Here is a 428961-nt window from a genome sequence, read left to right on the forward strand (position 1 = left end):
GCACAACCAACACCAATACAACACCGCAATCACGACAGCAAATTCACAGCACCACACAACAACAGAGGCTCAGTGGAGGATGGGGTGAGTCCCACCTGATTGGATAGATGTGTACCGTATAAGTCTATGCAGTGCCAGTTAACCACTACCATGCATGAGCAACCTTAACATGTGATGAAGAGAACTTTTGAACTTCCCTCTTTTGCTACATAGGTAAAAGTAATGTATGCTTTTCTAGGAATATTTATTTTGTTTGTTTCGTAGTTGTAAAGTATGTATTGTATATATTGTCCTCTATTTTACTGCTCAGTTGAACATCTATCTCATGTTTTCATGCTCTTGCGAGAACTGCAGTCAGACCCAAACCACAGCAGAACCAGCACACCGTGTCCACAGCGGCCGTGCGGTACTGTATGTGTGGTCCCATTTCCCCGGCGAAGGCACACATTGGTCCGGATGAGGCTCATTCTCTATTTAATTGCACAGATTTTCCTCCCAAACAAGCTCCTCTCGCATGCAATCAGCAAACTGCCCGGCCGGAAGACACGATGGCGGCGGCTCTCATGGTGCTCCGAGAGCCGGCCTCGTGTGGGACCGACACATGTGTGACACTCTCCACAAAACACAGCAGCGGCGAATGCCTGTCATCTGCCAGTACACACACACACACACACACACACACACACACACACTTGCAGAGGCCTGTGCTCGATCATGACTAAGCCCACTCAGCTTGAAGTACTTCTGTGTGTATGTATGTAAGTGTGTGTGTGCGTGTGTGTGTGTGTGTCTGTGTGTGTGTGTGTGTGTGTGTGTGTGTGTGTGTGTGTGCGTGTGTGTGTGTGTGTGTGTGTGTCTGTGTGCTGACTAATTGAGGCCTTTCTCAGAAGTGGCCCCCTCCAATTTGGCGTTCAACTAAGCATGGAGGAAGTTTACCGCATCGGGAGGTTTTTCAGGGGATAAACAAGACATTTATATAATGAATGCCCCATGTGACACTGCATGCCAAAATCAGAGGGTGTCCGTTTGTACCGAGGGCCTCCCATCGCCCAAATAGAAACGGTAACAACAGCAGCATCACGATCATGCGAACAGACAGAGAAACAGACCACCGAGCAGGAAAACAGGCAGAAAATTGTTACTCACTTTGTCTTGTTTCCAGTGTCAGCCTCCTGTCTTGGCTCTGAAGGGAGAAATACAAAATGCAATTTGGTTTATATATTTTTTTTTAAACGACAAAAAAAAAGATGAAAAGAAACATTATTCTCCTCCACCGTTCCATTAAAACGTCCTTTTTCCCCCTTCTTTGCACTGAAATGTTGCAACAGGCTGCATGCCCAGGAGTTGCTACTATTAAAACAGACTGACATGTCAGAGCCAGAATCCCTCACCTATCCAATGCTAACACTGCAGCATATTGCCAAAAACAGACACAACCCAGGCCACTGAAACATTCCCACTCTGTTACCACCACCACCATTTGCTGTAAGGTACTCTAACATCACTCTAAGTGAGTAATAGAATGGTGAGGCGTCACGTGCACATAGTCCCTTATAGCCCTACCATCACATAGCTCTGATTCAGCTCACAAAGCTCCTCAGAGGTGTCAAAATACTATAGGAAAGTGTACAAGATCGTGGTTGCACCCACTTACTACAGCCGTGTGAAAATGAACCACTCTTTCATTATTTGTTAACTGGGTTGAGGTGCCCTTTCCCTTGGCCTTTGTCACTTTATTTCCTTCCAGACAGAACTAACAGAATGTTTTTCCAAGCACCATCCCTAAAGGTTCCTAAATTCTCATGCAGGTTCCTAGAGGTCTGGCCTTGACCTCTATCTCTGTATGCCACTACACCATCGGCTGGGGTGGGCAGCCCTGGCATAGAACGGGCTCTGGACAGCTGGGCTCTCACCGTTCTCTGTGCCGGTGATCTGGGCGAGGATGCGGAAGGAGCGGGACTGGGAGGTGCCTGAGCGGGGACGCCAGTCCTCTGTGTCCTCGATGATGCGCTTCCTGCTGGCGTCGCTGTGAGTGGGGACGTGGAAGAATCCGATGTCCGTGTCTATGATCGGTCTCCTGGGGACTCTAAGCGTGCAGGCAACAAAGGCAATCGTCAGATCAGAGACCGTCATAAATTACGAGAAACAGGGTCATTTGTTATCAGCAATAACGTGAAGGAAATGATGCATGAGGATAAAATGGGAGGATTGTGTATGTTCCAGTTTGTATGAAGTTTAATGACAAACACAAAAATGTAATGGTGACTTCTTATGTGGGACAAACTAGTGGTATATATAGTATTAACATGCAATGAAGAACAATAGTTTGTGTGGAATGAAAATAGTATCAGTTAGATTATCTGTCATTTGCCACAAGCAAATTGACCTCTAAACAAAAGCAATAATTATACATCAGCAATCTATTTAGCAGTACAAGTCCTTTGCTGTTCAGTTTGTAACTCATTTTTAGGGAAAAAGCACCAGTGAAATAAAGGCACACTCAGCATGGAGTGAATTTAAATGAGTTAGACTCATGGGTGTAATTAATGCAATGGCACTTCTCAAAATTAATACAAAAAACATATTTATGTTTTCTCTGTTTACCTTATGGAGTAAAATTACAGCAAATTGGACAAATGACTAAGGACACAAAACTACGTGACTATACTGAAAACAAATATTAGGTTATAATTGGTTTTCATAAATTTGCCACGGTACTTTACTTACTTTACTTACTTAATGGATTGTTTTATGAAAAAAGACACACACACACAAAAATAATGTTTTTCGCCTTCAGGGAAATATAACACTGAATCATACACAGTATAAAACTCAAAAAGCACAAAACACTGTTAGTGGCACAAACACGATTAGCGATTAAATTATTGTTTTATGCACAAACGTAACTGCTATTTAAGCTTGTTTCTAACCAAGGTCTTATATGAAGCTCATGCGGGAGCTTTTTTCTGTGATACGCACAACAAACAACTTAGTATAAAAATATGGCCATTGTATAATAATAGTAATAGTAATAATAGTAATAGTAAATATGGCCATTGTATAATAATAGTAATAATAGTAATAGTAAATATGGCCATTCACCAGACGGCATCTGAAATAGTACTTTTTCCAAAATAAACTAGTTCAGTATTTCCCTCTCCATCCACACAAGGGCGCTATTGGCTGTCAAAAGTAAACCCTATTGAGCTTCTACAGGGAGCAGCTGCTCTGCTCTTTCTCCCTGTTGTCGTGTGTCTCTATGTGCTGCACCTATTGTATATCAGTTCAAGCATCAGGGTACAACTGAATCTTGTTGAATCAGCTTCTCAACTGTATCTCTCACATTACATTGGTAAAGGTTGCTAGGTTATGCATAGTGTCTATTCTTGTTAAAGACAACATACGTGATTGCTAAGAGTACCAACACTCGTGCACACAGTTTAAAAGCCAGGACCACAATATATCTCAAGCAAAAGCACCAAAGGAATTGAACGGATCGACTTCCAATACACTATCTTATACCTATCTTATATGTATCTAATCAATATCTTTTTTTATAGTGAATCAAATAGATATAAAATACTGAAACTTCCTGCAGAGCTTATGAATAGGCTATGAAGCAACTACCTTATTATTCTCATTTGATTTTCTTCAGACAGAATCTAGACCACAGTGGAGTGTACTTTCATCTCTGATCATAGAGCCATAGGAAACATGGACACAGGAAGGAAGAAGTTGGCATTCTGCGCATTCCAAAGGAACCCCCTACTTACCACACATGTGTTCAGTGCTACACACTCTCTGTCAGGTGGTGACAGGAGATATGCTGATCAGCTGTCAATAAATCAATCAAGTTGGTTTGGCGCTGTGTGCATGAGGGTGTGTCCTTGTATGTGCGTATATACTCTCACTGAGCACTTTATTAAAAACACTTCACTGACACTGGGAAGGACCTCCATTTGCTCTCAAAGCAGCCTCAATCCTTTGTGCCGTGGATGAAACCAGTTTCAGACGACCTTTGCTTTGTGACACGGTGCACTGGAAGTAGCCATTAGAGCAGTGGTTCCCAAACTTTTTACAGTCCCGTACCCCTTCAGACATTTAATCCCCCCCCCCCCCTCTTGAAAAAAAAAAAAGTTTTCCTTTTCACCTTTTACTTTAATTCCGTTTTAATCCGTCTGTGTTGAATAGGGGGGCGTGGCCGGAGCGGAGTTCAGCACAGACGTGACATTTTCTCAGTGGTTTTGTTTTCTAATTAATGCTTGTTCATCGTTGCGATCGTTGTGTTTATAAGAAAGAAATACAGCCTTGCAGGACAAAATACAGGGGAATTTGGGCGATTTTGATGCACAAAATGATGTTTCCGTCTGAAAGTTGCAATTCTGTTTCAAACGGTACATTCTGCGAATTCCGTCTGTTTTCTGTTATCGCGGAAATGTTCTACCGGCGTACCCCCTGAACCACTTCGCGTACCCCTGGGGGTACGCGTACCCCAGTTTGGGAACTGATGCATTAGAGGATGGGCAAATAGTGGCCATGAAGGGGGGACATCAGCAAACTATACTCAAATATAGGCTGTGGCTTTCAAGCGATTATCGACTGGAATTAACAGGCTTAAAGTGTGCCAAGAAAACATTCCCCACACCAGCCTGGAGATTGGCAGGTTGGGCAGGTTTGTATGCATACTGTCGGCACCAAATTCTGACCCCATCATCTGTGTGCCTCAGCCAAAATCGAGATTTATCAGAACAGGCTATATTTTTTTCAGTCTTCAAGTGTCCAGTTTCGGTGAGCCTGTGCCCACTGCAGCCTCAGCTTTCTGTTCTTGGCTGACAGAAGTGAAACCTGACGTGCCTCTGCTGCTGTCGTAGCCCATCCGAGATGTTTTTCTGCTCCACACAATTGTACAGAGTGGTTATCTGAGTTACCGTGGCCTTTATGTCAGCTTAAACCAGTCTGGTCATTCCCAGCTGACCTCTCTCGTCAACAAGGCATTTACGTCCGCAGGACTGTTGCTCACCGGATGTTTTTTGGTTTTCGCACCATTCTGAGCGAACGCTAGAGATTGTTGTGCATGAAAATCCCAGAAGATCAACAGTTACAGAAATACTCAAACCAGCCCATCTAGCAGCAACAATCATGCTACAGCTGAAATCACTGAGATCAAATTTGCCCCTATTCTGATGGTTGATGTGAACATTACCTGAAGCTCCTACATTTTTTTGCATTGCTGCCACACGATTGGCTGATTAGATAATTGCACGAATAAGTAGGTGCACAGGTATTGCTATTAAAGTGCTCAATGACTGTATGCACGGATGTGTGTTCTTACACATCTGTGAGTGTGTGTGTGTGTGTGTGTGTGTGTGTGTGTGTGTGTGTGTGTGTGTGTGTGTATGTGTGTGTGTGTTTGGCACATTGTAAGGGGGGTAAATGTGGCTCAGAGAGGGTCTGCAGCCACCTGAGATCTCTCCTCCGACCTTCATCTATACTGACAATACGCATCTCACTTTGACATGCATGCAGGTTATTGGTCTGCAAGGTACTAGGCCTGTACTTTACATTAGAACACAGCACCACAATGTAACACTGACGTGACAGAAAAGGCACTCGCATGCTCACAATACTAACTTTGTCACTGCAGCCTCCTACAGGATCGAAAGCAGAGGGAAACAAACAGATGAGTTCAGAGACAGACGCTGTAAAGTGACAGTGGGAAAGATTACAGTATTTTACAACAGCGGGCTGTCATCTCAGAGTCACCACCAAGCCCCTTGGAGACTGAAACAAACACTCACACATGCACATGCACATGCACATGCAGAAAGAATCACCGTACCAGATTTTCCAGCTATGAGTTTGCACATCTGCTATGCACCATTAACATGAGCATGGGTGGAGGGGGATACAAGTGTGTGTGTGTGTGTGTGTGTGTGTGTGTGTGTGTGTGTGTGTGTGTGTGTGTGTGTGTGTGTGTGTGTGTGTGTTGTTAACTGAAATGGGGAATCTCAATTGGTCTGTATCATTATCAAAGTAGCTTTCCTAACTTTCTTACCCAACAGGCTGAGAGTTGATTGAGTGTGTGGTAGTTGACACTAGCACAGGGGTCACTCACAGGTTCCCTTTAGGTGGCCTTCTGGTAAGCACAGCGGGGGGTCACCAATGAAATGTGTGTAGTGTTCCACATGTGCTTCATGCCACTGTGATGGAGTGGGCCCTGGGGGTTACAAATATGGGACGCTGGGAGGAAACGCACCAAACGAGACTGCTTCCCCAGAGCCCGACCGATGACACATCCAATGAATTTGGGGAAAAGGCAGGAGTGGAGAGCATCTCATTATGGTCAAAAGGCCAACGTGAGAACGCAGGACAAAGGTCATCTGCCAGATTCCTTTTTCTGGAATCATGAGAATCCATTCCCAAAGGAAGGGGGGGAAACGAGCTTTAGATAAGAGTGCAAGAGGTACAAAGTGGGTGAGAATCATTTGTTTCCAATTAGGCTCCTCTGCCTTTCAAGCCAGGATGCACCTCTTCCCAGCCCCAAAATAATGGGAGGAGGAGAACCACTGTGCTGCTGTGGAAACAGACTGATGCCTCTGCCAGTAATGGTGTCATCCCCGGTAGCAAGTGTAAGGTGTAAATCAAGTGTTTTATCAGTATTGTCAGATCAAACTCACCTCAGGGCCTATGAGTTTCCCCCTGTCCCGTTTGGTTTGACAGAGTGCACGACCACAGCACTTTAAACCACTAGCCTGACAGTGAGGCACGTCCCAACAGAGCCATTCTCAAGTCCCCGTGAAGAGTATATATTACATTTTTACAGTCTACCACTCAAGTTCAACAACTGCACGACATTAAGGCCCACTAACAGTAAAACGCCATAAAGATTCCTCCTCACACACAGAAAAGGGAGGGGGAGGATAACATGGCGTTTGGGGCTATTACTACCAGATGACTCCAACCTGAAGGGTACTCTCCCTCAAGAGAACGCAGCATCCACAACCGAAGCTGTGGTTTCAGACTAACGGAGCTCACTGTGAGCGCGGCACACCCAGAAATTGATTTCCATCCCGACTTATTTAGAAAGCTCTTAAATACAGTCAGCAGTGGCCCACAAATTTGCACAAATTCACCCATCCTTAATCTAAGCCAGAGCTGCTCTAGACAAACATGGGGCATGTCTGCACACCAGGGGGGTGGGGGGCAGAGACAGAGACAGAGACAACAACACCCTTAGAGCTCAAGCTTAGCCAGGACATTTCAAGGGCTCAGCAACTGGATCCGGGATGTCTTTGTCCAACTCCCCTACGGTTTGCCAAGAAAGGCAAAGGTGTGAAATGCCAGTGGCTGGATATCACCAGGTGGTGGTGACTGTGAGAGAGGGGAGCCCAACCACGTGATTTTAAAAAAAAAGGAGGAAAATAAGAACAGGAAAACAGGGAAAAAGGAGTGTGAACAGAGCTCACAGGGCATAACCCAAAGAGGCATCCGCTGAGATAGCAGCCCCTGTGGTAATATTAGGAGAGGCCTCCCAGCAGAGGAGTCGAGAGGAGGTGGGGGGGGGGGGGGCAGAAAAAAAGCCTGCAACATGCCAGCAAGGCCCAGAGCACTCTAAATATAAACACGCACGTCAAACACTCCTCCTCACATGCTGGGCTTCACTACAGCCACCCCTCCAACTGATAAACACACACACGCACACATACACACATAGAGAGAGACACATGAGCACACACACACACACACACACAGAGAGAGAGAGAGAGAGAGAGAGAGACGTACACTTACACACAGAAACATGAGATATGGAGGGGTAAAGAAAAAGTGTGTGTGTGTGTGTGTGTCAACTGTGCATATGAGAGAGAAAGAAATCTAACATTAAGGTTATCAGAAACCTCAGCAGTGTGGGAAAGATAGGTCTCTGCACCTCATCATCCGAGTGCTGATGGTATGTGCACTATGCGGCACTGTGCCATAAATCATTTTCCTTTGCGCAAGACAATAGTGACACGTGTCATTAGCGCGCAAAGGCACTTCGCCGAAAACAAACACTAGTGCGTGAGCATGACCAAAGCGGCCCTTCAATTTTAAACGTGTGGGAGTAAACTGACGTAACACAACACGTAAAACATAACTCTCCTTCTCTCCCTCTCTGAGGCTTAAGGTTTTTTCGCAGAAAAGCTAATTTCCATCATCGTGACACATACAGCACACGGCTGCTCCCTGATGTTTTTGTGTTTAAATAAGCTGTGCGAGCTGGCCAAAAGTACTCACACCACATTACAACAAACTAATGATTCATGTCTCGACTGATATTCGGACTTATGTAAACAGTTTTTTTTGGGGGGGGCGGGGGGGGGGTGAACCGGCCCACAAGAGACGCAGGTAATAAGATAACATACTCACTCTCAAACTGAGCAAACTGTTTTCATTTTCCTGATAGTGAGAGCTCTAGGGTGTACATCATAAGAACGAGTAGACTACTTTTTTTGTGGCATACCTCTGGAAGCACACTTGCTTAGCAGCAACAGGCAGCTGGGGAACTTTGTACATTACACCCCCATACCGACATCTTTACCCCACAGAAACAGTAACAGTTCAGTTGGGATACCACAAACTCTCAGGGGGTGCAAAATGGAGTCATTGATTGAGTCGGCCTGTGAGCTCCCATGTTTCCAGAGCAGTAAATATACAACAAAAAATCTCTTTGTGATAAGCCAAGCAGCAGTGTGTGTGTGTGTGTGTGTGTGTGTGTGTGTGTGTGTGTGTGTGTGTGTTTGTGTGCATGTATGTGTGTGTGGGTGTGTGTGTGTGTGTGTGTGTGTGTGTGTGTGTGTGTGTGTGTGTGTACGCACTATGCTACCCCCTCCCTCTTGTTGTCAAACTGGATCCCGACACAGTGACCACATGTTTCTTCAAGCATTCGAAACTCCCATGCAACCTCACCCACGAGGAGAGGCCACACCAGCACGCCAACCAGCTAGGCCTCTCTGGGAGAGAGAGGCACGCTGGGAAAGGAACTGTGGAATTATGGGTTATGGTGAAGAAGTGAGTGTGAGCGTGGATGGGACGGGTGAGTTAATGTGAAGGGGGGGGGGGGGGGACTTACCCGTTGAGTGGTAGGGTCTCCCCTTGGTCCTCTAGTAGTGCCCGCCTCTGCCCCATGGCTACCTCACAGGCGTTGTTGTCGGAGTAGAGGTTGATTGGCGTGTTGTAGACTGACGGCTGTGGCACGACAGGGAGGGAGGGGGACGGAGGGCACGCGGTCACTTTGGCCTGATAGGAAGGGGGAGGGGGCACGGGGGCACGGGCCAGGCTGGGCCTGATGGTGGTGGGGAGGGAGTTGTGTGGCGGGGACGGGGCTGGGTGGGTGCAGGTGGCAGGGGTGAAGGCAGATAAGGCAGATGGAATGGAAGCTACAGGCGGTGCCCAGGTTGGAGGTTTGACCGCCTCCCCACCACCGAGGCCTCCACTAAAGGGCCGGGGGCTTTTGTTGTAGGCCGGGGCAGCTGCGCCCGAGTTGGGGAGATTGTTGGGGTGGGGCTGGTGGGCTATGGGAACAGGCTTGAGGATCTCGGATGGCTCCTCCTAGAGGTGGGAGGAGAACATGCAGGAGAATGGCGAAATACCACAGCACACACATGCCACACTCATGCTTCCAACGTCTCTATACAGTGGAACTCCCATATTCGCTGATTCGGTAACCACGATTTTAAGTTTTAAATTCCGTGATTAGCCTCTCCACCCCGTCAGACTTAATACATGACTCATGTCCTTCAGCACATCTCATTTCAAAATGTTTGTGTACAAGATACTTTTTGTCACGCCATCGTCCGTAGAGGGTTAAGCAAAAACATCAGAATCCCGTTCATTTGAGAGAGACCGCATTCGCATAACTTTTATTACAGTATATTGTTATAATTGCTTTATTTTATTATCAGTTATTGTTATCGATGTCTTTTTGCGTGTTATTTATAAATGAAACTTCATCATAAGTATGTATGTACAAAACAAAACAAGTTATATATGGTGTTACTATCCACGGTTTACGCTATCCACAGTAGGTCTTGGAACGCCGATACGAGGGCTGACATTATACAGAACAAACACAGTACATAAGCGCAGCTATCGATTACTTCCAGCTGTACGTTACTTCTTGAATCACATAAAACTGGACTGTGAGGCTCTGAATCACTGACGAATAAGGAATTAAATAATTGTAATTAGTTGGAAGCATCAGTGCTCTGGTCTCGCACAACAGTCTGATATGAAGCATTCAGGTGATCAAATGATGTATAATGACAAAATGGTTGAAAAATGGTTGACAATCTACTGTCCCAGCATGCATTTTCCCAGGCATTTCACACTTTCCATAAATATGTCTCCAAGGGGGTTCATGGCCATGCAGATATACATTTCGTACTCATAACAATAAACACACATCAATACGTTTCACTCCTATATGGGATCTGTCAGTTCCTGCACGTTGGCACTGAATGCATGCCATACACATAGGGTACATTGTATAATATTTCAAAAAAGGCCTCTGATCATTTGCAGGTGGGAATGTAACAGTATATTTCATACCTTTGGCCCGCCAGCTGGTTTTGGGAGACTGGATGCTCTGTGGAGAGAAAAAATAAGCTGTCTGTCAGCGCCATTTCATGTTCCTTTGACTGTTCTGATGGGATAATATGATTGTTATAGGCTATGACAGTGTGTGAACGCAAATAGTCACATAAATAAGCACGCATTAGCACACATACAAACACATATAGACAAACAGATGAACTGATACATAGACAGGTGAGTTAATAAGCAATTTTACCAGTTTTGGATCCATTTGGACTCATTAGTGTACACTGACACTGACACTGACAATTACCATTACGTTGGCAATCAAAAACTACAGGATTCGTTTTAAGAATGAGGGTATACAGGACTATTTCCTTGCTATGTCCTACTAGCAACATCTTAGCAACAGTAGTGACTGAACCAGCTTTTATTATTATTATTATTATTATTATTATTGTAATAGCATTGCAAAAACATAATAGCTACAATGCCATATAAGTTGACAAAGTAGTTCTTCTGTCTGACAGGATTTATTTGTATTTTTATGTGTTGATAGCTGACAATAGGAGACAAGCTAATGAACACACACAAGTTGTTTACAGAATGTGTTTGACCATAGTTCATATATTTTGCTTAGATACATGCATTTGAACCTTACCTAGCTAACCAAAATCAATGTAGCAAATAAGTGTCCTCCTACAAAGTCATACTTCGAGGTAAGAAGAACATCCAACTTAATGTTCTGCCGACAACTCAATGTTCTAGAAACTGTGTTTCTTTGAAATGACAAGTAGAAAATGCAAAGTGAAAACATGCAGCTTATGTTTTGGACACAGGCAGCAAGCCCTTCTTTCATGTAAGCCAAACAGATCGTTCAGAGTTGCTGCTTCAGGAAACTCGAGCTTTGGACTTAAGGCCACACACTGTATTAATTACCAGTTCTTTAAGGCCTATTAAAGCTTTACTATCTGATACCCTTGATTGTGTTGCCCTAAGGAGATCCTCAGTGCCATGTGAGACCTCTGAATGTCAACGCTGAGATTCCTCTCAGATTAAACATTCTGGAACATCGATAGCCATCCAGTCGGCTTTCCAGAACGATCACCCCATCTCCAACTTTGCCAACTACCAGCGCCTTCCAAAAGGAATCCACTGAGTTACTCGGCAAAAATATTTACTTGTGCAAAGATAATGCAGAGATGGAGTGGTCTACAGAATGGATTGGGCCTTAAACTGACACTCATCTAGCAGGTCCAACCAAGAGTCATCTACCTACTATCGGGGTCTACATTTCTATTGTTACTGGGAGAGTAAGTGTGATGATTCAATTTCAAAACAAAGTAGGCTACTGTAGGATTAGCTTGGTTAGTTTTAGCTTTGTGGCTAAAAACATCTGAGCTAGTTTTTTCTAAAACTGTTGATTAAGCCATAATGTTATTTTCAATGTATGCATTTCACATTTTCAATTTAATTCATGAATATTAGGCTGCAACAGGTAGGCTAAATAATTAGTTGTGCCACAATGAATGAACGAATGCGTGAACTCAATTAGCCGCAGGTGAATCCACTGATTCCTTCTTTGCGGAAGATAAAATGACTAGCACTAGCCATTGTCTGTCAGATGTTTATTTTAGCAATTGTCTACCATCTTGACAATACAGTCTTTATTACTAGTTAGCCGTTTGAACTCCAGCTGACAGCCCGACACCTGAACTTCTTCCTGCCAATATGGCCCCGATATGGTTTGTGACGTCAACCGCTGCATCTCTATACATGATGTTCTAACCGTTGAGCTACTGGCACAAAGGCCTGTGTGACAGTTCGTCACAACAGTGTGCCTTACACACACAACGCACAGACAACACCTGCGGAGCTCATCTGAAGAGGCCGTAACCCACTCGCTTCTGTATTACACAGCACATAATTAAGCAGAAGCCAATACCCTCTGCAACGCACCGCATCTCACTGGCAGACGTCAGGGATCCAACCCCACCCCCCAACCCCGGCATAAATCTCCTACCTGACTGTGTGATCTGTGAATTTATTAGGCATATCATGAGACAGCCAGTGGGGCCCCAGGTTGTGGTAGGGAGGGAGGATTTGTGGTGGGAGACGTGTGTCGGGAAGCTGAGTAATGACTCTGGAGCCGCATCGTGACACGCTCTCAGCTTCCACGGATCATAACACGCTGAATCAATAATCGGCCCCTCGGACGGGACGGGATGGGGTGGCTGGATCCGCTTTCCCAATGCGGATGACCTCATCGTCCGCGACGGCGGGGGGGAGCGATGGGGAAACAGCGCGGGGGTGAGGCCCAGACGCATGAGCGACAGACCTGGGCGTTTCTGAGGTTTGCCCCGCTTTGCCAGAGAATGCACAGCATTGTACATACATACACATGTGTGGGGGGAGAAATTCTGCAGGCTCGAGCGCATCTGTGAGCAGCTTTGGATAGAGAAACAACACGGAGCACAGAATGGTCTTTCATAGCACTGCCCATAAAAATATTTAGCTTTTTTTCTGCTTTTTACACCTTCCCCATACAAGGCTGTAAAGACATAATTCCCACATTGAAAAACAGACCCAGACGGGCACAACTCACACAAACATCCAGGCTCACCAGCATAATACGAGCCTTTGATATTTCCTTTTGGGCCCGACAGACCACTATACACTGTGCAATTAAAGGCTGCACCCAACAGATCTTGTTTACTGAAAGTATATGAGGCTTAATAACATGTGGCTGTTTGTGGCTGTCCATGACTTGAGGACAGTCGCATGACACACACACACACACACACACACACACACACATTCATAGAACAGGAAGCAGAAATACATTCCACCATGAAAATACAATGCACAACGATACTGGGTTAAAGACGTTAAACACCTGACACACAGCACACACACACTTTTTTTTCCTCTTACATAACCAATGTAGCGTCCAACAACCACTCCACTCACTCACCCGCGGGCTCAGCTGGTGGTTGGAACATTCCACCTTGATTGATGCTAACAGCAGCTATGACAATCACAACTGCCCTGAGGCCCATTCATCATGTCAGAAATAGCACAAGTCAAATGAATAAACCCATCCACATCATTGCACTGGCAACCATTGGAAAGTGATAGAGAAATCTCTCTCAGAGGTAAATCTCTTTTACGCACACACACATAGGAAAGCATTAGCTAAAATACAGTGCCCTGTGTAGCCAAGATACAGTAGATAAAGACCACGTTCCACTGGGAAGGGACCATATATGAACAAAAACTGCAAACAAGTCCAGTCAGTCACTGCATCCCCTCAGGACTGAGATTAGATGAATGCCAAATATGCACCATACTGCTCCAAAAACAGTAGTGGTGCCTTCCATTCTGAGGGAAATCATTGCTTAGTCACAGAGCGACAAGCTAATCTATACACATACGCATTGGTTCCCTCCAGCTACTGACTAACTGCTTTTTCCATTATTGATAGGCTAGCTGCCCTCCAACTTCCCAACCATGTGAACTGTTTTCTTTCAAGTTGAAGTCTCTCATCTGTTGCATAGACCTCATCATTCCAACTCTAATAGTGGGCTACCAGTGTTCTAGAACATGGGGCACATTCTCCAGTCCGTCCCTCTGCCTTATTAGGAAGAGTAGCAGGACTCTGACACTTCAAAGCACAATTTCCCTGAGCTGAGCAAAGCTGACTGACTTTCTTTTCATGTTAAAGGCAACAAAAAGAAGGAGAGAGAAAAGAGAGAGAGAGCCAGAGAAAATGGACAGAGGAAGGGTACGAGAAATAGTGAGAGTGAGCAGGACACCTATCAAGAAGACAGACAAAAAGCACAGGCTAACAGACAGAGAGGGAGTGGGGAAAAGAGACAGATAGACAGACAGACAGACAGACTGTCCCAGGGAGGATTGTTCTCACACATTCATTTATTCATTAGGCTCTTCCCCCTCAACCCTCCGACTGTATCAAAAATGACAACTCTATTCATGGGCTATTTTGATGGCCAACACACAGTTTATCTCGGCACACTTAAAATAGCTGTGCAGCGCGAAGGCTGAGCCGCCTGCTTTTCCTGGCCTTCAACTCCGGACCTCAAGGTCCGGTGAGGGGAAGGTCAGACACAAAGAGCCACGGCGGTCACTCTCTCAGCAGACCTTGACAGCTGGCTTGAAATGACCGCTGCGTCTGAGCCCAGACAAAATACCAAGCTTGTTAAAGCCCATCTTCTTCCCCTGCGCCGCAGACGGTTTAAAGAGTTTGATCACTTTACCATTTACTCCGAGAAGGTATGTGGGATGAGTCCCCTCAGATCAGGTCTGGACGAGGGAGAGACCACCTGGCACTTCGGCTGGATTCTTTTAAAAGCGTTTTAAAGGAGCAGTGGTCGAATAACAGCATCTGGGGCTGCTCAAGCGGCGACTGAGTTAAACGCTTGACATTAAACAAGCTCGTTTGTAATTATGTACACAGATTAACTCCCTTAGTGGTATTTGGAGGAACGATCAGAGTTGGTCTGTGTATGCTCTGCAGGACACTACCCCCCACATACAAAACGGAACATTAATAGACACACACACAAGTATACATACATGCACAAACACACACACACAAATACATACTTATATACATACAGCAGACATCATATCTTCATAATGGTTGGACAAATTGAAAGTAAAATGAATGGTTTAAATGGCACTTGGCTAGACAGAAGAATGATAACAAAATTCCAGCACAGGTGTTTGAATGGATCCCCTAAACAAAACAAAAGATCATTGTTGTATATTATTATACTGTGACATTTGCAGTTTCATAACCAAATCAAATTTTCTGAGACAAACACAGAGGCTACATGTGTAAGCATATGTTTCCCAGGAGGCTTGCTCATATTCTATTCTGATATGATATTTGTAAGCATGCATTTCCCAGGAGGCTTGCTCATATTCTTACTGTGATATGGATGGACCTTTGCTGCTGACAACAAACAGGTGGGCAAGCTTGGACAGTATTATCATTAGCTTAGCATTAGCACTCATTGCCCACTAAAATGTGATGTTTAGCTCAGTCCTCCTGAGCAACTGGCTGTAACTGGGGAGGTGGGGCCACTCAGAGTAGCAGAGGGATATGTACACAACGAGGCTCTGCCAAGACCAACAGTCTGGCACATACCACCAGCCAGTGTAATGCTAGAGCTCGCAACCCAGCGGTTTTCTGCAGTGAAGAGGTAATTGCAACCACTTAGTCCTCCCAGTCAATTTGCATTATTCAAGTCCACTATTCAATTTCAGGCGCACCAAGGAGGCTGCAACATGCACCTGGGGTATTTAGGGGCTTTTAAACACACTGACAAGTTTCTGATTTCAGGAATTAGATATGAGGGTTGTTTTACTGGTGCGAAGGAAAGGGGAGGTGGAAGGGTTAGGTTCATAACCAACACTTCCATACAAAAAAAAAAGGTCCTGCCAGCATGGCCTGGTCATTAGAGGTAGTACAGAAGGCATGTTGTCATCGCTGTGTGGTAAAAGCACTTACAAGGCCCACATAGTTCCTCTGGGAAACACGCTCACTGCCTCGGAGTGAAGCAATTATCCAACTACAATACCAGCAATGCCAGACTGTGTGTCAGACTGGTACTCACTCTCCAAGTCTCTCTCTCTCTCTCTCTCTCTCCCTCCCCCCTCCCCCTCTCTCTCTCTCCCCCTCTCTCTCTCTCACTCTTTGCCCTCTCTGTTTCCTTGATCAAATCTTTCAGGCCTTTTGACAGATTTGGAGAATTCTTACTCAACTCCATTTGTCTTTCCTTGTTCGTGCGAAAGAGGTAGACAGGGGGAGAGAGTTAATTGTTCTGGCTATTTTGTTGTGTGTGTTGTGTGTATGTGTGTGTGTGTGTGTGTGTGTGTGTGTGTGTGTGTGTGTGTGTGTGTGTGTGTGTGTGTGTGTGTGTGTGTGTGTGTGTGTGTGTGTGTGTGTGTGTGTGTGTGTGTGCAGTCAATGTGTGGAATCAGACAAAAATCATGCAGCGTTCAATAACACTGAGCAAGATTTCTAATCTCAATGCTTTGGTGTTTTCTGAGTAGAATTACATGGAAATACCACTGATGTCCTTTAATCATCTGCCCACCAGCACTGAATCACTCCATGCTCTCCATTTCCAGCAAAGAGTTAGCCAGTGGGGCCACCTAGCTGGCTACAGACCAGCATTGATAAGGCTTGATCAGGACTTGGAAACCCACAGTAAGGTTGAAATGACTCTGATATCGCAATCAGAGGCAGCCTTGCTTCGAACTTTTGAGCTCAAGCCTGGCCTCACAGCACTGAGCAGCTAAGCCAGCAAAGGCACGAAGGGTTTTATGCCTGGGTTCATGGAGAGAGCCTGTGCAATTTTGGAAGGTACATTTAAAATTTGAACATTACCTGGGTTTAGCTCCCTCTCCTCTGCACACCGTTTAAGGTTTCAGGGCACAGGAAGGGGGGAAAGCAGCTGAAGAAGAGCTCCAGTGATGATTGGAGCGTTTTAAACACAGGACTGGTGCCCTGATGACAAAACCACAGCGGCGAGCGAGCATCTCAACCACAGCTTCGTGCTTATGAAAGATGGGACTGTGGCGAGCCAAAGGATAGAGGTCAGCACCCACGAGAGGGTGAAACTCAATGCGCAGGAAAATCTCTCTAGAGCAGAGAGACTCGAGTCAACTTGCGCATGAGAAAAACTGGCAGTTTTGGAAAGGCTACGGGGGCCTTTTGAGAGTGGAGGAGCATCACACTGTTTATTCTGCTGACAGCGAAGTCAAAACCAAGAGAATAAACAACTTCTACAGGGTCTGACTGGGCCAAATGGGTGAATTCACTTAAGCTAAAAGAAATGTGTCATGAAAGGTTACGGGAAACCTTGGCCAAAAGGATTGCATTCGATTCTCTTAAATGACTGCTGTGATAATGAACAGACAAATCTCCGGGCCGCTCTGATTAAGTCAAAATCAAGAGATTTACGATGTTGACAATGAAAAACGACTGGAAGGCTATTGCTAATGTATCTCTCACGGTTGGCAATCAGACTAGACACACACACACAGAAACACTCAGTGTAAAAGTCTAATGAGAAGCTCAGGTCCTGCAGCTGCAGCTACCCACATCTGTACCAAACCCCTTGATCTTTCTAATCTCAGACAAACCCACAACACCCTGAGGAGAGACCGCAGGTGTAGCATGAACACTGTGCTTCCACAGACACGTGATCCAGCAGGGGCAGGTTCCCTTTTTCTTTCTTCATGTCCAAAGATAAAATGAGGGGGGGGGGGGGGGTTCTCTAAAAGCATTCTTATGTGGCCTGGGCTCACCTCGCCCACACCAGCCCCTGGCACGAGGTTGGCTTGGTGCCTACGGGCGACAGAGAGCAGCTCGATGGCAAAAGATCAAATGGCACCGCAAAGGAATCTCTAAAGCACACTCTGGCTGCCACAGCAATAGACACCCACCAGGCCCTGGTACCATCCTTCCCCTCAGCGCGCTAAGAGGAAATCTTTAAATAGCCCCTCGGTCGTCGGAGGATGCCTCTTGGTCGGTTGGCGTATCCAGTGGCTAGGGGACTTAAGAGGACCACCGTTCTTCCATGAGCCCGTCAGCCCAGCTAAAATAAAACACTCACCCACTTGTTTCCGAGAAGATGAGTCACTAGCTGCGACAAAAGGGTCCTATCCTAGATGGAGTTCCATTTGAGAAGGCAGGCTATTTTGTGTAGCCTCTTTAACATACGAAACCCATTAATGTATCAGGTAAAAACAACACGGGATAACACATTTTCATAAGAGTAAAGTCACGAGTGTCAGGTAGCCTATTCTCACCTGACTGTATTTAACGGGATGCTACAGAGCCTTCGAGTGATGTGTAAAACATGCAAGGTCTCATGCCAGTTAACAGTTGTCAATAGCTAGGGTGTGCTAATATGAACTAATTAGTTAAACTCATGTATTTAATTGAGGAGACTTTTATGTCAATAAAATAATTTCATGCAAAAGAGACTCATTTAAACCATTTAAGGTTCATTTTAAAAGGCAACCATAGCTGCCAGGAAACACCATTTGCTGCATAGCCTGAAGCTGATAGTGATTTCTCACAATCACCAATAAAAGGCAGTCTTGGGTTCAAAATCATCACAACCATTTGCGGATGATGGCTGTGATGGCTTAACAATGGATATCGAACAATCCTGAGAGCAATAATGGCAAATCAATGGATAACTAAGTAGCTAGTGAATGAAAGGTGAGAAGTCCCCCTCGCCTTTGACCTTCTCAAACACGTTAATGTCATTGGTTCAAATTATATTTATATCATTATATCAAATTATATTTATGACTAGGTCTAAAACTAAGATTAATGATAATGTTATTAGGTCACCAGGGGATAGATTAACGGTTTAATACTGTTTTGCTCCAATTCCCCCAATCAGGTATGTTATTGTAGGAAACATGGGCCCAAACGGGACAAATCAGTTTTTCCAGGCCCAGGACACCAGGGTAAATTAAAACTATGACAAAAACGAATGGTTTTGATATATTTTCATGAACTGAAATAAAACAATTTACCCCCAAAAAAATGTAAAACTAAAACTTAACTAACAGTTGTTGCTAAAAAAACTAATAAAAATAAAATAAGAAAAGAAAAATATCGTTAATATTTCAAGACGGCAGACACGGGCGTCACACTCTCAAAATTTTGCATACGTTTGTAGCCGTAGCTGACAACCTGAAGATGGTGATATAGCGTGGCAGGATACACTTGCTGACTAATGGAAGTATGCATTTTATCAAGTGAAAAAGTCAGATATGTCAGAGCGGAAACATGTGAATCTATTATGACTGTTACGACTATTTTGAATTTAAAGGTGACAGTGATACAAGGGAACGCATGGTATATTCAGGTAACAGCATCTGCGGCTGTGTGGGGGAAAGAACCCCAAATCTTAAAGTTCACCTTCAAAGTTACTGGGAATACGCATTATCCATGGATAAGGATGTAGTGAGACAGAAAGTGAGTTACAAACGTACTGTTTTTAACAACCTGAGAACCACATGTGAGTCCTTTAGGGATTTTCAGTTAACTACACCGGACTGCGTTTCCCAAAAATGTAATTGACCAACCACCATGGTAACCATGGAGAGAGAGTGTTCAAAATGATTATTTATCGATCATTTAACTATGGTAGGGACTCAATGACACAGTGGAAATGCACTCCTGGTAGGGTTGATCATGAAAACCCATGTCATATTGTTTAAATGTAAATCATTGAAATATTTAATCGTGTTCATGCCTTTTATGTGTATTAAACTTGAACTTGAACTTGAACCCACAAAACCATCCAAAGGCGACCAGCATGTCACTTATTGGATGGGCCTTAGCTATGTAAGTTATGTAAAGCACCGTCCACTTCTTATGTAATGGAACTGGAGCAAGCCTGGCTAACAGCAGAGGAGCTACAGCTCCTGTCTTTTACTCACTGAAGTCAAATGGCTGCTGAGCAAATGGCTGCTTCTCTGATTTCTGCGAAAAAGTAGTTGTCAAGCTCTCGTAAAATAATAGTTCAATAACGCTTTCAGCCTCTGCAACCACAGTGAAAGACAACAACACACACAGAATATACCACAGCAACTAGTTTGTCTGATTTGTCAATTATGCCGACGTTAATATTTATAATGTCAATAATTGCAGAGGCCAGCGAGCATGGTTGGAAGATATTAGCCTCGAAATAGCTGTAAACCTCCAATCCACACCACAGAAGACGTGTGCCAGACCAGAGTAATCACACTGATTAAGCTGTGAATTACACTGATATGAGTCTTGATACTTCAACCGAAAAAAGTTGTGGAAGTAATTTACAGCTTAGACAAGTTTTTTCTTTTGAAATTTTGAGGCGAGGAAGGGGGGTGGTGTGAACATGTGAAATACGACCATTTACCATCCACCATTTACCATACCAGCACGGGCCAACCAGGGCAGCTCACGCACGGGGAAGACAGCCGCCAATCTCAAGACAAGCAAACAAGGCAATCAGGAGAATGTGCTTGTAAATGAGCCCTCCTGATGCGAAATAAGATAGGCTTCCAAAAAGCTGACGAATACAGCACGAGAGGGAAAATCAGCAACTCAAACGCACACCAATCTACGTAAGAGCTAAATTAGTTCAACTAACTTTTAGATGAGTACTAAATTGTCAAATTATCAGGAACTCCCACACAATGACCACCCAGCGACGTTACCTTTCATTTACCTCGTCCTACATTTTACTACCCAACAGAATGTACCCTCTCCTTGTAAAGAGCATTTCTGTGCATGTCTGTGACTGTTTTGTCTCATCTCCTCCCGTTGAGACTGCAGTAATTCAGAGGTATGCCTAGTCTAAACAGCTGCCCATATGATAGCTGTCGGACAATAGTGACGGGGCCGCAGCAGCGGGCCATATGTTTCTGTGATCACGTTTCCAAACCAGCTGACCCAAGAGACCGTTTCTTCATTTTCTGTTTTTCTTTTCTTTCTTTTTCCAGAACCTTTTCCCTTATCAAGCTTGAATCAGTTTAATCTGGGCTTTATGAAGAAGTGCGTGGTTCACTCAAAAGCAGACTAATACAATTCTTCACAGAGTGGAAGGCATTCCAGAATCCCCACATAGCGTCGATAGCCATTTACCAAGGTGAGTACCACCACCACATGGCGAACATTTCAGAAATATGAATTACCTTGGCAACTTATACCGACTTTAATAGATGGCATCGTCTTAGGGTGTCAGAAGTACTAAGTGTCATAGGTTAAGAGGTTACCTATAGGTTAATCGAAGGAGGAGTAAGTCTTCTTGTTTTGATATTGTAAGGCTTGGCATCTAACTTTCTCATGGACTCTCACAAGTGTACACACACACGCACACAAAAACGCAGACATACAAATAAACACATGTCAGCAACTGCTCCCTGGGTCCTGGCTACCTCAGAGGTAAAGCAGAAGTTTAACAAGTGGGCTGAGTGGGCTGCCACAGGTTTAGGAGCCCCACCGGTGCCATTAGCCCAGGCCATCAACACTTTATCACGGCAGACATCTGTGCAGAGACCGACCCGGCTGAAAACACCACAACAGACACGGCAGCCTCTGTCTCATCACATCACACCACCCAAGGGGCAGGAAGCAACTCACGGTGGCACCGGGAACATTCCGGCATTCATCACAATGGTGAATGTCTTCCCCATGTTTTGGGAGAGAAAGAGGTTCAGCAGTAAACAAAATTAATATTGAGGTTTAAAAGGTAGAAATGTTTGTGCTTTCAGGAACAGCTTCCTTTTCCCTTATCTTATCCTTATCTCAGGCAGTCAACTTGCCCTAAGTCCTTCCATTTCAGGAAGTTTGACACCCAATCTGCCATTGTAGGTCGCTGACTTTGTAAACCCCATGGAAATTTCATGACTGATTGTCATTAAACAAAGTTTAAGAGTGCAAAAAATCTCAGACTCAAACTCAAAAATATATTTTAATATGACACTTGTGAAAAGGCTTAACAATCCCACTTTCCGTTCCTGTCAAACACACCTTCTATACTCACACACATCTGTAACGCATCTTTTCCTCTCACCCCTGTCACTACATCAAAGTGTTTGGTAGGAAAAGAGGAATTACAAACTTTATTTTATGTCTCCTTTCAAGCACAAGGGGGGAAAATGAGAATAATTTGTTTATTTCTTCCTGCTGCATTCACAGCTGCTTAACCAATATCATCTGACTTATCGCAGAAGTAAAAACGACACAGAAAGTGCCTCCTTTTTTCTGCCCGAGAGGCAATAAAAATGAACTGTAACTGAAAAGAAGATATAATTCTTTCCATTACACATGTTCTCTCATTAAACTCCAGATGTATCCATCTGTGGCTGGCCAGGGAAAGCCATGGTGAGGGAAGCGGCTCCGATAAGGCAATTTGGAGCAAATGCGATTTGGGGAACGACAAGGAATTACTCCAAATCTCCCAGTAAGTGGAGCAATAACAGCAGGATCTGGACCATGTTTTCCAAAAGGGGGTGATTGGGTGGTTTTTTTTGGGGGGGGGGGGCTCTTACAGATTGCCACAGAGACGCTAAACGAAATAAAAAAAAAATGCTTTTTAATGAAAACATGGGAAGCATGTGTTTCCAATAGGGTTGGATCCACCACTAAGGAACTGTAATCCCTACACATGTATACAAACAGTCAGCAAAGATCTACAAACTCTCTTTGGCACATCGACAGCACACTCAAAGCAGAATGCAACAGGCACTTGGCTACAGCTGGTGCTCTCTAATAAAAGGCAAACTTCCTCCATTTGTCTTAACAGCCCTTCTTGCTTCACTCTACAATATCAGTATTGTAGTGCACATGGAAAGATAAATGACTTGTAGTGCAAAATATGTGGCACAAGGTTTCATGGGGTTAATCACAGAATTATAACCCCCCGACAACACTTAAAAAGGCTTTCACAATTCCCAGTCTGCAGTTTTGCTTCAAATTAATCCAATTCAAGCTGAAGTTAATCACTTCAATCAAATTGAGAACAATGAGGACTATCAGTAATTTTAATTTTGGCTGACAAACATTTCCAAGATGTTATAATAAGCTAAGCCACTGGGCCTGAGCTCAGAACAACAACTGACCCTGTCTATCGTTGGTTCCAAATGCAGATGGATTATTTCTCTGTGTTTAAAGTAAATTTCCAGTCATATTCGACTGAAGTATCTACCTATGAATGCTGAGAGTCTATTCCAGTGATGACCACCAGGAACATCTGCATTACTCTCAAGACTTATCTCCTCCAGCAGGAACATCTGAATTACTCTAAAGACTTATCTCCTCCAGCTGCAGCAATTGCAAGTACCACTAAAGATCAATGCACCCCCTCCATGTCCATTCAACACTGTCAGTCTGCAGCGCCATTAAAGTTAGAAAAACATGAAGGTTTATTCAAGTGTTATTTTAGGCATGATCGACGATCCATGCTATATAGGAAAAGTGTTTGGTCATATCTTTTTATATGCATATATCCATCACTGAATTACAAACTGTGTCACTAGCAGTTCTCGAGACTTGATATTTTTTCCATTGGACCACCGAAAAAGTCTCTTTAATCTTTCACCGCCGGCAGACCAAATGAGAGAGTGGTTCTACAAAGCCCACTGCCACACTGTCAACACAGCTCTCGCTTCTGCACTGTAAAGGCTTTCCAATTGTCTTTGCTATAGCTACAGAGCAACACAAACACGCAAAAGCATGAGAGAGACTTCAGCCTCCTTCTCCATGTCAGAGATGCGTACATGACACAAAGATCATTAAGATGCTAAAGACTGGGTTTGGGAGCCTGGGGCAATGACTGTTATCATGGCAACAGATGGAAGTTGTCTTAATCCTCTTCATTCACCCTCTTCTTTCAGAGGGGGAATCATTTAATCAAAGCCTTGCAGGAAAACCCCTCACAGCAGGGCTGTGGTGAGGGATGAGCTTACTCCACTCCCCTGCCTAACTCTCCTCTTTGTTTCATTTAGTCTTCAGTCATGTACCAGACGCACAGATCATTGCCACAGCTCCACATCAAGATTTTCTTTCCATATGGCTCTCTAATTAATCCCCCCCTCCCCCACAGTTTTTAAAAATGTCACTCAATGGAGCATGAGTGCTAGCGTAGTGTGGCCTGAAATATCAGCTCTTGTGGAGTGCAGGGATCAAACATGAGTTTCTGGAGAAGTCATGTTGGTTAAAGCCACTTTATTCCACCAACTCAGGCGAAACACTGAAATTGAAGAATGCTTTGCTACGCAACTGTGGCTTTCTTTTCTTTTCTTCGCCGCATGCGTGTTTACAAAGCCTGAAAAAATAATGTTCCTGAAAGGTATTGCAGATGGTGGGCAGGTCACAGATGAAGATTGCATTATGAAGGAATCATAATAATGACTAATGAGCACATATGGTTCAAGCATTCTGCATTTAAAGAAATAATCCAAGGCAGCACACACTTCCTTAAGGTCTTTAGAGAGAGCTGCTGTAAATTGGCCTTTGCCGTCCACAGCTTGTCATACTTGACAGCTTCAGCGGCAGAAAGCCTCACAAATGAAAGCATGGGGCTTTGTGACGTGACCTCTCCCACCCCTGTATTTGCACAGTATCCCACTTCCCTGACCCGCGTACATGCAAACTAACACTACAGCATTTACACCACCGCAGCAAAGGGGTAGACCACAATAATTATCTGTGTGTTTGTGTGTGTGTGTGTGTGTGTGTGTGTGTGTGTGTGTGTGTGTGTGTGTGTGTGTGTGTGTGTGTGTGTGTGTGTGTGTGTGTGTGTGTGTGGTGTCCAACAAGCCCAGTGAGTAAACCTAGATAGGGCAGATTTGATGACTTTTGCAGACACTTCAACAAAAGTTAGAAATAAAAGTTCCACAGAGCCCCATAACCCCCCCCCCCACACACACACACACACACACTCACACACACACACACACACACACACACACACCTCTCTTTCTATCCCTATTTCTCTAACTCTCTATCCCGCTTCCTCTCCCTATTTCTCTCTCTCTCTATCCCTCTTCCTCTCTTCCTCTCCCTATTACTCCCCCTCTCTATCCCTCTTCCTCTCTTATTCTGTTGATTAGGTTACAGACCACACCCTAGCTCTGCATGGACAATTACTCTTGTTAAAACCCTTGGCTGCACGAATACGTGAGCCTTTGTACAGTCCAACCTGCCAAATCAGTGACTAATACCACAGATAAGATAAGACAGATAAGGGGGGTCTTTACAGATAAGTCACAGTAAAGGTTATAACTTTAGGTCAGATCATATCCTTAGGTGAAAGGGAGAAAAGGAGCTCATAATTGAAATGATAAAGGACAGATTTCAACTGCAAAATGCTTACTTTTGTTACTGGTTACAGAACAATGCTGGTAATTAAAATGACAGCTGTACAGGTGAAATAAAATGTAGTCTTTACATAAAAACACGACAGTATCAGATTTTATACAATACCTTAAAAATCAAGTTCAAATTCAACAATTTCCCAAAGCAAACAAACAGTAACTGTTAGCTGTGATGTTCACAGAGGGCTGTATAATGACGTAACGTGATCCCACAGGGGACCGGCAGCACTGCTGTAGGCCAGCACAGCTCAGCAACACGTTAACATCACTGTTTCATATCAGCACCACAATGCCCCCGAGATAATGAACCACCATGGAGATTTCAGGTTCAGTTTATACGTTACGCTAATGATGCGTTATTGAGCCCAGCCGCGGTGTCCGCCACAGGCTTTATGAGGGAATGTTCATTTGTCTTCGCTTAAGTGATAGGAGACATGTGTGAGGCATTTTTACATACTGTGTTGCCAGAATACACTCCTCCGCGTTGGAGGCGAGATTGCATTATCTGCGGTGATCTCAGCGTGAGCTCATTTGTTTACACTAGGCTAGAACAACGGCGAGGATACATCTCCACCTTTAGCCCCCCCCCCTCCAAGTCAGTTAATATGTAACTACAGGAAAAAGAAAAGTAAAGAAAAAGAAAAAGATAGGAAGAGACAACCATAAACACACACAATATGATGTGAAGCTAGCAGCGTTTTCTTAGCAATTTTTCACCACGCCATCATGATGAAACTCAGTAAGGAAGACACCACTGGGAGACACTCGCTCCCAAACTCCACCCCCCCCCCCCCCCCCTGAATATGCCACACAGAGTAAAGAACTTTTAAATAATAGCCCACATCTGCCCCCTGACATGTGCAGTATGGGGTTTGTCAGTGCAGAGTGGAGCACACTGTTTATGGGACTTGATAGGTCGACCCCAGAGAGCTCCATGTGTTGTTCCTCAGCAGCGCTGCAGCGGCGGAACCCAGGCTCAGACGGTGGCGCCGATGTCATCAACAGAGTCGGGGAACATGAGTAGAGCCTCTCTTTTTTTATGAGAGATGCTAACGCTGCATCATGGGCTTAAAAGGGCAGCACTTCACAGTGATAAACCGGGATGTTTATATATGGAGAAAGGACACTTTAAGAGGCCCGCTGGTTTGCTGGCCTTGGCTACAGGTAGGCACTTACAGAGGCTCCAAAAGGAACAAGGATAACACACAATAGGACTGCCTGGCAGGGAGTTGATTCAGTAGTTTACTTAACGTGGCACATGTGATCTTACTTCTGCAGTGTGAGGTAGAGGTTCCCAGCGCACGCTTTGATCTTGTTCTGGGCCTCCAGGTGGTTCATCCCATCAGTGGTGATGCCGTCGATGGACAGCACCACATCGCCCACGGAGATGTGTGCCTTCGCCGCCTTCCCTCCATCTGTTAGCTGAAATGCACAGACAACACAAAACATGTCAAACTAAGCACCAACCCACCACACAAGCCACATCAGCCGTCCTATAAAACACATACAAACACACACAAACAGCTTTCCCCCAAGGGACAGACTGCTGTATTTTCATAACTGTACGAAAGTGCAATTGGGCATTTCATATTGTTGCCACATGTGGCATTTTAAAAGCTATCTGACATGAAGCTAAACAAAGAGGCAAATCAGCAAACAAATCCCTCAATGCCATAGGACCCTATAAAAAGCCAAGGCCTCTGCTAATACAAGTCATTAAACAGGGAAAAGCTTCCTGTAGGGAAACTGTCAGCAAATGACAGTATAAATACCCTCATCTCTACAGTATAGATCTTACCCATTTCCTCAAGGACTTCCCATTATAACAACACAAGAGAGACTATGACCTTCATGCACAAAAGGTCTCTCTGACTGACAGGCCTTTGGTTGGCGTAATCCGCCAAAAAAGGGGGCTCATTATCACAGAATTCCCTCAGTTGGAAACTTAATTTCCAGGCATTTTTTTCTCCCCTTTCCTTGGAGTTTTTCAGTGGATGCAAGAACTGTGAGCCTGCAAATGAGGTGCTAACCAAACATCCTGGAGATAATGAAGTATTTTGTTTCCTCACATGTGCACCACCAACCCTCTCCCCTCAGTGTGGCAAACATATGTCGCAGGAAGAAAAAAAAGGCAGCAACACGTCTGTTTAGTTTTTTTGAATGTTTCTCTATGGTCTTGTGTCACAAGTGTCACAAGCAAGCATCAAAGTGGCGTTTACTTGTACTATTTAGACACAAGCCACAGTCATTTCAAACAGCAATTACCAATTCGAGACAACATTTGGGAGATCCCGAAAACCAAAATGGCCCTATAAAACATGGAGAGTTTAAAGTTCACACCCTCTAGCACAATAGCTTGACTATAATATTACTGTGTTGTTTTGTGGTCCTTTGATTCGTGCCATAGCTGTGGTTTTCCACTCAAAATTAAAAAAAGAAAGAAAGGAAAAGAAAAACCTAAAAAATGCCCATGTGTAAGTAATTAAGGCAATCACTGATGTTTGCAGAAGAACAAAATAAATAAATAACACAAAAAATAGCAAAGCAACATTTTAAACCAGTGCGACTTAAAACGGATCCATGAGAGATGCATTATGTTCATGTGGGACAATTTTTCTGTGGAATTTTGGTTCATTTTGTAAGCTATATACTGATAAATACAAACCATTGCACTTCTTGTTTGTTTGCACATATTTTTACAACGGGTCATATAGTCAAAAACATTTGAACCCCTCCAGTGTCATTAAACTAAACTGAACCACACAAAGCCTTGTATAGACCTCTCCTGTCCTGGTCACTTTCTTTATCAGATTTGTCCCAACCCTTTGCCAGACCTAATGAAAGAACCCAAGTATGACAAAGACAGAGAGAGAGAGAGTGAGGGAGGGAGACAGATAGAGAGAAGGCCTGTGAGAGAACAGATATAAGGAACTCCTCCACACGTTCCACTGTGCTCAGGAAGTGCAAAGAAAAAGTTGATTTGAAAGGCAGGAAAGGAGAGGCGAATCAAAGGCCCCACTCCCTGTCTGAATGTTGTAAGAACTGGGAGGAGAAAGAAGGTTAGGGCCATTTCCTATCACTTCAGGCTTCCCACTGATTCCACTACCTCACACGATGGCTGCCTCATCCTCTATGGAAAAGACTCACTTCCCAGGGCTGGCAATACTCACAGCCTTCATCCAGTCAAACTAAGGCAGTCTGGTCCAATAGCATCTTAAGAGAGTTTGACTGGAATGTGTAGTTGACATTTTTGTTACATAGTTTCCCCCCTCAGAAAAGGCTATAAAAAAACAAGAATGATTAAATATTTCATGAATCTTCTCAATTATATTCTGGAGAAAAAAACAAATTAAGACCAGAGTAAAGCAAATGGTGAACATCCTCTGCTAGACTAACTTACAAAAAATCATTACAGAGTGACGTCAAACTCCAGCATAATTAGGAGCAGTGTGCTGGCCAGTGCTTCCACGACTGATTTAAACAGTATAGCCCTTTGTGGTGAAAAGAGAGAAAAAAAACTGTTATTCTAGACCTATTTAAACAAACTTTCCGAGTCTTATTTTTTTTCTTACATACATTCACTCACTCACTCACTCACCACCTGGGCAGCAAAATGAGTCTGACTGACACACAACAAACTCTCTTTGTATCTTGGGGGAGTTACACAAGTAGTCCACCGCTCACTGATTATACTCATCCAACAGATGAAAATGAAGTTACACCGAAGTGCCTCTGAGTACTAAACTTCATCCATTAAGGCTCCCATCTCCATAGCTGTGCTTAAAGGCTACACAAGCAGCTCGGAGCAGTGTTTTCACTCTGTTTATGAAGAGCAGTAAATGTTAATGAATAGCTGCCCAAGCCGGATCGTACCAGAGCTCTGTGGCTTTTGCCTTTTATAGACAACATTGAGGGATCACACGCTACATCACTCAGCGTTTATCAGTGGTTAAATGCCACACAATAACCACCTTTGCCAGAGAGAGGACCAGTGGGGAAGCTCAGATGCTTGACCCAGTCAACCCAAAGAGTTTTTAAATTGTTTGTTTGTTAGATAAAGTCATACATTAGTCACCAATAAATGTTGAATGCTGATGTGAGGATGCGCTCCCAAGGACGTTGGCCTTGGTGGTGCTAACATCATGGATCATGCATCATGCCTAAGGCAACTTGTTAGTTTTGAGGTAGATCAAAATGGAAACTTCAGGGCAGCACTATGAGGAAAAGTCTTCCCTGGCATACATCGTAATATAAATCACTCAGCACCAAATGAAACTAATGCTCTTCTGAACCTCCCCCAAGATGACTTGATCCCATTTAATAGTGTATTTTATATTGGTAAATCCTGATCATAGATGTACTTGGACATACGGTTTCTGTGTGAGTCAGAGTATATTTTGAGGATGTTCAGTTGTGCTTTAACAAAACTAACTACACCACATCCTGGCAGCAGTTGGAAATTGGTACTATTGCTGGATGTACCATTTCACCGCTGGCTTTCACCATGGCAATGGTAATTATAAGGGCATCTAAATGGGATGTTGGAGGCTGAAGTACGGCACCCAATTACCTCCCATCTGAGCTTATATGGATGACATGACGACTGCTCAATGTACAAGTTGGCTGATAGCAAAGGTGAATGACATGGAATGGGCAAGGATGAAAGTGAAACTTTCGAGTACTATCGATAAGACCTTCTTGCCAGGTAAACTGAAATTGTGGCACTTACAGTTTGGGCTTTTGCCACGCATAAGGTGGCCTTTGACTCTGTATGTAGTTGCTATTTCTAAGATGGAGAAATTTGAGAGAGTCATGAATAAAGCAGTTAGGAAATGGCTTGGGATGCCACGTTGTCTAAGTAGTGCAGCTTTGAATGGAAAAGGATTTTTTAAATTGGTGGAGGAGTTCAAATGTGCTAAGACCAGCCTGGAGACAACTTTGTCACAATCTAAGGATCCAGTAGTCAAGACCACTGCTCCAATGGTGAAAGTATCGGGGGAGAAGTGGAATCCAGGAGAAGCAGTTCAACATGCACAAGGCACATTACAGCATAGGGATATCATTGGGCAGGTACAGAATGGAAGAGCAGGGTTTGGGCCAGGTGACGGTTGGAAAGCATGGGGTAAGGCTACATTGCCGGAGAGGACATTTACATTCACATTTAAATTGAGTCATTTAGCAGACGCTTTTATCCAAAGCGACGTACAAAGGAGAGAACAATCAAGCTATCAGGAGGAGACAGATGGTAACTAGCTTTGTTTGTGCGCAAGAGGAAACTAGACGGTTAGTACCATATAGTAATATGTATTCACACGTGAAGTAGGCTTATTAATGATTGCTACTAGATTCACTACAACAAAGCCAGTTGGTATAAAGTAGGATCACTGCTCCCACTAGCACCCATGTGTCTGAGTCATACACCTGCTTGGTGATGCGGTTCAAGAATGTTCCTGGTTACTGAATGAAGTCAGGGGCCATACATGAGAAATGAGTCATTACAACGTTACACTAAAATACTGCAACACAATACAACAATTAAGGACGCTAGACTGTACAGGAAGCACTACAATAATGCAGCTCCAAAGGAAATCCAAGGCAAGGCAGTGGCTTGAGAAAGGAAACAGTGCAAACCGTCAGGACGTGTTCCCCATCAGGCTTTATGTAACACAGGAGCCTGGGCTAATATGACCCCTTGCTCTTGTTTGTTGTTTGGTAGTTGAAGGCTGTTGTTGTAGGATCTCAGCTGAGAAAGACTCCAACACGTAAGCATTTCACAATACTCAATTCAATTTGTGTGTGCAGACTGCAGAGCTACTATCTTGAAAACAGGTGCTAAATGGGACTATTTGTGCTAAAGAGACAGCATTTTGTTTGTGCCAGTATTAATGGTTTTGTAACAGTGCCACTTTGAGAACACTACATAACATCACAACCAAGGACTGAAAACCTGATCATGTACAGTCATAACTCAGAACCTTTCAAATTATTTGAGTTCAAAGCAGTGCATCTAAAAATGATTCTATTCTTCTGATCGCAAAGGTTCTGTTATTATAACAAGCCAAAGAACCATTTTTCATAGGCACTGCCATGAAGCCTAATTGAAGCAATATGCCTTCTTCCTTTGGTTCTTGAATCATCACAGAGACTCAGATTTAAACAGTAATCTTTCTATGAGGAGATGACATGCATAATCCTCCCATCTGATCGCCCAAAGCCCATGGAGAGTACCGCTCTTCAGTAAGTAGTTATTGTAAACCAACAAACCATTTGACTCCAGATGTGGAATCTAAATGAACCGTCATAGACTACCAGAGTGATGCTCTCTGAGCAACCACACACTCACCACAGCAACATCATTAAGTCAGAATCTTCCCTCCATTTTTCTTCTCCTGTTTCACATCTATGCCATTCTGCTCTTTGGTGTCTTCATTGGAAAAATAAACTGTTTGGAGCGAACTGATGTGAGACTCGATCTGCTGTCACTTCAACAAATTGCATTGAAGGCCTCCACTAGTGGTACCCCTCTACTGAGACGTCTCTGCTGTTACGTCTCTACAAGAGCGACCTCACATCCTGTCCCAGTGCAAACGCCAGACTCTTCTCGGAGAGCTTCCTCTACCACTTCTCGGGTGTTTGTCCCGAGGCCTCCGGGAACTCAAACTCAAACATGTCTGATTCATCTGAACTTGATGTCAGATTGCTTCACTGACCCGTTCAGATATGCATGAAATGATTTGCTTCACAGAGATAACAGCCATGTGGTCTCAATCTCTCCAGCTGAACACAATGTTAAAAGTCCTTCATGCATTTTGGCAGGACCTGATGTGATTATCTTTTTGCTTTATGGAAGTCCATTAAAATGCCATCCATTTTCTGGAGCACATATTCTTTCTTATCCTATATGCTGTATGGTGATAACAGCGCAGCTGGAGTTTCGCACAAGTCAAGGTTCCTGCACCACAGGTGGGCCGTGTATTTTTCTTAGGAACCCTTATGTATTTTTGTTCCTGTAGTAGTGAAAAAAAGTAAACATCCAGATACATGCACTGGTCATGAAGAGAACTTGAATGAGTGAGAGGAGCAGAGAAAGAGGAGAACTGAATGATGCCAGACAGAGGAAGACAGAAAAGACGAACACCAGAGGGCTATTGTGCTCCTTCACAACAGGTTCATTAATTCTGTGATAAAAGATGTAGAATGTGGAGGAGAAACAACAACCTTATGCAACGACCTGTTGAAGTAGTTTGCAAAAGATTAAACTGCTACTAGAGGAGTAATTTTTATGACAACAGCATTTGTGTGATGCAAACTTAATTCTGGAAGTGAAACACAATGGCATGTGAGAAATGTTTCTGTCTCATTTTCTCTCACCGACAGACTCTTCCTGACTCCTCGTAAATATCATCAGCCTCTGCTGTTCCGTCTCAGACGGTTAAAGTGAACCGCAGGCCCCGCTATGCAATCTCACTATTATTAACCGGCCCATTCAGACTTTCCGTTCTCATAATAGCGGTTAGCATTCATCAATAGCACCTCATAAAACGACAGAATAAAAGGCATCTTAATTGTGTGTGTGTGTGTGAGAGAGAGAGAGAGAGAGAGAGAAAGAGAGTTTGGCAGAGCACAACGTTACCCGAGCAGCAAAACTGTGGTCTGGTAAACCCAAACAAAACAAAAACACCACTCCTCTCTCAACTGGCTGGCTTTATTACTATAAACCCATTTCTCCCATATGAGTGAGTGAGTGAGTGAGCGAGTGAGTGATTGAGCAAAGGTTTGGGGGTGCCTTCTTGCGTTTGCTGAACAGACACCAGTGGATAAATGAGCGAGATGAAAGAAGCGAATGGGGGCGGCCATAAATCACTCCGTTGCCGTTCCATTGCGGGCATTAAAAACACCTGCTGAAAAACTCCCAGTTAGGAGGAGTCCCGCAGCGAGACAGTAAACCTATAAAAAAGGTGCATGTGTTAAATCCGCCTCTCTCACACACACACACACACACACACGCACACACACACACACACACAAGCCAAACCCGTTTAACAGCACTGTAAAGAACACACAGTTCCTAAGCTTGTTCATAAGCATCCTGTCCTCATAGCCTGCCTTAGATTCCTCCCAATCACACTTCCTTATGTAAAGCTTCTGACAAGGAAATCACTTGGATGGATGGATCACAAAACACATGTAAATTATAAGACAAGGAGCAGAAATGGAAATAGACCAGGCCCATATTGCACATATTGCATTCTAGCATTTTAATGCCACTCCTAGGAAGGGGTTTACATCAACAACAGCCCTCAGCGTATGAGGCAGGTTCTGCACCTGTATTATATTAAAGAAATGCTTCACCAAGAAAAATGAGGAGACCTGGAATATGGTTGGAGCCAAAAGCAACAGAGGTCTATCTGGGCTACGTACTGTATCTCCTAGCACTCAGGCAGGAGGGTTGGAGATTGAGAGCAATGGAAGCTGCTGCTATCGGGTTTCCCCTAAATGTTCAATATTTCATTAGAAGTGGCCATTTGTGTGTGTGTGTGTGTGTGTGTGTGTGTGTGTGTGTGTGTGTGTGTGTGTGTGTGTGTGTGTGTGTGTGTGTGTGTGTGTGTGTGTGTGTGTGTGTGTGTGTGTGTCTGCCTATGGGTGTCAGCACATTTCCTGGTTCAATGACAAGTAAGTACCGTGATAAACGGCAATGATGATTTAATGCCTTTTGAGGGGCGACACAAATGGAGGCATAAATAAATGGGTGCATTCCTGTGGAATACTTTGAGGATAAATCTGCGGTTCAGATTAACCATGGCCTTCCCCTACAGGAGTCCAGGGCAGGTCAGGACTAGTGTAGCCTTCTACCCCAAGCTATAGTAGAACAATACCAGCAATCAAGCCATCCTTGGGGAAACACTAAACCAATCGCTCCTTAACCTCAGAGGATTGGCAAACATTTGAAAAAGCTCACCTTTTGTGCAGTTCCTTTGAACTGGCAGCGGTGCTACACATTTCCTGCACAGTCATACAGGGATAAGTATCATCCATATAATATTTGACACTGTATCACATTTCACTCAGTTCAATAGAGTAACACCTTATTATATTTCCTAAAAAGCTCCTGGGGGATTTTTAAGAAGGGCCTGATAGCTGGTGTTTATCCAACGTTAGCTGATCTATGCCCAGAACCCTGAGGAAGCACAGCTCTCTCAGCACACTCTCACTGTGTGCTAACTGGATCTCTACGGCCCATAGGACACAGTAGTCCAACTCCCTGATTTAGCTTAATCTCCATCATTTTTCTTCACGACAATGTGTTTATTTAGATTAAAACCTGCAATTTAACACTGGCTGCCATTTCAACATATCAGAGTTATTATAGTTTAGAATTTTTCATTAGTTTAATTTTTTTTCATTTAGTCTTTCAGTTAGGTTTAGTTTTAGTTTGTTTTACAAGTGCATAAGTCATCTTATTTTTATTTGCATTCTGAGGAATTGACTAGTTTTAGTTTAGTTCCTTTTTCTTAGGCCATTGCCTCTCAAGAAGTCAAACAGAACAGTACAAAGTGGTGTAGCAACTACAGTTCAAATCAAGGGGGGAAATGAAAACGAAGCTGATTCTACCAGAAATTCTATTTAATTTTAGTTTGTGTGGCATTGTTCATTGTACTGTTTATTTTAGGGGTTAAATTTTTTTATTTTAGTAAACAAAAATTATTTTTCACTGCTAGTGTTAGTTTTAGTCTAAGTTTTCATTAAGTATAATAACCCTGCAACATATAGCCATACGTCAAGCATACGTGCAGCATACACAATCTAATTAAATAAACTGTGGGTTTGGTAGTGTGTGTGTGCGTATATCTATAAACGGTAGGCTTCCAACCAAAGGGAACGTTTATTATGCCTTCAGAGTTTTAAAAGGGTTGCAGAGTGCCAGAATCAGCCAGAGCGTTTTAACATTACACTCTCAGCAACTGCTATGAGTGCAATGCATTGAAAGATAAACTGGGACTGGGACTTTCTGGAATGTGCTCTCTGAAAAATATTGCTCTTGTGTGCTCTTGTTTTACCATCATTGTATGTTCATCATTAATTTTATAAATAGATGATGAATTTTTTTCAAATACAGAAAGTGATTGAATGTCAGTACAGTGCTTCAAGGTGTGTAGAGTGAACCTTCATATTTCTAAGTCCAAGTCCAAAGATTCCTGGATGCTTTGCTCTCTTCCATTGACCTGATCTCAGGTTAAAAGTGTCAAAAAGTTTATATTTTCTCTCCCACAGGTCTCTAAAACACTGCACTGCATCAATTAACAATTCACATCTTTTTTTTATTCCAGTGAGCTGTCGAGACTCAAAACATTTGAAACAATTATGTTTATTTTAGTGCTCGGACAGATGGACAGACGGACAGACTGACTGTGTGGTGTGAGAAAGTGCAGGGCTGGCCGTGTCCTTGTGCAAATGTGAGCCTGCCGGGCATAGCTCCACTGACCACAGACCAGTGGCCTCCACACTGAAGCCTTGTTCTGTCCCTGTGACTTTTTACTGATCCTCGACATACAACACCACCAACCTAAGCTTCTTTCTCAGCAGCTCTCTCTCTAACACCAGCACCACCGCGTGTGTGCCAAGGGCTTTCCGCCCACGCCGCAAGTGCAAATGGTGCCCGTGCCCACATTCGGAGTGACAGTGGGCTTTTAAATCTCACACGGTTATGTCCAAACACGCTCTCCAGCCAGCTCTCATCAAAGACCCAGTGAGGCTTTTTTTTCACATGGGATGAATCTCAACATCGTGTGGATTCATTCACCCTCGTAAGAGCTTTGCGTGTGTCAGTTCTCATATGAAGTGATGGATTGTTTATTGTCAGACGTCTTCCAAGACAAGTTGCAAATCACATCAGGGCTGCATCGCTGGGTTACATCGTAAACCAAGAGAGAGAGTGTGTGTTCAAAGTGTCTCTCTAACATATAAACAAGGTCGTAGAACATGACAGATTTTGGGGAAACAGTTCTGGACTGTTTCATGGAGTATGGCTGGTGAATGCGTGGCTGTCAAACTGAAATCACAGTTCAGCTGACACACAGCACTTCTAACAGATTTATTTTGTTCTTTATCGGGAACATTATGTTCAGATTCGTCATCATTATCATCATCTCTAAGTCTTCTTCATCCTCTCAGACCCATCCTCTTCTCCTCACCCACTTCCTCAGTGGAATGCATGGCTATTTTCCCCTAACAGATCTAAGGCTAACCTCGCTAACCTCACTAACCTCTGTCGTGTGTATAAAACCGGGGTGGCTGGTTTTAGTGCGCTTCACACTGAAACAATAGCTTTTATGAAGCATGAGTAATGTCTTTGCTCGAGTCTGAAAACAGGAGTCCTGGCCACATTATAGGATGACATCACAGACCCGCGCAAACGTTCACTCTCCGCTCTCTTCTCTTTGCTGCTATCTTTTGTTCCTCCAAATCTCGACACATTTCTATACATCTCACCTCTTTTCCTGGATGTGTATTTTCCCTCTGCTGACACTAGCATTACTAACCCGCCTTGCCAAAGACACAGCAGAGTGACACTTATTTTCAAGGACTATAATTGTTCTCCGTACTCATACTACAGAGCTGTGTCCAAAAAAGCAATCAAACTTTCATCTCTGCTTCTATGGAGAGAAAGTCCACCTGGCATTTGAGTACGAGGCAGAAATGGACTCCTCGTACTCACTGCCAGCAGTGGATTGCACATGTTATTGCCCCCAAGCCGCCTATTGGCTATAAAAAGAGTGGGAGAAGAGCAGACGGACCCCAGCAGCTCTAGAATATTCCTAGCTCTGTGCTCTCTGAGCTCTCTTTACTGTGTGTCGATGGGGATAATGTGGGCTGTTTGACCATCCCACTCCCAGACAGAAAGAAAAAGGCCATTCTCGTTTCCCATTGAATCGAGTCCAGCTCTCTCGGGTACCCAAAATCCATCAGAGTAGCCAGAGAAAAGGGGAGAGAGAGAGAGAGGGGACATAAAGAGAGAAACCAAGTGAGAGTAAGTGCCAGAGAGACCGAAAGGAGTGGGAGAGAGAGAAAGAGTGAGTGAGCGAGAGTAAGAGAGGGAGGGAGGGAGGGAGGGAGGAGAGAGGAAGACGAAAGTGACTGGGTTACAGACAGGAGGAAATTCCAGTCCCCACTCAAGTAGATTGCTAAAGGTTAGCGAAAGAATATCGCATGCAAAATATAAACACAGACATGGCAACCGCGAAAGGGGCACAATGACCATTCATCAGTCTGTGGCACCCTCTCCGCACGGCCATCAGCCAGAGTTATGACGAGACCCAGAGCAAACCAGAGCGAGAAAACTGACCCACCCGCACACAAGCCCTGATTGCACAGACACAAGAATAATACTGATGTTGGACCCCTTGAAAGTTATGTGTCTTTCATAATTATAATTGTGCCATGGTGGTATTTTACTGTATGTCTTTTTTTAAATGTACATACATTGACCACACTTCTGGATCCTGGATCCTAGATTATTCTGTGAATAAAGCTAAGCTTTGAAGGTGTGTGTTTCTCTGACTCACATACAATGGAAAATGGGGAGGCTAAATAAAAGCCAAAAAGACAGATATCCCCACTCTCTGTCTCTCCCTCTTTCCCTCTCTATCCCTCTTCATCGCTCTCTTTTATTCTCTCCCTCTTTCCCTCTGTCTCTCTCTCTCTTTCCGAAGAGCCGGCATATGTTTCAGTGCTGCTGCAGAGAGACAGAGTGAGTGAACGAGTGGAGTGGGGTGGGAGCTTGGGGGTGGGAGGGGTGGGAGGGGTGTGAGGGGTGGGAGGGGTGTGAGGGGTGGGAGGGGGCAGTGGCGGGGGGAAGGAAAATCAATCACTGTGCCTTTTTTCATCACTCAGCTGCCAGATGGCGTTGTGGGGATGTCTGTTATTCCTGGGTTCCTGGTGTCTGTGTTACGACGTGAGTGTGTGGAGTCGGGGTTAGAGGGGCAGGGGGATCAGTGAGAGGGGGCAGAAGGGTAACACTGATAATCACAACGCTATTGGTCCTCTAACCTAATACTCTTAGGGATACCCCACTATATAAGACAGGCGAGGGAATAATGGGGACGGGGGGGGCGGGGGGAGTGGAGATAAAGGGAGAGAGAGTAAGAGAGAAAGAGAGAGCAATAAAGGGATACTGCACAGACAAAAGGAAGAGCCCGGCTGAACTGGGGCAGTAGAGACTCACCCTGGAGATGGTGAGGGGCATGTTGAAGTCTTTGCCCCCCTGCAGTCTGAAGCCCCAGGGTGAGGGACCCAGCAGGGATATGCTGTAGTTGCTGCTCATGGTTTCCTTCTGGTGTCTGGCTCTTCTGGACGGACGCAGGTGCCTTCGTTTAATTCCTCTCCAATTCCTGATCACACTCTGAGAGGCAGGAGAGGGAGAAATGCTTAATCAGTCTATTGTTATGGAAATGATGGGTGATCAGCATATTTAATGTAGTGAATAAAACTGCTCATAAAGTGACATGAAAGACAAGAAAAAAATCAGTCCATAGAAGGGAAACATGACATGAAAACAGTCCTGTTCGTTCACTTAACAACTGTTACAAACAGATTAAATGCTTGACAAATGAAGTATTCAATACCTTATACAAATGAGATCTATCTTATATAAATAATACCTGGTTTTACGTACAATACAAGTATCATCCAGACAGTAAAAAACGATTCTGTAGGTAAACTTTTGACAGACGGTAAAGGAAATGTCCAAAAAGGCCACTACCTCTGTATAAGAAGGATTCGTGGTGGTAATATCCCTCTCCTACAGGTACTGCTGGGTGAACTCAGTGGCTTCACCAGGCTTCCCCTTAACCACATTGATTCGGATGGCAGGGGACCCAGCCCTTTATACTGCACACTGACAGGGGGGGGGGGGGGGGGGGGGGGCTGAGCTTACAACCAGATATTTTAGGAACAAGGACTCAGCAAGGCTGCTTCATTTAAGGTGGAACCAACATAAACCCGCCGCGGCCCAAACAAAAACTTTCCCAAGGCCTAGATTAAAGGCTCACGAGAAGAATGTTCCACAACAGCAGACGCAGTGAGGGCACAATATCGGCGGTCGATATGAGCCGCCACCCACACTCCCCTTCTTGGCTTGATCTGAGAGCCGGTATTGAGTTGATTTTCATCAGAGACCAATATAGTGGCAGTCATGCACGAGGCCAAGTTCATAACTTGCAGGTGTGCTCATCCACCCAGCAATGTTGCTCTCTGATTAGGCTTTGCTCAAAGCTTACCGTTCGTTTTATGGAAACACAATACCACGTAAAATGCACATCGCAGCATGACCAGACAAGCCCTTTTTTTGTTCTATGAGGTATGTGAAACTAGTCCATGTCCTTTCTCATTATTTGATTATTTGCCATTGAAGGATACCTCCTTTCAGAGGACAAGTCATTTGATCAAGTCATCTCGCACCATTTCCCCACTATTGTGCTTGTCTGGATAAGAGAACTGTGCGTGACGTCCCATGGGCGCTCCAGTGAACCCCGTGGCCGATTGATCACATGACACCACGGAGGTGGAGGGAAGCGTGGGTGGGGAGGAAGGGGAAATGAACGTGGCGATTTTGGGACGCAGACAAAGAGCAGGTGAGATTCCCATCAAGAGGGGAGGTCACCCGGTGCACAAGCCAAAGACTGCACAGCCTGACGGGGGACCGAGTGCTGTCCACAAGGCTCAAGTGAGCCACTCACAGAACCACAATAAGCTATTACCATTAAATACATCCAATAAATGGTCAGGCTAATTTCCCTGAAAACAAAAATGATGTCTGTGCTAGGAATAAAAGAGGGCTTGCCATAACACTTTCAATTGTGTGGATAACACTGCAAAAGAGTACTATTCTATGGCTCCTGAAGACATTGATCTCAGTGTGTTCAACACTAAGGCCACTGGCACTGGATATGAGACAAAGTAAAATGGGTCTCTCTAACATCAACAGAAGATCAAACACCGCATCCTGTAATTATACCGCCCGAAAAATCTCATTTAATTAGCCAATTTATCTCCACTCCCAACAACAACCTGGCTTTGTGTGTCATCTGAAGAGGCACGAGAGCCAGCACTTAAATGACATTTAATAAATGATCCACGCCAACAAAAGAGGCTTTAGGGAACACATGCTGTTCAGCACGGCTCGGCTCGGCTCACTCGCCGCAATAAGTAGATTCAAACCTTCTGTGCACATCCCATTTATTCAGCCCCCAAAGGTAACAGCTGGGGCGCAAGAGAACAATTCAAGGGGCTTTTCAGTGGGCGCAGATAGATGAAGTCTAGGTGCGGGATTATAGAGGGCAGCTACGTGTGTCAGAAGGGGACATAAATAACTAATACCACAAAAATAATACAAAAAACACTGAATCCCATCGTTTCTGTTCATGGGAGAGGAGAGAAAAAAATACCAAAAGGAAAATTATGTGAATGGAGTTTTTTTTTTTTTCTTCCCTGCACAACGGGGTCCATGCGCTTGTTTGTTTAAGCTCTACCCAGAAGGAAAATTGGCCAGTGTCCAGCAACAACAGCGTGAGATGAGATGAGGTGACCGGAGCCCAGCACACAGCCGTTCTGCGGGGCTCACAAGAGGAGGACCCAGGGTCCTAACGATGCATTTGTCAGTCTGGCCATCTGATCGCACCATGCCGTCCCCCCCTCCCCAGACCTAAGCTACGTTAATCCCCCTACCATCCTGACTGCATTAATATGGATGTAAAGAGAACAACCCCTCCCCACCCCGACACACACTCACACACACACACATGTGTGTCCTCCTCCCCCATCACACACACCCCCACAAGGCTCTGATCCTTCCTTAACATGAAAATGAACAACAACCCCCGCTCCCCCCACACACACACACCAACACTCCAGCCTCACGTTTATCACACAAGGTGAGGAGGGGAGGGGAGGGCAAGTCTAGTGTGTTCCCCTGCTTTTGGGGACCTCCATCACTATTATTTATATTGGGTTTCAATTTATGGCAGAACCGCTGATGCACACAGAAAACACTGCAGATCTGTATTTATTTAACATCTTTCCACTAATGGCAATGGATTGGCATTGGCATTACTTTCGGGCAGTTATGGAGAACGGACTCAAAACCAGTGAATTTAGTTGTTGTTTTGTTTTGCTGAGAGGAAAAAGAGTCCAAAAGTCTATCTGTTCCATCTGTAGTCTGAAAATGGGGGAGCACTGCCTGTGCATAGCCATGACTAGTTGGTTATGGTTCTGCCTTATGCATCACTGGCCTGGCCTACAACGAGCCAAAGGCTGGAACATAAAATCAAACAAAATCAAAAGTCATTGGCTGGCGCTTGAGGGAAACCTTGGGAGATGAATATGTCTGAATTCTCTTTAGTGCTTTCCATTAATCATTTCACCCAGTTCATCTCTCTATATAGATTTTTTCATCTAAATCTACCACTCACACTCTCTCTTTCTCTCTCTTTCTTTTTCTCTCTCTATCTCTCTCACCCACTTCCCTCTCAGCTTACATGCAATGGAAAAAATGTACTTCATCCAGGAGCATCTGTTCTCAAAGCATCTGTCAATATGCAGATACAACCAAATCCCTTCTATCAAAATTCTAGATGGAATCAATTACAATCCCCAACATTTAGTTTCTATAAATAGTCCTTATGGTCAGAGTGGGCCAAGTCCACAAAACAATGTGATTTAACCACATTTCACATCCAACCACAGAAACCTAAATTCATCGATTTAACCTGGCTGCAGCCTGTCTTGTCTGCCAATCTCAATATTCGTCTTCACATTTCCCCGGTGGGGATTACAGCTGCTTTGTGTTTGCTGTTGTGCAGGAGGCCTCTCGCTCCAAATACATCTCTGTCCGCTTCTGCTCCGCCTAACAAGGCATCGATTTCAACTCCACTTCAACTTGTTTTTTATCGCGTATGAGTGGAGGGGGCGAATCCCTCGGGTTCAGACTGAGAGTAGCTCACCACATAGTCTGGCCTCCCTGTGGAGCAAACCACACCACTCATCAGTTCAACTCCACGAGGACTTCAGGTGATCGGCCGACGCGGTTCCTCCATTTGCATTTTCTATCTCAGGGCATCTGATACTCTCCTGCTGTGTGGATGTCATATACCTAAACGTCCAAGTCAAAGTATCAGCTTTCCTCAACCGTGGAGAGAGTTTTAGTGTAACTGTCTGCCTCTTCTGTTCACAATCAAATCCCCATTGTTTACTCGGCAGGGCCAGACCCCAGAGAGAAATCAGCTGCAGGAGGGATCATGAGGCTGGAGCTATTCCTAGAGCAAGGTACTAAAGGACTGATGGCTCTCATCCACTACCAGCAGGCGGATGAGATACACCAGGGGACTGCCGAGCCCAGATGAGGTCTCCTGTGTGTGTGTGTGTGTGTGTGTGTGTGTGTGTGTGTGTGTGTGTGTGTGTGTGTGTGTGTGTGTGTGTGTGTGTGTGTGTGTGTGTGTGTGTGTGTGTGTGTGTGTGTGTGTGTGGGGGCACGCGCGTGTAGTACGCTAGTGGTGACGGCTCATGGCGAACAGAGCAGCTTTCAACACAAGATAACTGAGAGTGTGTTTTCAGCAGAGCGGTCCTGTGCCGAGCTCCAGACATCTTCAGGCTGTCAAAGTAGATTGCCTGTAGCGCTGTTTCAGTTTTCTGGTTCTATCAACTCCACCTGCTCTTTCTTTCTCTCTCTCTCTCTCTCCCTCTCTCTCTCTCTCTCTCACTCTCTCACACTTAGTCTCTCTCTCTCTGTCTCACTTACTCTCGCTCTCTCCCTTACTCTCTCTCTCTCTCTCACACACACTTGCTCTCTCTCTCTCTCTTTCACACATGCATACTGTATATATAAACACACACACACTTCACTCAAAATAGGAGAATAGATGAAATACCCAGTGATCAACTAGACTCTTGTGTAAATATATCCAGGTAACATCTGACAAGATGTGTGACACCATACACCTTCAGCAAACATATAATTGGTCAAACATGGTTATAAGTGCGAGACCACGTTGCAATTACTGCAAGAAGCCTATAAGAAGCTTGTAAGATGCGTGAGAATTATTTGAGGTGCCCTGTCCTTGCTGTGTCTGTTTTTTGCAACTATATGCCGCCCTCTTCAACAAAACAATTTCTTCAAATGAACATGAAAGAGAGTTATTGTTGCCACATGTTGTATATCTTTTGAGTGTGGGTTCTGAGTAAAATAGTTTAAAAAAAATCACTGATTTCATACGCTAAATACGGTATTAAAAAAATAATAATAATAATGATCATAGCCCATGCTTTTTTTCCTTTGCACAGAGAACTAACACCTATCTTTGTAAAAATGTTACATAATCATTACAAATGTGACAAAATAATACTCGTAATGATAACGCACAAGGTAACAAAAGACATCGGCTACTGTGAATCTGTCAAACAATAGCGTCCCCGTCACCTATCCAACACCGGACATCCTGAGTGAATGGCAAGTACGAGCAAACAAAGATTTAACATTCGTGTTTCATGAGGGAGCCTTATACGAAATCAATTAAAAGTCACTTTTTTGCAATCAAACATCTTAACTGCCATGAAGTATGACATATACCGTTGAAAACACGAGTCATTCGCTTATACAGATCTTGATGAGACAAGTTTTTTCTACGGGGGCAATTCAATGCACTTGTTTCTCAAATCGGCAATCCCGTTATCATTGCTGTCTCTGATAGAGTCCTCACTCGTTTATTTCTCGCATGCTGTAGCGTCGCCTTTATCACAGTCACTCACCTTTAGAATCCGGATGGTTAGGGTTACTTCAAGATGAGTTCTCTCTATAGCGGTCGCCTATGAATGGGAACAGCTAAGCACTGTACGTCGGACCAATCTAGCCTCCACTTCAAACTCCATCCAGCAGCCGCGGGGTGGTGAATATACTCCATACATTACGTCACGTAGGGGGCCGTGCCCTGTAGACAATATCGCCAGTCAATTAACGCAATTTACGAGTTATCTAAAAGAGCGTGCCTCTAAAGCTAAAGCAGTTCAGTAAAGATTAAAATTCAAATTCAAAGGTTATGGGTAATATTCCAGACTATATTTTACCTCAAGAAGTAGATTACAAAGTAGAAAATATGCCCTTCTCTTAAATTACCCCAGTTGTAATAATAGTTTTATAGTTATTTCCGAGATCTTTCCATGAGATACAGGCTACCAGTTTTATTCTTTGCTAAACAACAAGTAGTTTATGAAAGTGAGGTCCCCACATAAACTCTATTCCAGGAAAAATGTGGTGGAAATGTGTGTGTGTGTGTGTGTGTGTGTGTGTGTGTGTGTGTGTGTGTGTGTGTGTGTGTGTGTGTGTGTGTGTGTGTGTGTGTGTGCGTGTGTGTGTTTGGGAGGAATTTGCATGTGAAGGGAGGCGGGTATTGGTAGAGGAACTCCACAGAGATAAACGGTAGTGTCCCAAGCCTTGGTCTTGCTGACCTCACCTCCCAGGTATTCCTGCACTGTGATCACATAACCCCTGTCAGCAGAAGCCTCCGAGAGTGATGTCATCCATTCCTATCTCATCACACCTTTGGAACCCTGTCATGAAACGAAATACCAGGAGCCAACAAAATGCTAACTGTCTGTCGCCACACAAATGTGTCTTAGCGTGTCATTTTTTTCTTTGAAAAGCGTATATAAAAAGACACCTCCAGAAATACAATAAAGCTGTACAAATTCATTGTAAATTCTATCATTAATGCCATTATATATCTCTGGTACTATCAATATAGAATTCAAGCAACTCAGTTATACTACTAATTACTTTATATTTCAAAGGAGCTCTGAAACTTCAACGTTAGCATGTCATTTATCATATGTGTGAGAAGAAATGTGCGATTTATAGGATGATTTTCTGGTTGTAGAGAGTACAGAGTCTTTGTAGAGGCTCAAGGCCAAGGTATGTTCGCGGACACATATGCTTTTTTTAGATGTTTCTGTTGCCCTCTGGTGGCCAATTACATATCCTGAATATTGTCATGCAAATCATGCCATGCGGAAGGCTGGATAATTCAAAACATGTTTGTTTGAATAAAAGAATAATCTAAAACCCTGAATAAACGGATTTTATCAAAAGTGATTAATATATCTTGTTATGGCGTGAGAAGCCGAGCAAATATCATAGCATCCTGAAGCAACCCATCAACATTCTCTCATTCCATTAATTTACTGCATGACATCACGGTGGCACCACCTACTGTAGCTCTGGAATCTTCCATGTATGGGCTGTTCCCATCAAGTGTACAAATGTTCTTCCCTGCCTATTTTAGTAAAAACAGAGAGTGCCAGTGCTTCAAAAAGAGTGAAGGGCTGCGGCCCAGCACTGTTAACCTGAGAGGTGTTGCTGTCAGGCCACTTGTGTTATTGTTCTCTGAAGCTCAGGGAAGCACGCAGAGGCTGAGGCTTTTACCCTGAGGGATTAATGCCGCTAGTGTTTCAGGTCAGTGACCAATCATAACGCGGCGTGCATAATGATTCAGCATTTCGGTAATGACGGCAAAGTGTTGGGTGAATGGAGAGGAGTGATGGCTAAGCACGACGTGCTTTGTGATAAAAGCGTTTGATAAAAAATGTTAACAAATTTGACAGTCTTTTGCATATCATATTACATGTTCATTCAGATCGAAGTCATATCCATGACAAAATCACAATAATAGCCTACTTGAATTTTTTTTTACATGATATTTGATTCAAAATATGGGCCTATTTCAGTCGGCTTGATTCGTATGAAGAAAATATATCTGCATATATTTCAGATAATGAGAGGTGTATACAATCACCGTACATATCCCTTTATTTACAACAGAAAATGAAATATAACTGTAAATAAAATACAATTTTCAACAATATTCATTTGAACTACTTAATTCAGTGAAATGGATGGTTCAATGTGAAATAGATTTCCTGTCTTGCTGTAATGTAGTAATATATTATAGGATTCGTTGTTGCACTGCTTTCTTTGTTCGTTTATGAGGAAAGAAAGTGACCAGGGAGCTAAAATGTGACAATGTGAATGTGCATTTTAGCAAACTGCCCTTAAAATATCCATATCCATTACAAAATAGAAGTATTCAATCCATTTCTTGCAAATTCTTAATGAATGCAAACGAAATATATATATAAAATCCTTTTTTTCCTTGGGTGTTGTGCATACAAAAATACAAGACGACTAGTATGAAGTACCAAAAATAAAGAGGATTCAGGATAGGAAACTCTCCACAGACTCAAGCAGTTCAGAGGAACACTTAAACTGTCGCAGATCTAACACCAGGTCACCCAAGTCCATTGCCTGCGACCCGGGCCTACTATCGTCCAAATACAAGGCCTCCTCAGTCAGGCTGCTCTCTGACGTGGGGCTGATGATGATGCGTGGGATGCCGTGACACAGCCGGGGGAAATGAGCCGGGTCCAGGGTGCTTCTCTGGTAGGGCTCCTGGTGTTGATTGCCGTCCGTGTCCGTAGTTGAGTTCACAGCCTGCGGGTCCTTAGACCCGACCAGCAGCGGGATGGTGGCCATGTTCAACACGCCGTTCACCAGATGGTGATCACAGAGACTCAGAGATCCTGTGATGCTTGGGTGTTGCTGTGGATACAAATAAGGAAGGCTCAAGCATTTACATCAAGAAGTTCAAAAGCAGTGCCCTATACAGCATGACTCTTGACGATCACTCACACAGTGACTTCTATCAGGGTAAATAAGATACAGTGGGCCTTTTAACACTGAAGGTATTGCATTAGGGTTCTATCATTGGCTCCTGTTTTACCACACATGAACATTGCTTTGAATAGTAGTGCCTGACACTCAAACAAAAGGTAAAGTAAATGTTAATCATTTTGAACCATGGAGAGTTAGCTGACAAACATCACAAACACATACATACATATACACAAATACACACAACTACACAGATGCACTTGTGTATGCATACAAACACACACACACACACAAACTCACAAAGACATACTTACTTTTCGTTCAGTGGCATGTGAGTGGTGTTTGGTCTTGGTCTTGTGCCGTTTGACTGATTTGTTGTGGTCTTTGAGCAGGGGAAAAGAAGATGAGCTTCTGAAGGAGTCTGCTTTGCGGGACATCATATCGAGTTCTACATCCCCCATCTTGTGTGATTGCAGTACATGAACCTAAAGTAATAAAACATGAACATCTTTAGACCTTTTGTTACATAGGGACAGCATCTGGATGTGATAATACATTGTCATAATGCTTTTTTATAAGATGCCATGCTCAAGGCAGGGAATTTAATATATTAACAAACAAAAAGTTTATAACTTCCACGCGGTGCCTGATAAAATGCAGAAATGGTGTTTTTGTTCATCAAAGACATGTTCAAAGGAGAACTAAGGCAGAGCAGAGGCCAGCCAATCAACTCCTAGTATCCTGCCTTCACAGGGCTTGGGGATAATAAAAAAGGACACAAGTCCACCAAAATATGTAAGCTTGTTTACACTTGGAGCAACAACATCCCAAAAACTCCTCCCTCATCTCTGAACTCTAATCGCATTGTGTCCTCACCTGAACCAGACTAGCAACCTCACTCTCTACAGTAACTCATCTAGGGAGAATTTTTTTTTCTTTACTAAACATACAAAGCAACAAATGCTTTAAAAATGTTCTTTACTTCTGAAAATTTTTCTTTGTATTCAGACCAACCCATCATATTTCATTACAAATAATTTGCCCTATTTGTAATGAAATGATTAATTGTTGTATTCAAACTTCAAGACATGTGTTGTATTTGGACCTGAACACTAACTTATCACTTGACAAACATACAGTCGTACAGTACCACATCACTACTGTACGTGGCCGAAGTCGAGGTAACGGCGTGGAGTTTCGCCTTGAAGACAGACGACTGCCTGCTGAACCCAGTGTCGTGGGCGGACGTCTCACTGTTGGTCATGGACTGGCATTCCTTCTGTTTCTTCTGAGACAGGCACGACAGACAGGACACCTTCTCAGCTAAGGTGTTCCTGTACAGGAAAAGTGTTGAAATAGACACTTAATGACCCTGTCATATTCTGAAATGGTTTCAATCCAGAGTATCTTTCATTATTATTATTAATATTATTATTATTATGAATCCAAAGTATTTCTATTATTTTTATTTCATTTGTTCAAGATCGTTAGCAAAATTGTCTGTTCACCTGTATTTTGTGTGTATGATAGCATAGATGAACGGGTTATAGATTGTGGAAGCTTTTGCTATGACTGCAGGAACTGTTTTGGAATATGGAGTAAGCTTGTGGGCATACCTAGGGCAAGAAAACAAAGAGTGAGTCAAAATGCACCACCAGAAGTCAAAGCATGTCAGTATGGTTGAGATAAGGATTCAAATCAGTGCAACAGCTCTGTGCAAGCCAGCTGTCAGTTGCTATCCAGTTCCACATTATCCATGATAAGTTGTGTATCAGATGTGTCACAAAGCTAGATGTACTGAAATGGTCCATTAGTAGACACAGCGGGAAAGATTAAATGTTGTGCAATCACTTTTGAACGCATTGTAACAGAGAAAACACATTGCTAAAGTTGCTAAAGAAATAATATAAATGCTTTTGGGCTCCAAATACACAGACTAGCTCGACTTGGATAGTTATTTGTCATTGGAATCAGGGGTTCTTGCTTGATTTATACAATCCAATATTTATACAATCAAATATGTAAATGGTCAGTTTTTGGAGTCACAAAACACATACAAACTAATCTGGATGAACAGAGAGGTTTGCCTCCTGCTCAAAGCAAGCGATGCAGCCTTCAGGTCTGGCCAGGGCTAAGCACTGTTACAAACAAAGGATTGAAGAGCACTTCAAGTCTTATGACCCTCGGCACAAGTGACAAGTGACACGGACAGTAACGAACATCAAACCACCCAGCTTTGCCTCCCTTTCCTTTCCCAGGGTTTTAGCTCAACTACTTCTACGCTCGCTTTGACCTTGGAAATGGGGAGGTCATCCTCAAAGCAGATCTACCGCCTGATGAGCAGCCTCTCACGCTCTCCACCTCAGATGTTTGCTCCACCCTTGGCCGCATACTAAGAGCCTGTGCAGAGGAGCTGGCCGGGGGCTTTACGGACATTTTCTGTCTGTCCCTGGCCAAGGCAGTTGTCCCCACAAGTTTGAGGACCACCATCGTGCCAGTGCCAAAGCACTCTACTGTTTCGACCCCTTAATGACTTCCATCCTGTCACACTCACCCCCATCATCATCACCAAGTGCCTTGAGAAACTGGTTCTTTCACACTTGAAATTTTGTCTACCTGCTCCATTGGACCCACACCAGTTTGCCTAACACAGCAACAGGGCGCAATCATCAACGCCCCCAACTCTGCCCTGACCCACCCGGACAGTCACAACTCATACTTCAGAATGCTGTTCATCATTTAATTCAGCATTTAACAGTATTATCTGCTTCAAGCTGATCTCCAAGCTTAGCCAATTTGGTATCAGTACATCTCTCTGCAACTGGACTCTGGACGTTCTGACCAACAGACCCCAGTCTGTTAAGTTACTTAACCTCTCCTCCTCCACCCTGAACACCAGTGTGTCACAAGGCCCTCTTCTGTACCTCCTGTTCATCCATGACCTGGTCCCTGTTTATAATCTACATACTTAACCAAATCAGAATCAGAATCAGAATCAGAATCACATTTATTGGCCAAGTAAGTTTGCACTCTCAGGGCCTCATTTACTAACAGGATTGCGCCCATTTCAGGCGTAAAATAGCGGTTAAAGACATAAAACCGCATTTACAAAGGCGGCGCACTTGAGGAAAAGCGTGCCTGTGTGTGATTAACTCATGTTAATATGTGTGAATATGAACTTGTGAACACAAACTCGTTAATATGAAGCTGCACAGGCACCCTGAGGGGTAACCATAGCAACACAGAAACTCAATGTTCGCTGAAAAGTTTAATTTCCCCAAATCAGCTCACCAATAAAAGACTTTTAGTGTGGACGGAAGGGCTAAACAGAGAAATATTTATGAGTTTCTATATTTACCCGGGTTAGTTTGCTGTAACCTCGTGAACCAAAAGCTCTAATTACAGTGCATGAAATGCCCTGTATTGTTATTCCTTCGTTTCTTATTCTTCTACTTCTTATTATTCTTTGTACCGACTTCTGCACTTAATTCAGCTCGAACCGCTTAACTTAGAAACTCCGTTCAAACTTTGGCGCGTATGTCTTGTAAAGGACACTTATGCTATGTATTTTTAATTTTTCTAAACTTTATACTTTTTAAGATATTAAATAAAAACGAATACAAATTTTCCCATTGACTTACATTGGGCCATTATGACATCATAATAGGGTCATTAAACTGGCTTGCACCTGTGCTTCACTGACACCTGCGCCAAGGCTCCTCTTCTCTCTGTCCCTCTCCATTCAACTGTATAACTAGGAATATTAAGAGACACCTTCCATACTCTAATTTGTTTTCTCTTTCCTTTCTTCTTTCCTTCTTCCACTCTTCTTTCCTTTCTTCTTTCCTTCTTCCACTCTTCTTTCCTTCTTCCACTCTTCTTTCCTTCTTCCAATCTTTTTTCCTTCTTTCACTCTTCTTCCTTTCTTCTTTCCTTCTTTCACTCTTCTTTCTTTTCTTCTTTCCTTCTTCTACTCTTCTTTCCTTTCTTCACTCTTCTTTCTTTTCTTCTTTCCTTCCTCCACTCTTCTTTCCTTCTTTCACTCTTCCTTCTTTTCTTCTTTCCTTCTTCTACTCTTCTTTCCTTTCTTCACTCTTCTTTCTTTCCTTCTTCCACTCTTCTTTCCTTTCTTCTTTCCTTCTTTCACTCTTCTTTCTTTTCTTCTTTCCTTCTTCTACTCTTCTTTCCTTTCTTCACTCTTCTTTCTTTCCTTCTTCCACTCTTCTTTCCTTTCTTCTTTCCTTCTTTCACTCTTCTTTCTTTTCTTCTTTCCTTCTTCTACTCTTCTTTCCTTTCTTCACTCTTCTTTCTTTTCTTCTTCCACTCTTCTTTCCTTCTTTTACTCTTCTTTCCTTTCTTCTTTGCTTCTTCACTCTTCTTTCTTTTCTTCTTCCTTTCTTAACTTTTGCATTTCATGCACTGGTATTTCCTTCAGGAAATGCATTTTCTAGTTCTAATTTGAACTCATCATCCATGGTGGCAGGAACACGCAGGCTCTTTCTTCCATAGACATATATACATGCTTTCTTACCTATTTTAGCGGCGCGCTATTAACACTAATGGGCGTGGTTAAGCGCTGACGACGCAACGAGGTTCTTGTTTGATAAATACGATGCAAAATACGGAGCGCTATATGCGGTTTGGCAAAGGCGCTGATTGCGCTGCGGTCGCAATGTTAGTAAATGAGGCCCTCAGTGTACTTACACAAAATATAGAACACAACACAACAGCACAACGATCTAAGAAATCTTAGAAATATAAACAGGGATGAATGGCTATATACAGGAGCTGTGAACTGTAAACACAACAAATAGTGCAAAGAAGTGGAGAGTGCAAGAAGTACAGAGATAAATATTAAATGGTAAGAGAATGACGTAAGAAGTACAGTATATATAGCTTGAATAGTTATACACTAAAGGGTGGAATGTATTGCACACTTTGTATTTGAGAATCAAATAAATAAATATGATTTGTAGGTGTAATTGTACAGTGGTTATTATAGTGATCCAGGGTTATTGCACAGTGCCACAGTGAGTTAGCTGTTCATTAGTGAGACGGCGAGGGGGAAGAAACTGTTTCTGTGTCTGTTGGTTTTGGCGAACAGTGTTCTGTAGCGCCTACCAGAGGGGAGAAGTTGGAATAGGTTATGTCCAGGGTGTGAGGGGTCTGCAGTGATTTTCCCTGCCCGTTTCCTGACTCTGGAGGTATACAGGTCTTGGATGGTGGGCAGGTAGGCACTGATAATCTTTTCTGCAGTCCTGACTGTCAGTTGGAGTCTATTCCTATCCAGTTTGGCGGCCAATCCAAACCAGACAGTTATGGAAGGGCAGAGAAAAGACTTGATGACTGCAGTGTAGAACTGGATCAGCAGCTCCTGATGCAGGTTGTACTTCCTGAGCTGACGCAGGAAGTACATCCTCTGCTGGGCGTTTTTGATGATTGTGTTGATGTTGGGTTCCCACTTCAGGTTCCGGGAGATTGTGAATCCCAGAAACCTGAAGGATTCCACAGCCAACTCAGTGTGGTTGAATATGGTGAGGGGGGGCAGTGCTGGGGGGCTCCTCCTGAAGTCCACTGTCATCTCCACAGTTTTGAGCGTGTTCAGCTCTAGGTTGTTGCGACCGCACCACAGGGCCAGCTGTTCAACTTCCCGCCAATATGCAGACTCGTCTTCATCAGGGATGAGGCCGATGACTGTTGTGTCGTCTGCAAATTTCAGGATTTTAATAGATGGGTCTCCTGAGGTGCAGTCGTCAGTGTAGAGGGAGAAGAGCAGTGGGGAGAGCACAGATCCCTGAGGTGCACCAGTGCTGACTGTCCGGGTGCTGGATGTCATTTCATCCAGCCTCACCTGCTGCTTCATGTCTATCAGGAAGTTTGTGATCCACTGACAGGTGGAGGCGGACACAGTGAGCAGGGTGAGTTTGGTGAAGAGGACTTCTGGGATGATGGTGTTAAATGCCGAGCTGAAGTCTGTGAAGTCTGTACATATGCTGCTCATACTGTACATACATCCTTACATTTGGATTCTCTATTCTCGAACTCTGTCCACTTCTCTGTCCAATATATGTATTTAAAATATTTACATATATAATATTTGTATATTGTAACTATCCACTGGCCATCCCTCTACATACTATACTGTAAAATATAGCATCACTTATGCTGCAATACTGACTTTTCCAGCACTTATCTATAATAATACAGTGTTTTTGCACTTCTAGTTAGGTGCTAACTGCATTTCATTGACTTTTTACCCGTAGTCAAAATAAAGCTGAATCTAATCTAATCTAAAAAAAATTATAAATATAAATCACAAGCTGATTACCAAACCTAATTACCAAAACAACAGTGTATTTTATTTTTGTGGCTGTGGTCATGTAGTTATGGTGTTCTAATCTGCCATAACCTAAAATAGTGATTTTAAAAGTGTCATTGTCAGTGAGCATACAATCATTAAACTGCTGAGAAAACACATCACAGCAGTGCAGTTGAACTCGATAAGAATGTTCGATAAGTGTCCCAGGAATGATTGGGATTTTGTAACTGAGGAAGTTTCGTCAGTCCTCCACAAGAATAGAGGGCGGTGCGGCTAGAGGAAAACTAGGTTTAGGTTATGTGGAATTCACTACTTAGATGAAGTGGGAAGAGAATTAGTCTCTTGACCCAAACACTAATCCAGCACTCGAGGCAACCCACTGCAGTGTAGAGTATTTAGCTTTGACCAGAGATATGGGCTGAGATACAGGATGATAGTGTATTAAATCGAGTGTTGCTCAAAGCAACCAGCTTTTCCAGACTGAAATAAGGTCATCCTGCGTGCCCTGCATCCTGCATTAGTCCAATACAGTCTTAAAAGCGTCCTAAGCCAGTGTTTAGTCCAATAATAGCGTCAGCAACATGGTTAAAAAACAACAAATGCTAGCACAAATCGATCAGTGACACAACATTGAAGCTCATGAGCTTGTATTACTGTTGAACGTATTTTACTAGATGACCTAGAGCCTGTCCTACCTAACACGCAACATCAATAGCTTCCGAGCGGGCTGTCGGGCAGCGGCAGAGCCCCTCCTACCCCCACTCAAAGACTGGGTTTAGTCACGTAATACTGCAGGACAGATTTCTGAGTGTCCCGTATCAGGGTGCCAGTGAGAGTCAATTACTCACAGCCACACAGCCATGTTTAATCGGTCCCCTCATGGATTGATGGCTGACTCAAGTAACCTCTGTATATATCCACTGTACATTTCCTTATTACATACTGAACTCACAATCTATCAAACCTGTATCAGATAGAATAGAGGCTTTGCAAGATAAGTAGATATCAGTAGTAGATACAACTGTTTCTTCTACAGCATCTAACCAGTCAAATTAAATTTCTCCACAGAATTGTAACATTATAGTCTACTTAATGTGAAGGTGCTTATGTGCCTTCAGTTACACAGTGTAAACAACTGTAGTAAAAGGGAGCCCGAAGGAGCCCGAAGATCAAACTTAGGTGCCCACCCACCAAAATCAGAAAGGTGCCGAGAGGTGTTTTGTCTGAGCGCCAATATAACTTGTCCCAAATGCAGAGGGACAGGTGAGAGAGTCAGCACGGGGAGACTCACCCAGCCCAAGCGATGAGCGTGACACAGGCGTAGGGGGACCAGGACAGCACATACACGATGATGACCACAAACGCGATCTTGGCCAGCCGCCACTCATTACGCATAGACTGCTGCTGAATACTGGACGTTCCCATCATCTCCAAGTCCCTACATCAGAGGAGACATGCAAACACCGATCAAGACAACGGCACAGAATATAAATTCTTGGGGTGTTTGTAGAATCTATCTATCTCTCTAGCAATTTACTTACCTATTTGTTTGCTTACTTATGCATTACTTTTCTAGTCTGAGATGCATTGTAATGCATGATGAGACATGAGTGGGAAATGACTTGAGCTTACCTGCCGGCTTTGCGGATGGCGAAGAACATGAAGAGGTAGCAGTAAAGGATGACTCCCAGAGGAATGAAGAACACAAAGCAGCAGAGCATCATGGTGTAGCTCCTGTTTGCCACAGAGTAGGTGGTGTAGTCCCAGGTGCAGCTGGTCATGAGCCCTTCTGGAATGTAAGAGCCTGCCGAGAACAAGAGCAACATCAGGTCTTACTCTAGTTGCATGGCCCGCTACTCCATTGTTCAGGCTGTTTTCAACTTTAATGGAATAGTTACATTTTGTGCTTTAAAATGTGGAGTAACAGGGGTTCAGCTTCATGTTAAGTCTCCGTATTGTACTTAAGATAGATAGAGATGTATACATATATGAAATGACTTAAACCAACTGTAACTACATTGTAATGATCATACTAATATGCCTTACTCCAGCCAACAAGTGGGGCCAGACTCCATCCGAGAGAGTAGAGCCAGACCAGTATGATGGCCACGGTGGTTCTACGTTTGGAGTTCCACTGCATGGCCTGCAGGGGCTTGGTGATGACGAGGTAGCGGTCGATGGAGATGGCCAACAGGTTTATCATAGAGGTGATGCCAAAGAGGGCCCCACAAAAGGCATACACCTTACAGGCTGGGACAAATATTCACCAGAAACTCAAGTGAGTTTGTACGTATTTGCACTGAGTAGCAATGTATCATGCGTCAAAATATCCTGCACAGTAAACAACAGTATATACCAAGAATTAGCTGATAAAAGATATCATTTTTATATTTTTTAGCCTAATCCGCCATTGTTCCCAAAAGTCTTCAAACATTAGACTTAACAACAAAGCTTTGTCAAGTACTTAACAGAGGGGTTTACCATGTTTACCATTTAGTCAAAACGGTGAAGTGTGAGGGCAGAAAAAATACAAAATGGTGGTTACCCGTTTCCCCAAACACCCACTCATTGTAGAGGGAGTTGATGAAGAAGATGGGTGCCTGGGTGAAGGCCATGAGGAAGTCACTCACGGCCAGATTCACTATGAAGTAGTTAGGCACACTCCTCAGCTTCTTATTGCTGACAAACACAAAGAAATGTCACCAAAGCCTCTGTAATGTCTCTGATTTCACACAGATTAATAAAGAATTAACAAAGTTATCTATCTATCCATCTATCTTTCTATCTGTATCTATCTACAGTATCCATCCATCTATCTATCTATATATCTATCTGTCTATGTACTGTATCTTATCTATCAACAGTATCTATCTATCTATTTATCTGCTGTATCTATCTACGGTGTCCCTCCATCTATCTACAGTAGATCTATCTATCTATCTATCTATGCATCTATCTATCTATCTATGTATCTATCTGTCTATATTGTGGACTCATTTTACTGTAAACTCTGCCAGCTAGCCGTGGCCATACAACAAGCCTATAAACATGTTAGATCGGTAGATTGTATTCTATAAAATGTGATTACATTTCTGTGGATGAGATAACATACATGACCTATGCACCTATGACCTATGTCTGAGCTGTGGCTAAGGTGCTTCAGTATGCCGCAGGTGTTTAGACTGATCCATGAAGCAAACGCCATTCCCCTACCATTTCTACCGTACACGGACACAGCAGAAATGGGTCAATGATCCCATAAGACGTGCATGTCATTTTTTACACTCTAGACATTTCCCACTAATTCCTCAGAATTTCTCAGAGCAACCATCATCTGTATTACAGGATTATGGCTGTGCCCCTTACATGGATTTAATGACATTTCCATCCACTCCTTATGCAGTCACCATAACCTACTTCTCTGTTTATTTACACACATAGAACAAAAACTTCAAGGGTAGGGAAGATTCCCAAATAAAAATCTTTCAAATCCGTCTGTCTCTACCGGCTAAATGCTTACAGTAGTAATACTGTTTAAAACACTGTACCATGTTTGTGGTAGAATTTGGAGAAAAAAATGAAACAAAATATGTCACATTAAAGGACAATCCATCTACTCTCCAAAACATCCTCCCACTGTGAACATGACCTATTTTTAGATAGAATTAAATTCAATATCGTTAAAGAGAATACAAAAGATAATCTACAGGCAAAATCAAAAAGCTTTTATGAATTTGTCAACATATTCTAGAGAAGTGTCAGATCATTACGTACTATTATGTCATGCCATACCTCGTATGATTTTTAACCTAAATATTTGTTAGCTATTTTATGCTGCCTTTTTGCATCACATCACTATCAGAATAAATATGTCATTGTCAGGCTAGTATTAGCAATAAGTAAGTAGTATGTAGTAGTATGGAAGTATGAGTTTGACTGCCTAAAATCACTGCACCTCTGCATCTCATAGTTGCCTACTCTCACTATGGGACGTCCTTTTTCTCTGTTTTAGTCTTTTTTCCCACCAATATGCTCAACACACAGAGCCTTCCTCCACGTCTTTGCATTTAAGCGTTCACACATTTGAAGAGCGTAACAAACAGCAACAGGCTATGCAAACAATGAAAGGAATGGAACAACTCCGGTTGCCAGTATAGTGAGAAGTGGAGAGAGAGAGCTCACTAAGACTGCCCGAAGTGAGATCTCAACAGCCCGGATCAAGCAAACACGATGCCACATGAAAAGTTATAAGTGGTCATAAGTGTTCAAAATCTGATGAATAACACAACAATACTACAGTAGGTGGTGCCAAATTCAAAGAAAGGAATTAGACTTTGAGTGAAATGTGTTTAAGCAAGATAATAGCAGCGGAGCAACGCTAAAGCCCTGTCATGGATTACAGTATATTTATACTTAAAGCATTACGTCATGTTATTCAACTTTTAAGCAGTCTATCTCAAGAGATGCAGATGTATCCAGCAGACATGCTAGACTGGCCCACTGTATCAGATAAGATGATGTGTTTTAATCTTTACATTAATGTGTACATCTGGCTGAAACCATATATAGAAATTGGTGAAGGCAATACAGAAAATGCACAATACAATGCATCAAGAAATGCTCCTCCTATTGTTCACTTTTATGAACCTTAAAACATCAAACCTGACAGGCTAAAATAATGACAGTGTACTAAATACTTTAGTCTTCTACAACAGCTATATATAAATATAATTATAAAATAAATTAAATAAAACTCAATATAATTAAAATCATACATGTTTATTTTGTATTGTCATTATTATTACTACTATTATTAATAATAATACATAACAACAATAATACCAATAATAAGAATAATAGCAGTAGTAGTATTACTGTACTATACTGCCACTACAACTGTTATCATTAAAGCAAGTAGTGAAATCATATGTGAAATGCAGCTCTCTTCCAACTCTCTTAGTAGCCTACCTGTAGAAAGCAAACATCACCAGAGCATTGCCCGTCATCCCCAGAGCTCCAACGACCACAATGAAGAAGGCCACAATGTAGTGCACATGGACAGGGACGTCCACCTTCTTAAAGAACTTCTCTGTCTCCTCCATGTCCTCCACCTGTTCGCGGGACATGAGACACAACCTCAGTCCTCCATGGTCAATGGTGCCTCCCTCTTCTTCTCAGAGCAGCAATCTGATCTGTGTCCCTCTCTCCTTCCCTCCCTCCCACTCTCTCTCTCTCTCCCTCCCTCCCTCTCTCTCTCTCTCTTCCTCCCTCTTTCTCTTTCTCTCTCTGTCTCTCCCTCCCTCCCTCTCTCCCTCCCTCCCTCTTTCTCTCTCTTTCTCTGGGTCTCTCTCACTCTCCCTCTCTTTTCCTGCCTCCCTCCACCCATCACAATGTGTCGCTTGACTCTGAAGGGTTATGTAAGAGTCATGATGTCCACCAGCAGTGAGGCCGGGCAGAAACAGACTGTGGGCGACCTACTTGCATCTGGGATATCTGTGCGCTTGCCTCATCCACGTGTCACATGACACTCCTCTGCTCTTGTCAGTCTCTAAATTTGCCCCCCCACCCCATAACTTTCTTCTTTCTTTTTTTCCCCCAGTGGGAGTACCAAAAGAATGGCAAGATTAAGATGATGTTATAGCTTTTGACATGAGAGGCATTAATCAGGGATGGCTGTGTAAGTATGTGGTGTGAGGGAGAGTGCGTGTCTGTGTGTGTAGATGCGTGTGCATGTCTTTCTTTTTATCTCTTTCTTTGTCTCTCTCCCTCTTCTCATGGACTTTGTATGTTTCATCTGTCCTCTGTGCCACATGTACTGACGGCAACAACACCCTTGGAGTTCTACCAATTCTGCATCTTTGTGTCGGTTGATGAAAAAATCTCTCACTATCTAACCAATTCATCATATAAGCAGAGGGGAAAAACATCAGCCATCAACTAACACCATCAGCAACAAGCGTGGAAATCCTTTCCATGCCATTATCTTCAATCACTCAGAAGATGAGTGTCACAAGTTCAGTACGGTATTGTTCTCCGCTCTCTATGGAACCACCCCCCTTCCCTGGAGCCCTAGTCCTGTACCACTGCTGAGTGAAGGGTGGGAGAACCCCTGGGGTTGTGGAGGTGTGGTGTTGGGGGCTTTGGGGGACAGGGGGGCAGGGGGGAGTGCGGTCTTTGAATGTGTCCAGTGCCTGTTGAGCAGCGAAGAGCCTGGATCGTGCCAGCAGTGTGTCTACCACGTTCCAGAGAGGGGACTTTCATCTCTCTAATCTCCTAACGCTCCCCCCCCCCCCCCCCCCCCCCCATATAATGGACATGCAGTCAGTTATAATCCTGTGAACATCGCTTTGAACATTTATCACGGCCTCAGACGGCAAAGCCATGAGAAACACCACGCTAGAAAGTGAAAGAGAGACGCACTCTTGTTCCACGCTCCGGCCAGAGTAAGGCCACCCTGCTTCAGAGTTATGGCCAATAGCGTTGTCTAGACCTCACTTGGATCATGGAACATTTACCAGTGTTCACATCACTGATTCACAGTGGGATTCATCGACCCAACAACAAACAGGGCTCATGGGTCATGCGTACTAAAGAAAACCAATGGCCATCGATCGCAGAGGCATGCTATACTGTTTAGCCCACTCTTGTACACATTCACTCTGCTGGTTTAAACACACATTAAACTTGCTTCATGGTGGGATTATGGTTGCATTTGTGTTGCAAATGTTCATTTGTGAGCATTGGCCAATCCCAGACTTTCTCCAATGTACAAAAACATATTTGCAAATCTGTGCCGTGTTGGGAATTGTTTGGGATGAGATTTGTAAAAAGTTTGGATGTTGGATATTCTACCCTGCTGTTTATAAAAAATGAGAGGTCTGCAGAGTGGCACTCCAAATCTTCTTACAGATTTGTAACACATGATTAGGGAGACCTTATAATTCACAGCCCTGAGTCTTTCCAGGATTTGTTTTTTGTACAGATGCCTGAAACTCCTAAGGGGTCTGTTTCTTGGAATCAGGCCATGACAGCAGTGCATGGAATAGGAGAGTAAAATCTAAAGCTAATGATATATTGTTTAATTAAAATGCAACATAAAACATACCCCACAAAAATTGTTGGAATTGGAATTGAACTAAATTAATTTAATTGTATTTGATACACTTCTAAATAATTCCATGAACATCATTAGGTGAATGCATGCTAAAACCTGATGCATGTATGTTTCTCCCTTCTGATGGTGTTTCTTTAGCTAACATTACACACTTTTCTCCTGAGAGGCAGTCATGAGTCGCAGCCTGGGTGAATTTGAGGTTTAAACATGTGGGATTATCACCGATTCAGCCTAATCCCTTCATGTTATTTTAAGATGCAAGGAGAAAAAAAATATATAATCTTATTAATTGTATTGACTGGCCATGAACATGGAGAAAAATCTCCAAATAACAAATTCATTTTTTTAATGTTGAAGAGATAATTTTCCTCACACCCATATCCCCCCAAAGCTCCATTCAGCCTAATAGTGATGAAATCTACACAAGGAAAGATGTTGGAAGGGTTGGGCCCACAGTGGTTTTGCACTGAGGATACTGAGCCAACTACATTTACATAAACATTCATCTTAGTGTCAGCAGCACAGTGTAATGGCCGAACTAAACCTCCATGATGTACAATGATTCTATGTGTATGTAGGTTACACTGGGTTTGTGTGTGTGTGTGTGTGTGTGTGTGTGTGTGTGTGTGTGTGTGTGTGTGTGTGTGTGTGTGTGTGTGTGTGTGTGTGTGTGTGTGTGTGTGTGTGTGTGTGTGTGTGTGTGTGTGTGTGTGTGTGTGTGTGTGTGTGTGTGTGTGAGAGAGAGAGAGAGAGAGAGCAGTCCAATAGCAGGCCACCTCCCAACCCCCACAGAGTGTAAAACAAACTAAGATCAATCGAAAGGCCATTAAATGAAAGTCAATCAACAGGCAAAAATGATGCAAAAGGACTGGCAAAAAGTTTTTATCTCAAGCTGAATTCTAATTGTATTCTATTCTTACCCTGTCAATATTTTGACTATATATTTTTATTCGTATTTCATGGGTTTTAATTGAAAATGTATCATTTTCTCAGAGATTGCAAACTTTTTAAACCTATTTTTTATCTCCAAAAAAATCTACGCGTGTCGCAACTGCAACTGCAACTGCAACTGCCAGTATGTGCCCCAGTGTTGTTATGCACTCTCAATCTTACATTAGGTTATTGGTTTTACACAGCACAATTTTCTGAGAAAAAAGTATCCTTGGGACCAAACGCTTGTCGAGTTCTTATTCCGATGGGAATGGTTTTCATGCTTGGTAGCCGCATCAATAATGGGATGAAACAAAGCTTAGTATGTGTTTGCTACTCAGAGAGAAAACGCAGTTCAGCAATTCTTTAATCTTTTGTTTTCTTCGGATTATTCTCGTTTCAGGTCAAGTAGCATGTCATTTTTTAGGTCGGACAAATAGTTATGATTACTAGCTGATCCTTCACTCTGTTTAATCTTTTCCCCAACAATATGAACCCCGTCCTGAGATGACTAAGAGAAATGACGTCATGATGGCACCTTGGTATTAAAATAAGATTATCTACACGCCATTCGTGGTCTGAGATCTGTGATTCAGCACTGCAGTTTATCTGACACGCATCCCAACAACAGACACACATCACACTACTCTTCTCCTGTGCTGAACTAACTCCCTTTCAGTAACCACCGATGCACAAATGCCTTTGGGATATATTTTATGGGAATTCCAAGTTTTCAATCACATTAATCACTTGCCGGCAGTTTTACCACACCAATAAATAGGTATATATGATCATATTTGAGTGCATACTTAATGCACAGAATGAAAAGTACTTTCTCTGTACTCTCATGCTGAGCACACACTTAATAGGGCTGCGTGCTCAGTCCCCTCCTGTTCACTCTGCTGACACAGGACGGCATCATCCACCTCCAACCTCATCATCAAGTTTTTCCTGGTGACACTGCGGTGGTGGGCCTCATCAGCGGCAATGCTGAATCACCATCACAGAGCGGAGGTGGACCCATTGGCGACGTGGTGCAAAGTCAACAACCTTCAAACTTCATCGGCTTCAGAAAACCAGCGGCCACCACACCCCCCTGACCATCGATGGTACGGATGTAGAGAGAGAGAGAGTCAGCATTGTGCCAAGTTCCTGGGGGTGCACATCACAGAGGACCTCTCCTGGTCTTCACGTGTCACTGCACTCTTCAAGAAAGCTCAGCGGCGGCTCCACTCCCTGCAGCGCTTGAAGCTAACTCTCCCCCATCCGTCCTTATTACATTGTACAGAGGCACCAGCTGACATGGCATGGAAACTACAAGGCCTCTGACCAGAAGTCCCTCCAGCGGATAGTGAACACAAGTGGAACGATCATAGGAACTGCTCTCCCATCCATCCAGGCCACGGTGCACCCAGAAGGCCCTCAGCATCATGAAGGAGCCCATCCCCCCTTCCCACCCCCACTTCCCCCTTCAACCCTCTGGCAGGAGGCATCAGGGCATCCATGCAGCCTCCATTAGACTATGCAACAGTTTCAGTCCGCAGGCTGTGAGGTTCCTCAACAGCCTGAACATCCAGACCATCCACACACTCCTCTCCTGAATGACTAAAGCGCACTGTCACTTTAAACCAAACCGCCACTGTAAACTGACCTTAACCACCCTCTGCACAAATGGTGTATATTATGCCATCCCAACACAGCTACTGGCACTGCACAACTACTGCTGCCAGAACCGCTGCTACTACTACCAATGAGTGTCTTAAGCCACTGTCTGTATCAGGTGTGCTTGGTGAAAATAATGTTTAATGTGTAGTGGTATTTGTTTATAGGGGGTATTTATACTATATGTATAACTGTCTCTCTGTGCTCAGGCAGGCACCCCGGGCCCTAGGCATGGACAGACTGTACTTATCGATCTGTGCTTCTGATATTATAGGTGACAGAACAGCAGCCCCCATTCGCTTTTAATTAACATACAGTGGCCAATCCGAGTGCTATGCTTACTTTCTCGCCGTCTTCAGGAGTAAAAAATGCTTTTCATGCTAATAATGACACAGCTGGTTTGTGTGATGATGTGTGTCAGCTGACTCAGGTTGCTTTTACAGTGACATAAAATAGACAAGTTGATTGATTTAATTCAGTAGGCGTTTCACAATAGCATTCCTCTGTTACTGGGGCAACACTAGACACTTCAGGAAGAGGTTGCACACTGTATAACAAAACAAAACACAAAAACCTTCTGATGAGAGGAAGAAATTCATTTGTTTTTAACATAAGCCACGTTCTCTGGCAGAGAAATACAGGCTTTTTTGAGCAGCAAGGCAGACAATGAAAAAAGGAATGAATAACTCCCACACATAAAGATAATTCTCTACAAAAAAAAAGGTCGCAAAAATTCAACACTCAATAAAAAAAACTTATAATAATAATATTATTAAATTGAGGACAGAAACATTACAAGAGGAACAGGAAAGAAAATGGTAGATTTGTAGTCATGAAGAGAGACATCCTTTCAGTTCCACAGCTAGCAGCCTATGAACAATTAACAGTGAAGACCTCGTAACAGACATGGGAGAAGAGAACAGAGAGAGCTAAAACACAAAGACTGTTGCATTCAAAGAATTCCATTTGTACAAAAAAAAGAAAAGAAAAAGAATATTCTAGAATGCCCATTCCACAGACTTCCCTCATCTATCTCTTACATCATCTACATCACCTTCATCTCCATCATCGCCAAAAACGTCTTGCATTGCTGCATGTCTTTTTCTCTCTTTTTATTAAGTTAGTATGGACATACATAAAAAATAAATTAATCGGCATAAATACAATCAATCAATCAATCCCAAGAAACTGTCCCTCATAGTTCTGACTTCTCTTCTGCAAGAGGAGGCAGTGAGTGCTTCAGCTGTCCTGCGCTGAAAGTTTATTCATTTGTTATTTGTTGCTGTTTTTTGTTTGCTGTTTTGGCCCTAGCTTTGGATGGCAGCATCGGCACAGCTGCTCTGGCTCTTCCATTGGTGAGGACGGTGTCGGGATAGGGGAGGGAGGTGGGGGGGGAGGGGGCTGGGTATCAGAGCAATTTTCAGTTGGTGCAGGTGTTGATGTTCTTCCCGTCGGTGGCGTCCTCCACCAAGGCTATGTGGTAGTCGGTGGAGAGGGTGAAGTGTGAGACGCAGCCCACCAGCCCGCGCATGTACTGCCTGTTGGTGTGCAGGGCGATCTCCTTCATCCCCCCTGCGTGAACAACAAGTAACATCCTCCCTTCATCACTTCAACCTTAGTTCCATGTCACCATAGTGACCCAGATTTATCATTATCCTCATCTTACAGGTTAGCCATGTGAATAAACAGCTATTTGCTATTTGAGAAAGGATACAGAAAGCTTCACAATTCATGTGCTTGATCACTGCCAATTGTCCTTGAAGTATTTCCATCAGTAGTACGTGCTACATGACTAGGTGACGTACCGACATACAAGACCCCATTGATATTGAGCTGCCTCATTTTCCCGGGAGACCTCCCAGTCTTAGCGCCATAGTCGTCCACTGTCAGTTTCCCAAACTGAGCGTCCCTACGAGCAGAATACAGTGTAGCAATGTACAAATACTCAAATAAGGGAATAGCTACAGTTACAGGATTTTGAAACAGCCAAATCAACTAAAGCCGTAGAATTTGACAAATAAAAAAAAGACCAACCTGACTGCTTTCACTCTGTGCCATCTGCCATCGTTGAAGGTTCCATTGAGCACAACAGATGTTGGGCCACTTCCAAGGTTATAGCTGTGAGGAACATTACATGGGAATAGGAAAGAAATAAAACACCCAAACAAATAGTGACAACCAAAACGACCAGTGAGGTCACACGTTAATCTTTGAAGGCAACAAATGGGGGGGGGGGGGTGCAGTGAATTATCATAAAAAAGAGACCCTGCCAACAGGCTCCTCACCTGAAGACCAGTGCACCGTCCTGCAGGCCCAGAGCAAGGTAGTCGCTGTTGGGCCTCACGTCTCCGCGCCACAGCAGCAGGCCGTCTTTGGACGTGCTCTTAAAGCGCATGAACATATTGGTCCTGACACCAGACACCCTGGGGTCCCGAGCACACACACACACAGATGTCAGCATCAGTCACGCTTCCAAACACACCCACAGAGACACAGAAAGAGAGACAGAGAAAGAAAGAGAGAGAGAGAGAGAGAGAGAGAGAGAGAGAGAGAGAGAGCAAGAGAGAGAGAGGCACTCTCCAGCAAAGCCCCTTTCTTCTATGTTATTACACTTCCCGCAGAGGGGTCAGGGCGTGCGATGGGAAAGGCGAGGGGGGGGGGGGGTGTGCTTGCGCCTCTTTGCATCAGTTCTCTCCGACACAGACACTTTTTAACAGGATGTGACCCTGGGCAGAACTCCATGAGGGCACCGGCTGCAACTGCTGTCCTCTCCGCCATGAAGGCTAACACTCTGAGTCTAGTTAACTTGACAAGGGCCTGACAAAGGGCTTGAGATGATACACTGAAATTGTCCTAAGGTGGCTGTGTCCGTAATGAATATGCGTAATGGCCTACTACTTCACATCACAGCTGATTTCTCTTTGCATTGAGAGAGATGGGATTGTGCAAGAAGTTGTGTGTGCTAGAAAGTCTGTCATCCTTTACAAAAACAAACAGGAGAATTGGAACAGTGTTCCAAAACGAAATATTCCAAAACGACAGCGTTCCAAAACTAGGGGGAGGTACCTTTTTAGGATATCTCGGCTGTCGTAGGTCAGATAGCTGCGGCCCGTGAACTGGGGTATTTCAATTGCCTCAGTCACAGCTGGAAAAAAATGGATATAGTTGTGATTACCAGAAGTGTCCACTAGGTGTCAGCCTTTAAAATCATTTCAAAACGGAAAACTAATCCAGTTGCAGTAGGACCACTTTTGTTTGATGAAAACTCAACAGAGATGAACTACAGATAGCCACTACAGCCAAGCACAAAATCAAACAGTGTTTACACTTACTGTTCAAGCAATAATTCCCACATTCTGCTCAACGAAAGCACGAGAGAGACAGAGAAGTTTAGTAGGAAAGCAGTGCTACTGGAGCCACAGTACCAACAATTGAACAAAATGGTCGATTTTTATATCCATATCCTTAAAATGTGACACTGAAATAAATAATATGTGAGGAATGTCAGCTAATGAGTGCTAACGTAACATAAACATAAAAATAAACAGAGTTAAATGCTCTGACATAAAGGCCATGTCTGGCAGTCAAACAACTCTTCTCACCCTTCTGACAGTGTTTGCCATCATAGCCCAGAGCACAGTCACACTCGTAGCTGTCCCACTTGGGCCGACACGTCCCGCCGTTGGCACAGGGGCTGTCCATGCACGGGTGGGCCGCATTCTCCACGTTCACGCCAAAGGTAAAGTCCTTGGTCAGGGGGATGTTGCGGTCATTCAGCACGATCTAACGACCCAAGGTGAAGAAAAACAGAGTAGAAGAAAAGGTACAATGAGGGACAATGCAATAGGAGACAGATGCAGCAGTGAGGCAGGTGCAGCAGTGAGACAGATGCAGCAGTGAGACAGATGCAGCAGTGAGACAGACAAAGATACATAAGAGACCTGCAGCAGTCATACAACCATATTTTACATGAATGCATCAATCCAGCCTTGCTTTTTACAGGAATGTGTGAAATATGTGTATGTGGCTTTCCATTATATTACGTGCTCTAACTCATAATATTTTGCTAACAGGGATGTAAGGTTCAACTTTATCGAGTCCCTTTTAATCTCCAGACACTCTTCATCCTGTTTTTGCCCTTGGGCAGTTGAATGCAGAAGGCTTTCACCGACATTCTGACATCTCCTTACACACTAAAGTGGGGCGATGTGGTGTTCAAGGTAAGGTTCTTTATTGAGTCCCTTTTAATCTCAAAGCACTCTAAATCCTGGGAAGTTGAATGCAGAAGACCAGGCCTTCAACGGCATTGTGACATCTAACACACTGAAGTGGGGCGGTGTGGTGCGGTACCTTCTGAAGGGTGCCACTGAAGGGGCGCCTCACGGCGGCGCTGCTCTTGGTGATGGTGTAGTCGGGGACGCCTCCCATGTAGAGCGGAGAGCTGCACTTGATCTGAGTGAAGGCTCCCTGCAAGGGGCGACAGAGAGGCCAGCGCTGAGTCCACAGGGACGCTCGCTCATTAAAGAGCAGCAGGCTCTCCCACCTCACAGTGACCCCAAACTTTATTTACAGTGTGTGAGCAAGCAACTGCGTGATGTGCACTGCTTACAGTGAGTATAAGCATGAGGAAGACGAATAGCGTACTAAGAGAAATAGTGTGTTAGATTCATACTATACTGCAAGTGTCTTTTCAGGATGGCCTCCACTGACATAAAAATGTAAATCATACATCTAAATATAATAGCAAAATATTTAGTGTGAAACAATAAAATAATTTAGTTTGCAAACATCTGTAAGATGCAGTAAAGAATGCAAGATTAAATACCAACCCTTAAGTTAAGTGTTTAAAGGGCAGAAGACATCATGTGAAATCAGTGCAGTGTGTACCTCTGCTTTGCCCTCAGTGGGTCTTTGGTTGTCTACTTGGAGGATGCCACTCTTCGCCGTGCGGGACACACGCACCTCGTGCCAGGAGCTCATGCCAATGGCCTCTTCACTCCTACGAGGGAGATAACACAACAGAAATTATATCAGATAGTTCCATCAACCTGTTATAAATAAGTGGTGAATGGATTGGGCAATGGATGAGGAATGGATTCTGCTGATAAATTTCAATATCTGTATATATCAATATCTATTTTTAATTTGGAAATGTCCAACAGGACTTAACAAATGTAGTCATCAATGCATTAAACTTTAATCTGGGTAAATGGTGGGGTTGCATAAACCAGTTACTTATACAACTGACTTGAGGGGACATTGGGGGAGTTTAACACCAGTACAGCACCTAATGACGGTCGCCCCGGAGCCACAGTCGAAGCGGAACTCCACAAACCCGTCCACCAGGTTGATGGACAGGAAGTCGCGGCTGCCAATGTCGTCGCTGTAGAGCAGTGTGCCGTCAGGGCTGGCCGGCTGGAAGACGATCTCAAACTCCATGAAGGACAGGTAGCTGTGGAGGGACTGGGGCCAGGGGGCGCTGGCGTACGAGCGCATGGTCTCGTTGAACAGGGGCAGAGACAGCAGGAAACCTGGAGGAGGAGGGGGAGGAAAGATCAAGTCATCTTTTAAATGTGTTAGCGTAGCAGTGTAGTGGTATAGTGTGGTGTTCCTTAGGAGCAGTGTTTGCATGAAAGTGTTTGTGGGAGAGGATGTTGTCACTGCCCGATGTGAGTCAGATGTAGTTGTGAGTCGCACATTATGACAGTACGCTACACTACCTCTATTACACGTCCGGAGGTGAAGACAGAGGAGATCAAGGACTGTCTTCTCTTTATCACAGATGAGATGCGTTGAAATGTGTTATTATTTAAGTTGTAAATAAAATGAGTCGTTAACAAAAAGAAAAAAAACAACAACTGAATATTATTGTTGTTTATATTTTACCCAAAGTCTTGGTAACTTGTTGGTAACTTGTTATAAAGCTAGATAACTAACACACACAGAGACAGGAATGGACGCTGGTGGACACACACACACACTCCGAGGAATGGACGGTGGTGGACACACACACACCCCGAGGAATGGACGCTGGTGGACGCACACACACCCCGAGGAATGGACGGTGGTGGACACACACACACCCCGAGGAATTGACGCTGGTGGACACGCACACACCCCGAGGAATGGACGCTGGTGGACGCACACCCCCCCCGAGGAATGGACGGTGGGCTCAGCGCCCCTCTTATGTCTGTGCATAGTGTATATAATGACTAAAGGACTCTTTACATACCTATTCAAATTGCCTATTGTTACTGTTTGTTTCACACCGTAGCTGGAAGTGCTGTTCAACATAGCGAACCTTAAGTGCCATTAGCAGTTTACACTTGCGCATGCACGACTCACATCTACGCTTGACTCACATCAGGCAACTACAGATGCAGCGTTGTTTGTGTATGTGTGTGTGTGTGTGAGAGAGAGAGAGTTTAAGTGTGTGTTTGTGTGAGTGCAGTGTGTTTGGCATGACTCACTCTCCTCGCAGAGCTGGCCTCTGAAGCCAAGCGGGCACAGGCAGATGAAGCCATCTGCGCGGTTGGCGAAACACAGCCCGCCGTTGGCACAGGTGACCTTGTCGCACACGCCGTCGCTACATTCGCCTGACACATGGAACGCCAAACAATGACACAAGAAAGCAAAGCAGGACTGCGTGTTACCTCGTTGCCAGCCAATCTGCCATTATTCACATGTATTCCTACAGACAATTATCCTCTGAATGGAGGTCATCAATGCACAAATTGTTGAGAGCTACTATCTAACAGCATAAGCGCTTGATACAGGCGGCTGGACACATGTCCTGTCTGAAACATATACAAGCCAAAGAGTCTCAAAATGTCCTCCTGCATAATGACAACACTGAAATAATCTTATGTGGGGAAAATTAAGAAAGATTTAGGATTGCTACTGAAAGCAATAATAAAAACAGCTTTTTACCATCATAAAAATCCAGCCAAACTTAGAGGCATTCTGTCAAAAGATAATTTAGAAAAACTCATTCATGTCTTTGTCTCCAGCAGGGTTGACTACTGCAATTGTCTTTCACAGGCCTTCCAAAAACAACCACCAAACAGCTTCAGATTGTACAAAATGCAGCTGTTAAGAGTTCTTACGAAAACCAAAAGAACTCACCACATTATACGTAACTAATACTTACGTCCTTACAGTGGCTTTCAGTAAGTCACAGAATTGACTTTAAGGCACTGCTGTTTGTTTATTTCACTAAATGGGACAGGACCAAATTCACCTTTCAAATATTTTTCAGCAGTAGCTGCAGTACAAACCTCTCAGATCACAGGAGGGAAATCTGTTGGTAATACCTCCAGTCAGAACTAAACATGGTGAAGCACTGCAGCTATGGAGCTAACTCCCAAATTACATCAAAGGTGCTCAAACTGTATCCAGTTTCAAATCTAGACTTAAGACCCAACTGTTCTCAGATGCTTTCTGTTAACTAATCAAATGCACTCAACTTTTTATTTATTTACTTTTGTACGCTTTTGTTCATTGATCAAATGCACTCTGTGTTCCTCTATTAGCTTCCTTTTTAATCCTTTTTTGTCTATGCTCTTTCTAATACACTATACGCACTCTTTTCTTATTGTACTTTAATTGTGAAAGTAAATCTCCAGTCATCCCTGATGGAATAGACAGGTCTTAGTTATTGGCGAGCCTATTTTTTAAGGCTCGATTCTTGGCCAAGCATTTTTTCTGGGCCTTTCTCTGAAAACGGCTCTATCTATGTGTATAGAGTGTGGAAGTCAACCGGAAGTTTGTCGTTTTCAGTGTTAGCATTTTAACACCCTGTGGAAAAATGAATGGGTTTCGCAAAATTGGTGACAATAAGGTATGAGCGAAACACCAGTAGAAAACCTAGGCACTCATTCAATTCATTCAAATCACTGTCACTCCCACACTTTATTGCCAATTCTAGAGATGATTCTATTTGGGCCATTTCGGGCCTATTTTTGAGGTTCTATTCTAAGGCTAAAGTCTTTTTTGGGCCTTCCTCTAAAAATGGCTCTGTCGGACTCTATTGCGGAGATGGTCACCAAGGTTGTGAGTGTGAGTGTGTGAAGTCAAAAGAGAAGGACGTAGGAAAGATGGACAATGGAAACATGAATGAGCCCTTCAAGTGAACCAATGAACCTTCTTGTCAGACAAATTTGTACAGGGTCAAATACTCTTTCTTTTGGGGTTACATCAATTGAAGGGACCAAGCACACATATTGTGAACCCACTGAACTAGAAAGAAAATAATATCAGAGAGGTCAACATGAATGTGAGTCATCATGCTTCATGCTCAACATCATAAAAAAGAAGAGAGAAAAGTCCGAGAAAATAGTCTGACTCTAACCTATCTTCTAGAAAGTATATTAAGTGCAGATTGTCCTCTTTCTCTATTTCTGTAATATGGGATGGCATGTAGGGACTTTTTTTTCAATATTTTTTTGTGCTGTTACATGGACCTCGAGAATTAAGAATTAGTCAGAACATGAATCTGGTCTCGAAAAGCAATGACACAGAACTGCGCCACACAGCAGTTCAAAAACACCTAAAAACTTGTCTGAAGGTTTTTCTGAGCAGATCCCTCATTTACATTGATTGGACTGCCTAAAGGAGATGGAAAAAAATCATCTTGATTCCAGGCGCTTCGTAATCTATTTTCCTCCAGACATTTTTGTCACTTCCAAAAGCTCTGACAATCACTGTTTACCACATGGTAAAGGCAATTTCCCTTCTCTAGAGCAATTGGGGGAAATTCGGGGGGCTGCTGAGGACAAGAGATGGCACTGGCTGCTGTGCCACGCATGCTAAGCGCGGGCATCTGTGATGGCAGGCTGGCGCTCACCCACATCCGCTCCGCTCAGGGCGCTGCCCAGGGGCCAGGGCCGAAGGTCCACCAGCTTGCCGTTAACGTTGAGGGACTGGATGCAGCCCTGGAAGCCGCGGTTGGTGCCCACTGCCCTCACCAACCAGTAGACGCTGGGGGCCCCGCCCAGGTACAGCGGGGTGCGGAAGGTGATCTTGGTGTACTGGCCCTGTTGATGTGATGAATGAACAGAAATGATATAGTGAGAGGATGAACATTGCAAGACAATTCCATACAAATGTCTATTCTATGTCCTATCCTTATATATTGCTGTGAATCCGTAACGTGTATATGAATAACTGAATAAGTGAATTCTGTCAATATCAGAAGAATGCAGACAAATGTTCACAATTAAATATATTCAAATCTATATTGCCTATATATTGCAATTCATCAGCAATATGAATGTAAACCTCTGCCTGGATTTGCCCTCCAACATTTCTAAAGCCAGCGCTGAAGTCTATTTCAAAAGACTTCTTCTTCTATTTCAAGATTTGCACATTCCGAAAGTGTCATCTTTACAGTGGATCCTACATAACAATATAGATGGTTAGAATGACCTCACCGGTGACCGTCCAGAGACCGGGGTGTCGTTGTCCATTCTGAGCCAGCCAGTCATGCCGTCCCTGAAGATGGTGACGATGTGCCACTGTCCCAGCACCACCCTGCTCTCACTCATGATCTGGGCCATACCTGTGCCGCAGTTAAACCTGACGCAGCATCACACCAGCATCAGCCATTCATGCAGTTACAATTACATACATTTCTATATAATCAGATAAACATCATCCATTCATGGCATTCACGGGATTATTTTGTATATAATCTAGATATTCTCCTACTGTAAATGATTCATGATTCTATTCGAGTGCAGTTATGGTTCAACACCAGCACAAGAGAGCATACACTGCAGTGGGTAACATCACGTCCAGGAACTTCATATGTAATTACCCACCACTGTCCTGTGCCATGCCTTCATTTTTGAGTGACATCAGAGCACTGCACAGTCACAGTCTGAGCCCAGCTGAGGCTAAAATGTTAACTTGCAATAAGTTGCAATAAGGCTGAGTCTGGGTCCTATTGCCCTACCTGTAGTGCAGTTTACCCCGGACCAAGGACAGAGAGGTGAAGTCTCCTCGGCCATGCTCATTCTCCCCACAGTACAGCAGTAGTCCATCCTCAGAATCAGCCTGACAGTTACAGTTACACCCACACACACACACACACACACACACACACACACACACACACACACACACACACACACACACACAGACAGACACATTCACCATTACATACTGTATCTATCCACATTTATCAAAGCATTGACTGAGATACAAATGATGAGTCTGTTACTGTGTATGGAAACGGTCGAATTACCTTGAACTGCACAGTCATCTGAAATGTCTGGTAAGAGTTCTTCAGGGGTTCAAAGGTCACGTGCGAGTAGCCATAAAACTTAGGGAACTGCACTGTCACACCTGCACCACACAAAGCAGGAGGCATATTCACATATTTTACACAGACACAGGACAGATTTTAATTAGCTGAATTTGTCACCGAGAGCACGGCTTCGGTTCTAGGGGTATTTAAATCGATTTCTCTGGCTGCAGTGGACAGGAACCTCATGCATTTTTTTTCTCATACAAATAAGTATGCTGTCAACCACCACTGCTGGTCGAGTCAGTCCACTCATTCGCTCCAATCAATTACTATAATTTTTTTTTCTATGAGGCATCACTTGGGGGTCGGTCAGTGTGAATGTGTCCCTAAACACTCATGGGCATGACAGAAGCAGTCACATCCAGTCCTCTGTCATTCGCCAGACAGCAGTTAGCACAGGACACTATGGGAGACCAGGGGATTGGCCATGCCAACTGAAACGCTGCTAAGACTCAAAATTAACCCGTCTTCAAACGTGTGAGCTGCTCCTCACCGTTTAAGGAGACTACAGGGAAGCATTTCAAGATGTTTCTCTGATGAGGCCTCAACAATCATAAGAGGGGTGTTTACAAAGCCATGTGTCAATCACACATGCAGGGCATATGTGACCCAGAACAAATCCTACAGCTGGATGCAAATTCATCAGCAGACATAAATCCTGCCATCTACTGCAGAATGGATTTGTGCTGATGGTGTTATTGTGATGCCATGTTTGTATTTCCAATACAAATCCTGCCAAAACATCACTGCAAATGTGTTTTAGCGAGGGATCTGACAAACACAAACCCTGTTCACATCTGTTGTAAGCATTCTGTGAGGAGATGGGACATGGTCAAATAAGTATATTTGGCCCCTCCACAAACCGCTCCGACCTCTAGCACAAGCAAATCACGCACCCACGGGGGGTTTCATGGAAAGGGTACAGAGGTAGAAATGGTGAAGTCGAGGAAAAACACTATCAGACCGAGAATATAAAGGACAGCATCGGCAGTGAGAGAGCCAAAGGAAAAGGGTAGAGGAAATGATGACTTACTCATCCAAAACTAAATCATGCCCAGAGAGACTAAAGGAGAAGTTAGAGAGAGAGAGCGTGAGAGAGAGAGCGAGAGAGAGAGAGAGAGAGTGAGAGAGAGAGAGAGATGGAGGTGACACATATGATCTGTAGGGCATCCTCGACAGCTAACACAGACATGTGGAAGGAATGTTTCAGGCGACTGAGAAGAAGAGAGGGATCCTCTCTGATTGAGAGCTGAGGCACGCTCTCTGGGGAGACCGGTTTTAAGTGCCATCAGTTTAAGTGCAGAACAATCCTGGCACTTGCCATGAGAATCCCTAATGCTGCGCAGGGACAGAATAAGACAGACATAAGAATTTTATTCTTCTCCAGAAGTTGGCTTTTCAGCAGAAGTCTGCTCTAATGAACCGTACTGATGCGATTTTATACTCGGAGAAAAACTGAAGCTGAGAAGTGTGCACCAAAATGTCAAACAAAATGTACTCTGCGCTACTCAAAAAGACACTTCAACACTCTATGCAACATACTGCCATTATTAACACTATTACTTGTGTCCTTTTATAACGGAACAGTGTGTCCTGACAGTGTGACGGCCCAGTTTAACAGTGTGCTTCATTATAAAAGAACAATTTACACATCACATCCTCAATCTGTTACAGTGCACTTCATTGTATAGTTACGCTAAAGACAGTGTTACCCATTTCATTATCCAATTTTGTAGTGTAACCTAACTTTAATGGCTCTTAGGAATTAACGATTAAATGAGGGATGAAAGAAGAAATATCTATATGGCACCCTCAGCTTTCATACAACTTTTCCAACAAAAAGTTTTCAGAGCAAGCAGACCTTGTGTGGGTCCCCAGAGCAGGCTAATTTATTTTTCAGCAGTGGGATGAATAAACCCTAATGGTGTACCAGCCTCAGCATGCAAAGCCATCATCCCAGTGGCACCATCTGTGCCCCTGGTGGAAGAGATACGCAGTGAGCGTCTGGGCTTACCCTCGGAGCAGGTGTCTCCCTCACGACCCAGACTGCAGTGGCAGCGCGAGCCTCCGCTGTCGTAGTCGTTCAGGCAGAAGCTGTCGGACGGGCACACTGTATCCTCGCACGACAGGTCGTACAGCCGCGGCACGTCGCCCTTCCACGGGGTCATGGGCCGAGAGGGTGTGGGCGCAGCAGGGGTGGGGGCCGGGGTGGGGATGAATGTGGTGCTGGTGCTGGTGCTGGTGCTGGTGCTGGGCATGGCCTTGGTGGAGGGGTTGGGGAAGAGGCCGCCGGTGAAGGAGGCGAGAGTGGTGGTGAAGGTGGTGACTGGGGGGCTGACCGTGTCGAAGACGGAGGTGGCCCACACAGGCACAGGGAGGGTGGTGGTAGAGGACTTTGGGCCCAGCCTGAAAATGACGTTTCCGGGACCCGGTACTCCAGTTCTGGACCTCAACTGGGATCTCCTGTTATCGCCGGTGATGGCTGGAAACTTTTTGAGCTGTGAAAGTCAGATGATACTCATTGTGGACAGTGGAAAGTGTGTTCACTCCATTACTCTCCCTTTAGCTTATATCTACTCATTTACCCATGGATGTGGTGCCTATATCTACTCATTTACCCATAGATGTGGTGCCTATATCTACTCATTTACCCATAGATGTGGTGCCTATATCTACTCATTTACCCATAGATGTGGTGCCTATATCTACTCATTTACCCATGGATGTGGTAACAATCTCTCAGGAGAACCATGATGATGAGCTTACCTCCTCAATGAAAACGTCATAGTCGGAGTCATCCACATCAAAGACATCTTCATCCTTTACCTTTGTGTTAGTTATGTAGCGCTGACCATAGTCTCCACTGCCAACATCTTCTGAACCTATGTGTGTTTGTGTAAGTAAATATGTGGGATTAGGGCCTATTTTAGTGCATCCTTAATTAGAAATATAATGAGATGAGTGGGCACAAGACTTTATTTGTGGTGATATAACTCCAAAAACACAGGGAAAATAAATGGCGTCCCGCAAGGCTCATGGGGTATATAATCAGATGGCATGATTCTAAAAAAAAAAAAACAGGTAGAAAATGTTTCTCCAACAACAACATCCACAACTCAATTCACTTCACTGTATCCTTACCATGCAAACAAATACAAACACGCTCTCTCAATATGTATGTGCAGTGACAAGTGAGAGCACAATGTTAAACCAATAAACCGTCAACAGAAACTTGATGAGGTGTCAAGATGTGATAATGGCAATGAGGGATTATATGGCTTGTGATCGGATGATATCACAGATGTTATGAGGGTGGAACACCATGAACTATGACACCGTATAGCATATACCTCTGCGCCTGTAGCCACGAGGCCTCACCATGTACTGAAAGCTCTCGCCCGTAAGGGCCTCCGCCCAAGCAGGGAGGGGGGCTTAAGGGGAACACAGATAATCACACGCACCCCAAACATCAGTCAAGGCAAGTTAGACACCCATCCACCAACAGCTGGGTGACATTTCATCTAATAGTTTCTAGTGCATTATTTACCTGCATACTAACCTGCTAACCTGTTGCTGTTAAGCATTTAATGCTGTCTGGGTACTGAAAATGTCAGTCTTTTTTCACAATATGTTTCCCATGGATGTAAGGACGATATACACCAGGTAAAACAACAGAAGTCAGAGATGTTGTGGGGTCCATCCTTGAAGGGCCCTGTGTGTGTAGGGTCCTGTGTGTGGTGTCATGGCTTTATTTGGATGGGCTCTCACCACAGGGGGCCATTCTGCTCTTAATCCCGTCTGATGAGGCCAGTGTTAGTAACCCGATTTCAGCTTGCGTGTGTGTGTGTGTGTGTGTGTGGGGGGGGGGGGGGGGGGGGTGGTGGTGGTGGTCATGGGATGGGGGAGTTGGTAAGGAGTAGTAGGAGGAGGGAGTTCTCTCCCTTGAATGGCCAAGCTTTAAGATACTTAATTAAATTAGCCCAGTTTAACCCACTCACGTCCTCGAGGCATGCAACGCCCAAGCGCAGCCAACCCACTCTCTGGCCCAAAGGAGACACACACACACGCGCACACACACACACACACACACACACGCACACACACACACCACCCCACCGCCGGCCAGACCTACCCACAATTCACATCACCTCCACACCTCCAAACCCACCACCGGGGGAGCCAGGGCTAAGCCCCACAAGCATTAGCACTAACTCTTCCTCGTGTCCATTAGGACATTACAATGGGAGTCAAAACAGTATTGAATGTTTTCTATCCATGTCTGTGTCGATACATATTTAAAATAATGGACCTCATCCACTGGCTTTTAAATAGATTACTACCATTACTGTTGGGCTTTTCAGTTCATGCCCTTTGCACACATGCATACCAAACACACACACACACACACACACACACACACACACACACACACACACACACACACACACACAGCACAGCACAGCAACAGCAGCAGAGCACTTACCAAGGGTCCGCACCGGATTATTGATGGTGCTGGGAGGGCTCGCTCCATGGATGTTGACAGCCCGCACCACAAACTGGTACTCTGCGTCTGGGAAGAGGCCCTTCAGTACCATGGAGTTGGATTCCACCGGCTCTCGGATGTAAGTCCACTCTGTGTCCATCTCTGGCCTAAGGCGTCGGTAAGAAGACAGGGTTTAATTATAGGCTTTATAATGTTGAATAATAAAGGCCCATTTGTCACCTGTGTTATAATATCCTCAAATTAATTAAATATGTTTTTATAATTCAGAAAGGTCTCCCATTCAGACACTGATTGATGTCAGCTATAAAAAAGGAACAGTGAGGACCTACATTGTGTGACTTAACCAGCAGAGATTAGATCTATGCATTCACCTGTAAGAGTCCTGAGACAAAGGTGACTTCACACAATCACAAGGCAAATGCTCTACAAAAAGATACAGTTTTGCAAAACATTATGCTGCTTTTGCTGTGAGTTATCATAATAACTTTGCACTTTCCATATTACAGAACATTATATTTGCAAGAAACTTGCTGACATTTCTTTTAAGTGTCAGGGGCATGATTAAATATTTTGATCATAAATAAGTGAAATAAAATTCGTAAATAAATTCATAAATCCATAAATGAATTCATGATAAAGCATCAACACTCCTTTGATCCCATCACAAATACAGCAGAGATATTTCCAGCACGCATATAGAGCTTGTTGCTGTCAAACCAAACCACAAGTTTCATGACATTAGCCACTCGAAGGGAAGTCACACAATACACAGCACTGTCCCGACCCTCTTCGAGACAATACTGGGCCACAAACTCTATTCATCTAATGGTCCTTTTGATGGTTGAGCAGTCTATACCCTTACAGACTCAGACTGTGTTGGGCTCAATGACTTTGTTGTGCCCAATTACAGTTAAGTGTTGTATTGCGGGAAAGCTGCTCCCATTAAAGTCAGACCAGCCACAAGCGCTCAGGGTCTCAGCTGAGGGCCTAAACACTCACAGAGCCTCGGGACAACCCGTCCCACTGGCTCCGCTCAGAAGTTTCACTTCCTGAAATAAAAAACTCAAAATACACAATACAGCGCTGTAGCCTGTTATCAACATTCCGTTCAACCAGACCAGACGAAAACTGCAAAATAATCCTGTGGGTGGGCTTCTTCTGAAAACAACTTCAAAACATACAAAAAGGACAAAATTCTATGGGTTTTTCCTAAACAACAAAGAAGTACTGCATGTGTGCATGCAATTGAGCCCAAAAATATTGGCCTGCAAGTATTACAACTGAGTTTTAACCTGGGATGGGTGTCTCATTGGTTGTGGGTTTGGTCTCTAACCTAGACAAACAGTTACAGCGAAGTACAGCGCCATATACTCTCCAGACTCAGTGACCCAGTCAGGATGTGAGGTAAGGGCTGCGGTCTGCACACAGCACTGAGCAGGAATGCGCATCAATAACCTTGTCAGCCCAAGGGCAAACATGACTTTGCAATCATCCTCATCTAAACAAGTCACCTTAGTTCAGCCTCTGCTGCGTCCAGTCATCCATAAGTGGCTCTCCAACACCGGGTCTCAGCTCAGTCAAACATTTATTTTTGTTTACCGTCACTAAAATATATCTGTTAATGAACATCCCAAGAGTTCACTTCTCATAACAACATGATTATTAACATAGTATTGTTATTTCAGAAACGTTCACATGGTTTCTGTATTTAGTGTCTGCAGACTTCATCATTTAAGCGTAAGTGGATATATACTCTATGTATATATAATGTGATATATTCATGTATATATGTTCTGATATGAATCTAAAGTATAGATTACACCTAAAACTAACACTCCAAAGAAAATGAGTAGCTTTATATAAAAGATGAGCTCAATTTTGATGGTTCTTTTGAGGCTCTCCTCTGTGTTATGGTCATTCCTAAAATAAAACACTCTGACATAAGGAGCATGACAGCTGTTTAAAAAGACAACTACCACTTTGTGGGATTGCATAATTAAACCACACCAGTGGCTTCATTGATGTTTAACAGAGGAGAGATCTGAGGTGAGGTTAGAGGAGCATTGTTCAGTGTTTAGCATTTAATGAACACTCCTACATTCCAACAACAGAATCCAGCAGGAGGGGTAAAATGATAGCTCTAATGACATGGTTCTGTCCACAAAAACAAAATGTTCGAAATGTTCTCGTGTATCACCAGAACCTCTTTCACCGCCAAATAACAGCCGACTTTCGAGAGTTCAAAAGTTTAAGAGTCTTGTGTGAAACTTAAGAACTTAAGAACACCAACCAAGGTAGGTGTTCCCTCACCATGGGGGTGGGGGGGTTGACAGCAGAACGGAAACAAAAAGGGATCAATTGTGAGCCAGCCATCATTACAATGGGCAGAGACACATTTCTGACAGATCCTCAGTAACTACTTTCGGCTCACGGAAGATTCAAAGGCAGGAGATGTACGACTCCTGGTAGACTTTTTGACATATTAGTGAGAGTTTTTCGCTGCCTAGACAAAGCACAGGAGCCCTTGACCGCGTGGGCTGTCTCTGTGTGCCACTGGGGCTCGGGATGAAAGGAGGGCAAGAAGACGTGTTGCTCGTACCTGATGTAAGCCACGAGAAAGTGCAGCACTGGGGCACTCCCTTCGCTCTCGCCCTGTTGCCATGACAATGCCAGCTCGGTGTCGGACACCGCTACGACACGAGGCTGTGTCGGGGGAGAGGGAGGCATACACATCTCTGTTGGGGGGGAGGGGGGGGGGGGGAGTTGAAAGACTACATATGAGAGTGAAAGAATATGCTATCACAAGTGAACATTTTCAGTGCATGCTTGTTTTTACAATGCAAGGGCGCACTACTGAACAAAACAAAGGCAAGCATTTTAAACAACACAGACAATCACGCTTATGCTGCATAATATCACATAATCTTTGAAAGTGGTAAAGGACACTTTTTCCCACCATGAGAAGCAGTGCCGACATCCCGTGGCATGCTGGGACGGCCCTCACCGGCCCACCCATAGGCCCCAACACTAACTCGGTACTGGGTGGCCACTCTCAGGTTGGCAAGAGCCACATCCTAGGAAGGGGAGGAAGAACAGAGGCCAAGAACATAAAAGTCGCTCGATAAAAACACTCAGTAAGCAGCAAATTAGATTTTCTTGGCTCCAATTTATTGGTTTCCTTCACATGGGACCTTTTATTAACAACAATCTCTCCTAGTTGTTTCTAGGGTATTTGTTTTCAAACAAGTGCCCAGACAATGAGACATTTAGAAAAATACTTACAAAACTGGCTTGTCCATCAATCTGGCCCTGAGTGTGAAAAAGGAAACCTTCTGCTTAGTATTTCCTTGGACAGATGGACCTTCTAGCAATTCATTTAGTAATTTTCTGTATCTTTAAGGGGTAACACTGTACTTGAACTGAACTTTAAGTCTAACAAAGCCATAGCATAAACATGTCTTTCCTGTCACCTCTCATTATAGTTGATAGTGTCACAGCTTATTGGCATATGCCATCTGGAGTCATTAGGTGAGCTTTCAGCAGAATTATCAATAACCTCTACTTGTATATCATTTATAATAAACTGTTTTATGGCAGGATATGGCACACACATCACATGATCATGTCAGTCTCTTGATTGAAAGTTAGTTATCTCGCTGACTAGCTGTCTTATTTTCCTCTGGTTATATCTGTTTATCTTCCCAGTGAAGTCAGGATTTCTCTTACAGTGGTCAACATGTCCAGGCTGAGGGGAACATCCAACGTGGCTCCATTTCCAACAGTCCGACCACCTCTCGTTTCGGAGTAAAAGACCTGAAAAACACAATTAACATTCAAACAATCATATTTCCAACTGGCAGAATAGAACCATGTAGCGCGAACCAAATTACATTCTAGCTGGCTATGTGTGGCTACTGCTGAAATAAATGCTTGCATCTCGCACATGGGATTTACAACAGATAAAGCATCTTGCACATGAGATATGCAACAGATAAAGACTCTTGCACATGAGATTTGCAACAGATAAAGCATCTTGCACATGAGATTTGCAACAGATAAAGACTCTTGCACATGAGATATGCGGTAGAAACTGGGTCTCCAATAAGGTTTCATAAATGGAAATATTCACCAGTGACAATAGGTGATTCGTGATCGGTGCATCTAATTTATTTATTTGAGCGTTGTTGTCTATATTTAGACACAACAATGAGGTTAGACAAGTTATCACTTCAAACACCCCCAAAAAATGTGGGACAGCGCCCGTCTGAAGAAAAGCTGAGGCTTAAGACGTCTGACCCTTTGGTTGGCTGGAGGCAGAGGCAGAGGTGGGAGACGAAGCTGTCTCTCGACCTGGTCGGCCCCCTGTCTCTCACTCCACATCCTGGCTCCGGCCCGCTGCGCACACACTCACCTCCACTGCACGGCCTACAGCAGCTCCTGACGGCTGCCGCTCTGCGACACACTAAGCCTCTCCGACGATTTTATCTTCAGTTTCACTGCCCTGCCTCAGCGAGCGCAGCCACAGTAGGAATGTTTCAGTCTGCGCACGGTCAAAAGTTCAACTTGGTGACTGACTGAAAGAGACTGGTATGACTGAGTGATCTAATAAAGTGTTCAGGGCAGTACAATAAAACTCTATGTCAATATAATTGAAGGCTAAATTACAAAGATTGTTGAAATGCTGTTTATGTTGTAATCAAAATCTATTTTTTTAAGACTGATGCACTGCTGCTCCTCAACACTGGAACTGGAAGAACCCCATCTCACCAAGACTTCATCTCCAGTCAAGTAATTATATATAAGAATAATAAGACTATATATATGTCCTCAATCATCATATGGACCGGAAAATCTGTGATATAAATTTGACCCATATTTCTTGAAAGTGTTAGAGAGATTTTGATACCTATGAAATAAAAAAGGCCACTACCTCACGGATCTACAGAGGTGTCATTCTGCCAGAATTAATAAGTGCTTATGTAACCGCGCACCACTTCACACTTAATCTCTTTAGGAGGACTAAGACACGGCCTGCACTCAGAAACATAATGCTAAACTGATCCTGCATGAACCCTCCCAGAAAAAAATCACCCGTGATAGCTGAATATTTTGTACTATCTCCACCTTCTCAGTGCGTCTCAGTTGAAATAGGTGAAATCCTCGCCATCAGGCTGCCTGATCCCTGACTCACCCTGATAAGAATACAGGATTTCTCATCTCACAAGGACGTGGGCCACACTGTATCTGAGACACTCATCAGATTATAATACAATATCTTGGAAACTCATTGATGCAAAACACTGCAGATGAGAAAGGTGTTCATATGGGGTGCCTGCTAAAAGTGTCTTGTACTCTTTTTTTTTCTTTTTTTGTCAGGGCCAAACAATGCACAAAATCTTCAGGTGCAGCAAAGGCGATTCACAGGCTGGACGGAAAGCTGTGGCTCGTGAAGAAAAAAAAACAGTAACACCTCATGCTTATTTGCTTTGGCAGCTGTATGTACTCAATGGCTTCCCAGACTACTCAGATGTCATGTGAATGACGAGGATAAATTTCTTCAAATATTTTTTTTTGTTTTCAAATATATTTCACAGAGCCCTGGAAGGTGAGAGTTTTATTGATCTGAGGTCTGGCCAGCAGCGGAATTATATATGACTGTATATTCCTTCAAAAGCTTCAGAAGAAGTTATGTATAGTATGGCCATGGCTGTGGATATCACTGCTAGGACTTCAAATTAAACGTTCACCTTTCCGCACGACAGCTGTGAAACCTAATCTTAGCAAAAGGTGCTTTTCAGATGATTTTACAGGTGCCACATACCAACAGCAAGGAAAGTTAAGACTTTGTGAGGTGCTTTTCTGTGAGAGCAGAAAGAAAAAAAGAATGTCCTCCAGACAGAAAGACAGAGGCTGTTTGACTCACACTGTATATCTCTGATGAATCCATTTTGGATTCCAAGACTGAAAACATCCTGGTGAGCTTATGTGAAGATGGAATCACAACAGATGTGGCAAAAATTACATCCCATGGCCATCAACACACTGACTGTGACTGAAAAAAAAAAAAAAAACGAGTATCTGTTCTCCGCGCATTTCTCATTTCCTTCTCCAACCTGCTACCTGACAGCCAAAGCAAAGCTGATGGATTTGCCAGCTCCTCTGGCATAGATATGTGAGAAAGGAAGGGGTTTTCAGGGAGGAGTACTTACTTATACCGCACTGCTCCAGCGAGCAAGGAAAAAATCCTTGACAGCAGCGCTACATGTCAAACTCTGCTAATATACCGGAATTAGGGACAGGGCCCAATGACATGTGCGGGGAAGTGTTTGGGGGGCGGAAGCGGGGAGCTACCTTATACCCTGTGATGGTGCTGACATGGCGCCGGGGCATCTTCCAGCGCACCCGGAGGGCTGTGCAGTTGAGCGTCTCCAGCTGGATGTCCAGGGGGGGGCTGAGCCGCTCTGTGTGTGAAAAAGAAAAATGGGAAATTAAACGAAACGAAGGAGGGGAGGACTGAAGTATGACAAGAGGAAATCCAGAACTTTCCCTGAGCACAGCAGTGGCTGCACATGCATGACGCTGTGCGCACTGCGCTGGAGAAATCTGAATGGTGATGAAGCAGCATACGGTAGATGTTAGGATGGGTTTAAAGTATTCTGTGTGGAGACATTGCCAGACCTAATAATGACACACACAGACACACACAGCTTTCCTGCTTGGCTGAAGTAAAGTAAACAGTTAGAAACGGAGAGAATCACGCACACAACAGTAGGCTTGCTGTTGCAGCCCCACAATCCAGCATGATGTTGATCTTGTGTGGCTCTTTGTCAGCGTAGTCATTTCCTATTGTGCCAAAAATACCTTGAGGTGAAGTGTCCTTGAGCAAAAAAAAAAATGTCACTGGTTTTAATTACCTATTCCAAGAGGCACTACCAACCGTTAGCCTGCATTGGTGTTCGTTTAACACCCACATGCGACAGCACATGGGGCCAGGGAGGACAGGCAGGTAATCCGTGGCCTGGCAGTGGTTAAGTGCTGTCAGCTATGTTTTGGATAGCTGCCCTGAAAAAAGTGACACTTCTCCAAGCCCCATGCTCCACCGAGAGACACTTTAGTTGCTCAGAAAGTTACACACACACACTCTCTCGCCTTACACACACATACGTACACACAAACACACACACGCACGCACACACACACACGCACACACACACACATGCACGCACACATGCACGCACACACACACATGCATGCGCACACACACACACACACACACACACACACACACATCGGTGCCACCTTACAGACACTGACCAAATGGAAAGCATGTGTAGGGAGCACAATGGTCCCTGAGCACGCCCTGATAATGCAGACTGTCAGCAGTGGCACCAGTGTCCCAGGGGACGTCTCTGCTGCGACCAGGACAAGAGAAAGGGAATCAGACTGAGAGCAGAGTATGCAAGAAGGACACTGAGGTCAAATCTTCAAGCCGCCAGCAGTCATGAGAGCATTAGCGAATGCCTCAGTCATCCTCTGCAAGGCTGCTATAATGACAGGAGTCCAAATAGCTAGTCCAGGGAAGTCACTGGAAAAAGACTTACATTTCTGCACTTGAGATACACAGTTGTAAGATGGGCATAAGAGGAACTCAAGGTGGTTGTTAAATGGAGAGGAGAGACCTGGGAAATGTATGATGCAAAGAACTGATGCTTCCTCAAAAGGCTGAGAGAGCAACTATTCAACACATTTGAATGGACATAAATGGCCCCAGATCGTTACCCGAGTATGAATTATGCCTACTTATGCCTAAAGAACAGAGCAAGGAATGAATGGCTTTTCAGAACAAGCAAGAGCACAATGTAGATATGCTGTCTGAAGTATTTCGGTCTGTCAATTTTCAGACATTCCGATAGGTGGTCTTGCTCATCTTTCCATGCAGTGTGTCGCAGCACTGAAATATATCAGAAGTTGAAATTGACTTTTAATGGCCTGTTTTTTTTTTCAGGTATGAGGTGTATTTCTTTCAGGCAGACTGTGACCCAGTGGCAGGGCTGTGTATGATGATCCACACAGAGTGGAAGTGTGACCGCGGTGAGTGATTTGGGATCTGTAGTGGAATACTTCTAGCTGTGCCTCATCATGTGATGCTCACGTTTAATCTGATTAATCTGCTCTTCATTCTCTGAGAGTGAGAGAGAGAGAGAGGGAAAGAGAGAGAGAGAGAGAGAGAGAGCAGGCATTGTATCGGATGCAGAGTGTATAGGCAACACACAAACCTCCTCTCAAAGGTTACCAAATAGAGCTAATAAACAATCAGTCATCATTCAGGTCAGTCTTCTATTTCTGTCACATGAATGAGGACTAATGCATTCATCCCCCTATTCTGATGATGCCCACAATCCACCTGAATGTCAAAGAGGAAGGAATATCTAAATACCTGTGAACAATTGTCTTAATGCCTAGTGAGCCGAACAGTGCGTTCCCAATGGTTAAATTGATCATTATAACTGCCACCACCACCATCAAAATTAATATCAATTTGTTTGAGTGGTTGATATTAGCTTGGACATGTTCACACACAAGGACTGAAATACCTGTGGACAAGTCTCCTAACACCATTTTTATATGTATTCCATATCTATTCATACACATATTGTATCTGTATTCTTGTGTATTCTATAAGACACAAGCATTTAGTCATTTACATTACAAGCATCCCCAAAACTCCTTGCGAATCCAATGTTCACAGTGATATCAGACCATATATCTAACAACTGCTTTAAACCATATTCCCTATTTACGTGAAATGTGTTGTTCTCTGTTGGTATCAAATTAAAAAGTAGAAAACGGCAATTACCAAACAAAACAAGATCACTGTCCATAACATTCCCTCCCATACAGCAACCTAAACACTACAAAGTCACATTGAGGTAAAATTTTTAAAGTGATCACAAACGTTGTATCATTGATTGTTATTGTTGTGGTTTTTGGATATGGTTTTGGCAGCCTTTTGTCCTATGACCAATTGAAAGGATCCAGGTACCTCACCTGATTTTCTTGCATTGCCTCTCTTAACACAAGATGAAATATCGATCACGGTGGTTGAAAAAAGAAAAATGGACAGCAGGCATAGCTCTTTCCTATGGAAATACATCCTCTTCGCAACTGGCTCCGCGTAAAGTTTGGAAAACTTCAGCGTTTATTGGTGGCGACTGGATAAAAAAATCCGCAAAATGAGTCAGACAGTCACATCCAAGATTTGGCTGTTGAAATTCTCCAATCCAGAGACAGATTTCGGGGGAGGCACGGCAGGTCTGTATCTTCAATAGCGATGGGTTTGACACTGATGAGATTACAGACTGTTAAAGATCAGTCCAGCCGACAGGGCGAGCTCCACGGAAACAGGCACACGCACACGTGGAAAAGCACTAGAAACTGCATCGCACGAGTTTGGCTTGTTCAGAAGAGACGGCTTTCCTGCCCAAAGGATGCGCGTCTTTCTTTCACGCCTTCCGTCTGATTCGGAAGTTTGCGAAGCGACACAGAAAAACAGGAACGAGGGGACACGCAGAGTTAAGAGGATAATCACTGTCTAATCTACCCAGATGGACACTTGGAGCTTGCTACAGCCAATCAGACTAATATAGAAACACCATAAGCAATCACTAGAAAACATGAAACAAGGGATGAATGGAGGTTAATGTTTAGTTAATGTTGACATGTGTGACAAGTGTACTTCTGCAATTCTTTTTAATTAATCCTCCAATTCATTGTGCACTTATTTCTCTTTATTATCATTTACCAGTTATAGACTATGACTCTAGATGGATGTCATGAAAATAGTTTTCCGTTGAATTGTGATTGTAATGTAATGAAACCATCATCATCATCATAGTCTATGGGCTGCTGTCCAGGTCAGCACTGCCACTGTGAGCTATATGATGCAAAGGTAATGTTGAGTTTTGTTTAATGTCACTGACTTTAAAATATTAAATAAAACCAAGCTCATACATCTAATATATTTATATTATATGTTAAATATTTATATAACTTAATGCGCAAGGATATTTTAACCCAATTTCTTTACTGTGCAGGTATTTTGTTTCTAAATCTCTTTCATTGATCTTGGCCCATGGGCCCTCAGGGTCTGTGGTAATTCACAGTCAAATGAGAAGGCTGCTCCTTGTTTTAGTGTCCTGATGACCACTATAATGGAACTTGCAGTCGCGCCGTGCACTCGACCTGACAACACGTTGAAGCCCCCTGATAATGGAGGTATTAAATTTGTTTCCACACAAAGGTAAATCGATTTCTGACACTTCTAGTACCACTCTTCCCTGTCAGGCTACCCTGTCAGTCCAATATAGAAATAATATATTTGTTTCGCTTGGCAGACTCTTGGGCATAAAATGGCTCTTATACGATGATGGTGGCGCATTATTGTCCCTGTCACTGGCTGGGGGACTGTCGGTGACTGGTCTTGGTCCGGTGTGTTATTAGTGCCAGTCTTGCACATCTGTTAACTTTCCCGGCAGGTCACTGCAATTTAACCTTGCTTGGCAAAGGAAAGGATATTAAGAATCACAAGCACAAGTCAAAAGGAAATGAATGAATTCATTAGCCGTCACAATCTCTGTAGTGATCCTAGAGGGCATGCAAAGGAGTCTTTATTGAACGTTGTCTCGTTTCCATGTGAAACCAACAGGAGGTGATCAAATGACAAGTCACATTTTTTATGAAAATCAGGTCAACCGAAATTAAATCTATCTTACAAAATTAATGATATAAATAGTACATGATATGCTGACATGCCCTCATTTAATACAGATAATATAGAGATAATGCGCCATAACTTTTTTTCTTGGCTCTCAGTGTAGAGCTTCTCAGACAGTCTTTATTGATCACTAATGCCCCTTGGCTAGTAATTTATCATTCGCTTTCCAATTTAGTTTATCTTCAGCTGAATGAGAATCCCAATGATAACATTCAGAGTAATGTTCTCCTGAAATCAGAGGCCAAGGATAATTTAACAGGACAAGAAAACGATGCGGTTGCTCTCTACTGTTGTTGACAATGACGCAAAAATAAGTCTTCATCATCTCCCTCATCCCTTATCATCTTCATCATATATCCCAGTACCGCAGTAAACATCACACATTGGCGTGACATGATTCTCCTTCCTGACACCAGTGCCTAGGGCCTGTCTGAGAGAGTGGAAGTCATGCCCCATGGCTGTTCTGACGCCTCCCTGGCACTGGTCTGGGCACGGGCACGGGTCCCCACAGAGTGTGGGCATCACCGAGGACACCAATGTCATGCCACCAGCTGCAGTGTCAGGGCACAGCATCTGCTCTTACCTCTCACCATGCCAACTACCTCAGCGAGGAGGACACCAAGAGAGGAGAATTACTCAGCTAAACGTACAGTGCGATGCACAGCACCCCTAAATTACCTGTCCATAAGGGAAGGTTTTCTCTCTTTATAAAACGACACAAGAGTTCACAAACTCTTGACATTTCCCACATTCCTGAAAATAGTGTGATGATTTCATGATATGAACCTGTGTTAAATACAGAAGTGATTTTGTGTGTGGTACCCATGTGTGATACGCAGGTGTAAAAGAACCAAAGGAAAAAAGTATCCAAATGTCCTTTACTGTGTGCAGTGTACCAAGCCAATAAACGCCAAATGATCAAACCAAAGTTATGTCTCTCTGTATTAGCCCTTAATCTTTCACCCTACGGGCTACATCTGCAGAGTGAGATTACACTGTGAACACGGGCCGTATTGTATGAACTGGGTGCCAATCTTGGTGTAGTAGACGGCTCTAGAATTTTACAATTTGGTCCTGGGGGGGTTGGGGGGTGGGGTGGGGTGGGGTCAATTGCTGCTGGATGGATTAAGGTAATGCATAAAAATACACTGAGCTGCAGGCTGTAGGCTGCAGACAGTCTAGAGAGCTCTCCACAAAACTATGCAAGAGTTAGTCTAGTAACAGATGGTCTATATTTTTCAGGATGGTTGCTTTAAATATAGTGATGTGATTGAAAAATGGAGAGTAAGGCAAATTATAAGAGCATGGACATCAGGTATCTTTTTCTCTTGTGGCAAAACCTAAACAGTTTGAAGCTTCGTTTTCAGTATTTCAGACTTGGAGCAAGGGTTTATTCACTTGTGGACACAATAGTGAATGTTCAGAAGACAATTAAGGTGAATGCATTCTTGTGTGGCCCATTATTGACTTGCTAAATCTGATGTGGGGATAACCGTTCCATACATTGGTTGCCCTCTGCTGGTCAGAAAATTATATTACATGCATTGTCCTTGTTACGATGGACACATAGTACACCCCACATGCCATTATACTAATCGTCATGTTGCTGTTTCCAGAGTCAGGTATAATAAAACAAAAAATATAGTGTTTAAGATGGGCCATAGCTACACCCATCAGCATAATCCAGGGACATTGTGTGATGCTCATGCAACTGGTATATCCATGGGAGTAAACAAGCAAGCAACACCTACTCCACTTAGACCATAAGATATATATATATATATATATATACATATATATATATATATATATATATATATATATATATATATATACATATATATACATATAAATATAATGTGTGTGTGTGTGTGTGTGTGTGTGTGTGTGTATGTGTGCCTTACAGGTGGCACTGACTCAAATTAGTTACTCAGGTGATTAACATTACACGAACAAAGAAGTAGATTAGCAAAGCCCCTGTCCTGGCTCAAGTCAGCAGCTAGAATCCATATAAGCAGGACCTGCTCATCTGTGGCTGAATGCTGCTGTTTCACCCAATTAAAATTTAGAGAAAAGAAAAGCCATCACTGCATCATTGTATGACATATGGCACACGCTATGACCATATGGACTAGGGCATGATGCTAATTTAAATATTGGTTATTTCAGTGACTCACTCACTGACCCTATGAAGCCTGATACCGGTAAAGACTTTGGGTTTATAACAGATTCTAAACTCCATTATCTCCGTCCTATCCATTGCCCTACTGGCCTGCAGTGGATTGTGTCTGATATCACGTGCTATTTGTTGCCAAAGGGAATACAGAGACTAAAACCATTGATCATTTTCAACGCTAATAAGACAGCTATTTTACCTACCTCACCTTACTTATCTAAGGTGTAACTCACCTTGTGAAAGAGGCTGGAATGACAGATGAATGCATCACAACTTAAACTTTACAAAGAGACAGCAAAATCACAACCATTCAGAATTTCTTGAAGCTTACTTAAAGCATACCTCACAGTATTTGGCAGTCAAACACAGTGCACTGTGATTAAGAACATCTATTGGAAATTATGGTATTTTGTAGATGTTACCTGCGTTGTGTAAACAATCACAGCCCCGCACCAGACTCCAACTCATAACCTCAGGCGTAGGAGGCAGGCATGCTAGCAAGGAGACTTTTTTTTGTCGGATCTGCATTCCCTCCACACGAACCCGGCGGGTTGGGTCCCTGAATCCGGAACTTTTTTAATCTGGTCTCCAGAGTGGATACATTTCAACCCGCCAACGGATCCGTGTTCGTGCCCAATCATTGCCCCACGTGAACGCCCCATGCCCCGTTTCGCAAACCTAAGCCTGAACCCTTATTAACCCCCGCTGCGTCACTTCATAACAGTAACAACATAAACTAAATCGATGTTGTTAAGAAGCTGGTTAGGAAAGGGATTACATTACCGAGCCACACTTTAATCTATCACTGTTTAATCTATTTTCATCAGACCATTGTTCAAAACCGGTTTTTAAAAGTGTCAGCAATAGCCTATATGAGCAAATCTGACGTGAAAATATTTTTTTTTATAGACGGAAGTTTCAAAAGGGTTTGCACGGTTTACACACTGCACAGCACTGTACCCACTGGCTACCGTTACAGAGGACAACAGAGAGCCTTAGCTGTTCTGTGACTAGAGGGCCCTGATAAGCAAAAATGGTCTACTCCAAAGTTGATTCTGAAATTAACTGAAAAATATTTTAGGTAGCTTAGATCTTGAATTATCAAGCAATCTTCTGAGTACCAATGCAGACTGCGCAATCTACCATCATATAAAGGCACATTTAAGGCATGTTCTATTGGCAAAGATTAATTACATAATTTTTACCGATGATTGACTATATGATAAAATGGGGTCTACCAACACTGATAAATGCCTCTTGTTAAAGTTTACCCAACACAGCAAGAGGGACTTACTATTCAGCCCCAAGCAAACTTGCCCCAGTGGCAGTAGTGGGGCCAGCCACTAGGGTGTGTACTTGCCATAGTTGGTTCCCAGGCATACATGTAGGTAAAATAAGTGTATAACTTTCATGTAGGGCTGCAGGCTACTCTTGGGGTCCTGAGTAATGTGAGACATTAAAGGTTACAGTCCTTGATTATATCCACACTTTTTCGTCAAATTCAGTGACAGTCTCCTCACCTTCCTCTAGCTGTCCGTCCAGTGTGCTCTGAAAACAACTCTGCTGTTCCTGCACAGTCCTGGCACTGTAAAAGGGAAACAAACAAAGTGGCTTGGACTGAGCCATACACTATTCCAGCCAATCAACAACATTTCTTCAGGAGTACAGAAGGGAGGGGTGTGATTGACTGTTGAGCTCAAATAACAACCTTAAGCCAGGATCTCAGACAGTACCTTGAAGATGGAGATAAACCATAGATACTGAACCCAAGTGCATTACTACCTCTATTATCTATAGAACCAGGCTTGTCATATAAATGCACTCTCATTTGAGGGTACACTCTACAAACAGAATCAACTGATAGCGTTGCTCTTTCCCTAACAGTCCAAATGCACAACCCCTTACATGTGGTGAGAATTAAGACATTAGCATTGCCCCTTCTCCTTACTTAATCACACCTCCATTCGGTCTGTCAGATCTTCCCTCTGGGAGGCCTGCAACTGGACTTTTTTGCGTGTCAGCGTGTAATGGGGTAAATGCTCTTCGAGGACTAATGGCAGAAGTCAAACGACCCCGCGAGGCCCGCCGGCACAGATAAAAACACTCGTTCATTTGGCGTCAGGAAGAGAGGAAGAAACGGGGTGTCTTCTCCATCTTGTCCGCAATTGTTGCTCTGTGTGTAATAATTGCCGTGCTGTGCTTGATTTCCATGGCGCTTGGAGAGGTCAGAGGGAGGAGGGCAGCGGTGTAATGGCAGGTGATTGCTCATGTGTCCTAACAGTCCGGACCTTTCCAGCAGGCTGTATCACTCCCAGCTGCCACTTGGTTTTGCATTGCAACTGTGTATGGGCTACTGGATACAATAGAGTTAAAAAGTTCAAAAAAGTAATTCACCCATACACCCACATTTCCTTCATGTGATCAGATCACAAACTTGATAATCATTCATCAATCATTGAACTTGAAGTCATTTTAAGTCATTTTAATCAAACGTTCCTTTCACTGATGCAAACTCTTAATGAATGATGAGAACTCTGAAATCCAAATGCATCCGTGCAATTAACAGCATAGTTTTGGTGGATCTCAGTTTAACTGACCCTCCGTATCTTCCATCTTATAGCCTTTTATCTTAACACTGACATGTACAAATATTTTTCATATGGTTGTGTATGATTATGTGGCTGTAGTGATTGTATTTCCCTCAGTCTGTACCACTCTCAGGTTGGAGTCTCCTGGAGTTACTTGAGCAGAGATTTCAAGCACTCAATTACACCTCTAGGATCTTAATGTGAGCAATCTGCTATTTATCGGTTATCAGTCCACTCCCAAAGACCGAAATTCCAGAAGGCGATATGTTTTCTGCCCACTTACCATTACTACAAAGAAATCTATGGCAGCTTAATTCACATCATATGAGGGCTCCTTGTAGACTTACTGTGTCCCAGTGCTAGACCTAACAAGCAGGCCCTGTGTGTGTGACAGGTAGTCCACGGCACTAGACCCACTAGAACTTAAGTTCATTAAAAGCCTTACATGCATTTTCTATCTGGATGTCTTACATGGGTAGGGAAAATGCATGTACATGCAAGCTCTCGTAGGGATATTTTTGAACAAGGATTAACTCACACGATATGAATTGGTTTATTTAAACGGGACTGCAGGGAGAGCAGTTATATTAAGGAAAATGGGCGTGGTGCCGTACAGGTAACACGTTCTGACTGAGTAAAGGTCAGATAGCGGGGTTGGATCTAATTGGCCGTAGGGGTCAGCCAAACAAAAGATAGATGGGTGAAACCGAATTACTTTTAAAAAGGCCATTCATACAGTGAGATTATCCATAGACCATCTTCTTATTGTGGCTTAAATACTACAATAAAATCTGTGAGATCAACGCATCTGAGCTTCTAACTTCTGATTGAGAAAGTTGTGAGGGTCTCCGCAACACTGTAAAGACACACAGCCACCACTACCTTGTAGCAGCAGTCCCAAAGAGATGCCTGAAGCCTCTATAGCAACCATGTTTCATAACAGTCTATAGAGCAAGCCTATTTAACTGGCGGCCCGCGGTGCAGATGCGGCCCGTTAAAAATGTTCTGTGGCCCGCCAGCAGCCAAGTCTGGTTGCCATGTGGACGCTATGATAAATAAAATCTGCAGCGGCGATTGGCTGCTACTAGCACTTAGCACTTCAGAATCTTTCATTATCAGTGTAGAATCGTTAGTGTCAAACTGGACTAAACTCTGGTACCGGTATTTCGCACGTTTAAGAGTGTGAAACTGTCTGGGCCGCATCTGGGCCATATATGAGCCACATCCCAGTCAGGATATTGATTGATCTGTTTTACAAATATAAATGTGACAGAAGTCTGGTGTGTATACTTATGTAGTCAGCCTATCACCTGGCTGAGGGGAGATTTGTTGTTCAGGATACTGTTCCTAGTTTGCCCATCTACTTATTCTGTTTGCCTGGCATATTTGATAAATAACCAGTGAATGGGGGCCTCTTAAGCACCTTATGTCTGAGATGTTTTTTTTTTTTAAGGCAGTGTACAGTATTTTCCCCACTGACACAATGATGTGTATTACAATTACAATTACAATTACAATTAAATTAAATTATATGTATGGTTATATGTTTAGTCTGGGTTATTATTTTACTACCCAGATCTGTTTACATGAATGACAAAAGTCTGTTTTAGCCTGTCAGAGTTCTATAGCTAATCGTAGGTCATTGAGAGAATATTGCTTGTTTGTCAAGATATTGTTTCACTGATGTCTTTTACAAATATGTGCATGTGGCCTACTTTTGTTCTTCAGGATACTGTTTTACTGGTTTCCTTTACAAATGACAAAAGGTCCATATGAACAGTAGTTATATTGCCCATCTAATGAAAGTTTTGATTGTTTATCTCACATATAACCAATAAATGGGGGCATCATAAGCACCTTATGTCTGATGAGATGTTTGAAAAATGAAAAAAATGTCTTTGTTGTTATCTATTGATGACCTCAGAATAAAAGAATGTGCATCATATCGAGTGTTTATGAGAATCTTTTACCTCGACTTTATTAAATGTAGTTCGATATGAATACAAGCCACTTGACAATCCACAATAGGAATATATTTTTAGTGGTGTCACATTTTATGTGGCCCCCGAAAGCAGTGATTTTCCCATTTGGCCCTCTTGGTACTGAAGTTGAATAGCCTTGCTATAGAGGGTGCAATTGCCATGTAACAGTCTCCTCAAAACATATTCCTCCAATGGCCCTAAACTGCAATCAATTTACATCTTAATTTTGACGCCGTTTTCTCATGATATCAAGTTATTTTACTTTGATTTCTCAAGATCACGACTTAACCAAGCAGTTTTCCCGAGGTAATAACATAATTAATTTGATATCTCAGCATGTCGTTTCCCCTGATCCCCTGACAAATGAATAGGCCATGTAGTGTCCGGTCCTGTACAGAATGTCATTTAGGGTAGCAATGACTGGCGACAGGAGTAGGCTAGCCTACATTGATCAGTGCACTGCCTTTTTTCAAGGCTTGATCGCTGCTGAAATGGCTTGCTTTGCTGGATAAAATATCCATATTAGAGATTTCGGAGTGTTACATCCTATTTGCAAGGCTTCACGTTGACCCAGTCAAACACCAGCCCACCAGCCACAAAGCCTTATTTTACTTTTAGGATGAAAACAATAAAAGATTCAACAGGGTTTGTATTATTTCAGCTATCACACACAGTCTCCCATGGCCTGGTTGCCTAGTTGATCAGCAATGTGGTCCACCACATCCAGCTCACGTTGACTGCACCCCCTGTAGAGCTTGCCAGCTGTTATCTTCGTTATGTGGGCTATAGTTTTCACGATATATCAAAGTAATTGTGTCGTTATGTCGGGAAAAGAAAGTTTCGTTAGCACGGGAAAATGGCATAAATAAGTCGAGATCTTGAGAAAACGGGGGTCTAAAATAAATGTTGATTGATGACATGCATGGCTTCCGTACACTGTAAACCCAAACAGTTCTACTAACTTATTAAAATTATGTATTCATTACTTAAAACCTGGTATTTAGTTGACCCAACTTTAAATGTATTAGTTTTCTGAGCAAGTGAAGACGTTTTAATTGTATTGGAATGTATTTGTTTGAGTAAACATTGCCTGATAACTCATATTTTTTTTGTTTCATTCAAACGTGACGTCTGACGTCATCAACGTCGTTGCAGGACTAGTTCAGAACAGAATCAGAGATCTTGTGATGAGAGACAGAGACATCAGACTTAATAATTGTATAGTATCAGTTAGACTTCTATAAGCATGTTCCTCCTGTAGAAGAGGAGTCGACCAACTTTGTAGGGTGACCATATTTGAGTTTGTGAAAAAGAGGACGCTTCGTCGCGGGGAGGGGCGTGGTAGTGTGTAGCATACAGATGACCCCGCCCCCTCCCCCCTCGACGGAATTTTGACACCTTTTCCACATGCAGATGTCATGTGCTGTTGTAAACAATGCAACTAGTGGAAGCGGCACGGTGCTCAGTGTTGCCAGATTGGAAATGGTGAAGTATCGTATTAAATGCTCAAAATGATTGTCTTTGGAGGATAATTATCGTGAATCTGGCAACACTGAGAGGCCGGTCGACCAATGACAGTTCTCGCTACAGTCAGAGCTTGTGCTAGATTCTAGGTGGAACGTAAGGGAGATACCCTTTCCTAAACTTGTAAGGGCGTAAAAACTAGTTTGTGAAGGACCCAGAGAAACACAAATATCCGACGAGGCAAAATCCTGGACGATTTTGCAATCACTGCCGGACGCATGTCCGGGTAAAAGAGGACGTCTGGTCACCCCACCAAAGGAGATATTTTAGTAATCCTGTCGCTGCTAAGCGTCCTTATCTGGTAAGTAAACAGTGTTTTTTAGGTGTTTGTTGCGACAAAATTGCGGGAGCAAGTGAAATTGCGATAAGAAGTGGCGAATTTCCCTCTTTGTAATTATTATTGAGTAATCACGTTTTGGCTGTCAAGTAGCAAGTTCAGTTGCACGACTGTTGGCGCTGGCGGCTAGGAAGCTAAAGAGCTAGTTAGTGGGTTATTTCCCCCCAAATATGTTCATGTGCAAAGTAAACAACAATCAATTGTTTATGTTGAAAACAACTCATGTTCTACAGAAACACCATATCATTCATATCAGCATGCTAAGGTTATATGTAACTTTTAAGAAGCTAGCTAGCTTCTATGTGTTTTAATGGATCTGATGGATAAAAGTGTTAGCAGCAAGCTAACAATAATGGTTGAGAACAATATTCTTTTTGCCCTGACAGCATTCGTGTTGCATATAAACAACAAACCGATTTGATGTAAACATATAAGAAGAGGAGTCAACCAAAGGAGATATTTTTTGTGTACAGGCATCACGGACTGGCAAGACAGTAGAGGTACGGGTGATCCTCGAGGCTTATGACCTTCAGGTATGTCTAGGATTAACTGCACAACAGTGATCACATTTTGTTTGTTACTGAAACTATAATATTAGTTGATACTATGTATTATTAATTGCCAGTTTTTTTGTAAGTGTTTCCATTGAAACTCTCCTGGTAATTGTATTGATGATGTTTTGCAGGAGGAGGAGGAGCCAGATTTTGATGATGCTCCTGTTGCTCTCCTTACATCGGGCCCCGACCCCTTCAGCTGCGAGAACATCTTTGAATTGGGTGCAGAGGATTTCTGAGGCATTTATGTTGTTGTTTGGCCTGACATATGCTTTCGATTTAGAATATCCCAAAAAACTCACGCACACCTTCTCATACAGAACCTTTTTATGTGTCTGGAAGACAAAAAAACCTCTGAAACCGTCCTTACTCACCTTAAAAAATTATTTTATCGAAATAAACGATTTGTTGTTGACTTGTTAACTTTGTAACGCTGTTCTTTAAAGCTTTAATGTAATCTTTTATTTTGTCAGTTGTTTTACAAGAAATATAAATTATGTGATACCTCTTAAGTTTTTCTCATCTCACTCTTTTTAATAGAAATCTTACATAGATTTGAATGTTTCTTGTAGAGTAACTTTCAGTTTAAAGTCAGTTTGTAAACAGAACCAGAAAATCAGTATATGTGGTCAATAATTGAAAATAAGTAGTGCTCAATTAAAAAAAGTTAGCTATTTAAGTGTTACCTACTCAGAATAATCAAGCGGAGTTAACTTTAAAAAAGTAAGCTTATTAAGTATTATTTACTCAGAATAATTAAGTTGAACTCTTTCACCAATATTAAGTGCACTGAACTTGATTTTTAAGGCTTAAAACTTAATTTTATTTTGTGTTGTTGAGTGAAAATAATTTAGTACATAGAGGTTAAAAGATTTAAGTATAAAAATATTTGAATATAAGTTCAGAGAACTTAAAAATTATGAAAACGATAACAAAATGAATCAGTATAGCCGATGTATCATTTTTAAGTTAAGTTTACTTAAAAATAATAATATATGTACTCAAATTTTATTATGTAATCGGTTACATCAAAAGTTTTAAGTACTCTGAACTTGTTCAGGTTTACAGTGTAGTTTAGCTCCTGATATACTTTTGTTGTAGCCTGTCACACCAAAATATGGGCCTATTCAATAAAACATTACTTAGAAGGTCATATTGTTACAAGGGGATGTTATCGACTGGAATCATGAAAGATTTGTTCTAGTAGGCTACTATTGCTAAAGCATTGAATTCTGTGATAACTTTGCTTATAGCCTACGCATCGATTCATCACAAGTTATTAGTTACATGGCTGGGTCTCAGCAGCAGAAAGTGAACACCATGAGGTAGCCTAAAGCACTTATGCAACCCCCTGGTGCTCGATCTGTCATCATGCTACACGAGGCATGAAGAAGGCAACTCATCTTTGACTGAAAGGTTTCTATAAAGTCGTTCCAAACACTTTCCTTTAAAACTCGAATAACTGTATAGACAAATATATTGTTGGTAAATATACATATATATATGTGTGTGTGTGTGTGTGTATATTTATATTTACCAACAATATATTTGTCTATACAGTTATTCGAGTTTTAAAGGAAAGTGTTGGTTAGAAATATATATATATATGCATAAAAAAAATAGTTTTCTGTTGTCTCCCCTGCTTTTCGCTAGTGGGGAATTCACCGCAGTCTAGGGCTGCGTTTAGTGGTACATCACCCAAATGAACAGTTCGTTTTTTGGAATACCTCCAAGAGAGGTCCCACGGCATTTCGGTCCTAGAGACTTGATTTGCTAGGCGCACTGTTTTTGGCACGAACGCAGAAGTCACATAGAAATTGCAGGAGCTTTCCGTGCTCACACGGTAGTCTGACGGGTAGGCTTTTTTCTGACCACGATAAAGTTAGCAGGCTAAGTGTGAAAGTTGTGCAAAGGGCACAAGAGGCAAATGCGTTCACTAACGTCATCGGTAGGAGGGTAACGAAGGCTTTCTGACATGATAAAAGAATTTTGGGAAATCATTAAACTGAAGAGACGGGATACATTTTAAACGCCGTTATTTTTCTATTTATTCCGAGGAATTTACGATCAATGATGAGGCACCTGGATCGTTTTTTACCATTTCTGATCTCGCTGGCCACTTAAGTGATAAAGTGTGGGATTTTCTCTGGATCATCTGCTCGAATGCCAGTTTTTCTTGCTGATTTTATTTCAACTCCAACTCGACTTTTCTTTTCATTCTGAGAGGGGATTTCATGTTGTATTCACACCATTTGGAGTTACGAATAACAATTTGGAGATTATTCAGTACAGGAGTATGATATTTGAAGAAATCCCCCATGGATGTTTCTAAAAGGTTGTCCATCATGGATGTGAGCAACAAATGTGTTTCTTTACGTAATTTTTTTTGTTGAAATCAAATCATGGAACCATTATAAGGTGAGTTATTGAAGTTTTGTTGTATTTTATAAAATGTTAAGTGTTTTCTTGTCTTTTTATTGCAGTGCTTGAAGATTTGTTGCAACCATCTTGAAATCCTTTAAATATGTTAATTCTACAAAATTTGCACAACTTCATAATTGAATCATTTTAGTCTCAAGGGGGTAGAAATGATAAATATGTTCTTATTCCTTCAAATAAAATATGTCCAAAGACATATTTCCAGTAGAACGTTCTATTCACCCAGATCAATTGTGGCACTTTGACACTAGAATTGACTGTGAATGTAGCCCCATCTGGTGGTTATCCAGAACTCCTGGCATCCTATTGTCACTCAGTCAGTTATGTTAAAGTCACTGGCTTGAGTCAAAGCAAATGCTGTAGTCTGGAAATACACAACTAGGCGAAGTCTGGCAACCCTGTGTAGGCAATAATCAGATATTCATTTAGTAGCGGATGACAGCATGATCATCATGTTGGTTAAAAGGTGAAACTCAAATTGTTTTGATGCAGATCCCCCCTGGAACTAGGATCTACAATGAAGTTATGGGATAAAGTTTTCACTTGTTACTTGCTGCTGGACCACGTCCTCACAAACCCACTTTTGAGAAGTCTACAGTCCCTCCCAGGGGGACCACTCCGTTATGACTCACAGAGACGGCTGGATGCATCCTCCTCAGCATCAGAGTCACGAAGTATAACAGACAACAGACAACAAAAATCACCATTCAAAGGGAAAGGTAAAATGATTAATTTCTCTCTGAAGTGTGGTTGACTAGACATTGACATCTGTGTGCATTTTAGAATATTTCTTTTCACCACTGTCTGACACAGAGAAACTGTAGGGCAGTTAAACAAACAGAGCTGGCATCTCATATCGATCAAATCTGACTGTCATTATTCATTTAGTCTGACACCACTTTACATTGTGTTGCAATGCCACTTGATTAATCTCAGCTTGATGTTGTTAATGTAAAACTGTTTGTGGTTTTGAAATCACAGGGGGGAGAGCATTGTGGTTGTTTAAATGTATCAATTTGATTGGCCCATAAAGAGAAGGGCTCTGCTTTTTGAAATGCTCCTCTTCTATGTAATTTATGATCCAGCCTCATACATTTACACTGTATTGTTGTGTGAAAGAATGATGGGGCTGCTGTTGCATTTGCACATTACTAGTGTACAGGTGTCTTTGAAGAGACATTACAATTATTCTGGGTCACACCTGATACCGCGGTTGATTGAGTGAAGTGAGGTCCTGAGGGAGTCAAGTTTCATGTCACCTGTGCCTGGAACAGTTGACACCACTGAAAATGAGCTCCGTTTCGGGCCAGCACCTGTTTGATGTTCGGTGGTATACACCTACACCTTAAACCCCCGGAGTACACCTTTTGAGCTGTTCAATCAATGCTGTGAACAAAACAGGCATTATGAATGATATTCTTTATGTAACATTATGAACCGTATCGTATGTTGGAAGGACTTTGTGTCAGGCCTCATTGTGTGTGGCCACTTTGAAAGCAATCGCTGTTCAAGTGCAGTATCATGTCAGTACAGAGACCTTGAAGGACTTATCTTGGTTCTTTTTTGGTCAAAACAGAAGTGAGCACATCAGATGTGTCTTTTAAGTGTGGAGGAGGCATCTTTGCCTTCCAAAGTGATAGGCCCTGAGGTTAATCATTCAAACATCTGTTTGTGTCTGTTGATCTCGCAGACGATATGGCAACCCAGAGTCCCCAGCAGCTAGAGGACGTGCTGGACTTCATCAAGAGCACTATCAGTAGCCTGAGGAGGTCAGCCGAGCAGGGCAAAGACTCTGTGCTGAGAGAGAAACGATCGAGGAGGAGGGTACAGATGGGAGGAGGCAGAGGGCAACGCGGGGGCACGCGGGCAGCGGGTCAAGGCGGGAGACGGCAAGGAAAGGGCAGCCAGGGTCACGGCTGCAAGCTGAAGCAGGTCCAACTGAACGTGTCCGACCTGGGGCTGGGCTACCAAACCAAAGAGGAGATGATCTTCAAGTACTGCAGTGGGCCCTGCGCCAACTCAGAGACCAACTATGACAAGATCCTCAACAATCTCACCCAAAACAAGAAACTGCTGCGGGACAGCCCGCCCCACGCCTGCTGCCGTCCAATCGCGTTCGACGATGACCTGTCATTTCTGGACGACAACTTGATATACCACACCATGAAGAGGCACTCGGCCAGAAAGTGTGGCTGTGTCTGACTACCAGTTGAACAAGAGAGGAGGGCAAGGTTGTAAAAGGGATGGGGTAACATTACCCAATGCCATATTTATAACTAAATGGTAGATATGTAGTTATCCCAGGCATATATCACTCCAGTGGAACTTCCCAAGGGGGTTGTGGAATTTTAAGAACAGAACAAAGTTATATGATGCCCCTACACATACAAAAGCTTAAATTGACCTACAAATGTAAAAATTAGAAATGCCATTCTAATTCTAGGCACCCAAAGAACAAAAATACATATGTATGTGGGTTTAATACTGAAATTAAGTTATTATTATAACTATTTATTTATTTTAATGTTTTTTTATTTTCTTATATTTATTTGACATCTTTATAAAGTATCAGAAACTTGTGCCAAACATGATGACTGTAACGTTATAGTAATATTAGACTTGTCGTGTGGTGAACTGCTTTATAAGTCTTTTTCACATAGTGTTGAGGGATGAACACAAATGACTGAGTGAATAGGTGGCTGAAAATGTGTTTCCCATTCTTTAGGAATTTCAATAGTTTGGTTCCCCTCTTTTGGAATGAGTCAGATAGACTGGTTGTGTGACTTACTCCGTCCTAGACCTTGCCCTCCTAGTATGCACAATAGCACACACGCACGTACACACACACACACACACACACACACACACACACACACACACACACACACATTTATGTTGTATTTGATAAGTACGATAGATGTGTTTCCATTGTGGTGCACTCCTGATTAAGATTTGGTGCTAAGACAACTATTGCATGGTATTACAAGGGCATTCAAACTTACTGCAGTAGCTTTACAGCTGCAATGGATATTGAAGCAAAACAATTAGGTTACAATATTCAGAAGTTTTACAAGTTGCATTTTCCATGTTACCATGGTATTTATAGAAATCAATAAGTCATTGTTGCACTGAATCTCTCCTATTCACGAAAGCAGGTCAACACATTAACCATCAGTGTGGCGTGAGAAATACTGTATAACGATCCTAAGTTTGAATGCAAATAGTAGATTGTGACAGCAAAACAGACTTTATTTTTGTATTGTATAAGTTTTATATTGTCATATTGAGGTAAATATTCTGAATGTAACACTTTCTTTTGTGCAGAGTGCAGATCGTATTTACAAGCTGATACCAATTATGTAAGACAGTCAATGGTTGTGAAATTGTCACAGTTCCTCAAGTCTTCATCATCTGATTGTGGCTTGGTCATGTTTTAGAACAACTATCCTGTGATTGTGTGTAAGATCAGTTTCAACCCATCTTCTAAGAATGCAACAACTATAAATGGTTATTTAGTGAAGAATTTATCTCTGCCCAATAGTACGTTATTTAAAGGTTAACCCCCAGGTTGGGTCAGGACCGTATAGAATAACTTTACTAAAAATAACTTTACTTTTTATTAAACAGAGCCTTACATTACCTCATATATATATTTCTTAGTGTTGTCTATAAAATGTATAGATTCAATCTATGGAATCATTTGGGTGGTATATCAGAATGATACCTGACACTAAAATGTTTTTTTGCCATAGCTTGCAGCCTCTATTGTTCAGCCATTAGCTTGTTCATTAGAGGCTAACATAACAAGGTCATTACAAACAGTGATCGTCATCATTACCAGTAAGGTGGATTGGAACATCTCATCTATCTTAAAGCAATCATCCTTCACATCCATGTCAGACATAAAGGCAGTGTCGTACAGGCAGGGACTCACTGGTGGAAAGAGATGTCAGAGAATCTGAGAAGCACCATGAGTCTGACAGGCGATACATAACCTGCAGTTCAAATTTCTGTCCCTAACCCTAGTAGCCACTCCCTTGCATGTGCATCTCTCACAATGACTCGGGCAACATGAGCCGGAACTACAACTCAGGCAATTAGTTTTACGACAGACACGTCAGGCAGCAGATCACTGGTCAGATAAGCACACATCCTACAATGGCTCTTGTTAAAGTGTCATTAGTGGTTGTAAATGAGTAATCTGACCACTGGGGTGACTGATGTGCGGTGTGTCTTACTCTGTTACGGTGATGTGTAAGCCTCGCACAAACACACACACACACACAGCATCACGTCACATCACATTAATGCATTTCATGTGTCATGAGTTCCAAAAATGACTCGATGAGTTAACAAAGACATCCCTCAAAGGGGAGATTGAGACGCAGCTCAAGTAGATGACATGTGAGGCTGTGCTGTCGGTCTGGGTGCTTTAAGCATGAGTCAGTGGTCTGGTGTGGTTGTCTGCTTCAACAAAGGCTGGGGGTGGGGGGCAACGGAGGGCATCGTGTCTGCCGTCAAACAAGTCAACCATCACGCCCTGGCCCTCAGCCAGCCACCTACGTCAGGCCTTCAACCAAAAAATATCCTACTCATGCCATGGCAGAATTCAGAGTGTGTGAGCACGTTTGGTTTCCTATATACATCATCTTCCATCTCTGATGGCACTGTTGATACATTCTCAACACCAAAACAACTCTTGCACTCATTTCTCTGAAAATAAGATCATGTGGTTTTTTTTGTTTTTTTTTACTTTTTCTAGGAAGCATCAGTGAGTGTCTGTGTGTGTGTGTGTGTGTGTGTGTGTGAATGAGTATGCGTGTACAACTGTGTGTGAGTGAGAGCATGCGTATGTGTGAAACACTGAACGATAAAAGATTGACTGCCCTTTTGGGTTCGGAGGGAGAGACACAAAGCAATTTTCCATCCAGGAGCGGTTTTCCCTTTAGCGCAAACGTAATTGCAGACAGGAGCCCTGTTTGCTAGATACGGTCAATACTCTCCCCCTGCACAGTACATTAAGCAAAAAGGGTTAGCACCGACAGACTCCACTTCACAACACTTTTTTTCAGTTGTTTTCCAACATGTGCATCATGGCACCCCTAAATTGGCAACACTCTCTTTGGAGGACCTGTCAGTTCCCCTGGCTAAATTACTACTCTGAAACTGGCCCTAATGCTTGCTATGGCTGACGGCTAAAGAGAGGGGAAAGGCCCACCAGGAATGATTCCTACATTTCCAATTAACGGTCTGGGTGCCTGTGTAGCACAGGCATGTTGTTGGTGTGTTGTCCTTACTGATGGTACAGAAACAGGTTTGAAATTAAAATGTGCTTTGACATTCCTTTCATGTTGCCAGGGACATTTCAGACCATGTGTTGGAAAAGATCAGACAGCCTTCTAACCCTGCTTATTTCCTGCAGGTCACACATCATTGAATAAAAATCAGGCGAATCCAGAAGGCCACATGTGCTGAAAACACCTTCCTTTCTTTGAAATTCAACTTTTTAAAATGAATTTGACAATAGCTGTCATCCAGCCTGATGACTATGCCTCACCCTAAAATAAATACTGATAAGTAAAGGGCTCACATTTGGCCTCAGTCATTGAAAACACAGATGCAGTGGCAGGGAACTTCAAATACACCTCTCCAGTTGATCATTTATGGGCTTGGTGGTGAGTAAAATCCTTTTCCACATGTTGGACAGCAGTGTTTCTCCAGTGGAGCTGTCGTAGAGGCTCCGTCGGCAGTGAGCCTCACTGTAGTTTATGGACATTAATGCACTGCCTCTGAGATCTCTGGTTTCTCCTCTGCATACGAGGCCTTCTCTGATAATAAACATACACACTAGGAGGCTTGGCAGGGGGAAGAAAGACTTGATGAAATTCAGGTTAGTGTTTATGTGTGTGTGTGTGTGTGTGTGTGTGTATGTGTATGCTTGGCCAGAAAGAGCTACATTTGATCTGGCTGCAGTGTCCAGTATTCTGTCTGCACTTCAGGCACTGTCAGCATGGACTTTCAGCCACTGATTAATGAGTATCTCTAATTAATTGAATCCACCAGTGCAGCTGTCCTACAGGTTAGCTCGGAGACTGCAGCCATCTGAAGTGTCCAAATTGAGATGAATTGACTTTAATTAGATTAATAAGATATTTGTTTCATCCATTGAGGATGCCGGCATTTATGCCGTCACAACAGCAAAAATAAAACTTTTGTCCCGCCTGAGGGGCAGATCAGACAAAGAGGGCAAATTTTTCAAGCAGCGTTAACCGTCGTGCGTTGTGCACGAATCTGGTTCCAAGAAAGACACCGATATGTTAAATCACTTCTTCCACAAATAAATCCAGATAATGCAATTATGGGATTCTGTGTAGCCTATGCGTTTCTAAATTGAATGTGGTCTTAGATACGGTCAAGCTGTTCAGTGCTCTCGCCAGGTCCCAACAGTAAAATCTGAACTTCAGTCTCCCTGGGTAGCGCCATACATTTCATTTGACAGAGACATTTCCTTCAAAGGAATGCCTGTGTAAATGGGTTCTGCTTCGCCTTGGACCTGGCCGGGTTATACAAGAGAGCTGACACATAGTGAGGAATAGTGCGGAAATCACCTAATCTCCTCCGTAAACACAGAATCCCTGTCTTACCCCTAAAAGAGGAAACACCGTCTCTCAACAACCATGTTTCTCTGCGCTGTCCCCTCTCTCATGTGTCTGTGAACACTGTTCTTGGCAGCGCGCCACTCCTCCCTCCACACCGCCGCATGCTGAAGTTTCCCTGAATTACACAGAGCAACAATTTTCACCTGGGACCCGATGATTTTAACCATTTCGGTATTCCAAACGTTTGGCATAAAAATGATCTGTTCAATTGTGAATATTTCCAAAGCTCCACTCGATCCATCCGTTGGATACTCGCCTGAATAACATATTCTGTAGTCCAACCTTTATTAAGTAGTTCAACTTATTTTATTGGCATTCGATGGCTGGATCTCAGAACATGAGCCCATTGTGTATTCGTTCTCCAAGCTTCAGTGTTTATTCGTGGCGTGCCAAATGTCTTCTCTGCGAGTAAAATGGCAGTTGCCTGGTATACCTTGCATGTTTACGTTCCAGTGGATTCCTGTCAGGTCCAGATACACATCAATGTTTTTAGTTTTTTTTCATCCACCAAGGTTCTGTGTTATGCCTGTGTTTAATTATTCTAAATCTCAGAGAACACCAGGCCGTTGCGGACGTAGTTACCTCAAGTGTCCTTTTGAGCAGCAACCGTGTTCATCTCAGGTCTGAAGACAGCCAGTGGGTTTTTCTCATCAGCTACCTCTCTGCACATGAAAAACAAATGAAACAATTCACAATTGTACTATGAGATGTAATTTCCTGTCAAAACTAATGATGAATGAGAGGTGTATCACAACTTTAAAATGCCAGTGTGGGTTAAAAATGGTAGGGACACATTTTACAAAATACTTTCCAGAATCTATTGTCCTTTTGCAAATCAATGGATCTGTTTCAAGAAAACATATATTGAAATCAAATGTGTGTTGAAGTCACCCCTTCACCATCTCATGGCTCAGAGAACTGCATGCACAGTTTTCCAGATGGGGAAATGGTTTGGGAATCTGATCACCCTTTGGATTTTATTTTAAAAAAGGTGCCCTGGTTCAGTGCTATCGGCAACCACCTGTCACCAACCTCACTGTGCGGTATGGTGAAATCACTTGAGGGCTTTTTTAGCCATGTCACATTCAATCACACACACATACAGTACTTCCCTGTGTTCACCAGGATTGGCCAGGATTTGGGATCGTTGGAGTCATTCATTACTAATGACTCATTTGATTGTTTTTTTTGATAAATCGACATACTGCTATTTTGAGTGTTCTCATTCCATCATTTTGAATGGGCTATATTCGTTTTTCTATATAAATGTCAACACTAATCTGATTAAAATTGAGATTATCTATATGCATCATCCAGTATCAGATCAATGCCTCAGTTAGAGGTGCCACTGCATCACCAGACCTGATGTCATTCCTGTCCTGTTACGAATGGAAAGGTTTAACAGTGTGTCTCTCATCAATCTCTGTTTGGCTCAATCATATGCATTCACAGGGGATAGAAAGGCTGTTGCCACGCACAATAGACAGGAAGTGATGTGTCCCTGTGATGGAAAAAAAACACTCATGCAGGTCCTTCCATCAACATCCAACAGATTTCCATCACATGAGCACCTGCTCCGAGAGCCAGGAGGATTTTCCTCTCCCCGGTGACAACCTACGCACCTTTGAACACCACATCCTTCCTACAGTTAATGGTATACATATGCTCAATTCTGCCTTGCCCACAATACTTCACACAGTAACTCAACTTAAATTATGACAGTTGGGCAACTGTGACTGAAGGGTGAGAGGGAATAGATTTATTTAAGCATCCATCCCATGGTAATTACGTAACTAAACTTTGTCTTGTGTATCATGTACCCCCAGCACATTTGACATGAAACACAATCCATATTGCTCAAATGTGTCTTTTGAAAGGGATTTACAGATCATAAATGTGGCTCAAAAAATGACAGCCGCAGAGGTTGTTAAGCAATTTGATTTCTTCCCCACATCTGTTGAACACATTATTGCCGCAGTAGAGAGGAATGGAGACTTTCAACAATGAGAACCATATCACGATGAGTTCATGACAGAATGTGTTATGTTGCTACATCAATTCAACACCATAATTTAACAAACAGAAGTCAAAAGCAAACCCACCTAAACGACAAAGCCACACCACACTTTCCTCCTTTCTGTTTTCATTTTAAATAAAGAGAGACAACATGACATATGTGACACAATAAATCATCGCTATTTTGAATGTCACACTTTTCCTCAGGACAGTCTCCAAGCGTAGCTGAAGACCTGCATGCCTTCACTTCCATGTTGCTTTTGGATCTTTTTGGATTGGCTCCACAAGTTCACTGACCCGGGCCACATTATTCGGTCCCACAGGTGCAGACAGGAACACACAGCGTATTAACAATTAATCTTCCGTATCGTTACTTCTAATGACCCAGCAAAGAAGAGGGCTGCACACGGCATTTAGTGCATGAGCACCCACCAGGAGCAGAAGCCCATGTGTCCTGACACAGTGAGCCCAATTCAGGAAAGCAATGCAGGGTGAGAAGCCAAAAACATGTCAGTTCTCTAGTGAAAATCGATAACCCCAATGAGGTTTTGGGAGTGAAAACATTTTGTGGCCAGTAATGAATTGTTAACACAATACATTTGCCCAGACTTTTCATAGTCTCATTTTCAGGACTGTTTCATATTTTGTATCACACTAGAAAGATCTGCATAGATGCCATTCTCTGACACAGGAGCCCAAAGTGGAAACAATTTTCATGTAATATTGTCACTCCAACCCAAGTCCAAACTAGGAACCCTAGTTTGCAGATTGTATCTCAGACACTAAAAAGATCCTGGCAGCTACCTACAGTATATCTTGATGATCTGATCTTATCTCAGAGAACCAGGCAGTGTGCCCTGGCAAGGCTGAAAGAACAATTTACCTGGTCGTTACAAGCTTGCCAGGGCACTCTGCCTGATATTTGAACAGACATGAATAGCTTTCATCTTAGACTGAGTTTGCCAACACCAATCTCTCCCTGTGAGTTGTGTCTTTCAACAAATATGTTCAGTGAAGCCAGGCTCTTTCCCTTGGTGAAGGGAGTGCTGCTCTGTCAAAGGTGTGTCGGTACGCTACTGTATAGCCCACTCAACACTGTGGTGAACCAATTCCAAACTAAATACTGTTTACTGAACATTTCAGAATGAATCTCTCGCATGCACTTTCTCGCCCTCTCTCTCTCTCTCTCTCTCTCTCTCTCTGTTTGTCAGTCTACGCTTGGAATTAGTATGCGGTCAGGGAATCCATGAAAAAAAAGAAGAAAAAACAAGAAAAGCAGAGGTATGAATCCTGTGTGAGGGGGGAGGCTTTTAGAGCTATTAACGCATTAGCACATGCCTGCAGGCCGGTGTCTCTGCGGGGAAACTGGCCCGTGGCCACGCAGGGTGGAAGCTATCCATCACCCTCTCTCATCTCCTCTCCACCAGCGCTGGAGCGGCTCACGTTTCCTCCACATTTCTCCACACGGCCGGCCTGCCTCCCTCTGCAGATCAAGTTGAGTTTCGATTTACAAGAGACTGTTAAAGAGAAGTAACTAATGATGACAGGTCATTAAATACTTGATAAGGTATTTTATGTAGCTTTTATGTAGACTTTTTAAGTTGGTACTTTTATTATCATGTTCTTGAAGACACGGTTGGCCACCTAGCAGAAAGTACTGCTCATTCTTCCACCTCCCTCTGCTCCTCAGCAGGTGGGAAGTCTCTAGTATAACAGCCTCACAAACAGCTTCTTCACAGAAGAAAATTACAGCATCCAGCCCCACCAATCAGTCATATACACTCACGGTAATCGTAGATCAAGAGATTACTTCAGGCCGGAACCAAATTAATCCCCCCCTGTAAGGCATGTCATGTCAGTCATGTTCATGTGTTCTTCAGATAAATGTGTCATTTCTGCAATCTGGGAGGGCAGTAAGATGCAGAGCTGATGGATGGAATCTGTATTATGGGTTAGCATGCGGAGGCCTTTGATAACTTGAGCAGGCCAAAATAAACCACAGCGGAATGCATAGCATAGCACATTTCTTGAGCTATCTGAAGAGCCTGATAGTGTGCTCAGTGTCAAAGACACTTTTCTCCCAAAGAGAGAGAGAGAGAGAGAGAGAGCAGAAAAAGAATGCCTGAACGGGTTCACTGCAACGGTGACTGTAAACTGGAAATTACTGAAAGGTTTGACCAGAACATTGGCAGTCACAAACAAAAACAGGAAGTGTAAACAAACAAACTCAATCCTTGTTCTGAGAAAGCATCAATAAGAAACAGACATACAGGTGCAGATGCTATCCTTAGTAAGGGTACTTTTCTTTGGGGTTTGATACACATCCCAGTTTATGGGTGCCCTTTCTATCAAGTTCAAGAAAGACACGCACATGCAATATGAACACAGACAGATTGTAGGTACCCACTCAGTAGTATACTTGAAACACACGTAGTAACACACATTTGACAGTCCAAAGGGGCACAAGGTCCAAGTTGGTGGCTTTACATTCATGCCATCATCCAGGTCTGGAATGACAACATTCTGATCTATCCTACTCTACCGGGAGCTCACCTGAGGGTGCATTATCATTTTAAGTCAAAGGCAAAGTGGTGCAAACACACACACTATGTAGCAGGGGTCATTCATTACAGGGTGCCTAGAAAGACTCCGAGAAGGACAGACATAAATACACAAAACCTAAAACTGCTCAGCTACGCCAGCAGACTCAATGACTCTTAAGGATATCCCTACAAATAAGTCCCTAACATCATGTCTACAGCTTCCCAAGGATCTACTTTGCACACGCTGTGCTTGCAGAGCCAGTATATGTTATGTTTGAGAAAGGATGCATGTCATAGCACCGTAGGAAGTCAATGAAAACAAGGCACTGACAAGTGAATGAGGTAAGATGATGTTGAAGGATATAAATGAATATAGTGAAGCTCTGTTTCCTCCCCAGCAGTTCATCAACAGTGGGAGAGCCTAATCTACCCAAGTCCCAGGAGAGAGTCAATGATGGAGCCCTAACCACCACTGCACAAAAGCCAAAACATGGAGGAGACACAGACATCCCAACGAGGAAAGTTCTAGACGAATGATTCCTTCATTGCTGTTATGGATTACACTAATTCTGGCGCATGCATTATATTTCATTCGGGAGTATAGGAGCTCTTGGAGCCCCCCCCCCCCACACACACACACACACACACACAGCGTGATTACACCAGGGATGAAGCTGGAGCCCTGGAAGATCCCCATCCATCATGGCTCTTTGGTGTGGTCCTCCTGGAGCCAAGGGGGAGATGAATGCATCCATTTACAGTCAGGCAGCATGCAGAGAAAACAAAGTGACTTCCACCCGGGGAAATTACACCGCCACAACACACAGAGAAGAGGGGTGTTTGATGCAAACAAACTTGCTCTGTGAATGTGGTTTACAGGACAAGCAGCGTGATAAAGGGGAAATGTTTATCTACCAGTGGTAAGTTAATTAGTTGGTTAGTTAAATTAAGAATATTTTTTTTAATTCGTGAAGCATTGGTTGTTGCTATGACATTACACTGGATTCTTCCCCCAAATGGAATATTTCTATTCAGGCCTACAAACAATAGAGGATGTTGACTCCAGATATGACATGATGTAGCTATCAAGATTCAACCCACTGGCAAGAGACACAGACTACATGTTTATAACCATTACCAGATACAGTAATTCTTACGTGTCTCAGACCTGACCATCTGCCACCTGGTGGTGGAACAACTCCAAAACCTTAAAAGATAAAAAATCTTAAAAATGACTGAAATGTTAATTGAGCTAAAAAAAATCATTATCATTTCACTCCAAGACAGGTCTGCTGCCAGACTTTAGAAGAGACAGCGTAATATGTTATAAATAACACAATAATATTTACATGGTCATTGACAATACTTTTAAAATAGATTTGCAGGAAAAGACTGACATGAAAATATATATTCACAGCACTGCGTATGAAAAGAATGAAGCAAGATAGGCGCCTGTTAAGTTACAATATTATTTTAATAGCTCTTTGCCAAAATCAATACAAGAGTTCAACTACGTGGCTAAAAAGAACTATCCTTCCATATAAAACCATTCCGATCATATTATCATAAGCTTAAATAAATGTCCTTGTTTTAAATATCAAACTAGCTGCAAAGAGAACACTGTCAACCTTCTACACTTCTGCTCACACGTTAAGACCTAGGGTATGTGAGGTAGGAGGTTTTCGGTTTTGATTTCCAACAGTTGGCAAATTAGTGTCGTACAAAAGCCGGTGGCCTGTGTACTCCAGTAACGCATAAGGGAGACAGATATGAAGAAGATCAAAGAGAAAAAGCACACGTTATTTTTATTGTCTATTTCTTTTTTTTTCCTTTTAACTGAGACAGTGTGCTGAATATATCCACTCCACCCATAGCTTACAGAGGCTGTTTTGCCCCCCCAGGGAAGCCAAAGCAAAAATAAACAATAATAACAAAAATACAAGTAAAAAAGTCATTGCAGTATGTAATCTGCCACAAGTGCTTGGATTTTTTTTTGTGTTTTTCTTTTTGTCTGTTTGCTTTTGATAACCAGAGAGACTAAATACAACAAAAGGTACATTTACAAAAGAAACCCTTTGAGTAGCTCAAAGGTACTGCATGCCTAGGGTTTTGTCAATAAATTACATCAAAAAAGTATATCTCTGTTATAGTACAGCATAGACATACACAAAAAAATGGAACAGAAATGGAAGAGCTAAACTAATATAAAAGCCGTTCGGTGCTCTCGTACTCCAAAAGAACTTTGTGTCTCATTTTCGATAAGAATGTTAAGAAACTAATTTTTTCCCCCAATATTCACTTAATCTTTTTACATGTGTCATTACTTTTCAGATATATAAAGATTATTTTTTTTTGATGTGAAAACTTTTTTACACTCAAAGTAGAAATCAGACAGCTGCACAACAGCGAAGGAGCACCCAAACAATGTTTTCAAAACATTATTTTCCAGTGATACCTTAACCGCATCCTGGGATCACTTCTGTTTTTTTTCTTTCTTTCTTTTCTTTTAAATATATATTTATATATAAACAAAAATATGCACAGTATAAAGCAAGGATGCACCGTAACGCCGCTGGAGTAGTGTAGTGGGATTGTGGCCTCTGGGATTTGGCAGTTTTGTAGGGAGATCAGGCCCAGGGGCCCACTAGCTGGAAGATACCTTGGCCGCATAGAGCACACGCAGCGTCTGCGCTAATTTGTGGGTCAGCTTGTTGCTGGCCGTCAGGGGGAGTTTCTTGTAGATGATATCTGACTCCTTGATGGTATCCAGCCAAGGCACTAGTTTGCGTCCCTCGCGCCTCTTGGCCTCCGTCCAGGAGCTGTTGTAGGAGCCTGACAGCCAGCGGATGTTGTAGCCACTGCTGGTCCTCTGCACCACACGGGCGAGCTGAGGCCGGTCCTTGTACTGTGGGCACAGGATGGCCACCACGTCAGCTGGCTCCACCGTTTCCGACATGTTCCCCACTGCCTCCCTGCTGTCCCCACCACGCTTCGCCTTCCTGGCCTGGAGATGGGGAGAAAGAGATAATGGATATATGAGGAAAGGTTGAGAGGAGAGGAGAGGAGAGGAGAGGAGAGGAGAGAGAGAGAGATTAGAGACAACTGAGACCACGCCATTCAAGATATACAAAACAGACATTTTCTGAAATATCCCAGGGATCAACAAGTATCAGTTTGTTAAACACTAAAGCAATCTTTTTGAGGCGTTGATTGCAACTGCATACATGTGTGTGTAAACAGGCCTATCTAAGTAACGAATACTTCACAATGTCATATTGTATCTCTGAGCTGTCTCTTACCCCAGGGGTTTTATCCTCAGTGTCACTGTCGTCCTCCTCTGAGTCGGCGCCATGATGGTTCCGGGGGCTGTGGGCCGGGGCTGCGCTGGGGCCGGATCCTCCGAGCAGGGCGCTGATGGCTTTGTTCCGAGCGTTAGCACTTGCCTCTCCCTCTCCCTCCTCATCCTCATCTGGGTCCAGGTGCTCCATCAGCAACTTAAACTGAAGACAAGAGATGACAGGAGAAGATGAGACAATGGTAAACATGATATGTGGTAAATATTTTGTGACCCAGCAGAGACTATGTAGGAATTATACTAACACTCTAACACTAAAGAAAATGACATGAACTTGGCGGTCATCAGTATCTACGTTCGGAAAGGGGAAAGGGCAACCTACGTCAAGGTACTGTTGGACGATCTTCATCTTGAGGTCGTAAGTGATCTCAGCGTTGGCTACGTTGTTGGACAGGAACTCGAGGGTCTGGCGAGGGTTGAAGTGCACATTTTGCTTCCGATTGACAGCCTTGTCATATATCTTCGCTGACTCTGTGGGGGAGTACTTGAGGATTTTGCTGTGGGAGAGAGTTAGGCAAAATAATAGTACATTATTCAGTGGCCCTTGAGGTGTAGTTTAATCTTTCAGTATCTTTTTAATTTAAAATGGCACATGTTTAATGGTTATTAAAACTACAAATTCGATTTCCTTATAGCCTGTGCTTTCACAGAACTATGTCAATACTGTAGCACACTTAAGCTTCTAATCTGCCCCTTCATTAAGCTTAAGCAAAACAAGCAATTTGGCTGATTATATGCTTATAGCCAGATTTGCAACCACATTATTCTACCAACAGGTTGGATCTTGTGTTGCTATGGTAGGTAACTCACCCGTCCGAGAAGCCGTAAAGAGCTTTGAGGTGCTGTTTGAGGACCAGCAACAGCAGGATGCCCTGCGAGGCGCGGGCGAAGTCCAACAGGGGAGCGGTGTCTTCGGGCAGCCGCTCCATCACCACGTTGATGTCCTCCAGTTCAGTGTCAGACTCTGACTCGGTGTCCGCCTTCTTCTCTGCGGGCATCGCCTGCTGCTGCTCTTCCGGAGGCTTCTGCTTTGTTCCGTCGTTGTCCACGTCGACATCAGGGTTGTCCAGCTCCTCCTCGCTAACATCCACGTCCCACATGGCACTGTTGGCTTGCTTCACCTTCTCCTTCTTGTCTGGATGACCGGGCCTCTGCAAGGACTGGAGATACAAAAACAGCAGATGTCAGCCAAACACAAACATTGGGGTTTCTCATCCCAAGTAAAGGCATCAATGCGAATGTGTCCGATTAAGACAACATCAAAGTCATGTGTTTAAGAAAAAGATATGGAAAGTCATGGCAGGGAGTGACAGCATTATGCTTGTGTGGAGACAGTTGTTGAGTGTATGTCCTATGATGAAGAGAGAGCGAGAGTGAGAACTTGTGCATGTATAAGTAGTGAACACGGACGAATGACCACCTCTTTGAAGGTCTGCAGCAGATTGCTACCGGACACGGACAGCCTGATGTCGATGTGGTGCATGATGAAGAGCGGCTCTTCCTGGGTCTGGAAGGGGAAGTAGGCCAGGTTGTCTGCTACGAACAGCAGCATGTTCACCTCCGCCTTCTGCACGACGGACAAAAACAGACTCACATTAGGTTCACCTGAACAAACCTCGACTCTGCACTTCAGCCATGTCTATCCTTCCTGCCAGACAGTGGCGGGAATAGAGTGTGAGTGAGCAGTGGGAATAGCTGGCTCCAGCCCTACACAAGCAGAGCAGATTTGGCTGATTAAGCTGTCATGAGAGTAGAGTAGAGAGAGCAGGTGTGCCTGACCGGGCCAGGAGCAAACCCTGAACGACCGCACACATTGAGGCCATGAGTTAGCCCTCGAAAAACTTTGATTCTCAAACTCTCATGGCTGACATACCACTCTTGCAATCATCTGTCATTTCCCTGTCTTTCCTTTTTAAATCTGAGTCAACTGAAAGAGTGCTGGACTAGCAATGCTTAGGTAATGAGATACACTCCCAGGGAAATGAACTACTTTCTTCACTGTGGTGCATTTTTGGAAATGCATTTTGTAATAGCGGAGTGAGATCTTTGTCTCTGTTGGCCGATACCGTTCCCCTCTCACACACATCTGGAGTGAGAAGGCTAACTCACCGAGGTGTCATCGAACAGGTTGAGCAGCGAGATGAGGAAGGCGCGGCGGTGCTGCCTGTTGCTGCGCACCATGGAGTAGAGCTGTGAGCACAGGGCGCTGATGGACTCCTCCTGCCGGAAGCCCCTGATCATTCCCTTACGGTGCGCCATGATGGCCTCCTGCACCTGGTACGACATCTTCATCCCGGCCGCAGCCTTCATCTACAGGGGGAACGAGAGAGGGGGACAGGGTGGAAAAAAGCAACTCTGCATTATGATAGTTATGGAATTACTTTGGATTGTTCAAATATTGTTCTGTGGGAGTGGTGTCTTATGTTTCAGTGAACAGTGGACTGTGACTTACGTGAATGAATCCGGTGTATTTCTTGTCAATCTCCAGCAGCTGCTGGTCTGCCTTGTTCCTCATAGTAGGCTCTGGGTCTGTTGCCATTGCAATCAGGTATGGAACACACTACACATAAAGATAATATAAATATAATGAGATCGAGTTTGACCTGGCAGTTCTGTGTACGTCTCATATATAAGCAGATATGTGTGTGTAGTATGTGTGCACATCGTGATTAGATACAATGCACTGCAATTCCACTGCAAATCCCTACCTGCACGGGGTGGATGAGACCTTGGTTGAGGGTGAGGGCGATGACGCTGAGGGCAAAGTGGCGCACATTGGACTGTGTGTGGAAGAATGCCTCCAGCACCTGCTTCAGGTAGAGCTGCATGATGGAGCTGCTCATGCCGGACGTCACGTCGCCCATCTCCTTCAGGTCCTCCTGCTTGGACAGCTTGTTCCCTGAGCAGAGAGGGACAGGCAAGTGGAAAGAGTTCATGGCTCAGGGTCTTCTCTATATTGTCCGCCCTTGCTCTAACAGAAGTTATGTGTTTTATGCCACATCAGAACTTGGGGAGGCCTAAACTTTCATAGGCTGTCAAGGGCTGCCAAATTGGAAGGTGGTGGAGGTTCAAGTAGAGTGATATCCTGGCTGCGGCATCGCCTACTTCATCATAGGCCAACTTCAGTATAAGTTTGTCTGATCTAAGGAAAGCATAACTTGCATATAAAACATCTAACAGGGTGGGTAAGAGACTCACATTCCCTGTCGGCCTCAAGCATGCGCGTGTCCTCCTCCTGCAGGTACATCTGCAGGTTCTTCAGCACCTGGATCTTCAGGTTCACCGAACTCTTGATATCCGACAACAGGCCATTGTAAAGCCGCTTCACCTCGGGGATGAACATCAGGCTGGGGTGCATGATGAGCAGATTCCCTGTTGGACCAGCAAAGCACAGGTCAGGAGATAGGTACAAATCAGATGAAGCTCTACAGCGAGGAGCAGACACACCTATAGTGGTGGACCTCTGTTTTGTTTTGGTTACATATCCCATGGGAGTAGAAATACTGTATTTCTAACTTAGGAAACATATGTATAGCGTATTTCTTAGTGAGAAGATATTCCTGCTTTACAGAACCACTGGCAACTTGCTGTGTGCAGTTTACGCTATCCAGTTCTTGACATTTATATAGCAATAGATAGGTGTCTTAAGCGATTATGGATTTTGCCTCAAGGTCTGTTTAACATGAATTTCTTACCTAAGCCAATGATGGCTTTCACTTGCACCTCCTCATCCTCATGGGTTATGAAGTACAGAAGGAGCTCCAGAACCTTATCTTTGATAATGATCTAGAAAATATATATACAAAAATACATTTAGAAAGGATGAAAAATCAACCATCAACAACGAAAGCAGGATCAGTCACCCGATATGAACTCACTTGGCTGCTGCCCTTGAAGTGGTCCAGGTCAAAGTCGAAGTGGCGACACAGAGCGCCTACAGTGAAGAGGGAGCGCATCAGGACTGGCCGCTTGGCATCCAGTATGGAGTGGTTGGAGTCCTCCTGGTGCTGAACCTTCAGTTTGGTCAGGACGCCTGCAGAGTAGCACCACAAACCATCACTTAGCAATTCCTCAATGGACATTAATCATTGACAGAGGGTGGGTCTAAATTACAGTATCAGGAGCTTGTTCTTCAATCTACGACTTACTGAAGGTCATTTGGCATTAAATGTCAAACAGAGATGCTGAGCTCACCGTAGTATCGATTAAAGCAAGCCCAAACAAACTTGTAGTTGTGTGTCACTCTGTTGACTACAGAACCAAGGCAGCTCACACAGTGTTGGACCACCTGAGGAATAAATTCAGAAGAGCATTAAGGAACCAAACACAATGGAAGACTTTGACGTTTTGAAGTGGTGCCTTCTTGTAAGTTAGCTTCTTATTGTGAGGTTCAAAAGGAGACGCACCAGCATGCCGTATTTGATGATGAGCTTCATCAGATCCTCCTCAATGGTGGTCAGGTAGCTCTCGCTTGGATGCTCCATCAGAGGCACCACAAGCTCCAGGATCTTCGTCACATTGCAGATCACCATGAAGTCATTCTTCGACTGCAATTCAACACCAACATCATTAAGCATCACTTTACTGAAAGGAAATTTGATGAATGTGGTATAACCAGACCTCAAATAGATGAACTGTAATAACATCCAGTGGTTTTAAGCTAATGGGGTTCAGGAGTGAAGAGCTATCTTACGTTGCATTTGGTGGTCATGTAGGGCTGCATAGTCATGGCATGTTTGACCAAGAAGTCGGCCTTGACTTTGCAGAACAGAAAGAGGGTAGTGATGCAGGACACCAGCCGTGTGGAGTTCACGCTTTTATGCTCTGCAGGAGACAAAAATGTGATGTAAAGATGCCAGTGTTAGGATTCAACAGCTTTGGCTAGACTGACTCCTTGAACAGGTGAGGCTGATGAGCTTTGTCTTGGAAGCTAGCACTGCACTGTATTGCACTGATCTACAGCTACATTCATTCACATGTAGGGAGTACCACTGGAAAGACACGCTGCCAATGTAGAAACCATGGCTTACCTGAGAGGGATTCCTCATAGCGCAGCATGTAATCCACCAGACCGTCAATCAGCTGCACACAGGCTTTCCTGGTGGGCTTGTACGAGGCATCCTCCTCAACCTTGAGCAGCTGAGACACAAGAGACAACAGAGGAGTAGGACAATTACTTACACACTTATTGCAAATAAAGCAGAGCCCACATCTCTTGTTTCCTAATGTGAACCACATTACGTCTTTTTTCATGGACACTTACATTCTGTAGAAGCTGTTCAAACCAGTCGTAACCACTGTCTTGGCAAGCAGCAACCTGCAAGGAAGATTTCATTTTGAAAAGTGGGATTTTTTTAATTTATTACAGACCTTCTACATATTGAAAATTACAGATAATTTGGGAAATAATGACAGCTCTGTGAGAGAAGACACACTTATCATGTCAACATGGATTGTTAGAGGAACCCAGCAAGTGCCGAGTACACTCACCACATCAGTGATGTTCAGAATCTTCCTGTTCATGGCCTCTTTGTCATTGCCAGGCGTTGGGGTGAACCACAGCTTTTGGAAGGTTTCATTCACCAGTTTCTGAGAGTTCAAAACAAACAACAGTAGTGGTCAAAGTGCTTAGAAAAACCACGTGTCCCTTTTCAAAAAAAAAAAATCATCCTCCAAGTAGCATATATGTTTATAGCTTAATGGTGATCACCATGATACGCTTGGCAGTTTTTAGACAAATTAATAAATACATCTTTCCTATCCATGGAACGAGGACGGATAAAAAATAAAGAACACATTTTTGAATATTTGAAGACTACTATTTGTACAACTGTGTCTACACATTATCATGTGTAATGTGACATTTGGCTGTGCAAGAATTAAACATCAGTATACAATTTTTTGATAGACAAGACTTGAGAAGAAGTGCTGTTCAACGTTAGGTTACCTTGATGCCCTCTTCGTCATTGACCCTGCGGATCATCTTCACACACATCTCAGTGACCTTGCTGAATGTGGGCTGCTCCAGGCAGATGTCTCTCAGGATCTTTATCACCCTCTTCCTCACACTGATGCCCGTGTCCTGCGGAGAGTGAGCAGATATGAGCATCACCTCTCCTCTAAAGAGCACTGGGCAGTACACCCAACTGAGGCACACAAAACTACTCTGTGGAATGCTCAACAAACTAGCTGTGAGCTGCTAATGATGGTAACATCATATGAATCAAAATGCGTATCAATAGTTCCTGATTAATTAATGTTAAGGAAAGCCTGTCACAATCTGTTGTATCCAAACTAGTTGTCCAACAGAGCAACCTGACTGTGAAATACAATCAGGTTCCAAAGTAAAAGCAATCTTTCGATTTTAAGGTTTTACCCTTCATAGTAACAGTGCCCATCTAATGCAGAATCATGAACACACTTTTATTCTTTTTTTTTTCAACTGAGCTGCTAGGCTCTTTGCATTCTCCCAGACTAGAGTGAATGAGTAAGTGAGTAATGAGTACATACTAGTATCCTCTTGATGAGCATGTCGTAGTACTGCTCTGTGAGCTGGGGGCGGCTCAGCACGAAGCGGCCCAGCAGCTCCACGGCAGCCTCCCGCACGCTGGTGGATGAGTCCATCAGACGCCCATGAACCCCATTCTGCATGTCTTTCTGCAGGGGGATCAGCATATGACAGCTTGCATGTAAGTACAGACTACTGTGAGACAACGTTCGATATCCATTCCATTAAATAAATATTTAATATAAACTATATAATAAATTAATCTGTAGAAAACTACAGAAATAAAGGTTTTTCAACTAGAAGCATAGAGAACTTGCTCACCCGCGCGAGTATGCTTGGGTCCACAGCCACCACCTCTGAGAGGCATTTCATGGCTTTAGTCCTGACGGCTATGGCACTCTCTCCCAGGACCCTCAGGATCTGCAGCACCAAAATCAAACAAACGTATTGCTCATGTGGAAAAGATTGGCAGGACAACCTGCACTACAGCCTCTCAGGAAAGGTTTTTAAAGGAGCAAATATATGACAGCATTGTGAAGGGACCGGTATAGTTAATAAGAATATGCCATAGTCAATAATTCAATGATCTTATACCTAGTTATAATTGTTACTTTTATTTGGATTTAACTAGCATGTAAACATTCCTGGGTGAATATACCTTGGGCTGACCTGGGGAGTGAGGTGTGATATTAGACGCTCACCTTCCCCCCCAGGTCGACACAAGGAGCCCTGCACCCATGGCTCATTTGAATAGACAGCAGAACCCCTAAACTCAGTGTATTTAACAGACTGTCCCTCAAGGGATAATCAGATATGCTGAGGTGAAGTCCTGTGAGGGAGGATGGATCTTTAAGTCTCTGTCTCACAGTGGTCGGCCGCCATTCTTCAAGAATAAACCTGGATCCTGACTGATCAAACCTAACACTGAATCTTCAATATATGGTATAAATTATATCCTATTAATTGTCCAAATCGTGACTAATTCTCACCTGGGTCAAGTAGATGTCAAAGCTCTGTGCAAATGGCCTCATAGAGGCTAGGTAGCGCACAATCAAGCCAGCATCATCATAGTCCACAGTTTCTGAGTTCATTCTAGTGAGGAGAAGAAAAGGGAAAAAAAATCATGTACTCTTTCTGTTCACACTGAAGTTGTGATGTATTAACAAGTGGTATTAACAACAGACCAGGTTCTCCTAGTTCAGCATAAATGGAAGACCACTGATGACCACTTTCATTTCAACTCAAAAGATTTAACCACAGCAACATACTTGTTTTTTTTTTTATAAAAAAAGGACCAGTGTTCATTTCTCTATGGAATTAGGTACCTGAGTGTACTATACTGGGCAGGAGTGGTCTTGATGAGCTTGCGCAGGAACTTCTTGCGGGCCTCTGCTCTCTGCATGATCTCCCCCGTGCTCTTGAGCTCCTTGGCGTGACGTCGACCCTCCGTGTCGTCCTCGTCCTTGTCCTTTTCCTGGCCCTTCTTCATCGCCTTCTCTGCCTCTGTGGTTGAGTCCCTGAACCACTGTGCTACGTAGAACTTACGGGCAAACTGAAGAGCGAAAGGAATAAACATGAGGAGATAAGCAGACATGTAGGAGTAATACTAACTTTCAATGAGTACCAGCATTCTTATGGATACATGTGGACATACTGGCTTATGGAAGCAAGCATAGAAAAAATGTCTTCAACTGCCCTCTTCAGACATGTAAGGCATGGTGTTTCTATGGAATTTCTCAGATTACCAGATTTACCCAAAGTTGCCAAAGATAGGAAAGCAAACATCCACCAACATAGATTCAAAAATAGTAGTAAGATAACTCACAATCAGTGCGGGTGCAGTCTCTGCATTCTCTTCCAGATGATCCAACAGAGCCTTCTGGAGCTGCTGGATCTCATCATTACCTGAGGTCTGGAGAAAGAACAAGAGCAAACAGCAGAGATCAGCACAACTTATAGGCAGAGCTCAGGACTTGTGCTGAGAGAGAGCAGTCACTGTCAGACGAGGTGATTCATTAACAGTGGAAATTAATTCAGACAAATTAAATACAGCAACACTTGTGTAATTACCAGTGACACTTTGAATTAGTCATCCCCAATTAACAGTTTCTCCTGCGCAGGCACCCCCCAACTCTAAAACAAAATGTTGACAGCTCATGCAGGATTACACTTTGTGCTGCCTTGTGAAAGAACTCCCCAGCAGTGAATGAACTTGTAGTTGAAGTGGGGGAGGGCGGCTGCTTTGGCCTGTACCTCTTTGAGGATGCGGTCTATGGTGCGCTGGTCCATGTTGCTGGTGATTGCGTCTTTGCGGAGCCTGGCAGCCACAGTGCCCAGATAGTCCAGCGATGCCACCCTCAGAGCCATCTCCGTCTGCTTGTTGCTGAACTGGTGGACCTGAAACATGGATAGAGAGTTAGGGCTATGACAGGCAGTGAGGGCTCTCATGAGGAATATGATGATAGAAATGGTAAAGAGAAAATGCAAGTGAAAGACAAGAGGAATAAAATAAAAAAGTGTGTGTGTGTGTGTGTGTGTGTGTGTGTGTGTGTGTGTGTGTGTGTGTGTGTGTGTGTGTGTGTGTGTGTGTGTGTGTGTGTGTGTGTGTGTGTGTGTGTGTGTGTGTGTGTGTGTGTGTGTGTGTGTGTGTGTGTGTGTGTGTGTGTGTGTGTGTGTGAGTGAGTGAGTGAGTGAGTGAGTGAGTGAGTGAGTGAGTGAGTGAGTGAGTGAGTGAGTGAGTGAGTGAGTGAGTGAGTGAGTGAGTGAGTGAGTGTGTGTGTGTGTGTGTGTGTGTGTGTGTGTGTGAGTGAGTGAGTGAGTGAGTGAGTGAGAGAGAGTGATGATGATGGAGGATTACTGAGGAACATACCAGTAGTCTCCCCAGCAGACTGAGTAGCAGCTCTGCTGCTGGCCACTCTGGCTTGTTGACGGTGGACAAGAGGTCCTGCACAAAGTTCTCAAACAGAGGCCGGTAGTCCTCCTCCCCCTGCTTGCTCCCACACCTTGAGAAGACATCACAGACAGGGGCATTAACCTCCACCATTTCCCCTAAAGAAATATCATGCCAAACTAGTCAACAAAGAAACTGAACTGACTTTTTTAGGAACACAGAGAGAAAGTTCTGGGCTGTCCTCCTGGCTGTTTCATAGGAGTGGTTGATGAAAACATCCTCATCCATCTGTAGACACAAGAATAATCTTAACACCATTCACAAAAATGTAGCTATTTATAACCTACTGTACCAGCAAATATCAGCCTATGCTAAATTAACAATGAAGCAAGGCCAGATATCAGGTTCTATTTGCCAGCTATGAAAAAACACACTGTGGTATACTACAGGTACACTATACTACCTTTGTTACCTCACTGATGTTTTCTTGTAGGGCTACTGAACTAGTGACAGTGGGGTGCCTTACCCTACTATCCTCCATGGCATCCTGGTCAGAGGGCAGATGAACCACACAGTGAATGAGCTGCAGCACCAGGGCTGTCACCATCTGGATGTGCACCGACTCTCCGTCCGCATCGTTGCTGTTCAGCCTGTCAGCACACATCCAGACATAGCTCTGCGTTAGTGTCTAACGGCCTAACCATCTGTTTACATCTACTGTGTAAAATAAACACTGTGGTAGATAAAAGGATGTGATGCAAGGCATGCTTGTCAGTGAGGTCACCTGAAGTTCCTCAGACTGCGCTTGCTGGTGGGCAGTCTGGCCAGAGAGGTGAAGATCTCCTCCAGGATCAGCTGTCTGTGTTTCTCATAGCGAGAGAACACCTGAACAGGCACGAGAACAAAGTAAGTGTGTGATGATGACAGCATGATGACACACAGTATGTCTGCTGAAACATGTGGCTGCGGCTTTCAGCACAGCTGTGGAATCTGGAAGGGTCATTTAGGCCTGTGTGAAAGTTAACTGGGAGTGCAGCGTAATAGCTGTTTTCCTGAGCTTGTGTAGGCTGCGAGGGGAACTCACCACTGTCACTAGTTTGATGGCGCACAGCTGCATCTCGCTGATGTTTTCCACAAAGAAGGGAGTGATGCCCATAGAGGACACCTGTCAGGAAGGAAGAGAACATGATCATTAAACAGACAGACCGGTGGTGACAATTCAAAGGAGGGAGAGAGAGTGAATGATGGAGAGTGACAGAGACACAAAGGGAGAGGGAGACAGACAGACAAATGAAGATAAAAAAAGAGACAGAGAGAGAGAGAAAGACAGTGTGAATTCAGAAGCACATACCTGCAGGATAGTGGTGTCGGTCAATAGCTGGATATCAACCAGCTCAGCGACGCTGCTCACAACATCACAGACTTTGTTGTAGAGCATGATGATGACTCTCTGCTTGCTCGTTGAGCATCTTGCCCGTTTGGCTCTGGAACTCAACAGACCTCCTGTGACAAACACCAAAAAGGTTCAGTTTGTAGACGTATTTGAATCTCCTTCAAATGTGTGTGTGTGTATGTATGTATCAGGGTTTCTATTAGCCGATAATTACTATTTTTCGCAAGGTAAAATGTGTTTAAAAAAACTGTAAATAAAGAAGTGGTAAAATAATGCTAATGTATTCTTAAACAGGCCATTTGTGCAAATAAATAAATAGCTGAACCATATCTTATTGTTATTATTTTACTTCATTGATTGATGCTCTTCCTACTCCCATTAGACGGCGTATGTAGAAAACAAATTTGATTTTATCACAATTCATTCTCTGTGAAGCTTCAGTCTGAGCTTCGCCTTCTAAAGCCTTTACCACATCTACAGTAATGGCAATAAATAGAAAATCTAATTTTGATCGTCAGACACGGCATGGTGATTAGCTAGTGAAATTGTTCTATTTCTACAAGAGCGCTATCTATCGGAAACATCAGTGGCTCACTGGGTTTGTTTGAAAGCCTATAACGTAGCAACCTCAGCAACCTTAAAAAGGGTAAATAAGCTTATTCGTTTCACTGGTCGAGTTTTATTCGTCCAAATCACATTTTGATGATAAATGACTTAAATAAATAATTTATAGGATTTATCTTGCCTCGTAGTGCCATTGCATTGATAATAATAGTTGCATGTTATAACTTGCAGCAACTTGCAGGTTATAGCTTGCAGCTATGCAAGAAATACAATTTCACCACGATTGAGCTATCGACAGTAAACAATGCATTTCTGCAGTCATTTTGGTCTTGAAATACTTAAAAAGCTAATCTTGAGTTTCTTTTTTAAATTTGTACGTCTTTAATTCTTTAGTTTCACGTCTATGATTGCTCGGCAGGACAGTTTGACAGTTTTTGATTGCATCAAATAAAGAGGTGTCAAGCACAATTGTGCTGCGAAGATGCAGTTGCAGCCTGTGGTAGACAGGTAGGAATCAGCACATTATCTATTCATGTTGAATTTGGTTGACCACCCTAAATCCAAATGCACACCCCAGGATGACTTCCTGGTAACGGTCAGACTCATTTGAGGACGTTGCGATTCTTTTGTCAACCTAGGTGTACCTGTCATTATATAGGGCACATTATATTTGCAACTATTTTGAATTTGTCCGGTAAAATTAATTCTTTCCAGACTCTGGACTGGCAAGAAAGAATCCTAGCAGAAACCCTGGTATGTATGTATGTATGTACAACGTCTATGTGTGTGTGTGTGTCTCTCTGTCTGTCACAAGAAAACTGTGAGGAAGTGCCACCAGAAAAGGAGTCCAAAGCTGGAATACTCCTGATATAATTTCACCCCTACCCTACTCCATGTATACATGCCTGGAATCAGATGTAATGAACACCCAAGACTGCCCCCCCTAGACGTGTGCCAGAGTCTTCTTACCTCCCTGAGGGTCCAGCCGGTACACAGGGTCGTACTGGGGGTAGAGCGTGTTCTGCAAGTGGAACTTGGTGTACTGCAATGTCCTCTCAATCACATCCTCGAAGTAGACAGCCTTGGGCATGTGTGGCGACGTCATGATGTTGAGCGCTGTCAAGCACGCGTCCGCTGATTTGGTGACGCGCTCCATGATGAGCTCACGCCACATGTGTTCCTCATCCTCTGTGTCATTCTCCTAGGCGAAAACAGACATGGATGGTCAGAAGATGCATGGTGATTGTAACGGATCAGAGGTGCCTAGCTCCACTGAATGTCTCGCTACTCCCATGACCATTACTACGTTTACCAACTTGACACAATATTAATAAAAAAATTGGTCCCACTTCTTATTTAATTTTGTGATGCAAGTAATGCTCAGTGAATTACTAAGTACTTAAACAAGTATATGTGGTGACAAGGACTACATGGTGTCTGGGTCACATACACATACAAATGTGTGATTACATGAGAAGAACAGCTATCTGATGTCATTTTTGTATTATTACAGTATCATACCATTGTAGTACTGAGGATTTAGAACAGAAAAGTGACTACAATTTACAAGAAAGAAACCCTGATATACTATCCTGCACCGTCCCTCACAACTCTGGGAGCTAGTCATGGTCATTAGGTGGTCAACTACCATGGTAAACCAGGTGTGTCTAGTTAGGCTCAGAGCTTAATTCTGCAGGATGGTAGATCACCAGGTGCAGGATTGGGTATCACTAATTTGGAGCTGGAATGTGAGGCATTAGAAATATTATTGACAGTATTGACTGAGTGCCGTCTCGGCAAGTACTCACAGGGTTCATGAAGGTAGAGAGATTCGACCCGTCCTGGATGTTCTTCTCCAAGATGCTCATCATTTTCACCAGTCTTTCAGATGGAATCTGACAATGGTCATGACAGAAAGGTCAAATGACAATACACAAATTAATTAATCTCTTAACAATTCAGTATCAAATGAATTCATCTAATTTTGTTGAGGTCTTGTGGCTTTGTTACCTTGCAGGTGATGCCCATGGCTTTGATCTTGGCTGACTCACTGGCCAACTCGCTCAGCTGTTGTTTACCCAGCAGCAGCTCCTGTGGAATTTCATCATCATCTGCCAATCATGAAAAAAAGGGGTGAAGTTATATATGAGACCTGTCCTAGAATTGTAAGAGGCTCAGACTATACACGTGTGTAAAAAAAACACCTGAGGTGTATTCACCTTACTCATGAATAATTAAAAGATGCTTGGGATACTGAGATACTGTAATGTGTAACAGGCTAAACTATTCACCCTGAAGAGAGAAGTCAATGTCCTCCAGGTTTTCTAGAATGCTGTCCAGACTGGCAAGGAACCTCTTAAATGTGGAGGAGTCCATCATTTCTGTGAAGACACCATGTTAACACAATCTTCCAAATCAAGTACTATCCTCTAAAAACGTTATAGATATAGAGGACATAAAGTAAAAAGGACTGGCTACCTTCTGGTGTGAGCTTGGGCTCATATGCCTTTCTTTTCTTCTGCTTCTCTTTTTTCTGGAGACTCCTTGCAACTGCAAAAAGAAAATTAGTTTACTCTTAGACCTGAAAACTGAATTTGTTCTTAAATCAGCACAAGATTCTCTTTCCATCAATAGTTATTGAATAGTTCCCACCATGTAACTGCAGCAACAACAGGTTCTCACAAAGACAAGTCACTGTGACGCATGAAATGAATGATCTACTGATATTAAAGATTACACAAGATAGTAATTCTGCTGTCAGAAATATGTATTTACCATCACTCAGGCTGGGAGGTGGCGGTGATTCCCGGTCAGAGGCATCAGGGCTATGGTCTCCATAGCGACTTCGCGAGCTTGTGCCTCTCCTGGGCTCGGGCTCCTCATACGCCCAGGCTCTGTCTTTCTCCTTTTTCTGGCGCTTCCTCACAGCTGGAAACAAAAAAACAAAACTGTTAAGAAATCCCACTTCGAGACCACTCTCACAATGGTTAAAGCAGCTCACTAGGGAAAATGTCATTCTTTGTTTTTCATGTAAAAATATAACTGCGATGGCCCAGACGGGTTTTGTACGGAGTTCTATAAAAAATTCCAGGATCAACTAGCACCTCTCCTTCTTTCAGTGTATGAGGAAGCATTGGAAACCAAAGTCCTCCCACCCACACTCCGACAAGCATCCATTACACTACTACTTAAGAAAAACAAAGATCCACTTGACTGCTCATCTTATAGACCCATCAGTTTGACAAACTGTGATGGTAAAGTGTTTTCCAAAGTAATTGCCCTCCGTCTTGAGTCAGTCCTACCGGATTTGGTCTCATATGATCAGACTGGATTTGTTCAAGACAGGCAGTCTTATTTTAATTTGAGACGCCTGTTTAACATAATTTATACCAAGTCTGATAAAATAGTCCCTGAAGCAGTCGTATCTCTTGACGCAGAAAATGCATTTGATAGGGTCGAGTGGGACTATCTCTTTTATACACTACATAGATTTGGGTTTGGCCAAAATTTCATTAAGCTAATCAAATTAATATACACTGACCCTACTGCTTCAGTTTTTACCAATTCTATCTCCTCTGATTACTTTGGTCTACACAGAGGGACCAAACAAGGTGACCCCTTAAGTCCACTACTTTTTGTTCTAGCTATAGAGCCACTTTCAATTGCATTAAGAAACAATGGTAAAATAGAGGGTATTGTGCGTGGGGGCCTAACACATACTGTCTCACTATATGCTGATGATTTATTATTATATGTCACCAACCCAGTTACCAGTGTACCTGAAGTCCTTGATGTTCTTGAACATTTTGGAAAAATATCAGGGTACAAGCTTAATTATAACAAAAGTGGATATTTTCCTATTAATAAAACTGCTGAAATATATCCCAATTTACCCTTTAAGCTCTCAGCTAACTCATTTACATACCTAGGTGTAAAAGTTACCAAGTCCTATCATCACTTATTTAAAAACAACTTTGCTTCTCTTCTGGAACAGACCAAAAAAGATATTCAGCGGTGGTCCATTCTACCATTATCCCTTATTGGGAGAGTAAATTCTATAAAGATGAATGTAGTACCAAAATACCTTTATTTATTTCAAGCTATACCTATATTCATACCAATGTCATTTTTCAAAGCCTTCAGCCAGTCAGTATCTTCTTTTATTTGGAATAGTAAAGCTGCACGTATAAGAAAAGAATGTATGGAGAGACCTAAAGCCTGTGGTGGATTGTCCCTGCCAAATCTCTGTTCATATTACTGGGCTGCTAATTTAAATGCTATCTCTCTATGGCTAAAGGAGTTGGATGACACAGCCCCTGCGTGGCTTCAAATTGAACTTGCTACAAGTAGGCCACACTCACTTCCTGCTTTACTCTGTGCATCTTTACCAACAATAGTGAATAATGTGAATGGAAATGTAATTGTGAATCAGTCTTTGCGTATCCTCAAACAATTCAAAAAATGCTTAGGCATCCAAAACATCTCTATCTACTCTCCAATAACAAATAATCATCTTTTCCAGCCATCTCTGTTAGACAATGGCTTCAAGATCTGGCGTGATAAAGGTATACATAGCATAAGGGACCTTTATTTTGAAAACACTTTTGCCAGCTTTGAACAGCTGTCCGCAAAATATGAACTGACAAATGCTCACTTCTTTCGCTACTTACAAATCAGAGATTTTGTGCGTAAGAAATTTCCTAACTTTCCAAACCTCCCTCCCTTATCCTGCTTGGACTCTTTGTTAAAGGATAATTTGTTAAAAAGAGGTAGAGTATCAATGATTTATGCAGAGATCATGAACATACTGAGTCCCTCTGCATCACATATAAGGGCGGAATGGGTAAATGATATTGGGGTAACACTTTCTGATGAAGAATGGGAGATGGCTCTTTTTAGGGTACATGCCTCGTCTATTTGCTCAAGACATGCCTTAATACAGTTTAAAGTCTTGCACCGTCTACACTATTCAAAAGTTAGACTTGCAAGAATATTTCCAGATATAAACCCTGTGTGACCGATGCAAACAGGCGACCAACGGCCATATGTTATGGTCTTGCCCAAAACTTACGGAGTTCTGGGATTCCTATTTCAAAACAATTTCCCAAATATATAACTATCATATTCAGCCATCATCTGCAACTGCCATCTTTGGTATCACACCGTGTTCAGAAGAATCCAATCCACTAGCAAACCTACAACGGGTCATTGCTTTCTCCTCATTATTGGCTAAGCGTGCCATTCTTTTTAAATGGAAAGATCCAAAGCCTCCAACACATAGTCAATGGATAAGAGACATGATGCAAAACATAAAACTAGAAAAAATAAGATGTACACTGAATGGCTCAATGAAGAAATTTCATAAAACATGGGATCCTTTTATACAACATGTAAATATGTTACCTGGCCTAGAACTGTAAATATATATTGTCACTGTAGTATATCTTGTTACTTGATCTGCCCTACTCATATACCGAAATATAGGGTTATAAATGTATGAAATATATAATAATAATATATAATAATAAATAGTATATAATAATATTATATGAAATATATATATATATATATATATATATATATATATTGTATGTATATATATATATATATATATGAATATAAATAATAATAATAATAATATATAATAATAATAATAATAATAATAATATATGAAATACTGGGATGCTGTTTTGTTTTGTCTTTTTTTTTTTTCTTGTTCCCTTAGGTATGTCTGTCATTTGTCATGTGAGGTGTCAATTGTTGTTGTAATATAATTTTATATCATATAACTTCTAAAATGTATTGTCTGTAAAGAGGTAAAAAATCACAATAAATAAAGTGTTTAAAAAATATATATATATAACTGCGTTTTAAGTAGTCTGATGACAAAACAAATTTTAGATGGGTTTGTGGCCTTATAGACTGGCTATATAACATGATATGTGACGTGTTCCACTGCAATGCTTTTACTTACAGTCTCGCTCAGTGTCGCTGTCGTCGCCGGAGCTGACCTCTGCATACTTGGGCCTGTCATTGGCTGTGCCTCGTCTGCGTTTTCCCAGCTTTATCCGATCACTAAGCAGCATGCTGGAGTCCATCTCTGCTTGCATTTCTGGGAGACGAAACATGCAAGGGTTTTAGTTGTGCCTTACTACAATCAGGCCAACACCATTCAAAGCGAGTAAGAGGTGAAAGATGTTGAGATTCTCAGCAGTAGCAAATGTTATTGTTGTATTTGTAAGGGCCATTCAATGGCAAAATGCCATTTCAGTTAGAGCTTCAACAAGTCCACTGTCCCTTGTGGCCCAGGATTCCCTGTCTGGTAACTAACGAGCATTTACTGCAGCTGTGCCAAGTTGTGCAATAGTTAAACCCAGCAAAACTGAAAACAGATACACCCTGGGGACCAGTCCTCTGGGAGAATCCAAATCAACAAACACACTATTAATTCAGCTAATAGTCTGTAAAACAGAAAACAGGTGCAACATAACCATCATGGGTGTTATATGACCTCTTTTTTATGTTTGGCAACCATTTCAACACTACCCAGTTTGACTTTGTTGTATACAACACTAAACTGCAAACATTTAATGTTTGTGAGTGTCATCATAGTTCACGCTCATACCTCTGCTAGAGCGCTCTGAGTGCTGAAGGGGCTTGTGCGAGCCCTTGGAGCTCTTGTGTTTCTCCTTCATCAGCTTCTGCACCTCCTCATGGGAGAGCTTCTGCAGCACCACCACAGGTGCGGAGCCCTTGCTGACGTCTTTCTGCTGCCCCTCTTGGTCCTCTTTCCTGTTTCTGTCCCCTTCCGGAATGTTCCTCTGTGACCCTGACCGCCGGAGCCTGCTTGAGCTCGAGACTCCTGGGCCCTGCTGGGACTGCTCCTGCCACCTCTGGGCATCCGAGTGGGAGTGCTGCAGAGGGGTGCAGTGATCGGCTAAGCCAGCCTCCTGAGGGGCCATTTGGGGGCCAGGGTGGTTCTCCACTGCTCCCGGGTCCTGAGGGTGAGGGTCTGGTTTGCGCTTTTTAAGCGGCTTGTCTGAAAAGAGAACATAGCCAAATCACATAAACTGCGAGAACAAATAGCCAAGATGCATTCATAACCTGAGACACAATGGGCAGTTGTCTACATAAAACATTATTCCTATTTATTTTAATTGCCCATTCACTTTCACAACTAGCTTTAAAACATGTTGTTTAAAAGATGCCTATGCAAGATTTTACTGGCAAATAAAGCACAGCTAAAATGACAAAGGAAGGATGGGTCATTTGTACACTTATACACAATAACACCCACCTTTTTCCTGCACTGGCTCCCCTGGCATGAGACCCTGCCCTGCCTTGCCTGCATTGAATGGCAGCTTGTCTTCTGAGGTCATGAAGTCATAGGTGGCAGCCTTATCCGCTTGCCTGCGTTCACCTTGGGCCACCTTGCCTCTCTTCTGCTTGTGGTCGGGGGAGTTGAGCAGGAGGTCGGGTAAGCTGTCTTGAGGTGAGGAGTATGGCGGAGGTGACTGCATTATAAGTGGCGGGTGGGAGGCAGCTGAATCAGAAAGACAAAGAGAGGAGTAATGTGACTGCATCTGTGGATCACACAGTATCTTAAAGAGTAATCCACTAATGTTGTCAATGAATATGTACTGGGGACCCTTGTCTATGCAGAGCATACTTAGATTAGATTCATCTTTACTCTGTTATTACAATTCCTTGCAACTATTGTGAGGGTCGCCAACTGTCCCATATTAGCCGGGACTTCCCGTATATTGACTGCTAGTAAACTCTGTAATCACCAGACAACACTCTTACAGATCCTACAGTAGTAGCACATCATGTGCTGACATCCAGCTGTCATCCAATCACAGGCCCTCTCATATGTGCATCAGTTATACACATGCAAATGCACCAATTATTGCATGTGCAACTATGGAAAAATCGGTAAAAGAGAAAAGACTGTGCAGTGGGAAGCAAAAATGTGAAGCAAAAAACAGTGACTTGACGAAACCCTTATGTACTTTATTCTTATAACCCAACTATAAGCTTCCACATAAATGCACAAGAAGGCCACACTAGCTAAAGGTGCAAGCAATATCAGTGCATTCCTCATGGCATCTACTGCAGAAAATGACTAAATGTTTTTTTGGCTGTAAAGGTCCAAACTAAACATACACATTTTTTGCTTTTCCAATTGAACAAGAATATGATTATACACTGTATATTCACACAACGTTGGGAATTGTGCCAGTGTTTCCTCACCTTTGGGAATTCCATCTCTGTCTGTGGGTGAGCACACCGCCTGTGGTGACCTTAGAGGAAGTGAAGCGTTTCTCAAGGACTGGTCCCTCTCCTGGAAATATCCAATAAAAGTATGTCAGGCATGGTCAGAATGTGATTGTCATGATCTCTGACAAGACATCACATATCATGGTCTGCCACTCATCATGTGACATCACCAGCTGGATGGCCAGTTTTTTTTAAACAAGAGTTAAGGTAATGTTCTCAATGGAGATCCACTTCTCCATGGAAAGTCAATAAAATAACATTCGAGAACCTGAAACTAACGTTATCTAGAGAACTAACTTACCCATAATTTCCTCAAAGCAGGCTATCTAAGTTAGCATAAATTATTAACGGTCACTTTAGCTTTTCCACATTAAAAATGTCTGTAGTTGGTTGGTAAATTAACCTTACGTCTGGGTTGAAACTCATTGAAGACCAAGCTGACTAACCACGTTAGTTGGCTGGCTGGTTAACGTAACAAAACGTTTTTAACTTGCTAACGTTAGCTGGTGAGCTAATTTAACGTTAGTGGAGTTAGTTGAATAACAGTTATGATAGCCAACTATGCTAGCTGTTGCTAACGTCTGACAGGCTAAATCAAGCTATAGTGATGCTACAAAATAGTGACAACTGATGCGTCTATGTACCTGTTGATATTCTAGTTAAATAGATACATCCATTAAGAGCTCCATATACCGTTTCGTAAGAGCTCAGATCATTTCCCGCTGATATTGACTCTGACTGAATAATGTTGGAATGCTCAGATTTTCCCGAAGACCACAATTTTAACGGTTTATGTTCGTGCGCATTCGACGGTACTTGAAGTTAGAAACGTAAGAACACCTGTTAGCCTAATTGGGATATTCATTTTTTTTAAATCCTTATCTCCACAGTTTTCTGATAATGAACATAAACCCTTGATCATTTTCAATGAAAACTCAGCAGAATAAATAGACTATTTCCATAAAACATAAGTGAAGGCTTAAGGAAACTACTGTAACGTCCACACAGTGAGTGTAAAATGTACAAATACCTGATTTTCATGAATGTTCCTCATGCCACCAGGGATTGTGGGGCTCAGTACAGACCCTGTAAGACGAGCATTACAACACACATTCAGACAACTATAAGGAGCTGGCTAAAACATCCAAATGAATTTGAAAGTGACAAACAGCTGCACAAAAATGATCCAGTACATACTATTGAGACATTATCACACCTTATTCAATTTAAAATGAAACCAATAGTGTATTCAATTGTGGAATCCTGTTTGCTTACAACGATTATAAAAGGTTTATAAATGAAGAGACATGACATTCAGTTACATACAAATAAATACATGTATACAAGCAGACACTTAAAAAAATCTGCTTAAGAAACAAAAGTCTCAGATATCTTTTATCTGATCTGAAAAGGTGTTAATTATGAAAATGAGCTCTCACCTTGCTGCATCTGTTGCTGCTGATTATAGCTGGGTGGATGAGGGTACTGCATGTATGGGGCCGGACTCTGAGGGGTGTAAGGGCTGGACACGTGGCTGTTCTGGGGAAACCTGCTGCCAGGACCCGTCTGCTGGGGGACAAACCCACTACAAACACAAATGAACGGTAATGTAAGAAATACCGTCCGGGACAAGGAACCATGATACTGACTACAAATTCTAAGAATGTAACATCCCGTCTTGTCTATTTCTCGATCACAACCGTGTTGAGCCTACTGCACTAGGGTGGATACAGTCTCAGGCTATATTTTGACACTCACCTAGTTGGGCTCTGAGCCATGGAAGCAGGCTGGTAATTTGATGGAGCTGGGCTGTTCTGCATGGCATTTTGAGTTACATTATATTGTGGTGTCATAGGCTGCCTTGTGCCTGTAAATTAGAAAACACCAAAGCTATGTTAGCACAATGCACTCATTATGTCCTATTTTTCTAAAGATTCTGTATTGCCTTTAAAGCTTTTAAGCGGGCCTCTAGACACATGTTTTTATTTGGAATTCCTGTTGGTGTAAGCAGACCGTACATTATTATACATTACATTATTATTATACCTGATTTGTCAGATAATATGTTTAGCTTTTACAAAATGTAGCCACAGTATGTGTCACTTGCCATCCTGAGTCCCATATTGAATTGGCATATTTTTTTCCCTGAAGATATTAGGGCTCCTGGACAGAACAATCTGCAGCAGGACTGGCATGTCACCTTCCAGATCATCTCTGCCCAGGTTGTTCTTCAGTTCTCTGTTGGGTACACAGTATGCTTTATGTGTGTGTGTGACTTATGACTTAACACACAGACAATTAGTAAAGTACTTTTTACCATTAGCAAACCATGCTTTGTTTTAAACACTAGGAACAGGGATTAATCCATTTAAACAAAATTGCCTGTTAGCTTCTCACAGTATGATACCCTGTTGAGAAGTGGAGACACTCACATGTGTTCAGTGGACACCTGGCTGAGACTCTGGGACAGCTGAGCCACCAGATTCTCATCTTGGCAAGCCAGAAGACAGCTGACCTCCTCAGCGATGCTGCCATTGTAGAGTAAGCTCTTAGTGGTGGTAGCAGGGTGAGGGGAGGGCAGAGGCAGTTGGTTCAACACTGCAAGGAAAAAGGGAGAGATGTGAAACAACCTAATGTCAAAACCAGAATATTTCACTCTAATTAATTAGCTTATACTTACAGTCTGTGAGACTGGTGATTCCTGCTACAGTGGTGATGGGGACATGGGGCGTATCCCCATTCATACTGGAGACAGGGTTAGGTAATTGTGTTGATGCACAGATTGCTCAGTGTTCACAGCTCTCTGGCCTCTTGTCACATGACAGTGGGTCTTCAGTAAGTTGAGAAGTTGATGGAGAAAATAAGCAGACAAATGTTAGTTATTTTTTCATAAGCTAAACTTGCAAAACAACATGCATAACGCAAAAAGACACCGTGTACTCTGAGGTTAAATATATTTAAGGTAATATATGTTATCACACTAAAAACATAAAGCAAACGCATCTAAATCTCATAGCTCCATCCATCGTCCATTACTACAATTTCAGTTTTCATATTTCTGTAGTTCTACGAAGGATGTACAAGGAGGAAATTGAAATTGCCTGACTTACTATAACCATAGCAAACTAAGCAAATGTATTATGTATTAAACGGGTCAAATTAGATGTTCGACGAAAACATGTAACAAATTGCTCTCCCTGTATGATTACTGAAAGAATATGATGTTGAGACGTTATTAACTGTAACGTCAGGTTTTTCAGCACAACCGAGGAAAGGGTACTTGGTAGTTTGCTAACTGCCTTATAACATCCAGGTGCTGGTTTGACTAGCTATAACGTCAGCTAGTTGACCATCCTTGCTAACTAGTTATCGCTAGCAACCTAGCTACAATCGTTAGTTCTGTGCTTGGTAGGTCGATACATTAAGTCAGCTAGTAAACTCACAGATGTCTAAAGTTAACGTTATATGGGTTCAATATCAGCTTCCTAAATTGTGTGCGAATCATAACTTGTTTGGAGAACATTGCCTAGCTTGCTAGCTAATCACTGTAGAAGACGTTAGCTAATGTTTTAGCTACTGCTTTGAATCAACTTCTGCACAGAAAGCCAGTCAACGTTAGATAGCTAGATAGCTAACGTTATAGAACAAACACAAAGCTAGCTAGCTACGTTAGCTTAATTGCAAGTACTCATATCTGAAAACTGGAAGGCGTTGGCAATGGCCCGGTGTGCAGTTTGTGCACGTTAATGTGAACGCATAAAAAGCATAACAAGGTGTGCTCTCCGTTTATTCATAGCTGGTAGAACCAATGGATAAATGAAACCAGAGTTGACTAGCACGTAGCGTAACCAGGCAGCTTAACTATGAGGATAATGTATTTGAGCTAGGTTGAGCACCGTTTCGCCCATTTACGTTTTTTCTTAAGAAAAACCGCCACAAGTACATTTGCTACACTTAAAGCAACTTTAACAGCAAGCGTAAACAAACGGCTCGTTTCTGAGAGATGTAGCTATCATTACCCAGAGGCCTCCACTTCTCACGATGACTTCTTGGAATCCTCGGACTCAAAACAAGACAATCACCGCACGCATACGCCTCTCAGCGGGGAAATTGCCACATAGTCAGGCCGTCCATGATCGTTAAATGTACAGTTTATCTTAGAGGTTCTTAGAGATGCAACGGTATGTATAAAAATAGCAAAGATGGTTGCAAATTACTTAAGAGTCGCAACAACTATGTGCATGCAGTTATATTTACCTGTAGTTGGGTTACGAGAATGCTAGATAATCAAAGATGGGCTCAGCTCTGGAGTGGTGTGGTCTTTGGCTCCCCCTCCTGGATATAATGTATAAAAACCAAAACATTGCGACGTGGGATGGTCGACAGCCGTGCTATCAGAACATGCACTGGACAAGTCCCTATAGGGCTAGGTTAAAGGCTTTGATCCAATAATGTATGAATATAGTATCTTCCTTTCAAGAAGTTTGTTAAGTATGTATGTCACAATGTTGGCCTTATATGCACCTTGAGATTTCTTTGTATTTTAAAGTGTGCTATACAAATAAAATCCATTATTATTATTATTATTATTATTATACATCTCCTATTACTCTCTTCCCACCAACCTTTAATGACTTGTGGATGTATTTATACAACATTTGACAAAATAATTTCCCATTCATATGTCCAAGTTAATTAACACTGTCATTTCTGAGTTATAAGGATGATGTTTGATTATCAAACACGCTATATTTTAGGTATGCAACAGCATATACATATTCAAAAGGAACAAATAGCTACAGTATATTGTCCAAAGGAATGCTTAAATTATATCGATACTAAAAACAAGGACCAGACCTGTAAAAGAGGGGCTTTTATTTGCTGTACAATTTCAACAACACCTCTTCACCAATTGTGAAAAAGGTTTGCAGGTAGGCTTGAATTCAGCCGAACCATTGTGGTTCACATCAAGTTTATTACAAGTGGAAAGCAAAAGTCCACATTTTTCTCTCTCTCCCTTAGTCTGTACCTACAGGAAATGTCAGCCTCAGTTCAAGACATTTAATAGAAACTTACATTTGTTAGCTGTCTAGAAATAAATGTTAAAAAGCCATTACTGACAAGTCACATACAGTCACATGTACTTGTATTGCCAACTGTTTTAGAGATCCATGCAGCTTGACATCTGACATGCACATATCCTGTGTGCTATAACGCCTTATTTGTCATGAAAATGTACTGTTTCTCTAATTCTTGTCTGTTTCTATGTCCTACTAAAATAAAAGTATCACAGCACATTATTACCCTTACATACTTTAAACAGGTTTAGCTCACTTTCCCTTAACTGTAATCACAAAGATGAACACTAACCTAGGTAAAAAAACAAAGTTGTAATTTGGCAATTTGGTATTAATAAATGTAGCTAAATTGGAGCAAGTTGACAGATGCTGACATGTAACTGGTATCTTCAATTTCATTTCTCCCCAAATGACAAATATTTTAGAGTATCCCAGCTACAGTGCTGTTCTGAATAGCCAATCAACATCCCGAAGTCCTCTGTAGTACTGTTTACCCCCGAGAGAATAGCCTGTTCTAATCCCTGTGGTTACAGCACTCTAATAGGGCTGCCCAGCTTTCATAACTGACACTGATCGCAACTGATGCAACACTTACTCACAAAAGTTATTCACCAATGTTTCCAGTTGACAATTGAAAAAATGTAAAACAGACACACAGAATAAAAGGCTACCATAACAGCATTTCTGCTCGTAATTCTGGAAAAAAAGATCCAATTAAATATTCAACAAAAAATACAAAATTGATCCATGATTGAATGATTAAAAAAAACTGTACACAGGCTGGTGTCTTGTTTTGCCACTAGCTTGAACCTATTCATGAAACAGCTTTGTCTTTACCCTGACCTTTGAAAGGTCAGAGTTTATTATTATTATTCTGACAATTTGGGAAACATCCCAGATCTGTACAGCAACTCTCCTTTTCTGTACAAAAACAATGACACCAGTGTCCAAAAACGGTATGAATCTCCCCTACATGTTAGTTTCACTATCTGGTATCTTCTCTTTGCCACAGTCAGTCTCTTGAGGGATGAGCTGGTAGGACTTGTTGGTCTCTTTCTCCTCCACTACCGAGTTGCCCATCTCTGCATCCTTAATTTGCAGCTCGTGTCGGGATAGGTGCTCCACAATCCCCGCCCCAATGGAATCTCCAAGCACATTGGTGGTAGTGCGCAGTCGGTCACTGTGTGGCAAAGTAAGAGGTGAATGAGACCAAATGGAAACAGATCACTTAACTAATCACTTTGTTCATCGTTAACAACTAATGTTGAAATAGTTTTAGAGTCCTACTTTTTTTAGAAATCTTTAATCTAGATTTCTAGTGTCCGTCTCAAATTAATTCTTTATAAAAAACCAAGGAAGTTGGATGAGTGTAGCCAACCAAATGCAAGAACCCAAGACACTAAAGTGTAATCAGTTGTATGCTTGTTCTAGAACACATATCTTTCAAGAAATAGAAAGCAAAGCACACAGTTAATTGAACTCACAGAAACCAGTCCACGGCAATGATCAGGCTGATGTCATCAGTAGGCAGTCCTACAGAAGTCAGCACAATCACCATGGTGACCAGACCAGCCTGGGGGATTCCAGCTGCGCCAATACTGGCGGCCGTGGCTGTGATGCTGTTGCAGGGGGAAAGAAAATAAAGTTTTATCACTTATCTGCTGTGGTCTTCTGTTATTACGTGTATATGACTATGTACTATATGACTATGTAAATGTACAAAGTTTAAGTATTTCCATAATCTTGGACCTGGATTTGTTTCTGAAATCAAGAAGCACTGTACCTGATGGTGAGAATCTGGCCAAAGTTCATATCCATATTGTTGACCTGGGCAATGAAGAGAGCCGCCAGAGCCTCGTATAAGGCTGTGCCGTCCATGTTGATGGTTGCCCCCACCGGCAGCACAAAGCGTGTCACCCGCTTGTCGACGCCGTTGTTCTCCTCCAGACACTTGAAGGTAATGGGCAGTGTGGCAGAACTGTTGAGAAGTGAGAAACACTGTGAAGCAGACCTTGCTGCACAAACACACCAGTGAAACAAAACGCCTCGGGAGACAGTGTCTCACCTAGATGACGTGCCGAGGGCCGTGATCAGGGCCTGCAGCAGACCGCCGATGAACACAAGGGGGTTTTTGCGTGTGACGAGGAAGTAGAGCGTGGGCAGCACGACAATGGCGTGGATGGCAAGGCCAGTCATGACCGTCACCGTGTACATGGCCAGCTGACTGCCCATCTGTGTGATGTCATCCATCTCCACAATCTTCCCAGCAATCAGGAACATGATACCCACTGGAGCATACCTGTCAAGAAAGACACACTCATTGAAACCACTCTACTACTGTCTCACTTTTTCTAGTAACTTTGTAGACAGTTCACTCACTATACTGTAAAAAGAATTATGGACAAACAAAATAACAGTAAACAAAAATATGTGCCTCTTTATAAAAACCAAGGAAGTTGGATGAGCGTATTGTAATAGTAATAGTAGTATAGTAATTATACGATACTCTAATTATGACCGATAGGATTATGAGCCTCCCATGTGGGAAGAGTTTTGTTTTTGTCATGTGGTGTGTCTGGAGCAGTTACAGACAAACTTAAGTATGAAAACACTTCAGTTTAATAGGATGGGACACCACCACCGTAATAAATTAAGATTTTCTTTTCCTGTGCTCTGAAGCCGACGCCAAGCACTTACCACATGATGATGGCAACCAGCCTCATGATGGCCTCGTTGAGGCAGTCAAAGAAGTCTTTGAGAGGCTGTCCCTGCTCCTTCATGCTCCCAATGATGAGGCCAAAACACATGGAGAACATCACCAGGCCCAGGGCGTTGATCCCGTTCACCGTCCCCAGGACAGGGATCAACTCCTCCTTGGTGATCTCATGAGAGCCGTTGGTCAGGTTGAAAATGGAGTCATTCACCGTGACCTTGATATGCACCACTCTCTTCCCATACGTGGTCTTGAACTGTGGGTGAGGAAAAGGCCGTGAGAATGAGTAAGGATTGTACTTTTGTACAACAATGTATCCAAGATAAGCAAGAATCAATAGAAACAAATGTTTTAAACAAACAGACGCAGTTTTTTTATTGGCCTCAGTATTTTCGAAATGGTATGTTTGTAAAGAGTGGCCCGGGCAATCTTTGGAAAGGATAGGCCTCAGTATTACCTGTTGTGTGCAAGCTTGCACAATATTCGGGGGGAACATGTTTCTGTAAAAGAATAAACAGAAAAGGAAAATTAGACTAGCGATAAACCAACCCAAACCAATAACACTGCAACAAACAGCTTTTCTTCGTTTGTCAGTAAACTGGTAATGAATGTTACCCTCTGGCTCATGGACTGTTCTAGGGTGCTGTTGCAGTCCCAGATCAGAGCTCTGGGCCAAATCTAGTTTGGACAGAGTAACATGGCAAAGTGCTGTGGAAGAACCAGAGAGACACACAGTCCGTATTTTCTCATAGCCCCTCCAGTGTAACCAACCTCACCACTCCCTCCCCCTCCTGCCAGCGTACCTGATAAGGTCCAGAAAGGCGTCGGCCGCCTTGACTTGCTCGATCTTTTGAGTCTTGACGTACTCGTCCTTGCCACCTTTGCCCGGTTGGATAATGAGGACCATGACGATGCCGATGAAAACGGCGATGACGGTGGTGGTCGTGTAGTAGACCACTGCACGAAGGCCCATCCTGCCAGACGCTCTGCCATCTAGGGCAGCCATCCCTGGAGTTGAACAGGAAAACCACATAGTCAGTGACATGTGGCTGTAATTTTGCGCCTTGAAGCAGTAATTCTAAACACTGGAGCTCTGGCAAAATTAAATTGTGTGGCCTCAAGGCAGAGGGGCTGAAAGGACTTGTCTGAGACTCCTGCATGAGCCGATCAGATAGAAGACTTCACTATTGGAGGGCCTGACCTTCTGCCTATTTGTGGGTTGAATTGAATACATAAATACACTCTGCACAGAATACATTTTTTTAACAAAATGTCATAAGCTTTCCACCCATCAGAATTATCTGATGAAACAAAGAATATGGTATGGCAATAAAGAAGAGACATTGAACGAACAGAAGCCCTGAAACAACAATAGAATCCATGGGGCAGTAAAATGAAACGTCTGTTTTTTTAAACTGTCAGCCGCCATTCCACATTATTATTGCTTTTCAGCCGCTGTCCAAGCAAAAGCTCTTTTGTGCTCGGTGAGATGTATGTGTTCTTTTGATAGTGAACTACGTGCCCCCATCGTGGCCTTGGGCCTCCTCCTCTTTTACCCCCTAACACACTGATCTCATGGCCCCTGGCCTTTTTCTTTCTTTGCTCTCCTTCCTGTTCCTTTCTGTCAGGCCTGGGAAACTTGTCGACTAGACATGTTCACCCCCCGACACAATAATTACACCTATCGCCCTGGAAACAAGGAAGACTGCAGCAAAAGCTTATCCTTTCGGACAAATGACTTTCTTATTCAAGGAGCTGTTCAGGGGAACATAATGTCACACAAAAGTCAAAATTCTGCAGCTGCCCACATGCAAGGCTGTGTCACTTAAAAGTTGCTTTTAACCTCTGGGACAGAGCTAATAAAATTAGCATTTGCCATTGTTGTTGTACTTAAAGGAACAATTAAACATGGTGTACTACAAATGCACAAAGCTTTAGTAAACTAACCACAACAAACTAAATAAAACCGGACATCAGACATGGAAAAGCCATCCAAAGTAAAGGTTCTGCTGCTGAAAGTAAACAGTTGTTATCCCACCCCTGGGGGCTTGGGGTCTGCTTTGAGCGGCATTCCTCTTAATTGCATTAACTGGCTCTGCTTTTCATTTACCTACTCCTTCTTTCTGGGCGCCAGGAAAATCTTAATAACTGTGAAATGCTATTGCAGAGCAAGAGAGAGAGAGCTTCAGGGAATCTACAATAGAGATGCCTGCTTTCAGAGGCCAGTGAATGAGGCTTTTGTGTCCTCCGGCCATACCTCTCCAAGGCTGTGGTGCCCTCTGACCCCCTTCAGACCCTCGTGCCCCACCCCCGAACCCCCTCCTGCTTTGAAGAGGAGCTTACTGGGCAATGACCACACATATATCCCCTCCTCTACATCACCTGCTGCTCTGTCCATCTGTGCTCCTCGCATCTGGACCCAAGACTCAGGTTTCCTGCGCAGAGTCTTCCCCCTCTCTCTCTCTGTCTCTCTCTCCACTCTCAGGCCGAGTGATATCAAAGAGACATCTGTGCGTTATCTAAATAAAGTGTAGTGTTTCTGGACTGTGCTTCTCAAGTGCTGCTGATAATAGTATGGCTTTCACTTTCATGCTGACCTTGTGAAAAAAATTGTGTGCAGTATGTGTTAAGTTGGATAGCCAAAGTAACCTCACACATACAACAACATATTGATATACGTAAAGAACCCTATTCACTGTTTGTTGTTGAATACTTATGTTTCTTGTACCAGGTGTATAACTAATATTAAAACAAATCTCAAAATACCCTCTCCAGTATAATATGTAAACAGCCGGGGATTTCTTTTTCACAGTTTCTTGAAGAATAATGCTGATAAAAATAAAATGGCTGCTGGATAAACACAAGGTAATCTCTGCCTCAAAGGTGTTTGGTGGCACAATCCCAAAACAGTGAATAAACATCTAGGTGGGAAGTGGGTTAAAGCTCACTGTCTCATTCAGATGTAAAAGTAAAATTTCCCTTAAAACCTTACCCTAACGTGATGAAAGACATATAAACATAAAAATGTATAATTGGAATATTATAGTGTTTTATTTATGATTTTTGTTAGAATAGTTTGTGCCTGGCTAATCCTAGCAGATACGCAATGGCTTTGAAGTGAACACATATAATGCTGGGAGTTGTTTTATCATCATTAAAATGAGATGTGGCTGATGTGTAGGCCCTGGTTTCACATACCTGTAATTAAACTGGAGACAAGGAGGGGAAGCACCAGCATCTGCAGCATACGCATGAGCAGTTCGCCAGGAAAAGAGAAATATTTCACCTCCCGGTACGACATCTTATAAGGCCGCAGACCAAATCCCAATATGATCCCTGTACAACAGTGCACATCAATGTCCACATCATAAGGAGCACAAATAATGTCAAGTCCATCAAGAAATTAGGCACTTTTTCTTGGAGGGTATAACTGCAGACTGAGACATCTTGACTTAAAAGTACCTTCATGGAATTCTACGGATAACAAAATTCTTATTTTGTATTTAGTTTTTGCATTTGCAAATGGAAGTGAGTGGGAGAAGGTCTCCAATTTGGTCCTTACCAATAATGACTGCAACGATGGTGAGAATGACAAAGGCATTTCTGAAAAAGAAGCCCTTCATGTCCTCCTTGGAGATATTTTGCACTTTCTTCCTGGCCCTCATTGAACGGCTCTGTATGCCCTGCCTGATCTGCTGCACTCGGTTCCTCGGAAGAGGGTTCTCCCCGTTGCTCTGAGTCATGCCTGCAGAAGCCGAAGACCTGTGGCTGTTATGTTTTTTTTTCCTTCTGGAATCCTAGAGGTGCTCCTCTTCCCCTGTAGGAGGAACATTTCAAGAAGTGAGCTCATCTTTCAGAATAATGAGCTGGTTGGGGTGGACCTCAAAAAGCCACTAAACACAAAATGGGGCTTTAAAGACACTTCCTCTTCTTGTGGTGATGTCCCGGGGAGCCCGTGTCACAAAACATCTGTTAATTTATCCCTTCAGCTATCAGCTGGCCAGGACTCTGCACCACATCTCAGAGGGGAGTGCATTCCAAGAGCCATCAGCCATGCATCAAAAGAACTCATTCATGAAATTAAGTTTCACAGACAGGCAGATTAGGAAATTGAAACAGTCCCCCCCCCCCACCCCCTGAACAAACAGCAGTTAGTTAGGTTCCCTCCAGTTGACTTCCCCAAATGATATCTTGGTCACACTGACCGCATGGTAAAAGATCACACATTACACACAGTGGATGCCAAATGTAAATTAGTGTAGTTATGTAACTACTGGACACGTGCTCGGCTTCTTTCGACGTAAACACAAAGTTTGTGTGAGCTCAGCTAAGGAGGAGAGCCAAGCTCTTCTACCAAGCCACAAAAGGAAAACAGCTTCACATGGTGTCAATGATAACCACATTGTTCTCTACCTAAGAACTTAAATCAGAATAGTAAAACTATCTTGGTAGTGATCATTTCTTTTTTTTTCAAGAAAAGGGGGAGTTTAAAGAATGAAAGAATGCATTTACCTCAGGAGACGTTTCTCGGTCGTGGTGGAAGAATGAAACAGAATATCTTGAGCAATATCAGCCCAGCGCAGCTATGTGTGTGAGTGAAGCGCCAAATCCAGAGGAGAGGAGGGACGGAGGCGAGTGGAGAATGAAAGAGCCAATAATAGAGGGGAGTAAGGGGAGGAGGAGGCGGTGCATGGGAGTGCCAGCTCAACCCTGGAAAGGGGAGGGAAAAAATGAAAAGAGCACTCTCTCTCTCTCTCTCTCTCTCTCTCTCTCTCAGGCGGAATTGCTTGTGGGTCTCCCCTCCAGTTAAAAAAAAACATTAAAGAAGAATGAATTGGCCCCAAGAAGATGGAAGTCTTTTTTTTCCTGTCCTTGTTCACTCTCACACTTATGTTGCACACACGATTACTGGATAAGATACTTACCATCGGTCATTAGGGGCCAAAGTAATTTGTTTTGTGTTCTTGCTTGTTAATATAGTCCATAAGCAGTTGTTGTGTTAACAAATCATTATGACTTGGGTTTTCAAGCAGTCTGAAAATAAATGTTTACCCACTCCCTGCAGCGATGTGTGTGTTTTCAACCACTTTCAGCTGTGGAAGGCTCTGTCCAGTTAAATTCACAGGCTGAGATAACAAAATAAACATCAACCCACATTAACTCACTTGAGAGGTGTGGTTTGTAGTAATATGCCATGCAGAACAGTTTACTACTGGGCAATGCCTCTGAAACGTACTCTAAAATGTGGTAAACACATGGAGTACGGTTGTCTCTGTCACATAATCTTTCAGAATATCATAAATGTTTCTTTCAATAAGTAAAACAACAGTGAATGTAACTGTGAATGTAGGTCCATGATGTCAACAGTAATAGGTGTCCATGAAAAAACAGCTGTCCTCTGAAAGAGTCAGACATTAATGCAACTTTATAGCCATTCATTGTACTAAATGTCATGGCTAGCTCTCCTTGTATCTACTCCTTGATACAAGTGAGTTTTTTGTTGTAAGATGTGAAACAGCTAGAAGTTGCCACTGTTTCTTGGAATGAGTATTTGGTCAAACATAATTGGGATGTGTGAACTATCTTGAGGGCTGACTTTGATGTCACACTGTATCAAAGCTATTGTCTATATTTCAAAGCTAAGAATTGTGGCTTTTAATATACCTCTTGTATGCTAATAAGGTTGATGGAGATAGCCTTGCTTATGCAGGCACAGCAGGTTAAATGGTCCGACTCATTTGGTGACTGTGCTGATGACTGTACAGGACAGGACAGGCCAGGTTACACAGAAACAGTGTGTCTTCATGTTTGCCAATGCACATGTAAAAGACACTGCTATCGTAATATTGAACTTGTCCCTGAACAACATAAAGTTTACGTCGTAAACAGATGCAAGTGAGGTGATGCTGGAATGCAAGCAACTGATGGTATGTGGTGTAGAAATGGCACCCAGAGAAGGCTGCACTGTTTACCAAGGTCATGCACGCCCCTGAATACACACAGACGGGTACAAAAGTTTAAAAAAAGAGAGAGCCAGGAAAATGACTGTTTACCCACTTAACTAACAATGGTAGATAGGTAAGAAAGTTAACAGTGCTTTGAAAGTGTGATAAATAAAGAATTCACTCGTTTGTCTTGCACGTTGGTAGATTGTTGAGAAACTACTCTAGGGTCTTTGTTTTGTGTACTGACACAGCCACAAAAGGGAATTAGCGTTATCAGCAGACGTGTGAAAAGATCTTGTGTTGGGTTACTGTTATGCGAAAGCACAGCCCTTAAGTTCCTCTGCCTCTCAGGGTGAGGCTGATTACTCTGTGGCCTTATTCACCAGCACCTGTTGGCCATGCTCTACTTCACTCGGGCCCCATTCCCTGAGTGATCATGAAGGTGTGATGCAACCCTTGGAAATAAAGACACAAAAGTGGGGACGGAGTATAGGAGGAGGAAGGGACAGAACAGAGAGAGATGAGGGGAAAAAAGAAAGGAAGAGAGAGGGGCAGATAGCTCATGTTCCTTCAGTGCAGACACAGTGCTGCAGAAACCACAAATGTTTGACAGCACAGTTTCAATGTTTATTTCTATGCAGGGGTGGACCTGGTGTCACTCCGGAGAGTGAAAAGTGGCCTAATAATGGCCTTCAGAGTGGTTTCGAAGACACAGTTTCATTTGCCTTTTCACTGTACATGCCCTCACTGAAAGTATTGTTCTCCAGCGAGCATGACGTATTCTTCTGTACAAGTTTCCCTACTGTGACTATCTGTGAAAAAGATTATAGATGGAATGTGGAGCTGGAAAACATCTATAAACCCTGTTGTGGTTTCTGCAGACTTGGCAAATGTTTGGTGTGACAGATCACAGGCAGAGACTTCCAACCATAAATAATAACACATTTCTGCCCTACATTGATCCCGTGGAAAAGGCTAAGAATTTCATATCTGTGGTCTCAAACCATTTACTCACATTTGGAGATTGTTTCTATTTTGCGGTCTTTGTAGCATTTACAGTCATTTGAATGGGAATCGAAGAATTGAACAGCACTCAAACATTCCATTAGGATAAAATCGGTTCTTAGAATTCAATTTGATATTATCCAATTCTGTTCATCCATTCACTCCATTTTAACCACAGACTCCATGTTTGGAGTGGCTGTTGAATCAACCCTGGTGAAGAACGATTCGGCATATGTAAACTGAACACATTGTCTATGTAGCACCCTTCAGAGGGCAAACCTTGTTGGGGGAGTGCCTGGAAAAAAGAACAGGTGTGCGTTAGCAGTATGGTCAGCACCCCAAATGACTTGGATGATTTAGTCATGAGAATCGAAAAAAAACAAAGAAGAAGTCACCCAAACATAAATAAACAAACAAAATCCTCGCTTCAGACATAAGGTAGAGAAAAACATCTTGGGCTGCCTCAATTATTACAAGGTTGATTGACTGCAATAATAACAGACCACCCACCAATAAAACAAAATGCCCTTCAGGATTCAGTAGCTGAGGCTCTCAAACTCTCATGAACATGAACTGCAGAACACCCTGCCCTCGATTTCTGCATGTAAGTCTACACCTCATTGTCGGGTTATCTCAGGCAACTAACATAGGTAAGTCCAGGGAGGGGCCACTCCCGTAGGACTGCTAATTTGGGGCAGGCTATGGGATCCCTGCTCGACGATGCCACCCTGGGGACAGACAGCACTGTGCCCGCATTGTCCCCCCAATTCATTGTGCCCAGGGTTTCCCATGGATCAAACTTCAAACAAGGCCCTCCATGTTGCCGTACCTGTTGTTTAGGGCCATGCTGGGGACAAGGCAAGTTGCCTGTTCTCACATCTCAATGGGTCCCACTGGATCCACTCAAGGGCTCCTGGCTAGTCTGCCCCCATCCCCCAGAAGAGCCCCAGTGTGTCAGAGCTGCTTAACTCGGGGAGAGGGAAGCATTGGTAGACTCGAACATCGCATAAACAGACTAAGAGACAACTCTGTCTTGAGTATGTAAAAAATTCACCTCTTCATGTAAAAAAACAGCCACTCTGAGGTAAATGATGGGCCTGTGATTGCCCTGACTGGCGCCAAGGGAAGCCTCATCATCCAAACAACAGCCTTTGTAAGCAAGTGTTTTAGGTTACCCTCCTTTGGAAAGAAGGAAATGTGAATGATCCCCACTACTTTAGTTTAAACTGGCCGTTTAATACATGCTACACATAAGACGCCATCGTGTGTAATAATCTCTTGAAAGTGATACAGAAAAATCACAGCTCAAACAATAGTTGTTTTGAAGAGAGTGTCTCTCGTTTCTCAGGGCATCAGTATCCCAGGAGAGGGAAAATGTCATCTCAGGGTTCATTCGGTGTTTTGGCACCGCCTGTGACCTCAGGGCTAGGGGAAAGAGTGCTCTCTCGACTGTAGAAGTGTTTGTGGCCTGAGCAATGCTGCATGCTGCAACCGCTGCAGACAAAGGAATTGGCATTTAAATGATCACCAATGCTTTGCCGTTTACAATTCACAAACCTCAGCAGTTTTTCATTCCCAATTTTCTGAATGAACACTTTGAGGATTTGTTTTTTCAAATTAGGTAAGTGTAGTAAGGCTAATGAAGCCACAACATTTTCATGACAGTCCTGTACAATGAAACACATTTGTTTAAATCCAGTTATATTTATATTATTATTTATGTCCAGAGACGAAATTAAATGTAGTTCTTATGGTATGTTTGTAGTTTAGACACATACACAGAGCTCAGACAGTATCAAGTCACATTCTACATTGAGTGTCACCTAGTGGCAAACTGCTGAGGGTGCCAACTGTGAGGAAAAAGATCAAGGATTAGGCCTCTGTCTTAATTTGGAAGTTTATCATGATGACAAAATCTTGACAACTGTTCATAGTAAGCCACATGATTGTAGGATAGCATGTATGTTAGTTTATATGATCTCTCCCTGAATGTCCCAAAGTGCCTCTGAAGTCTGACCTTCCATGCTGACCTCTTGAGATAACTGTCCAGAATGTTCTCTTTCGGCCACTCTCATGGGCCCTTTTAATAGGACATCCTGCATTCTCTGAGTGTTTCTTGAGCTTTTAGTAAATATCCGTTTGTCCTATTTCAGATGGAAATGAAGATAAGATCCTAATGTAAATGAGCTTTAGTCAATGCCATTTGTCTAGGATGTCTCTGGCTTGCCCACTCCTATAGTTTAGTGCAGGGGTTCTCAAACTTTTGCAAGCTGGGCCCCCCCAAAGCTGGTTAGGGGTAGTTGGAGCCCCCCCACCCCAGCGTGCCGCCCGCGGCCCGCCGCCACCGCCCTCAACTACACCACCATATATAGATATATAGATAGATAGATAGCGTATTGTTATTGATAGGCCTGACATGTCAAGGTTAGGCTATTGTTATTGTTAGGCCCATACAGACAATTATTATAACTATTTATTATTATTATTATTATTATTATTATCAGTAATAGTAGGCCTATTAGTAGGCTATTCCTTATTATCACCATCATTATGTTATTATTATAATTAATGATTATCGACCAATTATTATTATTGTATTATTATTATTATCATAATAATAATTAGTGTTATTATTGCTATCATTTGGATACTGTTATTATTATGGGCCTCTTGTGATCATTACAAAAAAAATCCTACAGGTCTGTCAATGTGAGACATGAGCCTGCTTTGCATTGCAAAGGTCCTCAAATCTTGGGGCTATGTTTGACAAACATATCCTCAGGTCATCCTCGATCTGTGCGCGGTTGCGGTATTTAGTTTTGAGCGCAGTGAGTCTTGAAAAGCCTGCCTCGCACAAATATGTCGACGCGAAAAGGAAGAGCATTTTTAAGGCTATGTCGCAAAGCTGATCATTGCTATCCAGAATGACGAAAGAGGGGAGATGCCTAAGTCTACTGTCACTCTTCAGCTGCTCTTTCATGTCGATTGACAGCTCGTCTGCTGAGCAGAGAAATGGATCCCGAACTCGGGCGAATGAACGGTAGTCGTCTTTGAAATAGGACCCAAACTGATTTCTGATATTCGGCGTGATAGTGTCATTTGACATAGGTATTGCGCTGAGTTTAGCTCCTATTCTACACGTCTTGCGCGGCCGGCAAAATCAGTGTTTCGACAATTGTATGGGGTTTGCCAAGCTTAGCAATTCTATGAGCAACGACATAAGATGCTTCCAGACACTGCTTGGAGATGGTGGTTCGTTGTTGCTGGAGGCCATCACGTTCATGTTTAAAGAAGTCCACAGGCTTCTCTTTCTGACTTTTACGAATCAGAAACGTGTCCATAGTTGTGTTTGTTTGCTGATACAATGTGTGTGAAGTTAATAAAGTTCTAATTTCAACGTCGTGTTCTTGTATGTGTGGTTGTGAACGACACGAATAATGGATAAGGATAAGGCTGTGCTAGGCAATGATTCCTAACAAAACGAACTGTACACAATGTAGACAGGGACAGCACAAAATAGTATTCAAGTGCTGGTGTTTTATTTGTTGCAACACGGTGGATGATAAAAAAATGTAAAGGTCGGTGTTAAGGAGAAAAGGGCTAGCTGCAGTTGGAAGAAGGTAGCTAGCTAGGCTAGCTCTCGGGGCTACGAGCTTTTTCAAAAGACTGGAGCAAATTACTCCTTAGAATAGGCTAAGAATAGACCTACTGCAAGTGCAGTAAGGTATTACTAAGGAAGGAGTGAGTCTTTAAAAAGACTGTTTATAAAGCAATGAATATCTGAATGATACAGGAAACAAGAGAAATTGGACAAACTCTGCAGAGTGTCGTATCAGGGTGAGCTCTTACCAATGCCTGCGTTTTTTTTTTTATACTGGGAAGCTTAGGCGCAACTCGCGTTCAAATGATAAAACTCCGTTTTGATTGGTGGATCAGGAGCAAAACAGTATTTGATTTGTTTGGGTCAGTCCAGCCCCTTGCATTTCGCCACTGAGGGAGCTTTCACTAACCAGTGACAGGTCGGCGGTCGTTTTTTTTTTTCTCCGTCTGTGACATCGCGCCCCCCCTGGAGAGTGTTCGCGCCCCCCCAGGGGGGCGCGCCCCCCACTTTGAGAACCACTGGTTTAGTGTATACCTGATGACCACTATTCATTATTCAGTGGTTTTCTTGTAGGCATGGCATAAGTGTGGGCCTTCCTTTGTAAATAAAGTACATACTTCAGTTGCACAGCTATCCAGATTAAATCAGATTAGAAATCATATTCTGGTTCTGAACATATAGGTAATTTCTTTGAAATTTGTTATTTAGATAATAGAAAGCACTAGTGTGGTGTGATTGTTACTGTGATTTTAGCATAAAACATTTAAGGTCATTCAGGGCGTTATGTTTGATATGCATGGTTTCTAATACTGATAACTGTGTGTTCTGTACTTAAAAAAACTGAATCAATCTTATTTATTTATGGAGAAAAAAAAATTGAAGTTAGGATCAGGTACAGTTATTGCCTTCAGGAGGGATGAGAGAACTGCTGCCCTCTGCGTAATCCTCTGCAAAGTCCCTGCGCAGTCCACTACGTCTGGGTAAAGGGTTTAACCTCAGTAGAGGAAGCAGATGGCCACTGTAAGTCCTTACAGACACACCTGTCAAACGGACAGTAACTGCTCTACTCCTAATCACATGTGCCATGCGAAAGGCTTTCTGAAAATTAATGAGTAACAAGCAGTGCAAGGTGTGTGCCTCTGGTTGGAATCCATCATGGACGAGTTATTTGAGGACTGGACAGAGTCGCTGGACATGTTTGGATCCTTGTGGTTGACTGTCCTGGGAGGTCCAGATCTGTCAGAGGACTGGAATTTGTGTCTACGCTTGCTGGAAAACCTTTGTTTGGATCTCCTGGGAAACGTAGACTCTCTGGTAGAAGACCCGGATGTATGTATTAACTTGTTGGGATCACTCAATTCTGACGACCCCTATTTTTGGACCTACACAGATGTATGAACAGAACACTGTTTTTCAGGAGGGACAGCGTGTGATTATTATGCACCGTGTGAAATCTGTGATGGATCATAGGCTTCAGGTTCTCCAGCAAAACAAGAAGACCATGTGAAATTAAATGTGCATGTGACACGGTAAATCAACCTCCAGATAAGTAAAATCAAAGACTTGGAAAAGTCCTTGGAATTCAAATCTGGGGTGGGGGGTCATAATCTGTGTTGTGTAAACGAAAAACGCTTCAGATGGAAAACCTGTTGACACATGAATGAGATTGTGATTTTTAAATAACTTATCTTAATTTAAATGATTTGGACAAAATAGTGGAGCATCCAATTTCACATTTCATATTTTTAAAGGACAAAGTTCACTGCTAGTGAGAGAATGTACAATTATGGATGAATCAATAAACTTGTATGTCACTGAACACATTCGTGTGCTTGCCTACTTGCTCTAATTATGGTAAGTAGCATACCTGGGTCAGTGAACTTTTGATGAAACAATCCATTGAGTAACCTTTACTTATAAATTAGCTCACGAATTTAGCTAACAATGGTGTGTAGGATGTTGTCAGTCAACAGGTCAACAGTCAACAGAAACAAAATAGTCGCAGGGCCTAATACTAGTCTGACTATAGCCTAACCCATAGTTCCCAACCTGGGGCCCAGGCCCTCCTCAAGGGGGCACCAAAGATCACAGGGGCTGCGCAAGTCTTTGCTCTGACGTTGTGAGATTGTCAAAATCAAACTGGAACATGTTAGATAAAATTATCACAATTACACACTTACTGGATTATCAACACATACAGTGTAGCTGTGTCAAAACCAGTGTTGACGTGATGTACATGTGTATGTGGATATGCAACAAACTGCACCGTTACATGGTCTGAGGGAGGTCTAGGATTAATGTTTGGTGTTTAATGTTTAGCTAAATATTTAGAAACAATAAACAAAGGTAAAGGTTCTAAGAATGGAAAAAATTACATGTCGTTTTCATACTTTAATTCGTAATTCCCTGAATTCACAAAAATGATTTTGTGTGTGTGTCTATTTTATACACCTTGTGACACAAAAACAGAAGGAAAGAAAAATCATCCATATACACATACATACATAAACACATGTACACAAGTATTGATATGTACATACATGCATACAGATATACCTACAACCACGTATATAAAAGTGACCAAAAGGGGTGTTTATTATACTAACCAAAGGTAACCTGACGAACCAAAGAAACGGGGGAAAAACATAATTTATGTTAAGAGGAGGGGGGGGGGGGTAGATTCATCTAAATACCAAAAAAGCATATTCAGGAAATGTATAATATTCCTTTACTTGCATGAAAACAGGTTCGACATGTACATGCCTGAAAATGGAACAGATTACCAGATCTATCTCCGAAATGGCTACGTCAGTGTTGAATGTACCACACATCCCACAATGCACAGCCAAAATAGGAAACGTGCAGCTTCAGATTACGTAAGACTTCCCAGGTTCAGAGGCAACACTTGCGTTGCCTTTTGACACGCAATGACATCTAGGAATAGAAATGGGGTCTGGATTTTGTCACTGGGATCTATGTAACAGAGACAGGATTTGTAAGACCTAATTTGCCTATTTGAATATTTTACCAAAAGTAGGTGCTTTTGGATATCTTTCACTCAATTCCAATAATGGCGCTAGCGCTAGCTAATGTTAACATGTATGTGTTGCTTTCAGAAAGCTAGCGTTACAGACAACGAATCTTTGTAGACAGTTAGCTAACGTCACTTTATAAGATTTGTAGATGTGTATTGTGCGTTGTAAGAATTGTAATTTAGGTTGTACTTGAAATAGGTAATTCATCGCTAGTGTGTTTGTTTGGGTACTGTTATAAGGCAAATCGATATTCCTGCTGAGTGTCGACTCCTCTATGCGAGCAGTTTTCCTTTCCTATTAGTGTAACCTACACCTATTTTTTCTTTAGCCAGCTATTTTCACTTTTCCTAAGCCTCCATAGTTACTTCATTGTGTTGTACACGTGAACAAAGTTGACCCCTCTCTCTCTCTCTCTCTCAAGTCTCGGATAAGGTGTATTGAGTGATGGCTTCACTCGATTTGATATGACTGCATACACAGCTCATCTGACAGAATGAGTGGTGTGGCATTGGGCATCGAGATTGTGGTGGTGTTTTTCCTGGCACTGTTCCTTCTCCATCGCTATGGAGACTTTCGTAAGCAGCATCGGATGGTTTTGTTTGCCACCCTTCTCGCCTGGTTTCTTTGCTTCTTGATCGTTTTTATATTGCCTCTGGATGTCAGTACGGTGAGTTGGCACATTCCACACATTAACACACACAATATAAGTTGTTGGTTAACTACCACACTAACGCGCTGCTTTATCGTCGATTGACACTCCCAATGTGTTTCTGATTGCAGAGTATTTATAACCAGTGCAAGATAAATAACAACAAGGAAAAGGCTGCAGTCCCACCTACAGAATACTCAAATCAGTCGTCCAATTCTTCTGCTCCAACGACAAGGTTCTTTAAACCTCCTTTCATGCATTCAGCTAATGACCCATTTTCCTGTTCTGAACCAGGCTGCTGTTGTTTCAGGCTGTTGGTTTGATGAACTAGGCCATATCAATTTTATACTTAATATCTTTTTGTATAAATTAAAAAGACTTAGTTGTGTGAAGCTCATACTTATGTCACACACTGCAGCCCCAAAGAAGTCTGTCATAAGCCTTGGAGCTACATACCTGATGGAATTCTACCTGTGTTCTGGCGAGTAGTATACTGGACCTCACAGTTTTTGACTTGGTAAGAATCGCACTGCATAACGATTTCAAACCATTACAGACTATTTGTTTTTGTATATATATGAGTAATACTTCTTAAGGAAAGTGACTATAATCCTTAACTGAGTTTTTCTGAGAATAGTTGTAAAATATGGTTAATCACTACGCATTCTGTTGTTTGCAGGTTGCTCATCCCATTTATGCAGTCTTATGCCCGTTCTGGAGGGTTTTCCATCTCGGGGAAGGTGAAGACGGCTCTGATTGAGAACGCCATCTACTACGGCACATACCTGCTCATCTTCTGCTCGCTGCTGATCTATGTGGCCGTGAGCCCCAAACTCCACCTCTCATGGTGAGTATCTCACTTTCCCTTCACCTTTCCTCTCATTAGCCCTGGATGTAACCTTCAGGTTGGAAATATTTTTTTATTCCAAGGAATGGCTCTCTGCTGAAGGTGAAACCATATAAAGGGCATAGTGGTGAGACCTTGTGCACGAGTAAACACAAGTTCCCTCAGCTATCTATTTTTCTTACCCTAGGTAATAGTGGCCTTCCAAACTGCGTCATTTGTAGACATCTGTTCATCAGACATCAGAGACTGTATGGCGGCAGTTTATCTTATCTGTTCGCACACGTTGTTGTTCACATAATCCCCACCATGTTGTATGACTGACCAGACATTGATTGTTTATTTACAGCATTGACACTGGTGTGTGTGTGTGTGTGTGTGTGTGTGTGTGTGTGTGTGTGTGTGTGTGTGTGTGTGTGTGTGTGTGTGTGTGTGTGTGTGTGTGTGTGTGTGTCTGTCTAGGACTCAGCTGCGAGTCATTGGTATCACAGCAGCCAACACCTGGGGCTTGTTCCTGCTCGTGCTGTTGCTGGGCTATGGCTTGGTGGAGATCCCGCGCTCCTATTGGAATGCCTCCTGTCACGGTCACCTGCTAGCCAAGACATACTTCAAGGCCTCCAAACTGATGACGGAGAAGGCTGACGCAGAGGAGAATCTGGAGGACGTCATGGAGGTTAGCGAGACAGTGACGGAAATCTCACCATTTCACAAAATGCCTCCTATATCCACATATGCTTTGGCCCCTCTTTAGACTAAATAAGGTCAGGTACATATTAACATTATCATAACATAATCCCAACATTGATATGTGTTTAACTATTGTTTATTATTGGAAATAGATAAGGGCCAGACGGTGATAACTAGGGGGTGTTTTTCTGTGTGACAACCAGCCAGATGTGTGATGCATAATTTGCTCCTAAAATGACAAATTGACTACATGTACCGTGTGATCATGTCTTTGTTTTCCAGGATGTGAGGAATGCCAGTGAGGCTATCAAGTATAATAACCCTCTTAGGAAGTGCATTGACACGGTTTTAAGAAAGGTAAAGTCAATATCGAGAAGAAGTATTTTACCACCAATAACACATGACAACATTACAGCTTTTATTATGACGGTGATTGTTATGGCTGTAGAGTGATTTCATGCTCTTCCACTATCATAGTGCCCTACAGACTACCAGGAGAAAATGGGCAGGAACATGGATGACTATGAGGACTTTGATGAGCATGGTAACCCGTGTCCCAGCAAAAGGAGCCTGGTGAAGCTGCACAAACAGGTACAGCAACACTGGGGTCTACTCAGTTCACACAGCTTGTTTGCCTACCCACACGGCCTGTCAAATGACATTAGGTTGGGATTCAATTATGGTCCTCAAGATTTAATAGAGTCGCCGAAGGCTAAACCTGTTATGGTAAACAACATTATGCTACTAAGCTCTGAAACGGAGCACGGTTTCATTAGGCATGGTCGTGTTGCTCCTGAGGTCGTAAATACGACGGACTCTGTCTGTGTAATGCATGAAGGCGTTTTCTCCATCAACCAGGTGATCTATGCAGTGCAGCGGCACAATCGCACCCAGGTCCAGTGGCAGATGCTTCTGGAGGAGGCAGTCCATCTGGAGGACGTGGCCAAGAACGAGGCCAGTGTCGCCCATCAGTTTGTGCACAGCTTCCCCTCCTCGGAGCCTCCAGGATGGATCAGTAGATACTTCTATACTCCCACCATAGGTATGCACAGTATGTCAGCTATGTCAGAGAAAACAGGATCAACTTGATTGAATCTATCGACCATGCCAAACCTGAAGAACGGAAGGAGGCTATCTGGGGGGAAGGGGTTCAGATGCTAATGGGTCAGACAAAAACAGAGTACATATCCAGGGGTTTGGTTTACACATGAGTCACACGATACAAAATGATGTAAGCATTTAGTTCATGTCTGTTAGAACAGGAAAACCGCAATATTTGGTTCCATCAGTCCCCCATATGAGCATTTCTATGCTCACACAATAACTACTACAGTGGGGAAAATAAGTATTTGAACCCCTGCCGATTTCGCAAGTTTGGCCACTTGCAAAGAAATGTGTGATCTATAATTGTAATGGTAGGTGTATTTTAACAGTGAGAAATAGAATATCAACAAACAAATCCAGATAACTGCATTTTATAACATTTATGACTTTATTTGTATTTGATGCAGAAAATAAGTATTTGAACCCCCAAGCAAACAGCAAGAATTCTGGCTCCCAATGACCAGTTATGTGCCCAAGAAGCACACAGATTAGTCCTCATTAGGCCTAACAAGGTACACCTGATCTCAACTGGTGATGTGTATAAAATAAACCTGTCCAAAGAATCATACTTCACACCTTCAACCTCACCACCATGGGCAAGACCAAAGAGTTGACCAAGGACGTCAGAGATAAGATTGTAGACCTGCACAAGGCTGGAATGGGTTACAAAACCATCGGCAAGCAGCTTGGTGAGAAGCAGACAACTATTGGTGCGATTATTCGTAAATGGAAGCAACACCAAACAACTGTCCATCGCTCTAGGTCTGGGGCTCCATGCAAGATATCCCCTCGTGCGGTATCGGTGATCATCCGAAAGGTGCAGAATAACCCCAGAACTACACAGGGGGAGCTTGTGAATGATCTCAAGGCAGCTGGGACCACAGTCACCAAGAAAACCATTGGCAACACACTACGCCGTGATGGTTTGAAGTACTGCAGCACTCGCAAGGTCCCCCTGCTCAAGGAAGCACATGTACAGGGCCGTCTGAAGTTTGCCAATGAACACTTGAATGATTATAAAGATGATTGGGAGACAGGATGTGGTCAGATGAGACCAAAATCAAGCTCTTTGGCATCAACTCAACTTGCCGCGTTTGGAGGGGGAAGAATGCTGAATATGACCCCAAGAACACCATCCCCACCATCAAGCATGGAGGTGGAAACATTATGCTTTGGGGCTGTTTCTCTGCCAAGGGTACAGGACGACTCCACTGCATCGAGGGGACTATGGATGGGGCCATGTAACGTGGAATATTGGGCTTGAACCTCATTCCCTCATTCCCTCCCATTGAAAACGCAACCTTAAGGATTTGGAGAGGATCTGCAAAGAGGAGTGGATCAAAATCCCTCCTGAGATGTGTGTAGACCTGGTGACCAACTACAAGAAAAATCTGACGTCTGTGCTTGCCAACAAGGGTTATTCCACACAGTACTAAGTCATGTTTTGCTAGGGGTTCAAATACTTATGTTCTGCATCAAATGCAAATTAAGTCATAAATGTTATAAAATGCAGTTTTCTGGATTTTTTTGTTGATATTCTGTTTCTCACTGTTAAAATACACCTACTATTACAATTATAGATCACACATTTCTTTGCAAGTGGCCAAACTTGCGAAATCGGCAGGGGTTCAAATACTTATTTTCCCCACTGTATGTAAACAACCACTTACAACAGGAAAACAGCAATATTCGGTTCCATCAAACTTTAACCCAGTAGTGAAACGCATGCCACATACCACTGATGTGATGTGATGTCATGTCATGTCAATTTGTACTACTCTGTCTCATGTCAGTAGTGTACAAAGCCACTTAGACTACCGGCCAAATGTGTACAAAGCAGACATTTTCCACTGTTTATTTAAAAACAAGAGGTTACATATTGGGAGGTGAACAGGGCAGAATGAATCACGTACCATCATTGTTAGATTCTTGTGTATTATGTGGAGTATTATAGGTGAGTCAGCGGTAGTGACAGGTTTTTCTCACCTTTCTGGATCTGAGAGTTGGTCTGCTAATCCCTTTTTGACATGACTGATAAATGATACAGTATACAACAGAAGTAAAGCCCTGTGCAAGATATATACAATTAAAACTAACAGTTTAGATTAACTATATTAAAATACAGGCCCCACAGAAGGAACTCAATGCAACACAAGTCAGTACTCCCTTCATTACTGAGACTGAAATCTTTTATTTTTTCAATACTTTGTATTTTCACCTTTATTTTTGATGGCAGACTCAGTTCACCTGGGCAAGGAGGATACCAGTGTAATACAGTAACAATAACTGCTCGTTTTTAGTTCTACATAAGAGCAAATACTCTATTTGTCAACTCAGAAATACTACAATTACTGTAAGGTGATACAATTTTGAATTATTTCACATTTAAGTGATTGTGCCCTCACCTCTGTTGTATACTGTATTTGCTTCTGTGTGGTAACGATCTCCTGAAAAGGATTGGGTAACTTTAAATGATTAAGGTTTAGCGATATTGGGGACATTGGTTTAGGTCCTTGGGAAGACTGGTGAACTATACACTGTATTTGGGTCTGGGTGAAAGCACAACTAAATGTAGGTGTTTTGTTGTTTGTTGATGTTTACAGAGTGGTACTGGGAGTGCAAGCTGCGGCACTGGTTCTACAGGGGGCTGGCCGTGATCCTGATGTTGGTCTCCGTGGCGGTGGTCTGGTCCGAGTGCACCTTCTTCAGCACCCAGCCCGTCCTCTCCCTCTTCGCCGTCTTCATCCAGCTAGCCGAGAAGGAGTACAACTACTTCTACATAGAGGTGAGAAAGAGACCGAGTCTGCAGTCAAGTGGGAGTTAAAGCATAGCAGTCTTTTAGTGTGTGAGTCATCGGCAATGCCCTACCCTGTTCCTCCTGCTGTGGCACCGTCAGATGCAATGTCTGCTCTTGTCCACCAGATGGCGTGCTTCTTCACAATTTTTTACCTGTGCTACTGCGTGTACTCTACTGTGTTCCGCATCCGAGTCTTCAACTACTACTACCTGGCCTCGCACCATCAGACGGACGCCTACAGCCTGCAGTTTAGCGGCATGTATGTCAACAGTGTCACTGATGCCATAATGTTGTACTATGTGTTCTGCTGTAGCGTACTGTGCAGCTGGAGATGAATGTTTACCTTGTGTGTAGGTTGTTCTGCCGACTGACCCCGCCCCTCTGCCTGAACTTCCTGGGACTGATTCATATGGACACCGCCATCTCTGGCCAACAGAGAGAGCAGACTGCCTACACTACAGTGAGTTGCTGACTGTGCAACTGGTAACACCTGTTTACTACGGAGGAATGAAATCTGTTTACTACTACTAAACAGCCCTTTCCGTGCCATTCTTTACCTTTTGTGTGTGTGTGTGTGTGTGTCATGGTTAGATCATGGGATCCATGAAGGTTCTCTCATTCATCGCTAAAGGATTCTACATCTACTACCCCATGCTCATCCTGCTACTCTGCATTGCAACCTACTACAGGTTAGTAGCACAAATGCAGTCCTCTGTACTTCTACTTGCCCATCAATGTTCATAAGTCCCTTACAGGGTTGAGTAGGAACAATCAACCGAGTATGTGAACCCACAGAATGAAATCCACCATATCAGTGCATGGGTGGAGCAAAATCTAGCAGTTCTTCTATGCTCTGAACCGGAACCTTAATCCCCGTGCTGCTTCTAACCATCCCTATTAGACACGCCCCACACCTGTCATGGTTGTCATGTCAATATCCTCTTTGTCTGGTTTTGTCTCTCCGTCACTCTGCAGCCTGGGGACGCGCTGCCTGAATATGCTGGGCTTCCAGCAGTTCATGGGGGAGAACAACATGACCACGGACCTGGTGGACGAAGGCAGGGAGCTCATCAGGAGAGGTGACCTCATCTCAGATATCTTAACGATACAGTTCTCATTCAGTGGCGATGCAGACCGTTTGGACCTTGGATTTAAACACAAAATAAAACTGAAATTCTACCGCACACCACACACACACACACACACGACACAGACTGGCCAGAGAGATTTACACTGGGTAATAGGCAATTGGAAAAGTGCAAATTGAGCATTTCATGCAGCTCTGAATGAGGAACTTTAGGCTACATACCATACCTTAAGGTTAGGCTACATACCAAACAGTTTTCATGCCAAATCCATGGAATCTGTCTGGTTGGCCTTTAATTAAAATCTGCATTATTAACCTCCGTGTTATTCAATGTCTAGTTGGATATGTAAAGTGACCTCTTCACTGTGTGCTTATGTGCAGAGAGGAGGATGCGACAGAGAACAGAAGATGGAGAGATCCGCAGGAGAGTAAGTATACCCCAGAACCATGGGAAAAAACACAGAACTTATAGCACCTACTGTGATAAGGGGGTTCAGGGCTGATTCCCTGATATATATATATATATATATATATATATTTTTTTCTAGGAATTTAGGGAACGGTACAGGGACCCACAAGAGAAGTATGCCAGCCGGAACAGGAACTCCTATTCAGAACTGAAGGAGAACAACGAGTCCGTTATGAACAGCAGTGCATGTAAGTATTACCACAGCCCAAGTGTCTCTGAGGTTCTCTGTACTGGACCGTCAATCAGTCAGTCAGTGTTACTCCCTCATGTGAGCGAGGGGAGAGGAAGAGTTGATTCTGACCAGTGGATCTCCCTTCCTCCCCCCTACAGTTGCTCCAGCGTCCAGGAGAGACAGGAGTGACCAGACTGAACTCCTGCAGGATGCTGAACCTTTAGACTTCAATGCAGAGGAGATAGTGGAGACCGATGACCGCAGGTAAGCATATTTCACCACTGAGAAGATAAATGATTGATCGAGCGATTGGTTGATTTAGTTAGATGGTTGGTTGATTGATTAATTGCTTGATTAAAAAACCTAACCGACTGCGTGACTTCAGCTTAGTGTGGAGTGAAAGGTGGCTGGATCACTTCCCGTGACTATCTCTAAGATTTGTATTGATGTTTTCTCCTTAGGTACACTGGAGGTCGCTATCTGTCCACGTCATTGTCTCGTGGTCGCATATTTGATGACGTCTGACTGAAGTGTAGATCAGAACCAGAGGAGTGAGAGACTTTCTTCACTCTGACCCTATGAGCGGACAATGGACAAAAAGGACCTTTAACTGACTGGGTGTCACCAGACTGGGCTGCTGGTCTTTGTGGGGTTTTGTTGAGCTGTTTTCTAGTATTTTTGTTGTCATTGTGTTTATTTTGGGGTCTTCACAGTCGTGTATGGTTTTAACCAGCGGAGGGCACCAGCATTACAAAGGGTTGATCCCATTTCTTTCACTACACGGATGAATGAGTGGAGCTTTTTGAAAAGGGAACAAGTATATTTTTATGTAAAGGGATTTATTAAGTAATTACGAAAGGGCTGGTTTTGAACACACTATTTCAGAGACCCCAAATTATTATGAATGTTTTGTTTGCCTACAAGAAATGTAATGTCATTTAAAACCTCTAGCGAAGAGTCTGTACTGGAATATTTAAAAGTGGCACTTTATCTCTCTCATTTGGACATGTAAGTCGCCATGCCAATAATATTATCCTTAAAGGCACAGTCTACGATTCTGGCAAAAGGTTGTTGATAATGAGGCTCAACAGCCAATCAAATTCCCCTCCTGTGCTCCTGAAGCCTCGTGTTGATTGACATGAATAGTGTATGGCTTGGTGCAACCCACTTTTTTGTTTCCCATTTACAGAGCCAAGACTGTACAAACACTTTTATTATTATTATTTATTTTTTGAGCCCACCCATAGAACGGCCAGCAAGACGACTGTGAGGAGCAATTAGCTGTATTTACCAAAATTCAGTATTGGATTAGAATCGCAGACTGCTCCTATAAAGAAGAATAGGGAATTAGGGCAACCTTTGGTTATAATGATCTCTTGGTTTGTTCAATGGAGCAAATACATAAGATTATTGTTCCAGCTCAGATACAAAAGGTAGAACTGAAGCAGCTTTGTAAATAATCATCTCTGGCTCCATTAGTGTTTCCTTTCTTATCAACATTATTTTGTGCTTCTTTTTTTGTATTTTAACAACATTAACAAAGCCTTCTGTGCTAGAAGTTTCTGTATTGAAGTAAGAGAGCGCCAGTCACCACCTGCCCCTGTCTCGCCCCCACCCCCCGGTGTTGTGCAGCCTACCCATGGCACCACAGGGCCTTCCAACACAACAAGAAGCAGTGTGACCTTTGACCTCAGGGATAGCTAGCTTTAGCCCAAAAAGGGTCGTCCCCCCCTTACACACATACTTCCTCTTCTGCTTGCTTCCTTGTAGGTGTGCCCTGCTGCCATTCAACTGTTTGCTGGCACACAGTTCCATGTCGGTGTGAGCAGGTGAATCAGTGATTTACCCACCGCACAGGCCTGTCTGATCCTAGAACAGTGTTAAGTGATATCTGGGTGCGTTTCACCGGTGTTTGTTCGGGGGCTGCCAGTGCCTTGAGAAGTTCCTAGTGGCAGAATTGATGTAAAGAGACACTGGTTCAGTTTAGTGACTGGCCAGACTATTTTTGCAAACCCATTCCTGTTGCATATCATGTATATTTTTTATTAACTTCCCCCTTTTCTTTGATCGTCACTCGGTCTGACTTCTGGCTTATGTATTTTTTTCTTCTTGAGGAAATTTGTGTAAATCAAGGATGCAGTGTACAGTGTGTGGTTGATGGTATTTATGAATTTTAAAAAACACCTCAGAAAGAAAACCCTTCTGTGTCACGTGACATTTGTTTATTTATTTCCATCTTTTGAATACCTCGAATAAAAAACTAAAATGGACTCAACAGCCTCTGTCTATTCAACTACAGTGAGATGCTATTTAACCAGACGAGTGAGAAACAAAAGAGACAAGTGTTTTTACTGCTGCACCTGCACAGGAGAGAGGGGTTTCGGTGGCGTTTGCCAAAGAGCCTTTGCCCTCCGTGGCCTCTGCTGGGGTTAATTACTGCTTTAGAAACAGTGGCATCGGAGGCCGGGCCCAGCCAGCCTGGCGTTAGCACAGCGCACAGTGCCCTCTTAATTCCCATTCAGGCTCACAGCCTAATCAGTCCCTGCAATCAAAACCACTCAGGCTCCACACAACGCAGCGGCCCGGGCTTGCGTGACAGACAGCGCTCGGCTGCGAAGGACACGTTCACCACGGCACCTGGATCTACACATTACCCCCACCCCCCACCCAACTCTAATTGCTTATTATTCTCCCTGATATATTTTCAACCCCCGTCATCACACAGATGTAGAATGGAGGAAAGCTCTCTTGTCACGCGAAGGGGCAGGGCGGTTACGGTTCATGGGTGACGGAAACTCTTTTGTCCTGGCAGTAATGCTGGGGGGGTTGTGTGTTGGGAGGAGACTGATGGTATTGCAGGTGGTGGGTCACCACACGAAGCCCACCATCGTTGACTCCCACCCATCCCTGTGGCCCCTGCCTTCCCAGCCCTGAGCTTAATGAAGGCCAGGAAACAGAGAGAGAGAGAGCGAGCCTCAAAAAGGGCTGACTCCATCCAGCCAAGAGCCGGGTCAGGGGGCCTGGCTGGGGGAAGGATCGGGGGGGAAGGGGGAGGCAGTAGGCAGGGGTGACTGGCAGTGAGGCGTGACGGTGCGGAGCCTCATTTGCGGCTCGGGTGGGTCAGGACTGCACAATGTGGCGCTGCTGAAGGAAGACCTGGGGAGGCCGAGTGACACAAGCAATCAGGACAGCCGTCAGTCTGGAGGAAACATCAGTCAAGTGCCAGCCCACACAACCCACAACCCACTGCCCCCCAACCCCACCCCCCAACACACACACAAGCATAGCACAGTCCTCACCAGGCCTAAAGTGGGCTCCCTAGTCACCAACACCTGCCAAGGACAATGGGAGGAGGGAAGAGAAACTTCCAGGGCAAACACTGGTCAACTAAATCCAATAAGCGTATGGTAGCCTATTGTGTATGTAGCCTTAGCGTCTACATGCGCAAGCCTTCATGCCGCAGTAGAGCATATCAGCCTTTTGTATGAGTCAATTCATTGTCATTCCAAACTATAACTGGCTGCATCAATCAAAGGACCAATTATCAGATGATCCAATTAATTTAGCTCCGACAATGACGACCAGACACAAAATGCTAAATGTGCCATTTGTGCACAATTGCAGCTTTGCCAGAATCTATTTTTAAAAGACTTTGTTTACAACCATAACAGACTGAACTGTTGGTTGGTTCATCTGTGGTTCAACCTACAGCAGTATTTTCAAAAGCAAACAGGAACTTCATAATTCTAACAAAGATAGAAATCAAATTTAAGATCAGCTTGGTTGAGAGCCAACTCTGATAATTTTGCTGAGGAAAGGACATCATTTTGATAAGGCAGCATGAGCAAGCAAGCTGATACAAATCAAATCTCTTGCACATATTCAGTCTGTTATCCATTTAATTACAACTCATCTGGTACACTGCAGCATCCAATAATATAGGCCTTCCATAAAGCCAACCAACCATGTGTGTCGAATTTACAGCGCTGTCCATGAAAAGCCACATGCGTACACCATCAGTCCTGCTTGAGTTTGCCTCGGCCCTCGTAGCTCTGAAAAGCCACCACTCCAAAGCCCAGGAGTCCAAGCATTACCAGGGCGAAGAAGAGAGCCACGTCCAGGAGGTAGCATTGATACCAGGGCTGCTGGAGGGAGACGGGGCGCAGGTGGAACCCCCCTCCACTCTGCATCACGTGTTCCACCCACAGCACCAGCCGCTGGCTTGGAGGGTGCGGGTGCGACCGGTGTATCCTACTGAGAGACTCAGCAGAGGCTTTATACCTGCAGGGGTACAGAAGATTAGGTCAGGGAGATGAAGTGTTGCCTGTGTTTCAAAATTCGCTGACAAAAGCAAAATCACACCCATTACAGAACTAATCTGCCCAACTCATTATTTTAGTTTCACTAACATGTAACAAAAAAGAGGTGTTGAATATAACAAGGACCTTGGTAAAAAGTAACGGACTATTAAATATCAATAACTATTTCCTACTGTTTCCTAGAGCCTGTGTAAGTAGATATTTACCCTTGTTAATATCATAGCATTATCATGTTAGCCTCTTTACCTGTGATCTGTTATGAGTGTGGTTATTGTGTCACTGAGTACATCTCTTTGGATGTCTGTGGGTTTGACAGCTAAACCAAGGCCTTTTGCTTCCACCCGCACAAGGTTATCAAACTGGTCCCCAAAGAGCGGAACCCCTAACACCGGAACGCCGTGGTACATGGCCTGGAGGATGCTGTTTTGACCTCCGTGAGTGACAAGAAGTCGCACCTTGGGATGCCCTGTGAAAAAAAAGCTCAATTGGTTCTACATTTCAAGTCCAACACAGCCAATAGGCACGGAAACCTTTTTCAGCATTTTTAACTAAATTGGTACCTAGCAGGTCGTTTTGAGGCAGCCACTCCACCAGTTTGACGTTGGGTGCAGGTTGGATGTGGGGCGGCCAACGAAGCGGGTGGTATCTCCAGATGATGCCCTGGGGGACTCTGGCAAAGCCTGCGTTCATCTCCCTTAGCAGCTCCTCCAAGGGGACAGAGGACACCATGGACCCAAGGGTGACCACTATGAACCCTGCCTCTGCACACTGAGCAATGAAGTCCTCCAGTTCCTGCAACAATAATTTTCTTCTTCATTATTTCCTCTAGCATAGTAAGTCTTTTAGAATTATCAATAAAAATCAATGAGAGGACTTGCAATTGTCAGCTCAAAGCAAACATGTATTCATCTGCACCATCCATACTAAGCCATCTTGTGTGAGTAACTTTAAGGAGATTTATTAGCTCTTAGTTCTAGATAAGAGAAGGAGAAGGAGAAGAGAGCATGTTTTCCATCTCCTGTACCTGGGACACTGGCATGGCTGGTTTGGACAGCAGTCCCCCCACACACACAGTGTAGGGCATCAGAGGCTGGGGGAACTCCAGGGAGAAGTCCGTGTTGAAGGCCCACAGCTCTGCTTGGCTGTACAGCTCGCGCATAACAGGCGAAGAGAGGAAGTGACGTTCTGCCACGTGGTGGAATCTCTGATGGATCAGCATCTCCGCTATAGGAGACACGAGGGAAAATACGACATTCTTGACCCGGCCGAAAAGCCCCATCCGGTCAGTTAACTCGGAGTTGAAGACCGGCACATAGGACAGGGGGCTGGGAAGACCAACAGAGAGAGGTCCGTTCAGAGACCCGGGGTAGAAAGCCACGTAACGTAAGTCCAGGAAGCGAGCAAGAAGGAAGGAGCAGGGGTTGAAAGCGTCCAGTATGGCCATGTCGAAAGATTCCCTCCGCAGTGACTCCATCAGCTCAGAGTCACTCAAAATGAGATCACAGTGGTAGGCAAGGTGTCCCATGAAGTTCAAGAAGCCACTGAAGCTGCTCCTGTGTCGGAATGGGAAGAAACAGAATAATGAGAATCTTATATCATGCCACCATTTTAAGTATTTAAACCCCTATTCCTCCCCCACCTATTAACATCACTAACTCTTCTAGTTTATAAATAAAATGACAACAAACAACATCAGAAAGAGCATTACCTGCCAAGGAAAAACTCCTTTTGCTGCACAAAGAACCATCCATTGTATTCTTCAATGTAATTCTCACCCGGTGACCAGGTGGTTAACTCATAGCTGTTTGGGCGTTGAGTATAGTCAAGCCCTAGAATGACAACGTGTAGTTGAGCTGTTGACCAACTGTTACCCTCAGCTTTATTGCAAGCATAAATATGAAGGGCAAATGTGGAAAGCTGACCTTCTCCTGCAAAGCTTACCATTTATAACTGGATTCCCCAGCTGGAGTAGCATCTGTACGCTGTGGCCGCTTTGGTGGAAAGAGTGGGAGATCTCATCCATAAGCATGTAATGACTGCCCCCTGCAAGGCAAAGGCAACTTTCTTTTACCGCCTCAGACTGAAAGTTCCAGCACTGTTCACCTCTACGTGTACATCTTCGTTCACATGGAACTAACCAAGCATATGTTCTCTGAGCATTGCTGAACACTTATACTACACACCACTTGCAACACTACTGAACACAAAACAATTACCAGCCAAACACTTATTGATGTACTTACCAATCAAACAGACTGTGAGGATCTTGGCACTCTGCAGGAGGACGGGGTAGTCCAGCACTAGAAAGAAGATCACAAACACATTCGCCATGTCAAATCTCCAGTGCAGCCTGAATGGGCTGTGCATAATATGGTCTCTAAGGTCTGTCTGGGATGGAGTCTTTTGGCTGGATTAGTACACCCAAAGGTCTGTGGACAAAGAGTCGGGGCAACAGAGAGAGAGAGAGACAGAGAGAGAGAGAGAGCAGTAGAGACATTCCCAACCCCCTTTCATACCCTTGCATAACCGAGTAAGACAATGGAGGCAAAGGACGGCGCAATTTCAGTTAGTTCTGTGCGTTTCATCCGAAAATCATTATCATCATATATATCACAAGATAATTTAATATAAAACAAGACACAAAATTGTGTCACCATTCTTCATTAAATATACAGAGGATGGTTTCTCTTAACGTTTTCAGGCTGTTCTCTGAAAAGTAGTAATTGGTTCAACAGGTCAAATAGGTAGTTTTCTAGGTGTTTCTAGGAGTCTTGTTAAAGCAGCAATAAGGAGTTCTGTTGCAAAACCAGCAAGCTAACTACCTAAAAGGCATGCAAACACCACCAACAGCCCAGCTGACACTGATAGAAGCTTGCCGACACACTAACTGGTGTCTTTTGGCAGTATAGCTGGCAATGTCATGCGTGTGAAAGCTTTTCTTCCATTTTTGCAGGGGGTTCCAGCCGGTTACACAGAACTACATAATGCATATCCTGAATGGCTAGTGGGGAAGACACAGGTGTTTATCTGTCCTTCACATGACCATATGCTATCAAAATGAATTTGAGGATGGTAGCAAAACTAGTTGCCTATAAAACCATACCTCAAAAAGTGTCAAATTGTTGCATAGTGTTACTTTAATTGTTTTCAAAACACTTCTCAAAATGTTCTTTCATTTGATTCCCGTAATGACTGAATGAATTTATGTCTTAATAAAAACCCTCTGAAGCCCCATCCGCACTATTTCAGAAGTTATGGCAGCTATTAAGTGTTAGTTATGGTGTACAGCCTTGGAAGAGGGGTGCTTACCCACAGAAACTACCAGGTGTCCAGCAGACACAGCAGTCCTCGGATGATCACATCACTTGCTGCCTTTAGATGCAGAGAGCCTGTACATACACAAAATAACTATGTGTGCTTTGAAATCATATGGTTAACAGTCTAAATTACACATGTGCATATGTTTTTGTCTGTATTTATAATACACTATATTAATACCATGCTTTAGCTATCCCATTTTCATGTTGTGTGTGCCTGGATTATGTTAGCCATTTTATTGTAAAAGTTCATGTAATTAATGTGACTAAACAATAAATGTACATACCCATCTGAGGATCTCACATTCTTCATTGAAACATACTAGATCAAATGGCATGGTTGACCAAGAGCTCACCCTGAACCTGGAGCTCTGGGTGCTGGAGATCTTCAACCTTTCCATAAATCCCCTTTTTTTCGTCTGAAGATAACATTCAACGGTCCCCGCAACAACATTCATCCTCTTCCCCATCTTCATTTTTGGGAGCGAGTCTGTCTTTTGAAATAAGGCCTCTCCAAACAGACTTAAACCTCTAAAAGGAGTCAAACTGGACTTGGCCGTCACAAGGGCAAGCACAGTAGAAAACGATGCCTACACAGAGCCCTAACATCTGAGATCTGAGAGGAATTGTCATAACTGGAGGAATAATGGGAGGCGCAATGGTCTCCATATTGAGCAATAGGCTCAATCCTGTGCCAAGAGGTTGAGGAGGTGGATTTGCATCAGTAAGTTTGAAAAAGGTGATGGCCATATTGTCTCCTGCTAGATACTACTTTACACAACACAACATCTATATGTCACAGATTCATATGTGGTATATTAAATGGTATAATATATACAACATATGATCCAGTACTAACTTTGCTAAAATAACACTAAAATAGTCATCAACAACTTCAGATCACTTTCAAGAGCAACATACAGTGACATTTTTATTTCTAATTATATCTGCTTCATCCTTAAGATATCTACACACAACATCTTTATCAGTCCACAGTGTCTGATCTTCCAGCATTCTCCATCTTTGTTTGTTTGCATTTGATAATCAAATTACTGCCTCAATTAACACAGAAACCAACTAATGATGGCGGTGCCATGGCAGACACTGGCACAAGTTGGGATTTAGATCAATTATATCTGTTGCCAGTGATTTGTTAGGACAGGGGCTGTTAAACTGTATCAGGTCACCAGCGGTCTTTAACCGATGTTCACAATTAACATATTCAAGTCTGTGCTTTTGTCCTTCATTTTTAGTTTCCCCCATGCCTGCCAATAGATATTTTAGCTCAGGAAAAAAACCTTTACCTTTCATAACGTTCTGAAATGTGCTTGCGCATATCACTAGTGCCTGCACAGACATGCAGTCAAAGCACTATCAGTATAGAGAGCTGTGGAAAGAATTTTATTTAAATTACTTTATTTTATTCTAGCAGCAGCAGTCGCAGTACTTCAATCAACAGTGTCTATCCGTATTTAAGGATGCATTCAGGTCAAATTATGGAGTCGCATTGATGCTGTTCATAGACTGGAAAACAAGTAAAGTTACCATAACAATCCCTTCCATGCTCGCGAGTGATATGGTTCAGAGCGAGCCGATTGGCAGTTGGCGATGTGTCATGCTTGACATGTTAATTTCCTGGACAAAAGCGTCATTGTGTCCTATCAAAAAAGTATGTGAAGTCATTAGGAGAGAGGGGCGCGCTGGGTCTATGACTGAGGGCCAGAGAACAGTGCCATTCATTGGAGTACTGTGGTGTTTCAATTGCCCACTCAATTGACTGGGAGTTTGTCATATTTCAGTGGCTTTTTCAAGTGTAATGTCAGGAAAGCTGTTAAGGTAGCATCCACTGAGGGGTCTTTTACTCCATCTTGACAAAAACAGTTTAATATTTCCACACAATAAACAGACATGAATGCATTATTTTCCTTTCACTTTATTTTGTTTTTGAGTAGGTCTGAATCAATGCAATGTTTGTGCTGAAGCTGTATGTGGTTGCATGACCACAGGAGCAGAGATCTTGGCACTACACTAAATCTTGGCCTACAAATCCTTGGACCAAAACGGTTTTCTATCAATTCATCGCAAATATCTTACCGTCTGTCATTGTTGTAAAAGAAAAATGACTAACGACTGGATTTCTAGTAAGAATTCTGGTCTCTAAATGAAATATACAGTACCAGGGCTGAACATATTAACAGGTACTAGCCCAGCTTTGTGTGCTTGTGTCGCTTCTTTGGAAACCTCAACTCCTTGGGGCAATTAGAGACCATGGAGAAGGCCTCTCAGCTCAGACAAAAATAGATGAGAGGCTGTTAGCTGCCTGTGCTGTCTCTGGGCAGTATAAAACACATCGGCGCCAGGGGCTGTTCATGCACGTCTTACTCAGTACATTATTACTACAGGTGGTTCTCAAGAGAACAAATTATTTTCAGATAATTTCTAGCGAAGGAAAGACTGGGCTGGCGAGTCACAGGGAATTAATTTCAGATCATCAGAGCAAGAAAAGAATAGAATCATTCTTTGGAGATCAGTCTAACATTTTCAATATTAAATATTAACGTCATAAAATGATAATTGTGGATATGCATATAGTTCGTTAGTTTTCATATATCTCCTATTGATACATACGGTAGGAGGCAGATTTTTTTCTGTGAGCAAAACTACAAAGCCATAACTTCCAAATGCATTTCTTTCAATCCCGATCATTGGGACTAGAGATGGTGATTACTTGTTGTTTGCCAAGCACACTATAAAATATATACCTTTTGATATAGAAGGAAATTATGCATATAAGAATAACCAAGTTTATTACTGTGATACAGTGGACACTTAAATCTGAAAGGTGTAGTTTATGACAAAGTTCCCCTCCTGCTCTGCTGGGCATACAACATCTTATGGATATCCTGTGGGTCAAATGTCACAAACCGGAAAAAAAAGTAAAAATGATGTTGTAGACAGATTAGTGGCAAGCCCTCCTAACTGTTCAGACCATTGAAACACACAGTAGCAAGTGTATCATTGATTAATAATCTGGCTGAGAAATACGACTTTGAGTAATGCAAACACCTGAGGAATGCTCTTATCAACCACATGTAATAGCAAATATGAATCTTCCTTATATGCTTGAAATAAACAGCTTACACCTGAGAAATAATTAATGGTGTTTTTCAGGTCAAATTAAATTCATTCCAAGACTGTGTGTGTGTGTGTGTGTGCGGGTGTACGTGTGTGTGTGATTAGAGGACTCACAGGGAGATGGTACTGCAGGGTGCTCTCCATCAGGTGCTGAATGCAGGGATGCTGGGACAGAACTGAGAAAGGAGCCTTTTCCTCTGACCCAAAGCCCAGCTCCTTATAGACCTTAATGAACTCCTGGCAGACAAAACCAGTCACAATGTCTTTAACACTATGGCGGACTATTGAATCCACTCTTACCATCAAACAGAGTGCATACCTCCTCATAACATACTTCCAAGACACCTGTACGTTGTGTAGGACTCTATTTGTGCATATGTGTAATCCTATAGATATCTGCAGTCCTAACCTCTGTATACTCCTCCTTGCTCTTCTGGTTAGTCTGAAAGCGATTGTGGCAGGCGGTTTTGCTCCCGCTGTGGCAGACCACATCCAAGAGGGCCGAGATGGAGACGGCGCCACCATCAGGGCTCTCCTCCTCCTCGGCCACCTCCTCAGCTTCCTCTCCCATGTACAGCACAGACTGGGAACACAAATAAAGACACACACTCATTTACACTAATATACAGTTTACAGTATCTTCACAGTACAGTACAGTATCTTTATTAGTTTTTATTGTAGTCAATCACCAAGATCAGACATATGATTAAACTATGGACATATAATTGGATGCATAATTATGAAATGAGACATTGACAGAGTCAATTCCTACATTCAATAGGGCCCAGGCCTAGCTCTAAGATTCATCATTAGCGGAAAACTGGGCCCAGAGCTTTAAGAAAAATGAATGACCTTCCTGAACGAGGAGTACAGGCATTCTGATGAACACAAATCAGGTAATCTCTACAAACCTTGAGCAGTGCACTGGTGTTGGACTGGTAGTGCAGGGGCTGTCCAGTGACCAGGCTGAGGGCTCGGATGAAGCCCTGCACGGCGTCTCTGTGGGAGGCCAGGTACAGCAGCATGTTCATGTAGTCCAGACGGGCCGGGGAGGAGTCGGGCTCCGCAAACAGCGTGAAGAAAAACTACACAGCAAACCCCAATGACATTAGGGTTTGGTTCGATTCCTTTTTTTTTTACTAGTGATGTAAGTGTTGCTTGCATGCAGAACAGCTCACCTTCTTCAGTTCAGCCAGCCTGTCATATGGCAATGGTTCAGAGGGGTCATCAGGAATCATTAAAGCATCATCGTTTGTAAACCACAGCTCAGTCTGTCAGAAGACAAAAAATGACTCTATAATATCAAAATGGCCTCAAACATCTGACAAACAGACCATGTAGGGGTGCAGAAATTCCCCACTGAACCATCGATGTTTCATTATGTAACACAGTAGTGATCCATGAGGGGTGGTGGAGGGGTACCTGCAGGTACTGCTTCTCTGTGATAAAGCCTGTGTCTTGAGGGTCGGCTGCACGGAACTGCCCCAGAACCTGGAGCAGCTGCTGCTTGGTGGGCATGGGCCAGGGCAGAGCGACGCTGAGGAGGAAGAGGCGCCAGTCCAGCAGGTCTGAGTCCTGAGACAGGACACTCAGCACATCCAGGATCTACACACAAGACAAAGTCAAGTCAAGTCTAACCTGGTTAATACAGCTTTACAACTTGTTTAAAAAGGTGCTTTGTTCCAAATAATTCACACTGTAAATGTAGAGTAAATGTCTGGTCAATGGCTGGTTAATATCTTATTAAAAATATAATTTGGCCCAGGCACTACACACATTTAAGAACTGCTGTGTTTGTTGTATGTGAACGACATTATATTCGTTTGACGTAATGTTGCGTATGAACCACATTATACACATTATACAGCTCTTCAGAAACAAGCATGTAAACAAGTACCTGAGACTCTGAGATGCTCATCCATGAGTCTGGCAAGTCGTTATCCCCCATGTTCAAGAATGTCAGCTCCTTTAGGATCTCTGAGAACTCATTACAGGACAGTATCCCTAGAAGCACAAGGTGGAACAGGGATGAACTCTAAACTTATTCTCCCCTTACTAAGAGCACAGATACACAATGATTATGAGAAGACATCTACTAAAACACTCATCAAGCACTATGTTCAATGTTATTATTCTAGTGACAACAGCATTAAAAATTTATCTTCACTGTGACTCAGTTGAAGATGCAGTCCTCGATCAAAAAGATTGTTGATATTTCAACTGAACAGCCAGTCAAATACACCCATCTCTTCAGTGCTCATTGTTGATTGTCTCGGACAGTGTAATAGTGTAACGAACCACTTTGATTGTTTCCCATTTACAGACCCAGGACCCGAACACCGGAGATTTCTTTGAGCGCATACACAGAATGGACAGCGAGAGGACCATGAGGTTATATAAGTTGAATTTGTCAGAAAGTGTATTTAAAACTGTACTTAAAACCAAAAACACAAGAGCATCCCTTAATAAACCAAAACGAGTCCCTCGATGCAACTGCGCGGCCAGCCGCAGCTGCAGTTGCAAGAGTATATATTGCCCTTTAGAGCTAAGATGGTGCAACTGACCTGAGGGGGCGACCTTGAGCAGCTGGTTGTAGAAGGCCTGCAGCTGGAGGATGGTGAGGGTGCTGTCCACAGCCATCTCCTGAGGAGAGGGCCGGGGAGGGGGGCTGGGGATGGGCAGCACACGCAGGTCCCCGTCCACGAAGAAGTCAGTGCACACCAGTGTGAGCTCGTGCTGGACCTTGGTGGCTGATTCAATGTGGTGGCGCACCACCTCCACCAGCTGATCAATGCTGTGTGATGGGACAACATTTTCGTGGAGACACATCATGCGCTAGAAATAGAGATATTTTTTTGTACTACACTCACTTTGCACTCACACAACAAAAAGCTAGTGTTCTGCGTTGCCCGATACAAATACTCTTCATGCTTGATCACCCACACAGATCCCAAGTTGTCCCATCTCTTCTGATAAGAATTGTGACAACATACATCAAGTAGAAACGTATATAGAGCATTTTCATAATGCCTGAGCTAATGCTAATGAACTTTAATGATTTCCGAAGTGACATCCTCTTTAAGAGTGCCTTCACGTGGGTTTGAGAGTGTTTTCGCACACCGGCGGCCCTGACCTGCCCATCTCTGCCAGGAAACGAGCGTCCAGCCAGTCGTCCAGGTTCTTGAAGGTGCGCTCAGCACGGGTCTGCAGGCTCCGCACCGTCTCTAGAGCCTGCTGCTTTACCAGCTCCAGACGCTGCTTCACGGCACGGTCTAATGCACACACATACAGGTACACACACATGCACACACACAGAACATTCCAACAGAAGGAAAATATTCAGTGTTTTGTTTGTGCAGCAAACAAGTTCAAAATAAACACTTTTTAAAGTTCCTCCCCTGGCATCGATTAAACCCCTAAAACACATCTCTGAGAACTTGAGACTGAGAAAGAACTTCACACCATTTTGTGATTATATTCCAACAGATTGAACAAACTATTGTTACCTTCATGCTCTAGGGCTGTTCGATACTCCTGTCTGATTTTGGTCTTGACAGCAACCTTGCGGGCATCACAGGGGGAGGGCTGGGCCAGGTCCATCACAGGAGGAGGGCTGGGCTCCCGTACTGGGGAGGGAACTGAGAACCAGACCAGGCCGAGGGGTGAGCTTAACACAGAGAGATCAGGGGTCACAGAGAAAGAGAGAGAGAGAGAGAGAGAGAGAGAGGAAGAGAGGGAGCTGCACCTTTCTTCTTGGCTCCTCCTTTCTTCTTGTCCTTGGTGGAGTCGGTGGCGGTTGCGGTGGCGGTGGCGGTGGCGGCGGCGGCGGCTGAGGCCTGGGACATGCGGAGCTGGCGCTCGCGCTCCAGCACCTGCTGCTCCTTACTCTCCTCCGCCTCCAGCTTGTGCACCTCCACCTGCATCTGCAGACCCATACAAGCTCATCTCCCAAAATCCCTGTGCATTCTATGCACATTCATGTGTTTTTGTTGCTCTATATTTATTTGCAAGCCAGAAAATATGGGCAATTGCAATAAATAGCTTGAAATGGAGTAGTGATAAATACTGGAGTTTCTTTATGTGCCTTCATTATGTGCCTTCAGAACTGTTGATGTAAGTTAAAGGCATTTTTATTTATTTTATTTATTAAAACTGCTAATAGAACGTAGAATGTAATTTTATCATACTCTAATAAATCAGATTAGCATCTATAAAAACGATCCTCTGCCGAGCCACTCCTAAAAGGTCTTCCAGCCAGGCAAGGCTGTAATTAGGTGAAATTGGATTGGATTGTGGATTGTATAGTAGCAAAATAAGCCACTGTTAGATGTGGTGGGTTGGGAAGTGATTGCCAAACAGCAATACATAAATAAATACCTACCTGATTGTTTACAGCCGTCAGTGCTGCTTGATAGATGTCATTCACCTGCTTCTCATCAGCTTGTGGTGAGCCCCTCTGCTTTGAAGCGTCTGCTGTCAGGGTCCTCCTCGCAATCAGGGGGACACTGGAACCAAACAGTTAGACACAAGACAGCACCTCCTGTGAGTGGGACTAATTCAAAGTAATGAAAGAATGAACTGATACTCAGGCAGAAGAGGCCAGAATGTCTATGGATACACTTGAAGGACAGAGCTATAAGGCTAAAGTCAATACGCAACTTTGGGCCAAGCAGAAAAGCTGTGTAGGCAATCGTGTTTCTACTTTTTCTTATTATTCTTCTGGCTAGGATGTCTATGGCAGCCCCTAGAACCATATGGTAAAACTTTCTGAAATTTGGCACACTGATTGGGGACTGTACAAAGATTATGTTTGATGGCAAAACCATGAAATCGGTGGCAAAGCCATGAAACAGTAAGTGAGCTCATATCTCAGCAACTGTTTGATGTATACACCAAACTTGGTATGTGGACTCTGGACTCTGGGGGGGGGGGGGGGGGGGCTGCAATACGCATGATTTTTCCTGATGCCTTTTCAAAAGTGGTTGTTATGTCTGGTGATATCTTAAGAGATCCCAAGGACAGGACAACTTATCGACCCACCAACTTTATGTGGCCATCATATTGGATTTACTCAAAATATTTTGATTATATTTTTCACAGGCCACAAACCTTATTGAATCTTTTTTTTTATTTTCAAAACTGTTGGTCCATTACAGCCTATCAATTTTGGCAGCGAAGTTGAACATTGACATAATGACATCATGTTTCCATTGGCAACTCTGGCCTGCTGGGTTGCTTGGCGCCCTCGTTGCTATATTTTAGGATGAGTTTGCTCTATGACATTTATAGCATTAGTTGAACTTTGGTTCTTAGGTCTTTTGTTCTTTATTTACATTTTAGTTTTCTTCCCCGTCTTTTTTTCCTCTGGTCCATCCGAGTCCTTTTTCCCGGCACTCTTGCTTGCTCTGTCAGATGTAACTGAGTCTGGGGGACTGCATTACACAGAAGGATACAGTACACAGTATTAACCTGCTATTTCATGGACTGAATTAATTGAAGATCAAGTACTCCAAATGTGATAGTAGCCAAGCATACCAAACTTACCTTCTGGATTTTTCTCCATTGTTCCCCTCCTCTTCCACAATGTCCAGCAGGGGAATGCATGTGAATTCAGCAGGCGTCTTGGGCAGCATGGTCCCACTCATGCTGTAGTAGTAGTCACGTAAGAGACGCAAGGTATCCTGGAACCTGTCCACTTCCACCTGCGTCCATACAATATAACACAACCAATGCATGGGCATTTGCAATGATGTGATATCATGGACACAGTTGGGTTGCAGAAGAAATTCCTGTAAACTTTATACCCCTATTCCACCTAGTTGGTTAGACTTCTTTATAATGTCTAGCAATGTGGCTGCCTGAGAGTGTTAGCCCAAAGCCTTGGCTGATACCTGCGTAAAGCTCTCCACAGGGGTTACACAGTACCTGCATGAGCGAGCAGAAGTGGTTGGTGAGCAGAGCAGTGTGGTCCTCCAGCCAGCCGTCCTCCGACAAGGCCACCCGCTCCTCCTCTGCCTCCTCCTTCTTCCGGTCACAGATGTCCCACAGGCGCTCACGCAAGTCCTGCAGCCAGAGACAGAACACCCTAGCACACTCACAGAGGAACTACATGTCTAGCTAAAGCTATCCAGAACATCAATTTGCAACAGCGGCACACTGACACTGACAGCCCACTCAGAGCCACGTGATGGGTAATATTGAGCCCATGGGCCCAATCTGTTTGTAATGCTGCACTCACACACTATTGCTCTGTACACCGTAAACAGGTTAAGTCGTGATAATACACTTGTTGATATATTGATACAAATGTAAGCATCCCTGATATGGAAAGTGCTTTTCCTTTAATATACTGGGATTTCATTCTAAGCCACAGTAATAGCGTTCAAATGTTGGTTCTTTTTAGTTACATCCAAGCGCTGATGCAGCTCTGCCTTGGTCTCCTCGTCCAACCTCATGTCATCTGGGATGCTGTTGTAGTCCTGCTGCCACTGGCACACAAACTCTTGCTTCAGGTCGGGCCTCTTCAGGTACTGTTGAAAGTCATCGCTACAACAGGCAAAGATGTCAAACAATGCTCTTGTGAATAAAGCAAGCTCTGACGTGTTCACTGTCTCCAAAGAAAACTATGCCAAGCACAAGAGAGATGAAAACGTCACCTACAGTATGTTTTTTTATTATTCCGTTTTTTAAGAATTTCAAAGTAACTTAGATCAACATCTCTGGCACTCCTCTTGCATCTTAATTTCAATGTGTGTCCCTCAGTGGGCATTAAACACATTTCCATGAGTTTCCATTGGGCTTCCATGGGAGACATCTTTACCAGTTAACATCAGTTTATGTTTCTTACCTGATGTTGTGCAGATGATGGATTATCAGTTTCCTCTCACTGCGCAAGTTCTGCATCACTGTCTTTACGTTTATCACATACGAGTCACACACATTGTCCCAGTAAGGAACCAGATACTCAGAGAGCTCCTGGGGACGGAACACAAAGGACAGAGAACAAACGATTGACAGGTGTGTGACGATGTGATCGTCACTACAGATGAGTATGTGCTCTGACTGCCATGCCATCGAGCCTGGCTCTTTGGCGTTGCGGTCAGAGTGCATGTTTGGCACCCTGTAGATCCGGGTTCAAGTCCGGGTGGGGTGACCACGCTCTCCCTTCACTACAAGGTGTTTGACTGGTGATTCATTGCATTATCTAAAAATGTGCTGAAGAGGTTTGCTAGATTGAGGAGGATTGACCAGGGTGTGGTTGTACCTTAGGCAAAGCCTCGTCCACAAACACCCAGTCAGCTGACCCTGCAACAGCAGCAGGGGAGCCTGCAGGGGTGCCAATCTCTCCAAGAGGATTTTCAAAGGATGAAGCTGCTGATGTCCTTCTGACTGGAGCAAGTCCACTTCCTAGGAATCAAACAGGCATGATTAAATATCAAAGCTAAGAGGAACAATCCATACTTCGCTCTCAATCTCTAAATAAGTGAGGAAACCAAGCGATTTTACCAGACAGTTGACGGCCTGAGTCTTTCCCTTCCATAGAGTGAGTTGATTTTTTTTCTTTGGATCCATCTATGTGACTATGCGATGCTGTAAGGGGAAAATATGTTAATAGGAGTAATGATCGAGGAATGACGGAAGACTTCAGGAAGTTATGGTTCTGTCCTATTTTCTGTTCCACTGCGTCAAACGATTCCAATTTAGCAATGGTACAAGCTTTCAAATCTACCTGTTTAACTGATTGACAAAAACTGATTAACAGACTGACACTAAATATATACTGGGAGAGACTTGTGACTTTGTGAACCTGACCCTGCTCTAATCTGAAAGAGGAGTTCTTTGGCGCCTGTGGGCCTGCTCACCTCTGGGGGACTGAGAAATGGACTTGGAGCGGGAGCGTCTTGCTGTCATGCCCTCCTGGGTCAGAGCAGACACGGATGTGGTAAGAGTCGTTGGGGACTGAGGCGGGGCAGCCACAGATGAAGCAGACCGTGACTGAGCCACAGCAACGTCCTCAGCTGAAAAAGATTGTAACAACAACTTCAGAACTGCCATTTAACTGGCTAATCTGATCTAATCTGATTTGTCTTGACCCCCGTTGTACACTTAACCTGTTTGTGCCACACAACCAAGACAAATCCTTGTGTGTGAAAATCTACTTGGCTATAAAACTATTTTTGATTCTGATTCTGAAGAGCGTCTTTAACTCAACTGCCAGAGGGTTCTGGAACACAGACCCCCTTTGCTGTACCAAGCCAATATGGCTGTCAATATTCTGAGTGTGAATCAGCAGCATGGGTGGGTTTATACTTCCAATTGTATAAAAAGAGAACAGAAGATGAGTAGCTCAGTCAATTAATAGCTCAGGCAATAATCCTGCTGGGAGGAAGAGAGGCAGTGGGCTTCATAGACATGTAAAGCTGAGTGTCATCAGCGTTACAGTCTTTTGATTTTTCCAGGTGGGAGGATATAGATGATAAGTAGGAGAGGCCCCAAAACTAAGCCCTGGGGAACCCCACTGGTGACAGATGAGCTCTCCAACGTGCAGCTCATTATGTGGACAAGCTGTGTCCTCTCAGTGAGGTAGGATGTGAACCACAGAAGTACACTGCCATGAACTGCAATGTTGGCTAGACCTTCTAGCAGAAACTGATGAGAAATGAGGCCCAGGAGGATGAGTAAGCCATTAGCCGCACAAATGTGGTCATTGGTTATCTTAACCAAGGCAGTTTCTGTGCTGTGTTTAGGGTAAAATCCATATTGGAATGGCTTTGAGAGATAATATTTTTTTAGGTGATCCTGGAGCTGAGATGCCACTATCAACTCATGGACTTTTGATAAAAGTGGTAGGTTTGATATAGGTTGTTCATTATTGAAGTCATCAGGATCCAATGCAGGCTTTTTCATTGTTCTGACGATTTTTAATGAAGAGGTGACTAAGCCAGTCGTAAGGGAAGTGTTAATTATTGAGGTTATCAGAGGGGCAATAGAGGGCATGCACACCTTAATTAAGCTTGTTGGAACAGGATCACACAGGAGGAAGAATTGCACTTGGTGACGAGATCGAAGCTGAACTTTCCCCTGGGAAACTGAATTCACGAAATGCATTGGTTTGTGGATGGCCCATAGTATATGGTATAAGGGGAGTATGGTTACTTTTGCACAGTAACAAGACAATTGTTGATGAATTGTCACAATTTTAGAGTCGAAAAAATGTATGAAGGCCAAACAGCATTTATCAGAGAGATTCAGATGGATGGTATCAGGTGGTTTAAGTAATCGATTTACAGCAGAAAAAAGAGCTCTGGTGTTTCCTTCTCCTCTACTCTTGATTTTTACACAAAATGATGTCGTAGCAGCTGAAAGGTATTTTTGTACTGATGTATGTGATCTTTAGACAGAAGACCGACAGCCAATCTTTTTAAATAACCTCTCCAGACCCATGAACTTCATCCGGCAGGGTTCAATAAAACAGACTATCAAGCGCTGAAGACAAGAAGTTGTTGCCCACTAGATCCACTAATGAAGCATGAGAAGCAGAACAAGGGTAGGAGTTAATTAGGGTAAGTAAGGAGCACTTACCTTTCTCAGTGGCATTCATGGTGTCACGAAGAATTTTTTCAACTTTTGTGAAGACTGTCTCTTCATCTGCATAAGCATTGACCTTTACGAAAACATTTTCCTTCCCTGAAAACCACTTCTCCAGTTTGGGCCAGATGTCCTGGAAACCTGCTATCCTGCATGAATACAAAAAGAGATCCACAATGTTTACAAAAAATTTTTTCTTTGAATTCTTACTGGTATTTCAACTCCTTCTGACCTGAAAAAGAAAATGATTCGAAACTAAATGCAGATCTAGATGTCATCAAAGAAGGGCACAAAAGATCAGCATTCCTACCAGTGTTGTAGCTGGTTTCCCTTCAAGTTATGCTTTGAGGTGGTGATGACTTGTTCTTTTGTGTCTTGTTGAGTAGTGGACACCTCTCCTTCAGGTACTTGTTCCTCCACCTTCACTTGAGCAGGGCTTTTCTCCTTAACTATTTGAAAACATTTTGATGTCATATCAACACGTCAACCAAACTCTCCCATCCATCACCCAGAGATAATCAAATCCCATCAAATATGAGGGCAACCTAGTTGATTATGACGTAACACTTTTACTCACTGGCCTGCTTGGCAGCACGGTCAAGAACAACATCATCAGACACCTCCATGAGGACAACCAGGTCCAATGCTTTGAAGGAAGGGGTCACCTCCTGGGGCGCGTTCTTGTCCACGGCCAGACTGCTCTTCCTGCTCCTCCCTCCCAGCTTGTCTGGGTCAGGGCCAATAAGGGCTTTCTCCAGGAGCTTGGCTTGGGCGACATCAACAGGGAATCCATCCAAAATCCAGCCTGACCCTGCTGGAACCTGCCTATAAAGAAACATATAGATGGGCAGAAAAATGTGTTTCTAGCACATGTTTTGTGTCAATACTGCATAAAATAATACATTACATACAAACAAATCACATATTATACAGTAAATTACATATACAGTATATAAATAAAATGTAATCACCTGATAGCATTAACAACGATATCCACCAGCAGTCCACTTGGAACACCCTGGCCTTCCCTCAGGACCTTTTCCACCACGGATCCATACTGCGCCCTCATGGACAACTATGGACAGACATCTTACAGCTGAGTGACTTAGGAATAAAAGAATAGGCCTGTGTTAAAGGCTGAAGTCCCTATGGTGCCTATGGTGAACGCACCTGAGGTGTGACCTCTTTGTCTGGAGTTCCTTCCAGATCAGGATCCTCACCTGGTGTAGCTGATAATAAGATCACACCATTTTTATTCTCTTGGAAAGGAGACAATGGGGACTCCTATGCTACAACAATGCAGTAATGATACAGAATGGATTTGCTAGTTTGGTCTGGTAGATTTCCACATTAAATATTCAACAGAATCACTGTGTACACATGTTTTTGTTAAGAATTTAAATGAAAAGAAATGGTTTGACTACATGAAAATGGTAGGAATCAAACATCAGGAACAGAACAGAAAAAAACCAACCTGAGTCAGGTGACGTGAGTACCTCCTCTTTCTCACTTTCTTTTTCTGACACATCAGCGTCCTTGCTAGGGAAGTCAATGCCCTCTAGAGTCTAGCACAAAACAGAAAACAGATGTAATTCAGACTCTGCTTTAATAAGTATAATGACGTTGTCTGGATGACTCATCTCGGCAGATATCACTGACCTCACACTCTTTTTTCTTCTCAACTATATCAGTTTCTCCACGTCGAAATGCAGCAAGGGCTTCCTGAATCAGAACTGTGGAGGAGAAGACATGGATGCCATGGACTAAAGGAGAGAAAAAAAGAATACTTCACAGTCACACAGGGCACAGAAAACTGAGGAGTACAAAGCCACCGTCAGTGTACAGGGACATGATGTGCCTAACTCAATCAAACCTTGAGCAATTTTGGACAGGCATGTTGTCTTCCCAGAGAGAGCCTTTCCCAGGACACAGGCTTTTAGTGTGAAGCAGGGGAGCAGAGGAGGTGGGGTCCCGGGTCCAGGTGGGTTCACAATGTTTTGCAAACGGTGCACTATATGTCCTAGGATATCATTGTTGGATGGTGGACTTTTTGGTTCCTCTTCCTCAGGCCAAACCCATTCACCTGTCATGCTCTTCAAGAAAGTTAAAACAAATCCTCATGTCACAGGGCTACTTTAAAAGTAATATTTTTTACATTTTAAAGCACTTTTTTAGCACTCATTTTGTATTCTGTATACTAAAAACATGTTTTGTCTGAGTAAGTAATGTAAGCATGTTTTACTCCTCACTCTGCACTTACAACATATTCATCATAATCCTGGTTATTGAGCAGTTCCACTTTCTCTAATTCTATGAGCTGTTCTGGGGTGGGTTCTGCTGGCACCGGATCCACACAGGCCTGCTCATATAAGGGCTTCCCACTAATGAACAGCTCCTTCCATTCTCGCATCATCTTAGCAGGGAGGAGACTGCAGAAACATGGGACCTAATGTTACTGAACAGAGCTACAAGCCAAATGGTGGGAACGCATTTAATAATATACAAAGGCAGGACCTCAATTGTACAAACACATCCATGAAGGTAAATGTAAAGGTTAATGTATGTAGTACGTCATGGGAAATTACATTTAAATTCTTTTTAAATTAAAATGTATTTGTGAATATGTTCCAGTATATTTCTAAATGCATGACTTTTATAAAAGGAACCAGACATCATTTAAGTTACATATTTTATTTGAACACCTCATGATACCAGATAAAATGACAAGATCTGGGACTCAATACTGAGCTTATTTGGAATCCAGGAACTCCAAACGAACATATGAATGTTTTCATGTCAACTAAATGAGACAGAATATATTCGGTTTGGGAACATTAAAACACAGTGTTGTACATACTTTTCAGTGAAGAGGCGGTACTCCCCAGCACAGGTGGCCAGGTCCACTACCTGCTCCAGAACCTCTCTGCAGAAGTTATAGTGCTTCTGGTACCGCGCCTGGGCCCATTCAGCTGCAATCCTATCATGTAGTTCAATTTCCTTCTGTGCCTCCTCTCCCTGTTCCAGCCTGGCCTGCCTGGCTAGAGCCTGTTAAACAGGGTTAGCGTTTAAACCGCTCTTCACCACTTCAACTTTTAGATTATAATGAACTATAAGTACGCTGTATTTGCAAGAGTTTATGGTCATATTCAGTGTAATTTATCTTTCAGTGTCTATTATTTTTTAGGACAATATCTATCTATCATAGGGAAAACCAGAAGAGATGACCAGGGGGTGTGAACTCTGACCCCTAAGCGAGGCCTGGTATGACTATCTCACCACTTCCCTGTCCAGCGCATCCTCGAAGTCTCTCTTGCGCTGCTCCTGGAACTGCCTCTCATGGAGGATGCGGTTCTGGCGCAGGACCTCCTTCTGCTGGCGAATCTGCATGAGCTGCACAGCCACCCTCTTCTCCTGCTGGGACTGCCGCATCAGCCGCTCCACCAGCTGCTCCTCCCGCAGCGCCTCCTACAGGAAGTAACAGCGCCAGTGACCGTCACGCTGTTTCCACATGTTAATGCATGTATTTTTGGTTTTTACTATATAGGGTAATTGACTTTATGATGACTCATATCATCTATTATAAGTCTTAGTGCTGACATTGTTCTGGTGAAAATCCAGGTAGAACAGCGTGAACCAATGGCTCAATGTTAAGACCAGGTGAGCTATGTAGTAAATAGTGTGTAGGACTAGTAGAGAGGTGGTCACCTCCTGGGCCTCGTGGACCCGTAGCTGTTCCACCAGGACCCGGCGGCGGCGCTTCTCCCTATGCTCGCGGGCCGCCTCATCCTCCTCCAGGTGCTGGCGGATCTTCTGTATGTACTCGGAGTTCGCCTTGATCATCTCCTCTGGGCGTAGGGTGTGATGCATCACCTGGCCAGTGTCTGTGCTGCGGTCATAGGTCACCTCTGCAACACTGTCACAGAGAGAGGAAGAGAGCACCACATGGCCGAGGTATTCACTGACTTTATTTTTTCCATCACAGAAAATATTCATTTGTCAGAATCTGTTCAACACAGAAAATATTAACATTCGGACACTAACGGTCTTAACTAGTACGAGTACAGCCGTGACCAGAGAACACACATGATGCTTTAAATACTGCATACCTCAAGCCTGGAGGAGACAACCTCTTTATGCTCTTCTCAAATTGGGCAATTTCCAGATGAACATTCTAGACAAGACAAAATTTGTTTTATGAGTGAGGATGCCATTGGGATTAGGTGTGACTTCTATTGATGTGGCAGATTTAGAAGATTTCACAACACAAAACCAAAGTTAAGTGCTGAAGACTGCATCTACCTTAGCCTCAACCTGCCTCCTCTGCTGACGCTGCCTCTCAAGTGCTTTGAAGGTACGGTTCGGGGGAGGCTTTGGAATCTGGATGCTGGCCATCAGAATGCGATTCATGATATCCTGCTGTTTCTTGCGGACTAATCTGTGCTGGAATAACAATCCAACAAAGTAAGTTTTAGTATTATGTACTGTAAGTGTTATGAGGTGTCACTACTAGAACCAGAAAGCTGCTCTTCATTTTCTTAATTGCCTTCTCTATATCCTGGAGTCTCATCTGCTCCTGGTCTTGTTGTTGTTTCTGGTCCTCTACCAGTTCCGCCATGACTGACTTGTTGTACATCTCCTGCGCTTTCATCTCATACCGCTGGGTGATCATCTGCATCTTGATTTCTGCCTCTCTCTTGACCACAGTTTTAATACGCTAGAAGACATCAGAGACAAAAAGACGTGACACACAGTGGGATAACATTCCTGGGCAGAGCACACACAGCCCACTTGTGGCCAGCTCACCTCGGTGTAGATGTTGTTCTCCACCCGGTGCAGGCGGGCAGTGGCAGCAGGCTGCATGGTCTCCATCGCCGTGCCAGTGAGCCCTGTTTTCTTCTTCTTCTGCAGCAAGATGTAGAGCTCGTACAGGAGTCGATTGGCCACCCCAGGCTGGCCCTGCATCAATGCCTTAGCCATGGCCAGGTCAAAGGGCACGCCAAGAAGGTGCAGTGAGGGTTCAATCTTTGTAAAGTTGTTAAGCTTAGAATTTGATGAGCTGAGGGGGAGAAAATGAGCTGGATGAATGGACTTGTGTTAGCTTGATTTATCCACTAAATAGTAATGGTACTTCATATCCATGAGAGAATGTGTGTCTGAATATGAAAATGATGGCATCATACTATTTGATAATTAACACTATTAATAAGCTTCTGTGATTCCAAATAGACAAGAAAGATTAGTAACCAAAACAAAAGTAGCAACTACCTGCTCTTTGAGAACTGGTCGAAGTCATTCTGAAGTTCATACTTGTGCAAGATTTCACCGATCAAATACCCATTTGAAAAGTCCTTCGAAATAGTGGACTGCTCTGTGAACACCAGAATAAATCACGGTTATTATATTTAATTTTGAATCACTCCAGTGTAAACATTGTAGTGGCAAACACATTTGTTATACATTATCATATTTCCTACGCTGCTTGAATAACACAGTTAGCTAACGTTACTAGATAATTCGCAAGCAAGCTGACATTGATTATATTATTGAAAGCTATCTGATGTGCGCCAACTATCCTAGCTAGCATAGCTATCAAGCTAGATTTGCTAACTGACTAGTGAGATCCTGAATACATAGTTAGCCTAGTACTTACCCACGACTTTTGACAACCGAACCTCTGAGTTCAGCCATCGACACAATATATCAGACATTTTGTCAAAGATAATTCACTTAAATCTAGTGATAGCATTTAGATATAGGTTTCCATTACTTTAGTTTCTAGCTGGCACGATACCTAACCACTGGTCCTCAGCAGGTACTACGTGAGTGCCGTTGCCGTGGTAACCTGTCAACTAAGTGGAAGGCGTCGAAGGCAACTGAGAGCAAGAGAGGATAGGATATGTCAGTCTCCGACGGATATAATTACTGAATTCACCAATGCAGTTGTTTCAATTTGAAAACGATCTATAAATAGAGAACACATTGGAACAAAAACCAATACTAAAAAATAGTTCCACAAATCAGACAACATGCACAAATATACTTGTACTCACTAAGCAACCTATTTATTTGCAAAATGTAACTGGTTGTGGATGGTAGGTTGATTTCACCATTTGTAGATGTATAGAACTGTAATCCTGTGCATTTGGGAATGTGTTATGTGAAAATACTGTTTGGATATAAGAGAAAATAAACCTTCAGCTTCATTCAGTTGTATGTAATTGAGTGTTGCCCTATGTTACCTAATGGGGAAGGGACAGGATCAATGGCCTGATCTAGGTTGGATCAATCAAGTCCTTTGAGTCTTTAGAAACAGGAATATAACAATGAATATCCAATAAATTTGCATTTTAAATCACACATAGTTAAGTAGTATGAAGTTTGTAACTCAATTTGTGCTGAATGTTCTAATCTATAAATAAAAATGGACAGATACAGTATAAAATGCATATTCATTGTTTTCAATACAAGGTAACTTAAAAGAAGACAACACATTTAAATGGGTATTCAGTGTTTTAATGGTTATATAGTTTATTATAGATTTAGTCATAATATCATGCACAAGCTGTCAATTATTAGTTCAACAGTAGATATTATATAAATATTAATCCACACAGAAGCAATGATTTACAGTTTGTGTTAATTACATCAGCTATGCATGCATGTAAAACAGCAAAGAATGCAGCAAATTGTCATCAACAAGATCACAGCTACTGGCAATGTCATGTTCCTTTTGTCATTATGCACCATTACATCTGCTGACGCTTCATTTTACCCAATAACTTTATCTTGCATTTACAATTTCAACAACCAAGTGTAACGCTCACTGGCCACTAATGCCAATAAAAGTATTTCATGCCTGCAAAAACAGCTGTCTGCACCTCTGAACCTGTCTCCCCCCATTTCACAGTTTAAAAGAAAGACGCCAGACTTTCTCACTCTCTCTCTTTCACTCTCTCACACACACAAACACTCACACACACACACGCACGCACGCACGCACGCACACACACACACACACACACACACACACAAAACCGGTAACTCACAAGAGCCTACTGTGTGGATGTCCTCTAAACAGTTTGTCTCGATGAATGTCTATATAGGATCTATGTCACAGTAGCACTTACAGCCTCAATACAACAGGCTTAGAACAATAGTCATTTCCCAATACACTCAGTCTGTACAATAGCTGATCTAGTTACATGATGCCCCATTGTCTTTTGCTATTAGATTCTTCACATGCCAGGCAACTCTATGCAAGTTGTCCCATTCTATAACCTGAGAAATGACCGCGGCACCTTTGTATTGACTCCAGTACAACCTAAACAGCAGTTAAGGAAAGAAAAAGTCCAGCCATATATCATGAAGAGTATCTTCACAGTAGTCATTTGAAGCATAATCTTATCCATCATGACAAATGGCATCCTCGTAGTGTTGTCCAATACCCTACTGCTAACCTCAGCGTTGAAGCTGACACAACATCGTGAGCCATCAAAACACAAACAAAAAAAGCTTTCTGGAAGATGCACTACCCTTAACACTGCTGATTGCACAATGTTCATGAGGCAACAACACACAGATAGCTACAAAGATGGTATCTACAACCTAAGGGTTTGACCTCATCTACTGTGACCAGATCAATAACTTTGTTTCACCAATTTGTTCCACAATCTTTGGACCTGTCTATTACAAGTCTTTGGAAGTTTTGTCTTCCCAAAACCAATCCCTTTCTTAACACCAGTGGAATCCACAAAGTGGATAGTTTTTTGTGTGACTGGTACAACACAAAAGGACTGTTACATAAGTGCATTTTGTTGGCAGCATAACAATTAAAGGCATAATGTGAGATACGGTGTTGAACGGTAAGCTTCCAAGAGTATGACTATTAGAAAATTACTGTAGAACACAAAAACGTGTCCAAATGTAGTGTGTTTTCATCTCATAGTACAGCATATTTATGTTGACCAAAATATTTGTAGTGTTTTTTTTTCAGCTTATTAAAATATGAACATAGACTCTCATTGACAGACACACACACACACACACACACACACACACATACAGGCTAACACACATATATTACATAAACAACACTTGATACTTGATTCAAATGTAACACTTAGCATGTCTAAGATGTTCACCAAGAAGTGTCTCTATACTTGGCATCCTCTTAGTCCGCAATGTCTTTGTCGTCTCAGTAGTACAGGTAGATTCTCATTGAGCTGCTCAAAAACAAAAACATCTGTGAGTAGTGTATAACATAATTAGTGTTAGTACATGCTTAGGTGAATTTCAAACTCCCAAACAAAGCTCAATGGAACAGCCCTTCAGTCTTTTGGGTCAGAACACTTTGGAAAAACCAGTGTGAAAACGAGAGCTGGCTTCAGGGCTTGCCCGACATGAAGCTCGGAATCCACGTGGTCGAGGACACAGCGTTCCTGGAGTCCTCCGACGAGACGTCTGGGATCAGAAACTGGGAGGAGTTGACTGAAGTGGGGCTGCCCACCGAACAATCAAAGCCATTTGCATCTGGGGAGTCCGGCCTCCAGGTGCACTGAGGCTTGTAGCCTCCGAACGAGGCCGGGGAAGGAGCTCCGGCTTTGGGCTCGGCATCTGACTGACCCGGCTGCTGCTGCTGCTGCTGCTGCTGCACTACCTGGGCCTGGGGTCGGTACCCCCCTGCGGCCTGAGCTTCCACCTGGGCTGGCACCTCCAGGGCACAGGGGGAGGTCTGGATGCCCGTGTAGGTGACATCGGTGTCGGCCGAGCCCACGGAGCTGGAGGAAGAGTCGATGGGGAGGCGTGGGGCCTGGCCACTGTCTCCCATCACATGGTTGTAGTAGCGGAGCAGACCCGGCTCATCTGAGTCCGTGTCGGTGGGCTCGCTGCCCGACTCGTCGCCATCCTCGTCCTCCTCGGACACCGGCACCAGGCCCTCTTTGCTGGAGTCCCACTGTGGGTTCTCCACGATGTGCACCATGCTGTGAGGAGAGGGCTTCACGTCCAGTGTGGCCTGTGAGGGAAATCAATCATTTTAAAATCAAAAGGAGTAGTAACCATGATTTCAGTCTACATTTTAAACACTTTGAAAAAGATGTTTGTATTGTATTCTGTGTGTGTTCTTTTAATTTCGTTTCCTTGAATGAGATATTTTATTAACAAAAAAGTTTGATTCGTTTTTAATCTATTTTTAAGTTACTTCATCTAATGCCAAAGAAAAACAAGGCTGAAATGAGCTTACCTGGGATGTGCTCCACTGCCCTGGAAGCTTGGGCTCAGGTATTTCTGGATAGAAGGCCTTCTTCACCCTGTGACAAAGGAGGTAAAATAAAAAAACAATCAGGTACATTTTTTAAAAGAAGCACATACTCCACTATACTAACACCAACTAATTTTTAATGCATTCAAGCCAACATGTCGGTTAAGTGATAAGTGGTACCATTGTCTTTTCCTGTAGCACACAGCGGTAACCAGGATGAAAAAGCCACTCATGGCTGCCAGAGCGATAAGTATCTCAAACAGGAGGAGATCAGCTAGAGAATACAAGAAAACAAGATGAGGATTTACCCACTCATTCATTCTTCAAATCTTCTGAACAACATGCATCATTATCTGACAAAGCTTATCAAAACGTACCGTAAGGCTCCAACTTAATGGAGACTGTAGAGCCGCCATCCTCCCCTGCTGAGGTGTAGGCCCTGACAGTAAACTTGTACGTGCCAAGTCCAAGCTTCCTGATGGTGTAGTTCCTTACACTGGGATCTGTGATGTTGGCTAGGGAAAGGAGGAAAACAATACACACATTACAATACCTCTTATGATAACACCAAGTCTGAGTGCATGATTGGACATGACTCATGTGATTTCAACCCGAAAACCTCACTGGGTTTCTTCTTACCTAAGAGGGTGTATTTGGAGATATTGGCAAGATAAACATTGTATCCCTGTACAAATCCCCTCTGGCTTTGCAGCGGGATCTCCTGCCAGGAGAGCAACACGCTGGATTCGTACTGACTTGCCTCCAGGGATGGAACAGGTTCAGCAGAAACTATAAGAAAAACAACATAAGTGAGTCATACAACCCCAAACCACCAATCTCAGATCCCAACATTACATTAGGATGGCAGGAATGGGAGTAGGTGCCTCGAAGATCATAATGAGACTGTGGGTTGGCTATGGGGCAGTGGCTTGTCTGGGTAGTAATGTCTCCTTAGTTCTTACCCATTTCCTCAAGATAGCCATGCCTTCTCTCCAACAACTGTGGAGCCTCATCAGAGAGGGCATACACAGAGATGGTGTATCTCACTCCTGCCTCAAGGCCACCTGAGAGGGAGAGACAGATAAAGGGTACGTGTGTGAGACATTATAAAAGAAACCACTCATTCCATTGAAATTTCAGAAAATGACCATGGGTGGCCTGCTGCTTAAGACTCACGTGACTCAATCCTGGCACTCGTAGTAGCTTCTGGAACTTTCAGCCAGTCCACACTACAGTACTGACCGCAGGAGGTGTTGAACCATTCCACCGCATACCCACGACTTGCATTTGCAGAGGCAAGCCAGGACATGTCAAAACCTCCATCACTACTGGAGATCTCAGACCCAGTAACATCTACATCTGAAGAAAACAAGAGGCGTGTGTTGTGGTAACCATTCAGGTACTGTTGACGTGCTTAACTGCCCACTCAGGGGTTATAATTTCAGTTGCATGCACAATTGCTTTCAACAGATTCGGAAAAAAAACAGGTTTGTTTCTTATGTATTGTTGATATTTCAGCATAGGTGTGGTATCATTTGAGCAACCCCAGCAATTCAACAGCTTGCAGAAAAAAAGAGCAGTATCTTTTACAGGAGACCAGGAGATATTATCCTACCTGCCAAGTATTTGGGGACCAGAAGTTGGGAGGTATGAGAAGCCCATTTGGAGTTGCGGGCGAGGAGCGTGACAAACGGTTCGCTGGTGTTGTCCTGCAGGCTGAGGGGAACACTGAGTTGGCTCGCTGGCACTTCCAGGCGCTGCAACCCTTCATCTGACGCACTTCCTTGAGTAACGTCGTAACGAATGAAGTCGCCGTGGCTTTCGGTCTTAGATAGAGGCTTTGGGGATGAAATGTTGAAAAGTTACATACCGCCTTTGAATGTTTAGCCATTTGATGTTGTAAGGTAAAACAATGTGTTAGATACTTGTGGATTCCTGATTGTGCTCTTATAGATAACAAATCATTAGGCCTCAAGTAGGAAGCATTATACATTCTTCTTATTCCTCTTATTTTTGTTGGTATCCACGGTTTGTTCTTATTTTGTTAGTACCCATTGATTTCTGCAATTTACCAATGTTTTCTTATTTTTGCTCTTTAGTGGTTGAAAGCACTCTTACCAGGATATGAAAAAAACATCTCATCTCCACAGTACACAAATTGTTAGTCCAACGCAAGGAAACATAAGTTTTAAATTTGAGGAACATAAAAAAAACAAACGCATGAATATCATATAATCAAATTTAGATTATTATATGTTTTAGAGTAATTCAAATGATTGGATTATTACATGTCGTAGGCTAAAGAAATACTATTGGTCCATTGATCTGAATTAAGTCTATAAAACCCCTTGGATGATATTGCGTGCATTCAGCTTTTGAATGGCTTACATACTGCTATTAGATGCTTTGGCCATCCAGGTCTTACGCAGAGAATGTGTTCTCTAATTCTTGGGCATGTGCCAGAGTATTTGCAGACTGCACAACACCTGCCCTTATATAGTGTTTCAGTGGCATTATCTATGCTAGTAACAAACAATCAGCCACGAGCCTCAAATTTATGATCAAGTGGGATTCATCATTCGGCATACTAGGCTAAGAGCAGATTTGAATGGTTAAAAACGTTTTGGTGCACCTGGAGTTGACTTCTCTTAACAGAAAATGATGAGAAAATATAAGAGAAATTTAAGAGAATGTTGCTGCATGAGGCCTGTGTCTATCGTGTATTGTGCATCAATTCTGTATCAAGTGTGACGGTTCTGTATTAAACTGAGAGGACAGTGATTACAGACTAATTCCTTACTTTCCATAGGACTCGACCGGATTTGTCACTCCCCATCCATATCCACATATCTGGTGTCTCCGGCCCTGTAAGTGAAAGCGCAATGCTTTTAGTACGCACTGTCTTAGTAATCTGAAACCCACAGAAAATCAATATATAATAAGCCTATATAAGCCTATCGAAAACCTAACGACTCACTGTCCATTTTGGTCCGGAAGCTGCTCTCCGAACTCCAGTCGCCCCACTTCCAGAAATAGTTTTTGGATCCACAGCGGACACGTGCCCTGTAGGTTTCATAGGGCCACAAATCCTCCAGCAAGACCAGGGACAGTCCTGCTCCTGAGTAGTTACGCTGGTTGGGACGGGAACAGGGAAGAGTAGTGTTAGTAAGTAGTATCCCCCAGGATGAACTTACCACAGACATTAAAGCTTTTCAAGCTTTGTTGTGTTCATGATGGTTTAGAAAGCAAATAGAAGCAAAGCAAAGCAAATAAGATGAATCAAAATGAACTAGCACATAAATCTATGTGTGACAAATGAGGAAGACAGCAAATAGTAAGATTTGCCAACTTACTGTGACTGAGATTCCATTAGATGCAACATTGACCTGGCATATCAAGGGGAAAGCCTCATATCCCTGATATCGCCAAGACCACTGTAAAGTGGCATTCCGAGGATTTCTCACCAAGACTTTTAAACTCTCAGGAGCCACAGGATGCACTGCAAGAGACATTGAATTGAATTGAATTGAATTGAATTGAATTGAATTGAATGTCCCCATTTCATTTCCCTCTTAATTCTTACACACCCACAGATGTAATGATTGCCCTCAGGAAACAGTACCTCTCTGGCTGAGTGGTGCTGAGTCTCTGATCTCTCTCATTCCTAAGGGGTTTTTGGCAACAAGGGTCCAGTTACTCTCCCACTGCTCCCAGCCGCATTTCTTGGCTCTCTTGACAATTTTACAGTCTCTGAAAGAAAAAACAAGCCAAAACCCATGAATAAACAGCCTAGAGGATTATCCAAGATGCAGTGTTAACATACGACCACGACTACATATTCACAGAGAAAACCAATACATGAATTCTACCTGGCTGAGTTTGTATTTACACACTACTAACATACATAACTAACACTTTTTCAGGTTCAAGAGTTCAGGTTGGTTCTGTCTAGAAGAAATGGCTTATCGGATGACCATAAGAGGAGTGTGGAGGAAGTTCCCAAACCTTCCGTTCAGGGTGTAGCGTGTGTCCCGTCTGCCCCACAGGTGAGTAGAGCGGCCTTCTTTCCACTGACACACCGCAGAGACCAGGTCCTGCGTTTCACAGATCAGGTCGTCATCACCAGGTGGGTCTGCACAAAGTTACATATCCAAATATTATGAAAGCTCCAAAAAACATGTGATGTTTATAGTAACCATGGTCAGGTTGTTCGCCTTCTCACTCCATAGTGGAGCATAGGCTATCGATAGCGAGTTTCCACCGGAATTGGTATCCACTTTTTCTCGATGTTTCAGTTATCCAGTAAATCCAGCGAGGGATTGGCCCACCCAGCTGGTAGCACCTGGTATTCCCAGTTGGTCTCCCATCCAAGTACTAACCAGGCCCAGCACTGGTTAGCTTCCGAGATCGGGCGTGTTCAGTGTGGTTTGGCTGTAAGCCAACCGTGGTCAGGTAAACATGCATAAACAGACCACTGCTGGCAGCCATCCTTTTACAAAAGCAAACTAAAAATAATAATCCTACCCCAGTGGCTCTGACTGCCAATAGCCTATATATGGCATTTGTGACATTGATGATGGAAAGCAGATTTTCAGCATATCAGTTTCACTGAGATATGAAGTGTGTCTGGGAACGCTCTTAGCTTGAGACTTAAAATAAAGGGCTACAGGATAGGTGTATATCATTGACTGGTAAACACCAGGAAATACAGACAAAACAACTCCAATCCATGTTTGGTCTTTGAAATCCTAGATAGGAAAAATGACTTATCGCAATCCCCCCCCCAAAAGGTAAAACGTGCTTACATCCAACAAATATGACAGCACCGTCCACAGCGACATTTGTTTCATCCACGCAGAAGACGTTTGTCCCGGAGATGTTGGAGGGCGGCTGAAGGGTCTGAGTGACCGCGTATGTCCTCCTGCTCAGCCTGACCTCCTTCATGACACTCTTCATGTAGAGGATCTCCTGCAGAACCTGCCCTTCACCCAGGATACAGCAGAAAGTGGTGTTGGTTCCAGCGAGGACCACCTTGTCAACTGGATACATCTTGGCCCCTGTGTTGTCTGGGAAGTCACTCCCTAAAAAGACAGAAAACAAATTTGAATGAATGGATTTTTGCATTTGTACACACTGGCAGACAGAGGGGTCAGGATCCTGTGCTTAGTGATGAACGCAAAAAGACTTTTTAATATATTTTTTTTTAAGGTTTTAATATTTTTGTAAAGTGTAGAAGGTAGGGTAGTGCGACATCGCAATACACTCTACTATCAAAATACCTTATTTTAGCATCGATTCATCTGGACTGATTGTCTACATTTAGTTCAAAATTTTACATCATTATTTTCTCTATAGGAATATATGGGACATTTTTGGAAAGTGCTGTCTGATGTCTACCCTCAGTGGTCTGCAAAGGGCTCCACTCGCTGACTCGGAGCAGGTCTCGGGAGCGGATCCTGACCGAATGGGAGGTGCATTCTAGAGGCACCGTGGAGGTCCAGTTCCAGTGGCAATCCCCAGCGTTTTTCCCAGTGCTCAGCTCCACTGTCTCCTGTGAACACAGCACAGGAAAACATTAGGGGGGGGGGGGGACAAGCGGAAAACCGTCAGCAAAAAGGATACATTCCCTGAAAGTCTAAACACAGGCACAAGTTAAATCAGTGGGTGTGCAGCCAGCTCCTTTATTCAATTCAATTCAATTTTCTTTATATAGCACCCAAAACAGTAACATTTTTACAGAGAGGCCTGGACCCCCCTGGAGCAAGCACAAAGGCGACAGGAGCAAGGAAAAACTCCCTGGAGTAGGAGGAAACCCTCATGAGAACCTCAGTTCATGAGCACGAGGGGGGGGGGGGGGCCTCATCTGCTTGGAGCCGGCCGGGTAGAGAGGTTGCGATAGAAACATGAGATGGTTTATACATGATGCACACAAAATGAATAGTTGATAAGATAGGAAGAGCGCATTCAAGTATTGTAGAGTTATTCAAATATACGTGTAGCTTACTTAAGCAATAAGGTACGAGAGGCAGTACTGTATCGTCAATAATGTACTGTTCAAGGGTGTTGTTAGGCCCGACGCAAAGCGGAGGGCCGGCAAACCCTTGCACAGTACATTATTGACGATACAGTACTGCCTCGAGTACCTTATTGCTTTTATAATACGGCTGCCAGCAACATTATAAATAGTAACTAAATAGTAAGCACAAAATAGTTGTAATAGCCACCAAACGTTGTGTATCGCATTTCAGTAGCCTAGACTATAGAAAATAGTCCCCAAATGTGTGGCTGTCGCTATGCAACAGACAAACAGCATTGGGAACATCACGTTTGTTAGCCTATACTCTCCTGAGCAAGCTAAAGTGGTAATAGCTAGCGACCTGTTTACGGTCACAACCCACAGAAAGTTAAAACTGCCCTAAAAAAACTGGCATATGTTGTGCTGATGGATGCGACAGTCGCCAGAGAAAACCTAGATATACAATTGATACAATCGTGAATAATTGCTGTGTCTTATTAGAGCTAAACTCTCCTGAGCAAGCTAGAGTGCTAATAACTAGCGAGCTGTTTAGCCCTTTGGGATTTGGCTACAACTCGTTAGCCCATATTGGCACTCTTGCTTGCTCAGGAACAGTTAGCTTTGATAAGATCTCATACATATTGTTTTTGTCTCCAAATGCCATATCTTGGTGTCGTTCACCCATCCTGCAACTGCATATTGGAAGGCATCTCTACTCTTGAAATATCCGGTTTATGGGGATGGATTATGTACTAGATAAATGTAAATGATGGGGGCAGATGCTTTGCAAAAACACAGAGGAATTGCTAATCGCTAACGGCTAGTAGCATGCTAACCTTTTATAGGTGGCAATATACCGCGCAAATCCTCTTAGACGTATTTTTCAGTTACAATAATGGGGTTTTTATATTGTACAGTGTCTATTTCTCGGTAACTTTCTAAAAATCTAAGCAAAAAAAAGGAAAACTTAAAACGTTTAGGTACAAATACGATGATCTACGGAGATTTGGTCCGCCATTTTTTTTCTAACTAAGGTAATATATTTCGAGTGCGCACTGATATGGAACGCTCAGGTAAATGTAAACAGCTGTACAGTACATTATGGCTCAATACAGTACACCCCGTGACCTCCTTTCAACCAATCAGAATGCTTGATTTCATCTACCCGTATTATAATAGTTGATATGGAATTACAGGAAGTTAATAAGAAAATGCCCTCATCTAGCACAAGATGATCTATAGAAACTCCAGTTTTGGCGTTGGCCTTTTTCCCACCACTGAGCTGGGGAGGTGCGCGGGTGAACCCATCCCTTACCACCTCAAGAGATTCATGACAGACAAAGGAATGTATGATGGAGGTGCAGAACACATTAGCCTGCAGCACAACTGAAGCTGAGTGACATGTACCTGCTCTTTTTTTACACCCAATAATTAAGACCTTGTCAACCCACTGCTTGTCATACGTTAAAACACAAACAAAGGAGTGGTGGAAAAAAATCTGTTTCGAAACCTATTAGGTGTGGCAGGGCGGGCACATCTAGGATGGATGCACCTTTGCAAGGTGGCTCTGTGTGTCAAGTGGCACCTTATTATAAATAGACACAAGAAGAGCAGACAAAACAGCCATGTTCAGTGAGTTCAGAAACCTGTTTGCCTCAGCTTAGCAACCATGTTCTCGCAACAGCACCTAACATACAATTCATAGTTAACCATACCACAAACCCACTGGACCCACTGAAAAAAATATGTCCTAGCATATAGTTCTGCAAAATACTTTCTATAACTATTATAAGTTATATTACATACCTTGGTGAAGAGTTTGCAAAGTGTTCAATGCATGAATGTATACAAAGGGACACATTTAAAATCATTTTCTAATACTTACATTAAAAACAATGTCCATGAACTCAGTGCGGTAGATCTCAATGTCGAAGACAGACCCAAGGTTACCATGCCACGTGACGGCCAACCTCTGAGCTTCAAAGTCTTTATCTAGCCTGATCTGTTGAGGGACGTCAAGTGGGGAATCTGAAAGGACAAATCGAAATTAAATAAACAAGTGGCCTTTTTCTCCGACTCTGTTACAATCTCTTCTGTGCTAAATGTATTTCAAACTAGGCTCTTGACTCCAATTTCACACAATGGTGTGGTTCAGTTTTTTAAGAATATTAGTGGATTTTATATATTATTTTAATAGTTGCAACTGAATCACCCTGAATCACCAAATGGTCTAGTGACAAAACCACCCAAAGATCAAATATCTATTGTCCACGCTCCTGTGGATAATCTTTTATTTCATTTTATGTTCATTCTGTAGTCCTTTAAATAGTTGCATTGTTCTATTAGTAAGCGTATTGTAAACTTCCGTGAGCATCATGTTGCTGAGACATTGTTGTTCTACTGAACACTTTGCCTAAGTTGTCATTCAGATTAAGTGGATTCCTTCCGACAGTCGGCTTCAGATAGAGTTCCTTGCCCACTCTGTGACTACATCCAGCTAACTCGGGTTGAATCAAGAAATACAGCATTGGCGCTACCATGGAAATCAACATAAAAATACCACTTTCTGTCTTTCATTTTGTTGCTTTGCCTAACAATTCAACTAATCAAGAAGTAAGCTATACTTATACATATTTCAATCAGTATTGCACGGCAATATTTACAGTTTAACAGATTGATAGGCATTTACAACATGGAAACATAACTAAATACATAAACACACAACTGATATTATAACACTGGCTTACACTTACTGGTTATTCATTATTACTTACCGTCTTGACACAGACTAGGACTGACTGTGAAGATCAGACACAGGACGCAGAGCAGCGTGGAATACATGCTGGGAAGCTTGTGTAGGTGACGGTTAAAAAGCAGCATCAGAGATTCCCCCCCCCCCGTAAGAACCGTTTCCTCCTATGGTAAGAAATAGAATGAATCATGAAAGGACAGATCATGAGAAAGTGACTGGAATGCACACAGGTCTGCCACGAGCATCTAATTTAACTGGGTTGGGCTTCAGTCTGTCTATGTGACCACTGCTTGTGAGGAGGAAAAGAAGGGGGGAAAAAGAATCCTTGATCAGTTGCTTTACTGTAACTTGCTTCTTGACCAGCCTATTTCAAACAATACTCCGCTCTCAGGGTCTAGCTGTGACTTCAAGCCCTGTTAGGGTCCTTCTGTGTATGAGTATGCATCAATTTAGTAGCTGATAAGCTGAGGCCAAGCTGCCTTCAGGCCAGTTCCAGCATGTCAACATCACAGTTGTGCTTCACTGAAAACACCCACAGTCCTGATGCCAAGCCTGATTGCAAAAATGCAGTTGGGGGGGGGTGCCAATAATTTATTTGATGTTGCTGTTTGTTACTACTCAGTCATGTTTCATTGCATTCTTATATTTCATTTTCCAGAATTGCAACGGTCCCTTTACCGTGTGAATTTTGATTTGAAGACATATCAATATGCATGTGCAAACTGTTCCTGAAGCTCTTACAAAAACAACAGATGGAGACACCCACCATGTGCAGGGGATGAGTTATTTCCCAGCACTTCAGTCCAGCAGGTTACTTTGAGTCATGAAAATTCAAGTCCCAAAGATTCACAAGAAAATATTCTCACAGAAAATAAACCTTCTGTCTCCTATATCATTAAAGCTTTGAAAACACCACTCAAGAGATGATTTTAACGGAAGAGGACAACATTAGTTGGGGTTTCAGTACCTGAAAAAAAATCAAGAATTCGAATGAAACATGAAGGGGTTGTATATCTGGGGCAGCAGGCAGGGGGTGTAAAACAGGAAATAGGAATGCTTATAAGGGAGTCCAGTCCACCCACGCTCCCACCTAAAGCCCAGAGAGACAAAAGTTTCTCTGATACCTGGGTCAAAAACCACACTAGCAGCAGGGAGTAAAGGAAATTCTCAGGGAGTACTAAGGGAAGGATACTGCTGTCCGAAACACACAGCGTGATTCTAACCTCTTTCAGAGAACTGAAAAAACCACACACATTTCCTCGGAACAGTGATCCTGGATCCAAAGTCCTTTAGGGGTAAAGAAAAACAGTTATAAAGAAAGGGAAAGGCCCTAAAAGTTCACTTTCACTTTTAGGCTGAGTCAGGGCCAGAACAGTCCAGTTTTCATGCATACCTCTCTAACACGCCTAAACCTGACACATAAGGTTTGTTATTATTTTGCTTGATTACTGAAGGCCACAGTTAGGACAGCTACTGATGTTGACACTTTTGAGCAAGGCTAATGTTGATATCCTTTCAGCTGACCTTCACTTCTACATTCACAGATGATTAGGTTCATTATCCCCACAACTGTTAAAGGGAGCAATGCACTACTTATTTATCAGACATTCAGACATTAGACACAGTAATTCCTATAAACACAGCCTACTCTTAGGCCTACATTCTTGTGAATGTGTACACCTGAATGCCATCTGGTGCTCTTGACAGTTTCTTTCCATCTGACACTACCCAACCCTAACCCAAAGTTACTGAGGGAATGAAGCCATCATAAAAAACATTGTCCAGTATGGTCAATTGATTGTGGGTCTGAAGGACTGCATTTCGCTCCGACTGTGGTCATTCTATGACCTCCCAAGACAGTCAGTGAAGCAGATTTTTTTACTTTCCATCCTGCCCAGCCCGCTGTTCTTCATGCAGAGCGAACAAGGCTGCAATTTTCCTCTCTGCGTTCTCTTGGCTTTAGAAAAGTCACAGCAGAGTGTGGTTTTTTAAATGAATAGTGTGTATGTGAACGTCTGTGTGCGTATGTTTTCGAGTGTGTGTGTGAGTGTCTGTTGAAAAACAGAAATGGCCACATGTTCTACAAGCCTTGGAGTTGTGACAGCAGATAGAATATCCAACAGTCTAAATAGTGCTGCAGCTTTGAACTAATCGGCCATTTTGAGTGCACCTGTTGTTTGAGTTATTCAACAGTGTGTGAGCAGTGCTCACTTGTACAAGTGCACATTCACACAAAAGCCTCAGGAGAAACCGACAAAACATTCAAACCCCAGCTTTCCGATAAAAAGCTTCATTTTCTTTCCCCCAAGGACTCCTCCTTGGCCTCACAACCAAGTGAGGTTTTTGAAGGGAACTTGTGTTTAGTAATTTGAACATGCATCTGTGTGTGTGTACACACTGCATGTCTGCATATTCACATGTATTTTAAGCCAGTTGCTCATCTGCAAACTTGTGTGTGTGTGTGTGTGTTTCTGTTTGAGGGGAGCGGATGAGCTGAGAGGAGTAAAAATGGCATTTAAGGAGAGCCACTGTGTCCCTCTCTGCAGAGGGCTTCTGTGCAGTCATTAAATATTTACATGGTAGCTGTCCATTTACGGCAATGGACACAAGATTCATAGTCAATACTTTACTCAGGGTAAATTTACATTAGTAAATCGAGTGGGATATTCTTGCAGTTCTCTACATTTTGAGTGACGCATTACTTTTCTATCTCATTTTTGGGAAACACAATTTGCACACAGGATCACACAGTGGGCTGCTAGGGTCCCGCAGCCACAAAAGACCAAACAGATTTGTCCAATAATATTCAATTGCAGGTCTGACATATCACCTTTTCAATCATAAACTTTATTCAAGACCCAGTGTCAACACATTCAGCTTTTTTTAGACTTCTGTTCAATTGTTTTACTCCAAGCAGCAGATTTCAAGATCAAATAGCGTACATTTTGAGCCTGAGTGAAAGTGAAAGAGAAAAGTCAGAAAAGCACAGCTATCTGGGCAAAAAAAATTAAATAGAAAAGGGCAGGAGGAAGGGTACTTTTTTTTTTACTTCTTCATATTTAAAATGTCAAGATGTTCTGCTGAAGAACTAAAAGCTAAGGAGACAATAATATTCTGATATGCTTTTCGAAAAGGTCCGAACCTCTCCATGAGAAGCTAACTAACAGCCTTTTCGGTGAGTAGTAGATAGGCCTAACTGCCACAGTTGTCATTTACAGATTCAATCTGTTCTCTGCACTCTAGTGCACCACACTGAAAAAAAACTTGAATGTGCAAAGAGTTGCAAAGATATTTAGATGGACATTTTTAATTGTCCATCTTATTTCACGTAGCTCTCCAAAGGGTTTCAGTGTACCGTCATTCTAAGACATTGTATAATTACAGACAACATATTGGAACCGATTTCGTGGTAAGTAATAACTGCGTAGCGTTATGGTTTCGTTTGTTGCTTTTTTTGCATCATTTTATGTAAGCTCTAGCAACTCAATATTCTACTGGGCTATTTTATGAAGCAACAGCCTGCCGATTTCTGTGTATTTTTCGTTTTAAACCATTGTTTTGTGCTTGACAGAATAACACCCCAAAACATGTTTGCTGCTAGCTAACCATGATGAAGGTGTAACCTGGTGTAACTGAGCCGACGAACACATGAAACAACAGCCATGTCAAGCTCCCAACAACATCAAGCACGCAGGACAGGATACTCAATGTAAGAACGCACCATTGCTTTCCCACAACTAGCTACTCTACTGTTCAAGTTTCAGGTTTATGTGCTGTGATAATATTGGCCAAAAATATTGACTGTTAAAAATAAGTAATTTCAGTTCTTGGTAATAGTTAGCCAGCTTGCTACCAAGCACTACATTGACGCAACAGTAGCGAAATGTTACAATGGATGTACTGTTATGTAGCAAATCTGCTAGGCTATCTTGCTTGCTGATCATCACTCCCTACGAGTGGGCTAAGTGGCTAACGTTAGCAGGCTATTTAGGCTTCATAAATTAGCGACAAGCTTCGTGCTTACCTGTTAGTATGATCGTGAGTATCCTTATGCCAAGATTTATGACCGAATGTCATCCACATAGCATGTTTTAGGTATCCGAGATGGGTTAACTAAGCTGTATTTTTCAGTTGCGCACATGATACGCTCAACCAACACTTCAGTCCCTCTAACAGAATTCCCAGAACTGGGAGCATAGGAAGAGCAGGCGGAGTGGAGGGTGGGACCGAGCTCCGACGCGTTGTGGCTTCGAGTAAAATGAGCCAACTGGTATTAGCCGGTATGAAATACAATGATATCCCGTTATCCCATGCTAGGTCCGTGGACCATAATCGTTCATTATATTGGATAAGAGTAGTCTGTTGTTAAAGGGTCTGTTTTAAGCGGTATACAGAGTCTCGGCTAAATTACTTTAATTTCCAATATTTATTTTTGCCAGTTAGGCCCACTGTCATAAAGTGTCAGGCGGCATAGCCTATGGCGGATGCGTAGGACTTTGCACCAGTCCCAGTGCTACAGGCGTAACAGTATGGACATTTACAACAGGACAGGGATGCACACTATCATAATAATATCAATATAATACGTTTAAATAAGCTTAAAAATAGCCGCAAGCAGCGATCATCGGGGTCCAACGATAATGTGCTCGCTACCCAGAAGGTTTAATGTTTTGACCACAACAGATTAAATAATGTTTGTATAAATTGTAAATGTTACGGTTTAGGATTATAAAGACAGCATTCATTTTTAAGATACTGTATACCAGATCTGATTTGTTTAAAATTGAAAAAAAAAAAAAACAATTGCTTCCAAATGCTGCTGAATTTTGATTGGCTGTTGACGGGCATTTTGTTGAGTGAGCCCATAGAATGTGGTAGTAGTGCAGGGTGTACATTTTTGTGAAGTTTGAACCTTTTCATGACAAGATATTTATTGGCTATTCCTAGATTTTTAGGTGGCACCACTCCATCCATTGTACAGAGCCCAGGGCATAAACCCCCCTAAAGCAAGCACAATAGCGACAGGGACAAGGAAATGTTCAATATTAGTTGGAGGCTCTTTATTGAGTTGTGCTACATCTGGACAGAAGAGCATTGCAGTAGTCTAGTTGTGGTTTCGTTTTTCTGCATCTTGGAAGGATTTCTGATTTTGGCAATATTGCGTAGATGAAAAAAGTATGTCTTTGAGATCTGTTTTATGTGTGAGTCAAGGAGGTCTTGGTTGATAATTACACATAGATTTTAAGTACTATTGTTGGATGTTCTTGAGATGCCATTGAGTTTGGGTAGATGGTGTGGGATATTTTTTATAGTTGGTGAACATGGATTAACTCATAAGTATGAAAAGCCTCAAAATGGCTGACAACCAATACGAAACAGGCTGACTGCTGAGAGGCGGCTAATTAATCGGACTGCTTCCCAGACAATAAAATACCCTTTGCCACACACTCGGCCCAATACCAGAACCCTGAGTGAGCAGGAGCTGCTTACCTTCAGTTTGGTCAACTACAACTTAACTATATAGATAAGTTAAGATATATATATCATCACAGCACCTGGAATAAGTCACTCCCTGGCCCTTGCTCCCTCCAGCTGTTGTGATGTTCTGTGTAGAAAGGTCTGGGGACCATTGATTCCCCCATAGGTGGTGAGATGAGGGGTGCTGCAAAAAAATATCCTGGGGTTTTCTCCCAGGCTGGAGATGGAAAAGGAAGTGCTGCAGCCTCCTTGTCCTCATCACTGCTCAATCTTCTACAGGAAACAGAAGACAGTATAGCATAGCTTACCGTATTTCCCCGATTATAAACCGCATTACAGTATTTTATACCCATTTTAAAACATTTATTGACCGCACCCGTGTATTGTCCAGTTTATTCAAAATTACATCATCCAGTCATGTAAAATTAAATGCCATGTGGTTGTGGTGCAAGCACTACTAGCCATTTAAAATGGGATTTATATGGGATAGGCATTTCAAGCAAAAATGATACACCCTCTTCTCGCATGTACGCACACACACACCCATAGGCTACCTCATTCCCACTCACAGTGAAAACCTTTGCCTCCCAGACAATAAAATACCCTTTGCTACACACTCGGCCAATACCCGAGTGAGCAGGAGCTGCTTACCTTCTGTTTGGTCCTTCTGCCATCTACAACTTAACTATATAGTTTTACTGTCATTCTGACTTAAAACAAAGTCCTTAAAGATTGAGTTACTACTTCAGGCATTACTGCTATTGAAAAATGATTAGTAATGTACACTCTACATAAAAATGTTTTTAATGATTAGACACAACCAAGACACATGTCATATTTCAAGTTTTATTACAATAAATAAAATAGATTTTTTTTACGGCAGGGACTGGGAACCACTGACTACCTCCAGGTGCTGTGGCGTGTGTGTATGTATGTATATATACACAGGGGAAAAAAAAGTGGTTTCAAGTCCAGTCATTGTATTGTGTGTGACGGGGGCTGGAGACCACTCAATCCAAGTGATGTTCTGTGCAGCAGGAGCCAGGAAACAGACTTAATCTAGGTGCCGTGATATTAATAGCAGGGGCTAGGGATCACTCAGTGCCTCCAACTGCTGATAGTGTGTGTGTACAAAAAGCAACAAAAGTGTTTAAAATAAAGGCAGAGGCCCAGGGCAGTAGTTTGAATTACCCCTCATCACTGGTGTTGCTGTAGCAGGGGCTGGAGACCAGACTCAATCCGGGTGCTGTGATGTTATGTGTAGCAAGAGCAAGGGACTAGATTCAATCCAGCCAACAGATCATCACAACACCTGGAATAATTCACTCCCTGGCCCTTGTTCCCTCCAGCTGTTGTGATATTTTGTGTAGAATGGGCTGGGGACCATTGATTCCCCCATAGGTGGTGAGATGAGGGGTGCTGCAAAAAAATATCCTGGGGCTTTCTGTTGTAGCGAAAACCACCTCTTCAAATCTTAGAGTTAATACTCAATCAGAGTCAGAAGAACGAATGCGATGAACTGAAGTTTTATTCAATCTTGCAGACATTTCATTCGAATCGAGAGTGGTGGTCCATGGAGCAGCTCTGTCAAAAACCCAGCGCACTAACTATTTAAAGGGCATATTCGGTCACTATGCTTTTCCAATCTAAAGCCTCAAACTTATCCAAATTGAACCAACCAGAAGATTCTGCTCACTAATTGCCAAAACATCTTTCAAGATGCCGAGCAGCTGTGTCCTTATCAGTAGTTTCACCCCTCCCGGTTATGATGTAGGGGCTCTTTCTTGGGAACTTCTACCTGCTCTTTGATGAATTCCGCATCCCCTTATGCATAAACCTTTTAATTAATATTTGTCTGTCTCTGAAAGCCTGCACCTGTGGAAACTGTGTGATCTTGTTTTGAGAAAATAGGCCTCTCTGTTTGGCCTGACCTTCATCCCTACACACAGGCCTCTCTGCCTGGCACACAGGCCTCTCTGCACCCAGGCCTCTCTGACTGGCCTGACCTTCATCTCTGCACACAGGCCTCATGCAAGACACTCACCTCTGCACATGGGCCTCATGACACGTGTTGTTGCAAAACTGCTTCATGTTCACCACACCACTGTATTATAACCATGATTTTCTACATTTCACCCTGGCTGGAGATGGAGAAGGAAGTGCTGCAGCCTCCTTGTCCTCATCACTGCTCAATTTTCCACAGGAAACAGAAGAGACAGTATAGCAAAGTTTACCGTATTTCCCCGATTATAAACCGTACAGTAATTTACAATATACAGTATTTTATACCCATTTTTAAATCATTTATTGATCGCACCCGTGTATTGACCACAATTTATTCAAAATGACATCATCCAGTCACGTACAATTAAATGCCATGTAGTTGTGGTGCAAGCCCTACTAGCCATTTAAAAGTTATATGGGGATGGGCATTTCAAGCAAAAATGCTACGCACGCACACCCATAGGCTACCTCATTCCCACTCACAGTGAAAACCATGCTTTTAATTAGTGTTATGGTGTTGTGTGGGAATGGATGCTAAATGTTTAAGTCGAGTTGTTACTAAACCCCCTGGCAATCACTGAATAAACGTGTTCGAGAAGGCCAAGAGGTGACTTCACCCCCTTCTTTCACTACATTGGCATCAGAGTAAGTCCTTGCTCCATTGGTGTCCCGTTATTTCTCTCAGGATTGTTTAACGTCTATGTGAAGCCATTTTACATAATTTGCAAGTGGTTGTGATCACTCTGAACACAAGACTGCCTTTTATTTGTGAGCTCTGCCTATATGAAAAAATTAAAGAGTAACAATTGCTATCAAGTTCGCCACATTAGGATGTTAAAGGAGTTTTCTCGTGCAAAGTGGTGCTAAATAGCTACGTCATTACCAGCAATCAAATTATTAATATTTATTTAAAACATATAAGAAGGAAAAACGAGTTCAACAGTCACTAGTAAATACGTAAACTCACATATTTATACGATGAAACATTTTCGAAAATATTTAATATATTTTTAATTAGGCTATTCTTTATTCCAGTGTCAGTTAAACAGAGATACAAACGAAATACATCACCATAGTTAGACTAAGTAGCATCTGAATTTGTTTTAGTGAAGGTTGGGTGCTGTGGTGATTCTTCGGTTGCCTGCAGCACATGAGGGTTAACGTGCATCTTGGCCGAGTAAACAAGAAAATAACTTCGACAAACACTATATGACAGTTCTGGATATTGTTTACTTTTGATAAATAAGAAGATGATGACTTTTTATCACAGAACATTTCCGTTTTTTAAAACGTATCCATGATTTCGCCCTACGTACTGGGTGAGCTGCATAGCTGTAACCTACAGCGCTGTCCAAAGCAGATAATGGTTTCAGCCTGTGCCGAAAAATGTGTCTCTTAGGCCTAAATGACCAAAGTTATTATGACAAGCTATGGCTATTCCACCATCATTTTTCATAGCTCACTTGATATGACTGTTAATATTCTTCAGAGCAAAACTGCAATGCTGAAACTCACCTGTAGATGCTACAGTGGGTTTATCATTAATGGATGCTGTGGATGGCCTGTTTTTATTTCACATTTTGCGGAAGCGTAGGGGACAGTTACGCTGATCTGAGACCAAGTGCTCATGTTCAAGTCAAGCCTGTGGATGTTTCAACATTACAACAAATACATTAAGTAATTGTAATCTAATGGGAGTGATGGAAATGCATCAACTATGAATGCCATCTAATGGACAAGCAGGGCTACTGGAGGAGAAAAACAAGTTTTGCATTCACGTCTTGTCATTTGCCGTGTACTTTTTGTTGAGTGGCCAAAGAAGTGCTATGGATCAGGCGTTGTGGCATATAAGTCTACTACTTATAATCTCTTGTGAAAACGGCTGGAACAGAGGATTTGGTACGTGTTTGCCTGCTTATTTGTTCACATACAGGCAATCTAAACGTATTATTCATATGTACAAGATGTCAACAGGCTGTTTATCAACCTGTTTTATTTTTAGATTTTGTGGACTCTGTACCAGTTCAATTTCAATTGTATCCACAAGATCATCAACGCCTTGTGGTAAACTGGACAGCAGACAGCACAGTTCCAGATGTTACTTATGAAATTCAAGTGACCCGCACAAATACCTTAAACGTGATTGAAAGCGTAAGTAGAGCATGTAAGTAAATAATTTTAAATAATTACGTAGGTTATACTTTTAATTGATATTTCAGATTTTTTTTCTAGATAAATGTAAGCATTAGACCACAAGAATTTGGAGAATCATTCCACACTTGGACATGGACATCGAAATTGCCTTTACAATGCACTGATCACTCTGTGAGGATGCGGACTGTCTACAACTCTACTTTTGTAGGTAACTGGAGCCAATGGAAAACACATTTAGGTAAGAAAAGAAAAGCAATGGGGAAAAACTATTGCTATTTCTAAATGATCCTTGTAATGAACCAGTTATGACAGACCAATATCTGTTCTATAATTCCCTTGGCCTGTATTACACACAATCTCTCCAGCATCTTATTAATTGCTGATGCTTTGCAATGGTTCTCTGTGTATCTCCTAGACGTTTTGTGGTATGTGTGGTTCTGTTTTACAGGTGTACATGAATATCAAGACCAAGTCTGGCGTGAGCCGCAGATGTTTCCATCTGAGGAGGTTCTCCAGGAGAGATCAGAAGTTCACTTCTGTTGTGTGGCACCAAGGGATGCCCAAGTCATCAACATAATCTTCAACAACACGCAGTACCCCCTCATCAACATCGGTAGCCAGGTCAAAGCCATTGCAGTGGACAATCTCAATATCACCTCCGACCTGGGGGTCATCTTCCAGTGTCTTGATTCTAACGAAGATGAGAACATAACTGCAAACTTTGTCTCATGTTAGTATTCTTGATTTGCCAATAATGTCTGGAGTTGTTACAACAGTTTGGCTGCCCTAATATGCACATTATGATATTTTCAGTGTTTTAAGCTATACTCATGAAGATATGTATCACCAGTCCCTCCACAGAAACCAAGAAATCTGAGCTGTGAGACAGAGGATTTAAAACTTTGGAGTTGTAAATGGGATCCTGGAAGACTACCTAACTTGCACCATGCACCATACAACTATACCCTGCTTGTAAAGTGAGTTAAACTTTAATTGTATGTATGGCTTAGTGGTGTACTTTAAATGTACTGCTGTCATTAAATGCAGTTGTTAATGTCGAATCTGATCTGACTAAACAACAACCACAAATACCTGTGACCTGAAGGGATATCTGGCTTACTACTTATTTCATCTGTGTCTTTGTGAAGGAACTCTGGTCGTGATCTCATCTGGTGTGAAACATCCTCATGTAGCTTTCTGGTTTTCTCACACCTGCATGAGTATAATGTCACTGTGATGGTAACAAGCATTCTAGGGCAAAAATTGGAGAGCATCAGGTTCAATGCACTGGACAGAGGTTAGTTTGTTGTCTAGCAAACCACATGCTTGAATGTTACTGATTCTGTTCTATTCTGTACAAATATTTGTAATGTGTTCATGTTTACAGTGCCCTACCTAGAATATGTAAATATTTTGACAAATGTGTCCAGTTTTTCCAGTTGCCAAGAGTTTGTCTATGAGGCCTGGTGTTACTGAAGCTAGCTTGTCTTGGACTATTGAGGGGAACTTTACCAAGATTCTAGTGATTTGCCAAGTCCAAATGAACCCTGAGGGAACAGTCATGGTATGTATTATTTCCATTCATGTACTCATCGTCAAGTTATCATGGAAATTATCAAAATTCTATCAGCCAAATTTTGACAACATAATTGGTCAATTTGTAAATAATTACACATGTATGTATTTATTGTGAAGAGACATTTTACATTCTTCTAAGCCATTAAATGCCATTATTAATGTTGTGGGTAAGGTATCTGTGAGCTGATCTTTGTTCTTTTTTGCAGGACATTGAACAGATTGTAGGTTTAGTGCTACACTTTGCTTGCCAACTGAAAAACTTAAAACCCAGCACACAGTACTCTGTAAAGGTACGCTGTGCAGTTTCTGGGAAAAGATGGGGAAAGTGGTCTGACCCACAGTTCTTCACCACATGTAAGTTCAGCTGAATTGGATTTCACAAGCATTATGCGTCAATCTTGAACCTTGAACTTAACAAACCCAGTTTCTACTCTTGCCCTTCATCAGATCCCCTGGTAGACATCTGGAGGAGCATACAAGCACTTCCAAGTGGTCGCAGTGTTATTGTAACATGGAGGACAGTAAGTTTCAACCAGAGCAGGATAATGATCAGAACAAAAGAATATCATATCATATCTTCAAGATAATAATAACACATAGTGTGATATCACTTAAGAAACATTGCTAAAGTGCAACCATTTCTCTCTCAGGCTGACACTGAAAGACTATTAGTCAATAGTGCCCCCCCCCCCCCCCCCTAAGCACATGTTGTTGCCTCTTGGTATGAAATGCGCTGTATAAATAAAGTTTGATTTGATTTGATTTGATTTGATTTGATTTGATTGGATGAAGGAATATTATGATGTTGCTATAACAATAAGAGTGTTGCTTCTCAGGGAATCTGGTTTTTCTTTGAAAGCACAACCTTGTCTCATCATACAGTATGCCAGTGGCACACAGTTGGATGTCAAGTCATATGAAGTTCAACTGCAGCAGGAGAACAAGCTGGAGAAGTTGTGCACTAACACATGGCTTCATCAGACTGAATTCTTAATCGATGAGCGAGGATGTAATATTTCTGTCCGTGCCATTACCAGAGCTGGTACCTCTGCTCCATCTCATATCCTCATCCCTCCTGCAGAACGCTCTGGTGAGTGAATAGTGGGCTCTGACATGTTCTTCAATGACTGTCCTACTATTTGTACTGAAAAATACATTCATTAGCGCTACAGTTTAACATTGATGATAATCAGTGTGGACATATTGGTGCATATCCATTTGTGCGAGTGTTTGCATGTACTGTATATGCACACATATGCACCCTGTGCATTACCTGTTCTTCCTACGTGTGTCTCCACAGAAAATAATGTTATCGTAAAGAGGATTGTTGGCAGTACCGGGACTGGGTTTATGCTGTTATGGATAGAGGATGCCAGTGCTATGTGTGGGTATACAATAGAGTGGTGTCAGAATGGGACTGGAGTACTGCCTTGCAACCCTAGCAACCTTCGGTGGGAAACAGTGCACCAAAGTAACACCTCCTTATCACTCAGAGCAGGTGATATCTCCATCCTTCGTAGCAGTGAAGTTATCTCTCAGTTTCTGTGTAGGAGAGACTAATATCAAACCACTTCTGTTTACTAGGGGCGTTTATCAGTGGACGCAGATACACCTTCAACGTGTTCGGCTGCAGAGTGGATGGACACCACCTAATTGACACACACGTTGGCTACTTACAAGAACAGAGTGAGCGTTGACAGGAAGAGGCACCTTTCCTGTCTTCTGCACTGCCTAGCGCTGCACATGTTGCATCAGACCAGTCAGAAAAAATTGCTCAATAACATGGCCTAAATGGCAACGTCATGTTGATGTTTGAAAACTCAATATTTTCAATGTCCCAGTTTGAGTTTGGGACCATGTGATGGTCATCTAGACCAAACTAGTTGCTACTAAGGTTACTGTAGTGAGGCCACTAGGGCTTTGTAGTGTCCTGAAAATAGAACTACAAAGTTTCTTTTTGGCAATATTTTTTTTTTTTTTACAGAACCTACGCAGTTCACAAAAATACAAGATTCTCCAGTGGTGACATCTTCCTCTGCAATAATTACATGGACTTTTCCAGAAGATCATCCCCTGCACCCTGGTTTTATCACAGGTTACCTTGTGACTGTGCAGGATGGCCAAGGGAGCAACCAGAACCATAGTAAGTTCCAGAACCCTGACTTTGCAAGTCATTGTTATTGGCAGTTCACAGTTTTTTTAAGTGTAAGGAGTGCTTAGAAAAGAGTGTCTGCAAGTGGCAGTGTGCGATTTTTGGTCAGAAAACAAAGCAGTTCCTCTTCATGCACGCATTGACATTTCGCAAGCAGGGTCGGCAAACAACATATTCTGTTGACTTTGCCATGTTATGTCTCCAGCCTACACCATTTCAGTAGACAACCCACACAGGAAGACCATCACAGTGAACAGTCTGATGGAGAACAAAGAGTACACCTACTACATACAAGCCTGTACATCAGTGGGCCCTGGTCCTCCTACACACCGCCGGTTCAGAACCTCCCCCGACTGTGAGTGTCGGTCACAAACCCATCATGCAATACGCAAGAAGGCCACATAAAACACATTAGATCGATGGTAAATGTTATTATCGTACATTCTGTTTGTGCATTTCCTCTCATAGATTCTCTGTTTTGGGTGAAAATTGTAATACCGATGGCTTTCCTCTTTGGTTGCTGTACACTTCTATACTGGACAAGGTGAGTATATAATATGAAATGTTTCGAATTATAAAACATCTGCCACAGCAGGTTTAGTAGCCTACAGAAATGAATCACATGGAATTCTGTTGTCAGCTCCATATAAGACATCTTACACTGATACTGATACCTATCTGAAATTCCATAGACTGAGGAATACAGTTGTGGAAATTTTCACGCATCCAACCAAGGTGAATGTGAAAATAGTAGAGCTGGACAGCTGCCTTTACGAGGTTCGAGAGCATTCCATTTTCCTTCCAATCTCACTTACATTTTTTTTTAAGAAACATGACACTTACAGAATGGTCTACATTTTCTGTCCTCCCTCAAGATGAGCAAGAGGATTGGAGCCCTGAGAGTGGAAGACTGCATGTGCTGTGACCTCGAGATCATAGACGTCAGGCCAGGCATGGCAGAGCGGAAGTTTATGATCTGTCCCAACGACGCCGGTTGTTCTTCCGTCCACCCAACAGAGCACTGCTACAGCACGGAGCTGCTCGACGATGTCTGTGACGATCCCGTTAGCGACAGCAGCATGAACGTGTGTAATTTCACATACTCGCCAACCATAACAGAGGTGTCGTTTTGTAGGTCATCGTTCAGCTCTGACGGTCTCATAGAGGGACAGCCTGTCCCACCACACAGCACATGCATCAAGGGCTATGTTACCTCCGCAGTTGTGCCAACGTGAATTCTGGCCTGTATTTTCTCTCCGTGTCCTACTCGTTCCAGTTTCATGCATTACACTTCTATTTGTTGCAGAAACTTTGCAAGAGGAGGATCCATCTTTTTCGAAGGCAATATTGTTAAATGTATGTAGGCCTATGTAGTCACACAAACCAAGGTGTTAGGAATGTGTCATATATGGAGAGGCATCATTAACACAAAATGTGTAGTTTGTATATTGTATTCAATGTTGTTTTTTTTTTTTTTTTTACAATAAACAAAAAATCAAGATGATATTGTGACCAGGATGCTACAGGCTGTGTTGTATTTAAAATGCAATTTAAATACATATTTGTAGAAGTCACATGTGCAATGGTGCGATGTTAGTGATTTGATATGTAGCTAAGGCACCCATGCTGCCAACAAGAGTGCTGTTTCATATAAATGTAGGCCTAATTACAAACCAAATGTTAAACTGTTTATAAACATTAAACTGTTCATAAATGAAGTATAGGTATTTTAGATATATAAGGACTATAACCATATTGAAATCGACACATCTCCCTTTAAAAGTTTCCTACATTTTCAATATTGGAATCAGAACCCCGTACCTGAAAGCCGCAATAAGGAGTTATGTTCCAAAACTAGCAAACTAACTACCTAAAAGGCATGCAAAAACCACCAACAGCCCAGTTGACACTGATAGAAGCTTACCAACACACTAACTGGTGTATTTTGGCAGTATAGCTGGCAACGTCATGCTGTAAAAGCTTTTCTTCAATTTTTGCAGAGTATTCCGGCCTGGTACACAGAACTACATAGGGCATATGGCTAGTGGAAAAGACACAGGTGCTTATCTGTCCTTCACATGACCATATGCCATCATAAATGGTACCAAAACTAGTTGCCTATAAAACCATAGCTCACCAAGTGTCAAATTGTTGCATAGTGTTACTTTGAGTCTCAGAACAGTGTTTCTGGCTTATTTTGCTCATTGACTAACTTTCTGATTATAGCTGAAGGGAAACATCTACTGAGTGTGCTGTAGGTCAACTTGAAATATCCAAGAAATGCTCTGGGGCTCAAACTGTGTTTCATATTTATTCAGAATAACACTAATTCAGAACAAATTTAAATACATGAGTGCATATGCAAAACCATATACACTCAATACGACATTTTTGGAAATGAGTCACGAACCATCATCTTGTTTTCTCTTTTTAATAATATATCCCTTTGATTGTATGTTTGTCAAGGTCAACAGTGCCTAAAACATACAGTACACCGTAAAACAAGGGAGTCACAAATTCAGCAAAAAAAAAAAAAGTATTTTAAATTAAACTTGAAATTTTATCTTAAGGAAAAATATAAATATTTTTTTCTGTCTTTTCTGGTCTCTCTCTTTCGCACGCTCATTCACTCATCTATGGTACACATACATAACACTGATCACCTCAGTCAAAAGCGATCCGCAAGTAATCTCTACAAATCCAGACAATTAGCAGCATATTAAACAAGAACAATTACAAGAAACAGGGTGGGGGCGTTCAACTGATCCCCACTACCCCAGGCATCTTACATGTACTCTTAAATAATCATATCCACCTCTGATGATACACGATAAATGTTGCAATCTGGGGAAAAGACAATTGATTCAGACATCTACGGGGTGACATAGAGAAATAGGTTACAGTAAATGTAGTTTGTCATGCGCGTTCCTTTGAAAGCTTGAGTATGCAATGGTGAAAGTATCTTGTATGAAAGGTGAAGGTGCATGAAGGTGTAAATGTCTGTGCTGTAGTTTCCACATCTACCAATATTACAACTCTCCATGATGCCAGTGCTTTAAAGAAGAGTTTCTTAACCACAAAAGATCGGTCAGATTCTGGTTATAGAATGTTTCTGAGGAAAAGTAGTAACATAACTGAACTTGATTAATAAAGTGACCATGCCAAACTGACCAAGAATCAAATTAGCTCCTTGTGTTGATATTTTCTTTAAATAGAAAGTTAAGACTATTGTAAACATCTGAGAGTGTGAATGCAAAATCGAAATGTGCTATGACATGGTGAAATTAACAAAGAGTTGTTCAATACAGGGCCTAATTCTGCACACACACATACACTGCACAAGTTACAACCATTAGTTGGTCAAAAAAACAATATTTTCAACTGTTTTTCATGGTCACAGAGTACGGAGTTACTTCAGATCTGACATACCGCCCCTCAGTTTGAGGCTAAGGGGAAAGGTACACTGGTAGATCTTACTGACAATAGTCTATATATTAAAACCACAGTATTCTTACTTATTTGGCTTCAGGGTAAGAGAGGATGTCATGGGAACAGTTTGATTTTGCCGATATAAGCCGATATGATGTCCCTTCAGTGGTGTACATAGTATTTCCTACGTAGTATTTTAGTACATAGTATTGTTTTTTTTTTAAATAAATAAGACAGAACCTTGCATTGACATACTCCGGTGGAATGAACAACTGGTCTTCGCAATAATAAAAAAAAAAAAACACTTCGTACAGGATTAATCTTTTCTCAACCCTTGGATTCACTTCTGCTGTTGGCATACACAAGCAAGAAAAACTAAAAGAAACACCTTTCAGCTTCTTCTGTCTCAATGTCATATTGCTTGTTCATTTGCGCATGTGCAAATCGCCTAGGAGTTTTTAACCTCTTGGTGCACAATCATGTGGCAGGGATGGCCGGGGGACTGATGGCCGGGGGACTGATGGCCGGCTGGGAATCTGTTGGCCGTCTGGGGATCTGTTGGCCGTCTGGGGATCTGTTGGCCGGCGGGGGGCTTCTGTGACAGGAGCGCCTCCTTCTGGCCATACAGAGATTCCTCAACCGTACACCCCAGGACCAGAGATATGTCTTCGTTTGACTGGTTGAAGATTCAGTAGGTGACATGCGGCTGTGCTGCGCATGACAAAAAAAGACCGGCCTACGGTGTCCGAACTGAGTACCAACGCAAACAGCTGAAACTGAAATAAAAGTAATAATAATAATGATAATAACGATTAATAAAAACCAGCTCTCTCCAGAAAAGAAGGAATTAGAGAAATGAGAATGAGATGGCTAAAGACGGAGTGTCCCACTAAGGAACAGTGGCAAAACATGATGGATGCTTGATTGTTTCAAGGTTTTAATAAAAATGCTCCATAAGCTATGAAGAAAATGCGCAATAAATAAGACAAAACAAGAATTGCTCTTGTGATCCCAGTCCTTTGACTGAAGGCTTTGAAGGACAAAATCAGTGAAGTCGTCATATGATTGTTTGTCATGAAACTGAGAGGGGACCCTGTCCTGTTCTGCTTGTTCCAGCAGAGGACACCTCTAGTCTTCTGTAGTGTTAAGACGATACTGACATGATTTGGGTTTTTCAACAACCATGTCAATATTCGGATCCTTTTGTGAGTGTAGTCCTTCATTGGAAGTAAAATGTAAAAAAAAAAAAACGTTGAATTCGTCGTAATGCTGAATTGCTTTGTTCAGGTTTACTGTTAGTTATTTGAATTTGTGGTCTTTGTTCTGAGTCCAGCCATAATATTTGGTAAACATCTTTTTCACAGCAAGCTAAAAACAACAGTGTGTTTGTCTGTTTTGCTGTTGTGGTTTCGGTTTTGTTTTGTTTCTGATCGCAGATCTGCCAACTTTTCCACTTCTCCTACATGGGCACATAGAGGGGACGGGATCCTTTCCCTGGTCTCTCCATCTCACTTGTTCATACCCTGTCTTCCTCCAACACCCTTCCCTCCTTTTTCCATCAACTCCCTCTTGTTGTCCAGGTTCTCCCCCTCACCATTCGTCCTTGGTCGCTTTGTTTCTCTGCATGTGGGTGGGGATGTGTGGTGTAGGAGGAAAAAGCTCTGCGGGAGGGGGAGGGGGGGGTACAGAGCTTCTTCGGTAGGATCAGGACGCAGCAGCAAAGTCTCCTTCCTCCGTCTTTGGTGGCATCGACAACATGGTGTCAGCCTCGTCGTACATCTTTTTAAAAGAAGGTGGGGGTGAGGAAAATTAACAAAATAAACAAACAGATGCAACAACACACTAGACAGACACTAAACAGAGACATTCAATATTTAGGATGTGTGTTCAGATGACATTCTGCTTGGATTCAGTGGTATTTAAGATATCGTTTCTGACTGTTGTGACTACCACGACGCTGAAAAAGAAGAATTCAGCACAAGGGGAGGCGACTTACGGGCCTGAACTGCACGTCCTGGAAGAGCTCCTGGATGAAGCGGCGGGAGGGCAGGCGGAACATGCAGTTGGCCAGCAGGTAGGACACCTCTGAGTACAGGCAAATGTCATCAAAGGCGTAGGGGAACTTCTCTTTGATCCTGCAGAGAGGGGGGGAGATTTACTTCTGGTTAAAATGGGGGGTAGAGGGTCACTGGTTGGTTAATACTACCATCTTCACAACTATGGAAGCAAACTCTACACAGCAAAGTCTCGATGATGTGAAGTGGAAAGACAGTCTCTGTATGTAGGACACTCCAATATCTGGCAACAATTACATTTGGGGCTATTGTATTGGTAGAAATCTAAAACTCTAAATCACGCTGTAAAAGCACAATTACAACATACTACTTAAAGGAATGGGTTCATCCTCAACATACACACACGCGCACACACACACACACACACAGTCTGGCTTACGTGAGGAGGCCCGTCTCATGGCCCTTGGTGCCCACAGAGGAGCTGAGGTTGACCACCAGCCGAAGCACCTCCTTTCTCAGGAGCACCCTGGAGGCTGGCATGTCCTCAGGCATGGCCTTAACACCTAAGAGGGGGGGGGGGGGGGTCACTCTGTTTACCTTCAGTTCATTTGATAAATAAGCAGCATGTTTCTAATATCTGCACATCACCAGTTTTGCTTGTAGCACTGATTTGAACCAGGTAACACACTATAAACTGAAGTTATAACTATAAAATAGGAGTATGTGCCCTGGTCCCCATGTCCAGCTCACTTCGGTCGATTACACGTTCAAAAGTTATGAGTTTGTAAAGATAATGAGGTTAACTGTAAAATATATTTATTATTTGCTTAAAACCCATGGTCATAAAAAGAGGTAACCTTCTAGAGCAGGGGTTTTCAACCGGGGGTCCGCGGCCCCCTGATGGTCCGCGACGGCATTGCAGGGGGTCCGCGACATGAGCCTATGTTGATCAGTTCACCATTGACTTTTATTTTTTTTATTAATTCGCTTTGATATTTCCACTCATTTCCAGATTAAATATCTAAAATAAGAAAAATATGTCAATCTGAATAGCCAAGTCGCGTTGCCTGAAATATACTGATGTAGACCCATATTCAGCGAAGAAATTACACTGACAAGTGCTACAGACTGAATATGTGCACGGGGGGAGGGGGCGTGGCGGCGGCGGTTAGTGATCTACCCTGATAATTCCACATATTTAGGTGTTATAGGCAGAATATGTGCACGGGGGGAGGGGGCGTGGCGGCGGCGGTTAGTGATCTACCCCGATAATTCCACATATTTAGGTGTTATAGGCAGAATATGTGCACGGGGGGAGGGGGCGTGGCGGCGGCGGTTAGTGATCTACCCTGATAATTCCACATATTTAGGTGTTATAGGCAGAATATGTGCACGGGGGGAGGGGGCGTGGCGGCGGCGGTTACAAACATGCACGCGCGCAGGCACATCAGTGGGCCGCAAATTAATTTCTAGTCAGAATGGTGGTCCCTGGGACAAAACCAGTTGAAAACCCCTGTTCTAGAGTGATGAAAAACAATCACCCGTGAACTGGCTTGGAAAGATGCTGAAACATCACCCCCTAGTGGACATAAAAGCTTTCAGTTCAGTTCAAGGCTTGGGCCTACCATAATCAAGGCCTAGCTTTTCTATGACCATAGAAGACAAGAGGTTCCACACGAACAACGAATATAAAATCAAAGCATAAATAAAAAATAATTATTTGTAGTCTACAGAAACAAAAGCCCCTCTTACCCAGGACAATGTCTGCGCTAGGGGTGCTGCTGTTGACCGAGCCCCCAGACACTGCATCACTGCAGCCCGACACCCCCGAGAACTTGGACTGGGGTACCACCTCCAGGTGGTTGTGACTGGTTGGCCCACACCATGTAGGGTACTGATTGTCACTCACTTCTGCAAACGAGAAGAGCAAATACCTTTTAAAAACGTCGGCGGGAAGTTGTCAGGAAAAGAAGAAAGAAAATGTCCCTGTCTAATGATAAGAGCAGTGTCCTCATCAGTGGAATCAAACAGGAGTAAATCAAAGCCATTCTAGGGGCCAAACAAATAACAATGGATCTCCTCTACAAACCCTGTGGCACTGCCCTTTCCCCTGAGCTCTCACCGTTGCGGTTGTGTGTGGAGTTGAGGTGGTTGCCAGCGGTGGGGCAGCCCAGCACCAACAGGCCCACGCAGTAGAGGCAGTTGTCCTCCGTGTGCTCCTGCAGGCCCGTATCCTCAAGGCCTCCCCCCTCCTGTCCCGGCTGGTCGGGGCGATTGCCGGCCAGCAGCTCCGAGATGCTGATCTGCTGCCTCAGAGCTGGGCCAGAGACAAAGCCTGTCGGTGATGTTAAGTCCATTTAGTTATTTATTTACAATTTCATGATATTAGTTCACATTTTAATTAAATGAATTGAGTTGAAGTGATTGTGGTAGAGTTCCACAGTCCAACCATTAAACTATATTCTATTACTTTAGAATGCAATTTAACAGTATATTGAACATTACATCATGCCAGGTAGTTGTAGTGCTACCAGCCATTTAAAAGTTGTATGAAGTACCACACACACACACACACACACACAAAAGTGTATATTCACAAATAGGTTCAAATGACTGGTCATTTTTGAAGCATTACCATCTGACTCCCCAAAGAATTTATTCACTTTCTCCCCAGCTGTTGGACTTGTTCGTTTCTGAAAGTATGAGGACTCTTTAATCTGAAACAGGAAACACAAGCAGACATAAAATTAAAACTGAATCATTTTTCCCTGACACTGAAGATTTGCTGTAAGCCTCTCTAAGCCTGAGACAGCAAACATACCGCATAGATAATAGCACTGCTCAATCAGAGCCCACAGACTGCAGGCAACTCTGAAAATAATCTAAGCTGCATATCCCAAGTATCTTTGTGCTACCACATTCATTTAATGATAAAGTAGCATTATGAACCCTGTATATCTCCAGATCTTGAATGAATCAGTCGCTTCCATGCCAGTCAGGCTGTTACCGTGGTCAAATCTATTCTTGTGATATTGTCCTAAGGATCTGAGGGATGCAACCAGGGACATGTTGTTGATGTCCAATGCGATGTTGAAATCTACTTCTGCGATATGCAATACGGATCTGACATTACCTGGAACATGTCGTTGATGTCCACGGGAAGCGCCAGGCCCACGAAGTCATCGGACCAGCCGTAGGTGGCGCTGGACACCATGGAGCGCACGGAGGAGGAGCGCTGCAGGGTGGCGTGGTTGATGGGGCTCAGGAGGTCCTCCTTATCCAGGGAGGCAAAGCTCAGAGCCTTGAGGAACCTGAGGAACATCAGGCACAAAGTGAGCAGCAGCACACTCGACCTCCGGGGGACGTGGGGGGAAACTACTCCAGCTAGCTTAGCATCGAGGGTCACTTGTGGGTTAACTATCAGTTCAATTTTGAGCTATGAGTGAATAGAGCAACGGAAAAGGTTTTAGACAGTCAACAGTAAGAACAACTACCCAAGACATGGTTCACAAGGGTGGTCACAGCATCTCATCTCAAACTAGCAGACCACAAAGCAAGAAAAAGGATCTATTAATCACCACATGGGCATTCCGGGGACAAAAGTCATACTTACTAAATCATCAAACTAGACAGACCATACTAATCAAACTTAAAAAAAAAAAAAGCCATCACACTACACAGACCATAGAAATTAAACTCAATCATCAAACTGCATCAAACTAGGTTCTACTAATAACTACTGTAAGGCCATAGCTCTGTCTGAGGGAGATACACGGCTCTACGTGGATGGGATGAGAGGATGGGAACGGAGGTGCTGGGCATTCTGGAGTACTTCTACAGAACTTTCACACGTTGCAGGCGCTCCTACGGGAGGTTTTCTACAGGGGCCGGGAGGAGGCACCAACCCACCGTGGGAGGAAGGAATCGGACACCCCGCGCTGACAACCCATGGGTATGTACCCTGAACAGCTGTGGCGCTTTGTGTGAGTCGGATACCTGAAGAACCAGCAAATACAGCACTGCCATTAAAGCACTAGGAGAGCCTCTAAACCTTTTCTAGCTAGGTGTACAGGCTGCATTACTGCCTACGAGAGGAGCACCCACCGTGGGAGCAGGACTCTGGACACCCTGCGCTGACAGCCCATGGGTATGTTGCCTGAGACGCTGTGGCGCTTTGTGTCTGGGCAGTAGTACCTGAAGAGCCAGCAAATACAATGCCACAGATGAACAAGCCCAAGTCTAAGCTCTAGGGTCTACCACGAGTGAAGTTAGACTGATATATTGACTGACTGATTTATAGGGGAGGTGCTGATGAAGGAATTATTTTTTTTATTATATTATTTATTTTTTCAGATACATTCTCAGTGCTGTCAATGACTCAGGTCAGCAAGAACAAGAAGCATGTGTCTCATCGGTATAACCTGGTAAACTACAATCATCACAAGACACACAGAGACCTATGGAAACTTAACAAAGAAGAAACAGAGAGAAAGTGAACAGTTTAACTGGTTCAAACTGGTAGGCCGGGCACATGAGTCGAAAGACTTACTCAATCTATAGCAACGTTACAAGTCCACCAACACATGTAATGACTTTCAAACCTACTGTCAGTGGAATTATCTTGCATTCCATTTAGAATTCCATTGCACTCCTTGGCATGCATGTGTGTGCCTAGACGTCTCCTTACCTGCGTGAGGTGAGTCTAGAGTCGAGGCTGCCCGTCTTCATGGTGATGGTGTCGGTGAAGAGCACGTCCTTGGCGGGGGAGGCGAGCGCCTCGCTGTGGGAGAGTGAGGGGTGGATGCGTTGCTGCTGCAGCCGCTTCAGTGTGGCGTAGCCTAGTGCGTCGCGTGGGCTTGTGTAAATAAAGCCGTAGTCTACCAGGCCCTTGATCGCCGCTACCGAGGGCGACTTGAGCGATTGCGCCCGGCGCGGCAGGGTGTGGGCTGAGCCCGGCGGCATCAGCAACACGGAGCTGGCCTTGGACAGGGGCAGGTGGTTGGACTCGGGCGGAGGGGTGAGTGAGCCAACCGTCTTGAGCGTCTTGGCACTGACCACAGTGTCTAGACTGGCGCAGTCGGTGTCGTTGGGGTGGCCGTGGTGGAGGTGGAGGACGAGTCCGTGGCGGAGCCTATGGCGGCGGGGTTAGCGGGGGTAGGGGTGGTGGCGGCAGTGCCTCCGGCCGTCTCACGGGAGGGGCTGGAGCTCATGGAGCTGATGCCACTGGTGGTGGTGTCCGTGTTGAAGCTCTGGCTGCGGCTCTTGAAGGTGGGGCCCCCCGAAGTCAGGCAGGAGGGGCCGTCTCCCGAGGTCAGGCGCTCCCGCTGGCTGCCATTCAGGTCCCTCGCCCCTGCCGCCTCAGCCCCAGGTCCTGGCCCGGCCCCTGTGCTTTTGGGCAGAGAGACCTCAATCTCACAGACACTGGAGCTGCTCCCCCCTCCACCACCTCCACCACCTCCAGGCTGGGCCGCCGCCGCCGCCGCCACCACCCGGTTGCCCAGAAAGGAGGTTTCCAGGCTGATGGTGGGGCTGTGAGGCGAGTTGCTGCCCCCATTGAAGAACACTTCGGAAGAGGGGCTGTAACAGAGCGAGGCGGGTTCCGTGACCGTGCGGACTCGCCTGCTGGCGCTCATCTGCTCCTCGTGGTGCCGGCCACTGAGGCTCTTGGGGTCGCTGGTGCTGCGCGGCTTCTTGCTGGCCAGTGAGAGCGAGGTGAGGAAGCCGCGGGGCATCAGGCGACTGGAGGTCAGCAGGGTGAAGCGGCTGCGGTCTTTATGGGGCTTGGAGCGCGTGCGCTGGGAGTGCTCCTCGGCGAACGGCAGGCCGTCGCACCGGTCGTCCTCCAGGTAGAAAAGACCTGCAGGAGAACAGTCAGTCACTTCTATCTCAACTTAGTAGAGGCAAGCTTGGATGAAGAGAGTAAAAGCACAAGTGTTTTCCCCCCACCAACAGCTGGAAGACTTATCAGAAGCAGGTGAATGATGCAAAACAATGACAAGGATGGTCTCTGTACAGAAAAGAAGTGAAATTTCTCCGTATGGCTCACTCACTGGGCTGTGATTCGCTCTCGCTGTTGTGCCGGGAGCTGGTGGACTCGGAGTTGAGGCTGAGCGTGCTGGGGACCGACGACAGCTCGGTGGCCAGCGGCTGTTCCACCTCGTCCGGTGCCACGGGCCAGAGCTGCCGGCGGCTGTGCCTCACCGCGTCCCAGCCCTGCTGTTTCAGCACGTCACAGCCCTGCTTAGTCTTACTGATCAGCCCCAGCACATACAGACATGTCCTGTAGAGGGAGGGGGGAGATAGACAGACAGATGGACAGAGAGAGAGAGATGGTATGGGACAACCTGTTAAGGCTGGTGAGTAGAAAAACATTTCTCTCTAGTCTCTCCAAATAGTCATAGAGAAAGGAAAACCACACACACCACACAAGGCCAAACTCAAGAAGAGAGGGGTGTCCTTACCCACGGATGGATAAGACCTCACAGTGCTGGGCCAGAGCTATAATGTCTGGAATCACAGCCTCCTCTTGGAGAAGATTCAGACCCCAATTTGAGGAACCAATATTACCCTGGAAGGAGAGGGATTTTAAATATCAAGCACCCCACACAAAAGATGCTATTTTTGAGTATATGCTGAATACGCCTAAAAGAGACATTTCGACATCAAACATATTGAAACGAATATACAAGGAAGATTTGTTATCATTACATGTGTATCAATCGTTTAAAATAAGAAAAAAAGCGATGTGTTTCTGACTAACCAAAGCCCACAGCGCTGCCTTGAGCTGTTTGATGCCCTCCCACTTCTCCAACACTGGAGAGCGCACAATATAACTCAGGTCAGGAACAACGTTCTGAGGAAAAACACATGTGTGAAGATTGTGTAAGTATAGAATACAAAGAATATACTTTATATACACCATATATCATAAATGAGTGTACAGCTCAAGAAAAAACTGCTTTTACCTGGGCTTCGAGAAGGTGGCAGCCAGTCTTATCATGGACAAGCTGGCCGTACAAGTGCACAGGAAGATATACATTTGGTCTTTGTAACCTGTTAAAAACAAACACATGTGGTTCACATTGCAAAATCAAACACAGTTGCTAACCACATTAATAAAAAGCAGCAGAAGATCTCTTCGCCCACACCTTTGGTTGCTACGCCGTACGTAGTTATCCCCATCTACAGGCTTGCGGTACGTAGTGAGGGCTTCGTTCAGTTGCTCTTCGATCAGGTCAACATACTTCAGGTTGTATTCCTGTGAAGATAACAGAGCAAATATATCAAACTACTTCAAAAGATGTTTGCCATAGTTTCCCACAAATATGCTTGCCATAGTTTGCCACAAAGATGCTTGCCATAGTTTGCCACAAAGATGCTTGCCATAGTTTGCCACAAAGATGCTTGCCATAGTTTGCCACTGAAATAGAGTAGCTGCAACACATTCCCAATGACGAAGCAAAGATAACCACTAGTCTCTGCCCACATAACTGCCACATGCCATCACGCTGAAAATGGTAACAGGCAGTGAGGTATGAGAGAATAAAGGTCAAACAGCCACACAGGGCACAATGACTTACTCTCTGCCATCTCTCCAACTGCTTGGTGACATAACCCCTCTCGTTAAGGTAGGAAAATCCCTTAGGTATGGACAGGAATCTAGAAAGAAAGAACGAAAGAGGGGGTGTTGCTGAAATGCATTCTGTATCAAACTGTTGTTACAGTCTTATGTAGATTGATTTTGATTATGAATTAAACCCCAAATATGCCAAAATCCTAAACAGATGCGTGATACAGGTCTCCTGCTCTTCATCATCAGCTTACCTTAAGAGTAATAGGACTCCTTTGTCTCCAAGGTGAGAAAGTGCTGGCTTCATTTGGATAAGTGTGTGCAGATTGGCCTTAAAAACATCCAATTCAGCATTAGTCAGCACAGGAAAAATGACACGATAAGCACCACAAGCAAAGGCATTCCCATGTCTTCAAGAAAACTCAAGCTAAGGTCATTGTTAGGTCAGTTACAAGCTAAATTACATTACATTTACGATAAGCAAAATATTAACTAGCTTAAATGGGCAAACTGTCCTCTAAACTGCATTTCGCTGGCACTCTTGACCAGTCTGAGAAACTGAGCCAATCGGGTAATCACCGCTTGCATTCTGCTCTGCTCGTCATGCTACAGGAACGCTTCATGACTGAATGAAATCAGAAAGACTCAGAGTCTGCGGCATCAGCTCTTTGTCCTCTAGCTATTCCCATTACCCTGGGGGTGACCTTGAGGCTCACCTTGTCCTCGCATGCCTCGTCCAGTATGTCCAGTGCCTCCACGGAAATGGCTTTGTTGTGGTCATGTAGCTGGGTCACCAGGAGCTCCATGCCCCAGTTGCTGAAGAACTCCACGTTGGCCCGCAGCAGCACCCGCAGGTGCTTTGTGGCGTACATGCGGCAGATCTGCGGGAAAGACACGTGATGGGGACACAGAAGCAGGTTGAGATGAGGACCATGGGTTTACAGTGTAAAAAAACATGCCGCTTTAGTCTATCGTGTTGATGCTTTTGTGGAACTACAGTGACGGTTCTTAAAAAAAGCACCAGGTCTTACATCCGTTGACGCTGTGAGGACCTTTGAGAGAATAACCCGTGCCAGGCCTTCCCGGCTGTAGTCCAGCGAAGCCACGGTGAGCTTCAGCATGGCGTCCTGGTTCTTCATGGAGCACATGTTCAACAGGCTGCAGGTCACCAGGGAATAAAGTGTCTTTAGAATCACTACCAATAAGAGGCATCAAAATAACCAACTGCACAAACAAAGCCTACTGCTTTCGATTCAGGATAAAATACGGCTCTTACCACTGAAAGACACTGCACTTCTCCAGAACCTTGACGCCATTCGGGTGGGCCGACAGCGTGCCCAGGAACAGGAAGTAGTGCTGGCTGAGGGTGTTGAGCAGGCCGTTGCTCTGGAGACTGCGCTCGGGCTTCACCCCCGAGGTGGAGGGGATCCACTGCACCACGTCCTTCACCAGATCTTCCAGATACGCCTGCCCCTCCTGAGCAGAGAAGGGGACAAGAACCACTCAAACTCACCCACAGTGACAGCGGCAGAGATCTAAACACGGAGTGACCTGAGACACTTAAGAGAGCCTATTATTAGAAAAAAAAGTGACATGCTTGGTGGATTTGCCTGAAGATGACGGGTGTTTCTTTCATTTCACAGAGTAACTCAAAGACTTAGATATTCCCTTCCTGCAGTATACCAGCTTAAAGGTAGTGTTTGCTGACCTCCTCCGAGTCCATGAGGAACTCCACAAACTGGCATCCCACCACGGTCAGCTGCCTGCCCCTGCTGTGATCCATCTCCAGAGCGGCGTACAGCTTGCTGCTGGGCTTGTAGAAGTAGAGCAGCCGTCGCGCGAACCTAAGAGAAGCGACAGCAGCTCGGTCAACTGCGGTTCCTGTGTGAACCTACTCTGAATGTTTAGCATCATTCTGAAACCACCACAGTGTGTTGTTATTCAGAGGAGATGGAGGCTCTTGCTTACCGGTGCATTTGTTCATCTTTGTTGTTTTTGAGGTTAGCATTTGGCCACTGGATTAGAAAAAACAGGAAGTTCAAACAGTCAAAGATAATAAATAATAAAGTAATCAATGTGGGAAAAAACCCATTTTTTAGGCACTTCACATTTTAATCATTTTGATCTGTTGTTTATTCATTATTGTTTACCTGAAAATAAAAACCAGACTCACCTTCAGTATAGTGGAGATCAGAAGCCAGTTCCACTCAAGGTTCTGCTTGTGGTTGAGGATGTGACTATCCCTCAAGTTCAGCATAAGTGTTTCTTCTGTGTCCTATATTTAAAAAAAAAAAAGTGAGACAAACGATCTTCAATAGTGTTGGGGGCATGACATGCCACAATATGAAAGGCACATCTAAAGAAAGCAACATGTAAAGACTATTTTAAATAGATAAACCACTTGATGTACTAAATCCCCATGCTTCACCAACAGTACGCTGGGTAATGAGTTCCCCACTTCCCCTCGTTCTAAACACACACCTTAATGGATGCGTAGATGTCCTTGTACGTCCGCACTGGTGCCTCCCTGCGGTACGGGGAGTCTATGGCCTTGCGGATGATTTGGTCCAGGTACAGGCTATGGGGCCTGGGGCCGCGCCTCTTCTTCTCGTGGAAACGCTTCAGGTGGTTCACCGCTGCACTGGCACGTCTGGGCAAAGAGGGGGGGCAGGTTAGGAACTTCTGCATTACGGAAGCGAAAATAGCTTGCATCTGTGGCTCAAGCGATAGGGCACAGTGCTCGATAGGTCAGCACAGGGACTAACTAGACCACTGAAAATACAGAAAGGGTTGCACATGTATGACATTTAGTAATCTATTTTCAGGGCGTCTGACTAATAATAAATAATACTGAATGCTCTGCAGCTAGACCTAATGTCTTGAAAGGTTCCATATTGGTGCACATAGCACATAGTGAGCACGGACTCACAGTCTTTTTTCCTGGGTGATGTCGAAGGAGGCAGCCAAGTTGATGAGGGTGGGTAAACAGTGCAGGTGATGGCTGTGCGTGTGAGGGAGGATTGTGTTGGCCTAAGGGAAACACGGGCACCCAAAAAAAGAAACACATAAATAATTCTGTAAAGTTAGCACTAAGCAGCTTGATTCTTGTTAGGGCACACTTCCACAGTGTTAGAGAAGGGCTGTGGACTTATTCTGCGGACAAGTGTTAAGTGGTGTTACGTGACACCCTACCATGTGCAGCAGTTCTCCCAGGAGGATGGTGGCTCGCACTGAGATCTGGTCATCGCTGCTGGTGATGACCTCCACCAGACCCTAACATAGGAGACGCAGTTACTTCAACGCTCAATGTCACTGCATTACTCTCTCACTCAGTATATCTGACAGAAAATAAATGAAGACAGGCTCAACATTGCTTTCTTGTAACCCATAAAAGAACAGATAAGGAAATAGAGGGAACTTTTTCTTTAGCAAAACTGAAATGTGAAACTGAAAGAGAATTTTTGACACCTTCAAATGCAAAAAAAGGCAGGCAGACTCTTAAAATGTTTACCTTCGTCATCTTGTTTTCAGAACAACATTGCTATACACTCATAACTAGGGATGGGTATCGTTTGGTTTTTATCCGATACCGGTACATAACCGATACTTTTAAAACGATACCGGTGCCTAAACGGTGCCGGAACCGATACTTTTATAAAAAATTTAAAAAAAATTACGATTGACGACATTTAAGAAAGGCTTTATTGCCAAATATATGAACTGTTTAAAGTAGATTATATATATAAATAAATACAAAACACCTTTTAACTTAAAACTTAAATAATATATGAACTGTTTAGTTTAGACTATACTTAAATAAATACAAATAAATACAAAACACACACACACACACACTCTGTACACACACTACAGCTTCAATACTTCAGCAATTATTTTGTTCAATTCAATTTTTTTTCTTCAAATTGAACAATATATTAACTGTTTAAAGTATATTATAAATATAAATACATACAAAACACTTGGCTTCAAACTTTTTAACTTCAAACTATGAACATTATATTAACTGTAAACAACAGTTTATAGTATACTTAAATCAATATAAATAAATACAAAAAACAGCTTCAAATTTATTTTGCAAAAAATATGAGCATATTTGCCTTTGGAGTCAAACATGTATTATTTTGTTTGCATTTATTTCATGAAATTTCACCATTTTATGATTTGTTTATACCTATCTTTTCTATCTTGTTTATAGTTAATCTTGTTACTTGAACACACTGAGTACGAGAAAATGTGTACTGCCCCTTTAAGAGACTACCGTAGGTTAAGTATAGCTGTCATCTCCGTTTATTTTTCAGTCTTCGGTTGCTGATCTGCCGTTGACTCTTTGCCTTCTCTCCACTCTTTTCACACAATTGTTTTGTTGCATTTGCTGCACGTCGCGATGTTTGAATATTTTGGTGCGAAATACAGCCACACTTTTGACCGTTTACCTTTCGGTATTTTCTCTGTTAAAAGGTTGATGGCTAGTTCTGTTTGTGCTTGCTCTGGGAAATGCTGCATGCTCTTCACTGTCATAAGACTGTTGCTATGAAAACACCAATGAGCCTGAGCGACACAGGACAAAGTTTACATTGGGAGCTGGGGCAGTTTTACATGTGCCCCGCGGAATCTGCCTAGCAACCGTTTTCAATTGGCTCAGGCACCGAAATGAAGCACCGAAATCTGCGTTGCATTTCGGTCCGGGTAGGTACCGGTTGTATTGGAACCGGTTCCATATTGGTACCGGTTCTCGGTACCCAACCCTACTCATAACTTGCATTTTAAAGAGACTGTCCATTCAACACATTGCCTAACTGATATAGTTGTGACCAAGCTAACATACCTCTAGAACTCCACTTGTGATGAAAGCAGATAGTACCAGCGCTAAGTAGTTGTCCATGAGGTCAGGCCTAGAAAACAAAACCAATATTTTATTTTTTTTAAAAACTCCTGTGGGATATAATCACCGGTCAACTGGTTTTGGCATGGGGGCCTCACCTGGAACGGGCCCGATGAGGAAGAACAACCTTGGCCTCGGCCGCCACAAAGCCGTCGGACAGTCTCCAACCATCCTGAAACCTGCTGGGGTCTGTGAAGGGGAGAGTGTTGAAAGAAAGTGACTTCTGGTGGCCTTACACACACTGACTGAATGCTGGTGGGATTCTGTAGTCAGCAGAAGATACAGGCGGCTGGATTTCTCACCAATGCTGTGAAGGGCTTCTTCAAACTCGTCCGTCACCATGGGGACAGGAAGGCGGAAAATCTCATTCAACACCTCCAACAACCCTTTCTGTAAGAGGTAAAGACACAACTTTAAGGAAACATGCACACCATTACATCACTAGGAGAGATGTGTATCCATGTATTTCACATGACATACAGAGCTTCAGTTTATTACTGTGTTACTTACTCTTACTTCCATATTTGGTATACAGAGTACACCAATGAGAGACTGGATGCCAGAGTTTCCAGATCTACAAAGGTTAATGATTCCTGCACACAACAATCATTTTTTAACATATTGCACATAAACTAAACCATCATCATATTCATCATCTATATTAACATCAAGTGTTCAATCAATTTTACACCACAGCAGACTGATATGCAGTGTGACTCACCTGACCAGGAGCGGAAGGCTGCCACAATTGCCATCTTACTGGCTAAAAAACGAGCTTGTCGGTCCTCTCTACAAACACAAACAAAGAAAAATAGTTCAGAGCTCAATACTACAAACAAACATTGTTGTCAAAGTGCAACCAAGACGACACACAACTCACTTGAGCTGGGCTTCGGTCGTGTCTGGATTGTGCCTGTAGTGAAAGTCTGTATAAGGTGCTAGAATTTGCTGAAAAACAGAACGTAATTTGGCCATTAAGGAAACAAATACTGACAATGTTTATTTATTGTTTTATTTTATCAGCATTTACTATAAAACAAGTCTAAATCTCAAGTACACTACAAATAAATCTAAAAACGGGGTCATATAATTTAGTATATCAAATTGACGTGGAGAGTGTGGCTCCTAGTGGTTTCCAGCCTTGCACTTCAGAGGCTTGCCTAGAAATGCCTACCTCAAGTTCGACGTCAGAGCGCACGTATTGGCGTGTGTGGGGGTGGTTGAGGAGGTGCAGGATGGTGGTGATGAGTGCCTCATTGATGCGGCTGAGCTGGCTGTCGATGACACTCTTCAGGATGGTGCAGAGCCCGCCCCTCTGTGCCACCACCGCAGGGTTCTTCAAGGCTACAGGGTGGGGGTGGGGGTGGGGGTGGAGACGTTAGATTAATTAATCCAATAATGGACTCATCTGTACAACTGTTTACAAAGTCTAGAGGTGGAACAGCAAGGGGACACTACAGTAAATGGTCCATCTGGGAGATGAGACCAAGGATATTCAAGGACATATATATATATATATATATATATATTAGTGCTGTCAGTTTAACGCGTTATTAACGGCGTTAACGCAAACCCATTTTAACGCTGTAAATTGTTTTATCGCGATTTTTTTTTTTTAGATATATATATTAGTGCTGTCAAACGATTACAATATTTAATCGCGATTAATCGCATTTATGTCATAGTTAACTCAAAATTAATCGCGATTAATCGCAAATGTTTATCTATTCTAATCATTTTATTTTTACTTTAATACCCTTATCAACATGGAAAAGTTGATTGGCTTGCTTTATGCAAATGTTTTATTTTATTGAAAACCAATATTGCCAAACAGGGCGGTACAAAATAAAATTATAAAGTGCACATTTCAGGTAAACAAGGACTCAGCCTATAGTGCAGTTAAACCATGGCTTAATATTTTCTTTTTTTCAAGTTTGCTGGGAACATAGCAGTCAGGCCTCTTATTTCAGAAACATTGAACCGTAACAGTTAGGTTACCAATAAAAGGTAATGCCTACTACTTCTTTGCTTTCAGCCAGCTGCCTGTTGACATTTTCAGACAACAGTGAAGCTCGCTTCTTTTGCACAACACAACTTTTAAAAGTAAACTTTCCATTCAGAAGCTTTTAATCATCCATTTCGCCGTATCACGCTCACCATTCACTCAAACCGTAACGTTAGCCTACTACACAGTTTGCGAGGCCAAAAAGAATGTTAATCTAAAAAAAAAAAAAAAAAAAATAATAATTCGCGTTAATCTCGCGATAACAAAATTAAAATGGGTTTGCGTTAACGCCGTTAATAACGCGTTAAACTGACAGCACTAATATATATATACACACAGTACCAGTCAAAAGTTTGGACACACCTTCTCATTTTTTGAGAAGTGTTTTCTTTACTTTTATTATTTTCTACATGCTAGATAACACTTTTTTTTGTTTAGTTCATCATTCCATATATGTTCTTTCGTAGTTAAAATGTCTTCAGTATTAATCTACAATGTAGAAAATAATAAAAGTAAAGAAAGCACTTCTCAAAAAAATTAAAGGTGTGTCCAAACTTTTGACTGGTACTGTATATATATTTTATAATTAGACAACTTTTGTGCTATTTATTGATTTATATTTTCCATGTTGGCTCTACGATGACAGTGTAGAATATAAGGACTTAGGACATAATGACTTTACATGAGAGCTTCAGAAGGAAACTCCTTTTGGGGGAATACTAACCCAGCTCACAGACGATGGCAATGCAGGCCCGCACCATTGGGTCACGCTCCTGCAAACCGTCGCTACCGATGGCGATCAGGGAGTTGGTGACGGAGTTCGGGAAAAGCAGGGCGTTCACGGTGATCATCTATGGAAGAGGGATTTGGGGGGAGGGGCGGGGTGGGGTTGGAAAGTTGTAGTCATGATAGAACATTTAGCAGTCAATTCCATTCCTTCTGACTGACTTGTGTCCTTTCAAGGCTATATGTGCATGTGCGGGCACGCACAGACAATTTCGAATAGTGAGGCACATATGCAGATGGCAAAATTAGCCGCGCTTCAGTGCAGTCAGAGGCCAGCTTTAATTGGCACATGCTCAGCTGCAACAGGAGGAGAGGCTTGTCACTGTAAAAATTCTGCTGTGCCCAAGCAGGATTACCATAGAATACAGACACTTAGCCAGGCGCTACACAAATGCTCTGTGTTTAAAAAGGAGAGGATCATATTCACAGGACAAACAGAGGAACAAGAGTGTGGGGCCTTACCTTTCTGGCCAGCCGCAGAGCTTGGGTTCGTTCCACTTCATTGCTCTGCTTTATATCAATGCACCTGGAGGGTATTTGTATAGGGATATCAGAAATCTTGAATTTGAATAATATTTAGAACAACACTGTACTGTCCAGTAAAATGATGATATAATGATTCAAATTCAATACAATATTCAAACAAGGTCTACGGCTTGTTGGCTAAACACATACACGTACAAATAAGTATCCAACCGAAACCAAACGAAATGATTACTTCCACACTGCATTTCAGATAACTCTCAAAACATGTTGTTTTGATGCACACACTCTGATGGGAGCACAGAGAGAAAAAAAATCACTGCGACACTTCCAGGAATTAGCAGAGGACACTTGCCTCTATTTTAAGCACCAACCATAAATGAGTTTGCAAACTCAATGATCTAGTTAGAAACACTCTCCACAGCTCCCATGTGACCGCGTTCACATGTTTAAGCAGAGGCCCTCTGGTTTTCTCCCTGGCCCTCACTACAGCAGGCTAAGCTAAGGCAAAATGGCCTATAAATACACCAAGCTGAGCCTCCCCATCCATAATACCAATCGGGCTAAATTCGCAAAAACAAGACATAATGGGAATGAAATTATCGGAATCACTACTAAGCTATCAAGCGCTTCATCTGTTGTTCATTTTGAAAGGGCTCACCTAGAAATCAGGTAGTCCACCTGCAGCCGGAGGATCCTCTGCAGTACGCTGCTGTCCCTCATGAGGTAGCGCAGGGCCCTCAGGCCGGCCGCCCGCACCTCCTTCGCCTCGTTAAGGAGTGCCAGCCGCAGGCTGGCGAGAGAAAGAGGTGAAAACATTCAGGTCCTCAGTTAAACATATGTAATCCAGGTGGACTCCACCCTTCCACTTTGTTCAGCCTTATGCAATATACTCAGCTTCTCCCCATGAAAATTCATGCACATCAAAGTGATAATTAGTGATTAGGCAGCTCCATCAATATTTTTTTTTATCTAAACCAAAATGTACACTACAGGGAGAGCATAGAGTTGGAGGTATTTTAGGGTTTGAACTCTTGACCATGCTGATAACGCTATGTTCCAAACAATCTGAGGAAAATCAGACCCTTCTCCTTTGTCTCAAAAACTGCCATAGCACAGTGAAGACAGACCAAACTCACCAGATAATGATTTCTTCATATGTAAACCCAAATGTCTTCACACAGTAACCAGCGCTGCAGAGAAGCTAGAGGACACCAAAGCAGGGATCAGTTTCACAAGAACACAAACTTCAGTGTTTCATCAAAACACCCAGAAGTCTCTGATCAATGTATTTCTCTTCTAGCATTCATGTCTGGGACACAGTGTGAACACATATGAGAAGACTCCACTGTTTGTAAAGTGCAATATAAAGCCTATTTGAAATGTGCTTTTTGCTTTAAAAACACTCCTCAGAGACAGGGCTTGTGGTCTTGTTGTGACAACGGGCACTTGGGGGGTAGCCTACAGAGTTCAACCCCTCATGCCAGCCCTGTGTGCTCTGAGTGTTGTTTGGATCGATGGTGATGTCAGAGCGAAAGTAGGCTGGGGGTGGGGGCGTAGACATGTGACACTCCAGGGGATTAAGTCACCCCACTCTGCGCTGGACCCCTTAAAAGGGGATGTGGGCCAATAAGCCCTCCCCATCAGACAGAGTCAGGTGCACAGAGATAACTGCCTTTCAGGAGCTCCACATGCCCTTCTCTTGACTGGAGACTGCTAGCTCCATGTGAATTTCGGGTGATGGTGGTGTATAATAACCAGCAAACGGGAGATTTGAGCCAATACAGTAGTGTACAGGTAAGGCAGAGTAACATGAAGAGTGGATGGCAATTGATGCGCAGCCCAGAAACACAAGATATACTATTGTCACGATCCAACAAACAAGGAACAGATGACAAATACAGTGCATCTGAAAGCAAAAAATATAGGCAAACACATAACGCTTGGGAATCTATTTAAAGAGAATTGCAATTTAAAAAAGGTTGATGTAATGATCAGTGGTCACTAAAACATGCGAGATGTTGGGCAAAGACACTTCTTGATTCATATGTTCCAGGTTTTGAACTTGTTCCAGAATAATGAAAAAACACCACTCCTAAAACTGGTATCCAACATACTCCATCACAATGAATGGTGTGTTTTCATTCGAATATTATTCTATGCCATATTCTTAAACTTATCAACTGTGCGGAGTGATAAAATAACATCTGTGCAACATCACAATACATCTTTTGATCAGTATCTGTGGGCTACTTTTTAATCCTGAGATGCAAAACACACTGGCAAAATGTTTCACTTGCGCTGGAAGCAATCAGTCCTGAGAATGGCTCTAAAATGAATTACTTGCACAGATACCCATGCATGGCAGTCGTTGCTACTCTAAATGACAAACAGGCGTCTTCATTGGTTATCCTAGACTTGGGATTGCATGCTACCCAACATATGTATAAATGCCTGTGTTAGGAGATATTAACTCAGATGACATACCTTTATGAAATTGTTCAGATGGCCTAGTTTCCGCATGTTAGAGACTCCATGTGGCTTGGCTACATTCTGAAGGATTTCACGCATGTTATCAGAGGGCTCTGGCATAAAAGAAATGAAGCACATGAAATGACACACACAACTGGGTTTTAAACAACACAGGCATAGTCCTTGCATTTTTGACATACAAGCCATTGGCAGAAAAAATGCCAGAAAATTACACAATACACAAAGAAAAGTCTTGACATGCACCAAATCAAAACTGACTTCACAAAATATGACTTAAAGTTGTGGTTCAAAGACGTACATCAGGCGTATGAGTAATGACCTGACTATAAAATGTAATACATTTTAAGGATCATCTTAGCTTGACCAGTAAAAGCATTCACGTGGGTAATATAATCAAAACAGTGAATTAATGATGGCAGAAACGTTTGTTTTCATTGGTTACCCAATTTAATTTGTACTTTGTCAAGTTATCTCGTTACCTAGTCAGAAGTCGAAACATAATGTCGTTTATGTGTGTAGTATGTATGGCAAATAGGAAGAAGTGAAGACTTTCTCCAATTCAAACGGAACCCAGAGTTTGACACAAAGTTGGGGCGTTGCTCTAACAATAAGTGAAGCGTTCTTTAGCCTTAAGCTAACAGCTAAATCAAAGTCAGTCTACAAAGGACACCCTACTAAGAGTAGCTAGCAGGTCACACACAAACTTGGTACGTTTATATCTTAGTGTTGCAGGTTGGTTTGAAGAGAACCTTTCCTTTCACAACACCAGTGTTTCAGCAGGACAAGTTAAGTACTGCATGTACTGTGCTGAGGCTAACAGTTAGCTATAAGCTAGTTGACTTAGCGAGCTAAAACAGCTAGGTTACGTTGCAGACGTCTCTACTAAACACTATTACAATTCATTCAACAAGGTTGCGTTAGCAAGCAGTTAGCATTGTGTCAAATATAATGTGGCAGTTAACAAATTGAGTGAAGCACGTCATACTGTTTATGTTTGTAGTTTGTAATTAACCATATTACTAAATAACAGTAATATTAAATATATCTATCTACCCAATATGAAGTGGTAAGCTCAGACCTAACAAAGTATGGTAATGTGGGTGTGCGAAGCCGCATCTGACTTGCTAGCAAGCTCGTCAGAAGTAGCTATGAAAGAACTGGGAGGCAATGAGTAACATGACGCTTCTTGCATGAGCTAGTTTTAATAGACTAGCTCGCCCAATGACTAGGGTATCTTTCTAGCAAAACCTTCCTGCAAAAAATGATTGTACTGATTTAGGTCTATGCAATTGGTACTGCAGTAATCTGGATAGCTACTAGCTATCCCCGCTAGTTAGTTATTACCTCTAGTAAGATCCAGCGGTACGTTTTCCTCTCCACTGTCATTGCGACCTGTCAAAGGAGATCAACAAAGACACGATAAACGCAAAGAATCAGTATCGGCAATAGCAACAACACAACGACTTTTATTTGGCTATAATTTATCAGTGATGGTCAATCATATTTACATCGTTTATCTCGCACCCGAACACTTCGAATAGGACGGCCGCGGACGCTAGCCGCCATGTTCCCAGAGACATTCATCACAACACCGGAAACCTCGCGGAATCTCGCGGCAGAGATAAACAGACCAGTCTCGCAGATAGGGGGCGAATTTGGACTCGAGCACTGACAGAGACGGGGTTATTTTTTTTTAATTTAATTTAATTTAATTTAATTTAATTTAATTTAATGAGTCTGCTGTGTCCATTACACCGGAATAGCCCCGCCAAAACGTAGCAAAACGTTTATTTAAAACGAAGCGGGGCTGCATTGAACACCTTGTTGAGCACAGTTGAGATTAAGACCATTCTTTGCGTTCGTTTCAAAGACATTTTGGAACCTGTTTCAATCGGTTTAAATACGTGTTTTCAATATTGTTTTCTTATCTTGCAATTTTAGAAAACTTCAGTTGGATCCATTGTGCGAACTGCCTTTTCAATAAGGTGTGGGGGTGGTTACATACACGTCACTGCTGATTGGGTAACACCTTGGACGCACCCACCAAACGTGAGAAAAAGTAGCATACTTTGTATGCCCCTATTATTAGAAGTTCTCACACCGATTCGTGGAAACATGTTGCTCAATCCCGAAACCACAGCAAAATAGTCTACACCGTGTTTTTCAGATTGCCAAAGGTTAAGAGACGGTGTAAAGAAATTCTGAGTGATTAATTTAACATAATTAAATTGTTTGGGCCTTTGGGATGAATTCAATTCTCACAATAATCGTCATAATTTTTAGAACTATTTATTTATTATTTTATTTTATTTTTTTTATTTGTAATGCACCCTTCATTCAAAAGAATCTCAGAGTGCCAACATATTAAAGACTAACTATAATAATACAATAAAATAAAAATGAATTAACATAAGCATAATAGAAAACTTTTTAACATTTTAACATACGATTTAACACAAGGCCAGAAATGCCTTCCTGAATAAAAATGTTTTTAGTCCAGCTTTAAAGGAGTCCAGCATCTGCGTTAGGTGGTCAGGGAGGCTGTTCCATAAGCGTGGCGCTGCCGAGCAAAAGGCCCGGTCGCCCATGGTGCGGAGCTTTGTTTTGGGGATGCGGAGGAGCGAGCTGTTTGAAGACCTGAGGGTGCAGGTGGAGGTTTGGGGAGTAATTCATTCTTGCAGGTAGGGAGGTGCATGCCCATTTATGCATGTATGGGTGAGTATAAGGACTTTGTAGTCAATCCGGAAAGAGACAGGGAGCCAGTGTAGTGAGTGTAATATTGGTGTTATGTGCTCATATTTCCGGACCCTCATCAAGATCCTGGCAGCGCTGTTTTGGATGTATTGCAGCTTCTGGATGTTCTTGCCAGTGATCCCATAGAAAAGCGAATTACAATAGTCCAGTCTTGAGGAGATAAAGGCGTGGACAAGCTTCTCTGCATCTGATAGGGTTAAAGTGGGGCGGAGTTTGGAGATGTTTCTTAGATGATAAAAGGAGGTTTTGCACAGGTGTTTTATATGGTCATTAAAGGTCAGGTGAGGGTCAAACCTAACTCCGAGATTAGTGACTGTGGAGGAGAGGGGGATGACCTGGCTGTCGAAGGTGAGATGAGTTAAGGAGGATGACTGAACCTGGTGTGGAGTGCCAACAAGAAGGGCTTCGGTTTTGCTACTGTTTAGCTGGAGAAAGTTGTTGCTCATCCATGCCTTTATCTCCCCAAGACAGGCGGTGAGACATGACATGGCTGAAGTGGGGCTTGAGGCAGTTTTGATATAAAGCTGCGTGTCGTCAGCATAACAGTGGAAAGACATCCCATGTCTGCTGATGACACGACCGAGGGGGAGCATGTAAATAATGAAGAGGATGGGGCCGAGGACCGACCCTTGCGGAACACCACAGGAGACAGGGAGCTGTCTGGACTTGCATCTTCCCAGTGAGACATATTCAGTTCTGCCAGAAAGGTAGGACTGAAACCACTTGAGTGCAGAGTCTGATAGTCCAATGGTGGTGTGGAGGCGCTCTAGGAGGATAGTGTGGTCCACTGTGTCAAATGCAGCAGTCAGGTCCAGGAGGATGAGGAGTGAGGGTGATCCTGCATCGGCTGTCATCAGCAGGTCATTCGTCACCCTGAGCAAAGCTGTTTCAGTGCTGTGGGCTGAACGAAATCCTGCAATTATTACTCTATATTTAAACCCAAGTAAGCAACTACAGGCCTGGTTGGATCTGGTGAGCATCATTACTGTACAATAGGCTAATAAAACGCTGCTACAGTAAATATTGATTTTTAGTGTATTCAGCCTTCTTCGCCTGACTTTGATTTGCTACGGATATACTTTTTTCTTTCCCTCTTCCCTATTCAAAGCAAAGTAGCATTACCGTTTGGTCCCACTACTAGGGCTACGTATGTTACGAAGTAGAGTATTTCGATATAGCCCAAACCTGTAGCCTACATGGCAAATCCCTGTAGGTAAAAGTGATTTAAAAAAAAAAATGAGTAAATGTAGAGCAACGCTATTCAGTCTCTGTTGCTGCAGTTCGTTTATCAGAGCATAGACTGTGAAAATAATGAAAGTATATTCTGTAGGCCTAGTCTAGATTATTCTACATATATTTCGATCTCTATGTTTTCTTATCAAAATTAAAATGCTTCCAGATTTATAGCCTAGTGATAACGTAATTCTGAAAGATTGCAATATTTTTCTCGAGATCCAATCAGTACTGAGCACTCACTTACGGATCTTGTTCGTCTGCTTCAGACATTTATTGTGTCGGTTTGATACATTCTCATTGTTTTTCTCGTGTTCAGTCCACTACAAAATATTTTAAAAGCAAAGTTCTCTTTCAGTTTTTGGGTCGGTAAATCCTATCAATTTATTAATGTATTACTTGATCACGTGTGCCCCAGCGGTGTTTAGGATGACCACAGCCAGAAAATGGCGGATGTTGAGGAGTTACGGGTAGGCGAAAGTGTTATGACAGCTAGCGACTGTAATGCTTTATTTCAAGTTAACAGTGCTCTGTTGTAAGTTGAAAACATTCTTTTTTAATTTACAAAGATGATAGCTGTGCACTTTTCACCTAAGGGAAGATGAGGTTCAGGGTTTGCTTTCAGGCGGTCACCTTTAGGCCAGTGTGAAAGAAGAAATGTTCATATGTATCACAGGGTTAGCTAGCTATCCAGCAAGATAGCTATCTGCTTAGCTAAAGGTAGACAACTTAGTTTGAATAGTTTGCCAGAAATACGTAACTAGTCTAGCTGTCTTCAGCAAAATTAGATGGTGAGGTCGGTAACGTTAAGTAGTTTGCTAACCTATTTGTTGGTTACCAGTTTGATAATTCCGCGATGTCCTCGGAAATGTTTGTTAACTAGCCAGTCTTTGACACAGCTAGCAAGCTGGCAAGTTATTTAATACTATCATAACTGCCCTCTCAACTCTAACATGTTGTAAGTTCTTCCATACGGGTTTGTTTGATGTCGGCTTGTTAATGTCGTGTTTTGAAATGTCTACGATGTGAATTGTAAGGTTAAATCTACAAATTGTTGTTGCATGTTTTGGTTTATTTTTCCCTGGGTGTTCTTTTAAGCGGGCTAGCCAAATACAGACTCTGCGACTTAGCAGTGCTATTTAGCCAGGTATAATGATAACAAGCCAGCATGCCTCTAACGTTACTGTGTTTACCTAGACATATCTTAAAATATTTTTTCTTGTTAACATGATGTCTAGATTAGAGATACATTTCAACAAGATTCATATTGGAAAATCTAGCAGGCAATTTCGCTTGTTTTGATTAGATAGCAGGCTCTGCCATTGTTTACATCCGAGCATCATTACTTAGCTTGCTAGCTATAACAATTGTATTAGCCCGCTATCCTGGTGACAGGCATTTGTTTATCTGATACCGCACTAAAATCTTGCTTAAATATGGGGAGTACTGGTGTCACTATATCCAAGCAAGCTAGCTAAACTGTAAAATGTTTAGGTAACTTAACGTTAGTGCAAACCAGGTCATAGAAACTTCAGTAAATGTGATGGGTCAACATGTTTGTTGGGGTAGGATGCAGGGGGTCTCTTTGTCTTGTTAGTTGGCTGTCTTTCAGGCATGTCCGCTGACGATGTGAGTGTTTTTGTTGTGTCTGGAACATGATACCGTGAAATCCTTTCCCAATTTATCTTGGATCTTATTGATTAACTTCTGGAATTCTGGAAACATTGCTGTGTGATGCCTAAATCTCAAATTGTTTATCTAATGGGTTTTGGACTTTATTCTTAACATTTTAGATGCCTTTAGGTCACATTTGTTAAGGATTTAAAAAAGAAAAATGGATAAACACGTAAGAACAATCAAGCATGGACCATATAATGAAGGGTTAGTCGGGGTTTTCTTACTCTTCTGTGGGATTTTGAAACGGGATTGTTTGGGAGGGTTGTGGTCAATGTCATGCAGTTTCTGGGCTGATGTTGGTGGGGTCTTGTACTCTCCAAAAGTCGTAATCCTCCATGTTCTCTGTATACTTAAGCTATGTAGTTTTGACTTGCACATTCTCACAACTAATAATGTGTTCGAGAAAATATGAAACTATGAATTTGGATGATATTTATACAGTGTAAGAACTTACTTTCTGTTTTGTCATTTTACTATCTGAAAAGGAGAGATTTTGTTATCCCCTATCCCTGTTTGCTGTGGTTTCAGTAGTTATGTAGTCAGGTTTTAGCGTTAAATTGTCTATTAATGCAATGCCTCTGTTCATTTCATGTTTGTTTTTGCAGAGCATGGTATCAAGTTTCCGAGTTTCCGAGCTACAAGTGTTGTTGGGCTTTGCTGGACAGAACAAAAGTGGTCGCAAGCACGAACTTCTCGTGAGGGCCTTACACTTGCTAAAGCGTGGATGCAGCCTGGCAGTGCAGATCAGAATCAAAGACCTGTACAGACGACGTTATTCAAGGGCAATTGATAGTCTTCCTGATTTGGCAGCCTTCAAGTCAAACCTGCAGAGCTACTTTCAGGCAGAGGCAGAGGCAGAGGCAGAGGCGTCAGCTGTTCCCACTGACCTCTCTGATTCTGGCCACCTGGACCTGGTGCATCTTAGCCCAGATTCCTCTTTCTGTCCGGAAACGAAGCCAATGATGAATATGCAACAGGGCACCCCGCTCATGCCCCCTGTGCACCCTGACGTGCAGATGAAGACGCTTCCTTTCTACGATGTCCTGGATGTCCTGATCAAGCCCTCTAGTTTGGGTAATTGTTAGCCACACGTATGCTTCTTCAGCACTGTATGATCGTGATGGTCTACAACTACTGATTAAATGTCTTGCTATTTGCAGGCCCGTGTACTACCCAGAGATTTCACCAAGAGAAGTATTTCATTTTTGCCTTGACTCCACAGCAAGTGAGAGAAGTTTGCATCTCCCGGTAAGGTCCTTTATCTAACCATCAAACCATGATCAGTTTCAGTGCTTTCAGTTCTTCACAGCTGAACCTTTATTTGCTCTTTTATTTTTGCTAAGGGATTTCCTTCCTGGTGGTAGAAGAGACTATATGGTCCAAATTCAGTTGAGGTAATACATTGTTGTCATGAAGGCACATGATTACTCATTTTGCATGCCTATGACATGAAATAATTATTATTTTACAAGTTCCTTCCTCCATTCAGTATGTTCTGTATCTGCCTTTCTTATGCTAGATTTTGCCTTTCGGAGACCAGCTGTCCTCAAGAGGATAATTATCCGAACAGCCTATGTATCAAAGTCAATGGGAAACTCTTCCCATTACCTGTAAGTGAAACAATAAATGCTACCAATAAGCATTAATTCTATTCCATCTAAAATGATGACTGATGATGAAACCATACACCAGCTAAAACCATAATGCAGATTGTTATAAAAATGTTCATTTGGTCAATTGTAACACCAGCATTGATGTGATTCATCACAGCACCGTCATTTTATTTAGTTTACAGCTCAAAAAACAAATTCATGGTTGCAATTACACTTTAAATAAAGTGAAAATTGGGCATTTTGAAACCTGCCATGAATTCATTATTTACCGTTGCTGATGTTTTTTCCAGGGGTTTGCCCCTCCTCCTAAAAATGGAGTGGAGCAGAAAAGACCAGGGAGGTCTTTGAATATAACGTCTCTCGTCAGACTGTCGTCTGCAGTCCCCAATCAGATCTCTGTTACGTGGGCACCAGAAATCGGAAAGGTAGAAACATTTGACTTATTATTACTGTGTTATTTTGTTGTATTGTTTGCATAGTTTGTCACACACAGAAATATCTGCACATTTAATTTAATTTGAATTGATGTGATGACATTAAGCGATTAAGCTTTAGACCTTGAAAATGTTTCTTTCTTTTTAATTAATGGTCATGTCTTATCTGTTTTACAGACCTACTCCATGTCGGTGTACCTTGTGAGGCAGTTGACCTCCCCATTGTTGTTACAGAGGCTGAAAATGAAGGGGATACGGAACCCTGACCATTCACGAGCTCTGAGTAAGGGTTCTAACAACGCACAATATTTATCTAACTGCTCAGTGTGTAATATCTTGAAAGATGACCTAGGTGGTCTGCATTGTGCTCTGCTGCTAGGCTTAACCAAAACACGTCACCTATCCAGCTGATGTTGTTTCATGTTTAGCTCTCTCTTTCTCACTTAAATGTATTGTTTGCGTACAGAAATATAGAAATAATTATGACAAAATATGACTCAAATAAATCAACTATGACTAGTTGTACTATTGTTGCTTCAAAGGCCATAAGGAGTGCAGGAAAAGTGTAGACCATAGTTAGATTTCTTTATAACTACATTTGAAATGCACATGAACTGTGATTTTAAAGGATATTCAAATTTTAGTTTGGAAAAGATTGGTTTGGGACTTCCCAAAGCTGCCAATCCTCTCACGGTCATATGCAAGTACTCATACCCAATAACTGAACTTTACCAATATAACAACTGAAGTCTACAGTCACTTCTACAGAAACTTAAACTACAGAAACGATAGACTACAGAACTACAGAAACTGTAGAAACAGTCATTTTATACAGTTTGTTTATACAGTTTGTTATTAAGGTAAACAGACACAGGTATATATATATCTGCAGGGACCCTTTCCATGTTGACAGACACTTATAATAACATTATGAGCCTGTCAGTGACAAAAACAAGCGGCTTACTTTGACACGGATGTTTGCCCCATAGGATTACATTGTATAGCCGTTTTGCAGTTGCAATACTGGACAGATTTCTATCATTTTTGTGCATATTAAAAATTTGGACTGAAAAATATGGAAAATAGGGCCTGGGTTAAAAACATCCTGAAGTTTCCCTTTAATATTGAAAAGAATCACATTTTTATAAAGATTGTTATGTTATAGGTGGAAAATGGCTCAACACGCCATCCACTGTGTAAAATCATCCTGAACCTTGCAAGGTCGACGCTGATGTCGAAAGAACCATTTAGGAATTATCTACATCATATTATACATACTTTTGAATGTAGCAAACTCTCCACCCCTTGCATACCTTTTAGCATTTTTCAAAATGATGCAGTGGGTTGGCGTAGGCTCAGAGCTGGGGGTGAGCTTACACTAATAATTGGGCCTGACTAAAAATGATGATTGGTCCAAGAGCCATGTAAAATTCAGGTCTCTGAGGTTTACCTGCCCTGAGCATGTGGGGAAGCATTTGGCTTCTTGTGTACACAATTTGGACCTTTGCTGTATGTATTCCACATTTCTTAAATTCTTTTGAATAAATATAAACAATTCTGAACAAACCCACAAAAGCAGAAGTGACTTTTAGTGGCACCCAATGCTTTTGAATTCTTGGTTACCTTTATCTCATAATATTCATGTCCTTTTTCCTTGACTTGTTTTCCCTGTGGTGTTCAGTAGATGGCAGCAACATTAAGAAATTGTGTGTGTCTGTAATACCACACCTTTAGGTGTTGTCAGTCTTGCTACAGTGAGTAAGTGGTGTCCACATCTGTTTTAGATTTAAAACCACTTTTCCTTTCTGCAGTTAAAGAGAAGCTCACTGCCGATCCAGACAGCGAAGTTGCCACAACCAGTTTACGAGTCTCCCTTATGTGCCCAGTAAGTGCTGCCTCCATTCATCTGGTCTCTGTATGCACACCCACTTTTGGACATTTATTAATTTTTTTTCACTCTTCTCATCACCCATCATTTGTGTGCAGCTTGGGAAGATGCGTCTCACGGTGCCATGTCGAGCAGTGACCTGCTCCCACCTCCAGTGTTTCGACGCGGCACTCTACCTGCAGATGAACGAGAAGAAGCCTACCTGGATCTGTCCCGTGTGTGACAAGAAGGCCACTTATGATAGCCTCATTATAGATGGGTGAGCTACACGGTTATGACTTGTTGGGCATATTTCATTTGTTGTGACAAAGAGCAGTTGTTTAAACAAGCCCCCCCCCCGCCCCCTTCTTAGACTGTTCATGGAGATCTTGAACGATTGTTCGGATGTCGACGAAATAAAGTTCCAAGAGGATGGGACGTGGTGTCCAATGAGACCAAAGAAGGAGTCCCTAAAAGTGTCGTCACCATCCATCACCAAAGTTGAAAGTGAGAAGTCCATGCATTAACTTGCAATAACAACTATCTCATGTATTCCAACATTATTCAGTTACCACTGATTCATCAATTCCACATCAAGAGTTAAAAGTAGTAACCCTATGTGTACCTGTCAGGTTCTGCACCTGTGCGGCAGTGTGCAGTGGTGCCACACGGGGAGGTGAGCAGCTCTAAGAAAGCTGATGTGATTGACCTGACCCTGGACAGCTCCTCAGAGGACGAGGAGGAAGTGGACCCTCCCCACAAGAGACGCTGCCTTTACATGTCCAAAACTGAGGAGATGCATGGAAAGGGGTGAGATGTCTGACAAACAACTGAAACAACCAGCTCCCTAATTCTTACAGTGTGCTTTAAAAAAAAAAAAAAAATCATGTCATTGTTAGCATTTGGCTAGAGTGCAAATGTAGGTTTATAGTTCCAAGTGTAAATAACGACTTAGTTGGGTTTCTGAGTGTGTTTTATAGGGGCAATCTGTAGGTGTTCATGAGGTTTTGTGCTCTTTATTCAGGGTGTTGGCCTACCAGCCCTCAGCTATGCGGGTGCCAAATGTGCAGAGTCTGGACCCGTCTTACCTCTCACCCTCCTTGGCAGACTATGCAGGTCCATTCCATCACTCAATGACTGCTATCCCTGCAGATATGCAAGGTTTGTTAGCCTCTGTTATCCTCTCAGTTATTGATTTGTTTTTTCTCTCTTCTGCTAAATGTTGATTTAATCACAAAGTCTGTAGAATACAACTTTATTATTTTCGTTTTTATCCTTTAGGTCTGGACTTATTTTCTTTAATTCAAGGAGACACACAGGTATGTAATGTTTTCAGTGTTATTTATAATCTCTCTGACCACATTCAAAGATAAAGCCTGTAACTGGGAGAAAAACAGTTCACCTGTTAATTGGCTAACAATGGCATAGTCATTTATCACTTCTGAGCATGTGCTGTTAAATGTTGGAGAAGTATTTATGTCTTACATTTCATGTGGGTGTTGCCCTCTGTTCAGCAGCATTACCGGGCGCCCATGTTCCTGGACAACCTCTCCAGCAGCCTCCAGAGTGCCACCACCAGTGGGAGCCTGGTGTCCTCCTCGGGTCAGTACGAGACGGTCGCCACCACACACAGCGCTAGCTCCAGCCACGAGACGGGCGTCATCACGGGGGGCACGGCTACCAGCATCTCCGACATCATCTCATTAGACTGAGGTTCACGCAAAAGCCTACTTCTCGCGTTCCACTAGCCTGGAGCAGAAGGACCCCTCTAAAGATCCCCCACCATGAGGCCCAAGAACTGATCCGTGCTGTCACTCACCGCACCAGCCAAGGGTTAATCGTAATGTGACGAGGACGGTTTTGTTTTGTTTTTGTACGTTGCCTTTCTGATTGGACGGGCAGAGCGCACAAGCCTTGAGTGTAAGGACGATAAATGCTGGACACATCGCGATCATGCTCAAAGCACATGCAGCTCTGCGAATGTTCAGCGCAGGCTCTCTTTGGCAGCTGTTTTTGAGTTATTTTTTTGTAGTTCTGAACAATTCATGCAGTGATATGTTCTCATTCTTTCGGTCCTACTTTTAGTTGTAGCAATAAAACCTGTTTTGTCATTTGAATATTGCACATTTATGTAAGAAATGTTCATGGTCCAGTTTGTGCCCTGGTTGGATGTTGCTGTTTGTTTAGTTTTTTTTTTTTTATCGTTCGTTCCTGGTTTATTTTATATGTAGATATGTGAAAAGACCTTTTGTATGACATCACATGCTATGTTGTATTTCACCAAGAGACTTAAAAGGGCCAACAGTACTTCACTGTTGAAGCTATTCAAATAATTTTACACACAAAAAAAAAAACGTGTGTTTCCACACTACATTTGGAAACTGCTCTTTCCTTATCCCAGCTGTATAGTGTACTTGATGGCATACTAAGAGGGTACTTGACTAGTGAAGTTTGACATGACATAACATGGGATGCCAGCTTGCACCATCACGCTGTCAAATTTGAATACACTGAAATAACATTGTGTATACCCTCTACCAGCAAACATTATAATGTCAAAAGGGATTCAATCTGTCATAATCTGTAAAAAGCAAACAGAATGATCTGTAGTCACATGGTTATGAGCTTGTAGACTGTCGTTCTTATTGCATCACTGACATGTGAGTGCCACATAAACTGTAACAGATTTGATAAACGATGCCACTTCAAAAAAAATCCAAAAGGTCTTACTGGATATGAGCCATAAATTTAATTACAAGTGAAAGCATGTCTATATTTAGTTGTTTTGGATAAAGAAATATGAATATCCATACTCGAGCCCTTCTTTCTAACTTCAGCCTTTTTTTTTTAACAAAAATTGTCTATAAAAATGAAATGCCCTCATGTTTTCATCATTGACTGCCTGTAACAGATTTTGTATCAGGAACAGTTGGGTAATACAAGTCGTCACAAGCCTGGTCAACTTATGGAATTTACTTAATGGTTTCTGTTGTGCTTTCATAGCAATTTGTTACAAGGCACAAGGTTTAAACACCATCTAGGCTAACTAAGCATGGAAGTCCGGTTGTCTTTACAATTAAAAATTGGCCATGGAGAAACACAAAGTAAGGTGCTAAGTTTTATTTGCTGTTGATATTACAGGACTTAACACTTCTTTTTTTCTTTCTTTTTTGTTTTCTACTGTAAACGTTCACCCGTACAGTTCTGTTTTATTTTCAGTTTCTTTTTATTATTTTACATTTAACGAGTAAGATCTACATTGGCCAGATGCATTGTGGACTGTCATGGTGATCACAGTTTGTCCAGGTAGTTGTCGAGAGCTGGGATTCCTTCCTTCAAGCCCTTGCGTTTACGTGTCTCGGTCACAACCTGGCATGGCTTGCTGGCAGGGTCCCAGGGATCACCTGGGAGAATCTGCCAGTGGTCAAAGACGCATTGGGGGAAAGCTTGGCCACCTGTGTTGGACCTCAAGTCTGCTGTGAAACCTGTTGGAAAATAAATATTTATATGTAACACGCTTGAAGTCTTATGTCATGCACTTTCCTTGCCTTCATCTCACGGTTTGGGGATTAGGGGTGACTGGTAGTACATGATCAAACTTACCGAATGACTCGTTTACAGGGAGGTAGGCCTTGACAATAAAAATAGGCGTTCCTGCAACTTGGGACTCCTCAAACACGTGCCCTCGTTTCCTATTCAGCACGCCGTAGATTCCTCCAACAACTTGCTCTGGACACTATAAAGACATAAAGGAAGGTCAATTCCTTAGTGTTCTTAAAAGCAGCTATATGTACTTTAATCCTTGTCCTAGTACTTTTAAAGTACTTCACACATTGTAATTAAGGTGTAGGTGTATGTGTGCTACACTGACGGAACTTACCTGGATCTCCACCAGATAAATGGGTTCCATCAGCCTTGGTTGTGCTGTCAACGCAGACGCGTACAGAACCCTACGGGCTGTGGGAATGATCTGGCCACCACCTCTATGGATGGCATCAGCATGGAGAGTTACATCATGAATGTCGAATCGCACAGCACGCATGTTCTCCTCACAGAGGACACCCTAAAAGATGAGAAAGTGCATGCGTTAAGAGCGTGTCCTCAACAAACACTGAGGTATGGATGATCATTGTAAAGAATGTATGCTGGAATATTATTTTGAAATGGTGTGTGTCTAACTCACTTCTTTGGTTGCCCACTGGAAACCTGCCACGACGCTGTCTTTGATCTCATTCAGGTACTGAACTCCCTTGGTCACATCCATCAAGAGGTTGGGTCCAGTACCGTCAGGGCCAAAGCACCAAATCTTGCGAGCCTCCGCCACATCCCACTCGTACTTCTCAGCCAGGAATCGAGCACGCGTTTTCAGCTCCTGTCGTGGGGCCACGTCGCCCTTGTCAATGTCCTCGGCCAACCCATCGGGGAAAGGTCTGGCCTTCATGTACACCCGGTTGTGTTTGTTGGGGGATTTGGACAGGCAAACTTGATCGGAGTCCTCACTCACTGTCTCACGGTATGACACTACTGGGTCAGATTTCTGTAAAGAATAAAGAAATTATGACAGTTCTGGTTAATGCTTTTCATCGGTCATGACCTAATTTCAAATTGAGGTACACAATAAGATTTCCAACCTTGAGAGGAATACAGGCATGGTCTTCCTCAAGGTCCTTCAAGCAGATCTCCAGATGCAACTCCCCAGCACCAGCCACAATATGTTCACCAGACTCCTCAATGATACACTATCAGAAGAAGAATTCACTTCAAATCTCAACATATGTTCTACCTATATGGCCAGGCTACAGGCATTTAATCCTACTAACCTGAACCATAGGGTCAGACTTGGCCAGGCGCTTAAGGCCCTCCACCAGCTTGGGCAGGTCAGCGGGGTTCTTGGCCTCCACAGCCACTCTCACCACAGGACTGACACTGAACTTCATGACACGCATGTTGTGTGCATGCTCAAATGTGCTGATGGTGCCTGTCTTCACCAGGTACTGATCAACTCCAACCAGACCAACAATGTTTCCACAGGGCACATCCTCGATGGGCTCCGTATAACGTCCCATCATGAGGATGGTTCTGTGTTAAGAGGAATCAGGAGATGTTTGTTGGAGAAAGGCTCAAAAGACTACCCTAATGGCTACCCTAATGTTCTGTAAGTTAAAAGCAGAAGTTAACAACACACTCTGTTCTTTACATGAAGCAAATAATACTGGCAATTGCGTATTTGAATGTGGTCTTAGATTCTAGAGGACAAACCTCTGGATTGGCTTCAAATACAGATCCTCCTTCTTGCCAGGTGTGTAGTTTGGCCCCATGATGCGAACTTTCTGCCCTGTGCTAACTGTGCCAGAGAAGACACGACCAAAGGCATAGAACCGGCCCTTGTCGGTGGTGGGAACCATTTTGGAGATGTACATCATCAGAGGGGCTTTGGCATCACAGTTTTTAACACCTGTTGGAAAACAATATGGGCACATTTGGGTTTGTAAAATGGTAAATGGTACCCTATAGCTCTCCAGTCTAGTTTTTTTTTATGAGTTACAATGTGGAAAATCAGTGTTAGCGTGTCTGGTCAGATCAGGCTAGGTAAATCAGGCTAGGGCTGCACTCTATGACTCACCCATTGCAGCCTCGTCGTCTAAGGGACCCTCATAGAGCAGCTCGCAGCGGTACTTTTGGGCTGTGACGGGTGAAGGGAGGTGAATGGTGATCATCTGGAGCAGGGCATCTCCTGCTGGCAGCCAGCGACGCATCACTGCCTGGAGGGCAGAAGCGCCCAGCGTAAAGAAAGTCTGTTAGTGTCTGTACATGGTGATGCATATCAATGTCAGTTTTAGAGAACTTTTTGTCTTTCATGCTCACCTTGAGAAGTTGTTTCCCTTCTTTTTCCTTGTCCTCGGTATCAAGCTTCACTTCAAGTTTCTCAATTAGCTTCTGGATTTCCTCCTTCTTGAAACCCATGATGGCATCGAAAACCTTCACAAACAAAACAAAGGAACTAGTTAATTTTCATTGGGAAAGGTTAAGGCCAGTGTAATCAAAAGCAGAAACAGATTCAGCAGGATGAAATGGGTGTTTCAGTAAATGGTTAGTTAAACACAGACCTTAAAAATAGGATCCAAGACTAGTTGGCAGAATGTGCGAGGGATTTTCTTGCCCTCTGCATTGGTGCCGGATTTGCTGAACTTCCCATTAGATGGATCAAAGTATCTAAACGAACCATTAAATATGAACAATGAAAATCACAAACACTAAAAACGTATTGCTCATTAAGATAAAGCACTAGCATATTAACCACCAACACCTTAATCAGTCACTATGATGAAATACTATGAAAATAACCACTGACTAAACGTGTGTGTATATACATGCTATGTAAATGAAAACATGTAGATACCACTGGACACATTATTTTAGAATATTTATAACTAAAACATACTTGTCTCCCCAGAGCTTCTTCATCATGTCCTCCACTTTCCTGGCACGCTCTGCGGCTGGGAGCGGGGCTTTCTTGGCAGCAAATTTGGCCACATACATCTCGGCAAACTGCTTCAGAGTGAATGCCCAGCCATGAAGACCTGAGCCAAATCCAACTGTTCCCTCCACAGGGTCCACCTGGAGATCAGACAGGAGCCAAGATACAGGAACCACAGATTATTATACATACTATGAACATTAAAGACTCCAAGCCTCTGGTTTATGAATCATCTAAATATCTAGACTAATAGGTCAGCTCTTATCTCGTAGCTGTCTTGCAATGCCATCACTTGTTGTATGGATAGGAGAAAAGAAATGTATTTAATACTTAATGAAACCTACACATTTTAGTGCATGACTGTGTTTGCTTGTAAAATATTAAACATTTAAAAAACAATACAGTAAAATAATGTACAATTTCATGAGGGATAAGCTTGATAGTGGCTTTGGGACAGTGGTGTAAAGGCTGCTTATTCAGAGCTGCTGACCATGATTTTGCCCATTACACCAGCCTCCCCCTCTCCATAGGTAGCGATGATGACGTTCACATTCTCTACAATGCGCTGGAAGGTCAGGAAAAGCTCATCTGTTCCCAACTGCAGCTCAAGCAAGGCGCGGTCCATCTTGTTCATCATCAGGACAGGCTTGATCCTCTCTGCAATGGCCTGCCTCAAAACAGTCTCTGTTTGCACACACACACCTACCAGAGATGAAGAGAGAGAGAGGGAGAGAGAGAGGGGGGGGAGAGAGAGGTAGAAAGAGAGAGAGGGGGAGAGAGGATGACATTTCTGAGTTTAAATATTTTATATGTTGCTATAATTTGTAGAAATACAAATATTGGTTGATTTTATGCTCAGCCTAAATTTCAGTTAAAATTGCAGTTGCAGTGCACCTCTGCCATGCTGATAATGAGCAGCTTCTCAATACCAATCTGACAGTCATCTGAAAGCTTTTTTATCCAGTTAGTTTGCATAAACACAAGTGTTAGTCGATCTTACCACAGCAAATGTAATGCTCAGCCCAAATCTCAGTTGGTATTGAGGGAGGAAGAAGTTGTCACATTGCAGTGATCCAGTTTACTTGCGATGATCTATTGATCATCTGAGATGCAGTGCACCTTTCCCGTGCTGACAAGATGCAAATTCTCAATACCAATCTGTCAGTCATCTAAAAGCTTTTTTTACCCAAATATTTTCCAACAGCATCATGTTCAGTGCATTACTGTGTGACGCATGCATGTCTTGTTTGCTTAGCAGTAAGAGAGGCTGAAGGCTGACAGTGCACAGCTATAGCACACACATAACCTGAAGGCCAGTGCCATCATACCTGATACACAGTCTACTACTACAAGAGCACCGTCAGTGACGCGCAGAGCAGCAGTCACTTCGGAGGAGAAATCGACGTGACCAGGAGAGTCAATCAGGTTAATGAGGAAACCAAGGCCATCCTTGCATTGTTTGATGAAGGCCATGTCATTTTCACTGAGCTCATAGTACAGAGAAATAGCTCTGCAGGGAGGGGTGACACATAACAGGACTGTTAACCGCAGACAAGGTGCGGTGAAGTCAACAACAGAAGTTTTCTTAAATTCTTAATTTGTTGGTTACCTGTGGACAAAATGTTCTATACAAGCCTATACATTAAAAGGTTTATTGTCACACAGTCTGTAGCTCTACAGATATATGTTGTTAAACATTTTGTTCATTATTTGTCAACATAAAATTAAAAATGTAAAACAGGGCAATAAAATGATCCATGCTGTTCTAAAACACTACAAGTAATAACATTGTGAAACAGTAACTAATGTTCACTACAAGCAACATACAGTCAATCCACACTCCTTTGATAGAGGGATGTCATATTTCAAATGTGTTGGCCACGTAAACCCCTCGACCAGACGACCCTCTTTATCCTGATAGAACACCTACGTGGACTTGATGGTGATACATCTCTCTTGTTCATCTTTCCTTGTGTCAGTGAATCTGGTCTCCCCAGCGCGACCCGAAGCGATGATCCCAGCCTTGGACACCAGGGAATCGGTTAAAGTCGATTTTCCATGGTCCACATGGGCGATCACAGACATGTTCCTAATGTTGGACTTTTTGTCCATGATCTCCCGGATCTGGTCTACTGTAAAGTTCACCTGAGGATGAAAAACGAGCAATATAACATAAGAGGGTCCACTTGCCGTGGGGGTGCTATTTCATCCACCTTCAATAATTAGTCTGTAACGGACTGCTCTGTTTTGCAGACTATCTGCTGAATATATGCCGCAGTATCTCGTACAATCCATTCCTATGGCTACTACACGTCAAGAATTGATCATTTGGCTTTCAGAAACATAAACATGGCCAGTGGGGTATCATATATCTCAGGCTGACCGAGACGTTTCACTTGCCCAATCTGTGGACATGAAACTTTAATACGCACATCTCCTGGAACAGTGGGCGTCAACGGACTATTTATAACAGGGGGTAACGCTATTCCAATGTCTATATTGGCCGCATGGACAGGCCTCAAACCAAAAGCAAGGGTAGCTTAGATAAAAACGAAATATGTGGGCACGTTTGGAAGCGATGATGTTATGAAATTCTTTATTCGAAATTGCCAGTTTGGTCTAAATGATCGATCACTATTTCATGATCATCAAAATAATTTGGCAAAACATTAATTTGTTTTTGTGTATTAGTTTCTTAACTATTTGGCAATCAAAAGCATATATCTTTCATAAAATTGTATCCAGGCTCAAGTTCAAGCGCACATAATATAGCCACACGCATGTTACATATAATTACGTCATTAATAGAACTAGACAGCCACGGCCAGGGTGTTCGGGTTTCCAAAAACACGTGTACAACTTTAAGAACTAACATAGCATATCAAATGCAGTAATTTAAGTAATTTCAATAATATATCTCACCATTTTGGCTGTTGGTTCCCCGGTTCAAGACAGCCTCGGTTGCAGAAACCTGGTGGTTGTACCTCTCCGTCGGAGGACTGCGGGGGAAAGAGAGAGAATATGACGTAGAATCTCAGTTTAACCAGCTGCGACACGCCGGACATCGAGGGTCATGTGGAGCAAGTCATATGGATCAGTATCCAAAAGTGAACCAACCTGACAAGGAAGAAGTAGCTGCCACAAAACATTGACAAGTGAATCAGTGAACAGTTCCATCCGTACATTATTTTCAATGAGGTCTGTAAATGGCTCATGTCTATTTTAGTATTATAGTATTATATTTTAGTATTATAGTAGCCAATGTCGATTTTCACTGCGTATTTGCATTAGTCTGTACAATCAAAATAGACATGCACAACTAACATAAAGAGTGGTAAAAAAAAACAATTTTACCAATAGGTCTGAGGGGAAAGGATACATGTTGCAGAGTAGCCTATGCAGTGCAGTGGAGATCTTTACCTGTACAAACGCTGGTCGAGAACTTGTATCAGCAAAAGCTCCCTGAAAGTAAAACACGTAGCAATACTCTGATACCCTATCTACGTTGTGCCGCTCATACAGTCAGTTACCTCTGTCCACCAGAGCAAGTACGAAGCGCTACAGAATGAGACCCCTGTTAAAGGTCTTGGTACCTTTGCTGCCTAAACAGAGCCACATCAATTCCCACAATTTCCACAACTATGCATCGGTAGAGCCAGGGCCAAACCCATACCAGCTGCAGATGCACTGGTATCTCTCTACGACTTCTAAGTAAACATTATGAAGAAACACAACAGCCATTTGGGCCAGGAGTATGAATGAGCATGTAGCTTATTGTGCTATACTATGAACAGACTGAACACTGGCAACTGTGTAAGAAGTAAACAAATATCGAACAGTAAGACCCCAATCTGAACTTTGATAATCTGTTTCACAGTTCTTGGGATATTATCAGGATTCTTGCAATCTCCCTGCAGAATATTTTCTTAGAGAGGCATCCACATATTGCACAGCAGATGTTGTCACAGTAACATAGGCTACTATGCCAGTTCTTGTCAAAAACTAAAGCACAAACAGATGCATGATGCCAAGTTCATAAAATAAATCAACTGCACGCAAGACCTTAATTAATATTAAGTGATGCTAATATTTACTACATGTAATACATTTACATGCCATTTTACTGCTATGTCAATTCCAGCATATCTATATCAGTTGACATACAACTCTTGCATGAAAATATCAGCAAAATGATGTTTTGTTGTGTTCCTAATTGCAGCATGGCTCCATAACAGCAGGTGGCGGTAACGTCCTATGTGACGCTCTTGCTGCTAAAAGAGGGAAACTTCGAACGTCTGCCGTCTGAGATTTTACTGTAAGTTCATCTCCACTTCTGGTGCCATGTTTGATTGCTTATTTTTGGAGGATTGGTGTGAAACTAAAATGCCTAATTACGTTTAACCCGAACTTCATTCAAACCGGAGATATGGACGCTTATCTTTTAGAGAAATGGACACAGGCAAATAATTCCTTCGTGAAAGAATGGAAGGTAAGGTAACTGGTTAACTTAGCTATATCAAAGCCCTTAACGTTTTTGGCTATAAGTCCACACTGTAATTCCTCGCAGATAGGTATGACCAAACATCTTGTCAGACTTTAACTTAAAGGTAAGGTTATGAAATAGCTAGAACTTTCTATTTCAGGTGACAGACGGACGAATCGGTGGCAATCATGGCGTTAAGGAAAAGTGTCATAAGGGGACTCTTAAATTACTTCAGAAGATACAAGGTATCTGTAATATTACAATTTGGCACACAGCAGTTGAACGCCTAACCGCTATGCGAACTGTTTTGATCATGCAATTTTCGCTCTCCACAGGTGTACCTGCTGTTATCGAGCTGATTCAGCTTGAGTTGGCTGTTGCTTACAACACTCTTGTGTTCTCTTTAAATTTGTCCTCGTTGAGCGATGTGCAACAGAGTCTTACCTATACTCTTCTCAGAGGTATGTGAGCTTTTAGAGCGTCTGTACAGACTAATATGCAAACAACCGGGCCTTACACATTTCCAGTATTTAAGTATGAGTATTTTCATTACTCGTAAAATGGCTGTGTCATAAGTCATAGAGAGCTACGAGCCCCTTATGGAGATAGACTGCACTGTATGTATGAACAGGGTTGTGCTACAAATTGCCACCACTGATTCAGAGAGTGCAGACTGATCATTCTGTACTAAGAGACTGAGGCCTCCCACACCCATGTGCAGATTTTATTTCATAGGCTACAGCAGTAGGTGCAATGCATGTTTGTGCTAGTTTTGCCTGCATGGTATGTACAGAAATAAATGTTCTTTTGATGTGTAATTTCTCCCCGTCTAGCTCTTGAAGCTGTTGACTGTCAGACATCTAGCATGGACCCTATTGTGTTATGGTGTGTCACGTTGAAATCCTTCAGCAACACAAGTCACCTGTCCTGCCTTCACAGCTTGTTGTGTGTGCAGTGGGCTCTGTGGTTGGCCTCCTGCCAAATGCAAAGCATTCGCCATCTGCTGAGGGATGTCACTCAGGTCGGAGAAAAGTTCTTTGTTTTTCCTTTCCTCACAGGCCTTAATTAATAGTGATCCTCAGTAGAAAATTACATTAGAAATGTTTCTTAACCTCCTTGGTTAAACTTAATTACTGTGATGAGGTAATCTATGAAGCTGGCAGAAGATCAGTTAAAATGATGATGCAGTGGTTTTATGAGGATGATGTGGGGTTTGTACCACACCGTCATGAAAGAATATAGACTATGAACCTATCTGAGAAAAAGGAATGTAGATCACCTAACTCACTACATTGGGTTGTCTTGGAGAACTATAGTTTGGGAAATGCATTTTTCACTCATGTTGGCATCTCAATCAAAAGTCATGCAGATTTCTTAATAAACTAATTATTATTATTAAATCACTGCATTGCAACAGGGGTATTTCAACTTGTAGCAACATGCATTAGTGCATCAAAGAAGTAACATGGAATAAGGTGATGTGTCGAGAGGCTGAAAACACAAAGCTTTATAACTGAGTTCTGCATTGTTAGATACACTTGTCCACCACAGACAGCATACATAAGGTAGGACCCATAGCAGAAAGGCCAACTAAATAGAACAATGACAATATTAACCCACGTTAAACAGACTGACAGTGGAGGGCTTGAAGTTTGAAGTGATGTGACGTAAGAGCAGAGGAAGAGGCGAGGTATATGAATTATTTATTTAGATTTTTGAAGCCATTGTGTGCTTACAAAAGGGGCTAAACAAATCAATACATAAAATGTTATGTATTACTATTATGACTCAAAACTTTTGGTTTTGCACGTGACTCAGGAAGAAGTAACTGCTTCATCACAGGACCTCCGTACAGTAATTCAAAAGCTCAGCTTGTCAGAAAAGGAGAACTCCAACTTGCTAGTTGCTGTGACAGCCAGAGAATTCAAAGATCTTCTGCCTATCTGCACCATCCTTCTTGAGGGTACAGTATCTACACAGTATAATAGAGTATACAAACATACTACATATATTTACAGTGGGGAAAATAAGTATTTGAACCCCTACCGATTTCGCAAGTTTGGCCACTTGCAAAGAAATGTGTGATCTATAATTGTAATAGTAGGTGTATTTTAAAAGTGAGAAACAGAATATCAACAAAAAAATCCAGAAAACTGCATTTTATAACATTTATGACTTAATTTGCATTTGATGCAGAAAATAAGTATTTGAACCCCTAGCAAAACATGACTTAGTACTTGGTGGAATAACCCTTGTTGGCAAGCACAGACGTCAGACTTTTCTTGTAGTTGGTCACCAGGTTTACACACATCTCAGGAGGGATTTTGGTCCACTCCTCTTTGCAGATCCTCTCCAAATCCTTAAGGTTGCGTTTTCAATGGGAGGGAATGAGGGAATGAGGCAAGCCCAATATTCCACATTACATGGCCCCATCCATAGTCCCCTCGATGCAGTGGAGTCGTCCTGTACCCTTGGCAGAGAAACAGCCCCAAAGCATAATGTTTCCACCTCCATGCTTGACGGTGGGGATGGTGTCATATTCAGCATTCTTCCCCCTTCAAATGCGGCAAGTCGAGTTGTTGCCAAAGAGCTTGATTTTGGTCTCATCTGACCACATCCTGTCTCCCAATCCTCCTTAGAATCATTCAAGTGTTCATTGGCAAACTTCAGACGGCCCTGTACATGTGCTTCCTTGAGCAGGGGGACCTTGTGAGTTCTGCAGTACTTCAAACCATCACGGCGTAGTGTGTTGCCAATGGTTTTCTTGGTGACTGTGGTCCCAGCTGCCTTGAGATCATTCACAAGCTCCCCCTGTGTAGTTCTGGGGTTATTCTGCACCTTTCGGATGATCACCGATACCGCACGAGGGGATATCTTGCATGGAGCCCCAGACCTAGAGCGATGGACAGTTGTTTGGTGTTGCTTCCATTTACGAATAATCGCACCAATAGTTGTCTGCTTCTCACCAAGCTGCTTGCCGATGGTTTTGTAACCCATTCCAGCCTTGTGCAGGTCTACAATCTTATCTCTGACGTCCTTGGTCAACTCTTTGGTCTTGCCCATGGTGGTGAGGTTGAAGGTGTGAAGTATGATTCTTTGGACAGGTTTCTTTTATACATGTCACCAGTTGAGATCAGGTGTACCTTGTTAGGCCTAATGAGGACTAATCTGTGTGCTTCTTTGGCACATAACTGGTCATTGGGAGCCAGAATTCTTGCTGTTTGCTTGGGGGTTCAAATACTTATTTTCTGCATCAAATACAAATTAAGTCATAAATGTTATAAAATGCAGTTTTCTGGATTTGTTTGTTGATATTCTATTTCTCACTGTTAAAATACACCTACCATTACAATTATAGATCACACATTTCTTTGCAAGTGGCCAAACTTGCGAAATCGGCAGGGGTTCAAATACTTATTTTCCCCACTGTATATATGTATTGTGTGTATGTATGTAGTATGTTTGTATATATTTTGTATATATATGCACACACACATCTTCCAGTAGTTGTTCTTAATGTGTACAGTTTTATAAAAAAAAAAATTCTTATCACTTAGGTTTGGAAAACATAACCCAAGAGAACTACTCAGCAGCTCTTGTAGCTTTTCTACAGGCTGCGTCCTTGCCTGCCCCCAGGACTCTCCTGGCTCAGGTCCATACCCTTACTGGATTTGCCTTTGCAAAACTGGTAAGACGGGCTTTAGAGCTATTGATTTCATAAGTTCTCCAAATAACATGATTGTTATTGTAGCTGGTGCTGCTGTTGTTGTTGTTGTTGTTGATGATGATGATGGCGATGATTACGATGTGTGTAGTTAAAGAAAAAATATCATGGAATTACAATGATCATGTATGGAATTGGATTTTGTTTAGGACCAGCCTCAGAGCGCCCTACAGTCTTACAGAAAGGCTATGGAGGTGGATTTTGGCTGTCATAGTGCACTTTACCAGAGTGCACTGGTGTACAGGCAGTTAAAGAACACCCAGGCTGAAATTGAGGCCCTACGCTTGCTTCACTCAGTAAGTGACCCAACTTCACTGAAGGTATTGGTGTCATTCTCCAATTTCAGGCCATGGTGCTTATTGAAAGCACACCAGTTGTAAAGAAATCCTAAAACAATGGTGCCTCCTTCTCTTGTGCTATCCCAGGCCCTGGTTCAGCATACAGAGGAACAGACTGTCAATACTAGAGTGATGATTATCTCTCCAGATGTGCTACTAAGCAGCAAATGTAAGGATTCCATCATGGCGGTACCCTCTCCTCAGCTGATCTTGCACTCTCTGGCATGCACATGTGTGCTGGAGGACAGGTGGGTTTTAAAGCAATTGGGCAAAGCAGAGATGCATCATGAAGAGGTCATAATAATGTACGTGCATTCAACTTCCTGTTTGTGTTCTTCAGAATCTTAGAGGCGGTTGAACTCTATCTGGATCTGATGTCATCCCTGCAGTCAGATATCACACAGCCTGTAAGTTATGTAAATAAAATGCACAGTACATAACAGAATCCTATTACAGTTATTATTTCTTGTGCTGAAGCACAGACCTATCAAATAATGATCAAGTTTTGAACTGCAAATGGTAGCCTACTTGGTGCAGACATATATATCTTATATATCCATACCTTTTTATCAATAATTCATATGCATATATATCCATGCTCACTCACAATCAAATAACCCTTGTAGGTGTGTACAGAGGCTGATGTGTCCCTTCCAAGAGTTCCTGTTGTGTACCTCGAGGCTGCCTTTACCTTGCTGAGGGCCAAAAGGATGTGGGATGTAATAACAGTCTGTGAAGAGGTCATCACTAAAACCATGAACCTCATTCCTGAAAGATTAGTATTAGATCTGTCAGAGGAGCATTTACTTTTCTCCATGGAGGGACCCTCAAAATCACTGAAGCATGAGAGACTAGAATATGTGTTATGGGCTGCGGCTGCCCACTACCTCCAGGGCCTGGCCTACTGTAAGATGAAAGACACCAAAGAATCAGTGGCCAATTTCACAAGGTAAGAATTAAAAGGTAAAATGTATTCAAAGTCCCTTTTTTTTTTTAAATGTATTAATCGAGAGTATTGCCTGCTTAAAAGGAATAATAATAGTGTGTATGGGCTGTGAATAGTATATTTTGTTTTCAGATCCCTAAATTGGCTGGCCAAAGTGTCCATTAAAAGTACAGGTTAGTGCTCCTGTAAATATGCTTGTTCCTGCGATGTCCTTTGAATATTCCTGTTATTGTCCATTTTTTTTTTAGTTTAATCATTTATGAATATTAGGTACACTGGTTGGAGACCAGGGAGATTGTGAGGTGGTAAAGACATTGCAGAGACTGAGGGGCCTGGCTCTTGCTGGCAGAGGGGTCAGCTTCATGGAGAGGGGCCAATTAAAGGAAGCACTACGGGACCTGAAGCTTAGTCTTCAGTCCATAACAGGTAGTGGGTCATTTTTGCCCCTACATATAGATCACATTTTTAACAGTGAAATAGTAGCTTAATTTGTCAAATTAAGCTCACATTTATCATTCATCAATTTACATGTATGACTTCAGCAGAAAAGTTTATCCAAACAAGTTAGGGGTACATTTAATCAATATGTGCTCCCTGGTAATGGACTCCATGGCGTTCTCATTATTAGAAACTGTAGCAGATGAACAGCAGAAACATTTATATTTTATTTTACTGTTTACATCCCTTGTGTCATCAACTGTTTATTGTTATTGTTGTTGTTGCCTCTATTGTGAGGCCCCATGATACCTTGAAAATATGTTCCTCGATTTGAGAAATGATACATTCATTGTCCTGCCTCTGGTGTCCCTAGAGTTACAGATGATAAAGTTTGGACTGGTAGAGGTGTACCGGAGGCTTGGGCGTCAGGAAGAAGCCATAGTGTGTTGGAGGGAGTCACAAAGCTCATCTGAGGCGGTCTCCTCTGGGTAATATTATGTGTTAGTGCTACTATAGTTTGTGTCTGGTGTATTATGTTGCCATAAGTATCGAAGAGCTATTCTAGGTTCTAAAGCTGTGTTTACATCCTGGGGAACTGTAAAGTTTGAAAATATAAGATTATATGAATTCATTAAAGATTGCTTGTTGATTGTGCAAACTATTTTTTTTGGGCTTTGCAGTTTGACCGTTATTGTAATTTTCTATTTCTGCTACCTTTCAGAAACCTGCCTCTTTATCTTCAGACATTCCCAGAAGTCAGTTTATGTTTTGACATCAATTACCTGAAGAAGGCAATGGAAGACACTTTTCAAAGAAGAGGAGTTTTTACATGATTAGTTAATTTGGATTATATTTATTAAAAAAATAATCTAAATAACAACAATAACTTGACAAATAAATACATTCCCTTCATTGTTGAAATACTGTATTTGTACTTTATACTAAAAGTGTACTTCTTGTTGTGAAATGATGTCGGGTAACTAGGTCACAATTTCAATATAATCCATGCTGCTGCCACACCAGTAGCAATGACATATCTGTTTTGAAACATAGGCTGTATGTTGTTTGTACCGTTCGTTTTGTGACCTCAGACCGAAATAACCAAATAAGCCCCAGAATCTACGGATCTGAATGGTCAGCTATTATAATTAATAACTAAATGAACTAGTAAATGCAGTCCAGAAAATGTGGTTATGGAAATATTATGATTCTGAGGCGACGAGATTACCAATAGCGAGGAGCCATGTTGCATTTTCAGCAAATTATCTGCCTACATACGAAATCGTAGTACACTCGGCTTCTCTTGAACCAATCCGTAAAGATTTGGGTTCCGCCATACTAAAATACGCAAATATGACCGGTACTGGCTGTAGTTTGACCAATGGCTGTTGTCTGAAATAACAACTCTTATTTTTTTGTAAATCACAATTGTTTAATTGGCCAATAGCTCACGTGAGTAGGACCAATTGCGGGACAGGCTCACTTCAAACGCTCTCTGATTGGCCGCCTGAAGCAGAAAGAGAACTGATACTTTTCCGCAGCTTTGATGCGAGGAAGCTAAGCTGACGTTTTGAAATTCAGTGCAGAGGAAAGAATCGTGAAGGTTGCCGTCGGTCAATCAAGAGAGTTGCTTGAGTATATTGTTACCTTTTATTTATATCGTTGTTCGGGAGAAGCAACATGGCTTCGGGAGGAGAGTGAGTATATCCAGAAAATTATATTTTCTATTTCTATTCATCGTATTTTACAGCGTTGCTAGCTAGCGAACTGGCAAGCTAGGACCAACTCAACTACGTTAGCTAAACAGCTAGTGCTAGCATTAGCACAGTATGAAATGCATTAGTGGTCAATATATATTTCACTATGGTAATTGACAAATCTGTAGGAACATAGTTGTGATCTAGAAATGCGTCAGTCAAGATAATGTTGCTCAAATCCTGGCATTGGCAATTGATTGACGTCGATACCCTTTCCAATTTTCTTTTTAGTCTTAGACTAACGTTCAGCCTAGCTAGTCAACTTTAGCTGTCGTTCAGTTCCCAATTACGTCGTTAGCTAAGCGGCTAACTTAGCTAAGCATACTGAGTCATTCTCGCTCTCCGTGGGGGTAGTTTGGCCTACCGGCATCAACTGAGTTTGACATGATCCGTTCTGCGCCACCTTTTAATGGTTACAAATGAATTGTTAACATGCAGTGTCTTACCCATGTGTATTTAATATCTCTACTTTGAAATTAACCAGTGAACATTAGCTAGCTTGCTTGCGTCTGACATTCTGATTTATGCCTACGTTAGTTGACTAACGTTACTCTCATACGAGTAGGCCATTTCACGGCGACATCATTTGCCCTGCTTTTGTGTAACAATGTTGTCATCCAACCAAAGTCGTAGGCAATACACCATACATATAGCCATCGTAGTCATCGCGATAAATATGTTTCCACGTTGATGACACACCATTAATTTGTAACAATGTTAACCAGCCCAGATAAGGTTTCTAATTCTAGAGACCGATAGTTAAACGTGCTACAGCTAACTGATTAGCTTGAAGCTAGCTAGTCGGATAGCAACCCCGTTTACGCCGACGCATTTGCTGTGTCATTCGGCATATAACCCAGCGATTGCTAGCTAGCTAGTGAGGTTCGCTGATGTTAACCACAAAGCCAAAAGCCTGAGGATATAAAACGTATGATATCGAGGCCAACATTGTAACTATTATTTGCCCACCGTTACCACCCATGTGTCCGGAAACTTGTGGTTAGTTTTTCTACGGCACTAATACGATATACTATGTACACTCAACTAATGTAATCATTCAAGCGTAATTTCTACTTTTGTTTGAACAGGTACAGATAGCTAGCATGGCTAGTCGTAGTTGAAGTTTGTTCATGTTTCTGTGGGGGATCAGGTTTATAATGCGTATGCTTCCAGATAATAATTCGGTAGAAAACAATAGCTGGCGACCCGTCTATTAGTGCCAGCAAATACAAATGAAACATTAATTCTAATCTAACTCTATCTTAACCTAACGAACTGTCTACCTAAGTTAGATGTTGATTGCCAAGTTCAGTGACGTCGGTCAAAGTTGCAGTTTATTTTTTTGTTTCTATTCTGCGCACGCTCATCAACTGCGCAGTTTACCCGAAGTTTCCGTTCTCAACACGTATTACCTGGTAAATCACATTGACATATATTTGTGAAATGGGAAGGTCGAGTGTATCAGGTAGGGGGAGCTGAACGATCAGTCTGACCATACGCTGGGTAATTTAATTATCAAAGTTTATTATCTGCCGTAGTTGTGTACAATCAAAGGCTCATAAAGAGTTTGTGTCCAAATCTCTGCAGATCCAAAAATGATGATCTTTCCACTGCGATCCTGAAGCAAAAGACCAGACCCAATAGGTTGATAGTTGATGAATCCATCAATGAAGACAACAGTGTGGTGTCACTTTCTCAGGTAACAACAAGCTTTGATTTACCAGTCATTGAGCAGATTCTATTATGTGGTATGGTTTTACACTAATCACTAGTCATCAGGTATGTCAGACAACTCAAATTATATATATTTTTTTGTATTCTATTGGCAGGCTAAGATGGATGAACTGCAGCTCTTCAGAGGAGATACTGTGCTGCTCAAGGGCAAGAAGAGGAGGGAGACGGTGTGCATTGTGCTCTCTGATGACTCCTGCTCTGATGAGAAAGTGCGCATGAACAGGGTGGTCCGTAACAATCTTAGGGTCCGCCTGGGAGATGTCATCAGGTATTTTTGATTGCACTTTTTAAACTGTTAACTATTCTGGCTGTTTCATATCTCTTAAAAATAAATTAAAGGTTGAATTCCATTCATACCTGTATAGCAGTCTTTTACTCAGTATGTGTACCTCTGCTGTTCATAGCATCCAGCCCTGTCCAGATGTCAAGTATGGAAAGCGTATCCATGTTCTGCCCATTGATGATACAGTTGAAGGCATCACTGGCAACCTGTTTGAGGTGTATCTGAAGCCATATTTCCTTGAAGCCTACCGGCCAATCCGTAAAGGTAACAAGTCTCTTTGTGATAAGGGAACTACTCACTTGAAGTTGTATTTGATGGCCTCCCAATGGCATCATTCCTCTGAAATGAACATAATCCTGTTTTTTTAGGGGACATTTTCCTGGTCAGGGGTGGGATGCGTGCAGTAGAATTCAAAGTGGTGGAGACGGACCCCAGCCCTTACTGCATCGTGGCACCTGACACAGTCATTCACTGCGAAGGAGAGCCCATCAAGCGTGAGGTGAGTTTGGGGAAAGCTTCTGCTGCTCTTTGTGCTTTCCGTCATACCTTTTAAACAAGTCGGACCGGTTTATTAATGAAGCATTAGCTTGCTCGGAAAGGTCCAACCCTAGATCAATAAGTAGTGCATGGCTCAAGCAACACTCAAACATAGATCGGGTGTAATTTTAGACTGATCAATAATCATCTGGTACAGGCAACATTTCTTGGTACTGGTAGACTGTACTGCAAGTTGGTTTGGAGAAATGCATCTGCTGAAGTGACTGAACCGTGTTTCTGTTTCCTGGTTGTCCGTAGGATGAGGAGGAATCTCTGAATGAGGTCGGCTATGATGACATCGGAGGGGTCCGTAAGCAGTTGGCTCAGATCAAAGAGATGGTTGAGCTCCCCCTCAGACACCCTGCCCTCTTCAAGGCCATTGGCGTGAAGGTGAGGAGAGAATACTTTGTTAGCAGATGGACTTTAAATTAAACAGTACTACAAGATGAAACTCTAACTGGTCTTTGTGTGTGTCAGCCTCCTCGTGGCATTCTGCTGTATGGACCTCCTGGAACTGGAAAAACTCTCATCGCTCGTGCTGTTGCCAACGAAACTGGAGCTTTTTTCTTCCTCATCAATGGTAAGAATCATGCAGAACAAATAATGGAAGTTGCTGTGAAATTTAATGGAGATGAATGTGTCAGTCCTTGGCCTAAATATTATGTCATCATGTCACTTTGTATAACAGAATGGGAATTAACAGGTAGTGTGGGTGATTGAGTTATCTTTCTAAATGAAGTTGCATTTTTTAATTTAGAATATTATTCAATATCACACCTGAGTCCATAGAACTGATTTCTGGCCAGCTGACCTTTTAAGCTCCACAACCTCTGCAGTGATGGCCAGTGATCACCTTAGTGTGTGAAGTAATTCCTCGTCTAGCTGTAGGGCTGCTGAGGGCATTATTATCATCATTATGCAACCTTAAGCACTGGCCCAATGATCGAAGTAATGCATATTGCATTACTGTCCTCTTGAGTAGCTTGAGTAACTAAATTGCTTTAAAATGCATAAGCTGATATTTTTCCTAGTCATTTTTTTTGCTATTTTTCATTGGCCAGTAGTTGACATGATTCGTCTGTTTTCCATGATATTTGTTATAGCACACCCTGATAATCATTTTAGCATGTTTCCCCATCTTTTCATCACCCCATGCTCTCCTTGCAAGTGATACTCCTCTTGTTTCTTGCTAAGGAGGACAAAGGCTAGCTCGTGTTTCTTGAGCTCCACGTGAAAGTCCTACTGATCACCTTTGCCTAGAGACATGTGGTGTAGCATGCCTTTTCCATTTCTCTAGTTTTCCTCAGCAACTTGATCTGCTCTCCTCTGACAGCTAGGTGTCACCCAAGCACTCTTTGGTAGTCTTAGGTAACTTAGCATATCAGCATTATGGTTTCAAAGATGCCATTTCTGTAGTGTTCATCAACATCAGAGCTGGTGCTTTTATATTATGTTTCAGCCGTGGTACTACTGGATTGTTGCACTTCATTGTCCATCAGAATGACTTAAATTGCCAACAAAACCACACACAGTTTCTGTAGCAGTAACGTGTTGTGGTTTCATAGGTTCAGATTCACTCTTGAATATTTAATTATTTGTGAATAACTAGAGCTGTAAATATTAGTTCCTGTGTATGGCCCTGTGATATGGATACCGTAATTTCCGGACTATAAGCCGATACTTTTTTCCCACGCTTTGAACCTCGCGGCTTAAACAATGACTCGGCTAATTTATGGATTATGATACCTGTCACTGTATACGGTGGCTTTGTGTTTACGGTGGCTTTGTGGAGCTAGGATGCTAGCATGGATGCAACCTGTGTAAAGTTAATTTGTTTCAATGTACCGGTAGGCACCTGCGGCTTATAGACATGTGCGGCTTATTTATGTTAAAAATAATTATTTTTAAAAAATTCAGTGGGTGAGGCTTATATTCAGGTGCGTTCAATAGTCCGGAAATTACGGTAATCAGGTTTGATAAGAGCCAGCTGTTTTATGTTTTTGTTTTATAGTACAGTAACTAAATTATCCTGTTTTTGTTTTAATGAGATTGATGTATTGACAATGCAGAAGGCTACGAAATATAATATTTAGACATATCTCTACTGCTGGTTGACCTTCTTTGAAAAAGGAGATATTTTTTTTTATGTAATGTGAATCATTTAAAAAATAATCAAATCTGAGTGCTTGAGTTAATAAAAAAAAGAGGTCTAATTTTTATAATCGAATCGTGAGCCCAGTGAAGATCCACACCTCTGCTAGTACCTTTGCCATAGACATTAACACGTGTGAAGGGTGCAGTTTCATGGAGTTCTTCTGGCTGGAGTTAAAATCACTACTGCTTGTGTAACCCAGGCCCTGAAATCATGAGCAAGCTGGCTGGAGAGTCTGAGAGCAACCTGAGAAAAGCCTTTGAGGAGGCTGAGAAGAACGCCCCCGCCATCATCTTCATTGACGAGCTCGATGCCATTGCCCCCAAGAGAGAGAAGGTGAGGACATTGTGTTCTGGTCTTTGCTACACATTAATATAAGGAACCTCAATACTTCTCCAGGAGCTCTGCTGCTAAGCAGTTTTATTGCATGAGTAATGATATTCTGTAACTGCACATGGTTTTATGTGCCATAGCTGGACACAACTTGACATTTCTGATGAATAACAGGATTTGGATGTGATTTAACTGAAGTCTTGGATTTTTTTTCTTTCTGTTTACAAGCATACAAAAAAAAAGACACTTCTCATACATAGTCAGATGCAGACTTGCAGATAGTTTGTTAGCTTGATCCCACAAAATACCAACAGAATAAAACCATGTTGCAATACCTGGACACCACTCTCAGCAGATTCGTTTTATTTGGGCGTTGGCTTTTTTTTTTTATCAAGGAAGTCTTCAAGTGTTCAGGTCCCACAGATTGAGAACCCATGAGAAGGCTTTTAAAAACCCAATTAGAATTCCCATTTGATGTTGCACTCTGTATTTGTCGCGTGCGCTGTAACCTGACCCTCTTCTGTGTCCTTGCAGACCCATGGTGAGGTGGAGAGGCGCATCGTGTCTCAGCTGCTCACCCTGATGGACGGCCTGAAGCAGAGGGCCCATGTCATCGTCATGGCGGCCACCAACAGACCCAACAGCATTGACCCGGCCCTCAGGCGATTCGGTAAGACCCAAGTCCTTTTAACTGGACTTAATTTGCTACGGGATTGCAGTGATTGAGTTAAATACATTAATGCAATCGCTAATAATAATATAAATATATATATATAAAATACGTTTTTACATTTTATTTGTAGACTCGAGAGCGCCAAATCCTGGCAGGACCTGAGAAATGGGCAACTTGTCTTGAAATGTTACTGAGCCTGGATATCATATTCTGTCTCCCTTAAATCCCAGGTCGCTTCGACAGAGAGGTGGACATTGGCATTCCAGATGCCACCGGCAGACTTGAGATTCTCCAGATCCACACCAAGAACATGAAGCTGGCTGATGATGTCGACCTTGAGCAGGTATGGTCCACAATAATATAGGGACCTGGCTGAAACTTGGCTTAGGAGACCACAGGCAGTATGAGGCAACAACTCCTAAAATGGAGGATTGGGTACTGAAGCACTGACTTGAGCCACGTCTCTGTTCTTTCAGGTTGCTAACGAGACCCATGGCCATGTGGGTGCTGATCTGGCTGCCCTCTGCTCTGAGGCTGCCCTGCAGGCGATCAGGAAGAAGATGGACCTCATCGACCTGGAGGATGAGACCATCGACGCCGAGGTCATGAACTCACTGGCTGTTACCATGGATGACTTCAGGGTCAGTGTGCTTGGCATTTTAAAGTATTTAAGACCATTAAATATATATATCTTTTTTTAGTAATGTTTAGTAATTTGAGCTGAAAGTACAAAGCAGAACTTGGTGAATGTGCCTTCAAGTGTGGCTTTTAGTAGTAAGTGTCACCCTTTTACCTAATAGCATAAAGTTCAACGCTTAATCACTGTACTCTGATCTGAACAGAAACTAGGTTTGGGAGATGACTGGATGTCAACCATAAATGTTGATGTTGTTCCTTACGTGTTCTGCCACTGTGGTCTTTCAGTGGGCCCTGAGTCAGAGCAACCCATCTGCCCTGCGTGAGACTGTGGTTGAGGTGCCCAACATCAGCTGGGAGGACATTGGAGGTCTGGATGACGTCAAGCGGGAGCTGCAGGAGCTTGTGCAGGTACACAATAGAAACTTGAATCAACTATATGGATAAATGATTGTTGTATATCTAAGAAACTTCATTGACCTCTGCGGTTTATTTATTTTCCTCTCAGTATCCTGTGGAGCATCCCGACAAATTCCTCAAGTTTGGCATGACCCCATCCAAGGGTGTGCTGTTCTATGGACCACCAGGTTGTGGTAAGACCCTCCTGGCCAAAGCCATCGCCAATGAGTGCCAGGCCAACTTCATCTCCATCAAAGGTCCAGAGCTGCTCACCATGTGGTTTGGAGAGTCTGAGGCCAACGTCCGTGAGATTTTCGACAAGGTAAGATTCTCAGAATATTTGCTCCTTATCAGCCAGAATCCTGCAGCTATTAAACCTGCGTTGAGACTGCCCTTTCTTCTTATTTACTTGGTTACTTGCCGATTGAAATCATATAAATTTGATGAGCACATTTTATCCGGCCACATACAAATGAGACGAGTTTTGGTTCTGGAAATGTCTTCATACACTTGCCCATGGACAGTGCTTTGCCTGTTTGCAGGTCTGACTGTCTATTCCACATGCTTTCACCCCCAGGCTCGTCAGGCTGCTCCTTGCGTGCTCTTCTTTGACGAGTTGGACTCCATCGCCAAGGCCCGTGGTGGGAATGTGGGTGACGGTGGCGGAGCAGCCGACCGTGTCATCAACCAGATCCTGACAGAGATGGACGGCATGTCCAGCAAGAAGAACGTCTTCATCATCGGTGCCACCAACAGGCCCGACATCATCGACCCGGCCATTCTCAGGCCTGGCCGTCTGGACCAGCTCATCTACATCCCCCTGCCCGACGAGAAGTCCCGCATTTCCATCCTCAAGGCCAACCTCAGGAAGTCCCCCATTGCTAAGGTCAGACTCTCATCCTGTACGCTGACTGGGAAGGCTTGTTTGTAGAAGTATCAATATTGTATTAACATGGCAAACACGAGTTGAAGTTAAAAGTGATGGGTGGACATCAAGGCACTGCCTTGTTGCTTTTAATTATGTGTGATCTTTCTGGAAATGTTGGACACTACAGACCCTCATGCATTAATAACTATTATGCAATGGAAAAACCAGGGCAAATCAGTTTCAAATGTGGGTCTAACTGATGTTTTTCTCCACTGTAGGAGGTGGACGTGGATTTCCTGGCCAAGATGACCAATGGCTTCTCCGGAGCTGATCTGACTGAGATTTGCCAGCGGGCCTGCAAGCTGGCCATCAGAGAATCCATCGAGAACGAGATCAGGAGGGAGCGCGAGAGGCAGACCAACCCCTCAGCTATGGTGAGAACTTAATTAGTCTTCATTCAGGCAATCATCAAGTACCACTGCATTAAGTCTTAAAATCTACTTGCCAACTGACTAATAGAGTAACACTTCTCCACTGAGCTGGGATGAGAAATTATTTGATTTCTCATTAAATTCCACTATGGAATCTCACATGTACAATTTAACATGGGGCTAGAATTTCAATTGTGGTAATATCATCCAAAGTTTATGAAAACAACATAGTCAGGCGAACGATTGATGTTCCACATTCCATTTCGCAATGATTCTCTAGTTTTGTCTTGTTATAAATCCAGCACACTCATTTCCTTTACAGCGATGTGCTTTTGCCCCTCCCTAAAAGCCCAAACTCTCTCACTGAATATGTATAATGAAACATACCACTACATTCGTTAACAAACTAAAGATATTATAGATGAATGTTACAGGCTTAATCTATGGGGTAAATAACTAACGCCAGCCAGAAACTGAGGGAGTAACTTATTGTGGAAGACTAGTGGTGGTGTTGCAATTTTTTAAACGAGATATTGGATATTAATGTTTATATGGTTCTTATGGGCGTTTCAGTGTCAGATTTGAGAACACAATGTTTGTGCTGAGAAGAGCTATCCACTCGCTTGGCTTTATCCACAGCCCTGTTCAAGATACAATTTTTCACTTCTAGTAGCATTCCAGTTTTATAAAGGTTAGCCTATAAAAGTATATCCCAGCTAGCATTAGCTTTTCTGCTGATCTGTCACATGCTTAGTATTAAATGTTGCTAAGTTTATTTATCATGTGTTAGTCCTGAAGTAAACACAAACAGCTCGCTTTGGGGTGATTCAAAAACAATGGACATCTGGAATCACATTCACGTCACATCCCCACATGAAAGCATAACCTAAACCAACAGATTATTTTCTATAAAGTGGCAGTGCACCATCAGTGTGGGCCTTTTAACTAAATTTGAAATATAACTTTGTACACAAATTAAGATCTTAAATCTTGTCTATACGTATAAGTCTGTTTACTATTTCTAATAAGAGGACAAAATATAAGTTCATTTATTGTATAAAATAATAATACCAACATAATATGCATCATTGATGATACTACTAATATACTAAAAAAAGGGTCCAGGGTCACGGGCTTATGTCGACGTTCACAGCCTCTACATCAGTTGCTATAGTAATGACAGTGCCCAGAATGTTCACATTAAACAAACCAACATGGAGAAATGAAATTGGCTTGCTAGTTTACCCTATGAATTTACCACATGACTATGTATAGCTGCTATTGAATGGTGGACCCTCGTTTGTGTCCTCAGGAGGTGGAGGAGGATGACCCTGTTCCTGAGATCAGGAAAGACCACTTTGAGGAGGCTATGCGCTTCGCTCGCCGCTCCGTCAGTGACAACGACATCCGCAAGTACGAGATGTTCGCCCAGACGCTGCAGCAGAGCAGAGGCTTCGGCAGCTTCAGGTAACCACCTCACCTGTTCAATTCATAACATCCCAGAGTAATACAGACCATGAGGACTATTTGGCATGTAGGTTTACAGGATTCACAGAATAGTATGAACTTAAAGATGAGGGTATGTAATCGGATCACAAACCCTTTGTTACATGTGCTTTTATTTACATTTATTTACTCACTCCTGTAAATAAAGTAATTCATGATCATGGTTACGATGGTTCTGTACCATTACCACAAGCTAGTTTGAAGATTTCATCCGATTAAACGCCTGACTACTTTTGGATAATGCAGCCACTGGTCATGAAAATAAATTTTAAAAAGCTGTTGGATTTTCACGGGTTGCAAATAGATTTGGCTTTAATCACCCTTTGCCCACCCGTTTCAGATTCCCCACCAGCAGCCAGGCCGGCAGCGGACCAAGCCAGGGCTCAACAGGAGGCAGCGGCGGCGGCACTGTGTTCAACGAGGACAACGACGACGACCTCTACGGCTGAAGAGCGCGTGCCTGACCGACTCCTCAGTCTGCTCAGGCCTCCATGTACAAATAAAGAGTGAAAAAAAAAGTAAACAAAAAAAATAACCAACTATAAAATTCCACATTTTTAGGACTCCTGTGCTTCTTTAATGTCTTTCTTTTTTTTTATTATTATTCCCTCCAAACTATTCTCTCCCATCTATTCCCTCACCTGTCAGAGAAAGCATGTAGCTGCTTGTACTTGGCTCTGGTTTGTGAAAGGATGATTATTGCTGAAAGCTTGATCTTTATGTAATGTGGGTGGTGGGGTGGGGGGTTGCATTTCCGTGAATACATACCAGGTTAGAGTGGCTTCATTCTTACTTTTTTCACAACCTATGCGAACAGCTTTAGTGATGGGATTAACGCTAGCCTGTTGAAAGAAAATTGATTAAAAAAATTGAGAGAAAAAAAATGGCTAATTACTTCATTTTTTTATGAATGTAGCATATAATGTATTACAAGTTTGAAAATGTTCCAAATAAAATTCACGAAAGGAAATAAATCTGCTGGTCGTGGGTGTTTGTGGACCTGCCGGATTCTGGTGGTCTATATTCAGCTTGAGCCTCCCGGAGAGGTGTAAATGGGTTTCTCTAGGAATATATATATTTTTTTTTTTCATTTTTTCATGCCATCCTTTGTGTTTGGTGTTTCATGGAAATCTTTTCTTTTTTGGAAGGTAGACAGTCTTTTGCTAGCAGGTGATGCAGTATATTGCACCACCCTCCTTTCCATTCTTGTACTTTGGCATTGCGTTCATCGTCAGACATAATGGCTTTTTCACAAACTTGTTTTTTGTTCTTATTTTTTAAATTGTGCTACTCCTATTTTATTTATTTTTTAGCACTGGGTTCAAATCATGGGTGGGCATGTAAGGAAGCTAGTGTTGACATACTGGACAGTACTCCCAGTAAGCGCCATCATAGCCCCTCGGTATAGTGAGAGACCTGGTTACTTTTAATGTGTCAAAGCTAGATGTGCTGTCTGCCACTGGATGTCACCCTTGCTACCTTCCCAAGTTCTCTATTCTGGTAAGCTCTAGAAGTCCACCATCATTAAGTGACGGCTGAAGAGTTCCAGGTGGTCTTTAAACCAAACAATTCCGAGGGCTTTGTGTAGAGAGTAGCCACACATTAAACAAGCGAGCACTCCCAGCCTGCCTGATCATGGGATTCTAGAACTCTCCACAGACTGGTGACAAGTGTAGCCTGGCATAGGCTGGCTTGTTTGTCTAAGTGACTCTCACAGTTATGTGTTGACTGCTGTTGCCAGTGTCTCAGTGTGGTGAGCAATTACATTTTTTTTCACCATAATATATACAATAAGAGGATATACGTGAGAATGAGATTCGAAACATTTTTTATTCATTGTTACAGTGGGGCTGGTAGTGTAGCATACCACACTCGGCCTGTTGAATATCAGACTACTTCTCAGTGCTTGGTACAGTAGCTTGCAGAAATCAGAAGGTTCCAAGGAGCTAGGTTTCCCTGGGCGTGGTAAGAGGTAGTTAGTACGAATCATGGAAAGGAAAGTGAGGATGAATCGCGTCCCTCCACACCCTCACACCGTCTTTCTGTGAGGAGGAAATAAACAAACAACTCTTAGGAAGTGGCCATAACATGTCAAACATGAACATGGCACTTTTATAGTATCGGCTTGGGTGTGTTTACCTCTATGGTGGGAATGATGAGTCTCTCATTAAGGTTGAAGGAGTCAATCTGCTTCATGTCTTTCTCCGATAATTCAAAGTCAAACACCTATTTGGCAATAAAAAAACAAAAAGACCTGTAATCAAACGTAAGGTGCAAAAAAAAAAAAACACAAGTACTGCTAATTCTAATTCTATGCGGTTTTCTCTCTCTCAAGGGTAAGTGTGTATGGTGATGGGTGGGTGTTGTAGGACAGGCCAACTTGCTAAATATGGAACAGCATTTGCATATAACAGCTCTTGGCTGCCGGCTTTGAAATGGGCTAATCGACCTTTTAAACAGTGCCTGCCCTTGAATTCTCCACATTTGAATATGAAGACTGCGGCGCCATTACCTCGAGGTTCTGCTTGATCCTGGATGGAGTGACGCTTTTCGGTATGCATATAACTCCCCTCTGCACCTGCCATCTGTGTCAGTGAAACAGGCCAGCTAAGACATTTGGCCAGAACACTCACTGTAAATGAGCCTCAGCACAACATGGGGAGAAAACCCAAGCTGTGACATTGTGTCACTTGAAATTCAACCTAGATGTTCGCTTTATATTAGTCATTTTACAGCAAGGGAGTAACATGGAATTTGTGCTAACTAATAGAACATCTCCCCAGCGTTTGTGCTTCCTAAGTCTCAAACGTGTGATTTATCTGGGTATTACTGGCACGAAACTAAACCTACTGCACCAGTTATACTGGCTGAAAGAGATTTTGTGACAGTCAAGGTTCAGACTCAGTCCTCTCACCTGATAATGACTTGGGCAGGGGCCTTGTTGTAGCGTTTGGCTATGGCGAGGATGCGTGGGTCGTCCAGAAGCAGGGGCTCACCTGGGGCGGCCCAGGGGCGATCGGGTGAACCAAGGGGACTGTAGGCGGTGACAGCCAACCCTCGGCTCTTACAGTGGGCCAGCAGCTCTGACTGGATCAGGTAAGGGTGGCACTCCACCTTTCAGTGATCAGTTTGGAGAGCAAAACCACAGAACCAGTCTTAGATAATGTGTTCTCTTTTCCAGAGCAGTGAGCACCGATGGACTTTCTTGCCATGTTTTAGTTCCATTATTTCACGAACAGTTCCTTATAATCCCCCATTCTCGGCTTGGCTTGTTTTTTTGAGAAATTCTGTTTTCTTATTCTATATTTGGCATTATGTCTAAAGGAGTGATTCACTAGATGAAGTGCAGCATGACTTGCAGCATGACTCTTTGGTTTGACATTTCACTTCCCCTATCACACGGTGCAGTCATCACTTAGATACCTGCTGAGGCCAAGTATGTCTCCAACACTTACAAACTTAAAGTACCCTTTTAATGTCGAAGCAACTTTGATATTTCTCACTTGCTCAGACATGGTGTCTTATGTAAGAGGTGTCATAAAATTGAGTTGATTCTCAGAAATTGAGCCTCAGTCAGAGCAAAAGTGTTGATTGCTGTCTGGGGTAAATCTGGCTCCTCTGAACTAGAATGTTACATAATACAATCATATTACACATAATGAGTCACAGTGTAGCAACACCATGACGCATAATACTGCAATATAACAATGCACAGACCATATACTGTAACTTAAAAACATGCACATTTAAAAATGCCTATATTATTTTCTTTGTTGTGGTTCCTCTGTATATGGTTTGATTGCATAAATATCTGTACATTATATAAAATTGAAATGGTTGCTGACTGTATCATACCTGGTTCACAACTGGTTTGTGCTTTGCAATGCTAAAAATGTCATCAATCTGCTTGGCGTTGAAGTTGGACAACCCTATAGCCTTCAACAGGCCCTGATCCACCAACTTCTCCATGGCCACCCAGGTATCTCGGTAGTGGGTGTCTGCGTAGCGAACGGTGCCATTGGGCCGTCTAGGCATCAGCTCAACCCCCCTCCTGGAGACCCAGATTAATGATTTGGGGTCATTCCAGATCTGGACCCTCTTGAACCAACATCTCAACTCACCTCAACAACTCTAACACCTGGTGGTAGAACTCATGAGCTGAAACAGCACGGTCAGTGCCTTGGAGGAGTAAACTCACGACAGGCCTCTTACATATGAAGGGTCTCTCGACAGCCGTGACTAATAGTTTAGATGAGTGAGGCCAGTCATTCCCCTTCTAGGCTGGATTGTGAAGAGCACCTGGTTCGGCGGTCACACAAATTTGCATTCTGACTATAGAGATTTCAGGTTGTGTAACCTATTCTATGTATGCTACAGGTCATTGAAAGGTTAGCTAAACCCAGAAATGTCACAGCTACTGACATACTCCACAGGCCGATGAGAATTCCACAAGTTTCTCTCTTGTTTTGACCTAGACCTTACCTTCACATTACACTTCAAGCACTGCTTGAATCTTCACAAATGCAGATAAATAGATTTTTGAAAGCATCTTTATTATATTCTTAGAAGTTGACCCAAAAGGGGAGAATCCTATTAGGATAAAACTCAGCTACAGCACACAGGACCTTGAGAAACATTAATTTTCCTTGCACCCTTGAGGAAAGCTGAGGATCCCACCCTGTTGAGTCAGTAGAACACTTACTCGAAGGCCATGGGCCAGTGCATGAGGTACAGGTCCAGGTAGCTGAGCCTCAGGTCGGAGAGGGTCTTCCGGCAGGCAGCTTCCACATCATCAGGGTGGTGCTTGGTGTTCCACAACTTAGAGGTCACAAAGACCTCCTCCCGTTTCAGGGGCTAGGGGTAAAACACATTCCCACTTCACAAGGCTTTTCTACTCATTGTTCACATACACAAGAGCCACAGTGACCTAGCCCCTTTTGATTCCTGTAAATGTTTTCATAATATGACGGTTAGAAGGACTCTTAGGCTTCAGCTTCACTGCAACACCAGCAATCAAGAACCATTTTAAAGGCACTGTGGAACCGTTTCTATGTAGAACCTTATGGTTTTCTGCAACTTTGATTTTCTCTTACCTTCCCGGGCCCAACCCTCTCAGCCAGAGCCTCCCCCACCTCGTGCTCGTTGCTGTAGGCCGCTGCGCAGTCAATGTGCCTGTAGCCACAGTCGAGTGCAGCCAGCACTGCCTGCTTCACCTTCACACATACACACACAAATTACCGTCATCCATCAACCTCACAAAATCACTTATATCGCCAATGCATCAGGCATACGCTAATAGACAGGCATGTATATAGTGGCATTAGCTGTGACTGATGAGGCTTAATAATTAGGGCGCTGCTGAGGTGCAGTGGTAGGGGTTTAATGGATGAGCTAGCGCGGTGCGTCTTGACCGGAGTCTGACCTGCCCAGGGCTGCTCTTCCAGGTGCCCAGGCCTACGGCTGGCATCCTCTGGCCCGACGAGACAGTGACATCTGTGCAGCTCATGGTCTGCCCACCTATGCCACACTGGGTTATCTGCTAAGAGAAGACTAAAGTAGGATTTTCAGTCAGTATTCTGAATTGAATGAATATGAATTAAAGTTTGTCCTGACAATACCGGCTGTCTCCAGGACTGTGAGGTATTGAAATAATAGGGAAAAGCACTTACTCATAATGACAAGCCATCCTGTGCTATTCATTGTGGGTGTCTTGATTGATTAACTTTTTTAACTATTAACAATTATTAACACACGCACGCACGCACGCACGCACACACACTCACACAAAGATACATCATACACACTGCAGTAAAAGCATTGCAGTGCATGGTGAAGGCAACCATTACTGTTTTTTTTTACACTGCTGGAACACGTTTACCTTTTACTTTTGACCTTACAATACATGCTGACCTTTATTCATTCCTTTATTCTCCCAGGCAGAGAGGAACAAAGCCCTTCACCCCTGTTTGTGCTGTGTCATTTGGAAACCAAATGAGATGTAGACAGTATTTGCAACGCTCTACTTTTTTTTTCCTAGCATCTGAAAGTCAGATAAACTCTACATGACTTAGGCATTCCAAAAATCCTATTGTGTGATGTATTCCTAATCCCATTTTTTTGTCACAGGATATATCATAGTCCCAATTACTGTACCAAAATACACTACACATGCTCAAGAGTACAGATTTTGTGTTTTTTACCAAGCTGACCACAAAGGTAAAAGCACAAAATCAACATTAAGACACACAAAGTTCATTCTAACTACAGTAACACAATTATCCTGTATATATTAACCTAACCTTCTAATAAATATTAAGATTATTTTTTCGTACCGTACGGAGGGATTGCCCTGCAGTCAAAAGTGCTCTTCCTTAGCGCAATGAAAAATAGACAGTCTTAAATAGACAGGGGTCAAAGTCTGAGTTTATCTATTACCTAAAACAGCATGTGATTGTCCAAAATATAACCATGAAGCTCACCGCAGCTGTATTAGTGGTCAACAGTAACTCTTGTTAATAAACTCTTGGTAGATCAGCAATTACATTTTAATTGAAAAAATCATCAGAACATTACATACTACACAAAACCTAGAGATTTCCAATGGACATATTGAACATTCATTCAATGTCATGGCTATTGTGTCAGCGATGAACTCATCTCTACATAATTTATCTGTATCATTATTTCAACAAATGCTTTTCCATGTACACATACACAAATGATCTTTACACTTTATGAGTTCAGTATTGGCCTCTGCGGAGGCTAATTGTTGATTTCCTCTGGCACCTTATGGAGTATGAGAAGCCCAGCACACATTCTCCTCAGGCACGCTCAGCTGTTGTGCTTCTCCACTTGTACAAATATAGAAGTAGTACATCAGTGGGGCTGCTACATTAAACCGTCAACTGGTGGAGTGCTGTGTCACATTGGAGTGTGTGTGTGTGTGTGTGTGTGTGTGTGTGTGTGTGTGTGTATACTAGTGAGACTCTGGGTCCGGCTATATCTCCTTATGAAGCCGGCCGAGGGGGAAATGATCTTAGCCATTCCACACACTCACAAACTTTCCCAAAGGAACATTCCAGAAGTGAGAGCAACGAAGTGGAGGGAAAGCCATGGATATACAGCAGGTTGTTATTGTGCGTCGTCAAACACAGCCTCTAGGACAACCCCACGAATTCTGTGGGAACGACTCCTAATTTAATATAACGAGATTATCGTAGCTGATTGCAGAGAAATGAAGGCTTTTGTTTTTAATAAAACCCATATCTTGAGAGACCATAACTTGTCTGTTGATGGCGGTTCTGCCTTCAATTTCCCACTTAATTTATTTTCATTAGAGAGTGAGTTGGAATGGGTCAACTGGGCAGATTGGTTTGTGTTCAGGCTGTCACACTTACAACAGGTTTCAAAATGTAGAAATGAAATGACAAGGAGTGAATCACATCACACCTTAAACAGCGTACATTACAATAATTAACAGAATTAAAGGTGGTTGGGGGAGGATGTCCCAATGGAAAAATAACAGAATTAATGAGTAGCCTCACATTATACAAATAGGGCCAAAACTGAGGTCCCAGCAGGTCTTACTCAAACTTAGACTCAGTCTTACTTACACAGTTCCACCTGTGGGGTAATTTCCTCCAACATCTGACTGGCATGTGTTGTGGTCACAAGAGGGCAATGATGGACTTTGAAGCACAGAAAGGTGACCTCACGGGCACAGTGACTCTGCAGAAATAACAGAAATGCTTGCAGAATTTCACATCACATTCATATCTACTATCTTGTCCTTGTCACGGTTAATCAGAACTGAATCATTATTTCACACTACAGGCTTGTTACAGGTTGTAACCCTTAAGTGACATTGGCACTTGTCAGTAGCAGACAGAAACAATAGAAAAAGAAAATCTGTAAATTTTTATACTGTGCAAATATATGTGAGTGGCGTATATGGAGTGTAGCCAGATGGGTATAGTTTATTAGCAACTTCTCCGCATCCCTCTTTCACCACGTGTTTACACCACTAGGTCCCGCAGTGGAAAGCCTTCAGAATGTTCTAGAACTCACCTGCAGACAACAGCAGAGGGCTCAATCTATTCGACTGTGGATTGATCTTCACGGCAACCAACAGTCACAAATCTAAGCCCGAGTCCCCCCACCACAACCCCTCACTCACTAATTACCGCAGCTGTGTGGCTTTGGAATTCAGCCGACACAGGCTTAATATCCCAGCCTACTCCCACCGGGGGCAATGACATCACACGTGCCATTCACACTTGGAGATGAGGTCCGAGTCCGAGCTCCAAAGGCTGATCACTGGGCCCTGGGGGGGGGCTGTATGGGCTGAGTGGGCTGTGTGGGGGGAGGGCAGCGGAGGTAATCATAGACATATATACCTTTATATGTCTATGGAGGTAATAGCTTTTCCACTTTTTCCACTTGCGAGGCAGTCTAAAAATTTGGCCCTTGTCGCATTCCGATAGCATTCTCACATTCTAATTCCACAGCCATTACATAGTCTTTAAATTAACCAAACGAAATGCTAGACCGTTTTGGCAGATGGTCTCCGCATTTTACCAAGGCAAACTGAGCATGTGTGTCAGAGAGCAGTTACCGGTAAACATTTGTATATCATTTGCTTGGACATAAGGAGACACAGCATCCTAAAATCACAGTCTTTTGTCATATCACTGACTACTCAGTGGGATTAATGCTATTTAAAAATCGTTGGTTCATTTCACTAGAATAGATGGAACTCTGAAATAGTTGAAATGGCTAGACAGATGAATGGACACCCAGACTGATTTATCATCACTGTGCACTGCGTCCAGCACTCCACTGAAGACAGACATGCACACAGTGAAACAGACACAGTAACAATTCATTGAAAATCACGGTCAACAGATAATTATACCAATATAGTCAACATTTTTGGTTTATTTCATTTCATTGTAAAATGCGTTACCAAACACCGAGGGGTACATACACACTGTGACTATTGAAGGTTGTGATATTTCCAATGACATTACACTCACACCCACGCTCCAATCACACCACCACAGAACTGCATTCAGAGAGGGGTAGGGGCCCCAAAAAACATCCACGACATGTTGCTTCTTTCTCCGTAAACTGTTCACCATTTGTGCAGCAATATCCTCCGTATTCACATAGAAGACCTTCAGTTAGCGTCTCAAGCTTCCAGGTCAAGCATGGGTGAAGGAGACCCAAATTCGACCCGTTCTGATCAAAGTTCCTTCCATTCAACTTTTCTTTTTTTTTTGCCACTGTCACTGTAAGCATGTTGTTTGGGCATCCAGGCCACTGGCTCCCTTTAGGCTCTTCTTCCACACCAAGCTTAAGTGGGGACAGAGTAATTCTGCCAAATTTGAAAAGCCTCATCAAACCAGTGACTGGGTTTTGAGCCACAATCCAGTTGTCCTGACCAAACATGTCCACTTAACGACACACCCCACATTTACACTTGTCCCAGATTCAACGACTGTGACAGAACACCAAGCATGTGATTGGTAAAAACAAAAATTACACAAGGACTTACATCCAATGTAACTGCCTCAAAACAAACAAAGCAGTAAGGATCCAGCCAGATGGAGACTACCATTGACATATTCTTCCTTTCTTTTTGCAACAGTTCTCACATACAGATCCTGTGGCTCAGCTGCAGTCCTAACAGCAAGACTTGACCAGGCCATGCTTTACTAGTACAAAGTCCTGAAAATGGCCTTGAAACGTCTAAAACGTCAACATCAGATACAAATGTAGCAAATGCAGATAAAACTTGTTAAATAACCTTTTTTAAATACAAACACCATTTCACAGCTCCTTTAAAAAAAATGAAAACAAATGTTTGTAGAAATGACAAGCACCAGGTTGTGGTGTGAAGCAAACAAAACCCCTGCAAGTACCTTTAACAAAGCAATCAGCAGTATTAGGCTAAAGTACTAGGTGTGCGCACCGAAGACTGAGCTGTTTTTAGGTAACATTGTGCTGAGCATCCTCTGTCATTAGGCCTTTGTGATTTACTTCCACACTACAAATCAAGATTCATATTATACAATAGGCTACTTAACCACTCTATTGTTTGATGACCAGAGAGCTAACCACAGCAACCTGCCACCTGTCTGGTCATAAATTCATGGAGTGTTCAGGAATGCTCAATGACAGAGAGTGTTCAGTGTTGCCATGGTTTGAGCCCAAACTGACACAGGTATGCTGTCGTATGTTGCCTGTCAACCAAAGCCCATCTGACAGATTGAGGTCAGGAGCTGTCAACATTCATGTCTGTAAAGGAATACTTTGAGACATTGCAGCTATAGTATTCATTGTCAGTGTCTTCAATCAGGTAGCATTGTGATGTTCTGCTATAATTATTGTATGACTGACATGATACCAATGACTTTTACAAGAGGAATGCTGGTTTTAGCCAAGTTAAGGCACTCACCCAGTGTGAAATGTGATTCATACATGTTGCACCAAAGTTAAGGCAGTTTGCCACACAAAAGCACCTTGTTTGATTTGGGCTCTGAGAATTCTTCAAGTACCCACCTGATGTAGCTGGTGTGTCCTGATTGCCTGTGACTGCAAATTAACTCTAACTTTGTCACAAAATACACTTTATTGAGGGCTGGAAAAAGAAAATAAATAGGTTGAGATAAGAACTTAGTCCTAATGACAGGATGTGTTGATGTTTGATCGGGGACAATATGAAGTTCACACAATAAGTTTGAAGTCCTCTCCAAAAAAAAAAGGAATACACTCCCGTCTTTAAGCTTCTTCGGAGTAAATCCATCAGGGAAAAGAGAACAACATCCAACTAGCTTTTAAAAACGAGAGGTTGCCTTCCAACCTATCCTGAAGTAAAAAAAATAAAAATTAAAAAAGGGGTATCCTCACAAAATGTCACAGATTAAAAAAAAAAATAAGCCAGCATCTATCCATTTCTATTTGTTTACAAACTGCGATTTAAAAACAGCAGGAGAGAAAGAAGTGAGGCTCCTCTTGGCACCTTCTTTCACTCTCTCCATTTTCGTGTTCTATTTATATATTAGCATCTGTGTAACGACAGCCATTATGTATATGAACATGTATGTTCGTGTGTATATAAAAAAAGCAGACAAAACAGACAGCAGGTCCCAATGGAGTCCCGTCTAAGACTGTGGCAGGTGCTGTTTGATGATTTCCCGGGACTGAGGGGGTATCCTGTCTGGGAAGCGCACCTGGAACTCCACTACCAAGTCCCCACGCTGGGAGGGGTTCTTGGGGTGGGGGAGGCCCTCGCCCCGTACTCTCTTGGCCGTGCCCGGTTTGATGACATCATTGCAGGCCAGTGGGATCACCCGGTTGTCGAGGGTGGGAATGTTCACGGTACAGCCACACAGCGCCTGCAGAATGATGGTGGTGGGGGGGGGGGGGGGGGGATTTTCCAAAATACCAATAGTACATAGAATAAAAAAAACACTGGGTTAGTCCATGGACTGCTACCAAAGATTTTAATGACGGGTGTAGCAGCCACTAATGTAATAACTACTGATAATGGAATTGCAAATAATGTGAAAATATTTCTGATCTTACTGTAAGAAAAGTCGATAATGTAATAACTTACCAATTATGGCATAACGTTTCTATACTAATGACGTCATAAATATTAGCTGGGTTTAAAAGAATCACTGTAATTGTAGTTATTGGAGCCGATAATGTCATAATATACTGATATCATTCAGTTATTACACTAATGGTAGCTACTGCATTATTGGCTGCTACAAAGGGTCTTTACAACTAGGACTTGCAATGAGGTCAGAACTTCCTCAACTGATCAACTTCTTTGACATATAGCTATATAGCCTAATTATTACAAACTTTTCATGAAAAGTACACTTGACTTGTTTCTAACACCACAATTTCATTCCATTCCTAGGGGCATTACTCATGTTTCAGTCCTGACTGCTAGCAACTCCAGTCTTCTCTCCTCAGCACTACTGAAATGAGTGTAGTCTACACGTGAATGTTCATACACATGTGAATGCTTGGAAGATGCATAGCAGACCTTTTCACCTCACCATATCTATAATATGTTTATGTGTGTGTGTGTGAGAGAGAGAGAGAGAGAGAGAGTGTTTGTGTGTGAGTGTGTACATGCAAGAGAGTGCTTGTGTGTGTGTGTGTGTGTGTGTGTGTGTGTGTGTGTTGATGGAAGGTGGTCAAGTGCAGGGGAAGCTAATTTTAGCAGGTGCTCTCATTACACAGAGCTGATGAAGTAACAGCCGAATCAGCTGAGGTTGTAAATAACTGTCAGGTTTATCAGGCGAACTCGGACTGAATGAGCTCAATGAGGATGATGTGTTTTACAGAGGAGTCCGTCTTGGGCCTAAGGCCTGGAGACTAGAGACTGATCCTTTGCTCTGTACGCTATGCACAACATATTTGCGACTGGTGCAACATAATTTTTTTTAAAGCAAATGGGAAAAAAGTTCCCACTACTTTCTTCAAATGGTGTCAATTCTGTTTTTGTTTTTTTAAGTAGGTGACAGAGCTTTTAATCCAAAGCGCTGAGCTCAAGAGGAGTTTGCAACTATCTACTTCTACTTTTGATGCCTTGAAGCTTACAAGGGAGGTTTTTAAACTTGAACGTGTTGTTAAAGCAGGACATCAAAGCAGCCCGACTGCCCGGCTGCCTCTGCTAATTGGGGGAAGGGTGCTACACGGCTGATGACATCACTCCTCCACCCCACCCCACAGGCAAAAGGAGAAAGGAAGGAGGCGAATTCGTGGAAAGGAGGGAGGACCAAGCTGATAGCTCCGGCACATTGCCTCTGATGACCTAATCGGCCACACAGGGCCAGTGAGCAGAGCTTTCCCATGCATGGTCAACTAGCCCACGAACTGGGATAGCGCCAGTGGCTACAGCCCCACCACGCACACAGTAGTGCTCTGGTGCAACAGTGGAGCCCCATCTTCCAGTGGGCTTGAAACGATAGGCTGAGGAGAGGACAATTTCTCTTTAAACCCCACTTAAACTTCACATATACTAGAAAACAAATCAATGAGAGATAAACATATTTTTCATTTTTGTGTGTTCTTATGTTTTCATTTAATGCAATGGAGACATAAGAACACTCATTTCAGATGTGTCATCTAATTTTACACATTTCTGAGAACTTTCACAACCACATTTACGTGGTTATTTCACCCATGCTACAATGTTATTGCCTGGGTTTGAACCTTTGAACTCTATTAGGAAAACCAAATTTCCTGTTAATATTCAGGACAGTAATCATGAGTAATCCTGTACTATTGTTTAAAGAAAACTGAATAGAAAACATGATTATTGAGGACGTGTTGACCCTTCCTGACCTTGTTTCACATATAAACACATATACCAGAACTCATAACTCAATAGGGCAACCAGAGGCCAGATCAACATTCACACTGATGGACACATTAATAGAATGCAGATAATCACTAAACTAACACATGAAAGGCCCTAAGGCATAAAACAGCATTAACACAGACGAAATGATAACAGTTACACACGCTAATATCAGACATTACACATACACAAAAGGGATATGCTAATGCTAAAACAAACAGTCCAATGCCCAAGGCTTGCTGGGAAATCCCCCCAGCACTGCACAAAATCATATTGGAACACTATTTACAATTTCACAAGGAAGAATAACATAATGTGTAAGAAGTTAATTAAACTTTTACTGAGATAAAAGTTATACAGTGGGGAAAATAAGTATTTGAACCCCTGCCGATTTCGCAAGTTTGGCCACTTGCAAAGAAATGTGTGATCTATAATTGTAATGGTAGGTGTATTTTAACAGTGAGAAATAGAATATCAACAAACAAATCCAGAAAACTGCATTTTATAACATTTATGACCTTATTTGTATTTGATGCAGAAAATAAGTATTTGAACCCCCAATCAAACAGCAAGAATTCTGGCTCCCAATGACCAGTTATGTGCCCAAGAAGCACACAGATTTGTCCTCATTAGGCCTAACAAGGTACACCTGATCTCAACTGGTGACGTGTATAAAAGAAACCTGTCCAAAGAATCATACTTCACACCTTCAACCTCACCACCATGGGCAAGACCAAAGAGTTGACCAAGGACGTCAGAGATAAGATTGTAGACCTGCACAAGGCTGGAATGGGTTACAAAACCATCGGCAAGCAGCTTGGTGAGAAGCAGACAACTATTGGTGCGATTATTCGTAAATAACAACTGTCAATCGCTCTAGGTCTGGGGCTCCATGCAAGATATCCCCTCGTGCGGTATCGGTGATCATCCGAAAGGTGCAGAATAACCCCAGAACTACACAGGGGGAGCTTGTGAATGATCTCAAGGCAGCTGGGACCACAGTCACCAAGAAAACCATTGGCAACACACTATGCCGTAATGGTTTGAAGTACTGCAGAACTCGCAAGGTCCCCCTGCTCAAGGAAGCACATGTACAGGGCCGTCTGAAGTTTGCCAATGAACACTTGAATGATTCTAAGGAGGATTGGGAGACAGGATGTGGTCAGATGAGACCAAAATCAAGCTCTTTGGCATCAACTCGACTTGCCGCATTTGGAGGGGGAAGAATGCTGAATATGACACCATCCCCACCGTCAAGCATGGAGGTGGAAACATTATGCTTTGGGGCTGTTTCTCTGCCAAGGGTACAGGACGACTCCACTGCATCGAGGGGACTATGGATGGGGCCATGTAATGTGGAATATTGGGCTTGAACCTCATTCCCTCATTCCCTCCCATTGAAAACGCAACCTTAAGGATTTGGAGAGGATCTGCAAAGAGGAGTGGACCAAAATCCCTCCTGAGATGTGTGTAAACCTGGTGACCAACTACAAGAAAAGTCTGACGTCTGTGCTTGCCAACAAGGGTTATTCCACCAAGTACTAAGTCATGTTTTGCTATGGGTTCAAATACTTATTTTTCTGCATCAAATGCAAATTAAGTCATAAATGTTATAAAATGCAGTTTTCTGGATTTTTTTGTTGATATTCTGTTTCTCACTGTTAAAATACACCTACTATTACAATTATAGATCACACATTTCTTTGCAAGTGGCCAAACTTGCAAAATCGGCAGGGGTTCAAATACTTATTTTCCCGACTGTATATCTAGCTATGTTTTGAACGAAGTGAATGTCACACACCTAACACCAAACAAATGGGACATTAAGCAGTGGCAGTGGTTGAGACAGACTGTGCATAACCTTATACCACCATCAGGAGGCCAGAAGTGGAAATAAGCTGCAAGTTAACATCAATGCTTATTTTCTGCTATTTTCTGCACAATTTATGCAGTAAATATGAAAGCGCCAAGAAACAATGCGGTAAATTGCTGATCACAAATCACCAAAAAACTGAAAGGACTGCTTAAAAGTGCAATAACCTCTGGGTCATTAACACTCGCTTACCAAACAGAGGCAGCGCTTTGATTAAAAACGAAGAAGGCCCTGAAAGGACCTGATCTATTGCTGCACTGACCAGACACAAGAGGGTTGACAGGAGACCGAGGGGCGATGGAGGGGCTCCAGAAGGAGCTTAATTGACAAAGATGATTTGACAATTGCCAGGTGGGGCGGCTGTTTATGAAAAAAGAGTCCAAAGCAATAAAGTCCAGGCCCATTATTGCCAACATTAACAAGAACAATAACATTACAGAAGACATAAAAGTCCAGGGTAAAATTGCAGTGTGCCAAGAACAAAAACAAATGAGTGTTCACAAAACAGTTTGAAGGTATGGCTAATCATATCGTATGCTGTATGGGGAACCCAAAAAGACAGGAAGATCCTACTGAGAGCAGAACACTAAGCAGACTGATTTCATCATCTCCCAGTCCTTAGCAGGAGCTCCTTGGACCAACCTATGCAGTGGGGCTTTGTCGAGGATGCCTGCAAACACTAATTTTCTTTATAATGAAACCTGAAAGTCCGAATAAGGTCCTTGACACCGTGAACTAACTGCGATTTTGTCATGGAGCATCACTGAGAACATGCATGCACACATGGCGTTCAAAAGATGTAAATGTGAAAGTTTTTGACAGCCTGAAACCTTTGGTGGTAAATGCTTCCTATTCAGCACTTAATCCAGCTTTAATGACTGACTAGAAGTGAGGAATAGCTCATGAATCCATTGTGAAACACTTTTGCTTTACTCAGTGGCACTGACTGAAATACATTACTTTATTTTAATATTTAAAAAATATTTCCCATTACAGGGAACAATATTCCAGAAAACGTTCCTTTTACAGGCGTAAGCCTTGTGTCGTAAGTGAACAGAAAAGCACCGGCTGGCAGACTGCTGGTGGAAATACACATCAGCATTCAGCAGCCAAACAGTTGGTTTCCCGCATGACGGTTCAAGAGGTGGCTCATTTTCTTTGGATCATGCCGAGTGGATATACTCTGCTCTGTCAGGCACACACCACTGAAACAGGCACTATTTGTGGGGATGATGGCATATGGTGGTGGGTGTCTGATCCCTGTTTTCTAGGTCATGAGAGGAAAAACAAAAAGAGGCGCTATGACGGCAGGTCCTTAAAATGGTGGTCAGTGCTTTTATTTAAATGTGTTTTGCTTTTTCGAAGAATGGTGGAAACAAAAAGAGATAGAGGAAAGCAATTGGCCATCTGGGAGGTGGTGAATGTCATGCCATATCATGGAGCGACAGACGATCGAGGTTGGCATGATATTCCGGCTGGCTAAAATTACGCATATGCTTCCAGGCTGCTAATTGACTGTGGAAGCCTCAGACCCACATCCGGAGACATGCTGGCACAAAACAAAGCCGTGCAGAATCGTACAAAAACAAGCTGTCCTCCGCAGCACTCCTCCAAGTCTCCTAGTTTCTTATCCTCAGAATTCTGGTTAGCTAATGAAAGTGATTTTTTCCCTCCTCTCCTCTCCTCATTTATTTATTTATTTATTTCCTCAAAGTTCAGTGCAGTCTTGCAGCAGAGCAGATTGGTGGGGTAGAATTGAGGGAGCTGCGGGGGCAGGACACTGCTGGTTGAGCCCTGTGGGGTCTGTCCTGCAGAAAGCGCTGCAGGGGAAGCGCTGCACCAGCGCAGCTATCTGCTGAGTCACATCAAAGCTGCTGGCTAACCTAGTTATCACACACGCACGCACGCACGCACGCACGCACGCACGCACGCACGCACGCACACACACACACACACACAAACACAGAGAGAAGTTCAAGGGACTGCATTTCAAAGGAGGCAGAGGGAGTGAAAAAGAACCGGTGCAATATGCTGCTTCACTGTGACATCTGAGGGTGTGCACCACAGAAGTACTCTAAAGGAGCTTATTTCTAAGTCCACAGAACCAGGACATAATAGTTCCATCTCCACTACACCCCTTACTGTTAGTGCACTGGGGTATACTTCACAGTTTCTGCAAGTATGCATGGTCTGAAATAGCTCTCAATTCAAAACGGTTCTGAGAAAAGAGTTGAAGGCAACCGAGAAAAAACCTCAAAGTGTTGGTCAGTCTACTAATGACCAAGCACGAGATGGGTCATACCACTGAACAATTTTTTTTATAACGGTGCCTGATTATGTTACATGATGCAAAGATGAAGGATCTTTCCACATGTGCCCCGTTTCAGGTGATGATGAGGGCGATGCATAATGTTCCCTCCAAAATAGAGCTTGCAATTAAGCTCACGGCTTAAAATGTACCAGGCTTGGCTGTTGCCACCCTTCTACGACAATTTCCATCAGCTTCTGTCCCTACTTGGAGGCAGGCTCCACGGGCTGCTGTGGGTGGCACTGGGACACGAGATTCCTACGGACTCACACCACGGTGGGAGAGGGTAAATCGGTGCTGCCGTAAAGCCTGTCGGCCTCTAGCGCTCATAGGAATACTGAGAGCCTCAGTAGCCAGTCAGCACAACAGATGGGTGGGGCTGTAGCCAGGCTGGGAGGAGAGGTGGGAAATGGGGCCCCTGACTGGGATGCGGGCCCCTTCTGCTCTTCGGCAGGCCTCAGGAAGGGCAAGGCATTGTTCATCGCTGCACTCCATCTCACTTGCTCTCACTTCCTGCACCGCTTAGAGGGCAAACTCAGGGTCGGAAGAGAACATAAGCTCTGACTAAGCAGTCTGGGCCTGGACAGACAGACCTGGGCTGAGGAGTTGATGAGGAGCGGAAAAGAAAGGAACTTTCCACTTTCCTGAGATGCTGTCACTCAAACTAGAGGGGTTTTAAGTCCATGTCTGTCTTTATCAAGCAGGGTGGCTAGGGATATTTGTTAGCTTAGTTATGGCTAGCTTTAAAATTGCAAGGGATTCTGGCACATTAGATGTTAATGCACCAAAACATTCTTTAATGCCTTGGCAAAGCATTTGTGTCAGTTATATCTGCTGATTTATACAGTGATGTGCATTCTTACAAGAACACATGCTATGTGTACATGTGCCTTTTAAATAGCTGACAACCTAGAGGCCAAATCAGGAGTTCCAGTTCATGTTAAATGAAACAAATGTCTAGAGGTCAAAAGGCCTAGTGAAAAAATGCTCCACACACACTTCTACAAACTTTGACAGAGATTATTTGTCTAGTCACAGTGCTTAATCAGAACTTGAGACTGAGACGCATTCACAAGAAGTAACTTTCCATAACAATAATAAACTGTCTGAGGGGGACCTCAGTCTGAAAGACCCCCCCCCCCCCATCCTTGTGGTCCGTGAGGTCGGTGGGTTATTTTGGTTACTATCAGGCTGAGACCAAAACAGGCCTTGGAAGATCACCCCAAGTAAATTGACACAAAGGCCAAACCAGGCTCTAGTGAATGCGATAATAATAAACCTGTGTAATGTACGTCTGGTCCACGTCTATTCCAAGGATCAGACAGTCCAACTGACCAAACAAACTCCATGCACACCAAGGCAAAGGGAATATCAGGACAACAGAGTAATAAGCTATCCTGTACTAGCATATCTAAATCTACAGTAAATGATGTCTATGTCTTTAACTATAAATCGAAATCTATATTCTAATATCTTTTATCATACAGCTCTTCAGAAAGCTGCGGAAAGTTCCACTGAATTGAATGGGCCATCCTAATGTTCTGAGGTCCAATATTTCTTGATAATAACAGCTGAACATGAATAATGACTGCTGCCATTGACAACGGGTTTAGTGCTTCTGATTCACATCTCTCATATCATTCTGCAAGTAGTCCGTTCACTTATCGTAAGGGGAATTCATTGTAACTTAAACATTGTAACCTGAAACTTTAAAGCTGTAAACTTCTTTTCCTAAGCAGAAATCAAAATCATTAAAATAAGATATTTTGGAGGAATGTCTTTTATGGTTTTGTCAAGTAACTGTAATAAAAGGAATAATGTATAGTCTGCTAGTCATTCTTCTCTACAAGACAATTCCTTGTCCTCCTTGATTTATTTTTCAAGACCAGCAGTCTATACATTGTTCCTTACATATTCTATATTGGAATGTCAATAGCATAATTGAGACTGTATCTATTCTATCATTCTACAATTTTTACATTTTTCTGCTCTGTATGTTACCCAAATATTTCCTTCAAGATGGTTGCTATTTACACTAATGATGCCATCCCACTGGAACAAGCCCTCTGCCGCTCTAAAAAATTCAGCTCTTAGCTAAGATGGATGGATGTCCGAAAATAGCTTCTTGGCAAGCAAAAAAACAAAAACAAAAAACAAAGCAAAAGCTGTGCAATATGGCCGGGAAATGCATGAGCAGAGATCTAAGTGAAATCAATGAATTAATGATCAGGCCTGCAGATTAATTCACCCATCCAGCATGGAATTTCAGAACTCGGAACATGCTCTGCAACGCCTCAACCCCTGAGACCCTTCCTAAGGTTTCTTACCTCCTTCAGGCTGATCTTGGCCGCGTAGATGATGTTGGAGCCATCGCGCTTGAAATGTTGGTGGCCTTTGTCCTTGAGCACGAATGCGATGTCGGCGGGGATGTTGTCTGGGGTCTCGTCGCCCTCCTTGGGGAAGGTGATCTTGGTGCCCTCCTTCCAGCCACGCTTTATGACAATGTTGAGGATCTTGTCCTCGGTGCGCATGCTGCGTCCGTCCGGGTTGAGGCGGCGCCGTGTGATGCGCATGCGTTTGGTGCAGCCATGGAAGATCTCCTCCAGTGAGACCCGCAGCTCGTGCACCACCGGCGGGTCCTGCATGCGCCGCCGGCCGCGAAGGGGCTCAGCCCGTTGTGCCCTCCGACCCCCGCCGCCGCCGGCGCTGCTGTGGTGGAAGCCGTTGAGCCCGTTGAAGGCGCTGAAGCTGCTGCCGAAGTGGCCCCAGGGACCAAAGGGATCGTCGTCCCCATCCATGTCCACGTCGTTGTCGTGGTGATGGTCGCCGTGGTCCCCAAAACCATTGGACGTGTGATTGCGTGTGCGGCTGGAGCCGAAGAATATGTCAAAGGGGTTGGAACCGCCGAAGAAAGAGGCGAAAGTGGCGTGGGGGTCGCCGTGGAAGGTGTAGTGGTAGGTGCTCCCTGAGTTGCCTGAGGTGCTGCCACCACCTGCCTTCAGACCTGTGAGGAGACAGAAGATCTGGGTTAGCCAACTAATGCATCAATCCACCCACCCATACCTCAGATAATACTGCCAGAGGGCCGGTATGGAGAGACAGATAATAGCGGACTAGGTTTGTACAACAGGGATGATTTGAGCAGGTTTGAGATTTGGAAGCTATAGCTTATATGGATCTGAACTGGTACTGAGTTATAGTTGGGATTATCTATCTAGATTATAGCGTATCTAGGACACCACCGCTCAATGACAATGATCGAGCCTGGTTTCAGGCATTTTGGCTCACTTTCAACAATTCTACAAACCACAGGCAAATGAAAGCGCTAACTCAAAATCAACAGTTGTAAAACGCTGGGGCCTTACTGACAACACATCTGGTTGTGTGGGAGGAAGTGTAGTGTGCAGGAGATGGGGAGTCGCCTCTGCTAGGTCTCAGGGACTAAAGCCCAAGAATGACTGATCCCACTTTAGTAAAGAACTAGGACACTCCATCTAGACCTATAGAAACCTCTTGATCTGTTGTTGATAATGGTGGCAGCAGCTGTAGGTCACCGTTTCATGGTCTCCGTTCTGTTATTTACAGTGGTGTCAACCTTCTAAAGACAATCTCTCCACCACAAAAGGGCGGCAGCATCTTGAGGCAGTGCCCTGAGCTGCACTAATGACTAGCAGCTAGTCAAAGGGAAAGAGTGGACAAACAGAGTCCTGACAATCTCTTCCCCTCACCATCTGTGCAGTGCCTGGTGCAGTGCCTCCTGCCTCCCTCTCCTCCCTTCTCTAGTCACTGCTGGTATTTCCACTCATCCGACCCTGAGCCACTCGTGAGGATCACAGCCAGCTGTGACCAGACTAGCAGCTCCGCCTTTTCCAATTCCCACCCGAAGCATCACACTGCAGTGTCATGCAAGTGGGCTACAAAGACTCAATATGAGGAAGTGCTAAATTAATGACCACGAATGCTGATAAACTTCTAACTAGGGATGGGCATAATTAATCGACGATCGATTAATTGATCATTAAGAATTTCCTCGATTAAAACTAATGCATGTTCTGTTGCGTAGTGTGTGTGTAATTTATTTATTTTAGGGCTGTCAAAGTTAACGCGTTATTCTATGAGATTATTGTGGCCGAGATTAATGCAATAAAATATTTGAACGCAGTTAACGCAACTTTGTTTACTTCCATTGCGCGTTGACCCATGGCACGAAACCGCCGCGTGTCTGTAGTCAGTTAGATAGAAGAGACCGAGACGGTAGTTGAAGATGGAGAGAGCTGAGGGATTGTTGGGCGGAAAGTTTCTGTTTAAGAGGCAAAATGACAGAACAATCGACAAAACTAAAGTTGTATGTAGCATTTGTCAAGCTGAATGTAGCTATCACAGAAGCAGCTCGTCTTTAAGTTATCACCCTAATGCAAAGCACCCGACAGAAAGCAGTCCCAGGTTAGATGGTCGCCAACCCACACTCCTAGCCTGGATACCAGACCGAACTTAGCCCCGCCCACACATTTTTTGGTTGGGAAGTTCGGTCTGGCATTACTCCATTGAGGAGAAATTATCTGCGGACAGACATTGCCGTACCAATCAAATTGTCAAGGCGGGCTTTATACGATGATGGACAGATGATCAACCGTAACGTAATCAACCACGACACCAAAGAGCTTTTGGGGTGAATTCGTTTTCAACAAACATGGCTGCCGTTGGAGAGCTGAAATGTGGTGATTCGAGTCTGTTTAAGAAGACATTGACAGCACATTCATTTTGAAAGAGGAACAGAGAAACGCGATCAAGGCATTTGTCGATCGAAAAGATGTTTTTGCCGTCCTTCCTACGGGATCCGGTAAAAGTTTAATGTATCAGCTGGCCCCATGGTCTACGTTATGGTCATACTACGTTGCTTTGATTGGTTCTAGATATATCCAATTGAGCGAAGAGGCATTTTTTTTCCTGGTTCGGTTGAAACACGCCCCATAATCACAGCCCATTGGAGCGGTATCAGACTCATATTCTGACTAGAATTATGAATATGACATCGTCAGGCTACCACACTCCACGACTTCTCTAGGAAATTAACTAGACCAGTCCGTGAAAAGGTTACCAACGCTGTAGCAGTTTAGGTTGCCGGTGACTGTCGGCCCATCAACATAGTTGAAGACGGTGGGCTGACTGAGGTGATTCGAATTGCTTCAGGGGACAATTCTTACGATTTACCGTCGAGGGGCACCATTGTGTCTCGCATACATTCCTTGTATGACGGCGAGAGAGCACGAAAAAAATACAATTAAACAACAGTGTCTAAAATACACGCTGTCTGAAGTGATTACTCGTTAATTTATAAGATTTAGTCTTTAGAAGAAAACAAACTTTTAATCACGATGAATCTAGATGAATGAATTTCAAAATGTGAGATTAATTAGTTAGTTAGAAAGTTAGTTAGTTAGAAAAAAAAGTTGTGTTTATGAGCAACGGCTTCTAGCTGTCGGCTCCGCTGCTTAAGAGTACAGCAGCGCATATTTTCAAGTTGAACGGATCCCGTTCAACTGCCACAAGAGTTGTCCATCTTGTAAGTTTAACTGCCACAAGAGTTGTTCATCTTGTAATAAAGATCTCAATGAGGAAACACGCTGTGTTTTTTCTATTTTCACTGCATTTTAATATAGCCTATAAATAGTGAATTTTAATATAAAAATATTAATGATTAATCGAAAATCGATCGTTAATTCTCCCGACGATCGATTAAGACAATTTAATCGAATGCCCATCCCTACTTCTAACGCATGTAAGGATGCGGAACAGCCTTTCATTGGCACAGATTATGCTAACCTTAGCCAAGTCAAAGCCTAAGTCAGTATTCATTGATTTTATCCAGTCACAGTGATGCGTGACTCATAGCTCAAGCTTAGTTGCCTCAATGAAAATAGAATAGTGAAGAACAGACACTTCAATTCACATTTAAGCTTAGCTAAGTGCCAAGCACAGAGGAAGAAGCATATCAAACTGACGATTGTGACACTTTTGACTCAATATTAAGTCATGCCCAAATTGTTAATTCTAGGTTTAAGATGCAAATGATTAGTGGTAAATGGTATTCACAGCAACAACTGTTATCATTTGTGATGAAGTTGTGTGATACAGTACTGGTGACCTGGCATGTGAGGCATCTATCACAATGACATTAGCATTATTCTGTCTTTCATCACATTAGGTGAGACTTGTGACGGCCCACGCTTTTCATTTCTGAGTGTCAGACACACCAAGAGGACTGCCAAGTGCCTCTCTCTCTCGTATTTTGGTTCAGATTTTAAAAAGGCGGCTCCGTGAATTCACACAACTGAGCGGAGTGCTATGCTCTGGAGCTCTCCTACACAAACAGCCTACCTCAACAGCTATTTATACCCCAAAGCCCAGCCTGTGGAGTGTTCCGTCCCTTGGAAAATACATGTCGGAAAGAACATGGATCTACAAGAAGAGGTAAATGGCGTCATCCCATACGGCAGGATGAGGGCTTAAAATTGAGCGGCCTAAAATTGAGCCTGTTTAAGGACTTGTGTCTGTTTAATGTAAGCTGTGAGGCCAGCCATCTTAATGGTCAAATGCACTCAAGACTCCACTTCACAAAGGTCATTTATCAAACACTGGAGAGGTAAAGTGTTGAGAAAATTTGCTCACCCAGAGAGACTTCAGGCAAGTAAAGAAAAACATGAGCAATACCAACAGTGCTCTAAGGTTTAGAGCTGCCTCACTATAGGTTAGTGTAGACGCTATACAGCAGCGTGTAAAGCAGTGCTTTGCAATGGCTTTGAAACAGACTGAGCAGCCCTGGGCCATACAGATATGCAAGACATAGCAGTCCATTAAAATAAGTAAGTGGGTCATAGTGAAATAGAATTTTATGTTGACCAGGGATAAGCCGGGTCGTCTGTTATTACGAAAAATGATTTGCAACATTCTTGCACTAAACACCTTTATTTATTGAGCACAGCCACAATAAACAGGCACTGGTGTTTGGGATAAAACCTCCTCCTCTGTGACATCTGTGTCCTTAGAACACCTCAAACAAGCGCTTTGCACTCAGATCAGCCCGTGATATCCTGAACATCCACCGGCCGCTGTTGACTCATGGCAACTTTGCTGAGGCCAGACCTTCAAATGGCTTTCAAAAATCAATGGTCTAAAATAACACACTCCTTAAAAAAAGGTGCAACTCAAAAGCAGGTTTCCTTGCTGGTGCACTGAAGGCATCTGTGTTGTGTTTGCAAACTGAAATGCTGGGTTTTCCAGCTGTGCGCTGACTAAAGATAGACAAACGGGGCTGGCGCAAGGCCCGGCGATGAGCCATGGGCAAGGATGGCATGAGCTGAAATCTCATGTCTCTTTGTTTTTGCTCACCTACCCCCACCACCACTGGGTTCTTTCTCGTTTTTTGGAGACGGAGCCACACATGCAAAATTACACAGTGACAGCATAACCTGAGCACTTGCCAATATTTGGGTTCAGCATTCGAATGAAATCAGCTTGGAAAATATGACTTTATATGGGGAGAAAAAAACAAAAATGTTCTTTAGAGTTATAGGGCACACTGTGCTCTCGTCAGAACAGTCCTCTGGTACCCCGTACCCCTGGTAACCTATATGAAGAGAGGAGAACCCTAGAAACCAAAATGTCTTCTTTTTTTATACACATTACAAGCCTTCATCCAATAGGGAATTAAGAACACGAAAGACTAGAGTGTCTCCGGCTAACTCACCGTCTTCTCCATACTGGTCAAAGATGACCCTCTTCTTGGGGTCACTCAGCACCTCATAGGCCTCTGCTATTTCCTTGAACTTCTCCTCTGCGTTGGGGTCCTTGTTTTTGTCGGGGTGAAACTTAAGGGCCATTTTCCTGTAGGCCTTTTTGATCTCATCCTCGTTAGACCCAGACTGGATGCCTAGGGTCTTGTAGTAGTCCTTCCCCATGGCTTTGATGGACAGACAGCTGATGTCTGGAACCACCCTTGCTTGCTGGAAAATGTGACATGGCAAGAGGTTAGCTGACTCACCCAAAGCAAAGATATTAACAGCGAATATACAGCATGCAATGAGAATGATTAAAACTATAAGATTAAACAAGAACAAGTAGGATGGGGATCAGTCTCATAAACAATGATTGTAGAATCTTACTCTAATTCTTCAGATGGTAAATGGTGACAATAATGTAATAATCATGCATAAATTAATGTGGATCGTAATACTTTGCATCGAGACACAAAACCTGACAGCTCATATCAGAGTGCTCTACAGACCACAAAAAAGACACTCCACATGTCGGCTTATTCAGCGAAACCACTGCACTGTACTGGCTGCATCTATCCCACCTCAATGTGTTTTTCACCACACTATAGACCTTTACACCACATAACTCGACTGCATAATTTACTAACTAGTCAAGTTTAAGATCTAGACTTAGCTAGAAGGGACTTCAAGAGGATTATTCCACAGGAGACAGATGCAATGGCATCAACACAGCAATGACAACAGCCATCCCATCAAGAATCGAACATTTGACCTTGGCATAGTCCCCAGAAACATTTCCAATGTAGCCTATGCACCATCCTCTCTGTTTATGTCTTCTCTTTTTAAACTACATATTCTCTTCCCCTGGCTATAATTTTGACACGACTGCCAGATTCTGTCAGTCGACCACTGGTTAACTGAAGTACATCTGAAATTGTTAAGTACTTCTGAAATTGATATCACCGAATAATTCGCTGTGTTGATTCTTAGTTCTATAATTTGTTCCCGATTCCCCCCCTCCTTTCATTTGCGCCAAATGCACCTTCTATACATTTCCTTCTTGGTTTCTTGGGTCGCCTCATGCCTAACATGCCCTCTCTATTGTGCTGGAGAAGTTTGCCGGCCGTATGCATTCATGTTGAATTAGCTTAACAGCAGGTTTATATCATTTTTCCATTCGCTTTCGAATGGTTGATGTGAAGAGGTGAGTTGTGGTTGAATGTTTGGAGCAGCTGTGTTCAACCTTTACCTGCTGACCGAATGGCTTGACAAAGGGAGTTTAGGAAGAGAAGCATTACAGCTCAACGTGTATCACACATCCAGCATACATTTAGCATAACTGCTTCTGCATCACCGTGATAGAAGATGGATGACAACAAAACATCGCTATACAACCACACGTAGTCTGCATAGCGACAGAGAAAAATGCTGATTGCATATACTGTTCTTTGTGGGCTAAGGAAATCCCTAGTTTTCCTTTAAACCAAATTTCTCATTCAAGTCAACATAAAATAGGCACGATATAAAACTAGCTAAGGCAACAGATAAAGGAGAAAAATGACAAATAGTCGGCTACTCACCCGAGCCGTCAGCAGATAATGTGCTCGGTATTCCGCATCAGACCAGAACCCCCCCACCCCCTAACACACACACGCACACCTTCAAATCTAACGCGGTATTCCTACAGCCATCCTCCGTTTAATCAGTGATGTCATGAAGTCGACAAGCCATCAGAAAAGCTGAAATAGCCGGTGACAGTCCAGCTAATGATGAGAGTGACGTCGGTGAAGCCGGTAAAACAGTGATCCAGTACCTAATGACTTAAATCAAAATGCAGTCTTACTCTTACCACCGCCCATCACACACTAAACACTTCAATAAGCGTAATACCTATCAAACAATGCCGTCAACTAAAACTGAGCTGCACCGAGGGTCAGCTATTCTATTTCAGAATTTTAACAAGTGTGAAACACCACTGGTTTGCGTTGTTGATCACTTCAAGTAGCCGCGCGCACTTGACATCAGGTTCACATGATGCAGGGTATTGCCGAACAACCTAGGCAAGTTCCCAGAAAATGTAGGATTACAAACCGCAAACAAAGCATACCATGAATTTTAAATGACAGGATACATGCCTGAGATGAAAACGAAATGAGATGACTTTTACGTTATGGAGTAGGCTAATGAGGAATTTTGAGTTTAATTTTAAATCTTACCCCCGTTATCCTGCTGTCATAGCAGTGTATGACACGAACCTTACATTTAAAATCCTTTTGTTTTAAACCAAGCTGAGTCAAAATCAAAACCATTTTCTGAGTTAGTAGAAGTTATAAACTACTTTCAAACAATCAGGTTTTTTTTGGAGGAAAGCCCGGGACCTTACCGTGTCCAAGAATCGCTTAGTTGACTGCCGCTTGCAATATGCCTGACATCCAACTCCATTCGGCAAGCCACGCCTGTACCGAGTTGGAGTGAAACCCCTGGTACCGCCTCTTGAACACTGGGAATACCCTTATCTCAGTCATGACAAGATAGTTACATATGATATGCTGCTACACTCTATGAATTTCATTCTTGATAACTACCAGAACTCCAGACATACTCCTACATTAGTGCGGGGAATAATAGACACACAAACAGCAAGCAAAATGTGGAGAAAATATATTGCCCGATAATGTCCTGTTTCAGAATGCAAAAGACAGATGATGGCTAGGAATACCCAAGGAATCTCGCCAGGAGAAGGTTTGGGTAAATGCACATTTGTACGGACTGAACAAGAGGAAGGACGACATTTTATAGTTGTGTAGTAATAATAATAAATGACAAATAATGACCTGTTTAACCACGATTTCATCAGACACTGTCTGAAAAGCGGCACAATCATTTGCGATCTACACGAAGATTCACACAGTATTGAGACCGACGTCACATCTCATTCTTCAAGGCAGTCCTCGTTAGTATAGTGGTGAGTATCCCCGCCTGTCACGCGGGAGACCGGGGTTCAATTCCCCGACGGGGAGGCTGGCATTCTTTTCTAGCATTCTGAATGTTTATTTACATAGTACATACATTTCAAACTTATTTATTTAATCTAAGTCGCTACTGCTACGGAACCGTCTCAATATAGTGGGCTAACAGTCAGCGCCCCCTGGTGTTCAGGTGTATTAATGGTCTGGGTTAGCATTAGTGGTTTCCAAGTAGGCTAGTTCACCAATACGGAAAGAAATCTAGATCTACAGTAAATACACCAATTCGTTCATGGCAACAGTTGGCACGAAAAACCATTCCGGACCTATACTATTCAAACTATTGTTAATATGCCAAACAGTCAGCAGCTATCTATGTACCAAGCTTAAAATATTTGATGTTAGCTTGCAACGTTGGTAACAGTAGTAAGGGAACGAACACATTGCTAGCTAATTTAAAATAATAATTCATACTCAATTAAATATTAATTGGTCACAAACTAGAGAGCACCCTTGACGAGGTCATTAGCATGAGTGGCTAGCAAGTATTTCAGCAACTAAAATTACAACTAAAGTTTGATAAACAGAACAGGTCTAGATAAAGTCAATGGCTAATATAAACGGTGTAAATTTGACAGTAAGAATTGAAAACAAATGCATAATGTTACCCTCTCACAAGTCAATTCTTGCCTGTATCTGCAGGATCTTCTGTTCACGAGGAACCACCACATGGGTTTGCTTCAATATGGCCACTGGAGCTTCATCAATTGCAGGCCGCTGTGGCAAGGCAATGGTTAAAAAAAAGACCGTCAGGAGGGTAGCAAGATTGGTAGACATATCATATATTTAGTCTATTTATTCAAATTACCATGGTCTTTTCAATTGAACTGAAAACTGGATTTGTAAATGTATTGCGATCTGTGGAAAATTAAAGTCTAACCTGTACGGTTGGTCTGGGCGCATCAAGAACACGGAGGACAAAACACTGGTGGATACAGAGTATACCCAATTCATAGCGAATTTTCGACGATTGTATTAAAACAAAATAAGAAGATATTTAAATATTGAGATATCTCTGATCACTGGTACTTCAACCACACAAGACTATTAATCGACAAAGCAATTATCGTCATTTTACAGGAACATACAACATTGTGTACCTGGCTAAAAGCAAAAAACTCTGTTAAATGGATTACACAAGCCTATGTGAGAATCATGGAAGAAATATGTAGTGCAAACATTACAGTGAGATTACTGTGTATGAGTTTGACTCATCTTGTATGTATGCAACAGTTTGTGAAGACCAAGAGACAACGGGAGTTCAACAGTGGGGATATAGCAGGGGAAAAGGAATAGAGACAGAGAGGAAGAGAGACATGAAAGAGAGAGACGGAATGTACAGTGGTTCAGCCTAATGACCTTTCATTTCATTCACCTCCTCCAACACCCACTGTGCTTCCTCTTCACTTTGAGAATTGTGACGGCCTCTGCTGGAGGGCTCTGTTGTCTCCCACAGCCACTCTCTCTCTTTCTCTCTCTCATTCTCTCTCTCTCTCTCTCTCTCTCTCTCTCTCTCTCTCTCTCTCTCTCTGTCTGTATCTCTCTTTCTCTCTGTCTGTCTAAGTCTCTGAGAACAGTCCTCCAAAGGTGATCTCACCTCTCCTGTGATCCCTGAAATTTCCACTCTCGCAGATCCTGAAAAAAGAGATTTATACTCCAACATGCCTCTTGTCGGCCCTGTTCAGCCCTCTGGTTGCATAATCTGTAGGGGGACTCCTTTGTATGTTTATTTTTCACTCCAGCACTTAGACCGTTAAGTCTAACTGGTTGAATTATGGTGAGCAAAGACTGAAAATAGAATATGAGCATGGGTTTCATCCTGATTATGTCATTTGTACGAGATACGATTTGCAAGTTTAGGTCCACATTGTTGTGCAGTGTGTTTACGTAAAAGAAAAGGTCTGTCACCATGGAGGGACAAATTACCCATCATCAAGGACAAAGATTACGGATATAGAGACTCGATGGCCTTGTCTTGCCTTACTTGGTATTAGACTCTGTGAGTTTGTCATGGCCTTGACAGTTTAAAACATGAGAACATGCTCAAATCCAGTTTAGCAGCATACTTTATCAAAACAAATAGTGTATTTTAGATGGAATTTTTTCTAACAGATTACAGCTCTATATAACCTCTCTTCTCCTGTCACAATGTTCTGCCTTTTTCTCACATCTTTCTCATTCCATCACAAAGACTTGAGAGGCCTAAATAGAGTTTAAGACTTAATCCTAGGAAGGATGTTACAATCATACAATAACCGTGATATAGACATCTAACAGTTTTTGGAGTAGGCCACTGCCCTCAATTCAGCAAACGCAGATCCTAGTGGAGAAGGCAGGGGTGATGAGCCTACCCTGTGGACATCAAGACATCAAGGACCAACAGCTGTCTGGGAGGTGGAGGTGTGAATGTGAAAATCTGCGTTTTGAGCGCAGCTGAGAGATGTGTCAGGTCCATCATCATGACATGGATGTAAGCTAGCTATTGGGCAAAGGTGATGAATGAAGAAAATGAATGACTGACGAAGACAGTGTGTCCTGGTAGAACATTTGCATAAGCTTTCGTTATGTTGTCCCCTTCCAAAAGTGAGTAATATTAAGACTGATGTTGGTGGAATTATTTCCTGTCCCACATACAGACCCACACACATGCACTTACAAATCGAAATTAGGTGACTTAACAGCAAGTCTTCCCATTTTGCTTAACTGAATCAACGGAGAATAGCTGAAAGGGCTCTGACTTGATCTTGTCCGGATACTCCATGGCCTCACACAAAACACAAAGTGTCCTCCTCCCTCCCTCTCTTTACTCCCCTCCCTCTCTCTGAAAGTCATCTTTGTTTATCACGGGTCTGAAAGACAGCACTGGACTGCTGACAGGGTGCAAGGCAGAATCATACGGTCACACTGCAATCGAGACTTGCGGATGGAAGTCACAGAGGCCTTAACATGAATCACCCATCCCTCAGATGAGGGCGGCTTTGAGGTGTGAATGAGAGAGAGCGGGTGACTAACAGGAAGAGTGCATACTGCACCCTCTGAAAGGACAAGGTAGGAGTCAGAGCTGATTTGGCAGTGCACCTGCATTAATGTCACATGCTGTGTTAGTGCAGAGTGGATGGGTGGATACACCTCTCCCACTACGACATTTTGGACTCCCCATAAGCTTCATACTGTCTATCTTTGCCTGCGCCGAAGAGTTTGACTTCAATGACACCTCATGTATGGGCGAGATTTACAGTGCAGTTTAAAATAAAAAAAGATAGAGTTTTCTTCAGATCCTTTGGGTCTCCACTCTTGTACTGCCCGGTGAAGCCTACACACGTACAACCTGGGCCTCTCCATGGAAACAATAGAGCAGACAGCGTGAAAGCATCAGAGCACAGCAGCCAGATACTCTCTCCCAATCTCCCAGCAGCCCACTCACATGTCTGCAAGTGTGACTGGAAAGGCTCATTCTCTCTCGCCGTGTGGGCTGTTTGTGTATAGATGCGTGTACATGATTGTGTGTCTGTGTGTGTGTATTTATCTGTGTGAGTCAGGAAGTGTCTGCTGAGAGACAATCCACCGGTGGAAAATCTTAAACCAACACTGAGGCAGGTCTTTGATGAAGATAAAGGACATTACAGTACTACTGTGTACAGTCCCGCTGAATGTGAGCAGCAATGCTGAAAATGAAAGAAAATATGATCAGTTCCGGTGTGCGTGTGTTGGAATTATTTGTCTGCTATACCTGTCAACATCTCATTGCATCACTAAGTGCATCATTACACAAGTGCTTCACAGACTATAGCAGGAGAGAGAGAGAATGACAGAATGTTTGTGATGGGTCTCACAATGCAAGCCTATTGAATAATCCAGAGTTCCATATACAATGTGCCATCTGAAGGCTCCAGACATCAGGTCTATCCCAAACAACTGACCCCACGGTGGTAACCATGGCAACTGGGCACAGTGCCAGACAGCAGAGCCAGACAGTCTATCAGTTTTCGCCTATCCCCGTTGTAACAGCTCGGGCCTTGAACACCAATTAAGTGAGAACACCATTTCAGATTTAGTGCCAAAAATAGCTCACATCTCCTCGCTGACAGAAGAGGATTGAGCACAATGTGCGTCATGTGTACAGTAAGTTATGCCCAGTTGTTTAGATTAAGGGCAAATGATGATGGCAGGCTTGTGTTTGTGCCAGACAGAGAGCGAATGCTTGATTGTTAATGCTTATTGAGGTAATCATGGTATGAGAGTTGCATTACGTTACATTGAATAAGCAATTTGTGAATAACTCTGAAAGAAATATATCACATTCACACTCTGGTGTGGCATCAAATTTAATGTATCACAAATTATGGTTAGTTTATGTATTGTATGTACATTTTGTATGACACACTACGAAATGTATATGTTATGCTAATTTACGCACACACACTAAAGGTCTTGAAGTTGTGGGAATCAAATAAAGTGGTGAATAGGTGTGTTATCAAATGTGTTATCAAAGTTTTGACAATACGAGACAATATAAATCAATAACAAGACAATATAAAACAGTACAGGATTATTTATGTTTCTCTGGACACAAGGAAGAAGTGGGGGGTGGTTTGGAAGGCCAGCCTATCAGAGCCAAGCACAGAAAGGGTCTTCACTCAGCATGGTACCAGGAAGTGTAACATAAAATTACCAGGGTCTCTACATGGAGCAACAGGTGTGTCACCCTTCCCTAAACTAGTCACAGCGCTTCCTAAATGAGAGTGTGACTTAAAGGGCGCTATCTTTGAGGGTGAGTCCTTCCCTGTTGTAAATACCTTTGGCATTCAGCCATCTGTCATAGCATGCCTACCGTGTATACCAGTTAGCTCCTTTGCTTCCTGAGTCTGTTTCTGGTTATAGCCCCCTTCAGTGTTAACAGATAGGTCCAGATGTCCACCGCTGTAAAGTCCCAACTTCATCGCATGATGATGCATCTGCAAACACTCACACACATTTGATAACTCGACTAAACACTTGGCAGATGGACAACCGATTAACAAATGAGCCTTTTGGGCCCCACAGTGTCAACTATTTGCAATGTAACACAAGGAGTTGCACACTGCGCTAAATGGGAGCCGTTTTCATCAGTCTTAATGTGAAACGCATGGCAGCATGACTTAGACACTAAATTAAAAACAATCTGTCACTGCCTACTAGCAGCTGGTTCCCACAGATCATGTGTTTCATTAGTGGTGAGCTGCGGAGGGGGTCTGCCACACAGGTGCAATGCATACAGACCCATGTCCATTTCTCAACTTGGTCATCGCCACAGTAATTTAAAGGATAACTCTTTACATGGCAATGCCTGAGCGGCACCAAATCATAAGTAGTGAAGGTGCCCAGCTTCAGAATTTCCGCCATATTAAAGGCATAAATCTCTGTCTCTGTGGCTGGAGGGCTTGGATAAGGCCTGTGATTACATCATGATGAAATGTTAGTGTGGTCACACTCTTACTCCAATGAGATCTAGACTGAATGACGAACAGACATCAAAATTTGAAGTACTACACTCAGATTCTTTTGTTGTTTCTTTGGATAAACAAACATATATTTTACACTTTTCTCAAGAAAAGTGTTTAGTTTTTTTCTTAGTTTACATTCTAAGTTGTGTCTTCACATTTACACTGCAAATTGACTGCAAACTGCTCATCTGGAATGCAAATGGCAGACAGTGCATGTATTTCCCTCAGAGGTAGAGCACCTCTCCACTGACGGGAGTTCAGATGAGGCAAGGCTGTCTGCACTCCAGTATGCTGCGGGAACAGTATGTTGCTGTGGTGATGACCAAAGTGCTTCCAGAGCATACTAATGACTATCTCTCCTGTCTAGGAGTGCTCGCTGTGCACTGAAAAACATGAAGCCAGAGGCTGCCAGTGCCAGACAGGCTTTTGCAGTCTCAGTACAAGGAATCCCACAGCTTTGAGTTGCTCAATGAGGCTGGATGTCTGAATATTTCCATCTTTAGACTTGAGCTTGTAATTCAAACTGACCGTGAAATGTGGTTTGATCGCTACCATTGCAATCAAAATAGAGGCACTATCAGTTGAGCCATTGTTGTGTTGCACGTTTTTCACGAGACATTTTTCATTGTTTTTGTGTGTTAAATAAATCAATGCTCGAAAGTGTGGAAGTCATGCACCAATTCAGCAAAATTCAGAATTTGAACACTGACCAACCAAAACACAGAAGCACATCAAAAAACAACTCAGGGAAATAGTTTCAGTAGTATATAATAATATGATATACTGTTGGTATTTGCATCCTGAAAAAGTGCACTATCAATATTAATATAAAGCAGCAGAAAGGGAATTCAAATGAATTTTTATTGAAGGAAAAGAGCGAGTTTTCACCTTGAGGCTATGCAGTAAGGCTAATTCATTACCCAGGATAATATCTGTATATGCATCAAAAGAAAATAAACACATCTACCAAACACTCTACCAAAAAAACACCACAGCTTTGAGAAAAGGCCTAAAGGGACGTTTTTTAGTCCCGACACAAGTTAGAGCAAGATGTGGCTAAAACTGCTGTTCTTCAGCCATTACTCCAGACTGACACAGGGGGCATGATTTGCATTGCATTAGTTTCCTTGGATGTAACCAATCAATCATGAAATGCATGTTGTGTTCACCTCAGACGTCCATAGACCATCACCACTGCACGGATTAGGTCTGTCCTGCAATTGCAGGTGTTGGTAAAGTAGGAGAAAGCCCAGTTCTATGAGCGCAGATTTTAAGTTCATTAAAAGGACACACACGTCTTTTAGCTTTTTTTCTCTCTTTTGAATTAGTGGCGAGAGGATCTATTAATATCATTTCATTAAGTCGAGAGAGAGAGAGAGAGAGAGCTTCAAACGTATTCAAAATGAAGTGAGTGTAGATTTAGTACAAGCTGCATGATAAGTGCCTGACATGAATGCTGATGAAGTGTGTGCCCCAGACAACAGTGGCATGGAGTATCGGCTCTCCACGGCAATATCGATCAGTCTCTCTACGGGGGCTCCATTGACTTTTACTTCAATCTGCACAAAAACCGGTTTGATTTTATGCATTCGAAAGACAACAGTTGCAGATTTGCAGGAATGGAGCCATTAGAACTGAGTCCATAAGAAAAACTTTCAGTACACAGGAACAATACTGACTTACTCGACCAGTGGGTGGAGCAAAACTGCCTGATTAAATGACAGCATAAATGATGTTTGGGTGCTCTTTTCACAGTGACATCATTAATGCCTGACACTGATGAATTAGTCCTATGCTTTTCAGACTTGTGCTATATGATGTAAGTGCTAAGAGCTAATATGAAGTGGTAGTCACAGCACTTGTGACCATGATGGGATGGAGGAGGAGAGGGAGGAGATGGGCTTGTGTGGTGGGCAGTCAGACTGCAGAAGTAATGGAGGAAGCGACAGACAGCGGAGGAGGTGCCGCCATAGTGCTGGCATTTAGCGCAGGTCCTTGGATCGTGTTTATCCTACGGAGAGTCGGCACAATCTGGTTCTGCCATTTCAGTCGCACAACCTGGCCTTCGTCTGTCATTGGCATTTTCATTTTGCGGACTTGAGGCTTGAGGCTGATCTGTCTTTGCCGGTTTGGAGCCGATGTTGGTGGAGAATGCAGTGAGGGCAAGCTGAGAGTTGTAGAGAATAAATTACTTTTCTTCACGCGATCAAACATATGAAACACCACTGCGCTGTTTGTTAACAGCAGTTCCACGCTATGGACATCCAATACAACCTGAGCCAGAACTATACCAATTTAACAGTAAACCCTTATCAATAAGGGATCAATGCGAAAGATAGGCTGTGAGTGTAACCAGGCCTGTTCAGATGAGACAGATGGCATCCAAGTGGGTGTGGGGAAAAGTCACTGTGCTTCACACGTCCTGTGTGTAAAACCTGTGTGACTCAGGCGAGACACGAGCCAGGGTGGAACTCACTGGGGAATAAAGAGGGAGCGAGGCAGCCAGCGTCTATCTTTTGTGTTTTGGGACGCGCCGTGTCTCACTTTTCCCATCTGCTGTCTGGGCGAGATCAGAATGTGCCCCCCCTCTTGATTCCATCTCGTCGTAGCCTGCTACGTGGGGTCTCCATGGCAACTGAAGTGGGCAAAGTGGGCATAGTGTTCCTCTGGCAAAAATGGTAAAAGGAAGTCTTTAAAGAGCTGGAACAAACTAAATCTGAAGACCACCACACAGGAAATATGGGGGAAAACTACTTCCTAATTTAGTGTAAATGTACCTATGTAATACTTTTTAATCGAACTTGACACACAACTTTGAAAGAAACTGAGGTTTGTATATGTTTGTATTCTTCAAATATAATAAATTAAATGTTGTTTAAAAAGATGGCCCTACATGGGGGGAGCTGTGGTGCAAGCAGCATCCCCGACCATGAATGGGTCTGAACCCCCACGGGGACCCGGGTTCGAATCCGACCTGCGGTCACTTCCCGATCCCACTCCCCATCTCTCTCTCCAGCTCATTTCCTGTCAAAAAGCCTTCACTATCCTGTCTGATTAAAGGCTAAAAGCTTTAAAAAGATGGCCCTATATGAGCAACCCAGAGAGAGAAACCATTTGATAGATGAGACTGGAGATGCTGAGATCATGGCGGCAGGTTATCAGCTCACAAAAAGATTACAGGTTCACACTTTTGGTTAATGTATTTAGAACAAAAGAAACTCATGGTGCAAACAATCTGACAACATGAACCCAGAAGAGGCTGCACACAAAACTTAAGGCTGGTAAAACACTGTGAGATATCACATCGCAATGCTTCCATCATACACATGTATTTATGTATATGACATCCTAGGCTCAAATGCATATATTACATGGATAAAATGTAATAAAACAAGGAATTTGATTTAAAAGCAACTGATTGACAAACTTGTGGGACTAGAAAAGTGCAACAGCGTTTGTGAGCATGTCTGTAGGACTTCAGTAGAAGTGTGTGTGTGTGCACAAGCACATTTGATGATGTACACGGACCATCATTCACATTGAACAATATTATTGAACATTTATAAACGATATAAATATAAGCAGATGAACTGGACTCACATCCGCACATCCCAACTTGGCAAAGTTGCGCACGCACAGGGTATTGATCATTTCAAATGACACACTGCTCTGCTGCGCGTCTGCGATTTCAAAACAACAACGACAAAAAACGGCATGACTCAAGATGATTCAGTCGTCTCGAAATAGGCTGAAGGAAGAGAAAATAAATTGATTCTGACAGCACCCGCGAAGCATGCAAACAGTTTACAACCTGGCTGCCTCATAGTTCTGAGCATACTCAAGTGCCTGGTAACTGAGTACGATATGTGACAGAGAGAGAGAGAGAGAGATAGAGAGATCAAGAGAGAGATCGAGAGAGAGAGAGAACAGTCTACATATCAGGACCTAAACGGGCTCTTCAGAAGAGCCTGGGCACCACTGGCAGAACGCAGTATTGCTATGATGTGTCAACATGCTGTAGCTATGCAACCAAGGCCATGCTCCAGTGACCCAAATTAGGATGGGTGGAGCCTGTTATGATTATGAACACCCCGCCCTCAAGATTTTGTGGAATTTAGCATGTCCAAGATATTCCCCTGTGGCACATCTAACAGTCCCAGGTTACACTAGATTGAAGGGGGTTTAAAAATTGTATGACTATACTAATAGCAAACAGTAGAAAGTGCTGATGGCAGTTTGGCAAAAAGAATTTCAACAGCATAGATCAGCAAGCGTGTTTCAGTGCAAATACCTGATGGTCAAACAAACAATCAGACCTTACTGGCAACTGTCCAAACCTTAATTTTGTCCATATGATTTCACAATTTCTGTTTTATTTCCCATTAAAATGTTTCTAAATGAAGGCAGACAGTGGGAGAGAAAGGCAAAGAAAAATAAGCCAACTAAACTGACCCAGCACACGAGAACTTGATCAAACCTACTACACTCTTCAAGCATGAAGGCCATAAGGTTGCAAATATATGCATTGGGACAGGGAGGGAAGGAGCCAACAAGACCATCTCTGCTCCGTGCCTACGCACAGCTGTGAGGGGATGATTCTACTGTGCATAACGAAAGGATAGGAATCAGAGCACCCCAGCCACAAGCTTTAGTGCCTGACTGATTTCTTCTAAAACGGCAGAACATAATGGTGTGAAAAAAGGCCTATTCTCGTGGTTCTGTCAACGGAATGGATGAGTTCTTCTGAACTATACACCATCCAGTTATGTCCCACTCATGATTCTCAGTTTCTGCCACACAGTCAATGGTGTAACCACCTAGCCAGAAGGCGGTGAGAGTCTGTGTGTGTGTGTGTGTGTGTGTGGTATTTATGTGAGTATGTGTTTGCGTGCTCATATGTGTGTGTGTGTGTGCGTGCGTGCGTGCGTGCTAACGAATGATGTCCAGGTAGTTCATGTCCTTGTACAGGGAGTTGATGAGGACAGCCAGGAGCCGGTTGATGTCCCGCAGACAGTGCCCGGGGTACTTGATGAACTGGCAGGCCTGGTCCACGGCCTCCTGCAGCTCGGCATACTGCTTGTTGGCAGACATGGACTCCAGCACAGCAAGGGCCTGGAGACAGGTTCAAAGACACACACACTCTCATCTCCTGAGCTAAAGAAACTGGCCACCTGGAGGGCTAAGCATCCGGCGGGACTACAGCCTGATCCAGTCATAACACACCTGAGCGCAGTTCTATGCGTTTCTGGCAAGCTCAGAAGCCTTCATAACGGCAGAGGAAAAGCAAGTCCTGGATTCACCTCTCTACTTTACATTTGTCTGCCCTGTCTTCCTTTAGCTCTGCTGCTATAACCCTATTGTCATGGCTTTGATTCCCGGGGAGAGCACATGCTATGCTAATTTGTAAGACGCCTTAGATAGCATCTGAGAATACATGTTTCTAAGTAACAAACCTGATCCCACAATTTGTTGAAGCAGCTGAAATCGCCCTGTTTCTGACAAGCTGCTGTACCGTAAAATAATTCTGAACAGCTGGAGAACCACAACTCCTGTTTTGGTTCCTCTCTACTGCACTGTGCTCTACCCTTTGATCCTGTGTAGCTCAGCTGTCAGCTGTACCCCAGGCTTTGATTCCCAGTGAGTGCATTATACTGATAAAATATATGGCATCAACTGTGTCAACTCACTTAAATCAGAAGCATTAGTTAAATGGACACATCTCTGAGGAATGGACACCCATCTAAATCTCCTCCTAACATAGTCCTGATCTTCCACAACCCCCCTCCGATGGCTTTACCTGCTGGGCTTTGGGAGAGAGCGGCAGGCTGGGGCTGGGCTGGATGCGCAGCTGGTTCTCTGAAGGCACCTGGACCAGGAGGAAGGCAGACATGCTGCGAGCCACGACTCGGAACCTGAGAGGAGCGTGAGATCAACACCTCCTCAATCAACACCCCATCAACACCTCTACCGTGAGAGAATAGTCTGACATGGCAGTCTAATGCCCACACGGCATAGCATAACACAGCAGGAGCAAAATGGTCCATGTGAGCGAATGTGTCAACAAAATGTGATCTATTGAGAATCAAATGCAAAGAACTACAGGCAAATGTCATGCTTGCAAAGCTTCAGAATAGCCACTGCTGGTCTTCTCATGTACATTTACCCTAGTAAGTCCTTGCCAATAAGATTTTTTTTGCAACATGGAGCCCCTTGGCAGAACCTCTGGTACTGTGAGCTTCACACAAGACTCTCCCCATAGCCTCTCCATACCTGCTGGACAGTGGGGACTTCCTGCCTAGGCCGATGGCTCCCAGGATGCCCGAGTTGAGCCTCTCCTCCCCTAGCAGGGCCAGTCGGGCCTGGAAGCCCTGCAGGGTGAGGATCAGGTAGTCCAGCGCACACCCGTCACCCTGCTCCACCTGCACCTGGATCAGCTGGAGGGCTTTGTGCCACCACAGGAAGAGCTTGGCCTCGTCCGCCGGGCCGCTGGGGGAAAGAAAAGACAATTTCAATTTCACAAATGCAGTCTATGATTCTGGCAAAAAGTTGTATATATTTAAGCTCAACAGCCAATCCCATTGCACCCCTCCCTTTTGTGCTCCTGAAGAAATGTATTGACTGGCACGAATTTTGTCACACACTGAACAGACAGCAAGAGGATTGTGAGGAGCAATTCGCTGAATTTGACAAATTAAGTATTACATTAAAATCGTGGACTGCACCTTTAACTGTGGGAGACCTTGACAAAGCCTTATACCTTTAGGATCTGAAGCTTGACGTTTTACCATTGAATTAGGTCAACTCTCTGTATTTCATAACTACTGCTACTTAATTAGAGAGCATAACTAATGAGAATCAGCTGGGTCAGTACAAGGGAGAAACAAACAAGTGCTGTCTTCACTTTGTAACATCTGAGCCTACTCATCTTCAGCTACGTGAACATATACCACAAATGTGCCTATTCAACATTATTCCTTCCAACACATTATTCAATCGCAGGACAATTACTATTCAAATTCAGACGCAAATCTCCAAATATAGAGAGCAGATTTAGTAAAAGATGAGGGCAAAGATACCTGGGGAAGACCTGGTTGAGCCAGTTGTTCAGGAGCGCCAGAGTCTTCTTCTCGTTCATCACGGTCTGCTCCAGGTTGAGCCTCTGCAGGACGTAGACGTAGAGAGTGAGGAAGCTCCCCAGGGAAAGGCTCTCCTGGAGGAAGTCCTCCACGGTCAGCTCGGGCACTTGCAACGACACCAAAATGGGACCCCAGCCAGAGTACTGATCAGGGCAACCTCCTGAGGTGACATGAAAGGAAGCAGATGAAAACAAATAGCCAAAAGAGCTAAACCATCGCTCAAGCTCAACAAGGCCATGTCTACTTTGACGTTCATGTTAGATCAGAACTAGTTATCTCTATGGTTTATAATCTATAATCAGCATGATGGTTCTCCATCATCTCAGCACTTTGAGGACATATTTTCCACTATAAATTCTACTTAATCTCCCAGCAGCCTTTGGTTGAGCGTTGTTCCACTCACCGTCGGCAAAGTATGAGTGGATGCAGGCCTCCGTGGCGCGGGCCATGTGGCGGACGGAGGCCAGGCAGTGGCAGGCGGCGGTGAGCAGGGGCAGCACCAGCGGCCCGCGGGCCCTCTTCTCCACCCAGCTGTGCAGCTTGGCGCCCAGCCCCTCGGCCGTGGAGACACTGGCGCCGTTGAGAAGAGTCAGGAGCTCGGCGAACAGGCTGCATGTGGCCATGTGCCTCTGTTGCGGGTCCGTCTCTGCATGGAGGGACAGGGGGAGACATACCACATGCCAGACACAAGGAAATCAACCTTCATGCTCGTGGCTGTGATGGGTGGTGGACATTTGTGCATTTCTGCATATAAAATCTGCTGTTTAATCTCTTTTCATTGTTCATTTTCTTTCACATGTAAATGTAACAAATTCCCAGATGCATTGGCTCCAATATCACTGAACCAGTGGCTTAACCAACACGGGTATTCTTGAAACCACACCACCAACAGAGCCAGCTGAGGAGCAACAGAGGGGTTAAGTCGTCTTGGTCTTACCAGGTGGGTTGAACACAACAATGCACTCCAGCAGTTTCTCCATCTCCACCTCCAGGGAAGCCAGACTGATGTTCCCATTCTGGTCCAGGGCGGTCAGGAACCGCACCATCAGGCGAAGGAAGGCTTGGCACTTCGCCGTCATGTCCTTTCATCACAAAAACACAACACTGCCACGTCAACTCATGAGGTCACTGTGAATGACTATACTGTGAACTGAATTGTAGTGCTCATGCTGTGCACAGCCTTGGGGTCTGGCTCCAGCTCACCCCGTGTTGTTTGCCCTCCAGACTGGGCCCGAAGCCGGCGGCCATTTTGAGGAGTTTGACGACTTGCTGGGAGGATGCGTCATGGCTGAGGATGAGGGAAGAGGGGTAGTGGGTGTTGACGTAGCCAGTGACGTTCTCGTAGGAGGAGTGATCCACCAAGTCCCAGGGCAGACTGCTGGACTGTCCCAGTAGATTTAGCAGGGGCGACTCCTGACGGACAGAATACCACAAACAATCAACACCCGAACACATCACAAACCTCAGCTAACCAAACACATGGGCCGTGTCCATCGTATGCACCCAAAATGATTTAAAGACTGTCCATCACACAGCGTATTATGACTTCTGATGAAGATTGCAGCTAACACAATCAACACCCCAACTAACACCAACCTCCATCCCAAATAAGATATTTTGGCAATCAATTGTGACATATGTAACGTGTTTCTTGTCTAGACGGGAGAGCTGACAGGGCCGGTTACACAGATCACTCACAGGCTTGCTAAGCAAGTGGTCCTCCTTGGCCAGGAACACCATCATGTAGAGGAGATAGACCACCATGGTCTTGGCCTCAGGACTGGGCTGGGGGCCAAGGGCTTCGCTGAGCACGCTCACCCAGTTCACCTCGCACAGCAGGCCCCCCATAAACAGGAAGCAGCTCTTGGGGCTGCCCCGCTCCACCTGGAGTCAGTAGCACAGTGATGTTCACATTAGGCAGAGGGACACTCAAAATCCACACCTGACAGCAGAGCTTAGGCTAAGGCTAAGAAGCAGGACTTGAAACAATTAAATGATTATTTAAATGGGCCCCTTGACCCATTAACTATATCTTCTTAATATATATCTTGTTTTGTTTGAATTTTAGAGTTTGGATTAAAGATAACAAGATACAAGATGAGAAAAACACATAAGAAGATATAGTGCTATGTTGGACAACTGACTATCTTTCACCTGTTTTTTCCATTACGAGCATGTTTGAGACTCACAACATTCCACCTCCTGACTGCATTTTACAATGCACAGGATCAGGATGCATATGACTTCATAGTACTTTTTGTGGTATACATGAAAAATCAGCCGTCCAAATAAAACGAAAGCTCCAAACTCCAAAACTTCAGTAATGCAGTAATTTGAAATGGTCGTATCAGTGGACTGGATGTGCTGAATATGGATACGAAACAAAGGCCTCTCACATTAAAGAACTGGCTCATGAGGGCCTGGTCTGGGAGCAGGTCTCTCCATAGCAGGTGGCCGTACTCGCTGTGGTAGGCGTACAGCAGGTACTCTGGCATCTTAGGGGAGGTGCAGCTCTTGCAGTAGTGCATGAGGTGAAGCCAGAGAGCACCCCTCTGTCCCGGCATCAAACGATCTGTCACAACACACAATCCCCCACACACACACACATGGTCAGGTCCATTCAAACCACCTCAGATTAGAAGAACACCCCTGCTCTGTTTCATCGCCTGACTGGAGAAAAAAAGGGTTTTTTATGTGACTGTTGAAAAGAAAGGTCCTTGTCTTACCTTTGAATTTCTCATGCAAGGTGTCGGTCAGCTGGGCATACAGGGCCACCAGGCCAGTTGCAATCACAGTGTCTGACTCAAGCCAGGGGTAGCAGCGGGGATTACTGACAAGAAAAAGTCACACTCTTTTCTTACTCTCAAGTTCTTTCTTGTATTGAAAATGTGCAAATTTGGCCAAAAGACTTCTGAAGTCCCTAAAATACTGCATTACAAATGGCAGCCACACTACAGATGGTGGACATTACCTGGCATCATCGGTGTCTAAAACCAGAATCCACGGCTTAAAGAGTTTGGCCATTTTAGACTGCAGATCCTGGAGAACTGAAATACAACCAGGGTGCTCATGTCAATTGAAACCACAAACACATTAGTATGGGTTCTGGGTCTGTCACCAGGAGTTCACACATCACTCCGTCGTTAAGCGCTTACTGTTGAGTAGTCTTGCACTCCCCAGTGGTTCCTTGGCACAGTTGTTCACTTCCTGATTGATGATGTAGTTGACCAGGTACCCCAGGAAGGCCTTCACCTCCTCGATGTAGGGTGCCCACTTGGAGAGCAGCCCAAAGCTGCGGAAGTCCCCCTTAGAGAGACGGAGCTTCAGGAAGTAGTTTGACAGCCACTCGATCGTTTCGTCCACCTGAGACAGAGACACATGACAAAGTCAATAACTTGGGCCTCATTACAACAAGTGAAAAGAAACAAACGCACAAGTCAAGACAGCGGCCATATCAAAGTTTTTCTTCTCAACCAGCACCACCGAAATAACTGGGCATCAGACAAGCTGGCTGTCTTTGATGAGAGGGCAGTGTGAGCTACCTGTTGTGGGGAGAGGTAGATGGACGCGGGCCCAGAGCCAGCTGTGGATGGGGAGGAGGTGGAGCTGGAGGTGGAGGCTTTAGCGGTCTTCTTCCTGGGTGGGTGCGGGGAGCAGCCGAGCGCCCTGAGGGAAGATCTCCAGCACTCCGGGCTCAGCAGCTGCTCAGAGGAACCTGCCGTTCATCAACACGAACACACATCCACACACACACACACACACACACACACACACACACACACACACACACACACACACACACACACACACACACACACACACACACACACACACACACACACACACACACACACACACACACACACACACACACACAAAGGCACATAATCACACACTCACACAGATACACACATCAAGAGCACATCATGTTTATATCCTGCAGTGTTAAATTTGCAAAGCCAAAGCACACTCAGGGGAACTGATGGTGATGAATATGAATCAGTAATGACAACGGCAACAGCAACAGCACTGCTGAGCTTCAAGCCCTTCATCTTTAGCGATGCTGAAGACTTCTAGCATAAATAATACAGCTAGCCATGTCTCTTCTCATTTCAAACACTTCATTAGTTGCAACTGCAACTGCTTATTTGCATTTGCAGAGAGAAACACAGTATGAAGGCCTTCACCACTAAAGGGCTGTGAGGGAGATGGAGCCTCTGCAAGTATAGACATCTGTGGCCAGACGTATATTAACAGTTAATGTGTGGAGACAACTAGTGTGAAGTATGGACTTAATGGGGGTGGAACTATAGACTGTGACTGAGTATTTATGGCAGCAGAAGTTTTTAAACTAACTCCAACAGCTCCAGAGGATAGGGCATGGAGAGGATTCGCAATCTTTGGCTAAGCGTATGGAGACATGCAGACATGATAGGTGGGTCATAGAGGAAAAGGTGAGCATAGCCTCGTTAGCATTCCTTCTAAATAGAGTTCTAGTCCCCAAATTTCACAGAGTTGTCTCCAGACTGTGAGTGGGGTGAGTGTGACTGGATCTGTGAGTACGGCGGTCCCGTCTGGCCCCACAAGACTACTGCAGGCACAGCCCAGCTATTCCACTGTGGGGTGTCACGTACTCTGCATGAGCAGCCTGAGGAAGTCGCTGTAGTGGTCGGGGAACTGGTGGCGCAGCAGGCGGGTCCAGTGCGCGCAGAAGAGGTTGAAGGGCATTTGGACCTCGGGCTCGGGCTCCAGGCCACAGGCGCCCAGGGCCAGGTGGATGAGCTCCAGCAGGCGGCTGCGCTCTGGGAAGGCCGGCTGAGCCCCCGACAACCACTGGCTCAGGTCAAACTGGGAGGGGAGGGGGGGGAGGGGAGGATGACAGAAGAACATAGGTTACTCCATGGCTGAGAACCCCAATGACGGTAATATTAGTAATATTGGTAATATTGTTGACACGGATAAAGAATACAGTCATAATTTTCATGCAAGTGGAAATCCTCTTTGGCATCATGTGGTGAGTAAGACCTTCACCCCACTACACTACAACATGATCCCACTTCCAGAGTCCCAAGTCCTTCTGGTTCTGGTCCAAACCTTGGTGAGGAGCATGAAGATGACGTCCCCGCTGTCGGCGTGCAGGGCGTTGACCACCTCCTCGTACAGGAGCACCAGCTCCGCAGGGGAGGCGTTGGGGGTGAAGAACGGCGAGAGGAGGTTGCAGAGCCGGGGGTTCTGCAGGATGGTCTTCAGGATGCGCCTGCACTCTGTCTGAGTGCCCTGGATAAACATCTGGAGACAGCACCAGCACCACAGGGGGAGGAGGAATGGGAAGGGACCACGCGCATGAGGACTGGACACACATGGACACAACTGGGCACTGGGTAATGTCTGAGCAGTGTTAGAGTTGTGTGTGTGTGTGTGTGTGTGTGTTTGTGCATTAGTGACAGAATGTATTCATATGTGTTTATGTATTGGTGAAACTATTACTCTGTGTGTGTGTGTGTGTGTGTGTGTGTGTGTGTGTGTGTGTGTATGTGTGTGTTTGAGCTTCATACAAAAACACAGCATGCAAGACACACAGTGTGCTTGAGACCATGTGTGCGCGGTACTGAACATGTGCGTCATGACGCCTACCTGGCCGAGGATCTCCACACTGTAGGAGAAGAACTGACGCGTGGGTGGATGGCGTAGGGTGTCCTCACACACGAACGACACCACCTGGTAGAAGGCGGCGATGCCCACCCTCTGCACGGCCGGAGATGGGTGCAGCTTGAGAGCGTTGACCAGGGCACTAAACAGTGTGGGCATATAATTCTCAGCATCTTTGCAACCAACCATCAACTATTCAAAACCAATTTTCTATTCGTAAGGATTAAACTGGAAGGGAAGGGCAGAGGTGTCTTATCAATTATCCTGGTGTTTGCATATCTCAGATATTTTTTTTATAGCTTTTCGAGCAGATCTGCAACTGGACTATTCAAATAGTCAATTCATTCCATATTTAATTGTCAGAAGGAACATACCTCCTATCCATGGTTGAAAAACCCATATTTTCCCCTCAAGCTTCCCCAAAATTCAGAAATATACTTGTGGTAAAATCCCCCAATGTGTGATGTCTGAGAACACTAGATGGGGAGGATGATGAGGGCACTAACGTGATGAAGTTCTCCGTGTGCACGGCGGCCTCGGCCACGCTCTGGGGTGGGGGCTTGATGGCGTCCGCCTGCAGCTGCTTGATGTCGCTCTTCAGGGACTGGATCTGCGTCTGTATCGGCTCCTGCAGGTGCATGCCCTCATACTGTGGGGCCACGACACGTCACACACACACACACACACACACACACAAGGATATAAACATACACAACACACACGCAACAGAACATTCATCAGTACATACACATCACATTTATATCACACTCAGGCCATTTAGTAGATGTTATCATATACGGACAACTTTATAGAAATGCTGATGTTATAGACATGTTTGTAAACCATAGTACACAAACCAATAACTGTAACTAGATGAGTAATGACACAGCCAAATATAATTCAGTGTTAACTGGTAATTCTTCAGAAGTATTCCTTTTATTTGTAATTCACTCATAGATGAGCTATTGGGTGAAATACCTCTTAGCTAGTTAAAAAAGGAACAATCACAGGGGGCCAGGGTGATATTGTGTGAATGAATGCGTGTGCATGGAATGTGGTGAAACAGATGTGACCCCTGACCTTGGCGCTGACATGGGCGGGGCCCTGGCAGGGATTGCCCCCTTTGCCTTTGCACTCCAGCTGCATGCTGTGCTGCTCCTCGCGGTTGCAGTAGAGCTGAGGCAGCAGCTCCAGCAGCTCGCTGTCCAGCGCCACCTGCTGGGTCTCTCGCAGCGCTGCAAGTCTGGAAGGAAAACACACAAAGGAAGGAATGAAACAGAAACACACACACAGTGTTTCAGTGAAAAATAATTTGAGTTGTTTTGTAAGTTTTTATCCAACATCACAAATATTCAGGCAGTGTTGAGAGCACTGGCTACACTTTAATTGGCATAAATTACTTATGTGGAAAATTCTACTTCAAAGGCTCACTTTGAAGTGTGAAGATGTAAATAAGACAGTGCTACATTAATGTTACATGACTGGTGGTGGAGTGGTATACATGCTATTGATGCTATTACTCTTTTTGGACAGGGTCATGCACTAGGATAAGGACTATTGATATTCTAAGGTGTTTGCTTGTGTTACAAAACTGAGATTTCTTTCATCTGGTATCTTGAGCCATAGGACGTTTCTGCACCATGCTCTCTTCAAGGACGTTTGGATCGATGCTGCTCAGTGAGCCTCACATGACACCTGAATCTACTCAATACTGGACACCATTGATCTTTACATCAATGACCAGATACTCGTGTAGAGGCAGGCCTTGTCTTTTTTCCACTATAGAATCTCTATGTGTGAGCAATGTTATGTTGTTTGGGAGGGAAATCACCTAGCCTGGTGCTGGAGCTTGGTGAGAGCCTCGTGGAGGAGTGCGGAGGAGGCGGCCTCGTCAGACAGACACGTGGTAGGAACGTCTGGCACCGGCGCTCTCATGGGCACTACTGCCAGGGCCGCCTGCGTGGCGTTGTGCTTTCTCAGGTTGGTTAGGATGCGCTCCCTCGCTGAGGAAACGCAGAGGAAAATGTTACACAGCAGGAACAAGAGAAACAGAGCAAATTTGAATGTACATTTTCCTTTTAATTTATGTTGGCCTAGGATGTTCATCCCAAAATGTTGTTGTATATATCTAATATGTGTCAATATACTATATTAATATAGGTATAAGTATATATATTAGCATAATATATTAATAAAGTTGTATTTTAATAAACTGTGCTATCGTGTTCACAACCACTGCACCAGTCAGGAAGGGCGACCTCTTCCAGTACACACAGAGACGTACCAGAAACCATTACTTCCTATCGAACGGCGGTAGACCGCCACATGGGGACGTTATGAATGTATTGGGCTACACTACACTCCCAAGTATTCTGCTGGCCCATCCTCTGTGTCCTCAGGGCGACAGGCTAACAGCCTTTTCAGCTCCGCCACCACCCATGTGCCCTCAATAAAACTCCCCATTAGTGGAAGAGCTCATTAAGCAATACCCGGCCTAGTAGGAGAGGGTAATTACACCACTTCTCTAGAGAACTGAGAGACACACTTTTTGCACACATTAATTTAGCCCCGACACTTAAGCAGACGACGACTCCAAATTGCTTCCTTCTTAAGACAGGTCATACTAACGGCTGGAGCTGGAATGATAAATTAAAATCCCAACAGCAGTGAGGGGGTGAGCGTTTGGGGCTGGACGGGGCTGGACGGGGCTGGACGTACCGGCCTGTGGGTTGATGAAGTCGGTGAAAATGGAGTTGCTGGTGGCGTGCAGGAAGGACGGCTCATCCTTCACCTTCTGCCACAGACTCAGCACCTCGTTCAGCTCGTGCTGCACACGCTCAATGTTCACATACTCCATCCACACCTCCTGAAACACACACACACACACACACACACACACACACAAACATGATGTACATGGCCACATTTGATCAAAACACACACACACAAACATGACATATATTGTGTTTATACATGTATTACCCACACACATAGACACATGAACACAGTTCCATATAGCAACAAATTTCCAAACCACAAACACAAACATTATACTTACACATGATCATATACATTACTGTACATTATAAGTACGCTACATGTTATCAGCACAACCACATATGCGCACACACACACTCACACACTCACACACACTCACACTCACACTCACACTCACACTCACACACTCACACACACACAGTGTGAAAGGGTAATTTCCCTTGTTGATAGTGCCAGCAGCCCTACCTGCTGTCTCTGCATGATTTTGGCCAGCTTGTGAGCATCATACTGCTTTGGCAGAGAGGGCAGGTACACTTCCCGATTCTGTAGGTTTTCATCATCCAGCCACATGGCAAAGACACCAAAGAGCCTATGACAGGAGAAAATAAGCTTAATTTAAGATGGGTTCATGTTGTCTGAAGTAATTAAGGAGTAAAAAGTACGAGAAAATGTGTGTTATTTCATTTAATTTACATTACAATATGTATGCAGACTAGGGCTGTCAGCGTTAACGCGTTAATCTATGCGATTAATGCGGCCGCGATTAACGCGATAGAATATTTTAACGCAATTAACGCAACTTTAAAAAAATATATATATATTTTTTTTTTTTAAATGCCTTTATTTGGATAGGACATGGAGTTATGACAGGAAGCGAGGCAGAGAAGAGGATTGGGAATTACATCAGGCCAGACTTTTTTTTTTTTTTCTATCAGACATTTTATGGGAGCGATGAGGGACAGGTGGGGCTTGAATAGCCCCCCTTGTTCAAAGTAGGGAAAGACAGAAAAAGTTTGAGAACCACTGTGGTAGTTGAAGATGGAGAGAGCTGAGGGATTGTTGGGCGGAAAGTCTCTGTTTAAGAGCCAAAATGATGGAACAATCGACAAAACTAAAGTTGTATGTAGCATTTGTCAAGCTGAATTTAGCTATCACAGAAGCAGCTCGTCTTGAAGTTATCACCTTAATGCAAAGCACCTGACAGAAAGCAGTCCCAGGTTAGATGATCGCCAACCCACACTCCATGACTTCTCTAGGAAAATAACTAGACGAGTCCGTGAAAAGGTTGCCATTTGGGTTGCCGGTGACTGTCGGCCCATCAACATAGTTGAGGACAGTGGGCTGATTGAGGTGATTCGAATTGCTTCAGGGGAAATTCTTACGATTTACCGTCGAGGGGCAACATTGTGTTTAAAAAAAAAAACTACAATTAAACAACAGTGTCTAAAATACACGCTGTATGAAGTGATTACTCGTTCATTTATAAGATTTAGTCTTAAGAAGAAAAAAAACTTTTAATCGCGATTAATCGATTAAATTAATTAATTAATCGATAAACTTGTAATCGCGATTAATTTCAAAATGTGCGATTCATTAGTTAATTTTTTTTAATCTATTGACAGCCCTAATGCAGACATTTCATCATTCCAGAATATTCCTTCAGTGTTATGTGTCTGTGGCTTAGAAGTACCTGACGAGCTCGATGTGCAGTTCAGGGGAGGTCATGCACTGAGTGATTGGGGTTCCGGGCAGGGACTCCCCGTCTCCCAGGCCCTCGCTGGGGGAGCGCGGCACCTTCAGGGCCTTGCTGGCGGCGTGGTGGAAGTCGGACACCTCCACCAGCCGCTGTGCCAGGTCCTTCAGCAAGGACACGTGGGCCGAGGTGTGAAAGTACCGCTTCCCAATGCAGCCCTTTGCCTCCAGCCTGAAGAAAACCCACGCAAGAGATGCATGTAGCAGTAATGCATATGACATATGACAAAGAGATGTATGACTTGTATTCAACTCGAAAGACCTTCTTGAGCATCTTTGGTTTGCACTGTATGCAATGGAATAATCACAGTGAATGTTGCAGTGACCATCACAACACAAAAGATACCACTGCTCTCTCTCTGTCAGTGAATTCTAATGAATCTCACAAATATATTTGTATTTCGTTTTTTATCTCTTCCGCTTTCGAGGAGGATATCGCTCTAAGTGTGAGCCCTAAGCTGTAGCCATGAGAGAGTAGCAAAGGCAGCAGGCAGCCAACATGTCTTTACCCAAACTCTGGGCCAGGTTGGCGCAGGTAGAGCTGCAGGAACCTCTGCCAGACCAGCGGCAGGAGCGGGTGGTCGGCGGGCGTGGCCAGGGCCTGCTGGGCCCAGCGGTAGACCATCATCCTCTGCAGGGAGGGCACCACGTGAATCTTCAGACGCACCTGAGCTTTCTGTCCACAGCGGAAACAATTATGTTTTGGTTACTGAGCTATCTGATGGTGGACATAAGACCACGCACGCATTATGCCTTACTATTAACACCGAGCGGGGATCCTATGTTCCCTTTATAGAATATATATATATTAATATCACACTGTGCATAATATCACACTGTGAATATTTACAAAAATACGGCTGGTGCAATGTTAAATGAACACTGAAGTACCATTACAACATGTTGGGCTCGAGTTACATGCATGTGGAGGTAAGGCTACATAATTAATGGTAATGTCAGTCTGAAGTCATAGTTCATTCTTGGGTGGTGTATAATAAATAGCCTGCTATAGGCTGCACCTTGAGGGCTTGGTCTGGGTGTATGGCAGGGCTTGACAGGAGCTCATGTTCCACACAGCGCCGCAGCTGGGAGTCCTCTTCGAAGATGGTCTCCATGTTCAACACCAGCCAAGCAAACCACACCTAGGCAAACACAGAGGGCAGTGTGATTGGGGAGAAAAGTTAAACAACATCAGGCAGAGAAATTAAACTGAAAGCTGGGTCAAAGTAGCAATCTGGATTTGGTGACGTATTTGTCTGGAGTAAACTGGCCAACTCTAGGCTCAAATCCTCAATCTTCAGTGCTCGAACATGAAATCACACTGGAAATATCCACTCGGCTAAGACACCATCTGAAGGTTTGGCTGCAATTCTATAGGGAGCTACACTGCAAAGCCCTAACTAGCTCGTCTCAGTTGCAGTTGAGAGGACAGCTGCTGTCAAGGACAGTTCAATTATTTATGAGTATTAACATACAGGGTGTGTACGACAGCAGAGGACTATAGAATGTGTAGCATATATCTGTAGTTGAGCCACAGGATGTTGCAACACGTTAGAAATATCAGTAAACAGGAAGAATGCAGCAAAGGAGTGTTTTGTGAAGTATGCTTTTAGAAGTTAACAATATTTCAAAAATTATTATTGTCATTCTTTAACATGTTGAAAGCTGTGGGTAACAAGAGAACACTAATGGGACTTGCCTCTTCAGTCATGGCGTTGCCTTCAATAAAGGAAGGGGTCACATTTCCAGCCACTATCCAGCCCATCAGTGATGACAGAAGGCCTTTGTCTCCATGGTAACCTAAGGCATTCTGAAGAAATGAAGTCAATGTCAGCAATTATCCGCCACACTGGTCAACAAATACAAAAACCCTGATCCCTTGGATCACAACTGGGGACACCCAATCCTGCATCCATTTGCGACTCTAATCTGCCCTACCTGTCAAAAGCTGACGATGCATGGAGCAAGATTTTGGACAATACTGACTGGCAACATTACACAGACATATTGGCTGAGCAATTTGTTATGGGAATTGGCCTATTGACATCGCCCCAAGTGTTACTGGAATATCACTATCGTAATGTTGAGCTGCATCTATGCTTGATTTGGTGAGTCTGGCATGCTGTACTTCGGCTGTGGGTAAAAAAGCAAGTGGAAATCTGGCTGTGCTACCTTATGCTGTTGATAGAGAATTTTCTGAAGGCACTCCTCATGCTGATGCAGGAAAGCTGCCCGGCTCAGGTGATCCAGAAGGTAGAGCACGGTCTTGTCCCGGTACCAGACGTTCTGCTCCGTTAGAACCTGCACCCAGAACTCCAGAACCGCAGCCGCTCCCACACGGCCAGCTCTAGAACTCTCCAGGATATGGACCTGGTGGGAAAATCCAATACATCCATTGGAGGTCATTGAAGTGCTAAATGTTTATTTACATACTAGAGTACCAGTTGGATTGTACACTGGAAGCCATTTTGGCTCGGGATCAGTATTGTCAGACTTTGCGCCTCTAGAGACTTTTTGACGTCCAACACCACAAAGAAAAAACAAATCGAATTAGTGCCTTTCACAAACGCTGTGTTGACTTTGTAAGGTACTCATTAGAACTGGAAAGTGAGGCCCTTTGCACAGTACATTTTTCCATCTTCTCAGATCCATCAGGTTTCCTTGTGCATATATATAAAACCACTGCGTAACCAGAGATCTTGGAAAGCCCCAGGAGCCTGTTTTTCTGGGGGCATCTGATGTCACCCATCATGTGACCCCTACCTGAATGACACTGTTGAGGAGCTTGATGTTCTCGCCGTGGGAAGTTCCGATGAGGTGCTGGGCCACCTTGTGGGTGACCTGCTGGGTCACGCCCTGGGGGGTCCCGCTATCCAGCTGTAGAAACATCTGGAGGCAGCTCAGGAATCTGGCGTGTCAAAGAGCATGTGTCAGAGGCGTATCTCCACTCAATAACACCTAAATAATCTCACCCAATGACATTTAAAGTCTTTTTGGAGTCCAAACATTTGTACAACAGTGGAGAAATAGAAACCGGTGTCTCAACTGTTCATTCTTGAGCAAGTAGAACTGGCAGGGGTAGACCAGAGGTAGGATGTTGTCCAGAACGTGCACCACGGCTTTGAGGTGGTGGGACTGGACCAGGATCTTCAGCAAAGCAATACCCTGGCTGCAGAACTTCTCCAAACTGTCACAGAAAACACACACATACAAAAACCTAATTAATAATTGGTATAAATAATTAAGCAGCTCCTTTATAACACATGTACAGTAACAATTATATTGGTATCTTGGGTGTTTTGTATCAGGTTGCAGACCTGTGGCCAGTAGTGGTCATCTGATTGGCCAGAAAGCAGCCAATGGGAATGTACGCTTTGACTGCCTTGAGCACAGGGTGCATTATGGGAATGTCCGTGACATCCGGCACCAGTGGGGCACTGGAGGGCAGAGGTTTCCAGGCGTTCTGGGGATTGCGCTCATGGTCATGGAGCTTCAGTCGCAGCACCAGATCCCAGGCCCACTGGTTGAAGGAAGCCTCAGGGGTCTGACCCAGCCTAACCACATTCGCCAGATAGGAAACCTACAGGCCACAGAGGGAAGAAGAGCAACTGCAGGTTATTATGGGGTGAACTGTTTTCATGATGATGCAGACACTGGCATGGCCACGGTTTACAAATCAGGCACCACAACAAAAAGTTTCCCCTAGTTCATTGGATCTGACAGGTTCACTGACAGGTGAATTCTGTGTACAAACCTGTTTGATGCCTTCTGAGATGATGCCCCCGTATGGTTTATCTGTGAGGTATTTCTGATAGGCTTCCACTGCTAGCAGAGCCACCTCTAAGTGCAGGGCATCCGGCAAGGCCAGACAACCACTCTACAGACAGACAGACAGACAGACAGACAGACAGACAGACAGACAGACAGACAGACACAGACACACAGAGATAAGAGCCTTTAAAATCCAGAAGATCTCAATCTATTCAATCCATAAAAGGAGTCAAAACACTAAGATACTATTTTACTATTCTTAGCTGGATTAAAATTGTTGTCTCTTTGACAGCTTGGTGAGGCTTACAGGGTGGTAGCCCCAGTTGAGTCCCTCCAGGATGATGCAGGCCAGCTTGTTCTCCACGGCGGGGAGGCCGAAGTCCAGCAGCCAGGCACGGATCACCCCCACCTCACTGTCCACAGGGTTCCACAGGTGCAGCGGGAGCTCCTTAAACAGGTACAAGGACACCTGCAAACAACAAACCGCAGAGCATTTATATAAACCTAAAACCTTTTTTTTTTTTAAGCTATAAAGCGTTTGAAAAGCTTCTTTGAAAATTAGTCAGCATGCAAGGCCCTCTGATTGATGTCTCTGCGTGTCACTGGATTTTCTCAGCTGATCAATGATACATGGGGACAACTGTATACTCTTTATTTATGAAGCACATTAGGCTTTTTAATATGCAAGTTTCAAGGAGGCTGTTTGAACAATATTGTCTTGGGCCAGTTCTTGTTTAAAAACAGTCAATGACTAAGTACGGTCACTGATAACCATCAATCCTAGCAGTGCTTACCATGCCCACTTTATCAATAGTCTCTTCCAGACGTTCCAGCAGCACTGAGATGACATGAGGATGGGCAGCCGCTATGGCAGCCAGCAGCTCTCTCCCGACCTTAGAGAAGGTTTCTCGAGTAGCAACAGTGACATAGGCCACCTGCAATAACACAGGCAGTTCAAATATCCAACACTGAACTAGTGAATATATATGGAAAATACAGACTTGCTTTCCCAACAGAAAAAAAAGCAAGTACTTAGAATAATATTTACTTAGAAAAAAATTCCCTCATGTACGTGCAATTTACTGCATATCTAAAGTAAAGAAAGTGAAGTGAACGGTGTAAACTGAAATCCTTAAACGTTCATTCTTCTGACTCGACCTCCTTCACCTAAACGCTTGGTTACCTCATATATCTCCAGCACAATGGTCCTGACAAACTCGGGGTCGGCGTCTGTGCGCTTGGGCTGAGCCATGTGTGCAAACGTGGTGAGCAGGCAGATCCCATCTGAGCTGTTTATCCCCGAGAGCCAGCGCTCAAACTTCTCCTGGTGACTGGGCTCTGCCAATGCACACACAGAGAGAGAGAGAGAGAGAGAGAGAGAGAAAGAAAGAAAGAGAGAGAGAGAAAGAAAGAAAGAAAGAAAGAAAGAAAGAAAGAAAGAGAGAGAGAGAGAGAGAGAGAGATAGAGAGAGAGAGAGAGAGAAAGAGAGAGAAATGTTATTATTATAATTAATCAGGTCTACATTTCTTGCAAATTCCTCTTTGTCTCAAGGTGCTCATGTTTTGTGGGACATCAACAAATTAAAGCCAAGGAATGAATTGCCCTACAGGGAAGATATTAATCTATCTTTCTTTCTTTGTTATTTTTGTCATTGTTATTTTTACAGTGATATTTCTCCTAAGTGCAATACAAAATTGTGCTGTTTGAGTCATTATTTCTTTTCAGCACAGACAATAAAATGTAAATTATATGGAAGAAGTTTAACCAGGTGTAATGTCTTTAGTGTTTCTTTTTTTATCATTCTTGCTTGAGAACACTATGGCTGCGATGTTCAAAGTGAAGCACATTGTTTCCTTTTAACAATAGTTCTTCAGGGCTTACAATATTAATCTCTGGACAAATTTCAGAGTGCCAAAAACAGCTATACTCTGATTAAAAATGTACACCTTACCAATGCCATACATCACCTATAAATAAATACATGTAATGAAAATGCAAGATGGCTGCCTCACCTCTGAGGCCCTGGATGCAGTGCTCCACGCCCAGGCTGGAGCTGAGCCTATCCAGCCCCTCTGTTTCGGCACAGTGCATGATGTAGAAGATCTTCCACAGCATGGCGCTGGACAGCGTGCCATAGGGCATCTCCGACATGAAGAGCCAGATCCCCAACCTGCCAGCCACAGACACAGAGATCAGCCCACAATAACTGGGTTTTGCTTCAATGAGGGGCCATCTGTTGATAGTACTGATAAGGAATAAAAGGAATCCAAATGGGCTTAGATTTGGGGTCAGAGTTTGCTGACAGTTTACTGACAAGTGGTTGATATTTGGGCTTAATTGACCATCATGTCATCCAGCTGCTGAAGTTCTGTTAAATAGCTCATGATGAGTTTGTGTACCCAACGGGGAATTAGAACATGAAGGGCCCTATTTTGACAGCGAAAATGGCTGGCTAGCGCGCCAGAGTTCAGGTCATTTGCACGTCTCCCAGGGTCTGATAAGTTCGAAGGGATGTGTTAGGGCATTTTAAAACAGGTCTGACAAGCTACAATTATGTTTGGAACAACAGAAGAAGCACTACGGTTTATTTCTTGTGAAACTGTCCAAAACCTACTACTGCAATATTGACATGTTCTTACATTGTAAATTAGTCTGATGCATTCAGTTTAAAGGGGTTGCTCGACAATACTAATGGTCAGCTTTAACCAAACCTTTCACTAGTTAACTTAGGGCTGCCTCTGCCCACTTAGTGTCTTTGATCACACCTTTACTGCTCGCTTTATCGCTTGTGCAACAGTGCGCATGCACTGCCATTTCCGCCTGCTGTTTGTGCTGTCAAAATAGGACCCAAATTGATATCAACACCCAATTATCAACATCCAATTTGTTTTTTGTCCTACTCTCATCTCACCTCTTGGCCTTGAGGACGTGCAGCACGGCCCGCAGGAACAGGTGGTCGAACTCCACCTGCAGTTTCTCCATGGAGAAGGACTGCTCCTGCATGGTGGTCCGGCCCACTCCCGTCAGGCTGATGTACTGGGCCCAGTGATCGCTCACATAGCACAGAGTCATCCTGGAACAGAACATATCCCACTCTTAAACATCGCATTAAAATAACACTTCCAAAGGCAAGCTCATTACTGGTTCAAATGCCAGCCAGCACGTCTTGATCAATGTGCTCTTGGCGGCTGTTCAGAACATCTGCTTTATCCAAAGGGCGAGGCCAGAAGAGAAAACCAACCTGATCATGTGGCCGATGCGCTTCACAAACTGCCGGTAGCGAGCCCTGTTGTAGGTCTGCAGGCCCACAGCCAGAAGCTCAACCAGAGAGGAGGCAAAGGCGAATATCTTCATCATTTTCTGACTGGTTGTGGCCTGGGGCTGGTAGTTGCCTAAAGAGGGCAGTACAGAACGGAAAGCAAAACAAAACAAAAACATGATTATATCAACCGACAGTCAAGCTGGGCGTAAAATTAATAAACAACACATTGCTTGTTGTTACAGAGAGACTGCAGTTGCTTTTTTACCTTCCGATGACATGCCCAGCAAATGTCTGAAGAGCTCATCAAAGGGAAACTGAGAGAAAAGGGCTATGAGGTCATCCTCAGACAGCAACAGCCAGCTTGTGTCTGGGTCTTCATCCTGTCAGGGGTCCAACACAGTCATGAGAAAAGCCTCCAGCTAGGTGACACCCAGTCCTCAAACCATTTTTGCTTTTCCTTCTGACTTTAGTTCGGTCGAGTAAGCACAATGTGACTTGGGAAGCTAATTCAGTCCAATTTGAAAATGAGATGGAATAGAATGGCATATCTATCCATGTAGCAAATGGTCCACAACAACTTAAGGACACACGAAGGCTGCTACAACAGTGCTTCACTGTTTTGTTATGATGTGACACTAGAACAGAATTACATGCTGCTGCTGCTGAATGCAGTTTAATAGGATTCTATTCTCTGTCCTTCTCTGTATACCAGATATTTTTACGTTAAAGTAAAAACAAACCCTGTTCCAACCCTGCTTACAATATAAATTGTACATTTTATATTTTATGCATCACCACTGAAGTCTTCTGTGTTCTACTCCACACTGTACAAGATTTCCAGTTAACACGACTAATGTGAGGCTGTCCGATGTGGGGTTGCCCTACCTCCTCTCCACCCTCATCCACCAGGGTCCAGTTCCCAGAGGCCGGGCCAGAGAGGCTGGCATGGGGGGACTTGGTCTCACACGGCTTCATGTGACAAAGGAAGTCTGCGCGGTTCCTGTGGTGACAAAAGGCCAGATTGGCCGGATTATTCCTGACATGTGACATTCTGTGTGTACATCACCCGTCCCCCAATATATCAAGGTCCTGGATGACTAGCTTATCCTCACCTGACCGGAGACATCAGTATGGCCAGAGCCTGCATGAAGTGATACACTCCAGAGGGATTTTCCAGCACTTTAATCTGTGAAAAAGATGGGACTTATGTAACATACTGTGTGTATCTCATGTAACATTCAGTTTCTTTGCACAAATAATTCACTGTTAGTCTGCATTCCCTATACTGTGTATACATATGACAGACTTCAGTAATCAGGCAATAATGGTATAGTTAACTATCTAAAAACCACCACATCCTAATTTCTACATTTTTTGTCATAAACAGTAGAAATACATTGGCCATACGATTATTACGGGCCAAGCCCAAAGTGAAGTTATCCTCACCTGTAGAAAGGGCACTGCCCACTTCCCAACTCCAGAGGCACAGCAGAGCAGGTGGTTGAGGAGATAAAGATGCTCCCCATCTGCGCCCACCCTGTGCAGGACCGACACCTACACAAGCAAAATGAGTATTTCATTCCAAGTCTCTAGCATCACAGGCTTATCCTCCTATTAGGGCACACTAAGCAGATATCAGCGTAGAGCAGAGTTTCAGTGGTGCCCTGGAAATCTGTGAGAGGATTAGTTAGTTGTTTACTTGTGCAATGGAATAAGCAGGGGACACTGGCAAATGTGGTGTGCTCTGAGTTCATATAAGAATGTATTCACAACAATGGTTTCCCTGCTCTAGAAATGGATTAGCCTTTAAGTAGCAAAAAGAAGATGGCTACTTGTTGTGTTTCTGAAAGCTACTTGTGATGCATTAGAAGACAAATTAGTAGCCATTAGTAGAGTCAAAACTGATATTGGTATTTACCAGTTTTTGTAGCCAAAGGTGTATGTCTGTCTGAAATTGTGAGTCGTCAAGCACCCTGCGAGTGAAACTGAACAGCACACTGATGCTCTCCTTCAGGGGTCTCAGGGAGGATGGCTGTGATGTTCCACTGGGACAGGCTGAAGAGAACAACACCAGGTCACTGACAATTACTTAAGATCGTAAAGGATATCTACAACTGCTACAAACAGCCTTTAACCCAAACATGGGCAAGGACCATCTTGTTATGAGCAAAAACAAACTTTGTTCAGTTCAGTGCAAAACCATCAATATGAATACCACCACCACAACCCCTCCACCCTTCAGTCCTCTGTGGACTTGCCTGAGCTTGTTTCCTGCACAGCCACGTTCCTGGTGATGGGGTTGCTGCTGAGCAGCAGGTACAGGTAGGACTCCACCTGCAGGCGAGACAGGATGGTGGTATAGGAGTGCAGGGCCACGGTCTGGTGTAGCAGCTCCGCCTTGGCCTCGAACTGGTGCCTGAGCTCGGCCACCACTGCCTCGCTAAGATCCACCTTCTGGAAGCGGTGGTAACCGCACACCTTGGCCTGGTCAGCACACACACCCTTGTAGAGAATAAAAAGAGAGATATATAAATTGAATTTGGTGGAGAAGGAAAAATGAGGAAAGCCAACTAAGTAAAAAAAACATCCTGTTTCCATAAGGTGATAAATGCCATTTAATACGTTTATGTCATGATATATGTGATTTCTGAAAGCACACTTTCAGCACTTAATGACGATTAAACCAGTATGCTTGAGTGACATCAAAGCAAGACGTTTAAACATACAAACAAACAAACAATTCCATCAAATTAAATGTTAGACTTGATTGTGGCATACACTGTGGATCTCCCTTGTCCCTCCTTCTTCCTCACCTGCAGGGTGAGCTGCTCATCCTTGAAGCTCCACAGTCGGTTCTGCGTGCTCTTGCAGTCAGAGTTGGCTGCCTGCAGCTCCGTCTGTGCCTGCGTCAGCTGCTTGCGACAGCGCCAGTAGTTGAGCAGCATTTCATGCAGCTCGTGGCCCTCCTGGTGTGCCAGGCCCCCGAACTCGGCCACGTGGACCTCCACATTCTCGAGCCAGGAGCCCGGCTCCCACAGCCGCAGCTGCTTGCTGGTGAAGGCCTGGACCGTGGCACTGCACAGTGACCTGGGTAGCTCCGGATACAGCCTTTGCCGCGGGGGCTTCTGCACCTCGACGACGTCCACCGGGACCAAGCTGGGGGCGGAGGCCTCCTGCTCAGTCAGGGAAAGCACGGCCGGGTCCCTCAGCTGAGGGCCGCTCAGGATGCTGGCGACGGCCTGCAGGGAGGCGCCCACCACCAGCTCTGAGCTGTCAGACAGCATAGTTGACAGCTGTGGTGCGTCCATAGAGGGAGAGGGGAGGATGGGATACAAAGCTGGGACACTGGAGATCTGGGCAGCTGACTCCAGCAATGTCCAATCATTGTGTCTGTGCTTTGTTTGTGCGAGCGATTGGTCCTCTTTGATGTCCTGTGGCTCTGATGCATCTTTGTGCTTGGTTCGCTCTTTCTCTGTGTTTTCGCTGACGGGGAGCGATTCGGCTGTTTTAGAGCTTGAAGTTCCTATTTCTTGATCTGTGACATGATCCTCTTGGGTCAGTGCTGTGCTGGAGGCCTGTGACAGGTCCGGGGGCTCTGGAGAAGAGACCTCAGAGGGCAGACTGAGAGGGATGTCTATGAAGTCCAGTCCATTAGGCAGTGCTGGGCACTCAGGGGCTGATGCCTTGTCGCATAATCCAGCATGATCAGGTGCTTTTCTTACACTTTCAATGTGTTTCTGCTTCTTTTCCTTCCAACAAGAAGCAATAATAACAACTCAATAATAACACAAACCATAATTTATGACAACAGTGTGATTTAATATCTCTATGTGGGAGTACATGTTTAATTACTGTACTGTGTCTGGAGATGATTTGTAGTAAGTAAGGATCAATACTGAACATTTACCTGGGATTTTCCAGTTGTTTTAGACTTTGCTTTCTTTGGTCTCACAGCTTCAGCCATCTCTGTGCTTGTGTTAGCATGGCAGCTTTCCCCTCTCAGTGCATAACTGTGACAGCCTAACACAGAGTAAATGTGTCCACTAGCCCATGCCTAAGGGGAAATCATATTTAAATTACAGTCTATTCCAAGATTATAATCTGTCGCAGCGTCAGAACATAGCTCATTCAAGTGTGTTCAAAGTAATGCGTCGTAAAGTATGTGAAGCTGTCATTAGGCTGTTGTGTACAAGATCTGCTGCCTAGTTAGCTAGGTTTAATCTCATGAATCGCTAATACGAGATAACGTTAGTCAAGGCGAAAGTTCCACCAACATCAACCAGCCACCGACTTACCTTAGCACAATATTATATTGTCAGCGTACACGATTTCCTTCATTTAAATACCAGATATGGTTGGCCAGAATGCTCATAGGATGGGACACCAGTCAGAACCTCACCCTGCCTGCCTAACTTCACACTCAATCTAACATAAATAGCTAGCTTTCATGTAGCGATAGATACCTTGCCTCTATGTTGTTGCAAAATAAGCTGGCTATTGCTAACTTGCTAGTAAGAACTTCAGGATGTGCCAAAATATGACAGGTTACATCAGAAAAAGGAGTTCGAACGTCTTACCGGATATAGACCAACAATAACAAGCTGTAGCAGGGTATCAATAACTGTCTGTTTGTCTGTCACCACTATAGCTGTCCTACTCTTAGCTTGCAAGCTACAACTGTCAGTAGGCTACTGTTTGTTTTGCTCCTTTCCAGGAACTCTATCGCCTTTGTGGTTCACATGACTCTCCACCCCATACGGAGCACGAGAAGGGTAAAACCTAGTTCGTACCTCAGAGAGGACGGAAACGGTAAACATTAGGCTGACTATAGACGTGGGTCTTATGCCTACGGTCCTATGGCGTGAAAATTGGTGAAAAGTGTACAGCCATAGATTTGAGAGAATGTGCGTGGAGAGCGATCACAAAATAAGCACTGAGACAAATCATCAGTAGAAACATTTATTTACATTATAAACACATTTTATGTCTTCCCTTTTTTTTTATCGAAGCAAGACGGCGTTTTTACTACAAAAGTGTCCCGAAGCCTAAGCCCATTTGGTGTCACTTTGGCACCTGTAAGATCTCATTGATGGAATCTGTGTGTGAATCAACAACAGAGAAAGTATCGGTCTATGGGCATAGGGCGAATAGCCTACTCTCTCTATCAGTAGGGCCTACTTTTAACATTAGCACACAGCCACCACACTCACAATTTCAACTCGGCTGATCCCAAGTTCTAGAGGGTGGGAGAGCCACTGTCCATCATTTCACATTATAATTGATACATCATTAAGCAGGTTCCTAACTGCTCCCACAACCTCTGAAAAACACATCAATGTTAATCCTGGCCAGAGATGAGTCGCCTTCTAATCCATATGATACGAAGATCAACCGAGAGATTCTCTATCGTTTATATTTTCTTGGGAGTAGAATTCATAGCTTTCAGTTTGGTCTGTCAGGCTGCTCTCCGGGCTCGGCTGTCTGTTATGTCTGAAAGAATCTGGGTTTGGCTCTACGTGAGACCACCGGTCCCCATTTGGGCTGAACTCCAGCTGCTCGCTATAAGCCTGACTTAGAGCAATATTCAGGATCTCTTTCTTCTCCTTGTAGAAGCGCAGCTCGCGGCCCGAGCGCCTGGCCTGCTCCAGCTCGTGCAGGGCCACCTGGAGCTGCTGGGACACCAGGCCAGGCGTCTGCTGCTCCCGCACCATCCAGTCCAGCACCATGTGGCTCCGTGTGCACTCATCAAGCCGGTGCTGCGAGTAATAGTTAATGACGTTCTGAGAGAGATGAATGAACAGATCAAAGATTTGCGGGTACTCGGCAATGACACTCTTTTATTTACCAAAATATCTAGACCTTGTGGTAGTAGCTCAGGAAAAGCTCAGCATTAAAACGCCACTTCATGGAACACAATTTTTATTTATACATTCTTGTTTTATTTATCACTGCTTGAGGATAATACCTGGCGGCTACATTTCCTCTCTCGAAACGCTTTTAGTGACCCATTCCAGTGCAAAAGTTGAAACATCGTCATGATCTCCTTGAGAGTGAACAAGAAAAACGGAGTGTGAGAAGAAGTAAAGTGTATATAAATCACCCACACAGACATTGCTTTTGTTATTACGCTTAGTAATGAATATTTATTGTTTCCATTATCAAACAATCTGTTAGTAATACATCAGCAGCTTACCTCGGGACACTGAAAAACAGGGCAAAATGGAATGCTACTTTGGGTCTACCTGGAATCTTGCCATGTATTTCAAATTTCGAACATAACGAACCACAGATGTATAGACTGGGATACATCATTACTTTTGGGGTATTATTTTTCTTGAAGCCTACTCTGCAGGTTTGCAATGGCTCGTTGGACAAAAATTATTTTAACCTGTAGCCTAGGACTTGTTTGAATATTGCCCTAGGCATTTTGCCTTTACATAAATCACACGCTATTGTAAAGATTGATATGGGCATGTTTGAGCATGTAGCACTTCAGCAGATATCAACAAATGAGTTATGTGTGCGAGATATCCATCCACTGAAACACATGCTGAGCAATGTTTCACATTACATCTGTGTACTTTGGAGAGAACCCACAGATGAAAACGCTGCTTTAGGTCAAATAAAAAAACAAATCTATTTCCTCTTCCTTTCCTTTTTCATTTACTGCCTTCTTGAAATTTAAGAGCACATTCAATTTCAGGTAACCATTAAAACAGTAAAATACGGTGGGCCTGTACTGTATTAATAACATGCAGGGTTTTGAAACTTTGGGTTTAGGGGAATTCTACCTAGATGGTGAGAAGATAACATGGTCGATAAGCAGAATAACAATGTTAATGAGCTGCGGATTTCCAAAAAGAAACAAAAAATGGCAGAATATCTAAACAAATATCAAAAGCCCTAATATAAATGTAACATCAGGAGGTATCAAAGGTTGTAATCGTTTGAACCTTAAACATATTAAGCCTTTATTACATGTATATACCTGAAATTCCAGCATTGTTTTGCCAGCGTTTGATTCAAGCATGAGACAGTATGCTCCAATACTTGTGCTGGGATCTGAGGCCTCTTCAATACACCCCTGGAATCAGTGAGAACACAAACAGCTGAAGAAATCACTACAAAAGAACCGTTTCTCAGACTTCCGCTGATCACACATCAATCTTCTGAGACTCACAGACCTTTAGTTGTCCTAGCGATGTTCTCAGCTTTTACAATGCCATCGGAGAAAGGAATAGCAAGGCCTTTACATGGGAAATAGGGGGGAGTACAAGGGTATGCTGAAGACCACACACATAAATTGGGCCCCCTCCTGACCTTCAGGAGACAAGGGTTTAGGGGTTATCAAGAGCCTTCTATTCTTTGCTTGTTGGAGTAAAGCTCTTAACCATTGGGTTTGCTTGAGCTCACCATAACAAATTAATTGTAGAGCAAAGATACACAAAATGGCACATTCATGGTTCTGAATTGTCACTTTTGACTTCTTCCTTTGTCCACTCATTTCATATATATAGCGCACACACACACACACACACACACACACACACACACACACACAGCATCAACATAAAAGGAAAGAGAGCATGGTAGTCATGATGCATGGAACTGACACAACTCACATTTGTAGTAGCCACAGTCTCCTCAAGGCTTCTTTTGATGAAGTCTGGGGTGATCCTGCGTGAGGGCAACTCATTGAACATGGAGTTCATCAGGGCAATTCGGGCAGCATCACGCCTGGCCTCTGCCTTGGTGTAACAGTTCTGGCAATGTTGGAAGGACAGCCAGACGGAAAAACAGACAGAGAGACAGAGAGAAAGATAAATATAGAGAGATCTCAACCACACTCTTCCAAGTGAAACAAGTTTGTGATTACCACAAATGCAGAGATAAATGAACTGCACCGTCTTGCCTCTCAATACTGTTGTGAACTTAGTGAAGTGTTATTAGGGCAGTGTGCTGCAATATATATTAAAAGTGACACAGAGACCGAGCCAAAAGCCTGAGCAACACACAGAAAGCAAGGGTGTCAGCACTTAACAGCACATAACACATACCAAACCCATCACGGGATTACAGATCTGATTATGCAAGCACTCTCACAACAAGATCAGAGCCAGTTTTGAAGTTAACATATTTAAGATCAGCATCTGGCTTTGCTGGTTCGGTGAGGAAAAAAAGAAAAACCCTGAGCCACAATGGTCCCATTTACAGACATTGTGGGATTTTCTGACTTACAAAAAAAATATAAGGTGCAAAAACAGGCAGTCAGAGCGTGTGGGAAGAGAGCGAAACAAGGGAATTAGGGGGAATGAACGGATGGCCCGTCTTTGATCCAAAACAGAGAGAGAAATACCTCTTCGGGAGAGTCATTCCACTGTGCCCAATGGATTAAAGCAGTCCAAATGAAGGGGACCCCCGTGAATGCTCATGAATGTAGGGCCCGTCTGTACAAAGGCCCGCGCGAATCAAAGCCACTGCCTGCGCCCTATTCATACAGTGTCGTCATTGGAGCCAAACGTCTTTCCTCGCCCAAATGGCAGCAGCTGCCCTCTGGTGCGCGGATTTGCAACCATGTTAAACTTGGATCGCAGACAAGCAGGGTATGAGAGACCTACAGGCCTTTGGATCAGCCACTAATGAGACATTACTTACGCAACTGTTCTTTATTTCTTGACACTGTTGGTTCCAAGTGAATATTTTTAATAATTTAGAAAGTTACGGAGGAGTATTATATTATCTTTATCTGAGCTCCAGCCATTTTTACACAGGTGTTCCATAATCGTTTCTGCACAAAATTGCTCTATTCATATTTCAATTTGATGAATAAAAAAAAATCTTTATAGCCTACTCAGTGAAAAAAACTTTAGTCTCCCTTCTCCCAAGAACATTCCTCGCGTATAGCAAGAAACCTTCTCAGACTGATTTGCGGTGAGCTCTTGTAATTGGTCTAATAAGAACCACCTGTTGGCTCCTCCAGTTTTCACACAATCTCTCTGCGTCTCCCCTTCTCTCTCCCCCCTGACTTGGCGTGGAAATCCTGCTGATCTTAGCTCCTTTCTGTGTATAGTTTGACCTCTTCAGTTCGGCATACTTCACTGACACGACCTGCTGAATAAGGTCTTTATCAGGCCAACCGTTCTGGATGAGAACTAACTTGCGAAATCTCTCACACAGGAGTCATTAACATGCACACCTGGTCCGAAGAAGGGCTGTTGACATGTTTGTGTTCGGGGTGAAAGCGAAAATTACCTGGAAATTACCGAAACAGCTCCCGCCTGGTAATGTGACGTAGCAGATGAAAGGTGGGACCGGAGAGGTGGACGACTCGTAAACGACTAAATTCTCCGGGTGGAGGGAGGCTTCCTTTACCTGCTTCTGTTCCCAAAACTGATGAAGCATTGCCACGACGTTCACTGGAAACAAAAGTGATGACATGTTTAGCCTAAATGATTTACTTAAATGCAGGGAGAAAATACATTTGCTACTTTTTATTTTTGTAACAAATTGATTTGATTGAAACCATATTATACAGACATTGAAGAGCGCAAAAATCACGTCAATTGTGAAATAATTTATATTATTTTATGGTGAAAGGAGTCAAGAAGTACTTTACCTTTCTCAACATGTCCAAAAGACCTAGATTTAGTCTATAGTAAATGTCATTTGTATCATTTCCGAATGAGAGTGAGGTTCCAGTAATTTTTCCATCAAATTGTATTTGACGTGCCCTTCACGGATGTCTTCACAGATAAGAGGTATTTGGGCAAATGTCTGGTTTGGTGGCAGACAGAAAGCATCTGAGAGGATAGAGGGGGCAGTAGCAGACCCAGTTCTCTGTTGTGTTTATTTAACTTATATTCATGGCCAAAAGAATTTTCCAGGTCTATATCCAATTCATCAAAGGCACCCATGAGAGGAAGGGCCAAGCAGTGAAAATGACCTTCAATTAGCTTTTAAGGAATTAGTCCCAATTTAGACTTTTGTAGTAAAGCCAATTGCCCTGCAGGGACATTTTTTTAAATGTGAAAAACAATCACTGTGTATGTCTGCTGGGTCCATGGACCTCTTTCGAGCAGTTCCCCTGAGGCTTCTGATATTGAATATCATATTCAGCTCCTGTAACCGGTCAGCACATTAATGCCTGTCAACTCTCACAATGATTCAACTCACTTACTTTAAATCATGCATTATACGCTTTGCAAATCTACTGCACATTGTTTGGATAAGCAAATACACAGTAAAAACTGGCTTGATAGAAGGGTGGAAAAGTTGAATTGCTGTACAGGTGTTCACTAAATGTGACAGAAACAAGTCATGGACTTGGCTTCATGCCGGCAGCAGGGACGTGAATGTTAGAGATATGGTTTCAACATGTTCCTTACATTAATTGTTTATGCAGCCTCTTTTAATCAAGGCTGTGAAGATATGTTGGACATATCTTTCCGAGGAGGCTTGCAATAACATTACAGAGAAGGGCCCATTATATATTGTTGTAAGGGTCCTGGTCTGGGTGAGAACATGGGTGTGTTTTCACAGCAGAGAAAAATTCCATCATTTTGTTTATTTGAGTGGAATTAGTTACAGTGGGTAACACCCTGTAGATGGCATGAGAACTCATATTCACTCCTCAGTTTGATGAATGGGCAGTGTCTCATAGACAGAGGAAATATTGTGTATTGCTGTCATTGGTATTACAAATCACTGGTGCTGGGAAACTGCATTGGAATGTCATGCTGTTTGAAAACGTTTGACATTAAGTGACAAGGATGGGCACTGTTGTAGTCTACATCCTGATACAACTTCTGATGATGCAGAGGGAAAGCTGTTTATACACACACTAACAGAGGCAGTTCTGCAAACCATGGTTGTAATGTTAATATTCAGTACAATTCATTTTGTGAACCACAAATATTTTCTGTTTCATGGTGAAATCACCAGTCAATGATGCATTGTAAAAATGAATTTACTATTTATATCAACTTGGCCCATTTTAAATTCTCAAAGCTTCTTTTCCAAACAGCATAGTCATCCTACTGAATGCAAACTGCACATCCAATATGCTGTTGCTTACATACAGACAATAACTAACTTGTAAATGAGCACAGAGGGACAGTCAAACAGTTTCAGCTCAGTTATACTCACAGTCTTTGAAGACTTGACCGTCCTGCAAGTGAGGTGCAGACATCCTCTCCTCCCAAGGAATCCCAAATGCTCAACAAGTGCTTGGGGGTCCCTGTTCAAATTCCAAGAAACACCAAAAAACCAACTCACATGCTCCCCCGGTTAATGTGAACAACTCCCAGCCGAGCGCAGTTCCACAAGAGAACAAATGCAGAAGGGGGGTCCCCCCACCCAAAGTCTTTTTACTCCACTTCTCCTCCCGACCTCCAATCAAGTATGGCGAGCGCTCCAAAGCCGGCCCCAGGGGTCCCCCTTCTGTGGCTGGCCCACCTTTGTGGAGAGCTGAACTAATTAGCTGCGAGTCTGACTGCGGCAGTTCAGTCCCTCCTCACCCCATCTCCTCACTTGCTCACACACACACATTCAGACTACCTAAATCCCTACACAGGAATGCTGCAGCCCCCTTCTCAATTCACTCATGCTCAATCTCACATCTTATTTCTCCAACTGCCTGACTCAACAGCCAAAAAGTGGGTGCTTTTTTCAGCCCCAAACTGAGCGGCAAGAAAATGTGTTCTTCATATTCTCCGCCAAAGTGATTTAAAAATGATGCATTTCTTGTCAGACCTGTCAGCGCTTTTTTGCAGTCGCTCAAAGAAAAATACACACATCACACAAGTTGTGCCGAGCTCTCGCGTTCAATGAAAATATGAGAATATACAGCAGGGATGTAGAGCAATGAAATTGTGTGAACACACACACGCACACAAAACATCAACAATTTGAGCTTTGGACAAAGGCATTGGTCCTTAACAAACTCATCAACTCCCAGTGATCAAGTCAACACCTCAGTTTGAAGAGATAAAAAGACAGATGGTCTCAAATGGTCTGTTACCCAATTGTTAATCTCCCTCTCTCGTGTTTTGTCAATATAGGCATGAATATCATCTCGAGATTCAACTGTTCAACTACTTTTTCCAGCTCCCCCTGGGTCTTTAGCGTGGGACGTGTATTTAGGCAGCCCCATTCATAATACAGCCTCATTGTGAGGGTCCCTGGGAATGGAGAGAAGTGCTTTGCATAGCTGACGGGCCCCCTTGACAATCATGACATGGGAGGAGGAGGGGAACTGCATCCCAAATGAAAAGGCCTTGGGAGCAAACACCACAACCTGAAGAGTTTGTGAATCTCAATTGATTTCTCAGTCTGGCTAGATGGGATCTAAGTAGCAACCAATAGACAGAATCCCCAGTTGCTTTGTAATGCAGTCCGATTTTGTACGGGTCTATATCTACACAATAATCAAAAGAGTGGCTTTCATTAGGGTAACTGCAATACAGAGTGAATCGTGAGAAACGGTTGAATGGGTATCAGCTTTTGCATGTTTTCGCCTCTCTCAATGTGATGCACTAGCCCGACTAAAGCCAGACTAGCCAGAATGTGGGATGGGCAGACCAAGCCTCACGGTGCCCCTGCCTAGGTCAAGAAATGGGAACTGTCTGCACAGGAAATAACACAGACCGCAAAGGAAACGCAGAGACACTGGGAAGAGCAGAAAGTTCCTCACATCTATGGACATCTGATTGATGAAACCCACTCTTCATCCTACTCAGAAGCCCAGAGAATTCTGTTTGCTTTATAATCCATTACCATGGTAGATTCCATTCATCATTCCAGGCTGGAACGTAATTCTAACATCACATTTAGACTGACTAAAATAGCCCTCTAGGACATATATGTTACCCATATCATCTACATTGGACCATTGTTTTCAGATGCCCTATCAGATGAGAGGCTGCAGCGGCTGTGTTGACATAACCTGAGCGCTTCCTGGATAAAGTGCCCTTTGTTTAAGACTCCTGCGGTGTGAGATGTAAACTGTGGCACATGGTAGCCTGGCCTTGCCTGGCACAGGCCCTATAGCTGGAGGCTTGCGCCAGGAACTGGCTTAAGACACACAAAGAGCTGTATTTACTTATCTTTTCTTTCCTTACCCAGCCACCCCTTTGCTTTCCAACTTGGATGGATTGATGTTGGAATACTCATGCCAGCTTGATAATGCTTTGGTAACTAAAGGTTCCACACCAGTTGACAGAAAATGGAGTGGAAACTTATTTCTTTATGGATGAGGTGATTTCCTTGAGTTTCAGGTGGATTTCTTTCAAACTTCTTTTAGCAGCAGCTCTATGTAGAAAATATAAAGTGCACGACCAAATGCAGCAGCACACATGTTCACATCATTCATTGAAGCCAGTATTCTCATGCTTCTGTGATAAATTCAAGAAAACAGGATGCAAGCAGATAGAAAAGGATGCGCCGTTGTTTCCTATTTTTTTTTTTTTTTTTACTTATGCCATCAATAGCATTTCATATTCACAAAGAATACACACAAAAAAATATATTTATGAATTCCACCTCCACTTCCCTCCCACCGGACATGCCAAACATGATTTAATCTCAGGTATGCATCTCTGCTCACTGTCCTCAGGGTTTGACTGTTCCCTGGAGATCGGAGTCCTGGACTACCAGCCCACCCCACCGCACCCCACCCCTCTGTGGCTCAGCCCCAGAAGTCAGCGCAGTCCAGGCTGCTCTTGATGTTGCTGGAGTTCTCCCGGCGGGCCTTGGTCACCAGGCTGGCCTCTCCCTTCTGCAGGCGCCGGTGGATGGCAGCCTTCTGGTGCTTCGACAGCTGCCGCTTCACTTTCTGTCTGATCACCTCCTGCAGGAGAGAGAGAGAAAAAGAGAGGGAGAAAGAGTGTAAGTAAGAGGGGGGAGAGAGAGAGAGAGAGAGAGAGAGAGAGAGAATGCAAACATTAGTAACATGGAGAAGAGAAGACTGATGGAGAGAGATGGAGTGGGGTCGAGGGTCATAGTGAGAAGGGGGGTGACAGAAAGAAGCGAAAGATCTGGGCAAGGTGGAGAGGGCGAGGTTAAGAGAGAACACACCAGCGGAGCCGTCCCAAAGTTACGCTAGAAATCCAAAGAATTGGGAGGTGTTGTTTGTACTGGAGAAAAACTAATCTGACATGTGTTAATACTTCGATATTTGATGGACCTTTAAACCTATTCCGTATTATGGGTCTCCAAATATGTCTAATAAAAACTTGAAAAATATTTAACCAAGGACATGGAGATATAAAAAGAGAAATACTACACCTCACAGCTGGAGCCTTGGCTACAAACCTCAGCAGCCGAGGGTGTGGGAGAGAGTGGCCTTGCACTCCAAAGACTGAGGTAAACCTGAGCAAGTGAACGTATGTATAGGGGTATAGACAGCATATAGAAAATAGAGAGAATAGGCCCTAATTCAAAACTATTAAAAACTACTGCACATTTAAGCATGGATATTAAGGATAATAACATTAATTTTGCATTGAAGGTGACATGTCTGTCTTGCTGACGGGAGTTGTTCTGTGCTGAAGTCATGTTTATAGAGAAAACCAACTGACTGTTCAGTTCTGAAACAAACAAGATGCAATTGGTGCAGTGGACCAGACTAGTAGCTGAACAGCACACATCAATATAAGACTTGGACTTGGGGCAGCGTGGGCTTGCTCCTGCCTCAGAGGCTAAGGTGTCTCTGGCTGCCAATAGCTGCAACCCAACACTCAGCCCAGCCGAGAGCTGCACCAGCCCCAGCCATCGGCCCTGGCCCCAGCCTGTGTCACGTGACCTAAAAGGCACTTAAGCTGGCCCCGGTCGTGATCCAACCTCGTGATTATCTGACAAGGGGGTGTCCGGGACGATTGATTTTTGCCTCTGCTTTCTGAGGGCTTTCATGGGCTGGTAGGCAGTACATTTAAGCGGTAATGCGCTCAACGTTAATGACCTCTCTCCCTCTACCCCTCTTCCACTGCTAATCAGAAAGGGGGGGGGGGGAGAGAGAAATGCCATGATTATGTTACTAATGCACACTAAAGAGGGAAATCGAGCAGCTATCCTTTTTCCGTGACATTGTCAAGACTTGTGATCAAACTCCATGTCAATTTGTAAGGCTCATTACCAAGACCTGAGCGATCAAAAGGGGAGAGCAGGGGAAAATGGGAAACCCTTAAAAACGCAGCTATGACCAACGTGAGGGTGAGAGGTTTTCATCCTGGCCACCAGGTGGTGCTGTAGATTAAGAGGTCAGAGGAGAGCAGTGTGTGTGTGTGTGTGTGTGTGTGTGTGTGTGTGTGTGTGCGTGTACTCACCGGGGCAATGGTGGAGCAGCTGGTGATACTGTCGGTGCTGGCCACTGTGCTCTCGCTGGTGGTTCTCCTCCGATGCTCGTTAACGTGCTGGAGACTTTCACCGTCTCTGTGGGAGGCCATACATCCGCACTTATTAGGCATGACATGCATGAAGGGAAATTGGTCCTGATTTGACCATTTAGGCCCACACACACACACACACACACACACACATATTGAGCACTTTCTCTCAACTTACTGAGGGCTCAGAGAAAAATTCCAAATACAAACTTTGATTTGAGGCATAAAGCATGGGTTAAAATAAATGTCATCATGACTTCATGGCATTTAATCATACTGAGGTTCATAGTTTCTTGATGTTAACTAATGTATTACTTATATACATAAACCATAAACAACTAAACTAAACATACAAACTAAATCTCTGCCAACAGAGTAAATAGACTTCATGCTAAAAAAAAAAAAAAAAACTACCCATTGATTTTGAATTGAGCAGTACTGATTGTAACTGAAGAAGATAGCTGAAGCTTTCAAGTGCCCAATGAAGCAATCCATGTACCTGAAAGGCTTGAATTCTTTGTTGATGGCTGAGAGGTCGACAAGGTCAGGGCACTCGTCCGCCGCCTCCAGCTCCTCATCACTCCTGGGACTCGTGCAATTTCCAGCTCCTAGTTCCTTTGGCAGAGCTTCTGTTCTCGTCTCGGTTTCATCCACGTTACGTTCTAGTTCACTCTGGTTCTGGGCTTTGTTGTCTGTCTGTTTGTGAATGGGGCCACCCTGGCTTGGGTCACAGTCTGGCTGGTCTTTGCTGGGATCACGCTGGCTTGTCTTAGTGTCCTCGTCCAGTCTTAGCCCCTCCAGTTCCAACATGGCTTGCTTGTACTCCTCCAGGTTTGCCGCCTCTTCGGTGCCGAGGTCAACTGGTTCACTGGGGCCTTCCTCTGGGTCCTCATCGTCCTCATCGTCCTCGCTCTGTCCCTCGGCTCCCTCCGGACCCTCTGGGTGGAGAAGCTCGTCGTCCTTCTGCATGGCTTTGGTGTAGCCGCTGGCTGAAATCTCCACGTCCAGTGAACACCCTCGCCTACACAAACAAAACCCAGCCCCAATTAACAACTAGTCTGTCACAGACGGTATGTCAAAAGGCACGGATAGGCTGACAATCCATTGCACATTGTGTATATTACACACATTACCTTATGTCTTTGAAAGTTGGGTAAAGTTCGCTCTCATAATTGTAACGTCTGATGAAGTATTCTCGGACGCATCTTACATCGCGGTCAAAATACCTGTGTGCAAGAGGATAACGTTGTAACCAACAAGTTGAGCTTCATTTATTAAAGTCTATTAGAGTCTACCAAGCTCTGTACAGTCGATGCTGTTTGCCAGTCACACTGATGCGATTACCATTCGGCATTGAAATGCGAGGTGGACACCATCTGGGGAAAGTCGATCATGGTGACGTGATCGTTGTCGTCGAGCATGAGGTTGAACTCGTTGAAATCTCCGTGGATGAGCCCGTGGTTGGCCAGCTTGACGATCAGTTCCATGATCTCATTGTACAGAGCAGAAGCATCGGCCACCTCCCGAACCTGACATCTGAAACGAGGAAACAGAGAGATGGGGAAACAGTAAACATTGTGATCTCAATCTTAAACGTTATGTTCCCAATCATTCTTACTGTAAGACTGTGTTGTAAAGACTGTTCTAGCCAAATTGAAACCAATTTCAAAAGAATTACATGAAGCATTTCTTGAGCACTACTAATGATGTGCGATCATACGCACAATCTTCATAATGTACACGACAGGGTAAAAAACACAACAGGAATGCAACGTAACTTGGGTTACTTTTTTTGTTATACATCTTCCCATATAAACTCCTCAAAAAAAGTTAGGAAACGTTATTTCGGTCGATTATTCCTCCCCTTTAATAATAGCAATTGGTATTGTATTTTATATTGTTGGAAAGCCTGATTAGTCACCTTTCCAACGAGGTACAACTTGTAAGGGTCGTGCATTCGTGGAATGAGCAACACAGCTAACCGTATGGGTAGCGGCCCCAAAAAATGTGCCAAAATCCCCTGCAATATTCTTCTGTTGGTATTCAGTGAGATATCGGAATAAGATTCTGGAGCCAGTGGCGATCCCATATCTCCAGAATCTGGGACCTAACTCCATCCTCCAGGATGACAACGCTCACCCCCACAGAGGTAGGATCATCACAGTCCCTCCAGAATTTGGGAGTGGAGAGGATGGAATGGCCTGCCGTGAGTCCAGACCTCAACCCAATTGAATACTTGTGGGATCAGCTTGGGTGTGCCAGAGTGACCAACGCAACCATGTTGGCTGACTTGCGACAAATCCTGGTTGCGGAATGGGATGCCATCCCACAGCAGTGTGTGACCAGGCTGGTGACCAGCATGAGGAGGAGGTGCCAAACTGTTGTAGCTGCGTATGGATCTTCCACGCTACTGAGGTCCCTGACAGTATAAAATTAATAAAGTGTAAAAATGGCCAATATGTTTTGTTTTTTCCTTATTACTGAGGAAGAGTGCAATCATCCAATCCACCAAGCAACTCAAAACGAGAGTGAATACCAACAGAAGAATATTGCTGGGGATTTTGGCAAATATTTTTGGGCCGCTACCCACACGGTTAGCTGTGTTGCTCATTCCACGAATGCACGATCCTTACAAGTTGTACCTCGTTGTAAAGGTGACTAATCAAGCTTTCCAACGATATAAAATACAATACCAATTGGTATTATTAAAGGGGAGGAATAATCGAACGAAATAACGTTTCCGAACTTTTTTTGAGGAGTTTATTTATGAAGATCAGAGATCTGTGTAAAAATGCATACAAGAGAAAACAGTCTCCTTCAATATCAAAATCTCTAAAGCAACAACAAAAAAAAACACTAATTAACCAGTCATGATGGAAACAATTACAAGAATCATTAAAGGATCACTCACAGAGGATATCCATTGATGAGCTCCATCACAACTGCGTGCCTGTTGTAATCCACAGGTTTTGGGACAGGAAATCCCCTTTCGTACAACGCCTGCCAGATGGGAGACACGAGGTGGTCAGGCACAGGCATCCACTCAACACCACACCGCACTCTCAGGATTGCTAATCAACGCTGAGGCGGTCCAGAAAAAAATAAAGACCACATCTGATGAACAGTCTTTGAGCATTAAAAGCTAATTAAATTCCTCTATTTAGCTCAATAACTAGCAGAACTGTGAACACATGTTGATGTTAATATGGGACACTAACTTGGTCAACAGCAACAAATCCTGGTGCCATACCTTCATATAGGCAAACTCTTTCATGGCGGAGAGGCGGGACAGATAGAGCCAAGACATGCCGGTGCGGCCCTTGTGATAATCCCGCTTGTTCTTTAAGTTTCGGAAAGATGTCCTTCCAAGTCTGTGCAGTTTTAATGCAAACTGCTCATCCTCGCCGTTTGCAACAATGTAGATGTCTGTGGAGTAATTTAAGATCATAACATATCATTTCAACACAACCTTGATGTCTAATTATGTAGAGCTACACAGATTCAAACTAATTGAAGACGTTATGAAGTCAACTCTGCATCGGATTTAGGATGCATAAGCACCAGTAGAGACAGCATTTGACTAGCAGACCAGCAGCAAATACAAAGCAAGGTAATATCGGTTCTTCAGAGAGAGCATGCACATGGAAGTGAAAAAGTTCCAAATTAAATGAGTACCATTGTGCCAAAAATCCACAATTCTGTTGTATCATTACCTTATGTCTACCACACAAATTAAAATCGACTTACTGGGCACACAATGCAGTCAATAATCACAGACATCAACCTAGTGATTATTGGTGTTTGGATCATTAAAGAGCAGCTTTGATGGCTGAGGTTTCAACGTGGAAACGTATTTCACAACATGCAAGAGGGTGGGACCACTTGGAACCTAACTCACATAATAACAAAAACAAAGTGTCGAGCCTACCTGACTCTTTGCCTACTCCCATTTGATTTCCAACAGATGTGATGACATCCCGTGATGACAGAGTCTTCAGTGCCAGGTAATCATAGCCTCCATAATTTAGTCGATATCCTTGCACCACTGAAATGGAGATAATCACTCTTTCATTCCACACATGACACATCATTCACAATGACCGTTTACAGTAAATAAAATGTCAACTTACTCTTTGACCGTTCGTAGGCCATCAGTTTGTGTTTTACCAACTCTCTCAGGACTTTATTGCATCCCCCATGTTTGAGACTAGCTATGGAGGCGACGAGGCTCACTGGGACGATTTCATGATTTTTCATTCCCATTTCGACCTATGGCAAGCATAATTCATACAGCACACGAATGCAGATAACGTTAGTTCACTTGGGGAGGCAATCAGCTAACGGTACTCAGATAAGTTACCTAAAGATAATGTGGCTAGAGATATACGCATACATACGGATAAGATACAGTGGCTGGTTAGAAAGTATGACATACAAATATTTAATTCTAAAAACAGCTATCTAGCTAAGGTTACCACAACTAAAGCAAGCGTGAGCTAACCAAGTTGTAAGCTATCTTGGCTAATGTTACCTGGATAGCTAAAACGGCTATTTACAAGGATACTTACGGCAGTTAGAACCCGGAAATCATCCCGTGAAAGATACCTTAGAAGAACAACGTTTAATTTCCCCATTTTTAAGATACACAGACAGTTTAGTATATCGAAATATTTTACTTTTTCATAACGAGATATTTCCCAGCACGTCACATTTACCCATTTACCCCCACGTGTGAAATCCGGAAGAACAACGTACAGTACGTAAGGTCCTGAAAGCAACCAATCATTTTTAAAGTCTGTCGAATTTCAAGATTTATAATTAAAATGTGAATTAATATCATTATGGTATTACATTATTTTGTCAATAAATGAATTCATTAAGATTGTGTTACTTCGATACATTTGGTGTGGATTATATAAGACAACAGAAGTTGTATTTTTAAGGGTCCTGTTAGATCCTGATAGCACAAGGAACCACGAAACTTGAAAGATAATATAAAAGCCTTCTCTTGCTGAAATGTAGTAACACTATGATTTTCATTTAAATGTTTGCATTTTCACTGCCACTAGAATAACATCAGAAACAGTATAGCCTTTGAACTTCACTGCCGTTGTTGGATTAATTATCTCATGTTAGAGCAGATATGAATGAACACATGACGTATTTCAACTATGTTCGATAGAATTTTGATTATTCGCTGGCTAAACTGAACGTTTCGATAGGTAACTAGATAATTGCCTAGTAACTCGCCTTTTCTTTTATGTTTTAGTTTTTAAGTGTTTAAGTAAGTTAGCCATATAACATAGTAACTTAATCTCAAATAAGCCTTCAGACGTTCTCATTACGTTAACTGGCGTTGCATCTGGTTGTCAAGTTCAACAATTCAGTGTAAACATTACCATGAGGTCCAACAAGCACCCATCAAAGGTAAGCCCCGGCGATAAGAACCTTTATTTTTATCAAAACAAGTGTGATGGCTACCGTTAGTTCTTTTTCTAGTTATACCCAATTGTGGCTAGACCCATGCATAACACAATTCACAAATTCACGTGGATCAGGTAAGTTTATTGTCAGCTACCGAAGCTAACTTTTAGCTGCTTATTGGCATAACAAAACAAGGCTACTTTTTTAGAGATGGACTGACAAGACACCTATTTTCCTTTGTGTAAAGTTCTCTACCAAGTTAGTTGTACCTAAGCATGTTCTAGTATTCTACCTTTTCCAACAAAGAAATGCCCTTACAGTTTAAAAAGCTTAAAATGTTTGTAGATTCTTGCTGGCAACAAAATAAATAGACACAACAGCACCACCTTGAGCCTGATAATGAAATGTTCCCACTCACAATGAAATCGCTACCAGTGTATAAATCCAAAATGTATCCTTTGTGTTTTCTTTGGATTTTAATTACAAAACAAAAAGTAAAAAAAAAAATAGGACAGTCATTCTCTGGTTAGTGAAACCATAATATGTGGAACACACATTTCAGTACAGCACATTTACTAAAAACTTGACCTTATATCTATGAAAATAGTAAAACATTGTAATGCCGGTGTATTATGAATTCAGTAGGTAGTGTGACAGTAAAAAAAGGAAGGTGTGTGTGTTTGAGAGAGAGAGAGAGAGAGAGAGAGAGAGAGAGAACAGCTGCCAAGGTGTGGGCAAGGTATTAAACAAAGTCCAATTTAACGGATGCTTTAGTGTTGCCAAAGGCGGACGAATTTCATGCATTCCATCCGCAAGGTAGTTTTATAAACAGTGTTCAGTCTGTGTAAATGCAAGCTGTGACAGTATTTACCCAACATGCTGCAGTCACAGATAGAGCTCTGTTCCCTGCCCACAGTGTGATGGGCCGAAAAATGTCTGGTTTTCAAGCAGAGTTTGCCTTCCCTCAGACCCCCTGGAGCAACCAAGCGCAGGGCTGCTGTTAGCTCTGGTAAAATTCCTCTGCTCATGTATTTTGTATTCTGTAGCTCAGCAAGAGGCAGCAGTTGGGGTGCTTCCTGGACGCCTAGGTGACCATTGACTGGCAGACATGCTGCCTTGGTGGGGTCCACTGGGGTAAAGGCTGCATTTAATCATGTGTGGATACAAGCACTAGACCCATCATCAATGCAAAGTCTGTCTACATCACAGTTGAATTACCCTTAATTAAAATAAAATCTTTCCTGAAAAAAACTTTCTGATGCACCCTTGTTCAGGGGGAAATCACATAATATAATCAATTGCTGTCACTCAGAAATAGAGCAGGCTTTTTTGGGACGCCTGAGAACATTTTTCTTGGAGTCAGTGTACCTGTCGGCTGGGACCAGGAAGCTGAATCCAACCTCAGTGGAACTCGTTTACAGCCTGCAAACTCTGCCCCAAGAACCTGCGTCCGGGGAACAGAGGGTTCTAACTTCAGCGCCCGTATGACATCGGCCAACTAATGTGGGTGGAAATGTACTGTGCGGGTTTTTGTGGCAGATGCACAATTAAGATATATTTTTAGGTCTAAAGCAAATAGTGGATTATTATTGCTGGACATCAGTGTGCCTACACCAGTGATGAGGACCAAAGAACAGAACATGGGGCTGTACCACAGTCAGGTTTCTTCAGGGTGTCTCTTTCATGGACTCAGGAAAGAGAGAGCTCTGTGGTACCCCAGAAAACATGAGTAATAAAATGCCGGAGGGCTTTGTGCCCATTGCTAATTACTTAAATAAACAGCAGTGGAATGGATTCTTGTACGGAGTGGAAAAAAAGTTTAGCTCTGTATTCAAGGGTACAGTTCCTTAATGTATTTAGAGTAACGTCTGTGCCAAACATGGCATTCTGTGGTAGTCATTCTAAGTTATCCTGGTTTAATTGCCTTAGATTTGTGGCTCCATGATCATCCTTCATGCCACATGCTATCACTGAACCATATAGAAGCCATTTCTTTATGGCTTGTAAGCTTGTAAGCTGAGTTTGAGGCTTAGAGGACCTGTAGAAGAAGGCTTGTAAGATTATACTTGTAGCAAGACCAAAACAAAAAACTTGTAGCAACACCAAAACTAAACATGGTTGTTGTTAATTAGGCCTCGTCAAGCCACAGCTGCTGCTGCTGAGGCCTGGTCCCGAGACTGGCCTGTCAGTCCCATTCTGAGGAGCAGGCAGAAGGGTGTGGGCAGTGTGTGTCTTAGGCCCCAGTCTCTCACGAGAGGCCCGAGGAAGCGGAAAGCCTGAATAATCCCCCTGCACGGTCGCACGGCCCAGCCCTGTTATTGACTGGCAGCTGCGTGAGATGATCCAGACACACTTCTGTCATGAAGCTTCTCTGGGAATCAGGGCACGCTATGTCATTAAGCGAGGCGTATGGTGGGATTGAAAGCCGTAAGCGCAAGACAAAACTTGCTTTGTTGCTAGTCCAGCTAGTGGTGTTGTCTTCTGAGAAATGGCTGTCTGGGACCAGTCACATGGTAATGAACATCCTGAAGGATCAGTGGCCAAGAAATCCCCACAAGGGATCAATAAATATTCCATGTTTACCACCGGGTGTCACTGCTGTTCCATGCCAAAAATTTGACATCATGTGAGTACTGGTAGAGGACAAGAGGCTAAACCGCAGATGTTAAAACAATTTTTTTTTTTCCATGTTTCATCACCGATATTGGCTGTGTTCTTCACCAGTGCATTGCAACAATATTGTTTGCACCACTGTGGCAATGCCCCAAGCATGCGGAGGGATGTTGAAGGGATTGGGGTGGATCATGTGTCTGCTTGGAAATTGGAGAAGTTTATTGTCATGGTCTGTGGAATGGCTGGCGAACAGATCCCGAGGAAACGGCATCCGGCTTCTCCCACAAAAGCCTCTCCCTGAAAACACATCCGATGTGGGAAAAAGGCTCGGCCAGATGAATTGCATTCTGGGAGTTGATGGGGTAAATGGAGAGCTCTCCGGGCCTAAAAACAGTCTGACTATCTAGCTGTTGTCACACACTATGGATGAGCTGTGTGTGCACCCAGTTCTCACTGCAATGGTTTATGTGTGATTGATACATATTTGATGAGCGACTGGTCTGTTTTATATTTAAACAGTGGTCGGAACTAGAGGTCTGTGTAGGATGGATTTTTCATTCCCACTCCTGCAAGATTCTGTACCTCTCCCTTCCTCAAAATCCTGCAGGTGGAGGTTTACACGGGATGGAATTTTCTGTCCAGCTGCCATTAAAATGTGCCATGTCTAAAAAACACCAATCTTATGCCTGTTTCAAGTTCAAGTTCAAGTTTATTATCATTTACTCATAAACAGCATTTATCTTTGTGCTCAATGTCCGTTCAACTTAGAGAATAAATAAATTAAATACTGGAGAATGGAGAAAAAGTGTAGGAAAAAGAGAAAAAAATTGTAGTGCAAAAAGATATTTCAAGGACAGTTCAGCATCCTGATGGCATGTGGGTAAAAACTATCCCTGTATCTGCTGGTACGGGACCTTATAAATTCACCGCGGCCTCAGGCTTACCTGCGTGTGTGTGTGTCCTGTCTCGCCTCCATATATGCACGTGTGTGTTCCAGTGTGTCGTGTGTGCCATTAAAAACCTGACAAAGGTCTTAATTATTATTAATTATTATTATACTCTTGTATCGCCTTCCAGAAGGCAGGAGGGAGAAAAGACTGTGGCAGGGATGACTAGGGTCAGAAATGATCCGCTTGGCCTTCCTCCTGCAGCGCTGGCTGTAAAGGTCCTGAATGGATGGCAATGCAGTCCTTGTAATACACTGTGCAGATTTGACCACTCTTTGTAGTGTCTTCCTGTCCTGGGAAGTGCTGTTGCCAAACCATGTTGTAATTCCACCAGTCAGTATGCTCTCAATGGTGCAGCGGTAAAAATTGGTCAGTACAGTGCAGTCCATGCCAAATTTCCGCAGTCGCCACAGAAAAAAGAGCCTCTGTTTCGCTGTCCTTGTAACCACACCAATATGGTGTGTCCAGCTCAGATCCTCGCTGATATTGATACCAAGAAATCTGAAACTTTTGACTCTCTCCACAGCTGTGCCCCCGATGTGAATGGGTGCATGTTCTCCCTGCAGCCGCCTGTAGTCCACTATCAACTCCTTGGTTTTTGCTACATTAAGCAGCAGGCTGTTATCCTGACACCAGGATGTCATTGTTGCCACCTCTGCTCTGTAGGCAGACTCATCACCATTCTTGATGCAGCCGATAATGGTGGTGTCATCAGCAAACTTAATGATGGTGTTGGAGCTGTTAGTGGTTGCACAATCATAGGTGAACAGGGAGTACAACAGTGGGCTTAACACACAACCCTGTGGGGCACCAGTGCTGAGTGTTAGACTGGTTGAGGTGATGTTACCTAGCCGTACTGCCTGTGGCCTGTCTGTCAGGAAGTTCAATATCCAGCTGCACATGGAGGGACTGATGTTCAGGTCCTGTAGTTTCATGATGAGCCTGGATGGTACTATGGTGTTGAAGGCGGAGCTGAAGTCGATGAAGAGCATCCGCACGTACGTGTTGTTCTGATCCAGGTGAGAGAGAGCAGTGTTCAAGGCCAAAGCTACAGCATCATCTGTAGACCTGTTCGGCCTATATGCAAACTGGAGTGGGTCTAATGCAGGTGACAGGCAGGATGTAATGTGGTCTTTCACTAACCTCTCAAAGCATTTCATCACAACAGAGGTTATGTAAAACATGAGTTGTTATGATGGCCATTGTGTGCTGGCAGTCACATAGTGTTGGTCAAAGGTTTTTTTCTTCTTCTACCTTTGAGTTTTACTCATCGATATCATGTACTTGCAATTCACCAATCCAAACTTGGTATGGTTGTAGCCCCACATGGCTGATACGCAAAATAAGGTTTGTGTCCCTAGGTGTGCGTTTCCCTAGTCGCTAGTGCTCCCTGAAGTGGGGTAGGTTAAAACATTCTAAGAGTTTTATGGCAAGCTGGCCGCTTACCTTAGCTCATCATGATTAATTTGAGGAGTGGCGCCACCTAGTGAATAATGTTCAGACCAAAAATCTAGCACTTCATGGCCAACATCTTGTGATGCAAAGGTTCAAAGTTCACGAAATTTGACACCAGAGGTCGCCAACCTGTCGATCGCGATCGACGTGTCGATCTCAAAGACCTTCCCTGTCGATCTCCAAATTTTTTTTTTTTAAATACAGAAAAGTGTCTTCTGAAATGTTTTCTAACGGACTTCGGAAGACCAACGTCAGAAAAGATCTCCGCCTGATTCATGAACGCCAGCTATTTAAATCTGAGGATGTCCGTAGAGTTGATATGAACGTAATCACCAACGATTTCTCACAAATTCAGGCCTTCCCACTAAATGCCCCTTCTAAAGCAGCTTGCACACAGCCCGACAAACTCCAACATTCTCCAACAAACGCCAACAAACACCAACAGTTGGGTCAGTGTGCGCCAGCAGTTGGTGTTTGTTGGTCATTGTCGGGTACTGTCGGAAGAGTTCAACATGTTCAGTCGGATTGGGTAAAGTTGCATAATGTCTGACCAATGTAGAGAGATTTCCAACATTCTGACAGCTCGTCTGACAGCTCGCAACTAGGCTCAACTCGCGTGCATAACATCCTCGAGCTCTCTTGGATGTCGTTGTTATCTTGGTTATCGGCCAGTTTGTTAAATAAACCGATATCCTAAGTCTATTTATAGATTAACGTTATGTATTAGCTTACCCAAATGAACGGTTTTCGAGACAGATATTTGTCTATTTTGACTTCTACGACTCGTTTAACACTGCAACGTGTTTCTAAATATTAATATTAATGTTAAAGGTGACGTTACATGAGTACGTTTGCGCTTATGTTAGTTATCGGCCACTCCCACTTCATTCCAATTACCGTGTTGGTTTTCGAAATATTAATATGCACGCATACTGTCGTATTAAAAGTTTTGGCACCCTCTGAGGCTGCATGATAATTTACTCTGTCTTCACCAAAAAAAGATCACAGTGGTATATTATTCATTTTCTATTTAACACTGAGTACTGGGGTGTGCATTTTCATGATTTGAATACCTGTAACTACTCAATACTGAATAATTGCAACACATAATTAGTCTGATTAGCTTGTTAAGCCTTCAATTCCATAGAAAGGTGCATTCAATCATTAGAAAAACTATCTAAGGTAGCCAATTGCAAGGTGTGCTTCTCCTTGATTCTCCTCTGAAGAGTGGCAACATGGGGGCCTCAAAACAACTGTCAAATAATCTGAAAACTAAGATTGTCAGTGATGTGTTGATTGATAAATAAAGCAGTTCATATCCAGCCTGCTCATTGCAAATGTGTTTTTTCTTGTTCATATTGTGTGCGGTTAACAAATATTTTCCTTTTTATGTTGCACTGAAATTAAGTGATTTAGTGTGTTCTTGGTCACATCAATTTGAAAGCTGGACCAAAGTGTTTAATTTCACTCAATTACAATTATGCTAAATAAAAAGTTAAGTTGTAAGTACAGTCTGGACAGTCTTTTTCCCTCAACGCCTCAATATGTAGATCTTGCCTGTCACCAAGGCAGAGTTTGTGATCTTTGGCCAAAAAAGTTTGGTGACCACTGCCCTACATCATTACCACATTCTTTGGATGCACGCCAAATTTCATCCATAAGGGGCGCTGCAACTAATACATTTCAGTATTTCAAGCTAAAATTTTGAAATGTAGTATGCTTATACTTATTTGCGATGCTTATTTGGTAGGCCACATTTGGCCTACATCTCCGAAAGTTCCATTTGTTTAGTCTTCTTGAATTTCCACTTTCCAATTTCCACAAACTTCAACAAACACTTTATGCTTTTTGCTACTTGGGGCAGCACTCACATTCTGCTTGGACCCCAATGATAGCTGCTATATTTAAACTTATTATTATGATAGTGTACCTACACTGTACACCAATGTCCTGTTATAAAAGTTGTAGATCTACCGTATATGTAGCCTTAAGTATTGTATTCAGCTTTCAAATAATATTCCAAAATGATATATATACATACATACTTTTTAGAACTTTGTAAATAAATGGCAAGTGCAGTTACAATACAATGAAGCTCATATTGTTGCTTATGTATTTATGTAAATTTAGCAAAATGCTCAAATTTAGCACAGGAATATATCTCTTATGAAGTCACACTCATCTTCATATTTACTAGACGGATCACAAAACTGCAAAACATAACTCACAGGTACTACTTCACACCTCAGTGTACAGCTGCGACATCCACAACTATAGGTCCTTAAATTTTCACTCAGAATAAGATATGCACCAAAGTATCTTGTTATTTCCCTTCATTCTTGCTCATTCTCTCACTTCTACTACTATGCGACGGTCATATTACGCACAGTGGTATGTCTAGTTTCTTGCTGCTCTCCTGTAAACATGAATAACATTCTGTAGGTCAAGAGTAAAAAATGTACTTTCATTTCTATTGTTTTGCGGGAGTCCCGCGAGTCATGTCTTTCTCCCACATGCATCAGTTTCTTCCTGCCTGCACTCCATTTGGAACCAGCCAAAACAGGCAGGCTACTTCATTTTACTTTTTTAAATGCCTTGTTGTTTTCAAGAAATAATTTTGATCTAACTCCCTTCAATTTGTCTGAGTAATCATGAAACCACATGTCTCAGTCACTCAGATTATGAGTCAAAGTGGGATTTGATGTTTTGTTCTAATTAGACCAATTTGGTTTTTCACTGCAAGCAGACAGTGGAAGAATTTGCATGGTTATATGTAATTAAGAGTATCTCCACTGCTGATGTAGAGCAACGAAATATGCAGTGAAATATGAGGGCGAGCCTTCTTTGCCTTTGTGTAAAGGCAAAGATCACTATCAACCCCATCTCCCCACAAAATCAATGTTACGCTAGGCTAACCTGTCAGAACCACTCAAACTAGTTTTTCGATTTGTCAGATTATGTGTTTTGAGCCACCATTAAAAGTTATTTCACATATGAGCAACTTCATAATTCCAGCCAATCTCACACTCGATTTCTCCTCAGGAAAAGAAGTGTTGGAGCCCCCCACCGACGGCCTACATACTGTATTATTTAGATAGCTCCTCTCTCAGCTTGTGCTGAAAAAGCGGAGGGTGTCCAAGTTTTTTCGGCCCCCTCTCTCCCTCGCCTTCAAAAGCGTTTGGCCCCCGAGAACAAAGCGAGCGCGCCCAGATGAACTGACCAATCTTATCTAGCTTCACCAAGTGGAAACAAAAGACACAAAACAGAGATTTGACCAACCCCACTCAGCAGCAAAATATTTCAGCTCTCCAGTGCCAAGTGTACGGTTCACTGTGCGGTCACCTGAATCTGTCAGTTTCGCACGTCTGAAGCAGCAAACAGCACCCCTGTCCTGTGAGCAGGCCAAAGCCAGAGGCCCCAAACATTGCCTGGCTCATTATTCCCACAGTAGGGTCACGGCCTCGACTGTCAGACCGGAACTGCTCACTAATTAAGCCCCTTGTTTTGGCACTGGATGTGTCTTGTCTGTAGGACTTCCTACTGGGATTAATGCCGCTCATGTTCACTTTTCATAAGAACACCAGAGGGAAGATTTATCCGCACTCCCACATATCGACGGAGAGAGCACCCCCTTCTTACCCCCTTCCCAAGCACCCACAAGGTGGCTTTTGCTTTTTCAATCAAACTTTGTAAAACTTTGTGGTGAATGTGTTGAATTTCTGAAATGTGTTCAATACCTCAGTAGTTAATACTCATCTTTACCTTGGGTGAGACACAAATGAGATGGAAAGAGATTTTTTTATTATAATAGCCATTTTCAAATCTGTCGGAGCTCATTTTGAAAAAAATACGGTTATGCACTCTATGCAGATAACTAGCACATGAAGTGGGTCATGTTTCTCATTCATTGGGCCCATTATGCATCTCTACCCCTGTCAGATTCCTCAATTATGATTCTGTTTACCTTGACCACAAAGCCATAATTACAAGAGTTTTATTTGGCTTGTTTCAAGCAAATCAGCCAACAAAAATGTGTGGCTGTGCACAGTTGCAGCTGACATGTCCATAATGTAGGCCCCTTCTCAAAGTGCTTGCACTGGCATTAGCCTGTCCCCATTGTAATTGCACACCAGAGCCCACCCTGACTTCCATTTGCCGAGGTTGGCATTGTCGTCTTCACGTCCTGCCGCCTAGCCAGTAATGCGGAGTCTGTGTGTGACGTTGGGAGGGCGCCCTGACCCCTTCTGCTGGCACAGATAAGGGGAGATGGCCATTGTGAGCAGCCGAGGAAAGGATTTTGGGTAGTCTGTAATACCTCCCGAATCTGCATGGCCTGGGATTATAACGCTCCCTTTAAGTCTTTGCCAGGCGAGTCTGCCGAGCAGACCTACAGTGCCGACTCATCTACCGAGCCCCCCCCCCCCCCCCCCAAAGGATAAAGGGCAAACTGTCGCAATCTTATCAAAGCTACAACTCAAGCTTGTCGCTAGTGGTTACCATGTGGGGGCAATTGATCAGACAATACGTCCAGTGTTTTAAATCTGACATAAATCTGCCCCGAGATCATAAAAGCACACTTGTGTCAAAGCTTGTTTTTGATGAACTAGCTGTAAAATGACTCCACAATCTACCTTTATTACCTCCAGTGGGCTGAAGCTAGTTTTATCACTTTATTGCCTTGGAATGTAGCCCAGGAACCAAAGAACAGGAATGAGAAGTACAGACTCTGAGACAAAGAACCCTTGAGTGCAGTGTGGTGGCAGTAGCCTAGATGGCACTCTTCCCTCAACTAGCTCCTTACGCTGTGCTTTGTCTTCAGTCCCCATCACATAGGGAAGAGGGGGAGTCAACTATATATATATTTATATACACAGTGTAGGGCTGGCCAAGGTGCAGCTCACACTTTGGATCAGAACATTCATCGTGCAATAAGAGAACCCTCACAGCACATGGCAAGTGTGGATACTATCTGAAGAAAAATCATATTTCAGTGTTGCTGGCATGATTCTAGTGGTGCAATATAATTCAGAAGAGACCGTTTTGTGTTTTCAGCATTGTGGCTATATGTGTTTAGACCCTTTTATCTGAAATGTCATGAAATTGGATTATGTGACATTGAGGTCTAAGGTGTATTAGATGTACCCTCCCATTTTATGTGTAAGCTTTTTTATAGATAGGGACTGACTGTAATATTTCAAAAGCATTCTACAAATTAGCTTGGTATTCTTGTAACTCAAACAATATTTCACTGTTCCCCAATCTTGCTAATTCTGGCTACTGCAACATTAGATCTTTGTTTCCATGGAAAGATCACTCTGCCCACAGCGTGTTAAACAGTTCAACTTTCCAGACACAAATGTATTGTTTTTCATCCTGAATCTGTCCGTGTGGGTTTAATCTGGTCCTTGGCCTTCTTAACACTAACGTCAACCTTGCTAATGTGTTTAGACGGCAAATGACATATTGATTTCTCCTCATACGTCTGATTAGTTTAGATTTTTTGTGAAAAGAGCGCACTATAACACTTCTGGCAGCTGTTGTATCCATGCAATACCAGAAGAAAATCTCCACGAGGCAGAGGGAATCTTCGGGTCAAGTTAGCCCAAACTAGTTCAGGTGTGACTACAGCGACAGGAAGCCCAGTTTTGGGGCTGGTACTGTAAGCCCCCCCTGCGGGTGCCCCGTGACTGGAGTTTGAGATCCACCGAGGAGCCCCCTGGGAGTAGCATGACGGGGCCCGGATTAGCCAGAACGCCCTTTCCCACAACTCCTCAACACCGTGCATTTTCAGGCCAGATGTGTCTGGGGCAATCATTCGTCACACTCCGCCACAGAAGGACCTCTCCATTTTCCCTTTTTTTCTCCCCCTCCTCCTACTCCTCCTCCTCCTGTCCTCTTCCACCATTTCAAACTTGTGTCGGTGGGAATTTGGCATGAGTGCAAAAAAAGAAGAAGAAGAAGAAGAAGAAGAAGGAAAAAAAGGAAAAACGCCAACAGACCATTCTCAACTTTGCCCCCATTCCACACCCCCTTTGCACCAGCCCCACCCCCACCCCCACCTCCCCTCCCTCCCCCACCCACCCTTCTTCCCTCCATCTTAAATAAACTTAAGCTGTGAAGGACTGATACTCGTAGCTTCTTAATCCACTGGAGAGTGAGTGGGGTTGGGTGGTGGGTCAGAGGAGGTGTGGGGGCAGGGAATGATGGTGGGGGGGGGGGGGGGGCTGAGGGGTTGAAGTCATCACAGGATGTACAGGCCATAAATTACCATTAATCTCTATCTTCGCAGCAAGCTTCTCTGGGCTTTCAGAGGAAGAGGCCGGGGGAAATCGCAGCGCTTTTTAGATGCCTTGTGGGGGCCTATAGACAAGGCAGAGCTGTGAATTAATGACACACACACACCAGCAGAGATAAAAATGCTTGCCGACTGGGAATCCAGCTTGATTGAAAACTTATCACAGAAAGAAGCTTACCATCAGTGTGGATAATCAATTCAAATTGAGGTATTAGCTTGAGTAGTGATTGGGGTGGGGGTGGGGTGGAGAAGATAAAAGCCATTGAGAAATATAAATGAAATGTATGATTGGAATCAACACTGGATACAGTACTGTGTGGAATGGTCTGTACCGCCATGGACACAGCTGTTTGGATGGAAAAGAATTCCATTTGCATCATGCTTGTTGAGTCAGCGGTTGAGTCATTTTCATCTGCTTCTTCTTTCAGGTGGGGACGACTCGGCGCAGGATCTCCTCAGACGGCGGCTTGTCAACCAGTGGCTCTCTGGAGCGAGCGTGTCTCGCTGAAACCAATAGCAGTGATCCAGAACATGTCTCCCAAATTGCTGACATGAGTGTTGAGGTAGTTCAGTCGCAATTCCAAAGCCACAATGTTGCAGACTCATTCGGAATTGCACATCAAAACGGCATGGCACTAATTTGAAGTTGAAATGAAACATGTAGTGCTACACTCAATAACACAAACGTTTTGTTTTGTTTTTTTCCCAAGAAACTTCAGAAGGAAAATTCTGACTTAAAAAAGCAGCTGGAAGATCTAAGGCAAGTGTTTAAATGAGCTGTGTTTTTATAATGTAGAATAAAAACTCACTAAAATTAGTGAGCAGTATATTTACTTATTTGCACTGGGCTACATCTCAAATGATGTGCAGAACATGCCACATTTCCTCACAGCTTTGATACAAAATGCATTAGATTATACCCATGTGGATTGTTAACTGGCTGAATGGGGCCTTACATGCGAAAAGCAGGTGAAAAAACAAAGCACAACAACCTAATGCCTTAATAAACACAACTAGCCCGCAGTGGTGTTTACTTAAGCCTTTGCTAGGACCATGGATAACCGCTAAAGGAAATGTACATGAGATCTAAATGCAGTTATTTCCACCTTCACTGAGATGTATGGCCACATGTTTAGCTTCAAGTAAAACTGTGTCCAACAGTGTTGGATAAGGGGAGAAAAATCCACTTAAAAACAAATATCCCAGTTGAGCTGCATGGTTGGTCTGACAGGGCAGTATGATCCATTTAATAACTCCAATCTGATGTGGATTTAACAATTCTTTTTTGGGGGGCGGGGGGTGGTTTCTGTGCCCAGGGCTCAGCATCAGCAGCTCCTGGAGGAGGGGAAGGAGGAGACGCTGGAGGAGCGGAGAGTGAACCTGCTCAAGGCCCAGGTGATGCAGCTGGAGAGACAGGTACTCCACTGCTCCTGATGGTATTCCCAGTTTCCTTAAAGGATAAGTCTGCGATTCTGGCCAAAGGGTTTGTTGAAATTTGAGCTCAACAGTGAATCAAATTGCACCCTTCCCTTCCATGCCACTGAAGCAATGTGTTGATTGGCTGGAATTGTTTATTGTTTGGTCCGATCCACTCTTTGTTTCCCGTTCACAGAAACAGGACTGTATACAAATACTGGAGTATTTTTGAGCACACACACTGAACAGACAGCTAGAGGACTGTGAGGAGCAATTTGCGGAATTTGGCAAAAAATGTATTGGATTAATATCGCGGACGAACCTTTAAAGGTCAAAGTTAGATGCCCTTGGATTAAAGGCATATTTCAACCAATTTACATAATAACACTTTATTTACTGTCCATGCAGTCCATTCTCCAATACATGCCTGATGTGCTTCTTTATGGTGTTCATGGTTGTTGTATATTGGCCTTTTCAACGATGAAGGGACATAGATAAGAATTATGTTAAATTAAACTATGGCCTCAACAGCCTCTGGCCTGACTTTTTGATGTCTGAGACAAAATCTCATCAATAAAAATGAACAAAACTGTGCTGCATACTTAGGCATTTTAACTAGGAGAGGTTGTTTGGAGACAGTGATCCCATTTTATGTGATATGGTTTGCATAGGGACTGCATGCATAGTTGTTTTTCCTATACTGGATATGAAGTGATACAATATGCAAAACTTTGTAAATTAATGTTTGATTACTAGACCATTTTCCCTGCCAAGGGATAAAAGAACAGCACACATGCACATCAAACAAATTTGGACCAAAGTGAGTGGCGCAGCGTTTGAGATATCGTGAGACAGTTGGACACCAGCCAGTTAAATCGCTTCCCCTCCGATTTCATCAAGGGAGGTAACCATAGAAACCTTTTTCAAAGAGGCCGTCCTCTTCCTGTGTCAGCAGTGCAAGAATCATCCACAAATGATGAAAATGCAGGGCCGACATAAAGAAGCATCAGTAATGAGTGTGGTTGCAGAGGATCCCAGGTTGCCAACACAGAGTGGAATTTTGAGCCTTAAGCTTATCTGGGTCTGTATACTTTTAGGAGTGTCCACCACTAATGTGCAATTACTGTGGTTCGGTGCAATTACATTTTTACATTATTCTAGTAATAATTTATACCCTTTTATGTATCTTACGTATACCTTACCTTATCTATGGTCGTATCTCATACTCTTATCTTACTTACTATGTCTTAATTTGGTATAATGTAGAGCTGTAGAGTACAGCTCGGTCTCACTACAAGCATGTCATTGTACAGTTGTCCTTGACCTGTTGTGCGTGTGACAAATATAACTTGAATTTCATGAAAATCATCCAATTTGAGGCTCAAAGAAAATATTTCTTTTTCTTTTCTCTCTTCTTTTTTTTGTGAGTGTGGGTACCACAGTTTAAGCAAATAATGAGAATCTCTATTTCTTGAACAGAATGTGTGTATCTTTAATCTGGATCAAAAGCACAGTGTAAGCCTTCATTATTTGCAACAAGAATAGCCTGTTTTAGTATCATGTGCAAATAGCATACACAGCACAAAAACAAAACAAACCAGAAATCACTGTCAGCAAGAAAATGCTCCCACGAGGGACAAAATAAAGTTTTTTCTTAATTAAAGTAAATAAACAAATCGTAATTACTGATTTTAATTAGCAAATTATATAGCCAAGCATAATCATGGTCTGTTTGCTACCACCATGGAGAGGTGGAGACAGAAAGATGTATTGCAGTTAAAAAGAAAAAAATTGTCAAAGTGCCAGATGCTCAATGACAGCCAGGCGCAGGCATAGACTTTTCTCAAGGTCATTGCAGGTTCAAAGAAATATAAAATGCTCATTCATTTTTTTTTATCATTTATGATTTAATCATGACTTTGAAAAGGACATTTGTGGTACATTGGATGTATGTAACCTATGTAATGAACAATAACACATTTGGCATTTGTACCATGTAGCGAAGGGAGAGCAGGGTCACCCTACCCGGACTCGAACCCAGGTCTACAGGGTACCAAACATGCTCTCTGACCGCCACACCAAAGAGCCCGGCTCCATGGCGTGGCAGCCAGAGAGCATATTCAACCGTAGGGACGATCACATCGTCACACTGCCCTCACCTTCGGGAAGCAGACCCATGTGCTTCACGTACACAGACATCCCTCACGCATACACCAATCATGCTTCTCCCATCCAGAGCACCCCACACACAAGTGCTTCACCCAACCATGGGGTCCTTCACACGGTGCTTCACCCAACCATGGGGTCCTTCACACAGGGTCAACATTCCTGGGGGTCCCTCACACAATATTCACGGGTGCGCCTCCGATGACTTCACAGCAAGGCATCCCACTTCTGACACCATTTGTAGCGAAGGGAGAGCGTGGTCACCCCACCCGGACTCGAACCCGGGTCTACAGGGTGCCAAACATGCACTCTGACCGCCACACCAAAGAGCCCGGCTCCCTGGCGTGGCAGCCAGAGAGCATATTCAACCGTAGGGACGATCACATCGTCACATACCATTTTATTAGATTGTCACTGTTCTGAGGGCTTTCCATTTACTCTGGTTCTGCTCCTTCTCTCCTCTCAGGTGGTGTTGCTGTCTGAGGGCCTGAGTGCACAGGTGTGTCGCTGTCAGGATGTTGAGAGAGCCCTCGACCCGCTGCTGGACAGACTAAGGTACTGTGCTCCAGCCCCTGTCCAGAACTCTTGCACATCAGACCACACTCCAGTTCTTAATATTAACACTGAATATGAATTTCAGTTGTCATTGTAAAATGGTGAGTATTAAGCAGCCGGTATGCTTGACGGATTGGTCATTGCGTTCGCCAACGGTGACGTCAACACAGCTGCAGAGAAAAATACCATCTGCACTCCTGGAAAGAAAATGCGCTTAATTAGAGCACCGGGGAATGTACATGACTGTTAACTGTATCACCAGTATTCATTTGTGGAATAACCGCTGGAAGCAGCAATAAGAAGAGGTCATGTGCCAGATAGAGCACAGTGAAATAGCCTAGGCTATATGAGATTTGAGTTGGATCACCTGGATTCATGTGTCGGGATAAAGTGGAAGAGTTTCTGATTAGTGTTTTAATGGTAGTCACTACCAGAAGTAGCCTGTTGCCTAACTGTAGGTTAACTTAACTTGTTATGGCAACAAAAAATGGTCTCAACTGCATTATGGAACACGTTTTGGCACAGCCTACATGCAAAGTTTTGACCCTCAGGTCTCCATCAGGCAAGACTGTTAGTAAACCACGCAAAGGTTTGTACAATTATTGCAGTAATATCCCTGCGCGAGTTCTGTGCCATCTGGGAATCCTTATGCTCCCAATTGAAGGGTCATTCCTGTATAGACGGACTTGCGACTCGTGTCTCCAGCTTGTTCATTTTGCATATGCGACAGTTGACAAAAATGGGGAGGTATGCGACCAGCCAAAATGACACAAAAGCGCACCACGCGCCAGTGGAAACAGTGTAATTTTTAGAGGGCGCCAGTGGGCGCAAGGACGGGAATGGCGTGTATAAATTCCCCTTAACCAGGAAGGCGGTTTTATTGATAACCCTCCAGTATCCTTTAAAGTGAAACTATTTATCTTTGTGGATGATTGAGTTGTATTGAGCCGACAGGGCGCCTGTAATCCCCTCTGCGTCTCTGTCAATGTGAAGCTGGCCCCGTATCCTGTCTGATCATGCAGCCCCTTGCCTCAGCAGGCATGTTGGCTTCCCCCCCCCCCCCCTGCCCCGGCTGGGAAGCGGCTGCACCTGCTCTCTGTCAGTGGCGTTAAAGGCAGCCGGAGGTGACAGGACCCAGAGGCCCTGAGGAACTCCAGGCCCTCCGCCGGGGCTCAGGCAGGCAGTCCCTCTGCCTCTCCTTCTCACTCCCCTCCGTGGAGCAGCTTGAGCAGCGTGAGCCTCTCGCCGCCTCCCGAGCTCGTCCGGGGCCCCATCCACGGGCGATGAGCGAGGCCGATAGGGTGTCGGTAATCCTTTCAGGCGGGCAGGCCCTTAAGTGGCCGTTATTGTGCAGTCTGATCCAATAATCGCCGGGATTACAGCACTTTGCTCCGACATAATTTCATTTTGTTACACCCTGCAATCGCATGGCCCCTGCCTACTGTTTCACATTAAAGTGTTGACTCCGTGACACGGCGGAGAAAAAGAACCGGGGGTTGAACCCTCTCACTGGTGAACGCCTAAATGTGTCCGGTGGATTCAGTTACAGAGGCATCTAATGTTGTTCAGCAACTCCTGTCTTGAATAGATGTGCGTGTCTGTGTGTGTGTGTGTGTGTGCGTATCTGTGTGTGTGTGTGTGTGTGTGTGTGTGTGTGTGTGTGTGTGTGTGTGTGTGTGTGTGTGTGTGTGTGTGTGTGTGTGTGTGTGTGTGTGTGTGTGTGTGTGTGTGTGTGAGTGTCTGTGAGTGTTTGTGTGTGCCTGCTCCGGTAGACGGAAGAGCATAAATCTCTGTTTCTGCCCCACCAGATCTCTGCTGTGCTCAGAGTCTCCGGGCCCTGAGGTGTGTGTAGCACGGTCCGAGCTCACCCAGCTGATCGAGAGGTGCACAGACGTCAGACAAAAGTTACATCGGAAAGTCAAGGTGATAATCACCATAACATCTGTGCTGTTTGAAAGATTATTCATTGACCTCTTTGGTTACCTTGCTCTTAACACCACAAAATCACACACAGTACACCCCACAGAGTAAACCATCAACTATACACAAAATGCGCAAAAACACACACATACACACACACACACACACACATACACTTACATTTCTGTGTACATAAACACATATTCAGTATGTTTTTTTGTTTCAGTATGTTTCTGTTTGTTTAACTGATGGAAATTAATACTGCTTTTGCCATTCCAGAGGTGTTAATATCACACTGTTGTGCCTGGTCGTGTTCCTGGGGTTCTAAAGTCATATCAGACTACATTCATACCTTGTTCAGATCTCTCTCAGATGGGGATATTTCACATGGAAGCTTTCAGGTTATTGTGTGAATTAAATGACTTCATAGGCGCTCTCTCGCTGTCTCCATCCCCAAGCTCTTACTGAAATCACAGACCTCTCCAAACTACTGGCCCCTAGCCACAAAATGGCTAATAAGGTGTGAATATGTGTCCCAGGGTACTGGCAAAGCGCCGGTCTAAAATGATATCCCCTTCAGATGGAAGATTGGACTTCGTAGTCCCCATTTAATCTTCTCTTCCTTTCTCACCTTTTTACCTTCTGTAACGTGGCTTTGAGGGGAAACTGGAGGGTTTAATAATGCGTGGTATGAAACAGCAGGCTATGTTGTGTGTGTGTGTGTGTGTGTGTGTGTGTGTGTGTGTGTGTGTGTGTGTGTGTGTGTGTGTGTGTGGTGTGTATGTGTATGTGTATGTATAAAGAGTGAATGACTGCAGGCAGGTCTTGGAGCCAGAGCAGAAATGAGAGAGTGTGCGCGGCTTGCGCTACCCCTCCCCTGTCACAAACCTGTCCTGAAGCAGGTCAGGGAACAAAGGCTCATCAGCTCCTTCAGCACCGTGTATGGATTTCCTGTGCGCTTGCCTGTAATGTTGTTCTGACGCAAAGATTTGTTCTCTGCCGGCCTGACTGCCTGGTGTCTGTTCATCGTCCCCATGGCCATGGAGGGGAGGGCCCCCATTCCCCCCTGTGAGCCCATGCGGAGGGAAGTGTCCCCGGAGTGATGTAACACCCATAACAGTCAGATAATAACATGTCACAATGATAGAAAGACCTGTTAACTAATAGACCCGGCGTTATTACATGCTTTATCACCGTGCGTGCGTTTGAGATAAATAGATGAAAAGGACTTTGTGTACCTGTTGTGGGAGTGTGTGTGTGTGTGTGGGGAGTAATGGAATCAATGGGGGATGTGCACCCCCCCTTCCCCTTCCCCCTCCATGGATGTCATGGCGAAGCGCATCTCTTATCCTGAGTCGGTTTCATTTCCCTTCTGCTCTCATTTCTATCATTTTCTTTGCTTTTTGTTTTGGGGTGGGGGGTGGTTGAGCTCAGAAATGAGAGTAAAATCTCTGATGGATTGTTCTGGATCCTAATGGGAACGTCTCGCGGCCCTCTCTGCTTTCATTTATCTCGGCCCACTGTGAGCTCCATCTCAACCATGATTCTGTGTGTTTTCCTCCTGTGAGTGACACATGTGCATGTGGACAACAACATTGTTTTCCCCATGGCAAACGGATCTGTCCTGAGCGGGTTTGAGAAGTTGGAGATGCTGTTGAAGATGGAAGCTAGTGATGCTGTTGAAGATGGAAGCTAGTGTTGCTGTTGAAGATGGAAGCTAGTGATGCTGTTGATGCATTCTGCTGTTTCTATCGGATGGTATGGATCCATGATGGCGTGTGATGGACTCCCACTACACTACCACTCCCTAGAAAGGTGGCAAAGAGATGAGATTATGAAGCAGGAGAGGGAATGGGATTCCAAAGGGTAAAGGGTGCACAGTTGTGTAGCAACTGAAATAGTTTAAATGCTTTTGGAACCAAATGGCATTTCCTCTTTTTACTTTCTCATTGTTTCTATTATATTCATTTGTTTCTGAAAACAAAACAAAACAAAATAACAACAATGGCAAATACGGTATAGCAGAAAATCACTGTTTTTGCCCTTGATTGACAAATCTGGGCAGCCATTAATGTTAGCCAGACTGAAGAGTGGACATAATGGCCTCTTGTTATGTCTGTAATTGCCATAATTGTCAAACCTACATGTGCGTCCTCAAATAACGCACTACAAACATCGTTTGGAGGTAAAATATGAGTGATGACTTCAGGATCAAGTGGGTGTTTGAAGGGATGCTTATTCTCTCAGCTCTGTCTCAAGTATCATTCCCCACAATGTCTGGTTCTTTCATTCTTCACACCTAGTGTGCCGGTCATTTGAAGTCTGTGTGTTGAAAGACCATAGGAATCGGATGGGTAATATTGCCACTTGCAGTAATCATGAAAGTACCCACAATTTAGAAAATTGCCCATCACGTCAAACAATGAGGCTTTGACTCTGTGAATTATGGTATTTCCATCTGTGGAAGCAGGCGATGACACATTTCCAGCCACCACTGAGGATTGTAGTTTGGCTGTAATACATTTTTCAAAGCCCCATCATGATCTTGAAAACAATTATGCTGATAGTTCTTTTACATGCTTTCATTAATGTCAGGCTCTGTCAGCACCCCATATTGAGCTATTTAATGAAGTCAATTTAATTAAACTGTAATTGTCTACTCCGTGTTGTTTTGAAAGCCCCCTGATTAGTTCTCTCAAAGAGGGACAAACTTCCTGGAAAATTCTGTCAGGCAATAATTCACAGTCAGTCTGCTGTGTGTATGTTTTGCACAGTAAAATAGGCTCTTAGTGAAGCAGGAGAAGAACATAACTGAAGAACAAGAAGTGAATTGAAGAATAAAAAGTACTGGATTGTTTGCTTGTCTTGTTCTTGGCAACACAAACCGACATGGTTTGAGACAGATTTCAAATCGACATGAGAATCATTCATTTGGCAGCGCAGTTTTCACTGCAAAAACAGCTGGTGGGTTACATCACATTTTCTTGCCTTCGTCAACTGCTCTAACTCCAGTATGAAATCCATTTTGTAACGGAGAGTGACTTCTCCCTGTTCGGTTTTTAGCGGTGCTTTCTCACTTTGGCAAATGAGCCAGTGCTGTAGTGGTGTAGCAGGTGCGGGAGAGCAAGTAAAAGCCTTGTTGTTTACTAGCTTGCTGCACCACGACGACAGAGAACGAGACTAATACGAATGGTTTTCCAAAGAAGGTTGTTTTCGTATCTGACACCGTGACACGGGGGGGGGGGGGGGGGGGGGGGGGGGGGGAATGCATGTTTTTTTTTATGCCGCGAAGACCAGTGAACGCCACATGCCGGTGGGATTTGGACGAAATCTGTTTCATATTGCCTCGCTTCAGTCCATATTTGGTGTGAGGCTTTCTGTGGGGTTGTGGCTGTGCCTCTCATCTCCCCCCATCTGGATTTCATCAGATTAATTTTACGGCTTGTTAAAGTCACACACTGCCTCAAGAAGACCACAGATTCGTATCAGACGTGAATAAAAAACAATTTTTTTTATAACGCTTAAGCCCTGCCATTAGTGCATGCCTATCATTGATCTTGCATCAGCAAGTGTGAAATTTAAGATGCTCTTGCCTCAGTATGGGTTATCCCATGTTAAATATTTAACTAATGCAATCAGCCGCTGATTTTTTGTGTTACTTCCCATCAATGATTACTCTTATTGAAGAAGCGCTTCCAGTAATCACTTCCCACATCCCTGCTGCTTTAACCAAGCCATTGGCAGTGAGAGAAAACACAGCTTGTCTTTTCTTAAACATCACACAGCAAATAAGCATGGAAAATTCCCAACATGCCTCTCTTACGCCTGAGTCAAAATTAAATGCACAGTGATCTCACATGGTTTCCTGTGGCATTACAAAATGTTTTACCCACCACATAACATCATTCAAAAAAAGGCTTGGCAGAAGTGTCATTCTGTGCCATGTTTTCCCATGCAGCAGTAGGATTAAGCTATCTGGAGCCTTTTGTTCTTTCCTATACCCAGCACCATTACAGCTGTGGTTTGTGGGAGGAGGGTCCGTCGCTGAAACTCAAACAGATGGGGTAGGAAAGATCCCCAGATAATGGCCTCATTCTTACAAATGCAGAAATGATTATCTAGTTCAAACAGTTTTCTGGATGGACGCGCGAGTCACACCAGGTCTGTTTGTCTCCGGGGGTCGTGAGAGTTCAAGACACCGAGATGCTCCTTCAGACCCTGGGTGAGCGTCGGGCCTACCGAGAGGCCAGCTGAAGATGGTAGACCTATTGGGTCAGAGCACTGTGATTTTTTTTTTTTTATACATTTCACATAAAAAGTTTGGTTTTATACTCAACATTTGCATAGGAATTTATGAAATAGGCAGAGAATTCTATGTGTGTGTGTTTGTGTTCGCGTGTTTGTGCGTGTGCCTGCAGACGACTTCCCCGAGTCGTCATCCATCGTCGCAGAGAAATGCTTTCTTGTGATAAGGCCGTGACCCGGCGACGGAAAGTAAATTGCTGGCAGTGACCACTGTTCTCCAATGGCCCTCATGTCAGGAAGTGATCAGTGGGTGGGGGGTGGTGGCTGAGTGGGTGGGGGTTGGGTGGTAGCCGCTCCTGTACCAGAGCAGATTCTAGCCCCTGCAGTCGCTCCACGCCACGGCCCTGGCACATGGATCACGGTAATTACTGTGCTCGGCATCCTGGGTTATTAGTTTAGGGAATGTCAGGAGCGTATATCAAACCCAATTTGCTCCCTGGCTTGAGAGGTCACTCATCTTCTCTGCTCTCTTTCGCTCTCTCTCTCTCTCTCTCTCTCCATTTCTCTCTCTCTCTCTCTCTCTCCACTGCCTTTCAGGGTTCTGCAAGGACAGCTGTCCACTGGACGGCTGTGTTGTTCTCTTTTGCTTTGAGAGTAAGGTTACATTTTCTTTGCAACATAAAACACATATTTCTTTTTGTACGTTTTATTGAAATACTTTCATTCTGAGCTGAAGGCTTTTCCTGTGCCCCACGCAGATAGGGTTGCATTTGAATTTCAATAACATATTTTTTTTCAAAGGTTACTTCAGGCAGACTCCATTCCACCGCTCATCTTAAAATTTTAAATAGTGTAGCCCTGTGGTGATGACCTAAAAGTCTTGTTCTGTTGTTTTATTTAGTATTTCTTTATTTTATACATTAATGATGAGCTGTTAATGTAATCATTGTAGACGTGCAAAATCCTTTTGATCCTAGGCCTAAAATTATTTCCGAATAATGTATGCCCTATCGGAGGCCCTTCTGTGTTGGTAGAATTTCTAAATGGGTAATAATTGTGAAGGCTCGCAAATGGTGTTTGTGGCTCATACTTTTGGTCATGTGGTCTCCTGAGTGTTGCAAGTGAAGGTCCTGGCATACAATCAACTCGGTTATTGTCCTCTATGGACTTCCCATTTCCTGTCTTTTTAATGTGCCGGTCGCACAAATAGCTGATGTTTGAGTTGATTCAGCAGATGGTAGCTCCTTAATGTCAGCAAATGAAAAAAGTAGACCTGCTATTGCCCAACCTGTACATTGGATCAGTTAAAAAAAGACATAGATGCAAGCCTGCCTAACATGTATCCCCTAATATTTGGCATGGAAGTGGGAGTGATAAAAGCATTTATTATTAATGTGGAGTTTGAAAGGGTGGTGCATTAAACTTGAATGCTTGTAGTGTAATGACTGGCTTTCGTGTTTCTGTGTGGATTCACCGTCTCTAATAAAATGCTCGTCTGGAAAACCCTTGTGCATGTGAGCGTTAGTGTTGGTCTTGGTGGGTTCTTATAGAACATGGACGTTCTGTTTGCACTTTGGCCTATTCAAAATGTGAATAACTAATACAACCTACACTAATCTTTTTCAACCTTATCTGACCTACCCTGAGTTCCTCAGCCTTCTAAGAGGAGCAGCGGCCAGTGATGGCTTCAGCCAGGTGGCCTCAAAAGCCAGGCAGTCCCTCTGAAGGCTGATTGAAAGCTCGATGGCCACCGCAGGAGCCTTAAAGGAACAGAGGGAGGCTGGGGAGGAGAGGGGAGGGGGAGGGGGGAGGGTCTCCCCAACAGGGACGTGCTTCAGTACAGAACAGAGGAATCTAGCAGATGGCGGGTTTGGCATTGGCACATGTATTCCGTCCCCGTCCACCCGTCATCTGTCACAGAAGGCCCCGGGGCAGACGTCTGCACCTGAAAAACAGAGAGATAGGAGGAGGAGGAAGAAGAGGAAGAGAGAGAACAGCTACCAATGCCTGTCGCAAAAGCATGGGTGGCTCGAGACCCACTACCAAACCAACAAAATGACAAAATGCACCACTGGGAGAGAAGAAAGCTCCTCTACTCTTGCTGTTGTCTTGTTGGCTTGAGAATCGTAGCAGACAGGCGATGTTCTCAGACGAGGGTTTGCTCGGCGTTGGGGTCTGGGCTCTCTGCGCCTTTATGATTCCATCATTTGCAATTTTTGAAGTGATGAATCTTCCCCCACCCTCCTTACACATCTGCTCTGTGGCATTAGTCAAACACACCATGGGAGAATAACGCTGCACAAGCAGAGCAAGAGCAAGCACGATCAGTCTTCTCAAATTAACGTTTTATTAGCAGTAATGTGTAAAGAGATAATGTTATACATCACAACAGCATATCCTGCTGTGCTTGTTTGCATCTGTGCTCGTTTGTAACCCCTCTTGTATTGCATACGGAATTATTTCAGGTGAGGGTGGGGTGGCACACAGAAAAAAACAAGTCAGGTCCTAAAAACGGCAAACACGCAAACATTTAACTTGAGGTGAAGCAGGTTGAATGCGAACGAAAGCAGAGTGCATTTGCATGTTTACGGCCGTGTCACTGCGGTTTGGCTCAGACATCCTTGGAATGTGGATCTGTGGCTGCCTGAGACGAGCAGGCCTGTGAGGGCAGACTATGAGAGGAGATGTTTACTATGAATCCTGTCCTTGTGCTGGGAGTTGGGAGCGCCCATCGCCCATACACTCTATTGGAAGCAAATGGCAACCGATGGAATTAGGGGTTATGTTTGCATAATCCTGAAATGTTGTCACAGTCCCAGTTGGAAATCACTAGGGTTTGTTTGCATCAGTTTGTGACATGCCCTTTTCCGGAAAAAAATAAATCTTCTTTTCTCCTTTCACCACCCAAGATTTTATGTACTGTTAGACATTTTTAGGTCATCCGCAGCTCGTTGTTTTCATCTGTTTTTTTGATAACTAGCATTGGTTGTTTCTCGAACAAAGCGTTCGTGCTGCTTTTTATGCAAAACACAAAAGGCTGGCCCAGTGTGGCCGCTTCATTTTGGATTTGCCTGTTTTGAATAATCTAGCAGGACAGTTGACCCCTCGCTCTGGTTTAGCGCTTCCAGAAAGCTCCATCAGCCATAGAAAGCTTTACTTGTTGTGAAAGGCACGAGTTTTGAGTCCTGAATTTTGAAATGCACAAAGTACATCTCGCATACTAAAGCAGCAAACGTTTTCAGTGAAGCTTTCGCTTCAGGCTCATGGCGAGTCTAATCACGGTGCCTGGTGTTTCGTGGGCCCAGCGGCTAACCAAGGCTTTGTTCAGACAGCTGCGATCGGCCTGTGGTTCTTTTTTTTTTTTGGTGTCATGAAGATGAGTCGACGGAGATCGCTAAGCGCACTGGAGATTTATATGTCCCTGGCACAGGGAAGAATGTTGCTCGCCTGAGGCGTCATCAGTGTACATTTGTGCTGTGCTGAATATTTCCTGCTCATTACAATGCCCGTGCAGACAGCCAAAGTGCATTCCTTTCAAAAATAACAAGCCCGTAAACCAGTCTACCCATCGCAGTTAAAAAACAGGGAATGGGGAATGATTTTGCATTTTAAAATATGAGAATGTTCTCCTCATAATTCAGCACTGTCTGGAAGGAATCTTCAGACTATGCAGGTGGAATGCTGATGGTGTAAGTGTGTGTGTCTGTGTCTGTGCGTTGTCTCCTGGCTTGAGCTCTGCATGAATATTAACAGATGAGACATTTCGCAATTGTGGAATCTATTAGGCTAAACAAATCTTCAGAATTGCGATTTGAAATGCATCCTGCAAGCTGAATAAGCATGCATATTTAATATTCCCTTGCTGTAGATTGCAAGAGATGTTGTAATGTGTGTTGGTTCAGACCTCGGAATATGACTTATTGTGCAGCAGTCGCAGAGTTTGAACATGGAGGGTAATCTGCAGAGGGATGAACAGCAAAATTAATCTTCCAGAACAGATCCTGAAGCCCTGGCCTGTTTGGCTCTCTGCGGAGAAAAAAAAGATAGAGGTTGAGAGGTTATAAACATCTTACCATTTTCTCAGGAAACAATATTGGGAAATTTGGCGGTTGACTTTTTATTTTCTGCTCTCCGGTAAGGCATCGTGATTAGAGGTCATCAGAGAAGGGAAAGAGGCCAGACTTCTTTATTAGATTTTAATATCAGGTATTCCTTAGAGAAATCTAAGCAGGTTCGCTCTATGTCTGTCTGGCTGAGTGCAGTGGATATATATTTTTCGGAGCTCCGAGCTTTGTGTGGAAAGACTGGCAGGCATGGAAGAAAGTTCTCTGCAAGAAATTCGGGTGATTGTAGTGGCTGTAGGACACAATACTCAGCCATTTTCCGTGACTGGAGCTGTTATCCTATAACATTTGAGTACCTTACTCTTTTCATGAGAGGCTGATGATAAAGTGTGAAATTGTATTAAAAAATAACTATTTTGACCTTAGTGTTTCAGGGAGTGTCACTGCTTTTCAGGCTTCCTGCCAGTGCCAAGTCACTAATATAATGAAGGTTTCTAGTTAGCTATATCACACCCTTTCACTCCTTTATAATGCTAAGCTTATCTTTGTGGCAATAGGTTTAACTCCTCCTGGTATTATCAGTGCTACTGTATGCTAATGCAGCCTCTGTTCTCTCTGTCCTCTCTTTACAGCATCACTCTTCTCAAGCTATCTGAGTGTTATCATCATCTAATAGAACCTGCTTACAGTATCTGCAATCTACATCCTTTTCTAGTGCCACTTAACCTGATTTTTTTTATGGTTTCTGAAAACACAGAGATTCCTGTACAAATCCGTGATGTACATCTTCGGGTTCACTATCTCCTCTGAATGGATTTGTCTTTGAGTATCTTTAGCTTTCCTAATATCTGAAGCCAACCCCCCCCCCCCCCCCAAAAAAAAGAAATCCTGCTGCTTTGATGTTCCTAGGTATGTGCTTAGCGAGGCTCAAGCTGTGTTTTGGAGGGCTGGGGCAGGTGGGAGGTTGTGGAATGTAATCTTCTGCTCTGTGTTTGTAGGCAACAACGGTTGAAGACCTCTCCATGCCCTGGGTGCTGACTAAGTCAAACCTGGTCAAGCAGCCCATAACCCTGCTTGATCTCTGCTACGGCAAGACAAATAACTTAAACCTTCAGCGAGTGGTAAGTCCAGTTCATCAAACACTGTTTTGGGCGGGGGGCTGATATTTCTGCACTGTCAGAGTGTTATCTGCACTGTAGTACCCCATCTGTCACTGTCCATGTACACCGACTATCAGTTTATAGGGTGAGTAAACCAGGCTGTTTTATCTTTTATATATTGATGAATGTCCTTTTTGTACAAATGTAACTTTTTAAATGTACCAGTATAAAGTGTAGCGATTGGCCATTGCAGTGCCCGTAGGAAACTGCACGTTTAGGATGACTCTTTAGACTATTGCCAGTGGTAGGCCCTATATGGGATAAAGGCCTTCAGTCCTTCAAGAACGTGTCCTTTCCCCTGTTTTCAATTGCAGTGTTTCACTGCACCTTGCACACTCAACATTTTCAAATCAGTCTGTTTTGAGAAAAAAAGATAGATTCCCTAGCCTCATATTGTGCTTAAACACTCACACATGCAGAAAATGGAGTAGGTTACAGGGCAGACAAGAAGGTATTTGTCCAATGCAAACCCTCCAACATATGACCAATTTTTTGATCCCATTATTTATAAAGACTTCCCTGACTTTTTCTAAAATGTAATCATGCAAGCTATTCTTTGAGGCCTCAATTGATTCGGATGATTTTTGTTGCTTTGCTAATAGTATGTCATGGGGATGATTATCTGACGGAACAACATGTTCTGCGGTATCGTGCCTTTTGGGAGTAATATGTAGAAAATGTAGCACGTAGATGTGATTAGAGCCTCCGCATGTGTCTTTAATTGGCACAGCAATTACTACTATCTGCTCGACTTGCTCAAAATGTTAATTATGATTGGCCTTGCAGTGATATTCGCTTGCAAAATAATTAAATGCTGGAATACAAATTGATATGCTTTTGCTAATAAAACACTAGCGGGCTGCAGACATCCCCTGAAAGCTGTGTGTTTGCTCTTGAAATGCAATTGCATATTCTCAGGGCCTAGGCTGCTTCTAGTCTCCCATGGGGGGGGTCTAGCTCAAAGCACTTTATTCTCGGGTAAAAAGCTTAAGGCAGTCGGTAGCTTGAATCGTCTTGTGGCCATCTAAAACGCAGCAAACTTCCAAGGGAACGCTGAACCTCCTGGAACACTCATGCTAACAGCACAGTTTTCAATGAGCCCGGAGTCTACCTGCTACCAGCTGTTTGCTTGCTTAACTGCTCTAAGTAGGATTTGTTCACTAAGCATCTTTCGGAGGCTGGAATACTAGGCTGTCTCCTTATAGAATCCTTAAAAGCCATTCTTGTTTTTATGTGTATTGTGTCTGTTGAAATAGTTGTAAAATGTTGTCATGTAGTAGGTTGTAATACAAATACTTGACTTTTTTTCTGTTGTTGTATTTTCCTTTTGTGACCAGCCTCACTCAGATGTATTCATGAAGACATGACAAATGTATCAAGAACCAGCAGGTCATTCTAATGTGTCCTTAACTGCTCTATCCATATTTGTAGACTTAACACAGCTCTTTGGTAGCAGGGGGGAAAAGAGACATATAATCGCCCTCTCTGTTAATCTAGAAGAGGTTAAATCCTGAACGCTCCTCTCCGACGGCAACTGAATAATTGTTTGTCACATGTGTCACCTCCGGTCTCTCCTGAACGCTTTGTCGGGCATGAAGAAATGTTTAATCTCAGCTCAGCCCCCCTATTTCATTTTCCATTTTCACACTGGCCCCAGCTTCATTTTACCCCGCAGAAAACAACAACAACGGCCCAGTCCATCGAGCAATTTAAATTTAAAGTGGATTTTCCCCACATCAGCCTCCCTGGAGACACAAGGATGATGCGCAGTCAAATTGAATTCTGGGAATATGAATGACCGATGGTTGTGCGTGGAGAAAAGGGCGAATAGAACTCCTCGCGTTCCACCTATGTAAATGTTTTCCTATATTTCATTATGAAATAGAAACATTATGGTGTTCTGTTTTTGAATGGAAGAATGAATACTTCTATGGGCTGAATGGTATAGGAAAATACTTGTACACTATCAGGAGCCATGGGGGTGGTTGATTCCATTCAAATAAGACTGGGGAATTATGATAATGAGCTATTTAATATTTAATTCCTTTAATTTGTGCCAGGAGAGTAATCTAAAAAGGGGCTAGGGGGTGGGTAGAGTCTGTTTGCTCTCATTTACAGAGGATGGGAATTGAAGGCTGGCAACACTATATATACTGATATACTATTGCATTATATACCATACAGTTGACAGTCCATTTTCATAACCTTCAAGGAAACATGTAGTCCATCTGACATTCACTGTGTTAATTCATTAACAAAATCGCAGTTCACAATGGAAGGTAAAGAGAAAAAAATTACTTTTAAGCAGCTGATACAGTATATTATGTGTATTATTTGAGACTGCGGTATATAAAGTCCAGTTCAATAAGCTGTGGAAGAATGAAACATTTGGGCCATGATTTTACTGTGAATTGTTTTTTGGACAGTGGTAATATGGCCGCAATTGAAAGGTTTTAGTTTATTCTGCTTCCAGGGATTTTCTTATCATCCAGCGATCTTAAAAACTCTCTCTTTTTGGAAGCTGCTAAATCTGAAGTGGCACAGCAGCGATATAAAGGATCGTATTTGTGCAAAGAGAAATAAAACGTTGAAAGCAGACAGTGATGATTTTGGATGGCGGGCGCAGATGGGAAACACATGTCGATGGGGAGGCTCGATTTTCGTGATGACTCTTCCATCTTTCTCCAAGGCCCTGAGAGAGCCCCCTCCCTCTCTCTCTCGTTCTCTCTCTTGCTCTTTCTGCCCCCCCCCCCCCCTCACACACGCACACACACACACACACGCACACACACACACACACACACACACACACACACACACACACACACACACACACACACACACACACACACACACACTCTCACTCTCTCTCTCTCTCTCTCTCACCCTTCACCTACATGGCTGTTGTCTAAGAGCACTATCCCTTCACTCTGGCAGCAGCAAGAGTAGGCCTGGCCCCATGGAAATGTATGCTTGCAGTCTTTCCTTTCCTGGTTTTATCTGGGATTGGCCATGGCAGGCCATGACTTCTGCAATGAGAGACTAAGGAAAATAAAAAAAAAAGCTGTCGTGTCGTTGCTGACCTTTTGATTTTGAAGTCCACAGTGTCTGTTTATTTGCCACCTCCAAACACAATAGGAAGTAAAGTGAGATAAGCCATCAGAAATCAGCTCCACAGTATCCAACAGCCAGTGAGGTGAAAACATACCAAAACCAAAACATTGGAGCTACTGTATCCTCTTATCCACCCTATGTCTTTACACTGTTAATGCCCAATGTGAAATGAGTGGTAGGACATACGGGAACATGGGACTGGTGGCATAAATAACGAAGAGGAATCCAGATGGAAACGCATTTACAACAGTGTCACCTTGTTAAAGTCACCCATTATGAAATTAGTTGGTTTAAATTAATTACACTTGTTGCCTCCATAGGCCCAATCAGCTTGACTTTAAATTAAATACGCATATTTGCGTCCACCTTTGCCCATGCCATGCTGCTGGTACCCCAGCGCAAACCTGCTAGCACTTATAAGGCTATTAGATATGGTGAGCATAAAGGTGAGGCATGTCATCTGGAATAATTTCACGCTTGAAATGTGTTCCAGCCAAGCTAAAAGCACCATGTGTACGTTCTAAATCAGGCTCTTGGCTGCTCACACTACAAATTGGTCATAAGTCCATTGTAATGGGTAGCATATGAATCCCATGGTGCCTTGGCAGTGGGAAGAGAGGGAGGGGTGTTTTGATGTTTTCATGCTATTGTCTGTTTACAGTCAGACAGGAAAACAAAAAGCAGAACAAATCAGCAATTGATAAATGTCGGCGGAAAACTGCTGAAATGAAGACCGTTCTTCTGCTGTAATGTAATGGAACATGGAAATCACAAACATGGATGAGAAAGATTTAATGTTTTAATCTGCAGATTTTAATACTAGGAGATAGTGCCACATCATGATGTTATTGTTTTTGTTTCAAGGTTGATGTTTCGTAATAGGCTTTTGTCATTCAATAGCTGTATCTAATCCAACATGATCTTTTTGCCTACTTGGGTATTACCAGATTGTCCTGTCACAGTTGGAGTGTGCTTTTTTTTTAAGGTTTACTAATGTTTCATATGACATCCAGCAAACATATATACACACATATACAGACATCATATGACATTCAGCAAACAATACAATACGAAATCTGGCTAACCTCCCATCATTGCAACAATCCTCACTCACATATGCCTCCTTCTCTGCTGGGTTGTGGAACTGCCAATCTGCAGTTTAAAAAGCTGATTTCATTTCTTGCTATGCTAACCTGCTATCCCTTGAGCTACTGGCTCTCCACTAACGCCACATTCTCCTATACCTCCCGTCTGTCCGGGGGAGGAGGTGGGGCTGGATTTCTAATTTCCAACTCATCTGTCGCCTCCAAACAAATACACCTCTTTCGGGTACCATCCTGTTATGGTGACCGCTCTGGTAAAATGATCTGTGGTTGTCTTTACCATCCACCAGGAAAGACACTAGACACAGTTAGACACACTGTTGCCTTCCATTCCAAAACATGGCTTTCCGCCATACTAATCCAAGGTGATATGAACATCCACTTATCTAAGCGCTGTACATTCATTTGACCTAAACGGGATTTAAGCCCTCCGACTCACTAAGTCGGCTAAGACCTTGACCTTATCCTCATTGGAAAATGTACCCCAGACAGCCTAATTGTCATGCCTCTGCACCTCTGGCCATTATTTCATTCATGGTCTCATTCTGCTGCAGTGTCTGCAACCTGTCTCCCACCCACTTTTCCTAAGTGGTCACCTCTGCTCTACCTCCTCTTAGCACATTTTCCTCACTAGAGGTCAGAGAGAGTGTCTCTGCTCTACACTGAGCTCTGGATAGCCTGTGTTCTCCATCCACCAAGCCTACTCGCTCTAACCAACCTCACCATGGCTGACAGATACCATCTGAAAGCTGAGTACTGAAAATGGTGTAAATCCAGTGACCCTGCTGATCTTCCCTCTCATCCAGCATCAGTACCACCAAAACTGCTTTTTACCAAAAGATCAGCAGTACCTCAGACACTTGGAAACTATTTTGGGCCTTCAAAACATTGCAATACTCAATCCTACACAACCTCCTCTACTAGACACAAACCTTTCAGTTGATTTTCAAACAGGTCTCAGAATTCCTCTCACAGAATGACCTCCTTGATTCAAATCAGTCGGGCTTCAAGAGAGGCCACTCCACTGAAACGGCCCTGTTATCTGTGACGGAAACCCTAAAGGATGCTTGAGCTGCTGCAGCTCAGTCCTCGGTTCTTTTTTGGCTGGACCTATCAGCAGCCTGTGACATGGTGAACCACCGCAACCTGCTATCCGTACTGTCTGATATGGGAATCTCGCAAAGCGCATTCTTGGTTTGAAACCTACCTCACTGGGCGTTGTTTCAATGTGTTGTCTGCTGCAAGAACAAACGTCTGTATCCCATCGTCTTTCCACAGCACTGGGGCCCCTTCTCTTTGGAATATACACCACCTCCTTTGGTCAGATTATCTGCTCGTATATCTTCTCATATCACTGCTACGCAGACGATACCTAACTATACCTGTCGTTCCTGCCAGATGACCCCATAGTCTCAGCGCGGATCTCGGCTTGTCTCTCAGACATATCCACATGGATGAAGGAATGCCACCTTCAACTGAACCTTTCTAAGACTGAACCCATCCAATCCCTCTATCCTTAACAATATCAACATTTAAAATTGCCTCTTCATCTCTCACCCCAACCAAGGATGCGAGAAACCTGGGTGCCATGATTGTTGACCAGTTATCCTTCTCTGACCATGTTGCATCTGTCTCTCAGTGGTGACTGTTTGCACTATACAACATACGAAAAATCCGGCCTTACCTGTCTCAGTATTCCACCCACCTCTTGGTACCGGCCATGGTTATCGCTTTGACTACTGCAATGCCCTCCGAGCGGGTCTCCCAGCATCACCAGTGAAACCCTTACAGCTGGTCCAGAATGCGGCGGCGCATTTGGTTTTCTATCAACCTAAAATGGCACGCTACTCCGCTACTCGTTGACATCCACTGGCTTCACATGTTCGCTCGATTCAAATTCAAGTCACTAATGCTTGCCTACAGAAGGACTTCTGGGTCTGCACCCATCTACTGGAACCCTATTACAGGCTTATGCTCCTTCTCGGCCACTGCATTCCTCCAAGGAAAGTTGTCTGGCATTGCCCTCCTTACACATATGGCAATCTCAGTTCAGACTTCTCGTTTATGGTTTGGCATCCCTTTCTATCTTCGAGAATCTGTCGAAGACTCATCTCTTCTGAGAGCACCTCCTCTCGTAACATACCTAACTCGCACTTACTGCGCACTTCCTTACCGGATCTCTTTGTCTTATTGAATAGATTGTTGTTCCTCACTTGTAAGTCGCTTTGGATAAAAGCGTTTACCAAATGAGTAAATGTAAAATACTGAGCTACAGATATGAACTTTAAAGTACTGCGTGTCCCCTCTGGCTTTGAAAAGCTACTGCTGAACCTGAAGCTGCCAGGTCTGTGTGGGCCTCTGAAGCTGAAGGCTGCTGTTGCCTTTGGACAGGTCCTGCTGTTTGATCCTTGTTTGGATATTTGGACGCTGGTGTCAGACTTCAGGCCTCTCTCTCTGTCTCCGGTCTTGGTGGGGCAGCGCTCCCTCTCCACGTCAGCTTTGTTTATTGTTCGTGTCACCTTGAGCTGCTTACTGGCATTCCAAAAACACAGAACCACACCACACCCCCCATCCCCCATCTCCTTTTTTCTTTGTCCCTCTCATACACATACGCACACACACACACACACACACACGCACACACACACACACGCACACACACACGCGCACACACACACACATGCACACACACACACACACACACACACACACACACACATACACACACACACACACTCACTGTCATGCTGACGGGCATGATGAACGTCCTGCACGTCCCGACAGGCCCTTGTCTTGTGTCCTCTCCCTGTGGCAGGCAGGTGCAAGGTCCCTGTGGACAGCTTTCCCTCCCTCCCTCTTTCCTTCTCTCTCTCTCTGCCTTCCTTCTTCCCTCCCTCTTTCCCTCCCTCTCTCTGTCTTTCTCCTCTTTTTCCTTGACCCATCACCTGTGCCCGTGCCCTCAGCTTTTGACAGCGTTGACGGTTGTTGTTGTCTCCCCCTCTCCCCCTCCTCCCCTTCCTGTAGAGTGCCCTGGAGTCCCGGCTCTGCCAGCTGTTCAAACACCTGTACGGGATCAGGCAGACCCTCAGCCTCGTCCTGGCCCCTGGGGCGGAGGCCCTCCCCAGGCGGGGCCCCTCGGCCCTCTACGCCCGGCTGCTCAACCAGGCGGCGAGCTGCGTGCCTCAGCTGGACGGCTGCTGCAGCGACCTCCTCATTCTCTCGCTGCTCATCCCCACGTCCCCATGGGTGAGTCAGACGACCCACCATCTCGGTCCCCCAGCACGGGCCCTTCTGCCAGACCAGTTTAGGGCTGAGGTCTCTGAAGGGGCAGTTGGGACTCTCAAAGGTTGTCTGTGTTCCATGAGCTTCAGGTGTGTGTGTGTGTGTGTGTGTGTGTGTGTGTGTGTGTGTGTGTGTGTGTGTGTGTGAGTGTTTCTACAGTGTCCTGACCCCTTTCTCCTTCTCTTGCCTCCCCTCCTATGGTTGACTCTGTATGTATGCAGCCTGTCAGTTAGGTTTATTAGTTTACTTTGGGAAAGTACATTTACCAATAGCAATGTTTTTCTTCCACACATGTACTCTGAGGTAGCTGATTATACCAATTACTTGGTTCAAACTTTGTGCTAATTAGTAAATGCTAGGGAAGACTTCTGCTTCCTGATCTTGGATTATACACTTGCCAGCATAGTTCAGACAGAGAACAGAGACAAACAAACACGTTCTGTTGGCTCTGGGATACAGAACTCTGAAAGCTGCAAATAATCCATATAGTCCCAAGGCCTTTGCTTCTGTGTGTGTGTGTGTGTGGGCACACTTAGTATATTTATGAGTATGTGTATATATGTCTGTGTGTGTGTGTGTGTGTGTGTGTGTGTGTGTGTGTGTGTGTGTGTGTGTCTGTACCGTCAGGTTTGTATACGGGTGTGTGTGTGTGTGTGTGTGTGTGTGTGTGTGTGTGTGTGTGTGTGTGTGCGTGTGCGGAGGTGTTCTGAGGTATTAACAGCCCACCCCAAGGTTGTGCGGATTTGGGAAAGTGTTCCACTTTGTAATCACGAGGATTAATCAGCATGAGGGCCTCAAGGCAAGCGAGCTTATTGACACCACTCCGCCACTCACAGCAATTAAACACGCCTGCTCATTTTCCAGCCATGGCCCCAGGCCTCCTCCTCCATCCCTCCACCCGCCGCTGCTAAACATATTAGAATTGATGGCTCCCATCATTGATTATTCATTTCCTGTCAACTCTGTTTTAACAAATACTCTTTCACCATTTACTTGCTATTAAACATATGAGCTTAAGCTTAAGCTGCTGTTGTGACTGCACACTGGAATCCTCTCTACATATTTGGCAATGAGTGGATGAGTGCATTGTGAAAATAGCTAATGGTGATTCCTGTAATGCTTATCGTGTGTCGTGTCACTCTCACCAGTGCTAATTAGTTTTGATGTTGTGGTAGTCTGGGAGTTGGTGTTGCTTTTGATGCTTATATCTGCATCAGAGTCCTTTCAGCGTGAGGAAGCTGTGTATAAAGATCCCAGTTTCTCTCAGCACAGCAGGCTTTTAGCTGAAACAAGATGCACTTACAGAAACATGTTCCATTGAAAGCTGAAGGGATTTCTGTATCTGCCCACCATAAATACATAATTATATACACAGACTGACATATGGTAAGACATACTGTAAGACATACACAACATACACACACACACCTGCCGACACACACAGACTTGCATACATACACATACACACACATGCTCGCTGATATATTTTGTAACACAAACACAGGCACGCACACACTCCTATCTATTCAAAAACACACACACACACATACATTGATACACACCACACAGCATCACTTTATACACTTTCTACCTTTGTTCGTGTGAGTTGTCCTACCCCCTGCCGCCGTTCCATTCTCCACAGCACTATTGACGGGCCTCCCGGTGAACGGAAGGGGATTGAGGAAGTGCCGAGCCCGAGCATGTGGAGGTCCTCAGCTGTGGTAGCTCCCACTGCCGTGGATAAAGCGGCCAAGACCTGCATTAACCCCCCTCCTACACAAACACACACACACACACACACACACACACGCAGTTCCTCCAAACCCCTCCTGGGGCCTGTGGGCCCCAGCCACGTGCATAATTCATCCACCTTTGAAATGATATGCCATCCACATGTGATGGAGGAGAATAAAACCTGACACGGTTTTAAAACTCACAGCGACCCTCTCTCCCCTCAGCAGCCACTGCCGACTCCCTCCTCCGGGGAGAGACGCTTGGAGATCAAAGGTTAGCGGTTCCTAGCTGCTCCATCGGCAGGTTTTCAAAGCCATGTCTTGAATCTACACTCACGTAAATTAAGGCACAGTGGCCAGCCTGTCCTATGATCTCACTTGTCTGGCAACGGCCACAATCATTGAAAGAAAACAACAACAACAACAACAACAACACATGTTTAAGACTAAAGCTTAAGGCTAAACTTTAGCTGTTATTGTTGCCTATGGTCTCTCTGAAGCAGAGAACCAATGAAACCCCTCCAGAAATGGACGCAGTGTGGCGAGGGGGTTGGCTCTGTTGCTGCGGGGCTTGGGGCTCTCCCATCCCGTGAGAAGGTCCCATCTGGTAGGGGAGCAGCTCTGAGCTTCCATGAGTGAGCACACACCCACCAGACACACCAGAGCACACACCCACCAGACACACCGGAGCACACACCCACCAGACACACCGGAGCACACACCCACCAGACACTCACCACACAAATCACCCCCCCTCCCCCCTCCTCCATGTTTCTGCACGAGCGGACAAGCACACATCAGGAACTTCATCAGAAGTGGAGGGCATCCATCATTCTCCTCTCCATGGTTCCTCACTCACTCATCGCAGCGCTGGGGAGGAGAGCGGGGCCCCCAACCCCCCCCCCCCCCCACCACAGCCACGCTGACAAGATAGATGCTCTTGATGCTTCGGCTGGGCATGGTGCGAGGTACAGCCAAAGCAGCCCATCTGCTTGGCTTGTGCAGAGCAGACTCTGTGATTTATACACAGCCTGGTTTGTACACACAGCGTTATCAGCCATTTGAGCGTCGGACTCCTCCTGATGGAAGGTAATCGTTGCCTAAGTGACCGAGCGCGGCGGTGATTCATCTCCCCACGAATAAATGCCCCCCAAAATGCAAAAAACCCACAGAGAGGCGACAATAGCCCATCCTCCAGTTTGAAGTTCAAAAAGGTGCGCTTACATTAGATATTCTGTCTATTCCCTCTCTCTCTCTCTCTCTCTGTCTCTCTGTTTCTCCCTCCTCGTCTCTCACTCTAGGGCTTTTTTATAAAATCACCAGTTTTATGTTGTGACAGGAAATGGAGACGTGAGGTGGGAGACAGATGTCACTATCCATTGCATGTGTCTGTGTGTGAGAGACGGGCTGATCTGCATAGCCCTGGTGCAGCGCGGATGGATCAAAAGGAAGGTTCTGGCCCCTGAGATGTCGCAGTTTGATTCAAAAGCTCTTTGTTGTGGGCACTCTGCATTTCTCTTGGGATGGAGAGAGAGGGGGGGGGGTATAGAGAGAGATGGATAGAAAGTGAAAGAGAGAGAGAGGGGGGAGTATAGAGAGAGACAGAGAGCTATATCTTGGCTCTGCTGGTCACATCCCTAAAGCAGTGTGGCTCTGCTGCTGCTCTTACTGGCTCTAACAGGTCCAACATCCAACAGACATGTCTGTTTTTGTTAATGAAGAGTAACGAGTAAAGAGTAATTCTTCTAACATCTCATTCCTTTCTGTGGTTCGAGCTGATTTGTTTTTTAAGAGCCACTGAATGTCAGCCAGCGCCTCTTTTAAAATAATCAGAGATTTTTCCTTTGACCCCGTCTGGATTGATTTTCGCTCCAGGCAAGGTGAAGAAACACAACCCTGCTGCAGACAAAGCATGTTCTCCAGACATTAATGGTCGTTAAATGGTTTTTAGTTGTCTGGAAATCCGTATCCGAAAAGTAACTCATAACCAAGCAATACACAATACACTTGTTTTCTTTTTCAGCAACCAGCTTCTCTATTCTAGACATAGCCATGTGGTCCTTAGTAATTACTAGCACCACATAAACATGACTTTTCTTTGCAAGATTCTCCATGCTGCATAGACTGGAGTGCATGGATAGTGGAATATCCCTGACGCCACCAGTGACAAGGAGAAACGTGTACATGAAACCTGTCACTTAGCTCTCTCTCACCCCCAGTGTTGAAAACCATTAGTAGTGGACCCTGATGGTTATGAATAATACTGAAGGTTGTCTGGGTATGGGGCCATGACCTCACTCCAGTGTGTGAGGTGACACGACACAGCTGTGAGAAGCTGGTCAGATGAAGGCTTATGTGGGAACTGGAGTACAACTCTTGTTAGGGAACACACCCTCACAATATATCTTTACACACACACACACACACACACACACACACACACACACACACACACACACACACACACACACACACACACACATATATATATATATATACTCATGCAACTGGGTGCTTTACAAGTAACAGTAGACACACGTAGACACAAATGTGGAGGTGTCTGGAAGCATTCTTAATTCACCTATCAAAATGAGTCTAATATGACCGTTTATCCAGAGCGACTTAAGCAAAGGGATGAATGTTGTTGTTTGCATTCTATCCTAGGATTAATCTATTATCAATAACTCAGAACTCAAATCAAGCATGCACTGGAAATGTGTTATTAATTTCCCATGCCGACGACTGGGCTGTGGTGAAGGCTGCTATCAAACAGTCCCAGACATTTCACATCAGAGAGTAAACCTTACGTTTACGCTTTGAACATCGCAGCAATGATTCAGACCCCCCCCCCCCCACCGCCCTGTCAATTGTACAGACTCACTCCTGATCTTCAGAGGACTCACCAACACCCGCCACCAACTTCAGATTTCAGCTTTGGAGATTATGGAACTAATATCGCCTTGATGTTTAATTCACGTGTGGCACTCTTTAGACCACATCAATTCTTTATGATAAACAGGGGAAAGGAAGGGGGGGGGCAGAGAGGCTTGGGAGGGGTGGGAGAAAACAAATCATTGCTGACACTGGCGACTCTAAAACTCTCTCTCGTACACAGTCTAATGAAATCCCATGCAGCATTACTTTAGCTGTCCAAAATCACACGGGAGAAAGAAGCAAATTACTCCACTGTGTGCACAGAGACAATTTGCATGTGGAATAAGACACATCCCCTCCTCTGTGTGAGCTCCAGCCTTAGCACACATCCTGTAGAATTGGATTGCGGACGTGTAGGTGAATCCCTGCAGTATTAATAGCCAGGCATATGGTTGTGCTTTACTTGGAGATCATTACAGTGACTTATTTGCCTGCCGCCCCCTGACCCTCCCCCCCACCCCCACCCCTCCGTCTGGCTGCCTGGCGTGGTGTGCGGTGCCCAGTGGAAACCCGTCCTCCCTCTCAAGTCCAATATGGGCTATCGTGCCCGTGCATGTAAATGAGTGCCGCAGGCTTAGGCGGTGCAGAGAGGGCCCCAAGTAAATTGCAGACGTCTCTCTGATTCGCTGTCTGATTGCTTGTCTGTCTGGCGGACTGGAGTTCCTCTTGTTTTCCTCTTTTGCATTTTTGTTGTTGTTTGAAACCGGTTCCCTCTCTCTCTTTCTCTTTCTCTTTGTCCTTCTCTTTCTGTTTATTTCTGTCCACCTCTGGAGGGAATGGGGAAAACAGATGCGCTCAATTGTGACGGACTGAACAACTGTCTCCCAGGTTCACAGCTAGCCAGCACATCGGTGTTTCCTGTCTGGAGTAATCTCCAGTCGCTCTTTTTCATGTTCTTCCCCCTCTTTTTTTCTCCTTTCCAGGACGGTAGATAAAGTCATATTTCTCCCTTCTCGCTCTGACGGCTACGGTGTGTTCTGTGCCAGCTCTGATATCTTCCCTCGCGCTGTAAATCTCGGGCTCCGTCTCCTACAGAGAAACGGGGGCACATGTTGTCAGCTTGGGGTATTTCAGCTGTTGTATAATGCCGTCTTTCTTTTCCGAAGCAGCTTTGCGAAGAGAAAGAGTAATGGGATTTCTGGGTTGTAGCGGGACTTCAGTGTTGTTGGACATTTTATTGTGATTCAGATTAGAGTGGAGTTGTCTTTTGTAGTGCTATAAAAACGCACTTTGAATCTTTTTGCAGAGAACAAAGCAAAAAGTTGTCTTTTTCTTCCTCCCTTCTCATACTCTCTCTGTCTCTCTCACTCCTTTCTTTCTCTTTCTATCTTTCTGTCTTTCTTTCTTTCTTTCTCAATCACAAGCCCCCAGCTGTATCCACCTGTTCTCTTCCTCCCGCTCACCAGGCATAAAAACTCCAACTCACATGAGGAGATCATTATAAATCTCCCAACACTTGAGGTGCTTTACCATAAATATCCCTCCCCTCTCCTCCACCTCTCCCTGCTCCCCTCTCTCTCTCTCTCTCTACCTCTCCCTCCCTCTCTCTCTCTCTCATTCAACCACTCTCCCCAGCCCACTAAACCCTTCATTTTAATGAACTGGATTTGCTCCAAAGAGAAGGTTTAGGCTCAGCGCAGACACCTTATCTGTCAAAAAGCGAAGGCAGAAAAAAAAAAAGAGGGATCAAAGTGCTTGGCGGGATCAGAACGGAGAAGCTGCTCTCGGAGCACCCACCATTTAATTAGTCCCTAATTGGCACACAACTAAACAGAAGCCCAGAGCAGGTGTAAACAGACCGTTGCCCAGCTCATGTGGTGGTGGTGGGGGGGTGGGGGGTGGTGGGGGGGTAGTTGGGGTGAGGTGGAGTGGGGGGGGGGGGGGGGGGACTTTGGAGGGGGAGCTCCCCATGGGGACAGGAGGGACCTAGTTAGTGTCTGACAGTGCCAAGGAAAAATCATGACAATGACAGCGGACGTCTGTGCAGACAAGGTGAAATGGGGTCTTTTGTGATTATTGTGAAGATGTGAAGGAGCAGTTTAGCAGTGGGTGGTGGGAATTGAGAGAGACAAAGGTAGGGAAAGAGAGAGAGAGAGAGAGAGAGAGAGAGAGGAAGAGATGGATTTAAAGAATAAAAACAAAACGGAAATTGGGGAATAAAGTGTCTGTCAAAGCCTGAATGCTGGGTTGCAGCTTGTAGCTTGTTTCCCCCCTCTCTCTCCTTGTTTCATCCTGTTTTTTCTCTACCTTAGAGTGCAGATCTGTCACTCTTAATTACCCTCGAGACGCGTGCATTCTGAAATACCCAGCAGTGCCCCCCCTGTATCATTAGAATTCACTCTGTTGTATCCTCTCAATCAGACACGAGGTGTGTGTGTGTGTGTGTGTGTGTGTGTGTGTGTGTGTGTGTGTGTGTGTGTGTGTTCGCCTTCCTGGGGGAGCGACGGAGCTGTCTGCAGTGTATCACTTGATATTCTGTTTATTTAAATTTTAAGTCTGAGTAAATTATTGAGCCCAATGCGAACATATGGCCCTTCAACCCATTATGCATAGCTGTGGAAATTTCTTCTATTAAACATAGCACTGCTCTGTATTTTTTCCCCTCTTCAAGCGCCTTAAAAGTGTTAACTCATTACAGGAGGACGCTCGTGCGAGGAACCTGGCCGGTTGGCCGTGAGCTTTTTAGAAAGAGACAGTTATTGAAAATATCCCGCAGCCTTTAGGTAAACACCCTGAAGAAAAATGATCGCACGTAATCCAAATAATAATTTCATTTGTCCCGCTTTTTCGCTAAATAATCCGCGGCCTCATTCCTCGCCGGGGGAATATTTCCATTAGAAATCATAATAAAACCCAGCGCTTCAAAGAGATGTGTGCCTCATGTTTGAGTCTCTGGAGAGAAGCAGCGTTGGTCTGCGTTTAAAGCCTTGTCATGGCAATGGATGGTGTTTATTCACGCCGGGCAAATAGATCACTGCCCTGTATTACACTGTTAATTGTAAACAACAAGACAGCAGGCTTTTAACCCCTCACCTCCAGATTATTCCCAACTGATGATCAAATGGTAGACCTCTAGACTGGGGTGGGGGGCTGTCGTCTGGAATGTGTCTCCTCACAGCTTGCTGTAAAACGCAAGGACCTCTCAGTTGCACTTTTTCACTATTTGCCAACGGATTAAGCAATTGATTATTATCAATGCTAAGAAATAGTAATGTCTAGTAATATTTAGTCTGGGTAAAAAAAAAAGCAAGACTCAGCACAGTATACAATACAATTCCGTCAAATACTAGATTGTGGGTTGTGTTAAAGATATTTTCTGTTCTTTGATTTATTTTAACATGGAGATTTTCCTGGTTGAAGATTTTAATCTGGCTTGGTCTTAGCATATCCTCAGGTCTCTAAAAGCTATGCATGTTTTAGATAATGATCCGGTGTCTGTAAAAGGCATACATGTGTTAGATAATGATCGGGCGTCTGTAAGCTGTGTGTTTGTTAAATAATTAATTCATCATAAATGTGTGGCCTTCTCTCTCTCCAAGCAGAACCTCTGAGGTTGCTGATGACTTTGTGTTTTATGCATGAAAGAATTATTAGGAAGAAAACGGTAGTATGTCAGTGAAGTGCATCTTTTTATGACCGTTTCCTAAAAATCTCACCCTGGGGGAGATTGCTCTGTCTTTGACTTGTTGTACTGAACTGGAAGATTTTAAGCTAGAGTCGACACATCTTCAGTATAACGGGGGCTAAGAAGAGCGGATGATCAGCGAAACATGTAAAAACATCTCAAAACCTCTCAAAATCTCCTCTTTGATGTGTTCCAGTAACATATGCACTGTTACTTTGGCTCTGGAGAGGCCGGTGTGCGGATTGAACCCATCAGATTCCATTTTCTCAACATTCCCCAAATTAAAAGCGCTCGTTCTCTCAAAACACATTCCAGATCTCCGTTTGAGTCCGTTTCCAGTTCTTAAGGACGGAAAACCTCAATGTGAGGGATTGTTTCACGATGTTGCCATTACCACAAAGTTCAGACCGCCTCACACACATCAGAATGGAGATGGTGTGAAAAACATGAAACGAAGATAGAACAACGCACACAGACACACAGGAAAAAAAAGGCTGTGGGTAATTTGTGAAACACGGCCTGAGTGATTAGGCGGATTAGTCTGCGCTGGGCGTTAGTCTGGGCGCGGGGGCCTGTGGCCCTGACACGCTACGGTCACGTTGCCTTTTGCACCTAGACCTGACCTCGCCTTCTATAGCGCCTTCAGAGAAGTGGGCTTCCAGCCGGCCGCATGAGAATGTGACACGCTGATGGGGTGGTCCTGGGGGATGGGATGGGGGGGGGGGGGGGGGGGGGTTGTCATGTGACTGCTGTCTCATGACCTCTGCCCATGCGATTGCTGCTGCCCAGTGTGATCATTTCATGGAACACACACACGCACACACACACCCTCTGCACCCTCTGCACCGCCTGTAACCACTCATCCGTAAAACCTTAAAACGCTCACACAGGTGTCTGCGGGGGCCGTGCAGTCTGTGTGTGCTTAGCGGTGGGGGCTTTTGTGAGTGTTGGCATGTTTTGAGTTTGAGAAGGTATGAGCAGTCACAGGGCAATGAGTCCATGTGAATTTGTCACATGTTTCTCTTTTCGTGTTAGTTCTCTCTCTCTTTTTCCCTCTTTCCCTCTCTCCTATGTCCTCTCTCTTTCTCTCTCTTTCTTTCTACCTCTCTGTCTCTCTGTCTCAATGTACTTTTCCTGCCACACAGCCCACCCCCATGCTGTGTGTGTGTGTGTGTGTGTGTGTGTGTGTGTGTGTGTGTGTGTGTGTGTGTGTGTGTGTGTGTGTGTGTTTCCAGGCGGCCTCGGAGCAGCAGGTGAGCCTGGAGCTGAGGCCGGAGGAGGTTCTGGCCTCTCTGCCCGCTTTCCCCAGAGGGGCCCCTCAGCAGCGGGCCAGGAGGGCCGCAGAGGCCCTGTGCCGGGCCTCCAACCACGCCCAGCTCATGGCCCTACAGCAGGTGTGTCTGACACACACACACACACACAAACACAAATACACAAATGCATGCATACACACACACATACACACACACACACACACACACACACACACACACACACACACACACACACACACACACACACACACACACACACACACACACACAGAGTCAGACGTATACACATTGGACCTGGTCCAACCTTAGTGATTTAGTCAATGACTGAGTCACTTTTTCTCACTCAGTCAATCAATGCTCACTTGCACTCACTTTATTGGAGACTAACTCACTTGCTAATTTGCTAACTTGTTCACAGACTCATTCACACTCAAATTTGTGGTCATAACTCACCGTTGTTCTATAATGATGCAGTATTTCATAGCAATGTTCATTTCATTTCATGCTACGTTTTTAAACATTTATCCATTTTTAGCAGTCTCTTATTTATCTTTCACAAAACTGTCGGGGAAAAGGATTTCTCCAAAGCACCAAACTTCTTCGGTATCAGCCCATCTGACAGATGCACATTAAAAGCACATCAGCTGTGAGAGGTCACGGTGTTGCCTCCCAGCATGCAACGCTCTGCTTCAGCAGCCCCAGGATGTTGTGTGTAGTAATAGTCCATCAATATCGATCAATATTTCATAGAGGAATAACTAACCCTCCCCCTCCACTCCCCTCTCTCCTCCTCATGCCTTGAGGTTCATCAAAAGCTGTTATTTCAGGAGAAAGCCCTGGTTGTGCATTAGGAATAGGAGAGACAGAGAAAAGAGAGTGTGAGAGAGAGAGAGAGAGAGAGAGAGAGAGAGAGATGAGGGACAGAGATGAGGGACAGATAGGGGTGGGTGGGGGGGAGAAAGAAAGGGAGAGTGGGAGTAGAATGGGGTGAGAGGGACTGGGAGCATCAATCATTCATGACCCACCATTGGCCTGCCAGGCTCAACAAGATGATTTATGCAACACTTGTTGTGACGCCGCCATGCAGCCAGGGCCCCGATCATACCGCAGGCGCCTCGCAACCGTGGCGGTATGGGGCTATAATGCATTTTTAAAGGCCTGTGTTTCCAGACTTCAAATGAGATAATCAGCTCTCATGTATTGACCTCATAATGTGCCCTTTTACTTCAAGAGGCTGGCTGGGTGTCGCGGTACACTGCACAATGGCCGTCCTGTATGAAGCGATGCGTCTTCATGTCATAAGGCCACGAGTGCCCCTTGGGAGAGGTTAATGGCTATATCATATGAATGCGTGTGTATATACACAGTGACTTGCAAAAGTATGCAAACCCCCTGAAAGTCATCACTAATTTCTTCTTTTTTTAAAAGACACATACACATGGTTTCTCTATCATTGTGAACACTTCATTGTGAACACTTCTGCTGTAGTATATTTCTAAAGGCTGAATTAGTTATTTGTGTATTAAAATTGAAAATAAACGTATTAAAAACTAAAATAGTGTGTTTGCATAGGTATACAACCCCTGTACATTGGGTAGACCTGGTAGACAACCCCTTTTCTGCAATAACAGTGTTCTGAAGTGAGACAGAACTACCTTGGCACATTGTTCTGTTGTGTTTTCTTTTTGGTATAATTTTTGTAGAACATTTAGGTTGAGGGGATGGTGGTCCTGGACTGTCACAGATTCCCAGTTAGATTTTGTTCAGGGCTTTGACTGAGCCATTCTATAATGTTCACTGTTTCTGAGCCTTGCGTTAGTCGTGTACCGTGTGCCTTGGGTAATTGGGTAATTGTCCTACTGGTAGGTAATCCCTCTTCCAAGCCTTAGTTTTACAACAGACTGCAACAGGTTTTCTTGCGATATTGTGTCGATTTTGACTTCCATTCATTCTCCCTTCAATTCTAAAAAGTTTCCCAGTTCATGAAGTCGATAAATCTCCCCACAGCATGAGGTTACGACTGCCATATTTCACAATTGGGATGGTGTTTCTTGAGGCATTGGCAGTGTTATATGTACACCACATATAGCGCTTTGACGATTGGCCAGAAAAATCTATTTTGGTTTCATATGACCGTAAAAACCTTTCCCCATATCTTGGGCAACCTCCAAACATGCTTTATTGTGGATATTCGAAATTGATGTTTTTTCGCCACCCTCCAATAGAGCCAGTTTAATGGATCGCTCTAAAGATTGTGGACTCCTACACCTGCACCCCAATTCCAGCCACTGAACTTTGTAGATGTTTTGGGGTGATTGCTGGACAGTGGTGGCCTCTGTCACCAGTTAGTGTCTTCCTTTAGGGATCCAATGGTGCTCAGTTGGACATCAAAATCTTTTTTTCTTTTCCTCACTTAAGCATCTGAATGAATGATCTTGTCTCTTTAGTATTCATAGCACTATAGCCAGGTTGTGAAATAACAGAGGGAACTCTGTTATTTCACAACCTGGCTGATGATCCTTAGACAGTGATTTTTATATCTAGAGGGAGATCTCTAGTTTTACCACTCATAGGTCTTTATGATCAGTTATGGTCAAAAAAGTTGAACTTCTGTATCATCTGTGAATAATTTGTCATCTGCCTTAATCTGGAACTCAAAAGTAACTAAATGGACAAAAGGAACACATTTTTATTTTATTTTGAACGTTAGCAGACAAAGCACTTATTTTGCCTTTGGAAATAGAGCACAAACGGTAACAATTAAAAAAATACTGATTGGAAAGTATCTTTTGTGTCTTTTTGTGATGAATTTCAAGGGGGTTGAATACTTCTGAAGGCCATGTATACAGCTGATGTTTCATAAGTTATGCGCATTGTTTTGCAAGGCAATACACCAGAGGCGTCCTTGTGTTCCATTGTGGATTAAAGGGAGTGAAGTGTATTTTTCTCCATCTGCATACAGTCAATGGTAAACACTGACTGGATGCTGTGAAATTTCTGTGCTCAGAATAACATACTTTTCTATGCAAATAAATATGACGACTTTTCCACAAACAATAACTGCTCTGTATTGGTGACCTGTATATCATGTCTGAGGTAAAAAAGTGTTTATTTATTTGTATTGATTGTCAGCACTTGACTAAGAGCTTGTTGATATATTCGTATTCATTTTCTGTGTTTGACTAAGAGCTTGTTGATATATTTGTATTCATTGCCGGATTTGTTGAGTCATTGGTATTAACCGAGGGCTTGTTGAGTCATTGGTATTAACTGAGGGCTTGTTGAGTCATTGGTATTAACCGAGGGCTTGTTGAGTCATTGGTATTAACCGAGGGCTTGTTGTTGTCTAACTGCTGTTTGTTTGTTTGTCCCAGGTGGAGGCCCTGCAAGCAGAGCTGGAGTTCCACAGAAGCCTGTACAGCCTGCAGGTCACCTACACAGAGGAGCTCATTCAGGGGGTGCGCCAAGCCTACCAGGCCTTCCAGGACAGCGTCACACGCAGCCTGTGTGCCCCGCTGCAAGGTAGTGCATGTGCACTGTGCACAACCTCAGCATTGTAAAGCTCTGTCTGTGTAGTTTGGTGTGATAGAATGTACGATTTCACTTATTTGTGTTGTTCACAATTTCATCTCCATGACTGAAGTTCATCAGACAGTCTCTTATTTTCCCCTCAAGTAGTTCAGATGTACATGAGATCGTTGTTTCAGATATGGTACATCAAACTGAATGTTATCACTTAGCTGATCATTTAGCTGGTATTTTTTATTTAGTGTGATGTAGGAGTGGCTGAAGGTGAATAGTGAGCATTGACGAAAGGGGGATTTTCCAACCCCTGTGAGTGTGTAGTGCACAGCTATCAGACTCTGGGTGGGAGATTTACAGTGAACTCCTAGCCTGCTGTGCCCCGCCACACACACACACACACACACACACACACACACACACACACACACACACACACACACACACACACACACACACACACACACACACACACACACACACTCTCTCTCTTAACGCCGCACCCCACCTCCCCACGCCACCTGCTCACATCTGTCCACAGCTGCAGAGGATGCTGGGAAGGCTGACAGTTGTAGTCGGCCTGGGCTCTGAGAAACGGGGCGGCTTGGCAAGTGAACTGAGGCGTGTGGAGCAGGGGTTTCACATGCTTTACTGTACCATGTAACAGCCATCTCGCAGGCCATTTGTGTGTATGTGTGTAAAGAGCAGTGGGAACATTCCTCTGGCATTGGTACCCATAGAGGCTCATTAAAGCTCAAAGCTGACTCTTGGTGACACTCCACGCCCACATTCACACACCACCAAACACCCCTCTTTCTTGGCTATGATGTCATCAGCCCTTTCCCAGTGTAGGTCCCTTCGACATTAGATACACTTTCAGCGCTTGTAGGCACAAACTCACATTCTCACACACATACACACAAACTCATTCACATGTATACGCACACACTCATGTACACACACTCACACTCTCTCACACATACACCCAAACTTATTCACACAAACAAATACACACACTCCAAACACATACAACCACACAGACGTATACACACATAATCTCATTGAAGCATGAGAATATTCTCTGTACATTGTTGGTGACCCTGCAGGCTTTAAAGAACTCCTCTTAGTAGTGTAAAACATGTCACACTCAAAGTATTCTCCCGCGAGTTAGTGTATCTGTGTGACTGTGTGTGTGTTTACCCACATGAGCATGTGTGTGTGTGTGTGTGTGTGTGTGTGTGTGTGTTTACCCACATGAGCACGCGTGTGTGTGCACACAGAGAATACATAACACACTCCGCCACTCTGGGAGCAAAGTAGATCTTCACAGTGGCTGAGTGCAACTTCACGGTCTTTGAGCGGCACAGAGGGCTTCGCCGAGACACACACACACACACACACTCACACACACACACACACTCACTCGCCGTGAAAGCGCCACCCGGGACTCGCCTCGTCCCTGTTACTTACAACACGACCATCTCACTTTTCTTTCTCCTGTTCCCTTCTCCCTTGTTTCACATCTGCGTCTTGAGCGTGCGCGCGTGTGTGTCTGTGTGTGTGTGCATGCAGCTCTGTGCCCCCTGGGTCTTGAATATTTTACCTGAAGAATTGCCATTTTTTGTTGATTTCTTTTTCTCTCTCTCTTTTTCCTCTAGTTTTTGTCTGACTCTTCCACAGTGCTTTGATGGTGAGGCTGACTCTATGGCAGACTGCGTTGCTTTCTATGCTAGGGTGTGTTATTTCTCTCTCACTCTCTCTCTCTCTCTCTCCTCCAGATGTGCTTTCATGTTATGCTGATTTGCGGAGCATGGCGTCTGAGGAAGCGCTCCGTGACTTCCTGACAGCCTTCAAGAACAACGCGGCGCTCATCCAGGAGGCGGTGGAGGCCCTCGATCCTTCAAAGAGCCAAGGTGGATCACTGGCTGTCTGTTTGGCTATCTCTTTGTTTCTTTGACTCATGCTATCTTTCTTTCTCTCTCTTTCTTTCTCTTTCAATCTCTGTATTTATCTGAGATTCTGTATATTTCTCACTGCTCTCACTGATTTTATGTCAGAAGCATTTCGTTTTTTGTAACACAGACATTTTCATCTATGTTTCCTGCACAAACATCAGCCCCCTATTTTAAGCCAGTTCTTGTGTGTGGAGTGGCGGTTCATGGCTCTTGTGTTCGGTGTAAGAAGTACACTAACATGGAAATGCAAATCCAGTACCTGCCTCTCCAGAGGCGTCTGCCCTGCCCTGCCCTGTGTGTCTCTTTCTGTTGCTGGAATTCCACCCCAGATTCCACAAGTACACTTTTCACTCTTTCTTTTCTTTTCCATCCTTTTTTTTTTCCTTCAGCAAAGAGGAACATTTTTTCAGCTGAGGGGAAACCTGTGCAAGTGTGTGCATATGCACACACACACACACACACACGCACACTCCCGGCTGAACGCTAACGGGGTGTGCGGTGATGTAGTGTGCCTGTAAAAGTCCGAGGAGCCTGGCACGGCTTCAAGAGTCCTGTGTGGTTTTCTCGGGCCGCACACACACACACACACACACACACACACACACACACACACACACATATGCATGCGGGCACGTGTGCTGTGGTGGCACCGCTGGAACGGTTGGCAGCAGCACTGACGCCGGCGGCGATGGCAGCGGTGATGGAGGTGGTGTGCCCTGATGCCCGCCTGACAGCCGTGGAGCCGAGCCCAGACCTCCCAGCCAGCAGCGGGAGAGACCAGCGCCACCCTGCTGTGATTAGGCACTCCATGGAGAGGAGGAGGAGGAGGAGGAGGGGTGAGGAGAGGAGGAGGGGTGGCTTTTCAGACAGCATACTGAGGAGCTGACATCACCCACTAATCACCAGGCTTGCTGCTTCATACCGCAGAGGAGAGGAGAGGAGGGAGAGAGAGGGTGTGGAGAGGAGAGGAGAGGAGCGGAGATAAGGGGTGAGAAGAGAAGAGGAGAGGAGAGTGAGAATAATGAGGATGACCCCGTGCTCTGCTCTGTGGCACTGAAGGGGTGGGGGGTAGTTATTGAGGGGGCAATAAGGTTGGTTGGAGGGGTGGATGGGGGTAGGTGGACTGCACCTGTCACAGCTGTCCCCCCTCAGACACACGAGGTGGAGGCCACAAGCCTCTGTCACACTAGAGCCAGGCGTGGGCACTTGATTCTCCCTTATTATTCTCAAGAGTCTATGCATATTATTATGAGAGCACAAACCCCTGACTCCAGCCCTGTCTCTGCATGTGCATGGCAGGGCTCTCTTCATGAAGCGTGTAGTACACCGTGATGAAGAATCTTTGGATCAGCAATCATCAAATGGTGTTTTAGTAATTGAATATCGTGTATAGCTGCATTGCAAAAGGATATACTCCATCATTGTCCCCTCCTTTTCATAGTCAAGTTCTATACTCTTGAGAAGGGGAGATTTTAGAAGCTTTATTTGAAAGTGAAAGGATATTTTTCTTCTCAACACTTTTAAATGTAATCTCTCTGTCTCTCTCTCCCCCACTCACACACACACACACACACACACAAAAAGGAAAACTGATTGTGAGAATCGTCACCCATTGAACTGATTACCATCATCCGGCACTGTTCAAACACTCCTTGGCTATCACCACCCCCACACCCCCCACCCCCGCGCCCACACCCCCACACACACCCCAGGCCTGTTTCCTATTCACCTTGCTTGGTACCTTCCAGCCATGGAACACTCCAGTTCCCTTTAATCCCCCAGATCAGATAGAGCCTGGGCTGGCCAACCCAAACAGCCTGCCTGCCCCACTGTTCCACATTTCCATAGGTGGCCTGGCTTTTCAGGTGTGTGTGTGTGTGGGTGTCTGTGTGTGGGAGGGTGGGTGGTGGTGATGGTAACGTGGATCTATTTGTGTGTGTCTGTGTGTGTGAAACAGAGAATGTTGTGTATGTGAGTTGGCCTCTGTGTGTTTGTGTGTGAGTGTGTGTATGTGTGTTTGAGGAGGAGAGAGCGCAGTGTGTATGTGTTTTTTTTGTGTGTGTGTGGTGAGTGGGACTGTGTGTAAGGCAGCAAGAGGGTAGTGTGTGTGTGTGTGTGTGTGGTCCCATCTCGAGCACAACCACAGTGGCCGAGGCCTTCCTTTGAGGCACCCCAGCACTGGTCGGCCCCACCGGTTCCCAGTGTGCCAGCGCCGCCCGCGCTGCCTGTGCCAGGCCTCCCCTCCTGCAGAAGAGCGCGCTCTTCTTTTTCACCGCCTGTAGCCGCCGATGCTAAATATTTACACAAGCGAGGCTGGAATGCCTGGGGTTTTATGGCTGTGTGTGTGTGTGTGTGTGTGTGTGTGTGTGTGTGTGTGTGTGTGTGTGTGTGTGTGTGTCTGTGCACATGCACAGATAGCAATCGCACTGTAATAGCCAAAGGTTTATCCGAGACCATTTTCATCTGCTTCCAAGGGTTATAATTTCGAAATGGGCCAAAATGCAGCCATCTGTTTTGTTGTTGTTGTTGTTTCAGATTATTAATTTTTTTCGTTTTAAATATATTTTTTATCTGCCCATTACTTACTGTTATAATACCATTTTTTTAATTCTCATATCTGATTAAATTAATGTCATTACTGACATGGATGATATTAACCTAAATGTCACAAGGAAACCCCCTGTACTCCTAAACTCATTTTAACTACCTCAATCCTTGAAGGCATTCTTCTTTTGCCATTTCAGTTTTTAAATTACAGTCAGTGACCTGTATATTCATATCTCCCTGCTATTTCTGTTTATGATACCGTGAAACCGTCTCGCTTCTTTGTTCTCCATTTATGAGACAATCGAGTATTCCTTTTGTTATGTGCTGGCATCTTGAGGGTAGCCGAAAGGCAAGCCGCTGCAGCCGCTGGTGCTTATCTCTCTGAACCTTTCTGCCTGATACCACAGTACCAGGGTGCAAAGCAATTTGTTTCGTAATGAGATAACATCGTGGGCCCTTGCCGCCTTTCATCTCCTAACCGCGAGCACCTGCTATCGCTTTCCGTTTGTGTCGCTGTCCGACTTGTTGTGCGTGGTTGTCGGGGGCCGTTCTTCTGAGCCCCGTGATTGGCCTTTGTTATCTGACAGCTCTATGCTCCCTTTGTCTCACCTGACGTATCTCTGTACGTCTCCATGTCACAGGGTCCACTGGGGGGGGCGCACACCCCCAAGCTGGTTCAGCATGCCTGGGTCTGGGTGGAGGTGGGGGTGTTTTCAGACCTCTGGTCTGCACTGGGGAGTCTATGACACATATGCAGGGCTGTCCAGAATGATTGTCTGTCAGCTCCTGTCTACTGGCTCCAGCTCAGGTGCTGAGGATCTCGGGCCTCCAGGCTACCCAGGGCCTGATGGAGAGTGTGTGTGTGTGTGTGTGTGTGACTTCTGTTTCAGCATGTTTTTAGATGCATAAATCCGTTTTGATATTTGTGTTTATGCACCTACTGGTGGGCATATATTTGTGTGTGTGTGTTTTTGTTGGGGTGGGGGGGTAATGGTGCATGTTTACGTACAGTAACAGCTAGCGGTCCCCCCCCCCCCCCGGAGGTATCCGAAGCCGAGTGGGAACGGCACGCCCGCCTCCCTAGCTGCCGGCTGATTCCACCAACAAGTCCAACAATTTACAGCCCTGCTGACACATTCCATGCCACATCAGAAAACACTTCTAATTCATCCTCCTCGCACAGGTCGTACCCTTGACATTCACACCATCAATCCAGCCAACCCCCTGAGAAAGCCAGATGTAAATCTCTACTGTGTGTGTCTCTGTCTCTCTCTCTTTCTCTTTCTTTCTCTCTCTCTCTCTCTCTTGAAATGCTTCAAAGAAAACAAAAGAGCTTTCTGTTCTATGCCATGCGGACACTTCCAGGCTCGAAGGAGTCTGTTATGTGCATCCTGCTAATTATACTGATACCTGTCTGTGTGCTCTCTCTTCAACGTGCTCTGTCTGTGTTGTGTGGTGCAGGAGCGGAGGCACTGTCCCGCTACGGCGAGGAGTTCCTGGGGACGGTGGAGCGTCTGCTGGGGGAGTGCGGCCAGCGGAGGGAGCGGGCGGCCGGCCAGCTTCAGGCCCTCAGGCTGGAGCAGGAGCAGGCCCTGGAGCTGCTGAGCAGCCTGAGCCTGGAGAGGCAGGAGAGGAGGGCAGAGCAGCAGGGCCGGGGCTCCCAGGGGTCGGGGAGGGGTTCAGAGGGGCAAGGGAGGGGGTCGCACAGGCAAGAGAGGAGTGGGGAGGCACAAGGAAGGAGCTCAGGGGAGCAGGGGAGGAGTCAGTTAACAAGGGGGAGGAGTCTGGAGCAGATGGGGAGGACTGTTGAGGAGCAGGGGAGCGGTTTGGAGGGTCAAGAGAGGAGCTTGGAACAACATGGGAGTGTAGAACCCCCATCCAGGAAATTGGAACAACAGGAGAGCAGCTTAGAACAACAAGACAGCAGTTCAGAGAAACAGGGGAGGATGCCTGTGCCCGCTCAACAGCCTTCCACATCAGGTAGACGAGAGCGGGCTGGTTCTGTCAGACGCAGTGGCAGCGTCGGGTCAGACAATGCAGTCAGTGGCAAACAGCCCACTCTCCCGAATGCCAGCTCCAAGCAGAGGGCTCTGCAGAAAGCCCTGTCTGTAGACATGACAGCAGACACGGGCTCCCGGCGCTCTCCCGCACCGTCCTCCAGGGTCAACCAGAGGCCAGCCAGGAGCGCGCTGTGGAAGATCCCCCCCAGCGAGCTCGCAGCCAGGCCAGAGTGGCAGAGCTAGAGCTAAGGTTGGAGCTAACGCTAACGTTGTAATGCCGAGTCATCTGGGGGGAGAAGGAGCAGCGGGGGGTACCGAGTCAACTTGGAGAACTGGGGCGCGAGAGAGAGAGAGAGAGAGAGAGAGAGAGAGAGAGAGAGAGAGAGAGAGAGAAAGAGAGAGACTGCTGGGTTAATGCAGCGACTAGAAAACACTCAGTACAGGCTGAGAGAGAGACAGAGAGATGGAGGTAGAGAGAGAGAGAGGAGCTGGAGGAAATGAAAAGCACTTAGGGAGGCCATGTTTTTTTTGGTGTCAGGCAAAGTCCACGTCTGCTTTCATCAGCTTTCATAGCTTCACTGGTGCATTCAGTGCGAGAGTGTACGGCTAAGGGAAGTCAGAGGACCAGAGGGGGCTTATTGGGGGTATATGGTAACGGTGGTGGTGGTTGTGGGGTGTTATGTAGGCACCTGTCCCTGGGTTTTTACTGCCTCTCCCCAGACCAGCCGTGTTAAGACAGCAGGTGCCACGTTTTTAACAGTTTAGTTCTGGCAGTGAGGGCTGTCAAGAGAATCCACTGGCAAAACTCACCTTTTTATAGGTTTCTGAAGTGTGTACTGTGTGTGTGTATGTGTGTTTGGATTGTGAATAAATTGCCCTTTTAATGGAAAAATTACCAAAAAAGGGAGCTTTAAGAACTGTAGCTTTTGTATGTTTTTCTTAGTCTGACATTTTAAAGTGGGGTCAAGAGAATCTTTATATATTGCAATAAAAGAGGAAATGGAAAAAGTGTGTGTGGGTTGCGTGTCTGTTGCATGGTGGGTAAAACTGTCAGAACAGAAATGTGCTCTTGAGTTATGACCAAAACCTGAGACTTAAATATGTGGCCCGTATGGGACTGGCAATCAAAAAGCTGGAAAAGTGCTCAAATTGCCATGTCGTTAAATGTAAATGCAGATAGTGTACAATTATACAATCCAATTCCTCAGCTTATTCATGCTGTGGTAGGTAAGCAAACCCTGTAGGTTTAATTCTCAGGGCATACACATATTGATCAACTGTGTTCCCTCATACTGACAGTTCTGTGTCTGAAAGAGTGGATGATGAATGACTGGATGGAAACGTACATGATGTGACCGCCTGCTGAGTGTTGCGCGGCTGCTGTGCGAGATGCGTGCGTGCGTTGCGCTGCGCTGGTCTTCGTTGTGCCCCATCTGTGGCTGCGGTGGTTATGAGTGACACAGCAGGTGGGACTCATCCTCCCCGCTGCGGTTTTCAGGTGAGGCAGCTGTGTCCCCCTGGCAGAACAGAACATCCCATCTCTCCTCCCTCCCTCTCTTCCTCCTCTCCTCTCCTCCATTCAGTCCTCCCCTCCCTCTCTTTCTACTCTCCTCTTCTCCATTCAGACCTCCCTCTTCCCTCTCTCCTTTCTCCTCCTGCTGCTTCTGTCCGTCTCTTCTTCTAACCCCCCCCCCCCCCCGACTCAACCCACCACCCCATTCTCCTCATGCCGTCAAGACAAAAGTAGCCTAAGGATGCATCAGTCGCCTTCCCGCGTTCGTCTTCCTCTCGACAGCTTGGGTGGCAAAAACAAAAGGGGGAAAGACACAAAGGCGGGAGGAGGGAAAAAAAGAAGAGATGAGATAAGACGACAAAAGCGAAAGGGCCAGTGAAGTCATTCTCTCAGCCCATGGCGCGTTTTGGAAGGAGAGAAAAAAGAGAGAGAGAGCTTTTATTTTCTCCTTAAGTCTGATCTTCCTCATGAATAATGCATAAGAGATGTACCCACCCCTCCTCCATCCTCTTCCTCTACTGCACATCATCCCTCCTCCACTCCTCCTTTCCCCCTTATTTTTCATGCTTTACCCCCCTTGCCTGTCTTGTAAACATAAATGCCTTGACCAAGGCCATTTCTTCTGTGACAGATAACTTGATTAGGCAGTTTTGTGTGTTTTTTTTATGCTCTCACAAATGCTCTGACAAATCTGTTTCTGGAAAGAGATCGCCTGAGGAGGATGGGGATGGAGAGAGAGAGAGAAAGAGTAATCATTTAATGACCTATCCAAGTGGCACATCAGACAGGCGCTCTAAGGATGCAGTTGCTGGGGGCAGGCCATTTTTTCTGAGCCTGGTATAACGCATTTTTTTTGCCCTGGCTTCAATTCTTCGATGTTTGCTAGTGTTACTGTTTGTATCACTTTGTCTAGTTCTTGCACTGCCACCATTGTTGGAACTACATTTTGAAATAAATGCCACATTCAAAGTCGTCATCACACTTGTAGGCCACTCAGAATGGCTCTGTGACCCCTCTCGCAAGTTTCCAGACTTAATCGCAGCCAAAAGAAAACTGAGCAGTGAGTAATAGACGGGCGGAGCCAGGTTAATTTTTTCTAATCCTTTCACTCGATTTTGTTTTGTTTCTGTTTTTTTTTTTTAAAGATGGGAAAAGTATTTTTCTAATAATGTGTCCTGTATGATAGTGTGTTGTTTTGAGCTCAATTTAAGGACAATTCAGTTCACCTCTGCTCATAGAATATGCTGTTCCAGAACCCTTACCGACAAAGAGTGCACCCTGAATGTCCAGATGGGAAATCACAAATTGGTGTCATTCACAGACATGGTCCTTGTGGGTTATATGTTTTAATCAGACCTGATGCATGCTGAAGCCTCTGGAAACAATGCAGGTGTAAAGCTTCCTGTCTGTGTATGTTCAGTCTGACAAAGGCACATTACAGATGGGAATACAATGACTTGAAACACAAATGTGTTGGTTGAATTGTGTATTATTGTCAGCATTGTCTATTGTCTGTTGTCTGTCTATTGTAGTTGAGAGGATTAGAGGCAGTGTCATATTTCACCACTGGTGTAGTGTTGCAATGAGTCTGCTCACACACACACACACACACATGCGATTTCACAGCGGGTTCATGTGGGATTTGGATTTGAAATAAGCATAAAAGCACATTGCCCTTATTGAGGTCTGACAGCCTGGTTCAGTCAGCGGTCCATTTGCACCTAAATGAAGTCAATGGCAGCAGAAACCCTAAGCGGCTTGGCAGTTGGTAATACACTCAGGGAGCGAGGGAGAGATGGAGATAGAGAGATGGAGACGGAGAATAAAAGGCTCAGTGGATGCCACTGGGAGCAAGGAATTATGGGTCCCAGAGAGCTGTGTGGCAGGTGACATCAGCCGGTGGAAACTCGGTCACCAAAGCCAGGTTTCATAGTGCGATCCCTCAGAGGGAGGGGAGGGGAGGGGAGGGGAGGGGGAAGGGCAGAGCTCAAGCTGGCAACAAGTGTGAAATTAAACCACCAATGATAATCCTTTGCCCTCTAGACAGCACAGGTAGGAAGAGGGCAAGAGAGGCAGGAAAAGAGATCCACTGCGAGACGGCAAAGGCAGGGAGCGAGAATAAGTAAAAGCAAAAGCGTCCCCGCAAGATGAAGGAGGAGGAGGTGGTGGAGGAGGGGAGGGGAGCGAAGGGGGGAGATGAGGACACAAACCTGCCATCATTAAGATGCGGCTGCGCTCTCTCAGCGCTCGGGTCAGGTCCGTCTCCTGTCCCTCCTTTAAGCCTCCCGTCACACTCTGCGTTGGAAAGCTACATACATCCACACACACATGCAGGGAGATTTTCATGGCCATTAACCCCCCCCCCCCCCCAAGAACTCACACACTGTTCCTCCACCAGGTAATTAGCCAATCACATCACATGGTCCCTTTATCCTGGAGGGTTTGTTCTGCTCATTTAATAGAAATATGTGTGTGAGTGCGCAGACTGATTTATTTTCTGTATTAGTCCAGTTTTTTAATGAGGGAGCACTGACTGGAATGCAGAGCAGAAATCCCAGCCCTGAGGTACACTCTGCTCAGGCGAAGCCTGCGTCTGAAAAGCCTGTGTGCATGTGCGTGTTTCTTCCAGAATGTGTGTGTCTGTATCACATGGGTGCATATTATTTTTGACATGTGCACATAGAAAGATCTCACCCTCTTGTGTCTATTTGTTTTTTCACATCAAAGCTCTTTTGTTTGTTTGTGTGTTGGGTTCTATTTTACATTAAAGACCCTATCCTCGCAGCGTGTGTACCTATGTGTGAGTGAGAATGGTGTCTATGCTTGTGTGTTTGTGTACCTGCCTCTCCAGTAATGTATACATTTCTATATAACAGACCGTGTGTGTGACTGTGTGTGTGTGTGTGTTCTGCATCTGTCCACATTCTCATACAAAAGTGCTTGTGTCTGAGTGTGAGCATGTGTGTATGACATATGTGCCTGTGGACATGTGTGCATGAAAGACCTTTCTCTCCCGCGAATCCATCTTTGTATGCGTCAGTGTCTGAACATGTGCAGAAATGGCCAGCCTCTCCAATGTGTATGGGTATGTGATTCCATATGTGCACAAATATGTGTGCATATGTACATCTGTACATTTGTGTGTGTGTGTGTGTGTGTGTAAGGACCCCACCCTCCCTCTGCCCTGTAAGCAGCTGCTCCTCTTGCGTTGTCTGACATGGAGCCCTCAACCAGCTGTTTCATTACCTGTAATTAGAGCCTCCATAAACGAATCATTTCCTTTGGATTGGAGCTGTTGGGGTTTGATTATGTTTTAGCAGGCATTGGCTGTCATTCTGGGTGGGTTCCAGGAGCAGCTGCCTCTCGAACACACATATACACTCGAACACACAGACACACACACACACACACACACACTCTCAGACACAAGACAAGAAAAAAAAGAAACAGCGAAAAAGCACTGACCACTTTTCAGCAGACAAATGCAAGTCGTAAAACCAAAGGCAAAAGCAATGCTTTAGAAAGAGAAGTGGGGAGAAAGGCAGGCGCTCCCATCGGTCCAATCAGGGGATACGGTGAACACAAGTCTCCATGGCGATGCGCCGCCATCCCATCACTCCGCCTGTCCACATCCCTCTTCCCGGGGCCGTTCCATGAGGACACAGCTTATCAGTCTTCAGTGTCCACCGGCCCAGAAACGCCCTCAGAGGAAAACAAATACTCTGCATCTGGCCTGGCCTGCCATGCATGCTCTGCCCTGGTTCTTTTTTCCTTCCTTGGTTCAAGGGGCTAACTTTGTTTGCCGCTGCTGTTCTGCTGGTTGTGTTTCCAGCTGGTCTTTCAGTGAATGGAGCCAGCTCCGGCCCAGATCTGTTTTTCCATCCACCAGTGCAAAAATAAAAAAATAAAGAATCTCTTTCGAAGAAAACAAATACTCTGTCTTTGGCTTGCTGTGTTCTCTTATGCGATCCACAGGTTGTGAGGATAACTTTGTTTGCCACTGCCGTTTGGTTTTTCTGTTGTGCTCTCAGCTGATGTTGAATGGATCTGGGCCGGATCAGGGCCGGGTCAGGGCCAAATGTGTTTTGCTCAGTCTGCTCCTTTCAGGGTATTTTCCCCCTAATAGTAACCTGACCCACACTGTACATTTGTACAGTGCTTGGGGAAATGTATAACTTTAATTAAAGCAGTTCATTTGGCAAGTGCTGAGAGGGTCTTGTAGAAGGAGGTGTGTGAGGGGGGGTGGGTGGTTTTCAGGAATAGTGTTATATTTGACATTAGGAGTCATGCATATAAAACACACAAATGTCAACACCTCGCTGATGTTTAGGCCTGATGTGTCCCATGAGTGAGATAGGAACGTTTAATGGTTTGTTTGCTTTGGAGGCCGTCACAACTATTTTTAGATGTGGCTGGCAGATCGCTCTGGAAGGCAGGTTCTTCTTGTACTTTTTCATTGACGTGATGTTCTTAGGCAGAGCTTATGATTTCACACACGTTAATTAATACGCCCTGATACATTCAAGGCCGTATTCTGTTCCAGAAAAGCACGGAAATTTTTGCCAGATTGTTTAGTGCTATAATATTAAACCTCAGCTGTGGACCAAACATCTGTGGCAAGTTGCATTTATACAGTCCAGTGGACAGGCCAAATATTGAGAAACTAACTTCCCAGAAGGAGGAAGATGTCTTGAGCTCTTCCACAATAACATAAAAAAAACTGGTCTCTTGGCACTTTTACCTTCCATTAATTGCTTCAGCCATCTGCATTGTGCACAGGATTTGGAGAATTACGGCAGTTGATTAATTTCGGTCAGTTAATTTTTCTGCACTCAACTCAGTATAATCAGTCGGGGATCCGGGTGCCACCGTTGCTCTCCGCAGACCTCTTGCATGAAATTACCATCTGATCAGGAATGGTGGCACATGTTTCAGCCCTGTCCATTAATTTGTTTCTGGTCTGAACAATGTCCTGCAGTTAGACTCCTGCTCGGCCTAATGCACCGTGCCTGGCGCTTCTCTCCCTAAGCCTTCTGGGAAATGGTTCATCTGGCAGGGCCATTCTGTCTGCAGCTGCGTGCCTGTGTGTGTGTGTGTGTGTGAGAGAGAGAGAGAGAGAGAGAGAGAGAGAGAGAGAGAGAGAGAGAGCGAGAAAGAAAGAAAGAACGACAGAGAGAGCCAGCAGCCATTAGCATGCGTCCAAATGAGTGCATCCTTCAGGGGATTTCCCTGAGTATGTCTAATGGAAAGAATCTCAAAAACAAGTTCTGTTCTCAACTCGAAAAATCCCGTTCCCTCTTCCTCCATCTCTACCCGTTTTCCATTCCATCATGGTATTAATAGGCATTGTTCTATACCTGTGGGAATATATTGACTTTCTTTATAGAAAAATGTGTTTTAATGGGGGAGGTTTTATTGTAATACCACTCATATTAACATTTTCATAATTAATAGAACTATACATACAAGAACTAATAGACTATTTGATTTAAGAAATAATGCTAGAGCTTCACCTCTAATCAGTTGTAAAACTGCACTGTGTAGGTTGACTGAGTTTTAGACATGTTTTGAATGGCTGAGACAAAACTCTTTATGCAGCTGTCTATGTCTCCTTACACCCCATGAAATCATCCCTCCGTGTACCAAGAGCTACCCTGATCCTCTGGCCCCAGAGGACCCGATGTGTCAGGGATGTCTTCATGCTAAGTCGCTCGGAAAAGCCGTGGCTTCCCTAATGATTCTTACAGGCCGAAGTTCCTGCCTCAGCCTTGTCCCCGCTTTGGCGTTTGGTTCGGTGCTGTGTTGTCGACGTTCTCAGCTCGGTTCTGCGTCGGCCCTCGTGCTCTCTGTGAGTCTGGCTCGGGCAGCTGGGGCAGGAAGGAGAGGAAGGCCACCGTCAGCTGCAGCGCAACGGGGGGCGGCGCTTTGATCAGGCCTCAGCTGCCGACGGCGACGTTGACGTCTCCCCGCCTCCTCCTCCCCGCCTCCTCCTCCCCACCAGGTGGAAGGAAAGGAAAGAGGAGGTGCAGCCGCACGTTGGATGGAATCTCCTGTCTCCTCTCGTTCGCTTCCTCCCTCCTCACCTCACTCCTCTAGAGTCTGTCCACTTTCTCTCCTCTCTCTTTCCCTCCTCCACTCTTAATCCTTCCCCTCTTTCTTCATTACAGTTCTTCTCTATCTTCTTTGTGTCTCCTCTTCTCCCCATGCCCCTACCTTCCCTCTCCTCTCCTATCCTGTCTTAACCTCACCTGTTATCCTCCATTCCATTTAACTCCGTTCCCCTAGGTGCCTCTCTCTCTCAGCTGAGTAAAAACCCTTTAGGGCACCTGCTGCCTTCTGTCCCTCATTCTGCCGACTGCACACAGTAACCCTCTTCCTCTTCTTCTGCAGTTTCTCACAATTCTCAGTGATGCACAAGAGCTTTCCAGGTTGCCCCCAGAGGAACCCACAGATGAGGAAGTGAACTGGAAAAAATAGATGAATGAAACAAAAAATGTAAATGATGAGTTTTTAATGTCATGCTTGCAAGAGCGGTGGTTTGGCAGTGCGTGGAGGAGTCAAGGGAGCTTCCTCTTTCTCTCCTGCGTGAGCAGCTGCGCCGCCTTTGTGCATCCACTTTTTCGTTGCCCTCGGATGTCAACCAGTGACACCGCCACCATCTGAGCACCCGGACCCCCTCTTTCATCCTTGAGTTCTCTCCAAGCCAAATTGCGGACATAGAAAAATCAATGGTGGATGGCCCCTCCACAGATCCGCTATTGATCATCCTCCTGCACAATTATCTCCGAAATTATTCAAACTCCACAATTTGCCCGGCGCACGCGGGCGGCCCATTAATCAGCGGGGCGGTGTTTGTGCAGGATGACTAAGTTCCTCGAGACAGGGGGCCTCGCTCGCTCTGATCCTCTGTCTGCCATGCAGATCTGTCTCAGGCCTCAGGAGAGATACAGACACACACACACACACACACTCACACACAGTCATTCAAACAGACACATACACACACACAAACATGCATATACAGTCAGACAGAAACACATATACTTACTCCAACTCCAACTCAGACGGATGAACTCATTTGCACACATATCAATACACACCCTGATAGACAGGCACACACAACTAGACATACATTTCAGTGCCAGTGCACACCCATACACATACAGACACATACACACACAAACACACACACACACACACACACACACACACACACACAGTCACACAAACACACAGACACAAACACACACACACAGTCACACAAACACACAGACACACACACACACACACACACGGATACTCTAATGTGCATCTGGCACACCTACAAATATACACTCTGGCACACATACACACAGAGACAGACAGAGCACTCACACATATATACAGAGACAGACACAGAGCACACACACATACACACAGAGGCAAACACAGAGCACTCACTCACACACTTAATTGCGCATACGCTCAGAGATTCAGACATGTTCTGACACTTGCTCCAGCCCCAACTGTCCTCCACTGCTGTGCACAGTAATGTGCAAATCAGACTCTAAGGAGAGAGAGAGAGTGTGTGTGTGTGTGTGTGTCTGTGTGTGTGTCTCTGTGTGTCTCTCTCTGTGTGTGTGTGTGTGTCTGTGTGTCTGTGTGTGTCAGAGAGAGAGAGAGAGAGAGAGAAAGAGAATAAAAACCCCTAATGAGACAAGAATATTTGAATAAAAATCACTCCCACCAGATAACATCTCCAATTGCCTCACTGTTGTTCCTGTCCCTTACCTCTCTAAGTCACCCTCTTCTCTGCCTCTCTCTCCTCCTCCTCCTCCTCCTCCTCTCTCTGTCCCCTACCGTCTCTCTCCTCTTCTGCCATCCCGCTCCCCCCACCCTTTCTCTGCTTGTCACGCCGGCAGCCGTGAGCCTCAGACGCCCAGCGGATCTGTCATGCTGTCAGAGAGGAGGCACAATTAAAAGAGCGCTCAGGATGCAGGTGGAAATTAATGATGGCACTGTTGGATTTTAAGAGCATCCAGGGGCTTCATTTATTTTTCGGTTTGACCTTGGTTGCTGTGCCCCCCTCCGTTCCAGTGAGTGATTGGGGGGGGCGTGCTGTCTGTCTACCAGACTTTTTTTCACTCTGAGAGATTTGTCTTGCTTGCAGGTACTCTGCGTGTGTGTGTGTGTGTGTCTCTCTGTCTGCCTGGATGACTGTTCATCAATTTCTTTTCCCACAAAAGCATAATCACAATGTCATTTTTTGACAAAGGTGAATGTCTCTTTCATTGAGACTTGTGACTTTGTTCTCTTGTTGCTGTGGCACATGAAAGAAGTTTCATTCAAGCACAATGTGCGACTCATCTGCCTCGGCTAATCTCCAATTTCCACAAAGCAACATACATTTTTGTTCTTTGTGCTTCATGAGTAGGGGGGAATGGATCCGACATGTTAATCAGCATTAGGTATTTACTCACATTTTGCTTTAGATTCAGCCATTGTTCAAAATGAAGGCCTTTCAAAACAGAAAAGCATTCAGTGAGATGAATTATGCAGCACACTCTTTGTTTGGGTGATGTGTTGACCAGGGAAATTAACTTAGGACAGAGCCGAGGTCACGCAATCCACATAAGTCTTGAAGGAGACTTGTCTAATTAAAACCAGCAGGTTTTGACAGCCACTCACTCTCCACGTGGTTTGGTGAGCTGAGGAAGCCACACACACATGCCTCTGCCCAGTCCAAGAACAAAGAGACCATTACAATGTAGTCATACCTGGGGCCTACTCATTAATGCACTGACACACAAGAGATTTCCTCCATCTGAAGGAGACAGGACTTCTTTTCAGGGGAAACCCTTCGCTCCCCCCCACCACTCCCCTCACCAATCCCCCTCATCAGCAGGAAAAGCATTTGTATTGCAGTTGAGTTGTATTGATCTCTGACCCACGTGATGAAAACGGGCCGCGCTGACAGACTAGGAGAAGAAAAAAAAAAAGAAGCCACGGGCCTTGGAGAGGTCAGATAACCCCGGAGCAATTTATGCGCTTTGGTCAAAGGGCCCTCAGAGAGATGGCTCCCTTTTGTTTGTGCAGTTTTCAGTTTAGGGCTCGGATCAATCGAACGGCTCCTTCACCTGTCCCTCGTACCATTTTCAATGTCACCGTCTCTCCCATGGGGGAGGCCACAGGGGGACGGTGAGCGCTGGCCATCCGTCTGCTGATACAATGCAAATGTGTCAGTGGTGCAGCAGGTTTCCTACATCCTGCCAGTGGAGCAAACAGGGGGATATGCAGCATATGCAGCACATAGGGGAGCAACACAAAGGAGGGAAACAATGGTAAACTAAAAATATGTAAAATAATAATAATAATACCTTAGACTTATATAGCGCTTTTCTAAGTACCCAAAGACGCTTAAACTTGTATACATAATTACAGGAAACTTCTTTGTCATTAATTTATCTTTAACATTTTATTTTAAAGTTGTCACATACTGTGTTGTAAACATAGCCTACCACACGGCTAAGAATGTGTAGGCTAGTATCCTACAGATAGACCTATCACTGGCCAGAGCTGTGCTCTGGGCTCGGTGATTGGCTCCAATGATGAGCAATGCTGAGAGTTTACTGTTGTAGGTCATTGGAAAGAAGATGTTTATTAACTCAAGATTGCTCGTGAGTAAAGATGGAAAGCAGCGCAGACTAGAAAAAGAAAAGGGGCAAGGAGAAGGCAGGTGAAGGAATGAAAGAATTTTATGTGGATGAATGAGAACAGGGAGGTTTTAAACGTCAGACTACACCAACAACTACGGTGAGAACTGATCAACAAATCTTGCAAGCTTGCGAATTTATGTCCCCCAAAAACATAAAGCCTTGTAACTTTGTGCTTTTCTGTGGTCAAATGCAAGGAGAGTCTGACCATGTACTAGAAATCTGAAAGGTATCAGACGTTTAAGTTCAAGTTGTCAAAACATCTCTAAGTAGACGGCTCAGTCAGAAAAAGATTGCACAACGTTGTATATCAACAAATTGCCCTTGATCAATATATGTTTCAGGCATGAGGATGGAGAGCACAGAGAAAAACACAGGAGAAGAGAGCAGGTAACATTAGGTGGAAACATCTAATACACAGCTGTGAAAGGTTGTCTCAATTCTTTCAAAAACAATATTAAAGTGAATATATTAAATATGTGAAGTTGTTAAATAATGGCTGGTTAATTTCCGTCAGTGGTGAAAAGAATATTCTAGAAAAGTGATAGTTGACAGAGCTCAATATTTCAACAAATCTCACACATTCAACTTACAAATTCTTGTACAGTAAAAGACAGTGGTAATATTTTACAGAAATAGGGCCTGCTACTGTGAGAAGGGCACCGTGCACCTCTCACTGCCCAGTACGCCTGTGTTGCAGCCTGCCACTGAGAGACAATGATCAGACGAAGTCTCCCATTGTGTGTGTTTCCACATTACTGAGCATTTACCTCTTTTCTCTATGCTGCTATAGCTGAAGTTGTCATTGTGTTTATCATCATTAGTTTGCAGGTATAGGTCATTCTACTGTTTGGCCATTGTGTGTAAAGTCATGCTACTAAAACAACCTTGAATTTGAACTTCATAGGCTAGTGAAGAACCTTCCAATAATAACAGATAAAGGAATGACAGTAGTCCTAAAATGCCCCCTCACTGTTGGTTTTGACCTTTTTTCTGGGGGGCAATATGGATGCATACCGCTCAGTAAATGTGTAGTTGCACCCCAGTATCAACCTGTTTATAGTTGAACAAATCAGATTAGCCAATTTAGATACACGCAATGGTTATCGAATAGAAATCACTTCTGTGAATAATTAGATCAGATTTTAGCACGGCAGAAACAAAAGTATAATTCTTTCTAATAGCAGTATATCTCTTGCAGCGTTATAACACATTTCATGGCAAATATTTGAATTTTATGGATCCATATTTTTCACATCTAACACCTATCATAATGGAAGGCAAGATGGCAGCATCATTACGCTACACATGTTTCACCAGCCACATCAAAGAGTGCGGTGCAGCAAAGCGTATCTGAGGTAACCATGGAAGCCTCCATTATGCCGTCAAGAATAAAGGATGGCTCAGCTGAGGTTATCATTATGAGTGTGTTATATCTGGGGATATGCTACAATGAGCTTCCCCCCATGATTCATGGCCCCCTGGAGCTCCGGAATCTTCCCAGCCCACGCCTCCCTTACCGCTCATATTTCATATGATCTCTTCTTTTATATGTCGCCTTATGGATGGTAGTAGCATGTCTCGCACATACGATTGGATATCTGCTACAAGTCACAGATTGATACGGCAGAGGTCACTAGGACAAGGCTTCCCAGCTGCCGTGTTACATCCTTCAAATTAAGTGAAAGAAACCTTCCTCCCCACCCCACTCAACCAACCCACCTCCTCCAGTCTGTGCCTTGCTCTTGGCTCTAATTGGAAGGTCACCAGCAATGTAGCTGAAACAGGTCCATAATTAGCTCCCTTGAATCATTCTTAACCCATTTAAATGACTAGTTTGACCCTGCAATGACATGTTGGCTTTCAGATGGGCATTCATCACACAGGGGAACTGTGCTGACATCTTCGGCTGTCATCATCATTGTGCGGCCCGAGAAAGCTGAATAGTTGTGCTCTAGGTGTGACATTTGTTTTCTTTTAGATCCCGGATTATATCTATTTATAGATAATTTGGAACATTATATCTATCATCAGTACATTTCGCCAGACTGTAGCTCTTTAACACTCATACGAAAATACTGAATTAGTCTTTTGTGTTAATTGCCTGATTCTGATTTTAAAAGCCCTGTTAGAACCACAACTCTGACTCTGGAAATATGTGGAAACTAGATAGAGCAAGTGTGAGTGAGTGAATTTGCTTTAAAGAAAGCTGTCTTTCTGAAACTCCTGCAGCACCGAATGGATTATTTAGTGAACTGTTGAACAGGCTTTTAAGCGGGTTTGTGAACAACCTTAGAGGAAGACAAAGGTCAAGGCTCAGTCCATCCTTTCTGAGATTCTCCAGCTTGCGCTGTTTGAACTTGTGTGGATCTGAGAGACATTTGAATACTTGCACAACCGGTGGAGGAACCAGTAAATCCATGTTTTTTTTGTCATTCCATTGAAATGGCACACACAGATTACTCTGGCCTTCACGAGACAGTACATATAATGTGTTTTTCACAAACACCACCATCCTAATCTGTTTTTCCTGAAGCCCTTGTCAGCTATGTGGGAGCAGGAGGTGCCACTGGTCAAGCTCTGTTTGGGTGACTCAGTGGTGAAAACCTCACAAGAAGAAGGCATAACTGTCAACCTGACGAAACATTCCAGAGACTCAACAGAGATAAGCCATAACTGCCCCTGTTTGGGTGGGAAGCGAGGTGTCTGGGGCCCATCCTGTTGTTAGCCCAAGGGGGGTGAGAGCTGTCGTCGCATCCCACGGCGCACTCCACTCACTGTTGACTCGCCACACTTTTATCTCCGGCGAGGCCCAGGATTACGCTGTCATCACAACGTCCCAAAAAACACGCTGCGAGAGACTGAGAGCATTCCGACAAACAGATCCTCACACCTCCTGTTTCGGTGCTGCAAGCCGACTGTGAATTCGCTGCCGTGGGTTTTGGGAAGTGAGCTAGGTGATGAGCTTTGTCATGTGTGTCATGACGCTTCCCAGAGATGGGTGAGATGGTCGCTCGGGCTAAGGAGAACATTCTAGAAGTCTGGGAACGCATCTGACAAACACCATCTCTGATGTTTGTCTTTGATGTCGTCCACGGCACTGCAAGTGAGGCATCAGTAGACAGGCCACATGTCTTTGTTATGTGAGAACTTTGTTGTCTGCACTTCTGTATGCTCACTTCAGTGTGTTCTGCACTACAAAGATACGTTTGATGCCGACATCAGGTAACAGCATTAAAAACAAGCACCATTCTTTTTCAAAGCTTGTCTTTTTTTACTGGGAGATATATTGTATGTAGGTCCGGTTTTATAAGCAGAGGTAGAACATTTCTCTCTCACTCTTTCTCTGTATTACCCTCTCAGTTCCAGTTGTAGCCTTTTGTTTTTAGCAGTGCAAACGCAGTGCAACTCTTTTGTTTGCAAATGAAAAAAAAATGGAAAATGATGAGATTGACAGAAATGATCCCCTCCCCGTTGTGATTTCTCTCACCCTTCACTCAGACCTCTTTCAGCTGACACATGTCTCTGGGCATCTGGGTTATTTCCTCGCCAATTATGTGCAATTCCAGCTCCGTGACCCGCCACAAAAGACCTGAAACGCACTGGACGTGTGCATTAGCATTTGTAATGATCACTGAGGGTTTGCCTTGTGGCCACTTGCACTCCTCCAACTGAAACATTAATAATGCATTGACCCCCCCAGCTTTTTTTTGTTTTTCCACATGAAAGCCGTGCAAGTGATCTTATGCCTCCATGTATGAGGTGTGTATGTGTGTATGTGTGTGTGTGTGTGTGGGGGGGGGGGGGGGGTGGATGGGTAGGTGGACAAGGCCTCCCCCTCCTGACACATGTGTGAAACCTCTTACCCTGACTAGAGCGGACAGCTGGCTGGGTGTATTTGGTGGGGGGGGGGGGGGGGTTCTGGAGAAGTGGCCGTGCACTCAGGGGCATTAATAACGTGATGCATCACTGTTTGTTTTCCAGCAGTGCTCCCCTGCATTAATGACTCTATTCACCTCAACATGAATAAATGCAAGAAAAACTAGACTATCTACCTACCCCCCGACCCTCCTCCTTTGCTCACATACCCAACTGATACAGCTAATGTGAAATGATCCTCTAAATGGTCAGAAAATAGCAGGACAAACAGATTAGCCCAACGCTGAGCGCTCGCTCTGACATTGCATATTTTACCCTCCACTTCATCGGTAAACAGATCTCGGCTCGGACGCTAGATTGCACTAGTGGTTTTCGGAGCCAGCGCTTCTTTGCTTTAGGAGAGAATAAATAAGGTGATTGCCCCAATCTATTCCCCCCCCCCCCCCTCATCACTCCCCACCACAACCCCTCCTCTCGATTACATATGGGCCTGAAGAGGACAGGAAGTGGGTGGGGGGGTGGTGGTGTAAAAGGTAAAAGTGCGTTTGAGTGTGTCTTTCTGTGTGTGTCATCATCAGAATTAATGTGCGAGCGAGAGCAGCTGGGGCCCCCGCTCTCAGTAGTAGATATGCAAACGCCATCATCGCCCCGGCGCTGCATCAGCAGCTCATGAGAGATATCATTAACCTGAGAGAGAGAGAGGGAGGGAGAGAGAGAGAGAGAGAGAGAAAGCGAGCAGACGTCTGTGATGATGAGATATTTGACTGTAATATGCTAATATGAAGTGGGTGTCTACTGCCTGCCGAAACCACAGACACACCCATCCAAAACAAAAGAAAAAAGGTTTGAAGATTTTTTCCCCCATCACTATTTTTTCCCAGACAAAGACTGCACTTTTCAAAGTGCAGCAACAAAAATAGATTTCTGTGAATATGAATTCATATTGTAGCATCGGTAATTCTTCGAAGAACACAGTTGCGAATGTGTCATTTGGCTGCAAACCTTTTATTTGGAAAAGCATACATGCATGAAAGACAGGTCTCATTCTGCACAAACGAGTACACTGATGGTAAACAACCACACTAAACTAATACAAGGCTAAACACAGGCATTAAATGGCACATGACACAGTCATCACACACGCTAACATTGGACACAGAAGGGAGGCATGAAACACGTAATTCTAATTTAGAACACTTTTCTGTTCCCTAACAACTCAGCTTCTCAACTAGCATGCTGGGCTTACTCAGAGAGCTTCGCTGACCCCTATCATATTACAATATGCTAAACAACACAAACTGGGCAGGGGGATGGGGAGGGTAATAATTTTTCTCCTCAAAATGAGACGTTCTCTTTGTCAAAGATAAACGTGTAATTAAATGGTTTGTACCTGCTCAAGTTCTACCTCATTGCCCATGGTTCATTTTCTCCTCAATAAGTATGTAAATACGCTGTCAGTTCACATGCACTGTGAGGTCCACTGATCTGGACCCATTAACTGCCAATTAATTTACTCCGAGCCTGTTTATCCCTCACACACCTTATTGCTGTGACTTTATATATGCATAAGAACTGACTGATTAAAGGATCCACTAGGCCAGGAGTCTCACAACATATATAATTTATATAGTTAAGGAGTGTTAGATGAGGAGTGAATGGGGTTTTGCGGTGTGCATATAAAAGGAAGCAAATCAGGGGCTTCTGTGATAGCTGACCTGCATTACCAATTCTAAGCACACGCACAAGGATACCTCTCTGTTTAAGCAGCCATCCCTCCCATCCCAAATATTACACATGCTCTCATTAAGCAGATTTGCATGACTATGAAGCGTCTAAAAGCCTGTTCGCGTGGATGTTTTCCACATGCTCATTGTGTGTATTTCATTTAGTTGGGGGCCCGACTCGTATTCATTTAAACCTGGCATGTAAACAGGAGGGACTTTGCTGGCTGAAATGGGAATCAAAAGAGGGTAATATAGTTTAGTTTTTTGGGGTAGTTCTAGAAGTGTATTTATAGACATCTATGATGGATGACTCTGGGTAGAAGAGAAATGTATGTATTCATGATCAGTGCATTTATCTCTAACTAAAACAGAACACTTTTTACCCTTTGAAATACAAATTTAAAAAGGTATTGTTCAAAACAATGTATGATGACCTTTTCATAAATCCATTTGTTGAGGTTGAGTCTGATTCACTGTATTTCACCCATGGAAAATACACCATGAATATGTCGTTAATAATAGCATAGATTACAATGCATGTCTGGCCTCATTTTAAATAAATGGGCTCGGGAGTGCTTTGTATTGTGATCACTTTTCTTAATGTCAATCCTTAAAACATATAAGGTGATTAGCCCAAACTGCCCGGACAAGCCGCCCAATGAACAGCACTCATTCATTCAGACAGGTCTTAACTAGAGTACACAATGGCCACCCACCAGCTGAAACAATACCACCTGCAACTCGTGCGGTCGCAGGTGACTCATACAAACGCCTCCTGTTAGTACTCCCTCTGTTTCAACTGTAGCGATAACTCCATAGATGGCCACCCGCTCTCCTTTGGTTGGGGGGGGGGTTCTTCTCCTTGTCAAGAATCTTGGAGCAGGTTATCTCTGAGCACAGATGGGGCAGCTATCAGTGCCAGTACCCCAGCTGCCCCCCCCCCTCCACTCCCCCTTTTAGCCTCCAGAACCCTCTGTGTTCTCAGGCACAGGGCTTTAGCAAAGGTCCAAAATATGCTGATTTGACTTTCTGGCCAAACAGCCTCGGTAAATATTTTTGTTTGAGCGATTCGTCTGGAGCCATTTGGCCAGGCTGAGGGTGAGTGTGTGTGTGTGTGTGTGTGGGGGGGGGGGGGGTGGGGGTGTGTGTGTGAGAGAAAGAGGGAGAAAGAGAAGGGGGGAAGCAGAGGGATTTGGGAGATCCGTAGAGGCTTTTTGTTTGAAATGCATGCATTCAAATGTCTCCTCAGTGTGAGAAATCATTTTGCACGGCCGAACCAGCGAGGCATTTTTATGCGCTATGTGCTTTGCGGGCGTGAGATTTACATGGTTGCAGCCACCACATGTGGTATGTGATGAATCTTAAATCCTTCCTTAGAAATTAGTTTCTCACAGTCTTGTTCTTTAACATCGAGATACAAATCAATAGCCTGTTCGGAAATACTTTCAGTGAATGCTCAGTAACACAGAGTAAGACATCACAATACATTAAGACGTGTTTATAGTACATATTGAAAATATTTTTCAATCGTTTTACTTTTTAAAATATTCATTTTGCTCAATCATTCTTCAGTAGACAGTATACTGATCGTATATGACTATGATGCTCCCAGCTAAATGGAGTGTCTTGTTATAGTGATTGGTGCCAATGGTGCAGAAAGCGAGAGGTAAAATAGGTCCATGCCCCAGCTCATCGCCCGCAGGAGAGGCCTTCTGATTGGCTGCCGCATCTTGGCGGGGGGTGGGGGACAGCTTACAGAATACTCGGTGGACCAATTAGTGCGAGGGAGGTGGCCTACCCAGGTGTTGGCTTCTCATGAGCGTAATTTGTGCGCCTCTGCACCAGTGAGACAGCACTAATGCAGCCCAAAACAAGCGAGGGGTGAGGGCGGGGGTGGGGGTAGTAGGGTGAAACTCAACTTCAAAGCTCAGAGGGGATGATGTGGAATTATCGTTGCGGAGCTGAGATGATCCCGCATGTAAGACCCCCAGCCCTGCCAGAGAGGCTTATGCATGCAGATAGATTCCGCCCGTTATGGGGTTGTGGCCTTGCGGGTGGATAGTTCACAAAAGCCTTTGACAAATAAAGTTTATTTTAAAGCCAGACACTGTGTTAGGGCAAGCTTAACTTCTGCAGGCTCCTGTTGGATGTACAATCTTGTTTTGCAGTCTGACATTGATGTAGGAGCTGGTGGTGGTGGGTTAGGGCGTTAGGGCGTTGGTGGGGGGTGGGGGGTAGTTGAAGGGGTTAGAATCTGGGCTATTTCCTAAAACATCAGACTATCGTAGTGCTTCCCTTTTCCATTTAGGCACATTAGACTGCACTGCTGGGACTGCATGCGCAGGCTCTCACACACATACCCTAATTGGAATTGACGGCTAAACTCATTGTTTTCGGTTTTGGAAACCCAGACTGTACTTCTGTTTTTCTTCTGTTGTTATCAGAGCAGTGCGAGTGGTAAATCACTCACAGATGATCTACTATGCAGATGGGGAAATGTGCCGATGAAATCATACACTGTGCACATTGTACTTCAAATGGTTCTGGTGTTATTGTGAGGTCTACTGTGAGGTCTTCACACGTCTCAGTTCTCAAATTCTGCTTCTTTGGGTCATTTGAGTCTTGTGCAGGGGTAAGGACCCCCGAATCTGGGAATGTCGAATAATTCATGTTTTTGCCTTTTCATG

General features: G+C 43.6%; 22 protein-coding genes, 1 non-coding gene and 1 pseudogene across 46 annotated transcripts in view; 8 read left to right on the plus strand and 16 right to left on the minus strand.

Annotated features, from left to right (window-relative positions):
* Positions 1-44434, minus strand: part of pdlim5a (PDZ and LIM domain 5a) — a 64073-nt gene extending 19639 nt beyond the window's left edge. For 4 of the 5 annotated variants that reach the window (XM_042708256.1, XM_042708255.1, XM_042708254.1 and 1 more), the window contains exons 1-7: positions 44290-44434; positions 38714-38890; positions 26762-26913; positions 10588-10624; positions 5632-5648; positions 1914-2086; positions 1147-1183 (exon numbers count right to left, since the gene is read on the minus strand). In XM_042708256.1, the coding sequence (XP_042564190.1) occupies positions 1147-1183; positions 1914-2086; positions 5632-5648; positions 10588-10624; positions 26762-26913; positions 38714-38812 (515 nt within the window). In that variant the 5' untranslated portion in view covers positions 38813-38890; positions 44290-44434. Of the gene's footprint in view, positions 1-1146; positions 1184-1913; positions 2087-5631; positions 5649-10587; positions 10625-26761; positions 26914-38713; positions 38891-39250; positions 39342-44289 lie in introns of those variants that run through there. The other variant, XM_042708253.1, reaches the window with a different exon arrangement.
* Positions 44435-46324: 1890 nt separating this feature from the next.
* opn4xb (opsin 4xb) lies at positions 46325-58727 on the minus strand. Its single transcript, XM_031570537.2, has 9 exons — positions 58491-58727; positions 56068-56201; positions 55569-55772; positions 55155-55326; positions 54814-54960; positions 48712-48819; positions 48354-48537; positions 47518-47688; positions 46325-47131 (listed from the first exon to the last, which is right to left on the minus strand). The coding sequence occupies exons 1-9, from the start codon at positions 58646-58648 to the stop codon at positions 46748-46750; spliced, it is 1662 nt and encodes a 553-aa protein (XP_031426397.1). The 5' UTR covers positions 58649-58727; the 3' UTR covers positions 46325-46747.
* Positions 58728-62263: 3536 nt separating this feature from the next.
* LOC105901117 (pikachurin) lies at positions 62264-87716 on the minus strand. Of its 3 annotated transcripts, XM_031570540.2 has the most exons (24): positions 87090-87716; positions 84393-84502; positions 81768-81854; positions 81324-81350; positions 80998-81115; positions 80641-80776; positions 78021-78187; positions 76304-76419; positions 75552-76035; positions 73475-73575; positions 73184-73284; positions 72660-72804; positions 72074-72263; positions 69699-69824; positions 68516-68759; positions 68116-68227; positions 67579-67695; positions 66831-67011; positions 66561-66584; positions 66295-66373; positions 65514-65651; positions 65263-65346; positions 65034-65137; positions 62264-64800 (listed from the first exon to the last, which is right to left on the minus strand). In XM_031570540.2, the coding sequence occupies exons 1-24, from the start codon at positions 87193-87195 to the stop codon at positions 64649-64651; spliced, it is 3249 nt and encodes a 1082-aa protein (XP_031426400.1). In that variant the 5' UTR covers positions 87196-87716; the 3' UTR covers positions 62264-64648. The 3 variants fall into 3 exon arrangements, with proteins under 3 accessions (XP_031426400.1, XP_031426398.1, XP_031426399.1); XM_031570538.2 differs by lacking the exons at positions 84393-84502; positions 87090-87716 and having other exon boundaries at positions 81768-84372; XM_031570539.2 differs by lacking the exons at positions 66561-66584; positions 84393-84502; positions 87090-87716 and having other exon boundaries at positions 81768-84372.
* Positions 87717-100801: 13085 nt separating this feature from the next.
* On the plus strand, positions 100802-103282 carry LOC105901116 (glial cell line-derived neurotrophic factor). Its single transcript, XM_012828509.3, has 2 exons — positions 100802-101134; positions 102106-103282. Exons 1-2 carry the CDS (start codon positions 100933-100935, stop codon positions 102615-102617), a joined length of 714 nt encoding a protein of 237 aa, XP_012683963.2. The 5' UTR covers positions 100802-100932; the 3' UTR covers positions 102618-103282.
* A 10139-nt stretch (positions 103283-113421) lies between these two features.
* nipbla (NIPBL cohesin loading factor a) lies at positions 113422-138957 on the minus strand. 2 transcript variants are annotated; one of them, XM_012828610.3, is made up of 47 exons: positions 138643-138957; positions 137304-137453; positions 137056-137221; positions 136731-136861; positions 136382-136490; positions 136063-136208; positions 135654-135709; positions 134597-134687; positions 133641-133886; positions 132969-133382; positions 132318-132455; positions 129119-129271; positions 128822-128893; positions 128635-128724; positions 128354-128454; positions 128152-128238; positions 127313-127544; positions 125738-125889; positions 125471-125551; positions 125171-125271; positions 124913-125036; positions 124592-124674; positions 124366-124498; positions 123750-123893; positions 123322-123408; positions 122822-123048; positions 122486-122588; positions 121818-121916; positions 121499-121645; positions 120936-121070; positions 120479-120577; positions 120252-120305; positions 120019-120127; positions 119682-119812; positions 119395-119535; positions 119183-119276; positions 118867-119021; positions 118684-118774; positions 118187-118360; positions 117697-117887; positions 117441-117548; positions 117098-117298; positions 116409-116555; positions 115799-116148; positions 115311-115485; positions 114933-115133; positions 113422-114637 (listed from the first exon to the last, which is right to left on the minus strand). In XM_012828610.3, the coding sequence occupies exons 2-47, from the start codon at positions 137365-137367 to the stop codon at positions 114278-114280; spliced, it is 6693 nt and encodes a 2230-aa protein (XP_012684064.1). In that variant the 5' UTR covers positions 137368-137453; positions 138643-138957; the 3' UTR covers positions 113422-114277. The 2 variants fall into 2 exon arrangements, with proteins under 2 accessions (XP_012684064.1, XP_031426402.1); XM_031570542.2 differs by having other exon boundaries at positions 138881-138895.
* A 526-nt stretch (positions 138958-139483) lies between these two features.
* On the minus strand, positions 139484-147080 carry slc1a3a (solute carrier family 1 member 3a). The gene is made up of 10 exons (XM_012828667.3): positions 146927-147080; positions 145977-146231; positions 145613-145750; positions 143218-143422; positions 142872-142914; positions 142399-142670; positions 141767-142000; positions 141485-141679; positions 141186-141320; positions 139484-140881 (listed from the first exon to the last, which is right to left on the minus strand). The coding sequence occupies exons 2-10, from the start codon at positions 146155-146157 to the stop codon at positions 140671-140673; spliced, it is 1614 nt and encodes a 537-aa protein (XP_012684121.1). The 5' UTR covers positions 146158-146231; positions 146927-147080; the 3' UTR covers positions 139484-140670.
* Positions 147081-155823: 8743 nt separating this feature from the next.
* On the plus strand, positions 155824-166079 carry lmbrd2a (LMBR1 domain containing 2a). Of its 2 annotated transcripts, none has more exons than XM_012828671.3 (18): positions 155824-155998; positions 156422-156667; positions 156781-156884; positions 157068-157166; positions 157329-157496; positions 157956-158166; positions 158463-158537; positions 158658-158771; positions 159039-159222; positions 161888-162069; positions 162207-162340; positions 162436-162541; positions 162673-162770; positions 163057-163160; positions 163550-163596; positions 163717-163825; positions 163968-164073; positions 164271-166079. In XM_012828671.3, the coding sequence occupies exons 2-18, from the start codon at positions 156494-156496 to the stop codon at positions 164332-164334; spliced, it is 2079 nt and encodes a 692-aa protein (XP_012684125.1). In that variant the 5' UTR covers positions 155824-155998; positions 156422-156493; the 3' UTR covers positions 164335-166079. The 2 variants fall into 2 exon arrangements, with proteins under 2 accessions (XP_012684125.1, XP_031426403.1); XM_031570543.2 differs by having other exon boundaries at positions 155824-155960.
* Positions 166080-167690: 1611 nt separating this feature from the next.
* On the minus strand, positions 167691-173009 carry LOC105901115 (UDP-glucuronosyltransferase 3A1). Of its 2 annotated transcripts, XM_031569964.1 has the most exons (9): positions 171733-173009; positions 171438-171517; positions 170372-170428; positions 170070-170171; positions 169837-169957; positions 169153-169681; positions 168689-168920; positions 168375-168594; positions 167691-168090 (listed from the first exon to the last, which is right to left on the minus strand). In XM_031569964.1, exons 4-9 carry the CDS (start codon positions 170155-170157, stop codon positions 167826-167828), a joined length of 1455 nt encoding a protein of 484 aa, XP_031425824.1. In that variant the 5' UTR covers positions 170158-170171; positions 170372-170428; positions 171438-171517; positions 171733-173009; the 3' UTR covers positions 167691-167825. The 2 variants fall into 2 exon arrangements, with proteins under 2 accessions (XP_031425824.1, XP_031425823.1); XM_031569963.2 differs by lacking the exons at positions 171438-171517; positions 171733-173009 and having other exon boundaries at positions 170372-170668.
* Positions 173010-173365: 356 nt separating this feature from the next.
* spef2 (sperm flagellar 2) lies at positions 173366-190565 on the minus strand. Its single transcript, XM_031570544.1, has 38 exons — positions 189819-190565; positions 189434-189536; positions 188972-189224; positions 188712-188882; positions 188468-188608; positions 188275-188339; positions 187874-188081; positions 187445-187633; positions 187026-187213; positions 186429-186597; positions 186042-186261; positions 185828-185931; positions 185643-185733; positions 185339-185397; positions 185140-185243; positions 184746-184993; positions 184479-184617; positions 184163-184317; positions 182443-182598; positions 182087-182170; positions 181845-181987; positions 181428-181555; positions 180988-181126; positions 180506-180643; positions 180125-180282; positions 179914-180012; positions 178962-179085; positions 178326-178503; positions 178087-178218; positions 177714-177852; positions 177145-177374; positions 176478-176584; positions 176003-176185; positions 175759-175851; positions 175492-175665; positions 174990-175163; positions 174695-174817; positions 173366-174348 (listed from the first exon to the last, which is right to left on the minus strand). Exons 1-38 carry the CDS (start codon positions 189874-189876, stop codon positions 174295-174297), a joined length of 5421 nt encoding a protein of 1806 aa, XP_031426404.1. The 5' UTR covers positions 189877-190565; the 3' UTR covers positions 173366-174294.
* A 94-nt stretch (positions 190566-190659) lies between these two features.
* On the minus strand, positions 190660-207290 carry lifra (LIF receptor subunit alpha a). Its single transcript, XM_012828609.3, has 18 exons — positions 206220-207290; positions 202218-202359; positions 201329-201471; positions 198825-198978; positions 198233-198508; positions 197433-197559; positions 197050-197177; positions 196781-196926; positions 196405-196558; positions 196228-196292; positions 195043-195265; positions 194604-194786; positions 194390-194491; positions 194067-194216; positions 193805-193942; positions 193608-193701; positions 193410-193476; positions 190660-193181 (listed from the first exon to the last, which is right to left on the minus strand). Exons 2-18 carry the CDS (start codon positions 202321-202323, stop codon positions 192552-192554), a joined length of 2886 nt encoding a protein of 961 aa, XP_012684063.1. The 5' UTR covers positions 202324-202359; positions 206220-207290; the 3' UTR covers positions 190660-192551.
* Positions 197758-197866, minus strand: LOC116221233 (annotated as a pseudogene).
* On the plus strand, positions 204343-217469 carry osmr (oncostatin M receptor). Of its 5 annotated transcripts, XM_031570546.2 has the most exons (19): positions 204343-205604; positions 205767-205904; positions 211497-211576; positions 211680-211828; positions 211910-212069; positions 212280-212561; positions 212682-212808; positions 212980-213128; positions 213262-213395; positions 213616-213763; positions 213857-213930; positions 214292-214499; positions 214710-214907; positions 214994-215095; positions 215394-215552; positions 215767-215916; positions 216030-216105; positions 216254-216338; positions 216437-217469. In XM_031570546.2, exons 2-19 carry the CDS (start codon positions 205858-205860, stop codon positions 216794-216796), a joined length of 2688 nt encoding a protein of 895 aa, XP_031426406.1. In that variant the 5' UTR covers positions 204343-205604; positions 205767-205857; the 3' UTR covers positions 216797-217469. The 5 variants fall into 5 exon arrangements, with proteins under 5 accessions (XP_031426406.1, XP_042564191.1, XP_031426409.1 ...); XM_042708257.1 differs by having other exon boundaries at positions 204343-205904; XM_031570549.2 differs by lacking the exon at positions 211497-211576.
* Positions 217470-220388: 2919 nt separating this feature from the next.
* On the minus strand, positions 220389-241116 carry rictora (RPTOR independent companion of MTOR, complex 2 a). Its single transcript, XM_042708258.1, has 39 exons — positions 240754-241116; positions 240590-240637; positions 239240-239337; positions 237892-237956; positions 237414-237545; positions 236732-236795; positions 236208-236334; positions 234653-234822; positions 234359-234426; positions 234200-234267; positions 233989-234071; positions 233781-233868; positions 233577-233667; positions 233422-233488; positions 231768-231848; positions 231505-231605; positions 231057-231225; positions 230749-230850; positions 230544-230590; positions 230284-230419; positions 229852-230051; positions 229607-229733; positions 229292-229456; positions 228830-228906; positions 228586-228664; positions 228154-228263; positions 227971-228058; positions 227766-227858; positions 227467-227573; positions 227056-227285; positions 226166-226862; positions 225693-226091; positions 224139-224316; positions 223641-223722; positions 223128-223340; positions 222758-222916; positions 221445-221568; positions 220987-221125; positions 220389-220769 (listed from the first exon to the last, which is right to left on the minus strand). Exons 1-39 carry the CDS (start codon positions 240827-240829, stop codon positions 220695-220697), a joined length of 5223 nt encoding a protein of 1740 aa, XP_042564192.1. The 5' UTR covers positions 240830-241116; the 3' UTR covers positions 220389-220694.
* A 2524-nt stretch (positions 241117-243640) lies between these two features.
* Positions 243641-251927, plus strand: pias2 (protein inhibitor of activated STAT, 2). Of its 6 annotated transcripts, none has more exons than XM_012828573.3 (15): positions 243641-243702; positions 245026-245113; positions 245515-245983; positions 246070-246157; positions 246253-246303; positions 246429-246519; positions 246813-246947; positions 247134-247239; positions 248768-248841; positions 248943-249103; positions 249197-249330; positions 249456-249633; positions 249848-249984; positions 250105-250142; positions 250338-251927. In XM_012828573.3, the coding sequence occupies exons 3-15, from the start codon at positions 245518-245520 to the stop codon at positions 250533-250535; spliced, it is 1857 nt and encodes a 618-aa protein (XP_012684027.1). In that variant the 5' UTR covers positions 243641-243702; positions 245026-245113; positions 245515-245517; the 3' UTR covers positions 250536-251927. The 6 variants fall into 6 exon arrangements, with proteins under 6 accessions (XP_012684027.1, XP_012684028.1, XP_031426415.1 ...); XM_012828574.3 differs by having other exon boundaries at positions 243654-243767; XM_031570554.2 differs by lacking the exon at positions 243641-243702 and adding an exon at positions 243792-244190.
* A 1-nt stretch (position 251928) lies between these two features.
* On the minus strand, positions 251929-258323 carry eef2l2 (eukaryotic translation elongation factor 2, like 2). The gene is made up of 15 exons (XM_012828570.3): positions 258224-258323; positions 257232-257446; positions 256630-256811; positions 255792-256003; positions 255266-255441; positions 254931-255036; positions 254689-254802; positions 254447-254585; positions 254083-254278; positions 253644-253902; positions 253455-253562; positions 253007-253360; positions 252704-252886; positions 252427-252559; positions 251929-252308 (listed from the first exon to the last, which is right to left on the minus strand). Exons 1-15 carry the CDS (start codon positions 258224-258226, stop codon positions 252115-252117), a joined length of 2574 nt encoding a protein of 857 aa, XP_012684024.1. The 5' UTR covers positions 258227-258323; the 3' UTR covers positions 251929-252114.
* An 86-nt stretch (positions 258324-258409) lies between these two features.
* fancg (FA complementation group G) lies at positions 258410-266151 on the plus strand. Of its 2 annotated transcripts, XM_012828572.3 has the most exons (16): positions 258410-258499; positions 259521-259616; positions 259703-259790; positions 259945-260029; positions 260120-260245; positions 260618-260805; positions 261603-261747; positions 263342-263472; positions 263658-263804; positions 263934-264094; positions 264187-264253; positions 264473-264795; positions 264925-264965; positions 265063-265218; positions 265604-265718; positions 265952-266151. In XM_012828572.3, the coding sequence occupies exons 3-16, from the start codon at positions 259728-259730 to the stop codon at positions 266061-266063; spliced, it is 1860 nt and encodes a 619-aa protein (XP_012684026.2). In that variant the 5' UTR covers positions 258410-258499; positions 259521-259616; positions 259703-259727; the 3' UTR covers positions 266064-266151. The 2 variants fall into 2 exon arrangements, with proteins under 2 accessions (XP_012684026.2, XP_031426416.1); XM_031570556.2 differs by lacking the exons at positions 258410-258499; positions 259521-259616; positions 265063-265218 and having other exon boundaries at positions 259623-259790.
* Positions 266152-266784: 633 nt separating this feature from the next.
* On the plus strand, positions 266785-277513 carry LOC105901173 (valosin containing protein). Its single transcript, XM_031570551.2, has 17 exons — positions 266785-266927; positions 268575-268686; positions 268817-268989; positions 269126-269268; positions 269373-269503; positions 269800-269931; positions 270019-270121; positions 271896-272029; positions 272561-272696; positions 272930-273042; positions 273176-273340; positions 273624-273746; positions 273844-274056; positions 274312-274620; positions 274881-275036; positions 276346-276500; positions 276880-277513. The coding sequence occupies exons 1-17, from the start codon at positions 266911-266913 to the stop codon at positions 276986-276988; spliced, it is 2424 nt and encodes an 807-aa protein (XP_031426411.1). The 5' UTR covers positions 266785-266910; the 3' UTR covers positions 276989-277513.
* Positions 277514-278350: 837 nt separating this feature from the next.
* On the minus strand, positions 278351-284735 carry akr1a1a (aldo-keto reductase family 1, member A1a (aldehyde reductase)). Of its 2 annotated transcripts, XM_042708259.1 has the most exons (10): positions 284607-284735; positions 284153-284267; positions 281962-282089; positions 281633-281752; positions 281242-281393; positions 280395-280590; positions 279454-279653; positions 279052-279124; positions 278679-278765; positions 278351-278581 (listed from the first exon to the last, which is right to left on the minus strand). In XM_042708259.1, the coding sequence occupies exons 3-10, from the start codon at positions 282043-282045 to the stop codon at positions 278516-278518; spliced, it is 978 nt and encodes a 325-aa protein (XP_042564193.1). In that variant the 5' UTR covers positions 282046-282089; positions 284153-284267; positions 284607-284735; the 3' UTR covers positions 278351-278515. The 2 variants fall into 2 exon arrangements, with proteins under 2 accessions (XP_042564193.1, XP_012684030.1); XM_012828576.3 differs by lacking the exons at positions 284153-284267; positions 284607-284735 and adding an exon at positions 282872-283014.
* Positions 284736-285456: 721 nt separating this feature from the next.
* dnajb5 (DnaJ heat shock protein family (Hsp40) member B5) lies at positions 285457-304353 on the minus strand. Of its 3 annotated transcripts, none has more exons than XM_012828676.3 (4): positions 304263-304353; positions 301852-302107; positions 296432-297108; positions 285457-287938 (listed from the first exon to the last, which is right to left on the minus strand). In XM_012828676.3, exons 2-4 carry the CDS (start codon positions 302060-302062, stop codon positions 287705-287707), a joined length of 1122 nt encoding a protein of 373 aa, XP_012684130.1. In that variant the 5' UTR covers positions 302063-302107; positions 304263-304353; the 3' UTR covers positions 285457-287704. The 3 variants fall into 3 exon arrangements, with proteins under 3 accessions (XP_012684130.1, XP_031426417.1, XP_031426418.1); XM_031570557.2 differs by lacking the exon at positions 304263-304353 and adding an exon at positions 304096-304255; XM_031570558.2 differs by lacking the exon at positions 304263-304353 and adding an exon at positions 303460-304023.
* A 474-nt stretch (positions 304354-304827) lies between these two features.
* Positions 304828-304899, plus strand: trnad-guc. The gene has a single exon. It is a non-coding gene; the product is annotated as a tRNA-Asp (tRNA).
* An 8670-nt stretch (positions 304900-313569) lies between these two features.
* On the minus strand, positions 313570-339468 carry epg5 (ectopic P-granules autophagy protein 5 homolog (C. elegans)). 2 transcript variants are annotated; one of them, XM_031570559.2, is made up of 45 exons: positions 339315-339468; positions 338645-338791; positions 337551-338486; positions 336996-337239; positions 336656-336792; positions 336184-336291; positions 335850-335923; positions 335623-335737; positions 335003-335117; positions 334717-334867; positions 334387-334548; positions 333488-333645; positions 332658-332812; positions 332269-332409; positions 331782-331943; positions 331458-331580; positions 331021-331283; positions 330750-330890; positions 330467-330611; positions 329876-330073; positions 329403-329513; positions 328723-328845; positions 328213-328379; positions 327642-327875; positions 326417-326540; positions 325892-326039; positions 325005-325176; positions 324254-324416; positions 323680-323822; positions 323159-323315; positions 322619-322813; positions 322159-322372; positions 321067-321239; positions 320680-320887; positions 320496-320571; positions 320251-320354; positions 319921-320096; positions 319223-319408; positions 318728-318937; positions 318462-318606; positions 317928-318170; positions 317465-317684; positions 316659-316874; positions 316186-316300; positions 313570-315500 (listed from the first exon to the last, which is right to left on the minus strand). In XM_031570559.2, exons 2-45 carry the CDS (start codon positions 338699-338701, stop codon positions 315318-315320), a joined length of 7791 nt encoding a protein of 2596 aa, XP_031426419.1. In that variant the 5' UTR covers positions 338702-338791; positions 339315-339468; the 3' UTR covers positions 313570-315317. The 2 variants fall into 2 exon arrangements, with proteins under 2 accessions (XP_031426419.1, XP_012684099.2); XM_012828645.3 differs by lacking the exon at positions 339315-339468 and adding an exon at positions 339033-339142.
* A 109-nt stretch (positions 339469-339577) lies between these two features.
* On the minus strand, positions 339578-344364 carry lix1 (limb and CNS expressed 1). Its single transcript, XM_031570560.2, has 5 exons — positions 343990-344364; positions 342360-342500; positions 341726-341821; positions 340703-340780; positions 339578-340517 (listed from the first exon to the last, which is right to left on the minus strand). Exons 1-5 carry the CDS (start codon positions 344173-344175, stop codon positions 340125-340127), a joined length of 894 nt encoding a protein of 297 aa, XP_031426420.2. The 5' UTR covers positions 344176-344364; the 3' UTR covers positions 339578-340124.
* Positions 344365-347960: 3596 nt separating this feature from the next.
* Positions 347961-354871, minus strand: riok2 (RIO kinase 2 (yeast)). Its single transcript, XM_012828682.3, has 10 exons — positions 354686-354871; positions 354248-354386; positions 354046-354162; positions 353368-353543; positions 353029-353117; positions 351462-351653; positions 351251-351343; positions 350617-351138; positions 350058-350163; positions 347961-348583 (listed from the first exon to the last, which is right to left on the minus strand). The coding sequence occupies exons 1-10, from the start codon at positions 354749-354751 to the stop codon at positions 348422-348424; spliced, it is 1662 nt and encodes a 553-aa protein (XP_012684136.2). The 5' UTR covers positions 354752-354871; the 3' UTR covers positions 347961-348421.
* A 211-nt stretch (positions 354872-355082) lies between these two features.
* On the plus strand, positions 355083-410477 carry LOC105901110. Its single transcript, XM_031570562.2, has 12 exons — positions 355083-355544; positions 367280-367414; positions 367562-367611; positions 368168-368267; positions 370900-370988; positions 372797-372911; positions 382216-382338; positions 389619-389840; positions 399404-399562; positions 402817-402964; positions 404743-404877; positions 408928-410477. Exons 1-12 carry the CDS (start codon positions 355518-355520, stop codon positions 409707-409709), a joined length of 2085 nt encoding a protein of 694 aa, XP_031426422.1. The 5' UTR covers positions 355083-355517; the 3' UTR covers positions 409710-410477.
* Positions 410478-428961: the final 18484 nt, after the last annotated feature.

The sequence above is a fragment of the Clupea harengus genome, chromosome 7 (genome assembly GCF_900700415.2).
Source record: "Clupea harengus chromosome 7, Ch_v2.0.2, whole genome shotgun sequence".
Lineage (NCBI taxonomy): Eukaryota > Metazoa > Chordata > Actinopteri > Clupeiformes > Clupeidae > Clupea > Clupea harengus.

Excerpts from the sequence above, each read along its gene's own strand:
- rictora (XM_042708258.1), bottom strand. The coding sequence starts at position 240,829 with ATGAATGTCTCTGGGAACATGGCGGCTAGCGTCCGCGGCCGTCCTATT. Across the intron at positions 236,335-236,731 it reads CTCTGCGGCTGGCCAGAAAG|ATGATCACCGTGAACGCCCT; the intron begins GTAAGGCCCCAC and ends CCTCTTCCATAG. Across the intron at positions 228,264-228,585 it reads AGTTGGAGAGATGGCAGAGA|GAATACAACCTGAAGTATGT; the intron begins GTAAGTCATTGT and ends TTATCTTCACAG.
- lifra (XM_012828609.3), bottom strand. The coding sequence starts at position 202,323 with ATGCTGCTTTTTAACCGTCACCTACACAAGCTTCCCAGCATGTATTCC. Across the intron at positions 197,178-197,432 it reads CGCTACACCCTGAACGGAAG|AGACTGTAAAATTGTCAAGA; the intron begins GTTTGGGAACTT and ends TTTTTCTTTCAG. Across the intron at positions 193,702-193,804 it reads CATTAAGTTGGAGCCTTACG|CTGATCTCCTCCTGTTTGAG; the intron begins GTACGTTTTGAT and ends TGTATTCTCTAG.
- fancg (XM_012828572.3), top strand. The coding sequence starts at position 259,728 with ATGGACGCTTATCTTTTAGAGAAATGGACACAGGCAAATAATTCCTTC. Across the intron at positions 264,254-264,472 it reads AGTCAGATATCACACAGCCT|GTGTGTACAGAGGCTGATGT; the intron begins GTAAGTTATGTA and ends TAACCCTTGTAG. Across the intron at positions 265,219-265,603 it reads TAGTCTTCAGTCCATAACAG|AGTTACAGATGATAAAGTTT; the intron begins GTAGTGGGTCAT and ends TGGTGTCCCTAG.
- lix1 (XM_031570560.2), bottom strand. The coding sequence starts at position 344,175 with ATGTCATCACTTTTGTTTCCAGTGAACGTCGTGGCAATGCTTCATCAG. Across the intron at positions 342,501-343,989 it reads GCTGTTTCGGTAATTTCCAG|AACTGTTACACCAAGGCAGA; the intron begins GTAATTTTCGCT and ends CAACATTGCCAG. Across the intron at positions 340,518-340,702 it reads AGAGGAAATGTAGCCGCCAG|AACGTCATTAACTATTACTC; the intron begins GTATTATCCTCA and ends CATCTCTCTCAG.
- osmr (XM_031570545.2), top strand. The coding sequence starts at position 211,399 with ATGCCATCTAATGGACAAGCAGGGCTACTGGAGGAGAAAAACAAGTTT. Across the intron at positions 211,577-211,679 it reads CGGCTGGAACAGAGGATTTG|ATTTTGTGGACTCTGTACCA; the intron begins GTACGTGTTTGC and ends TTTTATTTTTAG. Across the intron at positions 212,809-212,979 it reads AACTATACCCTGCTTGTAAA|GAACTCTGGTCGTGATCTCA; the intron begins GTGAGTTAAACT and ends GTCTTTGTGAAG.
- LOC105901117 (XM_031570538.2), bottom strand. The coding sequence starts at position 82,154 with ATGAAACCTTATTGGAGACCCAGTTTCTACCGCATATCTCATGTGCAA. Across the intron at positions 76,420-78,020 it reads TAATCCGGTGCGGACCCTTG|GTTCAGAAGATGTTGGCAGT; the intron begins GTAAGTGCTCTG and ends AAACACACATAG. Across the intron at positions 66,374-66,560 it reads TGGGAATTATTGCTTGAACA|CTGTGACTGAGGCAATTGAA; the intron begins GTAAGTGTAAAC and ends ATTTTTTTCCAG.
- LOC105901110 (XM_031570562.2), top strand. The coding sequence starts at position 355,518 with ATGAGGTCCAACAAGCACCCATCAAAG. Across the intron at positions 368,268-370,899 it reads TGATGCAGCTGGAGAGACAG|GTGGTGTTGCTGTCTGAGGG; the intron begins GTACTCCACTGC and ends CTCTCCTCTCAG. Across the intron at positions 372,912-382,215 it reads AGTTACATCGGAAAGTCAAG|GCAACAACGGTTGAAGACCT; the intron begins GTGATAATCACC and ends CTGTGTTTGTAG.
- dnajb5 (XM_031570557.2), bottom strand. The coding sequence starts at position 304,188 with ATGGTTTTGATTTTGACTCAGCTTGGTTTAAAACAAAAGGATTTTAAA. Across the intron at positions 302,108-304,095 it reads ATGACAGCAGGATAACGGGG|CAAGCAAGGGTGGTTCCAGA; the intron begins GTAAGATTTAAA and ends CACATTTTCCAG. Across the intron at positions 297,109-301,851 it reads TGACCAGTATGGAGAAGACG|GTCTGAAGGCAGGTGGTGGC; the intron begins GTGAGTTAGCCG and ends GTCTCCTCACAG.
- nipbla (XM_012828610.3), bottom strand. The coding sequence starts at position 137,367 with ATGAATGGGGATACGCCCCATGTCCCCATCACCACTGTAGCAGGAATC. Across the intron at positions 135,710-136,062 it reads GCAGCAACAGATGCAGCAAG|GGTCTGTACTGAGCCCCACA; the intron begins GTGAGAGCTCAT and ends CTCGTCTTACAG. Across the intron at positions 116,149-116,408 it reads TGCTGCAGACCTTCAAAGAG|TCCTTGCAGAGGCCCGGTCA; the intron begins GTGGTCATTCGT and ends TTGTATCTCCAG.
- pias2 (XM_031570552.2), top strand. The coding sequence starts at position 243,679 with ATGGCGGATGTTGAGGAGTTACGG. Across the intron at positions 243,703-245,514 it reads CGGATGTTGAGGAGTTACGG|AGCATGGTATCAAGTTTCCG; the intron begins GTAGGCGAAAGT and ends TTGTTTTTGCAG. Across the intron at positions 249,634-249,847 it reads GAGGAGATGCATGGAAAGGG|GGTGTTGGCCTACCAGCCCT; the intron begins GTGAGATGTCTG and ends CTCTTTATTCAG.
- LOC105901115 (XM_031569963.2), bottom strand. The coding sequence starts at position 170,495 with ATGCACAGCCCATTCAGGCTGCACTGGAGATTTGACATGGCGAATGTG. Across the intron at positions 169,958-170,069 it reads GGGGAATCCAGTTATAAATG|GGCTTGACTATACTCAACGC; the intron begins GTAAGCTTTGCA and ends TTGTCATTCTAG. Across the intron at positions 169,682-169,836 it reads AAGGAGTTTTTCCTTGGCAG|GAGCAGCTTCAGTGGCTTCT; the intron begins GTAATGCTCTTT and ends ATTCCGACACAG.
- lmbrd2a (XM_012828671.3), top strand. The coding sequence starts at position 156,494 with ATGAGTGGTGTGGCATTGGGCATCGAGATTGTGGTGGTGTTTTTCCTG. Across the intron at positions 156,668-156,780 it reads TGCCTCTGGATGTCAGTACG|AGTATTTATAACCAGTGCAA; the intron begins GTGAGTTGGCAC and ends TTCTGATTGCAG. Across the intron at positions 158,167-158,462 it reads ATCTGGAGGACGTCATGGAG|GATGTGAGGAATGCCAGTGA; the intron begins GTTAGCGAGACA and ends TTTGTTTTCCAG.
- slc1a3a (XM_012828667.3), bottom strand. The coding sequence starts at position 146,157 with ATGACTCAGAGCAACGGGGAGAACCCTCTTCCGAGGAACCGAGTGCAG. Across the intron at positions 142,915-143,217 it reads GCCTTTCTGGACCTTATCAG|AAACATGTTCCCCCCGAATA; the intron begins GTACGCTGGCAG and ends ATTCTTTTACAG. Across the intron at positions 141,321-141,484 it reads GGCCAGATTCTCACCATCAG|CATCACAGCCACGGCCGCCA; the intron begins GTACAGTGCTTC and ends CCCCTGCAACAG.
- LOC105901116 (XM_012828509.3), top strand. The coding sequence starts at position 100,933 with ATGAAGTTATGGGATAAAGTTTTCACTTGTTACTTGCTGCTGGACCAC. Across the intron at positions 101,135-102,105 it reads ATCACCATTCAAAGGGAAAG|ACGATATGGCAACCCAGAGT; the intron begins GTAAAATGATTA and ends TTGATCTCGCAG.
- epg5 (XM_031570559.2), bottom strand. The coding sequence starts at position 338,701 with ATGGCTGAAGCTGTGAGACCAAAGAAAGCAAAGTCTAAAACAACTGGA. Across the intron at positions 334,868-335,002 it reads GCTGGGCATGTCATCGGAAG|GCAACTACCAGCCCCAGGCC; the intron begins GTAAAAAAGCAA and ends TGCCCTCTTTAG. Across the intron at positions 316,301-316,658 it reads AAGTCCCCACTGTCCAGCAG|GTTCCGAGTCGTGGCTCGCA; the intron begins GTATGGAGAGGC and ends CGCTCCTCTCAG.
- LOC105901173 (XM_031570551.2), top strand. Across the intron at positions 273,341-273,623 it reads TTACCATGGATGACTTCAGG|TGGGCCCTGAGTCAGAGCAA; the intron begins GTCAGTGTGCTT and ends GTGGTCTTTCAG. Across the intron at positions 275,037-276,345 it reads AGACCAACCCCTCAGCTATG|GAGGTGGAGGAGGATGACCC; the intron begins GTGAGAACTTAA and ends TTGTGTCCTCAG.
- opn4xb (XM_031570537.2), bottom strand. The coding sequence starts at position 58,648 with ATGTCCCGCGAACAGGTGGAGGACATGGAGGAGACAGAGAAGTTCTTT. Across the intron at positions 56,202-58,490 it reads GTGATGTTTGCTTTCTACAG|CAATAAGAAGCTGAGGAGTG; the intron begins GTAGGCTACTAA and ends TGTGTTTGTCAG. Across the intron at positions 55,773-56,067 it reads GTGGGTGTTTGGGGAAACGG|CCTGTAAGGTGTATGCCTTT; the intron begins GTAACCACCATT and ends TATTTGTCCCAG.
- spef2 (XM_031570544.1), bottom strand. The coding sequence starts at position 189,876 with ATGTCTGATATATTGTGTCGATGGCTGAACTCAGAGGTTCGGTTGTCA. Across the intron at positions 180,283-180,505 it reads ACTTCTGCTCGCTCATGCAG|GTGGAAGTGGACAGGTTCCA; the intron begins GTACTGTGTAAC and ends GTATGGACGCAG. Across the intron at positions 178,219-178,325 it reads AGGAGGAGCCAAGAAGAAAG|TTCCCTCCCCAGTACGGGAG; the intron begins GTGCAGCTCCCT and ends TCTGGTTCTCAG.
- akr1a1a (XM_042708259.1), bottom strand. The coding sequence starts at position 282,045 with ATGAGCTGCACAGATGTCACTGTCTCGTCGGGCCAGAGGATGCCAGCC. Across the intron at positions 281,753-281,961 it reads GGAAGAGCAGCCCTGGGCAG|GTGAAGCAGGCAGTGCTGGC; the intron begins GTCAGACTCCGG and ends GTATGTGTGAAG. Across the intron at positions 281,394-281,632 it reads AGAGGGTTGGGCCCGGGAAG|CCCCTGAAACGGGAGGAGGT; the intron begins GTAAGAGAAAAT and ends TTTTACCCCTAG.
- riok2 (XM_012828682.3), bottom strand. The coding sequence starts at position 354,751 with ATGGGGAAATTAAACGTTGTTCTTCTAAGGTATCTTTCACGGGATGAT. Across the intron at positions 354,163-354,247 it reads GGCCTACGAACGGTCAAAGA|TGGTGCAAGGATATCGACTA; the intron begins GTAAGTTGACAT and ends TCTCCATTTCAG. Across the intron at positions 348,584-350,057 it reads GCTGCTCCACCATTGCCCCG|GAGGTGATCAGACAGAAAGT; the intron begins GTGAGTACACGC and ends TCTCTCCTGCAG.
- eef2l2 (XM_012828570.3), bottom strand. Across the intron at positions 256,004-256,629 it reads AGTAGTAGACTGTGTATCAG|GTGTGTGTGTGCAAACAGAG; the intron begins GTATGATGGCAC and ends CATCTCTGGTAG. Across the intron at positions 253,563-253,643 it reads AGTCTGACCCTATGGTTCAG|TGTATCATTGAGGAGTCTGG; the intron begins GTTAGTAGGATT and ends TTCTTCTGATAG.